Source organism: Anser cygnoides, chromosome 12, assembly GCF_040182565.1.
Source record: "Anser cygnoides isolate HZ-2024a breed goose chromosome 12, Taihu_goose_T2T_genome, whole genome shotgun sequence".
Lineage (NCBI taxonomy): Eukaryota > Metazoa > Chordata > Aves > Anseriformes > Anatidae > Anser > Anser cygnoides.
In genome coordinates this window covers 9,664,661-10,180,824 of record NC_089884.1, presented here as the reverse complement: position 1 = coordinate 10,180,824, position 516,164 = coordinate 9,664,661, and the positions used below count along the sequence as shown (strand labels likewise).

General features: G+C 39.7%; 17 protein-coding genes and 7 long non-coding RNA genes across 52 annotated transcripts; 13 read left to right on the top strand and 11 right to left on the bottom strand.

The window, feature by feature from the left end:
* The first annotated feature begins 9,810 nt into the window (after nt 1-9,810).
* GPI (glucose-6-phosphate isomerase) lies at nt 9,811-31,048 on the top strand. Its single transcript, XM_048068900.2, has 18 exons — nt 9,811-10,031; nt 14,341-14,431; nt 15,328-15,396; nt 17,256-17,375; nt 18,340-18,423; nt 18,507-18,653; nt 20,366-20,437; nt 21,465-21,509; nt 22,326-22,379; nt 23,354-23,414; nt 25,007-25,050; nt 25,267-25,419; nt 25,790-25,919; nt 26,268-26,344; nt 27,000-27,128; nt 27,672-27,747; nt 27,833-27,899; nt 29,428-31,048. Exons 1-18 carry the CDS (start codon nt 9,913-9,915, stop codon nt 29,549-29,551), a joined length of 1,662 nt encoding a protein of 553 aa, XP_047924857.1. The 5' UTR covers nt 9,811-9,912; the 3' UTR covers nt 29,552-31,048.
* Nucleotides 31,049-53,085: 22,037 nt separating this feature from the next.
* LOC106033235 (uncharacterized) lies at nt 53,086-101,790 on the top strand. The gene is made up of 9 exons (XR_010834348.1): nt 53,086-53,877; nt 79,596-79,797; nt 80,891-81,089; nt 82,866-83,058; nt 84,237-84,395; nt 86,849-86,923; nt 88,966-89,138; nt 91,765-92,004; nt 99,816-101,790. It is a non-coding gene; the product is annotated as an uncharacterized lncRNA (long non-coding RNA).
* On the bottom strand, nt 84,905-164,161 carry WTIP (WT1 interacting protein). Of its 5 annotated transcripts, XM_013176618.3 has the most exons (8): nt 162,007-164,147; nt 136,979-137,080; nt 110,230-110,297; nt 97,443-97,505; nt 94,879-95,009; nt 93,850-93,901; nt 91,914-91,982; nt 84,905-89,114 (listed from the first exon to the last, which is right to left on the bottom strand). In XM_013176618.3, exons 1-8 carry the CDS (start codon nt 163,502-163,504, stop codon nt 88,962-88,964), a joined length of 2,136 nt encoding a protein of 711 aa, XP_013032072.3. In that variant the 5' UTR covers nt 163,505-164,147; the 3' UTR covers nt 84,905-88,961. The 5 variants fall into 5 exon arrangements, 4 of the variants coding, with proteins under 4 accessions (XP_013032072.3, XP_013032073.3, XP_013032075.1 ...); XM_013176619.3 differs by lacking the exons at nt 136,979-137,080; nt 162,007-164,147 and adding an exon at nt 114,601-115,782; XM_013176621.3 differs by lacking the exons at nt 136,979-137,080; nt 162,007-164,147 and adding an exon at nt 114,609-114,627.
* LOC136791766 (uncharacterized) lies at nt 103,101-104,598 on the top strand. Its single transcript, XR_010834351.1, has 2 exons — nt 103,101-103,430; nt 104,328-104,598. It is a non-coding gene; the product is annotated as an uncharacterized lncRNA (long non-coding RNA).
* A 1,602-nt stretch (nt 164,162-165,763) lies between the features above and the next one.
* On the top strand, nt 165,764-177,438 carry LOC136791767 (uncharacterized). The gene is made up of 3 exons (XR_010834352.1): nt 165,764-166,007; nt 176,070-176,126; nt 177,211-177,438. It is a non-coding gene; the product is annotated as an uncharacterized lncRNA (long non-coding RNA).
* Nucleotides 171,803-188,706, bottom strand: UBA2 (ubiquitin like modifier activating enzyme 2). 3 transcript variants are annotated; one of them, XM_067004183.1, is made up of 17 exons: nt 188,444-188,706; nt 184,992-185,075; nt 184,661-184,731; nt 183,435-183,499; nt 182,854-182,954; nt 182,572-182,693; nt 181,915-181,982; nt 179,358-179,479; nt 178,412-178,511; nt 177,705-177,865; nt 176,666-176,759; nt 176,454-176,566; nt 175,829-175,984; nt 175,133-175,229; nt 174,919-175,024; nt 174,075-174,211; nt 171,803-172,881 (listed from the first exon to the last, which is right to left on the bottom strand). In XM_067004183.1, exons 1-17 carry the CDS (start codon nt 188,585-188,587, stop codon nt 172,703-172,705), a joined length of 1,920 nt encoding a protein of 639 aa, XP_066860284.1. In that variant the 5' UTR covers nt 188,588-188,706; the 3' UTR covers nt 171,803-172,702. The 3 variants fall into 3 exon arrangements, with proteins under 3 accessions (XP_066860284.1, XP_013032079.3, XP_013032078.3); XM_013176625.3 differs by lacking the exon at nt 188,444-188,706 and adding an exon at nt 187,970-188,291; XM_013176624.3 differs by lacking the exon at nt 188,444-188,706 and adding an exon at nt 187,243-187,926.
* Nucleotides 188,707-189,921: 1,215 nt separating this feature from the next.
* Nucleotides 189,922-195,076, bottom strand: PDCD2L (programmed cell death 2 like). The gene is made up of 7 exons (XM_048068805.2): nt 194,917-195,076; nt 194,622-194,785; nt 194,442-194,511; nt 193,012-193,406; nt 192,182-192,295; nt 190,625-190,773; nt 189,922-190,068 (listed from the first exon to the last, which is right to left on the bottom strand). Exons 1-7 carry the CDS (start codon nt 195,067-195,069, stop codon nt 189,938-189,940), a joined length of 1,176 nt encoding a protein of 391 aa, XP_047924762.2. The 5' UTR covers nt 195,070-195,076; the 3' UTR covers nt 189,922-189,937.
* Nucleotides 195,077-196,913: 1,837 nt separating this feature from the next.
* Nucleotides 196,914-206,492, bottom strand: LOC106033238 (fatty acyl-CoA hydrolase precursor, medium chain). Of its 2 annotated transcripts, XM_013176626.3 has the most exons (14): nt 206,294-206,492; nt 205,317-205,521; nt 204,329-204,473; nt 203,667-203,800; nt 203,201-203,354; nt 202,198-202,299; nt 201,112-201,216; nt 200,928-200,978; nt 200,266-200,406; nt 200,094-200,180; nt 198,909-199,056; nt 198,572-198,703; nt 198,127-198,199; nt 196,914-197,710 (listed from the first exon to the last, which is right to left on the bottom strand). In XM_013176626.3, the coding sequence occupies exons 1-14, from the start codon at nt 206,361-206,363 to the stop codon at nt 197,533-197,535; spliced, it is 1,725 nt and encodes a 574-aa protein (XP_013032080.2). In that variant the 5' UTR covers nt 206,364-206,492; the 3' UTR covers nt 196,914-197,532. The 2 variants fall into 2 exon arrangements, with proteins under 2 accessions (XP_013032080.2, XP_013032081.2); XM_013176627.3 differs by lacking the exon at nt 200,928-200,978 and having other exon boundaries at nt 206,294-206,491.
* A 4,136-nt stretch (nt 206,493-210,628) lies between these two features.
* LOC106033299 (fatty acyl-CoA hydrolase precursor, medium chain-like) lies at nt 210,629-222,380 on the bottom strand. 3 transcript variants are annotated; one of them, XM_013176725.3, is made up of 14 exons: nt 222,251-222,380; nt 221,056-221,135; nt 219,848-220,052; nt 219,304-219,442; nt 218,908-219,041; nt 218,229-218,382; nt 217,866-217,967; nt 216,918-217,016; nt 216,318-216,458; nt 215,449-215,529; nt 213,957-214,104; nt 213,130-213,279; nt 211,314-211,386; nt 210,629-211,149 (listed from the first exon to the last, which is right to left on the bottom strand). In XM_013176725.3, the coding sequence occupies exons 1-14, from the start codon at nt 222,277-222,279 to the stop codon at nt 210,960-210,962; spliced, it is 1,725 nt and encodes a 574-aa protein (XP_013032179.1). In that variant the 5' UTR covers nt 222,280-222,380; the 3' UTR covers nt 210,629-210,959. The 3 variants fall into 3 exon arrangements, with proteins under 3 accessions (XP_013032179.1, XP_013032177.1, XP_013032180.2); XM_013176723.3 differs by lacking the exon at nt 222,251-222,380 and adding an exon at nt 221,661-222,090; XM_013176726.3 differs by lacking the exons at nt 221,056-221,135; nt 222,251-222,380 and adding an exon at nt 220,613-220,742.
* CIAO2B (cytosolic iron-sulfur assembly component 2B) lies at nt 222,183-224,447 on the top strand. Its single transcript, XM_067004188.1, has 5 exons — nt 222,183-222,623; nt 222,757-222,834; nt 223,087-223,212; nt 223,645-223,690; nt 224,220-224,447. The coding sequence occupies exons 1-5, from the start codon at nt 222,198-222,200 to the stop codon at nt 224,315-224,317; spliced, it is 774 nt and encodes a 257-aa protein (XP_066860289.1). The 5' UTR covers nt 222,183-222,197; the 3' UTR covers nt 224,318-224,447.
* A 786-nt stretch (nt 224,448-225,233) lies between these two features.
* LOC125183356 (uncharacterized) lies at nt 225,234-228,190 on the bottom strand. The gene is made up of 3 exons (XR_007165211.2): nt 227,967-228,190; nt 226,532-226,667; nt 225,234-225,777 (listed from the first exon to the last, which is right to left on the bottom strand). It is a non-coding gene; the product is annotated as an uncharacterized lncRNA (long non-coding RNA).
* A 10,532-nt stretch (nt 228,191-238,722) lies between these two features.
* On the bottom strand, nt 238,723-296,263 carry LOC125183355 (uncharacterized). 2 transcript variants are annotated; one of them, XR_007165206.2, is made up of 5 exons: nt 296,125-296,259; nt 287,835-288,105; nt 277,838-277,988; nt 241,452-241,619; nt 238,723-238,912 (listed from the first exon to the last, which is right to left on the bottom strand). It is a non-coding gene; the product is annotated as an uncharacterized lncRNA (long non-coding RNA). The 2 variants fall into 2 exon arrangements; XR_007165207.2 differs by lacking the exon at nt 287,835-288,105 and having other exon boundaries at nt 296,125-296,263.
* Nucleotides 240,855-246,457, top strand: RRAD (RRAD, Ras related glycolysis inhibitor and calcium channel regulator). Its single transcript, XM_048068807.2, has 4 exons — nt 240,855-241,321; nt 241,441-241,514; nt 242,039-242,243; nt 243,609-246,457. The coding sequence occupies exons 1-4, from the start codon at nt 240,967-240,969 to the stop codon at nt 243,884-243,886; spliced, it is 912 nt and encodes a 303-aa protein (XP_047924764.1). The 5' UTR covers nt 240,855-240,966; the 3' UTR covers nt 243,887-246,457.
* Nucleotides 265,140-281,934, top strand: LOC106033245 (uncharacterized). 3 transcript variants are annotated; one of them, XR_007165209.2, is made up of 5 exons: nt 265,140-265,659; nt 266,413-266,608; nt 269,771-269,892; nt 281,447-281,511; nt 281,627-281,934. It is a non-coding gene; the product is annotated as an uncharacterized lncRNA (long non-coding RNA). The 3 variants fall into 3 exon arrangements; XR_007165210.2 differs by having other exon boundaries at nt 265,140-265,824; nt 281,450-281,511; XR_007165208.2 differs by having other exon boundaries at nt 265,140-265,824.
* A 38,213-nt stretch (nt 296,264-334,476) lies between the features above and the next one.
* PDP2 (pyruvate dehydrogenase phosphatase catalytic subunit 2) lies at nt 334,477-338,933 on the bottom strand. Of its 5 annotated transcripts, XM_048068800.2 has the most exons (3): nt 338,459-338,680; nt 337,178-337,492; nt 334,477-336,602 (listed from the first exon to the last, which is right to left on the bottom strand). In XM_048068800.2, exon 3 carries the CDS (start codon nt 336,545-336,547, stop codon nt 334,943-334,945), a length of 1,605 nt encoding a protein of 534 aa, XP_047924757.1. In that variant the 5' UTR covers nt 336,548-336,602; nt 337,178-337,492; nt 338,459-338,680; the 3' UTR covers nt 334,477-334,942. The 5 variants fall into 5 exon arrangements, with proteins under 5 accessions (XP_047924757.1, XP_047924756.1, XP_013032096.1 ...); XM_048068799.2 differs by lacking the exons at nt 337,178-337,492; nt 338,459-338,680 and adding an exon at nt 338,759-338,933; XM_013176642.3 differs by lacking the exon at nt 337,178-337,492 and having other exon boundaries at nt 338,376-338,680.
* An 8,079-nt stretch (nt 338,934-347,012) lies between these two features.
* On the bottom strand, nt 347,013-357,202 carry CA7 (carbonic anhydrase 7). Its single transcript, XM_013176648.3, has 7 exons — nt 356,764-357,202; nt 354,681-354,878; nt 352,126-352,244; nt 351,117-351,212; nt 350,803-350,865; nt 349,079-349,234; nt 347,013-348,793 (listed from the first exon to the last, which is right to left on the bottom strand). Exons 1-7 carry the CDS (start codon nt 356,801-356,803, stop codon nt 348,671-348,673), a joined length of 795 nt encoding a protein of 264 aa, XP_013032102.1. The 5' UTR covers nt 356,804-357,202; the 3' UTR covers nt 347,013-348,670.
* A 3,250-nt stretch (nt 357,203-360,452) lies between these two features.
* On the top strand, nt 360,453-374,414 carry NAE1 (NEDD8 activating enzyme E1 subunit 1). The gene is made up of 20 exons (XM_048068798.2): nt 360,453-360,610; nt 361,659-361,762; nt 361,857-361,917; nt 362,825-362,855; nt 363,450-363,521; nt 363,814-363,893; nt 365,061-365,170; nt 365,510-365,619; nt 366,187-366,249; nt 366,500-366,563; nt 367,575-367,666; nt 368,924-368,983; nt 369,070-369,203; nt 370,186-370,261; nt 370,603-370,642; nt 371,695-371,781; nt 372,819-372,911; nt 373,295-373,409; nt 373,481-373,530; nt 374,180-374,414. The coding sequence occupies exons 1-20, from the start codon at nt 360,555-360,557 to the stop codon at nt 374,287-374,289; spliced, it is 1,608 nt and encodes a 535-aa protein (XP_047924755.1). The 5' UTR covers nt 360,453-360,554; the 3' UTR covers nt 374,290-374,414.
* Nucleotides 374,415-374,591: 177 nt separating this feature from the next.
* TERB1 (telomere repeat binding bouquet formation protein 1) lies at nt 374,592-395,595 on the top strand. 9 transcript variants are annotated; one of them, XM_048068788.2, is made up of 22 exons: nt 374,592-375,172; nt 375,293-375,360; nt 377,456-377,514; nt 378,400-378,510; nt 378,707-378,835; nt 379,090-379,221; nt 379,728-379,788; nt 379,864-379,979; nt 380,130-380,252; nt 380,731-380,883; nt 381,803-381,934; nt 383,181-383,306; nt 384,243-384,406; nt 385,154-385,515; nt 387,035-387,096; nt 388,083-388,175; nt 389,429-389,599; nt 390,061-390,141; nt 391,587-391,700; nt 392,102-392,214; nt 392,764-392,970; nt 393,328-395,595. In XM_048068788.2, the coding sequence occupies exons 3-22, from the start codon at nt 377,481-377,483 to the stop codon at nt 393,355-393,357; spliced, it is 2,514 nt and encodes an 837-aa protein (XP_047924745.2). In that variant the 5' UTR covers nt 374,592-375,172; nt 375,293-375,360; nt 377,456-377,480; the 3' UTR covers nt 393,358-395,595. The 9 variants fall into 9 exon arrangements, with proteins under 9 accessions (XP_047924745.2, XP_047924746.2, XP_047924747.2 ...); XM_048068789.2 differs by lacking the exon at nt 375,293-375,360; XM_048068790.2 differs by lacking the exon at nt 377,456-377,514.
* A 416-nt stretch (nt 395,596-396,011) lies between these two features.
* On the top strand, nt 396,012-423,542 carry DYNC1LI2 (dynein cytoplasmic 1 light intermediate chain 2). The gene is made up of 13 exons (XM_048068901.2): nt 396,012-396,278; nt 396,987-397,060; nt 397,472-397,588; nt 403,757-403,987; nt 409,653-409,816; nt 410,122-410,215; nt 410,763-410,898; nt 411,616-411,727; nt 412,792-412,851; nt 413,639-413,680; nt 414,104-414,221; nt 415,264-415,380; nt 420,538-423,542. Exons 1-13 carry the CDS (start codon nt 396,184-396,186, stop codon nt 420,642-420,644), a joined length of 1,467 nt encoding a protein of 488 aa, XP_047924858.1. The 5' UTR covers nt 396,012-396,183; the 3' UTR covers nt 420,645-423,542.
* Nucleotides 423,543-434,050: 10,508 nt separating this feature from the next.
* CMTM4 (CKLF like MARVEL transmembrane domain containing 4) lies at nt 434,051-473,517 on the top strand. 4 transcript variants are annotated; one of them, XR_007165291.2, is made up of 6 exons: nt 434,051-434,662; nt 453,425-453,601; nt 463,272-463,370; nt 464,293-465,237; nt 465,410-465,434; nt 465,992-473,517. XR_007165291.2 is itself a non-coding variant. In XM_048069000.2 (4 exons), the coding sequence occupies exons 1-4, from the start codon at nt 434,477-434,479 to the stop codon at nt 464,464-464,466; spliced, it is 636 nt and encodes a 211-aa protein (XP_047924957.1). In that variant the 5' UTR covers nt 434,051-434,476; the 3' UTR covers nt 464,467-473,517. The 4 variants fall into 4 exon arrangements, 1 of the variants encoding a protein (XP_047924957.1); XR_010834345.1 differs by having other exon boundaries at nt 465,410-473,517; XR_007165290.2 differs by having other exon boundaries at nt 464,293-465,434.
* A 1,703-nt stretch (nt 473,518-475,220) lies between these two features.
* CMTM3 (CKLF like MARVEL transmembrane domain containing 3) lies at nt 475,221-490,239 on the bottom strand. The gene is made up of 5 exons (XM_048069001.2): nt 490,043-490,239; nt 481,602-481,757; nt 479,752-479,847; nt 478,389-478,506; nt 475,221-477,128 (listed from the first exon to the last, which is right to left on the bottom strand). Exons 1-5 carry the CDS (start codon nt 490,154-490,156, stop codon nt 477,100-477,102), a joined length of 513 nt encoding a protein of 170 aa, XP_047924958.1. The 5' UTR covers nt 490,157-490,239; the 3' UTR covers nt 475,221-477,099.
* Nucleotides 481,755-490,047, top strand: LOC106033313 (uncharacterized). Its single transcript, XR_010834349.1, has 4 exons — nt 481,755-482,691; nt 483,514-483,573; nt 485,590-485,674; nt 488,357-490,047. It is a non-coding gene; the product is annotated as an uncharacterized lncRNA (long non-coding RNA).
* A 770-nt stretch (nt 490,240-491,009) lies between the features above and the next one.
* On the bottom strand, nt 491,010-494,265 carry LOC125183373 (chemokine-like factor). The gene is made up of 4 exons (XM_048069002.2): nt 494,061-494,265; nt 493,772-493,930; nt 493,015-493,110; nt 491,010-491,400 (listed from the first exon to the last, which is right to left on the bottom strand). The coding sequence occupies exons 1-4, from the start codon at nt 494,121-494,123 to the stop codon at nt 491,296-491,298; spliced, it is 423 nt and encodes a 140-aa protein (XP_047924959.2). The 5' UTR covers nt 494,124-494,265; the 3' UTR covers nt 491,010-491,295.
* Nucleotides 494,266-494,284: 19 nt separating this feature from the next.
* Nucleotides 494,285-510,198, top strand: TK2 (thymidine kinase 2). 2 transcript variants are annotated; one of them, XM_048068998.2, is made up of 10 exons: nt 494,285-494,459; nt 495,203-495,240; nt 496,166-496,240; nt 497,648-497,701; nt 499,233-499,322; nt 500,628-500,701; nt 505,971-506,059; nt 506,453-506,532; nt 507,891-507,971; nt 509,675-510,198. In XM_048068998.2, exons 1-10 carry the CDS (start codon nt 494,285-494,287, stop codon nt 509,771-509,773), a joined length of 855 nt encoding a protein of 284 aa, XP_047924955.2. In that variant the 3' UTR covers nt 509,774-510,198. The 2 variants fall into 2 exon arrangements, with proteins under 2 accessions (XP_047924955.2, XP_047924956.1); XM_048068999.2 differs by lacking the exons at nt 494,285-494,459; nt 495,203-495,240; nt 496,166-496,240; nt 497,648-497,701 and adding an exon at nt 498,579-498,746.
* The last annotated feature ends 5,966 nt before the right edge of the window (nt 510,199-516,164 follow it).

Here is a 516,164-nt window from a genome sequence, read left to right as displayed (position 1 = left end):
ATTTCAAATGGAATCAGTAGAAAGAACAACATCAGCCTGTAGATTGGTTTTGAAAAAGTCAGTCTACAGAACCAAGATTTTAAAGAGAGATGCTGGCAAAACAGTTGAGCTCTTCTGATATGCACAGGAAAAAATGTCACTTGATGGGTAGGCATTTTGTAAAACAAAATCTACATTACCAGAGAACTTCCTTGAACTGAAACAAGCTGCAAGATGGGCTAATTTATTAAAATATTAATATTAGTCATTTTAAACAAAATTTTCATGAGATGCTCGTTATGATTTCACTGATGTGATAATTCATTAAATTGCAATGATAATAAATCTTGAGAGATTAAGCTTATAAGTGAATATCAAAGAATAGTTTCTTTTTTCTTTTTTTTTTTTTAAAGATCCTGAGATTTGTTTGGCATGCAGCTGAACAATCATTTATCTTTGCTGACAGTCTGGTTTACATTACTGGAACGTTTGCTGCTGTATACCAAATGGCATTGTCCAATTGGGTTTTATTTTTAGGCCGCTTTGTAGCAGACGCAGGCTGGCACATCACTGGTTACTCCAGTGATGTCTGTTACATTCCCGACAGGAGTCCCACTGAGAGGGGAGGAAGGAAACTAGTAGCAGAAATGATAGTGCAAAGCACAAGTCTCAAAACTCTGCTTTAGTGGGTCAGCTGCCAAGAATTACTACATGTGAATGGTACTTTAAAGTTGTCTGCGCTTCCCATTAGGGACTCTCTTGGCAATCTAAAAATCATACACAGGGAATTCGCTAGAACTTTGAATTAATATGCACATAACCGAGATAGTGTAACTGAGAGCTACCTCCTGTTTAGTGCAAAAGCCTTAATCCTCAGATGTGTATGCTATTCAGTGCAGCAACAGTGAACAGTTAAGAGTAGTAAGCCTATTTGAAAGAAATATTCCAAGAGAGTGGTTCTGTTGCTTTTAAGATGAGCGATCTTTGTGTTAAACTTAATGGGACTGAGATCAGACCTCGTGACTGTAGAAAATGTATTTTGCTAGAAGCCTAAGTAACTTAAATGACTGTATTAAACCATTTCCGTTGTGAAAAGTACTTTTTACCTGGCAGTAAGTAGCATTTTCTCCACATACTTCGTCTTAAGACATTTCCTCTCTATAGTATATGTGCAAAATAAGTACACTATGTAAAATGTATATAATTACACATAATTATAATAATATGTAATTAATGCAAATATATCATAAATATAACAATTACCTGAAAAAGTTATGGGAGCCAACGTAATTTCACTACCATCAGAATGAATTTCCCGTTGTTTTCAGTGGAACGATATTTTACTTAACTGATTGGCTCACATTATAAAAACAGGAGACAAAGATGGCGATCACGGCCCCTCAAGCCAGGCTTTCGCAATGATTTCCTGTCTGAACTAGGCAAGTGCTTTTACCATGAATATAGACAAAAATATAGACAAAATATACATAATTTATCACGCAGTTATTTTATGTATTTAATTTAATTCACCATCCTTCCACATGAGAAAAAAATCTCCTTAGTTTTTTTCTACTACCTAGTCTCATTAGCGTGACACCACTAATGCAGTTATGAAAGAGTAAGCTTCCTGGTCATTGCATCATTAGCAGAATTATTAATTGTGCTTCCTGAATTTCTTTTCATTTTCATATTCAAGTCAGCCATAATAACCTTTTATAGTAAGTGGGCAAGGCTGACAACTAGTAAATAAATAGATCTTTACAGAAATTTTAAACTGAATGTAATACAAAAATCAGAGCGGCACCATTGCTGTTCTTCCAGTCACTTTCAGGGTAAAAATCTTATTTCAGCTTCTTTACTGGTAAAGGGAAAGAAACAATGAATTGCAAGAGACTGGGTGAAATTTGTATTTAATGTCTAAAAGTACTTCAGAAGGAATTTACCCGTCAGTATTGATTACATAAAAAAGCAGGAAAAGCCTTCTGCATAAAGTTAGCTTCCCGGAATAAACCATAAGAATACAGGCTCTCAGAGCTACTTCTGTGTAGTCACTGGAACCTGTTTTAATGGAGGCCATCGTTATGCAGTCTTTCTGATCCAGCAGAAATTTTTGTCTGCTTCTGAAAGGAGCAGTCCCACCACACCCACTGCCTCAGACCTTGCTGTTGCCTGCGTTGTACATGCAGTGATGTTCTTGATGCTGTGTGCTGGCCCAAGATGAAAAGGCCTGAATAACAAACTTCTGTTGTTGAAATGTGTGTTATCTTTTTGGCAGAAGATTGTGTTACCTTTTGGAAAAGAGGAGGATTTCTGTATGGACACTAAACTGGTGTCCCAGTAAGCAGTCTGATGCTCCATAGTGTCATCTGCAGCTTGAAAACGCCACTGGATGGGGCCTGATTTTATTGCCATTGGCATCTTGGCATTTTCAGTTGTGTTCCTATATTAATGTTTATGGCACGAATGCGAACTGACTATGAAATTTTAGCCTCAGGTCACACATGCACATCTGAAGTGATGCTGTATTGTCCAAATAAGTGTTCTTGACCACCATAAAAAGCTCTGATTTCTATAGCAGTGGACATTACTAAATAGTATTCATCCTTCGCTCATTATTCAAAATAATACCCTTGCTTTCTGTAGTATTTGATGTAACATGATGGAAGATTATAAATTATTTTCCTGCCTTGTTAAAATCCAAATGCCTATAGAAGAATTATGTCAAAGATTAATGTATTCCTCTGCTACCAAAAAAGGTGTAAATTTGGTAACCAGTAATTGCTTTATATAACTAAAAATAATAGTCTTAGCGATTCTAGAGACACTATGACTTGGTAGCTTGAGCAAGACTGTAGTTAACTGAAGAGAAGAAATTTTTCTGTGCAAATAGAAGTAATACCGGGATCACAGTTTGTAAATTCAGGAAACATACCTTCTAAAAATAACTCTTAAAACAACTGTACACCTCTCTCAAATGTAGGATTCTACTATAGGGTCTGGTATCCCTGGTCGTGTAAATAGTAGTGCCTGTGCTCCTCTCAAAAGAAATATGTAGTTGAACTGTCCATGCATCGTAGTAGAGACAAAAGATCCAAATGTGACAAGAATGAAAATTACTCTCATCTTAACAGAGTTTGATTAAAGCTTTAGGCATAGGGCTTTTTAAATGACAAATGCTCGATGAAATAATATTATGTCTTTATACTCCAGAGCACTATTAATCTGGGGTTTCAGGACTTTAAGAAATGTTAATTAACTAGTTACCATTCATGTACAGTGTTAGCATTACAGTCATTTTGTGAGTTGATAACTGAAGCATGGAAAGGTTAAGCTCTTCAGAAAGGATGAGACTGGGATTCTTTCCCATATGTGTTCCCTATTAGGTGTTTACAGAGATGTTTACTACTTACGTGGTGTTCATCTCCTTGGATCTTCCACCAGGTTAGCCCAGAAAGGTCAGAAACAGTAGCAGGAGAGTATATGAACAACTTCAGTCGCACCCAAAGCAGGATGTCAGCCACAGCTAAACGTGGCCTCAGTCTGTTTTCTAAGCTGATACAATATTTTAGAAAGCTGTGAATCACATAAATAACTTACCTTCTTCCCTCCCATAGCATAATACTTTGTAGTTATCAACGATGAGTTTTGCTTGCCATCAGACTACCCATGTGATGGTGTCTAATTAGGCCTTTTGAAGTTCTCTGTAAATAATAAAATAATTTAACCAAAAATAAACAAAAATAATTTTAAAATAAATATTCTATAATAATTATTATAAATAGCAATAAATAAATAAATAATAAATAGAATAAGCAAATTGCTAGACAAAAGGAAAACCCTACTAGTTTCTAATTTTCCTTCTTACCATACTCTTTATATGACATTCACTGTTCTCCAAATCTTTAGTGCAGTGTCAACTTTTAATAAGAGAGAGCATGTTTAATACTATTTGTGTGTATGCATGCATGTATATATATATATGGATGTATGTGTACACACTAACGTGTATGTTCTTACTATACAGCTGCTTAATCTCTTTCAAAATGGAACCTCTTCTGCCTTAATATTATTTTACCAAATTACTACCTGTAATATAGTCCATTAACATATAGGGGTGATGAAACAGTGGACCTAACCAAAGAAGCTGTGGTTATTATCAGCAATCCATTTTAACACACAGTAGGCCCTGCTTCTTTGTGAACAAAACTCATTTTTCTTCAAAATATTACCATTCCTAGTATAAAAGAAGCTCTCATTTTAACAATTTTTGTATTTCTGAGAAAACAAGCCCACTTCCTACCTGTGTTTTCACCTCTATTGCTGTCACCTCATTTAAAATGCCAATAAATTAAAATGTGGTGGCTTAATGCTCATTTATATTCTGGCTCCCTTTCTGGTAGATGAAAGGCTATTTGTAACAATAAGAAACTTTTAGAAAAGACTTCTGTTACAGACCATGCCTCTAACACCACTGGAAGATTTTTCCCAGCATAATACAATTTATGTTCTTAGGACGCCTATGTTACTGGGGTTTTGGCCCACATGAGATGTATTAAAATACCAAACTGTATTCAGATGCCGAATAACCAGTGCAGTACTGCCATCTGTTGGTAGCTGGTTAGGAAAGCTGCGGAACTTCTGCAGAACCTTGAACGATGACTGCCACGCAGAGCTGCTGTACGTTATTACTGTTTTCTTCTTCCGACTGGCTGTGTTTCCCTCGCAGGGCATTTGCCCTGTCCTGCTGCATTGCCGGGGAACTGCCTGGGGTGACAGGGGGCTGCAGCCGGCCCAGCTTTTCAGTCCCTCTTCCATGTCTGAAGTTACTCGCTGGGGCATAGCTGGTGAAGACCAGGCAGGACTGTAGCTGGAATAGCAAAGAATTCTGCACACATGCCCCAGCCCCTCTGAGGGGGACGAGAAGGGAGAGCAACTTGCAAAATTTCTCAGCGTGAGTTTTAAAGCCTGTAAAACCTAAGACAGACTTAAAGAATATTAAAAATACAGTTTCACTTTCTAGTCAAGAAGTACTTGCATATCATGAATCTAATCAATGGCATCGCTTTTTAATACAGAAGATATGGTGCAGGACGTGGAATTAGGAATGTGAGTTAGTCCCAGTGACTCATTAGGAAATCCTCAGAAAACCACAAAGGTTCACTCTTTTAGCAATGTCAAGCTGGGTTTCAGAAGTGCCAAGCACCTGCACAGTGGATTCAAGATGTGACAGCTCTGCACAAGAGCCATCAATATGTTTCTTAAACATGCACATTCCAAAACTGTGTGTGTTATCTAATGAACCGAAATTCCTTATAAAGGTTATATGAAGGGTACATTTACTACAACCACTTACTGCACGCTAGAGTTAATTTGCATAGCCAAGCAATAAAGCAGAAAGAGTTAGCAGCAGGAGTTTTAAACAAAGTAATCACCACCTGTGATCATAGTCCTGAGCATCAAGAAGGGCTTAAAAAGTATTCTGAAAAGACAAGATAAATAAAAGTGACAGAGCAGAAAAAAAATATATATATATATACATATGGTTATAATGGAGACATTGATTTTACAATACATGGAAACTTTCCACACGTGTACTGCTTCATGGCCCAAAGGAAATGTGTAACTGCACTTCTCTGTTCTAAGACCTGTATTATTTCTCACTTTGCCAGTTTCCTCCATTGTCACAGATGCTGGTACCCTTTTATCTCTCAAAATGTTTGACTGGTTAACCTAGCAATGTTAAACTTAGAGCAATACTTCCTGTCTGTCCTTAGCATGAAGTTAGCTCTTTCTGTGCCAAACATGAAAAAGAGTTGCATCTGATTACCACAGTCTGAGCTAAAAAGATTACCTCTCCCTGCAAAGCTTCCCATACTTAAAAATTCAGGGCACTTAAAGTTAGTACAAGTACTTAAAAATGTAGATATAGATGATCAGCTCAAATATTTCAGAGTTAGCACATTGGCACAGTCAGTCCTGACCTCAGATTGGTATGTCCTTTTTTTTCCCTGAAACCTGCTCCAATCTCAGCATGAACTTCTTTGCTGATGTCTTGATTTGAAAATTTTATGTCTTATTATCAGTCAGTCCTCAGAAGAATCTACTACTTTCTCTGCCACTGTGGAAATATTTTGTTTCCTTAGTAGAAAACAAAAGCTGGATTCAAGATTGTAGTTTTGTTTGCTTTCATTTAATAAAGTGAGTTAGTACGATGGATTTAGCTGGAAGTGGATTTATATCTGAAAAATTTCTATCATGCCGGAAAATTTCAATTAGGGGAAATTAGCCACTTGGTTCTTTCTGATAAATTAATCATAGAGATTATCTATTAAATGTGCCACTTAACCTTTCTGGCATAAGTGCCTGAGGCAGTAGTATTTAGGCTCTACACATTCATTTGGAAATATTAATTTCTATGCAGCTGTCTTGCAAAATGGAATTTTCACTTGTCTTTTTTATAAGTAGGTCATTGTGCAGCTGTTCTTAATGGAGGCTGGCATTTGTAAAATGGTAAATCCACCATTGTACCCTATAGGTCAGAAAATTGATCTCCATCAATTACAAAATATCCTTTACTAAAATGCCCTTTCTCAACCCCGAAGGGTGTCATCCCTCGCTATGATAGCCTTTGGCCTTTCTGGAATGGGAATGTGTTTCAGCTGGATACTTTGCAAAAGACGAAGCATCACCGTGTTCACACTATCTGTCTTCCATTAGTCTAAGGTTTTGTCTTTGTTCTGCATCATGGCTTCCATCTACATTAGAGCTGCCTTAAAATTAATCGTAGGGGAAATTGGTATGACAGCTAGCAGCTGTCAAAGAAACAGCTGTCTCAGCTGCTGAACCTCCCAGGTCCAAATCCTCCTACTCCCTACAATGAAATCAATTGATCTTTTCAATGTAGACAAGGCCTCACTGTCCCTGTAGTGGTCAGCTGTTGCACAGCTTAGGGAGAGAAGCAACTCCTGGAACAGCTACAAACCTTATCCTGTAGACTTGAGAGATTAAAATTAGGACCTTGACCTGGATATCTCTTTTATATGTCATAAAATTTGCATAGTCTGCTGCAGGAGTAGTTTGAACTCTAGAACTTTCTAAGGGTTGTATACCCTGTAGCCTAGCAAAAGATGATAGGAAGTAAGAAGGTACTGGCAGCAGAGAAGGATGTGCAAGAAAGTATAAATGGCAGATAATTTAAAAAGTTTAAGGTTAATGAAATGAGAGAAAACATTTCAAAATCTTAGAATAAAGTATTACAAAAGAATGCAAATGGAATTTACAGTATGTGAACAGCATACACAGTACTTACAAGTAACAAAATAAGCATTTTAGAGAGTGGAATTGGCAGCAAGACAGTGATGTTGTGGTCCATACTATGAAACAGAATTAGTATGTCCTTATTGATTACCTGAGCCTATACATTCTTGCACAGATAAAATTAAGCATGAGGAGAATGCTTGCAGATTTGGGATGTGAAGCAAACAAAATCCTTCTGACTTTGGGTTTGGGTCAGGTGAACTTGCAGATCTTGAAGATTTAAGATCTCAAGGATTTGGAGACAATTCAAATTATGCAAGAAGCATAATAAAAAAGACAGGGAAGGGGAAACAAAATTGAATAGAGCTGTGTTGAATCATGGACGGAGGTACAGTTGGGCAGTTGTGCTGTGTAAGGACATAGGACTCAAATTTCATATGAAAAGGAAAAGAACAATAACATGATTCAAGATTGTTACCTGATCAGAGCAGTAGGAAGCTACAGAGCTGTGCTGTGGTTGGGTAGGTTGCAAAGGAGGTGGAACAGTGAGGTGAGAAAAAAAGAGAAGCACAGTAATGAGTGAAAAATTAGTAAAGGAATCAGAGGGAGACATTTTAGCAGGTCAAATATCAAGATGCAATTAAATTCTGAATTTCAAGAAGAGGATTGCAACTTATGTGTATATATATGTCATATATATATATATAACTGTTATATGTAACAGTTTTACAGTGAAAGGTAGGATAGGGGAATTGCCAAAGGGTAAATAATAAAAGAAGAAAAGTAGAAGCAAAATTGAGATGTCACCTGTGTTTAAGAAAACAACAGGATAGATGGGAAGACCTGCAAGAGAAATGAATGTAAATTTGTACAAATGGCAGACCTTCACTTTGAGACTAATCAGTAAAAAAAGGCATGAAGATTGCTCTGAGTACAATTATAGTGGGGTAACCACTGTTGACAGCAGAATAGAAACTGAGGAAAATGTATGTGTGTCAGGGATCACTGGATTTGGTGGGGATGCAGTGAGACTACTATAATGAAATCCCATTAGCCCTGATTTAAGAAAAATCGTACAGGTGAGTCAGGAATATTTCATGACTGACTATGAAACTCAATCAGTAAAGCTAACACTTTTAAAAGGGTATTTATTCTCTCTCCATGACAAATAGGAGATATTTGTTAGGCCAAAGAACTTTACATCCTGGGTTATAGCCTATGAATGGGAGTCTAGTATTATTGAAGATTATTTAGGATTATTATCCTAAAGACCTTGAAAAGGGAGGAAAATTTATAAAGTTAACGTGGTAGTGTGCATGATGACTGAAGTGGCGTCTGAAGGATTATTGGGCACTTGTGTGCTCCTTTGTGGAATCACCTTCATAGTCCAGATGTTACCTGTCTTTTCTTTTTCCATCCTTACATGAAAGCATGCAGGGAACCAGTCACTGATAGATGGTTAGGCAGCATGAAAGAACCTGTGTTGCCTTGGAGATGTTGCCCAAACCTGTGACAGGCAGGGATGAGAGTGGCCACCAAAAATGCAAAAGAAGTAAAAACTTATAAAGTGTTTAAGATTTATTATGCTGAAGAAAAAAAAATCCTTTGGCTTGTTAAACAGTTAAGTTTGAAAACAAACAAACAAACCTTAGAAACAAGCAAGTGTGCTGTGAGGTAAGGAAGGACCTTTGTTATACAGTTTATTGTCACTGAGGTATACATTTGGTAACATAATTAGGTTCAATTAAGAACGTTTGGGGATTTTCAGTAAGGAAAAAGATGTAGATTCTATTGCTTAGGGCTTGGGCTGTGATTTTAGTGATCTGAGTCAAATTCACGTTCTGTGACTGATTTAGGCCCAGATCCATGGAGGGGCTTAGGTGCTTAAAATATGACTTCACTGGGATTTATTCACCTAAGCCTCAAGCGCATAATCCCCAGAAGCCGACATACGCCCCTGTTTCAGCAACGTTTGCTCTGTGCCCAGAACAGCCCGTTTTTTTTCCTTGAAGAACCGAGCAGCTGCTCGCCCGCCTGCCCCGGCCTGCCTTGAGGAGGCTGCGGCCGCGCCCCAGAGCCAGGCGGGCACCCAGGCCCCAGCCGCCGAGCTCCTTATGTAAGGGCCTGGGGGAACCCAAGGCTGCCGGAGCCAAAGCCCCAGCACCCAGCATTGGAGATGCTGCGCTCAGCTCCTCGGAAATTTCCATGCCCAAGGCCGGTTTCGGGGCTGGCGCCGAGCCCCCGGTGTGAGCAGCGCCGCCGTGGCCCCCAGTAGGGCTGGGGGGACCGGGCTAGAAACGGCCCTCGGCAGCGGCAACAGGGAAGCCGGATCTTTTCTAACCCGGTCCCTTCCCAACACACCGACACCGATCCCACCGGCCCCCGCTGCCTCACGCAGGTGCTCCGGGGCGGGGGAACCGCGTTGCGCAGCATCTTGGGGGGGCTCATAACAGGGGTACCCGCGGCCCCCACACGCTGCCACCCCTCTGTAAGCGCCTCTCCCGGCCGTGAGGAAGCTCATCCCGCCGAAGGGAAGGAGGCTGGTGCCGGGGCGGAGCCGCGGGCAGGAGGCCGAGCTTCGCTGCTATAAAACCGGGGGCGGCCGCCCCATCCCCGCTCGCCCTGCCCGCTTCCGTGACCCAGCGTGAGCCGCTTCAGCTCTGCCTGGCCGCTAACATGGCGCTGTCTGCCGACCCCCATTTCAAGAAGCTGCTCGAGTGGCACAAGGCGAACGCCTCCAAGCTCGTCCTGCGGCAGCTCTTCGAGGGCGACAAGGAGCGTTTCCAGAAGTTCAGGTGAGACTGGGGAGCCTCGGGGCTGGCAGAGGGCCCGCCGGCAGGAGGCACCCCCATACACCCTCACACGGCTGCCGCCGCTCTCCTCGCCTCGGGCGCCCCGGGGAAGGCAGTCGAGGCCGAGCCCCAGCGACCGGGGCCTCCCGGCGGTGCAGGGCGGGCAGGAGGGCGAGCAGCGGCCCCCCCCCGGGCAGGCGGGAACCCCCCCGGCAGCCCTGGGCACGGCTGCCCCGCGTGTGCTCGTCCTTGACTCCTCCTTGCGGCTGGGACGTGCCGGGCGGCACAGCGCCGGGCTGCGGCGGCGCAGCGGCATTCTGGGGCCTGCCGCCTGCTTAGTCATGAGAAGATGCCTGTCCCCGCGATAAGATGCCTGTCCCCGCGATAAGAGCAGCGCCGAGCATCGCCCCCGGCCGCCCCTGTGCCCCTACCTGTCGGCCCCTGCCCCGGAGTGGTGTGGGCGTTTAATCCTCCCCTGCTACACCTACTACAGCAGACACGTTGCAAAGGCTTTTTCCTAGAGAAGGAAGTAAGACGTGGAAGCAACGTGATAATGTGCAATGTTCTCGTCCCATAAAACGGGGCTGCTGTCTCCTGTGTTCAGGAGATTGCCGAGAAGTCACATGTGGTTATACTGCTGGCCTCCACCAGCGATCTGGGAAGTCCATTAGTGCGTAGGTACATCACTGATTTGATTTTTAAAGTGACCCTGGGCAATATACACACAGCCAACTTCTTCAAGAAAGAGCCATCTTACTTGTTGCATGTGTCAAAAATTTTCACTGGTAAAGTGACTTTTCTCCTCTTGAGCTCATTTGATACTACCTGAATTGTAATGCAACATCACATATGAAGTTCTGCATACCAGCATACAACAGTTAGTGTCATTTTGCATTGATGTGAAAGGTATGCTAGGTTTTTGGAGCATTAACTTCATCTGGCTCTCCTAACAGAACCTTTAACTGCTAAAACTGTATTAATATCTGTAAGCTCAATCTCGTCTCTTTAGCAGAAAAAAAGGTCCTGGTCGCATGCTTCCTTATCTCCAGTACATTTCAAAAGACTGAATTTGTTAACATCCTTGTAACAAAGGAAAGCTGAAGCAGACTGAGTAAATCCAAAGGTATAACTGAGCTGCTTCGTACAAGACTGAATGGCTTGAGCAAGTGCTACTGTTGGGAATAGCACTGAATATTAGTCTTAGTGGCTGTCACTTTATTATGCAAGCTACTTTAACTGTAAAATGTGAGCTCAATTTCAAATAGTCTGTATTTAATTTCTTGTGAATATGTAATAGACTAAGGGAGTTACACTGACTGTTGCTGTGCACCATTAATTGAGGATAAGGTATTTGGCAACTCATGTTTCAAGCATATATACTCATGTGTGGCATGTTTTCTCCGTGCTGGAAGTTATAAGTATGTCTCTCAGAATGTGTCTATCTGATTTGTATTTTTCTTGTGAAATGCTCTGTACTGAGGGTATTCACTTCAAGTAGCTGCTTAATGTTTTTTTGTGCAAACTGTAAGGACAGGAAACAGTTGAGATGTTTGATTCATTAATCTGTATTAATGACATCTCTTCATGATTTTGGTCCTGTTTCCTGATAAACCAGCATTATTGACTACCCAACAAATTCTGTCATACCCAAATATACAAAACTGACAGCCAGGTTTAGTTTGATAAGTCAGCTTGTGTACTTCTCAGTGATTACCACTTTACCACCATCCTGCGGCTCTGGCTTGTAGTTAACATCTGTTGAAAGCCAGTCCCAGAGGTTTGACCACAAGGTTCTCTGCTTAATTTGCACCTCTTCCCTCATGTGAAAATCATCTTTATGAAGATGCTTCAGATCTGTTGGGTATAATCATAAAATCATTGATTATCTTCTAAGGGGAAAAAAAATATACTTCAGTAATAGTGCTTCATGACACTTGTGCCATAGAAATTTTAGAATCAGTTTTTAATCTGAATACTTGATCTCAGAGACTAAGTATCTTTTAAATCTTACTATAAGAACCTTATGCTCACTGGCTGTGTCTTACTGAGTATGGATAGAAGACTTTCCTCCGGTCTTGCCTCCATTGATGAAAACTTGCATAGCCCCTTCTTCTGGTTTGGAGCAGGGTCAACTATGTACAGTATGTTTTTGATTTTTCTCTGCTGCCTGAATATATGGTCTGGTAGGAACAGTGGGCCTTTCACTTCACAGTGGAAGGCTACATCACTTAAGTGTGGATGTGGCTTACGTGACAAGTCCTCCGTTCCACCTGGGTAGCGCTACTGCTAGATGCCGCATTGCAGAATGGGTAGTGTAGCAGAATGCAATTGAGCTGCACGTTTCTGTGCATCTGTTTAAAGAAGGGGTGGAACTCCTCGTATAAGGGTTCAGGATGAGATGAGGCTCTGTGCTTGTGTTGTACCTCCAGTGTGGGAACTGGGAAATCAGATGTCTTGTATTCACTGTTAGCCATTGCTCTTTTTTTCTCATGGTGTCTTTGCGATACCATCTTCCTGCAGTTTCTTCAACTCAGTGGTGATTTGAATCCAGCCAGAAATTCAAAGGGTATTTCTAAGTCTAACGAGGTTGGTTATTTATATAAGTTAAAAAAAAAAAAAAAGAAAGAAATTGGAGAAATAAAGCATATGACAGGTAAACAAAAGATTTTAAGTATTTTATCTTCATGAAGAACACTAAGACTGTCTTCCTACGATTAAACTGTAGCACTGAAGAATCATTAGTACACTAATGGTCTTGTAGTGCCCTTAGTGAAATGTGCTCAAACCTGAGATCAGTCTGTAAACATACCACATCTAACTTTAAATAGAAAGACGTGAAGGATTTGTTCCTTTTTTGTACTGTATCAATAAAGAGCAAATTTGGCAGGTGAGAGGTAAGTCTTTAGCTTAGCTAGTTATGTTCCAGGTGTTCTTACACTAGATGGTTGGGGTTTCAGGATTACTTCTTGCACCCTCCTGAAGAAAAGGTTGATAAATAGTATTAATACTGTTTTTCCTTGCTTGCCTTATTTTTTGATAAATGTTCTCTTAAGCCTGTGCTTGAAGATACCTGTCTTTCCTTATTTAGTTGCTTCTGTGTTTTAAGACCAGTTTTCTGGTCTTGAATTCTTTTTTTTAAAAAAAAAAATGAAACCACCTAAATGTCTAGACCTTGCTGGTCATTACTGTTATTGCAAGTTCAGTCCCATTCTTCCAATCTTGCATGCTCTGTCATGCTATATCTGTTTAGGATAGCAACAATACTATGTTTTGTCCCTGCCAAGTCCATAGTATATCTTTGCAGTAAAAAAGAAGTGTTATTTGTTGCCAAATATTGAGAAACTAGAGGCAGGGCAGATAATGAGCAACACGGAAACACTGAATTTAGATGCATGCAATTTCCTGTGGCTTGAGCATGTGGAGCAAACATGACAGTAACTCATTTAAAAAAAAAAGGCACTGTACAGCAGACTTCAAGTCTACTGAATGACTTACAGGACTGACTCTTGAATTTAAAGTAAATGTGTACATTAGGTTGTTAATTAGTGCAAAGGAGAAATGGATGGAAAACTTCTGTATAAGACAAAAAAGCAACTGTAGAAATTATCGTTTTGATACAAGGCTAGTAAATACAACAGGACTTACTTGATTTCTAATAGACTATTTTCATGGTTTACCTCAGTTCTAAACGTAAAGTCTGTCTTTTAAATGTTAGGCTATAGTTCTCTGGGAAGGATTAGCAAAATCATTTGCAGAGCTCTGAGTCGGTAAGCAAAGTGAGACTATGCAGTGCACAAATAGGAATTAATTCTGCATCTTACTTGACAGTATTTCTGTACATGCAGTTGTATAGACTTGTAAATCAGTTTTGTTTAGGCTGCCGTATAAAAAACATATCTAAGTTTGTTAAAATGAACTGTAGGAAGACAGTATAGTTTTCTTAGCTGCAAAAGATGGTGATAAGCTTTGTACCTATGATGTATTAGGAAAAAACTAGTTGCTAGAGACTGCTACTGGCTCAGTTGAAAGTGCAACGTGATTGTGGGGCTGTGCATTAAATATACTTAATTGTATTTAGACTTTCACAAGCAGAAAATGAACACTACAATTGAGCTTGTTGAAAACCGTAGTCTAGAGTTAAAATGGTATACTACCTAATAAATCGTTTTATAAAATTTGTGGGGGCCAATTAGTCCCTCAGGTCATCTATATTAACTTAGCCTAACTAGGTTTCTAATCACTACTTGTAGAGTTGTCATTGTCTTGCTTAAAACTCTTTAAGAAGGTGTAATTAAGTGACTTGTTTTGACAGCTTGACTCTGAATACTGATCATGGGGATATCTTGCTGGATTATTCGAAGAACCTTGTTACAGAAGAAGTAATGAAAATGCTGGTGGAACTGGTAACTAAAGAAAACTTTGTTTTATTAATTCAGTGTTCTAGAAGTTAACTTTCAACTGTAACTCATTCTATCATTGTTTATACACATTTAGCTCTGAATTCAAGAGATGATCGAAGTTCAAGGTCACATGGTTTTAAGCCTAGTAAGGCATTGTTGAAAGTATTGCATTTTCCTTTAGCCACAAGGAGCAGAACCATTTTCAATTCCCAGATCTTTCTTGAGCTCTCTGATTTGTCTGTCAAGACTTGTCTGTAACAATCCAGCTGCCATATGGGACTGTTACTGGGGTTTGCAGTAAAATAAGAGATGAATATCAAGTTGTAAGAGAAGCTGATATTTTCTAGACCTCAAATGGAAATACATTGTTTCGTGTCATGTAGTCTTAGTTTTGAGATTCATTTGCAGTTGAATGCATTTTAAGAAGCTTGTGTCATTAACTTCAATTTAGCATGGTGTCCATAATTACAACCCTTCCTTAACTATTGGTTCAGCCAAAGGCTAAGACTGGATAGATTTTTTTAAAAATCTTCCAAAAATAGCTGAAGTGAAACTACTTCTGCTGCTATTCTGTTTAAAAAAAAAAAAAAAACTAAGCTGTTACAAAGAAATTAATCCCTTAGCAGTCTGTCAAGATGAAACTGAGTAATTAAGACTACTCACTACATCTTGATCTTTTAGTACATGTTACCATGTAGCATTATTTAAGGGAATAAAAATACTTCCTATAAAATAAGCATTAACTTTTGTACGCTTTAAAACTAGTATATGGTGTGTTTTTCATCTAACTTCTGTTTTGCTCTCTTGTGCTAAATGCTTACTCTCCTTAGTGTAGCTGGACCTTTGTAGTACATGTTGACTTACTATTTTTAAGAGAAATCTATTTTTACATTTCTCAGGCAAAGTCAAGGGGTGTGGAAAGTGCCAGAGAGCGAATGTTCAGTGGAGAGAAGATCAACTTCACTGAGGTAAGGCTATTTCTGTCTATAGTTCTTACCTTTCAGTTGTGCTTATATTATGGATGTTGGTGCATCTCTGTAAGGGAAGTCTTGAACTCACTCAAATTGCTACTCTGAAATGCTGAAAGTGGTTTTAACTTTTGTTTTGTTACTTACATGAGAAACTCTAAGAGCTTAATGTGAACAAAGCTTTTCAGTCTTCCCTCCAACAAAAATTGTTTTTAGATAAGTTGGAGGTGTATTTTTTCCTTGCTCTTCACTTTCGTAGAGAGGAAGATGAGTTAGGTCTTGCAAAGGGCATAGAGAAGAGTATTTCATTCCAGGTATGCCTTAGAAGCTTTTTCTTAATGAGTGTTCATAAAGCTTAGTAATCTGCATGTAATGTGTTAGCAAGGGTTGTGTAAGACTTCCTGCTTTGGATTGTTGATGCTACTTATCTTTGGGTACTTCTAGTAGTAGAGACTATAAGCCATCTTGAAAAACTAGCCATGTATTTTGGTAAGACTGAGTATATTCATCTCTGTAGATCTGAGGGTTGTAATGATAGTTAAATCTTCACAGATTTAATACAGAGGGAACCAGTTGCACCTTATTTTTTAAATTAAAAGTAGGTTGAAAACTGGAAAATCAGTGTAACATGATTTACTGATCTACCTTAAATATTTAAGTCCATTTGAGGTAAATTTGCAGAAATCAATATTTGCTCTGACTTGGTTAACTGATTTAATTCTTGCACAAGCAGTTTACTTAAAAATCACTCAGTGGCTGAATGTTGTATTGCTTGTAAATACTGCATGTTTGTAGAAATTCACAGACTAAACCAGAAAGCTTCACTGGAGAATCATTTCTCTTCGTTTTATATTAATGCCTTCAATACACAGTTAGAGTTTTAGACAGTGGAAGAAAAAAGGGAGCGGGGGAAACGTGGGTAAGTTTAACATCTGCCTGGTTCTGGTTCTCAGATATTGCTTTCCAATAGCCCCATGTAACAGATTATTACAAGGTTAGCCTATCTCTGACCGTATATTATGGAGTTACTCTTCATTTTTTACCTGAGATCAAATATAATGGCTCAAGTTGTCTTAGAAGAATGTATTTTTCCCTGATAGCAGTTGAACACAATATTAAACTGTCTGGTGTGTTTGGCATCTGCTGCTAGCTCCCAACTTCAATACTGTCTCAATATGGCGACTTTGTTTAGCGGTTACCTGCATGATGACTAATATTTTCATTATCAGGCTGTTTGTCATTTACAGTAAGAAGACCTGGAATTAGATTTGGATTAATTCATTTTCTGTTAATGTGAGATAGCAAATGAAGTTGAATGGGCTCTGGAGCATGTGGACAGTATGAAATGGCCATGAGATGTTAAACAGAATGCTGTCAAACAGTGTTATAGAATAAATGTAGAACAGTAAGACAAAAGGAAGCTGCTTAATAGCAAGAACTGACTTGTCTACTATTCTTGTTCTACATCAGATCATTTTTTAGCCATGTCTTAAATATTTAAGACTTGTCTGTGTTTGGTGCTGCAGGCATTGACTGCTCAGTTTATTCTTAGGTGGAAATTATTTATAGTTCACCCAAGCATGATATTGCCAGGTGTTTGTCTTGATGAGTTAGAACTTGTAGGCTAATATCGTGCAAACAGTGTACAAGGTCGCATATATCTGACCATTCATTATGGGGGCAGTCTTTACTGTCTACCACAACTTAGAAAATATTTTTGTTTAACAGCAGACAGCAGTTGAAAGCAGTTCCAGTTAATCTGAAGGATTATTAACAACTTTTAAGACTGTACTACTTTCTGGGTGAAGTATGAGTAAGAAATAATTCATTTTTTGCCTTCTTTCTTCCTCTTGTTTTAGAACCGAGCTGTGCTTCATATCGCTCTGAGAAATCGTTCCAATGTGCCAATACTTGTGGATGGGAAAGATGTTGTTCCAGAAGTAAACAAAGTGTTGGACAAAATGAAACACTTCTGCCAGGTATAATATATCACCATAACCTTTTATGTTTGTATTATAGTCAACCAGGTTCTCTTACAGGCATGTTGTTAAGTACTGATTATAGACTGGTTCACACAAGCTATTCTCCACTTGTTGGATTAGGTTTATAACAGTACTGGCTCAAGCATGGAATTAGAGCTGTTTTAAGCATGACTTTCTTGCATGTCAGTTTGCAGGTGGGCTTTTCTTTAATGGGCTCTCTAGATCTTACTCCTTTAGTAGTATTTATTTCAGAAGTTTGAAGTCTTGTAAAACATGAAGTATCCCATTCAAATATTGCTTTATTTCTTCTTAACATCTTTCTTACTACTTGACTCTTAAGTAGAAACTGCCTCTTAAAATTCTTTTAAAATCAGAAGGAGAGAGGGAAGAAGCTCCCAGCTCACTTCTAATTTGGTTGTGGTCTGCTTAAGTAGTTTTTTAAAGATCCTCTGTCTTTAGGTCAGATTCATTTATGATTCTACTGTTTCAGCAACACAAAGCTTTTTGTTCCTAGTTAAATACGGTAATCTTCAAATATCACTAATGTTTATTGGTTCTGTACATCTTTAATGTAGGCATCGTGTAAATGTCTTGTGCAAATAATTCAATGCCTAAGGCTCTTTCATGTCTAGCTTGACTTGTATTGTCTCTATGTTCAATGCTGTAAATGCTAGGTAATGCAGGTAAATGCTGTAGTAGTCCACATGTAAGAAGGCTAGATTGATTTTTGCAGTTTGTTTTAAATACATGCGTTAAACTTCTAACACTTACAGAAGTAAGCGTTAATGAAATGTCTACCCAGCAAGGTAGTTTTGAGTATTGGCTTTAAAGTCTAGAAGTTTTTGAGTTTTCTTTGAAGATCCTCTGCAGTAGTGTTTGCAAATGCATCATACTTCCATGGTTAGAATTGTGAACTTGAGCATATACATAGTATAAAACACTTGGTTTCTTTCTCTGCCAGAGAGTCCGTGGTGGTGAATGGAAGGGCTACACTGGAAAGACGATTACTGATGTGGTCAATATCGGGATTGGTGGCTCTGACTTGGTAAGCACCTACCTTCTGTACATTTTACATCTTTGTGTGTACATGCCTGCAATGAAGATAAAACCGAACTTGGTTTTCTCCAGGGGCCTCTGATGGTAACTGAAGCCTTGAAACCATATTCCAAGGGAGGCCCACGTGTTTGGTTTGTGTCTAACATTGATGGTACTCATATAGCCAAAACCCTGGCTGAGCTTAAACCGGACACTACGCTCTTCATCATTGCATCAAAGGTACGTCTAATAAGGTCACTGGTGTGACATACTTCAAATGGTTAAGGATTCAGTTAAGACATTGTCCACAGGAAGTGCTAGATTAAGGACTTGTAGCATGCACTATTTCTAAAAAAAAAAAAACTGTTTTGATTAATCCTAAACTTGCAATAAAAGCGTATATTGCTACTGAAATGTTTAAGGATCCAGAAGTCAAGCACTGAAAATGACTCATTCTTGACAAGTAATACACAAGACCAATTTGATGTTTTGGGTGTTTCTTAGCCAACACAAATTTAAACTATTCCCAAATTTTGTTACTATACTTTGTGGGTGGAATGTATGATCCCATTTCTTCTATTTCTTAGAAATTCAAGATTTCATCTCATTCCTTATTTTTAATTGTGGTCTTTTTATATTGCTTATGAAGTACAGTGTTGTCAATAGAGTTTTTTGCATTAATGTTTCACATCAGTGTAGTTTGGGAATCTTCATTCTGTTTCAGGGTAGTAGCAAAAGCTCTTTCTCTAACTCAAATGCTGAGTTCCCATAGCACTGTAAATACTAAGCTTCTTTACTTACAAATAGGTGAAGACGGGCTGCTGGTAGTTTAAGACAGCACTCCATTTCTGAATATGGACTTAATAGCTACCTTCGTAAATCTTACCTTGTTAGCAAGCTTACTTAATAACTTCATAAACTTAATTGCTAGTTGCCAGATTCCTCTGAGGTATGCTGACTAGAACCTACTGGCTTCTGCCTTATCAGAGGAAACTGAAGACAGAATTCATCATTATATAATGTGGATTGCCTTCATTTGTAAAGCACAGTAGGACCTTTTTACTGTTGAAGACAGAATCTGCAATAAATGAACATGTGTGTAATGCTGACCATGCTCTACTGTGGTGCTCATTATTTTATTTTGGCAATACTGTAGCTGAGCAACTTATGGAATAAGTAAGCTTCACAAAGTAACACTAATGGTCATTTTTGAATAATTGAGTTCAAGCATCATGGTTCAAAGGCTCAGAAGACTGCCAGATTGAAAGAGTAACACTTCAGCTTCTATTTGCCAAGCTGTAGTTAGATAATTGGATTTATTTGGAAGAAGATGAATGGCATTTTTTTGTTTTCCCTAACAGGCTGGTTTCATAACGAAATGCTTCTGGAGATGGATGAGAGTAGGTTGAATGTAGTGTTCCCCCTTAAAGCAAAATTTTGATGGCTGAGTAAATCAGAATGGTGGTAGATCTTTGCAGAACTGCATGACTGAACTTCTTTGTACACTTCATGAAGCAGGAAAATATTTCTCTAATCAGCAAAATAGTTATGGCAGTGTCTTAGCAAAAATTAGTGTTTTTGCATGGAAACGAAGGAATAAAAGAACAAGAGGACAATCCAGCTGGGTTGTCCTGTTGTGAAGCTCAATTAGCTACTTTCTAATTGAGTGGTATAACTTCATATTTAATGAAGGTACAGGAGAAAACTTCAGTGTCGAGGTTTTGTGTAACAGTTTGGAGGAGGGAAAGAAATAAGGAATAACTATTCCAATTCCAGCAAATTGCTGATTTGGATTGATAAGCTTGCTTTTTTGCTGAAATTTGGTAGCAGCTGTCTTATGAACCTCCAGAATTACTGTGATCTGGTTATCTGGAAAAAATGTTTTAACAGCCTGAACGTGTTTCAGTTTTACGTACAATGTCTTACATACTTGTCCATTTTCTGATGCACAGACTTTTACCACCCAAGAAACGATCACCAATGCAGAAACGGCCAAAGAGTGGTTCCTACATGCTGCTAATGATGTAAGTCTAATGTACTTACATTACATAACAGAATGCAACAGATTGTCATGGTGCAGTTTCTCCCCAGTCATTTTAAGCATGCTTTGGATTGGGGCCAATAGCTGCCCAAGCATAAGCTGCGTAGCATAGCAAATGCTGTGCACAACATTTAAGTGCATCATGGTTAGTGACAGGCTGGTATGTCTGAACAAAGTAACAAAACAAGTTTTCCATTACAGATGGTGGTTGTGGATGGTTTTCCCTCAAATCCTGCCTCTAAAGTAATAGATAGTTGCATTTACCTTAGAGCTGGCTAATGGTTTGGTGGAACCACTGACACTGAAATCCAAGAATATGGTGTCTACATGTGATTACCTTTCAATTCTTGGAAAATCTTTCAAAACTAGAAATGAAGTTATGGTTGAAACAGTAAAATAATTCTGTAGCAGATGGTTGTTCTATGAGTGGAAGCCTCGTTTTTGGCTTATTCCCTTAAATTTCTAACTTATAAGAAAGAGGCAATACTGCCTGCTCAGGTAGTTAATGTAGTCTTTAACAAGTTCCAGTCAGGGTAGCTGTACTTAGTTTGAGAGCAGGGCTTTGAAGTCTCCCATTATATTAGTTAAAGACAACTCATCCTTGCGCAAACACTTAACGAAAGACCCAAGTCTAAATCTGTAGCTTTAGATTTATCAGTGGTTGCAGTTGTCCTGATCTTCCAACCCTAGCAGGAAGGGCAGCACTTGTACAACACACTCCATCTGCCCAAAAGTGTTATTAGTGATGAACCAAACTGGTAATGTACTCTTAAATAAACTGAGTGCTGCTCCAAGTATTGACTACCTCCAGAGGGAGGCCTTCACAAAAATATTGTCAGAGCGTTATCTTATGCTATATGTGATTAAGATGATTTCAAGTTGATAAATGTGAAAATAACTAATGATAGTCAACAATATTTTGTTCAAAAGTAAATGATAGCAAATCAGTTTTATAACAAGAAATAAAAACAACTAGCATTATAGATCTAACACTCTTCATTTTTATTAAGCCTTCAGCTGTGGCCAAGCACTTTGTTGCCTTGTCTACCAATGGTGTAAGTATAAGAATTTTATTTAGATTTTCTTCTATGTACTTTTAAGATGGTCTTATTGTATAGTCCTGTAAGGAAGCCTTTAAGATGCCATTATTTGTATACTAATACTTAGCTTTCCTACTGAAAGGATGCATATATGTTCTACAGAAAATAAATGGAATGCTTCCAAAGCATTATAGATGTGTGTTTTCTGCTGGAGCCTTATAAATCTGAAATCAGGATGTTGTGCTCGTAATAGCTATCCTGTTATTAATGAAGGGTACCCATTACTGTTTAAGTGTGTGTGAATGCAATTATTCTATAAATAAATATTACTCAAAATCCTAAGATAAGTGCTGAAGTGATACAAGTAGTTTATGTGAATAATCTTTTGCATATGATGAGCGTAAAGTACCCTGATGTGGTATTTCACCCAAAAAAGAAGGGGTGGAGGGGGTGGGGGGGAGCTGCAGCAATTCAAAAGGGCCCAGCAATAAAAGACCCAGCAACAATTGAGGCTGCTGGGTAATCTGGTGTGAAGCTCCCTTGTAGTATTCTGGGCATGTTGAATGTGAACAGTATCAGTCCAACTCCTAACTATTCTGCCACTGATAGAACGAGTGTTATGTAATTGAATTCAAGACTGCTGAATGGCAACAGTGATATTTGGAAATAAAAGTACACTGTATTTTCTGATGGATGCTATGTATTTTTAAAATAGAAGGTGTAATTGGGCAATCGCCTATTCAATAGGCGTAAAACTAGTGCTTTTTATTTGTTAGACATCAAGGTTTTTAAGAATGTTTGTCTTCTCTTCCATGCTTTTTTTTATTCTAGCCTAAAGTTAAAGACTTTGGAATTGACCCTGAGAACATGTTTGAATTTTGGGATGTAAGTAAATGTCTAATGTTGTGCAGTAGATGCTAACCATTAGAATTTATTTCGAAAGTGTTAATTAAATGTCAGCAAACTGATTGAAAACTAACCAAAACAAAACTAAAAAAAACAGTAGCTGTATTCTCAGTACTGAAACATTTGAAAACTATGCCTAAAAGTAAACTGAGCATGCCAAGCAAGTAAAGCAATCATGTATCTTGGCCATTCAATTCAAATCCTGCTGTAGATGAAGGTCTGGAGAAGAGCCTTCTGTATTCTTGGCTGACTAATCATCTGTTGGGTAATAGGAGATAGAAGTCTTAGCTTATTCCTCTATGTAAGTAGTTATTATAAGCTGTGACATTTGACTGTTGGGGTCTACTGTATATAATCTACGTCTGTAAAGGTCAAACATCAGAAACAGCAGTCTAACTTGATGTTTTATAGCAGATGCATATTTTAAGTATAGTGCATTTAGCCTTGGCCTTTCTGCTTATCTACTTAAAATCAGAAATAGGCTGGTTTCTGTGTCATTGACTTTGCCTGACAAACTACACTTTAAAGCTGCTATTTAGAACTTAACTAGAGCATTACCTTTTCCTATATAATGTCATAATCTCGCTGTCTCAAGCCTCTCCTACAGATCAGGACTAGGAAAGCAGTTAACACAAGATGTGAATCTAGTATTTGAGAATGAACTGCAGTCATTATCAAGAGAGCTATTTCAACAGATGTTATATAAATCATAGGCTCTAGACCAGTTGGGAAACTTTAAATCCTTAAAGAAATGCATACTTAAGGATTTGTTGGGTCTACTGTAAGGTACAGGTCCCCTTGGCCATGCCATATGATTTGTAGTGAATTATTGCCAAAAAGAATCTTTTTTGCTGAAAGTAGTCTAAACACATGCTGCTATTTCCTAATGGTTTGGATAAGCTTCAATTTAAAACCTTTATGCTTCTACTGTCTAAATTGATCTCTTTTTTCAGTGGGTTGGTGGTCGCTATTCTCTGTGGTCAGCCATTGGTCTCTCCATTGCCCTGCATATTGGTATGTATTCCTGTGATATATTAAGAACCTGTTTTGGGAGTCTATCTTTGGAATATTTTAACAATACTGGATTGTGGATCAGATTTGGGACAAATATTGTTTTACCCAACCTCTTCTCTGAGCTTCTGCTAAATTCAAATGTGATAGAAATGTCAAAGCTTCAGTACTATAAACGTAGTTTACAAAGTTACTCATCTAGGTACAAGTAGTCAAATTACAGCTATTTGCTTGCATAGCCAAAAGTGCATGGCTTATGTAAAGTCACATCAGTCTTGAAAACTAGATTTTTGCAACTGACCTGCTTAAACTTCTTAAGAGTAGAGTATCTAGTTCATGTAACTACATAAACTTCAGTGTGTCAAATCTTGTCTCCAATTCTGCATGAGTTTTTTAGCATAAAAGCAATCCCTTCTCCCATCACATCATAAGCACCAGTACTTATTCTCTTAGATTATGAAGCCTGATATATGAATGCTCTTTCTATTTGTAGTTGATTGTGGAACAAAGATAAAGACTCTCTAAATAGATCCTCACTTATCTGTACTGCTACAGGGGCACCATAGGCATCTCTGATGCAGGTCTCAAATGCATGTGGAGAGCACACAGTGGATGTGAAAGAGCTCTGAGAACTGTTTCTTGGTGAATATGCTGTTCAGCAGCCTTGCATTTGTTCCCTCACCAGTCCTTTCCAATAGTTAGTCTCAAAACATAAAGTTACATATTTTCCAAATAAAAGCTAGAATTCCCTTATACTGACATAAGAAGAAAAGCATTGGTTGTGTTCTTGGAATGATATGAATAGGAGTTGTTGTGTGGAAAAAACAATTTGAACAGCAAAATAAATTTCAGTCAGGCACTTACTGTTTTGTCTGCAGTAAACTGTTCATCTCTGCTGTTAGATTTTGTTGGCTATCTGTACTGCTTGTCCTTAGGTCCTTCATCTACCAGAGCTGGCTTCTGACCATAGGTAGAGCTTCTGCTTTGATTGCCAGACACTTCACTGTAATCTTCTGTTTTTCTGTACAACAATCAGGATTTATGGTTTTGTGAGAAAAGATGGCATCAGTTAAAATAATCAGTGAAAATAAATGATGGTTAAATCCCCTACTTAAAGAGCAAACAAAATCAGGTGAATTTTCCAGGAGAACAGGGAAGGGAGAAGAACCTTTCAAAACAACCTTATTACAGTTTATCCTCAGACCAATGCAGAAATTCCTGCTTTAGTAGCCTTGCCCTGATTTTTGGGGAAGCTTTTCCCACTGTGGCTAATAAGTAAGAAAATTGCTTAGCCTTTAATAACACAGATTCTGGTTTTAATGTCTTTGTTTTCCTTCCAGTTGCTCATTTTGCCTGAATGGGGAGTTTAGGCGAAGGTTTTGAAGTATGTTCCGTGAAATTGGGCTTGCTCTGAAGTCCAAGCTTTAATCATAACTAATATCTGTCCTATGGGATTTAAACTTTGGGAGATGTCAAAGTACAACTTTAAACTCATTAGTGGTTGGGAGCCTTTCTGCATAAAGGAAAATTCAACTACCAGAAAAAGCAAGTTTAAGCTATAATAGTAAATGTAAATTGACTTTTTTTATTGTTAGGTTTTGACAACTTTGAGAGTCTGCTTGCTGGAGCCCACTGGATGGTGAGTGTGGGATGCCTATTTCAGATTTGCATAAGTTAATAAGATAAATGAAAGCAGACTGGTTTCTAAAGTTCATCTCCCGATGCCCTCTCAGTGCTTCTAAAATGACTGTCTTGGGGAGCTCTCTAGGTTAAAATAAGTTTTTTTTAAAAACTTAGGATTTGGGAGGGATGACAGTTATTTTGAGAAGTGTTATTTTTTTCATTTGTTAAAAAGGATAAGCACTTCCATACGGCTCCACTGGAGAAGAACGTGCCTGTTTTGTTGGCAATGCTGGGGGTCTGGTATATAAACTGCTTCGGATGTGAAACCCATGCACTTCTGCCCTATGACCAATACATGCACCGCTTTGCTGCCTACTTCCAGCAGGTAAGGTTCAACCAGAGTAGAAGGTTTCAAGAAGCAAGGATGTAAGTGTGCCTTTGTCCTGGATCTAGAACCTGAATATGTTTTCAGGTTAAAATTGTAATCATGTAAATTCATGTAATCAAGGACAGAAAGAATGGTGCCAAGATTGCTATTGTATTATTTGATTAATTTAGAGATTTGTTTCGTATTCCCTGTGTTTCTTATTCCTTCAGATCTCAGTTAAGTTTGTGTCCATAAATTAAGCAGCTGTAACCCTCGTATTTATGTAATTTCTGTAAAAAAGCAGCACTTACTATAGTTGAAGTATATATGGAACTTTGTACTGATAGTACATGGTTCTGCAAGAAAACTAACTACTATTCCCTTTTAGGGTGACATGGAGTCTAATGGCAAGTACATTACCAAGAAAGGTTCTCGTGTGGACTACAGTACGGGTCCTATTGTGTGGGGAGAGCCTGGCACCAATGGGCAGCATGCTTTTTACCAGCTCATTCATCAAGGTAAACTAGGACTTTATCTTTCTTTTGTTTTGGAATTAAATTCTGACCATAAAGCTGCAGGAGTGCAGAGTTGACACTGATTTAGAGGCTGGGCTCTTGTCTAGGCTAGTGTGACATGACTGTAGTGTCCTTAATTAGTGGCTTTAGAAAGCTACAGATGCAGGTCTCACCTCTACAATACGGAGCATCAACTAGAATTGAAACTGAACTGTATAGTCACTTCCCATAGTTTATATAAAACTTTTAAAATTGTTAAAGTGGCTAAGTCTTCCAATAACTCAAAGTGGGACAAGAGTTAGTTTTTTAAACTTTAATGTTGTAAGGCTATTAACTTGACTCTTCTTGCAGGGACTCGCATGATTCCCTGTGACTTTCTGATCCCAGTCCAGACTCAGCATCCAGTCAGAAACGGTTTGCATCACAAGGTAATGAGTTCTTTATCAGGACACCCATATTTTCTTGTCACTGAAGGTATTGAATTGTGTACCAGCAATTTTCTTCTGTCAGACAAGTATGGTCTTTAAAAAATGATAGTGCAAGAGACCATTTTATGGTTTGTAGATAGTATAAATGTTTATCTTCAGTATAACTGGTAGGATAAAACCACCCATCAACTTGCATGTTAATATTAGGCAAGGAATAGGAAACTAAACTTCTGCTGTATTGGTAGGGATTGCTATGTGGTGTATTGTGAGAACTTTGACAGAGTACATATTGTCCAACTTTGACTATTCTTGGTGGAAAAACAGCTGGCATTCTACATTAATGATATAGTGTGGAATAGATGCTGGGTGAAAGGGACATGAAACCCCAGCTCCTTTGATCTTACTAGGTTTGCTGTCAGTTCTAATGGGCAGGATTTCTCAGAGCATTCCTGGATGTTTTTGGATGCATGCACTATTAAGTAGTAATCAAGTGTCTCAGCACTCCAAGGTAAAAAGCAATAGCAGGCATTATACACAAGTATAGCATAACTTATTGCCATATTCAGTGCTAAAAATAAGACTTCTGTCTGCTTTCAGGCACTGAGTGTTTCATTTTGAGCTAATGAAATAGTTGTTTGTGTTTGCTACCTGCTAGATCCTTTTGGCCAACTTCCTTGCTCAGACTGAGGCCTTGATGAAAGGAAAGACTGCTGATGAAGCTCGTAAGGAACTGCAAGCAGCAGGACTGAGTGGGGATGCTCTGGAGAAGCTTCTTCCCCACAAGGTAACCAGGCTCTGTAACTAGCCGGTTTTCATGTGATTAGTGGTATTGCTGTTGTGAGGGTGCTGCCTTGGTATGCTGCTTGATGGCACTTGTTAATGGCAGCAGTGCCCTCCGGTGGCTATTAAGTGCTACTGTCTTGACAACAGTGAAAGTGATATTTATTAAAGGCTCTACCTTGCCAAGTATAGTGGAGCAGTCTGTAAACGGCACTACCATTAAGTATAATGACTGGAAGGTTTTTGCGGCATTTCAGGAAGAGTTGTCTGTTCACTGCCCTGGCTTTGTTTAACAACTTTCCATAGCCATGGTGGGAGTAGCAGTGCTTGGAGATAGTTTTGCCGTTGTTTGTAATAGGCTACGGAAATAATACAGAATATGAAAATAACAATTATATGGCTGAAACTGTTAGCCTTTAAAGCTTTAAGGATTACATTTTTGCTGCTAATACAAATAATCCAATGTGGGCTGTCAGAAAAATGTGCAACTTGCATCAGAAACTTGTTATAATATGCTATATTACAATGTACCTCTTGTTTTTCAAAGGTCTTTGAAGGCAATCGCCCAACCAACTCCATCATGTTTACTAAACTCAACCCATTCACTTTGGGAGCAATCATCGGTAGGTAAAAGATCTTTCAACTGTGAATGCTTACTAAAGCTTTATGATAAAGCTTATTGATAAAGATTTTATTTTCCTGTTTTAGCCATGTATGAACACAAGATATTTGTTCAGGGAGTTGTCTGGGATATTAACAGCTATGACCAGTGGGGGTAAGTCTCCTTGATCTGTTTCTGGTGTACTTAGCAACTGCGGTTTTCCTTAATGTGTCATGACTTAGAGAAGACAATGAAAAATAGTGGAATAATTAAATGATTATGGGATAGTTTTAATTAGAAACCAGCTTTTCTGAGAGTAAACAACTATGTATCCTTGTTCAGTCATGCATGATGTCCCTACATACAACTCCACTTAGGGGACCTTTGCTTTTTAGGTATAATAAACAACTAACTGAATGCAGAAAAGATAGTTGAGCAGGCTCAACACTGTAATAATGAGAACATAGTCAAGCAGGCTGAATGCATGCTTTGACAAGTAGAAGGGGAAAATTCTCCTTGTAATAGGGGGGAAAAAAGGCATTATCTGTAGAAACGTGTGGTAGGCAGCTTGAGTGGTACCTGCTGGTTAAGACTGACCACCTTTTAAGTTTTCTTGTGCTGGAGCTACATGAAGGCATCTGCCAATAATCCTGCATAGGAGTCCCTAGTCTAATGCAGGCTGCACCTCTGCCTATGCTTGTGGTAGAGCTCAATGTGGAAAGCAGCTGCTTAATAAGGAGTCTGTTACTTTGGCTTCTTTAAAAATAGAAGACTTCATCAGGAGATAATTAAATGTTATCTTTAATCTGTAGTAATATTAACTGTAGAACATATCCTTTTCCCAAATCTTTGTGTAAGTGTACCACAAAATAACATTTTTTTCCAGGTGAAACCTGCCTGTGCCACAGCAGGGGTTATTTCAAAGAGCATGTTTGCTGTGAAGGCCTAGAATAGTAATTTACACTAAGCTCCCTTCATAAAAACTGAATGATAGATCTTCTGAATGTATTCTTAGAGCTATGTTACCACAGCAGTTTTTTTACCCTAAAACAGTGAAGTAGAAACTGAAAATGGAAGACTGTCTAATAAAAGCTGTAACTATCTGCTATAAAATCTGAAATAAGGGTGGGATACAAATATGGCTCTTTCTGTAGCACATGAAAATCTAGAATGGAATCAAAAACTAAATATGGAATGTGGGGAGGGCAAGCAGAATATGCTATAGAACCAGTTTAGTTTCTTGCAGCTGTTGGAATATCTTTTGGTGGTTCTTGTCTGGATAGCCCTCTGTAGTGCTGAAGAAAGCTTTCAGTCCCACAGCTCAGCTGTTTTTATTCATCATCTTGGTGCTGCAAGTCAGTGTTTTGATTTATACTGTATTTAATGGTGAACAGGAGCAAGCTGAATGCCTTCTGCTGTGCAGCGGACTGCATAACATAAATGAGTACTGAAAGGGAGTTGCAGTGCAGAAAGACTATACAAAACAAAGCTTTTTCTCTTTAGATATCTTGTGTAATTTGACCTGTCTGTTCAGCTAGGCAGTTGTACTTGTGAGAATCCCAGTTGTTTGTGAATGACAGTACAATAAATAATTTGGTCAGCCATAATGTTCACCGTCATGTTACTTTTTACTGGCACCTGTTCTTAACATACCTTAAGTTAGTACTAATACTATTTTTTTGTTCTACTTTTTTAAATGCAGAGTCGAGCTTGGAAAACAACTTGCCAAGAAAATTGAGCCTGAATTGGAGTCAGATGCTCCAGTGACATCTCATGATAGCTCAACAAATGGGCTCATCAATTTCATCAAAAAACACAGAGCCTGAAGTGAAAGATTCTGAGGACATCGACAATCTAATGACCGAATACTCAAGTCTGTTGTAGTTGTGCTTTTTTAGCCACTCTTAAGAAAAATAGCACTTTACCGATGTAGCTTCTTCACTTGTTGCAGTTAATCTTGTTGCGTCAAGTGTTACCAATGAAAACTAGTTGTGAAACCCAGAGATTGTATAGTTGCTTTCTATTTTTGTGGTTGTTGATCTGTAAAGTGCAGCTGGTATGTTCCTCACTTCTTATCCGTCAACTTCCTTAAAGATGATCACATGATATTAGGAAATAAAAGATATGATGGATGAGTAAAACTTTTTCATTTTTCTGTATCTTTAAAGCACAGACCCAGTAACATTTTACTTACTGTGTGTAAGGTTCTCTAAAGTCAAGTGCATCAACTTGTTGGGCATGTCATTGCCTTGGACTGGGTCTGCTGTAAGCTAGAAGTATGTTCAAAGAATCGAGTAATCTATGGCTATAAATTGTTCAGGTTTTATGTTAATGTGTTTGAGCAAGATGCAGATGTTTCAATGCTATTATGGAAAGTTTACTACTGTTGGTAGGTCTGTATTGATTTCCTCCAGAAGCTATGAAAGCTCTGCACAGACAGCTGTTCAAAAAGGAAGGATGTTCCTACAGTGACAGTGATGTATTGAACTCCTGAAAGTTTGGGAAGCTACGTAAAGCTGAAGATTGGCATTATTTGCAGCAGTGTATTTTTGGTACCTTCCAGTGATGGTTTATTTCAGTGTTAGATCTATTTCAGTCTTAAATCTGCATCAATGTTCTAACAGAAATCTGACTAGAGAACAATGTGACTACTTGTGAGTTAAATATCCTTTAATTCTCTACAACTCTTACCCCCTAGATTAGCATGCTGTGGCTGTTGTTCCAACCACCTTTAATAAAGGTAAGACACAAGCCTTGAAAGGAAAAATAAGAATAACTTATTCTCATACAATGACAAGTTGTACTGTGACAAGAAAGTCTGAGCATGCAACTCTTACTGTGCATGTTTGCTGCCAATCACTGAATTGGCACCATCAGCAGCCTTGTTATTGCTGATGTGACACACCAACAATTCCTTCATTGGGTTAACAGTGTCTGCTTGGATTTGAACTTAAATTCAGGCTGTGTATAAGTGCAGTGATGCTATGTTCCTGATCACTTTAATAAAGCATTTTCTCCTCAAAACACTGTCACAAATAGCCCACCAGAGGCAGTTGAAATATTTTCACAAGAGCTTTTAAAACTGTTCTTTAGCTGTGTAAGAGTTCCTGCATCTAAGCTTCTAAAACTTTGTTTAGAGGTAAGTGTAAAGTGGCATTCTGCATGTTCCCAGGGCTGTCCTGGGGGGGCTCATGGTTTTGTCTGTATTACTCCTTTAGACTTACAACCCCAGAAATTTTACCTCATAACACAAAGCAGAACAGCAGACAGACTGTGGTACTGTTTGTGTGTAATAAAATAATACTCCAGCAGTGGTCACTTCAGACTTGTGGAAGAGCTATTTATTGTGGGAGTATGTGAAGATGGCTGCAGAAAGAACACCACCAAAGGCTCTGGGGTAGTAGACATGACTGAGCTCAAATGGAAGTCGTAATTCCCCTACATTTGCAGAAAAGGTGGGGGGGGCGCGTGCAAGGCGGGCCCGTGGTGCCACCTGGCGGCGGGCGCTCCTGTGAGGAAATGGCGAGCTCGGAGGGCCCGGCTGGGCGGGCTCTACCCCTTTCGCGGCGCTGTTATTCGCTGGCTGGCGGTGAAATTACTGACCGAGTAAAATGCCGCTCTAGAGGAGTTCTCAGCTGTGACTTGCCGGTGAATCAAGCTGGATACCAGAATTATTACCTGATAATCAGAGTTGGTGGAGTGTGAAAATGACTGCTGCCTGACAAAATCCCTGATATCCACAGCCAACTGCAGGACAAAGGCGGTGACGCAGCTTTGATGGCGATTCTCCCCGCGGCAGGGTGAGAGGGCACGGTCACAGGTACAAATAAACGCAAGAGAACAGACTGGCTGCGTTTCGGAGATTAGATGGCCATGAAGGTGACTGGCTGCCTGGCAAACCCCATGTGTATACAAGTCCGTTAGGCAGTCTGCTCACTGAATGTTTTCCTTTTAAATACCCAAATGCTTAGCTTGAAGCCCCTCTTCCACAAGAAATGGCAGGTGCTAAAACCAACACTGCCGAGGTAACTGGTAAGCATTGCTGTGCTGCATCCCTGGCTGAAGGGACCAGGAGCTGAGGGAGGCAGGCGCCAGCCTGAATGTGAGCCATGAGGGGAATGGCTTGAGGGCTGCGTGGGAGCAGGGTCAGACAAAAATAACAAGAGAAGGGGGCACAATCCCCAGAAGTTGGGAGACTTCATATGTGGCAGGCAGGAGGCGGATTCACAGAAAAAAGCTTTTTTTTTTTTTTTTTTGACTGTATAGTAGACTTGCGGAGTTTCCTGACAGTATCTGGAGGATGCTGAAGTTTAAAAAAAGCAGGAGGAGTGACTGGGCAGATCACTGTTTGAAAAGGTAATTTGAGGATTATTAAATGCATATAAACCACACATGGTTCAGGACTTCACATTTAGTGACAAGAGCTGAAGAGTAAGAGCCAAGAAAGGGACCATAGGCTTGCCCCCTCCTCATTTTTCCCCATGTGTGTCGTTACCACCACTGCTGGAGGTGGGATGGTGGCCGTGCTGGGCACCTGCACTGACCCAACACTGCTGGTCCTTTCCAGCCATGATATGCCTCCTGTTGAAGGAAAAAACACATGAGAAGTTTTGGACGCTGTTTCTGCTACTAGAGCTCTAGTGAATCAGTTTAAATTTTGTGCAATACCAAGCTAGGTAGGTGAACAAAACCCCAAGAGTTCTTCATGAATAGTGCTCTCATAATGAAAAGGCCTAATCTCGTCAGTTCTGACTGGGAAACTAAGGGACGTGGCTGAGTGTCCTGATGAGACAGTATTATCATTATTTATGCTGCAGGAGAAAATAAAAGCTACTAGATGGGCCAAGAAACACAGAAATAGTTTTTCTTCTGGAGAACATCGAATTCCAGTGAGACAGAAAATGTGAGGAAAAGAGAACATTTTGTTGTATATATTTTTTGACAGTTATCTAGAAAGGAAGTTATATGCCTAAACTAAGCAGACACTCATCAGTCCTTTGAGCTGGAACAAGATCTTCTGATCCTCAGCCCAGTGTGTTAGCCACAAGACACATTTCTCTTGAAGGCCTCAGGAAAACACAGTATGGGAGTGCGTCAGTGTAGGCAGGTAAGTCAATGATATATGTATGTAAAATAGCACTGTAAGTGTTAAACATGGTACATTGATTACATAATAATAACATTCACAGGAAAAATTGATCTGTGAATGTATTTAAAGAGTTCTTGAGAAGAAAATTACTTAAGATAATTTAATATTTTTAAAGAAAATGATGTGAATTTCACCTTGTATTCCTACTGGATGTGCACTTGTTATAGGCTGTGTGATAACCTGATAACCAGAGTAAACGAAGAATGTTTGCATTATAATTTGGTCTAAAGAGACAGCCTGTAAGCTATGATTACAGCAAAGATACCTGCACTTTTGTTTAAAGAAAATTTTATTATAATTGATAAGTGATCCCCTTTGGCCCAATTTGCAATTATCTGATCTGTTGGGTTGTTCTAATTTCCAAACTATCCAGCACTAAATTCAGAGTTCCTGCAGGCTTAATGATCATAACGGTTTGAGCTTGAACTGCTTGAAGAAAGGTAAGATTGAGCAAAATTTCCCAGGCTGCACTGAAAACCCAAACTGAATCCATTGCTGTTCTGCAAGAACAAAAAGCACTTGCAGATCTGGAGTGTCATGCTTCAGCAGGTGAGCCATGATTCTATATAGATTAGTCAAATAAAAAGAATTTTTTTTTCCTCATTTGTTCATATTGCCTGGAAGAACATGACAATGAAAGTGCTTAAATTTGCATATTCCTAGAAGTATTCTGCTGTAGCAATTCCTGCTGCTATTTTTTCTTGAAAGGAAATGGATTTTGGAGAGAACATTGCTAAGTAGATACGTTCAACATACAACAGAGTTATGAAGTCTAGAGCATTAAAGTTTCACAATCTGGTTTTCAGTAGCAGTAGGAGCTTAAATCAATAGGATAACTTTTCATAAAGACATTTATGATTAGTCTGACTTATTTTTAAATTGTATTCAGTGACGTTAACTTAGGTGGCTTGCACTTTAGGACTGTCTCTCCAGTCTTCTCAAGAAATGCATTTGTAGCCATAACACCGTTTTAATTTTACAGACAAATTTCTACGCAGCTTTGCTTTTTTCTCTGATAAATTATCTGATAGGTCTTTTTAACATTTGCTTTATTTCCCAAATCCATTATATATATTAAAATAAAAAAAATATAAAAAATATATTAAATAAATATATATTAATATATTATATATAATATATATAATATATAATATATATAATATAATATATATATATATAAAATAAATAAATAGATATTTAAAAAAAACTAAATAAAAAAAATAAAACTAAATAAAACTAAAGGGCTTTTGGCATGGCTCCGTGGCTGGATGATCTGTGGTCTAGCAGCAGTGGTTCCTGAACTACTTAAGAAAGCAGTATTAGAAGAGACAGTACAAGGCATCATATGGAGGTTCACTGGAGTTCTCCACAACTCTCCATCAATAACTATATGAGTTCTGATCTTCACTAGCCTTCTAACACATACCATTTGGAGTTGGAAGAGTTATGATGATCTATGGCCTAAGCCATGTTCAGTTCACAGGTTATATAGCTGCTACCCCTAATAGTAGTAGATTTCAGAATGACAAGCAGAAAAAGGAAAAGGTATGGAGTCTTCATCCATTCCAATGTTAAAGTGTGGAGCGTGGTATAATGGTGGAGGACTGCTGGCCAATATGCATGTATACCAGCTTAATAATACTCTTTAATTCTATTTGCATGGGATTGAGATTTTACTGAGAAGGCCTCTTATCTCACCGTTCAAAACTAGGCGGTCAGATACAAGTGAAAATGTCACATTGACGTAAACAGACATTGATCTGGTTGTTGGATTATTAACTGCAGTCAGGAAGCAATTCTCGAGACATGTATTTTGCAACAATTTTGGACTGTTTCAGCCTGGCTACAGATATGCTTCTCTGTAGAGTGAGAGTTAAAAGCAAGCCTCCATGCTGAGGCAGACACATGTGAGGAACCTAAAACGCAGTCTGTACGATCTAACTTGGTTTCATAGATCTCTTCAGAGGTAAGCAGTATTTAATGATAAAAAGCACCAATTTTATTTGGAATGTGTACCTTTGGGACAAAATTAAAGTTACAGGAGAGGAATGATACTAGCTGTTCGACTGTGGTAGAGAAGCAATGTTTGCTGGAACAAAATAAATATGGTGATGTCCTCAAACTTGGGGATACCTTTACTAAAAAAAGTATACATCAGTGTGTGTGTGTGTATATATATATATATATATATACACTTACTGGTGGGAGTTGTGTATACACACACACACACACACGTATATATTTAAGTACATCAAACTTTCTTTCCTCTTTAAACCCTCAGAGATCTTCCTCCTGGGAGATACCGACATTCCCTTCATATTGGGTGGATTTACCGCAAGGAAAGCTAGAGGAAACTTAAAAGTGTCCGATTTTATTTAAAACCTTGGTGGTCTTTAACGGCTGCCCCACAGTTCCAGCCTGGTACAAACTTAAACAGAGCTCTTTGTTGCTCTTGAATGTGACATAATCCTTTCATCTGGCATGCTGAATGAAGTATGCACATGGCTTTTTTGCTACCCCTGCTGGGCTGCCTTGTTACACCTTCAGAGCAAACCACCCCCCAGTAAAAAAAAAAAAAAAAAAAAAAGGGGGCAAAAAAAAAAAAAGCTTGGACTCTGTCATCCACCCTAACGCCAATAAACAACAGATAACTATGGCATCTTTTGGCTTTAAAATGTTGCCCCTAGTTAAACTTGTGTGTTGAGGAAGGAAACAGCTCCCCACATCATTGTTTCAAGCAGATACAGATACAGAGTACATTTTTTTGTTGTTTGCATGTTTGCTAATTTGAAGCTCTTTGAAGAATCCTACAGGGAGATCAAAGACAAAAGATTAGAACGTTTTTAATAAAGTGAAGAAGGATCAGGTTAGATCAAAGGGACAAGCTGACAGGAAATAAGTAGGTGCCGTTGTTGGCTGACACTTGCATGCTGTAGGGTGATTTCTGTGTTAATGTGAGGTCAGAAGGAGGATTGCTTTACATCTTATTGTCTCCAGACTTTGCTGACTGGGTGTGTCTTTGTACTTTGCTTTAATCTCAAAAATTAAAACCCATAAAGTCACAGTTTGGCTCAGCCACATGATTTTTCTAGTTATTTAGCTTTGATTTTTAAATAAAAATAAAATTTGGAATGCATCAGCAGGGTATGGAGGTAATTAATTGGTCTGCAAAGGGTTTTGGCTACAGGAGTACTCATTATCAGAGGTACTGGGCCTCAGTTATCCCCAGTGTCTTTTCACTGACTTTAAGGGAATTAAATCTTACCGCACTGTCCCTCTGAGGATATGTTTTCTTTATGTATGCTAAGGCCTTGTGTGCTCACAGGTTGTACCACCATAATTAAAGCAGGACAATGAAATTAATAGATCTCCTTTAGTTTGGATGCAGTTTTTATTGATACAGAGCTGGTAATTGGATAGAGTTTAGATCCCTGAGAGAATAAAGTGACGCTTCTAACCAGAATGGACACTCTGCTCACTGGCCTCCTTGTGATCTTCAGCATTTAGGTTGTGGTGGATGCATGGTAATCTTTGGCATCCTGGCATATGCGTATCAGAAGTAAGCAGCTACACAAAATATGATTATTTTCTAATAAGAAATCACCCTTCTGCATGATGTAGCTAGGAGCTAATTTGAGTGCTTGAAGACAGTTCCAAGAAAACAAGCCTTTTTTTTTTTTTTCCCCCTATATGGTGGGTGATTTTACAGTTGCACAGAGCTTGATCTCCCCATGTGTCTTCACAGGTGAAGGGAACAAATTTTTGAGAGGTTTGTGTGACTTTTTCTCCATTAGCAGGAAACCTCCTCTGCCCGAAAGGACGTTTGAAGGTAAACATGCAGGATTGGGCCCAAACAAAAAATGCTTGTTTTGTTCTGCAAACACGAGGGCTAATAGCATTAGCTTTCTGTTCTACACAAGGACATGCACAGTTCCTCTTTTTGCACCAGGGTTTTTTGCTGTCCTAATGCAGAGTATGGCACTCCAGTGATTAGATAATTATTGCTTACACCACATCAAATAAAGTGTCTTTTTTTATCCAGTCATGTTAAATTGAAATTGCGGGTTTTGTTATGGCCCTAGCAGAAAAAGCTGTGCTCAGCGCCTTGCTTGTTACTACAGTACAGGTAATTATCACATTTTATGAAAAGATTTAGAGAAATGTATTTTTATTGCATTTTGTTATTTTTGTCTTGCAGTCAGTTAATGTAACTGAGTGATCACTCTACAAAACCAAACGAAAGTATTCAGTAAAATGAAGGTGCCTAAAATTAATGAGGCAAAGAAAAACGAAGGAAGAGGTTAGCTCACGTTTAGGAAAGTGAGGATAGTTTGTGAGCCTCAAAGGCATGTTAGTACTGGGTGAAACTAATATGCACAAGTGAGGAAAAATGTTCCTTTTCACTGTGCTGCTGCTGAACAGAGCTTCTCTTTCCTGGTGCACATGGCTCGAAGCCAAAACTTCACATACTGTACTGTTGTTTGCTGCTTGTACACATGCATTATCTAGGGTTCCTGATTAAAAGCAGCATGGCAGATTGTATGAAGGGCTGCTGTTTTGGAGCCAATTTTATGATGCAGTCAGGATTCATTTTCAGTAGAGCTGACCTTGGGCATGCAGTGCTATTAAGCCAACAGCTGAGAATGGCATATGGGAAGAAGACAACCTGATTTGATTTGGAACATAGTCCCATTTTCTTTATTTGATCACATTCTGTGGAGCCTCCTGGGTTGCCAGTCTGCTATTTTTCATGTCCAGTGGGCTCTAATTAAAATGACTTCTAAATCAGATATATGCAGTGTTCAGAAGGGGGAAAACAGAAGTGAATGCTCCTCGAATGCTCAAAGTGCTTCTGTGTGGTCATTGTAATGGCACATCTCCTAGAGGCATCTACCTCTGTAACAACTTAGCCTCTGTTGAGTCCCATGCTAGACGTGGCTTTAGATGGAAAATATGCACTAACATGCTTCTCTAAGCATTCAGATTTAGAAGTGGTAGGTCATTCTGAGATTTATCCGCCCAGTCAAAACACTGAGTTTGTGCCTAAACTTGAGATGTTTCATGGAGCCACTGTTCTACAATAAAACATACCATCACTGGAGAAAGGTAGATGCTGGCTGGAAAAATGTGTACTGATTGGGTAGCAGAAAAATGGGGTGGTTAGCTATCTGAGTAGTGGGCAGACACGTCTAAATTCTGCTGAAGTTGTGAAGATACTAATGGGACCAGCTGGACAGATGTTCCTGAATTACAGAAGTGCAAGAAAAAATAGGCCATGTCCTAAATAGGCAAATCTGGAGTTATAAATTGATTTAGTTAAATTTGTGTAATCTTTTATTACATATAAGGCCATTAACCTACAGGTATTGCAAGAGTCTGATAGGACTGGAATGTAGCAGAAATTCAAGGTACGTGAGGCAGTCAAACAGTACGAAGGGAAAAGGAGTAAAAGAGAGTCCTTTAATGGACTTTGCAGAATGAAGATTAACCATTCAGACAGAGGTGCAAAGCGGGGGAATGAGGATGTTGACCAAGTGTTATGGTAACAGAAAATTCAGTGATGAAACACAGAATTCCCTGAGGGAATCGTAAATCAGCTTTAGTCTACAAGGTATGTTGGTTCCTAAATCAGCAGGAGTCTGGTACCTAAATAACTTTGCAGTCTAGTCTCAGATGCTTTACTTTGGACTCTTTGCTTCTCTTTAGTTTTCATGTGGTTTTAAATTTAACAGAGCGTACTTTTTTTTTTTTTGGAACCAAAGCATGTTAATGGTATCCTTAATATGTTTATAATATGAAGATCAGGATTTTTCAGAGCTGTGAAATGCTAAGTTTTTTAATACAAAGTAGAAAGCATTAAAATGGTTGGAAAATGACAGAGAATGTCAAGCTGAGACTGAATAATTTTGGGAGGTTTAATTTATCCAGACTCGTGCTTGAAGCATTAATGGGTGTTTTTGTGGTTCACTGGGTGTGGGCCTTCAGTGGTAGCATATTAAGAACAAATAATTATGATCAAGATCCAGATCCAGCAGTTTACAAGTTGATCAGTACATCAACAAAGGGAAACGTTAGAATGTCGCGTGTGGAGGGAGTTTAGAGGGCTGGAGTAGAAATGCAGGAGGAGCAGTCTGTCCACTAGGTGGTAATGCTGAATCTTAAATCCTGTTCCAGCAGTGGGAGGCTCCCTCCTGCTCGCTGGAGCCTTCCTCATTCCCTTCTGCTGGAGGGAAATTTTGAACACTAGTTAGTGAGAAACATCAGATCTGAGAATCTATAGGGTTTTCAAGGAAAGCACGACTTAGTAAAGTTTAAGTTTTACCATGTAGTTTGCAGCAGTGCCCTAAAGCTTTGTGTAGATGTGCCTCACCTAGTGGTATGTCTGTAATGTCTCTAGGTAAGTTTTTTGGTGGCTTCTGAAATTGTAAAGCATTCACTCTACAATCACCAACTTCAGCACCTGCTAGCATCTTGCTTTTAAAAATCTTCATCATTGTAAGTAATAATCTTTGTCCCAAATGACATAACAAACTGAAGGAATGACTGGGGTATGAGAAAGTGTTGTTATCAGCTTTGATTTGCAGGTGAATTTGCCACCCACAGTGGTTTGTGGGAAAAAAAGCTGAGAGGCATTTAATATTAACTGAAGTACAGCAACCTGTATGATGAAGCGTTTGTTTAACAGCATACCATGTTGTCTAGGACTGAAACAGTGCTGGGCTAGAAACTAATCCAAACTGAAAAGGGAATCTGGGAGGAAAGAATATGATTATCTGAGCTAGAGTTTGGAGAAAGCAGCTTAAGAAAAACTACATTGAATCCTGACTCTAGAAATCAGCTATGTTTCTATATCTTTTCAGCAGGACTACCTTTTCTAAAGGCAAAATGTTTCATAGCACCAAGGTCAAACTTTGGGTCTTTCAGCATTCAAAGATTAATTTAGTAATATTATTCCTTCCTGAAAAAAGTTGGGGTGCCCACTACCTGCTCAAATATAGATCTGTTTCATCTTATTTTTCTTTGGAGAATCGATGAAGCAAGCTAGTAGGCAGTATGATAACAGGTGCAGAAGGGCAAAACTATGACAGTCTGCCCCTGAAGAAGTTGCAACCCCAACTTGTTTTGGGGTAAAAAGTAAAAATTCTGGAACTGATTTTACAGAATTTCATAACATTCTGATAAATGTGGTTGGGAAAATCTACATGAAAGAACTCTGATTTTGGAGTTGAGTATGAATATATGAAAATGTAAATAAAATTTAGCTTTCAACTCAGAAGTATTAAATTTCAGTGTTGTATTCTGTGCCATCTGTTCCATGTTTTGCTCATGGATTCAGGATTGCATTCCATATTAATCTTTCAGCAGTTTAATCTGTAGTGTTCAAGATAGAAGAGAACAGAAGCATCTTAGTTCCAAACACTGGCAACTTTTACTGGGGTAGTAAGGAGTCAGCTTTTTTTTTTTTTTTTTTTTTTTTTGTCCAATGTTAGCAATGTCAGGAAAGTGTGGGATGGCCATGAGAGGCACTGGACAGCTCTGCTTTCCAGTAGGAGCCCAGGTGTTAATTTGAGCTTTGGATGTAGGCAGGATAGCTGGAGAAGGGATTGCAGCTGCGCCTGCTCTTCTCTGCAGGTGCCACCTGGGCCACCACAGAAGAGGCAGCAGGGAGGCAGTGCTCTTGCACTTCTGCCATGCTGATAATTCAGCCGTAAAGCAGCCAAAGAGCCCTGTGTCATACCAAATTTAAGGTTATAAGTACATAGAGGCTGTTAGAATGTGAGGTAATGAGCAAAATTTCAAGCCATAGGTGGGGAAGACCCACTACATGAATACCTTTCAGGAGGATTGGCTGTATTTTATTTTTTCCCCACAGTTTGAATTCATTCTGGAGGCATGCTGTGCACTCGCTGCTTTCATCCTCTTGTCTTTTCTCTCTCAATCAGGTGTTTATCTCCCTTCAAGTGTCAATATATTTCAAAGTACCTTTAAGCCCCAGTATTAACTCTACACTACAAACAGTGCTGTAATGCCACTGGCGTATAAATGCGGGCTTTACAAGGGCAATAGATGTTACCATTTTAGTGTTGGCAACAGAGATGACTCATATTCCTTGTTTTGAAGCAGCTTTTTTATTTTTGTAGAAGCAAACTGTTAAATGCATGGAATTCATGCCCTTCCCAATTGTATTTATTAAGTTATGGTATGTAACTTAATTTTTACTAAGCCTGTCATTACAAAAAGAACACTGACATTAGCAACACTAAAGCTTTGTTTTCTTGTTGTTGATCCTGCAATCTCACCCACAAAGATGGAACTTTTGGTTGGTGTGGAGCCCACTAGATTAAATGTATTTCTTTGTGTCCGTAATGGTTTGATTGGGCAAATCAGTGGCATGGTCAAGGACTGTATTTGCTGGGATTCGCTCAGAGTTGGAAGTACATTGGTCACGATTTGTCAGATCTGTAAAATACTTTGCCTTGTCCACCAGCCAACTGACTATGTTTTAACTCTAGGAATAATACAGCTAATCTCTCCACTGGCAATCTATTTCCTTTTATCTTTTTTTTAAATCACTATTATATACACTTTTTTCCTTATCTGCATTTATTTACCTCTCTTATTAGCTGTATTTGATGTAATTATCTGCAAATTGAAACTGATCTTTAATACCTCATGTTTCTGTGACTGGAAAAATCCCAATAGTTAGCAAATCAGTTACATATTTTGGCATTCTTACACTTCTCCCTCAAAAGTAAAACATTAACGTTAGGTGAAATGAGGCACACCAACTAATATGTTAATTATGAAGATAGATAATGATTAACTTTATTAAAGCTTTGAAGGATGATTCAGGTTTATAGAAAAATATCTTACATTTTGGCAGATATTTCTGTATTTTAAAAATACATAAGTGCACTGTGGGATTTGAAATTTAAATGCAAGTCTCAATTTTGTAAAATATAGAGCTTTGACAAAACATAGGATTTCAGTCTCTAGGTTAAGCTTGCTGAAACATTTTAACAGTTTTCTCCAGAAAATTGTAAATAAAACTCTACTATTTGAAAATGGAAAAAAGACTTATGAAACATTTGAGTTTTTTATAGTTAAAAAGTAACTGTGACAACTCCTACCTATATCTTTTAAGACTTTAGATCTCTCATATCTGTTATTTGCACCAGAAAAGACACAGAATACAAGAATATCCCAAACACAGTAGAAACAAAGTTATAGTAGAGAATACTTGCTTAGGGAGACTGGAAATATTGGAGTAAATGGTGCATATCCTACAAATGAATAGGACATTTCATTGTATGAACACCACGCCTGGTATTAGCATTAGATGCATTCTGATCAAAAAGTCTACCACAAACCCCTCTGAGGAGATGTGAGGGGGACAAGGCTAAGCAGCTCTGAATTTGGCCTCTGCTGTTTGGGCAAGCCTCACTGCCTTGATTGTGCCAGCACGTAAAAACTGTGCAGGGTTTGCTGAGGACATGGGACATGACAGGACTTGGAGTCCTACGACCACTGTTTTAGCAGGAATTTCTTCAATGCACCATCCATTCTACTTTTCCTGTGTTTGTTCTCACCTATTGGAGAAGCTGTAGCCTAACAGGAGCTCCAAAACCACCAGAAACCTGTTGTAGGTCCAGCCTAGAGAACTGGGGGCAACTCCAAAGGATGACACTTACACCAGCAGTTGCTTACAAGCTCCTCTGTGTTTTGGGGATGAGAAGGAACTTACAGCCTAGCTAGAGGCTGAACTTTCTCTTCTGAATACTTATGAAAAATATTCTGTTTAGAGCTTTCCCTTGACTACACAAAAGGAAGCAATTTTGGGAAGGCACCAAAGGGTTTTGCATTGTCCTGTTTGAGGTACCCAAGTCGAAAGCTCTCCAGCTTCTGTCAGCACACTGCTATGTGTGTATGCCTTTGCCCATACCCTGTTATTTCAGAAAAGATCTGATTTTTGCAGGCATAGCTGCTAATCTTCACAGGCCTGACAGAATCTTACAGAAGATGCTCATAGGCTTTCCTCTAATGCTGCACCGCCACCTTCTGCTTTGCTTTCAGGAATTGAGGCATGTGTGATGAACATACGGTATTCGATTTCAAGAGTACTTTGCAAATCATGCCTTTCAAAGTGGGAAACTCAAAGTTAGACCCGCAAATCCATATTTAGGTTACTGCTTATGTTGGCTGGTTTTCAAGAGTACAGAGATACCTTTGACTTAAGTGGTGGCTGCTGAATGTAAAGCACTACAAGAAGTCAGGTGTCTCCTTTCAGAAATGTGGGTACTTGTTTTGGACAATTGTGGCAGAATGAACATGACAATGATGTTTGTGCATGGACTTAAAGCAGAATCAATCTTTTCTTAAACTCCAAATGGGAAAAAATCAGAAAATGATATGCAACAATAAGTTAGGCTTCACTTCCAAATGTTATTTTCTATGCTGCAGGTTTTGCATAACTGGAATTTGGAGTACATACTGAAATATAGGAAACATTATAGAATTTGTCCATTCAACGTGCTTTTCTTTTTGTATGGAATTTAGCATGTTTTCCTGTGACTGAAGATTGCGGGTATTATTATCTCTGGCCTTCAAGGGAAAACTTGTTCTTCTGGCTGGAGAGTCCTGTATACCACTTGTGCATTTTGAAAGGATAAAATAATGCTCACCAACATTTACATTCTTTACAAGGAAGATATAGCTGCTTCTGTGTGTACTGGGGACTGAAGGATTTATTGCTTTTTTTTCCCCTAATAAGCTGATAGATAAATCACATTCTGTTGTACCCTTCGTTTCCTGTCTTTTTGTACAATGTTGTTTTTGTAGTTATAGGCAACATTTAGTGTGTTAAAGGGCAGAAGAGAGAGAAGAAAATTGACAGCAAAATATTCAGTATTTTAGACATTTACTCTGTACAGCTGCATTACTACAAAAGGAGAGATTATATTGATGTGCTGGTTTGATTTTTAAAAGTACTAGTTGTTTCTTAAAAGGCAGTGGCCTTATGATGTTAAATTGGAACTGGACTAAAGCAAACACAGGCTTTCTCCTTTGACAAGCCTACAGTCTCATTAGGGTAAATTACCCAGTATTGAGCTCCCTGTTTCTATGATTAGATGGTTATTGGGATCCAACCTAATTAGTTTAAAGCTGGCTTGGTATCTCTATACAACACCGTCGTTATTTCTGTGCTGCTGTGGAGGCATAGTCTGAAGTCTTCATTTGAAATCCATTAAAGTCGAAGGAACTCTTTCTGCTGGCTGAATGAGCTTTGCATCAGGCTGCAAACATGTCAAGTGTACAGTACAGAAAACAGAGAGACCCTGGCCATGCGGCCCAGGCCTGGCATTTCTATTGGGATGCCGTGCAGTGGGGAGGGGGGCCGGGGATGCAGGCTGGGGGCCAGACTGGGGAACGGATGGGGGGGCACGTGTGTAATGCAAAAGCGCAGCAAAGAGAGGGGGAGAAGTCAGAGCATCAGGGAGATGAGGGAAGATTTCTGAGGCGATGACAGTGATGGGAGAGACTTGGATTTCGAATAGAGCAGGGCAGAAGGGCAGTCTGGCACAGATGAAGCAGCACCCGGTGGAAACGTGCTCTGAGCCAGAATTTCTGGGAGAGGCAGGCGAGTGAAGGCAGGGCTGACGACGTGTGATAAACGACACTAACAGAAAACAGTCGGGGGGAGGCCTGGCTGGGGGAATGGGCAGCACAGCCGATCTGGTGGTGAATAAAAAGTCTTCCCTTTCCTAGTGCCTGAAAGGATTTGCTACAACCAACACAAATTATTTGTCAACTGCTTAAAGAAATCCAACCCAACAGGAATGGGGGAGCAGCAGGTGAGCCCCAGGGTGCTGGAACTGACAGTTGCTCTTCAGACTGGTGGAGACTTGAACATGCTAAGGGGTGATACATTCCCACTCCCCACTAAAAAAAAAAATCAGAAAAAGCATAGCAAGCATATTTTAGGGCTGGATGGAATGTTTACTCAATTAACTAGTCAAAACAGGATTTCTTTGTGTTTCTCACAAAGGAAACTCCCTTTATGAGATTCAAATTCTTTGCCTGTATCTTCATTACCCAACATGTACCATCCTAGGAGCTTTACTAGTGTTGGCTGATCCGGCTCTGTTGTGAAGTAAGAGAGCTCCATTTCCTCCTGACCTGACTGGATGCAGAAACATAGGGCAGAAATTAGGCAGCTTGCTCAAAACCTCTGGAGGACATGCTATCACAGTGAACATCACAATTCTGTTCTGCTCATGCAGGTAGAACTGTAAGATTAGAAGGAATCAATCATTAAGTCTTGCTTACTGCTATCATGTTGTAGTTATATCTGGAAAGTCCAGAATGATCTTCACAACACCACTCTGTATGCTTCTACAAACTGCAGCTTGCAAAACACACCCTATAACGAACTTAAAACTACTAATCTTATGTAAAAGATCAAAAGCTGCAAACTGCCATGTCCCCCTGGAAGAGATCTGAAGTGACTAAGAGCTTCATCATGCTCTTAGATACTAGCATTAATATGGAACTTGTTAAGTGACATTCCCAGATTATCTGGAAAGTCAACTCTGCACTACACTATGCAAGAAGATAAAACAATTACAGTCATATTCCTTAACAATCTGATTTGAATGAAAAGTTTTCCTGATTGTGCCTAACCCTGTGCATTAAAGATATTTAATACCATAAACAGCATGAATGCCTTGGCTATACCTGAGGTTTGCTACTTCAGGAAAAAGGCATCCATTTTTCCTTTTCCTAAAAGGTCAAATTATATATCAGAGAGAAAAATATAAGCTAACCTCCAGTCAAGTTAGTGGCAGTTGCTGTCACTGCTGCAGCTGCATAGTTGCTGAAAGCCAGTTCCTCTGTTTGCATTTCACCCTACTGAAAATCTTCCAGTTCATTACCAGCTGCACAACCAAAACTGTTGCTTCGTGCAGGAAGGGCTTAGGCTCTATTTATCATCCAAACAGTAGAAGGGGAGGAAGACTTACTCTCTGTAAGGCTGACCTGTTTCCAGGCCTCACAAATGGGGTAAGGCCAAGAAAACCAGTCTAGCACAAGCGCTGTGCCTGCCTTGGCCTGGTAAGATGCAACCTCTTCTGTTAGGTGCTTAGGATTGCTCAAATCCACTGTTTCACATCTGATCTCCCAGCACTTGTAATGAGCTGTTGTGTACCTTTGGCATAGGTGGTATTTGAGGTCCTTAACAGACAGGCAAAGTGTTTTTCCCCAGCCAGGTCACTCAGCCTGTCTTTTCTGTGTATAATTACCATGTCGATGAGAATACAAATCTTCTCGATGCTCAGGGAAGAGCTGAGGACTGATGAATGCGGAGTAAGCAATACTGTGCTGTACTTCTGCTCACTGATTGCCTTCAATGCACAAGAGACCTCAAGAGAATAAATGCCATGTCACACTGTGAGGCTGAGTGGTGGCTGCTGATTGCCAAGGTGATAGCGTTGTGGCTTTAGTGACTGCACACTTGAAACAGAAGCATTTTTGGTGTCACTTTTGTCTGCAGAAAGCCAGGTGGTATAGCATCGTTTGATGACTGGTCTGGGATGGGCAGAACCCCTTGCCGGTCTTGTTTTCTGGTATTATTTGTCAACAGAGTGGCTTTTGACTATATTAATGAAAATGCGGGTGCTTTTGCCACTAGCAAGATAATAAAATGTAGCTTGGAATATGGTAACAAAGAGCCTTGAGCAGGCTGGAAGGTTGTTGTATTTCTGAAGTGCTGCTTGGGAATAGTGATGAGTGCAATTAGCCTACAGGCACTTTGTGGATTCCATTTATCTGCGGCTAGTTTAACCCTCCATCCTTGTATCCTTATGACTATAGCAGCTACAGCTCTTTGATATACAAGCAACCATAGGCCTCGTTAATGCTGGTAGGTAGGGTAAATGCTTTCTTTTCATAGCAGCAGAAAATAAATGAAAAGCCTTTCCTACAGCCACAGCAGAAAGCCACGGAGATGTGAAGGCAACAAGTTGAGCCGAAGTCTTGCTACAGGTTGTTGGAGAATTTATCTGGGAACAGGTGTGGGGGACTGACAAGGTGCAGCTGTGTGCGTGAGTGCACCACAGGGGAAGACAAGGTAGGAAGTACAGGAAAAGCAGAAGCAGAGAGGCAGGATTTCTTGAGCCACAAGCCTTACCAGAAAGGTAGACTTGAGATTTGTCAGGTAAGCAGGTGTTTGTTTTTATTAATACCTGGTATGTTCAGAGGAGCGAGGTTTGGTTATGTTTCCTTTAAATAACAAGAGATTGTTATCCAAATAAATGGCTGATCTCCATTGTCAGCTTCTTATTCTGGAATGATGCAGCTCAGGGCTGAGTGGCTGAAGAGAGGCAAAAAAAGCACAACACAACAAATATAGATAAAATTAAGTTTTGTAAATTGAAACCTCTTCAGGCAACATAGGTATTTTAGAAAGTAGGCGATCAAGATATCAACTGTTTTTGTTTGTTTGTTTTTAAGAGAAAAAGTCCTCTAGAACTGGCAATTATTTTGAGTTCTGATCTCGTGGGTAAATATGATTGATCTTCTGTCTTCTCTACTCCACCCAAACACACCTCAAGCACATGGCTTAGTCTTCATTCATTCAAAAGTGATAGGATTTCCCAAAGTCCACTAGCTGTAATGTGGCATGTATATAAGCCTAATACTTGTGGTTTTGTTTTGTTTTTTTGATTTATAAAAGCACTATTCTGATAATGCTGTCTGAAGGCACACATACTTATTTATAGTCTTTGTTCTTGCTTCAGTTGAGTATTGCAATTATTAGAAAAAAGTTCAGTAAAAGTAACAGTGGCTTCCAGTTGTGGCCTTTTGACAATTGCTGTGTGTGTTGCCCAAGAAATATTGTTTCTTTGATTTGGTATAAAACTTTTGGAACCACTTGAGATTGAAGATTTATTTTTTACTTAATATTTTTTTTTGCTTCTTGTTCCTTCTGAAACTGCCCTAGCTACCTTTACAAACATCTGAACAGTTACTCTGTTTTCAAATACAAAGAACAATAGCACCTCAAGTGCAGTGAAAACACCAAATATTGATTTGTGCCTTGAATACCAGAAAAGCTCAGCAGGAGGTATATGGAATATTTCTGAAAAAAATGATAGCTTATCACCTGCAGACCTGGAGACTGCTGTCCATTATTACAAAGACTTGCTGGGGGGCTTAAGTGACCTCCAGCCTTCAGCTATTTGTGTCTCTTCCAAGGCAAAAGAAAAAAAAATCTCAACTCTCTCTGCAATGTTTGCATTCACCTCATTTCCCGTGTCTTTCTCTCACCTGAATTTACAGAGGTGCGTTGAAATACATCACCCACAGTGATGCAGCAGCCTCACAATTTCACTGCATTGGTGGAAACTGATGCATGAACTGCTTTTGGAGTAAAGATTTAGCTGGCTTGTTTACACCCTTGCAAACATGCATGGCTCTATAACTTGATTCGGGGGGGGGCAGGGGCGGGGGGGGGCGTGTGGTTTGGAGGAGTGACTCTTGCTATGTAATGTCTTTAGATTCCTGATTAAAACCATGGTGCACCTGAATGCATATTTTCACTGTGCACTCTGCTGTGCTAATTATTTCCCTGTTGAAAATACTCTTGCATTACTCTGGGGATACCAGAACGGGGTAAGAACTGTTGCCAGACCTTGGCCAGCCTAGAAAGCTGTTGGTTGAAGAAAGTGTTTCCTTTCTCTTCTGGGAATAGATATGAATTAGTAGCTTTTAATTTAGCAACTGTAAAATGGAAGTGTGTCTGTCCCTTGTCCCACTTATAGGAAAGGTGGTGATACTCCTGGTCTTCTTTTTTTCTGGCAAGAAAATGGGTGAAAGACAGTGTTTTGGATGGGGTACATGTGACTGTGGTGCATGAGCCTGCATAACAAGCAGAAGGAGAAGAGCTGAGCACCATTGAACTGGGTTTCCTTACATGACTGGAAAACTTAAACATACTGCCACATAAAGTAAGCTTGAATGAGCAAAATGGTCAATCTCCATGTACTGCATAAATCCACATAAAATGATTTTTTTCTTCTAGACTTAAAAATGTTATATACACCAGTGTATATAACACAGTAAACCATTTCCAATCGAGTAGATTTTTTATGCTCTACTGCTAGATAAGTTCTAGCTACTTACGCGTTCCAGGTGATACCTATGTTCTGTTGCCTTTAGTATGGAACTGAGTGTCTTGTCATTATTTTAAAATGTCACGTCAGTTACTACCACCATTCAGGTTTTGTCATGCTGTTCTGGTTTGGTGTATGCTTTTGTCTGCTTCAATATCCTCATTACTCATATTTGTAGTGTTCACAGGACTTTGTTAACATTTCACTCAAAATGTGCATCTGAATTAGCCATCCTGGTCAAACACTGGCTCATATTCATTCCTACTGTGACCCCACAGAAATTAATGGAATACCAGAAGTGAGCTTATCCCAGTATGATCAGTCTGCCACTGAGAAAAGGTGATGGAAAGTATTGGTTTTTTTGTTTGTTTGCTTGCTTGCTTTTGTTTTTTTAACTATGGAAAGAGGGTAGTTTGAATAGCTGCTGAAGTGTTTTTTTCGGACTTCTCTGCTAAGATTTCCAAGCTTAAAATTAAAAACCAAACAACCCCCCCCCCCCAAAGCTTAGCTTCACATCTCTCTCTCTCTCTCTCTTTCTCAACACAAAAATTACATATTCACTTGTGGTTAATAACTCCTGAGATGATTTAATTTAATTCTTGCTTTTACATTATTTTTTTATCTTGCCTTTCTGTATATATAAGTATATATAAGCAATCATCCCTTGGGTTAATTGCTCTCAGAATTAAAATTTATTTTTCTTCTATTTCACAATAGAGGGAGCTCTAAAGAAACTTATCTTTCCGTAGAAAGCATAAACAGACTGCATCTTCAAAAGGGCTTGAGCAAACAGTAACAACAATACGCTTACTCCTTGTGATAGGTATAAAGTGCACATTCATGTTTAAGTCGAGCCTGTCTTGTTGTCTACCACAAATGAGCTTTCATGGATTGCTGAGTAGAAGCCCAGCAGAAGCTTTGGCTTGCTTGATGAGAGTCACTCTGCAAACCTCACTTTACAGTATTTCTCCTCTGAGGATGCCTGGGGGCTCTGCTCCTGTTAGTGCTGTACCAGGAGAGCAAGGTGGTCTTTACTAAAGGAAATTTACAGCAGAGCATATATATCAAGATGGGTGCTCTTATATAAGCGAGTGATGGACCTGCAACTTTAATGGAATGGTTAATTCATGCTGAGTGGTTAGATATCATGCCCTGCAAGGTTAGCAGTGACAAATAAGGTAGCTGTAATAAACTGTGGTCATGATGATGCTGAGGTGTTCCTATGTGGGAAAGTGGGCCAGTAGTGACAGCTGGAACATTGGGTCGCTTCCCCTGTGGCTTTGAACATCTTATTTACCTGTTCTTTTCCTTGTGTACAAAAAGAGCATCAAACATCTTTTATACTTTGAGGATAAAAAAACTGTTAGGCGCTGGGCTGGTCCTGAGTGTGTACGTGGAGTGTGTAGAGACTGGGTCTGGCTTCATCAAAACCATCTGTTGACATATACTTAATATCTGGCAGGGACCTATGGATTTTTTTTTTAAACTGTATTTGTATATGCAGCACCTGGAAGCACTAGGCCAAGTTATTCCAAAAATTATTTTGATTTACTCTTTTGGAAGGAAGAAAAAAAGCATTATGTTGGGTAACAGCTCTTTTTTTTTTTTTTTTCCTAATTACAATGTAAATATGTGTTTGGCTATGTTATTAATGTATGTTTTCTTTTTTTTTTCCAATTAGTTTCTTTTCGCCACACACACAAAGACATAGATTTGAGAAAAATGACAAAGGACATCCAGCCTTGCTACAGAAGTAACTTTTAGAAGAAGCAGATTGTTATTTATGAACTCGATATACCTTTATTTTCATAAGACCATCTTTACTATATTCCTTGGACCAAAGCTTTTTATTAGAATTCACATATTCCTTATTTTTCAGAAAATGTTTTACAGAAGTGAAATGCTTCTATTTAAACAAACAAAAATGCTCCTTCCCCAGATGATAAATGCTCTTTCAAGTACAATATGCAGTAATAAGTACATCATGCCACCTTGCTCACATTAGAAATCGTTCTGAAGAGTGAAATGGCAAAGATTAGATAGTAAATTTTTGTTCTTGTAAGTCTTCACCTTAGGGCTAGTGTGAAGCTTATATTGTTCTGTTTTTTCAGTCTGCCAACTCTTGACACAGCAGCTGTTGATGGTAAATGCTCATCAGTTGAAAGGTGACTATATACCAACAAAGAATTTCAGGTGTGACTAATTTAGCTTTCTATTTTTGGCCTGTACAATTCTGTAGCATTTTAAAATCCGGTCTGCTTTGCATATTGAATTGTATGATTAAAGAATGCACATTTCTATAATATGCAACAATTTGTGTTCTCCCTCCCTCAATGGTGATTGTTGAAGGCTTTTGTTGTTCTCTCGAGGAAGTCTCTGTGCAAGCAAAAGCCAGACTGCAGACACAGCTTTAGTAATAAAAACACTTGCTGATACAGATTGTTTTGCTTGTAAACCAATACAGGATAGATTGATTTTAAAACAAACAAGTAGTATGTCTTTTCATCAAGGTAAGCTGCATGTATTCTAAGACATTTTGTTCATCATTGCCTCTATACAGGAAAACTGCTAGAAATGTGTCTTGTTTTGGGGGGAGGTATTTCATGATTGCTTGCTTTGACATTTTGGGATTGCTGTGCTTAAACAATGGCAGTTCCAAACCTCCATAGAGCCTGATACCTCACAGGGCAGAAACAGCAGTAAGACTTTCTGTCTGATCCTTATTTGGCTAGCTGCAATTATCAAAGTTTAGTTTGAGAGAAAACTTACATCACCAGTGCTTGAAGTGCATTGAAATTGTCTTAGGGAATTCACTACATTTTGTCCCTAAAATCTTGGTAGGCTCTCTAATTCACATGCATAATCAAAAGAGCCAAAACTTACTAAAATCGAGACTTTGGTTAAACGATATAAAATGTCACTCATTACCAGCAGGGCAATGACTGAGGCCAATGTGAATTATTTGGAAAAGAGCAACCCCTGGCCAAGATGTATTCATTCAAACAGGAGGAAGAAATGTGACTTTGAGAGGTGGGTTCAGGCAGAGAAGGACCAGCACGGCCTCTTGTGCCATTCTCCCCATCCTCTTCATTGCTTGCAAAAAAGTTCTGTGAGGCATGGTGATAGGGGAGTTTAAGGATCCCCGTTTTATCCTGAGGAAGGGCTTAGTGAGGAGAGTTTTTTAACTGTCAGCTGTTGTGACTGTGACACATCTACTATAGACATTAAATTCACTACTTCAGTGTGCCCAACTGACTTCCAGTTTGATGATACAGAGCTGTTAGAGGTGGGAGCAGTGGTACAAAAACTTAAAGGCGAACATAATTTGAAATGGGTCTACAGATATGTCTGAATATTCAGCACTGATCTCTGTCATGGAGCAGTATGCTTTGTATACAGTTACTTGCATTATTTATATTAATTATTCAGTTCTCATAGCCACGAGTCTATCACAAGACTATCTGTTTATTCACACAATAAATATTTTAAAAAAAAACAACACATAATAAATCCCAGTTGATGAGGAATTTCTTCTTTTAACCTTTTAAACTATTTCTTTTCAAGACTACAACAATATACAGCTTTGCAGAAATGTCAGGTTTGAACAAAGTCCATGTTCTTTGAACAAAAAACCTCCTTCAATCCTAGAAAATAAGAGTAAGCAGAAATCTCTTCCAAGTAGCATGTTTCAAATTTCAGTTTGCTGCCAAGGGCAAATGGAGGCACCAGGCCTGCCTCTGTGCCCTTGTTTTTGCTGTTTTGCATCACCTGAGTATTGCCTTGCTCATTTGCAGCTGTGCACGTGTCTGCTTGGGGGAGGAGACACCTTTCTTTGCTGAGTTAGCCTGACCCAACAATAAAATTCTGGCTTGTTCTCCTTGCTGTTTTTCTGCTGATAGATGTTTGAGATTATGGTTGTGATGCTGGTTTTTGGTTTGTTTTGATTTGTTTGTTTGTTTTCCAGAAATCAAGTGTGTAACTGGAAGTTTTCTCAAATACTGCAATGTGTTTGTGGAGCATAGGCCCTTGTGAATGGCTAGTACACAGCAAAATGCATTTGAATTGTAAACATGGGTGTTAGATTTGGGGGGGGGGGGTTTGTTTGTTTATTGTTTTAATCCCACTGATCTTAAGGTTATGCCTTCCATCTTTATACTTTAATGCTGTCTTTATTTTTATAAATGTGACTAGCTAATCCCATTTGTATTTCCCCACAATATGCATGAATGGCCTAATTCTTGCTTTGACAAATGTGCCATCACATAAACATATACCTAACTTAAAGCATAGGGTTAAGAATCCTTCAGTGTAATTGGTAAACTCACATTTATATTTGTTGCACCAGTCAGTCTGCTTTCAAAAAATGAGCCAATAGGTATGTGGGGAAAAAACAAAACAAAACAAACTAGCTGTCCTGCATAATACATTTTCATATTGAAAGTCTATGCAATACAGAAAAAAGTTGTTTGAGAAGCCCAGCTATAGAGGTGACAGGAAGGCTGCATGGCTGTGAGCTTGCTGCTCTGCTCCCGGAGGTGGGTGTCAGGTGCTGAGCAAGGCAACAGGGGCTGTAACCTCTTGTCCGTCCCCTGGCTGTGATCAGTTCCAGCTCTGATGGAGTGCAGCTGTGTAACCTCACATCAGGATGCTGTGGAAAAACCTGTGAGAAGCATTGCTGAGGGCTTTCTCCCTTTGTTCAGGAGCTGTATTTAAGCTCAGATCCTAGTCTGAGCTATACCACGCATGTGCCAGTTCTTGGCTGTGTGTTCTGATGACCCTGACCTTGCCTTCCAGACTTTACCTTGGACCTGCCCCGTCATTGAGAACTTGTCTGGTGAGTGTGGGGGCTGTGGCTGACCCCAGTTAATGCCGCTGGACCTGCTCTGCTTGCTCAGGGGCTGTGGGACTGTGTTGCTTGCTGCTGAGGTCCCTGCTTGCCTTGCTTTGCCCTTAACTCCAGGTTTCTCCCTGGGCACAGCTCTTGCTGCCCCAGCAGGGCAACAGTAATCTGGGCACCTTTTGACAACAGCCAATGGATCCTGGGTGCTTTTTGGCTTTGTTGAGAATACCTTGCTATCAGCCAAAGTGTCCGTGAGAATAGACAAGTTTTCCTGGGAGGATGGACTTGTGGAAATATATGAAGATGCATTATCCTGATGGGTTATTACTTCTTTTTTTTTTTAATGATCAATAGAAATTGTATTGTTCTGTGTTCATGGATGGTGCTTCATCTCAAAATAGTAACCATTGTGCATTTTGGTGATGTTAGAAAATAAAAATGAGTTATGTAAGCGATGATTATACTATGAATTCTTCAGACAAGAGGCTGGATCTACCTTCTCTTAGATAGGAAGAGTACATGATATGTTCTTTTTGTTGATTGGAAGTGGCTTGAAAGTTCAGAACTGGAAAAAAAAAAAAAAAACCAACAACAAATAGGCTCTGGTAGGTATTACTACTGCAGGTTTCCTAACTAAGAAATACATTGCTTTCCATCACGCCTGGAGCACATCATCCTCAGACAGCTGTGCACGTCAATGAGCTAACACTACCAGTGCCTGTGGGAAGAGAGCAGGGCGGCACAGAGCTCTCTCTGATAGTGGCCTGTACTGGTCTGCCTGTGGTTTACATCTTGTGGCATCAACCAGGCTTGTGTGTGCTAAGCATCTGATTTGAATCAGCACGATTAAAATGTTAAGATAGTAAGATGAATTTGGTATAAGTCCAAAAATAATCAGTTACATCTTGAGGAATGGCATAGTGCTTACCATCCCCTAAATACAACTCGTGAATTGATGGCAGGTAACTGGTTCTAAGAAGCAAGTCTGAAATAAAAGGGTACAGTGACAGTAAATAAACTCACACTTTGGGTCAAAGATCTTCCTCTGCTGTGATTCTGGGTTGTTGCTCACATTAGTTTATTTTGCTGAGTAGGAAAGAGGAATTAAAAATTCTACATTGTATGCCAGACTGAGGCCTGGCAGAACAGCCCCCCACTTCTGCTTGGTGCTCGTGCTGAGCTCCCCATCCTCCTCGTGCCGGATGACTGCCCGCTGTCTGGAGCAGTGGCAGCTGTGGGGGACCTGTGTTGCTCTGCTCACCTACAGGGCATGGCATTTGAGTCAGTGGCTGAAGGAGGATATTTGCACCCAACAGCTACAGTCACATGTAGAGGCTCCCAACTTCTTTTAATACTTGAGCCTTACCTGAAATAAACACTGCTCTTGCTCTGTTTGGCATCGCCCCCTCCCGGCTGGCTTGCAGCCACTGTTGCCCATCCGACCTTCCCTGCTGGAGACCCTTTCCCAAAGGTTGCCCCTGTTCTCTCTGTTGTCTCCTCTGCTCTTCCCCTGCCAGCTCTGGGGGTTTGGGGCTGGGACTAAGCTTGGAGGACTTTCAGAGACTCGGGTGCTGCTGTACTGCACTCCTGCCTGTGGTCATGGGGCCTGGGTGAGGTTCCCTCCAGCGCCAGGCTGTGACTTGGCTGTGGAAATCTGGAGGGACTCAGGTGCTGGGAGTCACTGCTGAGGGGCTACTGGCCTGCAGGGTCTGCGAGTAGCTCTGGCTGCAACTTGCTCCGGAGGAAGCCCTGGAATTGTTGCAGTCCTGGCAAGCTCGGAGAGCCCTGGAGCAAAGTCCCCCTGGTTTTGTGGATGTAAAGCAGCTAATGTGATGGAGACACTCGCAGGACCTCAGGAAATTACTGTAGTATGCATAATAATTAATAATAGTGGATTCACCTTATCGCTCTTAATTTTCGGCTTTGACGGGTCGTTATTAAAGGACTAGACATATTTTGGGCTGAGTGTAAACATTACTTCATCCCTTTGCTATGAGTACTCAGTGGAGCTATGCTCCCCCTTTTTATTTTTTCTTCTTCCTTAAGAAAAGAGGAATGTTTTCTCTTTGTGAATAGGTGTAAAGTACTAGCTTGTGCCAAGATGCCTGGTATTTGGCCTCCTCACATGCTTGCAGGACATGGATTGCATGTAAAACAGGAGAAGTGTAGAGAGTTGGGACAATGGATATTGGGGAGTAATTGAAAGCTTAAAAAGAAATCTCAGACATTGCAGGAAGACAAAGATTATAATGAAAATAAAGGCAAGGGAAGGTATAAGGGCAAAACTTTGTAGGGCAAAAGAAGCAATCCTTTTTTTTTTTTTTCAAGGGGCAAACATAGCCATGCAGCTTTTCTTTGGTTTGTGGCAAGTACAGACTTTTAGTATAACAAGAGCATTGCGGTGGAGTTGTTTGGTGAGAACTTACATAAAAAATCTGCAGTGGTACTGTACCCTGACTCGTCCTTTCCTCTTCATCCCTCTGTTCCCCTTGCTTAATTCTCCATAGACAGAGCAGCAGAGGGGAAAAGAGCTAATCGCACCTAAATGGTCTTCATCCCTCTGTCTGAATCTCCTCTAGAATTACTAGTTGAAATCCAGTGGACTGTTTGTTTTTAAATAGCTCAGTCTTGAGGCCAATTTGACACTTCACATAAAGCAAGTGAACAAAATCTCCTCTGTTCTATGGCTTACTTCGATAAATAGATGTTCCAGTTTGCCTGTTGCCCTGTGATGTGCTGTGTTCCTTGATCAGGCTCAACAACTACTGCCTGGCAAGCTTTCAAGTGAGCTGGAGCTCATACATTATACCCTCCTGGGACAGAAATAGGAGGCAGGGGTAGGTTGGTGCCCTCGCTGTGGATCGGAGTATTTTGATCCTTGCTCTGGAGTAACTTGAATTCACCCCCAGTGGGTTGTCTGGTTGTCTGAGGGCTCAGAGGCAACTGGAGTTGACATTAGCCCCACTGGTTCTTCGTTTACTGCAGAAGGTGTTGGGCTTTTAATTGCATTATCACACACAGCTGCATAAGCTAAGGCTAGATCTGTCTCTGAAGTAGAATGATGTGATGTGTTCTGTGTTCAATGGCTGTTAGGAAAGATGAAAGTAGTGCATGGCTCTAATACGGTCTCTGAATGATGCAGTGAGGAAGGTCAACTCAGTTGCTTTAAAAGCTTTCAAAAATAATCAGAATTTGAAGGTTGGGAACTCAGCTATGCCCACATTGAGCATTCTCACTGATCTTCAGAAACATTTGTCCATCTCTGACACTACAAATTTACTTTGCATATGGGATTTATCTGACTTATCTAACTAGAAAAAAATAAAGCACTTTGAAATCTGTAATCACTTTTTAAATTTTCATCTATTAATAAGCTTATATATTAGCAAAATTGTCTAGGAAATTAAATAAGCTTTTCCTTCCATAGAATATAACTTTAGAAACCCTAATTATTGTTCAAAACACCTCAATCTGTTATTGACCTTTCTTTTACACTGCTTTTTAAGAAAAATGCTTAGTGTTGTCATATCAGATTCTGCCCTAATGCACCAGACTTCATAATTATTTTAAATCAAAACTAGTACAAAAGCAAACAAATCAAAGTTATTACCAAGTCTACAAGAGTTAACATTTACATTTTTCATAGAAATTATCCAAGTTCCCAAACTACAGGAGTATTTCACAAAATAACAATGTCTAACCTCAGTACTTAAAAAAATAAAATAAAATAATTAAAAAAAAATTGTAAATGCTGTAAAGTAATATGAGTTATGCTGTACTAACGACATTTAGCACTATAACAAAATCCTAATGCAACACTGAAATCTCCAAGTTTCACCCAGAACTTACCATTTATAGGAACGTTAGGTCTTTATTTTGTTTCATACTGAAAACAGACATCAAGATTTTCTTTTAAAAAAAATAAAAACTTAGATTTCATGCAGCTTCAACAATAAGCATAATAAAGATGCTTTTAAAAGAAGCACCTGCCTTGTAAGAATTCTTTTTTGGAAACCGGGATTAGTTTTTCCAAAGATCTATGGCTCTTATTTTGGATTTCTCTTGTATATGAGTATTTGCTTGACTAAGGAATTGGGCTTTAGAGGTAGAAAATGAGAACTGGCTGGTGTCCAGATGTCACTTAGATATGTTAGTTTTATTTATTTTTTTAAATAAGCAGTCACTAATGGGATACAGACCAGGACACACATTCAAGCTCATAGAGATTTATTAGCTTGCTGCTGTTCCCCTCTCATTTCATTAACCCTGCTCGGCGCCAGGCACTTGCTCCAAGTAACTTGAGGCAGGGGCCGAGTCCTTCCTCCCTCTCAGTATACAGGCAATATTCACCCCTGCTCAAGAGCAGGAAGGTTCGTGAGGAGGGAAATGGAGTAGCTTTGGGAAATATTTTGCCGAGGCTGTTGAGTTCAGAGAAGCTCCCTGCAGCCTCACACGTGCTGGTGCAACAACCCTTCTCCAACTGGGAAAGCACCCATATGCACCGGCACTCTGAGATTGACATCCGTTAGAGGGAAAGTCCTATAAATCATTTTTTTTCAGAGATCAAATGGAAGACTACTCAGAAAAGCTCAGCTTGATTACAGCGGGCTGACACAGAGTCAGGAAATGGAGGTCACGCCTTGCTGCCTTGATGGAATTCTTTGAAGATATTGCTGCTCAAGGAGATATGGGGGACGAGCTGCAGTGACAGCACCCAAAGCTTCATAGAGAGGGTCTCAAAATGATCATGTGCTTAATCTGCATTTCAAGACTCTGCCGTTCTAATGCCTTCTTATAAAGCTGTATGTGCTATTCTGCATTTACAAAGCGTGACCAAAGCCTGTGTTGTAAGCATCATTGACGAGGTCTTATGGCACACTATTTAAGTCATTTTTACAAGTGAGTTTTGCCAGATTGTTAGTGACAAATATTGACAGAAAACTAAGGCTGATCAATGAAGTACGAAGAAGTGAAAGGACAAACATATGAAAGCTTCATGCAGTGGAACTCATTTCAATTCTTCTCTGTGTTTGTATTGAAAATAAGGAAATTCAGGGACAAGAAATGGAAGTTAAAATGTTACTTGGCAGAATGAATGGTCCAAATTTGAGGAACCTATCACTGGGGAAATGGATCGGCTTCAGATTCTCTTCTGAAAGGCCTGGAATTGGAGAAGTTGTAACCCTGTAATATCATCCTCTCTTGTGGAGCCCTTCAGCAGCTGCTCTGTGGGGCTTCCCGCTGCAAATGGAAAGGGGGTCAGATCACAAGGGCAACATCTGTGTACCAAGCTGACCTTCAGCCATGCGTGCTGTCCTTGTTAGGGTCATGCAGACATGAGTAATGTCACCTGGTAGGTTGAGGTGAATCTTTTTCATATCACGTTCCATCATTAATGTTGCTGAAGGATGACTTATTGAGTCCAGGAGCAGGATATAGTACCTCTTCTCTGCTTCCCAGGAGACTTATTTCTAATTCCTTGCCTCTCAGAATCTAGAGAATCCAGACTGAGTTTCAATGTCCAAGGAATGTCCTTAGTCTTTTCCAAAGGAATGAAGAGACTTGACCATCAGTAGCAACATGTGCTAGTTCTGGTATCTTTGTGAATATGGTATTTACCATTAAGATTGTGCGTTTTAGGTGACAAATTTAGGGAATATCAGCCTGTTGAACAACCCAAGGCCTTAAGATTTTATTGAATATGTGATGGGAAGAGGTACTTGAAACCACCTGAAAGCTTAGGACCTTCAAGGCTCTAGAGATAGCATTAGGTGACTGCTTGTCAGCCAACTGACCAAAATGTTTTCTCCAGAGAAGTGTGGAAAGCTCTTGGCTATGATAAAGGGGGGGGGGGAGAAATCCTCTAAAAAAGTGCCTCATTAGCACGTCTTAGAAGAGAGAAGGAAGTAATAGAGAAAATAAGGACAGGAATCTATATTTCAGGTTTCCCCCCTACCAGCAGGAACATGTTTGAAAGCAGACTTCACATGAAATACAGAGAAATACCAAAGTTTTGGTGTTCTGTGTGGCACTCACTTCAGTTGCTGGTAAGCCGACTGAGGGTGAGGAAATGTGTAGTTAAACCTTTGCATTTAGAAAGCAATATAAAGGCTGTGTCAAAGCTGAGAACCAAAACTGTAAATAGGAAGTACAGAGTTAAGTTTGGGCCAGCTCCTTCTGTTAAGGCATTCTTTTTAGCATATAACCTGCCAAATCAATATATACAAACTAGACATGTCTTTTACAACTGTGGGTTCAATAAGGTATAGCAGGTTTTGTTTTAGACTTGTTGTCTTCAGTCTTTTTCTGAAGAGATCATGCTAGAAACAGGGTCTATGCCATTGCTTTACAAGTCCCCTTATAGCCTCTGAATTTTTGGGCCAACTTCTAACCAAATTTGAGAGAGAAAGAGATATCAAAGGTCCTATTGTCTTAAAGTGATCCGAAAATACCTGCAGAAAAAGTGGAAAGGGACTTAGACTTTTTCTGAGGGAAAAGCTGTGTTCGTTACAGAATGCTCTAAGGACTTCAATCGTGAGATATAAACTGTGAGAAATAACGCTTTATTTTGCTGCTCAGAGAATTATTTGTTTTAACATCTTAAAAAGATCTCTAAAACATTATATTTAAATAGAATTGTCTCTATAATTTTGAGGCTATTAGTCCCTAGTGCTACAAATGTTTATGTGCGAGACTAGTCTTGGATGTTTGTTAGGCTCATTAATTCAATCACAGCTATTCCCCGTTAAGCCAGTGTATAAATACTTGCAAGATCAGGCTGTTGCTGAAGCTACATAAGTGCTGGAAAGTGCTCTTCACTGTGCCTGGAATAAAATGTCTTCAGTGATGGTGTACCATGTCTTCCATTATTATTATTATTTAATTATTAATGAAAAAGGGGGAAAAAATGTAACATTCCACTTGTTCATGATACACAAAACTTGGTGGATCTCCTTCCTAAGTAGACTGACAGACTTTCTGTGCTGGGATGGTGTATCTAGGCAAAAACAAACTATGGACAAATTAGATAAAGACATTTTGTTTTATGAAGTATGGTGGTAAGAAAATGCATGCAAAGTGGAATTCTGTGGAATTACATAGCTTAAAAATCATAAATGTTCTGAGGCCATTTACACAGGGGAATGGGAGTTGAGTCAAACATCTGAAAAAAAGGCAACACAGTTGCTCTTTATTATTTAAAAAATATGAAAAAATAGCCCACTGATGTCAAACTGGCACTATTTTTTAAGATTTAAAATTAGCATTGAACAGTCTGTTCTGGGAGCCCCTGGTTTTAGTACAACATTTTTTTCCGCCACAGACAGTACTGGATTCGCTAGCTTTGCTTTCCTTGCTTCAAGTACTGTAGCTGTTCAGTCAGGAATGTAAAACTAAAACGAACAACAGTGAGGAGGAATTATTAGGATTGTTTACAAATTTAGATTTGCATGAGGGAGTGGAGATGTTGACAGTTATACTTTAAGAATCAAGCTACTGCAGCTGGATAAACATTTATTGGATATCTCAAGGCTCTTCTCTCTCCCTACCCCCTCGACAGAGAATGAAGCAAATGCAAGTCTAAGCTAATCTGAAAAATAATAGAACGGCTTTCAACAAAACCTATTTATCTATGAGGTCAAAAAGCCTCAGCCTAGTTACACTCCTAGATAGACTCTTCTTGACAATATCGTCATACTATCTAGGAGGCCAGGAGTTGTAGTGTTACAGACCACCCAGAATTATTGCTCCCACAAGGCGATGATAATGGTGGTATGATTTCACTGCCTGTAGACTTGAACTAACCTTTTAATAACTTGAGTAGCCATGGGAAACATACTGCATTGTTGTGTTTTACAGATCACTTTTCCTGGATGCCTTTTAGCCACCAATAAAACCATGTTGGTAGGTGGAAAAACTAAAGAAAAAATATTCTGTATGAAAAGAAATGAAGAACTAAAGAAACAATTGGTATCAGTGTACAGAGCTTAAGCAAAGCTAGCTGTGATTAATAGATTTTAGGGTTTTGGGCTTCAGTATGTTTGACACACCAGAGTTCTGTCAAACTCCTTATAAAAATTATAATATCTGATGTTTCTTATGATAAAAAGATCTGGAATAAAATGTGAATGCATCCCAAATGCAAAGGACTCTGTTTTCTCAATCTGTAGGCAAAGCTTCTAGGGCCTTTGGGTGCACCAGAAATGTAAGTCTGAGTACAATCTAGAGGGAATAACCACTTGTGAAAGCTTTTCTGAACATGTGTTGAGGAAAGATCATGGAAGTGGCATCCCATAAATCTATTCCAATTGCTGAAGGATCTTCAAGCTGATGGACAGTCTCATACGTAGGTCTGACTTAAAATAAAGCAAACAACCTTGAGAATGTTTATTGCAGAGGTCAGATCTCTATTCCTGCTTCGTCTCAAGTCAGAAGAAATTGTACTATAGATTTGAATAGAAGTAGGTTTGGCTTAAGAAATAAGCAACTTTCATGGGGAAATGGCTGTGCACATGGAGATCTGTTTGTGTGAGTGCTGATTTACATACTCAACAGTTTGCATAAGGAAACGTATCTGGGCCCAGCTGTTTATAAATATTGCAAGGTGTGTGTAAGTCTCATTTTCTTCATTACTGTTTGAAATAGTCTGCTACCATCTGACTAAAGCTGAAAAATAACAATCTCTTTTGTCTTTATCTTCTCGCCCACCATGCCCTCTCAACAAATCTAACAAGATAGCTATGAATCATGGAAACTATCATATTGCTTTGCTGATAAATCTTTGATGTCTACAAATAGCTTACAGATACGGTTATCTTTCTTTTTTTCATCAAGTTGGGTGGATCACTGATAGCAAATACTTTAATCAACTTTCTCTCTCTTTCTCTCATTTTTTTTTAATGGTTATGGTTTATGTTTGGAGTATTTTTCAATGCATTAGGATGTACTGACTAATACCTGTATGCTTTTGGTAGGTATCGAGTGAGTGTTTGTTTCATTTGACACATTTTCAATTCTGAATGCTGAAGTCACATCTAGTGCCAAATGGGAATGATGCCATTATTGTTTTCCTGAGAAGCTCCCAAACTTCTGACTGCAATTCTACTCTTTGAGCTGTAGTTTAGCATGAGCACAACTACTTGGAAAAATACCAGCTTTAACTGGATTTCTGTTAGGCTCAAAGAAGCCCTCTGTGACTGTACGACCATACCTGGTGTCATGAACCCCAGTGTATGAACAGTTGCCTTAAAATCTGCTTTCTGGTGGTTGTTAGGCTTGATACCTGGAAAAGCACATCTGGAGGACAAGGAGGCTATGAGTGCTCTGATGTTTCACTCCCAGCTCCTTCAAGTGACCTTCATAGTGAAAGCTGTCAGAATTCAACCCCCTGCATCACCTTCAGTTATTATAAAGGTGAATATCAGACATCATACACTTCTCTGTTTGAACTAGCATCCTGGAGATATAGACAGAGATGAACATTAACTGCAGATTATCAATAATGCATCAATATGGCTAGAAACAGGTTTTATTTATATCAGAATACTGTAAACTAAAGCTGTCTTTCCGCTGTCAGTGTGATCCACTTTGAACACAACAGCTCTTTCTGTTTACCATTTTGCTATATATAAGCCTTGTCATGGAAACAGAGATGTTTGTGTGATTTCTTTCTTTCACTGTATCATATTAGTCATAGATTTCTCTGTGTTGTTTTTTTTTTCCCCTGTTTGTTTTGTAAACCACTGAGAAATGTCCCACTCCTTTTGTTGTTGTTGTTAATTCCATGTGCAGCCTGCCAGCAGAATGAGGTGTCACTGAAACACTCTTCCCATCTGAGTAGATGTGTTTCACAGCCAGAAGAGCACGGGGTGTGGTGTGCCGTTCTCAGCAGCCTGAGTCATGTAGCCCAGGAACAGGGCGCCTCCTCCTCCACTGATTTGGCAGCATGTAGCCCTTGTAACATCTCATAGAAAAAGACCTATAAAAATAGGAATAAGCTTGTGGTGCTTCTCCAGAGATGGATGGTTTGGGCTGCACTTCTCCTAGAACTGATCTCTAGAGAGAACTGTAAGACTTTTTGTACTTAATTTTCTGGATGAAGAGGGTCTTTAGTTGAAGAAAGCTCCAGTTACTTGGTCTTTAAAAACTGGCCCAAGTGCTGTCCTTTAAGAAAAGGCAGGCTGTGACACAGTGCCATCTACGCTCACAGTGATGATTCCCCAGTATCACACAGAGCATCATTGTCTCCAGTTTTTCTTCTTTACTTTCCTCATCTCATCCAAGTTCTGGGCAAAGCATCCCACTTTGCTCACCACATAACATCCACTGGCTGGAGGCACCTTGAAGCATCATGCGTTTCCTCTAGAGTTTTAGCCCTAACTTCACGGCCCTTCACAATTCAGCTGAATCTCCCTGTGCAGTTTGGTAATATCCAGTACAGCTGCATCTGGCAGAAAACCTGTGAATTATTCCTCTGTGTGAAGTATTATCTATTGTTGATGTGTTGCTTGAAGTCTTAAGAAGTATCCATGTTTTCCAACTACTAGTGATACTGTTCCCTAGGTATTTTCTTCCAAGGGAAGAGCTTGAACAGCCCGTTCTGCAAAACAGGAAGAAATGTCACTGTCTGAAGTGCCCTGGTAACTTGAATGCAGCTCTTGCTTAGAGAGTGCAGACTTTGCATGTCCTGTGATCTGAACCAAAAACCTTTAAAACCTGTACTAGAAAAGCTGGTAAAAATACACTAAGATGTGAAGGGAATGAATTACTGGGAAATTTTTCTCCGTCTTTGCTTTCTCTGGACCAGCTTTGTTTCTGTCACCTTTTCTTTCTAATTTCAGAATAGGGCATAACTATTAGAAAATACAGTAGATCCAGGGAAATTTCAGTTTTGAACTTGAGATCATTATCTGTGATCCTAGGGAAGTTTCTGATAAACTCGTTCAACTTTTTTTTTGGAAGATGAATGTATTCGTTTTGCACTGAGCAGGGAATATATTTCAAGGATTCTGTAATGCTTTGCTGAAAGCTCTGAGCATATTTGTTACTTAGGAGTTACTCAGATGGGTTTTGTGGTTAAAGTCACCCCCAGGACAGGTGGAGATCCCGTGTAGTGTCCTGGATGTCAATGAGGAAGTAGCTGCTGCTTTCGCACTTGCACGTGAGGGCTCCTACCCCTGGAAGACCAGCTTATTTCTCTCATGCCTTGAGGTAATACAAACACAGTGTGCTTAAGTGGTTGTTGTTGTTGTAGTTGTTTCTAATGGGAGTTAGATAGAGCCCTTCATTAGAGTTACCTGCTCTGCTGTTGATTTCCAACCCAACAAAGCAGTCTGTGGCCACTCACTTCCTCTCAGAGACAGGATTCATCTCCAAGATGAGATGTGTTTTGTGGTGGGAGTCAATGAACTTCTAAGGGACACAGTGGCTTTCTCTGTGGAATCGTCCCAAATAACGTAATGCTGGGCAAGAAATGCACTGATGTATGAAAGTATGTTGCAGTGTAAACGTGCTGTGTCCTCTTCTTTTTGCGAAGCATCAGTAATCAGTATGTCCCCAGGGAAGAGAATATGGTGCACTGCATGCATTCAAGGACAGTAAAGTCCTACCTGTGGGTTTGTAGAAATTAACTTAGGTAGTGGGTATTGCAAGTCTTCCCACAGGATACTTAAACACGGAGAGTGGGCTTTTTAATGTTCTAGAAGCTATTATTTTTATTTATTTATTTAAAGGAGATTTTTGATATTTAATTAAACCACTGTGCAAGTGTAACTATAGGAAGGATTTATTTCTTTGGGGAAAAAAAATCCACTCTTGTGAATTAATTTAGCACTTTTTCCCTCTGAAACTCTGGTTTTGTTCTGGAAAGGAGAGCTATTTTTATGTTCAGAAATCTGCTGTTTCTCTTTTAACCATAAGAGGTGTAAGCAGTGATCTCAGTTGACTTGAAAGTCAGATGAAAGTGTCCAAAACATGTGCAATGAAATGTTCTGCTAGGAAACAGCTTTCAAAATTTCATCTAATGATGGAAAACAATCTGTCTTGCCAAACCTTTCCCTACATGTTTAACGGGATTTTAGCTTTAAAAGTCTATTTCTTACTGAAAAGCAAAACAGCTGTACTTTGAATGCAAGGTGTTTTCATGTTTTGCTGTTTGGGAGACTTATATCCAAACTCTTCTGCAGTAAATGTAACCACTTGTTATGTTTCTCTGTTTACCAAATGTACTATTATTCTTTTTCTACTACATGAATTTTGGTGATCTCAGTGTTTCAGCTCAGGCATATCAATACCTGAAAAAGGTCACGTAAACATGAAAGCTGGATAAAAGACTTAAAGTTTCACCTGGTTTTTATGCAAGGTAATAATTTGCTCATAAGAAAGTACATTTTAGGAAAATATGGAGAGATTTTTTTTTTTAACCCAATGTACTTATTTGCATGGATAAAAAAGCATCAACAGTGTTGAAGGCACAGTGAGTCTGTGTCTGCTAGTGTCCCTTTGTGCAGGGAATATACCTGGTGCACTGGTTCAGAGGTTACCATTAGTTCATGATGAGTTCCATGGTAAAAGGCTCTTCCCAGCATTAAAACTAAGATTTTTGCACAAGCTTTGCTTGTGCATTTTGTGGATTTGCTTTGTGCATTGTGGATTTTATCTAGTGATTCCCCATGTTCAGCAGCTCATGAATTTGCTAGTCTCTTAAGTGTCATAAATATTCTGCTCTGTGCTTTTGTTTTCAAGACAATAACTTTTCACACAGGACAACCACAGGGAATAAGGAGAGAAGATAAATGCTAAGATTAGAGATTGTCAGGCATTTCTTGGCTGAACAAAATCTAATTGAAGTGTATCACTGTGCCAGAACATGCCTGGGACAAATGAGATAGGGGAAGAAGCGCTGGCAGAAAAAAGATTGCTTGCACTTGGGATATGAGAAACCAAGTACCTACTATGTCTGAGTCAAAGCAGAGGTTTTTGCTCCAGGTCGCTGAAGTTTGGCAAGATGAGATTTGAACATGTGGATCTTACCTCTCAGTGAAGTCCCCAGCATCTACTCTTTGTGCATTTTGGTGGCCATTCCTGTTTGCGGAGAGCATTTGTGCCAGAATATCTGTACTCTGTAGGACTTCCGTTCCATGTGCTGTGTGGCATCAGAGAAAAAGAAAAAATACAAGATAAAGACCTTTGTAGTTGACACAGAAGAGGCTTTCTGTCCTTGATTTATTCTGGTTAGGGTTGAGTCGAACTGATCGTTAGATCCGGAGATGGCTTTGAGAGTTTTGAGAGTGATCTCAGTAGGAGTAAATGCTGCTCACCTGCTCTTTGGGAACCTCTGGCTGGATCAGTCTTGGTCGTTCTTCTCCCTGTGTGCAAGTGTACTTCTTTCCTGCAAGCCGTGTAATTCTTCCAGTAACCGCCACTGGAAACTTCAAGGAAGAAATGTTTTTCCTCTTTGCTGGGAAATGAGTGAGATAGGGATTATTGTGCTGACCGTTTTCCAATAGACTGAACCTGAAGCTATGGAAGGGACAAGAACTAATGCAAGACAGACAATAAGGAAAATAGATGTTAAATAATAGCAACAAATTTTGTACAGAAGAAAAAATTGTGGTTTGTCTCAACTATGCCGTGAAAGACTTTGTCAGCTGTCCTTAATTGAAGAAAACAGTGGTGTGGAAGGATAACAAAAATGTACCAACGACTAATTGTAGCTAAAAACTGTCCCAGATAAGCAGCCCAGAAGTGTTTGCCCCAGGCCCTCCCTTACTATTTCCTTATTTCTTGGTTCACTGAGATAAATCACTTCTAGTAGTCTTAAGTTGTACCTTACTTGTAAGTTAGAGTAAATGCACTTATTACCCAGCCAGTTTTGAAGTCTTGATTAAGGATGTAAGTGGGGTGGCACATTACTTTTTGCTGGTAGTGAAGGGACAGGTTGCAGGTAATGGTATTGTCATTTGACTTTAGCGAGACACTGCTCTTTGAATCCCGATATTTAGGAATGGAGCAGCAGGAGTATGGTGGTGCCTAAAGCCACCACTCCTGTTGAAATACGGATCAAGGCTTTGCTGTGTACAGAAACTTCCTGTGAGTCTCACTTCTACCATTTCCTAATAACATTCACATTTTGTTGACATACCAGAAATCCCTCCTCCTTAACTATCACCTGTGTGATTCCCACACACACTATTTGAGGGTCTCTGCTAATGGGAAAGGAGATCTTGACTCTGGTTAATCTTCACAGAAACTTTGAAGCTTGCTAAAGTACAGTCCTTATGTCACCTCGACTGACTTTCTTCTTTTAAGAGGTGTGTTTTCAGGAAGAGATGTCCAGGACAAAATGTCCTCTTGGTTGTCTCACAAGCGTTGCTTTGATACTGTTGTGGAAAGTATAGACCTTGTGTTTGAATTCTGTAAGGAAAAATCACACAGACTTTGTGTTGTAGTTCAATCTGTTCAGAAACCATCTCTTATTTATGTTTACTAACTAGAAGGTCTCTGCTATACAGAGTTGGATTTATAAAAGTACTAAATATTATATGTTTACACATTCACAGGTGTGGTTTTTTTTTTTTTTTACCTCTCCACAGACATCTGTTTCTAAATGTTTCTCTAGTGTCCATCACCACAGTCAGAACAGCACACAGATGTCAACAAATTATTGCTTGTGATACTACTGGCAGATAAATACTGCTATTTCAGCTCTGTGGATAGGTTACTTAGGACTAAGCAAGTTGCTCAAAGAAAGACAGTGAGAGAAGGCAGGAGCAGAAGCGTTAAGTGCTGTACTTGCACCCTCACTTCAGGCAGAGTTGCACAAATGAGCTATCTGTTCAGCTGTCGGGAACCCGCTCTGCTGTATGGCACTGTCTCCCTTCAAAACTTTAAAGTATGTTAGAAGGCTAGACATCCATGGTATCCACAGAAAGACTTGGAAACAAATGTCTCTGTGTGCTTTGAGCCGTACTCATTTTAGAAATCTCAGCTTTGGAAACTTGTTTTGCGCAATTAGAGAGAGGCTCAGGTTTCAGAATGCAGCTCTCAGTCCTTTTGTCAATCTGTTGACTCTCTCCAGCTCTGAGGTTTGGTGTCTGGTTGTATGTAGCCATTATCGAATTGTGCAGAAGTCTTTTCGGTATGTGTGCAAGCCTTGGCAAAATGTCCTGCAACAGTATGAGAGGTCCCCTAAGAGAAAGAGCTTTTATTTCTCTTCATATAATGCTTAGCTTCATTCCTATGAGTTGCTATTACTTATCTGATTTCTATATGTTTCCTTGTGGAGCTGCAGTGCTTTTTGGGTTGTGTGTAAATATGGTCCATATGTTGTCTTTCCCAGTGTAACTGTGTGATCATGTTCGTAAACCATTTGCCTATTCAGCTCCTTACGATGAATGCTAGTTTAATTACAAATGATGCTGTACCTGAGAGATTCAGTTCTCTGCTGATGATAGCACCGTTACTTTCCTGAATTATCTGGATAGTCTTTAAACAAGTCTGTGGCCTAGGGCCAGTGGCCGTACCACAACTTAGTAGGTTAAGATTCATTCTTCCATCCATTCTGATGCATATTGTTGCCTATCCCACCTCACATGAGCTGGTCAGTCTGGAGGTACCTTGGAAGTTCATGTGCAGAAACTATTAATTGCTCTGAAGCTACAGGTGAAGACAGTAGTTTAAAGGACCTTTATAGGCTTTACACTGAGCTCCATGCACATTAGCAAGGACTTCAGAAGATCTGCACGCAGTTACTGCGAAGGTCAGAAAGCACAGCTTTAATTGAGGTGCCTTGGTTGGAGGGATACGTATCCACTCGCATCCCTAACGAGAGCAGATCACGCTGCCTAAGTTGCATCTGTTTTGCTTTGTTCATGAGGGGAATGCCTTTCATGTTACCTGGTTAGTCTGCAGACACAATAGCATTAATGCTGCCTGGATTCCAGTAAATCTTTGGGTTTTACAGTGGGAAATGTAAAGGTGTAGCTTCTCCAAGAAGCTATTCATGTAGTTGAAATTAACTGCTATGCTTCTGCTCTAAAAAGATTTTTCCACTTACAAATACAGGTGAATACAGTGTATTTGTAATACAGTGTAAATGTTATCTTATCACTGCCCTACAAAGAAAGAAAGCAAGTGGCAAATTCACAGTTCAGGTCAGCAAAGGTTTGTGTATGGATAGAGATGCTCTCCAGGATGGAAATGAAGTTTGTTACTAGTGGTCGTGCAGGGGAGGCTAGCGGCTGCCTACAGGGAGGCAACATGCAAATGGCTGAAGGGAAGAGAAGGATTATGGCGGGGGGATCCCTGTAAATGAGCAGATAATGACAGTTGTTGGCAGGGAACTTCGGGAATAGTCAGGTGTGCAAGCAGCAGTGGCTCCCACCTGGCCCCTGTGTGCCATGTCACTGTCACGGGCACAGTTGCAGGGCTTAGGTCCTCCTGAGGGTGGTCAGATGTATTAGGAGAGGTGCAAGCAAGCTTCCTTCATGTTGGGTGTCTGCCGCAGGTCATGCTGGCCCGTCTCTTTTTGCAGAGTTGTATTTCTGGCCAGCATGAGGCTGCTTGCTTTGGCTTGAGTGTGTGTGGCAAAATGCATGACAAAATATTTAGGAAAAAAAGTAGGCGTGCACCTGAGCACAAATTCTTGAAGCTCTTAAAACCTCATCTGTCTAGAGTCCAGCTCTGCAAATGAAATCTTTTTGTATGCTACCGGCTTCTTGAGCATGCAGCCAGTATTCTTGTGGGTTACATTTTCATATACTTATGCTGTAGCTATATAGACCTTTATGTATACACTTGAATTCCTTTTCCCTCCATTGTATCATTCCAGAGCTTGAGGGTATAGCAAAAAATGAACACGGAGAGGAGAGTGTTTCTTGGGCTTTGGGTTTTAATTTATTTATTTTTTACTCCTCAGGAGCCATATGAATCACTCATAACCATGAAAAGACTTTGTAAATAATTTGGAAAAACAGGCCTTCTGACCTATTTTAGTCCTCCAAGATGGCAAAAAAAATTCCCTCAAAACTGCTAAAGTAATCTGGAGGTAGAAGGTTTACTGTTTCCCCCTTGCATGCCACCACTGCTGCTCTGGAGACTTTTAAAACCCCTGAGCAGCATGAAAGGTAGATGTGACATTGTGCAGGGAGCTGCAGATGGTAGGCGCTGGCAGGCCCACGAGAGTAAACTTTCTGGGGGCAGCTGTTCTGTGTCACTGCTGTCACGTTGTTCTTTAACAGGAGGCAGCAGTAACGGGAGGGAGACAGTGCTGCACAGAGCTGCTGTTTGTACAGGGAGCTTCACCCTCGTTCGGTGAATTAGGAGAGTCTGACAAACATAAAGGGAATTTCGAAGTGTTAATGCATTAATTCATGCCTCTGCTTGTTTCTCATAGTAGTACTCCGTTGTGGGACTGGCTTTTTGATATAACAGCTTATAAATAGCAGACGCTAAGGCAGAGGGATGTCTGGTTTGCCACCATTGCTTGGTGGGCCAGTACGAGCCTGAAAATCTCCTGGTCATCTGCTTCTTCTGAATACCATCGCTTTTCCAACTTCTGCTGCTCATAGGATGAGTGTCAGGCTTTGGTGCTCAGAAATGGTATTTGTTCTGGTTGTTCATGACATCTATTTTGTTGTCTTTGAGCAATAAGGTGACATTTAAGATACCTCTGATAACACTTTTCTTTGTCTCGTGGGTATTATACACATGCAAATGTATAATACAAGCAGAAATGTAGGTATTCTTTTTTGTAAATTTGGCTGAAGCTTGACAGGTATGTTGGAAAAGCTTATCTCCCTTTAGAGTACAAAATTTGGGTGGCTGCTATGCAACAGTCATGCCAAAGGGCTTTGCTGGCATTGCACGTATAAACAGAGGTTTGGGACGAAACTTACTTTTTGGGTTAGCATTGCTGTTTCTTATTTTTCAGTACTTTGTGTAGACTAAATCATGAAACAGAATAAGTAATGGACTGTCTGACTCTATTACCAGTGAAGAGCAGAGTTGTAGGAACTTCCTTGGTTTTGGCCAAAAGGAACATTTGTCTTTAATGTTCAGCATTAAAAATGACACATGTGAATCCTTTCATTTTTGCTGGTTTGAGAAACAAGACAAACTGGAAAAAAAGGCATCCCAAGAAAGTTATCTGGCAAAGAGTAAGTTAACCATGAATTAAATTAATATTTCTGTATTGCTAGTATGAAGCTGATGCTTTACACAGTCATCAGAGAATAAATCTGTACTGATTGAAAGAAATCAATGTTTGGGCTTGTTCTTTGACCAAAAATTTAGTTTTATTCACTGAAAGGAATATTCCTCCCCCCTGACACTGTGATGCAGGAGTCGTTCAAGAAATGTGTGTGTTCTCGTGCTATGTTATCGGCTATGTTATACCAATTCCTTTGTTACGGTTTTATTTAAGCTTTTGGTTCAGAACCAAGCTGTAAAATTTAGGGAGGAATCTGAGGATATGAGGCAATTGATGAGGTAGTTATTTCTTCCTTCTATACTGTAGGGGGGAAAAAAAAAATCTGTTGGATTTTGTCTGAACTGAAACTAGAGGGGGGATAAGCAACTCTTCTTGTATCCCTTTCCTGCTAAGAGCTGGTCGCTCAGAGGGAGGTACTCACCCTTCCAGCAGTTGGTTAGGTTCCTCGCCCAGACAAGTTTATTCACCTCCTGGTGGATTATGCTTTAAATGTATATGAACACCAGGAAAGCATGACCTGAAATGTGGTTTGTAGTAAAATTTTCCATGAACGTAGTTCAGGAGAGCTTACCTTCCAAAAGACATTTATAAACTCTCTCTTCTATTCAAGGCAGAGCTGGCTTGTTGGTGGCTATGCTTTATTATGTAACTTTATTTGGGAAATGGAAAATTGTGCTTTTCCTCCCTGAAATAACCTCTAAAATGCATCAGGAAAATGCTGCAGTTCCTTTGGGAGAACACTTGCGGGTGCCTCTATCTGTTAACCAGCTGGAGCGAGAGCACTGACACCAACACTGTCACTTAAGCACCGTAGTGCTTAATATTTCTCTGAAATGCGTCTGATCCTTTATCATGAGGACCGAATGAAGTGAAACCATTACTGTAAACACAGAAAACATTCCACAACGTTCCAAAGTGCACATTTTTGGCAGCAGTAACCTTTCTCCAGATAGTTGCCTGGGAATTTACAAATTGGTCACATCTGAGTCTGTTTTGTGAACCTTCCTGAAATCTGCACCTGCCTCGCAGAGACATACAGAAGGAGAGAGGCTATAGATACTTTTGTTGATGTTTCATTAGAGGCAAATTTAAACAGCCATGTTTTAAGGTCTGGTTATAACATCTTGGGTGGCAAAACATCTTGTTATTTGTTGGAAGTGAACACTTGGTGAGTCAGTTGTGCTTCTTGTTTTTTCTTACCCCCCCCCCCCCCCCCCCCCCCCCCCCCCCCGAATTACTGGGACTTTTTTTTTCTCTGAACGAAGCATATAACTTTCTCCAGGTTATTTTTGTTGTGAAGAGAGGACAAATACTTAAATAACAATCTGAATTGCTGAGTGGTAAGAGGTCTCCTGGTGCTGTTTTTATCAGGCACTGGAACTGATATTGGAGTAAAGAGGGCAGCAGTGAGTCGCAATCGTACAGGAAGGGTTGAAATAGAATGTGCAGGTAACACAGCAGGAACCTCTTTTGAAAGACTGTTGAATTGTGGTAATAATTCCAACTGCTCCAACATCCACAAAGTGTATGTTTCATGGTGAAAGACAGGCCACAACAAATTTCCCTGCAAAATTATCAAAATATTTGTCCATCAAATGTAAAGAGTGATTTTATTATTATTATTTTTTTCAGTAGTAGTATTTGACTAGTTGTTCTGTTAGATTCAGGTACGGAAGCTGAATTTAAAGCTTGCTTACAGATTTTCAAAGAGATTAATTATTATTCTAGTTCAGCAGCTCTGGAAATGCACTAACATTCTTTTAAGACCTATATAGGCTTTTTGGTCAATGCATGGTCCTGTCTTACTACAGGACAATTTCATCCTGGACCGTGGCACTCTGAACTTGCTGTATTATTTGACTGTTATGAAAACATTTCAAGCTGTTTGGTCTTGATCCTTGTTTAGTCCCAAGTACAATTTGTTTGATGTGAGTAGCCAGTTGCTGGTGGAAATGAATGCTTTGTAACAACAACATAGGGTTGAAAGATTTTTTTTGTTTCTTGGTGAAGGCTTTTGGTCAGCCAGAAAAACACAGAGTGGTTAAGTCTGGGTTTAAATCTTTGGATGCAGAAGCTTTTATAGTCCCTCTGGCTTCAGTCAGAGCAAGCTCACGGGTATAAACCCGTGAGGAATCAAGAATTCATATTCTTATTCCCAGTGTTATGGAAGGTATTTCCCAATCAGTTGTGTCCTTGTAGGCTTTATTAAAAAAATACAAGTGCTTATGTATTTACATACATGCACACACCCTAAAAAATCCAAATGCTTTCTCTCCCATTCTTTGTGAAGACATCCTTTCAAAGCTGGCAGTGATGTGAAGGTGGAGCATCTACTCTTTTTCACTATTTCGCATATCTGTTTTTTATTATCTGTTTCTAGTGGGAATAGAATATCTTAAAGACTTTCTCTGCTTTCTCTGTGTTGTGAACACTTCCAAATGTAATTTGGGATGTAGTCTCAGAGAAGGAAATATTTCTCTATAAATACAGAAGGCATCTGTACACCTGCATGACATTTCTTTAATAACAAGTTAGTTGTTTATTTGCAAGTCAACAGTTGGATTGTATCAGCTGCTCTCCCTTTTTAGTGGCATGAACACTTGGCTGAAAAAAGGTTGCAGACTGATGTTTTGTAACAGGTAATGGAGTCTCTGTACAGCATGGTCCATCTGCATGGCAACTTACAGCAATACCTTTATCCCTTCCTTTGCTCGTTCCTGTTCAAGTCTTCTGACAAAGGCCCAGCTTTATCTCAGAAGGTACGAATAGTATCTCCTTCACACCTCAGCTAAATAGTTATTCCCATGGCAGCTTTAAAAGCCTCTGGGTTTATCAGTGGAAAAAATGCTTGGAAAGGAGAGATTTAGTACTTAAATTAGTTCTATCAGCACTTTTTTTTTTTTGGCTGGGACTTGTTCTCACAGAACTTCAAGCTGGATTATTTGTATTAAACTTCCTGACTGAATTCCAAACAAGTCATCTTTCCCCACAACGCTGACCTTTAGTTCGAGGCCAGAATAATTTTAATTTGTTTCAAGTTTCCCTTATAAGCAAGAGAACAAGCAATAAAATCCAAGACCTGGTTAGCTAGCTGCATGGCAAAATATTTTTTAATTCTAAGGAGGAAAAAAAAAAAACAATAAATAAGGATATTCCATACTGACATCCAAACTGGGCACTGCCTGAAAGTGGTTAACTGCAACCTTCTGGGCAGCCAGTCTGAAAGCTGCAGAAAAATAATGGTTTTAAAGAAAAGTGTTAAGTAACTAACTTGTTTTTAACTAGGGTTATGCCCCAACGGAAGTGTTACGGGGCATATTTTAGACTCCCATTTGCTGTTTCTGGCCGGGGTGAGGCAGAGGTGATGTCTTGGGCTGTCATTTGCTGAATGCATCAGGCCACCAGCTTGCACCAGTGCTATCCCCGCTCTCCTGCTGGCACAGGCATCTGAGCCCCTATGTGGTGAGCAGGATCAGGTAATTGATCTGGCTTAATGTAACCTTTTTTTTTCTTTTTTTTTTTTTTTTTGCTAGTTTAGTGCTAACCCAAATAAATTCCCTGATCTGCTCCATTGCATGGCTGCATAATGCGCCAGCACATGGGAGAAGGCCAAGGCCATGTGAGCATAGGAGCAACTGATGTGGAGGAAGCACATCCCAGGTATTTTATAGCCATGATTAGATATGAGGACAGGCACTTGGTCGTGTTATGGCAAGGAGTAGGAAGGATTTGACTGAAGCAAATCTTGGAGGCTCCCTGTTAGGAAGAGAAGAGAGCAATGTGGCTGGAGAGCAGGAGGTCTGAGGACCTGCAGTGGGGTGGGCAGCTCAGGTACCCTTAAAATACACAGATTTACTTGCTACTCAGCATAGGCCAGCAGCATAGAGGAGAGGTGCCACAAATAATGACCATTGGTGAATCCATGATCACTAGCCACATCTTTCGTAGGATGTCCTTCTTAATCTCAATTCATTAAGATAAAAATGCATTTCCTGTGTGCGCAGTTCATCGGCTGTTTTGTTCTCAGACTTGCTGCTGCCCATAAGTGGAAGTATGCAGTCTTGACTTTTGCAGAGACTTGGCTTTTGTTCCGGATGCTTAGTCCCAAATATTTATGGGACTGCAGAGAACAGTCACAGAAGTGGGGACATGGTATTTTTTTCAGCACTAGGTGGCTGTATGGAGTTCTGCAGCATCCTGTACACAAATATTTAGTAAGCTGGGGAATGGACAAAAGGATAAACCCCTGCTTTTTCACACACCTTCAATAAGGTTGTGTGGGTGTCTTTTCTTTGGTGTTAGAAAATCAAAGAATGAGGACATTTTGTTTTTATGAACTGATCGATCGCTGGCTGCAGAAACCTTCATCTCTGTGGAGTCAAGGTAAGTATGGAGCCTATCGCAGAAGCTGCTCCAGTCCAGGGGCTGGGCTGGGATTGCTGTGGTTGGCTGGTGTTGCTGCTGCTTTTTGTTTAGAGGTTTGGATTTGACCATGGAAGGAGTGAGTAAGTGTGTGTAAGTAAAATATAAGTAAAATGTCTGGTCCTGAGCTTTCCAAATGCTCATGCTGCTTGGAGACCCTTTGGAGCTCCCCGTGGCCTCTGCACCTATGATTTCAGTAGGTCCCTGACTTCTGGTGATCCTCAAGTTTGTTGCAGAGCTGCTCTAGGCCTTGTTGAAGGACTTGCTGGTGGACCAAGCTTGGAGAAGATGTTGTTGTTGTAAGGCCTAGCTGCGCCTGGTCTCCATTGTGCTAGGTGCTGTACATGGGTAGCAAAGTGTTGGTTTAGACTCCCAGATGTTTTTTCTAACTCTGCATAACTCTGCATAAATGTTTAAGTGGTACTGCTTTGCAGCCTTGTTTCATGCTTACTTTTGTTGTTTCAGAAGTTTTTAGCAACACTTCCAGGTAGTGGCCAGCAATTTGCTAACCCATGTTATCTCTGCTGGGCAGGGAATGCAAACAACTAGTTGGGTAAGTTATTGTGAACTGCTTGTAAATTTCTATAATTTATACTTAACAGTGTAAATCTCCTGCAGGTACACTACTGCGGCTAGGGGTGGCTTTGATAGATGTTTACATTTCAGTGTCAGACATTAGTAGAGAAGTACTTCCTGTAGCAAAAGTGCCATTACGTGAGGTCAAGGAGATTTTGGCAGTAGTGAAGAATTTGGTGGTGTTTACTTGTAAACTTGTAGGGTTGCAAATGTGTAATCATTTTTTTTTTTTAAACAAACAAAAAAGCTTTTTGCCCTCAGAAGTTGACTGTTGTGATTTTAGGTGGAATAATGGGTACAGGTGGTAGCCACCAAGCACTACCAAGCCTGATCGGCAGAGCTCATGCAGACATCACAGCAGGTGAGGGTGTTAGGTAGGGTCTTAAAGGAGAATAATGAAGTAGGTGACTTTGCAGTTTCTTCAAAATGCCAATTCTTTATAATCGAGGGGCCTTGTTGGACAAAGCATGTGAAAACAAGCAGGCAATAGCAGAGGGCATCCTGGTAGCTGACAGTGGGGTTTGAGCTCTATCACAGCGGCTTCAGAGTGACTGCAATGTGGTGTGAACCTCTAGCGTTGGCCAGGAATACATCAAAATTGTACTGACAGCAGGAGGGGAGTGGGGAGTGAACGTAAATGCTGGCTGATACAATCCAAGCCACTCATACACATCTAAATTACTGCCTTGGAATATGTTTAATGGAAAAGTAGTTGGGCAAGAGTTTGGTTTTTGGGAAGAAAAAAAGTCAGTTCATTTTAGTGTCTAATTTTATACTGAAAGCAAACTTTCTTGTTTGCCCTCTGAAGTCAGCAGCAGCATGATGGGTCTCTGGGGGGGCAGCAGAGCTGGCCGGAAGCGGCCTGCCAGGGCTGCTCTGGGATTTGTTTTCTTTTGATTATGGGAAAAATAGCCCAAGATATTTCTGTGCATGCAGAGCATTCTTAATGACTGAAAAGTCTGTTGTCAAGTAGGGACAAGGGGGAAGTGCCATCTTGAAAGACAACAAAAATGTGTTTGGATTAGGTCTGAAAACCCAAACAATTTTATTTTTAGCGACTTCCAGAAGCTTCTATTAAAAAAAATAATAATAAAAAAAAAGAGTTGCACAGCTAAACCTGGACTCGCTGCACTGGAGTTTAGTGGAGTTCACGGAGACGCACAGCAGCAGGCATGGGAAGAGGGTGTCTTCCACTGCCTCTGAGATATTAATTACTGATTTCCTTCAGAATTTGTTAGGCTAGAAACGTGGCAGAGGTGCTGTTATACAATGTGGTGGATTTGATAAGGCTTTGTGCCAGCCTGTGGCTCCAGACAGCCATGTTAGAAAAGGAGAAGGAGAGACAGGATATGCAGCTCTCCCATTTCCAGTGGTGGCTGGGTAGCTGGCTCTGCTGCCTGCAGAGGGAGGCTCTGGGAAGGACAGAGTATGCTCCACAGGGGTATCTGTTTTGAAATAACTTTGATATTTCCACTGGAAAAACATCCTCTGGTGCCATTCCCATGTCCTTCAAAGTCAGTGCACTTGGCACCATGTGGGAGGCCAAGCAGTGGCCATCTGCTCCTCAAACTGTGCCACTGGCTGGGACACCTCTGGCTCTCCCAACTTCTGTCTTTGATTTTTAGCTCAACTGACTGCAACTTTATTTTCACCTGTGACCCAAACCCCAGGACACACAGAAGGGTGTCTCTTGCTGTGCTCTTGAGGCTGTGTTTTGTTGCAGCAGGCTGCACAGTGGTATCTCTGAAAGCAGTCTCCAGAAGCAGCGCAGGAGTTTGGTCCTTGCTGTCTGCTGTAGCCTGGCAGAGCCCGTGTGTCATTCCTGCCTCCTCCGCTGCCTGTTCTTGAGCGCATATCTGCAACTTGGATGGGGAGAATTTCCCCACTGGTAACATGGGATATTTAGTAAACTTCAGCTGGAGAGGGAGTAAGAAAAATGTATGCTGCCAGATAACAAAGCGTGAGGAAATGTACTTATGTACGTGCAAGAGTTGTTATCACCTGCCTCCAAACAATGATGTTGGGATACTTTTAAAATATTCTGTAACTCTTTGCCACTGAATCTCATGGTGGCCTATTTCAGTCTAAAATAAGGTATTTCCACATTACAGACCTTCATCCTAGTTACACCTCTGTATGTGGATTCATGTTTTGTATGTATGTTGCATATAGCATGTAGTATAAGCAGTAAGCTCATGAATATGGGTTTGGGGATATTGGTGGTGGGAGGTGCTACTAGAACAAATGAAACCTTTGATACTTCAATGGGCAGCTACCAAGGACTGTGTGCAGTGATAGCACCACAGAGATGTTGGATGAAGCATTAAGAGGCTGCTCTTGCTGGTGCAGCAAGAGCTTAATGGCTTGCTTTGCTTTTCCTCTGCAAATAGGGACAGCAGCTGGTATGTTACTTACAGTCCTGCTCACCTCTTCTTCGCTTGTGTTTAATATGGAAGCATTGCAGAGACCCTGCAGCACCCTCTCTACACATCTGCTTTTCTTTCAGGCTACGTGTTCATATGCAAGGCTGCAGCTGAAGCGCTAACTCAAATGAAGCAGCAGTCTTGGGTACTCCTGCTTCATGTTCCCTGATGGAGCTGCTCAGCCTGCAAGTGAATTCCAGCTGTGGGAGATCCTTAGACCTGGGATACAAACAGAGCCACAAGACATTTGGGAAAGATCATATGGAAATTGCTCATTGCAGTGCGGTATGTGCATCTTCATATTATCTTCTAGCTTATCAGTGAAATGATTTCAGCTCTGAGGATGTTATGATTAACAAAAAATAAAAAAATTCAAACCGAAGGTTACATCATGAAATCTAGCATGCTTTATCAAAGCATTGTCTGGCAGTTGCCAGACAGATTTAGCACATTTTAGCACAGATTTAGCACATTTTTTGCTGTCTTACGGGATAACATGAGAAACATTTAAAAGAAACTTTTGTTTTCCTCCAGCTTCCTTCTTTTTGATTCAGTTAGGAAGATGCAGTTGTACATTGTTTAAGGACTTTCACTTTGTTTCAGAGGTATTCATGAGCTCTTCCATTTAGACATTCTTGTTAATTTTTTCCCATTCTGACAGTGCTTCTGGAAAATAATTGGCCAATTGCATATTACCTGGCAGTAAGCATATTCATTGTTAAAACAGATTTTCTAGCTTTTTTATATTTTTTAGAGTATGTTTTTGATCCAGAGCTTGGAAAATGTGCTGTGGATAAGAGAGAGGCTACCAGCTGATTGCAGGAAAAGTATGTGTTTGTTGTTTGTTTGTTTGTTTTTAAAAAGGTTACAGATATATATATATATATATATACACATATATATATATTATTCTCTATTAAAAAATATATATATATACATATAATATTTATAACCAACTGAAGGCGGCTCTTACTACAGCTGAGAGTCTGTCACTTTGACCATTAAGTGTGGTATCTGGTGTGACAGAACAAGAAGGAGCCAAAGATATAGCAGGTATAGCTTTTATATACTGGGAATCTAGACAGCAAGGGATCTATTTGAAATGATATGACATTGCTAGAAACAATAGGATGTATCTAAAGTTAGCATACTATTTCTTGAACTGAGACTTGCTGTTTTGATAAAAAGGATCCACATGTGACAGTGACTGTTGGCAAATGCCAGAGCCCTGTCTCCAGCAGGGCGCCACCTTCCTCTTTTCCCTTTTTGGTAAATGCACTGTTGAGAAATGGAGAAGTGAATGATGCACAAAGCTTTGATGTCTCTTTTTTTTCCTCTTTTTTTTTTTTTCTTTTTTCCTGTTCTTTTTCTGGTGTAGGGAGAAGTGAGAAAAAGGAAATACTCCCAGTTGAGCAACCTTGCATAGCCAGGCATGGAGGAGTGCTGCCACTGTCATTGTTTTGGAAGACCATCAGCATTTCTTGCTGCAGAACACCAGTGCCCTTTTCTACCTCATGCTATTATAGAAGCTTAGTGGATTTTTTTTTTTTCCCCAGGATCTGTGTCCACTTGTAGAGGTAAGTGCAGTTAAACGCATGCCTTGCAGGTATCACAGGTAATTCTTGTTGCTCTCTCCCCATTGTTGAAACCAGCCATACACACTGGGTTTTTTTCTTCCCTATTCCTTTGCTGCATCCATCCTTATACATAGTGTGTGAACGTTGCAGACTTCAGGTAAAGGTGCTAAGGTGAGACCAGAGCCATGCAACAGCTGACCTTCGCAGAGCAAAAGTGATTTCTGCTTTATTACTTCCTTTATTTCTGCATTTAACGCCTGAAGCTTTCAGCTGCAGGTTTTAGGTGGAAAAGGACACAGGAAATATTTTTTTTGTATTAATCTACCCTAATGCCCTGTCTTCTGGGGGACATGAGACACTCATTTGGCATGAACCAGCAGAGCTCCTTGCTTTTATCAGAGCCACACCCACTTGTACCAGCTGGGAGCTGTGTGTGTCACTGTTCCCTTGCTGTACCTGGAAGCACTGAGGAGTTCATTTTCACCAGAGCAGCCAGTAATTAACTGATTAATTAGCTTTAATGTTCCTGCAATAGTTTAATGTGCTAATTTTTTGAAGATTTTTTTTGATAGTCCAGTTAACCACTTGAATCATCACTAACCACTGCAGTACTTTTTCTCTGAGGTGATGACTTCCCCAGATGTGTTCCTACAAACGTGGGTTTTTGCAAATTCTTTTCATCCATGGCACAAACCTTTGAGTTTGGTCTTAAATGTATTTCTAGATAGACACTTATTTTATCATTTCTGGCTGAACGGCTTTCCATGTGGTTTCTTAGCTCTTATACGGTTTTCAGCTTGTACTTCTCCTATGCTGTGTGTGTGAATGCAGCGATGTATGCTAGCTGAGGTTGAGTATTTTCTTCTGATGGGACAGAAACTGACAGCACAAGAGAAAAGCAGGTACAGCAGAATGTGCCAGTTCTTATTATGTGCTCTTAAAAAAATAATATGGCAACTTAAAAAAATTATTTTTGCTGTCTCAGTGTTAAGTAAAGAGAGGGTAAGCACTCAGGTAGAATCTTAATTTTAAACAAGAGGAGAATATTTCTGGTCTTCTGGAGTTTTACCAAAAAAATTGTGGTTAACTCCATAGCTTTAAAAATATGCAGTTCAGCTCTCTGGTGCTGATGCGTCCAGGGATGGTCATTGAGGAATAGCCTGCAATTTCTTCCAGAAACAAATGCTGTCTGCTTAATGGGTGACATTTCCATGTCTAGTTTGGACACCCAGAAAAGACTGATGTATCCTGCTCAACATCCAGCAGTTCTTGCTGACTTTTTCCAGATATTTTTGAATAGATAAGAAACTTTGAAGGAGGAAGTATAGGTGGTTCCCAAGCATGAGGCTGTCTGACAGTGAAATTCAGCACGTTTCAGTAAGGCTGCAAGTTGAGCAGCAAGAAGCCTGCAGATTGCTGCCACCCTAAACTGTGTTCAGAGTAACAAGGTCCAAACTTCTGGATGGGAAATTAGCTGTAATTGCAGAATACTGTCATTTGCTTTTAAATGCATTTCGTAAGTGAAGGTATCATCTGTTGCCATGTTCAAATGTTTAATGTAAACAAATTGGTGATTGAAATGAGAATGTTATAGCAAAAAAAACCAAACACGCACCCCCACAGACGTTGCCTTTGCAAGAAGACATGCCAGCCAAAAATGTGTGCAAACTGCAGTGCTTATATTAGATCCAAATTTGTTCGCATCACTTTTAGCACAGCCCTGGTTCCTCATCTTTCTTGGTTTGCTAACCTCTGCCATCTTTTTGCTCTTCTTAGCTGGTGTGAAGGTAAAGGTATGGGCAGCCGTGATCCAGCCAGCTGGTGTCTTGAAAAGAAACCTGCAACACTAAATGTGAGCAGCTGACTTCACTGGTACCTGTCAGACTGGGCCACTTAGGAAATGCTGTAGCAGTGGGAATGAGCCTGCAATTCCAGCTTCCTCAATGCCACACCCAAGGGAACATTTAAGGTATTACACATATATAAGCCTTTTTTTTTTTTTAAGCTCTGCTTTTGGGCCTTGTGGAAGGAATGCGGTGTTGCACTTGGAGTCTTGTCCCAACCTCACTCATTCCTCGGCCTATGCATTAGGGGGACTAAAAGAGTAACAGGGAGCTGTGCTGAGCACTCACCAGTCTAGCTCGTGTATTCCTCATGGTCCCCAGCAGTAGCCAGCATCTTTGGTTCAGAGTTTTGGGAGACTTGGCAAAACCTTCTTTGCCTTTTTAGCTGCAAATTGAAAGCTGCAGACCGTCCCCTGCAGGGATGGCTGTTAAGGTGAAATGCAGGGCTAGCAAAGCCCTCCTGAATAATCTGCACACCAGCAGATGAGCTGCCACGCATCATGCAAGTTTTCAGTTACACATTGCCCTGTGGCTCAGATGCCACGCCAGGGAGACATGCCACTGCAGAGTTCTGTGGTGCTTCCCTCTGGGAGCTGGGTCCTGACTCATACTCTTCCTGGAGTGAATGTATATTCATTTTCCAGCATGTATTTCCTGCAAGGAGGCCCGCAAGGGGCAGTTAGTATTTTTAACTATGCTTTTCTTTTCAGCCAGGCTGGTTATGGGCTGGCATAAATACTTGCTGCATTAAGAATATGTCCTAGATTTTATTGACTACATTTGTGTCACCCACGTGATGATGTACTGTTAAAACACTTTATGAGCTGGACAGTCTCTGTGCTTTTTTTTTTCTTCACGGAGGGCATGAATTGCTCATTTTGAATGAATTTCCTAAAGTTGTGAGAAAATAGCTTGTATTTGAAGGCCTTATAGAGGTGTAGTACATCTGTTTCAAAGCACAGACTGTGTTCCTTAAAACAATTGCGGTGTTTGTAACTTCTCAATCTGACTATGCAAAAGAAAAAAATTGCCAAAATAGTCGTCGTGTGAAACCCACCAGTAAGCTTCACTTCCAAACATGAAGTCACTTGTACTTCACAAAAGCCAGCGTGGCTGAGCTGTAGGCAGGCCTCCTTTGAGGAGGGGGTGGCATTGCACTTGAAGTAGCTGCTTGCAAATATTTGGCTTGAGTCACTGGGGGAAAGAGCATCCACAGGGGTGGAAGACTGAGCAGCTTAACTGAAAAGATACCCACTAAATAGAAGTATGCAGAAAACAGGAAAAAACTTAAACTCTTTCCCAGGCATCCACTTCTGGCCATAGTTGGAGACAAGATACCAGTGCTGCCTATCCTTTTGCCTGACAGATGTAGCTGCTCTCACAGGACCACTGTGTACATGGTAAATGTGACCATCTGTGCTGTGAAGCTGGAGGCAAGAAACAGGCAGAGAGCTCCAAAAAGGTAAAATATATTTATTAAAAAAAAAAAAAAAAATCTTTTTGATCCTATCAGAAAGTTGGCCGTGGATTCATTGTCACTGTGACTTAGCAAGAAACTTGAGAGAACTCGCTGAAACCAGGGTCCTAGTGCTTAATGCTGTGCAGGTTCATAGCCCAGGATAATACTACTCTTTTGGAATGCTCCAAGAAATAATAGGAATCTTGAAAAGGGAAGTGTTCCTCCATGCTGACTGGCCTACATGTGAACTAGCCAGACTGGTTAAAGCTTAATTAAAAATTGCCAGAGTGGCTAAATTCTTTTCTAAGTGCAGCTGCAAAACATTAGCTGTGGGCATATTTTAGACCTTAATTAGTAACACTTGCACTGGAGGACCAAAATCCTTCATGACTGCAGCTGCAATCAATTAATATCAGTTAGGCATTTTTGTAGGCAATACAAGGGTCTCCTGAAAATGGTGTTAGAGCCCACCTAGATTAAAAAAAAATATTTAAATGTAATAAACTACAAAATCAAAGATAACTACAAAATGTCTTTATTGAAAAAAGCAGATTATAGCATCTAAGGTTAAATGAAACTTCTGACTTTAATATTAAATAACTTAGGATGATAGCAAGTAGCTTCTTCTTTAGATAAATAAATCTACATTTCCCAATTTTTTTCTTCAACAATCAAGGGAATCAAACACTGAAACACAAAACCACAAGTAATTCTAAAGACTAAAAGACAGAAGCACATTGGAAGGTTTTACAAGGATATATACAAAAATAGTTAAACTAATGTATATTTTCAGCATGTAAACTAGTTACATGATATACAAACAGGGAATTTATATATTTCCTAACAAAATAAAAATCAACGTTGGTCCAAGTTCTTGGAAGAAAACTATATTCTTTTAAAGAAAATGAAAATATTTCTCAAATGAAACTTAATTTAAGTCAAATTATACACTCTAGTTACGGCATTAGTTACAGGATGAATCATAAACTTTTAAACTTTTCTTGAAACACAAGAAAGCAGCTTTTGTCTCCTTTAGAGCTTTGGTTTACTTAACTACTCTGGAATTTCTGGTCTTAAAGAGCTCCTCTAACTGTGTTTTCCTTCTGAAGCTCCACCTTACAAAATATATATACACACACACACACAAGTGAAAAGAAACCCAAACAACCCCTTTTTGAAAGCTCAATTATCTGAGTGCATTCTTTTGTTTTGTTTTCCAATTATTATTTTGGTCCTTTCTTTGGATCATGTCCTCCAGTGCATGAGGAACTCTGAATTGCCTAGGACAGTGTTGTGTTGTAGGGACTTTGCAAGACTGCCTTACCAAATGGAAAGGTGTACTCCTGATGCAAATGAGATCAAGTTGTTACTGTTTTAACTTTATGGAAATATTCTGACAGTACAGAATGCAGAAAAGGCTTCTGATGAACAATCACATCATAAAATGAACTCCAGAAAGTTTACATCTGTGTTGAACTGATTTAATATAAGCATACTCCTTAAGAAAATAATTAAAATAAGCTTTCTCATTTACATAATTCCCCAGACAGGATGTAAAATGTGAAGAAACTGTCACTAGCACTACAGATTGCAGCACACTATTGGTTTAGATTTGCTTTTATTTTTTTCTGTTCTTTGATTGAAAAACTGGCAAATTTAATTCAACCTCCAGCTTTTATACTTAATGCTGGAAAAGCAAAGCTGTACTTCATTAGCCAAAAACAAAATGCACCTGTCTGTAGAAACTGCTAGAACAACAACTGCTGCTTTCTGGTTTTTAAACATATTACTTATTCTATATTGAAACAGTAACTTTCAGTATTTACTGTGATGATACTTAACACATTGGAACTGAGTAGAACTACAAGACTGACAAATTAATGTGAAATTAAGTATTATTCTGTTCTAAAGTATGATCGTTTTCAAAAAAGAAGAAAAGGTATTGTATGTACATGTTAGATAGTGTGCTGACCCTTGAAAAGTAATGTTGAACTGGAAACCTAACCTTGCCCCTGACTGGAGGCAAAGTGCTAAGGAAGGTCCTGGCAGAAGACTGGGCTTAAATGCCAGTGTCACCTCCTCCTCTGGCCACTGTGATTTTTAAGGTTTTGCTTTTATGATGATAGAGCAAAGCATGGTTCAGTACAGTAAGTACTGTTACGGGATGGCTTGCTCACAGGAACAGACCCAAACCTTCTCTGTGTATTTTAATGATTGTTTTCTTAACTTGGATTCTTTAATATATATCACAAAGACAAGTAAATACAAGTACCTCAGAGCTAGATGTGGGCTAAAACAGCATCTTTAAATGGAAAAGTATTACATTACAGCTCAGGCTAAAAGTTTATCGTGAAGGTCTGATAGGTTCCATTTCATATTGTTTGTAGTAACCTTAATGGAACTGACCTAGTCATACAATCTAATTTAAGACAATTTTTTTTTTTTTCCTTTTCTAGAATTTGCCGTTTGGGCAAGAGGCAAATGTACTTCTGTTTCCATCTGAGGCCGGTTTGGTGACTATGGACAAACAGGTAATGCTTGCAAATGCAGAGAAAGTGTGCATGCAGCCAGTGCCCACTCTTTGGAGGGCAGGCCTCTTAGGTCAAACTGTAGAAATAGGGTACTAGTTGCATTGTAATTCCATTCAAAACACAGTTCTCACATTAAATATGTTAATTTTAAACTTATATATTAATAAGAAAATTACTTTTTAAAGGAGCATCTGACTTGCCAAGGAGCATTCAATAAAACAGGTTCATCTAGGCCAATGGAAGTTTGGCAGAAGTTCAGAAAACATACCTTTTGTTCCTTACTAACAGAAAAAAATAGTTCACAGGAATTTTTCCTGCCTCCTTGCTCTCCCCCACCCCCCCAAGGAAATTCCAGACTATCAAAAAGTTCTGTTAAAGGAGTTAATTATTCCACTTAGGAATTAGTGTCCATTGGATGCCCTTTGTACTTCTCAAGAGCACCACAAATGGCTTTCAAAAAATCAATGGAGCATAAGAAACTAAACTGCAATGGTGTTACCAAATAAGTCATTTCATCAGTCTGCATGCTGAATTTAACGTGACCATTTCTGAACAGATTGGTCAGATTCTCGATGTGTTGAAAACTGGCATGGAAATGTCCCAATTTACACATGCGGAGAATCTGGTCTGGTATTTCCACTTCCTCTGGAGCAGAAAAAAATTATTTTATTGTAATTTTGGATACAAAGACAGCAATGATGGATTTATTTAAAATATAAATTCAGGAAGGCTGGATCAATTCTCATGAGAATGCAAGGAATTTTTTAAACATACAGATGTGTGATTTGCATGTAAATCATCAACACATGGTAGAAAACAAACCATAAAAAAGATTCATCTAACTTCCTATATGGAAGACATATATTTCCCCAGAGCTCTGAGGTTACTGTAAAAGCTTATGCAAAACATGAAAGTGTGTACATTCTATGTACACCTAATACTTGTTATAAAATACCAATGTTTCAATTGTCTGTGTCTAAATTATTATTTCTGCTAAACTGTACTTTGTTTTCCCATGAACATAATCACCATAATCAGTTCAAAAGTATATCTAGAAAAGAACACAAAGCTGAAAAGATAATACAAAAACCACTGTCCCTCCCCCACCTTTTTACTAACATCTCAACACACAATCATAAAGCAGTTGGTAACAAATTCTTGTATAAAACAAGTAGCATGAAGGCAAGTGCACCTTTGCATAGAAAGGGGCTGCTAACCCTATTAAACAAAAACAGGTTTAAAAGATTGTTTAGTAAGTGCCAAATCGTCAAGTTGGTATGAATGCATTTTGAAACTTGGCTACACTTGTACACAACAAGCAATTACAGAGGTCTATAACTTCCTTCAATTGTTATGAACCTGCATGTACCAATCTTTTAGATATGTTTGCCTGTAATGTGTTTTTCATGAGATGCTTGACATATTTCTTTAACAAGCAAAATAGTCTTTGGATGACTGTGAAACCATGTAGAATGGAGAGTTGGCCTGGTGCTTCTTCACAGAATGCCATTACTTAACCCCTGCTGAAAATTGCCATTGCTAAAAATGTTTGTTTGCTTCCTATGCACTACTTCTGGGAATTTAAGTTTTTAAAACTGTGAGACTGTATTCTCTAAGACCAGAATTCGATGAAACTAGCTAAAATGCTAGCATTGTTCTTATCATGCCTGCTGCAATATGATAAGGTGCTAACTTCTGGAAATTAATTCTGCACTCCTTACTCTGGCGAAACCTCCACTGAAGAAAAGTGAGTAGGGAGTGCAGAACAGCCCTTTATACCACGGTTTTTAGAAATGCTGCCACTTACAGTTACAACTTAGTGGTGCATTATTTGTTCAAGTAGACGGTGTCTCAGTGAAAATGTCTAGATAAAAGAACACATATGTACAAGATCAGAAAGAACCCCTCACCTCTGATTTAAAAAATAAATAGTTGGTTTAGATGGTTATTACAGGGATATCATTTTTAAAGGAACAGGAAAGTCATTTAAGATTTCTGTCTTCTCTTTCAAACGGCTTACTAGTAATGGAAATGTCTTTCAGAGTTCTGTGACGTGCATTGGATAGCTTGGAGGTGGATGTGATGGCAATTTAATATTAAGGCGCCTGATATGACAGCCATGACAGAGCAAGTGGCCTTCTAATGGGTAACAACGATGGCCTTCCTCATCATTGAGCTGCAAGCCACAATCCTAGAAGAAAAATTTAAATCCCAGGTTAGTGAGTGATTCAGGTAGGTCATCTCGTATCAGTGTTGATCGGACTTGCATAACTGTGAGAGCTCCCTCCCATGCCTCCAGAAGCAGCAATCTCAAGAGTTTGTGATAGACAGACCCTGACTATCTTGTATTAAACAAAATGCCATCACTGAAATCTACTAGAACAATCTCTAGAAGTACCAAGCCCAGTTGTCGCATTTTTTTTCCTGTTTCCCACTGATCTTCATCTATTAAATGTTGAAGCAAATCAGATAAAACCAGGCCAAGGACTAACCCTGATACACGCACAACGTGGAACAGGTTAGAAAAGAAAAGGAGCTGATTCTACAACAAGGCAGTGAGCAGGAAATAGGGGAGTATAAGTAGAGAATGAGAAAGAGGAGTAGGGCCAGGAGGGGAGATGAGGCATATTTTACTTACAAATCAGGACTGAACTTTCTTTTTTTTTTTTTTAATCTAATTTGAATTAGAGAGAGATTTCAAGGCCAATGGTCTGTATTTTTGGTGGAGACATGTTAGTATCTCTGGGACTGGCACATAACTACAGGGATGACATAAGTGACCAACAGTGGAGGAACAGAAATAAAAAAAACAGAGTAAACAATGATCCTGCCTGCTGACAATTGTGTACACTGCAATAGAGATAATCCTGGTGCTCAGTTATCATTGCAATCTTGAGAACATTTGAAAGTTATAGTAGTTTTGTGCTTGGATTTGATGTTTCAAGAGTTGTATGTACTTAAAAATTGTTACTGTGACCAATTCTGACAAATCAGAGATTTTGAATATGTAACTGAACACCTAACAGAAGAAAAAATGTGATCAAACTGGGCATATAGGTCATTTTAGTACTGGAAACCAATGCAAAGTTTTTAATTGGACTCAAAGTATGATTTTTCAGCTTTCATAGCTAATGTTAAAATCTTCAGTTTTTATAATGCTGAAATAAGAATTAAAGCTTACTTTAAAACTTTTCAAACTGAAATGTTAGTTTAGGGAGGCTTTAATCAAAGCTTCTGCCAATTTCTATTTTCCATGTGTGAATGTATGCTACATACTAACTTTATAGTCTGTTATATTAAGATTTAAAATTCAGTTCCTCTTTATAATTTAAAAATTTCAGATACATTAAAAGCATTTGGAATATCTGTAGGGTACCTTTTCCCTGTCCAAAACTGGATTCCTTTTTCTGCAACAAGAAAGTCCACTTTCTCAGTGGTTTTCAGTTCTAGAATGAGCATCTATTGATCTGCAAGCTGGCTTGAACTTCACAGCAGATTTTAAGCTGTTGCATAAGGAGGAGATGACATGGAAAAGCAGAAAAGTTTCTGAACTGACTAGTGACTTCGTGTGACCAACAGGTGGTGATGACAACTTAAATAGCATTTCATAGAAATTCGACCTTTGCAAAGCATCCATATGAATCCCTCAAAATACTGGTACAAACTGAACTAACAATATTTGGAGACAGCAGTAACCCAGTGTGTATAGTTTGAGCCTAATTTGAGGATGTTAGGCAGTAACCTGCCCCTGTTAACACATGGCTAACCCCCTGATTTCTGTACATAAATGCACTCTGCCATTCTGGGCAGATGTGGAGGCAGCTTGATTTCCCTCAAACTGGAAAGAGAATGGGGAAATGAATAATGAAACAGAACTGAAAATAAACCCCTATTGGGACTTTCTAATATAACATCAATAGGCTGGGAGAGAAGTGGAGGGAGCTGTCATCTTAGGTGAAGCCTGCACAAAGCAATAGAGGAGGAGAGGAGGAGGAGGGAAATACATCTTTCCAAAATGCTGAAATTTCCTGTGCCAGTTTCTCTGGAGTGTCAGCTACCTCTGCTGGAAGGAGATAACTAAGAGGATGGGCTTCTCCTCAGGTTTAGGTTCATGTACATTTCGAGAAGCACTGAATTTTGTTATTTTCTCCCTCAATTGGAAATCTCTCTATAAAACCTTTCTGTGCAGGAGTACACAGAAGACAGCATGGCTACATTTTTTGCTTCTGCTGCTTATGACAGGCCATGCTGGATGCTATCACAATTACCACCTGCATGAATAATAGAATGTATTTATCAGATAGCCATACCTACTGCAAAAGGGAAGTTTTGGGCTGATCCCAAATTAAAGGGTTTGTCTCCTTCCTTATGCTCTTGGATGCAGAGCTAGGACTGAACTCAGCTTTCCTCCCCGTGAAGTAAGGTCACTAGTCCCAGAACCTGATCTACCCCCCCAAATGTTTAAATGTGCTGCACAAAAAGAAATAGAAAGTCACTGGTACCCCTGTCTCTTTTATAGTAAAAAAATCACTGTTCATCCAGCATGGAAAAACTCAGAACCCCTTCCCAGCATGGGGTAATGGTCTTTCCCTGCAAAGGCAATGTGGATTCAAGTCCCCTCAGACCACAGCCATGCACACTGTATCCAAAAAGATCAGGCAAAAAAGAGAACCAACTCTTTGTTCTTTCCTCATCTACAAGTACAGAGAAAATTCCACTAAAATTAAACCCAGCCTTTGAAATTAATATACTGAGGGAAAAAAAGGAACTAATCTGGTGCTACTGGAGATGGCAGCAGGACTGGCAGCCCATCTCACACTCTTTCCTCTGACTCCTTTCAGCAGCTATGGGGCAGAGCCCTGCCTGCCCAGGCGCGCAGGAACCAGCAAATGCACCCTGGGGTGCGAGTCACGCACCTATCAGGAGGATGCTCGCTATTAGCAAAGCCTTGCCGTGGGGGAGCCGGGCAGAGGCACGCATTGACGCTTACCTCGCAGTGATAGCACTCCACATGGTAGTCTTTGTCCATTGACACGACTCGAATCGTCTCCTCGGAGCCCTGTTGGGGAAGCACAGAGAAGGTACGAATGGGTTTTAAGTGGTGTTTTCTCTATCTTCTTTCAGTGCCCAACCTATGGCTTTGGAAAGCTGCTTCCCAGAAGGATCTCCTCTCCTTATGCAGAGCAGAGCATGCTGAGGGTTTTGCCCCACTAGGCACAGCACTGCACCACTGTTTTGCAGTTTAGCAGCAGCATGGATGTCTGACAGAGCTAAGCTGTAGAGATCCTTTAGGAAGTGTAGGCAAAACTTCACGCTCAAGGGACAAATTTCTCTTGCGATCAAATCATTTTCCAAGGGCACCCAGGATTTGACCAGCCAAACACCATGACTTACTGATTGGGTCACTCTTCCCTATGGACATCCTGGCCTGATTTTTCCAGGACTTGTATTCCCCTCAAACCAGATGGTACACAGATATTTTGCACACACATGTGTCACTGTGTACCCCATGGAGATTTACATACTAGTCCAGCAGGTAATTACGTGCAGAGGCCAAAACCTCAGCATGAGGGTGGATGTAGTGGAGTTGTGTAATACCTGGCTGAGCCCCAGGCCCTGCTGAGCAGCCCATACCCTTCTGCTAACCTCACAGACTTTCCCTGAGCCACTCCAATGCCTCTGAAGACAGAACTCATTCAATTTGCTGCCCTGCATTGTTTCCAGCTGCAGGTGTGGTCAGAGCATCAGATATGACGTAGACTACGTCTGAGAGAAGCTGTGGGCAAGTTAGCACCTGCACTGCTAGTCTTGAACTAACCTATGAAACCTCCATGGGAAAGAACATGGAGTCTATCCCACTAACCATCAGATGAGTCAGCAGTAGGACTGCTTTTTCTTTTCATTTATTTTTGTATCTATATATAAATATAACATATATAAAATATAAATAATTTTGTATGACACAAAACCAAGTGAAATTTCCATAGGGCTTTTCTCCTTACACCCCACCAGTGAGGCAGGTGGTTCTGTCTCAGCCTTTATAAGGTTTTAAATTATGCGAGACCCGGCCATTTAACAGAAATAATTACAAATGGAAAATAACATGCAGAGTGGTAGAGGTGGGCATGCCGAGAGGCTCTAGCCATAGGCTTTACTAGAGCACAGCAGCTTACAGGAGGCAAGCTCTGGCTCTATAAACATGCCAAGAAGATGAGTGAGATGCTGAGGCTCTTGCTTGTGAATGAGCTCGTCAGTGACCTGAGCAATGGGAACTCAGAGGGTCCTAGACAAACATCACTGCAGCAGGCAGGAAAGGACTGTCTTAACATACAAGTCTTACTGTATTAACAACACTGCCACAATGGACTGAGGTTGCAAGCAGCAGTCATTCATCTGGCTTTCCTTTTAGCCATCCTTTCTACCTGCTTTTCCACCCATTCAAGCAGTCTTATTGCAGTGCCACCCGAGGATGACAGGCTGTGTGGCCTTTTCACTGGGTCAGGGTAACCCCTCAGAAGTCTTTTCAAGCTCGGGCATCTTCACACATTCCATCAAGAATACAAACGTAGCAGACAAGGAAAATTGCTATTTGAGCTAATGGGAGATTCTAAAAATAAACAGGGCTTTACTTCGTGGGTTGTTCTTGGAGCCCTGGTCAGGGCTTTCAATTAAACAAGATTTATAACAGCATAATCAAGACCTGGAAAGCACCCTAAAGATACAAAGTACTACGCTGCATAAGTACTATGACTATTACAACCTCTGGGAATGTTTGGGAGTGACATTACTGCTGAACTGTATTTAATTTAGTATCTGACATACTACAGGCTCTGGAAGAGGGAGGAAAAGCATCTAATGTGTTTTTGCAAAGTGTTCATATGCCAACAGCTGTTTTCTCTAAAGAGTCTGTGCATGTTAACACATACCTGTGCTGGTAGAATCGGCTGGTTACAGGATGCGCATTTTGGTGCGAAAACCCTAGGGTGCAAGAAGAAATTGTTCAAATCACATGCAAAGCTTCTCCAAAAAGTAGAATCAAGAGAGCTATTCTAACCAAGCCTTCTCAGTAGCAAAATGTAAATCCAGGTTTGGAAGCATCTCTAATTTTTTTTGGTAATATTTAGCGAAAAGGAGGTTTACAAAGGCAGATCTACCCCAGCTTTATTCCTTAGGTCTTCCTGACCTCTAGGCATAGTCAGCCCAGCCGTACTCCCCTACACACTCTTTCTCTCAGCTCTCTTTACTCTTAAAGTCATTCAAATTGTGCAGAGCACCTCATGACCTGAGGAATGTCACCAACTGATGTGCTAAATGGGAAAGGGGCTGATCTTGGCTAGGACCTACTTAAACCAAATACATCAACTGGTTTTATCCACAGCTGCGTTTTAGGACAGTTACTGGGCCAACATCTGCTCCATCCTCACAACGCAATCAGTTAAACCAGTAGGGCTGAGTTTAAAGTGCAGAGCAGAAGGGAGTCCAAAAGCAATCAGTTAACCACAAAACTTTTTGTCAGGTGAAGCTAAAATCACTCTAACACTAGCTGCTAATTACACGTCTACTGTCCAGTCTAGGTTAATGTAACTTACACTCTCCAGTGACGCACTACCAGAATCTAGTCTTATTAAAGCCAGCAAAACCTAACATCATTGCACAATTAGCCTTGTCTAATTAGCATTGGAAATCCTGAAAGAAGTAGAGAAGCAGCCACTAGAGAAATACATCCTCTGACATAACTTGATTTTCAACTTCATCTAGCCCCTGAATGTCACACTGGGCCCACAAAGTGACATTTAAAACTTTAAAACATTTTACAAATGCAAGATGTGAGAAGAGCACCGAGGGACATCACAGCAGACAGAAATAACCCTTTTTATCTACTGCAATGCTTCTAACTATACCAATAATTTAACTAGTATAACTTTTCCAAGCATACAATGGATTTGTTTACTTACGTATGGTAGTCTTTGACACAGTAAATATTGTTTTCCACATCTACAGTGAAGGGGACTCCATCCAAACACTCGTTACATACCACACAGCGGAAGCAGCCAGGATGGTATGACTTTCCAAGGGCCTGCAAGATCTTAAGAGGCAAAACAGCAAAATAAGTGGATGCATGATTACATGAGATCCCCCCATACACTGCTATGTCCGACTCTTAAAAATGACAGTAAGAAACACACTTCAGAATGAAATTACCACTCTGGAGATCTGTCAGCAAGGGGCCGTTTAAAACAATGAGCTTGCTTATTTCTGTGGGTTTCTATTAGGCTCCCAATAATGACAGAGAACTGTGAAAATCAGGCTAAGTCCCATCACTTTTAGCTCTGCAGAGCCAATATTGTCCAACAGAAATTAAAAATGGTTTCAGTGACTACTTCTTGGAAAAATCTGTTGCAGATACAAGTCAGTGAGATACAGAGTTAATTCACAAAAATGTAACAGGCTGTGTGACAGAAAGAGTCCAAACCAGTCATTATTCAAATCTACAAACTAAAACAATAAAGCAAATAAATAGATAGGCTCTTTATTAATGCTCCTGATCCACCACAGTTACCGACTGGCTATTTGTCATTGGGGCCCATCAGTTTCAGTTAAAATTCCATCTGTATCGATGGGTAATCAAAACTGCCCTGGCTTCTGCCATGCTGTCCTTCCCTGCTGCATTTTAAAGGCTTTAAGGACAGGTTTATGCAGAGTCTCCTCTACACTGCTACAGAAAAATCCCTTCCTCACGGTGTCCTTGTACATAATGTGACACCAAGGCGGGCGCACCAAGCCCATGAACAGGGCTCTGGAAAGGGTTAGACACAATATCATCTTCAGGCATCTCTCACCACCTTATAGCACCAATTGCATACATTTCAGGTATTAGAATCACCTTTGAAAGGTAATCTCGGAAAGTTTCTGCTAGCAAGAACACACAGCTTGGAGCTATTAATAAGCTGGAGATGGAAAATCTCCACTGACCAAGCTCTCACGGCCATGTAGGTGTTCGTACAGATAAAGTTCAAATCAACATGAAATAAGGTGAGGAGCATAGGAAAAATGTGTGAAGTCAATTTAATTTCACCTTTTCCCCCTTCTAACAAATCTCTATAGCTCGCTGTTCAATGACTGGCATCAGACTCTGATTTGCAAGCCTGTTCTTACCCAGACACAACTTGTCTCTGTGCGTGTGTTGCTATCCAAGCAGCTACAAAACACGCACTGTTAGCCTGCCATGGTTGCGCAGCCACCCTTTGCACAGAACAATCCCTAATTCGACTGCACTTTCAGCCTTGAACAGCTTCAGGCTTGCACCCAAGCCTGTGGGGCTGCAGCACGGTTCCTCAGCTGCACACCAGTAATACGACTGTGCAGGCATGTTTGTGTCTGTGCACTCCTGGGGAGGAACACAGAGCAATTAGCCAAATAAGACTGCTTAATTCCTGGAGCTCCCAGAGCTGTTTCCTTTTGTTGGAGCATACTTGCTGATGGGAGAAAAGCAGATGAGCACCTGCCAAACTTTCAGCTACTGAGCTCCACCAACTAGATATTATGGACTCTTGCCTGGTGTTCTGCAATTAAGGGCCAGCTCAAAGCATGCACGTTGGGATCCCCCTCCCCCTCCCCACACGACACAACTCTAGAAATTTGCTCTTGGGCTAAAACGAACAATATCCTTGTCCAACCAGTGGTGCCAGGATATGAGCCAGAATCCTCATTAGTGAAGTCTCCATTCCAGCTCCTACTGCACCTCCGTGTTGCAATGTAATAGCTACTTCTATTAGGCACGCTAATGTTCACATACATTTTAAAGCAAGAGGAGAACACTGACATAGACACGATCTGCACTTCTTCAATGTGCAAGCAATTTCATTTGTTTGGGAATTTTTGCTTAGGAAGAACAGACAAAATTCATCCTACTTTCTCCCAGTGAAATGAAGCCAACAGTATCTGGCCCAACCCATGGCTCTTTGATTTTTAATTATAAAAGTAACTCTGACTGCTGGCTCCCTGCACATCACAGTAGCAATAATGGATTTTAACAGACATGGAGCAAGTGGCAGAAGGTAAATAAAGCAAGTCACAGAGCTGGCAACAAACCTCAGGACTACTGATAACGTTCCTCTCTTCCCTAGACCAGACTCCATCCTCTTACTGTTCTACTGTCTTACAGAGCACAACACCTGTTTTCCTTTACCATGTTCTCATACAAAAGCTGTGGTCTATTTTCTCCCTTTAGTATTATTATTTTTTTTTTTAGATGGCATGTGGCAGAACACCAGGATCCCATGATCTCAGTTATAAGAAAAGCCCAACTTTCTGTACTTTAGAGTAATACAGCATGAATATATTTATGATACTGCCTCAATTTGAAAAATTACCTTTACAATAATGGAGACAACGATAGTCTGACAAGGGAAAAAGCACGTCTCACAGAGCACTTGACAAGGGAAAAAGCACGTCTCACAGAGCACTATCCAAAATACATCAAAAAGATATCCCACAGTTAGAAGCTTAGGTCTCTTACCATCTCCATTATGAGGTGTCCACAAACAAAGCACTTGTCTGCTGTTTGCTGAAAACCTGAATACTGTTAAAATGACAGAAAAAACAGGATTATTAGTAACCACTCTTCTAGCTGCAGAAATACCTTTTAAATGAACACCACACTGTTTGCCAGCTTGTGCTGTGTTTGACAGCAAACTACACGATAGGTTTGGAAGACTGATTCAGAAGACTTTGTTCTGCTCTTGCAGTGTGCTCAAGTACCAGCTTGGCCTTCTGATCTGCTGTAAATATTGAGGTTTGCAACATAACAAGATCATTTAAAAATATGATTTTTAGTTTTGAAGCCTGTTCAGGGAGTTTGCATCCATTTGGCATGCTGGAAATAGCTTCTAGTCACTCTTTTTGTTGTTGCTAGTGGGGTAAAGTAAATAATTGGAGAAGTAAAAAACGCAGGACTGACCTCCTGACTCCCGCTCAAACTAGTGACCGGATGCTTACTGACCTCAGTTTTGGGACCTACATTTCACTCAGTACTACATGCAGCCTGGAAAGATGGAGACAGGCCCAAGGACTATTTAGCTACCTTGTGGATACCAAGTTTTTTATCAATGAGACAATTTTAAAAGTCCAGATATAGGAGCTTGTGTTCCCTGCGCAACGCAGGCTACGGTAGGGTACCTCAGACAGACGATAAGAAGCCCAGCTGCAAGCAGTGGGAAAAGGACAGGCTGGGCAGCCTGGCAGCAGAGCCCTCTTGGGTGCAGTGCCTGGGGCATGGCCGCAGGGAAGTACTTTGTCCACTTGGGACCACAGCTCTACATTCCCTCCCTGCACATTTTTGATCTCAACTTTGTACTTGAGCCCCTACAGCAGGTCCTGTTTCAGATGCCAAAGTTTCTTTAACCCTACGTTTAGACACGTACAAATAATATCAAGGTTATCAGGCCAGGTGACTGACCTACCCAACAACTACCCTACAGGCAAGAGACATTTGCTTGATGAACTCCAGCCATGTAATTTTGAAACTGGTATTTACAGCGGCTGAACTTTACCCTCATCCATAGAAGTGAAGTGCAGCATGTGTACTCCTTCCTGCCAGAGTAAAGGGGTGCCCAGGCACTTGTATGGTGTTGCTCTGCTATGTTTATTTCAGCAATTAGCTTTGTAAGCTCGCCTGAAACACAATGTAGTCACATAAGATAAAAGATGGGGACTGGGAGGATGAGGGCAAACTGGACTCTTCTGACAGAGCTCAGGTTAATTGACTCAGAGCACCTAATGCATCCTCAGAGGCTCAGCCTAACAGAGCCTATGGCTTGCTACATTCCCCCTTGATTTCGTGGGGATTAACTGTCCCCTCACTTCAAAAGCCAGTGGTTCACAGCCTAGCGCTGCCATATGTTTTCCTTTTTATTGGTGTGAGGGGATTACATGTTATTTCACATCAAGAGTTTGGAAGCAAAATTATTGTTGCTATGCAACACAGCAATTATGAAGAAAAAGGTCTTGCAGACACTTTGATGGGCCCTGAAAGTCAGTAAATGATGCTACAGTAGCTGTCACAGCTCTGTATTTACTATGCGCTAAGGAACACAGCTCATACAATCTTAAGAAACTTTGAAACTTCAGCAAAGAGACCAGAGTGTTGAGGAACACATCCAGGGGTGGCAGTCGTAGCTGGCTACTTCTGGAAGATACCATTCTGAATTGAGTAATGAAACTGGTGTGCAATTCTGGACATGGAGAAATGGCTGAGTTCACCTCCCTGATTTCAGGTAGTAGTTTCTGTATCCAAATACTTGCTTTTTTCTTTTTACTGCGGTAGAAAAAAGGCCTCACTACTTGGGATGCTTCTTGGCTGCACTGTATCTGAGTAACCATCTGGCTAGACTATTTCCTAAGGTTGTGAACTCGAGGGTTACTGGAAACAGGTGGGTAGGTCCTGGCAGCGCAGACAGCAGAGGATTAACAATAATACAAACCCAGCTAATTCTAAAATCCTGCTGGAATGAATTTACCAGTACCATCTGGCTGTCATTTGATAAGGAATGCAAAGGAGCATTTACCCAGCTATTGATTAAGAGGGAACGTTATTCCCCAGGAACAGAATGGCTTAGTGGTCAGATTAATGTCATTTATTGCTAACTAGATTGTCATAAATTACACTGTTTGTCAGAAAGAAAGGTTTTGCTGACACAAAATCACTCTTTATATGACTAACCCTATTATATTAAAACCATGATTTGTTTTTAACAAGAGAATTGTTATTTGTCAAACACATCCAGAACTGGATTACCCAATTAAGACTTTGCAAAATGGCAATAAGTCTACTAGCAGTGATAAAATCTTTCACTGTCCTTCACCACTACACTGTTCTCTTTTCTGATCACAGTATTGATCCCAGACAAACCGGAAACCTCCTGATTCACTGAAAGCTGGGGTTTGGATTAGGCTCTGCTTGTGCTTTAAATTTTCTTGGACTGGAAATGAAAAATAGTCTAGGATCCCAGCAGCATCATTTTTCTATATGGCAGTTGTACTGTGGACAGTGCTGTTCAAAGGTAAAGAATAAAACATTTTCTTTACATTTTTGTATCTCACCTGAAAACTTCTTTAGAAACTTTGAGAATTCACACATAGCTGTTGTGCTAAGTTTTCAATTTTAGAAGCAAGCTTGCAAAGTCTTAAAATACTAATTAAAATTGTTAACCTCTGTCTTTGAAACTCTCGATTACTATTAAGCTTCACAAGCCTTGTGTGTGCAACAAGACAGAAGTTGTGACTTGCTCCAGACAGTAGACAAGGCAGAATGGCTTCATTGTCATCCCAGCACACCCAAGAGCCTCCCTGATGGTGGGTTCCCAGTGTGGCTCTGTGGAAGAAGCACTGGTCCCCCAGAACTTGTGAACTACTTAACTGCATGAGAAGAGGAGTTAGGCTGTACAGACTTGTAGTTTCTTTCATTACTGACATAGCTGGAGGGGGAAAAAGAAATTTTGGGCATACCAGCCCTTCTTCACAATCTGGAGACATGAAAAGCAGATTGAGGTGAAACAGTGAAATAATATGAGCTGATACGCAAGATCCTAACGGGGAGGCCATATCACAGATATGGTTCCTGTACACGTGGTATTTTATACATACAATTTCATTCCAGATGGAAGGAGAACTAGGCTTACTTTATAACGTTTTCAAATGTGCCATTTAAAAAAAAAAAAAAAAAAGGAATTTTTGGCAGACCAGTAAGATGACATAAATACAGACCAAGCTCAAAACTAGACTGGCATGTTCAAAAGGCTACAGACAGTACGTACCCAGGACAAATAAGCGTATTTTTGAACTTTCCCAAACATTCATTATAGATGTTCATTAGGCATACACAAAAACATTGAAAGAAGTTGCTATAAAACAGCTCTGAAATTCAAAGCTCAAAATGAAGCATTAGCCTTTACTGTCTTTTCTGTGAATTAGAAATAAGATGCTAGTTATCAAAATGCAAAGAAAACATTACCATGGAAGAGCTGGTATATTATTTTTCCTGATTCCTCAGTTTGGTCCCAACTGTTTCTTCCCATATTTACCTTGTCCTTGAATTCTCTTTCAGGATAATAAAATCTCAGTCTGTGTGCAAGAATCAAGACTTCAAACTAAAGCACCCCAATGATATTCATATAAAATAAGACTCAGAAAACTAAATAAACCTTGAAATTATGTCAATTACGTCAAAACAGAAGAGTGAAAAATAAAGTAGAAGAATTGGCTGGATGAACTTCTATTTTGTTTGCCATCTACTATACTTTGATTACCAAACAGGCTAAAAACGCCTAATGATTCTGTCCAAGAGTCTTTGTTCCAGTGTAAGAGGAAAACAAGTCCCCTTCTGTCCCAAATACTTGGACTGTTAGTGTCCTTCTGTGATAATCTTGGGGTCTATGAACTCTTCTGTCTAATGTGCAATATGTCCAAAAGAATTTAACAATGAATTTTGAGTATATAATGAACAATTATGCATGGAGGATAATCCCACCGAGTACTGTAAGAAAACATTTTTCCTGTCTGCCGTGAATCCTTCAACTGAATCTTGGTTGTGTACCAAGGGTCTTTCACAGCGTGATGTTCTCATCACAATTTTCAAAAGCAAAAACATTAAAAAAAATAGCATGCCTGAAAAAGGCTTCAGGACCTAAAGTTTCTACCTTAGGCAATGTCAGATCTTTGAAAAGACATGTCGCTGCTCCTCCTTCACATGCCTAACCATGCCCAAGGAAAGGCTGATGCACTTCCCTGCTGTTAGGCACTCAGCAAAACAAAACCTTCCTCCTGGAAACAGACCCTGGAATCTCATTCAGGCCCAGTTTCTTCTTTGATGGGGATGTTCAAAACCTGCTAAAGGTTTGTGCAAACAGATCAAGTGGGTTACATTTCAGTAGGTGTGGCAATTGCTGCCAATGGTATGAAGCTGTAAAAACTGTTACAGCGCTGCAAAGTTGCTGAATGTGACTGCTCAGCCTAGAATTGAGATTCTTACCCTTTCATGCTTTAAGGGCTTTTGAGAGGGATGATCAGGAGTTTTTGCCAAAATGCTGCAGGCATTTAATTCTGAAAACTAATTTCTGAATTGGGTGCTATGCTAATAATGTATTCCAACCCCAGGCTGCCTGTAATCCCTCACAGACTCTCTTCTCCTTGGTTTCCCATTAGCAGAGCATCTGTCTTCTCGCTGCTTTATTGTTTGCTCTCTGCATGGGACCCTTAGTACATGGGACAAAACAATGCAAGAAATTCATAGGGTCACATTAAAAGAGGGAGAGAATATCAAATTTGGTTTCATGCAGATGGGTTTTTGTTGTTGTTTTACCCACACATCTAAATGCAACCATTAAACTAAACTGAACAAAATGGGGCCTTCAAAGGCTCAGAGATACAGGAGCTTCAGAGCAGGTGGCAGAGATTAAACTAAAGCAGAATGGTCCAGAACTTTACCCTTCATCTCGCCTGAAACCCTTTCGTATATCTTCCTGTTGCTTTGTTCTGTCTTGGTGCCAGTAAGGAAACACTAACACAGCAGCATATCTTCATGCTTCTGTGTTTCCACTTAGTTAAGTTTGAAGGACACGGACAGAGCAGAGAGGGACTTTGTGTTCTCTCAGAGTTTGTTGGGCCATGCACAAAACACTGCCAAAACTCAGGAATTTAGCTGGTAACTAACTTTGCCTTAGCAGTCAGGCATTTCATTGCCTCTGAGAAGGGAACAGCCATCTACTTCATGGGGAGCCTACAGAGATCCCTAGGTGAGCACTTGCCAAGGATACTTTTGATTAATTATGAGTAAAATAATGATTTTCTTAGCTAGATCTTCCTTAGACAATATCCTGTGGAAGCTTTGCAGTGACAATGAACAAGAGAGAAACCTGAAGCAACAAATTTAACTCAGCACTGTATCATACAGCGCAAAATCTATGAACTCAATTCACATTGTACAGTGCCTTCAATTGCGTAGCACTTATACTCTTGCTATGGCTTATTTATTGTCAATGCTACCATCTATTATGCACACTGTGAAAGAAACTGTCTAGAACACATCCTCCTGAAAAAAGTCTGCATTTTATTCTAAACAGTTGTTGAAAGATTTCAATTCAAAACATACAGCAACTAATACCAGCATTTACTACAGAAGTGGAAACACACCACTTTCTCACATGTTTTTTTTTTCTAATGCTCCCATAGAAAAAAATTAATGCTGTCTGCTTACAAGTGTTTGGCAGGAGTTCCACATAATTAAAAAGAGCTCTAGTTCCTTTTTAAGTGTGCTTCAGTTACTGTAATTTATTTTTCAATGGAATATTAAGAAAAAAAGGGATAATCTGACTTTTTGGATCAGCATCTCAAGAGGAAGTAGTGGAGTGACTCTCTGACATGAAATCGACTGGACTTCGTAACACACTTTTCACAACATGCCACTAGCAAATGTGAAGTACGGGATAGCTGCAAGACCTAGTCCGTAGTGGTAAGTCTCAGAAAATAAATAAATAAATAATCTTTGTCTTCCTTGTCTATTTTGTCATGGCTCAGAGAGTGATTCCCGTGACCCACTCAACAATCCATAACCCAATTCAGGAAACACTGAGCATCCTCTTAGCAAATACAGATCCTACACATTGACATTCATTACATTATGTTTATCTATATTACCATGTGGGTCTAGGTCCTGCCTGTGTATTGCTCTTTTACAAACCTGAGATTTTTCCAGACTCCAGTTGGTCTCCTGTTTCAAAACACCAATTTTCCTATATTAGCAGCCTACAGTCTGCCATGCCATGCAATGTTTGCAGAATTCAGCCTTATGTTTCTCAGCCTTGGTGCCAACATTTTAACGTGGCTTTAGCTTTAAAAACTTGTCCTCTGGGATGAATTCCTGGGGGAAAATCCAGCTCCTCCCGAAGTCTACGGGAGTTCTGCCACCAGCTTCAGTGGCCTCGTAACCTCTTGATGTGGGATATACAGCAGTACGGTATGGTACAATGAGAGGTGAATCCAGACTGCCAGCTCTACACGCTCCTCTGGGTGATTGAGATAATTAAGTCTAAACTGCACAAGCCAATAAGTATCTGGCTATCCCCTAAATATTGTGAAATTTGTACTTAAAGCCCATCTGTAGGTTTGATGCAACACTTCAATTCAGAATACACCAATTAATCATCACTGCTGCCAAATCTGTTTATAAAACAAAACCTGGACCACTGGTATACTATGAACTGTCAAGAAAAAATAAGGAAAAGCAGTATTCATTATTTTTTTTGGCAGGGAGGGGATGAAGCAAGACACACACAAGTAACAACTTGAACCTCACTCCCTCTTGCACGGATTACAGAACATGCTATAATCTGTTTGCCTTTGTTTTCAGGGATAGTGTTTGGGAGCACAGCAAAGCCCAGCATTCATGATGCCTTTCACTGCATGTGCTGTGGATCTGTCCATGTCTGATTAATGCTATCAGCGTTCTGGAACTTGAAGGCACCTCCTGTCCTAACCCAGAGGGTCAGTGCCTTGAAACTGCTCACAGACTTCCACACGCTTCTGTCTACCAGGACTATTGCAGCAAATCCTTGTCCAAGCTTTCATTCCATTATTCTGTTAAACACATCAATAAACAAATGTGTCTGTCTGTTCTTTGACTGGAGAATGCATTTTAATAGCGAGTCTCTGAAATGCAACATCCTCACAATTATCTAGAACTATGTTTGCTTTATGATTCCCCTTAGATATGAAATGGACATAAGCTGCAACTTTAATCATTTACCTTTTCAACTGGAGTCAATTTTTTCTGAGAGAGTCTCACTTAGCAGTGATGGGCTCTCTGGCTAATGTACTAGTCCCAGTGCTCACCTCCCAAGGGGATCTCCAAACATTTATACTCGCTGAGATGGAAAATCAAACCCCTGACTCCAGCTGACACCAGCTTCCATCACTCTAAATAAAAACTATCTTCCTAGGGCCCCAGCGAGTGGGGCGGCCATTTCCCACACTGCCAAGCTTGGAAAACAGCATGTGCACAAACTGAGAAGAATAGTCTCGTTATTAATATTTACATTGTAGCCCTGTATGCCAGCGGCCCAAATTAGGGTCAGGGTCTCATTGTATTTGGTGCTTCAGGAGATGAAGGTGCAAATCCTGCTCCCAAACACCCACTGCCCAGCTAGTCCTCCATTAGCATCCCGCTCCATTTCCCCCACTGCCCGCGGGCTGCTTGCCCTGCCCTCCTTTCTGCCACAGCCTCAGCCCTTGCCTCTTCTGGAAGGAAGCCAGGGCAGGAGGCACACAACAACCATAGTGAGGGCTGGCCGCACTAGCGGGTAGGAAGGGCAGAAAGCTGACACCCCAAGGCCTCCTGGAGGCTTGCAACATCCTAAGTCTCTCTTTATGGTTGGCATGTGCGAAATTACATTTTTAGAGCCTTTCGCTTTGAGGATTTATGGGCAAAGTGACAAATCTTCCCCTAGTCTTACTGAAATGGATGAACAGGTTTAGATGAAACTTTCGACAATAAATGACAGCAGAGCTGGCCAGAGGCACAATCCTGGCATGGAGATATTCAGCCTAAAAGATTAAATTTGGCAAAGTTGTTAGAGAAAGAGGTAATCTTGAAAGGAGAAGTTTTAGATGACCTTAATGCTATGCACTGCAGCTTGTGGTGTCTGTAATAGGCTATTTCCATAGCATCGGAGTGTCTTCCAGTAGTGCATTAAGCAACGTAACTAACATCTGTCACAAGGTTCATTTTCCTCTCATCTCCTCCCTGGAGAGAAATTCTCTAATTTCTTAACCTCTGCTGGACCCCCACTCAATAATGTTCATTACCTCAAGAGAAAAAGGAAAAGCCTATCAAAAAGTTAAAAAAAAAAAAAGAAAAAAGAAAAAGAAAGGCAATAATAGATCTAAGATTCAGGCTGCTTTAGTGACATTTTTAAAGTCTTTTTTGCCAAGAAAAACAGTAATTTCTTTTAAATTTCTTTACGTGATATTTGAGCATTGAACAGGAAAGACAAATTAAAATTATTGAGCTATTTTTCCTTCACCCTTGATTAGGTAGCAATTTATCAACGAAATGGAACAAGAACATCTGACTGGGATTATTTATTATACAGTAAGGCATTTATTTTTTGTTCACTTCACCAGGAACAGTGTCCTTGTTATGGCTAGTTAGCCATCTGTGTCCTAAAAGCTTTCAGGGAAGGATTAAACTGTCATTTGTTTTATTTCCTGTCATGAAATCACTGTCCTAACAGGGCTGAGAAAAGAGCTGGGTATTGCTGGATTTGCTACCTTAAGGTGGCATGAAGAAGAGTGACTGCATCTTCCCTGGAGCTAAAGCAAACCAGGGAAAAGTTTTTTATTTTGTTTTCTTCTTTTTACTGCTCTTTTTACTGTCCAATAACACAGTATCACTACCCAAGTGCTTCTACTGGAAATTGCACAGGTTAGGCAATATCTACACCACGCTTAGGCGGAAGTGGAATATCTGTGATTTATTTATTTTTTATTATTATTTTTTTTTTTTAAGTCTGATTCGTTGATCACATTTAGCCAATATGGTTTGGATTTAAGCAGTGACAGAATTTGCAGCTAATCGGGGGGAACCAGGAGGCTGACAACAAGTGAAGGCGGCAGAGTGATGCCACGCCCTCCGCTCTAGTGGGGGTTTTCCATCCCTAGCGCATCGATTCGGAGCCCTGCACACAGGAAGGCTGGCACCGTTCTCAGAAGGACGACCACAGCAATTCCATGTGGCATCTCTTCTCCATCTGCAACTCCACGAGTGCGCCTAAAAACCTCTAGCATTTCTTCCCTGGAAAGAATGAGCAAAATAAACTGCCTGATTCAGAGAAAGATAATCTGTGCCCTCAGTAAGAGCAAACATGTGGGAAAACTATTTGTTAGAAGAATGTACCTTGCGGCTATTGCCAGAGGTTTTGATGGGTGTATCTGTGCTTTGGATTGCTTTATGGCTCCACAGTGGAAATTGCTCATAATGAATGATAACATCTACATTTCTATAACACCTTTTCCAGAAATTAAAAGCACTTTTCAAAGAAAGGGTCAGATTTGGAATGCTTAACACTAGCAGCTCCTCATGTCGCACTTTCACAGATGATTTTTTTTGAAACAACTTGGTAGACAAAGCTCTCTGGCGCTCACTGTGCTTTAAGTGACAACTGAGCTCTCCTAAAAAATGCGAGCCATTTCACCACTGAAATGCAACTGCTTCTAGGGTGGAAGGGACACACCTTGAGTGGGTGGCACCAGCACTGTGCTAAACCTTGAAACAGACAGTTTAGCCAAGGAGGGTGACCTCTGCTCTTACAACAGGTGCCGAACATTTAACAAGGATCGGATAACAGCATTTCTGGAGGTCTTGCCTTCAAGGACCATGAATAATACTGCAATGAATTCAATGTGTCACCTTTGATAGAAAGAGCTGATCTGAGAGTTAAAGTACCAGGTATCTTCTGTGAGCTACAAGGTGCAGTTCTGGAGACTCCTTCTACAGGAGTTGTTCTGACACAGAGAACAGTAGCACTCTAGAAGTAAAATACTGATACATATGGCAAAAACTTAAACTTTTCTAAAAGTTCCATTAAGTAGAAACCCATAAATAATATCCATTCTTCCCTAAAAAGTATCTCCATTGACTGTTTCACAGCAAGAACCAGTTCAGCTTTCTTGCCTTATCACTGTTCCTGCCCAACTTACTGCAGGGCCAAAGCGGGGTGCTGCTTCTTCCCTGTGCCCGGCCTGGCCTGCGGGACATCCCCAGTGCTGCCGGGGGGGTGGTGAGGAAGCACCTGGAGCAAACCGATGAGACACAGCAGTAGCAGGGGGACGGACAGCACTGCCCCATGCTGCCTGCTCCGGGCACACAGGAGCATGTATATAGGCTCTATATACATGCAGCTGCTATAGGACAGGACGGAGGCTTGCAGGAAAGACGAGACAGGTCTTTGTGAGGGACCTGTGGAGCCAGGGCTCCAGAGACTGTTGTAATGCATGGCAGCGCCCATAGTTCTGCTTGCTTCTGTGTGCTCTTTTTGGCCTGCAAAGCGCGCGTGGCAGCGGTCAGAGGCCACAGTGCAAGATTAGCCTAATACATCCAAAAGGAAAAAAATTTTACACAAACTCCTACCCCCATCTTTGACTTCCCTAACATCCTACTAGTGTACTAACAAAAAAAAAAAAAACAAAAACTGCACAGTATATAAAGCTGCAGTAAGATTTGGAGTTACAATGAAGATTTAAATTCTCAGTTACACAAGAAGAAGCATTTGGCTACCTGCTTTGGATGGAAAACACCTCTTTTTTAGACAGAACTGGGATCTTGTAGTGGCTAGGAACAAAACCTGGGGGCAAGAAGCAGTTAATATTATTTCCTTTTAAATGCTACTCTGCGGACTTTTCCTCTGACTGCTACACTTTGAGCTTTTTCAGTCCTCAGGACTCTAAAGTAGGCAAAGTTGTTTGATATTATTAGAGAAACGATGCAATTCTTGGTATTCTTGCTATGAGGTCTGCTCAAAGGAAGCTAAAAGAGAATGAAATCACTTTTTGAGAAGCAGCGAGTTTAACACTGGCCGGGATAACATGAGAATTTAATTTCTTTTACTGCCTTTTGCTGCACTCCCTTGGTCTGCTTCTCTCTCATCTCCCTGTGCCAGCAGGAACCTGCTAAGATGCACCCATAGGAGGCTTGGGCTTAAAAATCGATGCCTGGAATGTCTCAACTGATCCTTTACTTGCAGAAAATATATTCTTACCAGATCCTTAACCTCAGTTTTCTTGAGAAAATCACTGCGTCTCCCTTCAGAAGCCTACTGCAGCATGTCTAAGAATTAAACAGTTCCACCCATCCCCTTTGTGTTCCCCCCCCCCCCAGCTGAATGTTCTCCAAAAAGATGTAGATTTTTAGATTTTTGTCATGTTTAGGCTGAAATAACAATAACAACAATCACGTCATTCAACCTGGATGAAAGGTTTTGGGCATGGTCAAAGTACATTCCAACACAGTAAAAAACAAAAATCTCAAAGCTTTGAGCCCCTCTATCATACACTCCACTTTTTCTCCCTCTCCCTACACTTCTGCAGAAATGGGGGAAAGAAAGCTGAAAATAGCATGGAAGAAAAAATAATTTTCTCTCCTAAAAGCAAACAAAACAGCAACACGTTTCAATTATAACACAAAACGTTTCTGCACAAAATACAATTTGCTCTTCTCAGCAGCCTCCAGCCATGGTAGGCTGAGAGTAAAGGTATAACATATGAAGGCAAATACGGCTTATATTTTAGGAATTTCCATTATTTTTATGGATTGCATTGATGAGAAATGCATTTGCGTACTCTGAACTGCCAGTAACATTTTTGTTGTGGGATATACTTTGAGTAATTCCTTTGCAAAAAGGATGGCCATATTTTCATTAGAAATGGAAAGTTGTTCTGGAAGACCAATGCTTCTAAATGAATGGTATTTCAATAAATAAAGGTGCTGTAAATTCAACATACTGCTTCTCCAATTCATCATCCTATAAGCTAAAATATATCAGTTCAATTCCCAGCCATGCTGTCCCCTTATTCTTAATTATAAATGGTCTGCCACTTATCAAATCATTCTCTGTGTACTGCACAATCCTCACCCGTAATTGCACAAATATTTTATTTTTGGAACAACACAGCTCAGCAACAAGCTCCATTTTTCTTTTCATGACTCAGTCTCTATTAAAGTACACCATTTATAAAAGCTCTGGGCGCATGGAGAGAAAATTAGTTGCTCCTCCGTGGCTAACAGTTTTTAGCTAATCACAATGCAGCTCCACATCACTCCTAGCAGAGCAGTGATTAAAACTGCGCCTGCAACAAAGCAACATTGTACACAGCGATGACGTGCTCCAGTCAAAAACGTCTCCCCTCTTGTTGTGACTGGTATTCCCCAGATGTTTGACTTTGAGCTTGGCAGGAGAACCTTTGTGGCTGCAATTCAAGTCCCAAGCTTGAGCAGCTCCGCTGTGTATTCTCATAATTTACACTTTGTGATGGCTTACGGACAGTTATGTACTTATGTACTTGGTTTCATAGCCACCACTTCAAACTATGGGTCTGATTCTGTCTTCATGGAGTTAGTGGTAAATGCTACCCTAATTCCAGCACTGGCAGAAGGATGCCCCAGAAGAGTAAACCATGTCTCAAAGCAAACAACCCAATATAAAAGAACAATTTGGTCTAAAAAAAAAAATGAAAAAAATGCCAAAAGTCTTACTTACTAGGAAGTCTTCTTCACAGTACACCTTGCCATTGACATTGTAGAACGCTTTTCCTCGTAGTCTTCTCCCTGTTAAAACAGTGTGCCGTCAGTTTTCTGTACTCTGCTCTGAAACCCAGTTGTTCAGGATGCCAAATAAAAAGTACACCCTGCTGCACGTGTTAGCATGGCCAGTTCCTTGGCTTCTCTCCTCCCTGCAACGTCCATCCAAATAAATGGATGAGGATTAGGCTCCAGTCTCCATCCTGCATTCGCAAATTCCTAATCAACTAAACATTACTTGTAAGCAAAAATGATGGAACCCAGATCATTTCAATTCCTGGAAATTTTGAAATCTAAAACCAATGAAGATTATTCTGGATGAAAGGCTCATTTGTAAATTGCAACAATCTTCTTAGCAAGTGAAATCACACCTAGCATAGATCCATTGGAATCAACATCAGTGACGTACTTGTCTCTAAAGGACCACAAACATGGAATACAGCATATGGATGTGCCTGTCACCTTTAAAAATATTAATACATTAATCACTGTCACAACAGCCACACCCAGAGCTTCCTGTGATATTAAAGCAATACCAGGCATATATGATCGAGAGGACAGAAAATCACACTGAAAACAAGAGTTTTCATTTTTGAGTTTGAACATTTGCTATTGCGTTAAAGCTGGCTGAACTCTACTGACAATGCTTGTGATCATCACAAACTGATGGCTCCCTTTAGAGTTAAGAAATACACAACAGACTCCAGAGAGTCCCAACAAAAAAGGATTTAAAAAAGGAACCCAGAAATCACTGAACCCAACCAGATTTCAGATATGACAGATCAGATCCCTGCCTTACGCCAGAGCTGCTACATTGAAGGCAATGAGATTTTATCAATGTAAAACCAGTGAGCGAGGATGGAAACCACTGACTCACCTTATTTCTACTCTGTGTCAGGGTGCCAGTGACCAAAGCTCCCAAATATTTGGGTGCTCTTGTGAGCCATTTGCAGCCTTGGCAAGCAGATGGCATGGTGCATACTGTGGGCTGCATACCAGCTGCTGATGGCAGTGCACACCAACAACACTGCCAGGGATACAGAGCAATGAAAAGGGCAAAAGACTGTACTTATAGGTCAACAGACAACCTGTCCCAGGTCATTGCTGAAGCTTTTATTTCACAGAACAAGCTTGGACTTCTCCAAAACAGAGTAGCTGCACCGTAAACACCGCCTATTTGTGGAGGGTTCAACTCTCAGGGCCAGCAAGCTGAGCCAATTGGCCAAGCACAGAGGGGCAGAAGTGCTCTCCACGGTTTCTATAAACAATGTTGAGGAAAATATGATTAATTTTCAGTGTTTAAAAGTGCCTTTTACACGTTGCCACTGCGATCCGATCCTGGGAAACAGTGTGTGGCACAAAAAAGTTGGGATCTGGGCTGATGCTTTTGGGAAATCACATGCTGCATGTGGTCGTCTGGCGGTTTTACTGTCGTGGCAGAGGGAAATGCTTCTTTTGTGTGCACATTCTTGGGCTGTCGATCTCACAGGCTGCTGTCTCCATACTGCTGGTAGGTGGAGTCAACTCTTGTTTGTCTTTCCAGCTGCCTGGTAGCTCTGGTGGGGACCAGGAGCCCAGTGGCGTAGGCAATGCACTCAGACTGTCAATCTGCTCTGAGGCGCTGAGGTAAAACTGGTCCATGCCATATGTCACAGAAACACCACACTGGGCCAGGACAGCCCTCAGGGGACCGTGGGGCCTCCCTAGACTGGCACAGGAGCAACCACCTCTAGATCTCCCCTGCTGCTTATCCAGCTGTTCTTAAACCTGTCCCTTGAAAGCTTTGTCACTGCCCTTCCTAGCTTGCTCTTGGTCTTTCTCACTGAAAGCACAGGCTTCTTTTCTTAATATCTAACTGCAGTTGTCAAGGACATAGTATCTTTACACCCTCCCTATGCAGATGCTGGAGAAGCCATTTCCCACTTGACTGCCACATCTCCCAGCTCACGGCGCTGAGAAGGGCCCTGTACAAAACTATAAATATGCTTCAGGTGACCTTCAAGCGCTAGTCAGTCCCTGTGAGGACCTGCTCGAAGTTAAACCCAGGTGCACCACCAGCACCACCACCAGCCTTTACTTCAGGTGCCAGCGCCAGCAGGGCAGTACAAATGCCCAAGGCCCACCAAGAGTCTCTCAGGTCTCCTCAATGCCACCGGTTTGTGTGGTGGTGTCGTTGTCTCTCACCATGCCTCTGAGCAGTGCTCGTGCCAGCTGCTGGGCAGTCACATCCCTGTGGGGGTGTGGAGGCCCAGCAGGCCCAGGACCAGGCAAGGGCACACCTGGCCAGGGAAGGAATCTGCTGCCAGAAAAGAAAACAAGAACTGCTGCCCTGATGCCTTTACCCAAATAGAAATGAAGGCGCTAACAATAAACTAACATAAAAGTAAGGGAAGGAAGAAAAGGCAAGAGGTCAGAACGGCTTTTTAAAGGCCATCTTGGCTCTGCCAGTCCTGGCCCGGACACAGGGCCTGCCGTCAGATGGTGGAAGTGAAGCGGCCGCTCCCAGGCCGCAGCCTGGGCTTTGATGTGCTGAGGCAGCACCTTGCCGTGCCCACACACACTGCCTGCACAGGTGCAGCGCCAGGGCATTTGCTTCAGGTGGTGAAGCTCTGGCCATCACCCTCACCACACACCCATTATGGTTAGAGGCAGCAGAGATAATTAGGGACAAATTGTGAACTCTGTTGCTGGAAGGATCTCTGCAGGAAAGGAATGCCCTCAGCAAGGGCAGGCATCAGCATCTCCTGAGGCACGGCAGAAAGTTAACGAGAACCCGTGTGTCCTGCTTTAGGTCTCAGTGTGCAGACCCTGGCAGCATTCAGGTTGCAGAAGGACCAGGTCCTTCTGTTTTGTTAGCACAGCACTCTGGCAGAAGTCAATGGTCCGAGGCTTCCCTGACCAGGAAGGAGTAGGAAGCCTAGGACCCAATGCAAACACACCAAAAAGGATGTTTTGGACTGGCTCTCAGCAATGCCTGTGCTATCAAACGTGTTTGGCAGCTGATTGCTGGGTGACATGAAACAACCTCACCTCACCCAAGCACAGCAAAGCTGCGAGTCCCTTTGTCAGCCACTGCACAACTTGTGGGCCACTGCTCACTGATTACACACGGCGCAGCAAATCCTCCAACCTGCCAAACACAGACACCCAACCTCCCTTTCCATACAGCTGATGTGGTAAAAAAGTCTGTTTTATACGCTCACAGAGCAGCACCTTTCTGAAGTGAGAAAAAATACCATTTTCCAGATGAAAAAAACAAGCTGCCTATTAGGGAACTGACTTGCCTAAACTCATAAAGAAAGCGAGTCGCTTACTCACATGATAATTACTATTATTAGCAATAATTAATATGATTGACAGGCCTGTTACCTTAGAGGAATTTCATTCAGGGATAGCGCAATAATTATCTCATAAACAAGAAGCAGCAAGTTATCACACAAACAGCATGGCCTTCACTATTTTGGCTTCTACATACTGTCTTACAAATAAAGGCAAAAACACACGTTCCTTTTGCCCTCCAGAAGCATCTGCTGAATGACAGCGTTGCACACAGTCAGACATGAAGCTGTGTACCAGTGGGTGCAGGGCCTGGTAGGCTGGGGCAGCTGCCTGAGCTCCATCAGCCAGGCAACACAGCTTCACTTCTTGAGGCACTGGAGTTACTCTGGGCCTGTGCAGCACTAGTCTGTTCCATGGAGCTGTAGCCTATTATTGTCAATCAAGCAAAGATTTCAAGTTTTTTCAAAAAACTCGCATTGCTTTAGCCAACTGAGTCAAGTGCCTGGCCAGCTAGACAAGGCAAAGACATCCTGCCCACTGGTACAGAGAACCTGCTGCTTGGTTTTCCTTGGAATGACTGAGCACAGCCAAGTCCGGGTTACTATTTGCTTTCATAATAGTGAAACAAAAGTCAGAGTTTCTAACAAAACTTGAAGCAACTTGCAGATAGCTCATTATAATAATAATGAGCACTTTTAATGAGCAGCCTAGCAGAGGGCTCACAAGTATGGGGTTTCACAAGCACTGTGCTTCTTTCCTCTTTTAGCTGGATACCCACCTTGGCACATCCGCCCTGTCAGACCAGTTTTTGGCAGCAGCAGGGAAGAGGCTCAGTTTCAGACCCGACCGGAGCAGCAGCAGTTCGGCCAGGACCGTGCAGGGGGACCACACAGGTCCAAAGACAGGGGCAGAACACCGCCCAGCCTGCAGCCCAGGCACAGACATCAAACATCAGCTGTTACAGGGAAGCCCTTTTTTCCCTGAGTGCTCTTTAGCCTCGCTTACTGTAGAAAACAAACCTTATGCACTCAAACTGACAACACCTGCCCACCTACTAACTTGTTGATGAGGTAGAGTGCTCCAGGATAACAAGGGTCCATCATATCAGGCAGAGACCTTCCCAGCGAAGGAGGAGACATTTCAGGTAGACACTCTAGTACTCAGTAAAAAGTAAGCCGGAAATTACTCTGTTCCAAGGAATGATCACAATCAGTGTTTGCAACCAGGACAACAAACATGCAAAAGAAAGCACTCTTTTTGGAATTTTCTTTTAAAATATAAAATCAGAAAAAGCTCTAGATCTTTAACATATATTTTCACATTTAACCAGTTTGTAAGTTTCTGGCATTTAAGTGTGCCTAATAATTACTTCCTGCACAATTTTTATGTCCTGTGTGCTGCATCTAAAAGGAAGGAACAGGAGAACTGTTGCTTTAGCAAGGGACTCAACTGAAAGATTGGGCTTGCAAAAGGAAAAACGACCCACAGTTGACACATGCTGTCCACAACTATTCTCTCCAGTCTCCACAACACTTTGCTGGGTGGTGAAAACACACCAGCCAGGAAGCCAAGATGGGGTAAAACTTTTTCCAACAGTTTCAAAAGCTGCTCCAGGCCCTCACGGAACAAAATGTGAATCAGACCGGGTTTTACAGTCTCAAGGAGAAGCTCCAAGTGCTGAAAATGTCCTGCTCCTTCCCCAGCAGCGCTGAAAGCATCTTCAAAGCCCTTCTGGCCGCTGCTAGCAGTGGGGGATTTGCCTACGGGGAGGTGAATTTATCAAGTCTCAGCCTTCAGTGGTAGATCTCCAGCCCCACACGGGATGATGCAACCGAATCAGGGGCCGACCCCCCCTCTCCTTTGTAGAACAGGAGATAGCCACGTCTCACTGTCACAGCATGGTTATTAGACCTAATTACTGTTTGCAGCATGCTTTGAAGTTGAAAAGTGCCAAGCATTATTATAATATTTTAAGTACTTTGATGATTAAAAACATGCAACTGTTGGGTAATAATCATGATTTACTAGTATTGTAGTGTAAGCAAGTTCATGTGAGAAGTCTGCATTGTCTCAGTGGCTGACGCTACTTAAAAACAAACAGCTCCCCTCTGACATAATGGGAATGCTGCAGCAGTCTCAGCCTCGCCTTCCAGATAACGCCCGGCGCGTCCCTGAGACTACCAGCGTGCTGAAAAAACACACCGGCATGCTTCCTTGCCATCGGGAGCTCCGCTGGGGTATTTTAGATACATGTGCCTCTTGTAACTTCATGCTGGAAGGTTTCAGCATTAGGCGGGGGGAACAAAGCGCAAGATGACTAATAATATCCTTTTTATTTCTCATGTTACAGCTGTATGGAACAAGAGGCCTGTATTTTACTCAGAAAATGTAATTAAAACCTCCCGGTACAGAGCGCAATCGAAGAGGTCGGCTGTATTGCTGCTAGAGATAAGAAAACTTCCTTCGTTAAAGCAGAGCTAATTAAAAGCCTGAACAGCCAAAGCTATCGCCACAGAATATTATTTGAGTACCTGCTATTCCTGTTTGCTGCAGACATGCCTGGGTAGGTCTGACCACACACGAGCACAGACCTCGCCTCTGCCGCTGCTTCTCCCATGGGGGCACGGCCCCCCCCCGGCCCCGCGCAGGCAGCAAGGTGCAAGACCAGGCGGGCGCTGCACTGCTGCGGCACCTCTCCACCAGCTGCAGGCACAGCAGCGGCACTGAGGACGTGCTCAAGACCCTGGCACAGCCCAGCGCTGCTCCCAGGAACCTTGGTGAGGATTTCCACACTCTCAAAGTTCTGGTCCACAACTCATGCGGCTTTCTGAGCACGTCAGCCCCTGGCTCTTCATGCCTGACCGACCAACGGATTGTGCGTATCTGTTTTATTTAGCGATGTTAAACATGGACCTAATTGCTTGTTAACAGCTTCAGATGCCATCTCTGCAGCAACTGATGGGACATCACCATCATTATTGTCTTATGTTAGCATCCTAAGCAAGCCTCTCAAAGCATTCAGACGAAGTGAAATGTAAATATAGAGGAAGGATTAATACACAACATTTGCTCAAATATTTCACAGCTCCTTAAGGACAAGGGAAGTTCCCACATATTACGCCAGGGCCCCATTTGAGTGAAACCAGACTAGTCACAGGTAGCTGAGGCTGAGCAGCAGTTGTGTTTGCTTGCCTGCTGTCCTGCAGCCAGAGCTGCCACTACAAGAGATTCGTCACCTGTGGGTCCTATCACGAACCCTGCGCCAGGGCAATCGGTGCCAAGAGATCTGTGCTAGGTGCTGCAGACACCATCACGATAGCACAGGGTGCCACAATGGGGACCCCCGTCCCTAGCATTACACTGAACTTTCGGGTGCAGATGCTGCAGCTTTTCTTGCCATGCAAGGTGCCAGCCGCTCTCTGAAGAGCATGTGTGCACTCTCTGAAAATACACAGCCACTGAGTTTGCCTTCTGATAGCTTCAGACAGATTCGGATTTCAAAAATGCCAGGTTAAAAATTTAGGTATGCATTTTAGCGACTGAGAAGCAAGGACCAAGAGAACCCAAACGGTGAAAGGCGAATGCAATATCCAGCATCTGATCTGTTCTCTGTAAACCCTGAGGCCAGAACACTTGTATGTCTGAAAAGCAGAAGCTAAAAATAAAATCAGAAGCTGACACTTCAAGAGAAATACCAAGTTTTACAAACATGGAATAAAACCTTGAAAATATTAAAAACCAACAACCCATTTCTGTTACATCCTCTACCAGTTATCACAGGATAAAACCGATGCTGGATTTCATCCAGGAGAAGTATTTTCTTTCACTAAGTAGAGGAGACTCATCTGTCCAGGAATTAAAGATGTGCCAGAAGAAAACAAAAGCTTCCAATACTTTTTATTTATTTGTTACTGTTTCTCCTTGACTCACATTTGAGTTTGGGCCTGCAGTTCTCCACCCCTCCTTCTGGTTTATGAGGGAGATCTGCACAGGGATTTTCTTTCCTTGGGGTTTCTGCTACTCCACCCACTAGAAAATGGGGAGCACCAAGGCTGCTTTAGCTCCTGAATAACTGTTAATTACATTTTTCTTCTCCATCTCCTACAGGGGACTCGCACAAAGCCACCGAGCAACGTGAACACAACCTCTCCACAAGTAAGAAGAGCCGGGTCTGCAGAGCCCCGAGCTGGACCCGCGGCCCCAGTTGCGGGGTGCAGCCGCGGGGCAGAACCTCTTTGTACTGGAGAAGGAGCCACGGCGCAGAGCTGCGCTCCAACTCCACGCCCTGCAACTGGGGTGGGTGAAATTTCCATTCCCCCCCGCCCGGTCCCCTCCTCACAATGCTCAGTTGCTCGGGCTTTGTGAAAGGAGGGGTGAATTTCTAGGGCTTTCAGGGTTTTTAAGACAGAAAAAAAAAATCAATGCCAAATTCCTTTGAATAGAAGATACTGCGTGTTGGCAGAAGCCACTTTTCACAGACTGCAGCCGTTTGAAATCTGAAACACTAAAAAGTGGCTACTGTGGATGTGCTGTATTCTTCTTTTCAAAGCAATCTGGCACACAATTTTGGTCCCCCGTTTCAGGACCCAATCCTGCATTCCTTTCACGCTCAGACTCCCATTGACTTTAAGGAATGCAGGATTGGATCCTAAATGTGTGCTTTACTCACACAATAGCTCCTCATGGTTACGATCTATTGAGAAAGGCACACTTTAAAAACCATTTGGAATTGCAGGCTCATCCACCAGGCCAGAATGCTTGTAAAGATCTTCCATTATTTCAGGAAAAATGCTTGGTGTGTGAATTATACACACACATACATTCACGCATTTTTCTGGTTTCAAGCTGCAGGCACAGCTTAGCTTGAGATGCATCAAAATATTTTGAGCTGGCCTGATAGCTAATAAAGAAACCACGTGTAAATTCAGTTTTCGAAAAAAAAAACACCAAAACTCCAGGGAAAAAGAAAACACTAAAGCAAACATATAAGCAGCTGAATCTTTAGGACGGTTTTTCAGAGAACATTTGTAAAGCCTTTAAAGACCTGCACTGGCTAAGACAAAACAGAGTCTTGCACTGTTATTTTTGAGGATGCTGTAGATTGAGTTACGAGGCTATTACGATGCAAATCTCAAATGTACAAGCTTTTTACTTGGCCATAAACACAAAACAGTATACATTGTCCTTTCAGAAGAAAAGGTTTGCTGCTAAAATAGCAGAAGCCCTACGTAAATAACCAACATTCTTTCTGACTGAGGTCACTGACTTGGCCTATTCAATTCCGGGCTAGTCTGGGATTTGACAATCTAAGCAGGGGAGAGGCCCTTTCCTTTTTTTCAAAAGAATGCTGGGATTTTATTTGAAATTTAAACTCTTGCAAACAAAAGGTGGCATCGTATGCTAGAGGCCTATGAAGGTGGAGTACAGGATGTGTATTGTTTTCTCCCTTTACATAGATTCTTTCAGGAAAGAGTATTCAGAGTCTGTGAACAAATTCTAATCAAATATTATCATCAGGTAGGCAGAAATAGTAATATATGAATTAACAGTTTTAAGAGATTAGGAGACTTACTTTTTAAAAGTATGGGTCCAGGGCAAGTATAAAAATTTGTGTGATAATTTAAAATAATGTATTTAAAACATCTTTAAAAATCTTAACTGAAAATCCCTCCATAGCCTAAATTCCTATACCAACTCTTATTTGTATGCTAAAAAATTACCTCTTGGTGCAAATTAGCTGTGACTGCAAAGTAGCATCCTTTTCCATCTGTCTCAGGTTGGTCTGTCCTGAAAAGGCAGATGGCAGTTAGCAGTTTTTCCTCCTGGCTCCTCTTGCCCAGCTCTTGTCTGGGCACTCACAGAAGTACCCCCTTGAACAAAACAAGGACCAATTCTTCTTTGTGCTGCTAACCAGGCTCTGCGCTGCCTGCCGCAGACAGCTATGCTAAGCTGTCTTTGCAGGTGGTGTAAACCGTCACAGCATCACTGAGTTCATCACAATTTATACAAGCTGCAGACCTGTCCCAAGGTACTATCTTCACCAGAAAGAACTCCTGTCTTTGCTATGTGCTAGCTCACATGTGGTAAAACCCAGATGAAAACAAGGCACTTCATCATTTTGACATGTTTGTAGCTCAAGGTAAACTCTAGACTCTCTTCTGCAGTTTACCTTAACATGCCATGATGTCAAAATGAAAAACTTCATTACCTTCTCTCAGATTTTGCCTCATGTCAGCTAGCATGCTGAAGAGAACATCCTTCTATCCAGAAAGCACCCTGTTGCTGCCAAGAAGCCTTGCATTTGTGCTCATAGGTTGGTAATGTGTCTTGCTCTGACCACTGTGCAGCATTCATCAACACCAAAGTCAGCAGGCCCAGGACTGGGTGGAGAGGATGTGGAGGTATGTTTCTGCCCAACCTAGCTGTGTGACACCAACTGTCAGTCTCCAGCAGGACTATGTAGATAGATAGCTAACATCTTTTGTTACCTTGCTGGAAAACTCCACCTTTCTTGGCAGGGTATCCACAATCTCTGTGCCATGTTTACTCTACTGTGGAATTCTCTCTTCCTTTCTCTGTCCTCCTCCTCTCCTGTCAGGTTATTTAACCAAAAGGTTACTTAATGCTGCAGGGACTAGAGGATCTCTGACCTCTGGTATTTGGGCAAAGCGTTCCTGTGCAGACCATATTATAAACTTCATAGATACTTTCAAGCTTCCATATAATTTGCAGAAGTTAAAATTTGGCAGATGTTTCCTTTCTTTCCCCACTTATGTATTTATTCTATCCCATACCACCCATCAATTCCAGGGTTAAGGCATAAATTATTTCCATGGAGCTCTGACAGATGAACTTACGTTTAAAAAGGAGCTGGTAAAAATGTAAGCCAAGCATGTATTTAAAAACAGAAGTGCAACAGCCTGCAGTGATCTAATAGCTATTTTTGGCCTATATGTATTAACTGATACATTAAAATATATTTCTTTATAAGCTAGCAAGCAGACACAGTAACAGAGAAATGTAAAATAAAGCTCCAAATGTACACGAATTAGGATTGTTTTTTAGGGCTGGGTTCACAAATGCAAGTAACATCATAAACAATTGAAAAATGACACAGATCACTGGGTAAAAGCCACTGGAGGCCTTCCCACCACCCAACAAGCTGGAAGGGAAAGGGGCATAGCTCTGCCCCCAAGGTAGCTTCCACTGTGGGAAGCTTTCGTGGCTCCATCACAGACCCAGCTTGTTATCAACAATGAATTCAACTTTTCCAGCTGCTGCCTGTGAGCCGGGACTTAAAAGAGTACTTGTCTTATCACGCTATCCCAGGGGTCCCAGTGTCAGCCCATTCTAAGGCAAAATACATCCATCACCAAACCCCAGTCTGTTCCAGGCCAAGTCTTCCCAGCTCTGCAGGATGCAACCTTCCCAAGCAGCCCAGCTAGCCGTTACCCACGGAACGTGGTGGGTGGTTTTATTTAAGCTCCACTAAGAACCACCACAATGGCAGCAGCAAGGATCTCTCCAGCACAGCATCCTGTCTCCAACTCTGGCCAAGAGTGGAAGCTAAATGGGAAAGAGCCTTAGAAGGAGGGCTCGCACCGGCTGATGCGTTCCCAAGAATAACCTCTCAGCTTCCAGCTACCAGCACTTAAGGCCTTCCTGCACCGCGGGTTGCATCAGAACTATTATGTTTAATAGCCTCTCTGGACCAATCCTTCTTTAATTTGTCTAATTCCTCTATGAGCTCATTTATACTCCTGGCCTCCACTGTCCCTATGGCAGTGAGTTCCACAATTTCATTATGCATTGTATGAAGTGTTCCCTTTTGTTTGTTTTAAACCTCTGCTGATCTCAGCTTCTGGTGCTTCCTGCAGAATGGGGCAGCCTCTACAGCCACCAGACCAGAGAGCAGCATTGTAAATCAAACCCTGAAACTTCAGTCTTGACCTGCACCCAGCAATGGACAAGGTGCAGGCCCACAGACACAGCTGGTATTTTTATCTAGTAGCCTTTTGAAACTCCACACTAAGGCCCTCATTGTACAACACAGAAGTGGACACATACGTGGAACTGATGGTCCCTGACTCAGAAACTTCTCGCTGCGCACGAGCTCCCTGCGGGAGGTGTGACTAAGCCACCACGTTCTGCATGGCCTCAAGTTCAGGAACTGTCTTCATGAAGAGTGAACTGCTGTACTCCACACCAGAATTAATTTCTACGGGAATACAGCCAAAAGAAGAAGCCACTGTATTCCAGTAAAACTAAACGGAGGGAAAGGAGAAAAAAAAAAAAGGCATTTAATCCCTTCTGCTATCTGGACATTCAGAGCAGGAATCTACCAGAGACCTGACAACTACCAAAAGTTAGGTGAATGAGGGCACTGCAGACCCCTCACCATTGCCACCAATTCCTTCTTGCAAGTCCTTATTCTCTTTTTCTTTCCAGTTCAGCCTCAACTAAAAATCATAGCTTAGCCTGGCTCTGAAGATGATGTTTGGAAACGTGATCAAGAGCTGGTACAATGAAACGAGTCAGATGGACAAATATCACCCCTGCACCGAGCGAGATGCAGCATCACCTTCTCTCCTACCAGTTTATGCATAAAAGTATGCTGAACACAAGGAATGGACACAGCCCAATCCTGTTGCAACGTGCAACAGTGCCTCAAGGGAGATGAGCAATTTCCCTAAACTATCTTCTGAGTTGTCTCAGAGAAACAAGAATGGATTTGCACAGGAACAGTTTACTTTCTTCCTCCCAGTAGCATCGTATGCGTCAGCACCACGCTGTGAGTAGCATCAAAGGGTGCTGCTGCTGGACCTAAACACGCTGGTAGTGCTTGAGTCACATCCAACACCAATGGCACCCATGCGTTTGTGAAATGAAGCTCAGAACGCTCACATTCTCATTCCAAGATAAATCTCTGCAATAACATGAGATTGTTGAGATTGGCAGTACCTAGAGATGGAATCTTGAGCAACAGCTTAAATTCTTTTCTTCATGTGATAATGAAAGTTCATCATCTGTAAAAGGGGAACTACATACATTCTGTGTGAGCACCAAAACTGCTAAGAAGTCTTAGACAGGTTAGTACTGGACAGTGGGGAAAAATCTAAATACTCTCAGGATGACAAAGCATTAAAATGTTCTGCCAGCCCTGAAGCACAGTCTTTGGGTTTAGATTACTTAGCAGGAAGTTTGAAAGAACTGGACAGAGAGACAACTCTTCCCTTGTTCACACTAGCGAATGATTACACTGATGTTAATAATGTCACTCCAGATTTATTCTGCATAACTTCAGGCAAACCTTGCAGCATCTTAGATGTGTTTTGGTGACACTCTAGTATACTTTGCTGTTGATAACATACAATTGAAAACTATAATTGTACTGAATTACTGACATGAAGAGGGGCTTGCCCAGCCAATTCAAAATATAATCAGAAAACTGCCCTCCCAAACGGCCTGTCCTTGATATTTTGTGGCAGCCTGACCCCAGTTTCCTGCACAAGGTCACATTAAAACTAAAAGCACAAGCAGATTTCAAGACAGAGCGCTGAATAGGCAGGACTCCTGATAACACACTTGCTTCTTCTGGAACTCAGGTACAATAAAGATATTGTTCCTTTAATGCTTAGATTTCCTTTTAAGAAGTATGTGAGGTTTCAGCCAATTCTCCCCAACGATTAGTTCAGGATGAATGTACTTAACTCAGGATTCAGCTGGAAAGAGCCCAAGTAGATGCAATCAATTTTCCACTAAATCCACTTCCTTCCCCGCTTCCCTACCCAGCATGAGACATCAGCTTGCCACTACAGCCAGTGGTGACTAAGACGATGAAAACCTCTGCCTTCATCCATGTTTATATCAAACTTAGTTATTCCCTCTTTTGATTTTCCCTGGTTTTGTTTTCTCATGTCCCATTCACTAGCCCAAACCTTGGTCTGGAAGACTTTGGGTGGAAAGGCAGCTATGGAGCAAACCACAAATGCGCTGGTTGCTATAAGCCCCAAGTTATTCCTTATTCCCGTACAGAACCAGCTGTTGAATTTCACTGATAAATGGCAACTTTCCCCTCTGCACATCATTTACCCCAAGGTGTTCATGTGCCAGTTCTGTATGCCTGCATCTAAGCTGTACTCTCACCCTGTCCAACACTGAATTATCTTCACCATCATTGTGTAAACGCCACAGTACTTCTGAGATATTAGCCACTGGCCACTTTATTTGAGCCAGCCCCATACACCACTGCCTGAAAAACAACAGGGATGATTTGCTACTAGAATTTTAAAAAGGTAAAAGACATCTTTTCTTTTTTCAAAATCAAGGCTTAGAAAACACAATGTCTGGCTCTCATCTACGTGCCTTCTTAAAGGTTTAAGTAGACAGCTTCCAACCTCATTTCTCCAAGTGTATAAACTCTCCTTTGTTGAATAACTTGCAGAAACGGCAAAAGAAGTCCTACTGGCTGTGTATTCATCTAGAGCAGCAGTCTCCAAACTTCTTAGATCGTGCTGCCCTATCATTAAGAATTTTTTGAGCATGCACCCCTAACGTACATATACTTGTTCATAAATTATATAAAAAGGCTATGAAATTCTAAGGTTTTCTTCTTGCAACCCAGTAGATCATTTAGCACATCCCCCGGGATGTATGCACCCTACTGCTCTGGAAAACACTGGGTTGTTAATACTGATCCAGCAAATTGTTTCCATAGGCCTGAATTTACACTGCTGTGGTTCCTAACGTCAGGAATCCACTGACTCACTCTAAGCTATTTGCACTATTTCCAGGAAGAGTTTTGCAGGGACCGCAGTTGGAAAAACGACAGGGCAGTGTATCCAGGCAGCCAGCAAGGTAACTGAGGTCCTATGGCTGCATCCCACCCAATGTTAGGAACATGCCATACTTGCGATTTCAAATGCACCGATAGACAACCATTTACACACAGCAGACAGTAATCAAAACCGATTGCTAAATCCATCCATGGTTTTAAATCGGTATTAATCAAATGCCTTTGCTCAGGTACAATTAAAGAGCTGGCAGACCTCCTGTCAGCAGCTGTATTCTGCACGCAGGCAAGCACTGAGTCACCTACACCAAGCCAGCCAGCTGCGCTGGCAGACACCAGCGGTAACTGGTGATTTTATTTCTTCTTACAGGAAAAACTCTAAAAGTATCTTTCCTCAGTTTCTTTGCCTATTTCTTGCCTAGCTCATCATTCGCTTCTATCGTTATTATTCCAAACAGTGCAAATTCACAGGACTGCGGCAAACAGAGTCGAGGCTTGATAGTTTTAGGCAAGAAAAATCAGCCTGGGGGCTTGTGTGGGGGGAAAGGGAGAGAGAAGCAAGCCTCAGGAGGGAACCAGAGCAGGGAGCACTGCAGGAGGCAGGCAGGGTGCCGGGGCAGCCGGGAGCCTCTTCCCGAACACGGCCGGGCTGCAGGCGAGGGATGGAGGAAGAAGCAGAGGAGGGCAGGGCTAGGTACCAGCCAGCTGAGTCATGGGGGAAGCAGCAATCAGAAGAGATAGGGAGGTAAGGATGTGGTTGGTTGGGGCCCGGAACAGAAGGGGAAGGAATAAGTATTTTTTTTGGTGCATCAATAAAGGGAGCTCGTGCAGATGTAGCAGGGTGGTGCACAAGGCAGCAGGGCGAGCCCTTGCAGAGTGCCCAGCTCAGATGCCTCCACGCCACCATCACTCCATGCAATGAACAGGAAGAGGGAAGAGAACATTTGTGAGACATGAAACCTGTTCTCATGAGCCTGCTGCTAATGCCACGAGGCAGTGAGCGCTCTCGGGGGACTCTGGAAATGATTTCACAAGGCCCCAGTAACCTCACAACCAACCAAGCTTACCATACGGTTTGAATGCATCTCAGAGGCCATGACTCCATCAGCAGCCTCTCCTACGCCCTCCTCCCAGATTGCATGAGGCAACAGGAGTACTTGCAAAACGGCTCAGCAGAAATTCCTTTGCAAGCATAAACAATGCTTACTACTTCTGGTAGGCTTCCACATCTCTTTAGTTCCATCACACAAATTAAAAGTTAAATGCAAACGTGCTGAGCTACACCTTCACCTGTTACTCTGCTCTGTGGGACGTGGCAGCAGACTTTGCCGTTTCAGCTCGGAGGGCTGTCGTTCTGTCACCCAAAAACAGCAATGTCACGGGCGAAATGCTGAAGCACCTGAGCCTCCACGGCCCCAAACGACAGTAGCAATTACTCTGGCCCAGGGCCACAGACCTGTTCCCTGAGCACTAAACAGCCGCGGGAAGAAGAGGAGAGCCAAGTACCAGGTACTTGCACAGAGCATTCATTAGGGGGTGCTGGCCCCAGCCAGACTGCTTCACCCTCAGCAGCCCAGCACCAGCTCGCAGAGGCGCGCTGATAGCGCAGCGTATCACATTGTCTGCTGGCTGCCAAAGCACACTGACTGTGCTCAATCAGATACTGGTCCTGCGAACTGCCAAATACAGTCAATAATCCTATAAATGGAGGAGCACTGAGTGCAGACTGGACATTGGCCATGAGGGAGGGCCGTGGTGGGGTTCTGCTTCAGGTTTGTTTTTGGAAAGGAGTTGTTGCACCTAATTCAGCACTGGGCGATTGAGTTTGCAAGCATGGAGATTTCTTATTTTTGTGCGAGTTCAACACAAGGCACCCACGGAGAAGCTTCACTCTAGTAAAACAGGAGTTTCTCATTAAAACCATAAATTAATTCCTTGCTATTTCTGGCATTGCATTCATAATTAAAATTACTTGCTTTTTACACAGGAACAGGCTCACCTAGGGAGCACTGTCAGTGTGAGTGGAGAAGACTCCTGATGCTCTGCTAAGAGCTAATGCTACTCCCCACAAAGGCAAAGGTACTTCGGCAGTAACCAGAACTGGATATGGCCACAAATGATGATAAATCTAAAAAGTCCCAGTAGAAGTTCTGCTCAAAGGCAGGATTTTCAGGAAATGAGATATTTATTGGAATGGGAAAAAATGCTTTCTGGGTAAGATCAAACATACCACGTTTTTCTCCTGCTCTGTGTTTGGAGTGAGAGAAGCAGAGAGGAAACCCTACCTGGGTTATAACCGAGCTAAAGTTTCCTGAGAAGTCTAAGGATGGGAGATGGCATCCACCACTGATAAATAACTCTGGAAAGTGACCTATAGAAGTCAATTTACCAGAACCAAGCTGGTTGTTTTATAACCGTAAGTTTATAAGCAAGCAAAACATTTGGCTCATGTCAAATACCAGGGGTCACCGAAGCACTTTCCTTGGTGCCCAAGGACAGCCCACTGGAGCTATAATCAGCCAATCCTCCCGAGTCCCGTCAGTTAAATGAGAAAAAATTTATGGTTGTTTATGTAGGCTTTGCGCCAAGCCCGTTTCTCTGATAAGCTTCTCTGGTGCATTTGTGTCTCACATCCGATTCAGAGAGTCTTCCGAATACTGGAAACAGCATTCCTTGGATACTTAAATTAAAAACACAATGTCGGGCTTGGACAGGGGAATGGGAACCCATGCACTAAGGGCTCTGGGGAACAGTGCTCGGAAAATAGTCTTTTTTAAATCTTGCATTAGTCCATGTATTTAATGACATATAATCCTCAAAATATTCTTTCACAAACTTTAAATACGCATTATTTGAGAAAGTAATTATTTTCAGTAGCACACTGCAACAGCTGTATGGCTTGGATGCCAGATACTATAAGTGGTTCCTCCCACAAATGCATCTATTTGTGATATAATTATTTCAGAATTTACATAACTTGTCACTGAACTGATACTTCTAACTCAGGATCTCAAATTCTCTTCAAAATATTAAGGAAATCAGCCCAGTATCACTCCTGTGAGATAGGCAGAAAGAATTAGCCACATAGGAAAAGCGAGACAGGTTAAGTGATCTGCCCAAGATGACAACAAGGCTGTGGTAGAGTGGAGCAAAATCCCATCCTCCAACTCACAGGGTGGATTTACTCCTTTGTGACCAACATGTTAATGCTTTCAGCTAAAATGCCTCTGTCTTTTGCTCACATCCTCTGCCAGAGAAGGAAGCTTGAAAGACAGAATGCTGAAGTCTTCCCTGTCCTCGCATGTCCAGGGACAGAAACACCAGGTCTGCTGCTGTTTATTTCATAAATGTGAAGACAAACTATACCAACAAAACCTTTTATTTTGTTTTGTACGTATGGAGATTCTGGGAAGCATAGTTCCTGGACTCATAAGTAGTAAAAGCATTTTTAAAGGTGGAAAGCAGCAGTGAAAACCTTCGATCTGTAAAATTATTTCGTAAGATAAAGCCCCAGCTGCTTTCTGCTGTTAAACGCCAATGACTTTTCAGGCCACATAGGTGTGTCTCCCTTGAATGAAGTGGTAAACAAGAACTCCTAAGGATTAGTTGGTAACCTAGCCTGGATAGGAGACACGGATGAGGTACACACACACACTTTGTTAGAGAGCACATGGGGACAAGGACAACAGCAGTAGCAAAAACATGCTTCTACTTCATGATGCCTCCATCAGCAAGAGCTTCATGAAACATTTTACTGACAGATCCTGTCCTACTTTGGCAGGACTCGCAAGGCAAAGGTGAGAGGCGTGCATGTGGCCCGACATCCTGCCACCACAGTGTGGAGTATCACCAGAAAAAGGGACAGCAAGAAGTCCAAGACTAGAGACAGAAAACAGGCAACATGACTAAGAATAGAATATGATTTAGTTGAAAAAGTACAGGGGCAGCTTGGAAGAGCAGCTCTGTTGGTGAGAGAGGACGTAGTGAAGCTTCCATGGCTGCAAAGTGATCATAATCTTGCTTCCTTGGTAAGGGATATGATGGGCTGCCAGCAGTCTGGAGTCTTTAGACCCTGGGAACACAGGAATCCAGGAAAAGCGTAAAATACACATAACACTAGGCAAAGTGGAAAGTCATCGGGGTACAGTGAAATTTCAAACAGTGCAAAGAACAAGGGGGAAAGCTGACAAATTTCTGGATAAAGATGTACTGACAAGCAGTTAAATTAAGGTCTTTACTAAAGAAATTTATTATGCTCATTTGAAATGAAGAACAAAAGATGCCCGGAAATAATAGTCTGAATTCTTCAGTTGTAGGGTAGGTGCATGCTAGAGCAAACATAGGCAGAGCGAAGGAAGAACTAACCAAGGGAGACAGAAAGGTGGCTTCCCCCTCACAGAAAGTGCACGCGAGAAAAACTTAAGTCTAATTCTTCCAAGACACCAGGAAAAGGATCAGTTAATGCTGACCCAAAAAGCACACCTCAAGTCAGCCCAGAGCAGGAATAGTGAGCTCCAAGCATCCAAAGGACAGGGACAGAGGAACGAGAGATTGAGCCAAATAAGAAGAGAATATGCAAGGGACACACATTTAGAGGGGAGGTCAACCACATGAACGTGGACGTGTTTGTGTACACAGACAGGTTTGCACATGAGGCACACATTTACTGGGATAGGCACTGGAAAAAACTATCAGTTGTGGGAGGAAGAACTGATTTACTGAGTGCTGAGGTGATGAAGGACAAAACTGATTAACTGGTACATGTGGACGTAGAGTTCGTTTATTGTTTAAGGAGTGATGATGACATTAAATTAGAAGTTCTTTCAGCAGGCTATAGCCTTCTAGGGTCTGGCTTTCAGATAAGTGACTGCTCTGAATACTAAAGTATTCACTAGCCTTTTGCAAAACACGTAAGAACAACATCTAGCAAAAACCTAGATCAAAGTTAAATGAAGCAAACTCCTCATCTCCTTTCATTTGTTTTCTTTTTTCCACTTTTTTTCCTCTCTGTTTTTCCCTTTGTTTTTAAGTAATACTCAGAAGTTTCAGAACCTGGAAATAGGAAGCAGAAACATCTGTTGATAATGTCAGTGATTTCCCTGTGCTCTGTTCTGGATTATCTGGATTTCTTCTCCTTTGAGAGATGAACCCAGCAGCACAAGGGAATCTGTTCTCTTGGAGAAATTGAGATGTTTTCCAAGAAAACATTTTAAATGGGCAGAGGGAAAGGCAAGAAAGAGAAGAGCAGAATGGAAAGATGGCAAAAACAGCAGAGATGTGGGCTTCTAAGACAATCAAGAGCTGCAGATAATAGATGTTGATAAGGAAACGGTAATTTTTGCAAATCTTGTTATGTGAAACAATAGGTGGCATTCCAAACAAAATTACATAAGTGATTAGGTTCCCTCTAGTATTTACCATAGCTCTTACAAATAAAAAACAGAGGCAGAAGCCTTCTTAGTGTATAGTTTTTGTGTTTTACATATTTTCCAAACCCCGAAAGGATCACAGGCACTGTCTGTGATTGGTTCCACATTATTAATACAAAAATATTTCAGGAGGAATACATCTATGGTCAGTCAAGCAATGCAGAGAAAAGTTTCCATCGTCAGTTGCCAGGCAACCCCCACCAATTAAAATAACCATCAAATGCCATGGATTTAATGCTAGAATAATTAATAGCAGAATGCAATTAATACCTTTCAAGGAAACAAGGAGACAGACAAACCAGTGGCCAACTATTCATCGCAATGCCCTCTTGTAATCAGAAATGGAGGACTGAAATGTTTTCCATTTCTCTGTTGGCTAGCTACTCAGGCAAGCGATACTCTGGGTTAAGATAACTGTAAGCGCATGTGTTTATCTTTGAGCATCTGAGGTGTCCCCCTGAAAGCAAGGGCACAGGACTAGGCTGGTCAGATGAGCTGCCCTTAAAAAACAGGTCCCACCTTGCATTTGAACTAACTTGATGTAAAGTTGTCACAAAAAGGAAAACCCTTCATGACAGAGCATCTATCATCTGTAGAAGGGACGCAGTCAAGGGACCGGTCCATTTATCTGAAAGGCAAGCACTTACATCAGTGCTGTGTCAGACCAAGGCTTCGCTGAGGCAGAAAGCAATAGGGAACAGTGCAAACTACAAAAACAAACAAAAAAACTGTACCCACAGCTAACTACATTCTACACAGAGGAGAGTTTCCTCCACCAGTTCCATCTCACACATTTCTGATAACCCATTCCCCATCCTTTCTCACGTCTCTAAAGCTTGGAGTACTACCAGATTAACAAGGGTTAAGATAAAGGAAATATTTTCCTACCAGTCGGTACCCAAAGGTACTTGGGCTCCTACAGGGGCTGGTATCCAAGCCTGACTGTTAACTACCAGGAGACAAGATTACATTCCTTTGCTAAGACTCATTCATGGTTCAGAGTCTTGCGCAAAGTAAACCCAAATGTCTGAAGCCGGCTGTCATCTCTATGACCTGACTGCCCTTTTTTTTTTTTTTTTTTTTTAAAAAAAGTGAGCACCTCCCTTTTGGTGAGTTTTGCATTAATGGGAACGTCTGGGACCGCAGCTACAGACATACCTGAAATAACTTTTCACTATCCATCTTGATAGGTGTTAGAACTGAAAGCACGGGGCTAAGTGCAGGCTGTAACTTATCCCAAAGACGCAGAATGACTCAGGCAGAATTCTGCACTCCTGGAACAACGCTGCGAGTTGTCTCAGTTACACAGCTACACAAACTGCAGTCGTAGCTGCATATACAGCCCCTGAAAGACTAGTGCTTCACAAACCCTTCGGTCCTTTTTCTTAACTGAACTCACACCTCTCCCAAGTGTTTAGCTTTCTCAGTGAATCATTCCTCAAAATAACCGCCTCACACACAGAGCATCAGGAGCTCCTGCCAGCTCCAGTTATGGCTTGGAAATCACCAAACATTCAGGTGGCCGTAAATTCAATCTGAACACGGGGTCTGAGTCGGGGATGAGTAACAATTGCAGTTATGCAAGTTCAGGGCATCCAGCTCTCACGCTCCAGGCCACGGGGGTCGGGGAGGAATGTTCCCACATGCACAGCACTGAATCACCCGCCAGCTTGTCTTCCCCTAAGCACCAGGTATTAGCCAATGGCTCTGGCAGGATTACAGACCAAAAATCCCAAAATTCCAGTCTGCTCTGGTCTGACAGTATGTGGTTAGAAAACTGCAGAGAGAAGTGTGCGAGGACATTAGCTACCCAGTAGACTTTCACTGCACAGCAATGTACCCCTTGAAGCAATACTCATTAGCTCCTCCGCCTTACACGTCCTCAGTGTTTTCTCACTGCCCAGAAGAGCTGCATGAAACAGCGGTAGGCAGATGAACAGATACTGACGCTACGACTCAGTCACCTAAGATTTGGCCACGAGGCACTGAAGAGTTAAAAGCCAACAACACACACATTTGTACCACTGTGACTACCAACCCATCAGTAGATGAACAATACAGGTAACAGATTTGACGCTGAATTTTGTTTTATTCTACATGAACATTGCAGTCACAGATAATTTAATTTAAAATTCTGAATCAAGTATTGGCAATAGTGCAATCTGCATGCAGTGACTCACACTAGACTTATAAATAGGCTGTGAGGGACAGAACAAATATGGATTGAAAACCAAGACAAACCTTCCACTGGGAAGTTTGCTGTTTTATTTTTGTTTGGTTTGTTTGTTTTTTTTTTTTAAACTCAGCTACCTTAAGATGTTTTGTGCCTTACCACTGCCAAAAGCAAACAAAGGGTCAACCAGGGGCAGCAAATACGCAAAAGAACATTTCCAGTGTCACAAGGAACTTCTCAGTACAAGCAGGGACATAATCAACCTTCTATTAATACACATTTACATACAGAAGCAATCAGTGGCTTCAGCAAGAAGGCAGCTGTCGTCTCCAAGAAGTAATACAAGTGTAAAGAAAGGTTGCATCTACAGCCACGAACTGACTCCTCTTTCACACCAGCTGGAGAGCATGGGCTAGTTCACAACTGTGCTTCGTACCTTCAGGGCAACAATACCTACTGCTACAGTCGTCCCACTTGGACCTTTTAAAATGAGTGTGCTGTCATCCTTCGCCGTAACCCTTCTCTTAGAGCTTGTAGCAATGAGGTTGGGGAAGTCTGGACAAAGGCTAATGCTGATGCAGCAGCAGCACTGTCGGTAATCAGCTGAACTGTGATACCTCCACGAGCTGTCCCTTAAAATGAAACTGCTGCAAAAAACCCCCATGAGTTTTCCAGTCTAATCAATACCTACTAGGTAAGAAATAAGCCGCATACCTTCGGGATTATACAGTTTGCTTTAGGCTTCTGATTGATCTTGCAGTGATTTCCTGTGCCTTAAAACCGGTGGCAAAAGTGCAAATTAAAGACGAATGGCATGCTCAAACATTTGACTTCAAGAACAGAATGTGTCCCTGTTTTTCACGGTAAAATACATCTCAGCTTTTTGAGCCTGAGACTTCCAACCCTTAGCTCTGCAAGTACCACATGAAAGTAATAAATATCAAACTGGTACCTCCTCAGCACAGAAATTTATCTTTACTGCAGTATCTACAATCATTGCCACTGGATTAAAATATTCAGCCTGAAAAGATGTGCTGTGGGTGGCACTACGATTTGAGCATTGCTGTGCCCCCTGAAACCTAGAGGTGCCCGGTAAGTTATTTTCTGTAACAAGCAGCGAACAGATCCTATTAATTCCTCCAACCAACCACCCTCACTGAGGGCATGCACGTGACCTGGCATTATTTTAATTATCCTTCAAGAAATCCTGTCATGCTCTGAAATACTACCAAGAGGAATTAGATGATGAGCTTTTCAGACATTTTTCAGCTCTTGTCTACCATAAGTAGAATTTGCAACTGAACTCCTGCCAAAACTAAAGTTTTACACTTAACGGAAGGGACAACGTATAGTGTTGCCTAAATTCATCTTATTTAAGATTCAGCAAAGCATGCTTACATATGAGTAATGTAACTTATTCAAGCACATTTAAGCATTTTGCTGAATCAAGGCCTAAAAAGAGGTTTCACTGGTGTTAGAGCTAAAAGAAGATTTGAATCTACATTTAAAAAGCATCCTAACAAACTTCAGTTGTTTTCTGTAGGAAAACTATCTGAGGATAGTGATCTACATTTAACTACTTGGTCCCAGCAAATGATCCCATTTTCTCCAGGAATTGTGTGACACATTGACAGGCATCAAAAAGGGCAGCACTGGGGAAAGCCCTGTGCTCCCCTTGGAAGGCACAGGATGGCCTATTCTGCCACACGCTGCCCTTTTCAACCACAGTACCTTGGTAGATCATCTTTAGCACTGAAACCAAAGTTAAACTTAAAGAGATACCTAATAAAGGAATCTGACTCTGCCAGAGTTTTGTTCTCATGGTCTCTTCCCATTTATCTGCCTAACAGCACTTGTCTTGCTGAGCTGAAAATACGCACTGCTGAGCACTGAACTGAGGCCTTTGGAGGCTCTCCTACTCATCATCACATTTCAGTCTGAGTGGTCTCCAAACCACAGCTTTTCCCAGGAGTGCAAAATATACTTCATTGTTGTTGGTTAAATATTGGGCTTTTATCTAAATCAAATGTCTTCAGGTACAGAATTTTTCTTCTTCGGTTACTGACTTACTTTCTAGGTCTGCTATATTCCAAGGTACCTGCTATAGGGTAGTTTGGATCACTCTTCTTATTTAGAAAGAAATGGAAAAAAGGCAAGTGTGTAATCTTTATCTCAGATTTCCAAGTATAAATAAGAATCTGCACAGAAACTGTCTTAGGCAACCACTAATGTACTCCTCTACTCTCCCGTCAAAGGCATAGACCGTAATGGCCAGGAGGAACATTAGCCTGTGGGATGTGACTTCCTGCCTAACAAAGGTCATTAATTATCAATTATCACTCAGTTACCTGTGTATTGAATCCAAAAGCTTGGCTCAACTTAAGACACTTTCCAAAGGACATTTGGTCTTAATTTGAAAGCACCGAAGAACACACAATCCGTCACTTATCTTGCTGTTTTGTTCCAGCAATTAATCATCCTCCTTATACAAAATGTCTCTTTGATTCCCTATTTGAATTGTGTAGTTTCAGCTTCCAGAAGAAGTCTGTCTTGCATTTGCCTCTAGTATGCATGAAACCACTTTCTAATGCTGTTTCCTGGTAAAAGCTGATTACCAGTTCGAGCCAAGTTCCTCCCCCTTTATTATTTCTAATACTCAAAATACACTGGGCTCTCATGATTATCTTTTCTCCAGGCTTTTATCACCTGCGTAACTCCTCCTATCAGATCCTCTCCAGTTCTTCCTCATCTTTTTGAAAGCCAGCATCAAAACTCGAGCACAGAACCCTCAGCTGGGTCTCACATTCAAGGTAAAATGAACCCCTCCGTTCATAAACTCCAGTACTGTGAGAAGCTCATGTTCAGTTGCTCATACGAGATGTCCAGTAAAGCCTTCTCAGCAGCACATTCCAGGATGCAGCTCCCACAAATGTGACCTGCATGCCTCATTCCCAAGGTCTGGATCTACCAGCTGCACCGTCCCAGAAGTTAATGCAACATCCCCGCTCTGGCTGTGCTCACTTTGATACTATTCAGGAGCGGAGCTGAAAGGAAAAACTCTGCTTTTGACTCACAGTCGACCATAAGTTTTGATCAAGTATTTCACCTGCTGCTGCTATATTAACAGCTTAGATACCTTCCAGTGCTTAACATAAGAAAGGCCCCACACGCTCCCCTTTCATCAGGTTTGTATTGGAGGTTGCAGACAGAAGGAAATCCAAGCACTTCTTGCTTGCAAAACCTCCTGGCAGATAATAGCTGTGCTCTCCAGCCCATGAACAGCACAGCGAGAAGCCCAGAGACAACCTGGAGCACTGTTTCCTCATGCATGTGTGTGACTGACTCACAGAAAGTGGTGTGAATCACAGAATTCCACCAGCACGGTGGGGTGAGGCAGAGTTACGCTCTGAAAGGGCACGTCTCAAGTCGCCCTCTGTTAGATGTATACTGGCCACACACAGCTCGCCCGGATGGTCACAAAAGCTCGATGTACTTTCAGATAGTTAAGTTGGGATTGTGTTTTGCTGTTAAAATACATTCCCCAGCCCTTATATATTCTTCTGGGGAAGAATGTGACACTTGTGTACAGGCCCCTGTGGCAACAAACACACATCCTGGCTACTTTTAAAAAGAGTCTGCCCCACAGAGGAAGCTGGAACTCACCCATGCAATTAGGCTAGGTTAATGTTGGCGATGAGCGGATAGATATTATCCGATATCGTATTTTGTAATCCTTTGCTAAGCAGGATGCTGAAGCACTTCGTTTACTCTGGGAGCCAACAAAATAGCTACTCATTCAGTGTCAGGCTTGAACAAAGTCATGAGTGATCCCTGAAGCTCTGAGACAAGTTTATTCTAGAACCTGGTAATGGTCCAGAGCGATTTATAAAGGTCACTGAACTCTACGTTCAGGTTGTAGGTTTCTTTAAACAAATATTTACTTATCTGTACAAATCTCAGGAGAAAAGACAAGACTTCTCCTTTCAGAAGTGAACTTCACAATGCTTCTTTTCATTATAAACTTACTTAGTTCTATGCCAATAATCTTTTACTCTTTTTCTAATCCTTAATTAATCCTTTTTATAAACAATTCACACTCAGCACATTCTGCTCATGGTAAATCTTTTGCTACGTATATTTATCACAACAAGATCTTCAATATCCAGGCAGATATTAACAACCTAAGCAAATGTGTGGCTATATCAAGGAAAGTTACCTGACTCCTGAAAATGTGTTCTCATACTTCCCTTGAACTTGGTGGGGAGTCTGAGAGTGCTCGGCACTTTCAAAGACACTGAGAAAATTTCCAAGTTCACTTTAATGCCCAACTAAAAGGAAGCACTTCTGAAAGTGCTGTCCTGTATTTTCCAAGCCCTGTTTTCCCTGGCAAAGCCATGACTTCCTCAAATCACAGAGTGCATCACTCTTACATTCAAATGAAAAAAAAGGAACCTGAAAAGGTTCTGAGAGTAGCATGGAGACAGTGATTTACCCACACAGCTTTCCTCTGAAAAATCAAAACATTGTAATAGCTCAAGGGGTTTCAACTCACAATTACTATTTGTTTTTATCACATTCAAACATAAGAAAACAATTTTTGAGCTACATACACACATACACACAGAAGTTACAAATATGTGTTTGACTGGAGCTGAATTTCCAAATAGAAAGTGAGGGAAAATGGGTTTGGCTGCACAAATTTTACTGTTTTTCTGTAAAAGTAATAAATATGCATTACAGTTTCATAAACAAGTGATTTAAAGTATGTAGTGCTTATAAAAGCCAGGTTGAAGCCGTTTTGTAAATGCAGCCCTTAAAACAACCAAATACTACTTTTTTGGCCTGTCACTTAAGAAAAAAAACATTGAACACTTACAGATGGTAAATAAAAAATAACTCTTGAAGCTGGACTCTTGCATGGGAATTTTGCCTCAGGAAACAAGCAAGATGAGGTCTCACCTTGCACACTGGTTGCTACAGGAATATGTATTACAAAAGGAAGCCACTTAATAAGGCTACAGTAAGTCTGACTTACCACAAGAGCAGCACGTGAAGCAGTTGGTATGATAGAGGTTACCCATCGCTTGGCAAGCCTGGCTCGCTCCATACACACCTTTTCCACATTTTATACAGATACCTACAAAGAAGAAACAGAATGAATGTTAGAATTCTCTGCAGCTCCTAAAACCAGCTCTGGGCCATTGATTCATGGCACTCACAATACCCTCAAATCAATGAGCTCCTCTACATCAATAGATTCAAGTACTCACTCAAGTCAGCAGCAGGCAGCTTGTGTGAAATAGATGCATTGAAATTAACCCAAAATAAAAGGGGGAAGTAGAGGGGGGGGCAGAGCCTCTGCTAGTGATTCAACACATAGAGACTGAGGCTGGCTAAACACAGAAATCCCAGAAAGACAGGTGAAATCACAAACAGAACAGAAGATCTGCATGGCCTCTGTAAATAACTAAATTTGCTGAAGAACTAATCTAGTGAGACCTTCATAACTAAGTGCTCCACCATATTACGTTCAGTAATCACTAATGAAACAAAAATTAGGCCCAAAATGAAAACATTTCTTCTCTTTGACCCTCTCCAGAAACACGATACATCAGCAGTGCTGGCCCACGGTGGAAGCCATGCAGCGCAGGGAGATGGGTCTTTGTCCATTGGATTTAATAATTAATTTTCCATGAGTAGTAATAAGCAACCTCATAAACATAACCTGGGAGCTTACAAAACAGAAGAGCAAGGCATCTGCCTTCCTAAGGGCAAGAAGTCCATGTGGCAGTTTTGCAGTGGGGTCAGAATTCACCTTCACTGCTTGAGCTTGCTCTTGGTGAAGCTGGGGATGCCTCTCAGTCTGCAGGAGATTAAAGTACAAAGAGCCAACACAGTGCTGGCAAATTCAGCTCTTAGTCCCACACAGGGCATTCACTACAAAGAGGAAATGAAATGCTGGAGAATCTGCATCCTTCCACATACTCAGGAGCACTAAGTTTATCAGAGATGCCCATTGGTCTCTACTGTTGCTGTACAGTACATCTCAAAACAAAGGTGTGATTTTGGAAATACAGTAGAAAAAAAGTGTTTTCTGCCTCTCACAACTTTTGAATGAAACTGTTGTGCTCATGTGCTGTTTGAGGCCCTCTTTCTACAGACGCATGCACTAATACACTTGAAAGTCTAGCAAATCAAGAACTAAAAAAAAAAATCAGGCTTTAATCACCCAGAATTTTCCCCTGCTGTGCTGTGAACATTTTACATGCACATGCATTCACATACACGCACAGAAGATATAAATATTTATATAACATTAATATATTATGAGCTGGTAGAAACTTAAACAGCAAAAAAAAAAAGCCCGAAGTTAATTAAAGTTAATATTGTCAGATACCAATGTCCCAAGCTAAGCCTGTAACCCTGAACCAGCTGTCAGCTATATCCATCAGTTCACTGCAAACAAAGTGTTGGGAAAATATTCTGGTCCTTAGACAAGCTCAGCTCTGACACAGGACATGGAAATTTCAGCATATTTGTTGCCTTATCCAAGGCTGTTATGTCTACTTATTTGTAGCCAAAGGTTATGAAAAAGGTCTGCTATTTGCAATGAGTTAATGGTTAACTGCTGATGAAAGATGGCTATTGATTACTGGGGACACCGATCAGAAAACGCATCCCAGCACCAGCACTACAACCAAACCAAACAGCCAGAGCAACCCACAAACCTACTGTGTCTCCTCACGTGCTACAAGCCCTGACACAACTGTGGTCCCTCCTGGCCTCAGACAGAGGAGAGAGAGAGCAGAGAAGACGGCCTTCACTTCTGAAATGAGCAATTTCAGCATAAGGTCATGATACAATATTTGTCTACTCTTGGTAATGGAGCCAGAAGGGAGCTCTTTCAGAGCTCCCCAGCTGTCTGCACCTTTCTTGCCCATCTCTTCACACCAAATGTTTGCCTAAGACAGATGGCTATTGCTAGCCTGGCTGGGAGGTTACACAGAAACCTACCTTTTCCTATTTACACTTAATTTTACTCCGAGGATAGCAGAAATCCAGTCTGTAATTCTTACATCTCTATGAGTTCTCGCGCACTAATCTACTGCAGCCATAAGCCTCTGATAAATGAAGTTATTGCCTAATTTCTTTGCCATTGCTCCACTGAACCATCAGAAGCAAAAGGATTTATTGTGAATGTTAAACTTACATTGGCCTTTGCAGCAAGTGGTTCGTTAAGAGCAGCTGTCAGTTTGTTAACTCATTTTCTCTAAAAGACCAGTCATTAGCTCCAGGAATAAATGACCACAGAGACCATTAGCATACTAAGAAGGCACATGTATAATTCCAAAAGTGTATTTTGGAAAATATATACGCAGCTGTGCTGTGAGCATACAGTGAGCTCATAACTGCCTAGGAAAAGCACTGATTGCACGGCTGTTCAGGTCTGGTTTTCCACCAGTCACAGCCCAGACCGCACATTGCAAGCTTGTGAAAGCCTTGACATAACAGCTACATCACTTTTTTTTCCAGATTTATTTCCAAAGCTTGTTAAACTGCCTGTGAAGAATGTTCTGTTACAGAGCAAGCACGTCTTATTTCTGACACCTCACTTTACGTGACTTCACATCAAGTGTTTCAGCCTTCGTGCAACTCCTTACCCCTCGCACCGCCTCGACTCTAAGCAGCCAACGGCACCTCCAGATCCTTAGCACACCAACTGCTGCATTTTCACCCAGGTCTACTCTCCTACAGAGCTGGTCTCTCTCTTCAGCCGGGAAAAGACGTTACAAGATCTTTCATATACATGAATTCTGCACAAAGGTTTGCTCAGCTGGAACAAAACATTGCAGCCTTCTTTAGCTGACGTTTCTATCCTTACACAGTATTTAACTAAAATTGGAGAGAAAAAAAATACTAAACATACAAGCACTGTGGACCTCAGCAAAAGTTCATCAATAAAAAAAAAAAGCAATGCTAGAAAGAGAAGGAGCTCCCTGAGAGTCCCTACTAGAGTTAGCTGCAGCATGTTGCCTGCACTCCCCACACCTGTAACCAGCCCACTCCATTGACCTTTACTGTACCGTACAGCAACAGAGCCACCAGAACAGCAATGCTCTCTGGCTAGCACACACATTAGCAAATCCTGATAAAAGCACCACAAGAAAGTAAGACAAAAATTTTAACTAGCCTAGACATGTATTTTCTGTTGCAGTCAATGATTTTGCTCCAAGACCTGAGAGACCATAACATGACCCAGTATAATGGGCAAAGGGTCCAGCAGCAACCTAGAGAAAACATTAGAGCTATGCAGTAAGCCTGCTGTAACATAGGTGTAAGAGTTCCTTGCAGTAGCCTACATGTTCTAAGCTCAGTTTGAGACCTAGACATCAAGTTCAGGGATGATCTTTCTCCTGACAAGCCTTTGCAGTGTCCTTTTGAGCATTCAGTACAGGTTGCAGACTGGTACCTCATACAGATTTCACCTAGTTTTAGGAAAAAGGCAGTAGCCAAGAGGTGAGATGTCCTACATGTAATGGGAGATGTATAGTAACCTTTTGGCCAGGCTTTGTCCTCATGCACATGTGGAACTCAACCCGCACCTAATTCCATCCTCACTTAACCTGAGTCGATGGTTTAGCACAACTACAAGAAAAATGGTACCATATGGCCCCTCTCGACTTCAGCAAGCAGCAGTTGCATGAGCCAGAGGGAGAATCTGGCTATCGCATTCCCTGACAGCACGCCACAGCTCAGGGATGAGCTGCAGCTTTACTGCCTTACAGCCATACCGTATCTCCAGGATAAGTGCTACATGCTGCCTACAGTAGGAAACAACCATGCCCTGTCGTCAAGAGTTATGGTAAAGCTAAAATTAACAACTAACACATGGCACAGATGAATCCCTCCCTGCCTCTGCAGTTCTGTTCATGCTGCAGGGCTGGGAAGATGGTGGGTGAAATTTACCCTCGGGCTGCTGCAAAGTCCCATTTTCTCTATTCTCACAGGGAAAGACTATCTCTACAAACATCCACAACAAATTTTCTATAATTTTGGCTTACTCAAGATGTGGGGAATGAAAACCTACAGCCATCAATCAGGAAGAACAAAGAAACTGAACTGCAGCCAACTGTGAAAGCAGGACTGCGGAGGGGCTGTGCTAGCCATCCGTGAGCCACAGACCACTGGAGGCGTTCCTGCAGCCTCTCACACCTGGGCAGGTTTTACACAGGATGTTGTTACTACCTTTAATAAATATTCTGCTAAGAAGCTGGGTAAATATGGAAGCATCAAAGGTGCCTTAAGCTGGCCAGCCATGCTGTGCTGCAGCGCTACCTGCCTGAGCTGACGGTGGCTACTGTGCAGACATCCTGGGCTGCAGCAGCTCCGGATGCCGTGAGGTGACTTCAGCAGAGAAAAATGCTCCCTTCCTTCCAACAAACACAGGAGGAGGGATGTTCCAATGCACACGTCATCCCCCAGTCAGAGTCTGATAGAAAAAACAAGGCACCTATACAGGACATGGGCAGAGGCTCTTCGCAGCAGGCAGGGAGGAGCTGGGAACCCTCTGCACCCCAGCCCTTGCCACCACCAGGAGCTCTCACTGAAGGGCTTGAATTTGTCACCTAGCCCGGCAAATTTTTCAAGGTTTGATTACCCAACATGAAATCTGACACATGCAAGTTAAAAAATATACTCTGGACACACTCAGCAGCAACATAATTGCATGAAGAATTGGGCTTAGCCTTTTTGGGATAGGTATGAGGGAGGCACCATCTGGGTAAGCTACCTTACCCGGGGAAGCTTTCCCCCCAGGGAAGATCAAAAGAGATCACAACTTGATTTAAAGTTGAAAGTGACAGACTGAGACAAGTGGGAAACGCTCAGGTAAACTTTTTGAACTCCCTCCCCAGGCACAGTCTGTCCACAGCTGGAGCCCCAACACCTCGTGACCGGGAGGGACCTGGCCCTGGCCAGCAGCACAGCCTTGGTTTGCAGATACCCACACACAGGGGCTGGAGCAAGTTAAACTAGGGGGGGGGGGGAAAACGGGCCACAACACCACCTAATACAAGTCCCAGCTTAATCAAAACAAGAGCAGAAAGCTCCTTGCTGTCATTATTAAACTTTTTTTTGACATCGCCCCCAACCTAGTTTTCCTCCTCACAGAAAGATCATAAAAATGTCATCAGTAAACTACTCAGGCTCAAGATACCTACACACCAACTTTACAAGATCTCTATCACTTCTGTGCCCTCATACTGCAGGCGGCCTTACTCAATTTACAGGTTTGGTGCAGAGAACTTACTCAGAAAATGGAAATTAGACATGAATTTCTGTCCAGTTAAAATGCGACGAAGCTCACATTCACTGAAAAGTTTTGTAGAAGCAAACTATGTTCAAGTTTCAGCTCCTGGAAAAAATACCTTCACTCTGCCTGTTACTTAACAAGGCTGTGGCTTGCACAGAACAAAGCTGGTGGGAGAGGTCAAAGTCAGGAAAGGAGTTGCTGGGACCAGTTCCAGGCACAGCACTGCTGATCAGGACACTGGAGCCAAGCTTTACCTGCCTGAAGGAATCTGTGCTGCCAGCAGGTCAGCAGGGCTTGGCATCTGCCTATACCAGCCTGCTTAAATACATCGGCTGTTCTGTTTGGCTGGAAACTTTCCAAGGTTTCAGACGTAGGGTGAGGTGACGGGTGCGAGTTTGAAAAGACAGAAGGCTGTAGAAATGACTCTGGCACCACCCTCCCCCGACTCTGTATTTTAGCAGCTATAAACTCAGCAAATCTCTGTGCTGGTGAATTAAACCCCGGCAGCTCCAGGTCAGCATCGCAGAGCGGGTAATGTCATGGGAGCCAGTATCAGCTCTGATTAGCAGCTGCTGGAAACTGGAAGGCTTTTGTTACTGTTAAAGTAGATCCACCCAATCACGCAGTGAAAGCCTGAAGCTAGTACAGCAAATGCTTATTGCTTCATACAGTATGTGAAATTACTGCTCTGAACCATGAAATTACTGACACTATCTGCACAGAGTTCATCCTGCCTTGGCCACAGCCGGCGTGCCTCTGCATAACTTTCTTTTGTGCGAATATCTAACTCTGCCATGGAGCCTCGTGACGGCACAAGGCATATCACAGGGCTATTGTTCTCCACAGTGTTTTACTTACACTGACACTTGGTTTACAAATATTCATTCATTTCTCTGCTTCTTGATTTAGTGCATGGCAGTTCCAGGATAATTTATACTTCTCACTTGGCATTTATAGAAGGATCTTTTGCTACTGAGGCAACGAACTGGAAGACCAAATAGTGCTTGTGGGCTGCATTATGATCTGTGCCGCTTTGGGTTGCGATGTCTGATTCAGAACTCAGCTGACTGCTCAAGCTTCATGCCCAAGTTGACAACCACAGCTAGAAGCACAAGGGGACTTGCAAATAATTTCAACTGCATTACTGGGAGAAAAAAAAAACAAAACTGCTTCTAAAAGCACCTTGTTATTACTGGGATTATCAAAGCAAGGAGACATACAGCTGCGAGCAAAGCAGAGCACCACTGGGAATGACCAACTCTTTCAGGCAAAGTATGTCCATAAAACCCCTTCCACATCCTACTCACCCTCCACTGCCTAACACCTCACTGGACACGCATCCTATCACAGCTACATTTACAGGGTTTATGTGGGTGCCGTGCCACACCTACCTCCAGCTGTTCACCAACACCCCGTGACAAGGCATTACCGTCCCTTCAGATCCACCAGCAGAGCTGGCTGGGTCTGCTCCCAGCCATCCAATTTCACCCCAAAGGGCCCAGGTCAACAAGGCCTTTCAGCTTAAAATGCTTACCTTGGCTTTTTTCACCTGACACATAGTGAAGCGTGAACATACAATTCAGACCGCTTGAGGAGTGGCAATTTCCAGCACAGTGGTAGCAGCGATCAGATGAAAACAGGCTGAGGCCAGCAAAAACCTGAGCTTGTATGACTGCTGGCAGGGAAGGACACACCACCGCATCCAGGGGCTGCCAGGTAAACCTGACAGAGAGGCATAGAAGTCACCCATACAGCAGAAATGACTTTTGCTCCTGAAGACCTTGGTTTCAACCCAGAAAGATCTAATCCAAAAGATCCAAAGCAACACCCAAAGCTCCCTGGTGCTCCTGAGCACATTTCTTGTTGGGAAGGTGATTCATGAGAGTGCTGAGGGTGTTCAGCAAGTCATTTAGCTTCCCAGTCTTGGCTCCTTTATACAGGAAAGGGGAGCCACTGACACCTATGCAGTTTTCAAAGAAAAGACAGTTAAGCCTTCTGAGACAACGCTGGAGAGATAATCAATTAAATACTTGAGCTCCAAAGAATCCATACAGCCAAGTAACAGTGACACGGAAAGCACCAGCAGTGCAGCCCAAAACCGCTGAATTACCCAGCATGTCAGACCTAGAAACATCAGCTGCACGCAGGTCAAGCTGGAGAGACATTTCATTGCATTCTCCTGACATCGCCTGTATGAGTCATCACTGATATATGGCAGAAAAAGGTCATATATTACAGCTGCCTTCCTTGACACATTTAAAATGGGTTCATGATTAAATAGGGAGACTAGTCAAAAAGTTTCCAGGTGCACTTTTCTATTTTCTTAGATAATGGTCTATTTCCAGAATGAGCATGACATTCTGGAAAAGGCATAACATTATATAACCACATTGGGTTATAAATTCAACAGCTCCTTCCATGAGCACTACCCCAGCATTATGCACTGACATCAGCCCCGTACCTGTACCACCTACCCCGCTAAGGTGCCACAGTCATTGGTGTCCCCTTCCAACATGGAGGTTATCATTTCTATAAACACTATAAACAGGTTTTCTTAAATAAAAAGCATGCACATAGGTAAATATTATACAACAGTGTTTAAAAAGACAGAACTATTCACTCATGGTAAGCTGGAAATCACCTAAAAACCTCAGTGACCTTAAACACAAACTGGTTGGAGGTTTAAGTCATTGCAAGTGAAGTGACTCAAGGATGCTTTCGAAACATGGTGGGGAGGGTGGAACATACCTTCCTGTAAGGGCATCCAAGGATAGCAATTTCAGAAAGTCATTTGCTGTAGGCTTCTCACACCTCCAGCTCATGAAATGTTTTAATTCTAAAATAACTATTCTGGCAAGCCCCATTTTCCCTGCCCTGGCTACAGTGAAAGCCTAGTCCTTCACCGGGCAGTAAGGCCCAGGGAGGAGCTCAACGCTAGTGCAAACAGCGGAGCTCCTCTTCCAGCAGGACAGGAAGACTCGCAGACCATAAGAAAAAAGCCTGCCCTGATCTAGCAAGACAAAAACCCTGAAGACAGCTGGTCAAATACAGCACTGGCAACATGTAAACAGGATATTCTAATTTTGCTTTCTTCACCTCCCTATCCCCTGGGAAACAGTAACACTAAATGCTATATATACAGGCTCATTTCCTTCCTATGGATCCAACTGGAAAAGAAAAAAATATCAGAAAATGAACATACCGCCAACATCCACTGCAAGATGAGTGAGTCTTCTGCAAACCTGGCCAGTCCCACACATTCGGCTGCTCTCCAGCACAGACCAAAGGCATACAAATAGCATTGTTTAACTTTTTGTGTCCGTCTCCTGGTTTCAATGATTCTTACCAGAGGACAATTCTGAGCTTTGCATAACCATGCTAGACCTGAGCTCATTTCCATCTTCTGTGACTTGCTCTCCAAAGCCAGACAGCACTGTTTAGACCCTTAGGAGTGAGAAAATCTCACTTCACTCAATAGCAGCCTTTCCCCTGAAACAGGCAGTGTCGGTGCAGTAGATGAGGCCATTCTCCAGTGATGGAATAAAATCAGCTTTACAGCTCAGTACCACATAAAAAAGAAGCTACACAATGTAAAGTACTGATGGTTAACTTTGTATTGGCATGATTTCTGCTAGGTCAGGTATCAACTGTCTGGACTGCTTTGACTTTTTGCTGGATCAGGTATTGCCTGTTCTGGATCAGGTAACAGTCTGCTCTCCAGCAGCTGGCATGAACTCCAGGGTACGTGGTCTGTCTGGCTAATTCAACAGAAATGTGAACACACACAATCTATGTCCAGTTTAGTGCTGCTAAATGATCCAGGAATGCACAAATATCACACTCAGTAACATCGCTCTTCGCCTGCTTCACTGTCTCACTCATCTTGATGCAAAATAGGAGCAAAGTGGATATAAAAGGACAGAAAATGGGGGAAGACGAACAGAGACAGTTTTCCCAGATGAAAAGAGCAGGGAAATGGACATGGTTATAGCATTCAAGTAAATTCTGTGCACACTTTGGTCTGTGTTCACCATCTGTTCTGTACCATCTCCCAACAAGTGACAAACCATCATCCAGACTTAGAAGACTGCAGGCCTAGAGCCTCGCTTGGTTTTGCCACCACCCAACTTTTATGTTCGCATGGACAGACTGGTGGCAGAAATGCCTGGGCTCCTCTGCAAAAACTGGGCACAGAGGAAAAGAAGTAAAAACCGCTGACCGTGTTGTCTTAGAAAGGACGTGAAACTCTAACTACAATGTGGTTTTGGCATAACCTGCTCTTTTCACCACCTGCCCACTGCACCTGCAGCCACAGCCCGGCCCACCATGTCTACAGAGAAACCTGCAACTACTTACCGAAGTGCTAAGCTGCTTCTGTTAAAGAACACGTGTCCTGCAACAGCAGCTTGGCACAGAGATGGCTGATGTCGAAGTCTATTTGCTTGAGGGATGAGAGGAATTACCTTTAGAAAGGATCCCTGTGCAGAGCACTGGTAAGCTGGTGCCTAGTGAGCACTGTCTTCACAAAGCAGGTGTGGGCAGCTGCCAGCCAGCCCTCAGTGCTGGGGACCCGACCGCACATCACAGCAGGCCTGCTCCAAAACTAGCACCAGGTGCTCCCTCCACACTTACCCTACAACCTCTTTCTTAAGCCAAATTTTAGAATGAGGACTCCGTTTCTCATGAAGCAGGATGTCAGGCAGAATCAAGTCAAAGTAGCGAGCAAGGTGTGAGCCTTCTCTCCCAGTCCCGACACTCAGCACAGCACCCCACTGCCCAGACAGCTCCCATTTAGTGAGCAGTACATCAGCTCCACCCATGGCCACCAGATAGGAAAGGAGCTGTGGCTTCATTTGTAGCAACACTTACAGAAACACTACTAAAACAGAGTGGAGTAAACACCTCTCAGATAATTATTCATTAAAACTATTTAGAGGAAGCAAAAAATGCAAAACCAGGGAAAGAATGAGCAGACAGAAAAGACTGAAGGGCTAGAAAGGCAATTTTCCACTTTGTTAGTTTCAGTAAAAAATCTCCAAATAAATGTGAACTTACATAATTTATCAGTCAAACCTCCCCTCTGTTTTGAAAGGTTATACAAAGTGGTGAAATGTTAGTTAATTATGTCTTAGAGGATGAGCTAAAAAGTAACAAATGTGTAATCCTCTCATAATTAAAATAATAAAAGTCACCGCTTAACTGATATGAGAAGGCTCTATTCATAGCAGCTAAAAGGAACATTCATTCCTCTTTACATCATCCCTTCAGTGTTATGTCTTGATAAAATTTTCAACAGCAGGTGAAATCACTAAAAATTGGAACCTGTGAAAAAGTTTCCTATCTGGTTTTAATTAACATACTCAGCAAAGCACAGAGAAGCAATAGAGAGTGGTAACCACAGCTGAGCTGTCTGTTCATCGTTACAGAGCAGGTGGAAACCCCACCAGTGCCAAGCACTTCCCTGCTATTAGAGCAGTGGTTCACATTCGAATCGTGACAAGAAGAATAAAAGATAATTCACAGCTGATTATGATCAACATAGTAATTGCTGGCAGTCTTTTAAGTTTCAGAAGGGTCCGCCTAAGAAGTGGGCACTATAACCACTGCTGCCGAGACTGGCTGAGACCAAGCCAGTCATTCAGGACCAGCGTGCAAATCTCTCAGTTGCGATGCTCGTTGTCACTTGCTAAACACTGCAGCACAAACTAATGCAACCATTCCCTTAACTTCAGCTAAGTCCTTTCGGAACCTTTCCTTTCACTGTATCCACTAAGAAATAAATTTGTAAATGTCCCCTTAAAAAAAAATGCACAAAACTTCGTTTGAATACTAGCTAAAAGAATTAGCTGTATTTGGTTTTGTTTTCTTATTGATTACTAGAGCCTTTGTTTCCAGATGAATCCAGCCTCTTCTGTGATTATATCCCTGGTAAGGGTAGCTTTTTCTAAATCAATGAAGAGTCTCTCTACTGGGCTGTCTTTGTAAGGTTAAGAGCAAAGTACAGTCATTACTAAGCTGGTGCCTACATGTTCCCTGCTTCTCCTACTGGTGCTTTTGAGAGAAAGATTTTATTATTTTGGGAGATGAGTTTTTGTCCAATGTATAGAAGAAATCATTGTTCAACCTCCATTAAACAGATTCTGTTTCAGTCTAGTATCATACACAAAATATCTCCTGTAGTTATTGTCCACAATAGCCAAGACGAGAGATGTCTCCTCAAACCAAGCAAGAAAAACTAAGCAATCAGTACAACTGGCTGTTGTTCCCAATTGATTTTCATCTGATAGCTTCGATCCCTATGTTTCCTTACACCAACTGACACATTACAAAGATATACAGTGTGACATAGGAGTTAGCTGAGCAACTTACACCTTACTCCCCCCCAAAAGTTTAAAAAAAAAAAAAACTATGTTCCTCTACAGCGCTAGTTTTAAAACTCAATCCTTTACTTGCTGAAACATAATTAATACCCAAGCATCTACTAACAGAAAGACCTGAAATACTGGGTGTCTCCCAACCAATGATTTCTCTAGCAACTTCTTTCCCAGTACAATATTGCCCAGAGCACTATTTGCTATTATTTCTAAGTGACCTGATCCAGGAACCCTTCAAGAAGAAAAAAAACTTGAAACATCATTCCTGTTTAGAATTAAGCATGTGGACTGTTCTCTGTTCAGATCTACACTCCAGCCATCACAGAAAAGCCTCGTCTCCCTCCCCCCACAGGCATAGAATTCAGTGCCTGGTGCTGAGCTGCAGGATAGAAACCAAACATGGGACTATTCGGTATGAAACAGTCATGCTTGTGACAGTTTGTAATAACTATTGGCTAAGAACACCAATTTAAAAGTTCCCCAAATGCACATGCCTGTGAGCTGCTCAGTCACACTGGGTACTCCCAGAGTGACTCCCCCTCTGAAAAGCTTTCCCCCAGCCCCAATTCTGCACGCTTTTTCCTCTGGTTTCCAAATACCACAGCAAAATTCACAGCAACCTTGAAGGACCAGAGCAGCTACCTCCTTGCAGAAGCCACAGCCTTTGGCCCATACAAGCCTTTTTGCAGGTTCAGAAAGGACAGAAGTCAAAGTAGGGTCAGCTTCCACAGAAAGGATCAGAAGATAGTAGGGAAGTACCATGACCATCAGGATCAGCTGGTGCACGTTCTCACCCAGCTGCACAGGCTGGAAGCCCCCGGGGTGACACACAGCACTGCAGGGGAGCAGGGCAGCCGGGCCCATGACTTCCCTGCTCTGCCCTGACCCACGGCAATGGCCTTCAGCAGCTTCTCAGCTCATCTCCCCACCTGCAGAGCAGGGCTCAAAATTCCCTGCACGGGCACTGTGCGGACTGACCTAGTTGGAAATGAAAAGCCTCTAAGCCAAAACACTCATTATTCATGGCGTACTTTGTCCAAAAACTGAAAGAAACCCTGCTTCCCCCCAGACCTCGTGATGCACCCTTTCTCTGACCCCACAATAATGTACCTCTAGGCTTCCCAATTCTGCCAGTCCTTTACCAAGCCAAACACCCAGCAATTTCAAAGGAAGCTCTGCTCGTGAAGGACTCCAAGACTTGGCCTAAGCTCAGGAGCTAGGTTTTTTTTTCCCCCCTTCTCTTTCACAAGCTATGGAAATAAATCGGACCCAAGCGAGGCAGAGTGGCCAGGCAGGGTGAGGCCACCACAGCAGCCAGATGGGCCCAAGGTGCTCCTTCCCCACCGGTGTCAGCCCCAGCAGGCAGGCGGGCAGAGCCCCTGCGAGGCGAGAGCAGCAGCAGCAGGGAAAGGCAGAGCCTCACGCGCTTGGCACCCCAGGAAGCAGCCTTGCAAGTCTGCACTTGGAGTATCTTCAAAGTATTTTCTTTGTGAGCAAATGCAAATTAGCCTCTGGGGATCACCTCTTTCTGGGCTGGTTCTTCACCAGCCTGAATCCCTCCCAGGTGTGGAGCACAGGCTGAGGAAATGTTTTCCCAAAAAAGTAATGTCTGTTCGCTCTTATACCCCGTGTAAGGCTGTTCCAGCCAAACCCAAACTACCTCTTCTCTTTTCTCCTATACCTAAGAGGTCAGGGAGGTAGTGCGTGTTTTATGTATGGTTTTGGTTGTTGCTTTTTGTTTCAAAACACTACCACCACAGCACCATCTGGCACTCCTGAGTCCTTCCAGCCCCCAGCACAGTGGCTCTCTGAAGCTGCAGGGCTATGTAGGACTTGGTCAGTGAATTATCGTGTCACCACCCTGCCAGAAACCGCAGCAAGGGGCAAACCTTGCTTTGTACCTGCCCTGTGCAGCAGTCACACGCAACTCCAAGCCCCAACGAGCACCAAACTTGCCATGGATTTGATTTTTCTCCTCTCAACAGAGCAGTGACCCGTGTTGAAGACATCGCTTGTGCTGGTGCCAGGAAGCCTTGTGCCACTCTTGCAGGCCTAGCACAGGAATGCTCTCCCCCTAAGCTCACGTACAAAAATAACACTTGGAGAGTCTCCTTCCAGGCCACACAAAGCAAGAAGCTTCTCTCAAATTGTTTGTGAAACAGTATTTGAATCCACACCTGATAGCCTCCAAAACATCAGGAAAAACTAAGCATCAGTGAGCAGGACCACTATTTTGCTGCAAAAAATGCAACCAAAGGAAAAAAGGGCACTAGTACCTGGAGCCCTAGCAGTTCATTTGCAGCTCAAGCAGCATCAGGTGCCTCTACATGACCATCTGCAAACCAGAGACCAGTGCGTCTCACATGTCCATACACCATCAGCCATGCCCATGGCTGCTCTGTGCAACCTCTCCAGTGAAATGAGAAATCTATTTTTCCATTTAATGTTTAATTTTTCACCTTTTCATAGCGTTCCGGTGTTATTTCAGACTTCACATTTAGCACTGCTTACAAGAAATTCCTATCTAACACTAACCTGTCCACAGCCAAACTACAACTCCCCTCAAGTACAACTGCAAAACCTCCAAATGTTTCGTAGATCGACTGCCAAAAAAAAGATGCTGGTAAAGGATTAAAAAAAAAAAGGGGATGGCTGGGCATAATAAAAACACCCAAAAACACTAGGTGTGACATTCTGCTAGCACTATGATGTTGTCCTTGCCCCATTAGGACAAAGTTACCCAGCTCCAAGTATTTGCTCAACAGTACTCTAAATAAGCACCTCTGAGAAACCGTGCGACAAAAGGCCACACAAAACCACCGCAGCAGCTGACAGAGGGCAAACAGGGACAGCAAAGCAAGAGGATGCTCAGAGCCCCCACTCTTACCAGCTAGCAGGACTCGCTCTCCACATCCTAGCCCCCACGTGCAGCTCAGCAGCACCATCTTACCCTGTCCGTGGGGGTTTGCCCTTGTTGTGCAACAGCACTAGGGAAAAATCACGTCTCACGTTTTTTTCAAAGTTAAGTCACTAAGGTCTGCACTGACCCAGTGTTTTTTCACTGGAGCAAATGCATCACGATGTGAACCAGTGCCGACTTACAGAGCTGCACCACAGAGGCTCGGCCCTGCTCTGGCCAGGAACAGGTAAACCAAGCCAACACACTTTCTAAGAATACCAGCTACTGACCTACACTTCAGAAAATTACATGCTTATTTCTCAAACCAGCTCAAAATCTGGACTCCAATACACTTGATTGTTGCACAGCTCTGTTTTCTATTGAGTGTTTAGATCTGGGAAACATGGCTTTGATTAAAAATGGGCAATCCACCAATTACAGAGAATTTTCACATAACTGCTTGGCAAAAGAAGAGCTGCAGCAGCATTAGCCATTCATTAAAACTTCTCCTTTGCCTCTGAGGACTTAGGTGTTTCCCCCCAACTGTCCCTGAATATTGGGATGCTGAAGGTTAATAACATAGCAACTGCCACAGCGCGGAGAGAAACGCTGAGACCCAGGATTTTACCACTTCCAGCTCTTTCTGCTTCCCAGTATAATCAGCAGTTTTCTAAGTCTCAGCTGATGTTGGGCTCCAATACTTTTTGCTGCCTTTTTCATTATTTTTTAAACATAACAAATAACATTCTCTTTGAATTAATTTAACCCTGGAGAGGTGGGAAGAGTGACAGGTGAGACAGTCCATGGGGACTGTGGATCTAACGCTGCTGCGTTTCATGTCCATGACAGAACGGGCAGGGCAGCAGCACGCGGCTGGCTTAGCATGCCTCCTTTGAGCTGAGGAAACCACGGGTGAGTGACAAAGTCTATTCACTATCCCCCTGCTCAGAACCATTCCCCCCGTGATTATTTTCCAATCATTCAACATCTGGCCCAAACAAATGAATTTGAGCAGGAATTTCACACCAGGAACAAAGACACCAGAAAACAAAGATCCTGCTCTAACAATACTGAAGGTAACGGCACATGCACGATGCCAGGGAAACGGGATCAGGCCACAGGAGCAGAGACCTGTCCGCTGCCTCAATTCAGTCAGGTCAGCACTAGATTACAGTTAAAAACATTAAAAAAAAAAATCACACTTCTCCCCAACAAAACCCCTTTTTAATAAAGGTTTCCCACCAATCACACCCTGTACATGTACTAAGTTTTGCAAAGGCCACGCACAGATTCTGCACTCAAAAATTAACCTCAAATTAGAGTTTAATTTGGGACATCCACAAACAGTCGCCTGGCCCCATGTTTCAAGTCCAACACCAGGCCATGCTGACCCCACCAGGGACCTGCACTCAGAACTGGCCTTACCCGAGGGCTCTTTGAAGCCCTACAGACTGGGACCTCCGGCACAGAGGTAACATTTGAGGGGACACTGCAGCAGAACCAGTGATCTGCTAGTCCTGGAGCTTTACTCGTGGGAACCCAGCTCTGTGCAAAGCATGTGCTTTGGGACAAGGCCGCCGCACAGGAGAAAGGTTTATGCAATGACCGCCAGAATGCAATGGTATTTCCCACGCCTGGGAGAGGCCACAGGGTCTCCGTGGACCACAAGAAATATGATCCAAGCAAGCCGGAGCAATGCTAAAGCATCTAAATCTGCACAACTGTCAAACCGAATTTAGGAATGGCTTCTCTTTTCTCTTCATTTTAACTTTGAATTTTTTTAATTTTTTCAAGTGGCCACATTAAAAGGGAGAAAACATCTTGTTTTCACTTTCCAGAAGTTCTGCGGTGTTGTAAGTGAAACTGTTCACCAATTAAACAAATGTTTGGATGGCCAGGAAACCATCTGAGAATCCCCAGCAGTTCTTCCACAATAGCTGTCTGCTTTTCACTAAAACTATAAATACGTTCTGAACCGAAACACATCTTGTTTGGCCAAATTCTTAGAAAAGCAATGGCGTAAACCCGGGCCTGACCTTCAGTCACCTGTTAAATGCCTTGTCATTGCTCACTGCATCCATTCCCTAGCTATTTTGTGACAATACGTGGTATTAATATTCTTCACAGTTGAACACTACCTTCCCTGCACTTCTCCCAGTATCTGCAAATATGCGTACTAACCCTCACAACAAACAGATGCTTCTGAGTGTTGCTGTCTGCAGTTAAAGGCATTAGAACTAATCATCTCCCCCAGACACAACCATGGGTATTTGTGTTGTTATCCCTACCAGGTCATATCCCTCTTCAAAATCATTTGACTCCCCATCCCTGGAGTTTGCTTATCTTCAGTACCAATTTCTCAAGTCAGTGCTGGAAGCCACGTTCACCCCAAATTTACTTTTCTTATGAAGTTAGAGCTCTGGGTGACCTCTCCAGGTCTGGGACTGGGGAATTACCTCTGCTTTTGCTGTGCGCGAAGCAACAACTTTCTCCTCAGAGGAGCCCGAGGAGCTCTGTCACTGCTGGGTACAGCGTGCACATCGTGTGCACAGGAATGCCCTAAGCCGTGCACGTAAATAACCAAGCAGAACGGTCACACAGTGCCTCGCCCCCCTCCTTCCCCAGGACTTGGAGCTGATGTGGTTGTTGTAGAAGAGGCTCGGGCTCCTGTGCAACCAGACCCCTTCTTCCAAGCCACGCAATAGCTGCCACTGTTTGCCCCCTTCTCAGGGTAGAGAGGGCCAGGGCTCACAACCACACCGAGCAAGACAACAGCTAACCTGCACTTGTCAGAGCACGTGCACCACTGCAACCCAACCTACACACCGCTTTAAACACAACTATCTAAAGCTTTTGTGCAAAACCTGCTCAGGGGAACTCTTCCAGGGTCTCAAATTTGGAAATAGGTGTCACTAGCAACAAATCCTTGCCCCATTTGAGCCTCGCATTGAAAGCCCCTACATGTTTTATATGCACAGTAGTTCTCAGCTGAGCATTAAATGAGTGTTTGGGCTCTGCTGTGCTGTTGTGCTTTTTTTTTTCCCCCTTAATGAGTCATAGGCCTTTTCTTAAAAGTTTGCTGGAATACATAAACATGACATTAGAGATTTAGTAAAACCGCTCCAAGAAGCGAGGAATGAAGTTTCAGATGATGTGAAACTCTCCAGCTGGAAGAGATACACGACACGCTTGGCCGTTCTGCTGTGCTCCTCTGTCTCACTGCGCAGCAACAAGGCCACACTGATAGGAAGTTAAAACAAACACGGTGAGGTTAATAGAAAGAGATAACACACACCAGACCAGAAATATCCACTCTGATGTAGCAAGTGGGACAAAATCCACATCGAGAGATGAGATCCACACAGGCAAAGTGAAAAATCACATAAAAATCCAACCCAAACCAGATGTTTATTGAATGATTAGCAGCACTGCTGCTAATTTTAAGAACTAAAGGCTGGTCCTGCTCCCAAATAAGCCAACAGGAATCCTACTGCCAGCCTTGGGAGCCATCACACCCTGGAAGAATCTCTGAGCTGTGCCACATCCCAGCCCCACGTACCACTGTCGTGTCAAGACTCAAACCTTGCAGGCTGTTGAACACAGCCCTCCAATACGAGCCTCTTTAAGCTCATAATAAAGCTTGCTGACACCATGCGCATTCCTGTATGTCCTTCTTTTTTGCTGCTTCAGTTTTGCTTTACATCATACATTCCCACCCCTGCCAGAGAAGAGGCACTTTGTCCGGGGTGGGCATAAATCAAGCACCACATTGTGCTCTGAGCGACGCCCAGTTTCTCCAGCCACAAATTAAGAAGCGATTTTGGACACAGCTGATGCTGACAGCAGAAGTGCTCCACCTTGGCACGCTGCAAGACAAAACGCGTACTTTGAGGCACTGCAGGAGCGGCTGCACCCCCTCTCCAACCAGCAGCACGGGGGATGTGTGGAACAGGGTCCCACAGGATGCCAGCACCTTCACCCCGGTAAGACCAACTGCCCCAGTGCCTGGCTGGCAGCCAGCCCTTCCCTGACAGCACCGAAGGACACCGCGGATCACCCTCTGCGAGTGCATCAGCTTGGTCCAAAACAAAGGAGATGCCCCCAGTGCTGCAGGGCTCTGCGCCCTGCCAAGGAAAACCCCAGACCACAACTCTGCCAGGACACCACAAAGCACTGCCCCGTGGCAGCTGTGACAGGCAGGAGGCAAAGTCCCCTTCCATTTTTACAGATATTTTTTTGGTTTTAGTAAAACAAAACTTTCTGGATTAGTGCTGCTGATTTATTTTCTTTCCATTGCTGAACCACCCTTTTAAACATCTGAAAATGACTTTGCCAGGCTTTTTGGTCTTAATCATTTGAGTATTTGGAAAATTCACTTGCTTTGAAGGCCTTCTAAACATCCAACATGGCTACAACAGAGACATTTATGTCCTAGTTCATTAACCGTGGATATTAACGATGCAGAAAGGATGCCAAAGATAACAGACTGGTATCTCTGCTGCTGCCACCAAGCCAGCAACAGGAGGACGCAAACACAACACACATCCTCAACACCCACTTCAGAATTACCTCTCCAGTGGAAGATTTCTCTCTGGTTGTATCACTTTTACATTTAAAAGCATCAGCTTCACCTTACTACAGCTACTTTGACAGCTACCCATTACTCCAAATTAGGGTCATTTTCCTATTCTCCAAAATACAACTTAATGGATTCTGTGGCCACTCCTAATTCACCCATCATGGTGTACAAATCTCCAGTGCATGATTTGACACCAAACCAGGATGCCCACACATACAATTCTTTGTAGAGGGTCAGGTACAGAGGCTAAGTAAACAACTGCCTATACCAGACAGGATTATTTTGACTTGGAATCCTGCTTAGGATGTTTCCTTAACCCCTCTAAGAAGGCACACCTGACCATTTTGGGGGGCAGAACACAACACAGGATGACAAGGGTGTTAAAAGCCTGTTGTTACTTCTGGAAATTTGAGTGCCTCTTAACTGAGGAATGCAACAGGAACATCAGAGCTTGTGACAGAGCCCTGAAACCAGGCAGATCTAACAACTTGCTCGCTGCTTTGCACAGCAGCCCCAAGGCTCTACAGTCACCAGCAAGGCAGCAGGCTCCAAACCAAAGCAAACTGCAACATGGGCTCCACTCAGCTCTTACCTTTCTATATCCTATCTCCCTTCTGCAAGGCTATCGACTCTTTGCAACATGTGAGAAGTTTCTTTGCATACATTTCAAATCTAAACAATCTCCTTTACTTCAGATCCAGAAAACTGTGTGTATCGCCCTGTGGCTCAAAACCAACCAGCTGCGATGTCCAGAGAGGTACACCAACACGCACATTTCCTAAAGCATACAGTGACAGGGAAGAGTGACCATTAAACCAGGACCTACCACACCATGGCAGCGTACACACCTGCACCAATTCTGCATGGTACATCCAAACCTCTCTAACAGAAAACTTACCTGTGGCAGCCCTAACGGAAGACATGGCAATTCTTGCAAGTCACCATCATCCCCTGCACCCAGTGCATCGCTAACACCGACTAAACCAAAGATTAAAAGCACAACCAACAAAAACAAGCAAAAAACAGTCAAACAACCCCCCCATTCAGAGTCAAGTTTTCTGCTACTGAAGGTAAAGAAGCATCGTCCCAGCTCATTATGCATGCTTCTGTGCAAGTTATAGACACTCAACCTGCCACACAGGGTTATTGCTACCCATGATACAGACATTCAGTACATAAAACTGTACTGCCTGATGTCTTGGTGCAGGACTAGTGACAGGAAGGGGACTCCTGGCAGCTTTGAGTCTCCAGGATGCTACTAATTTATAGGTACCTCAGCATCTCTCACTGCAGCTCTTCTTTCACCTTCCCCAGTGAAACATCTCTCCCCTCCAGCAGGGCATGAACTTGCTGCATTCTGCCTATCAGATAGGAAATACAAGGGGTGAGGTGGCAGCGAGGGGGTGGGAAGCACCTGATGTGTAGCAGAGATTGGGAAGGGCACCTTCACAAAGGGCACTGCACAGAGGTGCCAACACCGCTCTTCTCTCTAGACTGCACAGACAGAAGACAACTCACTCTCCCCACACCTACGTAGTTTCACTGTACTTTTTCATCTTGTTTTTAGTCCAAGATGGTGAGACAATTGCTAAATCAATTCTTGCATGGGATCCCACCACCCTGACCAAGATAAGCAGACAGCCCTCATTAGGCGATGGCTGCAGCACAGCAGGGGCTGCCAGGAACACATGTCTGCTGCCTGTGCCCCTCTGTTGGCCCTCCTTCCATTTCTGACAACACCAGCAGAGCCACAGGACAGAGATCTTGTCTGAAAACAACATCCCAATCAGCGTGACAGGGTGACATTTCCCTGCCCAGCAGATGACAAGTCACAGGTTTACAGTCAGTCCCAAAAGGATTGCTATGACTTGGATGGGTACGCCAAAATTCAGTTTTTGCCTTAAACTTTCTTTTTCAACACCTAGCCATCAGCCTGAAGGTTTCTGCAAAGTAAATAGAATTTAAGCCAGCGCCTGAGCTGCTGACGTCCCAACACCCACGAACGTCCTGTTGACACCTCAGAATGCACATTCAATTTTAAACATCCCCAAAACACAGCTTTGGCAGTTTACCTCATTGCATACAAAGCCCATCTGAGAACAGTTATGGAATTGAGTGAAATTACTTTTTTATTGCTTCTGTTCTCAGCATCTGCCAGTAAACTGAGCACGCTTACTGAACCGTCAGTACCTTGAGAGGGGACGGACAGGGGTCTCCGAGGGTTTAGGATGAAGCAGTTTGGGGAGAGGCAGCTGTACCTGCTTCCCCTGCAACACGAGCACAAAAGCTCACAGTTCTACCAAGGGCAGACTGCTGCCAAAGGAACAGCCTCAGCCTCCCTGTGCCCTTTGTCTGCACCCTTGGGTCAGCCCCAGCCATCTCATTCACCCCTTCACGCAGTGAATCCGGAGCAGCTCACGGATCCAGCCCAAAACAACCCTTCCTACCTCCTTCCTTTTTTGCAGGCGTTCTTTTCTCCGAGCTCAGTGAGCACATGTGGCTGCAACATGCTGGTGGGAGCAGTTCGAAGTGGCAGGGTGCTACTTCTCAGCTGTGCAGCTGGGAGCAGGGCAGGCGCAAGGCACTTTTTGCAGCATTGCTGCTTTTGGTCAGACTAAACCAATTGTGTAATGAAGCTTTCCTTCTCTCTACAAATGCACTGAAGCCTGCTGGAAGAAAGAGTAGGATGGAGAAGGTGAGGCAGCAAAGCTCCCAGCACAGCACTGCTCAGAGCCAGCTGCAAGCCCCGAGATCTGCCAGGACACACCATCCAGTTCCCCCAGAGCCTCTCCAATGCTCAGATGCTGTACATGCCCTGATCACAGGACACTTCAGCAGGTCCCCAAGGGCAAAGCCAGCCCAACAGGGGTGCTGTGTCTGGGCAGTGTTACTAAAGGACGCTGGTTCTTGACCCTTCTCTCTGCGTCCTTCTACTAAAGCTTCTGTGTTCTGACTTGGGGCAGACACCTGATCCAGAAGTGCCACCCTGCCCATCTCATTCCGGAAGAGGAAAGGGCAAAAGCAATGACAGCAACAGCAGCTTCATCTTGTATTTATCTTCCCCAGACTACGGGCTCCTTCTGAAATGGAGCAGTGATGTTTGGGAGAGCAGCCAGGACTGCCAGCACAAGCATGGTTAGGGGAACACCCAGGCTGACCCACAAACAGAACGAATGCAGGGTACAGTTATTCCTCCTCCAAGCAGGACTGGTTAGTCACTTGACCTCAGATACAAAATAACTCACTGTCCAAATTTTGGAAGTTGTATTTGGATGGAAGACAGAACACAGTGGTCTGCAGACAGCACCGCGTGGAATAGCCCTCACTTTGAATGGACAAAGTAAGAACCGCTGTATTCTTTCCTTGGGGGCAGGGGGATGCAGAGAACACAGTAAAATTACATCAGCGTCACCACTTGAACATTTATTCACCAGGCAATTGAGCTCATCTAATTAAGGAGTATTAAACCATCTGCTCTGTTGACTATGGGCTTAACATTTCTGTTCTCCATGGGCATCACGGGGCACTGCAATTGCTTTCAGAGTGTGTCAGACACGAGTATGTGTGATGCTAGAAATGAATGCATTTCTGCTCACTTCTTTTTACTAACATTACGAACTTCCCAGAAAAGTCAACCTAAATAACCTGCTCCTGTACCTGTCAATAAGCAGACTTCTCCTCATGCTGGGCTTTCTCCTTGTCTCTGTCCCATCTGCCTGCAGTTGTACCAGACCAAACCCCTACATGCTCACTCAGCCAAAGCTCAGCATTCACTTCTATGGGTGATCTGAACCAGAAATGCAGGATCGAGCCCACCAGGATTTACTAAAACCTTGACGACTTAGACAAGTCAGCCCTCTTCTCTTACAGCACCCCAGTTTTCTGGATTTCATCTACTTCTAAGGTGCAAGTTGTGGCAGTGACTCTGCTGCTATAACAAACACCTACGGGGCAGCTGGTACGTATGTTACCAGACATAAAGGCACAAGCTTACTACCAATCCGACACAGGACACATCTGCCGAGGCTTAGGGCATGCTGCAACATGTTGCTAGAGAATATACATGCAAGTAGTGACACTCACAACAGGTAAGTCCTTATAAATAAGAAAAACCCACCCACAGCACAGATTCCTGAGGCTGCTCCTGGAGCCCCTGATCACACCCAGCTTCCCTAGCCACTGGAAAAGCCTCTCAGAGGGTCAGGACAGCTGTAAGATATGTTTCTTACTCAAAATGCCTTTTAGTTCTGTCTCCCACTGCACACCACTGATATTTTGAAGGTAACATTTCTTGGTGTTAGCACGTTAATTAATCCCCCTCTGCCCCTATGCGGCTTCTGCACATACTCATGAGTGACCCGTTATTGACCCCAGCCGGTGATGGGCCCGCCAGCACCTGAAGCCCCACACCAGGTGCAGTGGCCCGCCATCAGCTTTCTTCTTCAGCCCTGCACAGGATGGATGGAAGCACAGCGAGGCTGCCGCAGTAAGCTGGCACTGTATTCAGCCTCCTTTGTCCAGGCACAAGAGCTTGTAAAAACAATACCGCTGCACTTCACAGAAAGGCTTTCCTAGTAGGACAGGGACTCGCTCAGCTACCTCAAGCGATCCGTCCAGGTCTGTCTCACTACAAGCACACAAAGCCATATAACTCCTCCCTCGCGCACAGAGCACACCCATGCTACACCAAAAGCAGCCTCAAACTTTAGCGTTTAAATCACAGGCTGAGGTAACATGCGTCTCCATCTCGAACAACACTTGTGTCAGTCGGGGATCACACTACCAGTGCCCAGCCAGCACACAAAGGCTGAGGTACCCGTCCCCTCAGAGGCCGTGGACTCAGCAGTTCCCACACAGGGCCACTGCTGGGTGCTGACTGAGCTCCTCGTGACCCCAAGCCCCCCATCTCCCCAGGCCTTGTTCTCCCTTCTCTGACAGGAGTCCCCCCCCCCCCAGAGCCCACAGCCCCAGTTCAAGCTGCTCCCAAGGGCTGCCCAGGTCCAGCTGCCCTACCCAGCCATCGCCTGGCTCATCCCGTCCCCAGAGGAACGGGGCAGTATTTGTACGCTCCAGGATTATCTTTCAAAGGCATTTTGGCCTTTATCACCCAGTACAAAATAAAAGACACAGGAACTTTGACACGACTACAAAGCATGTTCACGTGTTTCAAGAAGTTGCTTTTTTTCTATAAAGAAGCACTGAAGATACCCGGATGACTACCAAAAAGCTGACACCACCTCACCAAGGACAGACAAGTCTGCTCTCCCCTGACCTCCCCTCACGTGCCAGAGATGACACCAACCCCTACCAGACTCGTGCGCAGCACGGACCTGCAAGGCCTCACGGGGTGGAAACAATGCTGGGATGCCACAAGCACTCTGAACTAGGACAACGTAACTGAATGAGGCACTAAAACTGCTTCACCAGCCAGGCTCATTGTCTTTAACAACTTAAACGTTGTAGATGGCCTGAAAGTATGATCACAAATACCACAGCCTCAGCAGGCTGAACTTTATCGATGAAGGCAAATGAGCAAATCAGTGTGAACCCCAACAGCTTCTGTAACACTTGAGACAAGTCTCCTATCTGCACCTGGAAGGGGAAGAGTCACAAAGCCTAGCAAACTGTACAAGAAATAGAAGATAAAACACCAGGTACGAGGCAAAGTGCAAACGCTTCTGACACCAGTTAGAAAGACAGTATCTGTGGTGAGCCAGCTTTCTCTTACAATGACCAGAGGCTTCAGTAGGTAACTGGCCCAGAGCAGTTCTGGGCATCACACCCTCACCTTCCCCAGAGCTAAAATCACCCAGCTCCAGGCAGGCCCCGCACACCATCACCTTCTAGCCGCTCGCCCCCTCCAGGCCCCACACCCTGCCTCCCCGAGCAGGTCACTCACCGAAGTACTCCTTCTTCATGTGCATCTCCAGCTCCTTCTCCAGCTCCAGCGTCAGCGCCTCCAGCCTCCTCTCCGCCTGGCTGGGGCCGCTCTCCCGGCTCGGCGTCACCTGGTAGGGGAGCTTGAATTTGGGAGCCGAGGCCGAGCCTTTGGTGGGGCTGTAGGCGTAGGGGGACGCGGCGTCGGGGCCGCCACCGCCAGCCGGGTGCTGCTGGTCGTGGCGCGGCGGGGACTGGGCATGGATCTTGTGGTAGCCATCGGGCAGCTCGGGCACCACGCAGTCCTCCTGCAGGCCGGGCCCCAGCAGCGAGGAGCGGGGCGAGGGCAGCTGCAGCTCGGGGTAGGCGCTCATGGAGCCGCGGGAGCTCCGCGAGCTCTGGCTGGAGATGCTGGAGCGGGGGCTGACCACGGCAGCGCCCTGCACGCCGCGGCCCTCGGGGGGCCCGCAGAGGCTGGAGCGGGGGCTGGCCACGGCCAGGCCGGCGGCAGCGGCCCCGTCCAGCTCGGCGCCGCCCGGCGGGCCGTACCTGGAGTCCGAGTAGCTGGAGCGGGGGCTGGTGGGGCACGAGTACTGGCTGGCGGTGCTGGAGCGGGGGCTGGCGTGGCGCTGGTCGTAGCCCATGCTGATGCCGCTGGTGCGGTTGCTGCTGGGCTTGCTGCCGCCGCCACCGCCGCCGTCGTAGCTGGTGAGGCTGGCGCGGGGGCTGGAGTGCTTGCTGGTGTCGCTGGCCGTGCTGGCGTAGCTGGAGCGGGGGCTCAGCGCCGCGCCGTCGTACTGCACCAGGCTGCCGCGGGGGCTGCCGTACTTGTCCTGCCCGGGCACCACCAGGCTGGAGCGGGGGCTCGAGAACTTCTCGTAGGGCAGCGAGCACCCCGCGCCGCCCAGGCTGGAGCGGGGGCTGGAGAACTTGCCGTGCTCGGCGCCGGGGCCCGGCGAGGCGGCGGCTGCGGCGGGAGCCAGGCTGGCCCGGGGGCTGGCGGCTCCGTACTTGCCGTCGGGGCCCCCGGCCGCCCTCCCGCCGCCCTTGGCCACGTAGCCGCCGTCGTAGGCGCTGCCGGCGGCGTAGCGGTAGCCCTCGGCCGAGTAGCGCTTGCCCTTGTCGGGGAAGCCGCTGTAGCAGGGCAGCGCCACCTCGGAGCGGGTGCACAGCCCCTCCTCGCAGCACGGCGGCCCGGCGGCCGGCGGCGGCGGCTCGGCGCGGCCGTTGGCGGCGCGGAGCGGGGCGGCGGGCGGGTAGGCTTTGCCGCAGGGGGCGGCGGGGAAGGGGAAGGCTTCGGCGGGCGGCGGCGGCGCGGCGGTGCCGTTCATCTTGCGGCCCCGCTGCTCCGCCGGCATGTGGGCGGCCAGCACCCGCTTGGTCTCCTCCAGGTCCGGGGGGAGCGGCGGGTCCCGGCGGCCGCCCCGGCCGTACGGTGCCTCCGGGCAAGGCTCGTAGAGGGACAGATCTTCCAGGAGCTTGGTGGCCTTCAGTGCCATGTCCTCCTCGTACTTCTCCATGCTCGGCCGGAGCCCGGCGAAAGTCTCCGCGAAGGCGCAGTCCAGAGGAGGAAAAGATTAAAAAATAAATAAAGTAAAAAAAATAAAAACCCGCCCCCAAAAGAAAGCCCCTCGACAGGACACAGCCGGCGGGACGCAGCTCCTTCCCCGGCGGGCGGCCCGGGCTGCGAGCAGGCTGGGCGGCGATCACCTCGGCGGCATCCCGGCTCTGCACGGCTCGGCGCGGCCGGGCTGCCCAGCGGCGGGCGGCGAGCGGAGGCGAGGAGCCCCTGTGTCACTTTCCAGCCTTAAATAAGTTGCTGGGTCCAGTCAATGGCGCGCTGCGCGGAGGAATTTGCGCTCGGCGGCTCCCTGCCCCCGCCGCCCCCGGCCGGCCGCCCCGCGGCGGGGCCGCGGCTCCTGCCCGCACCCCCGGGCGGGGGCGAAGGCGGCGGCCGGTCCGTGAGGGGCTTCGCGGGGCGGCCGGCGGGGCGCGGGGCGCGGCGAGGCAGGGACTCCTTTGTGTGGGGCAGGAATGCGAGGAAGGAGACTGGGCGCTGCGTCCCGCTGGAATGTAGTTAATGCCGGAGCCAAACAATGATTTGCACCGAGTCAGGCGGGGAGAGGGCGGCCGCGGCGGCGGGGCCGGCGGCTTCCCCTCAGCGCGGCCCACTCCCGAGCGCCGCTGCCCGGGGCTGTCACCGCCACGGGGCTCGGCCGGGGGCTGAGGGGAGTCCCCGGCCCTGAGGGGGGGTCCCGGTGCCGGGCGGGGGCGGCCGCGGCCCCGTTTCCCGCTCTCGGCCCTGACTGGAACTTTCGGCCGGGGCGCGCCCCCCGCGGGCAGGGGCTGAGGCGCGGCCGCTGCGAGCGGCTCCCACCTGTGCCGGAGCCCCGGCACCTGAGGGCTGCTTGTACTTATTGGCTTCGTTTTTAAATAAATAAATAAATAAAAGCAATACCGGGACGCGATGAACGCGCCGTGGCCCAAAGCAATCTGCGAATTGACATAAGCTTGAAAAAAGCTTGCTGCTGTTTGTGTAATTTTGCGAAAGCTTTATCTGTTGATCCCGTAACAAACACGGTGCTGCTTGGTATTTACGTTTGTATACACACAGCAGTCTGTCAGAAAACACCAGTCTACTGAGCTGAGACCTCCGATGTGAAACTGTAGCCTACAGTTAATTTTTTTATAAGTACAACTCCCTGATGAGCATCAGTGTTGATCTCAGAAACACTGAGGAAGCCCGAGCAATAGGTACCTGAGCAGTGTCAATGCAATGAGAGAAATATGTTGCAAGTTTGTGCTGCAGGTGCTCTGTCCCTGCCAAGAACATTTTATCCTGTTATCATACCTAATTAAACATTAAAAGCAACTGTGTACTTGAAAATGTCCCCAGCTGTGGAGGGCAATTGATTGGCAATCTGTTTGTGTGTGCAAAAAACATTAAAAAAAAAAAAAAAAAAAAAAAGAAATCTAGCAAACCATCTAAATGTGCAAAACCAGCCCTGAAAAGCAAACCTGTTAGACATGGAAGAGGCTGTTCACTGTTGATGTGAACGTATGTGTACATCAGCAACCCATCTTGGGAGTCAACCACTTTTCTGCTACGTTTTCACATCTCCAGCGGTCTCATTACACTTTCTGCTGGTATCACCACATGCTTCCAGAGGTTACTTCCCAGAAGTAGTATCTCACCTCTGGTCTGCAGGTGCGCGACCGCTGAAAGCACCTCTTGCTGTAGCACATCCTGGCACGTACCGCCGCGGTTCCAAACAACACGCAGCGCAGGCCCTGGGCGATGGCAGCAGAAGCCTCCCTGCGAAGGTGCCATGGCGCTGACCTGGATCACAGCAGCATTTCAATTCCCTGCTCCACTCAAGCCTTGTGCTTTCTGGTGAAGCTGAGGCTCCTTCTGCAGCACGCACAGAAATCCCAGTTAACTTGAGTGCTGAGCCAGGGACTCCTGCACAAAGTGCACTACGGGCAGTGGGCATCTCACAGGCTGCTGCCTTCAAGCATGCGGGTGCTGAGCTCCTCCGTTTCTGGTTCCTGGGGCCTTTGCTAGGATGATCTGTCCTCTGACTGGCTGTGGATTACTCACTGACAGTTTTTATTAGGTTGTCTTCTTGTGAATCTAGGAGAGGCTCATGGACAACCTGGGAACCTAGGCCATCAGAGCACCTACAGAAAAGCTAATTTATTGTATTTCTTTTTTTTTTTTTTTAACTTCTTAACGGTAGGTAACTCTATTATTAATCAAACAGGGTGTGGAGAGCATATCCTGAGGGGCTCTGCCTGTGTGCTTGCACAAGGAAGGATTCTGAGCAGCTGTTTTTAGGAGCCAAACAGTGGGAACTGCAGAGCTGATGCTGTGTGAAGTCAGAAGCATAAGCTCAAGCGGAGGAGCTTGTTGTCCTCCCATAGCTCTGTCTTCTGAGCCACAAATCAGCCCTCATTCTGCCTTCAGCACAGTCTGATGCTGCTGCTGCCAGCAGGTTGCAAGTTCTTACAGTAAGCCTCTCGGTATGTAAGTAGTTAAAGCACGTGCTTTCTTTAGTATGAACTCATGGGAAAAACATACTGGGGACTGAGAGAGTCTGGGGAATCTACGGAAATAGCCCTTTTTAGTAAGCAATTTGGATCAAACGATGAAAATCACTTATGTTTACTGTTGAAAGCTTATGCTCAAAAAGTAAATCCTCAAAGCAAGGCCCAGTCAAGTCTGTTGCAGCCCTGGGCCAGAGTATTCCTGCACAGTGTTCCTGTCTCAGCCCTACAGCAGGGGCTATACTACAGACCCGCTCTTCTCCAGTAAATCGTACTCCTGTCATACACATAATGAACATAACATTTATCCACACTATAGCCACAGATGTAGCCCACATGGGTGAAATAAATATGTTTGCAGTGGTACATAACACACTATAGCACTGCTGCATTTCTCATAGAGGACCATATGTGCTGAGTTGTGCAAACAAGAAGTGTAGAGTTTAAACTGCTGTCGCTATAATAAGTACCCCCATCATTCTCCTTACTATTATATAAAAGAAAAACCAAAGTACTAGGCAATTACAGCTTGACAGTCCTGACATGTTTTTCTCCCCAATTTGTTTAAAATAAATTTGCTTACTATTTACAACCAGATGTAAGTATGTATATTGCAAAAAGACTTGTGCAACTAACAACATGAGCTATCACAGAGTATTATAAAAGACGAACTCCATTTCTTAATTTGTTGTGGTAATCCTTGTGTCTGATTTTAAGTTATATCAGCAAAACAGGTATTAAGGAAAGCCAGCTGCTTCTGTTAAATAAACTCCTTTGTTTAAGACTTAAAGGGAGCAAAAAAGCCAGGTGGAGTTATTGATCTGTGAATATCATCCGGCTGGGCCTCACAGGCAGTACACTTCTGTTTCTTCTAATTGCCAGTGCCTTCAAGAAATGCTGGCCAAACCAACAGGCAGGGAAAATTAATGGTCTGCTGGGGATTATGTCTCCCTGAGTTGCAAACAGTTTATTACCAACAAAGCAGAGAATCTGTAGATACAAGAATTCACTGGTAAAACCTTGGGCCTATTGAAGACAATAGAAAAAAATCCCACTGTTGCAGCATATCTTATAACATGTCTTTACTGTGACAATGTAGGAAGGAGTTTGTTGTCTGACTCATCAATTTAACAATTTGAAGCTACTATGCAGATTTGCATGTTGATTTGGGTGCTACCTGACTTTTTGCAAATTCCCTCCTTCTCTCCCATAGCGAGAAAACAATGAAATCATACTCTGAAATCCACAATGTGAGGAAGACTTACAGAGGTTACTGTTCTGTCTCAAGTTTTGAAATTGTATTGGTTTCTTGGTGAAGTACGTAATGATTATTCTTTTCCTTTTTTCTGTTCTGAGCCTGATTAAAAAGAAATACTTGTGAAGCTCATACAAAAATTACATTGACTAATGTATTTATTTTGAGAGAAGGGACTGAAGATTTTGTTTTCTTTGAAGTTGTCGTTGTGTTTTATATTTCTTTGTTTTGCTTGGGTCTTATATGTTAATTTGTATTGTGATATCTTTAAGTATAAGCAAGCTTGTTGGAATATGAAGTTTGGATGTTAATGTACATTAATATTTGGGTGAATTGATTGCAAATAATGTTAATTAAGGTTATTCAGGCTCTCCAAAATAATTTAAAGCTAGACTAGCCACCTGACTGGAAGCAGTAGCCCAGGCAACTATTTATACGCTATGTCAGGATATGAATGAGAACATCAAAAAGACTCCATTGTTTTATTTTTAGGACTGTCACTGTACCTTAACTTTTTCTTTTTTTTTAAATACTCATTCGCAGATCACAGTTTTTGAAAACTGGAATTACTGAATGTGTTTTAGGGCACCATCTTCTGGTAGGCAGAACACAGTGTATTTGAATGGCTACCTTTGACTGCTAGACACAACTATTTAAAATATTTTTCACTAACACTACTCTGCAGGCTTACGGGTCATTTCTCATTCTAAATCTGCAATAAAACACTATTTAACATTTTTTACATTCTTCGTATTCATTGCAAATGCAGCTATTCACCATGCTGCACAAATATGACTTGGGACAGACCCTGTAAAATTCCAGTCACAACAGCCACTTTGTGAACGTGCTATGTTAGACAGACAACATATGTCTAAGCACTTAAGACTAATACACCATTTATGTATCTTATTTCTTTTATAGCTTCATCTTCCACTTCTCTTACTTATTTCTGCTTTTGGCATTCCTGGCCACAGCAGCTTATTCGCTCATAGCTGGGAGACTGCACACAGCCTTAGTCATACTTCCCTTGCAATCAGAAGACACAATCACTGTATATTCAAACACAATCTATTAGCTTAATAGCAGCTATTACATATGCATAAATACATAATTTAGTTGGCCAGTACAGTTAACAGTGCACGCACTTAATATGTTTAAGGAGTTCTTAGTTATGTAGATTCTTGTTTCAGACTTGAAAATATGAAAAACAGAGACTTCACAGACCTAAAATTTATTTTGTGCTAAAAACAAAGTCCTGACGACAATATTGCAAACCATTATCCAGGGGAAAAAAAAAAAAAACCACAAAACAAAACCAGACTGCATTAACGCATTTAGTAAAGAAACAGAAACACTGCACGAAGGGCAGACTGCTATGCGTGTCCCTCTGTTCTGTGCTGGCGAAAAGTACCAGACTAACTGTATGTGCCTTTTTATACCACGCCAAGAAACACAGAAGGCTATGAGCATTGACCTCCTGACCTGACAATACAAGGCACTCCAGCTATGGTGAGAAGAAAGGGGATGTATGTTTGTTGAGAATACCAATTACATTTACTGTGCATGGTATTTTCTGTATAAGACAGTACAGAATGATAGCTGTAACACTTGTTAACTGAAAATAATAAACATATTTGCAAGAAGTAAGGAGCTGTTCCATAACCAATGGAACTAACGATGGCTGGTCTCATACAGGTCTGTATTCTGCATTCTTTGCATTCTCCAGCTAGTAACCTTTTCTCCAAATCCCCAATAATATTGCAGTACTGTCACCCCCCTTTGGCCTGTAGAGCTCAACCTCTGCAACAGTCTCCAGAACTTACCCGAGCCCTAAGCCATTACACGCACTACCTTCAGGTTCTTCCCATCATATTTGCCTACATTCCTCAACAGACTTGTAAGTGTTCTTCTATCTCTGGCACTCCTCTACAACACCTTTAATTCTCTTCCAGGTCCACCTACATACAGCCTTCTCCCTGTCCCCTTGATAATACTCCTGGCAGCTTCCCAGGCTTCTAGTTAGGTATCTCAGCTGCCCTCTGTCTTCCCAGCACACTCCTGCTAACTCCAATCACTACTTAGATGGACAAAATACAGCAGGTGTAAGTGCTGCACCTAAAGGCTAAGTGTTACCACAGAAGCACTTTTGTGGGTCTCTATGTCAAGAGCCACTTACTTGTACAATTGCGGTAGCTTTGAGATCACTGATGTAGTTGCTTACCGTTTGCAAGTAGCTTCCTATTTTGTTGGAGAGGACTGGTGGGGGAATTCCTTAAGTTTCTTTTCTTTAGGAAATCATACTGAAAATTTCTCATCTTTCTCATGTGAATGAAGCTGTATGCTGATGAGAGAGATAATGACAGGTATCTAAAACAGTAATTTCCTACTGCTAATATAAACAATTATCAGGCTATATCTAGGAGAACATTTATTTACTTGATCCCATACCTCCCTTATAGAAGAATCAGGGCCTCCAGATCACATCGTTAAGTTGCCTCCTCCCAATCTCTTTACCTGTAGGTATGTACTCTCTGTAATCTTTTTAAGATGCTAACTCAGAAATAATCTCAGGCAAGCAGCAAATAGATGACTGACTTGTGTAAGATTTGTTGTATTACTTTCATCCTAATTTCTGCTTTCTTCTAAGTTCAATATTTTAGATGCACACAATGGAGGACTTGTCCTTACAGCTGCAAAGAGAATAAATAAAACATCTCTATTTAAAGGGAAAGAAACAGAACAGGGTGGGGGATTTATTTTCCGTAATTCAGTGTGTGTTTAGTTTTCTAATTCAAACTTAGAGCTTTGGGACAGTGGAGATAAAGCTTGAAGCATACAATATTAGTCGTATATACTAACTCAATGCAGGCCTATCTTATCTTCTGGGATCTAATAAATGGCTAGCAAGAGGTCTTTGTTGTAAAGGTCACAACCTGAAATGGCACATCAATCTGCTTGCCAGCTACCAGGGTCTATAGGCCAGGAAAGCATGAACATCTCTATTTTTTTTCCACATAACTACTTACTACCCAGACAAAAGCAGTACAATCACATATCTTAAACATATCAACATGTAATTGCTTATATAGCTAAATTCTATACTACCTTTCATGCTGCAAGCCAAATGATGATGCCTATTTTAAAATTCCCTGTGGTTCTCCAAAATTTAACCTAACCACTGTCCTGCAATGGTACCCCCCATCCAATATACAAGCATCCCAAATACTTTAATTATCTGAATATTGTCAAATTATGCTGTAACACTAGTAACTTAAGGAATACAAGCCAGTGAGACTGAATAAAACTCCTCACACCTTTCTCTTTTTCAACCCCACATCTGTTGGTCTCATACGTTATTGTAGAAATCTGCTTCATTTCAGATCATATAACACTCAACTTCTAAGTCGAGTCAAACTCGAGTCAAACTAATGTGATAGTTACCAGTATTACAGCTTTTGCTGTTAAATTAATCAAAAAGAGTTTGAAAGCTAAAGTACTGTATACAGATCTGTGGAAGCAAGGAAATTTCTCGGGTAGTGAGATAAGATCACATTCTTAGACATATTATACGTGCCAGTAGCTTAGATAGAGCTTTGCCGTGTCATAATGAGAATCTCATCCTACTACACACATAACAAGTCATCTGACAACTTATTTAATAAACCATTTTTTTTTATTTTTAGTAGAGCTTAAAGTGAAAATGTCAGCCTTAATTATTGTAAAATGTCATCAGACATTAAATTCTAATGCTTTGTTTACAGTGAGAACTATAAAATCTTCCCATTACAATGTTGAAAATTGTTTCTCTAACTCCTCTTATTTACATCTTTACCTCTCAGTCTTCACTGATGCTGGCCAAGAAGCAACTAACTCAAAAAGATTTAGTTTCATAGTAGAGTATTGTGTCTCCAAACAAGCCATTGCATACGACTATTACTACCTAAAAAAAGAGATAAAACATTAATTGTATTATAGAGTCATAGTTTTGTATCACATCGACAATCTAACACTGATGAAAACCTGGCCTTTTACTAGATGGAATCAGATGCAGGAACCAAAACTTAGAAAAGGTGCTGGTTTTGTTTTTTACATTCTCTTTCTATATGATTAACATTGTTTAAAATTTGTCCAGTTTGCAAACTGCAACAGAATAAATCTTGTCTGCTCAATTTCTCCACTCTGTGAGGCTATCACTGACTACTTATTTATGAATGGAAGCAGTTCTTGTTCATTAACACAAAGCTGAAACGTAATTTCAGTGCAGTGACAGAAATGACAGATTAATGCATTCTAAGAATCAACACTGATAGTATTGAGAGCTACCAAAGTAATTAAATAAATGCAGTAGGCTTTGAGATACTGTTCCTAAACATTACACTTTTGCCCTAAGCACAAAATGTAACATTCAAAAGACCAGTGCTTTTCTCTTTTTGAAGGCATGAGGTGCTGAAAGCATGTGTGTGGTGGTGCAAATGTTCCAACTGAAGAGGCCAATAATTGATTGTCCAAGAAAAAAAACATTCACAAAAGTTTTATTAAAAAAATTCCCCTTTCACCTCAAACAAGTGAAGCTTAAGTTCTGTACTACTAGGTTATGTTTAGAAAAATGAAAATAGTACAGTAATTTTGAAGGCTATACATTGTAAAATCCCATAAATCAGCATAAACTCGGACTGTGCAAGCAAATATAGCAAGTATTTCAGATGTCATTTATTTGGTCCATCAGATGTACAGTATAGTAGTAGTATCTGAGTTTACAAAACATCAAATATAAATAACCTGAAACTGTAACAATACACAAAAAATTTGCTTCTTACATTGACATACCAGGCAGTACGAGCTGAAAAATTGGAGTAAATTAACAGTTTTACAGTAATGTACATAGTGCCAGTTGAAGTTTAAGAACACTGTTAAAACATGGCACTAATTTGTTTTAGTGAATTTTCTCCTTGTTCAGGATGTGAAAGATGTTTAGGACTGGACTAAAAATACCTTTCTTCAAGCAAAAATAAAAAATTTAGTTACTTAAATCTGGGCATCGAATGATGACCCTCTACTAAAACGGAGTACAATTTTTGTCCTATTGAATTATACCTAAAAGGTATTTACACAAAAATAACATGCTTTTTTCATGACTGTTTAAGCAAATACTTATCTGCAAGTATTTATAAACTATGTTTCTACTACATTTAATATATGGAATTCAATATGGAAAAACTTCTAAAAGAGTCTATCGAGATGACAGCTTTATCATCAAGAGAAACAGATGACAAATTATTCAAGCCAGTGGTTTGGTATTCCCTTGGAACGAAAGCCTTAGAATTAGTCTAGTTCTGGACATTTTTCACATCCCAAAATAATATGCTGTTACTGCATTACATTATCTCAATCATTTTGTCAAGGGGCATTTGCATGTTCAGTCTAACGCTATAATTTCATCTTGCTCCTCTGTCTGCTCCATACGCACTCTCTTTGTACTGATGCACTCTTTGTCTTCTAGTTTTCTCTTGCGGCTTTTATCTTCCATATCATCAACATTGCTTGAATGGCCTTCATCTTCAGAATCGATAATCAACAAATCATCTTGATCTGGAGCTGCAAAATACATGTTTTTAATTCCAATGGGTACTGTAAGGATCATCTACCCTCAAACCAAACTGCATACAAGATACCTCTAAGACAACAAATATATCTTCAAGCATTCTTTATCCATACTTTCTTATTTAATTGCAATAATATTTTCAATTTCTCTGAAAACAGTCTAAAACACGCTTTTCACATGGTCATTTCCTTTTCATTAGAGGTATGGAAAACATTGCAGTAACTCAGAAGTATTCCCATATTTTTGGGGAATTCTTACATCAGCTAACGCTAATGCATTAGCACATCTTTTTTTTTTGCATGTACAGAATAGAAGAGTTGCATGCTACCTGCAGGAGTCCTTGAGAAAAGAACCCTTAAAAACACAGTAAGCACATTTAATCTCTCCTGAAACAAGTAAGAGGCAAGTGGAAATGACTACATACTTCTATATGTATCTTAAATAGGACCATATGACAAGCAAATGAACATCATCCAAAAACTCAAGACAGAATTACAGATATTTAACTTTATCTGTCACAACAATAAAACAGTACCATGTTTCCAGTACATTAGCTTTCACTGCTTAAATATCCTGTATTTGAGTTAAGCTATTTTGGGTATATTCAAAAGAACAGCCTATATTAAGAAAATGATGGTACTTCCTCCTGGGTAGCAAATAGCCTACTGTTTTTGTATGTTTATTTGTCTTTTTGCCATCTCTTGCTCAAGAGGCAAAAAACATTTGTTTTGTAAGCAGATTAATAAAGGTGTCTTCTTAAAATAACAAAATAAAACATGATCAAAGACATCCACAAAGTAACTTTTACTCTGTACGGAGAAAGCAACGAATTTGGTTGATTCTTTTCTGTCAAGCAATAGGGTGACCATCACATAGAATGGGTCTAACTTTTTAAAGTGACTATTTAAATCACTATGCAAATAGTGTAATTAAGCTGACCACCCCCCAGGTACCTGCAAGTTAAATAGTATCATTTCAAGGTGTATGTACCAAAAATCTTTGTAACAATCTCTGCAATCTTTTTTTTTTTTTTTTTTTTACCATTTACTATTATACGTATACACAGAGGCAACTTATGTCTTTCTTTTCATGTTAGTCAAGTTAGTCATAAAAGTGAAGTATTTTAATTAAACCGTTCTACTGAAATATTATTTTGTTTTATTTAAGATTGTTTATTGTGACTTACCTGTTGATGTTGAGGGTTGCGCTCCATCATCACTACCATTGGTAATGTTCTTAGATGTTGGTTCTGATGGTTTAGGGCCAACATTTTCAGGGGTGTCACCAACAACTTCAAATTCTACGTCTTTTTCTAGGTCTTCGCTGCAGAAAAATCCATATGCTTTATAAACAACCAGGTGAAAATAAAAACATGTCTTTTTTCACAAACAAAATATGTCATTCAAATTACTAGAGCACCCTGCAATTAGGAAAAAGAAAAATGCGTTTTTTAAAAAAGGAAAAGGTGTTCAGCCCTTTATAATTTGTGCTTTGTCTATTCACAAACACTATTCCACCCAGTGTCATGCCTTCAAATGCTTAGGAAAAAAAAATATTACCTAAGCTTACTTTTCTTCCCCAATTTCACATTTCTATGCTCACTGAAATTGCAAGGTGTTAATTTCCTGTATATAACATTGATATTACTTATAAAGTTAAATAAATACACCAATTATTGACTTCTCTTTGCATTGCCATACCTGAACACAGGTAGTCTGGCAGATGATCTACTACTCCAGCAGGTTGTTTGTTTTTCAACAGCAGTATCTCACTTGTTAGCTACCCCACAAGTAAATCTAGCTTTGCACTGTATTTTGATGTTGCCTAATGACCGCATTATTCGGATAAACTCTTAGCAATTACTATTGTAATAAAATAACTATCGATTCATTAAAAAATCCCTCTTTAACCACTACATTTTAGCAATCTGATCTTTTAACTGTATTTGCTAATTTAAAATTCTTAATTGGAAATTCCCTATGGAACCTTTCTACATATATACACAAAAATATTTTTTTCAGACTCCTTACCTGTGAAGCACGTTGATTAACAGTGTATAATCCTGGAGGAAATCGTCTGCTTGTAGTCGAGTGCCATTTCGAATTCCAAAGTCTGATAATTTTCTGTGGTTATTTGCTAGAAAAACAGTGAAATACTGTGGTGTATAGAGCTATTTATATAAAGATTTTCTTTCACGTTAAGAAATGAGCACTACTCATATCTAAAAAGCGTCAATACGCATACCTTCTGTTTCTCCTTCTTCCGAAGAGATAAGGATAGTTCCTTTTCCATCATCTATTTGTACATCTGGTGCTACCATAGCAAATTTTTCTTTCACTATCTGAAAGGATGAATACAATTATTTAATCTATATCTGACTTTATAATACTTATTAAATAAATAACCTTGAATTATGCTGATTTTCCTATCTTGACCCATGTTCAGGCATCTGCTAAAGCTGATACTTTATTTTTTCATTCCCATTAAAAAAAATTATCATATTTTTGCTGTCTGAAACCTTAAGATCTAGTCACAAAAAGAATGTCTATGACATCTGCGGTCTCACCTTTGCAGGGTCAGATGATAGGCTGAAACTTTTTTTTAAATACTTATCTCATAAAATGACAATTACAAATCAGTTGTTACTGTAACGTAGCTACTGAACTATTCACCTTAAATACATTTTTTTCGCTGTTAGTTATGAGTAGGCTTTAAAAGACCAAAAAAATACAAAATACAAACATTCTTTCACATATAAGAACACATATAAACAAGAAGCATACTGGCTAATCTAGCTTTTCTTGTAGCTGAGAGAAATGCAGAGCAGAGCAAATGTTAACAGGTAACATTCAGTCAACATATATGGAACAAAAACCTAATTTCAATACTGTACAACATAAGTATCAAAACAAAAGCTGTAGCTAAGATTTAAAGTTTTACCTTGTCCTGGAGTGTTAACACAGTAACTTTGTGTACATTAAGTTTCACAGTCACTTCTGGCTTACTTGCACATACATAACAGTTAGGATTTGGTGGATCCAAAGCACAAGGAACCAATAGCTTCTTTTTGGGATTTGGCTGCTTGTTCAGGAAAATCTTGAAGACAGACAAGAATGAAACAAGTTATTCTGTAAGTAACAGCACTCATAAAACCTGTTTTCTTACGGATTTGTTCTCTTAGTCTCATAGGTTGTCCTGTTCTCTAATCCTCTTTGACACGCCCGGTGAACAGGAGAAAGTGAGTATTACAGCTAGTCCACAATTACACTCGTGCTGACTGACCACCTACTGCCAAACAGATCTGTAACATCAGAGAGACATGTTTCAAGTGATGTCAGTCTGGTTGTCTCTCCTATCAAGCAGCCAATTTTCATGAAATCAGAAGGAACTTAAAGATCCTTGAGACTTCTACTTTTCTTTCTATCATAGCTGAAGGTTCCTAGCACATTCAGAATGTACTGAAGTAGCAACGAGTGACAGTCAAACTACACACTAGTAAAAGCAGGTTAAACATAACTTGAATAAATGAGTAATAAGAAAGTAAAAGTATCATATTCCCACTTACCGTTCTACACTGATCTATTTTTCCTGATAAAATCTTCAAACCCTCCAGCACTATCAGACCAGCTATTACTGCATTAGTAGTAGCTATAGCTGGGATAATATTTCCTGCCATTGCTGCAAAATAAGCAAGAGTATGCAGATTTTTAACAGCAAATGAAAACTACAAATTGAGATTATTATTTAAAGAAAAACAATGTTATATTTTATTCTTACACTTAATATCAAATCTGCTCTTCATATTCATACTGAAAACATGCATCCTGAGGTTGGCAGCAGAAGTGACAAAATCCATTGCAGAAGGGTCATCCTGACAAGAAGTTAACATAAAAAGTATTTAAAAATCAAATTACACACTGGGAAAAGTTTGCAACACATGGTACAAAAAATTACTACCTTAAAAACAGATATTTTTTTTAAAAGGTCCATACAATATTCCAGTTCAAAGTTTATGTACTTCCTCTTTCAAATGGTATGTTTAGACAGAGCAGTAATACTTTAAACACGCATTTAAAAATTGTATTTAGTATTTTAGTTTAGTATATTATTATTAATTTAGTACATTATTATTGATAAAATGCCTTGTATGTTCAAAATAATGTCTAGATACAAAACCTTACAAGGCTTTATGCTTAGTTTCAAAAACTTTTTTAAGAAAGTGTTTTTTTGTTTTGTTTTGTTTTTTTTTAATAACTGTTGTAATATCATTTTACTATTTTGTCAACACCCTGTATTTACACACTGCTTTTTCCTTATGCCAGTGACAACTGAGTACAGGAAGATCACGGTCTCTAGTACTAAGGGAGACTTGATTTGCTTCGTTTTTCTCCAGCAAAACTTGTAATACACTGCACACTTACTCAGCACTAATGACTTCCAACTCAGCAGAACTCTAGCAACAAACGACTATGTCAGAGCAAGTTTTAGAGGTAGCTAGAGCAAAGGAAAAATGAACTGGCATTATTAAAATATTGTCAAAATGAAAATATTGCAACTACTACTGAGTTTGTGTGCTTTTTAAAGTTGGTGAATTGTTATTTTACATCACAATACTTAATCCTGACACTCAATGGAATACAAAACATATAAAGTATGTATATGCTTACTTATGGAGTTTACTTATGGAAAGTACTTTCAGTGATGTGTCAGCCATTTTTGTTCTTAGTAGTACTATTCTTGAGTGAAACTTAGGAAGTCCAACATTTGTTGTATGTATGTAGAATATAACTGTTTCTTACAAATTTGGTAAACTAACCTTATCCCATATAAGCTCTGCTCCATCGCCTTTCTCAGCCAGGTGAAGTCTCAGGGTTTCAACACTCTTTGAAAATAAGTGTGCATAACTCTTGACATCGAGAACCTGCTGATCTTTCAAAACCGAGGAGGACTCATTTTGTTGGTCAGATATGTTTTTCTCTTCAAGAAAAGGAAAAAAAAATAGTAAGATGAGGAATATTTAGAAATTCCACTGAAGTTCTCCCAAAGAGCTAATGATTTGCTAATTCAGAAAAAATAATTATTTTCTAAGTGAAGAACAGTGTTCTTAAACTACAGTTGCGCCAAGATTTTTAAAAAAAAATCCACATTTTCTACTGTAACTAATAGCTATATTATACCATATCAATAGATGTGCACAAGTTATAGCAAATGTAAATTTTCACCAGAAATCAACTTTTAGAGATAAATTCATCAGTGCATGAGAGATAAGGTCTCTGGTATTTAATTTTGTGAAATGCAAATTTTCTATGACTGATACCGAGTATCTGAAATAATTCCAAAACAGTTTTTAGAAAAAAAATATTTTCTATATTGTGAAAAACTAAAAATCTCCAGGAGTCATACAGAAGTAATATGTTAAGTATCAGTACTCAACTGTGACAGGGAGAAAATGTATGTCACCGTGATGCATTAAGAAACAGGAGGTGTGACTTACAAATACACACCATGAGGAGGAACAATTACCTTGATTTTGTACTTCAGCCCAGTCCAGAGGCACTGGAGGCTTTCTTTTCCTCCACAGCTTATCCATGGTCAGCAAATATCTAATGTCATCTTTGAAAAGCTAGAAAACGTTAAAAAAATAAAATGTAAGAGGTAAAAAAAGGTATTTTATTTTTATACCTCCTTTGACACTGGAAAATCAGCATTAGATTTCAGTTTTTGCTTTTCTCCTTGAAAATATTTAACCGAATATATAAAATCATATATTTTATATTTTCAACCCCACAGGAAAAAGAAACAACACAGATTTGAAAAACTTATTATTCCCTGTCTCCTAACATTTACTGCAGAAAGCAGACAGTTCTCATTAATTCAGGGAGGGGGGGCGTAAAATAAAGAAACAGCAGTCCAAACAGTGGCTCCATGTGCCTACTGAAGCCATCTCTACAGCAATTCACATACTCTCCCCGAGATACTCTTACCTACATGCCAACTTATTTTCCAAGGAAAATTATTACTACCTATCAACATGACATTCTATACTAGTTTCCGCTAATTATCACTTTTAGAAACTATTTAGAAAGAAAACTCCTAGAACAGTTTGTATTTTGTTATACCAGCATCTGATTATATACATAGCATGAATGATTGCTTTCTGGTCCTCAAACTGGTTCTGTTTATGCCTACTAAAACGCCTACAGAATTCAACAGTTTACCTTCTCACATTAAAAGTAATTTGAATGATTTTTTCCCCCATACAATATGGACAAGCTGTTGAAGTTGTCCATACAGACACAGATGGAATACCACAAAACAACAAGACCAACACAACAGCAAAACTGGTGGAAGTCATAGCATAGTTGTATGACCGATGGCTAGTATTATGTGTTCAAACTGGGTTTTGACTTGACTTTAAAGCACCTCATACACTTCAAATAAAGACATTTATTGGGGGTAAAAAAAATACCTTAGTAAAAAGCTTAACTGGATCGTATCCAGTTGATTTAGCCCACTCCTTAGTTGAAACACGTTTAATCTCACCATCTTCATTGGATGCTCGTGCTCTGGCTTCTGCTTCTGCTGGCTCCCCTATTAATGAAGTATTATCAAAATAAATTATTTAAAAAAAAAAAAAAGAAGAAAGAAAAAAGAAAACCACATCCAAACATTTCCCTTAGTCAATAACCAAAATTATTCAGGGTCTATAAAATGGCTTTACTGTTCCCAATAAGAGCTAGATTAGACATAGTGCAACTGCTCCTGTTTGTTTCTACAACTACAGTCCACTAGCCTCACTTATTGCCACTTAATTCTTCATTGGTGGAAAAAATGAATATTGTTTCCTCTTAATTTTCTCCACATTATTTTGTGATTTCATAAATCTCTAACCATCCTCTTTTAGCAGTCTCTGTTACTGGCTGAGAAGTCTTAATCTGGTTAGAGCTTGAAGACAGCATCAGTTCCTACCTCTGGCCAGCCCTATACAGAAAAATTCCATCCATGCAGATGCTATTCAGTCTGTTTCTTTCCCAGTCACATCCAGCAATTGCTATTTTGATTACTATTAAGCAGCAGGCTGATGTTTTCAGACAACTATTAAAATCTTGACTGAATGAGGAAATCAACTCAGAGACCATAATTTTATATGTAAATTTGTGAATGTTCTGCCCTTCGCCAGTACATCATTTCATATTAATCTGCACCAAAAACTACTTAGTATTTCATTGCCTAGTCGTTCTGTATTGTGAAGCTGTCTGCTACTTTTAATGTTTAGCCATCATCTTTATTATTCTGAGTGAGTTTACTTTATCGTGTACGCTGAACAGCACTGGTTCTATCCCCAGTCTGAGAGATTCCTCTAATCAAGACTTATCTGTACCATTTACGTAGTTTATCCACTTCAGGATCTCATCCTTTTTTGCCCATAACATCTACGCTCCTTTAGGTTCCTCATAAAAGAGTGCCCCCTGCAGATTCAAAATAGAGTAAACCAGATACACTTGTCCACAGGTTTGCCAATGCATCCCAAGCTTTGCCAGTTTGACCAGGGAGTGATGGTATCCTCCTGGCAGAAGGCCCCAGCCTCTCTCAGCTTTGTACCCACCACAACTGATGCAGCTTTCCAGGCTAGGTTAACGGTTGTACTTGATGATCTTAGAGGTCTCTTCCAACCTAAATGATTCTATGTTTGTAATCAGCATTATAGCAACTGACAATTTGCTCGCTACAGATACGAAGCCTCTCGCTAATATGCTCACTACAGCTTAACCCTTCCTCTAATTGCCCTGATATCCTTCTTCAAGTAAGCAGCATTACGTCTGCTACCTTCAAGTATTCCAGCAGTTGTTGATTAAAGTGAGTTTATATGTCACTATCTTAAGAGTTAGCTATTCATTCAGGACTTCATGTAGGAACAACCTGTTAGGTGAATGCTATCCGATAAACAGAAAATCTGAAGAATCCCAGGCAGATCTGAGCTCCCTCTCCCAAGTCCACCACTCGAAAGGATCCAAAAGGAGAAGCTGCAAAGATGTTTATTCAACTTTACAGTAACTACAGTTACTGTCCATACAAAAATAAAGAATAGCTACAAAAACATCACTCACAATGGGCATAATTCCTATGCAGATAAATGAGGAAGTGTTTCAAGCTAGAAGAGTTCAAACATGATCTCTCTGTTTCCCAATTTGGCAATCCCTCAGCTAGGAGTGGAGAATGCAGAGTGACTACAAATATCACTCAGTTTTCAGTCCTTGGTTCAGAAGGCAAGCCTCCCAGATGCAGGGACGGAATTACTCCATCAAATCCAAATATACCGAAAAAAATGCTGCTCTGTGAAGATCAGTAATACCTAATTTTCACATCAAATTCACTTTTCACTTCTGTGTGCACATGGAGAAGACAGCTTGCTCCAGCGGGAACAGGAATCTCTGAATATATATAAGCGTATTCATCTAAATCATTTATCACACACCTGGATGTATTAACTGGCATTTCATGATTACCAAGCGTAATGACTGTGCTCCTCACAGCTGCTCTACCCACACTGTCTCTGAAGAGAGCTAGTGCACGACAGTGACCTATCTTAGATTGTATTAAAAGGTTTTGACGACAGCTGAAGTAATCACTTCATTAATGTTTTAGGCTGCCCACAAGGGCTACAGTTCTGACTGCTGACTACTAAAACACTGGCATTCAGAGAAGGCTTTTTTTTGCACACTGGCCACACAAAGACCTCTGGTATACACAGTGCATTGAGTTAACTAAAAAAAAAAAAACACCTTGAGCCTGCTTCAAACTTTTAATAAATGGTAGTATGAGGAAACTAAAGTATGCATGGTGTACACAAATATCTGTGCCGTAAACACAACCAAAATTCATATTGTCCATGGGCACTGTAAGTGGAATCCTCCTAGAAGAATGTGGGGTTGAAATGTAACTTTACGAAATGGACAGAAGCAAGTCGATCTGTGACATAAAACATTTTAGTAACAGGGTAAGTTACCAGTTTATATCACACTTACAGGCAGCTTCAGGATCAGCTCTGTCAGGAGAGACTTCTTGATCAGCATCCTCTTCTCCAAACAACTGGCTATATTATAATATAAAACAACAATAAGACACTAGATTTTCATCATGTCTGTTTAACGACTCAAATATTTGCTATCTGACATATATCCACTTTAGAATTCTTGCTATCAGAATGCCACTTCATACATTGCTTTTTCAATTGTTGGAATTTGTCACATGCAGACTGAACACTGACAATACAAGAAGTCCAATATAAAAATTAATACAGTAAAACATCTATTTGACTCATTCAACAGTTCATCTATTTCCATGATCCCTGCAACCTTTATCTCTGTTAATACAACTGTTATGCTGAAAAATGTAACTTCCATACAAAAGCCAAGGATAAAGCATCCTCAGGCTACACTGCTCTGACAAACTTTTCTGCCAGATTTTATGTGAGATCAGAACAGCTCAGTACTAACTGATGTGCTATCTTTGTATATATATAAAAAAAAAAAAGCCAAAGAACTGGAGATTTTCACTATAATCCACGTTAATTTTTAAATGAAGTGTGTCTTTTTTATTTCTTAATCTGTAGGTTTAGAAACCTACGGAAAGAGAGTGAGTCACAGCATCTATTTAAAAAAAATAATAAAAAGACAACTTACTTAAACAAATACTTGGCCCACACAATGCAATGGATAGGTTCCGATGGCGTATTTCGGATTGTGCAGCCTGGAAAAGTCTTCTGAGTTGGTTTAGGATGACATTCATAACATTCTGTCACTCCCTGGTGAAAAGTGAAATATTTACTTGTCACGCTGCAAAGGCTACTGATAGTATATGCTATTATCAGATGAACTGTAACTTTATCTCAGAACGCCCAACACCCTGTTGTCTAAAATAGCCAATGATTTAAACTTAGTGACAAGAGTAACACAGAACCTAACCTTCTTAATAACTGTTACTTGTCCAAGGTAGCCTGCAGTGCCACTCTCTATCAGAGGAACATCAGCAGCCAGACACATCCTGTTCACATGGTTGCGGGCAGCTGCAAAGCAAGAGGTTGTAAAGAAAAATTTGAATAATTAGAAAAAAGTTTGACTTCACCAAACACAGACTAGCCTCCTATGCACACACTGACCCTGAATCTGCCTTATTTTTGCTATAAAGAGCACTACGCCTTTTTCACAAAGCCAATTTTCCAATTAAAACAAAATATATTGACACTATTAAACACAGCAAACAACTGAACAAAGTTATATATGTATACACAACGCACATCAGTTCCCATAAAGCAGTGACACAGCAGCCAATGTTTACTTACAAAGCACCTGTAAAAGCACTTACTACACTTTCAAGTTTCTAGTGAAGAACAAAAATATTAGTCAAACTACAGCTGGCTTAGGAGGATGCTTGTTATTTAACTAACATTGCTTAAGTACTTATAGTATAACATGTTAAAGTTCTGTTCCTGGGAACAAGCAACAGTATTCTTATCTCCAATATAAAATCATAGTGAAAACTTCACCTCTGTTATCCAGAGCATTCATAACCAACGTAAACTGGCGGAAGAACTCTACGTTATAGTCAGGGCTACAGAAAAGAAAAACAATACGGCATATCAAAGTTGTTGGTTATTACACCACAACAGAAACTACATATATGGAAAAAGCACTATAAATTATACGTACTATAAATTTACTGCTAGCCTTTAACTACCCCCTTTGTCTTCTGCCCATTTTAAAGCTGCGTAAATGCATGAATTTCATGCCACTGGAAGGAAACTTTTCCAGTTATTATTACTATGACCAATGGAATAGGAAGACAATGGAAAAAGTGTTTATGCTGCTCTGACCTAATGAGTAAATTGGCTGAGCTCTGATCACTGACCTTAAACACCATCAGCTGAGGGTAAAATGAACATACTGTAATTTCCCCAGCTCATCAGACTGTTAATAATTCATTATAGTTATATTTTATATATAATTGAATTATATCATAATTCAATTGGTTTTGATTGTGCCTCCATACCCTTAGGAGCCAAGATGAGAGAGTTTAAAATCTTGACACTTTAGTACCCTGACACTGCATTTTTCTGACTTAAAGAAGGCAGTGGCAAAGATGACAGAGTAGCAAGGAAATAGGATTAATTGTTTTACAGTTTCAGGAGAAGGATGCAATGAGCCAACGCTTCAGTGGCTAACAGCAGTATCAGAGCTGAAACCTTAATATTACAGAACATGACTTTTTTTTTTCCTTAAAAAAGGACAAATATGCATTTAAATGTGGGAAATATGGCTAATGAAAACCTACATGATCTTGTACTTTACTAATCTGTTATGGAACACAAAGACTAGATTCTAACAGTTCAGGGCATAATAATATCATATGAGCGATATAAATATTACTTGGTTATCTATATACATACAAAGAACCTTGTTTTTTTAAATCATGGACTCAACATTCACATTTGTTTTCATCTAATTATTGCTCATTAGGGCATCCTTACAGTGTAGAAATTTATGTAGTAAATGTTGCTAATAATGTGCAAATTACATATAAGCAAACAACTACAAATATCAGAGCTTAAGAAAACTCATGCAAAATTCACACTCCTCCTACTCAGGTGCATGGTAGCCTCTTATTTACAGCTATTTCTTCTTATTGCAGAAGCTTTGTAAAGTATCTTAAAGCATTTAAATAACAGTACTTGAAAATCAAGACATGTAATTAGAGCTTAAAAAACAAACATACTTCATGATGCTATCATGGTAAGCTATAATATTAGCTTCTGGAGAAAACTGTAACACGCTTTCCTTGGCAACCTAGAAATAAAAACAAAACAAAACAAAAACAACACTTATTATTTCTTACATCTTTCTAAAGAGACTCTATACCTGTTGAGTATCGAGTAAATTGACTACCTAACAGATTTTAATACTTTTAAATGCAATGTTATAGACAGCCACGAGCAACCAACTAACACTTACTCTTAACAGCATAAACAAAATTGTGACATGTTTCTAACAATGTCAATAAAAATAATACTGAATAAGTAAGACTTGAGCCTTGACTTTTTCCTCACCTGTGATTTCGATCTTCCAACATGTTTCTTTTGAAACAAAAACTGCCTGTTGAGATTGCTGACATCAATAGTATCCAAATCAATCTATAAACACAGAAAAGGCAACCATTTCACTTTTACAGAAATAAAAGGAACAAAATTAATAATAGATTTTGAAGCAAATGTGATAGGATCTGTAAAGTTTATGCAGTGGGTCTTTTTCAGACCTGCATACAGTTATTACATCTGCACTACAGCAACTGTAAAGGCACAATGGTCCCTTATTCATTTTCAGGAATCCATTCATTTTAAATAATTATTAACAATGGAATCATCTCAAAAATTAAGAGCTTAATGACAACAAACTTTCTTCAGAAAGAGTCCTCAGTATACTGCACATAAAATTTTGAGATACGTAGGCAGAATATTTAATAGAAAGTCAATAACTGACTCTCCTATTTACTGTTGGATGAAGACTGCAGTGAGAATTCATCAGGAGCACAGTGTACACACTCAGGAAATACTGAGGGATTCGGTCAGGCCCCACACGGGACTAGTCACCCTGAACAGAGCTCTGCGCCGTGCTTCCCCAAGGTCCAGGAAAGGCTACCCAGCACACTAATTAGCACTTCTCCTTTATGTTTGAACATGGCTTTGAGCAACTGAAAGAGTAAACTGAGAGCTGCACTGTCATCTAATTCATACACTGCGGGGCAAGCTTTTACGATTGGACACCAGAACCCACTGCTTAAGTGCATATTAAAAAATTATGAAGTTCACTTAAAAAAAAAAATCCAGTCATGCAATCAAGATGTTTAAAAAACATACACAATTCATGAAGTACAACCTGAAAGTATGCCATGACCTTAATTCCCCTAAGAGCCACGTTTCTATTCATTAATATACTCACGTGAACATCCTAATTGCAAATGTCTTTGCTCCCCACCACAAGAATTAAGATTTATTCATTTCTTTGTTGCCACTATTTTTCCTTTATACTCACGCTAGTCTTCTCATGCCCCTAACATTTTTAAATAGCAGGGGGGAGGGAGACAACTCCTGAGCCTCAGCAGCGTTTCCCCCAGCTCCCTTGGCAATGCCGACACCCTCAGCACCACGGCACCTTCAGCTCTGTGGCGTACAGAGAGCCAGAGCATGCAGCGGGAGGTGTAAGCACGACCTGCTGAGGGGCTTCTCATCGGCTTTTCATTTTAGGAACCAAACTCGAGTAATGAGAAAAGGTATGCACACACTTCTCATTGCATGCAAGATCCAGGTACCAAGATTAAACTTACTGTCGTCTGAAGGAAGTATTTTTAATTTAAGAATTAAAAATTAATGTACTAAGCTGCAATAGCCAAATAGTTTTATTTTAAAAAATACACAAAAGAACCTGCGGGTAATGAGCAAACTCATTAATATAAACTCATCAAAAATACAAACTCTTTCAAAAATGCATTATGAGGTACAGGGTGTTTATTACCTATAGTATCCTCATAACCAACTGCTATGGTCTTGCATCTCCTAACTAAAACAATATTTGCCTGAAAACACACTTCTACCACCTTTCTTGTAAGGCACAGTCAGAATGCTTGCACAGTCCAAAGCCATGAAGTTTGAGAACTTGAAGTGAAACTGATTAAGTGCATAATTCTGCCAAAACATCTACTCCCCAGAAAGCCTTTATTTAGCCCTTTAACTGGAGATGATAACAAATGACTTAAGCTACAGCTGAAAACTGACCTTGGCAGTACTGCCAAGACCAAAAAAGCAAAGGAAGTTCTCCTCCAAGACAATACTTGAGACCACCAGACAACAACCAAAACTATGATTTAGCTAAGAATGATCAGAATTTGACAGTTCTTGCATTAAAACAACTTTACACTTTTGTAATTCCCATTTCTGTAAGTTAGAAGGAATATACCTCAGAAGTTCAGAGGAATACATAATCGTGTTCTTAATTTAGACTTGGATTTTGACTAATTTAATTTTGTTCTTGATTCACAAGAAGAAGGATATTGCGTTTCAACAAAGCGTACTTAATAAAGTTACATGTTTCTGGTGTTCAAAATTCTATTTGTTTTAGTATTAATGTTTTGTTAAAAAAAACTTTCAGTTTACCTACAAAAAATAAAACATTTTCAGTTTTAGAGTTTATTGGTCTGTAATAACCAAGCAAAACTCCCAGCAATATCACGAATGCTGACAAAAACAATTTCTTCTACTGATATCAATATTCCTCTTTGCACAACGATTCTATTTTTGCTCTCACCTTGTCTTTTGCCCATCCACTCCATGTTATCAAAACGTTACTCTCTTGCATAAAACACTGCCAGTAATATTTTTAAATTAAGATGGCCCTGATCCAACATATACTTAAGTTAATGGAATCCAACCAAGTCAGACTTGAAAGACAATCCAAAAAAATCAAACTAAAATAAGGGAAACAATAAGCATGCCCCAATGAGATTTATGCTTAATGACTAACTGGAAAATCAGGAGATACTAAACTCTATTTCAATGGACTGCAGGAGCACACAAATGACACAGTAAGGTGGGTAAGTAAGGAGGAAAAAAACAACTGCAGAAATTGCAGGCTTCTGCTTTCCTTCGTAAGTTTAGTTCACTCATATAACGTTAAAATTTGATAGGCTCTCGCTGGCAGATTCAAATCAAAGGGACAGTGAGGAATTACACTTTAGCACATCATACAAATCTTTAAAAAAATATTTTGGTGGCGAGACCTGAGTTATATGAATAGCAGTGCAAACCTGTAACCGGACTCCTCTGCCTGCTGATACAGTTTTAGAGAAAAGCTGTTTCTAATGAGCTCTGCTCAACAAGTCTTAACGCAGAAACAAACTTCTTACAACCTGCCACTGAAGCGGCTCATGGCAAAGCACTGAAAAGTAAAAACGTATTCGACCAAACAGGCTTGTGCTCAGTTTGTCCTCCCTTGACTTCTTAACACGAAGTATGAAAACGCTTTTCAGGGTTACCGTAAGAACGCAGTAAGGGGCTGGAAAGCAGGTCATTTCATTGCCATCCCCTCGGTTCTGCCCTTCCTGCCCCCACAGATTACCATCGGGAAGCAAAAGCGAAAGCAGCAGCAGCCCGCGGGCGGCTCTCCCGGCGGGTTCGCGGGGCTGACAGCTTTACGGCCGGCTCCCCAAAACGCAGCCCCCCCCCGCGCCGCTCGCCGCCGCCAGGCCGTTACCCCCGGCACCAGCAGGGGCCGCGCTGAGGAGAGCCGAGCGGAGAGCCGAGCCCCAGCCCGGGGGCTGCCCGCGGGGGACAAGGGGGCGCCCGCAGGCCGCGGCCCTTTGTGCCGGGCCCGGCCCCCGGCGGCGCTGGCGGGCCGCGGCAGTTCGAACGCACGCCGAGAATGCGGCGGGGCCCGGCCCCCCCTCACGCCCCTCGCGCCACACGGCGGCCCCGCGCCCCCCGCCCCTCACCACCCCCCCGGCCCGCACCACGTCGATGTTGCCGAAGCCGGTGAGCACCAGGTCCTTGAGCAGCTCGCAGCCGATGCCCCCGGCTCCCACCACCAAGAGCCGCGCCTGGGCCACGGCCTCGGCCAGCTCGCGGCCCAGCGGGCCGGACACCGGCGCGGACATGGCGGCGGGGGAACGGCGGCGGCGGGCGGGCTCGGCGGGGCTCTGCGCGGCGGGGCTCGGCGCGGCTCTCCTCAGCCGGGCCGCACTCCGCACAGCGAGCCCGGCGCGCACCAGAGCGCCGCCCGCCCGGCCCCGCAGCGCCCCCCGGCGGCGGGAGGGCCCCGGCCCGCCCCCACGGGCGGCAGCGGGCGCCGCAGCTCGGGCGGGGCCGGGCGGGGAGCCGCGGGTTCGAGACCCGCTCCCGCCGCTCGGGGCAGCCCCGGGAGGGGGGCAAAGCTCGTGTCGGGGCAGCTCCCCCAGCGCTCTCGGCCACCTGCCACGGAGGGACAAGGGCATGCCTGGCACCCCCGCGGAGCTCAGGCACTCTCTAGAACTATAGTGTAGCAGTTTTTAACCTAAGCTAACCGACTCGCCTCTGAACACTGACATGGTAAGCTACAAGTCATCTCTAGAAATGCAGTTTTGCAAAAACATTTCATTATTGTAACTCCCTCCCCCTCTTACTTTCTTAAAACTTCAGTAGATTAATTTATGCCGTGGCATTCAGCCTGCACAAAAAGCTTTAAGGACACTTACTTAAATTACTCCTCCATTAAGTCAATTAAAATACTGCAATTTAGCTTAAACCAACAGGGAGTTCACAGAAGAATTTAGACTGTTAACTAAAGCAGTGTGATCAGCTTGCAAGCACTATGCTGCAGTAACACAGCAGGTGCTGTACCATTCTGTACCCACAAGAACAGAAGTGCTAACAAAAGCTTTCACTTTCTCCATCCCAAGTAACTGTCAGAGCTCATCTAGCTCTGCAAATGTAACATCCTTCAATAGAAAAACACACAGGAAAGCTTCCTCACACGACAACTGTAGCTACAGGAAGGCCCTCTCAGCCACTGCCCACTCACTAAGTTTCTAATCTGTCATCAATACAAATAAAGCAGATTTGTTTTTTTAAATACTTAGATTAAGCTTCTCATTGCTGGTAGTTTCTAAGAACTGGATCCCATTAGACTGATCAATGCAAAGTATAACAACAGAGTGCAGTTAGGCGACCTTTCTCCTTTACATTCTTCCTGTGTTTAAAAGTTTCCATGTTTAAAAGTGTAACTAGAATCCTGAAACAACTTCTACATTCCTGTTTGCACATGTAAACAAAGTAAGCAAGTTTTCTGTGGCTGCATTTTAGAGGCACCTTAACTTGTAGATTATTCCACGAAATAAGCACCATGACATCAAATCAATTTCATTTTTCACCACATTTGAGGAAAACTCTGTTGTATAATTACGTACTTTCAACTGCAGAAAAAAAAAAAAAAGAATAAAACAGACTTCCCATCTCTGCAAATAAACAATTTATTTAAATAGTTTCTGATCAGGGTCTTCTTGTACAAAAAGAAATTCTTCAAGAGGGGTTTGATGATTGGCTGGCCAACAGCTTTCCTCACATGTATAAACTATAACAGTCCCAAATTCCACTGACAGATCTAAAAACAAAACAATAAAGGGATGTCATGTATTAGAAAAATTAGACAGCGGCTATTGCTTATTACTGCAGTTCAATCTTCCAATTCAAAAAGTATTTTTTCATATTCAGTCTCCTACAGACGTCATTTTTTAATTTAAAAGATTTTAAAGCAAGCTGACTGAGAATTTTCAAAGAGCTTCTTACATGTCTGCAATTTGACAATATTTATTATTTTCCAAGGCCTCATTTAAAAGGTAATAATTACTCCCAAAGTCATGGAATTATCTATATTGTTGTTATGACAATTCACTAGGGAGCAAATGAAGCTGAAATCCGTGAATCCCTATAAACCAGTTACATCATTTGCTTAACGGAACCTATAATGGAAACATTACCTGTATAATCCATATGCATATACCTACCCGTATGTAACCTTTATAATTCTATGACCACTGTAGTTAGGCTTGTCAGTGCCTATAGCTAGCAAGAAACAATCCAAATTACAGTTCACTGAACTTTACCAACAAGGTGACTGTTTCCGAGATATTCATTTAGCTAAGTCAAAAGCCAATAACCTGAATCGCTCTGCAGCATGCTGACCAGTGCTGGCATAAGTTGAAATTCAAATATTCTTTTGCTTCCGCAATTACTGCAGGCTGGAATATCTTCATTAAAGTTGGCTGGAGGACAAGTTATGAATAAAGGCTGACCACCCCAGGAGTATCTTAAGAGAAGAAAGGAAAAAACATTTATTTTTTTAATCTAGATTTCATAGGAAAACACACAAACATTGTTAGGAGCCAGAATCATTGCTTAAGTTTCAGATGAGTCATTCAACAAAAATTAAAGATGGCAAAGTTGGACTTTCGAACGTCAACACCTGGAAAGTCTTAACAAAAGAGCTGGATTTAAAGGAGACAAATGCTTTAAATTGACACCTCCAAAATATACCGTACCTGACTCAATTAAACAAACTAGAGCTCAACAGGGATCCGGCAGCCCAGGAAAAATGGGGTTTGAACATTTGTGTCAGGCACCTATTGCGTATATTCACAATGCTCTTGAAGGGACAAGGGAGGGCTGCATAAAGACTGTAACTAGCGATACTCACAGGGGTCACTGGATGCAATGTTTTGGAAAAATGGAAAATTCAAAGAGCATAATACTGCAAAATGATAGATCCAGTGGAAAAAAGTTGTCTGAAAACGTTCCTTGCACTCTCTATCAGTAATTTTTCTGTATAGTCTTTGACAGTTAATTAATGGAAGTTTCTACTATTTCTCATGTGCATAACCAGCCCTTCAGACTTTACCTCCTCATCAAAAAGGTACCAGTTAGTTCCACCTGGTTCTGGAAACCTGATAAACAAAGGTCGTGTCACTAAACTGAGACAGCTCGACCAGATGGGTTGCAGCAGACTCTCTAGAATAAAGTTGTTAAAGACTAATACTTTGTATGATCCATGAAAGTTATTGGTATTATCTCGTACTACAAATAAGTTTATTTGAACTCTGATATACTCTCATTCACAATTAATTCCTCTTTTTGGAAAGAAGTTTTTCTGAGGCTTAATCTGCTTTTTTCTATGAAAGTAACATATTTACAGGAAGTGAAGTCTACGCAGTCACGAGGGGTAATCATAAGCTGCAAATGAACTCAGGCTTTAAAATGAATAATTTCTTACTTCAGTAACATCTCAAAGACTGAGACATAAGCAGTAACAGTAAGATTAGAAAACTTTAGAAGAGGAGAGCGCCTTGGAAGTGTATCACAGCACACCACTGCGCATTACACTTCCACCTCAAAACTATCTCTTGAAAACCTCTACACCTGGATTTCAGTAAGTCTTTAAAGACAGCGTGGGTCTGCTCTCATCAGGTCTTACGTTGAAGAAGGTCTCCTATAGACGGATCTGGGGCTCTGATTCTGCTTTGCCTCTCATCCACTTAATACTTTGTCCTGAAAGTCCAACCAGGGACTGAAGTCTTATCACTCAGGCACGGTAACAGCACTCTCAGCAAATTTTTCAATTAAGAAAAATAAATATTTCCAGTCAAATAATTTATGTTGATTTACTAACAGTCCATATCTATGCTCTGTATCTTCCTGTTACAACCAGGTGATCAACGTACCTTAAAATCTGTTCATGACAGACAGCTATTTTTTTCATAAATTTATGGAATGTGTGGTCCCCACTTTTGACTTCACTCTTCTCATATTTTTCTTTATCACCTTCAGCTGCAAAACTATGAGAACAAGAAATGAAACAAAAATTTCAATGCAGTACAATATGCATGCTTCAAATAAGCAGTGGTTACTATACATTCACATTAAAATAAATACACTAAAAAATATACATATTAAATTAAGAGGTGGTTACTGTTTCAGCTTGCAGCTGAACATCCTACTTCTAGTTCTTTGGCATCTCTTACTAAATGTTTCAGACCACTACATCTAATTCAATTCTACTAGATACCCATTTAAACCTAAAAAAATAATTCCTTTAGTAACTGCTCAGCAGTTGTCTTGTTTTCTTAATTATAAATTTAAAAGAAGTGTAATTTAAGCATAATCCAAGTTCTATGATTCCATCAACATTAAAAAAAAAAATCAACAGAACACGACAACTAAAAACCATTCTATGCATATTCTGCAATTGACAGTAGCTGTAGTTATCAAAAAATTCAGCATGGTTCACAATTCAGGGAAAGTCACTGTAGACATTAATACAATTGAAAAAGAAATGGTCTGGATATTAAGTTAAAATTGAAAATATTTTCAGCAGCTACATCCAAAAATTGTTTTTCAAACAACTTCTTTATCAAAAACTCCAGGAGTCCATCTGATACCATCATCCCAGTCTCTAGTGAAAATTCTCGAGTAGCTAAGCTCTTAAAAATGCAACTGGAATAAGAAAAGCTTTAGCTTTTGCTTTCAGCATGAAATTCAAACCTGCGCGCACCTTTCTGACATCAAATGTTCCAAATCAACACCCTCTCTCTGCTGATACTCCTTCCATAGCTCATCTGCATGATCTGTATCAAGGAAACCAGCATAGTCTTCCTCATCCACAACACTAATGTAATAGGGACGGAACACAGGAGCTGAAGTGGCTGTTACCATATCCTCCCTGACCGGAAGATCCGTATCCAGGGAACCTGACACATCTGTAGCTTCAGACAGGCAAAGCTGTTGGAACTGGGATGCACACTCTGCTTCTCTGGACAAGGAGCTGCTTGCCACTTCATTTAAGCCAAGCAGCTGAAGGGCACACACAGGAGATTCTGCTCCATCACAGACTCCCCAGTCATCTGCCTCGTCACACCAGTCCTTCGCAGAAAAGTTAGGTTCTTGTTTCTGGGTAGGGGGAAGAAAAAAAAGAAGAAAAACACTTTCAAGAGCTACCTAATACACTTTAAATACAGTTTTACTACTGTAATGGATAAGAGAAGTAAAACCTTAACCTAATGCTTAGTATTTTTTTGCCCGTTACCCTCAGAATACCAGGTACCACCATATGTGCTTCTCACAGCAGCACACTTATGGCAAAAAAAATAATCTCAAACTGGAGAAATGGGGCAAGAATTAGTTCGTGTTTCACATGGGCTTGCATTGCCATATCTAGGCTGTTGGCACGACTGACAGTAGCTGGTTTGGAGATATTTAACTGAACCAGTTACTGCACCACAGCAAGCTCAAAGAGCAGATACAGATGAATATAATAACAATAAATATCTGCACTATTTTTATCAGAATATAAACTCATTTACCACATACCAAAATATTATATTGCAAACACACCAGCTGAATAAGCATGCTTCCTATCAGCATTAGTTTGAAAGCCAGCCTCCCCTTTCAATCTCCCTAAGCCAATATGCAAAGTTTAGATTCACAGGAAAAACATCCTGGAAATACTTTAACAATACTTGAGTCAGATAAACTAAAGTTGTTATTTAAAAAAAAAATATATCAATTTAAATTAGAAAATAAAGACAGCATCTTAAAGAGCTAAACCTAAAGCAGCACAGTCCTTTAAAGTACAGTTGAAAAACTGTGTGTAGGTAGATTCAGTCATTATGATATTAAATATCAATTTTAACCATATAATTGGATTGCAACCTCCACTTTAAAGCTACTCTAACATAAATCACAAGTAAGAAATCGATCTTGTAGTACGCAGCATGTAGCGCTCGCTGTACCTGTGACTGTGATGACTTCTCCATGTGACTCAAAACCAGCACGTGGCACAATTTCTACAGGGCAGCTATGGCTGCTTAAACTGGTACACATAGATGTGAAGCTCACCCGGCTTAACCACTTTTTTATTTGAAATCCTCCTTAACGCTGTACTTCACGCGGGCAGACACCAAGAAAGCGGCTTGCTGGCTGTACCTGCTTTAGACTGCAACCTCGTGCCTCCTTTTCCCGAGTCTGCAAGCACTGGGAGCGCAGCACCTTCCAGCTTCAGCGTGCCACATGGAAAGAAAACAAGACAAGGGCGTTGAAGCAGCAGAGCTGCTGACCGGGGGGGTATCCGAGCCGCCAGCACAGCGCATCCCGCTCCCTCCTCACCTGCGGGGCTGCCCCCAGCAGCCCGTGCCGGGGCAGGCGAAGACGTTGGCGAGGCGGTGGCAGGGCAGGCCCCGCAGCGGGCAGTACACCTGCACCAGGTGCGCCAGGGCCGCGCCGCACGCCCCGCAGCGGGGCTCGGCCGGGCGCAGGGCGGGCAGCGCGTCCTGCAAGCCAACACCACGCGCACCGCTGGAGGACGCCCGCGGGGGCTCCACCGAGCCGCGGCCGTGCCGCCCCACAGCCCCGGCTCGGGGCAGAGCCCTCCCTCCCCGCTCCCCTCCCTCCCCGGCCGTACCGCGGAGCCGCCCAGCTTGTTGGTGGCCCAGGCCGGGGCCTCCCGACACGGCCCGGCCATGGGGGCGTCGCGGAGCCCCAGCAGCACCGGACGCCTCCCCTCCGCCATGGCACCGCAACGCAGCCCCGCGCCGAGGGGAGCTCCCACACGCATGCGCGGGCCCGGCGGGACGGGACGGGAGGGGGCGCGCGCTGCCTGCGGCCGCCATCTCACGACGCGGCCCCGCCGCTGAGGTGGGGTCTTGGCAGGGGGTCCTGTCGGCGGGCGCCCAGCTCCGCTCAGAGCGCGGTGAGCCCTCGGCAGGAGGGGTGAAGGGCAGAAAGTCACACCGCCCCTGCAGCCCCCAGGATCGGGTCCGGCAACGAAAGCTGGAAAATCCAGGCTGGGGGACTTTAAGTAAAAAACAGGGCTCGTTTGTGGCTTTTTGAGTGGCACATAACCACAGCATATACACAGTAGTGTTGAAGAACAGCCAGTCGTGTACTATCTGTCTAGATTACATGCACTTCTTTACACCCACATCCAAACAGGCCATTTGTTTCAGTATAAAGGAAATCCTTCTTCAGGTAAAGACATTACATGAGCTAAAATTACCTGAGGTAATATCAAGCAATTACAACATTTTGAAGTTACACAGACACTTTTACTCAATCATAAACAAATCTGCAATATAATTTTTTTTTTTTACTCAATCACAAGCAGACATTAGCAACATAATTTACTTCAGGTTTTTAAAGTTTTTAAATACCTTGACTACTTTAAATCAGAATTTTTTAAAACACACCTATTATGTATTCCCTACCTGTTTCTGGGTTCTGGTACTGCTTCCATATCCCAAGCACTGATTTATTTATAATGTGGAGTTAAATCTGTGGGGAAAGAAACAGGAAGATTTATGTTAATCTTAGTCCAGATAAGGACATAGGCATGTGTGCAAGACTGCTGTGAAGCTTACTGCCCTGGTAACCAAGATGCTGTAATGATCGTGGCAAAAGAAAACAATTTTTTAAAATCAGATAAGGCCTTGTTTCAGCTGAATAAAAAAGTAATTCAAAGAAAAGGTACTGGTACTGGTACTCAAGTGCCAGGTTTAGGCTGGTGTAACTAATCCTTTATATATTTTATGTATCAGCAAAGGCCACAACTGTCACAACTAGGTAATCTCTACAGAAATGGTTTGTGTTATTACAAGTTAATCCTAAGAAACCTTGTAACCACCCCTAACCAACCCTTTCCTGAAATCACTGCTGTGCAGCGCAACCTTTTGGGTGAGTGATCTTCATCCACTTCAGTGCCAGACCAGTTAGCTCTGCTCTGCTACTTCACATGCTCACTTTTAAAGGGCTTCACCTGCCCTTTATTCTTCCCTTGCTTTGGGGCAGTAGGATCCAGGTAACCAGCCTGTTCTCACACAGAAGCTGCGTAGCTATGGGCAGCACTGCTGCCAACAGACCTCATGCAAATGGATAGGAAAACCCTTATAATTATGCAAGCTGCTGCTTTACCATATGACATGTACATTTGTACCCTGAACTCAGCGGTTGGTGTATGTGTGCAGACCATCCACGCTCTGCAGCTTTGCCTCCTAAGCAAAGTACCAAATTCAGATTTGGGCAGCCTGAAACCAAAGGCCACCTTGCTGCACGGAGTAGCTTAGGCTGCCATCTCACTCCCTGGACAGCTGAGAAATGACAAAATTGCAAAAATTAGAGAAGTCTCTGTCGTGTTCCCAGCCTGTCCCTCTATTGCATACAGCACTTTGTGCACAAGACATCCAGCCATGCAGCTAGGCAGGCCTCAGGCAGTGCAGACTGGAGAGGGAGGTATCCCAAGGCCAAACCCATCAGTCCCACCCTGTCCTGACTGCACCTGGGAAGAAAGAGCCCTCACAGTTCCCAGTTTGCACTTTCAGAAAAATTCTTTGTTTAGACTTCCTAGTGGCTTTCACAATACCATTTTTGAACTAGCCTATATAAGTTAGGTGAAAGAAATCGAAGTTCCAAAAAATCAAAAATAACATTTATTAATAACAATTTACAAAACAGGAAAGCAGGTAGAGATTTTGTCTTCCTTTGTGAGATGCCAAGCCCATACACTCAGCTGTTTTTTTTACATACAGCTGTTTTCTGATGGATGCTCTGCTCCTTACAAGCTATTTCCACATAAAGAAAGTGGAAAGAGGCTGTATGAATGACAGCTAAAGACTCTTCTGAAAGAAAAGTGGAATGAACATACAACATATTCTGACCCTTAAGACATATTCTGTATACATAATTTATTATGGATTTCGATATATTTGCCAATTTTCCCCCTACATTCCCCCTTCTCACAGGAGTATTATTCAGTTTTGATATCCACCGAGTAGATAGCATTGGCTCAGTCTGCAAGATTGCAGGTTTTTTTTCCCTGCTTGCTTCATTAAATAGTGATTTATTAAATAGTGATTTTTAGTCCCACAACCATTCTACATTTCCCTTGAATCTCTCGTTTCACTGTGATCATGACAACAGATTACATACTAGTGAGTTAGAAAGTGATTATTAAACTCTGCATTCTGACAAACTAATGTTTGACTTTACTTCAGGTTTTAAAAGGAAGCTGTATCCTCTGCAACTCTTATAAATCTGTGTGTTTTCTTCTTCTGTCACTCATTATTTGTTCTGTAAGCTGCATCCAAAACTTGATTTTACTTTCTTTCAATTTCTTCGCTGCCTTTTGTGTTAGGTCTATTTCCAGGTATCTTTCATCCAGATCATATTGAGGCCAATGTACCAAGCCTTCTCCATTGGGATTTCTGGAAACAACATAATGAGAAGTTAGCTTTCCAGTTGCCTATCATTTGTGCTCTGACTTCTCAGGCTGAGATCATTTCAGTAAACTAACAGGAGCTCAGATTATGTAATTCTAGTACCAGAATAGTTGGATGTTTTTATCAAAATGCTCATCATTGGAATAGCCAACATTAATAATTCCCATTACTTTGGGACCTAAACCTCCACTGCTCTTGGATTTTTATTTAATTTTATTTTGTTTGGTTTGCAGGCTAATTTAGAAGTTTTTTTTTCTTGCAGTTGTTAAGAACAGAAATTATTTGCTTCAATACTTATCTTAAATTCTGCCAAATGTATAGGAACTACCATACAAGTATTGCCATTATGTTTCAGGCAGCACAGACAAAACTTGAGCTGTAATTAGCATTATGATTCTCACCCATTTCTAGCAAAGTTAGTCCAATATTTCATAACAGTTCTGCTAAGTTTTTCTTCTTCTTCTGTAGCATTCCCTGCAAGTGAGAGATGAAATAGCAACATTAAAAAAAAATAAAAAAAATCAGTTAAATCTATTCCAATAGAGTGTAATCAGTTCTGTAGCAGGGGGTGAGGAGGTTGGACTAGATGATCTTTAAGGGTCCCTTCCAACTCAAACCATTCTATGATTTTACTCGTTACTCTGGGCTGTGGGAGTTTTATATGAGCAGAGATCTAGGACAGAACAGCAGATGAATGATTTCATGATAAGTAACTACTACTGAAGACAGAAAATGCTTATTTTGATTCCAATATTTCTAAAAGATATTCTATTCTGAAAGCCCTCAGGTAAGTACAATTAATAACAATGATGTTTTAAAAAGATTTAGCAAGCATGGATACATCACCAGCTAAGAATGGCTTTCCAAAGACAAAGGCAATCTCAGCTGCATGATCTGCTTTTACAAACTCCGGTACAACACCTGCAGCTGAGCTTGGTCGATGCTGGAATTCATAAAAGTAGACTGGGTTGCCAGCATCTAGTAGAAAATAAAATTAAAGAGAAGAGAGCTAGTGTTGAAAATGCCTGTCATCAAAGATGATAAATTTTCATCACAAGCTATTTTGATAAAATGAAAACACTATCAGTTCTTTTGATAATGAAGTGTGATACACACTGTCCACATACACACCCAAGGACATAATTCTATATTTCTTCTAATCGATGCTGAATTAGAGACTCACCTCTGTGGTGTCTAGCCACTTCAATGGCTGAAAAAACGAACAAAGGATCTGCTATTGAATCAAGAAGGCCATCTCGCACCTGAGCACGGTTCTCTGCAGCCTCTATGTATTCATTGTATACTAGATCAACAACGTCAGAAGTAGCATCCTGAAATAAATAATAAAGATACTTTTTATAATGACAATGAATATTAAAAGGAGTAACAGCATTAACTGAGCACGCTACCTGCATGTCTATGGCTAAACCCCAAACATTACCTTCTTTCAGAGAAAATTCCCAACTGTGCCAGAGCGCACCTCCAAGTTCAGAGTTGGGAGTTACACCATTACCAGGTATAGATGTTCTTAGGGGAAAGAGGCTTGCAAGATCACAAAGGATGCCCTCAAACATCTTTGGATAAATATTAGTCAGTGATGCTGATAGATAATGGTAGTCTGTTCTCCCTTCTGTGGAAATAACTCTCTTAAGAGAAAAGAAATCCAGCAGGATTTCATAAAATTCATTTATTGCTGCAGATGGCCATCATTTACTCCCTTTCAGAACAAGCCTGTGCTCTGCCTTTCCAAGTTCATGATACATATCCGTGGCTCTGAATGACCTATTACAAGTACTGGCTATGTTTATCAAGTTCTTAATTCTTACATACTAATCTGCAATTTTCTATGTTTAGTAGCTTCAGGAGAGCTCAAACAAAGCAGAAAACTGAGTACTTTGCAAATTACAGGGAAGGAAAACCTCAAGTGCCTAAACGTAGGTCTCAATGCCATTTTAAACATCTCAGGGTCTCCTTTCTAGTCTCCATCTGCTGCTTCAGAAAGGCCCGTATGTTCTACAGGTCTTGAGTCATACCTGCCAGTACTATACGTAGCTTAGATAACCCAGGGTATCCAGAATGTCACAAGAGACCTATGCTTAGCTAACTGCATTACTCTTGGATTTCCACAGAACTCCTTTTAAAAAAGACGGGGCATTTAGAATGGAAATTTAGAACATTTTCTGTGTTTATCAATCACTAGCAGCAACAGGAATACACCATCTGTGCTGTCTGTTTGGGAATTATTGTCCCAAGTTAGGAAGCTGTCAAAAAGAACAGTCTACTTTTAAATATATCCCTCCAGCAGTATGAATATAGAACCAGCCCAGTGAAGAAGGAGCACTGAGTTATTCTGGAAATGGTCTCTTACCTTAAATGATAATGCTAATGTGCTCTGTAACACTTGACGTGCAACATCTTTCTCCAGACCTTCTGTAAATTCAGGAAATTTCATCATCTGCATGACAAAGAAGCTATGTATTTATTAGGAAATCTTATATTAGCAAAATTATATATGAATAAAACCATTATGTGTCTCTTACTGTAGGAAGTACCCATCCAAATTCACAGTTATTTACTCCTATTATATATGGGACTGCACTGATCACTTTTTCAGATAGTAATTGCCTGGGATTCTTAGGAAAAAATACGCCGTCCAGAGATGCACTGATGAACACGGGAGGCTGGAGAAAAACAAACAAACAAACAAACAAAAGAAAGCTTCAAGAGTACATTATTTTTTTTTTCTTCTAGAAAACATCTTCATATTTTTACTATAGATGCAAAGCAAAAGAAATTAAGTGCCAAGTGAAAATATACGAAGTAATAGTATTCAAGCTCTCTCTTAATTTTCCTCATCAGATTTTCTGCACCAGACAGAAAAATTGTGAAGATTAGCATTATATTTTGAATATCCATGAAGTATAGGTGATATCCAATTTACACTTCTTCTTAGGTAGTTCAATCCCAGTATGAACGTGTGGGGCAGTGAGGGAAGAACTAACTTCTATGTTGAAACTGCAAATGAACAGGGAAGCCAGTATAGTGACAAGAAATGTTGAGTAGGACATAATATATGATATCAATTAATGTTCAAATTCTCCAGGAAAATTTTACGTTTCAATACGCTCTTTTCCTTCCCTTGGTAGAGTGTGACAGCAAACACATGTAGCTCAAAGCCCATGTAGAATTAAAGGGAAGTAACCTGTTCACATTTTTCTGATGAGGTATAGCATAGCTGCAATGTTGTCATATCCTGAAAAGGTGAAGAAAGAGTCAGATGTTACATTAAACTGAAGTTCTCCTAATATTACAATACACAAACAGCATACTCTGTTATGACAAAATTTGAAATGTCATTTGAATGCAAGTAGTATAATTTCACCTACCATTTTTAGAGTTATCTGTTCTAACTCTGCCTCAGTTTTTTCTCTTAAGCACTCAACCAATGCAGCTGAACTGGATTTTTCACAGCCAGCTGCAGCAGCAATTCCCTGCAATTAATAAAAAGAACAATCATGTTTTAATTTACTAATTATCCGTATGCTTCCCACAGAAGGCTCTTCTGTGTTACTGAATCTGAGAGTCCAGTGTGTGGCAGTCTACATTTCTCAGAAAGGACAAGCAAAGCCAGGTGCGTTTCAGCTGCAGATGCAGAGAATAGGGAGCTCTCATAACCCTTCATGTTGTGGGCTGAGCAGAAAGACAAAACATACTCTTCAAAACATTTTCATACAGTACCAGACCAAGGTAATTGTTCTGGTAAATATCATGCTGGGCTGAGAAGGCATGAGCATAAAGGAGCTCAAGTGATCCATATTCAGAATACAGACATGTAGATGATAACAAAGAGCATGCTACACCTTTCTTAATGATGTATAGTTTTTTGGGGTAACATTATTTCTCAGCTGTCATTAGAGAGACAGAGTTCATCACAATATTGCCTCTAATACAACCCAGATTATCAAAAAGAGGTTTCCGGAGATCTTTTTCTTGCAGGTGAAAAAAATGGGTTGAAGTGAGCTCTTCTTTTTAATTATATCCAAATTGAATAAAGTCTTGTTTCTTTGAGCACAACAGGCATCAAACAGGATGGAAAGACAACAGTAGTCAGAATCTGGTGCCATTTTCCAGCCAAAAATTACAGCTCAACTTTTTCTAAAGACATAACATGTTACAGTATTTCTTTACATTTTGTACTTGTTCCCTGCCTTCTCTCTCTGCTTCCTCAGTCTTCTGCTTTCACTCAGACATCTGTGGATATTTGCATATTTTGAAAGCAGAGATTCATTAAGTATGTATTATCTGCACACAGAAATACTATCTCTAGAGACTGTGATTGCAGTTTCACAAGAAAAAGGTCTAGTGCCGCTTTTTAGAATAAACCATTTAAGGTATGCAAAAATATCAGAAAAAAAAAAAAAAACACAAAAACACATGCACACACATGCAAAAAAAAAACACAAGATACCCACCTGTGCTTGCTCCTCAGGCTGGTCAGTGAACAAAATCCTGACTGCAGTACCACTCTCTGAAATGGCCTTATGGAACAAGCCCTTTGCCAGAGGAGATAAGACCTGAAAAAAAGCAAGAACAAGCATTACAAGAATTACAAGAATTACATTCTGACCACTGACTTAGAATTTCATTATCAGGAAATGCCTTTTAAAATATTTTGAAAACAAATGTCATAGGATTGTTATTCTGTAGACTCTGACCATAATTCAGCTATGCAAAAGTCTTTGGCAGTAATATCAGGGATAAGGAGTTCATGCCTGCCTCTTCAACTTCCATGGCACCTTGCTTCCAAGACTTCATGGAACTACACTGCAAGCCAGATATGGAACAGATAACTATGTCAAGGATAGTCTGGCTGTGCTGCAGAAAGGGAATAAACAACTATTAGACAGAACGTAGGAGGTTAGCAAACGAATTACTGCTGAAGTGCATTTATCACTGAACCCCAGGCTCTCTGTGTGATCTGTAGCAAATTGTGAGAGACTGGAACAGAAGAATCTCTTAATCAATATGCTCAGTGTTGATGTAAAAATTTTGCATCATCACTGAGTCATAAAATGCCAGTCTAGTACACATATCATGACTATTCACCTGGGTTACTTTGCACAAGTGCCTGTTGTAGCATACAGGAAATGGGCAACAGGGCTTCCTCTCAGGGAACTTTTCTCAAAAGGGTAAATTTTGCAAAAGCCAAAAACCCCAGAATTCAAATTAGGAGATGATGAATAACATCTTGGGTCTAAACTACAAGATTAGTGTATGAAAAGAACCTTTTCAACAATCTGGTCTGTTTCTAAGCTGCACTGATATCACATTGTATTATAGACCAAGGTGATGCGTGGTTTACTATAAAGCCCTACCTTTTTCTCTCACTGATTTTTCATTAAGGTACTAAGAAAGAATGTGGACAGTTTTTTTTTCTCCTTAATTAATTAAAATTCATGACTGTTGTGAACTTACAAGAGCAGAAACACTGACTCCTCCTGCAGATTCTCCAACAATGGTGACAGATCCTGGATCTCCTCTAAAATGTATGATATTTTCCTGAATCCACTGGAGAGCTGCTACTTGATCCAAATACCCCCAGTTACCACGAGCATGCTTATCACCAGTGCTAGAAAGAAAGAATATGTTTAAATGCTCGATGTAAGAAAAAAGGTAGAGATAAATACAATCTGAAGTATAAGAAAACAGCTGCAAAATAGCCTCTCTACATAACTAAAAAAGAAATGGCTGAGATTAGAGTATCAGGCAAGACCAGATTTTGAAGCAGATTTGGGACTTGTAAATTGTTCCCAACTTGCATGTGTAATTAAGATACATATAATTTATTTGCATAAGCAAGTATTCTACATGTCTTGTCACAAAGGATTTGCACATATAATTTTGGAAATCACTTAGCAAAAACTGGGATAGAATATCTTACCTAAAATATCCAGCAATACCTAATCTGTACTGAATTGTTACAACTACCACATTGTCAAAGGCTGCTAATGCTGAACCATCGTATGATGAAGCTGCTCCAAAAACTAATCCACCTCCATGGATCCATACAAAGACCTGGAAAGGAAAAAGCAGAAACAATTCAGCACAGGTAAGAGCTCCAGTGATATAAACTAAATATAGTATTTTGTGCTTTCACTCCCGAGTCTTTCAGATTAAATTTCACAGACAGTAGAAGTCTTTCGAAATGGAGGGTAGCAGCCTTATAACAGACATTGATTTCATTAAATACTTAAATTAAACCAGTGCCCCGTGACTTTTCACAGTTTGTTTTTTTTTTTTTTTTTTGAGGAAATCAAACATTACTGATGTAAAGTGTCAGTAAGATTTTACTTGTAAAATAGGATTATTTTTTTTTTGTATCTACTAAAGCTCAATTAAATATTTAGTGGTGGAAAGTGTGTAACTGGATCATCATTAGAGAACTGCACCTGTAAGTCTCCATATAGTACAGGTTGTAGATCTGCTGTAAAATTATTATAATCCTTAGGAAGCTTTTAGAAGTTTCAAGTTCAGGCTCAGTTTGTTCCATCAAGTCACAGAAGCAATAAAGTTTGCTAGAGGTTTTACAATGATTTTGCTTACAGGCAACTTCTCATGTTCTTCTGTAGAAACAGGTGTGTATACATTCAGATATAAGCAATCTTCAGACATTTGGAGACGAACTTTTTCTTTTCTATTAGTAATAGCATCTGAAAAATACTGTCCTCTTACTTTGTCCTGTAGACACCTGAATAAAATAAAAAAAACCAACAGAAATAACTAAAACCTCAGTGGTACAAAGCGTAGCTTTTATGTACTTCAAGTACGAATCAGAAACCTATCTCTAGTACATTTCTAGATTGCTGGAAACAGAAAACATAAAATGTTTTTTCACCGTTAATATATTTTCTTCCATTGACTTGGTGTTAGTAAGCTCTGTAAAAAGGAGTCACGGTCTACAGCAGTACATAGTGACAGGCAGATATAATTTTGCATGTTTCGAAATATTACAGAAATATACCTGCAAATGGATATGGCTATAAATTACTTAAATGAAAATGCAAAGTAATTATTTTACATCTGCAATAGTTTTTTTGTATTGCAATTATAGATATCAGGCTTGAGTCACTCCAAGAAGGGCGCTAGTACAAGTGGAATAAGATATTTATAATATAGTCTAGAACTGGTCTGTTTCTTAGATGTTCTATTAAGCATGTGATTCATTGGACATTCTTTTCTTCCAGTATTTTATTCCAGCATTTCTTCAGCTTCTTTCTGGTTCTGCTCCAAAGTTACACAGTTTATAAACATTGTTATGTAATGGCCAAATGCTCCCAAAATAAAACATAATTGATCAAGTGATGATCCATATTAGTTCATCGCTGATGCCCATTAGACAGCACTTTTTAATAAAAAGAGCAGCTTATAAAGATATCTTTAGAAATGCATTCATTGTAACAATTGCAGGTGGTAGTGAGATGACACCAAGAAATTTATCTTTGTGGATTTTGACCATCTTGCTTATCAGTGTCCTTGAACTGCGTGTAATATAAAATCATGACAAAGACAAATGTTTTTCTCATCGTCTTACATCGGTGGGTAGGAAGCAGCATCTCTGACACCCTTCCATGGCTCAGGTGGCTGGGGTTCAGAAAACCTTAATGGTCCAACAGGAGGCTTAGCAAAAGGAAGTCCCAGAAAGACATTTACACTCCTCTCAGCTGCATTTACTTTGACTTGGTACCCTCGGACACTCCCATAGTTGGTCACCACTTCTGGTTGTTCTGCTTTTCGTCCTGGGGGATGTGTACACAAAATTCAGATAATTGAGTGGCCTATTGGTTAGTAATTGAAAAATTTCTAAGAAATTTACCTACCTAAATATATATATTTTTTTTTTTTTTGCCTAAACAACTTATTTTCAAACATAAGGCTTCAACAAACTCTATCAGTATGGATGACATCATTTCAGCCTTCATTCTGACTGTGTTTGTATGTATAATCTCCCTCAGGTATATCATATATATTTTCTTACTATGCACACACATTAGTAATTGTGTGTAGATCATAATCCATTTGATCCAAGTTGTTAAAAGTTCAATAGACTACACTCATTAAGAAAAGGCATTTCCTTTTTAATATATGGATCTGTGAATGCACAATATATATTTGGGACTCTCGATAGTAGATACAGACAAAAGAAAAAAACTTCTAATATACCTAAAAACAGTCTGGCATATACAAATGGTGTAAATATTTAGGTAAGATTTATTTTAATATCACTGTGAAAATTCTCAGTATCTAATTAAAAACATGGCACATTTTGGTCTTTTCTGACTCAGCAGACAAAATTTTGCAAGAGGAATTTAATTTTACTAGTTGTAAAAACAACAACAACAAAGACAAATGCCTGAAAATAGATTACAAAGAAGAAATGAAGAACTATTTGCTATTCAGACCTAATTTCTGTGCAGCAAGTTTGAGCGCCCAGGTCCTCAGATAAGGCTGAGATTCCCATAGGTAGTCTCCTCCCAGAAGGGAACAGTGAAAAACATTTCTGAAGCTTACCAGTAGCTACAAGTGCTGTAATCCCAGCAGTGAGAATTAAGGACAGCAGCATGTTCTTTTCAGTTGCCATTTTGCATGCTAGTCACACATTCACCTCCTCAGTGTATTGCCTTTAATACTCTGTGAAGTATAACTGTTACGCAAGACAAACACTGATTAGTTAAAGCATTTCTCAAGCTGTGAAACCAAACCAACTGTGGCCAGCCTGAGCAACTGCCCTGACTGTAAGCCACTCCCTTCAAGGGGAGTGCACAGCAGCTTGTCTGTATATGGGAACAGCGAGACCTATATCAAGAATGTCTCCACAAGTTTCATACTAGCTGCCCACGGCTTCTTATAAATCTTATTCATGGAATATCAGGCCTCAACTATTTGCTTTAAAAAACATTGTAAATAGTCCTCATAACATCAGGAGATTCTTCCTGCTACAATAACACTACCATCTTTGAAAAATTAGGACTTAATCTCCCACTACACACTGAAGAACCAGGAAAACTACCCTATAATCTTATTACATTTACTTGCTTTACTTTACTTGTATGTAATTGCTTCATTTCGATACATGTAACACACAGCATATCCACAAAGACCAAAATCCAAAACAATAATCCTGAAAAAAGTGCCTTTGCTGAAGTAAAAATTGGAAGATTTTTCATCTCACAAAGGGATATTTTTTGACAAAACCAATACTGGAAAAATCTCAGCTTTTCCTGCAAGGTGGATACTCCACCTACCACTCAGTCCTGTGCATTCAGGAATGTTTGTCTTTTATCTCAAAATAAAAGAGTTTTGCAATACTAAAGAGAGGCTTTCTCAACTATTGTACTATGGGAGCAATATTAAAGGATTTGGGTAGTAACCACACATTTAATCCCTATGAAGAAATCAGGAGCGTTTAGAGACTTCCATGTGAACTCATGCCTGTCACCCAGGTGTGATATGAAAAAAAGGCAAGACATAGATGAATAGAAATAAAAGAAATTATCAGTAAAAGAGATTATCTACTATGTAACTAGGTGGTTGTGTTTGTTCTATGTTTCCTTGCTTTGCTTTTTTTTTTTTTTTTTTTTTTTGGCAAGAGTCAGTAGCTCTTGTTCCAGAAAGCCTATTTTGTAATTCTATGGCATCATAATTCTCAGTTGTCTGAGACAGCATTTCTAAACATTATCTTAGTGCCCGTACCTTTGTTTCAGCTACGTGTGTCCTAAGACCCACAGTCATTACATTAGTTGAGCACGTATGTTAAGCGTGTAGTGGTCCTGTGTGCTCAGGCTGTGTTCAGGCACTCTGAAGAGATGCTTTACTCTAGTATCTAAGTTGGTCTGGACAGGTGTGATTCACAGCTCATGTAGGTAAATCCAGGCAACTTTAAACTGGACTGCTCAGGGTGCAAACTATTGGCAGCTTGTTTCAGATGTGTATATTCAATGCATACTAATTATCCTAAGCATTTACTCCGTTATCAGAAGACTTTTGCCCTCTGTACTACAGCAGCTCTGTGATGCAGCCGCTACACTGTTAATGCCAATGCTAGATGGCTTATCAGCTGTTTCGGAATGTAGGGTTAGTGCAAGTATACACTGGCAAATGGGATAACACATTTGAGCTTCTAAGTAAATAATGTGGACTGTAACTTCATTGTAGAATTTTTACAGTTTTATAAATGTCCTTTGAGAGTCTTTTTTTCCTGTATTGTTTCTCAAGAGTAAAGTTCATGCCATGAAAACTGGGCTGGCATTAGTCTGTACTGTTATGAACGTAAAGTCCGTACTGTATTGATCCACATATGCACCGTTAAAGGCAATGAATGGAAACAGACACCTGGACTGCAAGTAATGGACTTTAGCATAAACTACCTCCTACCTTATTTGTGTGATAAAGGTTTCCTGGAAGCAAAGGGCAGGAGTACTCTGTAGTAGTAAACTCTGCTCTCCTGTTTGCCTGGTTGAATACTGTTGCATGTTCTCTCAGAATGTCCTTGGACTGCTTTGGTTCCTAGCATGGGTAAACTGTTTCAGTGCAAGGTGAAGCTACAAGAATCCCTGCTTGCAACACTTGGCTTCCATCCTGAAGAGCATGCATGCCTCAACTACTTGTAACCCACAAACTACAGGAGGAGTCCATTGCTACAAAGCCAAACACAGTGCAATCTGCTCATTGCTCTTTCCTTTTGCTGAAACAAATCTTACGAATTTCCATAAATAATTTATTTTCTATCTTCTGCTCTTTCTGGTTTTCTAAAAGCCTGCCCTTTACAATTTGCTTTCCCTTTATATTCACCCTTCATTTACGATTCTATTTTCCAAGATTTACTCTTCAATCTTTCATTGTTCTACTCTTCCTTGCTCAAGTACCCATCCTGCAAACTGTCTCAGCTCATATCCCATCCATGGTCCCAGAGATATACAACTTGAAGGCCAAAGGTAGCAGCCATCCGGAAATTACTACCAGTGCAAAATGCTATCTGTGAACTGTGATGACCTGATTTACATGACAAAATAAACAAATGGGATTTTAGATCTTTACCACCTTGGCTACAGACCTTTGTATGGATCTACAAACAGGACATATCTCTGCAAATGCGGAAATCCTTACTCTAGTGATATAGACTACTAAATTTGGGAATCTGGAGACAGTGCTATGTACCTGGCAAGTGGAATTTTTGAAGTCTGCTTTGCATTTAATTTTAAGAAAGAATATTTTGCAGCTTACCCTCAATCAGTGAGCAATGCACAAGTCAGGGACCAAGCCAGAAAAATCCTGCCATATGATGACATTTGCCTCTTTATACATTAATGCATTGCTACCTGTCTTGATTTCAATAACAGAAAAATAGAGACAAATACCACATTTATAGGCCCACAATTAAAAAAAAAAAAAGAGCTCAGAAACACATTTTGCTTCAAGTATGTAGGGTAGAAATGTTTAAACATGCATTTAAAACAGGGTCAGTTTATTTTTATTTTTTTAAAACTCATCCCCGATGAAGACTAAATGAAGCTGGAACATGTAAAACTTAGAGCTATAGTCTATGAAGCTAGAGCTTTCACAGCTGTACCACTTTCTCTTTAGCACATGGTAATCTCTCACCAGAATATTTCTGGGATGGGACAGATTTTCAGAGCACTCACCCCTAAGCAGATTGGAATAAAATCTCTTCACATTTTCCAGTGTAAGTTATTTTAGTGCTGTGCCTGTATGTAAAAAGTCAGTTCCACTGCACATGTCTGCATGCAGCGTACAACACAAGCATATATTCTGTACATATACATACAATGCTGCCTGTTTGTCTCCTTTTAAAGGGAAGGGTACAGCCCCTCAGGGGAACTATGTGTACAATTAAAATCTTTCAAGACTACTTTGAGATTATATTCCCTTCACAAAACACTTTAGCTAAAACAAAGGACAATGGACAGATTCTTACCAGGAATTCTCACTTACCAAAACAGCAGTTATGCTAACAGTCTAACCTGATCTCCTGAATTCTGACTGGCAACAGAACGTGGGCAGAACGACATAGGAAACCCCACCCTATTTATTCCAATAAAGTCATTCAGAAAGAAGGGATGTCCAGGTAGTTACTGTAAGACATGACTAGACTAGCTGGGAATGATCTTAAATTATTCCAGAGATACAGATTAAAGAAAGGGTGGGGTGGGGTGGGCAAATGTGTGGACATCCCTGTAGGATCTACTGTGCTGCATAATGCTGCTGGGAGGTAGCAGTATGGTCAGGAATATGGCTGGGATATCTGGAGCAGCCTAGGGGTCAGACATAGGAAGCAACATGACATGGCATAGAAGATCTTTGCACTGAAATGATGTGTTAAGACTTGTTCTTGGCAGTCCATGAGCATATCAACTGGTAAGAGCACTGGAATAATTATGGTAAATGAATCTCTCTCCAGTGCTAGTAATGAAGGCCTGTGACCTGTGCAGAGAACCTGGAACTGACTGGAGGCACAGAGAACAGCCTGGTGCACAATGTAAAGAACCAAGGAAAAGACAGAAAGCTTACACTTTATGTTACCACAGCTGATCCTTCTAAAGTAGTTATTGCTAAATTTAGAAGGAAAATAATGGAGGTAGTAGAGATTATTTTTCTCTTTTCTAACATTTGAGAGGAGTCTTAATTCCAGCACTGCACTACTGTAACAGACTATGTATCACAACAGTCAGAAACAAACTATCTCAGTTGTAAAACCGATTTATAGAGGAGTACTTATTTAGTTTCATTTTTTCTTCACAGAGGATGTTTGTGTATGTGAATCAGACCAAAACTTTTGTAACACCACTGATACACTTGATGTAACAAAGACAGTTTTACTTCCAAATCTGGTCTTTACTGATTTAACTTTATTAAAACAAGTTGCTGCTACATTCCCTCTTCAATCATGGCAAAGCGATAGGAAAACCTAAGCAGCAGGGAAATCTGGTAACTACATTTAATAAGTGAGGCTTCTGTTGTGGACATGAACCCAGGAAAAATTAAAGTATCACAAAGTGGAAATAGGCCCATTGGAATTATTACAGTGAATAATCATAAATATGACAACTGTGAAGATAACGTGAAAGGAATGGACACATTATCTTATCCTCAAAAATATTTGAAGTAATTTCTTTTGCTATCCTAATAGTATGCCTATTATGTATGTTTAAACTATAAATTATAACTCTGAATTAACCTTCCTGTTTTCCATTCTTTTGTTATTTGTCTGTTCAAACATCATCTTTTTCCAGAAGTCTACCTTCTTTTCCTTCAACTTTCTGGCTTTCTTTTGTTTTAGGTTTATCTGCAAGTATTCTTCATTTAGGTTATAAGATGGCCATTCAACCAAACCTTCCCCATTAGGATCTCTGTAAATGATAAGAAAGAAAGAGTGAATACCCTCTCCAGTCCACTGGGGAATTCAATCACAGCAATTAAGAATGAAAGAACAACACAACTGATTCACTAGGGAGTCAGTACAAAGTAGCTAAATTACTTTTGTAATATTATCTGTCATGAATCTCATTCTCACCCATTTCGAGCAAAGTTAGCCCAGTACTTCATTAGCGTTTTGCTAAGGTTTTTTTCTTCCTCTGTAGCTTCATCTGAGAAACAAAATGTAAAACAATTATTATAGGAGGCAAAAATCAAAACCGTGTTGCTACACAAGCAGCATTTCAGTCTGTGAATATGTTGGTCTTGACAAAATTTCCTGGTTACATCAAAAGCACCACACCTGAAATGTATTAGTAATCCAGCAATCATTAGGAGATTTCAGCACTTTTTATGAATGAGGTCAGCATTATTACCCTTATTCTACAAATAGGGGAGTTTAGATACAAGGAAACAGAGCAATTTGTCTGTACCCTTCCAGGAAACCAGAAGCATAACTGGAAAAAAAGAATAAATCCATCTCTTCCAAGTCCCATTACAACTCAAGAAATGGGCCACGTGGTTTAGTTTCATAGATCTCATCCTAGTGTAGTGGGACTGAAATTTCATCTGTTATTTAGACTGTGACTAGGCAAGGTTTCTTCATTCTGATCCAAAAGGATGTCATTCCACATCTCGATATTTTAAGAATATTAATCTAAAAGTACTTACTCATATGTCCTCTCCTATCAATTCTGTGAAAGCAAGTTTAGTTACTGTGTTTAATGTTAAATACAACTCAACATATCATGAAAAATATTTGATATTTTAATGCTTTCAGTAAAGTTGGGCAAATAGAAAAAGAAGTGTATAGTTTTCTCTAGTATAGGAACTCATAAGTAATAAACAGACACAAAATACAAGCAAAATCAAAAAGCTCTAGTAACAGATTAATGAATACTTTTTACAACATAGCTGGGTTGCTCCAAAGTTCAGTGGAGTAAAAGGAAATGCTTTCATTTATGTGGACTTTGAAAAAGACTATGAACTACCGTGAAAATGGAAAAAAATAAAAGCAGAAAAATAAATGGTGAATTCACTTAAAATATTTTTGTGTTTCTTTTTCAGAATAAGAAAATCTGTATCATGAGAAAGAAAAGACTCCATTCTGAATATTATTGCTTTAGACATATGAAATTAAAGGAAAGTGCTGGATTTGTAACATTCCTGAGGACATGGCATTTTTTATTCAACTGTTTAGTGATTAGCACATTCATTTGGCCTGTGGCAACATGGGATTCTTCCTGAAGGAACCAGAGTCCACATTTCCTATAAGAATGCCCAAATTGCTCAAGCACATGTAATTTTGGGAGTACACCCTTAATCCTTCCTCAACAGACCAGTTCCATGTTGGATAAAATGATTAAATGTTAATGAGTCATGGTAGAAAATAGTCTTTAACCTAACTATTATATTTTCATGTGGAAGTGAAACACTGGAGTCTCGGCCTCGCTCTGATCAACACAAGCTGGAACACTCTGCAAATAGATCATACCCCATTCTCTGGGCCCTGACAGGCAGTCGGATTTCATGGGAAATTTCGTGAGTACCTTGCTAATTCCCTGCCAGCTTAACTGATCTTACCCTTGATTTGTTTTTCAACCAAAACTATTTGGCAAATTCACAAACAGTGCCAGTATAATGACAGAAAATTTGCTAGAAAACATCATTATTTGCTAAATTGTTTACAGCATACATAACTTCTTGTGGTCCAGAAACAACAGTCTGTATGTGATAAAGAATGGTGAAGACAGTAAACTAACATTAAGCAAAATCAAACAAAGGAAAAAGGGTTATACTTTGGTCTCACTACTAATATGTGCACTTTAGTCTGATTGAAATGGAAGTAGCAATGCCAAATAATGTCAGTATTATGTGGGTAATTTAGAAATGAACAATGATGTTCCATTCCTTACCGCGTAGGCCTATATCACCTGCCAGATATGGTCCTCCAAAGACAAAGCCAACTTCATCTCCATGATCAGCTTTCACATACTCTGGTTTAATATCCCAGTATGCTGTGGGCCGATGCTGATATTCAAAGAAGTATGTAGGAGCTCCAGACTCTAGAATATGTAACACTTAGAGTATTAGAGGAGAGGTGCATAAATTATATCTCACATCGGCTGCTTAAAATATTCCTTTCAGTACGCCCAAAGCTTTATAGGTGACCCGGCACATTTCTAAATGTAACATTACACTCAAACATGTATTTTTACTTTTAATTCAAAATGAAGAATGTACAGCATTAAGAAAATGAAAAATCATCCCAGGAATACCTATAGAAAACAAAGTAAAATCCAATTATTTTCCAGTTCTGGATATTTTGGAATGGCTTGCCTACACTTAAATACCCTAAAATCTCGACTACAGAGCTGCTGATTTCCCATGTAGCATTGGGCCAAAAGACAGTCCTGGTTCCTTTATTTTTTATTATTTTAAATTATTTTTTAAGCTTGTGTACTTCACTTAGAAACCATGTACCTGTGTTATCATGCTCTGCTCTCAATATATTGTGAGTATGAACACAAGTCCAAGACACTAGTACAAAGGTAAAGGTGTCACTTGCTTGCCATGGTCCTGCACACCTAAATCACTCTTCACTCTCAAAGTTCCCTGTGGGAATTTCAAGAAGGGCTGCCTACACGACAGGATTTTCTTGATATTGCTTCATCTAGCATGCAGAAAGAGGTTTGAATGTACTATTTTGAGACTGCCCACTAGCTAGAATTCACTAGCTCACCCTTGTGATAATTCAGTGCTTTAATGGATGGCACGACAAATCCTACATCCCCCAGCAAGTCGAGAAATTGGTCCCGTAGCTCAGCAGGATCATCTATGTTTCCCAGATACTCATCCATTATCATAGGCAATAACTCTGCTGGTAAATCCTAAGAGAAAAAGGTGGAACAAGAAGCAACCAGAAAAAATATCAATCTAAAAATGTCATCTTTTAAACTTCAGAGATTCTGCAAAGGCACAAAAATGCAGGGTAGTACCCACATTGATGGGAAAGTATGATGGCAAATAAAACCTGTTTAGACTTCCTGTGAAACAAAACAAAACAACACAACAAACCTCAGGTCAAGTTTACAACAGATTTATATGGGTTAAAACTCTGTAGGAAACCATGAAGCTCCAGAAGCTTGGAATTTCCTCCATATTGATAATGCCTTTGGCATCTCTTTTCTTCAGAAGATAAGAGAGGAATTACAAAAGCAAGTTGTGTCCTTGAAAGCTGTGTTGACTATTCTGGTCCAACCTTTAACCTAGCACTGCCAAGTCCACTGTTAAACCATGTCACTAAGCACTGCATCTACACAATTTTGAAGACCTCTAGGGATGGTGACTCAACTAGTTCCCTGGGCGGCCTGTTCCAATACTTCACAACCCTTTCAGTTAAGAAGTTTTTTCAAATATCCAAACTAAAACTCCCCTGGCACAACTTAAGGTCCTTATCATTTAGTGCTTGGGAGAAGAGAATGATCCCCACCTCACCATAGCTTCCTTTACCTTTACTCCACAGGTAATTATGGAGTGCGATAAGGTCTCCCCTGAGCTTCCTTTTCTCTAAGCTAATCAAACCCAGCTCCCACAGCTACTCCTCATAATACTTGTTCTCTAGACCCTTAACCAGCTTTGTTGCCCTTCTCTGGACATGCTCCAGCACCTTGACGTGTGACCTTCTTGTAGAGAGGGGCCCAAAACTGAATAAATGATCCTATGATTCTATTAGACTGCAGAGCAAGACCAACAGGATCTCTAAACATAGCTTAAGTTGTTAGTGTTACAATTTAACTGCTTGAATGATACATTTCAAAGCAAGGAGTGCAAAGTATTTTTGAAAACTATTTTAAAAGCTACATTTAATTTATTGAAAAATCCTGACCTGAAACCCATCTGCTAGGCAATTAGACATCAACTACTGTAGGATTAGGGGTACTATTACCATAATCCTACAAACAAATACATAACGTAAAAACGTTGGTTCTGAGGTCTAGAAGAAAAAGCGTATTTCCCAAAAACTAGGTCTGACTCAATCCTATTTCTGATTAGCTCCATACACTGCAGTCCTGTCAGCTTTGCTGGGACTCTCCTCAAAGCATAATGTTACCTCGAGCCCTAGTAAAATACGGCTCAACCAGGAAATTAGAGAATACTAAATTTCACAAATCTGGTACATGCATTAAAAAGAGGTTTTACATCTTAATTTGGATTAGTACAACAATTCTTACCATCATTGGTAGTAGAAGCTCTAATGTTGAAGTGATTGATTTTTTATCTTTCACTTCCTTCAAACCTGGTATTGGTGACGTCTGCACAGAAAAAAATAATGTTATGGCAGCCATTCAACTTCTCCAAAGTTTTCAATATTGAAACAACTTTACTCCACTTTATTCTAACTGCTGGTGTTGATTTTTGAAGCATCATATTATAAAGAAAATTCACAAATCCACCCCCTGCGATTTGCTGCACTGTATAGCAACTGCTCTCTTGGAGTCACCCATGGAATTTGTGTGCAAAAGAATTTATGCACTGAGAGTAGGATGGACACCCACGTTAACCCCATCCTCTGTTCCCATCTGAGATTTTCAGCCAAATGGTCTTTCTACCTGATAACAAGGAACACAGGGGCAATGAAATAACCAGCAGTCATCAGAGTTCAGGACATAAGGGGTAAGCTGCTTACAGTGATCACTGTAGCATTTTAAATGTCCTGTGTATCAATCTTTTATATTGTGTGTTTGTTGTGGGGGAAATAATTCTTTTTATTTTTCTATGAAGAATAAACTCTTGACTGCTGCATTATTTTTCCTTCCTCTGCCTGGATGATTTTAGGAAGAGAAAATAGTGTATAATATTGAAGATCCAAGGATGTTCATATAGTTCAGCTAGCAGGATGGAGCCCATCTCACTGTTTTGTGACCAGCTGGTTCTGGGTCACCACAGAATCATAACTCAAGCAAAATTGACCTTGTATATATTTTCAACAATGCATACATAAAAGGTATCCTACCAGCGAACACCTCACCTACTCTTCTCAGAGTTGCCTGCATCTGTTAATACAAACATTCCAAAAAATGAAGAATAGACATTAAATTACAGATCTAATGTTCCAGCCAAATTCATTGTTGGTGACTCCTATCATCAGTGGGACCGTATGAAACTCCTTTCCAGTCAATATCTCTTCAGGCGACTTATGAAGGAATACTCCATCCAAAACTAAGGGTAGAAGCTTGATTTCCTGAATGAGCAGAAAAAAAAATATCAAATTACTTGTCAATAGTATTTTCCTGTTTCCTTCAAAACACATAATAAAACATCCACATTTAATGTTCCAAATGCAAAAAAGAACTTTCAGAAATCTAGGTATATACAGCCACTGTAACATACATTTAGAGTTTTGCAGAGGAGTATGAAATGCTAGCCTGGTTTTGGCATGTTAAGGAGCAATTTAACCATTTCCTGATCCTGTTCTGTTTCCGACTAGCATTGAAATGTGTGCTCAAGTCTTGCTCACAACTTTACAGGTGCTTCATTAAAAATTCTGAAAAAATACTCTGTGAAATTATTTGAATATATAGGGTGTACTTTAACAAAAATTCAGAAAAACAAACTTTGGAACAGGCCAATTATTAACTCCATTCAGAAGATGAACCACAAGTGTGCCATTAAAAAAATCTGTAAGTAAAATTTTACCTACCGTACTGTTAGAGATAATATCCATTGCTTCTTGATTCCTCAAGCAGTTTATGAGTGAAAGTGAACTACTAGTCTCACACTTAAATATACTTGCAATTTTCTGAAAGTTATTAACAAAGACAAGAACTGTTAGCTATGAGGTAGTCTTTGAGGAATTTATATGCAGAAAATTATTATACTCAGTACTATTAGCAGCTTTAAATAAAGCCTAGTTTAGGTGAGATTGATAGATCTTGAAGCACTTTATTTTCCTAGAAATACTACAATTAGATCATGAAGTCAAACCATTCCTGTGTACTCTTTCTTGCTATATTTCCATTCATTGTTCTATAACAAACCTTGCTGTTGAGATAATACTAAGTTGTGACATAAATCAAATAAGAAAATTCAGAGAATCAGCTTGTGATTTTGACATTATTACTGACTACTGGTTCAGGAAGAGAAATACAAAGATACTTTTACAGAGGAATTTAATTTCAAGGCTTTTTTATTGTTGTTTTGATGGTCTTTATTTGAAGTAAAAGCCCTCCATAAAAGACCATAGCTGAATAAAAATCGAGTACCTCTTCTAGATTCTAACTAAACTTCCCATAATAAATTCCACAGTCACTGTATAAGTGACAGTATGCATGAAAATGGGTATATGCCTAGCTGGGCATGTGTGTAATTGAAAATACTTAAATCTACCCACAGACATTATAATCACATAACCATACAATCTATTTCTAACACCAAATGACCATGGTAAGATTGAAAATAAATGGACTGTTTGAATTAAAAACTTACTTAGTGCTAAACTATGTATCTATAGATATGCCTTGAAAATAAATTTAGATCAACTTTTTTGCACAATATGCAATCAGATTTTCCTCTTTTTCTTTTAAGGAAAGAATCGGATATAAGAAATATTTTATGTTACAACGACTTTAAAATGCAAAAATGAGCTTACCTTAAGATCTGCTGAAAGAAGTATATTTTTATTAGGGGGGATTAGAATTCCACTCTCTGATATTGCTTTATGAAAGAGACCCTTAGACAAAGGAGACATAATCTGCCAAAAAGGGAAGAACAGAAAGTATTTATACTACATAATGGTCCTTATCCCATGACTTCTTGCCCAACTAGATTGCTGCGTTCAGTGGGGAAATAAACACTTTTATATGCTTACAGAAAAAGTGTCAAGACTTACAGCAATGTGCTACTAATTTTATTTTCAAAAACTGGAATAAGCATTAAATGTTACACCAGTTGAGTTTACTACTGAAGATTTTTTTTAAGACTTTACTTTTTAGTATATCTATTGCATGCTTACATGTGCATAAACAGAGCAAGATCCTGCAGATACACCAAAGAGTGTGACAGATCCTGGATCTCCACCAAATTGTTCAATATTTTCTTGGATCCAATGAAGAGCTGCTACTTGATCCAAAAGAGCCCAGTTCCCACGAGCATGTTCATCACCAGTACTGAAAGAAAAGCAGTATAAGCTAACTTCTCAGGAAAAGTAATAGTTCTTCTAATACCAGACAATATTAACCCTAACAATTTACAGTTTGTGCGAAGTGCCCTATTTGGCCAAGGAGAGATCTGTATTTACTGATCTAAAGCCCTTCATAGTCAGATGTAAGACCACTTATTTACTGACCTCTATTGTTCATCCATGCACAGATGGATACCTGGCCTTTACATTATATGATTTTTTGTTTTATGCACCGATGGACAGAGTTAATGGCAAAATGGAAAACCCTATGGAGAAACAAATAAGCCCAACTATGATTTGGTAGTAGGCTGTATTCAAATGGCAATGCAAATGGAATTTAAGGACTACGTTCTTAATGACCTCATGTCCGGATTTCAGTTAACTGCATACACTTAAACCACTGTACCAGTGGGAAGCTGGTGTACAAGTTCAGTCAATTTAGAAAACAAAATTATCCATGCTTTACACAAGATAGAAAGTGTTTAGTAAAAAGTGGATCAGGTCATCTTACCAGAAGAATCCAAGCAGTCCAAGTCTGTACTGAATTATTACTACCACGACATTCTCATAGGCTGATAGTGCAGAACCATCATACCTAGAAGCACCACCAAATACAAAATTGCCTCCATGGATCCATACCATTACCTTCGAGAGAAAAGGGTAAGACATACTTTTATAAATTGCTTGGCAGATTTCATTTGAAAGGGGGAGACAACATCAAAGAATTAGGAACTTCTAACCTCTGAAGGTCAATGGGAACCGAATTTTAAGTTGGTGGACTGTGAATTTTGTATAATATTATTCTTACTAACGGAGAATAATATTTTCAAAAGCAATTAAGCAATTTAGGAGCCATGATTAGATGCAAACTTTGTACAACACAAGTTTGCACAATAGGTTTACGTACAGGTAATTTGTCCTTCTTGTCTGAACCAGCAGGGCTGTAAACATTTAGATACAAACAGTCCTCAGAAGTTTGGAATGGAATGTGTTTTTCTTGATAATTTTTTTCAGCTTTTTTCAACATGGCCAGATCTTGAGGACATCTTTACAAAAGAAAGAAAGTGTGACTATTAGTAATAAAACTGCAATACCAACGATGTAACAATGATAAACAAAACACATTTTCTTTATCAGACTGAATTTCCACATGGTGCTTCAACTTTGTGTTATTTATATACAGTTAGAGGTGTCAACTGTAAAAAACATAGCTCTCTACTTTTACTTTAAAAGATTAATTAATTCAGAATAGTATAATAAGAAAACTGGATTTCCAAATAAAGGAATTTACCAGGTATTCTTTATACTTCCTAGTCCCACAGGTCTTACAAAGTATTTCACTACCAGTCAATCCAAGTGCCTTACTTAAAATCAGATATTTGTACGCTAATAAACACAACGCTGACAAACATGAGCAAGTCTTATATATAAACAAACTGAATGGCTCTCACAGTGGTGGGTAGGAAGTTGCATCTCTCAGACCATTCCAGGGTTCAGGTGGTTCAGGTGGGGAAAACCTCAAGGATCCAACTGGTGCTTTTGCAAAAGGAATCCCAAGGAAAACGTTTACAAGTCTATCTGTCCCCTTCACGTTTGCTTGTTTTCCTCTGAGCCGTCCATGCGCAATAGTCACTTCTGGTTCAGCACCATTCTGTCCTAGATTACACATAAGAAAAATAATTAAGTTGCACCTTCATAACTATCAGATTTTTCAGTGAAGCGTTTTTTTACCAGCTCCTTTATTTAGAATATTTCAGCTTATTCAATTTTGTTCAAGTTTTGTGCAATGACAGACACCCCTTGCCAAACATTTCCGTAACTGGCTCCGCTTATGACAACTGGAGCTAGGTAGGACAGTTTATTCACTGTACAACATTATAAATCTTAAAAACAATTTCAGAGGAAGCAGTAACTGTCAAAATCATTAACGTCTTCTATTTACCATCCAACAAAAGATTTTCAAAATAGTTCAGGTAATTCAGAAATGTTCTGATTTCTACCATTTAAGAAACAAGGCCTTTTATTGTTTTCATAAAACTATCTCAGAAATGGTTTCCTCCTGCAAAAACAGTCACTTTTGCATTGAGATTATTAGGATACTTTTGCAGATTGCTAACACAAGTATGAGAGATGTACTGCCTTTGAAAACTACTACCCTGTAACTTGTTAATGCAGTTGCTTCCCCAACAGCAGTTACAAAAGATTTTGTATCTCACCTTCTATTCCACAAGTGATAAATATTATACTACAAACCAAGGTATAAAACAAAGAAATCTGGCTTTGAGGAGACATTTTTTCCTCTACTTGCATTCCAGATATTTTTCCTGTTTTTACACGGAAGATATTAGTACAAAGGTCCCCAAGGACTGCCCTCTTGGTAGGGAGTGCAGCTAAATTCCCTTCCAAACATACACTGCATTAAGCACTTTCAGAGCTGTAATTGATACGAAATGTAAATACAATCCCTTAGTGTAACTTACCTAATTGTTACCCGATCCTGATCATAAATGATCCGAAAATTACAGTGCAAGAGAATTCAGAGCTACGTGCCATTTCTTATATAGTTCCTAAGTCTCTGTGTTGTGCTAGTGGTGGAGATGTGTGAAAATTTCTCACAGATTTCACTCGGAACTGTGCAAACATGCATCATAGAACATACCTTGCCTCTTATTTTTAATACTTCCCTCAAGTCTTTCTGGAAAATTCTTTCTGTTGCAGTTATTTTTGTTCCAGATCAATCTGAAAATGAAAAGATATAAGTAGGAGGTGAGGTCTATATTAAAGAAGGGAAAATGAGACTCCTTCCAGGTGAACAGCTTTCTGACACATAAAATCCCATTTTCCCAAGCTTCTGCTAACACAACATATCTTTTAATTTAAAACCCAGATTTCCATCCCTTGTCTTCATCTCAATGACTAAATATTGAAATAAATCTCAGAAAATGAATTCACAGTGTAAATCAGAGTTAGCACTATTATCTGATATAAATGAGTTATCCTCTTATCACCTTTTGGTTCAAATTCAGTCACTCAATTTTTATATGGAATACAAAGTTAACACTTAGCTGGTCTAATGCAGATGCCCAAAATGAGAAGTCCACATACTGTATTGGATCACGAAAACCTCCAAAGAATGGGCTAGAAAACTTCCTTGTATGACCTTTCACTGTAAAAATGACCGACTCAAAAGACAAAAGCAGGCAGTGGGATTCAATCAGCTTAAATGAACTCTGAGTGCGTCCCAAATTAACAACTCTTACTCACCTCAGCCATCTGGACCAGCATTTTCTTACCATTTTCCTCTCCTTTTTCAGTCAACAAATGTAGTATCAGATGTATTAGCAATTAAATACATTGCTATTTAATTTATAGTGATTTACATTGATTAAATCTGCTAAAGAACAAATGAGCACAAAGGAAAAGAGAAAAAAAAAGTCAATATTCACTTTTATTATAGTATTCTGAATTGAAAGAACTGTCTACAACAGCAACAATACCGACACAGAGAGAAAAGTGCGTGCTTTCTAAACCTGACACTCTAGCTAATCAGCTAGTTGAGCTGTCAGAATAAAATGTGCTGTACAGCCACTGGTGGTAACTGAAAAGTTCCTGGTATTCAGCCTCACAGCCTGTTAGTGACAGGTGTCAAATGGCTGCCAAAGAAGTTACGACACCTATGCCAGCATCTATTGCACAAATATTTTTATCAGTAACACGGGATCCAAGCTTTTATTTCTGCTAGTCATCGGGGAAGCCACCTCCAGCAGCCTGAGGTGTTTTACTACCGATAACTACGACTTGATGCAGGCAGCAAGGTGTCACCTGAGCAACAACAACAAAAACTTACACTTCACCTTTTTTTTTGTGAGGAGAAATCAGACATACAGCAGAAAGTCTGAAGCAGACGATGTACTACCGCGCGATCACAGCGCGGTAACCCCGTTACGAGGGCTGTGCGCGGCAGCACGCCGCTTGCCCACACGAGGGCGCTGCCGCACAGGCAGCGGGGCCGCCCCGCTCCCTCAGCGCGGCTCCGCCCGCCCGGTGCGGCGGCGAAGGGCGGCCGGGCTCCTTCCGCCACCTCCAGCCATGGTGGGCCCGGCCGGCGGGGCGCCGCTGGAGAACGCCAACCCCCTCATCTACCGCCGCTCCGGGGAGCGGCCCGTGACGGCGAGGGAGGAGGACGACGAGCTGCCCGACTCTATCGACGACCGGGAGATCTTCGATATCCTGACGGGAGGGCCGGGCCAGGCCAGGCCGGGCCGGGGCAGGGCAGGGTACAGGACAGGGGGACAGGGCAGGGCAGGATCAGGATCAGGGACAGGACACAGGACAGTGCCCTTTCCTTAACCTGACACATCTCATCCGCTCCATCAATGATCCTGAGCACCCCCTCACCCTGGAGGAGCTGAATGTTGTTGAGCAAGTTCGAGTTAAAGTGAGGTTTCTTGTTCTCTTTTGCTTTGTTTCTGGTTGTTTGTTTGTGTGAGGATGTTTGGTTGTTTGGTTTTGTGCCATGAGAAGAGGTTTATTATTAGCTAACTACTGCATTAGCAGTCTTTAAAGCAGTGAAGAACCCCCAAGCAGCAAAGCACAGCTTCAAGCTGTGTTGCACACAACGTGCCTCCAGCTAGCTGGGGTGAAGGCAGTGAGCTTTGCACACAGGAATTATTTGCTTGCTTTCCAACAGGTGAACGATGCCGAGAGCACCGTGGCAGTGGAGTTCACGCCCACGATTCCCCACTGCAGCATGGCGACGTTAATCGGCCTGTCCATCAAAGTAAAATTGATCAGATCTCTGCCTGAGAGATTTAAGGTGAGTAATGAAATCACTCTGAAAGCACAAGGGAGGAATGGTGTTTAAAAACCAGCTAGCTAACTTACAGCATAAAATAACCGGAGCTTTTTTCTTTTGTATTATGGTGGGGGAGGGAAACACTCTAGGAATTGGGGAAGGAACTAAACTGAAAAATGGGTGCAGAGTTCCAGTTCTGTGATGGCCATGTCACAGGTGAGTGGGGTTATGATGGGAAGGTACCTGCTGGCCTCTACAGCATGGCACGGGAGATCTTGAGGCTTCTTGATTTTAGGCCTGGTTTTATGCTGCAGTGTAGAGTATCTGGCATTGGCAAGAATGTCTTTTTTGTTTTGTCTTGTTATTGCTGTATTTTCTTCATTAAATAGTTTTACTTTGAACTTCCAATGTTTTGTTAACTGGACACCTTTTTCTTTCTTCATGCTTTTTAAGATGGATGTTCATATAACACCAGGAACACATGCCTCTGAGCATGCTGGTAAGCTTTTTAGTGTTCTCTTGTGTGGTTTTTTTTTTTTACTAATCTTGAAAATTAGAGAGAAAATACATTTTTCCACCTGCAGAGCAATTGTTCGGTATCTGGGACTTTACATGCACCAAGCCCCTTCTGGGGGATGTTACAGAACAGGCATGTGTAATAATGAAATTTAGAAATGTTTTTTACTTTACTTTAAACATCTCATTGGACAACTTGTGCTCACACGTTATTATTGATTTGCTTGGAGGGCTCAGAAAGGGGCAAGGCAGGGGTAAATTTCTTCTCCTGTTGAACCTATACATGTACAGCTCTCTGCTGATGAATCATAAATAACTTGCTAGTTTAACTTGTGGTAATATGGTAGCTTTGACTTGAGACCACAACTCTGTGGTGCACTTAGCATCTACAGAATTAGTAGTCTGAGTTACCATAGCAACGGTGCGATTATGTTGCAATGTAAAATGCTTCTAAAAAGACATTCTATACCAATGTTTTGACCAGTTTTTTGGGGGTATTTTTTTCTGCACAGTTAATAAACAGCTTGCTGATAAAGAACGTGTAGCAGCTGCTTTGGAAAACTCTCATTTACTGGAAGTGGTGAATCAGTGTCTGTCTGCCCGATCATAATTGCCTGATCAGGAAATCACCGGTATATTCTGCTGTGTTAAACGGATTTTGTATATAAGTGGTGATGCTAGTATTTCACCATACATGTATCTATGAGCAAAATAAAATCACTTGGATTTTCTCAAATAAATGTTTCATTATTTCTACCAAAAATAGTATGGGGGAAATTAGCTTGTAGGCAGCTACAAAAACATAATGAAAATTGGGTTTTCAAGTTTATTAGTTATTGCACTGGTAGGATTTTTTTTTCTGGACTTACTTTAAAAAGGTTTAAACCTGTTTTTAACAGGTTTCTCACTATCCGAAGATAATTAAACTTCATTTTAGGAACAGATTTTGCATACTGGATTTCACAAGTCCACCAAGCTAAATAGCAGTTAAAAATTTTTATACTCATATGGTTGTTTTGGACTGATAATATAATTTTTGCTTCATACGTCAGGATTTTAACAAGTTCATTTATGCAAAGTTGTAAAACATCTGTAGCAATAAATGTAAAGGATTCTAAATCATCTGCTTGTGTTTTTATTATCTCATCCTGGACTAGCCAACCAGGAAGGGCTCTAGATCTGTTTAAAATGTAATTTACTTTTTCTTATTCATTACTTATGGCAAATACCGTTATCTATGAGTACCAAGTATCTTTGAATTTTTGTTTTGGGTTTGGTTTGATTTGGTTTTCTTCACCTGTCACTCCCTTACACCTGACAGGAGGGAGTCATTCATATTTTTCAGTACAGACAGTCCAGCTATTCAATGCTGAAAGTCTTTCCTGGTAACGTTCCAGCTAAATCAGAAGCTTTGCTTTAAACATATTCAGGTTTAGCATTAATACCTAGCCTATGCTTCCCTTTCTGTTCTAGGAGACATGGTGCTTACTAAACTGTTGTCTTTTGGTAGAAACTGACAATATAGAAATTCATTAAGATAGAATTCCATTATTAATTAAAACTTTTGCAAGAGTTGTTTCCAACCTGGTCCATGGGGAAATATAACAGCCTTTAACAATCCTGTATTTTGGTGCAAACATGCAATACTACATATCAATTATTCAGTATCTTCATCATCATCAATTATCTAAAGAGCAACTAGTATACTTCTTTTTTAAAAAGTAGATGTGTGGTGGTAATGCTTTACATTTCAGTATTTTCTCTTGGAGGATCTCGGATGCTATTTTAAAAAGGGTAAACCTTATGAACATTATGTAAACCAAAGCCTGGTAGACCAGGCTAGTCTGTGTTGAGCAGCTGACAAAACTGAAGCCGTGGTGATTCAAGTACAAGGGAGAAAGTCAGACAGCAAAATATAATAGAAATAAATCCATATCTTCCAGTTTTAGAAGTGACTCACCCAGTTTGCACAGGGCTTCTACAGAAGGCCAGCTCTGCAGCAGCTTTAATCTGATCATTTGGCTTAGCATCCTTTGAATGATCAGCACTTCCTTGGACATTTGAATGAAACTGTAAATAAAGACAATATTTATGTGGTATTAATAATGGGAAAGTAGCAGAATGACCCAGCTGTTAATATTCTTTCCTGTCCACCTCTCTTGCCAAATCACTGAAATGATTAGTCCTGATGCTGCCAGCCTTTGCACCACAAATGAAAACTTCAACCATGGCAATGCATGCAGGCAACACACAGGCAATATGCTTGTTTGATCTGTTTGTGTTTTTTGATTGTTTGTGGTTTTGTTTATTTTTGTTTGTTTTGTTTGTTTTTAACAGAAAATGAATGTTGCCCTCCCAGATTTTGGGGAGGACAGAAATGGAACATTATGGGGGGAGAGGGGAATAGAAGGACGAGTAAGCTGCATACAGATTGCTTCAACCTGCACATCAAACAGAAGGAATCAGTAAATTATGTTTTATTGAATCTCTGTTGCTTAGCCTTCACCACTACATAATAATAATATTAAATAATTTACTGGGATGTTAGCACTTGCCTCACAAGTCACGTTATACACAGTAACTAACCCTAGGGGTGTACTTTTCACCGCTTACCTTTTCAGAGAAGCAATGGTATGTGGTTGTTTATAGTGCATAGTTGGGGGGTGACTTTTCAATAAAGGGACTCTACCGTGTAGTATCAAAGAAGAAGTCTGATATCTGCTACTTAAGAATGGAGAGGTCGATAACTTTGGATCTGGCATGTTTCTTTAAATGATGTGGATGTTACATTTATGAGATGATAGCAACAACAGAAAGGACAAACCAGTTCCTTTGCTTGAGATCACAGCTCTTCCTGTAGGGGGCTCCCTCAGCTTGAATTCTTGCTGAATGATAATGCACTGCCAGTTTCAGCAAAAATCTTCCATTCCCTGGTTTTAATGATCATTAGCTGGCTCCTGCTGTATGGAGAGTAAGTGGGAGACAAAGCATTAATCTGTTACAAGTATTTATTTTCAGACTTCTTTTCCTCCCACCCCCCAAAAAAAACCCTATCCCTAAATTTAGTCTCTGGAATGCTTTGTAATGAGACACATTCCATCAGAAAATATGACCCTTTAGAGCAGCTGTGTTGAATACAAACAGCCTCATTCAAGTCCAGGAAGAATGCCAGAAGCAGACATGTTTCACATTCCTAGGCTGTAGGCAGAGTCCTCCAGGAGTGGCTGAATGGCACATGTTACTCTCAATCTGCAAACACTGTGACAAGAGCTCCCTAGGGCCGCTGGCTCTGTTGTGCACTAGAGTAACCTGCCATGTGTTTGAGCCAGCAGACCGACACAGTTCGTGCATCTTGGGCTCTGCCAGTCTGCACGTACTCGGGCCTGCATGCACAATCCTGCTCCCTGAGAGGAAACAAGACTTTCTAGCTGCTCTCATACTGTCACTGCTGTCTGGTACCAGTGATCTGAAACATCTGAAGACTCTTCATCCCCCAGTTTCATTATGAGCAGCTAGAAAGCATTTCAGCAGCTTTGTATCCAGAGATGCAACTGAACTGTCCATAGAAGTGACAGGAAGAACTTTGCACTTAAGTGGACAATATTTCCCCTGTTCCTTGCATGGAGCAATGTGTACTACACACTGGGAACAGTTAGTTAAAAAAATAAAATGTTATTTTGGTCTTCCAGTCATGCTCAAGATTGATGTGTTTACATCAATAAAGTGCTTTGATAAGAATCTCCCCTGGAGCACTGAATTTTAAACTACATGTTTTACAATTTTTTCTTTTTAATAGCTGTTAAAAACATTTCCCTGTAGCCTGTCAAGCAGATAACTATACCACTTTTCTCTCCCTTATGAAATGCAGTTTGGCATAAATACAGACTGAACTAGTGGCAGACTCAACTTTTTTCCTTAAACAAAAGTAATGTTTATAGCAAAATCTTTCAAATGTTACTATGGAAAGTATCAACAAAGAGAAAAAAACAGGAAATTGAGGCTATTACCTGTGTATCTAAGTCTGCTGGTGTGCCTCACAACCATTTGCCAGCAACATTTAACAGAAAGCATATAAAACCTTTTTTCCTTGCATGAGATACTGAAAATACGAAACATTTTTACCAAACATACAAGTAGCAAAGAGCCCTCATTTTGTTCAGCGCACTTCAGTAGTTGCAGAATATATATGCTGCCAAGTTCTATAACTTTCTTGTGTACTTTTTATTATCTGTTCATGTACTTCTTACTTCATGTCTTACCTATAAAGAACTTTTGCATCCTGTGGCAGGTTATCTCCATTGTTTAACTTTACTTTGTGGTTGAAAGGAACAGCCCTGTCTGCAGTGGTAAAAACATCCTGGTTGTTTGGATGGTTGGAAGCCCTGCTGTCCCAGCTTCATTCCACACACTCATCAGGATCACTGAGTAATTTGCCAGTTGTCTCATCCGTTTTGGTGCTTTTCAGCATCTTACTGCGGCACACACAAGATTCAGATGCCAAAGATGTGCTCTTTACAAGTTAATAGTCCCTGGCTCCTGCCTTAAGCTCAGCTCCATGCACAGGGTTGGAGGGAGAGAACAGGGCAGAAGATAATTTCCATCATGTCTGTGGAATAAATGTAACATGGGAATCGGGAGCAGCTGCTGCCCTGTAGCTTTGGGAGGAAAAGAGAAAGATAAGAAAATGGCAGGGCCGTACAACACCTCACTGTGCTACCCATATCTGGGAATGTCCCCAGCCTCAGGCTGTGGCAACATGGAGATAGATCCACGAGTTTCTAGAGCTGCTTGCTAGGGGCTGTGACCTCCCACTTGGAGGGGAACTGAGTTAGCTTCCATGACTTCATGCTAGGCATCTCCCACCCTTCTGTGCCCTGTGTGGTGGTAATGTCAGGAAGGGTGATACAGCAATGTGAAACAAGCTATGAGCTTCACCCTGGATTTCTGTTCCCTCTATCCTCTCTTGCAGGGCTGTTACACAGCCCATCCCAAGTGCCCTCATACTGCAGCAGGTAACAGGAAAGCCTTTGCTGTCCCACTGTAGATAAATCCAAGCCCCTTCCTCACAAACAGCAGCCAGAGAAAAGAGGAGCAAGAGGACAAGTATCTTTGTAAAACTAATGCTTTACTTTGACAAAGGGAGATGCACACTTTGCCAAAACCATAACTACTGCGGCCAAAGAGAGCGTGGACGGCAGCTGTGCCCACACTGGGCCAAGCAGGAAGACCCAAGCAACAAGTCTTCCAAGACTGCCAAACTCTCTCATCTGGATATGGTTCTCTCCATTATTTTCATGTAGCTTTGGGATGATGGTTTATCATAGCAATTTTTTTCCTGATCTACCCAAATTAGTTTCATCTGGGTTCCCATCTGATGTGTCACACATGTCTCTGACCAAAATAACCTCAGTACATTGTCAGCAATTTGCTTAACCCCAGGATGCCTGGCAGCTTTATTTCTCTACACTTTTGCTAATGGAAGAGTTGGCACATGCCCTGTCTAAGGATTGTGAAGGTACCTAAGTAGCAATATTTGTTTTTGTCACTCTGACAAATAAATCATCCACATCATCTGAAACGCTTGCAGGGAAAACCAGTAAATGCCAACATATTCAATTTTCCCCTGTTTTAATAGAACAAAACTAGTTTTACTACCAAAAATCTGAAAATAAATAGTTTTACTAACATTGCAGCCAACTTTTTTAAGTACACAATTATTTTTGAGGTGGACAGAAGGTAATGATTAGGAATGAGTCACACAAATTGTTTCTGTACAAATTTGTACTGACTTGTTTTCATAGCAATACATTTTGGACATTTTTGTTTTTTTGGAAGACATAAGTCAATAATGAAAAAAGCCTGTCAAATTCTAGTTTATTAATGATTATTACTATTGACAAAAATTGACTAGGAGCTTAAAATAGGATCTGTTATTTAAAAAACGTCTTCCCTTTCCCTTCAAACTCACCATTCTGGGTCTGATCCTGCAAACTGACAGCTTTAATTGAGGTTATACTCTGGATTATATTTTTAGCGTATAACTGATGAAGTCTTGTCATATATTTATTTTTGTTGGCAAGAAGAATATTGGACCATCCCTAGCAAAAAAATGGAGAGTTCATTTTATTTTGCAAACAAGAAGTAAACGTTTTATTAGCTTTAACCTCAGTCTCAAAAGCTTTATTTCAAATGCATATGCCATTGCCATTTGCATGTACACATTTCAGTTCATCTACAGTCTAAACATTTAGCTCCACAGATGTACTCAAGCAGTTAACAGGTCATACAATTAATAATTTTCCTTTTTTTTTTTTTTTCTCAATAAATAAACACTACGGTTTAGATGCAGATTGTATACACACCTGCTAATATATCACACTAGTTTAATACTTGCAACATACTTTACTAATCTTTAAAACTGCAGAAACTTTGTTATGAACATTATGAAGATGGCATGCCTTCTCCTGACATCCAGTCTTTATCCTCTTAAAAGTTGTTTGAGTCTTTCACTGGCTGCAAGTAAGTTGTGTCTTTTTTGGCTTGCATGCCTAACTGGGCAATCCCTGTTACACCACAAAGAATGACAAGATGAAAGAGACAACATAGTATGAATTGTGGCTCAGTCCAGCTGGGGAGAATGGAAATGATCCCACAGAACAGGCTCTGGAATATACAAATAAAATAACATGCCAAAGAGAGGAAATGCATACATGAAAGCTGCCAAGACTGTGATGTAATGTCTCTCTGATCAGCTACATTGAGGCCTGTACCAGAAAAAATATGTGCCACAAAAACTGCAATGTACAGATCATGTTCTTTCACAAACATGGACAATTTGAGAGGGACCTCCCTGCTCCATGGAGAATGTTTTCCTGGCACTTGTTGGGTCTCGTGACACTGCTTTGTATGACCTGTCCCAGCCATGCAGGCTGCACTGCTGCACTCAGACTGTAAAACAAGATTTGACAGCTCTGCAAGTAAATAAAATTACAGTACAGACAAATTGTCAAATTAGTGTGATGTAGAAATTGGAAACGGGATAGCTGAAAGTGATGTCCACTTGCCACATCAGATGTGATCGTGGATTGCGATGATGCTCAGGTTAGCCTTACCCCAGTAGATGGTGCTACGATTTCACATGGGTCAGTGGCTGTCCTGAGACCCTACCAGCACAAACCCCACTGAGAAACAGGGGCAAATGTCTTTATCCAGAACCTGAGTTCCTCCTGCCACAACACAGCAGAAACTGTCTTGGCACCTCCTAAGTCCTCTGTGAGCCAGACTGTACCTGTCAGATGGGAGCTACTCAGCCTGCTTCTCTGCCTGGGGTACAAAGGCATCCGGTGCCTGTGCTGTACCCGTTAGCCCAGATCAATTTTTTGGTTTTGACTCAGCTGAATCTGTTCAGATTCATAAAATCAGTGTGCACCACTCACAAGCACTCCATCACTACATACAGTGATGGACTGTACATATAACAGAATGCCTTTTCCACTTACAAAATCTCTTCAACGCTGACACAATTTGCGCTGAACTGAGATACAATTTATTTCAGCTGACTTGGTAATTATTGAAGCATTCCGTTTTAATTAGGATGATGGTTAATGAAATCTGCCATAAAATCATTTGTGGCTTTCAGCTTTTGTAAATCAAATTACAAATATGTAATAAATACAGAGAAATAAATAAGTACATTATATGATGCCTTGTTATTTTCTTTCAGCGCTCATCAAGGGAAGCCTATATATCGATATGACTTGACGATGACAGGATAACAGACTCATTTCTCCAATGAACAGTTTTCTTCTTATAAGGCAAAAAGCACTGCATCTGTATGAGATCATCTAGAAAAGCCCTCCTTCCTGAAAAAATACTATATTCTTTTTTTGTTGCCTAGCTACGTGCTGCTGTTACCTTAGAAGGCTGTAGATTCATCTGAATGATTCTGGTGGTGCTGATGTGCTCGAGCAGAGGAGTAATGCAAATATATAGCCCTTTCTTTGGTAGAGATTATGAAAGGATTATGCAGAGGGCAGAGTGAGTGTGAAAAGAAAGAGCCTTTGAAGAAATGCAATTTACTGTATTCATCATATTCTTTTTGACATTAACTGCTGAATAAAGAGCATTTCTCCCTCACAGCCCTGGGTGCATGAGCAGGCAGTGAAATCACAGACCCAATGCTTTTGACGTAAGACTCTGATGACAAGGAAGTGTTTGCCTGGTTAATGTTAATTATTGCTGTGAGTAAGTGTAGAGAAAGGGAAAGACTGTCAAGGCCTGATTCTGATCTCATTTCCAAAACTGTAAACCAGGAAAAATGCCATGAAAGGCAAAGAATTTGCTGAATTTCATTACCACCAGAGAATGTGTTGATTACTGAGTCCTTCTTCGAATATAGGTAGCTTTGATGATTTGGAAAATTAAGAAAGACAATTTTAAATGCCTAAGGCCCCAAGATTTACATTGTAATATGCCTGTCAAAGAAATCTCTGACAGGGAGCTCTGCCCCCAAGCATGAGACATGCAGAGATTGAGAGCATGAGCAATAACTCCCTGGCACTTCCCCCATGTGATCAGCAGCTCAGCATACCGCTGCCTCTCCAAAGATTTGATGACATGGTATTCACTAGATGTGGTACCGAAGTATTGATTCTGTGAGTAATAAGATGAATGGGAAAAAAAAATCTTATCTGCTTCACTTCAACTGGTTTGGGTGTAGAATATTCTTGATGAAAGACAAGATTCTGCAGTTTTAGCTTTAGGACAGAGTTCTATCACTGAAGTTTTGATTCATTTTACTCTGGTTTGTGCTAGCTTTAAAATTAAGGTCTACATTTGGGATGTGTCATTTCCTTTATAAAATAATGTTTTTCATGTCTGTAGTGTCCTATAATCCTCTTTATATAGAGTACACATTTTGTATCATTCTGTTATCTCAGTCTACATTTGTGCTTGTTTGTAGTTTATCATGAGCCTGGATCTTGATCATCTTATACTTTTTGGAGAGAAACTGGTAGATAATGAATCATATCATTATTATTACATTCTTTTTCAAGAACGAAATCAGAAAGAATTTTGATAAGTTAAAGTGAAAATAATGAAATCTATACAATTCCATTATATCTCTACAATAAGAATTTTGGAGGTCTTCATCATAATATCATAAATAGCAGCAGAGGCAAAGCAGGACATGAGACATTTTCAAGAAGCAGAGATGCCTATTACTGTTGTTACGCAAATGTGGAATTTGCCAAACTCAGCACATTCCAACCAGACAAATTCTGGGTTTCTCCTGGAACAGTTGCTAACATCTCTCACGCCCAAATGCCTACATATCTTACATGAATGATTCCATGACATCACTCACCACAGAAGAAGACAACCATAAATTCTGCACTGGGTTATAAAGAAGTGTACAGCCTTTCTAATTCGAATCTGTAAGTCTCCCCCGTGAGTGTCAGTTTTTGTCTTGGCTTCAAGCTTTTTTATTTCTTGAAATGAAAGGGGAATAGAGTTTTCCCTACATGGGAAACAAGATCAGACTTCATCACCTAAAGCAAAAGGACAGCAATGTTTCAATTCCGTCACCATCAGTCACTACCAGGAGCCTTATAAAAGATGCAGCTATTCTAAGCATTGTAAATGCACATTTGGACACAAAACTAAAGTTCTCTGTGTAAGAAAAGATAGATTTAAAAATCCCCGTCCTTTTCCCGTATCTAAAACACAGAAGAGGGCGGCACAGTTAAAGTTTTATACTTTATACTGTCACTAACATTATAAATTGTGCTTCTGCCTTACCCCTGCCTTTCCTCAGTGACAGATCTATGTGCCTCTTAGCACTGCAAGCATGTTGTTTATTTCCTCAGAGAACCACAGGCCTTCTCCTAGTTTTGGGTTTCCATTGCAAGGAGACTTTTCCTTGTTCACCTGCCATATTCATGGAAGCATCTGTAACACAACTATTTAACTGTGATTATTTATTACTTAGATATAATCCAGATTTTCAGTCCCCTTCTTTCCAAATCTTCTTTCCTTTGATATCTCTGTAATGTGTTGAAACATAACCACTGCCTCATCACTGCTGCAATCTGCTGTGCTCCTGGCACCCTCACTGTAATCTCTTGCTGCAGAGAAGTTTTCCCTTACAGCTATGTTTTTCCTTCTGCAACTTTTTGCAACGTTTCTGCATTACTAAGTGGAAGATGCCTGCTAACAGGCAACTCCGGAAGACCATGCTCTGCAGACATATGGAAGAAATGGGCTCTGCAGGTTGCCAAGAGTAGCTTTAGTCTGTTTTCTATCCAGTTTCCTGACTATTAAATATTAGTTCCTCAATAAAAGAGAATTGCAGTAGGCCCGTGAAAATGTTACTCACTGCTCAGTTGACAAAGAGTAAGTGGTTGACAGAGTTCTCGGGACTAAAAAACAAAGCAGAAAGCATCTCTCAACACTTCAAAAGTCCTCGTTCACCTGCAATTTGAATAACCCATGTTTCTTGTCCCATAACTTCTAAAAAATGTATTAGAAATAGAAAATATACAGAGAAGAGCAAGTAGGGATTGTTTTCATGCAATGAGTGACTGAATACACAAGGTTCTTCCGCTGAGATAAAATTTCTGAAGGAAGCTATAAAATCACCACATGTATGAAGATGAGGGAAAACATTTTTTCTGCCTCACTATACAGTAACTGAGGGTATTACAGGGTATCAAAAACCTACATGAATTAAAAGGCAATTAGAAAAGTATGTAGAAAAAATACATCAAGGGCCTCTGAACAAAAGGAATAGTTTTAGCCTGGCAGGAGTACAGGGGGAGTTTTAGCTGTGTTTATCATGTTCTTATTGTCTGTTCTTCTTTAGATATCCGCTACTGACAGCTGCTGGAAACTGAATGTAAATTGAGTCTGACCCAGTACAACTCCCTTAATTTGTTATTGTAAATAGATTCATTCCTCTTGCCAAGAGCTACTGCTGGTAAACAATAAATCTTACATTGCAATTTGCTTCCTTACCACTATGTACTTCTCAGCAGGACAGCCAGCCAGCCATTTACTTTGCCCACTCTTTAAACCAACTGTCTATTGCAATGTGTAAATTCAGAAGCTTTTTCATGGTATCAGACTTCTAGACATGTCTTGTAAGGGGCCTCTGAAATCCACACGAAGGAGTACACATCCCACAGGAATTGTAACAGGATATTTAGCATTCCACTCATGGATGGACGATGTGTGTCACACACACACATTGGCCATGACAAATTTAATACTGAAAAAGAGGAATTGGGGGTGATAAAATAAAATAATTATGGAAATATCTTAGGTCATGTTCTGATTTTACTCCAAACTTGAAATTCAATAGGAGCAAACAGCTGATCAGATATACTACGTGCTATTGAGTGCGTTCACTAGTGACTGGGGAAACTAAGGTGGTATCCAAATTCTGACTCTTATAGCTGTAGCATGGTATAGCACAAGTGGTTATGGTATTGGTAAGAAATAAAACCGAATACAAGAAACTAAAAATCAGTGCAAATTTGAAGTTAAGATTCAGACAGAATGATCCTCCCCAGTACATAGTAACACGATAGTTAACTAATAGTGTGGTGCACTCTGTCAAAAAGAAGCTATGGAACCGCACAGGCAAAAATGAAACTAGATATGCCACTTGTGCAACTTCTTTTTTTTCAGAGGAGTGATTCACTTGGCCCAGCTGGCCATGAGGTTTATCAAGTACTGGAAGCTTTTGAGATTACTCAAAGCAGTGAGAAATTCAGAGTAGCAGGAAGATGAAGCACATTTCCAATTATTCTTATCCCAAGTTATTTTTTGCACTCTTTTACAAGAGTTTCAGAAAGAGGCATTTGCTTTATGTTGCAAGCAACAGATTTAAAATTTACCTATTCTATGCTATACCTGAAAAATGCAAATGGTACCATATTATTTTGCAGTGCCTATCAGTGAGCTTCAGAATTTCTGGTCTAGAGCTGAGAGGAAACAGTTACTGTGAAAGGAACCAACTTATGATTAATTTTGTAGATATAACTGTTTAACTAGGTTTCAGTTTGCAATTCCCCCTTGACAAAGTAAGCGAGCTTTCTACACTATGTCAATTTCTATTGACTCCAAAGCTCATATTTCTCACATCTCATTATTGCAGCCCCAATTCATGGCTATCGCTACTCTGTCAAAAATATCAGCTGTGTTAAATGCAAGAGTAATTATGAGAACAAGCATGGCTCCTTGGCCAAAGAGGTGTGCTGCCCTGCCTTGGGAACGTCCAAATGCGTGTTCAGCATGGATGTGACATTCATTGGAATTTCAGACAGAGGAACTAATGCTTCACCACTGCTAGTCATTTGTACAGTTCAAACTGTGGACTACTTTTATACCACTATATAATAGTTGTAAGATAATGTGATACACCATATGCTACACATGAAAAGGTCTAATGCATATGTGCATACAGTCCTAAAGCTGAACTGGTTAGTCTGTACATGTTCAGCGCACACTAGTATATGTAAAATCACCGGACTGTGGAGAGGAGGGCTTGAGACCATATTTTCACTATACTAAAAAATGTAGGGTAAGGAAAAAGTGTTTTGTTCATTTTTCCTGCAACTGTTTCTATCTTGCTTGAATTAAAAACAAACAAACAGACAAACAAACAAACCAAAACACATTTCCTACTGCTGCTTCTGTCTCTTCTCCCACTGGCCTTAGTCTGTCAGTTCTGTAATTAAAATAATAATAAATAACACTGCTATTTCTTTTTTAGTCCAGGTATTTGGGAGGTAGCCAGACTCAGGCTTCTGCAGGAGTAATGCTTCATGTAACTTGGCAAGAACAGACCTTTGTGGATTCTGCACAGTTTTTGTAGAAATAACTTCACCCACATAATGGCTGATTAATTAGACTTGAGGCAGTGCAGATGAGCTGAAAAGTAAGAAGAGGAGAAATGCATGACTTCCAATGTAGAGCCAAGCTGAGAACAATGTTTTCTTCCAAACCTCACACCGCTAATCCAGTCTTTGGGCTGTTCGTAACATTTCTATTATTCCTAACCAAAAGTGAAAAAATTCCAATGTAAGACAGTAACTACAACAAAAACTGGAATTCAGTGGTAACATTCATTTGATGTAAAAAGTATAAATGCTATTTAAAATATGACATCCGACCTTGAACAAACACTGATGAGACAGAATCACATACAGTTAATTCTAACCCCAAATTCTGCTTTTCCATCTGAACACTCAAAGGCGAGGGGAGCTGGGTGTTAGGTTATACGTGCTTAGTCATTTAGACCGTGAAATGCACTCTGCATCTAATATAGCAAAAAGAAACTCCAAGCACAAGCTTTATTACCCCAGTAATAAATAACTGGAACAACGGGATCAGACTGCATGTTTTACATTTTCCATACGATGAAAAGTACTGAGGCCAATAGAGTGCATTAAAAGTGAACATTGCCACTTCTCAAAAGCTAGAGAAAAACTGAATGGGATAAAAAGGAGAAAAAGAAGAAGAAGGAGATAACAAAAGAAAAAAAGAAACAGGACATGCTACAACAGTAAAATACAAAAAAAAGGTACTTTAAGTGAAAGGCAATTGAAATAAGGAAAATGAAAATCATACGAGGATGAAATGAAACCAAAAGAAACAAAATGATATCCATTTTTAGAGAGCTTTGTGCTCAGTTCCCCATAATATAGGACATCAATGTTCCTTTCCTTGTGAGTGCCAGATTAAATTCTTCCATGAGAACTGCAGGACACACACCACAGATGCTGGGTAGCCAAGCAAAAGTGAAGCTTTAGGATTGATTCATAAATGGGAGGTTCCAGTGGTTCCTCCAGGATCCCAGAACGCCCTGACTATTAGGATGTAGTTGACCTGGGTACCTGGGACCAAGTGTTTCTGGCCTCAGCAGGATTTGCTTGTTACTTTCATTAAGCCTTATTCCCTCCCCTCATGAGGATCTGGATAGACAGAGGCCCATGACTGCAGCTCTGCTGCTGGTTATATGACATAGCTGCTGCAGGGAACAGTCGCCTGAACTGCTCAGGAGCCACCTGGAACTCAAGAACCACAGGTGGTACTACTGCTACACTGATAACCCCGATTCAGTGCATTTCCAATCTACCATGCTGGCTGAAGTGGACTTTTACCTTCAGCATTGATAGACTCCAGGTCTGGCTGTACGTAAAATGGAAAGAAATTATAAAATTTCCTGTTTCCATTTCAATACATAAGGAACAGTAAATTAGGCTTACTAAAAATACCAAGTACTATATGTGACAGAAGTACTCATTTAATTAAAACAAATCTTAGACCAGTAGCAGCTAGAATGATGCAAAATAACAGCAGAAAAACAAGACATTAAAATTTCTTTTACATAGAAATAAATTACAGTTAATATATATTAGAAGCACAATCAAGTAGAAGTGGAAATAGAGGGCAGCTGAGATAGAACAGGGTCTGAAAACCCTTCAGAGAAACTAAGAGCAGCATTTCAGGCCTGTGTGGTCTCATGCATCCCACTGAAACCATTATGTGCCACAGTAATGTATACATGAATATATGGTAATAATAACAAACAGAATTACGTGGTATATGAAGAAGCACATTATATGCTTAAGTGATTAACCTGAACTATCTGTTAATTCTTCCCAACTTCACAAAATAGCTGGATCTATGAAGATCAAGGGCGATAAACCAGCTACATGACCCCTGTGATCTCCCCCCTCTCTGGTTCCAGGCACAGATCCTGCGGCAGATGAGAACAGACCTCACTGCCTTGGCACAGCACTTCTCCGAACAACTCGTGGCCCTCCCTCTAGGAACAAGTGAAGCCCCAGGGACCTAATCCAAGGCCATCTCACTTTCTGCTAAAGGACAACTCACAGAGAACCCAGTGCCAGATCCTGAGTAGTATCCTGTAACCCTGCTGGTATTCTGTAAGCAATGATTCATAAGTTGTACCTGGGTGCTGGCACAAAACAAGTGTTTGCCACACAGTCCTGTATGATTTCTATTTTTTTTATTATTATTATTATTTTCAGCCTCTTTTCCTACTGAAAAGCTGTTCTCTTGAAGTCTGTGTTTAGCATTTTTATATATGCCTTTCTTGTTATTTTTTGGCTCATGAAGGCTCTATCTTGCATTAACATCATTAAAATATTCACAATGTTCATCAGCAAAAGACCTGGAATAAAAAAAATGGCATTTTTAAAGTCCTGTCACTGAAAATCCCATTTTTAGTTTGGTTTCAATCAGTAATGCTACATGTGGCATAAAAGCAGCACAGTATCTTCAGTTCTGATGCCTCCCAGATTTCCCTTCTTCCACACAGTAAAGAATGAAAAATACCCCCACTTTATATTTCATCTTCTAAAATTTGACTGTGACACACAGTAAAGTCACCAGGAAAGACAGGTCCAAATAAATCATAAAATCAAACAGAGTATTTTTGGGTGAGGATTTTAGGCAGAAACATTCAAATTTATAAAGTTAACTGAAGAAAAAAAAAATCTGAAAGTATGTTTACCCACTTGACTGTACATAAATATAGACTAATCGAGATGGTTTGGTAGATTCCAGTTTATCCAAATTAAGTAACCACGGTGTGTTTCAAATTCATAACTTGTTCAAATATGATTTAAAATGTTAACCAAAGCTCTATAATTCTATTCATTTAACTGCAGCACTCAGTTCTCTTAACCACCAAGCTCTGGCTATCTAAACTGACACAGCTATTTTGGTTCCTGCTTTGTGAGACAGGCAGAGAGAACTCGCTGCGAGCACTTGGTGATCTTTAACTGCCACACGGACACTTCAAACTGCAGTTATCAGGGCAGAGGGGCCAAACCCACCCCAGAACATGGACTGCAGCATTAGCTTCTGAAAATTAAATATTCACTTGAATTCATAGGAAAAAAAAAATCCATTCCCTGTGGTCAGCCTCTTTACAGTATTTTCCATATTTATCTTTGTCGCAGTTAATTAGCCTCAGAAATTTAACATGTTATAAGAAAAAGATGCTTCTGAGCCATTGCGCTGTATTTTGTTGGCTGCGCAACTGCACAGCCCAACCCCACAGGTTCCTTTCTTTCCTTTACCTTATTCCCTGTGTCTACATCTTAATCTCCACCAACTCCTTATTTCTTGCCTTCTTTAGCCTTATTGCAGCAGCTGATTTACAAACCCTTAAACTCACCAATTTGATGACAGTAGTCCCTGCACAAGGTCACGGGGATTTCCCCACAGTGACCAGGCTGTAATCTTTTGGGAGCAGGAGCCAGGGTTATTTTGGCTGTGAAATGTCTAACATGTTTGGGTTGCTAGGTAAATAATAACCGGTATGCGTGATGCTGGGGTGAGCCATTCGGGACACAAGTATAGTTATCTGGTTAGTCGTTTCTTCACTTGATCACACGGTAATGACTGTGCCACTTAAGAGATAAAACTTTCACTGTCTCACTTCGCTGCTCAGGTGAAATGAAGGGAAGAATTTGACCTTTGTGTTTTGTGTTGCCCTCTGCAACCGTTAGCAGCGTGCAGCAAGGTTTGTACTGCACCTAGAAGGGGCGCTCTTCCCATCCCCGCTCCTGAGCGTTAAGTAACGCCAGCAGGATGCCGTGCAAACACTGCCAATTTGCAGATATGTTTCCCAAGGCTGCTGTAGGCAGCAGAACCGCTCCCGGGCGATGCCACGGAGCGTGAGGAGCTGAGGAAAGCCGCCTGGCAGGGCTCACGGCCAGCCCCGTTTGCAATTTCATAGGCTCGCAGCCTGATTACGGTTGGAAAAGACCTCCAAGATCATCTGCCCCCCCCAACATCACCCACTGAACCCATCCCACGCGGTGCAGCCTCAGAAATGGGGAGTCGAGGGGGGCGGGGGGGACACGACACCCGGGGCACACCTGCCCCCCCCTCACAGCGCGGCCCTCCAGGGCCGGCATCTCCCACCCCCAGCCGCCTCCGCACCGCTCCAGCTCCGCTGGGGCTCCGTGCCGAGCCGTGCCGAGCCGTGCCGAGCGGCGCGGAGCCGCCGTGGGCGGGTGAGGCAGCCCCCGGGCGTGCTGTGAGGGAGCCGCGCGTCACGGCGGGGCCGGGCCGGGCCGGGCCATAAATAGCGGCGAGGCGGCGGCAGCGCCGGCAGCGGGCTGTGGCGGCGGGGAAGCCCGGCTCTCCTCTCTCTCCCTCAGGAGCACGTCGAGGGACGAGCGGGGCGGCTCCTCTCAGCAACCCGGCGCCCCCATGACCCTGAACCGCGGCGCCAAGCTCCGCTCGCTGGAGAAGCGGCGCGGCAGCATGCCCTTCGCGGCGCACCAGCACCTGCACCGGCGCAGCATGCCGGTGGACGAGCGGGACCTGCGGGCCGCCCTGCCGCACGACGAGCTCTCCGGCCTGGTGCGCTGCACCTCGTACAGCCCCGGCGAGGCGCACCGGGAGAGCTGGGCGTCCGACTCCTCCGACTCCGTCATCTCCTCGGGCAGCGACTCGGACGGGCGGCTCTATAAGGTGATCCTGCTGGGCGAGCACGGCGTCGGCAAGACCAGCCTGGCCCGCATCTTCGGCGGCGTCGAGGACTGCGCGGAGGCGGAGGAGGCCGGTGAGGGCGCGGGGTCCCCCCCGGGGCCGGGGCTGGGGGCGCGGGGTGCCCGGGGAGCGGCCGCTCGCCGCCCGTTTCCCCGACGCTGTTTTTCCCTAACGCTGTTTTTCCCTCCCCAGGCAACACGTACGACAGATCGATTGTGGTCGACGGGGAAGAAGCGTCTCTGGTCGTGTTCGATATCTGGGAGCAGGTACGGAGCGACTGAACGTGCCTTTTCCTTGCGGGCTGCGCGGGGCTTCGCTCCAAAACGGCCGTGTCCAGGTGTCTGGCTGTTTGTGGTCACACCGTAACGTTCCTACAAAGCGGCGTTACAAAATCAGAGAGCATGCTGCTTTATCCTCTCTTGCAATCAATTTGTTGTAGCTAGACAGGCAATTAAAAAACCTGCACAGGCTCAGACAGCGAATCCCTTAATGCTTGCAGTAAGCAGCAGCTTACATTAGCAGCCCAGGAAATTCGTGCAAAACGAGAGATTAACAATCTGAGCAGTGCAGACCCGATACAATTTCTGGAAACACGATGATTTTGTTCTGTAATATATTTTAAATGAGAAAATCTTAAGAAACCTTCTGGGAGGTTGCTTACTTTTGCTGCCTCTTTATTACAAAGCTAAGAAGAATATCTTTAAGATGTTTACAGTACTTAAATAATTAGTTAGACAGTGTTGAATAGCTTTTTCAATGGAATAAATCTGTTTCTTATCCTTTGTTTTAGGATGACAGCCAATGGCTTCAGAACCACTGTATGAAAATGGGAGATGCCTATATTATCGTATACTCAGTGACTGACAAAGTTAGTTTTGAAAAGGCCTCTGAACTAAGGATCCAGCTAAGAAGAGCAAGGCAAACGGAAGACATTCCTATTATTCTCGTGGGCAATAAGAGTGACCTGGTCAGGTCCCGGGAAGTCTCAGTTGATGGTAAGAGTTACTGTTCATTTATACAGTACTGTCTAAATTAGTAGCAGAGGATCATGATCAATAGAATTGGTTCAGGTTTGATGGAGAAAAATGTGATTGGAGGCACCCCAGAGAAATCTAGCCAGCTGGTTCACACTGAGGGGGGGCTCTGTACCACGAACAGCAGTGGAGATGGCAGTGGGGGAAGATCTGTGGCTGTGCATAGAGCTATGTGCTGAACTGCACTGCAAGAGACAATGCTTCAGCTTTAGCACATTGCTGTGTGTAGGGTTTAGCTGGATGTTAAGCATGCAGCACCACTTGCTAGTCTCGAGGTTTGATACCCTGAGCTATGGTTTTTTAAGGGACAGGAGTGTCACATCAGAACCCAGGCAGTCTATGAAAATGGTGATCCCGCAGCAACTGTACAATCTTTTTTTTCTTCCTTTTTTTTTTTTTTTTCCTGGAAGAGATTCCATCACATTTGTGGTGAGCTAGAAGGATGGAAGGACCAGGCTCACACAAAGTCTTTTTGTATGTGTTCCACAGCTGAGGCCAGTGAGAACTTTCTCAGTTAGTTCCAGGGTGCATTTCCATAACTAGAGTACAGATGATGATGAATGTATTATTGCTGCCTGGTTATGGCATGATTCCTGTGTTAGATGCTTGTACAGGGAACTGACTGGAGTCGATCAGGAGATTATAATTCTTTTCAGGCTTGTGGCAGTGCATGGTTCACCCATCCTAGAGGTGTCATTATTTTGCTCAGGTTTAAACCTTTGCCATTATTCACCACAAGGTGTACATGGAAACTTGCACTGCAGCAATGTTCCAGAGCTGCATGCTTACCTCTGGAACACTGGAAACAGAGCATCACCTATTCTGAAGGCAGTCCTAATCAAATCCAGTGGTCTACAGCTTCATGACCTCCAATGTAATCTGTTTAATGACCTTTTGGACTGCCAGCTTCAACTGTAGCTGGTATGGAAAACTCACTTCCTATAGCAAGGCTGAGGTGCACAATTGCTCAACAACTTCCAGAAGAAATAGGAACTAGTTTCTGTACCTCACTATCTTTCCTATTAGACAGCAAGCATGCATCCAAGTACCTCTCTTATATCAGCTTTAGACCTTAAATGATACTGGGCTGGTCTGCCTATAGGATTACTATTGTCTTATATTCAGTACCACTGGTCATGTGAGACTTTTGACCACACTACAGCAAAACAATGAGTGCAAATATACACTCTTCCTACTATGTAACAAAGTTCTTTTGTGATGTTGAAGGCACTTTAATTAAGTCAAACTTTTTCTTTTTTCTTGCCACTATGTATTAAAGAGAAAATGTCAGTCTCCACTCATCTCTCTTTTTCTCTTTCCATCCAGAGGGACGGGCCTGTGCTGTTGTGTTTGACTGCAAGTTCATTGAGACCTCAGCTGCTCTTCATCATAACGTCAAGGATCTGTTTGAAGGTATTGTTCGGCAAATTAGACTTCGCAAAGACAGTAAAGAAGACAATGCTAGAAGAATGGCCAACACAAAAAGAAGAGAAAGCATAGGCAAAAAGGCCAAGCGATTCCTTGGGAGAATTGTGGCAAAGAACAATAAGAAGATGGCTTTCAAAGCAAAATCAAAGTCTTGCCATGACTTATCTGTGCTTTAGAAGCTATCAGCGAGGACGGATGTTGCACACGGGAGGTGAACAAGCATTTGACTGTTGAAGTGTATGGATGATCCTCATGGTGATAACAAGAATGAGTTATCATTGAGACTCTCGTTAATGCCTTAAGGTGCACAAGCAAGTCCAGAACTTACGTTACAATGTCTACTTCATTGATAAATGGCTAAAGTTTCAATGCGTAAAAGTAAATGAACTAACTTTAAATAAGTGGCTTGACATGCCCACACTTTCATTATGTACATATATTATATATCCTCTTGTCCTGTGGATAACAGAGATGCAAATATAAGAAAAGATGATGATAAGTATCACCATAGACTTGTCTTGTTTGCAGAGCAAAACTTAAATTTGTACGCAGGCTCGTACACTCTTTTTAGTATAAAGCAAGCAAAGATAAATCTTTTTAAACTTAAATATGGGGTGGGGGGAGTAGAACCACATTAGAATGGGAGTAAAATTTATATATATAGTTAAATACAGAACAGATGTCATTTTATGAAGTTAATTTGCACTTCCATTAAATGTTATTCAATTAATTTGTTACTTGTTTACATGCAGATTTTATAATAAAGTATTATTTACTGTTATAATAAACTGTGCTTTTCTGATAGTTTGGATAAAGACTGAGAGCAATATTTTTATATTGACCTTCTTTCAACTGTACAGAACATTATGTACGGACTTCAACTGAGTTACACACGACAGTTCTGGAATGAGATGAATTGGGCATACTTTGTGTCCAGTTCTTCAGTAGACTGTTTCTTTAAGTAAATCCTGCTTTCATTAATACCTTACCACAGCAGCTCATATCAGGAAGGAGTACCTTAATGTTACTGTTCATCTTCAACCTGCTTCTCTTGTCAGCTCCAGCAGAAACAGACCTCTAAATAATGCCTATAGTTAGATAGATGTGTTTCCACACTGATTAATTGAAACCCGTAGTGTTCAACTTCTTACATTTTCTCTGTGTGACAGCCACTGAACAAATGTGTTTTTTCTGTTGGTGGTGGTGGTAGTGACTGTTTGTAGGTTTTGTTTTGTTTTTCCTTTCTGGGAGAAGTATAATTTTCTTGTCTACTCACAAGCCTGTAAATAACTTTCAATGGCTTGAAGACGTTCAAACCAGCATGGCAAGGCTGTTTGAAAGAGTTACAGGCTCCAGCTATGGTGTGTTGTGGCCTTCAGTGTTATTACTGTTTTTGTGTTCATTTTATCATGTTATAATTAATGTGTTTCCATGATTTTTTTTACCTTTTTGCTACTCATTAATTTAAAAAGCAGTCATGCCTCAGTAAATAATTTGGGCTGGCTGCATATGCTTTAGTAGTTCCTCTACATAGGATACGTTATTTTTAAATTCTTCCATAAATTATCTGAACTATACATTCTGGCTTTTTCTGCCCAGGGCTGAGTCCAGTTATTTAGAGAGATTGTTCTCACTGCTTTGGAGATCTGTATGTGATTTTATAGCTGACCTTTCCCATACAGCAGAAAAAGTGCATCAGTGGTTACACCTTACAGTGCTTCCCTGAGCTTGAACAAACAACTCTCCATGAGGTTAGCCCGGTCTTTGGGCACTCATCAGGGAACAGTTCGTACCGTGGGAAACAATATCTGGTTTGTATATCTCTGCTTTGGATCTGCAGAATTACTGTCTCCTACTCTGTTGCTGGTGCAGCTGTTAAGTTTAGCATATGTTGCTGCTAACAGGTCACATAGGTTTTCTTATGAAGAAAGGTGTTTATTTTTTGTCCTGAGTGAGGTCTAAAGTGAGTAACTCTGTCCTGCTGCCAAAACTTACACTTACCTGATAATACATTTCCATTGGATTTGCCTTTTGTCACCAGCTTTGCTTCCTGGCAAACTATTATGGCAAACCATTCCTGGAATGTCTAACCATGTCAAGAGCATGACAGTAGATGTCTATTTACATCGAAGTCTTTAAGTGTCAACAGCTAAGAAATTACCATAGTCCTGAAAACCATAAAGCAAAAGTGTCTAAATTCATGTGCATAAATCTGGCACATACCTATTTATGCTTATATTAAAGTTACCAACAAAACTAGACGTGGCTCCCTGTGTGCTTGCAAAGCTTTTGCTTTTGGTTGTCCTGTGCTTTCAGAATGACTGGGAGAGGACTGACATTTGATTGACCAGCAAGATTTAATTCTGCCCATGATAAATACAAGGAATGTGATGCAAACCCTGAGTTTAAGATAAGGCTTTTCACAAAGTGCGAAGTGTTACAAGGATGTGTTTCTCTCAATGCCGCAACATGGCTGCATGACCTCTTCAAGGTCATGGTTAACAGCTGTACTTTTTCGCATACTCTGACCTACAAATCAGACATTCTACTGTGTTTGTGAATTCAGAAGATTAGGTTAGGACAACTCTAAAGAATAAAAAAATATTCCTGAGGTGTTCTACTTCATTGATAGTCGTTAACATAAACTGTGGAAAATAATTTGTTTTACAAGTATGTCATATGGGTCACTGTGAGACGATAAACTGTGAATCCCTCAAAAGAAGCTTAGACTCATCTATACTGTGTTCTGCTGGTTAATATTGTATAATAAAACACGTATTCAAGTATTCATACTTATTTTTTCATTCGTTTTCACAATAATTAACATAATTCAGCCATCATTTATCAATAGGGACAGGGTTCATTGTTACTGAAGCTTTGATAGTAACCTTCTCTAGACCAGTATCATATTCTATGCCACAGAAGTATTACCATGAATGCTATTTTGCAGAGATTTTGTAGCTCCTGGAAGACTTTCTATCCAGAAAAATATTAATTTCTTGGATGTTATTTAGTAGAATTTCCAAGCATATATTTTGAAAGTACATATGCAACAGTAACAGACATCTATCTGTCAAGTGCCTCCAAAAATCAACATTCTTCAAAAGGTTATTTGTACCTTCAAGCATTTGAAGGTCACCTATAGGTTTTTGTAATTTGACAAGTTTTATTGGAAAGGATACTCAGATTCTTGCCACTGATGGTGGTGAATCTATGTCATATGAAATATACCAGTAGCCCCAGGCAACATTATTTTCTCTCATTATTACCGGAGCAGAGTGCTATGGGTTACAGTGGTGTCAGTTTTCTTATTTTTTTTGCCAATATACATCAGTTTTAATTCATAAGGACAGTTCACACCGTCATTTAATCTTTATTGCCTTCACTGCTACTGCCAGCTGAAGTTCCTGTTACTGCTAATTGTGGTGGTGGATTTTGTGTTGGCATGAGTCCATTTGGAACAGCTCTAATTATCATCCTCTACAGTGGAAGGACATCGCCATTTATGCGCAACACATATGTTAGGTAAACAAATCAAAGACTCCTCTGCTTGCTATTGCTAAACTAGATCCTGTAAATTCTTCACGGTATGAAAAATGTGAAGAAAATCATTCCTCCATCTGCCAAAAATGCAAAGCGTAAAGTCAAGTCCTATAAATATAGATGAAATGTTAACTGCCGGGGGAAGAGTTAGCATCACCAAAAATGTAGTTTTACTCAGATGTATTTTCTCAAAATAGGGCTTCAAAAACAGGCCAGGATCTACATAGTAACATTGCATAACATGACTGTTCTTTACTGAAGAGGAAAGCATAATGAGCTGACAGTGATTAAGAATTCAGTGTTTGACAAAAGATTGCTAAGAGGTAGTTTAAAACAAGTGGGATAGTACTTATGCTGAATTTTGCTTTAGTTCTCTTAATTTTGTTTGGGGACAATGTACAGATTAATTGCATGTACATCACAGAGACCTCTCAAAATCTGCATATGCAGTGCAAGGTGATGTTTGTGCACTCCAGGACTGCCATTTAATTTATACATATGAACTCTAGCATTCCAATGGACAATTTGACTCCCTCTTTAAATGAAGGAACACCTGCTTAAGTTATTCCTGCTTAAGTTATTCATGTCTAATGAATACTTAATTAGAGCAATACTGCTTAAGTTATTCATGTCTAAAATTTGAATTTGTAAATTATGTCAACTGCCTTTGTGCTCTATGACATGGATATTGAATAGAGAAGCAAAAGATTTAAACAAATAAATGAAGTACCCATCATTTACCTTCACATAAGACTTCTCTAATGCACTGTTCAAAATCCAATGGGGAACAGCATTGTTTAACTTAAAGTTGTACTCAGGATTCCAGTACTAGAAGGTAGGAAGCAGGCCGAAGAATTTACTTCAACACTAAGTCCTTCATCAGCAATTATCTTGATATTAATAATAATTATGTATCATGAAAATGTTCTGGCAAAGGGGTAAAATGGGCAGTGTATGTTCTAAAGACCCCCCTTTCTCTTGTTCTCTCTTTTTTTTTTCCTTTTCTTTTCTATTTAAAAAGGTGCTATCTGAATGAATCACTGGAAACCAATTAGGAGCCTACCGAGTTTTGTTTTTTTTTTTAATTACCTACCACATTTGTCACAGGAGCTGAATATGATATTAATCTGAACAAAAATTTAGCAAGTTCAGAGACTGAGATCAATAGAATACATCTGATAACACCAGTTTTCTCATCCTCCTAAAATAAGCTTTTCCAAGGCCCAAAACAAGGTCTAGAGAAAGGACAGGATTTGGAGAGCCAGCATAGAATTAAAAGTTGCTCCTACTCAGACCAGAATAGAGAACCTGTAAAAAGCTTTCTGGCAGTGAGTTCCACTTTCATCAGCCTCTTTGCGGTAGCATAAATAATTACACTTGTTAGGCTTGCAGTGCCACTGAAGGTTGTGACCCTTGCTTTGGGAATGACAGTTCTCAGTTCGCTAGATGCCTTGGCAGAAGAATCATAATCTTTTCACCCCTAAAATGGATTGTTGTAATGCATTATGCTTAACAAAGAGCTTTCAGGAGCTCCACGTAGTAGGAAATATAGCCATGTTAATGATGTTGGCTAGGTCACAACGAGCACATAACTTCTGGGCTCTGGCCTGGGTTCCTGTACTTTTCTAGGTGAACTGATGGTCTAGAAAACCTGTAAATAGTGTTGGACATAACTAATGCTGACACTGCTTCACTTTCTGCACGTTTCTTGGCTGGCTACAAAGCTTGCTGAACTCACTATAAAGTCAACAACATTTCCTGATTTTGGGCTGCTCGACAAAAACAATCTTTGTATTTCTAATTGCAGCTATCTTGTTATGTCAACTATTTGGGCAGCAACAATTTAATGCATTTGACACTGTGAAAGTACCTGCAGGGGATCGTGCCCTATTCTCTTGCAGATCAAGGACTCAAAAAGCCTAATACCACAGAAATAGACCTTAACTGAACTACAATATACAGTACATTTTAAAGCCATGCCAACTTGCATCTGCCCCCATTCATTCCAGGCCTTCCCTTGGAATTTCTGGAGGAGTGTTCACCCACCAACCTTCTTCAACTAAAAGACCATAACTCCTTTTGGACATGGGCCAGGTGCTGAAAAACTTTCTCACAGATTTTTCAGTTACAGGTACCTTGTTTGTAGAGCTCCTTTGTCACACACATTTCATGTCAACTTGAATTTTATCTTTCTGACCTCCACTGTTACACATTGTCACCCTTGCAGCAGTGGCTCAGCAGTACACTGGGAACTTCTGCTGCTGCATGACTTACTGAAAAACATCAGCTGTCAACAGTCGTAACATGAACCTGGTCCCCCAGCTCACTGCTTTACATAATACAGTCTAGATAAAAATGTCAGATTTTGCTGCACATAAGTCCCTGATTAAGACAGCATAGCAAATTAAATTACTCTCTCCTTGAATGTCAGGGGTACTGTTGCATTTGCAAAGCAAAAGGGAATGGAAGATTTTTAGCTAATCTATTCATGGGGAAAAAAAAAAAAAAAAAAGAAAAACTTACTCAGTATGACAGCCGCCTCTCATTTTTACCCTATAGTCATTTTTTTTTATGGAAATCTCTGAGGCTATAGAGCATAGTCATGTATGGTCTTCTGCCCTTTGACTATCCCTAGAGCTCTTGGATTTGTATTCTTCCTACATGGTCCCATATGGAAAATATTTTTAAAAGTCTGACACATGAGATTTCAAAGAAAGCAAGGTAGGTGAAAATTATGAGCAATGGAAAAGTTCCCAAGGACTTAAAAAACACCATGAAAAACACAATGAAAAACATTTTATTCAACAAATTAACATTTCTATGCAGGGTTTACAACACACAGTCCACAGCATTGTGGGTAGGTCAAGTTAAAAAAATGAAAAATTGGTTATAAACACAAAGAACTCATTAGTCTTTTTCAATAGTATTTTCTGTGTTTATCTTGATACTCTGCAGCAGATCTTAAGTCACAGTCTGTAACACACTGCAAACAAGTAGATAAAACAGAAACTACAAGATCAGGCTGTTTTCATTCTATTCTTTTTTTTTTTTTTTTTTTTAATTGTTACCAGTATAAGCTTTTACTTGTAACACAAGTACAGACACTGAGTTCATATGATGAATATACAACTAGTGCACCTATATGCAACCATTACCTACAGAACTAGTTTTATTTCATTCTCTTACACAGTAATTCAAAAGATAGTACTAAAAATTTCAGTTACAGCATAGAAGTGAAATAAGCATGAAAATAAAGCAATAGACAGCACTGCACAAGTGAATAATGCCTCCTGCACATCTCTCTCTTATTCACCTTCTATTTTGACAAGATACCAGAGAGCTAACATATCCGTGCATGTCTGCACAACTTTTATTCAAAAGCAGAGCTAGTCAAATATCAGAGCAAAACGTTGAACAGCCAAGTCCTCAAAAACAGAGATGCAGGGTGCAAATGTGCAACGTACTTTCTATCAGCCCATAGATTTCATTAGCTGGATGTGCAAATCTTTTTAGATAGGTTTCAAGAGTTCTAGAAAACAGCACATCTTATATTCTAAAATCATCCTCAGAAATAAAAAGTGTTAAGAGCTTTGTAATGAATTTTACACTCAGCCTTCATTAGATGAGTTGTAAATTAAATTCTTAGTTAACTACTAGAGGTCCTGACTTAGTAATTGGTTCACTTTTAATTATAAGGTAATTAGCCAGCATGACTTTATTATTTCATCCCCAAAGTAATGTTCTGCTCTTCAAGAGCAAGATGGAGGTAAGGAGCAATTTAGTTTTAATCACAGAAATTGGGAGTTGCTTGAATTTCTCCTTCTCTCCTGCTGGCTTGGACTGTGACCCCCTTAAGCTCATGCTGCTCTCTCTCACCTGTCCCTCCCATTACTATGGGCAAGGAGGTCTCCAGCCTTTGAAGTGAGCCCTGTAGCGATAAGAATTTCACACGGTCCTCGGCTTTTTAATTTCTTGTTGAAAGACTGTGCTTAAACATGTGCTAACACAGTTTTGATTTTGGGAATATGATGCAGAGCAGATGTCAAGTCTAAAAGAACAAACCACAGACAAATTTTGACTGCAGTTTGTATGCTTGGAATATTGTAAAGGCAAATTAGTATTCTGGGTGTTGACCTCAGGTCTTTCTTGACTGGACAAAGATTTTTAATATTTTCCTCAATACTAAATGTCAGTATTTTGTAGGCTCATTTTTAAGAGTTTTTGAAGCACTCAGGCATACTACGCTTATTTTAAGCTGGAAAGGGTATATTTAGTGGCAAGTATCAAAGATATAATTATATCTGTAAAACCAATCTTGTTTTAATCTTTTTTTATTATTTTTTTAAAAGATTTTTTACTTTGTATATTATACAGAGACTGATTCTACATTGGCATTTACATAAATCACACAAAGGACTAAGCAAAAGGGGAAGGGTTCAAATGACATCTATATGCAACTTGTTTTTTCTGTTCCGGGGGGTGGGCTGCAGTGTTTACAGAGCAAATCGCCTCTGACCTCCCTTCAGTCCCTGCTGAAACTGCAGCTGGGGGATGGATGGGATAAACATGCCAGAAAAGAACTGCAGGTCCAGATGCAGCATGGACTTCCGGATCACCTGCGCTTCACAAACCCTATAAGCCACAACAACATACGTAAATGCAGAGGCTTGAGGGATGAAGCAAAGAAAGGGCAGGGAAACAGAAGTAAAACAAGGCTTGTCTCTGAGCAGCTTCAAGAAGAAATTGCAGCATGGGGATTGCTGACTTCAGCAAGGAATTGTGCTTGAAGACCGCCAAGTAAAAGGTCTCTAAGCTGCCCAAGCACAAGTTTGCTCTTCCATGCAATGCTCAGTGGGAAACTTCCTACATCGCAAGACATCACCTCCTCCCTTCCTCTCCTCCCCCTCCAAGAAAAGGCTATTTTTAATTCACTGATTGTAAAGCTTTCTTTCCCAACAGCAGGACAGAGGTTTAATTAAAACTCCAACTGGCACTAACATAATCCAGAGAAATCCCACCCGTTTCAGGGAATAAACCCCTGCTGAAGTTGGTTAACCAAAAGTGATGCAGTTTAGGCAGTTATCTGTACAAATCCTTGAATTCAACTATATCTGTGTGAGAAAAGCTGCCAAAACCATTCAAATCTGTAAAACATTTTATCTGACATTGAAAATGGCTTATTAAGGTCACTTGGTAAATAATGGATGAAAAACAGTAAATGTATTTTAATATTTGTGTTTCTCTTACCCTTAGAAATTTACACAAGGATAAACAGAAAAAAACAGCTGGAACTCCTAATACTACTTACTCACATCCCTATCAGTATGGCAGAGAAGGCAGAGCACCTCCATTGCTAAACATACACACCCCTACAATGCTGGATTCAACTGAGTACTACTTGTGCAAATAATGTTATTGAGATCACAGGATAAATCCTGCTCTTTTCTGGAGAGTCAGCGGATTTAGGCCCTGTTTTTGGAAACACTAACGCATGCTTTATGTCAGCAGAGCACACTGGATAAATAAGATAGAATAAATATTTAAAAGACTATTTGTTTGGAATTGTATTCTAGCTATACTACTGGGAAAACAAAAATAGAATTTGGCATTGTATGAGTGTCTGTCATCTCATGGAAATGTATATTATGTTTGCAGAATCAGACATTCTGAAAATGAAATAATTGAAGGGCAATTTCCATGCAACACAGTCACATCATGGCAAAAAAGACAAACAAGCATAGGATAGTTCTCTGGACAGATCAAAAGCAAAGCCAAACAATTCTTCCAGCATGATTTATTTTACTTAAAGATCAAAAGAAAAAAAAAATAAGATAGATCAGGTGTACACTACTGGAACAAGAAAGAGGGATTACATTAATCACTAATAAATTAAACCCTGTTGTTTTGGAATGTTCCTAGCACTCACAGTTCATCAGTTAAAGATGACAAGAAATCACTAAAATAATAAACTAAATTGTCACATGGACAGAGAAGTCTTTACAGAACAGCCTGGAACTAAAAATCAGCTTTCCAAAGAAGAGAATACAATTCTACCACACTACTCTAATTCTCAATCATGCAATTTTATCAAAGGACTTTTGCTTAACGTTCTCCCTTTGGAATGGGAATGGTTATGTTGGAACCTCACTTCCACTAAAAAAGAACAAGTCAAGCTTTGGAGGTAGAGGAAGAAGCTAAAAATGTAAAGTATATAAAATCTAAAAGCTCAAATAAAATATATTTCTTAAAAATCATATAACCTTGAATCTTGGCTCATGAAATTGTGATAAAGTTTAAGACTGCAGTAGCTGTGTAAAGTATCCCTATTAGATCCATATGAGACTCTATAAATTTGCAGCACAGCACTATGTACTTTCCCTACATCAAGCTTGGGCTACAGTGATAAGCTGTCCCCCTTTTTCTAAAAACAAAAAAACAAAAAAAAAGCTTTTTCTTGGTGTCTTAGATGTTATTAAAAAAGCTGAACAGATAGATTTGATACAACGTAACTCCACCTTATCAGAGGTCTTCTCAGTGCTCATATATGCTTTTTCTTATTTCTTTTTTCCCTGAAACATCAGGTACCATTCCTACATGCTTGCAATACAGGAGAAGAGACCAAATTTTGTCTCAGGAATTTTTAGGCCCCAGAAGCAAAACATTTTTAAATGCCCACTACTTGGATGGGTGGAACACAGATGAAACATGGATGTTTTATGTTTTCCATTTGTCCTTCTTAATTCAGAGACATTTCAATTTAGATAAACAAGTATATCTTCCAACATGGATAGCTTCCATAATCACTTTATGAGATTCCTTTTTAATCCCTCTGCATCTCCCCATGTTTCCTAGTGGAAACAGCGTTTTGGGGGTTTGTCCTAAGGCTGGGAATAAGAAAAAAGAATACCTCCAATAATGATGTGGTGAAAAATGGTTTCTTGTCCAGCCCTGGTAGCAAATACAATGGGTTAAATGGTAACCCTGGTGAATCCATTAGGAGTTTTCCTGTAGATCTGACCATAGCCAAGATTTGTATCTCCTTTGTCATTAAAGATATTATAACTTGAAGAAGCACATAGAAGGAAATATTTCAAAACTTTTAAAGTGGATTTTTGTAAATAAAAAGCAATTTATGCACAGAAAGAAATGAAAAAACTTGTTACATTTTACACAAGAATGTTTTGACAGATGGATGCATTCAGACAGAAATTAAGTGAACCCAGTAAAGATTTCCTGATTATTTTTGTTTCCAACATCTTGAATATTTGAATGACTAAATACAAAACTATGCTTCTATGTCTGGAAGGCAATTAACAACAACAAAACTGAGGAAAATTCTTTCATTTTATTTGATTAAAAATAGAGCAGAGGCCAGTCCTGTAAACGATGCAAAATGCTCCTGCCACAGGAGCATTTATGCACTGAAGGGCCTAATTATGTGGTTTTGTTGTTGAAGAGCATTATGAAGTTCAAAGGAACAGCTCAAATTTAAGAAATAAACAAATGGCGGGGTTTTGGAGAGCTGACCTTCTCCAAGTCACTCTCCACCCCACCTCTGCCAGTGAGTGGACGCAGCTCACACAGCTCAAGCCACTGGGGGAGGTGCAGTTCAGACCAGACCACGATAACCCTCACGGGAGAGGGACCATCGGATCTGAGAACATTTCGAAGATCCGCGACAGAATTTCCCAACATTTCTATCTAGCACAATTCTAAATGTTTTATGATTAGAGCCTTTCTGTACAAGCTGATGTGTATAAAGAATAACTCCGAACTGAAACAGATGGATCACCTTAATAAAGGCAACTTTAATTGTGTTCCTATCCTGATAGACTGACATTGAGACGTGCTTGATGCTCCTGGGATAAAATTCACAGAAACATGCAAGTATGTATTAGCAGAGCCACTGCTCTGATGTCTCATTTTGGTGTTGGTGGTCCATTCCTGTATTACTCTTCTTTTTGGATAATCCAATATTTTTCCTCAGAATAGTATATTTTAAATACTTCAGGATAAGACTGATAGATTAAAATAGTGTCTAGTTCCTGCATACAGACAGGAGAAATCATGTTTATTCACCTGCTGTTGGATTTCATTGTCTTATGTCATGTGAACGGTCAATTAAGTTTAGTCAATTGTTTTAATTTAGTTCATAACAGGGATGCAATTAAGCCAATTCTCTGACACTGAGCTAGACAGCAGGCATAGCTGGCTTCAGAAATTATTTTTCCATATATCATTATTTTATCATTCACCTTTCAGTAAAAATAAGCATTTCCACCTCTAATCATCATCTTGATCTCTTCAAAAATAGTATTTGTAGCAATTATCAAAAATAAAGAAAAAGTATTACTTCCACTTTTCTAGTATAAATTAACTATTTCACCTGGAAATTTTTATCTTTCATGGGAATACTTAAATATCAGACTTCAGTTATCTTCCTTGTGCCTACAGAACTATGATCAGTTTATGGATGATAACTATCATCATTGTATGTCTGAAATGTTACAATAACTATTTGCAATAGCACCAAGAACATTAGCAAGCTCATTCTCCTATTTAAAGAATGTGTTAGCTGAAATTCCTTCTAAGTACCCCAGATACCAGTGTTTAAGACTACTGAAGGTTTGACTGCTTTAAAACGTTAACATGGGTTCTGTAATTAAAACTCCAAGTCTTAAAAAGCAACAAGGATTTTTTAAACTGTAAATAAAAGAATTTAGACACCACGGCAGGTTAGAGTTAAGCCTTTTCAAAAGAAGTCTCTCCTTTACCCCTTCTCTTGACTTAAGGGCTGGAAAATAAAATTGTGAGCATACTTACTACTGAAACATGTCAAGGCTGTGTGAAGCAATACTTTCCTGAACTAAATTAGCCTGGTACAGTAGGATGCCTATTACCAGCTGAGTAAAACAGTATATGATAGTATTATGTGAGGTGACAAGCAGTTTTATATACTCTAAGTGGTATTCAGTAATACAATCTATAGCTATACCTCTAACCTAAAAAACAGGTCATCCGTAAGGGTTGTCCCTTTCTAAACCATTTTATAATGTAGTTGTGGTTTTTTTTTTGTTTGATTGTTTGTTTTAAAAAGTGTTGTGTCCTCCCCTCCTCCCCCTCCAGGAGTATCAATGGTGACCATATTTCCTTTAAATTCTGCTGCAGAACTTCTCATAAGGCTGAAAGTCTTTTCTGGTACTAGGGGAATACAGATAGAGTCTTTCTTGCCTAGGTGTTGCATATCCCTCGGTCATTTATTATTTCACATAAGCAATTACACATTTAAATCACCTTTTATCATATTAATTGTATCTTACTCTGATAATTTTGAAGAAAGTTATTTCTAGGCAAATCAGAAGATTAAAATTGAGTAAGTTTCCTAAGCTATGTTATTTCTTCCATTGCATTTCAGAATGTCTAAAACACTTACTCCGGCTACTGATCATTTCCTTTGCCATGCCTGAAAATAGGTGAAGTGCTTCTAAAAACTTCTAATTGGTTCTAATAACTCGTGGCACCTATGTTAGGAATCCATAAACTGTATGCTGTAGGACCCCATGTACCAAGTAGAGTCAGACAATAAAAGCCCCTGACAAGAAAAATACTAGATATGGTCCCTGTTCATTGACAGGCTAAAAAACATTAAGTTTCAAAATATTTATAGAATTAGTATTAACATAAGGAAACAAATTTTTAGTTTTAAATAAAAATAAGCTTTTAGTTTTAAGCACAAGATTGTGATCCGAGCTACCTTCCATTCTAAATATGGAATGTCCCTTTCAATAAAAAATAGGCTATTCTGTTACTGGGCATTGAGATACTTAAGATAATTTTTTGGATATGATCTCAGTTCACAATGTTGAAACACCCAGTTAAGCTAAGTTTCTAAAGGCATGCTTGACTATGAGCCATCATCCTCCTAAGTAGTTTTCTTATTCACGTGCTTAAAACTGGATACCTACTTAAGAAAGTGGGTGACTCATGGCCTAAATTGAGAGTTACCATATTTAATCAAACTTACATTGCTGTGAGATCAGACTGAAATATACGGAGCCCAACTCTTTACTTCTCTCACCTTTTTAAATTTTTATGCAGACTGAGTATCAAACACTTCAATCAGACAACTCCACTGAGGTGTCTGGTGCACACAGATAAAGGCACAATGCAAAGGAGGCCTGTATTGTACATCACACTAATGAAACCTCTGGTGCTATTTGTGCAGGTTATGTAGGTCTCTTCGTACCCCGTTTCCATCCATACTAGGAAATGGCAATGCTACAGCTACAATTCCTAACAACCTGTTTGACTTCAGTAACTGTCTTCTGTTACAGGAACAAATACAGTCAGTTATTCTCCTTCTCAGTCATAAGCACCATCTGCCATTTAATAGGTGCTTCAGCAACTCATTAGTCTGTACTTAAATTGACTTTGAACAGAACACTGCCATTTTATTGCTGCCGTGCTTCGCATCACCAGCTAGACCCTTAGAGTCAATACTGATAATGTTAATATCTTTGAAAACAGTTCCCAGGCTTGTGCAACCAGCACTGGAACTTTAATTTCAATCTCAGAATCCTATTCCTCACCTGATGCTTTCTGAATTCTTGAGCATGTAACATGGTCCAAGTACAAGTGTACAACTTTTCAGAGTAATATTTCAAATATTTGCAAAGGAATTTAAAAACGTTTTTGGTGTGCTAAAAATCTGTTTAGAGTATACAGTTGCCCAAGAGCATGTGCAGAGTCAAGTTCTGTGCACTGAAATGGGCATGAAACACATGTGGAAAAGTTGCTTAAAAGAGTTCCAGTAATATTTTCTGAGTAACTTTTCAGAGTGTCCATTAAGCAACAAATTAAATGGCATTTTGATGCCAATTAATCTTTGTAAAAGAACTTCCAGATGCATTTATTTCTGCATATATTCTAGCTATCGAATATAGGTTAAATCATTAAGTCTATATTGCTTAAAAAACAGCTGTAAAGTTCTTACAACTAATGTTCACCTCGTCCAAGTCTTTCAAAATAGAAATCTACGCACCCCTTTTCTTCTCTGTTTGTAATGTGCTTGCTTGTCATCTCAGAGCTTAAGTACTCAGAGATCAGTGACTGGAAAGACTAAGCAGCCTTGATCTTACAGGGACTACTTGAGCAGGTGTTGACAAGTGAATGTCTGGGAAAAATAATTAGCATTATTTGCTACTTCGAGAAGCAAAGATAAATTAACTATTCACTGAAGGCTAAGCTTATATTATCAACTGGTATCATCCTACCAAAAATTGAAAATTAAAATATAAATTACTCTCATTTTGTGGGCAAGTAGGACATTTCTGTAAGTTTTAAGCCACATATGACCTATACCTTGTCTTCTGTCCTTCCATGCTCCCACATGCTGGCTAATCACAGCTACCAAATTTGAAAGGAAAACACAGGGGCTTGCCTGTGTCATCGTGAGGAATTCATAGGTACCTTTATTTCCTGAACCCCTTTACATAACATATAAGAATAGGAGGGTCAGAGGGAGTTAACCTCTACACCTCAGTTTATTTCTTTCTCCTGCATTTTAAATTGAAAATCTAAACATCATATACTCTTTATTAGTAACAATTAATAGAGATTTTCCTACAGCTCCAGTGACATCAAGTGTGCTATAAAACATTTTAAAAATAGGTAATTGCAAAAGTTAAAGGTGAGTATCCAGAATTAAAAGCCATAACCATAGCAGCAATGGAAGATGAAAATGACCACATGCCAGTGTTGGCTAAGATTGTCTTCTCTGAAATTCTTACCAAACAGAAGAAGCTATGATCAACCTCCCCAAAAATTCTATATTCCTTTGTCTCCTACAGTCAAAGGCTTTACAAATCACGTGTTAATCTTTGTAAACTTAACCAAACATTTCCTAAAAATAATCCAATTTATGCAAGTTAGAGTGTTTATACTAAACATTTCAGAAATTAGCTCCCCCAGAAGACAAGAACTGACTATCTAAAGAACAAGCATAAAATGCCTTCCCTCCACAAAGATAATCACAACCATACATGTGGAAAGGAGAAATAACATGCCTTACTCTTTGGGATTCAGGCATTCTTTTAATTTGCCATTTGGCATTATGAGCACAGTAAACAAAGAGAGAAAATATAGAAACCATGTGACTGCTTGTTCCATAGCCTTTTGCACGCTGCTGCTGTAGAGTAGCTTTCAGATGTCAGTACAAAGCTGCCTGCTCACTGATGCTCAGTAAGAAATGTCAGGAAAGAGATAAGCAGGCTAAAAGGAGACTATTTTAGAAACATGGACTGTTCTATCATTAGTTCTATAGATAAACTTCTGGACATATTTTTGAACAGCAAATGTTATTGCCTAACCAAAGTCAGAAGGAGACAGTATTTTAATACAAAAGTAGGGGTGATTTCAGGACCTTCCTTTAACCTTGTCAAACCATTGTTTTAAGCTGCTTGTATATTTTTAAGTCTATGGTAAAATTACTGTGCTGTCAGAAAAATTGGATGAATATTTGCTGAAGATTTAATCTTAAGGGTCAAGAATAGAAAGTGACTTATCTTCAGGTAAGCATTAAGATGTCATGGAACAGAAAATAAGGGCCAAACTCTTGACAATTCTCAGTTTTGCAACAGAAGGAATTGTTCTGAAATTTCTTAACTAGGACTTCTTAAGGTATCTGAAGAAACACTTTCTGATCACTGTTTCAGCATACAAGCTCTAATGCTTTAAATGGTATGCAAAGGGCATGCCACTTAGCTTTGGGGAACATTATGAATAAAGTTAAAAATATTTGCCCAGCTTCACAGCAAAAAGTCTACTAAATTAGTTCTACAGCTGCTCGTGAGTATTAACATCGAAGAGGTGCTAAATTAGGTGCAGCCCCCACCATATTTTACTCTTCAACTGGTTCTACAATGCAGGAGAATGTGTGTGGATCAGAAAGGAGAAGTGGCTTTAGACCACTTTATACAGCACAGTATGGACACAAAAGACCAGACTGGTGACAGACAATATAACATGCAATTTTCTTGAGGTGATCATGTAAAGGCACATTCAATCTACAGTTGACCATTACCTGCAAACATATTGAAATGTTCTTTCATAATATACTTTTATAACACTTTAACATATTTTTAGAAGTCGTCTTAGTCATATCTAAATGCACCCCAAAGTGATTTAATTTAGACCACAATTAATTTTCCTCTCCCCTACATGGGGAGTACAAACAGTATAAAAAGCTCCTAAATGAAACAGGAAATATTTTAATGCTAGCACAGATGTCAGCCAGTCATGATGCAAGGCAAAAATCAGCAAAGAATATGACCTATTGGGTACTCTTTTCTTCTCACATTGCTATAAATCATGAGTAACTCCATTGAACTCTGGCTTCTTATACTGAAGAAAATGAGATAAGCCAGAGAATAAGATCCTTGATTAATCTGGAGAAGTTTTGCTCCATCTGAAATACTTAATTACCTTCAACGTCATCATTTCCTCAATAGATTCATTTGGCTTGCACGGGCCATGCCGCTTTGCGTCACTCTCAGAAGGTGGCTTTTAACAGCAATACTCTTTGCATTGTAGGTGTTACAGAGGGTTTTCTGTGTATTTCCATGTTTGTAAGAGGCAAAAGTTACTTCACACCATAGCAGCAGCAGAATTCATAGTGTGAGAGCTAAATGAGTTTTAATGGGTACTTGTCATTTGCTCCAATTTATAACAAAAACTCTTGAGAGCAAAGGAAAATAAGTGGAGAAATGTAGTGCTACAGACCATAGTGCTAGATTACTGACATTTAACATAATGGTGCTTTCTCAGTGCTATTTTCTCAATACTATCACTGCTCCAAACATTAACGCTTGAATGCCCTGTTTCTACTTTTATATTAATGAAATTGCCTTGTATTGAGTTAGACAGACTCCTCAGAATGATCCCAGCAGACATTGCTGGACCTCTACTTTATCTTGCTCAGAAGAGGCAATGTTTTAGACCAGGTAATTAGCAGGTCCTTCAGGACTCCCCCTGCATGTCAAATCAGATGATCCTGATAACACTATTCAATTAGCATTTAGCAAATGCTACTGGATTACATATACTACCAAACAAATTATCCACTACATTTAGAAAATCCCCGAACTGGCATACAAACCAGAGCAGAGTTAGGCTGTTTGGACCATAAAGACATCTACCTGCAGTGTAGAATACAGAAGCTGTTTGTTAGCTGTTTAACGCACTTGCTAAAATAAAACCTGGAGGGACCACTTACTTCAAAGTATGTTTTATTTTGAAAGATTAAGCAAAACTATTAAAATATTGAAAAAGAATGAACATTGTTCACATCAGGGAAATTCACTGAGTTAAATCATCAAGGCCATTGTCCCTTTAAGCACTATATCCGTTCACTGTCTACCTCACACTTCTGTTTGAAAAACAAGAAAATAGGGTTTCATTCACACCAGCTGTTACAAGAAGAATATTTTAGAAATATTGCCAGCCCCTAAGAAAATATCTAGTGAAAGGCCTAGGCCTCAACTCATGTTTGATCTGTTGCTGCGCTTTGTGGGCCATAACTGGTCTCAATGCAAAGCTAAAGGAAACACTGTTAAACCAACAGGTAGTATCACACCCCATCTGTAGTGGTACAAATGAATTAAGATGAGATGCATCAACATCCAAGCCCTACATTTTCTTCATTTGTACAAGATGTATTTTTTTTCAGTTGTGTAATTTGGCAAGCCTGTCACCAGTAGGTTCAGCTAACATACTGAGCCATGTGCAGGAGGTACCAGAAGACTCACTCAGCACGTGTTCTTCCTGCTGACATCCACCCCCCCTGCACATTGCACATACAAGCATAGCGTACACCCTAGGAATATCTTCAGCCCCAGGTAGGTCTTTTTTCTGACACTTAAGAACAAAACCAGCAAGGAGCTGTCTGTGCCTTGCCTCTATGTTTCCAGATCAGAGACCTACAGCATGATGCTTGCAGTCTGGAAGAAACAACTGCAGCTGCTGAACTGAATGGTTTAAGCTGTAAAAAGTGGAAAACACTCTGACTAAAGCCTCAGGTCACTTGCAAGCTTTTCTGTGCAACCAAAATATGTTATTCCACTGCTAGCCTATTCAAAACTGCCAGCAAACGGGTTAGTAAGAAAAACAATAAATGTTATAAGAGCTGGCAACTTCAAGCCTATGAAACAGGGCTGATAAACTCAGCAAGACTTTTGATTGCCTCAGAGAAAAGGTACTATAAAACTGCAATTACTACTTTGTCTCATTTACAGTAGGTACCTAAGGCAGCCCTGAGACTTAAAAACTTACGGGCCATAACTTCAAGAAAAGAAGTTACTGGACAGGCAGTGAATATAGAACCAGACTGAACAAAGTAACGATGAGACAGTATACACTACCGTTTCTTCTTTACCTGAAAAAACTCTCATGAAGTGCCTGTAAATAGGACATTAAATGTTTTCAAGATAGACACGTGTTCACTAGGAAGATAAATCTGTCTATAAAAAGCATTTGTCATGTTGAACTCCACAGTCTTTTAGATAAATTTCAGTACCAAATACCGTTTCCTCTCTTTAAACCCAGATTATCCTTCTTCCTCCTACCCACTGGCTGGATGACCCTTCTGAACTAAATACCATGTTCCAGTATAAAATCCTCACATCATACAGAGTACAAGCCAACCTTCAGAGCATGTTCTAGATATATTCAGTGACAGTGTGCTTCTTTATCTGCAGAAGGTAAAATACTGCTGTGTAGTTCTGCCTTGTTTTCTGTTGGGTTTTATCTTGGAGTATTTGAATAATTAAGACCTTAAGGCTTAGGAAACACACCAGTTACCTATTTTGAGTGCACGTTCTCAAGCGGGCATGTGAACTAATTTTTTGAAATGCTGAAGGATGTACCATCTCTGTTAAAGCTATGGATTAGTTGCCTAGGTGCTGCTACCACAAGAAAGTCCTGAACACCCTACACCACTCCCGTGATAAAACTCCGAATAACCAAAATCTTGCATAATAGAGAAACAAGAGCTATATCAACACAGAACTCCTTGTTTTTATAAGACGAATGGCCCTCTAACAATATCTGATGGAAGGTTTTCCCATCAGGCTTTGAGTTCTGATTAAGTTACCCAAATTAATTTGCTGATTAAGTGTAATACCTTGCCATTACTCACTCTGAGTGGCATCTCAAAGATTTCAGCAATGCTGAGATTTTCTGCAACTTTAGGCAGAAAGCTTTCTACCAGATTGTATCCCAATGCACCTACCACCAGATGATATTGAGTCTTCACTCCTGATGACTTCTATCTTCACTTCTTTCAATAAAATTCAATATGCAAAGTTTCATTTTATAACACTTGTTTTCAGAATCTGCAGATTACAGAGCTGAGAACTTGCAAACTGTTATCCTCAAAAAACATTGCCTGATGCTTTGTGTACACCCACGTGACGCATCACCAATAACGACAGGATGGATTAAGTTTTTTGTAGTGTAGTGAAAGGTCTTCTTGAAGTTCATTTTGTGTGCCTGGAGTCACTGTGTACTGTATGACAGATTCTCGAAAGACCAAGTCTATGCTAACACAACACAGAAAACTTAGGAAACTGCCACTGAAAGAAATCAAAAATGGGCAGGGGATTAAATAAGTCATCTTAATTTTTTTTAAAACCCATAACTTGAATTATGGCACAAGCTGTGCTTATTATTTTGAATCAGCAGGAAAATGGGGGAAAGGAAAGGAAGCAAAAGACTCTGAAAAAAATACCTTCATTAAAAATACAAAAAAAAAAAAAGAAAGAAAGAAAGAATAACGTTGCAAAAGACAAACTACAAAGGCTAAATAGCTGCTCCCCCAAAACATAATCTAGCCTAAGTTTTTAATCACACACTGTATCAACTGAACAATGTCTTGACTAAATCTTCAATGGCCTGGCTCTGCAGTAGATTCTCTTGCATTAGATATTTTGCAAATAATATTCTATACAGAGAAGAGTTTCCTGGATATACAATGATAGAGCATGGCAACTCAAAAGCAATAAAGGAATGAAATGGGAAGGGTAAGAACTGTCCCATTTTAAGAAGCCAAAGCAGGCTACGCTGCTTTGCTTCAATGTATGCCATTGCATTATGTTACAAATGCACACCAAAGTGCATTCCTGATCACTTCTCCGTATTGTTTGTGCAGTAACAGATAACACTTAATTACAAAATGAAAACCTTAAGTCTGTAAACTGCTCCTCAATGTATTTTTTACTTTTATTCCAACATTTCCAAATGCCATGTAAAGCTGGCCACCATAATGGAAATTGTACTTAAAAGCACACCCCAGGCTGAGATAGTAGTAAGCGTTTTTCCCCTGGAAAAATAGTCAGTGGCCATTAGTTAAAGTCCTTGTCTATGTTTAAAAAAAGGCTGAGGTCAGAGCAACAGTAACAGTGCTCAATCTGCACAGCTCATTTCTTAGGTTATATGGAAACTATTTTAACTAAGCTATCACTAACTATGCATGTCAAATTAAGCAATAAACCCCCAAAATGAAGGTTCGGGTGCAATCAGATTTTTTTCAAGCCTTCTAGGCTAATATCGCTCCCTAAATATCTGAAGTACAGTTGTCATTCATCCGATTTCCTTTGTTCCATGAACAGATCAATGGTGAAGCATTACCCATATAACTGTTTTTGGTAAACAGATTGAAAAATATCAGGCTTTCCCACCTTCCCCCTCCTGGTTGCTATTATTTTTGTACTGACACGGCAACCTGATATAAATCTCAGCCTCGGATATAAAAGCAAAAACATCCTCTGCCTCCCTTTTCGTATCAAAAGAACACATCTTCCTTCATTCAAGAATTCAAAGCAATTTCTATGACTTTCAGGTATTAGTCACTGCAGGATGGGTACAGAAAGCTGCATCACCACCTCAATAGAACTGTAGGAGGGAAGAACACTCAAAGATAAATCTGCATCCTCCCAACCAGACTCCCTTAATGCAAGCTTAAGCTCTACAATCCTTCCCATTCCTGACACTGCTGCAATTCCAGTCAATGAGATTAGTTGTACGGAGGAAGCAGGGAAGTAACCCAGCTAAGCCTTGGAATTAGAGGATAGGTCTATATGCAGTGGTTTGGGAACAGCTGCCATCTGATCACAGAGAAGCCAGGTAGAGTGATGTGCAGGCTGAGGTCTGCTACATGGCTGAGTTAGGCCTGCAATTCAGTGACAAACTGCTGGAGTTCTTGGGGGTTTGAGACTGTCCTCACCAAGGAAACACTGTCATCGTGAGTCAGCTTGACATCATCTCTACGCAGCCTTAAAGTTAGCAACACAACACATTAGCATGCCAGTCAGCTAAGGATGCTTGGTGCTTGAGGATATAGGAGCTGATGTAGGTATGTTAGCTTTTCTGAATAGCACCCCATTGGAAATGCAAAGACTGGCTTTCCTAAATCCAACTTTTGAAAGCTCTTCCCCCCAACGACCTGCAATGGCACAAAAGAGCATCTCACTTCATATGCTGCACAGTCATATTGTCATGAGAAGAAACGTCACCTCAGGTGAGTGATCCTGAACACAGGTCACAGCATTATCAGGAACAAAACCAGTATAATATTTAAGTGGTTCTTATTTGCCTACTGTCATCTGTCCCCCAGCAAAGCAGCTCTCCTCTCTTGGCACTACTTATTCAGGGCTGCTTGAAGATCTTTTCCGGGCAATGGTTCCCTTCCAGCAGCAGCTGCTGCACTCACCTTAAAGTGAATATTTGTCAGCCAGGAGCTCAGGACTATCAGCAGCAAGCATTTAGTACAGTCATTACAAGACTCTAAAAGACAAGTATCATGGAAGTACGGTACAGGACTGTCCCAGCAGTACTTCAACTTCTTAGTACTCTTTCCTTCTAGCAGGATCAGCAGAGCTATTGTGTTAGCCACCTTGCTATCACTGGCAGTAATGAAACTGAATTGAACCATTAGTATAAATAGAAAATACACAAAATCAAGAACACAGATCTCCCTGTAGCAAGGTAGCTGCTCTAATTATTTAGCAGCAATTAACAAAGAGGGGAGCTTAATTTCACATCCCTAGACCAGCTGTCATGCTTTTGCAAAAGAATTATATCTTCAATAAGTTTCTCTTATTTGTAGGCAGCTCCGTGCCAGACACATCCCAGGTCAGCAATTATCATCTAATTGTGCAAGTCAAAGACCGGGGAATCTGTCTCTAGGATATTGTGCCTTAGCAACAGTGGAAATTGCAATGGTGGAAAACAGCCAGGTAGCTCCAGGTGCCATTTTCCTTCCAGAACTACTGAATGCAAGTTAGCCTCAAATTATTTCCAAGGTAAGTCAAGAAATCTTGATTTTGAAAATCATTCAACTCAGATCATTCAACTCAGCAGAGATGAGATTCTCCTGTAATCTTAAATCTACACTGGATAATTAATTTGGATTAGGAACACAGGCTTTGATCCTACAAACCTGTGATTAATAGGTATATGAATAATCCCATTAAATCTGGCCTCCTATTGTCCATTTGCAGAAATGCTGCAGTCTGCATAGGTTCATTATGAAGAAGCAGATTTGCTGCGTGCTGCATGTTGGAAAATAAAATGGAAATGCATATGGCCATAGGCCAGGCTTTGTTTTCTGTTTTAGACCAGGTAATGGATCATGGCACCCTCAGTAAGTTTGCAGATGACACCAAGCTAAGTGCGTGTGTCGATCTGCTCGAGGGCAGGAAGGCTCTGCAGGAGGATCTGGATAGGCTGGAGCGATGGGCTGAGGTCAACTGTATGAAGTTCAACAAGGCCAAGTGCCGGGTCCTGCACCTGGGGCGCAACAACCCCAAGCAGAGCTACAGGCTGGGAGATGGGTGGCTGGAAAGCTGCCTGGCTGAGAAGGACCTGGGAATATTGGTTGATAGTCGGCTGAATATGAGCCAGCAGTGTGCCCAGGTGGCCAAGAAGGCCAACGGCATCCTGGCCTGTATAAGAAGCAGTGTGGCCAGCAGGTCTAGGGAAGTGATTGTGCCCCTGTACTCAGCTCTGGTGAGGCCGCACCTTGAGTACTGTGTTCAGTTTTGGGCCCCTCGCTACAGGAAGGACATGGACGTGCTCGAGCGAGTCCAGAGAAGGGCGACCAAGTTGGTGAGGGGTCTGGAGAACAAGTCTTACGAGGAGCGGCTGAGGGAGCTGGGCTTGTTCAGCCTGGAGAAGAGGAGGCTCAGGGGCGACCTTATCGCTCTCTACAGTTACCTTAAAGGAGGCTGTAAAGAGGTGGGGGTTGGTCTGTTCTCCTACGTGCCTGGTGACAGGACGAAGGGGAATGGGCGAAAGTTGCGACAGGGGAGTTTTGGGTTGGATGTTAGGAAGTACTTCTTTACCGAAAGGGTTATTAAGCATTGGAACGGGCTGCCCAGGGAGGTGGTGGAGTCACCATCCCTGGAGGTCTTTAAAAGACGTTTAGATGTAGAGCTTAGCGATATGGTTTAGTGGAGTACTTAGTGTTAGGTTGAAGGTTGGACTCGATGATCTTGAGGTCTCTTCCAACCTAGAAATCTGTGATACTGTGATGGCTATATGACCTTCAAGTGACAACTGATGAAAATATTCCATTTCCATGAAGGTATTTGAGATCATTTACATGCTTGTATTTTGGACTAATGGTCTTGTTTTTTTCTCCCTGAAAGGAGAATCTCCACAGCATGCTTTTAAGTTTTTACCCCTACATTTTCTGGAGTACCTGAAATCAGTGCTGCAGTTTCCCAGCTTCTTACTCCAATTCTAATTGCTCAGCTTGTATTGTTTGAGGAGTAAGAGAAACACAGGGCGGCTTAATGCACAGTAAAGTCTGCTGTTGTCCTGTTTATTGGAACGCTAAAGGGAATCCCTCAGGCATCTGAAGATGGGGTAGGAAAAGGTTGCTTAAAATAACAATCTTATTTTAAACATGGATTACAGATTGCACAGTCCTTTCCTCATAGCAGAGAGAGTGAGGGAACCAAATCACATGACTATCCACATACTTTGTGAATACAGTCATATGGGTTAAGAGGCACAAAATCTAAACAAAGTCACCCAAGAAACACATTAATGCTAGAATAAACACACGGATGTTTAAATTAGAATGAGGTCTCCATAATGGCTTTGCCTTGTTATTTTGAGAAGTGATGAAGCACCGCACACATCCCATTTGTAACAGTCACCTTCCACTTTCTCCTTGTTAGGAACTGTTCTGCACCCACGGAGTCGAAAGGGTTTGTCTTGTAAAAACAACTGACAAGCTGTATATCATGAGGACTGTACAGTCTAAACACAAGTGTTTGTAGCTACATTTCCATGGTTACAGCAAAAATCAGTTATAATATTCTCAGAGCTTGCTGTCCATTCTTCCTTAGACTATCTGGCATAAGTGTTTATTGCTTTTTGACAGTACAGTATTGCAGAAATATTTTTAGCTCTGGCAATCCAATTTCTTATTTAAATCAAACTCAAAATGAGTTAACTTTCAGTCTGCCAAAGGATGTCAGGCAAAGCTTTCACTGATTTGATTTTGCTTTAGCTTGTGATAGAGAAGTTAAACAGTTCAACAAGAAAATGTCCTAAAATCCTAGAAATTCATTATTTCAATTCCATTTTTACCCTTTTGAATTTGATATAAAACGCTGCTGTTTATGGAATTGTGGAGGCTTGCAATACCTCATCAGTAGTCTGAATAATATAACTATATATTCAAAGGATCTCAAAACAGATGGAGAAAATTACTTATGCAAGGGCTGCAACATTGCAGGAGGCAAGCATAATTTACAATAAATGAGGCAGAGGTTGGTGATCGCTGCGTATTTACATGTTCTTCCATAAATTCAGTCAAACTTGATAGAAACTGCTTTTCTCTAGAGTCATCAATAGTCTGCCTACTGACACAGAATGAGACTGGCAGAACTGAAACTCCAACCCAGCATTTCTTGTAGAAGGTGTCTGGGAATCAACTAGCAGACCATATCTCAACTTTTTTGATAATATAAATTAAAAAGCCTCTTAAGGCAAAGCATGGTCTTCAACCACAGCTGCTTTAAAAGCAGACACATATTGCAACTAGATCCAAAAGCGACGTTGTCTTCTCCCATTGCATCCTGAGGCCTGTTGTCTTTCTAAAAATAATTGTTAAATAGGATTAAATTCTTTTGGTAAGAAAAAGTCTTGGCTCTGCCCACCAGCGGAAAAACTTCCATTCACGCTCCAGTAAGGAGATGTATGATAGCATAAAAACTTCATGCTCTCCACTCTAAGTGCTTGGATAGTTCTCCAAGTAGATGATTTCTACAGGGCAGTTCCATTTTTATGCCTACTCATTCTCAGTGTTAATCTTCTGCGGCTGCCAGCAGAAATTTAATAGTATTTCAGTGACCCTTTGTCCTTAAGACTGAACCATTTTATTACTTTTCATATTTTCTTTGAAACTGGGAATCTTTTTATTCACATTAATGTTTCACCCATGATTCCAGGTTGAGCGGCAAAGCAGAGGGATCCATTACTCTGTGAAGGGGAGCTCCCCCAAGGGCCTTTCTTCAGCTGATCCAACCAGAAACATTTATGCAGAAGTGAAGATAGAAAAAGTCAGGCAGAGGTAAGTGTAAATATAGCAAACAATCAGTCTGAACTTACAGCATGGCTTTTTCAGCTAGTGTATTTGAGCTAGTATTGTATTTCAGCTACTGTATTTTTCAGCTAGTGTATTTGAGTACACAGATTTTGTTAACATGTTAATAAAGTTTTACATTTGTGGAAAATAGGATTCTTAAAGATAATGCCAGAGAAACAGAATCTTTTGCCTGCTAATCACTTTGTTTCACAACACTAAGATTTATGCCCTTGCATGACGCCTTGCCACTCTTAATGGATAGTGTCTTCAGCATTTCCAGGCACTGGAAAAATACTATTGCCTCTTAAGTGGAAGACGTACACTAGATAAAGGGATGTGCTCAAATTCGTACAAGCAGCCTGTGACTAACATTAGGAATCATACTCTGTTCAGTGCCTCATCTGTTAAATCATCCCTTGAGGAATAAGCTCCTGATATCAGTAGCATAAACGCAGTCCTACACAAGTCAGAAAGACTGTACTGGATTAAGAAAATATGACCCTCAACAAAAAGTAAATTCTCTGTTAAGACTAAACCAGACTTCAATTCTCATACGACCTGAAGCATTTACTGTTTAGATTTTTATATCAGTACTACATTCCTCTATATACCTCTTCCTGAGTTGTTCCCATGGGACCAAATCTCATGATCTCATGATAGTAAAACTATGTGATTAGTCCTAAGTTCCCCCCAAATACCAAAGAATAGTAATTTACCTGAAAACAGTCTGAATGAAAACCCAAGCCTCTGGCCCAGAACAGAAAGATTATGGGTAGAAGATGCTGCCCAGGGCCCTCAGTAATAACAGTGAGTACAGAAGCAGTTTGGACACACCTACAGCAAGGAAGGCCTAGCAGCAGCACTGATACTAAGTAAAACTGTGCTTTAAATACCCTTTCACGCCCTCATGAAATTGAGCCCACAATCCACCCGCCCATAACAGGCATTATTAATAAAGAATACTAAGCAATACTAAGCTGGGTAGACTTACAGTACAGGTTTTTATTGTCTGCACTACTTGCCTTGGATTTTTTAAGATGTCCTTACTATGATGTGACTGTCCCAGTTTTTGAAGCAGATGGAACAGTTTGCTGATGTTTCAGTGATGTAGGAACATATGGTCTTAGATATTTATAGTAAGAGCCCTGGGACTTCCATATATCAGGAAAGCCTGCAAGCTGCCATCTGGGATTCTGAAGTCTACTTTGTCAGTGATACACATTTTACATTGAGGCTTTAGGTTTCTGTCTGGAATATATAAAGCTAAGAATAGTGCACACAGTAAAGTCTAGTTTGAAGATCTCTATAGAAATAAGATCCTATTTAAAATCAGTCCTTTGAAAGATGATCAATACTTGTCAGAGAAGTTTATAAAGTAATTTTAGCTGTCTTTGTAGTCCAGCTCATGGAAGAAATTCTCAGATTTTGGATAAAACTGAAGACTTAGTGCATTTTGGAGATGTTGCATTTCCAAACTAGACAGGCTGGCAGTTCAAAAGTTGCTGGCAGTTCAAAAGTTTGGAGAATCTATCAGCACAGTCCACATGCAGCATAGAGTAGTAGATGAGTTCATTTTTTTTATCAGTCACTCTAGCTGAGGGCAGTCAGAAGGAGAAAAGGAGGAAGTTTGACTCAGTAGCAGTCCACTGACAGATTTCCCCCTCCTTGTGTTTATTAGTTCTGATAAAATACTAAGCAGTGTATAATCAATAAAAAGGTATTGAAAACAATTAAGTAACAAGCTACAAACAGACTGTGCAGCCCACAGAACTTTGACAATCCTAGTCCTGTTGAGTCCTACACAACATTAATTTCTTTTTTTAGTCTTAAAAAGGAGTTGATTGCTACACCTGCACTGCAGATGATGGTAGTTTTTATATGAAGAATATTAACGCCAAATTTTAATGTGTGTATAAATGAACCCTTACCACATTATTTCTTTTCATTAATTTGAATTGTAGCAGCATGAGATTCATTTTTTTGCCAGGAACAGTGATGGACCACTGTACAGTGACCCACTTACATGCCTGATAACAGTGACAGATGAGAATTACAACTTGCCAGTATTCACCCAGGAGTTTTATCAGGTAGCACTCACGGAAAATACAGCTGAACATGAAAACTGTTCTTACGCAATAACCTGGGCTGTAAAATTATGAGTCAACCCTAGCTGTGAGCAAGTGCAATAATTTACTTAGAACTCAGCTGTGCAATCCTTACTTCAGTGAGAATTAAAATTTTTTGCATAGTACTTGCAGGCGCATTTGAAAGATTCATAGATTCTTATCTTGGAGAGGCATGATCATTCTTGAAGTAACAAAACCTTTAAGGAAAAGCTTTGGGTTCAGCTGTGAAAAAGACACTAAAAGGTATTAAATACTGGATTACTTGAATTGCTTCTAAAGCTATTTTTGGGATTCTGAAGCAGAAGCCTCAGGTATCAAATAGTTTTCATTTCATATTGGCAAAAAAACTGGACTGATAACATTGCAGGATTCTGGATTGTAGGCCAGTGCTGTGAAGCATTGCTTCACAATACAGATCATTTTAAAGACTGCTGTAGAACCTCACTTATCAGACAGATCACTTAAATGATTATCCTGACTTCCCTTGTCATCAGATTTTGAATGCTTAAAGGAGATTATCTCTTGTCAAATAAGATCACAGACCCCATGGCAGGCAGAACAGTGTCCTGTTAAAGAATTTCTACTTCTACATCAAATATTTACTTTGCCAAGAAGCCTTGGAAGCTCACTTGTGTTTTGTTGCCAGGTCTCAGCAGCTCTTGTTATGTTTTCATAAATGTTGTTGATATAAACAACTCTCTAACCTTCTCACAAAGGCGACCTTGACTCTATTGTTACTAAATTCCTGCCCCTGACAACAGCACTTTGCTTATGATAATAGATCAGTGGCTCTACAGCATTCTATAGTTGCAGAGACCGTCAGTAGTATTACACACTAAGTGGTTACCATTACAACCATACTCTTTTTCTTCCATCGTTTTACACGTGAAGAAAGCCTAGACCCACGTAGTTTAATACTCAAATCAGGAAAAACATGGCATCACAAATAAAGGTACTTATCAGTTATAAATAACAAGTCAATATTTTCATGAGTTGAGATAACACCTCTTTTGGCCAATGCATGGGTAGGTGTCTTACCTGTTAATGATTGTACATAGGCCTGATCTGTGCATGTGTGATTGAATGCAGATACTCATACGCATAGTTTTGTGCCTTCAGGCTTTTATTGGAATAAATATATATTGGCTAGCAACACATTTTTGCTGCTTTGATGTGTGAGAGCCATCTATGTAGGTATGCATGAACACTTACCTGCTCCTGCATGAAGCTACATTTGAACAACAGTCAGGAACCTATTTGTATAGTTTGTTCACTGTCACTCAGTCACAGAATGGCTAACCAACCCAAGATGGTAAAAAACAGAATGAAAGCTCACAGCTAATAACGTTATTCTAAATACCACATGCACACAGACACATTCACACACAAATTGTGCCAGAGAGAAAGCACTGCTTTCTTTTTAAAACACCTGTTTTAATCAAGTCACATTTCTACCCTACCTCCAGGATAAAATATAGTTATAAAGCAATGGGTGAAGTCATAATCAAAGTACCAGATATCAAAGGATTTGTAATAACACAAGCATTGGACATACTAACTTGGTGTGTCTACACACCTGTAGGAACTCTTCAAAATACCAAGTGGCTCCATAAGCTTTTATAGCATGTCAGAGCTATCTTCCCCATTTTCCATTTTTCCACATTTGACAAGGTCTTCTTTCCTTACCACAAAATTATTTTTGAGGATGTGACTTGCTTAGGATAGCAAAATGCTTTGATGAACTGAGCCCAGCTTCAATAAGATGGACACCTTTTTCTTGCAAGCTCGATATTTGTTTTTTAAAATACCATGTGAGGGCTTAAGAGTGAGATAAACAGCACAAAACAGAAGTGATTCCAAGAATCCTTGATAACTATCTGGCCCGTTAAGATGTTGTCATTATTATAGAAGGTGGAATGCTTGATCTCAGAGGGGACAGATTAACACACCAGACTTGGAAACTTTACTCTAATAGCTAGCTGTCAAAGGAGTGCTGACATCTTAGAGAATTGCACCCTGGAGTATCAAATAATGTTTAGTTACTCTGTAGCATAATCACTTCCATATGTAGACAGCTATGACAAAGGTTAAGGGTAGACATAACTTTGTTCCCACTACACTCAGTGATAAAATTTTCACTAACTTCACTAGGAGCAGAATCAGGCTAATTCTAGTCTGATACTTTGTCATAAAGATTAGCTCACTGTTTTGAAATCTAATCACACTTCCATAAATACTGTGGGGAGAGGTGGATGTATTGCACAGCGGATTTGTTAATTTCAGGTACAGAACATGAGTCCTATGCAAAAACACATGTGTTCTCTTCCTCCTCTCCCTACTCTGCTTTTTTTTCTTGAATTCACATGGTTAATTTATCCTAACTTGTTTTTCTAGGATTACTAAGACATGGATACTGTATATATTTATGAAGTTCACAGCAGTACAGGGCTTTGGCTACTTAAGCTTTCTAGATGTTACAATAATGCTCCTAAAATAATATTAAATTCACTAATTCTAAACTAAAAACTGGAGAAAAATGTATTAGGTACTGTATATAAACAATATAACAATTACAGTAGATTGTACCGATCTCTTCACTGCTACTATAGCTGAAAGTAACATTCCAAGATAGAAACCAGAAGCACAGTAAGAGCTACTGATTTTTCTAATCTTTTTCAAAGTGGAATAGACCACTTGTCCTGAATGTAAACAAGTAGGTACCTAACAACTACGACTACCACAGATAAGCTGTAATATTCAAGTTGATTCACTTTTCTGAAGATGAAATCTTCTGAAGTCTAAATGAACCACAAACCAGTACTGTAAGTATCTGTCTGCCAAGGTACTACATGATTTTAGCCAGGGAAGAAATCATTAGAAGCTTGTGAACCAATCAGTTAAAAATGTTTTTGATTGAGAGGCTATGACAAACTGAAGTCACGACTTTCATTTAGCCAGTAGCTATTTACAAATGAAGGTGGAATCCCCCCAGAAACAGTTGATACATAAAAACTTCTAAGTTATACTAGGGGTTGCAAAGCCATCCATTTTTAGTTAGTATCATTCACAGTGGGTCAAGAGTTTTAGAAGAAACTGATCACTTTAACTTTCAATTTTAAACCTTCAAATTTAAAATTCTAAATTTAACCTAAATTAAAACCACTGGGCTAGATAGTAATTTCCATAAGAAACTATAGAGTAACTATTAATTTTTGTAATGCAATTCTGTATTTCTCTAAAAACATTACTATTTCTGGTTTGACTTCAGACATGAGGCTAATTCTACTAATATATACTAGAACACAGGAAGCTCCAAATACATATTGTAGAAATAAAAATACTATTTCTAACAACAAATGTAAGGAAGATGAATAGGAACTTCAGCATTATTTTTAATTACATTTTTATTCATTCATCTCTGTTCAGAGTTTGCTCTTGCTATGGTTTCCTCTGTTGTGGTACCATATGACAATGTAAATGGCATTAGTATGAATTGCCTTAATATAATGGAATCTGGCAAACTCAAAATTATATTCCCAGATATTTACCAGTCTATGGACTAATCTTATTGAGCACTCTTATCTTTTTATAATGTAAGATCTAATACGAATTATTTAGAAGCAATCCAGTTCTGAGTCTGACCCATAAATCTGAGTCTTTTCTCCTGAATGTCTAATGTAACCAGGGTTTGTGAAAATGTCTTAATGACAGTTCTGAACCTTGCTTTCATTACTTTATTTTTCCTGACTGTAGGGCAACATACGCAAGCCAGTCTGAGACAAAAACAGTGATGAAAAGGTACTTTAGACTTAGTGAAAAGTCACCATTATGCCCTCACCTGGAAGGCACTGTATTAGGTATATCTCTGTTGAACTCACCTTTTTTTTTTTTTTTTACCTCTTATTTAGCTCAAAATTACTTTACAATAAAGACCCATTCATTTTCAGCTATGAAATTAAAGCCCAAGAATTTTTTCTACCTGTCCTGCATTTAGAAAACATATACTATATCTATCATCTCATGAAGAACATCCAAGAAGCAAATTCTAAAAAGTACTTTTTATATTCTTTTCCCTGTAGTTTTCTAAGATTAAGACCTATAAAAAACAATAAAGAGGGTGAATGGATAGCAGATTACCACAGACTAAAAGCAACTGAAAACTCTGCTCAAATTCTTCCTTATCAATTCTTCTGCAATTCATTTACTCGTGTATTTCCCTCCTCTATCACAGTGCCAGTACAGTAATAGTTATTTGCAACATAACACCTAGGATTCTATTCCTCAGACTGGACATTATATTAGTACTCTGCAAAGGTACAACAGGACAAGAGACCCCTGCTCCATACAACTTACCCTACTAAAGCAGAGTTACTGGAATGGTAAATCAGACACTAATAGAATAGATTATTACTATACTGATGCATAAGAAATTGATAAAGCTCCAGTGCAGGCTATTTATTAACAGCATTAACAATATTCCTATCTACTATTCCTTATCTACTGTTGTCTAGTGGCCAACCATTACCATTTCTTCCATGGAGCCAAAACAGTATTAAAATTAAAGAAAACTCATTTCACTGTAACCTAGTTTCCAGCTAACTTCATAAAAACAGGCATTTCCTTCTTTTTGTTTGGAAAAGCTTACCACTATGCAATATAAAGCTACAGAGGAGAAAGAGAGACAAACATTTTTTAAAAGTTGGAATTAATTTTTTTCCTTCCTGACATATAGCCTTATGCTCCTGGAAATGAGTGTTCAGTTTCTCTTGACTTTAATCAAGCAATTTGGCTGTAATTTAGGTGGCAAGTGACATTACAGGAAAAGTAAACAATTAAGTTATTGCCCTTGTAAAAATAACACTAATTATTTCTAGTTATCTCCCTTAGGAGAAGGATGGGGCTGTCAAGATCTGGTCTTGCACCCCCCTTTGGTTAACCTCTTCCCTGTCCTAGCAGTAAACCTGCTTAGTCAGGCTGTAAAATGAACTATAGAGGATCCATTTTTCTTCAGGTTTAAGAGACAACAATAGAAGTTGTTAAAGCATTGAATTTTGTCCTAGGACTATGAGTCACTAATAAATAAAGGCAATGAAGAAAAAAGATTATATTTTAGTAATTGCATAATGCAGTACATCCTTATTGGTTTACTTCTGTGTAAACCAGTCTTACCTTTCTCCTGACGTCAATAAAAGTGTAAAACCTGGGGTTTTCAGTGTTATCAATGGAAGTGCTAATACTCTTAAGCAGACACCCATGTAAGTGAAAATATCCTTTTCATGAGGTCAGCAAAACATTAGGCTCTTGCTCATTGCATGCCACTTACAAGGCCATTTTAGCTCTTGACAAAAATGGCATAAGGTAAAACACAATATTCCAAATTAGGTACTCCTGAGTTCTCAGTCAATATGCCAGTTCATACAGATTTAGATAAGGCTGGCCATTATCCAGAAATACCAATTTTAATACAAACTATCCAAAAACGGAAGACTTTAATCCAGAATCAGGCCTTGAAATTATTTGTTTTTAATGTGAAAAGTTCAAATAGATTTTTTATCCAATTTTTCAGATTACAAAAATAAGGAGTTTGATATAACCTTCTGAAAGACTTTGTCCTCAAATACAACTTATTACGTCGCAAAGATCCCTAGAGATACTCCATACTGAAACAAGAGGAACATAGTAAAATTATATTTGAGGGACACAAGTTGAACTCCAAAAACCTTGTAGAAAAAATAGTCCCAACTTTGATGGTTTTGCTTTCTCAGGAGTCTGTACTCTGAGAAGACTAATAATGGGGGAGTTACCTGTATTTCGTGAGGCTTTCCAGGCTTTAATCACTCCATTCATATGGAATACAGATGCCATTCCTGGCTGCCGTCTTCACTTAGGGGCTCTCTCCCTTTCACATGATGAACATATCTGGATAGCAGGAAGCAGCAGCGCTCAGCTCACTGGCTACAAAAGCACCAAGAGAACACAATGGTTGAGAGCACACTAGCAGACTGTATTTTCACACTTTGTAAGTTTACACACATTGAATCTGAAGGGGCTTAACACTGTCAGTGGGAGATGTGTTGCCAGGCTCTGAAAACTTGGAAACAAAAGGACAAGGCTAAGCTCAAACAGAAGTAATGCAACTGTAACTGTGACCTAGAAAATGCTGGCTTTGAATTCGGCAGATTCTTGAATACAGTTTGGCTAGTTAGATCCCAGACTCCAAAGAACAAACCCATATCCCTCTCCCAAAATAAACTAATTTGACCCTGCTCTCTGCTTTGGTCTCACACTGTGCTTAGCTACTCTGGTTTCAATGAGCTTGGCTCATATTTCTGAAGTGCAGAGTTTGAGAGGCAAATACTTAACTTACTAAAATAAAGAGACAGTTGACTTCATGATCAATCAGTCACACCTCTGCAAAAATTTTCAGTAGGGGAGATGCATTCAGCTCATCCTGCCTCCAGAAGTTCCAAAAAATCCTGTCTCTCTGGACCAAAGGCAACAAGTTGGTCCAGGCAAAGCAAGATGGCCCGAGTCCTCCCACTGCCTGTCAAAGGACCCCCAGCAGCACACTGCCTGTTCTTCTGGTGTCTCCATACCCATCACCATTATCTCACAAGACCAGAGAGATAAATCAGTTTACAAGTCAGATGCACACAGAAAACACAAGTGCTTAAATAACAGCTATTAGAGCTACAGCTAGACCAGATAGGAAAGGAAACAATTACTTGTTCTATACTCCTTCATAAATTTATTTTCCACAGAGACAAAGCCAGAAACGATGATAGGTAATCACAAATATAACCACTCTGGAGAGCCTGCAGATACTAAGCAGATACTAAATCAGCACAGGGTACTGATTTAGTACATGGATGTGTTTATTTGATCTGCATTTATAGATTAGCCCTTAAAGACTGATGATTACCTTATTGTAACCTCACTTTAAACCCAAGATAAATGCTGACTTTGTTTTAGTGTTTGATAAGCCAAAGTTACTAATAATTCTACTCTGGCTCTACAAATTTGCTGTGGCTTGTGTGTTGTCTTGACACAAACCAGGCATGTCTGAAAGTAAATTACTGCCTCCAATACAGTTGGACATTTAAGTGTCCACCAAAGTGATGTATTCAGAGACATTGTCCTTGCTATTTCTGGTCCAAATCCCCCACTTGTGGTCCAGGTTTTGCTTAAGGGTGAAAATACACATGCATTTGATTTCCTATTTTTCTCCTCTGAAGGATTACATATCTAGGGTGGATGCAGACACGATGGAGGGAGGGAAGGTGTTTAATTTGAAAATTTTAGTATTTAAATACAATTAATTATCAAAAAAATGAAAAAATAAATGAATTACTGGAAGCATAAACTACATCCAGGAACAAAGAACAAGTAGCCCAAGCAAAAAAAAAAAAAAGCAGACTGCAGTCTTAGTTCTTCTCTGCAACTGCACTCTGCTTCAGTTTTCCCCTCCTGAAAATTGAGGACACCTATTTACTAAACTCACCTAGTAACTCAGATTCTTTTTCTCTGGAAACAGTGAAACATACAAATCCCAATGTTTTGACTTCTTGGAGATATTCTGTGGTGAAAATGTATCTTCCTTTTAAAGATTTTGTCATATCTTCATTATATAGAGGACACGTACCAAAACCTTTCCAGCCTCAAATTACTATTTACAGAATAAATTACATTCTTAGCAGGAGAAAACTACGCTCACACTACGCAGAATGCACTGAGAACTGCGCCCTGGCCAAATAGGGGAAAAAGGAGATCTCTACCCATGGTGAAGTCTTGCACATATATCGCTGTGCTATGCTTGCTGGCCCACAGTGGACATCTTGAACAGCACTGCTAAAAATGTAACAGGAGAGCCTTACAAAACAGTCTAGTGTATCTGACAGCTAATGTACAAGAAACAATACTGATTCTTGTTACAAGTAACAGTACAGGACACAGAAAGACTTACTTATAAGAAAAAACAAACATCAGGAGGCAAAAGAAAAGGCACTAAGAAATAGGCTGGTATCCAGATGGATTTAAGGCAGGATTTGGCCAAGAAACCAGAAATCTCAATAGATCTTAGTTAGATCTATTTCTGAGAAATTTAATGATAAAACATCAAATTCAGTCAAAGGAAAATATTTAGTTCTGGGTATAGCCTAAGTCAAAAATTTATGTGGATCCTCAAATTCTTCTCTTAGAAAATCAAATGAGAAAGCTGACAACTGACATCACTTTTGACGCAAGTTTATTGGCAACCACATCTTAAAACTGAAGTGGGTGCTGACTGAAATTTGTTAGCTTTACATTAGTTGTTCATAAACATTCCGAGTCAAAACTATACATGTATTCCATAAACTCTATGAAAGTTAAAGCACTGTAACAATAGATTAAAAATACAATCTGATACAGCAGGTTCCAAGGCAAGAAATGGGAAAAGAAATGGGGCAGGGAGGGGGAGCAGCACAGAATTTCCCCTAGGCTAGCCACTGCTTCTGTGGGATCTATTCTGATGTGAAAAAATTCAAGGATCATCATTTATGTTATTTTGTTACTGTAACTAGAATAAGTGCACCCTGCTCAGCTACTGTTTAAGAAACCCTGAGCTGAAACAGATTTTTCTGGCCCTCATTCCATCTTCTCCTGTATTTGGTACAAATATACACCCTTTGGGCAACTTTTTGTAGCTGGTATCATTCATGCATTACTTACTCTTAATTATATCCACATTTACATGTTTCCCTGTCCAAATAAATATAATATAGCCAAGATCTATAAAAAGCGCTAATCAAGAGAATTTTGTTCAAAAGGAGATGTAGAGTGTTTCCTTAGTGATGCTGAAGAGGTTGTCGAATTAACACATGAGAAAGGCCTGTATATAGCAGTATCTTAACGCTACCACCTCAGGGGAGATTATGAGAAAAGATGCAGATGCTTTGACAGTGCTCAAGTCATCCGTGGTCAGCCTTAAAAACCTCCATTGTGACAGCATAGCAGATTGGCATTTCTTTTTACTCGGGGCCTAAAATGGACATTGCATTTAAGGAACATCCAGGGGAAGAGGGAAAATATTGCCCAGGCTGTAAATGCATGAGTCTGGAATTTTGTTTGAAATGGAGGCAATAAATAAATTATATATGCTTTGGCACCTTGCCAGCAAGCATGCATGCATTAATGAGCTAATGCATAATTTCTTTCAAAACAGTCTACAATTCCAATTATTTTCTATTTGCCTTGGTCATGTGTAACCAAACATTAACACAAGAGCATAGATTAAATGTAATCCTATTAAAAGGAAATAGCCACTGGTTAATAGGACGGAATACAGGGGAATACCATATAAAGGAGCCTCCAAGAAAACCTAGATTTTTATTTTCTGCCAGTGCTGATAGTACATCTTTTCCTGTATGTTTTAGCAGGTCTGCAACCTACTATGGTAACTTCTGGAAGATCCACAAGTGCCTCTCTGTCTCATAATAAGGTTTGTTAGCACTGACGCATCTTTTCCCATACTGGTTACTACAGCTCTTTACTTCAGCTTCTAATTTGACTTCCTACTGCCTAAGGCACTGATTTACTCTTTTCTACCATTTCAGATATCCTGGACACCTAAGTTTCAGATAAGAGGTGGCATTCCTCCCCCACAGCACAGCTATCTGCTACGATGACGCTGTTGTAACCCTTTAGTCATTCCCCAGAGGAACAAAAAACAAATCCAAAACCTGAAGTGTTACTGCAATTCAATCGTTGGCAGATAAAAGATTTAAAGCATGCATCCAGCTTTCAGCATCATAATACACACAGTGCAAATTAACTAATTCAAAAGCTAGGATATTTGAAAATATCAAACAAATAGTGGCCAAAAACATTATTCTGCCCCCACAGTACACAGAGTCCTCTTCCAATGCTCCCTAGCACCTGTTCCATTATGTTTGTGCTCCAAAGTACAGAGGTATCAGAGTACTTCAAAGACATCGCAGTTACCTTTTGCTTAAACAAACCAATCATTGTCTATGTTTGTACCTGAAAATGACCTGTAATGTACCTGAAAAAATTAAAACAAAAACAAGAAATTAGCTACACAGATAGAATATTTTCTTAAGACTAAGGCAAAATTGTAAGCAGCTGAAAAACACATCTTACAAATGGAAAACATCAGAAAGCCCTAACAGCCAGATCCCTTTCTATGGCTTTTTCACTACTTTCTTAGCACGTCAGCCTCAGCTGATTCATAGGCCTTCATTCCTGCCAATAAAACCATTGCATTTCACTGAGGAGAAAGCCAGCTTGAGTCATTTTTCAACTATACTCAATGTATGCTTTCACTCCACTATTAGTGCTGTCTTTAAAGCAGCCCAGTATGACTCACAGCCTTTTCTTCACCTGCTCATTTTCTTAAAGAGGAATTAAAGTTGGCTTTGCCCACTGTGCACTTGTAAATGACAGTAGAGATGAAAAGCTGAGTGCTATATCGTTTATTTTTCAATGAAAATATTAAATGCATTTCAGAAGCCAGCTGATGGCACGATTTGCCATTGACAAGCACTATGGACACCTGGAGTCTCGGAGAGCTGGGACAAGGCAGTCACTCTGTGCAAGTCACTGCTCAAGATAAGAACAGAATGTGGGTTTGTAATAGATCATAGCATCTTCCCATCCTCCCTTCTTAGAGCCAGCAGAGCAGACAGCACACCAAATTCCGAGGTAACACATGGATATAAATTGCACACTGGCAAATGAGTATGTGCAAGATTAAATGATGGACAGACAGGCAGAAAACATACTTGCTCTGTCTGTACTAGGTAATCTCTGGCTCCACGCTTGTCCTTGTAAGCTATTTAAAAGAGCACGTGTGTGAATCATACTGTCCTGGTAGCTTTGAAGACAACATGAAGATAGAGATTTCTAGCTTGAAATTCTTGTATTTAGACTGGTCAAAACTGGTAGTTCCCTCTTGCCTAACACAAAATATGCTTTCAATAGTTATTTCTTTGTAAGTCATTCACTATTGCAAGGCAGATCACCTGCACACTCAGACCTGTGGGAGTGACTGGTTGAGAGCTGCAAGGATTATTGGAAACCCATGATGTGATGGTTTACTCCAGCAAAATCCTATTGCTGATCACACCCCCAAGAACTGATCATAACCTGCACTTTACAGCAGGGTAATAGAATTAATCCTTTTCTTTGATACTGAAGTCTTCTGCAGTCTTTGTTTTAAAAACAAAGTTAGCAGTTCCGTAAGTAAATTAAAGAGAAAGCATTCCTAGATGTCAGAATAAATTAGAATATTAATGCACCTTAAAAGGTGATTAGCTGTTGCTAGTCTCATTGCCTTAATATCATCCCTCTTTCAAAATGCATACATGGCAGCCTTGCTGAAACAGCTAGACTCAAAAAACGTCACAATTTTGTATGTGTCAAGGTGGCTGGCAAACAGATAACCCAGTTTAGACTGACTGTCACAAGCATTAAACCTTCATTATGACTTTTCTTCCTCAAAAACTATTTTGAAATGAGCAGACATTAGGAAGCAATTTAATTGTAAAAGATAGCAGGCTATTGCTAATGACCAGAGCTGTTAATTCAAGCACTGCAGCACAGACACCAAGCACTTTTTGTGCCAGAAGCTGCTTCCCCCAGTGAGTCATACTTAGTGACGCCACCAACCAATTTACCTAAAAAACCCTCCAAGGAACTTGGACAGGAATGGTTCTTTTTCAGCCTGTGTGAATCACATGTAGCTGGGACAGTAGATGGGGAATTTACTCTTGTCATCATCGATGAAAGAACTATATGTGAAAGCAAGTGCTGCAACTTAAACATTCATTTGTGTCACACAAGGCTGTAGTGAGCTGGCTGCAGCAGATAAACTGGCACCCAAATTGCCTTCAGCCAGCAACACCACTAAATTATGGAACGTATTTAGGCAGGTAAGGTCAACTAGAGGACCGTAATCACTTTTCTTTATAGACAATTACAGTAATAAGCAAATAGGATGACTCATTCTTCAACATAAATAGTAGCAAGCATTCCCAAAGCCCAATTCTGAACAACTTCAAACTCAGGACTGGAAGTTGCCTAGCCTCTCAGAAAAGAAACTCAATAGCTTCTACAACTGGGCTCTAATATCTTAGCTCCAGGTTCACTGGTGCCAGAGGGAGGCATTCCCAGCCTGTCTGCAGCAGTGCTTGCAGTTTTGGGGCTGGAGACCAAGTTGTATGCAAGGGCCTAATACATACCAGCTTCTATTACTTTTATCATATAACTGTTTGCTTGAAAGATTACTTGAAAGATTTGAAGGTAACCAACACTATTCCCTCCATTTCTTCACATTGTCAATAAGATGAGTTTGTGGCTTTGGTTGCCCTATGTTTTTGTCCATTAGCTTTGGAAGGGATTTCATGACCATATAATTTTTATTTGTCATTTGAGAAATATTAACATGAGTTCATCCGGTTAAACTGATACATGCTGATTGTAGCCCTTTTATCATGCTTCCTTTGCCTTTATTTCTACTCTGATTTCATGAAGTTTTTTTTGTGGGAGGCCAATATTATGCATACTTCTTTAAATAAATGTGAATCAATGCAAAGCGCCATTATATTGCTTCTGCCTCAAAATCTATTTTCCAGACATCACATGATATCATCTAAGACATGAGTCATATAGATATTGTAAGGTTTTTAAAACAATGTTGTAGTAAGACAGCGGAGACTTCATTTTCAGCTGCTGCTTCTAAATCTATGCTTATAAAGTGAGACATTTGTGTATGCAAATAAGCATGCATTCTTGCAAACTGGATATTCTGTAAAAGACTACTACAGTATTTTCCTTGCAAGCACAATCCACAGTTTTAAATCATTAGAGAATAGTTGAAAATCTGTCTCTATAAAGTCTACACTGACCCCCTTACAAGGAAAAGGACTAATGTTTTTTCAATATGAAACTCCAAAATCATATAAAACTGTTTAACATAAGCTGGAACGGTTCACACATGGTCATCTCCCGGTCACATCTAGGCCTCTCCTCAAGGCACAGCTTACAAAGTTGGATCTTGTTTCTCAGGGCCTTCAGGAACGAAGATGCTACACAGTTCACATAAAAAAAATACGCAACACTGCTTCCTATCATTACTGCGGTCTTCTAAGACAGAATGACTTGACTTGTCTTCCAGCAGTGAAGGGTTTTCCAGCATCCAACTGTTTTTTGTTGGAAGACTTCACATAACACCCACTGGTTTCAGACCTGAAACTTTTTCTAGACATGTTCTATAGACCCAGTTTGTTTTCCTGCCCATTTTTCTGTACATCTGCCTATGACCATAAACTATGCCACTTGACCAAGATAGAGTTTCACAAACAAAGTTAGCATGAGATTTTTTTTATTTTTATTTTTTAAAGTTTGATTGATTTTAATGGGAGCTAACCTGGTTCCTGCCCTTGATAATGCCATGCTAGTGGGAGCTTTTGTCTTGGCTTCAAGATGGATCAGTTCTACATGAAGAAGCTTCCTGCTTCTTATAATTGGTTGCAGACCAAATGGGGTATAAGGATTTTTCCTTAGATAATTACAAGTAAAATAAGTGCATTTGGGAGTTACTGTCTTAGACTATACAGCACCTTACTGGAACTTAGAGCAGTACTTTTCATTCTGACATGTTCAGTTACACAGCAGATTAACGTGGTGTGGATGACCCACCTCTCAAAAGCACATTATTTTCTCCTAAAGCTGGAAGAGAGGATACGCTTTCAAGCTGTCAGACCATTGAAAATTCTTGCACAAACATATACTTCATCCTGTGGATACCGGTCTTTTCTGTATGTTCTCTTAGAAGTCTGCCTGCTGATCTAGCCATGGAAGCCCCCAGCTGGAACCCAGAGCATATACTTTTCCTGTTATCCTCAGATAGTGAAACCCCCTCTCAGATCCACTGCATACACATAGCAGGCAATAAGAAAGCAATCGCTTTTCGTTATCTCCATTACACAGATAATGCTTTTAATACACACTAATATGCTTATGCTTTAAGCTCATTTTTGTTTTTATCACTGTAGAACACCCCACATGCTTCATATTGTTTTTTTAAGGACACCTTCAAATACAAGCACTTATAAGCAAAGCTTGCTTTCCAGCATTTTTGGAAGCTCAGCAGGAACACATGGAGAGATTTTGCTTCTTGAAGGTCAAATCACTACAAGAATTTTAGGCAACTCTGTTTTCCTGCTACCTCAGGTAGATAGCATCTTGGGGAAAGAATTCTGTGAAGAAACAGGATTACAAGAGGAACACCCAAAGAGGTTGGTCCATGCATTCTCACTGATGCTATTTTTACTACCTTACTCCAAACCATTCCCCATGCCAAAATACATTTAAGAAAACCAGTTTTGTTAATCTGACAGCATATACATGAAAACTATCTTTTGCCTTGTGCCACAGGCAAAAAACACGTCCGTTTTGCTGCTGAACAGTCACCTTTGCATTTGTTAAATTACCTGCAGCTTCAGCAGGATATAGACAGTAAATTATTTTCTTGTCCTTGTTTGTCTTATCTGTAATGCAGGAAATAGCTGTAAAGAGAAAGGGTGTCCAGACAATATTTTTGTTCCTGTGCCTCTAATTTGAATAAAGTACACTCGATTTCCCAACAGTTCCAACCACTGTACATCATTTTAATTACCTTTTCAGGTACTATATTTTAACTAAATACCACATTTTAAACATTAAAGCTGTTTGTGTCATTTATGTGCTTAAGAGTCCTGTAAGCGGTTTCCTAAAACTTTTTTCTATACTATAGACTGAAACACGGTGATTACTGGGTAGGAAGATGTCCCACTGCACATTTGGAAGAAATTGCTAGCATAAAGACAAGGCTTAGTAACAATGGTATTCATTTTCAGAGAGGGGCTGTAGAAGAAAAGTAAAGAGGCAGAGAGGGAGAAATGAAGTGAGCCTGCTTTCAGTTGATGGCTGGATGCTAGAAAACCAAACAAGAGATGAGATCACAAAACTAGGAAGAAATATGAACTGTTAAGAAAGGAGTCTACATAAATACTAAATCTTGTTTGACAGACTTAGTGAAATTTATTTAAGGGCTAATGCAGAGAACACAGGAAGGAAAAGCAGGAAATAACATAATCCACATTGGTGAAGAGGCACCTGCTGTCTTGGAGCCTAGTAGACTTGTAAGTGAAGGAAGTAACAGTAACAATACTGAGCAAATAACACTAAAAAGCGAAAGAGGAGTTGTAAGAAGAGCATGGAGAGGCTCATCAGATCTGTATCACAACAGTCCTGAGCTTTCATATCATGACTCTGAAGAAAACAGCCATCAAATTTATACTGTATATTAATCTCTGTGGCCTTGAAGGGTTAAGTTGTCGTACCTGCTATTGAGGAAGACATGCATCTTAAATTAGGATCAAGAACAGATTGCCAGCATGTTTCTCTACTATTGTCAGTGCCCTAGAAGAGCCACTTAAATATTGCAGTCAAGTTTCTTCAGGCCTTTACTCATCAGCACAGAAAGGCCAAGGACTGTTACTGCTGCAGCACATCTGAAGAGAATTATTTCCACCCAGAGCTGAGAGGAAAGTGACCTGCTTTGCTGTTAGCCAGCTGGCATCTGAGCAGAGCTTCCTTTTTGATTGTCCTTGGTTAAGACCTTATATCTACTTCTACTGAAGTTAAGATCAAACTACAAAATTAGGAAGGGCTGATGGATAAGTTCAAATTAATTTGAGGCCAAAGAACAGGATACTATTTTGCTATAAGTACATGGTGCAGATTTTGAGTATTGCCCACCTAAAATGTTATTTCCACATTCTGCTTTCCCATCTCCAGAATATTGCTTTATCGTGTCTGGATTCTCCACATCTAAAGCTGTTCACAAAAAAGGGTCCAGCCATGGAGTCAGCTCTCCTTGATGATCCTCAACATCATGAGGGGCTCAAATCAAAAGGCTCCACTGTGACATCCATGAAGCCAATTCCATTTTCATACTCATGGGTGCAGAATTCCCATTGGAGAAGGGTGTAGCTTTCCTCTTCAAATAAGTGTTACTTCCACTTATTAGCTGCAAAACAACAAAACCAGTACCTTTTAGTTCACATTAAGCCCCTACCTTGTACTATGCAGAGTCTGGTGCCTTTACTCTGAGTACATAAAAAGCCAGAATGAAGCTTCCCTTGAAATCCTAGCCCTGTGCTTGCAACAAGCCAAACTGTGTGTATGATGAACAGCGCTTTCTGTAAAATATCAGATTTTAGTGCCTCCTTGAAAATTAGGCCAGTGTACTAAACAGCTGGTATAACAGGAAGTAAATAAGCATGGCCAAGCAATAATTAGTCTACCCAAGGCAGCACATGTAGGTTTTACTTGCACAATTTAAGCTTCCTTCTTCAGTTTGCAGCTCCTAAATACAAGTTACATCCCTGTGAGATGTGCCTTCAGGGGGTATGTCTCTGAATTAAGCGGGCCTGTACATCAGATGATGTCAACTGTTACTGACAAACCTGAACATGAAGTTAGTCAGGTACCGATCTCCCACAGCAGAGTTATGGCATGATCTGGCAGTATAGGTTGAAGAGATCAGCAGGAAAAAAAGACAGCAAATGCAAAACATTGCCAGAAAGCTCTGTACTTACTGAGGGCCTGACTTGCAATAAGGATCGACTAAATTTAGTGACAGTATTTCTCATGAATTTTCATTTCTTCTGATTTCATCTGCATTAAGGTCCTGATCCTGTTCCTAGATTCTGTGTGAACTGGAAACAGATAAAGTTGCGTGATAGCCTAATACATGATCTGCCAGTTGAATGATTTTTTTTTTTTCCAATAGCTAATGCACAGCAGTTTGTTTTGGCTGAATCCCTAAGATGTTTCAAAAGCCCAATTATATCTTCTAAGGTCAGTAAGCACTTATTTTTAAGAGCACATGATTCAGTGTATGCTTCAGTTCAATGTCCCTTGTAATGTTTGATGTTTGTTATAAAAATTGTTAATGATTCACTTGCATGTATTTCTCATTTGTTTGAAAGGGAATCATTTAAAGTGGCTATTTTAAGGGTCATTAAGTGGAACATCTTAAGTGTGAACACTTGAATGATAAATGGAAGCATTTAATAATTGTACTCTGCTATTTTACTGTGTCTCAGTTGCATAAAATCAGATCAATATCCTCCAACTTTTTTCTAAAAGACAGCACTGAAACTAAGTAATGAAATGCAGCAGTAATTGACTAGCTAACACAGGTGACGTTTTAAGGAGAATATACTTGAAAGCACAATTCTAGCATACTTACAGTGCTGGAAGTCCACTAAAACTATGTGGGAAGAAGAATACAAAAGGAAAGACTCTTCCACACTCAGGCCACAGTTTCACAACAGAAATCCAACTGCTGTCAAAATATAGCCTTGCAAGACTTCAGGCAAGACACTGATCTCATCCTCATGAGCAATAAAACTATGCATTATATCAATATGCACACCAGACCAACTCAGGAATTGCTACTGCTGTTCATGGGGCCCATGCATGGTGACTTAAGGACCTTATAACAGTAAGCCTGAGTAATAATCACAGCTTCATGTTAGAAGCCATTATCAGCTGTGTAGAGGCTTGAAGGCTTCAACTATACTTTAAATTTTTTTATTTTTATTTTTATTAAGTTTGTCTTATCAACTGGGTCTGAACAACTATTTTTAAGCGTGAGTTACTGGATAGATTAATCTTTTCTCTGTGGGTTCTGATGAGTTTAACAGACCTATTTTTCCCTCCTATGAAACATTTGCCAAACTATTTTGAATGACAGTAATTTTTTATAAGTGCTGACAGTTGCAGACAATGTAAGAACAAACAATTCACCATCTCATTGTTTCCAACTGTTTACCTACTTCTACCAGTATCTAGTAGTATCCCATATAAGGGTTAAACCTTCATTCTCAGACCTGAGACTTGGCTGCTAAGTATAGGCTTGAGCCTAATCCAAGCTCTTTCTTCAAAAATGTTAGTTTATACAGCTGACTGTGCTAAGTGGGGATGGAAAGTTGTTATTGCTGAAGAAGTTCCTTACTATTTTAAAGCAACCTTACCAGCTATTTCTTTGTCACATGGCTGGTCATAGCTAAAAATACAAGTTTTTTTTCTTATTTTTGCTTTATCTCCAAAGAGGTAGGGGAGAACAGCAAAATACTTAGGTGTTTTCACAGCTGACATTCTTTATATCCATCCACACATTTATCTAGGAACAAGGTTGAGTGAAGAAACATGGGCAAAAATAATCCATGAAGTTTAAGTTGAAGATAAAACCAACTCCTAGCTTGTTAGTAAAGGTCTGCTGTAACACCGAAGAGATCATGTCCCCCTAGAAAGGGGACACACACCCACATCACCTGGTGCAGCAGTCCTATGGCTGCTGCTTCCCTTCTCCTCCACTAGGATGCAACTTGATCTGGCCTCACCAGTCCTTTACAGCACGACTCATCTCCAGTCATAAATACTCAGCTCTTCAGTCACACCGGTTATACCTCTCATGGATTTAAGATGCAAAGGAAGCAAAGCTAAGTTTTGCTGCCAGATCAGGATTTCATACTCTGCAAATATTTGGAAACACTTCCACTCATTTTCTTCTGTTCTATTCCAAGAACTGACGAAGGTGATGTAAATAGCTACCTTGCTGCACATTAAGTGATGCCAACAAAAGAACAAGGAAGTTCTGGTCAATATTAATCAACACTATTATTACGACTTCCTCAAGTGGGACCGGCTTCTGTAAAGAGCTACAGCTCTGTGTAGCTGACTGTTGGCCTGGGTCTCATTGCAGAACTGAACTGAATCTCCAGTTTTTCAAACAAGGCGCTTCCAGATGAGGCAGTTTGATCTTGTGCTCTTCGATTTAGTGTTTTTGTCCATGAGAGGCTCCCCTACCTTTGAAGGATGTACTGCTTCAGTTTCTTCTTGGTGACAGTGACTATTTCCCTGTGCACTAAGGAAGGACAATGCATACACAAAGCTGGGAGAACTGAAAAAAAGTTCAGTGATTTCTGCATCATTTTTGGTAGCATTGGGACTACAGGTATGTAACTGTAACCCAAATGTGGGCTTATTTTTCTATTAGAAAACATTCGTCCTCTATTTTACCACTAACAACATTTCACTGCTGATAATCTGTTTCAAGTTCAGCTTCCTCTTTACTTCCATAATTTTAAAACAAAGATGGAAAGAGTAAGAACAGGTACAAGTTATTCTAGTTAAAATTTTTTAAGAGATCTTTTAATCTTAAAATCTTTCCCCCATCTTATCCCCCCAGAATATTTCCTTATGCTAATTACTTTTGTTCAATTGGCCTTCTTGGAAGCAAATAAATCTTGTGAAGATTAATGAATGATTGATACTGTTACAGTCCAGAGCAAAATGATGAGATAGCTTATTTTACCAAGTGCTTGTGAATGGATGGACCAGCAGAACTGTTATATTCACTTCAGTGCATAAAGGTGTTATTGGAACACACACATTTCCAAAGACAAACTCAAAGTTAGTTCTCTATAATTCAGGAATTTTAAGCCAAGAAAGTAATGATTACATGAGCCAAGAAAATAATGATTACAACTAATGAACACTTAGAGATGCTAAAGTTTTCAAATATTATTCATGAGAATGCAGAACACATCAGCAACTTATACCTGGCACAGGATTCAGAACATGCTAGATGTCAGGAAAGCGGTCTGACTAGCTTCATTGTGCCAGAAAATCTCAGTATTTTCCAGCAAAATTATCACTAATACACTTACCAGTTTTGATGCAGTTGAAGAAAATTTTCTCCAACAGATCTTTACTGATGCCCTTTCTCTAACAAGTATTCGTCTCGTTACACTGGTAATGCTTATGAATAAACCAAGTTTCTTATCTCCTTAGTTCAGCACATTTTAGATGGAGCCCTTTGGAGAATATAATTTGTTTATATAGAAACTAAGAATATGGAATGTTGGTTTCAGAAGTATCCTCAGGAGTTATCCAGGTCCACTGTTCCTTGCAGTCTTGCAAGGACTTCTGCAAGGATAGTGTATTTATTATTCCATTCACAGTAAAAATTCCATTGATTATGAAATTGTATAGCCTGTATTAAACAAGCAATGAACAACTTCTAACTGGTCATGGAAGATCCAAACTAAGACTGAATGATAGGTAAGAGAAGCTGTGTCTTTATCCTCTCTAAAACAAGATTGTTTCTACACAAGGTACAAAAGATTGTACCACAGGTCTTCAACGATGAATTAAAAGTTATCTAATGATAATTGTTTTCACAGCTCTAGATTTAAGTAAAGGACACTGATTAGTCCTATGAAACTTGCTTTGGGCAGTCAGGTGTTGTTTCTTCAAATGTAAGAGTTGCCTGAACTACTTTACCCACTATGTCTCCAGGATATCAGCATTCTTTTGAAGCCATTAAGACAAACTTGCTATTTTTAGCTGTTCAGAAAGTATATTCTGCCAGAATTACCTTAACATTCAAGCAGCAAGCAGTTAAAGGAGCTGAAACTGCATTTGTTAAAACATAAAACCTGACAGTTCAAATGTCAGTTGGTTATAGTGACAAGCTGATGATTTTGACAAGTCCTCTCAATCTCTCATACAATTTTTGCTTTCAGAGTGGAAATGTGTAATACATAGATCCAGAAATAACACCAGCTAAAAAGGGGCCAAATGAGACAAGTTTCCAGTCCAAAAGCAGCTTTGAAATGAGCAATGAATGATTAAATAAACGAACCAAAAATGAGAATAGAGTCACTAGTGTACAAGGAATGTAAACATGAATGTATTTTTAAACTTTTTTCCATCCCCAAAATGGTGCAACACCTTAAATAAGACAAATGTTTGCTCTGGAACAGAAAGACAGATGTTTGTAATCACCATCTTGGTTTGATTTTTTCCCTCTTCAATTGATATACAAATGTATGCACTTTGACAAAGTTTTATGTTAGTGTAATCTGCTCAGTAAACCACTAATTATCAATTAGTACCTGATTTTGGGAGTTACAATATACTGCTAGGTATACACATGGATACACACTTCCATTTCGTATGGAAAAAATACTCAAGCTCCCACCTCATGAAGACGTGACTAATTAACCTCAGAATTGCACCCAAGTATAACGCAGCAATTGAAAAATGCATTCTCAACTCCATTGACAGATATTTCACTACTGAGGCTAAAGGAAGAGCTAGGTCATTCAAATCTTTTAGATTGTCACATATTTAGATCAAAGACTCCTTTTTTGTGTGTGTGTGTGGTTGGGAACCCAACAAGTCTACAATTTCATTCGAGGCTTTTGGATATGAAACTAATATAAAAATATTGCTACTTAGCAAAAATATAGCTACTTAGCAACTTTGTAAAAAAGTTGCTGAAAAGATGTTTAGTCCTGGGCAACAGTCTTCCTGTTTGCATAGAGCAGAGATAATATTCACACCTTGGTATATAGTGCAAGTTAAAGGCAGCAATTTTAAGTGCTATAAATTTAAATATTCTGATTCTTGTTAGCCATTAGGGGAAACCAGAAAAATCTTTTGAAGTTAAGTTTCAAAAGGCAAAATGTTCCCCTGGAAAGCCTCTTCAAAACTTGTTCCACATTTTCAAAATACCGTTCCTTCCACCTCCGGAAGCATCACTGCAACTGCATATTCCAGTCACTAAAATGCATGATCACCCTGAAGAGATGTATATCCATATTGACTTTTAATTGAAGAAATATAGCAATTAGATCACATTGCTCTCCAATCCACTTACCTCCTCTACATATACAAATGCACTCTAATACTTAGTTAAATGTCATTATTTCCCTGTAAGCTACAGATTTCATACATCTCAAGTAAATGCATTTTGTGTCCAAATTTCATAGTGATTTTTATGGTTTTAACATCCCCTCTTGCTACCCTAACAACCCACCTACAAAAGCTGTAAGTGGGAAAAAAATAACAGCTGTATTGGGTCAGATCAAAGGTCCAGTGAGCCCAACAGCCTGGAAAGAGTGTAACAGGGCTGCATGTAAAGAGATCACTAAAGAATATTCTCCAACATCAACTTGCAATTTTTCCTGAGGCCTTTTAACTCTGTTAATAAAACATCCTGCCTTTTGACAGCTTACCATCTATTCCTATTTGCCTTACCAATCAAGCCAACTGTTTCCAGCATCTATATAGGGCATCCATACACCCTAATTGGGTTTTTCATGCTATTGTCTTAGAAATACTGCCAACTTAAACTGTTCCTATTCTCAGCTGTCTCCCTATTGATCCTTCTACTCTGCCAGCAAAGCTGATGTGCCAAACGCATGATGAAAGAGATCGGGGAACTGATCCATCTTGAAATAATGCTACAAATAAATGCTTGAGTGATGTTAGATAGCCATAGTTTGTTCCAAAGGACTCTTCACTGCTATCCACAGGTGGTGACAACTAGCAGGTGTTCAAAGGTGAAACACTTCTCGAGAGCAAGGATGAAGAGCAAGTCAGTAGCTCTGTCTGCACTGAGCCAATATAGCACATAGGATTAGAGCTCAGGAATTCTGAGATAAAAAGAATAGTAAAAATCCCATACTTAGTAACCAAAGTAGAGGTAAAAAGAGTAACAGAAATGTTCAGAAATAGCATCAAGAATACAGTTAATTATAACAGCAAAGTCAATAAAATACCTTGGACAAATGGAAATAGCATAGTAAGAAATACTGACCCCTCCCAATACATTTTCAAAAATAGCACATCCTCAGCAGAATAAAGGAAATCACCATGAGTTTTCTTAAACATTTTGAAACACATCTGCAGGCAAAGGATTAATTTCACATTTAGCAACTAAAAGCGTCCTTTCCTTTGTTCCAGCTGCTGAGCTTTATGGTTTGAAATCCATCTGAAGAAGCCCTGAGAAGCACACACTACTACGGTGAATGCTCAAAAAGCCTTGAAACAAGAGTAATTCCATAAGCACCGTATGTAAAACACCAAAGGAAGGGCAGAATTAGTATGGTCACTGAAACAGTCTTTCCCAGGAAAATCAGTAACATTAAGCCATTTGCAACCACCCCAGGACTTCAGGACTTCAACAAATTAAATGTTCTGCAATTGATTCTTATGCACCAAAGATTTGACTCGTTCAAAGTCTGTCATTTTCTTTTAAATTGTATCTCTTGTAGGTCAGCTTGAATAAAGATTAACACCAAGCTCAGTAAATCACATGCTTCTAGTAGTTGTGTCTGCAGCTAGTGACTTCTGTACCTCAAACACAGACAGAGGCTTCCTTCTCCTGTCTGCTAGCTAAGCAATTACACTGTGAAAGTAAAGTACTGACACATGCAGACACAAGAACTGCCCGTGGAAGCAGTCCATAAGATAAATCACTTATACTTGTGCATGTCACCTGCATTACAACTGAATGAAAAAAAAAAAGCCTCAACATTTTGTGCTGTCAAATATTTATATACAACTTTCAACACCACTAATACAAGAACTGAAAACTTTATTCACTAATGCATTCTGATTTTGAACAAGCTCTCAAAGACCAAGAGAGAGCCTATATGAGTTTAAAGTTATCAACTTGTGTCTATGTTTAAAACTAGCTGGTCAAACAGCATAAGTAGGCTTGCTCTTTATAATAAAGAGAGCAACCTCACAGAAATATGTGCTAGAAAACCCAAGGATGAAAAACTTCCCTTATTCCTTTTCTTCACCTTGTCCTTCAGCCAAGTACAAGTAGAGCATACATTTTTTAAAAAGCTAAATCAGGAAGTTTTTGAAAAGGTAACTGTGAGATACTCTCCCCTGCTGGCTAAGGCTCCCTGGCATCGACAAAAAGGGCAGAGAACTGCAGAAAAATGAAGGCAAGGTGACTACCACGGGTCAGATAAGTTCAAATCTTGCCCTTTCATTCTCTCCATTTGCAGAAACTGTTTCATGAAGGCAGCATTAGTGCACCACAAGATCACTACATGTAAATAGCCTCCTTGAAAAGGAAAAATTGCAAGAATAGCAGGAACCAGCCTTGAGCAAAATGGGATTTTCATATCTGGGTATCAAAGTTACACATCAAACTACTGCCTCGGCATACCTGATGCTCTGGAGGGGCGCGGTGCGATGGGTGCCTGGCCCGGCCGGGCTGACGGTGCGCCCGGCCTGAGGGGGCAGAGCAGCCCCACAGCTTCCCCACAGCTTCGGGCCGGGGGAGAAGTCTCCTCGCTAGATGGATCCACAGCTAGTAGAGAGACCCGAGGGCAAGGAAGAAAATCAGCCCGCAGGTGAGGGCTTAAAGGAACGGTACAGGGGGCAGTACACAGCTGAACTAGCGACCCCCGCTGCCACCTCACAGCTCAGGGGGGAGCTGGTGGTCCACAGCTAGCGCTTAAATGAATACCAATGGTAGAGGGCGGGTATAGCTCCCAGATGAGGCCACTCGGGGCCGTTAAGTCACTGACAGCCACCTCTCCAGCGGTGGCCACAGGCACCGGCTGCCCCAGGGCCGGCTGCCCCAGGGCCGGCTGTTGGGGACAAAATGGCCACCTGGTGTGACTGAGGGCGGCCGCAAGTTTTGGCGCCAAGAGCCCCAGAGCGGGATGTGCAGGGGAAAATGGCGGTTGCGCCTCACAGGAGGGCAGCGGGCAAGTATCGGTTGCTGCTGTGGCGATCTCTGCTTCACCACAAGCACGAAGAGGATTCAGCAATCCATTCCCCCCATCCCCAGGGGCTATGTGGATGTGGCCCAGTGTCCCGGTGAGTCCTTCAGCCCCTCGTTCTGGACACAGGTGATGAAACCTGTGGCCGTCCCCTCAGTGGTGCCAGGCCTGGGAGGACTTCCAGTAGCACTGCAGCTGAACTGTGATGCCACTTAATACTCAGGTATTAAAATTCTATAAGCTATTCTGTGAGATTTCTGATGAGCAGCTCCAATATAATAGTTCTGAACAGAAGGAAATACCAGCAATTAAATTTTAAGTGGTCAAAAGCAAACAGTCAAACATCAAATCACTAGGTAGTAGACCTACAGAGTAAAATAGGATGTATCCAGTTGCTTTTCTTATCAATTCAGCAGTTCTTCTGTTCACAGTAGTATTAACAGGAGAGAAACAATTACTGGTTAAAACATGAAGGTTCAGAACTGAGTAAACTTCAAAATGTAATCAGCAAAAGCCCCAACTCACCCACTGTATTTTATGAACAGCAGTTTAAGCTGAAATGGGAAGGAAATTTAAAAATCAATCTAAGTGGGCAGAAGAAAAAATTTTGAGTTAGTGTGTTGAAAATGTTTTATGAGCTGTAATTAAAACAGCCATCCCCTCAAAATACCCCTGTATATTTACTTTTTGATGCAGCTGTGTTGTAATAGCAACAAATAATTTAATCTACTCTAAAATTTCTCCAATTGAGGCAAAGAGGTTACTCGAATCTCTTAGTCATTAGGATGGAGAGATACTGTTTTGTTGACCCATTTACAAAAATAAAAAGATTAATTTTGCTTTAGATTTTAGGACAAAGATAGGGATGATAACAAGCAGGGGCTTTACTGATACAGAGTCTGATTCATACAGGATCGGATCCTCAGAGTGTGTGACAAGCCAGTTAAGTCGCCCACCGTTTGTGTCTCAGCTTTTCTAGCTGTTGGTACTGAATTCCCCACACATCGATGGGAGTTCCTCGTCTGAGTCACAGGGTAGCCTGGCAGCCGTCCTGATTTCATCCCACCCACATCTCCACTCAAAATGAGCACTGCCTGAGCAGGCTTCTTTACCAAACAAAGATAGTAAAGCTTTTCTGCCAACACACCATGCTTTCACAGGCCTGAGGGTTCTCACAGGAAATGCTCTAGCGTGGATCTGTATGCGGTTGTTCATCAAGTTTTCCTTGCAAGGTCCTTAAAGACCTAGAGATGGTAGGTGTGGTTAAAATTCCTGCAATAAAATATCCCAGGTTATTAACTTAAAAAGATGATTTTTAACATCCCCACACAAACTTCATGGCTCTGGCTGGGAATGCGTCTCAGTGGAAAGTAGCTTGAAGTCCTTTTGTACTTTGTGATTTCCTATGCAGCTCTTCGGGTGGCCTCATTTCAGACCACATCACTTCGTCCCCAGGAGCTGGTGGAATTAACAGAATGCCCTTGTCAGCTTAGCAGAGATGACAGGATCTAAGGAGCTGCAGGACTATGACAGAGGCAGCTGAGTACAGTGTACAGGCTGCGCTGTCTGTACTCAGCAGCGATACAGAAGCTCTCAATCTCTAGAGTTCTCCTTACAACACCTTTAACCAACAGCCATTAATGTCAATGTTTTCTGTGTAAAAAAAAAAAAAAAAAAAAAAAGAATTAAAAAATCAAATGTTTGCACGCTCCAGGTCTTTGGTCAAGATGTTTCTAACCGGTATTCCAGAAATAGAGCTAGCTTTTATTTACTCTGTAGCAGTCCACATTCATTTGCCAAGTGCCATTACATAACAGCAATTAATTACATTATTTCTTCATTACTAGCTGTGAGCATAGACTGTTTTCACAATGTGCTGAAATGTATTTCTGAAGCTCTTCTCAGTAGCTCCAAAGGGAAGATAAATGAGGACAAGCAGAGTGCCTAGATTAACAACAAATGATAAATCCAGGCCCCTTCCTGGATGCCAAATTAAATATCCTGTTGTAGGCCTTGACCTAATTCCAGCTACTTGTGATTTTTCTTGTACTTCTTCATTAAACAGATTTTTAAGAATTGCTGGGTGAGCCATGTGAATAGGCTGTACACATCCTTTAGACATATGTACTTTCAGAAATTATTCTTGCAAGGTGTGGATAACTTCAGATGGCCTCAAAAGTTCCCACTAATTTTGCTGGGACCAGAATTTCATTATCTATCTTCAGAAAAAGTCTCTTGTTAAGAATGGTGTTTCATTTATATTACTTTAAATACTACAAGCTGTAACTGCTTGCTTACTATCAGGACATGATTCTTAGTTTTCATCTTAAAAAAATCTTTCCTTTGCTTCCTTTTTTTTTTTTTTTTGGTTATTCCTACATTTTAACATATTAATGTGTCCAGAAGTGTGTACGGTAGTGGTCAATGTGTTGTGTACTATGCTAAGTGTTTATTTTGCTGAAATTGTACTGCCTTGTAAGTAGCAGCCAATACTTTATTGAATTACTTAAAATTATTTAATACATTTATTCTTGTCTAGTTTTGGAGACTAAAAATCTTTTTCAGTTTCTTTTTTAGAGCTCTCATATCTCTTTACATCTTCTTCCCTGTATAACTGATCTCATTGTCCCTCGGAGTCAGTCTCCGGTATTAAAGACTCCTGTCTCCTATCTTGTAGATTCTAAAGCAACCCTAAACTATGCTGACCTATTTTACCACTGTATCACACAATCAGAGAGATTTGCCAGATGTCTTAGATGATTCATTATTCCCTCAAGGAATTTGACCTATCCTAGAATAAAACTGAGATTGCAGAGCAAGTACCGAATTCTGATTTCAGAGACAATGACTTTACTGGACAGATCCAGTCAGAGTCTTGGAAATTGATTTGGAAATTGATTTGTATTCATTCTGATGCAACTGGGGTCAGAATCTGGCTAAAGATATACTCACGGATAGACCAAAGGTTTTGCCAGCTGATCACTAACCTGGGTGCTAAACTGAGTCCCTGTATGTTAAGCTCCTATGCTCTTAAACTGGTTTTGGTCTAGGTTAGGTTCCAGATGTGTGTCGGGGGAGGGGAGATGACACCTCTAGTGCATTTGCTGAAAAAACCTTTATTATTCAAATGCAGTGCCTGTTCTGCTCCTTTAGAAGCAAAATTCCAACCATAAGGGGACATTATCATGAAAGTAAACAGGTCCACACAGTGCTTGTTAAGTTACTTAACAATATAGTTCTAAAAAAAGGCCAGGTTACCCACATCAGCACTGCTTTTTGCATGCTCTTTACACTTAGGTTAGGGTCTTCCAGGATACTATCTTATCTTCCCTCTGCACTGATTACAGTTTACACACACATGGTGTTGCACCACATCAGAGTTTACTTCTTTCTCTATTGTAGGCCATATCTTTTTTCTTTGACTGGTCCTCAAGCTGTTTTTACTACATTCACAAGCAGTTCCTTTCTCTTCTTTGGCCCTCGCAAAGCTTCCTGTTTCAGTCATCCCTGACCATTGCAGGCCTGTGGCCCTTGAATGCCAGCAGTGCCAACAATCACTTTCTTCCTTCTGCTTTGCTGTGTTTCTAGGGACCTTTGGTTACTCACAAATCCTTTGTCAATTGCTCTGCTTACTGGACTAATTTTCCTGGACATCAGTATCCTAGGATGCTTCTACATGCATTAGAGCCACCAAAATTAACTGGTCCTCACTTATACAGTTTCATAGGATATGGGCTGACTCCACACATGCTGATCAGCTCAGCAATAAAACAATTCTACAGCCGGAGCGGGGATACACAGAGGTTTCAAACTGTCACAGCTTAGTTACTGCTCTGTTGCTTTTTAGTATCATTTGCTCTGTACAACTCAAAAAAAGGACGTTGCATGCAGAAAGAAGAGAGAGTGCATTTTTAATCTTCCTTACTGTAGCTAAAGTAAGATTTTAAAGGGTATCTAACTCTTTTTTTTTTTTTACTGATCTCAGTTAGTAAGAGAAGATATGCAGCTGAAATGTTCTAAGACCTATGCTCAGTGTGATAAACACTAGCATTGACTATCATGCTTCCTGCTGTGAAAATATTTTGTGTTAGACCTTTTAAAACAGGAATTAAACTGTCTGCATATTTTGGGTATGTGCAAGGGTACAGAAAGAACTGTGTCTGCATAGCTTTGAACAACCAGCTGGTGTCTCAAACTGCCATCCGGAGGTTACATTTTAAAACTTTCTATTGATTCATGATAGAGCTAATTGAAATATGTGCCTATTCTGATTAAATTCAAACCACATCAGAAAAAGCCCATTTGGTGACCTCTGTACTGCAGATCCTTTTTCCAGAAACAAAATTTGCCACAAAAAATGTTGTGGTTGACAAACAGGAACTTATCTTGAACTGTTTTGGTAGAACAGGCAGTGACAGGACAGGACTGGAGGCAGAATAACCTGATCTTTAGTTGAGATGGCATCCCTAGCAAAGCTTTTTTGCACAGGGACTGGCAACAAAGGGAAGCTTACCCTGATTCTTTTCCTGTCATATAAGCGAATAATCTATTAATCTAACACCAAATACAACTTCCTCATCTATTCTAAAGAAAAACAAAAAATCAGTTCACAGATATTAGTGTTGTTGTTGTTGTTTTGTTTGTTTGTTTTCTGGAAGACAAATATACAAGGTGCTAATTCCATTTCCAGGACTGGAAATAAATATAATCAGATCAGAGTTAGCAGGTCCAGAGCCCAATCAGAGCAAACAGAAACTGTAATCTCTAACAATTCCCTATGGAAAATTTTTGGATGTCTTCATTTGACAAGTCAGTATTGAAAGGAAAAATCCTCTGACTTATAACTGCAATGAAAACATAGTCCATAGTCATAAGGTCTGGAAAATCTGTCCACTGCTCGAGGGGAAGGGAGACAGTGAAATCGCATACACTGTGAAGATCCATACAAATTAGATAAGCAAATTCTTATTTTTAGCATTTGCCCAACAGCAAAGACAAGGGAACAGCACATAAACAACTCGGAAAGGAACAAGTAACCTAGGCTAAGCCAGGGTACATTGAAACAGTCAAGTTCCCGGCGCAGGGTGTTCTCATATAACTGAGGAACATGTAACTCCTGTAACTGAACAAAATTGTAGAAGGCAATAAAATGGGAAAGGCAAAACACGTATTTCTGTCCCTACCTTGCCAGTGAAGGAGAGAGCTTTGCTAGAGACTAAGGGCCAAAGCGAATCAGACTTTGCTCGCCTAAATCAGAATATCTTGGAACTTACTGAAGTCATATGGGTTGTAAGAAGATAAATCTCTGAGAATCTGGTCCTTTGGTACCTAAAATAAAACCTGGGCGTAATTCGAAAGCCAGCACCAAAACAGAGATTTTGAAGTGATTTTTTTAACCTGTAACTCTGGAGATGCCTGACATTTTCAGTTGTGATTTTCCCTGTTTCTCTGATAGTGGCATAAAGATAGAACAACTCTGTAGCACAGAGAATATGGAAATCAGTCTTAAGCTCTTTCATTCACGCATATTTTAAGCAAGAGAGATGAGTAACACACATTTTCATACCATAAAAGGGGGTGCCACCAATATATTTCCTCAAGACACCTCTGAAGATAAAAAAGGGAGCTCTGCTCTGTTTAGTGAGTGAATGGACAGAAGTGGTATTATTTGGAAGAGGAATCAGAAATTACTTGCAAAGCAGACTGTGAGATCCAGCTGGTCTCAGACACTTCCTTAAAAAACAGCACACAGCTTCCTGCTCAGTGTATGACTTTTTAGGCTCTTTAGACTCCTTATTCTCTTCCAAATTCTTCTATAGCACTAGATTGTGAAGTCTACTCCTGAGATCAAATGTCTAAACTTTAGGCATAGATCTCCTACTGAACCTGTCCTTGAAGGCTGGTCATAATTCCACACTGGTTCAAGCTTTTGTGGAATATCTGTTAAGATGATATCATTTGATAACTTGCTACCATATTTGCATGAGGCTTCATAAGGAGCTGGGTAAGACAGCAGACATAAGCAGTGCCGCAGGTTGTGGTAGAACCCCACCATTTCTTCTCCACTGGCTGGCAAATGTCAGGTAGAAGGGGGCTGCAATTTGCTCTGTATGACAGGGCATCTGGCTCAGCACTGGCTATGCTTTCGCCCCGGTCTCTACTCGCACTGCTCAACTTGGAGTCTCTAAAGGAAAATGAAAACCCCAGATCCTATCTCCTATCCAAGCTAGCCTGTGTTTCATGGATTTCTCATGTACTAAGCCCACAGTGCTACATATATATAAAAGTCAAGGGCTGAAGTTCCACGTCAGTCATCCCCTGTCCCAGCTAGAACATAATTGTAGTTTGTGGTATAGATAGGAGCTCATCTTGTTAAAATAGCGAAAATATGATCAGTATTTGTTCACACTATAAACTGAACTACACTGTAATCCTCTCCGCCGATGCAATTTTGTTTGTAAGTAAGGGCAGCAATTAAAGATGCTGTTAGCCTAGTGATGAGCATGTTTCCATCCTCCACGTGACTCTTGAGCATCTGTGTTCTTGTGAGTGATTCTGTGATTAAGTTCACAATATATCTAAAGATAATCTCCTAATTTCTGCTTTCTTAGTTTCTCAGAAAAATTATGTTTGTCTGTAACCTGATAACCATACAATTGAGTATATTTAGCTTTTGAAGTAAAGCCACTTTTAGAAATGTTATAAATTGTACCTATTTACAGATGTTCCCAATTCAAGACCAAGTTTTTTGTTAGGATGGACCAAAGAGATTTTCAAAATGTTATTGCTTCAGGCTCTGTAGGAAAAAGGGGAGAAAAGGAAACGCTTTGTATATCTGAATTGTAAGTAATCTGAACAATAGCAGCCAAACTGACTGAAAAAAAAACACAACATTTTCCAGAGCAGAATCTCCTGGAATAAGATCTGTTCTTTATATCAGGCCTGGTATGCAGCAGTACACCCACACACGGCTTGTAAAAGAAAATCTAAGGAAAATCTATGTCCTTTGCTTGGAAGAGATCAACAAATGGTAGTTCTGGAAAAGACAGAAGTGTTTACTAGCATTTTTCATGACCCTTCTTGAAAAGATCAGTTGCAATAGCATCTGCCTAGCATAATTAGTACCAGTGATGGAGGGATAAGATCTTAACCTAGAAGAGGAAATACAGAGATTATAGTTTTCACATCAGCCGGACCTGATGAGCTTTGTCATCCTAGGATATTACAGAAGCAGCTGAAGAAATCCCATTGTTCATAGTGGTTTGCAAATTGGCAAACACGAATACCAAGTGAAAAAAAGAAAAAGAAAAGAAACATAGCTCCTATATGAAGAAAAAGCGAAATAGCAGCTTGAAGAATTGTAAGTCACACCTCTTAAATTCCTGGAAAAATACTGAGGTACTTTCAAGTAAATGTTATATAAGCACATAGGAGAACCCAAAGATATCACAAGCATTGTAGATGAATTGAGAACAAATTCTGTCAAGACAATGCAATTTTCTTCTGTGAAAGGTGACAGGCCCACTGAGCGGGGAAGAAGCACTAAGAGTCACCTGTCTCAGTTCCAATAAAGCTCTGGCCGTTGTCTTAAACAACGTACATGGAAGGAAGTGTTCTTCTAGTGGAAACTGCTGTAGGGTGGGTGCAGGACTGTTTGGAAACAGTATTGAGGTTGTGATCTTCAGTGATTCTTAGTGGAAGAATGCCTGTCAAACTAGATTCTGCAGCAGTGTGTCCCAGACAAGTGCTGCTCACTGTTCTCAGCAGTGACTTAGGCTGTTCTTACTAAATCTGCAGCTGCTAGTAAGCTGGGGAGAGACTGCAAGTGCATAGGATAAATAGGAATAACAGTCTGAAAAAAAATGCAGTTCAGTAGGTCAAGTGCTATACTCTTCCAAGCAAAACTAGGGCTAGAAAAATACTAGATGTGGAATAAGATGTGGATGTGCGATAAGGCAGCACTAATGCTGAATCTGGCAGTCTTGGTGGCTCAGAAGCTGGACCTGAGTCAGCACCGTCACGTAGTCACAAAAAGTGGAAGATGGCATGCTGAGGTTTACATGAAAGTATAGTCTAGAAGGTAAATGGGAGGCAAGTTTCATTCTACTTTGCAATGGTACAACTTTGGCTGGAATACATTTTAGACCCCAGTTTTGGGGGATGCTCCTCAAGAAAACTGTAGCTGAGAGTAAGACAATCCAGAGGAGGACTGTGTAAGGGACCTTTTAATTTCTGTGCAGAATGAACAGAGCGGGATTGTATTGCTTAAAGCATTGAAAACTGGCAAAGCAGTGAAATCCTGCCCAGGATGGACAGGAAAAGAAGTAAAGGCCTGTATAGTAGCAAAGAAGGTTCAGGTTGGACATTAGAAAAGCTTCCCAGTGATAGGAATAACGAAGCTCCAGAATTGTTGACCTAAGAAAACTTTAGTCTCCAGCACTGGAAGTCTTTAAGGACACTTTTGAGAAAAAGCATAGTAGTTATTTAGCTGTGTGACTGAGGGATGAACCTGATAATCAGCTGAGGTTTTTTAGAACAGTTTTCTACGATTTTTTAGAATCATTTGTCTCAAGCTGCTAATAACTTTCAGTTTTGGAGTAACAATAATCCCATTTGTACCTGCATCATTTTTTTCATTGAGATACTCCTACATGTGTATATGTATCCCTGAGTGCTCACTCTTAGAGGTTCTGACTTCGCAGCTCCGAGACAGCTGCTGCAGGGCAGCGCTGAGTCTGGTGCAGTTCCCGAGCAGCAGCTGCCTGCAGTGCCCATTGCTGTGCGCCGCTGCGGGGCCAGGCTGGCAGCCAGCCCAGGGATAGCCAGCCTGCGCACACAGGCAGCCTGCTGGCCTTGTGAGGCTGTTGGGCACACTCGAATAAACAGCATCCCTGTGTGATTCAGCGGGTGCCTAACAGTCATGCTGGAGGCCGATTGGTGGTGTGAGCAGTGCGTTTGGGCTTGATGGCGGTGTTCAGCCACCCTGGAAAGTGTAGCATAGATCTACCGTGGTGAATGAGCATTGTCTCCAAGCTTTCACACAAAACATTGAAACCCATTTCCAACCTCCCGACAGTTTTTGCCTCTGTTTTGAGTGCTGTTACAAGCTAAGTTTCACCTACTCCTTAACACTTAGTGTTCTATCAAAGACAAATTATTTTCCTAATGGCTTCATTTAAAATGTATTATATTTCAGTAACGATCTTTATCTAATTTTTAGGATAATGGATAAGATTTATCCAATATATTGATTTTCCAAAACATAAATTACTTTTAATGCAAGAAAGTAAACATAAACTCAGTAGAGCAGTTATGGAAGATACATGGAATAAATATATTGTAGAGTTAAAACAGACACAAAGACCAAGCTGTATAAGTATATTACAAGTACATATTTTGCCAATATATAAATACATATATTGCTAGGTTAAGAATATACAACCTGAGTGAACTGCAGTCTGAACACAGCCAGAGCTGTGGAGGAGGACACAGACAATCTGCTGTCACCATTGCTAAAAACTCAATGTACAATAAATGTGGTGAAAACTTACAAAGCTGAGTATAAGAACATTAAAAAGAGAGACTTAGCTTCAGTAATCCTGATACCTTTTAGCACTAATGACTCTTTAGTGCCCATTGCTGCTTCATGCAGGAAATCTCTCTTACGGTCACAATTGACTGACCTTCTTTGAGAAATAATATCCTTGATAAAATGGAAAAGAATATGTTCTAGTTAGATACCAGCCTGTTGTCAGTCATATGTTATTTTGGGAATCATGCTTCCAATACTGTAAGTCAAGCCAAGGTATTGGCTTCTGCTGGGAATAGAGCCTTATATAGCTTTATAAAGACTTCAGGTTTTCCACCAAGAACTTAAAAATATCTAAAAATATTTAAAAACATTTACAATTTATAACATATCTTAAAATATTACAATTTGTTATTGTAAAACTACTCAAATCAAGATTATAGTAATTAAGGAGATTGCTTATTCTGTAGTGAAGAATATTCCATGTGCCTTTATATGATATTTGGATATATAATTCAGCAAGGTACTAAAACATTTGTTTATTGCTAGTATATACTTCAGGAAATGCCTACATACCTTGCTGAAGTAAAACCTAAATTACTAAGAATAAACTTCTGGGTCAGATTGCCAAAAGCAGCTTTTCATTTTATTCCTTAACCAAATTTGCTTATTGCTCAGGGTCAAAGCATAACACTTTGGAAGAATTCCAGCATCTTTGCATATCTCTAAGCTGCTGAAGACTGTTCTGCTGGAAGACAAGTTCTTCTGTGAGTGCTTGAAAAAATGAGAGGCCTGCCTTTGTCAATTTGTATTCTTTATCTCCACAAATGCTCACCTACACCATCAAATTAGCACAGTTTTTCTCTTCATGTGTTCTGAAACATCCTCAGACAGCCCTTGTGTATAGATTGGCAAGTTGGCCTCTGCTAAACAGTGTGTGGCAGTCTAATTGTACATCTGCTTCTCTCAGTGATGGCACTAATGCAGATTTTCTCCTCTGAACAGCCTTCAGTTTTATTGAAACTTAATTATGAATGAGACTTCCACATTTCTGTAAAATTTGGCTAAAATTGTCCGTGGGTATAAAACATCTTCAGGGAGATAGGACTCTGTTATTACTAACAATATGATACTGTAAGTTTCATTTTCTTAAGAAACTAAGCTATAAAGAAAATGACTGTCAGCCTTAAAGAAATGCATTTTCAAGAGAGAGAAAGTCCTTTCACAGAATAAGTCTGGGACTGCATTTTAGAAGCTAGCAATATTTCTGCCAGTAGCCTGTAAGCATAAGTTCCCTGTGCATGTAAGAAAGAAAGATTCTGCTTTAGCCTGGAGCTCTGAGTAAACTGAAAACAAGTAACAAAAAACAAGTAACAAGTAAGGTTTTGGTGAAGAAAAAAGGATGGGTGTGGGCAGAGAGCACAGGAAGCAGGCAAGGTGAGTACTACTCACCATTATATTTATTTATTTATTGTGTATTTGATTATGGAGAATATATTCTCAATGGACCAGACCTACTGCGATAATAATTCCTCTGAGTTCAGTAGAGTTCTTCTAGGAATACCACTGATTCCTCCTTCTCTCATAAATCAAATCAGGAACAGGATCGATAGACTCATTTCTTTCCTTGGCTGAGAATATCCAGATTGAAGCCACTGTCCTCAAAGAGAGCATTTTTACCATCTTGTCTAACAAATTCCAGAGACAGTGACCTCCAGAGTGTAAGATGTTTCTGCTGTCTGTAGGTTTTCCAGAGGCACTGACATAAGACAGATGGAAGGTAAAAATTAAGTGTGCACTGTGGAAAGGACTGCTGAATAGCTTCTGGATCCAGCTTAGGTTCTGTTTTTCACCTTCTTTCCTTTCCTGGACATTGGTGGGAAATAGATGAAAAAGTCCCTAAAAATGTGTGTTTAGATACAAAAACTGAATTTCTTTGAGGGAGTGCCTGACACTAGTGAATCTTGTTGAAGGTCTCAAAAAGCAAGTGCCTGTTGTTTACTATTTTTACTGAACTCCTCAAAAATGATTCTTACATTTAGCAAGTGTACTACCCAGTAACTTATTTTCATAAACTACAACAGATTTAATTGTTAGTGCTTAACAGCCTTATGGCATGTTTTTACTAATCCCTGGATGACCCAAACCACACATTAATGTCACATATCTTCCTCTTCAGCCTCACAGGAAATCATTTTTTCCTTATGTGCTTCAATGCATTATGCCAAGGGCTCTCACGAGCCTTCTCAATCATTTCAAGTTTATCTTGTGGGTAGAATGGAAGTCAAAGCAGCTGAGGTTTACTGTTAGATATATTCAGCAAACAACCAGTGAATTTCCTTCCTTAGTTCTTCAGCCTGCTGGTTTCGTACCATGAAGAATATTTTCCTACCTCACAAAAAGGCTGTGGGACTCCTCAAGGAGCATGAGCTCATCCAAGAAAATACACTGGAGAGGTCCAGCTGTGTGAAGTGCTGTGCCCCATAGATAAGGTTTCACAAAAGGCAAGGGAACTGAAAATGTTAGACCTTCAGCAGTTTGGATACTTTTTCGGTTCTAAGCTCAGCTGGATCCCCAAATTCTATTTTAATACACCTCACATTTTCTTCCTTGTTACTTTGGTTCAGATTCAAAGCATTTTACCAATGAGTAGTAACCAAAGTAATCCTTCTAGTCACCTACTAAAAGCAAAAATAAGAAAAGTTTCTGAGACTAAAGAGTAGCCATCTGATTTTATTTCATGCAAATGCCAGAAATTAACTAGAATTATTAAGAAAGGAATAATAAAAGGTTCCAATAACATATTTTGTAGGACGGTATGTTCTATGGTAACTTCATGTCTACACAAATTGAGATAACACAACATAAGTAGGATTTTCTGATTTGAATAGACTGGGTGTGAAGAAGAAGGCTGCCAGTTCAGTCTGAAGGTCTCAGTACATTTGGTCAGAGCTAATAATGGCTCTAAAAATGTTTCCTGGGGCTTCCAAACCTTCACGTTAGTGAAGTATTTCTGTGATTTATTTATAAACATTGTAAATTATAATCACTTAGGACACAAATTTTTACATCTCCTTTAGCTGAATGATTCTTTCCTAGTTGCTTAGAACTGTGATTTACGTACAAGCTCTCCTTTCCAGAGGCCAGATTTTTACAGGACTCATTGGTAATTGGCAGCTGATCCTCTTTGCATGTGATCAAAACAACAGCGAGCTGTTAAAAAAATAACAAATTTCCTCCCAATTGCAGCCATGTGTCTGGAAACTGTTTCCAAATAAACCAAGTATATTTTTGGAGTTTACACATATCTTGTGACCTTGTTCCAGAATGTCATTGTAGTCTAGCTCACACCTGTACAGTTTTGCAGAGGTTTATATTCCCGTTTGAGTTGGACTTGTGCCCAGATGCACCCAAGGGTAGGGTGCAGTAGGATGAGGTCTGCTTTCAGTAATACCAACTGCCAGTAAACTCAAGAGGCCGATTCAAAATAGAAACAGTTAAGCAGTGCAGCCGCTCAAAATTTTCCTGGCAGAAAAGAAAAGGGGTACACAGGACTGCTACATAAATTTCAAACTAAAAAAGATTCCCTCTGCTGTGGTAATCACACCATAACTTCTTAAGCCATCAAGGGGGGCTGCTCTGCAGTAATGTTTTAGTTGCAAAGTAACACTGTACCTCATTGAGCAAAGATGACAGAAACTCCAAAAGACCTACTTTTTCCTCAGTTTCAAAACTGAGTCATTTCAGTGACACCTTCAGAAAGCCAGGATATGCTAATGAGTTTGTGTTTGTCCATCTTACTGTAGTCCTCCAATCTTATTTATGCTATAGCAATGTTTAAGATTAGGTCTTTTGATACATTGGACGTTTGGGGATGCTAGATAAGAAAGATTGATTTATTTATTTTCATTTCAGCTTATTGGGAATGAAGATGTTGCAATTATTTGATGACCTGGCTAAGGAGCATTCACAGAAGAGGCTGAGAAGAAGGAGCCAGCTTTCACAGACAGCGTGAGTAAAAAGACATAAAACAAACTTGTATTTCAGAGTTTTCCCTAGTGACAATAAAAGCAGGTTTTTCATAGGGAATCTAGAAGATTCAGAAGAACAGACCTATGGAAGATGTAAAGACGTGAAGATGAGATCACAGATCTGAGAAAGTAAAAAAGAGCCACCTTTCTCCTCCAAGATGCCCTTCAGACAATAGCATGTAAAAATAAAAAGCTTGTATAAACAGGCAACCAGTCAGACAGAAATCTAGACCCAGATACAGGTTTTGTATTGCTGTTGCTTCCTCTCCCTACTCTTGCGAGCACATCTGGCAAGACTGGTATGAGGAGACGAGAGAGGAAAAGAGCTCTCTTTGGTGGGAGTTGCACTCGCTTCTGTTGGGAACTGGTGGCTAAGAGGTATATAGTGTTCTCCATGCGGCTCCATCCTGTGGCAGACCTCTTCTGTCAAATCAATGACTGAATGGCACACAGAAATAGGACGAAGGTACAGTTGCTCATTGATTAAGTCCTCGTTACCTGATGGCAAAGGTTCAGCTCTTTTCAGTGCTAGAGCTGCTGATACCAGTAGGAATTCAACAGCAACCATAACTCAGAACACTGTCTCACAGGTCTTCTTGAACAATCAGTCTGATCTCACTATGGGAGAGTACCTCAAACTGAAAATATAAACAACCCAGTAAAAGGACTGAAACCAGTTACTCAGCAGAAGGGAAACCCCATTCCTCCTTCACTTCCTTTAGTGTGAAAAGTCACCTTGCACATTACAAGAGCTTTTTCTGCCTAACTGACTTCTTGGCAACCCTGACAAGAACAATTTGACTTTGGGTGGATGTTGGATCTGTGGCAAGCATATAGTTACAAAATAAGTCACGCTTTCCTTCCATCTAGTGCATGTTCTATTTATGGCACATTCCAGATTATGCAAGGATTCCCAGAACACTGCAGACTCTAGTTCAAAATTACATCTGCATAGCATGGAGCATATCAAACAATATTAAAAAATCCCATTGGTAGCAGAAAAAGCATCATGCACTTATATCTACAGAACAGATTAAATTAATACAAAGATATGCCGTAAGGTAATGAAGAGTAGTTACAGTTCATTTTAATTTATTTGCTAAATCATTTTAATAAATTGCATATATATAAAAATACTAATTGTATAAAAAAGACAAGATAAATAGTTTACTATATTAAAAGTAGGATTTTTCTGTTGTTTGAGAGAGTATGTATTCTAGAAGGTACATTATAGAATGTGAATGACTTAGGACAAGTATATTGCAATCCTAGCATTTTCATTCATGTCAATTTCCTTTCAAAATACAGTTGTGACAAAGTACAGTATCTTGCTATCCATTCAGCCATGGGATAGGAACTTTCAGTGAAAGTTTACTTGTTTTGTGATACAAACATAAGGAGTTTTTTAAATGTTTGTGTTGAGAATACTAAATAATAGAGCTCTTTCAGCTGGGACTTAAACAATTGCAGTGACACATAAGAATTTCCAAACCCTTAAGAAAAGCAATACAACAGGAGAATTGTGCAAATACAAAAACAAAAACAAGCATATCACTGAACATACCTCTTGTTTTTCTGGGCAAATACACTGCAAACACCTACATCTAGAAACTGTTTCCTGCCATTTCTTTTCCCCAACTCTTTTGTCATGTAAACTTGTACTTGTTTACGTGTATTCAAGTAGGCCAAATGACAAAGCTTATTCTGAATTTTCAAATGATGTACCTCTCCTAAAATGTGAGGCAGAAATTCCTGAGAATCAGACTCAGTAACAGACATTATGAAAATTTGGCTGAGTTTTGTCGAAAACAAAGAAGATTCCTACTTGTATTACAAAGTCTATTATGTGAGTCATAACAGGTTTTCACTGAAAAATCAGTACAGACACAGCTTTCAGTCAAGACTATTCAAAGATAAACTACAACAACCATTTTCTTGCCATTGCAATCTGTCAGCCTTCACAATCTTGACTAATTTTTAAAAATGGATGTATTGTTTGGATGTCCTAGTCTACCTCAGAGGGCAGATTCATTCTGAACTCTGCTAGCCAGATTAGATTTGTCGGCTATCTAATCAAGCCAAGAACAAATTTTACTCTTTCAATATTTTTTTAGTTTACCACACAATTGCCAGGCCTTGTTATGAAGTAAACCCTGTAGTCTAACAGTAAAAAACACCTAAAGAGATAGTCTACAAAGTTATCTTCAGTAGTACGTTAACTTACCAAAATACCTGGGCTTAACTCTAAGCTTTTATGAGGTGTCTTAGATTTGCTACAAAGTAGAGTTTATACAACTAGAATTACAGATTTTACCCTCAGAGCCACCTTTTGTGCTTGAATTAGAAACTGGGGGATTAACATGTTTCTTAACAAAATAACACTTGCCATTGTTAACAAAGCACTGACACCTCCCCACCTGTCTATAAGATTATGCGGTGTTTCAGGCTATTAAAAATATAAAATAAGCAGAGAGAGTGGAGGGAAGAAAGGGAGGTATTTCCAGGCTCCATTGTAATGTGACTTTTTTGTAAAGGGCAATTTTTTTGTAAAGGGCATTTTAATGGAATTTTTGTGTAGTAGTATCACCTATACTTTTCTTGTCACTCAAATTTTAATCTCTGGAGCACTATTTCTCCATCAACGAACCATGGAAAGAAGGTGACGTGAGCTTCTCTGTTACCTATCCAATTATTCATCATTAATGGGCTGAGTTGCAATGTAAACCTGCATGCGTAACTTTAGAGTCAGAAAGGAGCCAGATTAGACAGTTTTAATTACCCAAGAGTCATCATTTGAGCTCTCTCTTCTCATACCCTTTCATTTTAGAATCAAACCTCCAGTCTCACATGTTGGTTTTCTCACATCATCCATGAGATACTGGAATAATTTACGCAAGGTGTGAAGTAGTCTGTTTTTAGCTATCTGTTACAAAGTTAGCAATGTTACTATTCTTACTGGGTACAGTGTGTAAGATATATTCCCACACTAGGAGAGTATTTAGTAAGGTCACAAGGATGCCCAGTCCTTATCAAACACATTCCCTGGAAACTTGGCAGGGATTTCATTTTACAAGAATTCAGGGGCAAATCATTGGTATTGTCTCTAGATTTATTTCAGTTTTTCAGTGTTTGTGCAGAAAGAAATTCATAGTATCAACCTGGAAAAGATGATTTGTTGTCAGCTGCATTAAAACTCTGGTTTTGCTTTAAATAATCTGATTTTGAATGTATTTAATTCACTAACTTCAGTGGAGTTGCTTCACGTTTACACTACTACAAATGAAAAAGAAGCAGGCTGTATTCATACCACTGAGATTTATTTTAGTCTGATTAATCATTCCTTTAAGAAGAAAATTGAAGTTTTTGTGTAATTTTAAAGATGATAACTTCAAGGCTAGAGACAAACACAGAGTAATATACGCAAGGATTAGATGCAAATATTTTCCATTTTGGAAAAGAATTTTCTGTAACCAAAAGAAGCATAAGCCATAGAATTGCAACTCTAAATGGAAATAGAATCCTACAGAAAGAAAGGAGGACTTAGTCAGAGTGCTGTGCCTACCTCTAATAATCTGTGGGAAAGAGGGAAGCCCCTCCCTACTTTGTTTCTTTTAATTTTTCTGACTATTTTTTCAAAGTCTCTGTCCTGTAGAAAGTGTTTGTGCACAGTGAGAATGTTGCCAGAAACAGTGAGATAGAACTCTTGCAACCATTGGCTGTTGTTGCAGATCTCCCAGACAGTCTATATGGTAGCAGACTCCAAATTCTGCTGCCAAGGTGGACTGAACTATATATCCTGAACAGATGTATTAAATAAGACATGCCGCAGTGGAAAAAGACGTGGTCTGCTGTACTCTTGAGGATCAGAAAAGAAGGGTGAGCAAGGAAAGTCTTATTTTAGGGAAGAATCTTTTTTTAAATAACTTACTAAGAGGAAAAAAAACAGAAAAGCAGGAACAGAGTTAGTTATTACCATCTGCAAAAGCTGAATATAGCCTCAGGGTATGATCTTAAATGAATGAGGGAACTCCAGTCCCTCTGAGAATATGAGAATGTACATAAAACTAAGTTATGAAACTTAGCAAGTATATTGAATTACATATCCTGAAAGCAAAATTTATACAGGTAATACACAATACAGAATACTTGCCATAATATCATCAGTCCTTTCTTTGCCTATTTCCTGCACATGGAGACCTACCCAACTCAGCCTCAGCAAAAAGTTGGAATTTGAAGCTGGATAATTCATTAGTTTGAATTAATAGGAAAAAGGAGTAATGCTTAGCTTCCACCTTGTACTACACCTGTCCAAATTAGTGACTAAGAGTCACCAGCAGTCTTTTTCTGCCCAGACATGTACCGTTAGGCAGCATGCACTTTACAGCGTGCAGCAGTGCTCAGGAAGAACAGCCGGCTAAGCTGCCAGCTTGTACTCTGCTCTCAGTGTTTTGTCTTCTCCCCCAACACTCCGGTATGGCATCTTGCCATTTGCAGCGAGTCCTGGCCAGAAGATGGCATTTGGATACAGCCCCACTCCAGAAGTCCAGCAAAATAAATTGACTCAGCCTATTTGTCAGAATAAACATCTTCTACCAAAGGATACCCTTTGTCAGAAGATGACAGTACTGCAGAGGCCAGCTGCACTCAGGAAACCTGCATTCTGTTCCATCAGAGATTTTTTCTGTGACCTTGAACAAGTAATTAGCTTGTTTATGCCTTGCTTTGCTGCCTGAAAATACTTGCAGGGGTTCTTAAAGGTAAGATTGCAAACCCCTCAGATATAGTGGTACTATATTTGAGGACTAGAGCACTAGAAAAGTGGACAGATACTAACTTTATTTTGAAGCACGGATTTCTACTTCAATTATCAAAACTCCCCAACTGTACCAGAGTTCGAGTATGGGGGTCAGAAAAGGCTGTGATAGCAGAGAGTCTTCAGACTCTGCTTTTGGATAATGAACATGTCTTCTGACACTTAAACAACCACTGCTGGCTGATAAGCAACACAACGTCTTGCCCTTCTGGCCTACAGAAAGGATCACCACAGGAGTTGCCTTTGAGTTGTTCTGGGAAATGCAGAGCTTGGAAGACTTCAGCAAGAACGATACAGTTCTGTGTTATATAATTATCATTTCTCCTCCAAGACACAAATCTCCCAGATGGTAACGTACCCTGGCTTTCCTCACGTGAGAGTCACAGTGCTCTTTGTGCAACATTGCTCCTGGAGCTCACGGTTCAGTAACTTTCTGTCTGCCTTGATTGTAAGTGGCATTGTCAACGCTCATGCCAAAAATAAACCCTCCTGACTAATGACATGGATATTCCACAGGCTTAGAGTTATCTTTTTATAGCAACTCTTTGATTTCAGATACAAACGTCTGCTATTTTTGGCACAGGGGCTCAGAGAAACTTTCATGATCTTTAGCCTACATGACCAGTTTTGCACACAGCTCAGGTTCTGTCAGCGTGCTCATGGCTTTTGTTAAAGATAGGGAAATATGTTTATTCTACTGGATATTTGTACTCACTAGAGAAACGGCTGCCCTAGAAAATGGAGACTGCTATCGCATGAGGTTTTCCACATTGTTGCTGGGATATTAAGGATTTGTCACTTCAAGCGGTTCTAAAAGTCTGATGGTTTGATGTTTAATGTAACTGAAGAGAATAATTTTGAATTGAATTAACTAGAAGTGAAAGATAACCATGGGATGACTTGGATGTATTTCTTCATTTAATGACCTGGAGATGTGTTATTTATTTATTTATTTTAATAAGAGAATGTGGTAATAATGGCAGATGCCAAATTCACCCACTGTCTGATAGAAAATCACTGTTTATTCAGTAGTGCAGATGGAAGATGTCCATATCCAACCCCCCTTTTTTTAAAGCATATTTTCCTTCTAATACAACTCTACCAGCTATGAACAACAGTAAAAGCTACTGCATAGGCAGAGCTCTTGTTTTTTTGCCCCATGTCAGTTCAATACAGCTGGATAACACACCAGTAAAATTGTGGCAGCAGCACCTGATTCAGTCATTGTTATCAATGTTGTAGTGAATTATGTTTCTGATGTTTACTCTTGTAGTCAGAGCCAAATCTCAAGGAAATATGTATTACTACTTAATGTTCTGTAGCTTAAAAAATGTTTACCAGATTGGAGCTAGTTTACCACAGTCAGTACAGAATCTGGGAGGTAATTTAATGTTCTAATCCTTGTATAGCTTAATATCATTGGTAAGATTTTTTTCAACAAGGTTGGCCATTTTCATGATGATAGTGTCATCTGTAGCCAGCTAAATAGTATCCCTGACTATCAAATCCTCTTTTACCTAAGAAAACATACTACCAGGAGGTGGAACAAGTAGGCATTCAGGAAGCACAGCTTTAGAAGAGAGAACAGGCCATGTGGGAGACCACATCTGGAACAGTGTGTCCAGTTTGGGGTTCTCCCAGCTCTCTCCAGTCTAAAGAATCCAGTGGAGAACTACAGAGATGGTAGGGAGCGTGAACATACAATATGTGAGAAGAGGCTGAGGGTTTAGGGTTTGCTTTGCCTGCAGAAAGGAAGGCCAACACAGAATGTATGTGTTGTCTTCTGCAACCTTTAGGTGCTAATAGAAAGGACAGCAATGGACTGTTCTCAAAGGGACGCCACAAAAGCACAAAGAGTCATAGTCACGAGTTGCAACAAGAGAGAGGCATAGGAAAATATTCTTCATAATAAGTGGTTAAGCACAGTGACAGATTACCCAGAGAGGCTTGAAAATCTCCAAGGTCAGAGGCCATAAACCCAGCTGGCAAAGACCCACATCAGCAAATAGAGTTACAGTAGCTCCTTTCTGAGCTAAAGCTGATGATTGCCTAACTTGATGATTTCAACAAATACTTATTGAAATTGTGGCAGAAATAGTTGGTTTTATATGGTCTAATTTCAATGCTACTTCAGTTCTATGGGATTGCAATTTTTTTTTCAGCTTGCCTTCAAACTTGGTATCTGTAATGCTAGTTACTGGTATGGTTTATTTTTCATTAATGCCTGCATTTCAGAAAGTCTGTAGTTCTTGAACTTGCCACTATACAGACATAGAACAAAGACACCAGTCCTTACACATTCATCATGACAGGCAAATGGTGGGAAAGTAAGAAAGTACAGGAAAAAGAAATCCATGACTGATCATTAGAAAAACTGGAACAGATCCTCAGCTCTCAGTTTAGTATTTTTTTTTCATAGAAGTTTCTTGCTCATGTTCCCTTCTGATCAACATGAATTAACAATCAATCAATGTAATAAAACTACAAGGGGGAAAAATAGTATTATGGACACTTCTACCAATATATGAAATAATTTTAAAAGGGAATTTCACATGTAGTCTGTGACAGGACCCTATTTATTCTGTAAATAAATATGGCCCTAAATACCAGTGCATTAAGGCTACTTAAGGCTGGAAGTAGGAAGATTCCGTGTTGTCCTGTTTTAGTAGGGTATACTTAAGGTATATGTTTTAAGATTATTGAATGCAATTAATTTCACAATTACTTTGAAAGTAATTGAAAGTAATTTGAAAGAAATTGAATACCTGACCATATTAGATTCAAAGCCTGGGCAACAATCACTACAGCTGAACACAGAGTTTCGTATACTTATTTATTTTAGCTGTTCATTAATGTTAATATCCACTGGTTAAAGTTAAAATTCAGTCCTTTAGACTTTCCCCTTAAGGCATAATGTCTTATGAATTTATTCATGCATGTTAATCCAACTAGTAATTTGTTCCTCTCCCTCTGTGTATAATCTTCCTCTCCTTTTAGCATTTTACCATTTCAAACACTCAAAGAAAGACAATAAGCTCCTACAGAAAGCTGTTCCTCTCAACAGTAAAAACAAAACAAAACAAAAAAAAAACAACAGTAAAATAAAAGAAAACAAAAGTATCAAAAACTTACTACCACTATGGGGTAACTTAGGTGAAAAAATGTTTTATTTCTAAAGCTGATATACGATATATATGTGTGTGTGTGTGTATAGCCTTAGGCTTTAGGAGATTTCTTCTTTACCTTTTTCAGGCTTCTACAATCATGTCTGATGACCGGAAACAACCCATGGAAAAGTATGTATCATCTTTCACTGTGTCTGTTGGGAGGTGCTTTATTTGGGTAAAAAACAGAAAACAGACTCAACTAAAATAAATAAAGAGTCATAACATACATTGTCAACCTGAATATGGGCAACAGAAAAATATGTAGTAAAACAATGAGCTCTTTTGTAGCAAAAGAGAGTTTGGGAGAAAGTTCCCTTCTTTTACCTTAGAAACTCAGCAGTGATGTTCAGTGGTGATGCTAGTCAGCAAAAATATTGAAATACTGCTAAGTATTAAAGCTTAAGAGAAATACCATCATGATCAGAGGGGAGATGCATTGTCATATGCCAGATTCCTCTAATTTTTATTAATTCTATAAAATATGAAAGTTAGAAAATTACAATGGAAGAAACTTCATTTGCTATACTCTTGCGGACAGAACAAATCTTTTCTGAGGAGTGACTAACAGGTTTGTCTCCCTGGGTAAGGAAATGTATATTATCTGTTTTCCACTACCTCCTGTGTGCAAACACTTCAAAAATATTAGTCTACGTGCACAAAGACACTCCAAGATGAGGATGTGCCTTCCCCTTAAAGAGAGAGATGGTGCAGATCTCCTTTAGGGAGCTGTGATCAGAATCAAAATGAAGCAGTCAGTCACAGCACAACACTATAAAAAAGGACCCACCACCAGTTTTTCAGCTAAGGAACAGCATTGCACCCCAGTAACTGTCTGCTGTCTTTGGTTCACCCTGATTCTGTGCCATGCTGTAGCTGGCTGTATGTATTGTTTAGCAAATGACATTGTGTTCCATAGTGCACCATTTCTCATTAAAGATCTGTTCTAAGAGAACACAGAGCTACTGCAAAATAGCTAGCAGACTTAAATTCATACCATTAATGTGCAGTAATTACTTTGTAAACAAACTCTGGTTCAGACTGCTGCTCATCTTACTATTGACCTATCAGTTTACATACTCACTTTAAAGAATGATAGTTATAACCTACTGTGGAGAACTTTCTGATACATTATAAATACCCAAGCTAAGTTTCTGACTACATTACGCTAGTGTGAATTCAGTGACCCCAATGAAATAAGAATTCCTCCAGATTAATCCTCAACAAGAGGTCAAAACCTTGATTCTTTTCTTTTTCTACTGGCTTGGTTGTCTGTTTTTAACTGGGAACGCTATTTATACAGAACGCTATTTAAATACAGAAGGTTTATGATTATGCTATGCAGACTGAGACAAAGAAAATGAGAATGCTTGAAACAATGTACAGCAGGTTGCTGGGTAGAGGTGGGTGATTCGGAATTCTCTTCATTTGGAATAGACCCCAGGAAACTCCAAAAAATGTGAATACATTTATACAAGCTACAGACAACTCATAATTAATGTCTGAAATCCCCTTATAGTTTAGACTTTAAAGGGAAAGAATGAAAATAACTATCAATTGTAGAGTCCACAGGGCAATGTTAGACTGTTTTTTACAGATTTACCAGTTAGCTGTTGTCGGTTTATTTCCAAGGTTTTTTAAAATACTTGGTGTCAAAGGTGAGCATCATTGTTTGAGTACATCCCATGCAAACTGTCAAGCACATTATCTTTAGGGAGGCTTTTCCTATCCCCAGTTTGATGTGCTAGGTGGAAATGAGAACTCTGCTGACAGCAGGCCAGATGACTGATAAAGTACACATCTAACATTGAGTCAAATGCTCCACAGTCCCAACGTATACACTTGACAGAGAGACAGACATTTGTGTAATTAACATTTGGCAACCAAGAGGCAGATAAGTATTCAGTAGGAGGTTTACTGAGAACTGAATAGTTCTAGTCATCTCTGTAATACGTGCACCAGCTGCCAGTCAGAGCTGGGGGATTTCTCCAGACTGACAGAGTCACGTGTATTCACCTTTTCTTAGCTCACAGAGGAAGAACTCTCCAGAAACCGACATAAACAGACTTCTCAGCAGATGTGAACACAATACAGATTAGCAAATTTCTAAATGCACAGGCTAAAGGTTAGAATCACAGTAAGCTTACCTGGTTTAAAGTATTTCCACAATCAGAACTATAAAAGTCTTAAGAATCTGTACTGAAAAAATAGATGCACCAGAAACAGTTTTGGTAGAAGTCCTCATTAAGGCTCCTTGCTTGTTTTCACTTGTTAAAAATCAAGAGAGGTCCTGCAGGTGAAGCCCTAACTACTCATGACAAAGGATGCAAAAACAGAACATTTCTACCTTTTCTTAAAAACAAGCATCTCTGAATACAGTACCTCTGCTCCTCTCACCTCCAGCTTTCAACAGTAAATTCATTGCCTCTTTTTGGGAAGAGCTGTGATATTTTTACCATAAAGCAGACAATGCTCAGCATCATATTTCAAACAGGTTCTCTTGCCCAAATGGTCTGAGTTGTGAGGCATCAGCAACACAACCTGTTAGTTTCCTAAAACAGAAGTCTGGAAAGATGCCTATATTCCTAGGCAGTGAAACTGTTTTCACTATTGTCTTTTCAGTCTTTGATTAACCAAAGAGCCTAGAAATTCTATGCACAATTGAAATGGCTCCTTTTTATATTTATTCTAACTATTCTATTTCCCACCTATATTTGGAGAAAAAAATTAATCCAAACATGTCAGGTAATTGCTGATGATCTGTCTCATACACCGAGAGACCCACATCTCAGAGGCCACAGGTACCACAGTCCTTGGCTTTGAGAAAAGGCAGGGTACAGCAAGAAGAATAAAGAAGAATAAAGCTTACTGGGATTAAAACTTTAAACACTGGGAAAATAGATTCCTTGCCATTCACAGTCAACAATGACAAAATGAAGGAGTCTGTAAACACCTGGCTTTAACTTGTAGAGAGGCAGAAAACCATATTCGAATGATAGAAAATTTTCCTATAGTTTTGCTGGTAGAAATGCATGAAAATCATTTAATATATCAAAATACGTAGCCCTTCATTCTTGAATCATACTCTATTTCATTTAAACTGTTCTTGGATAAGCCATTTAACTTTAAAAAGAGCTGATGGAAGTTCAGAATTGCCTTACATAGAAAATTACATAGAAAATTAAGGTTTTTCATCCCATCCCAGAGAAAGAAAATGAATTGCAGGGTTTATTTCCATGTAGTATTTTGATGATTACCTCCAAATGTTCCAAATTTTACCCTAGAAAACTGAAATGTGACTGTAAGACTATGAAATGTGTGACTATGAAACATTTCAGTTTAGCCAAACCAACATAGAATTCTTTCATTTTTCATTTTTATGAAAATTAGAGTTTTATACTCTACTGAAAAGGTCGTAAATGCTTTGAAACTTTAAAAAAAAAAAAAAGAACAACCTTTTCATAAATTAAAAATGACCACTTTAAGTTACTTTCGGATAGAGATTGTTCTATGCTGTAGCTTGGCAGGTTATAGGTTTTACAGACAAGCTATAAATCCTCCAAATAGGCATCAATAATAGAAATAATTACCTAGTCTTTATAAAGCAGTATGAACAATTATACTGCAATATAAAAATCTATTTCCACTATAACCAGCAATGAATCAGATGCCCATTAATGAATAAAGGTTGTGAATCATCGTCTTTGAAAGATTTAAGACTATGAAATGCCACAGCTTCTTAAAATCCGCTCCCTAGCTTGTATATATTAACAATGTCATGACCAGAGATGGTTAATAAAGAAGTGGAGTTTGGATTCACTGACCTAGCTTGGGTATGTCTGCTGTGCACCAAAATTGTTTTGGTATGGATTTGAAATCCAGTACAGCACGGTATCAGCTAACTCCTACGGACACAGTCCTTTTTATGGTACATTGGGAAACTACTGTGCTCTGACTTTGAATATACAAAGTCATACATTTTAAAAAGATATTTTCACAAAGCAAAGGAGCCTATTTAACACAATGACACTTGTAAGCATTTTCTTATTTTATCCGAAACAATTCACTCATCCATCAGTATCCAATTAAATGTGGTATGAGTCAGATTGTAATATTGGCTGCTGCTGACTAATATGGCAGGTCAACATCTATACATAGAACTATTCAATGATGATACAGTCATTGGCAACTTCAATTAGAGACAGAGACCGTGAGCAAAGTATATGTGTTTTAAGGATATGTGTTATTATATTTAGTCTGGTAACATAAGAAGCCAATATATACTATTAGAACTTTTCTATTGAATAAGACTGATTTAGTATTGCTTGCTAATATTTTGTAGGTTTTGATTGTTTTGTTCCTACTGTATCAAATACGTTCTTACCCTCACATACAGAGGAGTCTCAGCAAAATGACTATTTGGTGTGTATGCCTAAAAATAAAGTAGATAATAAATTATTTTTAACTTCATGCTTTCATAAACATTTTATAAGATGTAAATTACCTCATCCTTTGCAAGAAGGAATATAAGGTTTACAAATCAGCGGAGACCAAAGGAAAAAGACTAGCCTGCGAGAAATAATTCAGTAATTTTTAAATCAGTATGGCAAATTTATTTTTCAGGTCAGCACGTGGTTTTCTGTTGCTTTCTTTTCCTTAGTCCTAGCTTACACTACTCCTAGTGTAGTTAAGATCAATAATTTAATCTAAAATAGAAATGGATTTCAAAAATTCAGTTTGTGTTTTCAGTTTGAATACTGTATAGACAGCAAGTAAGCTGATTGTAAGCATGAGTGCATGCAGGTTTTTGCAACAATCTGAGTCCTCTGAGCTTCACAAACAATTAAAAAATGCTTACTTGAATGATTGTTAAAATATGTGTCAAAAAATCCAGAGAAAAGATGGACATCACTTAGAAGTTACACGTATTACCAATTGAAATGACAAACACAAGAAAAAAAGACAGGATTAACGCGGTCATTCTTTTCATTTGGATTAAGTTAAACAGAGTAAGAACATGACTTCCCAGGTGTTTTTTTCTTTTTTCTTTATATTACCTGTTCTTGCATGCTGGAAAATAAAAAGGCTTCTTACAATGATACATCAGTTATGTGGAATGACTCGCAGAGACTTTAAACAACATGAGTTAAGTGTTAGCCTTGCCTTCGTGTCTAAGAACTGGCTTCCATCCAGACCACTACTTCATCTTATAGTCCTATCCATGACAGCAATACTACCCTATAGGTAGTTGCTCCAAAGAAATAACACCTATCTACAACTTGGCAGAGAATGGGATGTACTTACTTACAGATTCTAGACATGGTCCAGCTGGAGTTGACTAGTCAAGCAGATGTTCCTCTCTCAGTAGGGCTAATTAGTACTGCAAAGTGCTGACTTACTACTGTCTAGCTCTGGACTTAGCTCAGGTATCTCTACATTGTACTGCATGCTCTAAGCTGAGATTGGTCATGTATTTAAATTGCTGATGAGAGAGAGCCCCATATGCCATTAAATCCTATCAGACATGCAGGCTGTGAGTACCAAGACTGACAATACTGCACAATTCTCTAAAAATAAAATTTGCACTGCATAAGAAAAGGCAGTTTTTCTGTCACAAACACAAAACCTAACTGTAATTTTGGATACTTCTTATGTCCTTCTTATATTTCTGCAAAGGAGGCTATAAAAACATTTACAGTTCTTTCTGTAAGTCCAGTGATCACCTGAATGACATGAAAAACCTGTTTCTGAAAATTTACCACCATCTCTTGCCATTATCATTGCTTCTTTTTTAAATGCAGTACTATAAACATAGCAAAGTCTCATTAATCTTTCAAATACAAATGTTAGGTGTCACTTTATTGCAAGAGTAGATTTGTAGTTAATAGAACGTTTCTAAGTTAAAAATATCTCTTTAAATGGTCTTCTCAAAAGATCACATTCTTGGTATAACTAGATTAATTTTGCATTTCTGGTTATGAACAAGAAAATAACTTATATCGAAGGCATTTCATTATTCCACACTCAGAGGAAAGAGGACTTTAATAAGGCCTGTCTGTTCCATGCAACAGAGTTTAAGTTAATAGCTGTGAACTAGCAGCAGTTGATGGCACACGTAACCCAGTGGCTTGCACGCTCTCAGGATTCCTAGGTTTTATCTGCTCTGAAGATTACCTGATCTCAGCAAATTTTCTCACTTCCTCACCAGTTTCCCTTTCTACCCCTTATTCCTTTTTAGGTATTGACAGTATATATACTTTTTTTTCTGCATTGTGTGTACAGGAGAACAGCCATGACAAGGGACTCCAAGCTGCACACTTCTATGACAGACACAAATGTTTCCTAGTAGCTGGTTTTCTCTGACTTTATTTACCAAAGCTATACGAAAGTTCCACTGCCACTCAAAGCCCCCATCCCATACCTGCATGTCTTACTTCTTTCATATTCACAGGCCCCTTATTTAAGCACAATCATTTAAAATGTATGTTGTAAAGAAAATAATGAAATGAGTTTCACATGTAAATCCTTAATTCCAGAGTCAATGGATGGACTCATCTGGTTTCAGTATGCAGTAAAACAGCTGAAGTGAATATGTCCTAAGTGAACAGTAGAAAACAGTCAGATAATGTCATTGAGATAATGTCAAATAGCAAATATACATATCCTAGAAAAATAGTCAGAAGTTCCTCTTCAGTTACTTACAGTGTCTCAAGATTATAGGGTCTTCCCCCTGAACAGTATACTTTGTTCATCAGTAAGGAAGGAGGAAGTAAAGACATTAGTTAGTTTTATTATCATGAAATAATATCCTAACTGACTTAGTTTGGTATCCAGCCATGTTTGAAGCCATCCAGTACTGGGAAGAGTTAGGACAAAGTCTTCATGCATGCCCCAGCACCAGAGTTTCACCTTCTGGAAGGCATTGTGTGCCAGACATATTCAAACCAGAACTTGTGCATAGTTTTTCACATAGTTTTCCACATTATTCCCAGAAGAAATATTTCTGGTCTGATGCAGTAAGCCTTTAGACTTCCATGAGACTAGATAGTTCAGAGGATTCATGTGTTTTCCATTACTGATCATACTTGAGATACTGAAATAGAATCACATCTTCATGAATTTGCTTCACTATTTCAGCACCAAGTGTTGATAGAGGAGACATCTTTGCCTCTTTTATATGGGGAAGATAGGGCAGACCTATTTTGTAACAGGATTTTGATTTTATGCAAGCCTCACCTGAAGAAGATAGCTCAGAATACCAGAAGGTACCAGAAATCATTAGTTTATCCCACGATATACATATTTTTTCTATAATGTTAACCTAGTTTTTCCTCCCTTCTCTTCTTCTAACATATGCTGCCTTGAATTTTTTTGCCAGATAGTTTCTATTATCTTTAACAATAATGTAAAAATAGTGCATTCATAATATAACAGTTTAGAACCAATTTTGTCATTCGCTTTCATTTCATCAGCTCGAAACTTCTGTGCATCAGATGAGATTGTTCCAGCTGAGATACAAATGAGCTAGAATTTCTCATTTTGGTGGCCCCTAAATTCTATTTATAGAATCCTTTCCAACAATGAATTCATCTGTTCAGAAAACAAGGTCTGACTGTGCTCAAAAATAAGTTATAATGAACAATGTCAGCAAATATTAGATAAAGGTGGTGCTGAAAGAGGGAAATGAATACTTCAAGTTCATTTATGATTTATGAGTTCAGAATTGAAATGGAAGTGGTGCATAATAATGAACAATAGAAATAGCTTGTTTGGAGAGTGAGGATGAATAGAAACTTTCGGCTTGAATAGGCTATTAATAGATTATTGATCTAAACCATTACTGCTAAGAAAAAGTTCAAAAACTGCCTAGTGATAAACAAAAATATACCCTATCGGCTAATAGCTAAAATACTCCTACATGGCCATAAGAATATAAATCTATAATCCCCAGAGTCATGGGTATTGCACATCTAAAACTGCATCTCCTTTGCAAATAGGATGTATGCATTCAGGAGTTCACATTCTTGCCCCTTCCAGGTTTTTCAAGGAGAGGTCAATTGGCTCTGGGCTATATCCCAGAATGTTATGGCAGTGAATTTCCATGTGATCAAGGAAGAGCACAACATTGCATTTTTTACTCCACACCAGGGAATCAAATATATATATATATGTATATATATATATTTAAGAGGTGGCCATTAGCTCATTTTCTACTCTACCAGTTTAATCCACTGGCACAGGTTAGAGGATAAAGATCCTGTCGACCAGTGCCTCCAAGATACCCAACTTCAGAGGCAATTCCCACACCACTGCCATGTTTTAATTCAACGCCATCTTCAAAATCAGAATCAGACTTTGACATGTGTATAAGAAAAATGTGTTAAAAACAGGCAGTGATGCCTCTGAGTTCATGGGAAAGCTCTTGAAGGAGTTAAGATTTTATCTAGTCACGAAGCAGAGAAAACCTCTTAGGATAAACATAGAAGTTTAAATTAACACACATTCATACCTCACTTCTTTCTCTTCACGGAATATAAAAATCACAATTTCATATTACAAAAATATATTTAAAGAAGCAAGATCCTTGTACTCATTGTCTGTGGTACTGGGTCACAGGCAGTTTTTGCTTTTGATATGTAGACCAAATGATGGTCCACATATATAATAAATGAAACTGCATAAATCAGTTGGTCTAGCAAATAATACAACCTCTTTCTAGTGTATTTAGTCATTCTGTTACATTTTCATCTAGATAGGTAAATTCCTGCAACAGTTTACAGTTTTTCCTAGACTTAGTTACAACATACAACTTCAGGGAAGTGTTTAGTTGCAGCTAAGTCATTTGCTAGTTTTTAATAAAGAGGTAGCAGCAATTAAGCTGAGATCATGCTGTCAATAGTTTGCATAAAATAGCGATTTCCACTCAACTAGGAAAAAAGAAGTATCATTTAGCTGGATGTCATTCAATGATATCTCTCCCAGTTCATACATAAGCACACTCTTACCCCCCCCCCCCCCCCCCCCCCCCCCCCCCCCCCCCGGAAAGAATAGAGTTAGGGTTGTGGATGTTTCCTTTTTCCCCACCAACACACATTGCCAATTAGTTTATTTTCAGCTCACAGTTTTCAAGATCCCAAATCAAAAAACCCTACAAGCAACCATTCTCCCAGGTGTGTGGTACCACTGCCAGATTGTAAGTGTACCAGTGTTTGAGGACTAAGGACTTCAGGTACAGCTGTGTCAATCCACACCACTGAGGTTTTAACAAAATGTAAGGGCAGCCATGTGACTTTCAGTACAACATTTGGCATCTTGAAATAAAGCAAATAAAAAGCAGGTTCACTTGCTGATACATGTAGGGGGTTGCTTTCTGTTGCTTTAATTAAACATCAGAACTTTACAATTCTTAACTTCTTTAAAAATATGTAACAAAATAATAGAAAATTCTTCCACTAAGCTGAAAAGGATCTACTACATCTGTAATGTGGAAGTTCTGGAACTCTTCAGCAACAGAAGTTTCACGGAAGATTGTTTTCATCAGCAGGATGAATAAAAGATGAGTTGGCAGGTGAATAATGTAGAAATATTTATTACTAGCATTCACTGAAAACAATGCTAGAATGGCTCTAAAAGCCTGAATGAAAAAAAAAAAAAGGCAACCACCACCATTTAAAAAATTAACTAGCAGTCTAGCACTCCAGTAAAGGAAATGCAGATAATTGAAGACACCTACTTTTGTGTCAGGTGATTGGAAAAAGCACACAGGAGTTGAAGTTAAAATGTAATCGAACCCCCTTTTTCTTTTTGTAACACAGTTGGAAAAGGACAGTGATGTGGCATTGTTTGTGCAGTTTTTACAGAGGGTCTTCCACTCTCTTTAGTGTAATGTCACCAAAGAAACTTCCAGAGTTGACTAGTACAATCTATTCTACTGTAGGCAAAGATTACAAAGACACAGGGCTTACTTTAAACAGTCACAATAAAAATAAATAACTTTTTCAGCAGTACTTTTTTTTAAAAAACAGATCAGGGTCTTTAGGGAATTTACTCTCTACTAGTATCACAGTTATACAAAAATAGCAATTGTCACTTATTCATAAAAACAACTGTGCAAATGAAAGGTCCTATATACGTGCCTTAGGAACTCACGTGTGATATAACACCAAAAAAAACCCCACTGTTGAACAGCACGTTTTCTTAATGCATGGCAACGTCAGAATTAGGAATGGATGCATAGCTTTTATGAGCTTAACATATGCTTGCCAAACAGCAGAGTTAACTCCATTTTATTTTTTTTAAATTAAGAAGGTGCAACATGAGCCCCGACCCTGGCAGGTTTTAATCATGACCTAGTTTCTCTGGATATCTAGTCAAATGACTAATTTCACTTTTAATAGAGCATATCAAAGGTCTGATTAGCAAATACATCAAATGGCTTAGAGATCAGAACCTGACCCAAGTCCAGGTGTAGAGCCAGTCCGTGGAGTATCAACTCTAACCCAAATATAACAGCCTTATTCTGCCCCAATTCCGCCCATCAGTTTAATCTTCCAGTTGAGTTGCCAGTATTGTCTGAATTATTCTGCTTCCATGGTAAGCAGTTAGAGGCTCAAACGTATCTCAGGATGACCTTTGGGATTAAACAGAAGGCAAAGCTGGCCTACAAGGACAGTATCTCCTTTCATCTTTGATGACACAGAGGACAAAGCAATTATCTGTATCACATAGCATTTCAGATCTTTGATATTTGCTGGACTATTCTGCGTTACTGTAACAGCAGCCAAAAGCCATTTTTTGTAACTGCTTGCAGGATCACTTCAGCATGCACCAGGCTGAAAGCATGTCTTAGAATTCCCTCACCTGCTATCTGTTGAACAAAGCCACATCACCCGTATTATATTGGTCTAAGACAAAGCGGTGTTGCCCCTTTTTTCTTGAAGTATTTGCTCAGAACAAGAAACAGAAAACAAGCCACCATGGAGTAATGGGAAGAGAAGAAAACAAGGGTTGGGGAATGGGAAGAGCAACAGCAAGACTACATAAGAGATGCAAGCTTTGATAGTTACAGCAGCATCCAGCGCAGAAAGAATTCTTTCCAGAGGAAAGACTTGCAGATAATACTGAACAAAACAAACATATTTATTTCTCAAGCCCTCATTTTATTCCAGAATACCAGCTGACACTGAGTTTGAACCAAGAGCTCAAAACATCTCTGTGAACACCAAGAGTGAACAGTAGATCTCCATCTCGTCACAGCAGCAAGTTCCTAATTTCACTATAATTTCCAGACTAGACATCCGTCTGAAACCTAACAACTTCACCTAAAGCATAGTGTAGCCATGGGGCAGCTGTGGCCATCTGCAGCTTCTGAGCTGCATGACAGTGGGAGCCAGACAGATGGATAACTGTTGAGCAAAGATTTCCTCATCTTAGGAAGCATCTTTTCTTTCTTGTGCAATTGAAGACTTTAGGAAAGAGACTTTGTTTTCATGTTCTTCTATTTACCAATGTCAGGACAAGGGAATTGTCTTCTACCAAGCTTAATCACCTAGGTTAGGCAGGCCATTAAAACGTAGTTTTGGCAAAGAATTGAAGTTAATCAAACTCTTGCTTAGATTCTCCAGTTTGGGGGGTGTTTTTTTTTTTCTTTTTGTTTTTCAACAGCACCTGAAATTCATGCATAACGAATACATATCTAATATTGAACAGAGATTAAAGTGGTTATAACAACATAGCTCTCCTTCTACAAAACTCAGCTGACATCTTCTGGCCAACCTCGGTTCTACAGGTATGAAATCGAAGATTTATTCAGTAAAGCACTGAAATTGAAATCCTTTTAGTGAAGAAAAAACACCTCAGAACTGCAGAGCATGAAGTCTTGATGTGAGAACCACCCCACAGCAATAAAGGCCATTTCAGAGTGTGTAAAGCAAAGCACACTGAAAAAAAATAAACCCTATCAAAGGCTCCGTTGTTGGAGCTTCCACCTCCTCCTCAGCTGACAGTAAGCCACTGGTTCCTAATGTGCATTCAATAGCCTACAACCAGAAAGAACTATTTCAACAGCTAGCATCTTTTGGCTGGTGCGAGAGAAGTATGAAGTCAGAGTCTGAACTAAACAACTCACTCTAGAGCAAGCCCCTATACAATTGGCTCCACTTTCAGCAGGGGGGGCATGGAAAATCCTACCTGATCACTGTTCATCTTGTCATATAAAGACTTCTAACTCCAAGACTGTGTAATCTTTTTCAGAAGCACTGAATTAACCCAGGCAAGTTGTAAAAGTCTCACACCGAAGCTACATAAACATAAATGGGATTATCAGAGCATGCTTTATGACCCACTTATCTGCTGCCTGTGGTTCCAGTACCTTTTTAAGCATTGCTCATTTACGTTTCTCTCCCTGTATTGTTTCTAATTAAGAAAAGCTCACCAGAAGACGAAAAATGCTGTGTTTTTTTTTTTACTCCTAAGAAATTAGAAGTGCCCAGTTAAGTTTATTTCTTTAATCTGAATAGAAGGCATAATTCTGCATCCTTTCTACAATTGCTTTGGTCCCATACATCTTTTCCCTTCAAGTCCTTGAAGAGCCTCAGCCAAAGCATTCTGAGTCTGCACCATCAACAGACCTGAGCAGATGCCCAGACGCTTGTTAGCATGAAACTGTAGCATGGGCCAACGGGCCATAACATCACTGAAGAGCAATTAACTAATGCAGTAAGAAATAAAACTCTCTCACCTGACATACCTAGAGAGATCTGACAGTAGCAGTTTGAATTGGTTCTCCAGGATAGAGACAACGATTTAGTAAAATTTCAAGTGTTTTATGTGACAATTATACTTCTTTGGAGGTTGACTTCTCAGCAGCAGATAGAGGAAAAACCTATTTCCTATTCATGTCAAACCATGATTTGTAACCTTTAGAGAAACACATGCCTTGGAGTCTTACTTTTCTGCTTTCTCTGCTGCAGCATTAGACCATAGTAATGAAGGGAACATAGAAAATGGTTTATGACAGCAGTGTGACCAACTGATAGCTGAGAAAACCACAAGATGTGCCCAGTTCTATTTTCAGTTCTTCTTAGTACAATTAAAGCTCTAAACAGAGACTCTGTTTGACTAAAATACTCAAAAAATATTCTGCAAAGTTTACACATCTTTTTTTTTGGAGGTGGGGAGGGGATAGAAGGGCGAGGGAGGAAAAAATTGTCCCTTAATTTCTCTTCACCCTCAAGAAAGGAAAACCAATTGGAATTAATGGAAACAAAGTTAAACCTCGAAGACTGAATACTTGAACACTTGCCGTGCTACTGGTCCATTGTAATTCAAGGATTTTATCAGTGTTTGTAGTCCTTTTTGCATATGTTTAAGACAATTTACATCATACACTGCAGGCAAATGTTCAAATGATTTTTAAACTGCAGGCAAATACTGTGCATGTGAGCTCACCAAATTTAACATTTTTATGTGTATTTCCAATTTTACTAAAGCACAAATTGGATATTTTGGCCAGTGAACACCTGCTCCCTCTGCTGACCGCAGTTTAGTGCACCTCAGTAGTATCAAGGTGTCCTTATTTTTATGTATTAATAATTTTTTCCACTGGGGGAAAACTGCTGAGGTACAAGCTTCTAAGCAAACTAGCAAAGCCCACTCAAACTATTTTTATCTGAGCTTGAATATTTACTCTATCTGAACTGGAATCTAGCGTATTTTCTGATATGCTAGATTCTGATAAAGTAACTGAAACATTAAGTCTTCCATCCTTTTAATAAAAATCACTTTCTAAACTTGAAACATGATAGAAATATTTTTATTTAAAAAAGAAAACAGTGATTTGGGTGAGTGTGTTTTTGACTATTGTTTCTTCAGACTGTTAAGAGAAAAAAAACTCCAAACAGAACTGATATGACCTAACGCAAATAAATTGCCTACGGAAATGTTTATCAGAACATACATCTTGGTATTGTAGGACTTGCATCTAGATGTGGTATCGAGCCTTCCCATCAGTGTGCTTGCATAAGCAGATTAACACATTAAGTTCACTCATTTAAACATTGTTGGTTAGGTGCGTGATCTAACTCAAACTGACAGAATCATTATTTTCTTCACCATAAGTGGTGACAGGTTTTTGTCTTTGGCCTGCAACAAATTCCAGGGACCATTTTAAACTAACTAGTTTAATGTTATCCTTTTCCACTGCAGGATAATTATAGTGTTGCATGTTAAAGTGAGCAAAACTAGCATGAAATTAGAAGTAGTACCCTTCTTACTGTCAAATGGGTTCCCTAAAACAATCATTATCAATTTGCAGTTGCAATTACAACAACCTACATGTAAGCACATATCTAGGAGTAAGACTTAGATAACAGTGGTACAATGACTCTTTCCAAAGACAACAAAGATTTTACCACTGGGCTCTACTTGAATTAGAAAACTATTTTTTTAATGACTATATACTAGATGGTTTGCTGTACTTCTGCATTCACAGGTTTGCTCTACAACACAAGCTTTCTAAGTCATCTTAATTAAAATTGCATCATTTGATATCAGCTCTAGCGTGGTCTAGCCCCCTTGTTCCTCTAGTCACACTGTGAAATAACTTCTCTATTAAGAGGTAGTTTAAAAATGCATTCTTTTACTGCCTTATTCTAAAATTGAAACAGTGAAGCATGTAAGGTATTGTAAGAGCAAATGGAAATAACCCAATTAAAGACAAAGGGGTTCAGGAATGCTACATAACAGCACTTTTCTCTTCAACCAGTTGCCTTCATTGTTTGCCTTTTTCTGGCATATGAAATTTTCTTTTTTTTCTTTTATTCTGGCATGTGAAATTTTTCTCCACAGTACCTGCCTCAGGGAGGTGGGTATACTTAAAATTGCTGGACCAAGTGACGAGAATTTCAGCATCCTCTTTAACACCTCTCACATACCTAAAGCCTTTCTGCACCGAGATCTAAGTCTCAGATTTCTCAAACCAACCCTGGTTTGCTGATATCAAACGATACTCATTTCATCCAAAAAACAGAACTACCTGCCTCCAAGGTGAATTGCTGCATATATTCCAATATGTACTCAAAGAAAAAAAAACTAAGTTGTTATTCTGGAGTAAAGGTTTTATATAAGAACCGCATTTAGTGACTGATGTTGTAATACTGAATTGCAGATAAATCCTGTATAGTGAAAAGCACAAATATTTAATAGGAAACAAAAAACTACTTAAAGAGTCTTTAAAACAAATTAATTAGATGCCTGGAAAAGCATAGAGAATTTTTATGTGGAGGAAAAGTATATAAAAGTCCCAAATCCACAACTGCTGCCAGTTTATGGCCAAGACCTCATTTGCTTAAAAGTTTAAGATGAAAATTGAAGTCCTTTTTCATCTGCTGAAGTGCAGTAGGATAATACTTTTATTTTAAGTGAAACAGAGGAAAAAAAGGGATTTTATTTATATCTGCTGTAACACACCCACACAGGTTCTTTCTTAGTAGCAACAGCAGTAAACACTCCTGTATTCCCAGAAAGCATTTTTGCTGGCAACAATTACAGCTGAGCATAAACAAGGAAAAGAGCCACCAGAGAACACCATATGTGAAATTTAAGAAAATACAGCTAATTTGCAAGCTTTAGATAATCACCCTTGAAAACAGTATAAAAGAAAATAGTTATAAAATACACAAAAGAATACATTCAGAGCTTAGAACATACATTCATTAGAGAAAATAACTGCAGCTATAACAACAAGCTCCTGTCCAAAGACAAGAAGATTAAATGTATTTTAGCAAAACACCAGTACTTTTATTTCTAAGTCAAATCTGAAGAGAAAGGTGCTGCGTGTTTTGCTGTATTTACCTTTAGATGTACTTCTGAACTTGTGGATCTGTCAAACTTCATTTGAATTACAGTTGGTGGATTTGATATACAACACTTCATACATCAATACTTAAGAAAATGATTTATTCTTTAAATAAGTAGATGCATAAATGCTCATATCTAGCACTATTAATTCCCAGGCAGGGGACCATGAAGTCCCTGATGTGCTCAAGTTTGAAGTTGTCATACAAATCCACACACAATTAACAGGATATGCATTCACACTTAAATAATTGCCGAAGAAAAGGTGGCTTTGTTTCTTATCTTAAAAATCTATACAGAAAACAATGTCCAATAGTTCCAGGGCTGTCTGAACCATTTTCTTTAGTGCAGTCTTTAAAATTAAGCTTAATGTACACAAGGCAAATATCGGACACTGCTACATCAAATAAAGATTTGTTTATTTAATTCAATTACAGTGCTTCAATAGGATGCTACTCATTTTCCACAACAGCAGAGCTTTCCTACACTCCATGCAGCTACAGGTATTATCCATCTCCCTATGAAGTTTAAACCAGTCTCATTGAAATGTGTCTCATTTGTTCATTGGGAAAGTTTTACCAGTGGTTCCCATGGAATCAGAACTTAGTCAGCAATCTTTAGTTCAGTTGCATTGCAATGAACTTTCATCAAAACGTTTTTCTTCAGTGTGTACACACTGGGAAAGCCAGGGAACTTTCACCAAATTCACTTCTAGAGAGGTTATTTTCAAGACTAGTCAGTAACAAAAAAGGATTAGGAACTTCCAGACCATAACACTGGTAACAGCTTGGCTATCAAAGAAAGACAGTGATGGTCTCAGTATCAAAGTCATCTAGCAGTATAGAACAGCAGCAGTGCAAGTATCTATTCATTGTTTCTGTAATAATTTTCAATTGTTTCTGAATTAAAATACACCACAGTAACTGTGATATCATCTCTGTACATTCTTGCAAGGTCTTCAGGCAGTGTCAACATTGCAGCAAGTTTCTCTTGGTCCACCTCGCCATATTCATTATCTCCAATTGCATGCCTTATTAAATGAGTAGCTATGTTCTTGTCAAGCGAGGCAATGCCTCGGTTTTTCCTCTGAAGTAACAAGTTGTGCATATAACCCAAATTAACTGGTTTCTCAAAAGCCAGTTGTGGTTTCTGCTCATTAAGCTCTGTAAGGTGTCCAGCAACTAGTTTTACAACTTGTTCATTACTGAGCATCTCCCATAATCCATCTGAAGCAATAATGAGAAACTTATCCTTGCCTCTTAATTTGTGGTATGTGACTTCAGGCTCCGCAGTTAGGTAAGGGGGTGTATGGTAGTTTGGAGGAACATACTGATAAATATTTAAAGCCTCAGCATCACAGCTATTCTCAAGAACACTGTGTTGCAGTTCTTTACTCCATTTTAATTGCACATCTCCAAAAGCTCTGGAGGGCATGAGAATCCCCAGTAGTCTGTCATTCACAAATAGAGTTTTCTCCTCAGATCTTGGATGTTCTCTCTTTAGTCTTCTAATTTCAAATTCATCAAAGGCATTGTGGTCTCGTGTTAGAGGAAGAGTAGACCATGTTCCATCTTCTTCACAAACCCCTAAAATTGCTCTGCAATCACCGGCATTCGCAACATGTAAATGAACACCATCAACGTGAGCTACACATGCTGTTGCACCAGAAAAAGCTACTTGAAGGGCAATATTTCTCATCAACTCATTTTCCTGGGGAGCCTGAACTTCCAGTGATATGTCCGAGTCTAACCTTTTGAATGCACTTATCATGGCTTCTTCTAAACTAAATCCTGGCTCAATGTCTAGGTCCAGTAAGTGTTGCCAGTAAACCCGGAGATTCTCAAAGTACTGTGAAGTTATCTCTCGGTACTCCACATCATTTGGATGCTTGTGCAACTGCAGAATAGGCATAACTGGTTTCATGCACTCCACAGCAAGCTCGATCTCTTCCAGTGCTTGCCGAGACATGAGAGAAACTGCTATATAATGAAGGAGTCTCTCACTTACTGCCTGAGCGCACGCAGAACCTGCATGACCATCAAAGACACCAAACATCATGCCTCTGGTCTGCAAGCAAGTGGCTGCACTTCTGCGGTCTTCAATAGGGGTATTGGATGCCAGCTGGTTACTTTCAAATCTCAACACAGAATTCGTGTTTTTACAATTCAAATCCAATATTTTATGGGATAACTCACCTGCTCTGAGAATATCATTGATTTGTGATGGAGACAACTGGAAAGAGAATTGTTCTTCTTCAGTGGAGGTGTGTCTGAATGCTTTTTTTACGGAGAAGATATTGTCTAAGCTGCAGCTTGCAGCAGGGTAGAGAAGTGTTTTGGAGAAAATAAGCTTCCATTTTATTTTCTGTCTATTTGGGATGCATATGGAGTACAAACGTCCTTTTCGTTGTAAAACAATGCTGTTTCTTGCCGAGCTTAAGATCCAGGATGATACAGTTCTTGACATCATATGTCACTCCACAAATTGAACAACTTCCTTCAGTCAAGCAGAATGTCCTTATAGTCTGGAATATAAAAATTGGAAAGGTGTAAGACAAGTTTCACAAGAACCTTTCCATACGGCAATACAAAGAAAGTCTAGAGGTCACAGAAACATTCAGAACTTTTTTGCAGAAAAGACTGCTACGGACAGAGGCATCTTAGAAATGATACAATTTCCATTACTTAATGACAACCTTGGTGAATTTAACTTAGGATATGACTCCTCTTACCAACTAACCCATCAGAAAAGCTAATTTTTATTTACGAAGCATGCTTTTTTGTTATTATGGCATGGTTAAGACGTAATTGCAACGTTACAAGAAACTTACACTGTTCAGTGGAAAGCCTTGTCTAACAAGACACAGAAGGCAAGTATCTCAGACTTGTTGGATCTACATGGCAATTAATGGACAACTTTTAAGATGTCTGCTAGAGTACAGCTTTACTCCAAATTCATTCTAAATAGCAAAATGTGTCTTCTAAATATCAGAGCCAAGAGTGTAAGTACTCAAATCCCACAGAACTGAAAGATGTAGCAGACAGATTAACATTTTATATAAATTGCCACGAGCTTCACATCTAGAGCAAGCTAGCTTACCTTTCCAATTCTGTTCCAGCTTATAAGCTTGATTCTTTTTTTGTACCTGCCAGGTCTTAACACCGGTAGGATTTCTACACAGCTGAAGTCCGACTGGACTACTGGTCAATTAATGGATTTATCACGGCACTGTGCACTTGGACAAAGGGAAAGTTATACCACAGCTGCATTGATGACTTTTACAGGTTTACAGTTAGGCATGTTCATTTGGAGTGCAGTTAAAATAAGCAGCTGTGAAGAGCACTGAAACCTTGGGCACTTGAACAGATGAGGTTCTTCAGCTGCCATGGGGAAGGTCCATCATATTGCTTCCTCCTTTAAATAAGGTATTCAAGCTGTGAGAGGCAGTCTACTAAGTACAACTAGGTGCTTAATTCACAACAGAGCTTTGCCCCAAGGACTTAAAAGCTAACTGTATTGTAGCACCACAAGTACAATTACTCCCAGAAGATTACACTGGCAGCCTGTTTGAACAATATAGTTTTCTCAGAGCTCTGAACCACTTGCACATTGCCTTCAACACAAGGTACTCCAGGTCCCAGTCCAACGATGCTATCTATGTACTACTGCAATACTGTTTTTTGTTTGTTTTAAGCAGTGCACTTTGTGAAACAGCAAGAAGGCCATCCAGCCAGTTGCATAAATAAAAATGTTCCAAGAAATCAGCAGAAGCTAAAAACAAACTTGAGCTACTGTAATCAGAAGGCCTACTGCTCCAACCCAAGGACTCGACTAAAATTCTATCTGGGAAACAAAAGCAAAGCATACCACCCCTGCCCCACAAGAGAAGAGAGCAGACAGGCCGTTCCACCAAGGAACCCACCACTTTGACACCGGGAAACCTGCGAGGACAGGCAAGGACACCGCCTAATTTCACTGCTGCTATCAGGAGAGCAGATGGCAAAGCCAGTGCCAGTTCATGGCTTGGCGCTTGCCTGTGGTCTCCTGGGACGAGGACCTCTCCCATCACCACCTATTGTTGTGCTGCACAGAGAACACCACCAGAAAAAAGCCATGAGGAACCAAAGAACAGCAGCAGCACCAGACAAACCTTATTTGTCAGCCTTGTCCAGGCCATTCCCCACTCTGCTGCTTCTCTCCCGTCCCACCCTTCTGAGCCAGGTACAATCCGAAACCTGACAACTTTCCTGTTCTTGATCGAAAAACCTTACAGGAATAGCATGTTAAACTGACTGACCCTGCTCACAGCGGCTGGCTGCACACTGCTGGATTTTTCCGTCCCTTCCCCAGCAGCAGATCCCCCCAGTGCCATACAGATACCTCTCTGCCTGGGGCCGGGTAACACCGACGGGGTCCTGAGCACACTGCTGGATCCCTGGACCAGCACCCACAGCCCCAGCGCCCGCCCCAGCCACCGCCCGCGTTAGAAAGCGGTGGCGGTGCTAATTAGGATGCCGGGCGGTGCTAATTAAGGCGCCGGGCTGCAGCCCATGAAGTAGGAGCCGCTCCCACCCGCCTCGAGCGGCGCAGTGCCAGAAGCAGCACTTCCTCCAGGCCCACCGGAGCCCCCGCGGCTCACCCGGAGGCGGCCGAAGCGGTGCCTCCGACCCCATCCCTTACCGGTGCGGTCCTGTCCGGCCCGGTCCCGGCCACAGCCGCCGCCACGCGCCCCGCAGGTTCCGGGCTCTCCGGCGCCGCTCAAGTGCCGGGCGCTGAGCGACGGCCCCGCCGCCCAACCCGCGCCGCCCCCGCCGGAGCCGCCCCGAGGAACGGCCGCAGCGGGGCGGGGCCGCGGGTTCCTGTCAGGACATGGCGGGGCGGGCCGGGCGGTGGCTGTGTGGGGCTCCCGCCCCCCCGCCATGTTCCATCAGCGCCGCCTCCGCCGAGCGGTGCCAGCTCTGGTGTTGCTGGCGGGGAGGAGAAAGCCCCCCCCGTGCCCGGCGCAGCCTGGCCTGGCCTGACCCGTGGGGGCCGTGCCGTGTCCCCTCACCTCCCGTCACCTCCCGTCTCCGTGTCCCGTCCCCTGAGCCGCCCGCGCGGTCGGCAGCAGTCCCCGCCTTCTTCCTGCTTTAGATTAGTAAAATAAATTCTCCATTTAAAAAGAATCCATTATCCATTTATAAAGAATCCAGTAGTAAACTTCAACAAAGGTTACTCTTTGCAGGAACTCTCCTTTGTTCTTTTTAAACATAAATAAAATTATACATCTTTTGGTGCTGGGGCTGCCACATGATAAGGCTTCAAATGACAAAGCCCCTTTGAAAATGGTAGGCCCTGTAAGCTAAGAGCAACAACTATTAGAGGTTCAGACAGCTGGATCCTCCTTTTCGCCACCTGCTTTCTAGTTTCCAGTGTCTGTCTTAGTTAAAATTTCTGTTGAGTCATTTAGTAATGAGACAAGGAATGGGCCCAAAGTGCATGGTGGTTAATAAGTAGTTATTGGTTATTACATACTGGATAGCGAGCAGACCTTGCCTCAACCTGGAGTAGTGATTCTGCAGAAACAGAGGCTCACATGAGGCTTTGATAGGATGATAGTTCACTTTTGATTTTACTGGCTTCTTGTACTGAGGCATTTTTCGTTTACATAATGTGTTGCAGGTATCCTACATGAGATAAGTGTGTTCCCAGATTATCTGTAGTGGACAGATGTGTGATCATCTTTGTGAGTCTGAATGTTTATTTGTTTCCGTTTGTTGTTGTTGTTGTTGTTGTTCTAAATGTAAAAAGTGAAACATAGTTTCATGTCAACTGGAAGACCAAGCCAAGAAAAAAAAAAGGAAGGTCACCTTAGAGAAAAAAAAAAAGGAGCATTATTCTAGCATATGTGGAAACAGTTATCCTAAATGGGTGCACCAGCAGAAGCTCCTTGGCAGTCTTCTGATCTACCAGTTTTTTCAGTTTTTGTACCATTTACAACAGTGATAAAACCTCATCTGTCAGCCTGAAAACCAACTTGACTGCTCTTTCTTCTGCTCAAGGCATGTTTAAATGCTTCTCTTCAGCTGAAAGCTATTACTGCTCACATATTCATGCAGTCATTTCATAAACTCATATGCATAAGCTGAAGTGGTTTAGGAAACATGTAAATTAAGGTGAGACTATTAACAATCCTGCAGGTATTGCTTTTGTTCCACATAAGCCAAGTACAAGAAGGAATACTGTATGAAAGCATATAAGAAACTTAAAAGTTTTCAGTGTCATTACTTGACAGGACTAGATATTAAGTTCAACTGAGATTCAGATTCTGCTTTGGTGTGTTTAGTTATGCTGATGAACCAGAGCGATACATAATTAAAGTTAAAAAGTAGAAATGCTACTCTCTGATATGATTTGGGGAAAGAAATGGTATTGCTCAGGCTTGCAGTATTTTTGCCCTCAGGAATATCTAATTACTATGGTGAATTCCTGTGGCAATAGTGGATGGTTGCCATGGTGCTCTACCTTGCTAATTCACATTGAAAAAAATTATAACTCAAGTTTCTTTAGATAAAATTAAGCTTTCATTTTGACTTCATTGTTTATAGGTGAGCAAAAGTTCAGTATCAAATGTCCTGTGCCAGGACAGAGTTCTTATAAGCGAATGAATGCAATTCCAGAAGCATTGTATTAAGGTGCAATGGTAGGTTAAATTGTAACAAATGCTATATTTAGTTTTTTTCAAGGTATAATTTTATCTTTTTACTTGTGTGGACAGCAACTCTGTTTTCTCTTTGCAAATACATTTTTGTGCTCATTTCCATGCTGCGTGTTTAGGCCTTGATCCAACTCCCATTAAAGTCAATCCCAGTTTCAGCAGGTTTCAGATAATGTGAAATGGTTATTTGAGCCTAAAAGGTCAGTCTCAGAAATCCCATTGCATGAAACAGGTTGCAGTCAGGCTACTGAGGCACGTGACATTTTTACTCCTGACCTAAAGTTACACACAGGAATTTCTAAGCAGATAAATTGTGCCAGGTATTTGAGACAGGAGTACATTGCCTAAGTTAGTTCAGCCAACGTGTATGTTTGTATGAACGAAGTGCAAGACTATGAGAGACACTGAATTTGATGTAATTACTGGATGCTGCTTAGAGCTCTACTCCCAGTCTCTCCCAGAACCCACCTGTTGGGTCAGCTTTAGCTACCATGTGAGATTACGGGAAGTGAGGCTGTCATCAGATCTGACAACATCATAATTTGTTGGGAGGGATGTTGTGATACAGGTTCCTCTGTGGTAATAGGATCATTAAATCAAACATTGGAAAAGGGGAAAAATGCGGGCTGAAGAGGGGTACTGCTGCTTCTGGCATTGGCCCTCACTTAATTTGGATGAGTGACTCCTGAAAGTGTATTCTTAGGCTGTATGTTTCTGGATATGGGGTACAAAAGATGGGAAAGCCACAACTTCCCTCTTCTCTCATGGTGCATCTTAGCAATTTTTTGGAGTTATGTTATCACTTTCTGGATGCGTACTGGAGAATTAGTGTTCTAAGACTGATGGAAGGGGTGATGTATTTTGGTAAGCTCTTCAGGAGATATCAAAATATTAATAAATTATCTTATTTCTACTTATATTGCATGCCTTCTATTGTATCTAAGGACTTCAAATAGGGTTTGGTTTACTGTTTTGTGATCTTTTATTCCTTAAGATCACCATATACTTAAAATGAAATTAATGTTAAGGCAAAAATTACTATTACTATTCATAATCCTAGCTATATCAAGTTTCTAAGCCAAGCATAATATAATTATAATATACTGAATGAAGATGCTGACACCATCACAGAAGCAGTTATATTTGTTCTACTTCATCGTTTCCCAAAATCTTTTAAAGTGACAAAAGTAATTGGTTTGGTGCCGCCTTTGCAAAGCAGACATATTTCAGCAGTCTTAACTTGTAAATATTTGCACCAAAAAATTGATGAAGTATAATGAAAGATGCACAGTCTTATATACCTGGAGTAACTCAAGTAAAGCTACCTGAATTATTCAGTGGTAACAGAGACTATTTGCACAATGAGGATTTTCACACACAGAACTAGAGGCAGATGTCTTCAAAACTGATGTGAAAAACTGACATCTTGGGAGGGGGTGGACGGTAGTTTTCAACCAATCTTAAACCTTGCTCAGGGGTTTTGGCACTCATTGTTCTGCTTTGAAAAGAGCAGCAACCATCTCAACTCTCAGAACATCTAAGTTGCTGAGAGAACTCGAGTTGGCTAGAGTTCAGGTAATGTTTCCACAACATACTGTATCACCCTTTCTCTCTGAAAATCCAACACTGTGTAGAAGAACCAGAAATCTTAGGAGGAAAAAGAGGCTGTTCATATGCATCACTCAGAAATGACATATGAAAGTATACTTGGTATAGCTCTGATAGTTTCGCATAAGGTTTTTAGCTGAAGTCAAGAAACAAGCCCAGAATGTATTTAGGAGGTGGAAGCACATTTGTTCCTAATTTTTCATGCCCTTTTGTCAAAGGAGTCTAATTCTGTAACTGGCTAGTGAAACTTAAAGCTTTCTATCCGACTTGCCTCACACTGATACTGTACTACTTGGGTTTTCCTTTATTCCCATGGAAAATTCCTTTTCCTTATTCTGCGTGTTTGTTTGGGCAACTAACTGGCTCTGGCTAGTTTGGTACAATATATATATTTTCCAATTCCGGGAGCTACAAACAGATGACCATTAATTACCACTCCCTTCACAGCAGGTGCTAATATGTATGAATTTCCACTAACCAATTGAAATTCATGAAAAGTGTGGGACTCCTGGTGTTTTGTAAAGATAGCTTGTTATGGGGACACATGAAGAATGGAATCATATCAATCAATCAATCGTATCAATCAAGTAAGTGTGATTTTCCTAGGAAAACAAGTTAAACATCAGATTAATATTTCTAACAAATAACTAATACTTTTCTGGAAAGCAGACTAGTAACAAACACAATTTGAATCCAAAGAGGAAGAAGTCTACTTGAGGTTTTCTTGAAATGAGGGGAAAGGCTTAGTCTAGTGCTTGAATTAGAAAATAGCCGTAGATAGAAGCCCTTTGGGAACCTGGGAATGCCCATCATGCAAAGGAAGATAGGTCCTGTGAATGGCTTGACTCTCTGGTCCGGCTGGGAGAATACAGATAGTCAGAACTTGCCTTTTCATAAAAAGCACACCAGTATACCTAACTGGCTTTTTGAAAGGAAACGAGTACCAAACAGTTGGATTTGTTACTGCTCACAGCCTTTAAAGATGCCAGCTACTTGCTACGTGTGTTTTGCCCTGTGAATAGTGACAAACATTTCATTTGCTGTATATGCTACTTTGAACTTTCACAAGAGGTAAATTAGCACCTTAGATGGAGAGGTCTCTTACAAGCAAAAAATCATGAATGAGACTGGGAAAAATAAGTTTCCTCAAGGTCTTTTAAAGCAATTGCATTTTCCTCCTAGTTTGGTTACAAATAAAATCCGGTCTTTGATCTTCTTATGTAATCTAAAACAAATACTTAAATGCTAGGAAAGCAAACAAGCTGCAAGAAATGTCAATGAACAGAGGTAAACACAATGAAGAACTGTAGGAAAAATGTCATTTCAACTCTCCAACTTCACTTAACCCCTGCTGTTACAACAGAGACTAAGCAGTGCGCCTATACACGAACTTGCAGAGTTTAAACTGATGATCCAATTTAAGTTAAAGTGATTCAATCAGTACAAAGGCATATGTATTTACTGTGACTGGATCTTAACTCCACATACATCATTTTACACGATGTTACTTACAAACTGGTTGAAGTTAAACTGAAAATCACTCTTATACTGAAATAAACGTTCAGTTAAGTTTCTATACCACTCTAAATGTGAGTTTACATTTCCTGAGGATAAGTTACAAGTGCAGGAAAGTCTCCAGGCTTAGTTTGAAGTGCCAACATTTAGAAAACTCACTATATTAATGTGAAGTGAAATGATGGTTTCCATTACTATGACACTGTTCACAACCTGCAGTAAGATTTTTTTGCTAAAATTCGAAGGTAATGCAAGTAGTATTATAGAGAGAACATCAGAGACATAAATATTCTCTGCCTTACAGCCATGCAAATTAGGAATAGTTCTGGTAAAATCAGTCAGGTTTCATCAATATACCATACTTTCCTTGGGGTAGCAAGAAAAAAATTGAGACTCTCAGCATTACAGACAGCATAGACCAATGTGCTGCTGATATTTAGTGTCTGTACTAAATGATCATCTTTGCTTGCAGAAGGAATTTAGAGAAGAAAACAGCTGATCTGAGATACAAGGTAACATCTTTTTTTTTTTTTTTGGCATATCTGTTTGTTGATTTTTCCTGAAATGGTCACTTTTCTATTTTTCTGGCCTCTGAACACCATCAAAAACACTGTCTTATGACAATGTACCTTGCAATGCTTTTCCACTGATGCTTATATTTAGGTTCATTTACACTCATCATGAAACATCATAATAAATCACTGCTAGATCACATCAACTATATCACTGAAGCTGCCTAAATATCCTCCTGTTTGCAAAGGGTAGTAAAAAGCTAAGCTGAACCTTAACTGGAACTATTAAAGTCAAAGAGTTAAATGTAATGGAGTGTGTAGTTTACCAAGCAGACAATATCTCTAGTCTACAAGTGAAACAAAAATTGTGACTGACGTAACTGATCTACTATGATTCTTTTGTAAGATTGATTTTTTTAATCTGATAACGAGGTTTCAAGGACTGCATATCCTTCAAGCCAGCACAGGGATTTCAGTTATAATCACCTATACCTTTAAAAAATAATTATTTGTTATCAAAGTTACATTTTCTCTCATGTGTTGTATTTCGACCAAGTAGCCTTAAAAATTGTTTTAAGCATTTTAAGTGTAAGAAATGGTAAGGAATGGGAACAGGCAGCCACTAGATGGCATTTTTAGTCTAACTTTTACAGCTGTTCAATTTCTGTCACTGTCCTAAAAGAAAGGCCTTGTATTCTTTCAGTCATGACAACTATGATCATATTACAAGTTAAGCCAATCAAGTCTTTCTGGAGTAGTTAAATTCAGGTGGTAGTTTTCTTTCAATGAAGCTGGCAATAGACAAAGGTAGCACACGTTCTAGAATTTGAATGTCTGTGATGGAGGAACTTTGCTGAGTAAAGTTTAGAAGAAGGTGTGTCAGAAAGTAAAACGAAAGCAGAGAAAATGATGTTCCTGATAATCCTCAAAAAGTACTGGTGCATAGCAAAGTGATTCAGCCCTATGAATAGCCTTTAAGGGGTACATGCGTGCTAGAGACACTAACTAGAATACAGTTAGGAGTTCAGTCAGACAAGCAAACTGGTAGTAGTGGCTTGATTCCTATGGTCATACAAAATGCACCGCATCTGTAAATTAATGGTCCCATCTGGAGATACAGGCACCAAAACTTAGCTCAGAACAAAACTGGAATTATCAAATAATAGCAGTTTGTACTGTCATAGTTACTATCCTCTGAGGGTCCCATAGCACATTATAAATATTAGTACACAGTCTCTGGATTTCATTTTCCTCATCTCATAGATAGAAACATAACATCAGTAAAAGGAATAAAAGAATTCTTGCTGTAAAGTTCTCATTAACTATATTTCAATCAATATATTAACAAGTTAAGAATTTGTATATAAAATACCAATTAAAATGGTCCCTTGTACTGCAGAACATAGTTACTAGGAAAACTTTGCTAAATTAAAATGAATTATCAGTCAAACATTTGGTCGTACCTCTTAAAAACATCCTGGACTAGTAATTTTTAGTCTTTGGTGGGGAATAATTTTATTATTTTTGCTTCCTTTATGCTGTAAGGAAGAAGTTATTACAAAAGCTTTTGTATTATCAATGTGTTTTGTCTCACTGTAGTAAAAAAAAGTATATGGTTTACAATCTAACGACTGAGAAAAGCTATAAATAAAATTTCTAAAGCAGGGTGTAATAAGCATCTCCCAGAAACTGAACACCTTGTGGGATTCACCATTTAAAGCTCTTTACAATAGCTAAGCTTTCACAATAACCTTGTGAGCTAAATATTACCCTTCTGCTGTTCCCAAGTAAACCACCCTTAAAGAAGCTTAAGTATACTGTGTTCAAGGTCACAGCACGGACACATTCTGTAGATAAGTAAGCTTCTTTTATTGGACCCAAGTGGTTGTAATTGGGAGAAGATGAATAAAGTTTTGGTATATAAGCCCCGTTAACACTTTTTGAGAAGTCTTATATGCTTAAAACTAAAAAAAAAAGCTGAAAATATTTATCTGCAACCTACTCTGTCAAAGCATGTACAAATGCAGCAGTACTTAGATAGTTTAATCTTTATGTGATAAGTGATACTGGTTAAATTTCAATTAGGCTTTTAATTTAGCCCCCATAAAACAATGGGGCTATCAAATTTGTAAGGCTCTACTGGAAGACCTTTTATATTTTGAAAGGTGTTTCATATTATTTATAACTGTAAGAGGGAAATAAGATTCATAGTAACAAAAATGCAACTCTGACAGTCATTAAAGATGCAGTAAACATCAACAATTCTTAGCCAATAGAATAAACAGCAATAGAAACCATTAGCTCCAGAGGAAGGGAAGAATTGTGGCACAGACCAAAAATAGTTTTTCAAAATAGATAGACTTCTTAGAACTTGCAAAAAAAAAAACACCCTGAAACTCAAGGGATGACTTATGTGTGTTCACATTATTCTACTACTGCATGGTCAGGATTCCTATGAAACCTGAAGGTGAGCAATCAGATCATTCCTCAATCTGAAACAGATACATCAGTTGAAGGTATCAATGTTTCTCTGTTAAACAAGGTCTGAGAAAAAACACTGCAATATGTAGGAAAACAGACCTGTTCAAAATAGAGGAAGAGATGCGTATTTAAGTGTCATTTATTTAATTTAACAAATGAATTAGGATACATAAATAGATTTATTTTTTTTTGCAATACCAGTTTGCATTACTAGCAAAGCTACATTTATAAAGTTAAAAACATTGCATTTTTATGTTTCTTTTTTATTTTATTATTTCCTCTAGTATAGTCTGTGTAAGAGTCTCAAATTCAAAACAGTGCTGAGTTAGCCCTCACAACATCCCTGTGAGGTAGGCCAGTCATACAGTGTAACTCTCATTTTACATATGACGAAACAAAGGAACAGAACATTTTAGGTTGGCGTACCAGAAAAGCTGTAGAAGAATTACATCTAGAATTCTGGCCTTCCATTCCTTGTACTGTGCTTCACACACAGTATCTTTCTCCCTTTTCAGAAAAGGAGAAAATAGCCCATGGTAGGTGGTGTTCTCCTCACCTTTCCTCCCCTTGCTTTCCTTTAAGGTATACAGCTTTGAGCAAATTCTTCATTTAAGATGAAAACTGATAATCAACAACTTGTGTCTGAAGTATACAGATTAAATAAAACATCTGAAGCCCATAATTAAATAACTGAAAATAGCGTGAGGATAGTTATAGGTAACCTCACTGTATTTACCACTAGACACAGAGGTCTGAAGGATTTTGTCACTATGCTGCAGTAGCAGCAATATTAAAGCACGACTTGTCCAAAGTCACTATTTTGAGGAGGTAAAAGTATCCGTGACTGATGAATCCTCACATTTGCAGGGAATATCCCTGAAGAGGGCCATAACTAGGGGATGATTTGTGCAGCAATGTACATTCAGTGCAGTCAAGGTCTACCCACATTAGTTCTTGAGTAAAATAAACCATCTACATTCTGTAGGGCAGACACCGAAGGAGGTCATATTGCAAAGCAAATCACCTGAGGTAGAATTTGAACAATTGAGATAGCCAGAAGATACATACCTGAATTTCTATGGATGTTTTCAACAGAACTAATGAGGCCACTATAATTACGTGTTCTGTATGGGCTAAAAGAATTAATGTCTAACAATACGGTGCAATAACGTAGCCTGTTTTTAAACAGAGCATTTGCATGACGTATTGTGTTTTAAATAAGATAGCATCTTAGAACAGTAACTTGAAAATGTATATATTTTCAAATAGTAGTGTTCCCATCAGTGCCTACTTGAGGTGAATGAAGACCAACTTCTGTACTACTTGTGCACTTTGTGTCAGGCAGCTAAAATATAGTGACAATCTTTTAAAGGGAGCTCAAATACTAACAAGAAAGGTCTAAAAAAAATTTAAGTCCAGTTTATACAAATTTCTTGACTGTTGTTTCATCTTGTATCAAATCAAACAATCAGAAGATGTGTGCATCAGCACTAATAGTGCAACACAATTTCTTATATTGATTTTTAGTTTCAAGTCCTGGACAGCATTCCCAATTACTTCACTATCCCTTATACCAAAAACAGTTCTAGTTAAAAAGATGAAAGACTAAGTTAAAAAGAGTGAGATTTAAATAAATTATAAAATCAGAAAATTGTTGTCCCCCTCCAAGTACAGCATGTTCAGGGAAATGGCTATCTTGCACGCTTCATGAGTGGTCAAAAACCAGATTGTCTCTCATGTGGAAGCTCTTGGATATTTCAGGGCCATTGTCAGTTTTCTTCAGGCATTGAAGGAAGCTCGAACTACTCTCCCCTTAAGTGGCTGAGGGGGGCGAAAGTTATTCACCATTTGAATCCTCTGGTCTTCCTCACTGGTGAAGAGGAGCATGCGGAATTTCTCCAGCTGTAAATTCATGTGAGATAATTTACAGCGTAAAAAGGCAATTGATATTAATGTTCTTGAAAAAGGACCAAAGGAAAGAATTCATTGAGGTCTATTGATAGAATAGGTTCAAGCAAAGATCCTAGGTAGTATTAATAGAAAAACTAGGAACCCTGATTATTGAACAGGATTATTATTCACAGGCTAATGCTATTTTAAATTGGCCCCACTGCAAAGCAAAACAGCCATTGCCTGGTTATCCAGTGTTGAATTATTAAAAGATTTGGGAGAGTATTAGAAGTTTACCTGTTTCTCAGAAATACTGATGGGTTCTTTCAGCACTATCCACGTTACACTTTCATTAAGGGGTGGTGTTGTCAAAGATCCAAGGTACGTCCAATAATCTAGACTCAAAGGCAGGAGACATTTGGGGTTGAAGCTTCTAAATTGAGCTTTTGTCCCCTGAAAGACAATTGATATTTGATATATATATATTTTTTTTTTTTTAACTTTTAACTGCAAATTAAAGACATCTGTTTGAAGCAAACAAAACAGTAGAGCAACACTAAAGAATGGAGAACAGGAAAAGAAGAGTCTGTAATGGTTTGGCTGCCTCATAACTACTGTTATCTAAAAGTAGCATGAAGAAAGAACCAGGAAAAATATTACATACTGTTGCATATCAAGTGTGACCTCTGGTGTTGGCTGATTGGACTTGGCATTTTTGCCCCATGGCCTTTACCAAAGTTCAGCTCTTTGTGACAAACGTCTAAAAATAGTGCAGGAAGTATATTCTTGCCGCATGGCCTCTACCAAAGTTCAGATCTTCTGATAAAATATCCAAAAATATACACAAAATATACTTCCTATGTTAATGTTCAGTGAGCTACAGAAAATATCATGAAGAATTTCCCTGTCTTTTTACTGGCTATTTTCTATGCTATCCATCTGTTTCAGTAAAAAATATCAACCTGGGGAAAACTCCTAAAACAATCATTGCCTGCTGCGACAAGTAACAGCTTTAAGAAACAAGCGTCCAAATCTAAAAGTAGAGCAAGCTGGATCAACTGAAAGATCAGTAGAAAGAGGTGCTGTGCCTAAGGTAGCAATTGCCTTGACTGCCACAGTCCAGGGAAAGATTTTTTCAGCCTGCAGTTGTATTCAGAAGTATCTGAGAGGTATGGAGTCACCCACAAAGCACTGTCCAACAGTCTGTAAAGCTGCTCATAAGGAACAGACTGAGCAGCTTATCCCTGGTGACAAACCCACAGACCTATCGCTGCAACTGAGGAATAACACCTTCCTGTAAGTTGAGGGAATCACTTATTGAATATCTAAATATCACTTAATGTATCTACAACCTACATATTGCTGTGTAACTGCCTTTGTTTCCTATCTTTCACAAGCATATACAAAGGAAAAAGAAAAATGCCAACTCAAGTATTAGATAGTGTTTTTTTTTTTTGCATATTAGAACTTACGCATCTTACAGAGTGCATTAAGCCCATATAAATCTAAAAAAAATATATATATTTGTGATGGTGTAATTAGTCTTCCTTCAGCAAACTTCTAAGATCTTGGACACATCTGCTAAAAAGACCACCTTCACGTAACACTGACTATAGACTAGCTTAGGACCCCATGAAAGTTGTCCCCTCAGAGCTTTGCAGCAGAAATAATTTGGACAAACAGCTTCAACTTGTTCAGGCTAGGATTCATGATTTATTTTGATGAGCCTGAAGGGTCACAGAGCTTTTGATTTCAAGTACCTCAGGAAAAGCAAAACCTCTGAATGACCACTGAGGTCAGCATAGCCTAGGGAGGCACCTGCTAACAATAGGCAAATATACCAAAGTTTGGAGGGTAAGAGAACAGAGGGGTTGGACAGGAAGAATAAAACTGCAATGATATTCTGATGAGAGGATTTGTGGTGGTTGATTTTGCATTTTTCTTTTTCTCAAAGATGTATATAACTTTTTTTCCCTGGGGGATGTCCCAGAAATAAGAGAATTTAAATATCTTCAACTTACTTTAAATTTTACCATGTACAAAGCATCAGTGAGTCTGTTCATATTGGCATGTTCTTTTCCAATCTAAAATAGTAATGGAATAGACAGGTTAAATAAGAATGACTATAATTATGCTTTGAATAGGTAGCATAGCTTTCTTATCTCAATCTCAACATTCCTACTAAGGAAGGTTTAACAGCAATGTGCTATGAGTTACTGCTTCCAGTAAGTCATCTGTTTTCCCTGAGCACCTCTTAAATACATAGCATGATTCTCAAACATTTGACAGCATAATGCTTTTCATCATGTAAACATGCTATTTTTGTGATTCTTACCTCCAAGAAAACACCAACTACTGCCAAGCCATCTGGAGCTGCTGCTGCTTCTCCAAATGTTGCATATTTTCTGGCATTCCAGTGAACTAAGTGGAGCTTTAAAGGCAACAACAAATAAGAATTAAACAAATCAGTTATAGAAGCTGTCAACATAGGTTGAACATAGGTTGAGTCATACTTAATGGACAGTAATGCTTGTTCATAATGGAGTATAGACTCCAAAGGCATCTTTGGGAATATGAGCAAGTCCAATCTTCTGGATCTGGACATAAGCATAGACAGACACTAAATTAAATCTTTATTATCCTCAATTTGAAGCAACTCAGGCATTAACAGATGATTCTGTGGCTTAACTTCCCTGATATGGGCCTTTAGCCCATGAAAAGGCTGTGCCCCACTGCTCACTGGGAGACTCCAGGATGTTACCCTGCTGCAAGATTTGCAAGAGATTGTTGTGAGAAAGGCCTGAGCCTTGTCCCAGCTTTGCAGAAAATTCTCAGGAGCCTCCAAATTAATTCATTTCTAAACTTCATAGGTGGCAACAGCATGGTCATTTCACAGGTTGTGATCCTCAGCTGTAGTCTAGGTTCTCCCTGCAGGTAGTAGAGCTATATGTTCCTTCTCAACATCATGTTGGCCAGTACATCCTTCCCATCTGCACAAGTGAAAGGATGGGATCGATTGCGTGCAGCACGCTAAACCACACAGAGGGCTTTTAGAGGCGCAAGTAGTGCTGTGTGAGCAAAACAGCTGAGCTGTGGAGCCAACCGTGTGCTGTTGACCCTGGGCAGAGAATCTTGGAGAAAGGGCTGCAGCGGGGGGAGGTGTGCTCTCCAAATACAGGGCAATCAACAGATGAACAATAGATCAGATAAACTCATGTAAAAAATAAAATTCTCATTAAAGCCCACCCGATTTAGTCACATAGAACCATTAGAATCCTAAGGAACATCCAGACACCACTACAAAGTCATTTGCATGAATTCATCTCATCCATAAAAACATTTACCTCACAGGGAAAAGGTTTGCCATCAATCGTATGCTCTGATCCCTGGCTGTGCTTTGCCCCCCAGTGGAAGTGGAACTGCTTTAGCCGAAAGGGATTTTCAAAGGGACCACCGCTGATCACTAGGTAGAAAGAAATAAAAGTAAAGCATTCTTGCTTTTTAGCTCCCTGATAGTAAAACTTAACAACTGTTGGCTGTTATTTTCTAATCCTGTGCATCTCAGTTTCCAGTATAAAAAAGACACCGCATCCAGATAGTTATAAGGGTTAGATTTGTTAATGGAAAACACCCAAACTCATGTAAAAGTAAATTTGAAAAATATCAAGCAGCTACTTATGCAGAATTCTCTAACTTAACTTTTGAAAGAAAATATTTAACACATAAAGGTTTAATAGGTTTGTTATGGTTAGGCCTTTCCTGTTGAACACAAAACCGAAGTTGAATACCTAAAATATTTTTGACAACACTACTTGGGATTCTGTGCAAAAGGTAAATACCTTGAGCATCAGGTAGACAATTCAGCTAAGTATTTCCTCTATAAGAATTCTTTCCAGTGGAAGATCTCTATGTTCTGCTTCCTTTAAATACCTGATCCCATAAAAGAGGTAATATAATAGCTTGTACTTTACACAACACCATTCAGAATCTCAAATCACCTCATAAAGATGGGAAAGTGATACAGAGAAACTTCATACATCATTTAGAAATAACACTTAAGAACAGATGAATGTTTAAGACCAACTATAGAAAATACTCTAACAACAGTATCTGTAGCTCTCTTGTATGTTTATATGGCACTAAACCAATTAAGTTGTGCTCAGCAGACATAAAAGCCCGATCAAAGTCTTAGAATAAGTGCAATTGAAGTGCATCTAGAATCCGTAAGGCACTTGTTCTCAGTGTAATCTGTAACATTTTTATTCAAAAATTTAAAGTTGTAGCATCGTGCATGCCCTCACATGTACATAGCTCTAGCTGACCTTTATGCAGGACACTGCCCTTGCCAAAGTGTTCTTAGTATTAGTTAATATTAAGTATTTTCTAGTATGCTTTGCTGAACTTAAGAGAATGCATCACCTGTCCCAATATTTTAAGAAATCTAGCTATGATGGATTAGTCAGAATTCTGTTGTACCCTTTATGCAAAGCTGTGAGTCACTAGATCTATTTCAACACAGCTCAAACCCTCAAAACCGTGTTTATGCTCCTAGCAATCTTCTTCCTTGTAAGTGTTATTGAAACATCACACATGCATAGCATAGAAAGTGCAGGTGCCTTCATTCGTGCATTAGCTCTGAGTTTCTCTGTCTGCAGAGTGATGCATAATGGTCCTAAACTTCTAGAGCTGGATGAAGTTCACTGTTGCACTGATATAGTTGAGCTTAGAATTGCATGAAACTAGTTAGCGAGCTAAGATAATATTTCCAGATATAAGTTAGTTTCAGGATTACATGCTTAATGGATTTCTATGCAATAAGTTTCAGAAAATGAACTTCAAAATTTAGAAGTTTTACCTGAAAACCTGACCAATAATTTGGGCAGCTCTTTAGTTTCTTTCAAGATGAGGAAATTAATAATCAAGTGGCAGGAATTTTAACCCCCAGGCCCTATTTCAAAGGGTTACCAGGTCAGACAAACCACTTCAGAGAAAGTAACTGGTTTTGAGTACCTAGGATATCCTCTTTAACTGGGATCAATGAATACAACCAAATGGAAGATGAAATAAATTGTCATGCTTAAAATCGTTTGGAGTATTTTTAAATGCACTCCTCTCCACTTATCAGCTACTTCATCTCCATTTTGATGCTGTATTTACCACCATCCGTCCCTCCTCACCTCTCCCCCCCCCATGTAAAAGCAAGGTCTACCATAGAAGTAGAATTAATAGAAGTAATCATATAGAGCATTTAAGTTTTCCGCCAAGTAATTGCAGATGGTAGCGATTTGTGGATGTTGCACTAATTCAGAATGAGCTAAAGACTTGATCATTTCTGAAGAAGCTGTACTGCCATGAGGACAGAATAAAATGCAAGATAAGAGTGACTGGTCAATATAAAAATAGGTCTTGTGTGCTACAATTATGATGACTATTCTGTAAGACCTGATCTCTGATAATCCTCTTCCCTTCCCTGCCCCTGTGGATGTAAAACTGGGGGGTGAGTCAGCCAAAGCTAGTATTTCTGATTTGGATGATCAGAGAAGCAGGGCATTGAGAAGTGTTTGTGCCTACTCTGCATGCTAGCTCTCCAGAAAACTGACAATCCCCATTTAAAAGGAACCACTACAAGCAGGCTTCTGAGTTTCCTGATACGAGTGCTTTTCCTAATGCAGAAACTATTCAGCTCTGTGATATGAAACATTGCTTGAGACACTCAAGTGAAGACAAGAAATGTAAGGCTCACGTTCATTCATACACAAAATTCAAAGGGCTTTGGTTGCATACCTTGTTCTGAACTGAAGTTACACGTTGTATAAAATATGCTATTCAGGATACACTTAATTGTTTCCCTAAGACACAAAATGTTATTCCAAGGTAGTTGGCCATGTTGTAGCCTCACCTGTCTTGTTATCAGAATCTTCAAACTCAACCATAACTGAGTGGCCATTGTTGGAGATGTTGAGAGACGTGCAGGATTCATAGGAGATAGTAAGCGGCATCAGATTAGGGTCATAGACTGCTTTTGCAGAAACTATATCAATAGGTGACTGACGGTTCCCTCGGGCAATAGGATAAGATCTGTGCCACTCGGAAGGCCCTTCAAAATCAAAGAAAGGAAAGCACCATTATTTTCTTTCTGCAATGCACAAAATTGTTACAGGATTTCAGGAGGCTTGATGTAAGACTCACTTAGCAGGAGTGACTTGAAAGTTTGGCATCTGACAAGTTCATTTTATATTCCAAGCTTTGTGTTTTTATTAGCACAGTGCAACTAGATGGGGGACTGAAGTATCATGTACAAAACATATTGGGGAAGCCACAGCACATCAACAGACTGCTGTATCTCCATTTACTTGTGCCCCTAGTTTTCTCGGGAACTGGTAGTTACATCTTAAGGGTACCTGAAATCCTTCCAAGGTATGTGCAGGTGTAAGCACACTTGCATGCACACACACTCCCTCAAAGAAACAGCATTTAATTCTTCCTAGGAAATATAATGTAAAAGCTACGCTGATTCAAATGAGATGCAGATGACTCAATCTCTTAGCTACTGACTGTGCAGTTATTTTTAAAACCATTTTAGGACTGCAGTAAACCTTTGAAGCAGCTTCATTCCTCACTCATGCCCATTATGTTATCTTTCTGTCCTGAAAGAAAAGTACAGTGTGATAATTAACATTTCTAGACTTCCTGAAGCCAATAGAGTAGGGTTAAAGATCTATTTAATAACATTGCTCTCTACTGCCAGATCTGGAACACTCATGCCATTTGAGATAACAAAGCCTTATATGTATCAGAATTTCTTATTCTTACCATTTCTTTTTCTACTTTGGTAGTGCAAGAAGCAATTCAATTCTTCTACTGCTCATGGTCAGACATCTAAACAGTAACAATTTCACTTTGAGATTGCCAAATAGCACATTTTTAATGGTAGCATTCTCACACAGTTTCACATGTTATTACTATTATTTTTAAAGCACATTATCCTCTTATCTGTGGCATTTTCTGAAGATTTAATCTTACAAAATAGTGTATTTTCTCGGTCTGGCTGTAAAGCAGATTTGGGGTTTAAATGCTGTTACACAAGATTAGGCAGTATCATTTGTTTCTTACAAGCTTTGTGTTAACGTACATAGTTTTATTAATATTACCTAGATGTGCAAACAATACCATCTAGGAGCAGTAACCAGCTTCACTTAGCATTCAAGTGAAGCTGCTTTTGTGTTGACAGCACCTGTGAAATAACTGTTGTCAAAAGAGACAGGCTCCTGAAGGTTATGCAAAAGGCTGTCTTATTGGACAACATCAGTCATTCATCCATCATTCTCTGCAAAGGGTACAGGTGGTATAAAACATTGTTGTAGGGATCTTTCAGTAGTTTCACACATCCTCTCACTGACACAGTCTTGGAGGTGGGAAGTGAAGGAAGATGGCTAAATTAAAGACTGTCAAATCAGAAAGCACGATTTGTTCAGTAAAAGGTCTCTGATACTGATCTGTACAATTTACTGATGTTCCAGAAATATATGATATATATACCTCCTTTTATTCATTTATTTGGAAGTCTAGATATCACATTTCAGCAGCTGCACAGTATCAGAAGAACTCCTACTGCTCTAATAAATCTGCTTTACTTAAAAGAATTGCTTTTGGAGAGACAAATAGTTCATTTTTATAGCAGCTTTTTGGAAAGGGACCCATCTGTAATATATGCAGCCTGAGCGAACAAGCACTCAACACTGCTTCTCTCAATTTAGGAGCAATGATTACAACAACAAAAGGCAGCAGGTATAAGTTGATGCATCTTTTGGCACCACTTTCTGTGTGCTCTTTATCAATAAAGTAATTATTTAGCTGCTGTATCTACTTGATTCTTACAGGCATAGAAATGCAGGCAGCTCTGCAGGTCTCAGGCAACAGTTCTAGAAAGAAAATGAATGGGGGAAGACAGAGAGATGCAGCATGGAAACGCTATAACCTACCGTCATCCTGCCCATATCCCCAACTGTGGTGGCCAGTCATTATAGGGCAGCTGTACCCTGCTTTGCTCTCAGCTCTTTGATCGGAGTATTGCTGCTTACCTGCCTTTATAATGGCTCACCGTGGGATAGGGTCAGCCCCTTAAAGATACAGAGCAACCAAAGCAGCTCCTGCAGGACGGGGAAAGCATCTGAGTTCCTGCTGCTCTGAAGTTTGCTGCTGCTGCTGCTGGGCTCTGCCCTGCCCTGCTCACTCTATTTGCTAACACAGCATAGGAAAAGGAAAGCTTAAAATTTAAGTAACTGGAGTCTCAGGACCTAGAGAGGAAACAAGATCGTCCAGGTGACAACTAGCTAAATTTTTGCACATGAAAATCAAATTTAGGGAAAAGTAGTAGTGCTTTCTCATTCTGCACAGGGAAGCAATAGCCACAACCTGCTCTGAGCACAAGGGCACAGTAATGTGCAGACTGTAATGGGAACTGCCCGTCTCTGTTGCGTGTTCTGCAGGGAGAAACACCTGGTTACTGCCTCTCTTTTCTCACTCTCTCTAGCTGCAAGAAAGACTGATATTACCAGCTGATTTGTAACTGAAACTTCAGATGCAGTGCTTAGATGAGATGGAGACCATTCTCATCTCAGAAAAAGTGACTTGTGCTACCTTTAAACAAGGTAGGATCACACCAATTAATATGATCAATAATCAATATGATTTTTTTTTTCTTGTTAACTCTAAAGAAACTTTTTAAAAGGCGAAAATAAAAGCAGATTTACATTAGGGAACAGAACATGGCAGACTCTAGATATAGGAGCCTATCTGAGAAGCCTCAGTGATGTCCTATACACCAGTTGTTGCCTGCGTCCAGCTAAACCCATGGAGAAGCTAAAATGAGATATCAAATCTGCATTTTAAAAGCTCTTAGGACATCTTTGTGGCAAGAAACATGTCTCCTTGGTAGTAATTTTATTAGATCTAAGGGAACACCATCTGTAAATGCTACATTTTGTAAAACATATTGATTTTCTTAAAGGCAGTAGCATACGGAGATAAAGATCCTTCTATTATGCAATCAAGAAAATGGAAGAAAAAAATCAATGAAAGCATTTTAAGTAACTTTTCTATTGTTGTACAGCCTTGTAAGAATTCATTTCCTTTTTCAGGACCTTTCCACGAGAGTCAGTTTTAAAACCTTTAAGATTTATTGATGCAAGCTAAATCACTCAACAAGGGATGTAACCTGCTGTAAAGGTGTCCACAGAGCAGTTTTACAATGGCTTACTCAGATCCATTTCTCAATATACTTCTGTCTAGTGTGATCTGCTGAGGTTGCTGAGCAGACCTGACACTCACACCAGGCCCTGACCCTGCCTGTGTGTCCGTGTGCCTAAATCCACACATGCAGGTCCTGCTGCAGTGGCACTGGGTTAAAACACTGCTGCTCTGTAGAACAGGTCGGCTGTGAGGAGGTGTGGTGCTTCCCCTTCTTACTCTGGTGTGGCTCTGTGGTGTGTCTGTAGGCAAACACAGTGACCAGATGTGGGCAGGGTCAGTCAGATGCAAATAGTCCGGAAAGCTGTCCTAGATGATGGGAAAAAATGAAGAAACAAACAAAAAATCAACTTTCCAATGAAAGGAAAGGGAAGATGAATATCTCATCTTAACAAAGCATAGAAGAAGTTTGGGGAAAACTGCATTCAAGACAGAAAATGCCCAGTGACTGTTTTCAAGAGAAGCTTAAAAACTGCGGCTCAGACCTTGCTCTCAGGGCACAGTGCCAATGAAGTGGCCAAATGGCTACGTGTGTTTGATACCGTTCAACACTTCCCCTTCATCTCTTTACATTCAAAACCACATAGATGGCTAAATATGTGTATTTCAAAGGAGGAATGACAAGAATAGAGGAAACATGCTGGCAGCATGACAGGAAGTGGACTCCACATAATGGAGGTTTTAATAGTTAGATTTAAGAACGGTGAAAAAGAGGAATGACAGTGCCTGAAAGATAAAATCAGCCCGAATAAAAATTTACCTGTGAATTATAGCTATATCAAATATATAGTTAAGTATATACACAGTATTTGATGTCCTCCCCCATTGTTTTTTTTTTCTTTTTGAGGCAAAAATTAAGTTTTCCTTAAAGCTAGAGCAACACTGTTGCATATACGTATACCAGATCATTCTGTAATCCTGATGACTGTTGATATTGGCTACCTCCAATGACAGCAACACACATTTGGACAACTTGCTGTGTGCCTTCTTTATTTAATACATACGAATGCGTCAGATGTGCCGTTGCCTATTAACAAAATAAGACAGAAATACAATCAATTTGGATACAAGCTGCTCACTCTAGAGCCTTTGGAGTACAGAAGACAGGAGCAGATGAAGTGTTAAAACATTCATCACCCCCAGGCTTGTCTACACCTCAGGTTCTTGAGGGTATCTAGTTTATCCAGACAGCTCATCTCTCTTCTTACATTGCCATTACTAATGCTGCCAGTTTCCAAATCGGAGTTATAATAAGGTGATATCTGTTCTTTATGTAAGAATTAAAGTCATTTATAATGAATCCAAAAACTGCACAAAAATACTTTAAATGTAAATATAAACACGAGCGGGTACTGCAACATCAAACATCAAAAAACAGACTCATTCCAGATTTTTTTCACTTTCAGTACTTTATTTAAAAAAAAAAAGTGACTGCCTACAGTTTTTGATTGACAATATAAATTTCAGATTTTATATTCTCAAATGTTTACTTGCAAACACAAGACCTTGACTAAAACATGGAAAAGAACAGTTAAAAGAGGGCCAAGAGCAAAGAAGGTTTTCCTTTGGAATGACAGGCAAAGTGGCGCAGAAAAAGAGGAACTGGGTACCTGGTCCCTAGGAGTTTCCCAGCCTTCACCTGTCATTTTTTGCTGGGACTCGTCCCTAACTTTTAAAGCTGCTTTATCGCAGAACTCCAGAACAAGGGACTACATTTTTGAACTGAGTCTGAAAGAGTAATTCTTGTAATTTATGGCTTGAACTTTTGAAACCATATGATTGTAGCAGTTAGCAAGAACAGAACGAGCCCTACTAAATATTCCAAGTCACTGAGACTTCAACAGAAAGAAGGATTTACTGTGACAGAACAAACACAAAGCCTGAGAAAAAGTGTACTTTAGAGGACATGCTGTACATGGGAAAAAAAAAAATAAAAGAGGAAGCACTGGAGTGCATCACAATGTCATCGGCAAAGTATATAACCCTAGGTTGTAATTGCACTGTTGTATATTTTGTTCCCGTGGACAAATAGTACTAAAGGTACTAAAGAGCAGCAGGGTAAGTGTAATGTAACAGCTTCTGTGAAGTAACCGATACTGGAAAAGTGCACACATTCGGGGGCCTCTCTTGTTGGAATTTACTGACAAGTGTTGGTTTGAAACGCTTAAAGATGACAAATTTTGTCTTTTTGGTATGATCTGTACTGATCCTATATGGAAAGACTTCCGTGACAGAAGTACACGGACACAGCTGACTCCGGCTTTTCCTGTCAGAATACATTTTCTTTTCAGTTGAGGAGCGGAGGGCGCCTCTCCTCAGCTTCCGGCCGGACGAGGCATACCCCCCGTGCCCACCGGAGCGCTTTCGCCTGCGGGCTTCGGCGCCAGCACGCCGAGACGTGCAGGGACGACTCCAGCCCACAGCCGGGCCCGCCGAGGCCTCCCCTCACCCCCGCCCCGCCACCGCCTCCACGGGCCGCCTCCCGCCGCCCGGCCGCGCCTGCGCATCGCGGTAGCGGGCCGCCATGGCGCAGCCGGGCCGGGCCAGCCTGAAGGAGCAGCGATACGACCGGCAGCTCAGGTAGCGCCGCGCCCGCACGGCCTCCGCGGAGCTCGGCCTCGGCCCTGCCTCGCCCCGCTTCTCGCAGCGGCCTGCAGCCGCTCCGGCGGCCCCATTAGAGCGGCCGCGGCCCCTCGGCAGGCGAGGGGCGGCCGTCGGGGATGTGCCCGCGGAGGGCAGGGGGCTGAGGCGGGGCTCGGGGTTCGAGACGGGTGGCCGTCCCGCCGCCGTGCTGCCGAGGGAGCCTTCGTCCCTGCCCCGGGGAGCAGGCAGAGAGGAAGCGAGTGGGCTGGGGAAAGGGCGGCTGGGGCTGGAACCAGCCCCGTCCTGGGGCGTGGCGAGCCTGGGTGGGTGTAATTCCCTTTGCCTTGCACGCGTCTGGAAATCTCATAGAGGTTTTAATGCCTTCATCTCTGTCTTCAGGAAGTCTTCTGCATGTGAAGAGAGTAAAATCCCAGCCCCTGTGAGGTCGGGGGGGTTGCGAGTCAGGACAGCGGAGCCTCGGTTTCAGCCTGAGGATTATTGATGTTTTAAGTGCATTGCCTAACCAAGCAACTCCTCCAGGCTGTTCGCCAAGCTGCCTGTACATTTCTGTGCCTTGCACCTTCTCAGATCATAGCATTACCTCATTTATAGTGAAACTTACAAAAAAAGCATTCATTAAGTACATCATTTATAGTGAAACTTAGGAAAAAGCATTCAGTTTTAGTTTTTTTCTCCCAAGGACAAACTTTGCTTAAGGAGTGTTTTGACCCATCCTGTTTTTTAAAAAGCTAAGTATGTTGCAATAGGAAAAGGTGTGCACATTTGTCTGGTGCAGAGTGTAAGGACAGAGAAAATGAATCAGCAATAAATTACATTTGTTCTTTAGACACTTTCAGGTCTGTCACAGTAAGTTTTCTGAAAGAAAGTTTATTTTACTTAATGCTAGTTGGCCCTTCTCAACGGCAAATGGAAAATAGTATGCTAGCCTCTGCTTGTGATCGTTCAATTCTTTTTTCTTTTTTATATAAACACTTTACTCTGGAAAATTAAACACAGAGGGCTTCTGTTTTTTATCCCAATATAGATTGTGGGGTGATCATGGACAAGAAGCTTTAGAGTCTGCCCATGTTTGTGTGATAAATGCAACGGCCACAGGAACTGAAATACTCAAAAACTTGGTGCTACCAGGTAAGTAAATGTCAGTTCTATATTTGTGTTGTAGTATAGCTGATAATAAGTTCATAATGCCTAGTTATTCACGGTATTTTTTTTTTCCTCCAAGGTATTGGTTCATTTACGATTGTGGATGGAAATCGGGTCTCTGGAGAAGATGTTGGAAATAAGTAGGTTTGTTACTGGCTTCTTAAACAAATTGAGAACTAGCAGAATTCCATAAGTAGTTTCATCTCCATGCTTTTAAAGTTACATAAAATTCTTCATAATGCTAAACCTCTATATTTTGCTCCAAGTCTTCTTTTTCTTTGATGTTTGTGATGTATACAGCATATGTGATCAGCAGTTTGATGTTAGCTGAGTTTTACTTTTTTTCTTTAGCTGCTGTTATTGTACCTTACAGATCTATTTGCTTCATATGTCCAGTTTATAAAGGCAATGGTCTGCTCAGTATAACTTGTTTGCTGTCCTTGAGACATGAGTAAGATTTGCTTGCATTTCAGCATGGTTAAAGTTATTTTCCTTAGTGGCATAACAGTTGTGGTGACAAAATGTTATTTTTTATTAGTTTACCATTGTGAAACTATGACTGATATTTCCTTAGCTTCCACAGCTTTGAACGGTGTGCAGCTTGGGATAGGATAAGAAACTTATTACAGATTAACAAATTACTTTTGATCTGTAATAATCTTAGATAACTTTCTCTTACAGTTTGGGTACATACCCCAAAATATCTGTCTACCTGCCGGGTTAAATGTGGGGTAAGGATATTCTGTTACACGAAGAAATGAGTACTAATGGCTCTTTAATGAGCCCAGTGAAAATGAATCTGTAGTATGATCCTGGCTTCTAGAGGAGTTTGGCTTGTCTTATTTTTCAGATTGGTGGCTCAGGCAGTGACATTTTTCCTTAATAAACCGATCATGAGGAGAATATAACAAAGCAGGGAGGAGGAAAGCAGATTTAAAGGGGAAGTTTGTTTTTTTTTTAATATGAGAGTCAACAACATAGTCTGCACTACGGAAGGTAGCTTCATGTTGTTTTTTTTCAAAATAAAATGTTTTTTTTTCTTTTCAGTTTTTTTCTACAAAAAAGCCATATTGGTCAGGTAAGGATATAATAAATGTCATTTTAGGTATATTGAAAGAATGAATGTATTGAGTAAGTACTCAAATGTAGTGTTGTAATTAATGCCCAAAACATATGTATAGGTTAAAATCCCTATATTCTTTAATTAAGAGATTAATGTTCCATTCATTGTAAGTGAGAAGAAAAGCTCAGTTCTGTAAAGACTGAATGAAAAAAATGACAGGATCTGGTTAAGAATATCGTCGGAAGTGTAAAGTGGAAGAGAATAGCAGTTGTTGGAGTAAGGCTCAGAACAGAGGGGTGAAGGAGCAGGGGGCAAGGAGGAATCACAGGGACAGAAGAATACAAAAAGCACGAGTAACTCCTAAAAGTTCTCGAATTAACCTGGAAATTAATAAATAGCCATCACATAACTTTTGTTTTGAAAGCATTACTAAAAATACGTCTTAAACAATTGTCTGCTGTTATGGGATTTATTTTTTCTTTTGCAAACAGGGCATGGAATATCTTAGCTTATGAAGAAGTCTGTTTACCATTTAGCATATGTAGTACTGATATACAATATAAACTGAGTTTCAAGAAGTTAAATAACATCTTTATTGTTCCAAAACAGAGTCGCGCCCAGAGTGCCACTGAGCTTTTGCAGGAATTGAATAATGATGTTTCTGGAAACTTTGTGGAAGAGGTCTGTCTAAAAGTATTTTATAGATTTTTTTTTTTCCTTTACTTTACATTGTGAAGACTGTGAAATGATAACCATGTGTTGTGTTTGTAGCAATGCAGTGTAAATAGCTTCATGATAAAATGACTTTTGAAGAAGATCTTAATTTATTTGATAAAAGTCAATTTTAAGCATTATTTTGTAATTTCATTATAATACTGTAGCTTTCACTGAACATTTTACATTCAGTGTTGAAAAGACTTTGTTATCAGAAATTTTTGTCATGTTTCCTGAAATACTTTTCTCTACTGTTCAGAGTCCAGAAAAACTTCTAGACAATGACCCTTCCTTTTTCAATCGGTTTAACTTAGTGGTTGCAACACAACTACCAGAAAGGTAAAGAGTCACTTCAAATTGTTTCTTTTGTCTTCATTCAGTGGTAAAAGCAGGTGTCAATTGCAGGTATGTTCTTGCAGGAAAAAACAGGCAAAACAAAACTCTTCCATTGTGAAGGAGAGTTGTAATAAATGACTGTATTTTTCAATTGACCTTTCTATATGTTGATATGTAGTTGCAAATCTCGTTCAGATCCATGACTGACTTTTAGGTGCTTTCTCCTGTTTGTGTCAAGTACTCTTACGTAGTGGAAATTGTTTCTGCTCCAAAGTTGCTGTAACAGTTATTCCTATTATGTAAAACCTAACAGATAGCAGGGTCTGTGATACCTTTGGATTTTTGCAAATGTATTTTATCATTTACATTTTGTTGTTTATCATATCATTCGCTCTGTTTTACCTACGTAATAATAATGCATAGGTAAACTTCAATAAGACCTGATGTTCTTGAATTAAAAAAAACATCTGTGTTAAAAAAACCTGTGGTCTCTCATGCTGCCTTCCAATAAAAAGTACAACTGAAAAATGACAGTTCTCATAGCATCAAAATGCTTGGGGGAGAAGAGCATGCTTCTGTTACTGTAGACAAGCTTCCTCCACAGGGGAAAGAGGTTGCTGGATAGATGAATTGTTTTATCTTGCTTTTGCAAGGAAGTAGCTGTTCATACTTAACTCATTCCCTTCCCACCCCCTGCCTGCTTACATAAAAGCAATAGGAATTAAGAACCAACTTGTTTCTTAGTAAAGCGATCTTTGCATGCACGCATTTGGGAATTAAGAGCATTTCTTAAGTGCTATTTAAAAACCTCTGATTTGAATTGCCTCTACCAGAAGTTACGTTCGTCTCTGTGCAATAAACATATCTAACTTTTTTCTTCTTTCACATCTCACTGAAAAATTTTCTACTTAATTAACATTCAGAGTATTGGGACAATAGAGTTAAATACAAGAAAGACAATGGATAAACATATGACCAGTCTATGTTAAATTAATGTGTAAAATTACTCTCCGTCAGAAGTTTGATCATATGTGCTTAAAATCATAATAATGATAGTGGAATACTTTCGTAGAAAACTTCTTATACAAATAACTTGTACAAGAGTTAACTTTGCGGCTATTGTTCTCTTATATATCTGAAAAAAAAAAAAAAACACGTTTTTCCTTACAGTACGTTGCTACGTTTAGCTGAACTTCTCTGGAATTCTAATGTTCCTCTGCTGGTCTGTAGGACTTATGGACTGGTTGGTTACATGAGAGTCATCATCAAAGAACATCCAGGTTAGATTTATGGTTTTTTTTGAGATCAAGATTTTTCTAAAAAGTGTAAAGCTTCTAAATGTAATGTCACTTATTTCAACTTTATTTTGTGAGGTATTTAGTATCTTGTAAGTCTTCTACGGTTTGCAGTTCCTCACCAGCATTCTTTGAAAAATGCATAGAAACTATGGACTGCAACAGATAGTATTGGAGGTTTTCTTCTGACATTAAACTTAGCCTACATGAAACACTTTGAGAATCTAACAGTGAAACAAGCAGGTGATGCACTATGTTTTGTATATAGCTGTGTTTTGAGGGCTGGGCATAAAACTGAAATGCATCGTGTAACTTCTTTTGCAGTTGTTGAATCTCATCCTGACAATGCATTGGAAGATCTGAGACTGGACAAGCCATTTCCAGAACTGAGCGAACACATTCAGTCTTATGACTTGGATCATATGGACAAAAAGGTTGGTATGTGGTTTACACTATGGTCTCTAAGACAGGTGCAGACACAAAACGGATTCTATGAAAACGCCTCTTAGCAGATGACTTTTTTGGCGACTCATCTCATCTGAGCAGAGGCAACAGGAGAATCAGTCACGAGGTACTGCTTTTGGCCCAGATATTACAGTCTGTATTTCAATCTTAAGCAAGGGGAAGGTCTTAAGAATACTGAAGGACAATTTGTCATTAGATTGATTTCTCCTCTGCCCCCCTCCTCCCCTTCTTATGATCAATTACTGCTTTACTGCTGCAGAGCTTTGCGTTGTGGATATTTGTACAAGATGTTAAGTTCTGCTTCAGAAAAATATGGGAGAACTTGGCTCATCTACACTTGTCTTAAAGTAGAGGAATAACAACTTGTTTTTTAGAATTTAGAGGATGTTATTTCAGAATCAAAATCCAGAACATGTCCAGTGTTGCAAAGTAGTAGAAAGGATGTTACAAGTTTATAATGAAAGTAAGTTCTTAATTCGTTTCCTGTTTTTATCTCTTCTAAACTTGACAACAATTTCTCTCCTTTTCAATTACAGGACCATAGCCACACTCCATGGATTGTGATTGTAGCCAAGTATCTAACAAAATGGTTCAACGAGGTATGTTGCAAAACAGGATAAGTAATCAGTTTGTTGTTATTACTACTACTACAGAGTTGTCTTTTCTAAACCAGATTATTATTTTGGCAATATGTACAAAACAAAACAAGATGGAAGCATAAAAATATTACTAAGTGAAATACAAATGAATGTATGTGAACCTTAACAGACTCCTAAAGTTTAGCAGTATGAACACCATGAGTTTAGTAGATATTTTTAAGACAAGCTCTTTTTGTGTTTTTAAATTTAGAAAAGTGATCAGTTGCCTAAGAGTTACAAAGAAAAAGAAGCCTTCAGACAACTGATTCGGCAAGGTAATACCTCCTATGAGTCTTTTTTTTTTTTTTATACTGGCAGAAATATATAAGGCAATATTTGAAAAATAATCAGAATTTCTCTCAGGGTTAAGTTAAAAAAAATCTGCTGACATATACAGTGTGATTCTTCTGCTACATGATAACTTCATACAGATGGATCTTAAGAACCCTAATTTGCTTATAAATGCATCTTGACGGTGTTCTATACTATTCACTGTTTAAGATACAGTATGTTTTCATTTGAATGGGAGGAGAGGCATTGAGAAAATTCTGTTGAAAATGCTAATTATCAACATTGAAAATGTGATAAAGAGGGAAGTGAGTGGCTTTTGATGTTGACTTACTAACTGGAAGTATTTAGTTGGTCAGTTGGCCCACCAAATTGTTGGTAGTTGTTGCAGTCCTAAATGACTAGTCAAGAGAGAGATCATGTAGGCTACTGAATATAGTGTAGTCTGTGAACAGACTTCATTTATTCAGATTTTTAAATTTAATACCTCTTGCGGCTGCTAAAATTGAGACTTTTTTGAGATCTAGAAATATATTGTCTTAAATGGTTGTATAATTAAAACATTATAGTTTTGGAATATTATCATTTAAAGATGACCTGTGTGCAAGCTGCTTCCAAGAGTGGTTCTGTCATTTTCATCCCTAGTTTATGTTAGGGAACTGATCTGCTTGAAAAGTAGTGATTAGCTTTGGTGAAGTTTTTAGTGGAGTCCTTTTCCTGATTGGAATTGTTGTATGAGTTCAAAAGCATAATGGGGCACCTTAGCATAAGTGGCTCACACGCACACACACACATAGAAAGATTGGGTGTGGGAAGGAGAGTTAAATTGCTTTTTAGTTTTATCAGTATATTTTGGTGATAATCCGTTTTTTGTTGATGTGTCATTATGCCACAGATAGATCCAAAACCAATCTGTTCTGTTGGTAAGACCTAAATGATGAGGCGTAATTCAGGGAATTGTGGTGTGTGTGTTTTTGGTTTTTTTTTCCTTCAATAAGGTATCTTAAAGAATGAAAATGGGATCCCAGAAGATGAGGAAAACTTTGAAGAAGCTATAAAAAATGTGAACTCAGCATTAAGTACTACAAAGGTAAAGTAAACATTTATATGATATGCTTAAAGAAATTTCAAACACCTTATTTTGTCAGAATTTTTTAGGATGAATTCTGTTGCAACATCAATATTTAGGTAAAATGGCATTAGTACAACCTGAAAATTGAAATTAAGTGCAATAAAATAGACCTAGACTAGGTGGCACTGTAGCTTATGAAAACTCCTAATTTTGCTTGTTCATGCAAGGAAGCTCCGCTTCCTTCATGATGACTTTAATTTAAGGATAGAATGAGTCAGCAACTAGAGTTCATTAGCAGTGTATTGCTGTCTTAAACTTTTACACTTTAATTTGTGGAGGAAAATCCAGTAGGTGGCCTGGTATAATTACACAAAATTAGTAGTCATGAGCGTGGATGATGTCCGATTTAAATACATTGCTAGGAGGAAGAGAGTGCTTGAAGTTATGCTATATTGAAGCTGCTCACTACAGCATTTATTGTGTATAGAAATTGGGCTGCAAAAGACTTCTGACTCAGGAAATCCAGTACTTTCCTCTTGGAGAAGTTATATGATATTCCTTTTGTAAACTTATCAAGCCTAAAAATATTAGAAGTGAGGTTTTCATTGTTGACTGTATCTAATCCTGCAGTAGTAACTCATGGTTTAAAATTTACCTTGATCTGTCATCCATGATAAGCTGCAAAAGCTACATGGAGTCAAATCACATTCTATCAATCTTCATAGGTTACATTCCATTTTTATTTCAACTCTGCTGATACTTGTTTGGACATTCAAGCCTACCAAGAAGGCAGCAGGTAAAATTTTGTGCTGGCATCTGAGCTACTGTAGTCCACTTTCCAGGATAATACTGATTTATTTCGATTTGTGCCAGACTCTGAACTGCAGCAGTTAGGGAGTCACTCTCACTTTTGCAGCCTCCTCTTCACTTTCTAATTCTTTTTGGCTGCTCTGCCTCTCCTAGGTAGGATGGGCAGCTGCAACTGTTAATACCTTGTGCTGACAGTGCGACCACTCTTTGTTTTTAAAGTCTTCCACGTAGAAGATATAAATATAGAAAAATTGTTTGTAATGATCTTGATCAGAAGAAGTAGGTGTCTTGTTCTCATGCAGTGATTTTTTTGAATGCGTCTGAGGAGCACTGACTGCCAGAGGTTCAAGCAATATGTTAGTACAAAACTCTGAGATCACTTGGGTTGGATCTACAGTGTATTGATGTAATTCAAGAAGTTAAGTCAAGTAAATGGGGTATAAACCAAATTTATTTTTTTCATAGATTCCAAGATGTATTGAAGCAATTTTTAATGATGATTGCTGCACAAATCTCACAGAGCAGGTAATGAGTAATTAAAGGTAAGAGTTAATTTGTAGAAAAAGCATTACAAATACCATGGTATACATAACTTTATTGTTCATTTGCAGTCACCCTCCTTCTGGGTTTTGGTTCGAGCTCTGAAGGAATTTGTGGCAAATGAGGGGCAAGGAAGCTTACCTGTCCGGGGTACTATTCCTGATATGATAGCAGACTCCAATAAATTTATCAGGTTGCAAAATGTGTAAGTATCCATTTTTTCTATAAAAGCAACTAATGATACTAAAGGTTGATGATTTCAGACCTGTGTTCAAAAAAAAAAGGGGGGGATGAAGAGCTGCAGGGGAAGCCCTGCAGACTGGGCCTACCTGCTCCTGTCTGTAGCAAATGTTATCTGCTGTATGGAACCAGGGCCTGACTCTTTCATATGTGCCAGTTTCCTGATGCTAGGTAGTAACAGATCACTTTTCTTCATTTCAAATCTAATAAAGATGTTCCTACAGACAGTGGATCCCATAGTCTAGCTACTGCAGTTCGGAACATTTGCTTAAAGTAGATCACTGATTAAACACAGCCTCTTTTTTTCCTCAATATGATTGTCAGCCTGGTTACAGAAATTCTAATTTCCTAGATAACTGTTTCCTAGATAATTAATTCTAAATACGTAATTCTGATAAATCTCACTTGAAGGCATCACTCAGTAGATAAGCAAGGGCAATGACTTGGTGATTGAATATTAACGATAAATACTAAGCAGCATCAGCATGGATCAAGATTTTAGGAAGGCCATCTTTGAAGGCATGTATCCTCACCATAAACTTACTATTCCTGTGCATCATGGATATTACGTAAATTATTGGGCCAAGAAGACTTTATTACATTGTACTGTATCTTCAGAAACTCTTAAAATACTTCATGCCCAATAAAGGATGCATAGCTGCTGTTCTCATACTTAATTTTCTTCCAACTGTTTGTAATAGTGTTTTTTTTATACGAACTGGTTTCTAGAATATTTATGCATGGAGCTTGTAAGCCATTTATTTAGTGAACAGCTCAGTCCTGCTGAGTAGTCATACAGGAATATAAGTGCGTTCATGATCTTCAGATAGCTTGCTTTCATTTATGGTGCATGTATCTTATAATATAAAACAGGAGGAAATGGTCTTCACAGAGAAGTCTAAGATGATAATTCTATGCTGTAATTAAGAATATTTTATTATTGACAGGTACCGTGAAAAAGCAAAGAAGGATATTGCTGCTGTGGGTAACCATGCTGCTAAATTGTTACAGTCCCTAGGCAAGGTAATTACAAATGTAGGCTGCTTCTGACAGGGCAGAAATACTTTTTCCTGACATTCTGTAAAGAAGTAAGTCAAGAGATGGATATGAAAAGAGAGCTTAATTATCTCATTCCCTTAAGTTCTAATGAGATTTAATATTTGTGGTCTGTTTTATTTATCACTTTTGATTTGGTCATATAAAATAAAAGCAAAATATATGAAGAGCTATATTATTTACAATTTTAAGATAGCCCTTTTTACAAGAACGAGTAGTTAATATCACAGTGAATGTATTAGTACACCTGAAAACATGAATTGTCTGCCCATTGTATTGTACTGGAACCAGTGTATTTTCTGTTCTAGGCACCTGAGTCAATTTCAGAGAGAGAAATGAAATTACTTTGTGAGTATGCTTGGATTCTATTGCAGTGTTTTGCAGATGATGAAATATTAAACAAACAAAAAACTTATGAATGATAATGTAGCTATTAATTGTTAGCTCAGTAGTTGAACTTTTCAGCCATGTGCTTAGCCGTTGCATTCATCATCCTAAGCGTAGAGAACACGCTCAGCATTTTTCAAAAGTGAGTCTGTAAAGGTTGGCTTTAGAAAAAGATGGAATATTTTTTTTCAGGTCCAAACAACAGGTAGTAGATAGCCTCTACTCTCTGTAATTATTGCCTAGCCTCTACTTTCTGTAATTATTACCTAATCACTGTTGTACATTCTCTGATGCAGACTTCAGAGTGTAGGCTCTGTACACTTCTTGTAGTCTGAAAAGGTAAAACAATGATTCAGGGAATAGTACTGCTTATGGCAGTTAGGTTATGTGTTATGGATATATTCATGTGTCTATGGAGCAGCCTGAGTAAGTCTCACAACTGGAAAGCTTTCCTGTAAGCACGTAGCCAAGAACATGCTATATTTACATATCACTTGCTGGAATTTTTAAGCATCTCTTACAAGTTACTAATTTGTTTTGAGTGCCAGGTTGTAGGTGCACATTGGGTTGGTTCATTGCCGTGATAGTGGAGGAGAACCTTTATTTGCTCATGGCTGTAGTTAAAATATTAAATGAGAATACGTGAGATAGCGGTAGATATGGTGGAAGATAGAGAATCTGTGTTCATTTACAGCAGAAGCTGATGGCTGTAACTGATGAATTGCTGTAAAAGAGATGCACGCGCTGTGAGCTGTTACACGTAGCTGTTAGATAACACAACAGTTATGCTTAGAATGTGGAAGCAAATAAGCACAAAGTATTTCTGCAAATATATAGACCTAAATGTAGTCTAATAGATGTTATCACTGAGCTACAAGAAGAAACGGATTCAAGACAAACTCATCATTGTATTGTTTAACAATGTTTTACAGATCAGAGATAAGATTTATAGATTTAGTAGTTGATGATGCGTTCAAGTCAGTAATGCTCGTCTTTCTGCATTTTCTGCTTAGGCAGCAACGCAGCTTTTCTTCGAGTAGTGAGGTGTAGATCTCTGTCTGAAGAGTATGGTTTAAACACTTTTAACAAGGATGAAATAAGTAAGTACTCCTTTATGGCGTGTACTTTAACTGTGTTTTCAACTTGAATGGTTTTGTGATCAGAAAGAATTGCATGTTAAATATACACACGTGCAGTTTTATAATTTGGCATCAGTTAGAATTATGTTTTTGTTAACTGTAGGATGTTGATTTCATTTTGATTTTTGAAAGTTCAAAAATGAAGTTACAGAGTAATGCATATTTAATTTTTTCCATTTTTTTTGGTAGCACATACATAAAACATTGTCTTTCTTTAAACTTCTCTTTTTTGTACCCCTGTTATTTCTGACAGAACTGGAAAGGTGCTTTCACCTGACCAAAGATTTGATAATTATTATCTTGGCCTCTCTCAGTTCAGGTTTTCTGTATGTGAATAAAGGGAAAACTAGTTACTTAACGCTTTTTTTTTTGAACCTGCATAAATTAAAAAAAAAAAAAAAAAAAAGCTGGAAATACTTTTTATCATCACAACTTGTTTAAATGAAGCTCATACAAGTTCTCTAAATGTTTTGGACAAAATGTATGCACATTTATAAATGAAATATATATAGTTTGTATATGTATACATTTGGGAATATTGATAAGTTTGGTAAAAGCTCCTTGAATTAGCTGATAGTACCTTTTGAGACTTAGGTAGTTAATTTTTAGGAAGACTACTAAACTGTCTTAAGGGATTTAAGACCTGTTTTATAATTAGTCATAATTAAATGTATTAAGCATGCATTTCAAAGCCCAAAATTACAGCTAACGAATATCCCATTTAACATAGCAGCTGTCAGAGTTGAAACGTGAGTATCTTCACTGAACAGAAATTTTATCAAACATATAAAACAGTTTTGTCATGCACTCTGGAGTCAAAATCAACTATCTGGTAGGTCAGTCATTTACATTCTCGGTGGCAAACTTTCTTAACAACAGAAAAAAATCTAAGGATTTTACAGTTTAAGTACACGGGGAAATACTTGATTTCAAGTAATACAAACACTTTATTTTTCCCTTTAATCTGTACCTGCTAACCACTTCTTCTCTATTTTCAGTTTCGAATATGGATAACCCAGACAGTGAAGTAGTGCTGTACTTGATGCTACGGGCTGTTGATAGATTTTATAAGCAGCATGGTAGATATCCAGGTATGTTAATATCAGTTGTCATCATAAGAGGTATGAAAATTCAATAGTTATTACAATACTAGTTACAAACTGTATATATAACATTTGTTGTGTTTTTGTTTACTTATTAATGCGACTTCAACAATGCAAAAATGAAAAAGATTATTTGGGGGGAGATTTAGATAGATTGATATCACTGAAATGCGTTGCATGGATTATGAGTTAATTCAACTATGCTGCAATTTGTCATTATCATGAGTAGGATCAACAGAATTATTAAATATTATCTATTGCTATTAGTCTAATATATTAATCTGCTTAGAAATTTTTTTTTCAGAAGAAAAATAATAATTTTGAATGTGGTATTAAAGCTACATGATGAAACAGTTTGATTTATTTTCCAGGTGTCTACAATTATCAGGTAGAAGATGATATTGGAAAACTGAAATCATGCCTTACAAGTTTCTTACAAGAACATGGATTGTCTGTAGTGGTGAAAGATGACTATGTTCATGAATTGTAAGTAAAATATCATAAGAGTCACTTTGTAAAACTGACCTGGAAATACTAACTGTTACTTTGCTGTCTAGTTGTCGCTATGGAGCTGCTGAGCCACATGCTATTGCTGCCTTCATGGGAGGTAAGAATGCTATTGTATTTCCATAACTAACAAAGCAACTTGCAGTTGTACCTGCTTGAGTCAGAATCTTGCTGTTTTAATGACTTGGTATTGTCAGAGCAAAGACTGTAATTGTAGACTGTTGTCTAAGATGTAACAAAATTCTCCAGTTGTGGCTCCTAGCAAGGGTTTAAAGTCAGTAAAAGAAACCAAGTCAACTTAAATAATCCCAGTAGATTGTGTTTAAAAAAAAAAAAGTTTGAAAGAGGCTTATATAGAAGAACACCTATAGTAATTTTAAAAGGTAATATTTACAATAATATTGAATGTATTACATTATTTTAAAAGAAAATGTGTACCATGTTAATTTTAGGTTAACTAATGGTTAAATGTAATTCATCTTGACCTTTTACATTTTAATTGTGTGTAGATATGTGCACAGAGAAATTATATATAGTAAAGTGTATCTAAAGCTAGATTTGAGGCTTTTGAAGTAACAGCTTTCAGAGCCTCTTTTATATTTGGAAGTATTGAAAGACTTTGTTTTTTTTTACTAGGAGTTGCAGCGAGCACTTCCCTAGCAATCCCAGTGTGTACAGTTCTAGATAAAGAACATGCTTTTTACTGGATTTAAGGTATCACTTGCTAACTATATTACCTTATTTTATAGGAGCTGCTGCTCAGGAGGTCATTAAAGTCATTACAGGACAATTCGTAATTTTTAATAACACCTACATTTACAGTGGAATGTCACAGACTTCAGCAACTTTCCAGCTGTAGAATAACCATCTCGCATTTGTTGCCACCAGGCTGTGCTGCTGTGTTCTGTAAATACTGTGGTGGTTTGCCACTGACTGGACTGTTCTGTATTACCTGCAAAATTAAAGTTCTTTTGTTTGTAATGATTTTATCTGTTTTTTTTGTATGTTGGTTTGTTTCCCCCACTAAGGATGAATAAAATAATTCCCAATTCACCTTTTTTTAAAATCTAGAACTTTTTGCTTCCTTCGTAAGAAAAAAAGCTCTTTGCATATTAAGTGGTATTTACAAATTGGCTTACCTGGTTTGCACCAGAGATAATTTTTTTTCATTAAAGCTGCTAATAAGGTTGAGGGGGATGAGTTGCAAAAGGTTGAAGGTGGATGTAACTGATGGGAGACCTAGGCAAAGCTGTAGTGCACTTCACTGAGCCAGTCTGAGGATGTCACGGGAAAAGATTATGCTCAGGAAAGACTTGGTTTGTTTCAGCTTTATTTATCTAGCATAAGATGGTTTCTCCCTGCCACTTTGTGTCTGGCAAATGTCAGGTAACAATTAACCGCATGCATTTCATGGTGTAGTTGTAATTTCCCAAATGCTGAGTATGGAAAGGGAGCCGCAGTGCAAACTGCTCTTCCCCTCTCCTTAGCCTAGAACCACGCTAAGGTTCGGGTGGTGCTCGGAGAGGGTTAAGAGGGGCTGTCCGGCTCGCGGCGGCTGTGAACGCCATCTGCCGGTGCTGCCCCGGGGCCTGTGGCGAGCTGCACGCGCCCTTGGGCGGGAAGGGCCCGCGCTGAGGCTGAGGGCGGCCGCTCCTCGCTCTCCTCAGGCCGCGGCGTGGCGGCCGGGCCGGGCGGCGGGGCCGCCTTCGTGGCTGACAGGGCTTGGTGCCGCCGGTCAGCAGGTAGCGAAAGAACCCCTGCCCTTCTTCCCCACCTCCTGACAGCCCTCCCGCCCTCCAGCCGGCAGAAGAATGCTTCTGCGGTTTCGTCTCGTTTGTTTTAATCCCGTATCCTTTTTGTAGTCTCCACTTTTTATGTTCGGGATCATCTGGAGCCCTTGTTATGACTGCTGCTTCAGAGTCGAACTCTGGTAATGAACCTAATGAATCATACATGACTTATTTGAGAGGGAAGAGGAATGGGGTGAATTCCCAAACAGCTCTGGAAGACAGAGGCCTGTTATGGCACGCTGGACAGCGTGTTTCTCAGAAGTTTGTGGGTGCGTCCTTTGCTGGCTTGAGTTCTGATTGTCACAGGACACCAATGACCCAGACAGGATTTGACCATGGGGTTTTTAAAAGGCAGAGCAGGCCTGAGGCTGGCTGGTGTCACCCCGGTGTGCCTGCAGGGCCCACATCCAGCAGCCAAGGCCCAGCACTCCGCTAAACTCCTCTCATGGTCCTGCCATGCATCAGGTGCTCTTATGCTGCTGAGCAAGCAGATGAGTACATCAGGGCTTTTTTTAGATTTTTTTTTTTTTTTTTTTAGGTTTGAAAGGATCGTTACTAGGTTATTCTGTTTTCCTTTATTTGCGATGTTTACCAAAAATCTGCTGCAGCAAACTGTTATTTATCTTTGCAGTTTTGCTCCATGATGCAACAGCAGAATCGAACTATTTGCATGTTAATGTAGGCTGGTTTATAAATGCTGTTTTCTCTATCTTCAGTATGTCTCAAAGATCCAATTAAGGTTAAAAATGCCTTTCTATAGGGTTTTAAAATCTATGCTACTTATGTGAAAGACTAATTGTATAAATGTGTATTTAATCCAACTTTACTGAAATGAAATTTGCTCCAAAGCAAGCTCATGTTTGTAGCTTTTCTTTTGTTAAAGAATTTGCAGGGAGTGCATATGGCTGCTCTGGGCTAGCAGGGTGGTGTCAGTAGGGGAAAAAAGAGGTGAGGAAGACTTGTGAACTTTCTGCTGTTGTGGCAAGACTAGATTTGCAAGACAGAGAAATGCATATGTATTATCATTTCTGAAAATGGTAAGGGAAACTGAAGCCTTTTTACCCTATCCCTCTCAAAACCCGCTACTGTAAGGATATATATGGAGCATTTTAAACTGATGGAAGTGGGGCAGGAGTGGGGACGATTGGTAACTGTAATTGGAAAGCGGGGCTGGCTGTTTTCACTAAGATGACACTGATATTTCTTAGAGCCTTTGCTCTACTTTGGGAAGGATAACTAATCCATTATTAAGCTGATTTTATTACTGATTTAAAGTATCTACCTGGAGCTAAGTCATTCTTGAGATATTTAAATAGGTTACTGTGACACTTGCATTGACCTTTCATCACATTTGGGACTTGGAGCATGGATAAGGGAAGTGAAATGGGAAATGGTGTATTTGAGCACTTGGGCAGACAGTGGATTTGAGGGTAGATTTCAGTTCATCCTAATACACCATAGGGTTGTGGCCTGGCATAAACAGCCAAGGACTGCCAACACGCCTTAACCATCTTTTTGCTTCCAAGCCTGAATTTCACTCTGCTGTTCACATAAATTGGAAATGCTGGTATGCTAGGTTTATGTAGAATCAATGCTGTGGCTTTTTCTGATTTACATGTTCTATTTAAAATTTCTTTAGTTAATTAAAATAAAGTCTTGGTTTGATAAATAATCAGTGTCTTGGTTCCTGTGCATTCTTGTCTTTGGTTTTGATCATTACTGATAAAGCAATATAATTATGGCTTAGTGGTTGGCTCACAAAGCAGTGGTAGGAAGTGGATTGTTTTATACTGGATGTCAGAAACTTGCTTATTTATCATTATCTGGTTATTGTGCTGCCCCTTGTTGGCTGATGATGAAGTTGGTAGCTTCTTGTAAGGGAAATTTGAGGACATTTATTGTGATCCATGACAGAGCTAGATATATTTTAATGCCAGGTACTTTTTGTGGTGACCCGCAATGGCAGCATGGAATCACTTTATTTTTGTAAAATGTTAACTTTCAAAGTTGCTGACATAACGCAACTATAAGTAGCATCACTATAAAACAGGGTACTTCCAAAGGAAACCTTCACCATGCAAGGCTATATTAAATTGTTTGTGTGTCAGGTAACAATGTAAAACTTGAAAGCTGTTAAAGGGTGTAATTTCAGAAAAAATATTTAACTTGTATTCCATATATTATGGAAACTGCTGATCTAAACAAAAAGCAAATGCTTTTTCCTTGCCATTGTAGAACAAGAACAGGGGTACAACCTAAAATGGAAAATCAAAACTTGCAGAAAACACTGTGTGGTAAGATACCTGAAAATATTTGTCATTTATTTGAATCTATTTTACAAAGTTTTAGTAGATTGCGATAAGTCAGTTGTAGGAGGGTGAACTATTGGGGAAATGTTCTTTTTCCTTTTTGACAAATTTTTGGATTCTTGCCTTATTCAAACAGTAAACAATGCCACCACATATTCACCTTTTTCTGCTAATATTTACATTTTTTTCTATTTAATTTCTTTAAGAAACACAAAACCTAAAGTATTTGAAGAATACGATATCTATTCTTGCCAAGTTAGGAAATAATTATCTAGTAAGTCTTTTTATTACATCAAAAATACAAGAAACAGATTTCTATAGTCATTTATCTATTTAAGATTGTACGTAGGTGCACCCCCAAATGCTTTGTATTAACTTCCTGACATAATGACCTGGTTCAAGATGCTAACGGTTGAGGTAAGTGATTCAGTCTTGTTTAAATAAATGCCATATTGCAAGCTTTGGCATTTAGCCTAATCCTCCACTGGATTCTGTTCCTAATTCACTCAGACGTTCATAGTTCTATATTATTTGTTAAATAGATATAATTTGCAATTGGAGAACTTAGTAAGTGTGATATAAATTGCTAAATATTATTGACATTTATAACATATACTAACAATAATTAAAAGCCAGAAATATTAACATGGGACTGTTACTTTAGTGAAGCAAATCATGCTCAAATAGTTAACTTTGGGTTAAGTACTTTTGTTATTTATAGATGGATAAAAGTGGTGTAGCTCTACTTGCTTTTTTTCTTTAAAATACATATCCATGGTACATTTTAGAGCTGGTTTAATGTAACGCTAAATGAATTTATATAAAGAAAAGATAACACTTCATGTGAAGCTTTTTTTTGTTTACTCTTAGATATGAAAACAGATCTGAACTTACTGCTTGAATGCCTTAAATACCAGATGGACTGCCCTTTATCTCAGAAAGAGGCTTTGATCACTATTTATTCAATTTGTCAACAAAACAGTAAGAATCATTTTCCCTTCAAAAAAACATAACCATTTATGTTCACAATGTGTGTTAAGAAGCTGTCAATGCGGGGAGAAAATGAGTTAGCTAAAAGACGTAAGATTTGACAGGGTATAAAATCTTAAGATTTTCATTTTACACAGAAACAAAAGCAAAATTTTAATTTTTATTCTTTGCTTTCTGTTTGTTGTAGGTGAAGCAAGTGAATATTTTCGAGAAATTGGTGGTTTGAGGTTTATAAATGATCTTGCAAAGTCAAGTGTCCATTGCATAGTAAAGGAAGCAGCTTTATTTACGTTAGGAATTATAATAGAGAGTAATGGTAATAAATACTATTATGTATATTTCTGAGTTACTCATGGTCATATTATACCTTTGCTTGTTCTTTTTCTCCATTTTTTTCTCCATTATTTTTCCCATCAAAAATCAGCCCAAAGTCCCTTTATTAGGCCCTCACAATTTCTTAGATAAAACTAAGCCTTTGTTTACTATGTTATGAAACTAATTTAAGATTTTTTTTTTTTTTTTAAAAAAGGCTTGCTTTAGGACTTAATGGTTTTTATTTTCTGGTTTCAGTTTACTGTCAACAATCTTTATGTACTTCTGCATTGTTTGAGGACCTCATTTTATTTTTAATTAATAAGGATTCTGGTGTGAACTTGAAAAGAATGTCTGTTTATGTCATCTTAGTCCTGGTTTCAAATAACAGTAAGTGCTTTCTTCTGTGTTATAACACCAATTTTTTACTTACAGTTTCCTTTTTTCTGTTTGCCAATCTACGTTACGGAAATTTGGAACATTCAATAAGTAATGCTTTTGTGAGGTTAACTTAAAAAGATGAATCATAGCATGTCAGTGAAACTGAAGTATAGAATCACTTAGGGTGGAAAAAGACCTCTAAGGTCTTCACTGTAAGTGAAGTAAATATAAATAAGTAATTGCTTACTGGGATTTTCTTAAGTAGCAGAAAGTATTTTCATTCTAACAACATAATATGCAAACCAGGAGTTTCTGACAAAAGTCTTCTGAAAAAGTTAGACATAGAGAAAAATAAAATACTTTTGCCAATGTTTTTCTGTGATTTTTTTTTTTGGGGGGGGGGCATATCTGCTTAGGAAATGGAAATACAATGGAAATATATAAATTAAACTTGGCATCAGGATTTTGTTTCAAGTTGCATGTGTCTTCTGAGTCTGGTATGTCTTCTCTTTTAGAATATGGGCAAACTTACGTCAGAGAAACAGGCTGCATTGGTCTTCTGCTACAGTTATTCAGGTAACAAACAATTGCTCTTCAAACAGAAAAATGATAGAATATTTAGGACCTGTTTCCTTTGTTTTTCCTGAACAGAACAACTCTTTCCGCATCTGAGATGAATCTGTCAGATGAAAATACTTATCAGTGCTATCAACTATGGTCTTCAGTCTGCAGTACTCTCTGTGCCTGTGTTAACAATCCTCAGAACGGTAAGTGTTGCTGTTAAAATTGTGAAAAATGTTTAAAGTGTTTCTCCAAAGCGATAAGTTCTGTTCATGTTTATTGTTCAACTGAAATTTCAGTGTGATACTTTGCCAAATTGTGTTTGGACTTGGGGTTATTTGTTTTTATTTTCTCAGAAGATAATCAAAGCATTTGCTGTGCAGTTTTTCCATATGCAAAAGAATGGCTAGAAAGCTGCACAGAGCCTGAGATAGTTCGTCCTATTTGTTCATTTGTTGGCCTCACAGTTGCAAATAACTGTAAGTACAGTTGAAGCTTTAAACAGTTTTCTTTTGTAAGTTTCATTTTATACTTAAATGTTTGATTTCTTCTTTTTGTCAATCACTACATTTACTGTTTTTGCAACTTTTACACTGAAAATTAGATTCAACTATCTCCATTCCCCTGGTTTGTGCTTATGAACACAAACAGCCTCATTGGCTGTAATTACTGAGGTTGGTAAAAACTATTTGGGAGCTTTTTTGATTAGAAGTAGTTTGAAAATATTTCATTACTACATTTCTGAAAACATTTATATGCATGTGTTAGATCCATATTTTTCCTGTAACTATCTTAAAAAAACAATTACAAGAATTACAATTTCTCAAGATTGGTATATATCCAAATTCAGTTTCTTTGTATGGATGGAAGTGAAGTGATTAATATGTGCATAGATAAATTGTGGTGAGTGTAAAAAATGCTAAAACAATTTTAAAACTTTTTTTTTCTCTTACTAAGCCACTGTGCAGAAATACTTTGTTTCTGTTGGAGGACTGGATACCTTAGCTAAAGTTCTCATCAAGTTGATGCATGATTCCTGTATGAGTCACTCCAGCACAAAACTTGCAGTAGTAGTAACAAAGACTCTGGATGCCTGCATTGCTAATGACTGTGAGTGAAAAGACCACTGCCACTTATTTCTGATAATTCTAAAATGCATTTTTTTAAAGTCTGGTTTTGGTGGAAAAGTGTTAGGAATGGATGCTAAAAGGCCATTAGTTTACATATGTGTATATATATATATATATGTATGTATGTACGTATACATATATATACACACACAGATCCAGTTTGTATTGCAAAATCTTTAAGATTCAAACTTGTATTTTGAATGATTCAGTTAATCTGAGGTGGATTACTTTGCTATTGTTACTAAAATAAACTTAGTGAAATTTAAACCATACTAAAATTTAAAAGTAAGTTACCGGTGCTATTTTTCTGTAAGTAAAGCTGAGAACTAGGCATGGCAGTAAGTCTGGATTCTGGAGTTGGAGTTGTGCTTCTGTAGGCTTGTCCTGCAGGCTCATAAGCTTTGTAAGTTTTAGGAGTATGCGTGCACTAGCAGTGCTGTTCCCAGTTTCAGGAAGAGTTTGCCCTCTTTACCAGGAACATTCCTAGCTCTTGTTATGGCAGATACCCTGATTCAAAGCTTACTCTACTCTTTTAATCTGTTCTGGAACTGATGAAAGATGTGAGAAAACTCAGCAGAGGTCTGCACAACTTGCACATTGCAAAGTCCTTTTTTGTCAGGTCTACCACAACTCCAGAGTACAATTTGGGGGAAAAGGCCATGTTGGATATGGGGAATGGCATGGGTAGAATTACTACACCAGTAGAGGTGTGGCCATTTGAAGTGTTGAAATGAAAAATGAGAAACGAGAGTTTGCGCAGTCCCAAGGCTTTTTTTAGAGTCCCCAGTTTCTATAGAGAGTTCTCTTAAAAAATAAATAAATAATAATTTCAGACTTGAATGGTGTCTGTATACTTATTGTCTAGTTCATTTTTCTTCAACTTGTTTTTAACATAATAGCTGCCATGGGTGGTGCTTTGGCGAAGTATCACACTGTGTCAGAGCTACTGAACCTGCTGTCTAATGACACTTTGGATACAGGAGAAAAAATTAGTATTATTCTAACAATTGGACATTGTACTGAGGTTTGTGGTAAGAATTTTTTTTTCTTTCTACCTTGTTTTTTTAGCTAAATTCTCATACATTACTTCAATATTGACATTTGATCAAGATTTTGAAACGCGAGGGAATGTTCTTTTAAGTAGTGTAACTTAATATGCAGGAAAAAGAAGTTTGCTATATACTCGATCTCTAAACTGTAAGACCTGTTAACACGTAGTATCTTTCAGATCTTTAGAAAAGTAGACCATTAGGCAAGAATTCAGAGCTTATTTTTAGGTATCACAGGGTAAAATTCATCCAGTCCTGAAAACTACTAAAATACATACATACCAAATAAATTTTTTTGAGCTCTGTTTTAATGGCCCTTGAATAGATACAGCTGCTGTACACTGTTTACATATCTATTAGTATTTTAAAAAGCTGTACAATGGTAATGTTTTTAGAGTAACTTAAGAGGTAAGTAACCCTGAAATGTTTTTGCCAGGCTCCTCAGGGCGTGCACAAGAGTATCTGTTGAAAGTATAGTACTTACTATGGTATTTTATGGTAGCACAGGAAAACAAAAGAAAGGCATACCTTTTAGTAGACACTTTATGGTAGACGGGCACGCTTTTCATGTGTTCAGCAACAAGTGAAAAAGGGATTATGTTCAAAAATTATGATGGGTTATCCATCAATAAAAAGTTCAGTAGTTAGCTCAGCAGGTCATAAATTTGATGTTTGAAAAGCCTCTTTTTCATAAATAATTGAAACAAACATAATGGAAAATATCTTTTGAAAAGAAACATGATTAAACCTACAGAAAAAAAAAGTTTATCTTAAAACATCAACACTGACAGAATAATTTCTTTTTTTGTGGGTTCCTTTGCTTTTGTTAAATTTAGATGACAAAACTATTTTTATCAAGTTGTCAATTTTATGAATATAGACTGCAAATGAGATCACAATAAAATTTTAGGCTGCTGTTTTAGTTGATGCTGAGCAGTGCTTACATTTTTGACTCGTGTAGTTTGGCTTGGTCCTTCCTCAGGTTTCTTGCAATAGATTTGAACTATGGTCAAATCATCCTGTGTGATCTAGAGCACTTCTGCTGCAGCCTGGTTAGTAGGGTCATTACAGCATACTTGAATCCATAATAATGGTGTTTTTTTGTGTTTTTTTTTTTTTTCCAGAATTTCCCTAGAAGTTACTGGTATTAAAGCTTCTAAAATTACTTCAGATTAAGTGTGTATGAGGTTACAAATAACTTATTTTCTTTTACAACTTTCTATTTTAGAAGAAAATCAATATGAACTGCTTAAGAACAATGGTCTTCCACTTATGATTCAGGTACTAACTGAGTCTCAAGATGAGGAACTAAACAAAGCTGCTACTTTTGTGCTGCAAAACTGCAAACAAATGAGTAAGCTTACTGTTCCTGCTTTTAAAATGAGAGATGAGTTCCATATTTAAGTTTTCTTGACTTTCTAACTGATTTTTAACTGTAGCAGCTTTGTAATTCTGTGTACTCAAAGATGATTATTTTCTGCAGTGAAGGCAGAAAAAAAGTAAAAACTTCAATGGTGTTGCAATAAAGCATTTGTGTAACCTATATATCTAGGTCCAGTTCATAAAACCCTTTCAGTCTATAAACAATATACAAAATATTATAATCCCATACCCTGTTAGTACTCTGTTCATGGGTATGTACCACTGTACATTTAGAGACTAAACCAATGGATAATCAGGCCTGTAATCACCATGGCTACTATTTTACCATATTAAAAATTGTGAACTTTAATTTTAAAGTAGGGTATATTTTGAAGCATCCTGTTTAATGTTTTTTAATTGCGTAGTACTACCCATGAAGCAGAAAGACACCTTGTCCTTCAGGTCCTATAGCACTGAAGGTATTATGCAATGCTTATCGGTAAAAAGCATGTATCTAGATTTTTGCACTAAAAGTGTATCTGAGAGTTTTGTTTAAGTGTACAACTGAGGGAATATGGTACTTTTCAGCCTCCACTGATACAGAGGTGTTTTATTTTTAAAAGCCATACTGGTGAAGGAGCTGTCCTGAATAAAGTGATTTCTTAGAACAAAACATAATTTTATAAACAGGTTGTAACAGCTGTAGTTGTAAGCTCAGTGATTACTTAATGGAAATGCTGAACTTGCTTCTTGTAATTGCAGTTTATCTTTGAAGTGTATGAACGTGTATGTATAAATTTAGATTAGCAGGATGTTATATTTTGCATTATTAATTACGGGGGGTCACTCCCTCAGAATACTAAAATATAATAAATATTAAAGTATTCAGTGATTAAAATTTGGAATATTAACTTTATGTTTTATAAAGCTGAACAATTGTCCCTGAAAATCAATGAGAGTTCATTAAATGAGAAGAATGCAGATGAGTTGGAAGCAGACATGCAAATCAGAGAAAGAAGTCTACAAGACTACTGGAAGAAAGCAAAAGAAATTTTACACAGAATAAAATTGATTGAAAAAGAACATGATGAGGTTGGCATGTTTACCAAAGTAGGGTAAAACTAAGCATATCTTCTCAGAGTCTAGGGAGCAATAGGGTGTAAACCCTTAAGATAATTTCAGTGTGAGCTAGAAAAGTAGGGAGGATATGGGATGTATGAGAAACTACAACCTGCATTTTTTGCCATTATTGTATATCAAACAAAGTTAGAAGTATTGAGTGCAGTCAGAAAAAGAGGGCATCTGAACTTAATGAAGCATTTTAGTTTATTAGAAGAATAGATTTTCTACAAAGTTGAGATCATTTAGGTTGGAAAAACAAGAGTTGGATTTTATTTTAATTGCCAATTGCTTAAATTTATAGTTTAATGTTCACAAGCACAGAATATCCATGACTGTACAGCTATGACAGGATAGCTAATGCACACATGTGAACGTAAACTGAAATACAGTTTTGTTATTACATTATTTTGCTTGTGCTATATAACTGGAGGGTATCTCTGGATGTGGAATAGCAAATGTTGTGTTATTTGTCTGGATCTTCAGTTAATTAAAATTTACCAAGTGTTCTGTATTAGTAGCATAGCCATTGCTTCAGTCTGAACTATCACTTAATAACTACCCCTTTGACACCTTTGATAGCCTTGCTGTTTTGTCAGTTTTCAATTCGTTCAGGGATTAGATTGATCTATCCTAGTTCATCTTCTTATTAGATTTACTTAGTTGTTTTTGTGTTTTTTAAGAGCTCATATAGTTAATAACTAATATTTTTCAATACAGGAAAGAATGCAAGGAGGAGTATTTGTTGATAGACTTTCAGAAAACAGTGTTGAAGCATCAAAATACCCCAAAGTGAATTCTAGTGATCCAGAAACATATGTAGAAAGAACACATAAAGAAATACGTTATCCACGATTAACGTCTAATTTGGATGGTCCGGTTCTTGCTCTAGCTGTGAATTCTCCCCTGAAAAATGAAACAGTGAATGCTATGATTCCAGTAAACACTTCTACTAGAAAAAGTGAACAGAATGATATTCCACGGCCAGTTTATGAAGTGCAGACAGACAGTGTACTTCAAAGTCATCGTAAGTCAAGTGAAAAGAAAGGTTGTGAAAAAAGGCAGTCTGTTCTTCAAGTACAGTAAGTATCTTGCATCTAAGCAGAGATAGTAAGTTGTTTTTCATTAGTAACTTCTGAATTGAATGTCAGCCTTTTCAGTTATTGGTTACTAGCTATGTATTTGTACCAAATGTTATAGACACTACAGTGTCACTGTTTATATATTTTTCTCTCTTAATGGTAGGCTTCTGGTGATTCGTATAGAGAGCCTGTGACAAGCCATGTTCTCGGTCTTGAACATAGTGATGAGAAAGCATCCATAGTCTTCTGCCTTCAAATTCACACTGATTTAGAAGATTAGGATTTGACCCATTGGCTTGGATGAAACTGAACCCTAAATATTTATGTAATGTGCACTTAAAAGAAAAACAGCAGTTATAGAACTGCTCTGCAAGAATTCAAATTGTAGTTCCTATGAAGAAGGAAAGAAAAAAGCTTTTGGCCGTGTTTCTCTTCTCTTATATTCAGTTCCTTCACTACATGGGAAGAAAAATACAGTCATTTACTCTTCTCTTGCTTTATGCACCTGTCTCACACAAATGCTTATTTTCCTCTTTTGCTTCCTATGGTTATCTTTCTTACTGATAAACAAAAAGTGAATTATAGGCAACCTGCAAGAATAAGTGTAGATTCCATTGTCTTGCATTTACATAGAAATATCCTCTGAGGCAGGCAGTGGGAATATGAACAAAACTATGATTTTTTTTTTTGTTCCACATTTTTGTTGTGCTTCCTTTATGTGGCTGGCTGGACCGTGGTCCTATACAGCTTGCTAGTATGTATTATATTGTGACTTTGCAGCTAGCACAGAAATTATCAAGGGCCTAGCATATTTTCCATGGTATTTTCAGTTAAATTCTACTTCTAAATTCTAGCTTTTTTTTGTTTGTTGTTCTGACATTTGAAGCACAAAATTATCGATAAATACATTTTGTGAAAAAAGCACTCTCCTTGCATGTGTGTATGTGTAAAAACAGGAGTTACCTGAGCACGACCATGGATTAGGCTCCTTGCTTCTGCAGCACTCAAAGGTAGTTAATGATGCTGAAAAATGCACGATCATGGTATCATAGGAATGTGTTGGTTGCATAAAAGATACTCAGTGTAAGAAGAGAAGATGACAAATTACCTTTTAGAGCAATTGCCACACCTGGTAACAGTTACAGTATTCTGAACACTTCTTTGGAAGTTTAATGTGTACTGAGTAGCTGTGATATAAACTGGAATTGGAAATGATTCTGGAAAGCAGCGAATGCCAGGAAAGTACTGTGTTCCAAATGCTGGAACAAACATGCTGCATAGCACTGCAAGGAATGCTAATCACACATATTTGGTAAACAAATTTCTAAGATGATAGTGTCATGCTGGATACTACTAGCTCAGGAACTTGGGATAAATACCATATTTTTTTTTAGAATTTTATCTTTTATATATTTAATGTGTTTTTTGTTCTGTATTTTGGAATGTGTGTATTAATTTACAGTTAAATGTATGTTTTGAAACTTGATATAAAATTTGTTCACATTGTTAATCTTTCCAGGAAAGGCTTATTTAAACAACCAGCAAAGACTGTTAGAAATATGAAACAGGCGTGCACATCAGGTACAAATAGCTAATCATATTCCTGTTTTAGATAATTTTGTTCTTAATTATTTTAATTAGTTTTATTCACTTTTATCACTACTTTTTTATCATGTTTAAGTTAGATGACAAAATACATTATTTGTAATATTCTTTAACTGAATAATTCTGGAATTTTATATTATATACAACCTTATCTAGAATGTTCTTTTTTAAGATTTTTTTTAGCTTTTTTTAAACTATTCAACTGAATGTCTTACAGATAAATGTTTTAAATTAAGTCTGAATGCAATCCATATTGAACAATTGAAGCCCTTAAATAGAACATGTGCAAGGCTGCTGGTTTTGTACTGTACTTTTAAGTGTGGGGATAGAACCTACCTGTGAGACTGACTTTTGCCTGAAGATGTTCCTACATTTTGAGTGTGTGTGGCTGGTGGTAGAATAAGAGTTCTTCAGGTTTGCCTTGATTTTCTTTATATGTGTATTTATTTCAGAATTGGAATATGGTCAATCAAATTTTTGCTCATAATTTAGTCTCCAATTAATTTACAAAATCACTCATTAGTTTAGTGTTTGCCAGTATGGTAGCTTTACAAGGGACAAAGCTGTTTTTCACAAATAATTATTTAAATGTAAAACAAGTAGTATTCCAGTACATTGCACTTTGAGTATCTGATTCTAAATAAAGATCATGTTCACAGAACTTATTTAAGCCATGTAAGTTTAAAGGGTTATTTTGCTGTGTTCAAGTTGAAGTGATACGCTTCATTAGGAAAGTAAATAAAAACTAAGCATTGAATTATACATAATTCTGGATTTACGTAAACAAATACTCTCCGTTTAACTTCAGGAAATTTCATTTGGATTTTCTGCTGTTACGTGAATTCAACTTTCCTAATCTATAAATTGAAAATAGAATTGAATATAGGTATGCTGATGCACGATTCCCCTAGCAAATGATAGCTTGCGTTTTCTTCCTAGCATTTTTTTTCTTCCTTATTTAGACCACCATTCATTCTCCTCAGAGATAACCAAGGAAGAAAAAAGTACCTTGACTACAACTGCATCCCTTAAAATGACAGATTTAAGGTGTTTAGGTAAATATCTTAGGTCTTTGCTTCCTAAATTCATAAAAGAAGCATTGAAGAGCCACCAAATCAGTAAGTGAACCTGACATTACAGAAATCTTAACACTTACGTTGGATTACCTGTTCTCTAATCCTTAACTGCTTCCCTTCCTTTCTCTGCTCCTAAAATAAAAGAAATTTTGACATAAACCTTACATATTCTGATCTTGATCTGTGGATCTTTACTAAAGGTGGTTTTACTAAGAAACAATGTACAACAGCTTAAAAGAATGCTCAGTAGTTACAGAAATACTTAAGAGCTGGTCTTTGCCTACTCAGAGGGAAAAAAAATGAAGCCCTGCTCAAATCCCTTATGTATTCACCTTGTTAAGCTTCCTAACTCTTATGAAGCCCTTCTGTTTTCTCTGCCTTACTGCTCTTAAATACAGAGAGGCTTTCACAGCAATCCATGACTGCATCCCACAGTTCCTCCATATTTTCCTTCCTGAACACAGTCCATCAGTAGGTTATGAAAATGCCTCTGCTACTCAGCATTTATAAGTGGAATCTGTATGCTCTTTTTAAAATGGATCCATAGTCCACCATCAAATATCATGTGGGCATATGAAATCAAGTTGTTCAAGTAGTTTCAACCTGAGTTTCAGCAGTGCTTTATCTTAGGCTAGAATATTGCAGAGATGTACCTGTGCCCTTCAAATTTTTCACAGAAGTTCAGTTTCAGCTGCCGTAACTAACAGTGAGAACACTTAAGAGTTACTAAACCATATATTAGCATAGGTTATGACCTCAGAAACAAATCAGAAGGCTTCCTGTGAGTGAATTCATACATAAGTTAGGCTTATCAGTTATTCAGGTTAATGCAGATAGCTGTCACAACACAAAGTTTCAAAGTAAAGCAAAGACATGTTTTATGTTTTAGCTCCTGCAGAAATCGTTCTTTCAGTGCAAAGGGAACAGGGGCCCTTTCTTCCCATCCCAGCAATATTTTTACTTCTGTAGAGGATCTGCGCCTAATTTAGTAATTCTAGAGTTGAAGTGCATTATAATTTGGTTCCATAGGTCACATTGAAAACAAATTTAGAGAGCAAGCACAAAACAAGAAATAAGTATTTTCATGAAGATACAGAAATAAATAACCTCTTTTAACATATGTATATGAAAAATGGAGGTTAAATTGTAGATCACAGCAACATGATGGGTTTTATGATGGCTGCTATAGCAGTTATGCTTACTGTTTCTATAATGCCCTGTTTTTTTTCCAGGTTGTACAACAGCAGGTCTGTCATTCAATAGTAAAACTTTTAGCAAGATGCTGCGAAGTTGTCCATACCTATGCTATCATCACAAAGTCATTCTGGAAGCTGAAGAAAGATATAAAAAGGAACTTAAGAAGTTGCCTGTTTCTAATAACAGTAGATATGCAGCTTATGAGAGTAATTTATTTTATTTTTATTTTTTTAGTAACTGTTTAGTAACTTGTTTTAACAAATTCTTATTCTGATATCCTACTCACTTTATATGATTTATCAATGATTTGTACTAAGTGAGATTGGAACCAGCCACTTTTTTGGAGGATCTGGTGTGCTTCTTGTCAGTGGTGTTGAATCTTTGACAAAAACTCTCCTGTTTGCCACGGTTAGTCAAATATTAATAGAAGGGAATATATAAAGTTGCAATAAGTGTGAATGGATGAGCTTTACAACAAGCTTGTTTCATTCCTATATTACATGCTCATGGATGAAAAGAGGCTTACAATTATTGATCAATAAGAAGAGCATTCATCTTATTTAAAAGCATCTTTTATTTTTCTGGTTTAACAGAGGCAATTTTTAAAAGTAATTAAACAGTTATTGTCTGCTGGCACTTTTAATGATCTCTATCTTATACTTTTTAGAAATACTGCTGACCCCGATAAAGAAAGGAAAATCGCATACAGAAACATCAACTTTTAAGAGCACAATGGATAATTTCCAAAGTAAGGCCTTAGTTTGGAAATTAATGCAAAAAGCGCTTATTGTCTGAGTAATCTTATTGTAGGGTTTCACCATGAGAGCCTGTGGATAAAGAATTATGAAATTGTATGTGGATTCTGTCAACAATCTGTCAGAGAACGCATAATTTATAGTCATAAAATTGTTACACATACTACTTTACAATTAAGTTATCCGGCACTTGCATTGAGGCCTGCTAGGGTTACTTCCATGCCATCTGCTATTTTTCAGTTTTGTGGCCTTAATTTTAAAAATGTAGAGGCGTAGTCAGGATCAGATCACAGTGCAGCTGCTTGTCCCTAGATTCAGCATCATTCAGCTGCACCTAGATTCAGCACTATAGCTGTGTTATCCTATTTGTTTCTGTTCATTCTTGGAGTTCTGCTAAGGACTTTTGGGTTTCTGAGCGCTAAATAGCTAAAAGTAAACTTGAAATACACAACGATACTAGAGCAAGTGTCTGGAAGTAACCTATCAGAAAATTAAATTACAGGTTCACCTGCCCTGTATACTGAGTTGTTGAGTAAGACATTACTGACAAATTGAGATGGGAAAGTGAATACTAGCTCTATCAGCCTCCGCAGTACAATTTCAGAACCCTGTGCTTACAAAAGCATCAGTTGCCCCTAAAAAAAATGGTAATGTCTATAATGCACAACTGTCCATTTGTAAATAGTGGAATATGCATCTTTTAAAATATTTTATTCTATGGTATATTGAAAAAGTTGGTTATAATTTGAACTCTTTTCTTCACTCCGCAAATATATCTATTTTTTGCATAATTCACAAGGAATTTTCTTCACAATGTGGTGATTTTGGGTACATCCTGCAGAGCTCCGACTGCAGTCAAAATAATACATTCATCAACTAGTGACCCATACCGTTACTTAGGACTGACAAAGAATTTTAAAGCAGGCTGAAGAAGCTCTCAAAATCAGTACTTAAATTCTTGAACATTAATACTACTTTTTAAAAAAAAAATTCTATTCTGAAAAATCAGCCCACCAGTCAGGAATTTATTTTTAGTGTGCTATTTCCAAAAACCTTGTTTACATCATTATATAATTAATTTCTGGTAACGGCTAGTAGATGCGTGTGTGTATGTGTGTATATATATATATATATATATATATATATCATATTCAGAAACTAATTTGGCTATGATAGCCATGGAAGTTTAAAAACGTTTATTAAAAAGAAAAGCTGATTATTTCATCTCAATAACTCATTACACTAATATATTACCTTTAGCAAGTAAATATTTTCTGAACTTAACTGGATTTTTCAGTCTTTCAGATGGTAGTATGGCTCAAAAGATGGTCTTGTCACAAATTTTAGTTCCTAAAATGTTACCTGTGTTTTGTGTGTTTTTTTTTTCTTTCAAGAAAAAGACAAAATCTTTTATTTTTTTATTTTTTATTTTTTTTAGGTATTCTTTTGACTCCGATTAGAAAAAACAAATCTGATACTTCCCATAGAGATGAACATGATAAAAATACTCAGTTACCTGAAGAATATAACTTGCTACCAACATATGAAAAGTGTGAGTGTTACCAGAAAATTAATACTGTAACAAGAGTAACTTAAAGATCAATTTTTACCCTTAGCTCAGGGCATTGAAAAAGGCATCCATGCTTGCTACTAGAGACAAATAGCTGAGAATTTAAATAGTCATTCTTGTACCTTCAGTCATAGTATTATTGAGGTTTATTTTGGGTTAAATCCTATTATTTGCGAGTTGCTTCCAGTACCTAAATAATCCTGACACGTTAATGACAACGACTGGAAAAAGATCTAATGAAAATTAGATATTACTAATACAGCAACATTTATGTATTCATGTTCATTACAATAAATGTTCTTTTACAACGCTACATTCAGTTTTACAGTAGAGCTCAGTTAGTTCAGAGTAACTAAGAGGTGGCCTTGTTCACAATTTTATAGCTTTCCAAAAAAAACAGGATGCTAACTTGAAGAGACAATATGTGAAAGAAAAGCACAGCCAGGAATGTCAACAGTTAAAAGAAAATTGTATATATTCACTTGACAAAGATGAGGTTAGTTATGCGAAGCCTACTCATACGCTCACATATTTATAAATGTAACATTAGTGTGAATTGCATATTTTCTTTTGAACCAGTAACAAAGTGAACCATAATAAAAACATATCCTCCTCTGCTGATTCTACTTCATAGTGATTTGTCCCTGAAAGAAGTTAAGCATTTTTCTACTGTTAGCCCTTTCAAGTTAGTGGATATGGAGGTATACTTTTTTCTTGTACTTATGAAAATTTCTACAGTATAGAAATAGTAGAAAACTAAAGGCATAGCTGTTTCGACTAGAAAACAGATACTGAGGGTGGAAGTTAGGTAGACACAACAGAAATAAATGTGTCAATGTCATAGAAAAATACTGTATTTCATTAAGTGGGTGACTGAAGAAATGGCTGAACATAATATATTGAAGAACCATCATTATCATGACAAAGTGATTGTTTCTTCAGAACTAGTTAAGGTTGCATCACTAGTAATAATGCATTGCTTCTGAATGTGAAATACTGTGTAAATTTACATATTTTTTAATTACGTCAAAATAAATACTTGCAGAACAATGAGAGAGGCTCCCTGGATATAAACATGAGAACTTTAAACAAGAAAAGAAGAATCCGAAAAGATTTCACAGATGAAGAAATTAGTTATCTTTTAACTGGAGTAAAAGAAATGGGTCATCACTGGAATTTGATTTTGTGGTCCTATCCATTTCAGAAAGGACGGACAAATGTTGATCTTTCCAGCAAATACTACAAGTTGCAGGTGCAAGTAACTAAAGTTTAGTTTTCTACTAATCATATATACTACCAGGTCATTTTTAATCTTTTCACCCTGATTTGACTCTCAAAAAAAACCCAAACGTATAGGATGTTAGAATTTGCAACCTGTGGGGTTGGTCTTTGCATCATTTCAATGTTTTGCCTGCTAAGGATTCTAATGGTCTGCAATGTAATTTAGAGATGCTGTTAATGGATGGATCAGATAGCATTTTTTGCTGTATTCTGGGTAAATGTGGGACTGCTTAGTGGCAACCATTTTTCTACTGAAATTTTTTCTAAAATTGTGTAGTGTTCTGTGTCAACATCAGTCATGACGTTTTTTGTATATACTATCTTATAGAGGCAGGAAAAAAGCAAAAGTCATCAATAACATCTTTCAAGAATATTTTCGATTTTGATGCGGAAAGTTGAAGAACAGCTTTATTAACAGAGAGGTATTACCACAATGATACAAGCCTTTTGAGAATTTAGATTGGTTTGAACTCATGTTTTTCACTGCTAACATTCATTTACAGAAATTGTTATGCTTTGCAAATTGCACTTAAATGTAATTATTAAAAAAAATATATGCTAAAACAGCTACTAAAATAGTCTTTACCAATAAGTTACTTTTTTTTAAAAAGAACTTAACATTCTTAAACTTTTGATTTTGTAACAATTAATTTGCTTTGAATCTTTTTACGATGTATTTTATCCCATTTGCAAGAAAAGGTTTATTGAATATTTTGAATTGATTTATTGAATATTTTCATGAATATTTTATGCCAGAAATTGCTAAGTGTTAATGTTCTGACTATTTTTTCCCTTTTTAATCGGTGAAATCAGCAACTAAGATACTTTGTTATGCACTTGGTGTGCAGTATGTGTAGAAAAATAGAATAGATTGTCAGACATCTAGAAGAGGTGTTTATTATTCTAAGTTATGCAGTCAGGTCAACAATTAGGAGAATCTTATAGTTAGCAGAAATGTTTAAGTGATTGCAAAGATCATAAAGATCTTTCTAATGATATCAAAACATTCACAATATAAATGCTAATAACTATTAATTTTGAACATACAAGTCATAGGAAACGTTCAAGAAAATCAACATACTAGAGGTATTTCTGAACAGAAGGTTGTATGCTTTCAGAGAGAGAGGACTGGTAGAACAAGCTTTATAATTTTGTTAAATTCTTACTTGCAAATAATTTTGAGTAAAGCAGGATATGTCTATGAGAGAAAGCACCAAATATATGTTTGAGCACTGCTGAATACGCTAGGCAAATCTTACATAGGTTCACATAAATTGAAATGTAGAGCTTGTCAGAACTTCTAGACAGAAGATAGTGTGTGGTTCAACTGCAGTATTTCTTGGATGACATTCATGGACCTATGTAAAATACTTAAGTGGTGAACTAAATAGAGTGTAGCTACTGATTAATTTGATTTCTATTCACGGTGGAACATTTTTTTGTATATTATATAAGTGCATGAGCAGAACCACTGTTTCTGCTAAATATACAATGGTTATAAAAAGCTTTAGTGAAAGCCTTAATAACTTGATTTTTCAGTGATAACCTTAGTATTTCTGTTCTAATTAGTTAATTTATTATGGAAAAAGTTTGGTTATCTTATTTCATCTTATTTGCAGTAGGCTTTTACTATGATGTAGCTTAAATGCTTAAAAGCATGCAAGATAACCTGAAACTGAAGGACTTGCACCGATGCTGATGCTGATATATATAAATAGTTTTTTAATGTTTTTCAGCTGTTGCACTTTTTTAAATATATATTATTAAAATATTAAAGAACCTATAAAAGATGCCTTAAGGCATATCTTTGTAAAGGCCCAATCCTATAAACGTTTATGAATGGAGCTATTCCAAGTGGTGTAATTAAATATTGGCCTACATATTTGCAGAACCTGAGCCAAAAGTAATACCAAGGAGTGGTGTGTACGTCAGGGAGATTTTGGTCTGTTACGCGCTCCACAAAGTATTTTTCCAAGGACTCAAAAGCTAGTCCAGGCAAGCTTCTATTTTGTGTAGTATCTGAATGTATATTAGTAATCCATATTATTCTGGCCTAAATATATTTGAAGTGGAGAAAATATGTAAGACATACATCTTTAGTAACAGATGTAATCAGAGTATCACAATATTGACAATATACCTAATTATAGGTAATAATTTAGACTGTGAATGACCTCTGGAGTCAGTAATCCAACTTCCTTAGAGCAGGCCTAATTTCAAAGTTAGTCTGGGTGCTCTGTGCCTTGTCAAGTGCTGAAAATCTCCAAGGCTGAAATCCCCACAATCTCCTCTGCCGCATTAATTCTCTCGTAATGAAAATTGCTGAAATAGGCATCATTAAATCGTTCTTGTAAAATCCAGAAAGGAAGAGTCATGACTGGAAGCGAGTAGAGACGCGTTGTGTGAATTTGTGCAAGTCGATTCATCTCTGTCTGACAGTGATTGACCGAACACTCTTGGTAACTGTATTTTCTTGTATAAACTGCTTTGAAATGCACGCGAAATGGTTATTAGTAATATAGTTGCATAAGAACCATTCATGTCACTTTTAGACTTCTTATGCTACCTCGTGCTTTGAAAAGTGCAAGTGCCTGATGGTCACTGCCCAATCGTGAGAGAAAGCATGTTTGCATAAAAAAAAAAAAGTGGGAATTGTTTTGTAACACGAGTAGAAGAACAAAATTTATCGGAGGGATGCACGAAGGTGGGTGGAAATCTTCGAGCTTTATTCCAGCCCTCTGACTACATCTATCGCTTGACTATTCACACTGCACACACTAACCCCGCACACCGGGAAGTCACCGAGAGCCCGGGCAGGGCTCTGGCCCCGTCCCCTTTCATCCCGGCCCCGTCCCCTTCCCTAATCCCGGCCCCGTCTCCCCCTCACCCTCCGGCACCAGAGGGCGCTGCCGAAGGCCGCCCCCCGCCGCGGGAGGCACCGCCCAGGGCGGAGGCGCTGCCGGGGCTGCCCGGGCGCCGCCTGATCGCGTCGCGGCCGCGGCACCGGGCGGTTGCGCGGCCGCGTGAGGCAGCGCCGGGCCGGGCAGGGCGCAGCCGGGAGCGGGGGGCGGCGGCGGCGGCACCGGGCGGTGGCGGCAGCAGCGGCGGGCGGGCCGGGGAGAGGGAGGAGCGGGGTCCTCGGCGCGCCCGGCTGAGGTCACTCTTTGTGGCTGCGGCTCGCAAGATGGCGCCCGTGCTGGTGGAGAAGAAGCTGCTGGGGCCGGACGGGCCCGGCGGCGCCGAGCTGCCCAGCGAGGAGGAGGAAGGGCAGAACCTGTGGTAAGCCCCCGGCCGAGGGAGGGGGGCACGCGCGCGTCCTTCGTGCCCCGCCAGCCGGGCGTCCCGTGCCTGTCACGGCGGGGTCCCCCTGCCCAGCGGCGCCGCCCCGGCCCTCCTGCGGCGGGCGGGAGCCCCGAGCCTCGGCTGTGGCGGAGCCCCGAGCCCCGGCCGTGGCGGAGCGAAGCCCGCAGCCCGCTGACAGGAGCTTCCCGGCCCGGTGGGGGAACAGGGCCGGCGGGGATGGGGGCAGAGCCGGGGGTTGGGTCGTGGCGCACGGCGGGTTGCGGGATGGGGCCTGGGGGATTCGATGTGTTGCTTTTCAGTCAGTTATCTGTTTAAAAAGAAAAAGAAATGCGTGTGAAATGCAGTAATGGATTGTGGGAAGAGTTAGTCATCAGCTGGGAAGTAATGCTGAGCAGTAACGTGAGCTCTTCTGCGGGAGAGCAGCTTCAGGAGGCTTCAGTGCCCGTGCTCTAGGAGCTATAAAAGCTTTCCTCAAAAAGGTGGCACTCTTCTGGGGAGGCTTTTTATTAAAATGAACTCAAATCTTTACCTGTAACAAGCCTAGTTTGTAAATAGAATGAATGTGACTGGATTGGTCCGCGTAGATCTGCTGAGCTCATCAGCGCTGTCAGACGAGCGGTGCGTGCTGGTGCCTGTGTGCAGTGTGTGCCTGTCAGCCTAACGAGGACGATGCTCTTTTTCTAGGTCTTCGATACTGAGTGAAGTTTCTACCCGGTCGAGATCTAAATTGCCCTCAGGCAAAAATATTCTTGTTTTTGGTAAGTAGCACATGCAAGCATGAGGATTTTCTTTTTTTGGTAGAAGCAAAGCACGTCGAAAACAATGATGCGAACAAATTGACGTATCATTTTGTTAAAATTAGCTTATGTAATGTGATCTATGCCATTCTTGTCTTCAGGCTGGTGGATTTATTTTCTTTCTGGTTTATCCTGTTAGTTTTATAAGATATATTTAAATAAATGAAATGTAATACTGAACAATGAAGTGCTTCTTTCTTATTGTTGTGGTATAAGCTGTTGGATTCCGCTAGAACGCTTAGAAGAGTATAGTAAGTGTGGTCCAAAAATGCACAAGAACGCTTCTGATTTCTTAAGTGTGTTTTGAAAGTCTTTTCTACAAAGTTAATTCTGAAACTTTTTTTTTCTTTTTCTGTACAAACTTACTGGCAGGTGATGATGGTTCTGGTAAAACCACGCTTATGGCTAAAATACAGGGAGCGGAGCACGGCAAAAAAGGAAGAGGACTGGAGTACTTATATCTAAATATTCACGATGAAGACAGGGATGGTAAGTTTATTTTGTATGTAATCTTTTTTACAATAATAGCTGACTTGCTTTTTTATAGTTCTGGTTTCATCAGTGTATTTTGGGTTACGCCCAAGTACCTAGTTCCAGCATTATTGACTATGTTTTATAAACTATATCACTTTCTTAAGTGAAATGCATTTTATGTTTGGACTAGTTTCTCCTTTTTGTCTGTTTCACACTTCCCCTATGCAAGAGGCGAAAGTACACTTGAGCTATTGATATAGCTCAGGATCCATCTACTTTTAGGGTAGATGCATTTCCTGATGTTGGCTTACTAGGAGATACATTGTCATTTCATACAACTGCTTTATAGTTAAAGGAAAAAAGTGATACATCGTCAGAATTTTGGTTGTTTTTTTGTTGTTGTTTTCTTGAAGGGACAATGAGTGGCATTTCGGTTAATTGTAACTGCATCATTTTGTTAGAATTGAATGAAGAATAGAATTAGGATTTTATTTTCTCAGAATGGAGCTTGTTTCTTTGTCCCTTGTATTTCTTTTTGTTACTGTTAATGATAGGTCTTTTCTAGTAGGTGGGAGGCAAGATACAAGCAGGTCTAACAATGAGAATACTGTTAGGATATTAGGTTAGAGACAGGAAGAAATGAAGAGTGGGCTAATTATCCTCACTCCTGAATCTTCCTCTGCCTATCTCATTTTGGGCAAAATGCTGGATCTCTTCATGATAGTTTCCTTCCCCCAAAACTGGGAATGATGGTCTTCCAACTTGTGACCTTCTGATTTTCCAGTGCTGAAGAGGAAAGCAATGATGGTGTTTCATCCATCTTTCCTGAAGAAAGATGAACTGGGTAGATCCTAGAATGGTATTTTGGAAATGGAAATGTACTGCATAAGTGATTAAGTACCATATGTGTCTGGTTGTTATGGAGATTGGTCCTGTGCTCCTGTGGTAATAAACTGTCTTCAGATACTAAGTTAGGCACCATTAGTACATGAGCACATTGCCTGTATCTTCAGTGGCCACCTGATCTTGCAGTTCCTAAAAATCTTTTGTGGTGTAATTTTCAGTGTTGAGGCTGTTCTTCACTTTTTGAGGTTCTTATTTTAAGTGCTTTCTCCCTGTGTATAATTTTCTTTAGTACTGCGTAAATAGTTCAGGGTGAAAAGCCTACCGTTAGGGGTGTTACGATAGCTTGTGGCATCAAGCTTCTTGCAGCTTCAAAGGAGATGGTATTGCAAGCAGGCGATTGCCAGGTGTGCTATTCTTACTGGTGCTGTTAAACCTCAAGTATGTCTCCACTCTGGAACTCTTTTGGGTCTGTTTGTGAGTATCTGTAAGTGATAAGTATTTGATGTGATTACGTGAAGCTTGTCATAAGAACTCTGGCACCAGTAGCAGGAAAAAATGAGACCTTTTAGTTTATCAGACTCAGCTGCAGAATTCAGGTCTTTGCGCATCCCTTTAATGGTTGTGTTAGGATCTAATAATATCTGCCTCTTTCCTTTTTGTCTCATTGGTGTCATCAGCAAGCAAAATAAATAGCAAAGTAGGTCAGGACCTCCTGGCAGGCAGAGTTAACGCTGACTTCTCTAGGACACACTTGGTTTTGTTCTTTAAACTTGTTACATGCTTTAGGTGTGTGTAGTCAGACACAGATGTGGGAACAACGCCTATATAACTGTTCCACAGTTCTTGGAAGTCATAAAAAATTGAAGATAGGTATTCAGGAGCTTACTATCATACACCCATTTTTGAGGGTATCTGCTTTTTATTATACCCCATTCTCTTTGAGACCAGCAAACCATGAGGATTTCCATGGGTGTCAAGCCAACCCTGGCAGATGAAACTAGTGGAATAGTGGAGTCAAGATCTTGTCAGCTTCTTTCCCAGATGCTGGAAGACTTCTTTGCTTTTTACCTTTTTTCTCTTCATTTCAGAAGAGTTTATTCTTTCCAGGGAAAATAGTTTGGACATAGTGCCAAGTTATCTACCTCCCTTTGGAAGTCTTAAGGGAAATCTTCTGTGTTGCTTCGTATTTTTACCTCTCCCCCTCCCTTTCCTGTCTCCCTCATTAAGGGATATTTGAATCTGGCTCCTCCTTCGTCCTACACTTAAAGTAGAGTCGCAGAGTTACTACTTCATGCTGGTTCACACAGGGTGCATAATTGAGTTACCTTTTTGTCTTTTCCACTAAGAAAAGTTAAACAAATCTAATGAAAGTTAAATTTATAAAAAATGCTTTTTTTTTAAGGACGTCTGTGCCTGATACAGGTGTCCACTGACTTCTTGTTTTCACCGTCACTGCCCGTTTCTTGGCAGTGCCTCACAGCTAGCTTGGATGCCAAGATGCATGTCACCACTACCTCGGTAATTAGTTGGTTCAGTTCTGTTTCTGCCAGATGTTAGTCGTTCAATGTAACGTGCACTACTTTGGTCCCTAGGTCTCAGGATAACTTAGAATAAGTCCACTACTGAATCTCTGCCTGAAAAATCTTCTCCTTAGGGTACTATCCCCAGTTGTGCCTAGGCTAAGGCATTTGTTCAAGACGAGGCTCGGGGACGCCTGACAAGCAATCCTGAGAGAGAGAGGATTCTCCTAGATCATTAGCCTCAGGTACAATATCTTTGGAGAGTATGGCTTCTACATACATGACACCTTAGTTCATCTGGATGAAAGCACTTAGAGCGCTAACTGTAGAATTAACTTAGAACATTTAATAACCTTGGAGCTCAGGCCCTAGATTCCTCTGTTAGTGGAGTTTCCCAGGGATGTGCTAAGTCTGAATTTTTTTGCCTTACTTTATGATGAGCAGATGTCTTGTGTCTGTGCTTGCTTTTGAGAGCTGAGAGTCTTAATTGGTAGGATATAAAGGGGGGCTCTGCATCATTTTCTTACAGGATATGTTTTTCTAGAGTAGCTTTCAGAGTGTCTTAGAAAAGTGAGGATGTGCAGCAGGAGAGTGCGGCAAACTATACGAACCGTTGAGGTGGCTTGTTTGGTAGCAGTGAGGTATCAGCTAGCAGGCGATTATAAACACCGTGGAGGTTTTTGAGTTGGACTGCCTCAGATTACAAATGTAATACAGTTGGCTCTGGCTGTACCAAACATGCAGGTGAGGTACAGCCATTCTGTTGTGGCGCTCCTCCTTGTAAGAAAATCAAGTAGTCTTGTTTCTTTGCCTCAGGTTTGGACTGGCCTCAGTCACACCATGCACACGTTCCAGTTGAACTGGTTGTTCCGGAGTGAGCCAAGTGCTGATGGTACACTGGTTTCTAATGGGAGACTTTTTTTTTTGTCATCATCTTTAAAGTCATTCTCTTGAAAATGATTTTTTCACCATTTTGCTTCTCTTTATGGCTTGGATAAGGGATATGATACTTAATTACCACCGTTACGTTTTGAATAAATACAGAAGATGTAGTTGCAGTTCACAGAATCAACCATCTACAGCAAAATTCATCAGAGATGAAAAACGCTTCTCAGGGCTCAAGGGATAAGGTATTGACAGGATTTAAAATGTAATCTTGGCAGCTATTTTAATAGTCTTTAGTTAGCAACACCTGTTATTCCAACAGGATCTGATAATTGTTTACTCTGTTTCGGTATCTCATGTCACAAGCGTTACGAAAGGTCCAGTTAACATTTGCATCAGATGACTAATTGGGAGCTTGACGCGGTGCTGACAAAGTTGAATTTGCCGTGAAGTCCTTGCCAAATTGTGAACAAGCAGTACTGTATTTTTAAGTGTTTAATATTCATAGCAAATGCAAATGCCAATCCATACCTGATGGTTGCCTTTCCTTGTAAGAAAGGAGGAAACCTTTCATTTTCCTATGAAGCTATCTTTAACAGACAATCAAAAAAGAACCATTGTGTACTGTGAGTGTTAGGCTTTAGGCTTGCAGTCACCCTGGCAGATGGATTTCATCTGGGCGGTAATTCTGCTGTGTGTTCTAGTTCCACTCTATTCCAGATGTTAAGTAGAAATTAAACCCTTAAATTGGACAGAGGTGTTTAGTAAACAAAACCTTTGTAACCTTTAGAATCTGGCTTAAAAAAGTGACTTAAAATCAGTGAATTAAGGGGTTTGTTAATTTTTGTTGCTTACTAAGATGTGAAAGTCTTCCCTGTGACTCACACAACAGGAGAAGCTATGACAGTGATATCGAGAGTTGTAAATTTTCATAGGTTGTAGATAGACTTAAGTTAGTTCTTTAAAACTTAGCATATTTGCTCCAAGAAGGCACTGTGCTATTAAATGTCTATTAATAACCTGTAGCTCATGGAAAGCCCAAGGACTTGTTGTCCACTGGTAGATTTTTGCTTCTGGGAATGCACAAAAAGGTGCAGGGATAAGAGTCCTGCAGAGATGGTTAATGTACTGTTGTGTTTGTGCTCACATTGTGTTCTAGCTTCCCTCCTTCTTTTCCAAACTTTTGCCAGACTTTCCTTCAGTCTTTAGAAGCCTTCCAACAGCTTCAGTTCGTGCATCCAGTGCTGTGAGAATCCTTGCTGGTATCATTGAGGTGGTCTGCTGCAGTGGGCGGGAGGAGGAGGAAGGAGAAAATAATTGCTGCATGGTGTATTTCTTAAGTACACAGTAATGATTTTAACTGTTTACTGCAAACAATAGCATTGAAGTGCACAATTGGAAGTTAGATATTTAAGTTAAAAACATATTTTTGGCCTATTTGGTGATGACTGATGTTTGAATAACTTAGGATACTCTAGCAGTACTTAAGTAGGAGCATAACAGAGATGCTAAAGGAAGATTGCCCACGTACAGCATCTTGATGTAATCTGGGCTGCTCAGTAATGTTGTTGAAGACCTTATTAGCAAGGGTTGTATGTGTATTTCTGTGCTCGTTTCTCCTTCTAATCTCTTTAGTCAAATTTTTGCCTTTTTCTAGAGACAGTGTTTTTGATCCTGATGGGTTCTTATGTTGTGACATGATTCTTAAGTTAGGACAGCCACAGAGACTGGATGTATTGTGTGAAATTGAGAGGTTTGGAGCACATGACAGGGAAATACAGGGTGCAACAAATTGGAGGAAAAAAACAACCCTGCAGGCCCTGCAGCAATTTTGAAAATCTGTAGTCTTCAGTGATGGGTTTGCTGATTTAGTGCATAATATTTCATAATTCACCTCTCATCTGTAATACTTGTGGAGACCTGTGGTTCTCTCTGGACAACTGTAAGAGAATGGAGAGTATTTTGGAAGAGATAATAGGATGAGCCTAGTGGATAGAAACAAAGGGAGTTGTTTTTTTTTTTTTTTGAGGAGAAGGCTTCTGAGGATAATATAATTAATGTTTTTTTTAATTTGAGTAGAATTGTTTATCCATAGTGCCTGAAACATCGTTCCTAGATGATGCTCCATTTTCATTTTTTTTCTTTTATTGCCAAAGTTCATGTTTGGGTCAAAAATTCTCATGCCAGCTGTCCGTTCCAGCTGATTATTTCCCCTTGCATTTCAACAAAAACTCTTCAGTCACTATCAAAATGCTGTGGGGAGAAACACAAAAACTAAAAAACAAATCTTTGGTCTAGTACTAATTCTACAAAGAGGCTGTAAGTAGAGGGCAATGTTAAGTCATTGTGAATTAGGAGCATATAGCACAGCTTTAAAGTTTGGTAGGCTTTATGTTTATCCCGTGTTTGGCTCCTCCTACGCCTGTGCTAGAAACCAAAGCTGCTTATTGCTTGTATCTTGTTTGCAGCTTATTTCTGTTGTAAGATGTCTTCAGTATGTTAAAACAGTGTCTGAGGGACCCTTAGGGCTTTCCAGCTGAGCTCAGCTATACTGTAACTCCCTTTGGAACTTGGAGTTACATTTGTGATATGTGTATCCTTGATTTACTTGTAATATCCCTGTTTAAATTGAGGAGTGCTGTGCAGTATCTAGAAACTGTTGTGTCATCTGTCAATAAGAAAAGCCAAAGAACAGAAGTTATAAAAGTTAAAAAGATTCTGAACCAAGAAAAGTCCTCTTAAATGGAAGCATCTGCCAACTAATTTGGGCATTTATATATGCACCTGTGTTAAAAGGTAAACCATCAGGATCTGCTGCTAGCTGGGCTCTGGTCTTTGATTTAACGCTGATGCACAGTCCTCTGTTTGCTTACAGACTAGCAAAGCAACAAGTTGGCATCAATTGAGCTTCAACTGTGCCTTTTCTTTTCAGATCATACCCGCTGTAACGTTTGGATTCTGGATGGAGACTTATACCATAAAGGGCTATTGAAGTTTGCTGTTTCTGCAGAATCCCTGCAAGACACCATAGTGGTCTTCGTCGCAGATATGTCTAGACCGTGGACTGTTATGGAGTCTTTACAGAAGTGGGCCAGTGTCTTACAAGAACATATTGATAAGCTGAAAATTCCTCCTGAGGAGATGAGAGACATGGAACAGAAGTGTAAGTGTTTGTGCATCCCTACATTCTTGCCCCTCTTTCATTTTTTTTTAAACTAGCTTCTGCCGCTTTCTTTTGTAATGATAAATTTCTTCAAATTATCGTTTCGAGAGTGAGCTGGGTAAGAATTGCAATGACAACTCAAATTTGAATAGACTGTTAGGCATTAAAAGAACTCTAATGATTTTGCTGTGCTAACAAAAATTCAGGTGGATTAATTTTCTATATTCCTTGCAAAAATGAGATTTTGATGATTTAATTTTTAAAAGGCCATTTCTTAAGCTAGCTATATAGAATCACAATCTTAAAAGTAGTGACAAAGTTCAATAGCAAAGTGAATGGTTTGCTTTACTGTGGTATCCCAGCCAGGTCTCATTCCCTACTGTACTTGTCTTCCGGTAGGTCTTGTTGCCCTTGCTTTTCATGGGCCTCAGACCATGATCCTGGTACATCTCACTCTTGCGTTTCCTACCCTGTGACACTAGGAATGTTGTATAAATTAGGCTTCTTTCCTGGCATATCTGTGGCAGGAAAGAATTTGGCACTAGCAAGCAGTTGCTGCTGCAGTATTATTTTTTGCAGCTTCTTTTCTTTTCTAAAATAGTGTTGAGAGTTTTTAGGGAGTTCTTTTTTCTGTATCCATATTGAATTACTCCAAAGTAAATTCCTTCAGTGGAAAGTCCTTAGCAACATGCTCCTTTTTCAACTCAATTATACATTCAGACTGGTTATGGGTGGTTGTTACTTTTTTTTTTTTTTCCTTCAGGGTTGGTTCCTGGCTGCACTGCAGTGTTTAAACCTTGCAAATACTGTCTAGTGGCTTCCTTAGATTCACTTTAGGGAGCGGTGTAATCTGTTTGGCATGTGGGCATTCAGATGTATTTGTATAGCTCATCTCCTTTCCGAATGTTAAATACTGCTTTCCCAAAAGGGTTCTGCCTGCAGCATACTAGTTAAAGTATATACTTAACAATTGAAACCATCTGGGGTTTGATCATCAGGCTATATTTAAAAACAAAACAAAATATTTTTTTTTTTTGAAGGGAAAAAGCATTATTTTGGGGGGAATGGGAGAAAGGCAATTCTGGTCTCAAATACAGCAGCTAACCTGATTTGCATTTTTAAGAATCACATGAAACTGTATGGAAATCAAAATAAGTCTGGAAGTCTGGAGTTCTTTGTGCATTTCAAATTGAATTTTGAAGAGAAAAAATGTTTTCAGCCTTTGCTACGAATGCCCCATGTGGAGGAGCCAGTTAGAGTTGTGGCAAAGCTTTGGTACCGTGTTTGGAGATCTCAGAAGGCATTCCAGTAGTGCTGTCTTGGAGATTTCTAACTGGAAGGACCTTAGAAATTACTAGTTTCTCATGCTCTTTAATAGAGTTGAGGGAAAAGGAAATTTTGGGATTGGTTTTACACACTTGTAGGGCTCTGCTGCCATCGTATGGCTGAGCGGTGAACTTCAGTCCAATATCGTGCAGGTAGAACAGGGGCCGCCTAAATGTCTTCTCTCCCAAAATTCCCTCATGCTTCTTTTCGTAGTCACTGTGCAGGACAGTTGTATTATCTCTAGTGCATGTCTTTTAACTTCTTGCAGAACTTAAAGGCCAGATGTGTGCTCAGAACTTTGGCCACCATAACTTGTAATTCTTTTAACAGCAAATTGTGCCCAAGAAATCCCTGTTTTAGTTGTGGCCATATTAGCATAGCTGCCTTGAGAATATAATGCACACGTGCCTGAAGAACGCTTTGTGACTATAGTCCTCAAAAAAGTCTATGTCAGCAAAGTTTTCCTTACTAAAATTCTCCTGCCTGTGCTTTCTGAGATATGCTGACACTTACAAAGTGGAGAATTCGCTGTGTAGCAATAGCCCAATATGGAAAAAAAAGGGATGATGAAGCACAGCTGTAAAGCAGGCAATCAAAACACTGGGACAGGGTGCAGAGTGAAGAGATGTGTTAAATTCGTGCCAGTGAAGCCCCAGTGCAGCATAACATTACATGAAGGCACGTATGTGTTTCTTGATTTCAGCTTATATGACCGTATGTTCTTATGCTCGATTCTAGACTTAAACTGGGCATGTAGCCCAAGCTGCATGTTTTCAGCACTCCCACTAGTTGCTGCACTCCTCAGCTGAAGTGATCAGTAGTTCTTGTTGACTGCAGGGAAACATTTTCAAGTATCCATGTGAAGTGTTGCTAGGTTCTTTCTCCATCACTAGGATGTTATTACCGGCTTCCAGAAAACCTTCTGTTAGCTCACCATTCCTGATGGAGTTGAACTTTGGACTGCTTGTCTTTACTTTCAAGGTTTTTGTGGCCTTTCTCCACCCAGCCTTTTGTCTTGTGTTTGCACGAGTCAGTATCTTGTGATAAGTGTTCAGTATCTCGTGATACTGACTCCTGGCTTTGCTGGGTGGATGACGCTGGCCTCCATCTGGTTCATGGGAAGCCCTTCCTTGTGTTAAAGAGCATCCAGAATGGGAGACACCACACCTATACGGAAGTAACAGGCTGCCTTGAAAGAAATTGTTTCTTTCTGAATTATTTTAAGTGTACAAAGAACTTGTCTGCATGCGCTCCTATCACTGAGCTGCTCTGCGGAAATGCCTTGCTAAAAGCTTTGCTAGTGTGGATTTAAACTATGTCAATTCCAATGTTCTAACTTAAGTCATATTCTAATTCTGATAAATCACTGCTTAAACAATACATTACATTATTTAAGGGGAGGTCTGTGTTTTGCTTCCGTACTTACGTCAGCCCAGCAGAAAAACAACTGACAAAAATTAGGAAGTGCAGAAATGAAATATGCTTGTAAAAAGGCTGTTACGTTATTCAAGATACTTGTATTCAAAGCCAAAGGCTTGAAACACAATAATGTTTATCTGAGAGTTAAATAGTGTCCCCTGCTCAGGCTGAATTAGTCTTTTGTGCCTTTTTTGTGTCTTAAATACAGCTGAAGGAGTTGTTAAGCTAAAGCTAACGTGGAGTATGTGAAGGAGAAAATATTTATAGCTTACTTTAAAGAAGGGAGGAACAAAGGGTTTATTTGATCTGTTTGGGTGCATGATGAACTTCAGGTCCGTTAAAAGTCTTGGAGTGGAGATCAAGTGAGGAAGTAACGGTAATGGGAGGTAAGGAGAAAAAGTATTAAATGTCTGTGAGGCAAATACGCTGTAGGAGAAATTATCTTGTATTTCTCCTAGAAATCGTTGCTGAGAGGTAGTCTGGTAGCACTTGTGATGCAGGTTTACTTGGCTTTAACCAGGCTAAATGTTGAATGGGACTTGGGATTGAATGAGAGTCTTGAAAAGTTGTTCAAGAGCCTGTCGCTAGCTGGCATGTGAACCACTTGAAGTAGTTGAGCACAGAAGCAAGATCCAGCAGTTCGAGCTTTGCAGTACTGCTTTTTCCTGCTCTCAGCTGTACTTCCTTGCTCAGCAGATGCCCTCGGTAAGTGGAGCTGGGCGTGTATTCCGTAGCCATTCCAGCTGCCGGTGAGGGATGAATGCCAGCCCGCTGCCTTGCTGCCAGCACAGCAGCAGTCGCCTCCACGGAGCGGTTTTGTTCCCTCGTGCGTGGTTCTGCAGGGAGAGAGAGGCACAGCCTTGCTGGTTGCAGCTCTGCGATGGTGATGGTGGTGTTGGGCTGCGAGGGAAGAGCCGAGAGCCTCAGCGTCAGGGGTGCTGCTGGTGTCCTGAGTGATTGCCTGTATCACGGGATCAGCCGTAGTTTTCAGGGGAGGCTTTTCCTTCCCAAACTTGAGGGGTTTTATATGACTAAATAGCTTTGTAAACATTTGTTTTTCTCCTTTGTTGTGACCAAAGTTAAGCAAGCTAATATTGTCTGATTATAAAGCAGTAGTAAATTGAGACCAGTATTGCCAAATATTCTCTCACATCTGATGAAGGCAATGAGGTTTGTCTGAATGATTGCAGGGAACATAAATGGTACTCTGTGAACTGCTGAAATAGACTTGTTTTCAGTAGTTTTTGTTTGTTTTCTTACCTTAGCTAGGAGCAATCTGCTTGGTTGAGTAATGAAATGAAAACTTTTTTATCCTTTTCTCCTGAAGTGCTTTGGAATTAACCAGCTTTCTGTGATGGTCAATGAGCACATTTAATGTGCAGCATATACATGGGAGTTTACATTTCCAGTTGCTGAGTGTGAGCCAATGCTAGAGGAAAACATCTCTTTAAAAGCATTGTGGTTTCTTCTCCACCAGAAGGCACTGCCTCCCCAGCTTTAAAAGTAATTGCATTCAGTGTTTGGTTTTGTTGTGTTTTTTTTTTTTTTAGTTGGTTCCTGGGAGGTACTGAATTGATGGTTGAAGTAGAGGTCCATATTCAAAGTTTTTTTTTAAGCTTTGCTCTGGACTTGAGTTCTTTTGCTTCCCACAATGATGACACAATTTGATGTTTCTGATGAAAACTGTAGGTTGTACAGCTTTGAACAGAATTGTTTTTTCTGCTTTGTGTTTCCTTCCACATCCCGTTCTGTTGCAGAAATGTTCCTTATTTTGAAAAGGTGCGATGACCTCATACTGCAGGCTCTGCATTACAAACTTCTGAGGCTGTACCGGTTCCCAAACCTCAGATGTATCGGATGGCCCTGTCACGTGGCTGCATGTACCGAACAACAGTCTCTTTGTGAATGTGCCGGAGATTCGGAGCTCTTACCAAGAGTTTTCCTCACTTTACATGCAGTCTGCTCTCACCATAGCTCTGGTGACGCTCTGTGCAATAAAGGTGCCTTCACAGGAGCAAGTCATGGAGCTTTGTGTGCCCCTGTGCTGCATGCTCCCCATGGCTGAGGCAGGAGGCAGCTTCAGGGGGGGCTGGGGTGCGAGGCAGCACCTTCAGGATGCACTGTGCCGGGGCAGGTTTGCTTGGGCTCTGGCTTTTATCCTCAAAACGGACATTTGGGGAGTAAGTTGTAGCCCAGCTTTGATAAAGGAATGTGCGGGTCCCAGTGTGCCTCCAAAATGGTGATAATACTATTTCTTAGTCACTTCAGTGTTTAATAGTATTTGCTATTACTGGAACATTCATCCACGAAATGGAAACAGAGAACACATCTGATTTTCTCTGGACTCCATGGTAGTTTTGCAGAATGTCTTTTCAGATAGCATTTACAAGTCACTGAGTATGTATTTATGCAGCGTATATTTTATATTTCTAGCATTTGACTCCTGTAACAGAAACGTAAACCGAGTAGTAGTTTCTAAGGTTAGTACAGTACAAGTGGCTGTTTCAGCTTGGTGTTTTCTGTGCCCGTTTACATTTTCATCATGCTTTCTTCTTGCAAGACCAGATGCAAATTGCAGTGAGTATAGGTTAGGTTGCTAAGCTAAATTTACATTTTCTTTGGGAACTCAACTATGATGAAATGCATCGAACTGAGGAATGTGCATTTGTGTATACCATAGCTCTTGCAGCTAGTTTTGCTGATTTGTAATGGCCCCAAATTGCGTTTGATTTACCTTGTTGTAAGTTCTGGGGGAAGAGAGCTGTGTTCGAAGGGGCAACCAGGCTTGAGCTTGCATTTTGTAGAGATTTCTAGTTAGGAATAGATAAAATTATTTTAGGTCATATTAATTCTGGTTTTTTTTTTTTTTTTAAAGAACTAGTTCCTTTGTTTTGTCTCACAAGTATCTCTATCTTTATAGTTATAAAGGAGTTTCAAGAGTATGTAGAACCTGAAGAAGGCTACCAAGGATCACCGCAGAGAAGAGGCCCTTCTGGCCAAGAGGATGAAAATGTTTCTTTACCGCTTGGAGAAAATGTGCTGACTCACAACCTCGGTATTCCTGTGCTGGTAGTTTGTACAAAAGTAAGTTTCTAGTTCTGTTTGCCACTGTGGAGAAGTTTAATTACTCGACCTTTAGAGCGTCTGCTTTATACAGACATGCTGAATTAATTCTAGATTTCTTTTAAAAGTAAGTTTCTGATGTCAGTGTCTATTTTTAATTTTGCAGAAGGGTAATAACCTTATTTAGTTGTATGATAATTACTTTATAATTTGTTTTATTGTTGGCATTTTAGAACAAAAGGATTAGTGTAAATGTTTATGAAATATTAAGGAAAATGTAGAGATGTGCTGGAATTAAATGGATTTTTTTTATCCCTTTCTTCCAGTGTGATGCAGTGAGTGTACTAGAGAAGGAACATGATTACAGAGAAGAACACTTTGACTTCATTCAGTCACACATTCGTCGATTCTGCTTACAGTGTATCCTTTACTGTAAAGAGATTTACTGAAATCTGGGAGCAAAAAAATAATGTTCTAGTGTTTAATTGCGCATAAAATCAATCTGAGAAATTGCACTTCAGAATAGCTTGGTATTTAGTTATTTATTAAGTAGCATTTGTTGTCTTAGAAATGCTTGAAGGTGTATAAAATTACAGTTTTGAAATCATGCATGGGATTTTGAGCTTTTCTTCTTTTATGAAAGATTTGTCTTACGTTTTGTAAGTTTTTTTTTCTTTTTTTGGGTGGGGTTGGGGTTTTCTTTTTTTGTGTGTGTGTGTTTTTTCCTTCTGTTGTTGCTTGTTGGTTTTCCTTCAGAACTTGTAGTTTTTAAGAGCCTGGGAGAGTAGGTAACTTCTGTGTATGTCCCCCCTTCGTTTCCCCAAATGCTAAATGGCTATAGCTTTTGCATTTAATTACTTCTCAAATATAGCTCTAGTAGATACGTGACCATTAGGCCTCTGTTTTAAAAGTACTAATGTCATTTGAAACCTGTATCTTACATGTTTTTCCTTAAATAAGTAATCAGATGGAGCTGCCTTGATTTATACATCGGTTAAGGAGGAAAAGAACCTTGATCTGTTGTATAAGTACATTGTACATAAAACATACGGTTTTCAGTTTACCACACCTGCCTTAGTGGTAGAAAAGGATGCAGTTTTTATGTAAGTCCATTGTAAAAAAACAATCTGAAAGCATATTGGTCATATTGAACTCTACACATAGATGAAGGATCTGCATCAATTACTTTGGTGTGTTATGTTTTTAGGCTGGAAATTGAATGTGAAATGCTATGCTAAATTTAACTTAGGTACTTTAAACGAGTATCTTTGTTTTCTTATTTTTCTGATGAGCAGCAGGTCCACCTTGCAAAACTAGCCTTTGAAAATAATATTCAAAGAAATAAATGAGTTTTTAGGGGTTGCTGGTTTTAGCCATTTTTCATGTATGTGATATACTTCTAAATACCTCTTTTCATTATTTATTCTTAGTCTTGTTTTAAACTGAAGTGACTGACTAAGTCTTTTGAGGGACTTCAGCACATACCTATTGTACTTCCAGCAAATCAGAAGTATCTTTTACATGCACCAGCTTTTGATTTTGTTACTTTGGATAAAAAATATGTGGAGTATACAGGCTGGTTCTGAAAAGAAAAATAAACAAACCTGAATGGTTTGTAATGTTCAAAATCATTTTATGTGAGTATTCTGAAGCCCTGGATTAAGTAAGTGTAGTGCATATTACTTGAGAATTCAGCTGAGAATTAGGGTTGACCTTGGCTAAGACTGCCTTGTTCAGGTAGCAGGCAGTAAACGATTGGTCTCTGTAGACATACTTTCTGTGGCTCAAAAGGCAAAGTTTTCCTTCAATTCTTTTTATAGACCTGCTGGTTGGGACAATGAAAAGAAAATTGCAATTCTACATGAAAACTTCACAACAGTGAAACCAGAAGATGCATATGAAGACTTCATTGTAAAACCTCCTGTAAGAAAGGTAGGAAAGGTTGAACTTTTCCCTCCACTGTCCCCTGACAAATAAGTTATTAACAGCCATTCAGGCAAACAGTACAATGTTGAAAAACTCTAAATCTAATTTTTTTCTTTATCCAAATGTGTAAAACATCAGGCTTTCATTTTCCACTAGCTTAAGATACTGCAAGCAAACACTGAAGTCATTCACTCTAGTGAATCAAAGACAGTCCAAAAATATCCATTTCACATGAACCTTTCTGGATGTGCCGTGCAAAAATGCTTTTTGAAAACAGAATACTGTTTTAAGGCTTCAGCAGTTTACACATACAGACATGTAATTGAGGCTATCATGTAGAGGCAAACCTTGTAAAAGAAGAAAGCATATCACTAGCATTACATTATTAATGACAATTCTTCATGTAGGGCAAGAGCAGAAAGTAATCCATGTAAATTCCCTGTATTGTTAATTTTGTTAGAATGGTCACATAGGAGCAGTTTGTGTAAAATGGATAATAAGGAAAATTGTAAATTAAATTGTATTCTGGTCTGCATTGTAAAGTTTATTTTACAGTGTTCCTACCTAAAGTTTCTAGCTCAAGTGGCAGTGTTTGGAAAAGGGAGAAGATAATTGAAGCTTTATATGAAAGCTGATTGTAACTCATGACACCTGTAGGAACTTGTGATTGCATCAATCATTAAAATTGATAAGGTCTGTGTAATGCTTTTGGGAGCTGAGGGATTGAATCTGGGGCCTTATGGATAAGATAATACCAAGTATTTGAAGAAATGCTAATGAGATTAAAAAATAAATTTGTAAAGATAAATATGGGTACTTACCAAGTGCTCACCTTCTGAGGAGAATTCCCACAGGCTGACTTCCATGCTAGTCTACTGCATTCACTTAAAATACTTTTTCAATTGCAGCCTCTTCAGTGCTACTACTCTTATGTGTGAAGGGAGTTACAAATATTTTAAGGAATAGTGTTAAACATTTGCTTATCTTTCTTTGCTATTGATCGTCAAGCCAGAAAATGTTACAGTAATTCCAGTTTCTGTTTCTAATAAGAGAAATATTTTTCTCAACAGTTAGTCCATGATAAAGAGCTGGCAGCAGAAGACGAACAAGTATTTCTTATGAAGCAACAGGTAAAAATGGAAGATTTAAAAAAAATAAAAAGGAAAAAAAATCCTTACTAATAAGATTTTACTTGAAGTTCTCCATTGATGCCTTCAGTTTTCCATTCCTTGTTTACGTTACGAGACAACAGCTTCTCAGTTTCTCACATTTGAATGTGATTGTGAAATAATCATTTTATGCATACAATTAGAAAATATAACCACTCGTCTTGGCAAACTTTAAGGATGATCAGAGCAGAAATCATTTATAATCCAAAGGAGAAGAGTAAGAAAATGATTTGAAATTTCACAACATATATAGGTTGATCTGTAAAATACAAATACTTGAAAAACATCTTAGCATTGCAGTTTTCTTAGAGTTGGGGGCTTGAAAGACTTTAAGGAGTCAAATTTGTCCATGCTGTATCTTGTTATTTTCTTATGTTTATAACAACTGCTCTATTTTTCAAAAACATACAAACAAAAAAAAAACAACAAGAAAACCACACCCTAACAACAGTTTTCTATATAGTTGATTATAAATATCATAGAGTTTGCAGACTTGAGTGTCTATGGTTCTGGCTTGTAGTTCTGAAATGGCTGTGTAAGAAAAAGGACTGAGGCATGTTTTTTCTCTATAACTAGTGGTATTTCCTCTAGTAGTAAAGTTTGGAAGTATATAAATATCAAAGAGGAAGTCTGTAAATATCAGAAAAGTGAATGATGAAATAAATCAAGGGTTAGTCAGCTTCACTGTATTTTATTCCTCTGTAGTTTCTGGAAAATAATTAAAATTCTTAATATGTTGTTTTTGCAGTCATTCCTTGCCAAACAGCCAGCAACGCCTACAAGAGCATCAGTAAGTAGATCCAAGAGAAGAGTAGGAGGTGTTTTGTTCCTTTCTAGGGAAAAGGGAATGATTCTAACATGCAGAAGCTCATTTTATAAATGTAACACGTAATTACAGATACATAATCTTTCCAAACAGTGGAAAAATCAAAAATATATGTCGATATTTTATGATGTTGCTTAAAAATTACTTCATTCTAACTCACTGTGGAAACGTAAAAATATCTGATGATTTTTGAACTGAAAATTTCCTACGCTGATTCTTTCTCTTAGTGGAGGCACATGACCAAAATAGCCTGTGTTGATATTTATACATTTTTTCTCCATTGGCACACTAAGTGCCAATACAAAGGTTAAAAAAGTAATTTGTACACAATGTTGCATTTACTTGATGTAACTAGTCTGTTTAATTAAGTGATTTGGAATTTTTAAGGAATCTCCTGCAAGAGGGCCTGCAGGATCCCCAAGAACTCAAGGCAGAGCTGGACCCGCCAATGTACCCAGTGCCTCACCAATAACGTCAGTTAAGAAGCCAGATCCAAATATTAAAAGTATGAATAAGCATTTTACTTTTTTTTCATGTGTTGTTTCCCTTAGAAGAAACACTCCTCTTTTGCAGAAGGACTTTGGAATTTATTTACTAATGGTATAGTGTCAATTTAATAACAAGAATGAATTTACAGCATAGATTCAGTTTTTTTTGGTTTTATTCTTTGTCGTTCATGTAACTTGAAGTAGAGTTTTGTTATTATCAAGCAGTGGGACAGAGTTGAAATACATTAATTGTTTACATTGCCTAAATACATTTATTGTATGAATCAGTTGGACTATTAGTGGAGACTGCTTTAAACTCCACAGAGGTTTATACGTCACATACTTTATTCTGGAATGCACAATGAGACCCGTTCTTCTACTAAATCCTCTCCAGAATGTTATTTTCTCTAGTACCTGAAATAACTTGGAAATTGAACCCCTTCCCCTCCTTCAGCACTAAGATGGGAATTCCCCATTGTTGACTGGTTCCTTTCCTCATAAGATAGAGTTCTGCATTATTGAATGTTTTTTTCTCTGCATTAAGGAAGTAGGTAGGACAAAAATTTGTTTTGAATTATGCACTTTAGTACCACAGTTCACTTACAATGGATAACTTACTCATCCATTTCCAGATCATGGCATTGCTCTGTAACTAAGTTCTGGTTTATGAAAATCAGTGCAGCATGAAAGACTGCTCTAAAATTTCTGTGCAGTTTATTTTTAAATGGACTTGCAAATCTTTAAGTTGCACCTAGATGTTTTATACTTTGTTTCTTGGCTTTCTACATTTAGAAGAAGCAAATGCATACAAATGCTTAACTTAACATTTTGTGTCCCTCCATCCCAGAAGAGCAGTAATGTGTTTTCAGTCATCTCTGACTTGGCCAAAGAAAGCAGAAGGACTAGTGTCCTAAAACTGAGCAAGGGAGAGACTTTCCTGTATCTGAGGTTTATTTCCTTGATTGGTTAAGGGTGTTACATGTATATGGAAAAGTAAGTTCTATCATTAACCAGCATTAACTATTCTGTCATGTTTATGTTTGGTTTTTTTTTGTTTAGATAATGCTGCAAGTGAAGGTGTTTTGGCAAGTTTCTTTAACAGTCTCTTGAGCAAAAAGACTGGCTCTCCTGGAAGTCCTGGTGCTGGAGGAGTGCAAAGTACAGCAAAGAAATCAGGTATCGGATCTCTTACTGCAGGCTGTTTCTGTATTTTTAGTACTTTATTTGGTCCTCATTGGTCTAAATGTGTCTATCTTTTAAGCTGTTCAGTTAAGTGGCAGAGCTTGACAGATGATACGATGCCAAAATGTGCAGTCTCTTAAAGGATTAGATTACTGCAACTCCATGACTCATGGCTTCTGTTAAACTTGCTATAATTCAGTACTCTGAGTGAAATTGTACTGCTGGGATAGAAATGACATCTGATTCTTGATTGTATTCAAAAGATGCTAATATTTTACATAAGAATTCCTTGCCTTCCTGACACTTAACTGCTACTTGAAAGAAATGTGTTATATTGGGTTCAGCTTGTAGTTTCCAGTCAAATTACTGAAATCTCTCCAGAGTTCAAGTTTAAACAAATTGTTTGTTGTGGCAGCTTGAGGTTATTCTGTTGTTAATTATCTAGTATTTTATTGTGATCCAACACAACTGATAACTGATTTAGTGGATTTGTTGTGCGTGTGATTGTACTCTATGACATATTTACTGAAGAGCAATTACACTATTTTAGGTGGAAATAAGAGAAACCATCAGAACACTATGTAGAAAATTAAGTGCTCTAAAGTGTATGGTTGTTCCACCCAATGTTAGAAATTCACTTCTTTGTTGATTACTTAGCTGTTTCTTTTCAGTATTGGCATTCCCATCACCACTTATATTCAGGAGCTTATTTCCAGAATTATTTCAGTACTAAGTTATTGGTAGATATTCTACTTCAGATCCCAGACTTGTGAAATTATGTGAAATTTAAAAAGAAAATTTATGCCAGACAGTGAGGATGTAACTATTAAGAGGTCCTGAAACTATCCATGGAGAAGAAAAGGATTTTTTTTTTAATTGGGAAGAGTTTTACATGACATTTCATACACTGAAAGCTCAAAAAATGGCTAGAATTTGACTTACGGTAAGTCTATTGTGTTTTTTTTTCCCTCCATTTATAATGAATTTTCTAAATCTCCTAAATAAATCTTATTAAATTTGTTTACTAAAAAAGTAATGATAAAATATTTTTGTGTTATATTCTCACTTTATTTACTTAATATAATTTTATCTACGTTACAAATACATTGATTACATTCTGCCTGAAGCTAGAGAGCCCTCTCATTTAAACACTGAAAGGTACCTCCCGCTTCATCCAGAGCAGCATCATGTTCTTAATTACTGCACTGTCAAATTAATCCTACTTCTATAAAAACAGTTAGACATAATGGTTAGGGGTTATTTCATCCATGTTCTTTTCTTAAAGCAGAATCAGTTACGAAGTTCCTGACTGGTGATTAAAAAGAAAAGAAACAAACTTAGAAATAATAGATGTAATGTCATCTATCCAGAAAGTCTATTCCAGTTCTTATTTTTTTTGTCTTATAGTCAGTATCTCTTTATCTCAGCACTGTTTGTCTAGTTCAAGGGAGACAGAGATCAGTGTATCCCATCTTTCTTTGCAGCAGTCTTCTGAATATTTAAAAACTGTTAATATTTGTCCTGTGACTCTGTCTGGACCACAAAAATAGACTTCTGTCAGCCTTTCCTCATAGGGCATATCTATGGCACTGATAAGTCTTACTGTTCTGTGGACTGCCTACTCAGAAGATCTGTTTCTTTCGGTGCTCAGAGATGAATACAGTGCTTCAGACAAGGCTTTGTCAGCCCTAAGTAGGGGTAACTTAATCTGTCTTAGATGTTGTGCTCCTGTTTAGACATCTCAGCGTGATGCTAGGATTTTTTGTCTGTATGATAATAATCAGGATTTGTTACAACAATACAGCAAGTTTAATATGATTTCTGCCTCCTAATCAGATGTTTGATAGTCTGTATCAAATGACCTTAGTATTTCCAAAGGCACTATTTTTTGCTTCATCATTATTTTGCATTCTGTTATTATACACAGCTTTGACAATTTATCTAAATAAGTTTTTACCTCCAGTCCTGTCATTCGGAGTTTTTTGTAGAGTCTTTGAGCACGCTTGCCAGCATATCTGATAAATTCAACAGTTGGACAGGGTAGATTGCTGTTTAAAAATAGTGAGTAGTAATATGGGTAATTAGTGGGTTATTTTATGGATTTGTAGTTCATTTTTTATGAAATATCAAGACTTCTTTTTTCTAGTTCATTTACATGAAGATTGTGTGAGATGGTATCAACTATTCTCCCTTTTCCACAGGAGCTGTTATCCTATGATAGAAAGAAATCTTGATTGGCTTGACACAGCTTGTTGGTAACAGATCCATGTTATTGTTGTGCTGCTAGGCTGTTTGTAAGCATCTAAAACGTCATTGCAGTTTCTGGAAAAACACTAGAGTAAAAACTAACTAGTCTGTAATGGGCTCTCATCTTGCAGTCTTCTAGAACACCCTGTGTGTTTCAAGAGTTTTCAAAGATGACTAATGGCTATGTGTAGTTTTCTCTTGCCAGCATTAACTTCTAATTTAAATAGATTATTCCTCTCCTGAGACATCTAGAGAGAGCAGTCATATCAGTTCTTAACTTTTTTGTTTTGTTAGACTAAATTAGACAACTTATCCTCTAGCCTTCTGTTAAAAGTTGATCTCTTTTCTCTGCTGGTTTCTTCTTCATTAATTGCCATCATTGGCTTATTTTTCTCCAACATGAGTGGTTAGAATTTTATGCAGCACTGCAGATAAATTTCATTGTAGTGCCTGCTGCAGCACCTCTCTTTCTTTGCTGAAAGTACATCTGAATGATCTCAAGATTGCGGTTGGCTTTTCTTGGCTGTATCAAGCTGGCAGCTTGCACTCGTCCCCTGACTTTCTGAACAGAACAATCGACTTTAACTCACAAGAGAATATGCCTGGTCCTTGTCAGCTGATGTTCTCACATCTTATATTCAACTATGATATAATTAAGCAGTACTGAGAAGGTAAGCACTCCTTTGTATCTGAAAAGCTCTCATTGAGTTTATAAGGCACCCGGTGCTGGTGATAAGATTACTTGCTCTTTTGTGGAGGAGTTGAGGAGGATATGAATTGTGGGATTAGGAAGTCTTATTTACGGCAGCCTCTTCTATGTGAATAAATGTACTGAAATGATCTTTGTGGAGATTTTAAGTGCCTAACCTAAACTCTTTAAAGAGCTCTAAAATTTCAGAAGGTTGCTGCTGAAAATATTTTGCTTGAAGGAAACCATTCGTTTCTCCCACAGCTATGAGTATCTTGTGGTTGGAATTTTGAGTTTACTGTAGGTTGAGGGAGACGTTATGGATTTCAACGTACTGGTCAGCCTAACTGATTGGTTTATGAAATCTCAACTCTTACATGAGAGAACTCTCAAATGCTGTGTCATGTCTGTTTCCATGCTGTGCAACTTCACGTGTCCAGTATGCTTTTATGTTGCTGGAGTGTCTGTTTCCATGTGTAAACCTTGATAACTCAAAAAGCTTCACATGATAGGTACTGTGCTGGATTTTTTTTTCCTCATGGACTTGTTGGTATAAAAAGTTACTTTATTTGTATATACAAGGAGGTACTTCCACATTCTAAAGTTGCATTTACCCTTCCTGTGCAAAAGATGAAGAACTAGGGTTCTTAGATCTCACTCCACTCTGGAAAGGAAAATGCATACGATTGTATAGCACAGATCTAATTGACTAAGGCCACTACCATCTTGGACAATACTCTTGTAGGGAAAGTGAGAGCAAATATCAATTTAATTTATAATGGAGAGTAAATTTTCATTTTCTTAATCACAACTGTATATTTCTTCTCCTTTGAAAAGTGACCAGTTCTGGTGGCGGTAAAGGGGAGTATGTGAACCTACATGTCACTGAGTAGCTTAGCTATGGTTTACATGTCTAATATGAGGTAGTTGCAGGACACAGCTGCTTGGTATTATTTTGGAAAATTAAGAATTCGGTTCATTTGGCATAAAAATGCCACAGTTTATGTTTAAACCTACTTTTGTCTGAGAGGGTTTTGTTTTTTTTCCTGATTCAAGGTGCTCTTAGTCTACAAAGAAAGTTTTTTGTATTATAAATTATAAATATGTTATAGTTAATTTACTAATTTATTAATTTTGTTTATTTAGTAATGCTTTGAATAGATGCCGTGAGAATACCGTGGCTTAGGATTAGTATTTAAATCTAAAACCTTTACAGTGATTAAAGGTAGCCTTTTAACTTAGTTATGTCTTTGTACTTTGGAAAAAACGCTTAAATCTCTTAACAGTCAAATCTTGCCTTCCTAATGTTTTCAGCATGTACCCTGGAAAAAATCCACCTAATATTTCACACACATTTGAACTAGAAAACAGATGCTTGTTAAATTCTTTGGCTATGTAAGGAAGCTGTACATAGTTATATAATCTACTTTTTGTCTAAAAATATAGATTTTTAATCTTAAATGCTTGTATGCTTTGAGCATTAGAATATAATGTTCCAATTTTAGTGATTAATTTGTCTGTGGGTTTATAATTTTCAGAATGAGGGAATTTAAACTGTAGTTCAGTTGGAGAATTGTTAAAAAGCTTTGAGTCTAATATAAAAATGTAAGAAACGTTGTTCCATGAAATACTTCAGTGTGTCTGGTTTCAATTGAAGAAGTCCTTTGAAATGATGGCTCTGAGATATTAAATGAATATGCAATTCATGTCCCCCTTTTTAAGGGAAACATTGTCTGCAGACATAAAAGAGTTGTTTAATACTGAAACACAGCAAGTATGACCAAACAAATGTGATTTTTGTAGCAGGTGTCCTACATACCTCAGAGAGCTTGTGGTTAAAATCTGGGTTGAAATAAACTCCTTGCAGTGTGTACTAATAATAGAATTGTATACAGTTGATTTTTATAGAAAAGTCTATATGTGGTTGTTTTTAAAATGTCAGTTGCTCTAAAGTATGTCACAGATATTTTGATGCTTCATGTTTTTGTATAATTCAGCATTTTGTCTCCTTAAAGTGAATCAAAACTTAGTATATCAGTTTTTATCTAGCTACTGCATGGCATTTAGTCAGGCTCTGTTCTTGGGTAGGTAGGGAAATAACAAGCAATTAAATAATATATTGACACTGAAAAATGAGTTTATCAATAGTTGTACTCATCAGTAAGAATATTTCATTGAAATGAGATTGCTTTAACCTTGCCTTTTTTTCTTTTTAGGACAAAAAACAGTTTTGACAAATGTTCAAGAGGAATTGGATAGGATGACTCGCAAGCCAGACTCTATGGTAACAACAAACTCTCCTCCAACAGAGAATGAAGCTTGATAGCGCTTAAAGATGCATATGTAAATGACCAAATAACTATGTATATTGATCTGATAAGACCAGGAATTTTCTGCTATGGCAGATGCTATCAGTTTTCTTGGGGCAGGGGAAATGAGCTTACTATGTCATTGCCTTGTCCCAGTAAAAAGTGCACATTCAGGAAGTTTGCATATAAAATCCCTCAGTATAAGATAACCATTTAGAGTTTATATAGGGCAATTCTTTTGGTTTTTGAGGTAAGCAGGTGCAGCTGCATTTCCTGTTGTGAAGAGCACAGAGAAGTAAAATGCAGAATTCTTACTAAAATAATACTACTGACTGCACACAAGGCAAGAAAGAGAAATGAAATCTTTCAGAGTTACTGGAATTGGCTACTCATATGTTTGCAAATGCATTAAATACTTGGAAAGGTGGTGGTGGTGGTGTAACAGAAAATTAATTAGGTGAAAGAAGCCTAGGCAGGGAATGGAGCCCTAAAAGGGGAAACAGATTTGGGTCAGTAAGAAACTAGAATGTTGGATTGACTGGAGAGGAGCAATGTTGTTAAATCCTGTGTTTCACATAGGGTAAATAATCACTGTTTTAAAAAGACTACTTTACATTGGAGAATTCCAGGCCAAACACTAAGCATCATGGGAATTTATTCTTGTTATAAGTCTTGTTTTAGTTTAAAAAAAAAAAAATCTAAGTGTGGATGCCCTTGCTGGTGTAGCTGACAAAGGGAGAAACTATAACTTGTTTAGATCCAAGTGCCTGGCACAGCGTGTCTTTAGAAGGTGCTTGAACTTATTGTGCACTGTAGTACAAACAGTCACTGTTTGGTTTTATTTTAAAATCGGTAGTTTGGCAATTTGTATTTAATTTTAAGTCCTGTTTTCTGATAGCTTCTGCCTTTTTTTATGCCAAGAGGCTAGCCTATGAAGAATGGTGGGTGACTTACCATTTTCCCAAAATGAAATGTGCTACAGAACACTCAGTATTTTTTTTTCTTACTTTTTGTAACTAAATATTAGCTACGAAGCTGAAATTGATTCCTGCCTTAGACCTATGGAAGTTGTTAAAAAAGCTTTCAAGGCCCTTGTTCCAACCACATCTGCTGCAGGTGCAGCCAACTCCAAATCTGAAGGTAACCTAAAAAGCGCGAATGTGTAGATGATGAACATAGTTGATAACTTGTTTTGTATTTTTTTTAATGTAGCATTTCATTTGGAAAGATGGGTTGTGGTTGTCCCCGTTGCTGTAACGGAGCTCTGTCCATGGTCACAAAAAACCATCATTCTATAAAAACAAACAAAACTGCTATGGTTACTGAAATGGCACTTTGATTTTGTATACGGTATGCTTGTTTTACATGTACACACTACCATAAATTAAAAATACCAAGCATATTCTGTGCTCTTAATGTTGAAGGGAAAAACCACAATTTGAATTATGCAGAGTTTACTTTTTATTGATATGAACTTGTTGTACTAAATCTGATGTCTGGATATAACTTCCCTAATATATACTGTTACTTAAATATACAGAATTAGTTTGACCACTAACACAGTACTGGATGTTAACTTCAAATCCTGTTATATCAAGAGGCTGTTCTTGTAACTCTGTCTAAGCATTATCTAGGAAGCTAAGAGTATTTACTTGCCTCTTTGACAACCATTAACATAAGCATGTTATTTGTGCCAGTTTTTTGTTGAAAATATTTTTTTACTTTTTTTTTTACTTTTTTTTTTTTTTAAAATAAAAGGTATGACCTGAAGTTATACAATTGTCTAGGTAACAGACTAAGAATGTGGATGGCTGGTGGGCTATGTGGATATACTTCCTGGTGTAATGGGTGCCAGTTGCAAGTTACCACACCAGAAGTAATTACACTGTCCTTCTGACACTGAGAACTGAGATTAGAAACTAAAACATCAAAGGCATGGCAGGAAAATTGGAAAAGTGTGTGATTGTAATGGGATAGAGTTTGAAAACCTCAGTCCGAAACTGTATTTTTGTCATCTAACCTGGTAAGCACTTTCTCTAGCAATATGGCTAAAACTTACAATTGAAGTACTTTCTGGTTTTATAAAAAATGTTAAATATATTTAAATTAATCAAAACTGATAATGTATGTTAACCTATCAGCCTTGCAGAAAGATGCTTCTGACAAAACAGAAACAGATTTCCAGTTTCTGATTGCAAGTGAATGCTCCTAGTTTACTGAAAGAGTTATGTAGCATCCTGTGGTTGCCAAAGTCTGTCAACTTTGGTGAGCTGCACAGTTGTTCTTCTGGTGTCTTCAAGCATTGGAACCAAAGGCCAAATTGCAAACAGCCTTTACATTTTCAAGTGGAACTTCATTTTATTTGCGGATACACTTGTATGGTAGACTGTTTAAACTATTATATGACTATATTTATATGCATTATAGTGACTGCATCTACTGTTCATGTTTAAACTAAGAAAACAAAAGATGAAATCATTCAACTTGAAGCAAATATAAAAGTTTAAAGATTGGCCCTCCATAAAAATGCTGTGGTTATGCTGCTTGATTTTAAGTTTGCACTTTTTTTTATTGGCTTTTAAAAAAAAAAACTGTTTAAACTGAACAGAATTTCGTATTTTATTTAATTTAACTACGTTGAAAGTGACTGCTCTGTACATCATGAACTTAACAATATACATGCTGTAAATGAAAGTTCACTGTCCTGTATACTAAGGGTTTTGTGGTTTTTTTTGTTGGATTTTTTTTTCCACCTTACAATTAGGACTGCAAATGTATGAAACAAACCTTAGTCCAGTTGTATGGCTTTAACCAGGTGCAGTATGCAGTCATGTGGAATCTTGCTTTCTAGTGCTGGCAAAATAAGGACGTCTTTAATTACTGGCTTCAATAAACACGAATCCAGACTGCTTTATGCTGTGATTTTTTTGTTTTTAAGATCACCTCTCTAGAGCTGTTTCTGTGAAGAGGAGAAATAAGTTGGCTTGTATGGTTGTGTTCAGGATGGAAAGTAACTGTAGTTACAGCTTCCTCCTTGGGAGGTCTTGTAGCAGCCTTTGCTAATGCGACTCCTTTCTAGAGTTTAGAGGTTTGCTCACCTTGTGCAAGTAAAGCCAAGTTAGTCTAGCTAGGTTTGTAGAGAGAGGCAGACTAGCTAATAGCTTACACATAAACGGTTACGTCTGCAGAACTGGTTTTGGTACAAGTAATCTATTTTGTGAGACTAGAGAAATAGTTGTATGTTTTCCCAGGTTAAGATGTATACTGTCTAATATATTTGTTGCAATACCATACCCAAGCAGAGCATCGGCCCTAAATTTGAAGGATTAAAATTCAGGCTATCAGAAACTTAACGAGTAAGTTGATTGAATAGTGCAAACGTCTTCACTGCTAATAGCAAAACTAAGTTTTCTCTCTTCGGTTGGTGTAATGAGTTTGTCCTACTAATTAAAGAAAGAGAAGATTGATTTAACTGGGATTCTTCTTGTTTACTTCTTTGTTACTTTAACTGGATGCCTGTATATTCCCTGGCATAGAGTGAATTTCTAGTTCATTAATGTTTCCTGAGTCATCTTGCTTCTGAAATAGAAATCAACTAAGTTTTTAAAATACATAGTTTCTGTACAAGTGAATCCTTCCTTATAGGGCCATGAAATGATTTTAACTGTAGAATTACCATAATGCTTCATGTTTAAATGAGTTCATCAATGTGTACAGTAAATAATTAAGTCCTTTTAAAATGTACAGCATTCAAGGTAAGATTTAGAAATTATTCTTTGAATGTATGATGAGAAATGTATTTGGTGGGGGAACTAAATGAATATTTTCTAGAAATGAAAGAACACCCTTGTAACTGTTATGTGTAATTTGCTGTTGTTCATCTGTACCTTTTTTTTTTTTTTTTTTTTTTTAAGAAAATCCCTCCAAATTTAAAACAGAAAAATGGGATAACATGGTTTTTATTTTGGTGTGAAAAACGTTTTGCTGGAGGGTATAAGCTGCTTTTACAAGATGAATCTTTCACTGACTCTACTCTTCCAGATGGTGGTGTTAACCCTTCTGGCTTTTCAGCCGTGGCAGGATTTTGTCAGGGTATATTGTTCTGAAGTAAGAACCTTTTGTTAGAATAAAATCAACATTTCTTTAGTCTTTGTAGTTCAAATACATACAAGGGAAGGACTATAGATGATGAGAATGTTACAACCTAAAAAATTCTAGTTGCCTGGATCAGTGCTGTAGAACTACATGAAACGTCTTAACTTACTATTTAGTACCAAAAGCAGAACTTGCTTGTTACTCAGTATTTTTAATTAAAACAAATAGTATATTCAGAAGATAGAGGCAGTTTAATTACAAAAACACACTTTGCGTGGAATTCGGTTTCCCCTTCAAAGAAGCATTGATGTAAAACTTCCAGCCAGTTCTGGTACAGCCTTGATAATAATGAATTATTTCTTCTCTGATCCACTCAGATTTTATGGAGAAGATAACGTAAACACAAATAATTAAGAAAGTCAACAGTCTGAACAAATGCTTTGGGACACCACATGGCTCTGATTTCAGAAATATCTGAGATTTCTGCAGTCAAATGTTATTGTGGTTTACAAACAGCCATTCCATGTAATGGGAGTTGCAGTAGTGTAGGTGAGGGCAGAATCTGGTCTAGTATGCTTTCTTTTCTCTGGAAAAGTGGGCTGAAGCAAGCACTGACTTGCATAGGTACATCAATGCCTTTATAACACTTGGAATTAAAATACTTAACCACTCCTCACCACCCAAAAAAGTTTAATTTTCTCAAATTAAATGCTTTTCAAGAGGTAATGTGGTGCTACAATGCTTCAGAATCATGTGGGTCCTTAAGTATAGGACATCTAATTCTGCTTTAATCTGTCTTAAAAGAAGCAGTAGGTAGTTGTATTAGCACATTAGGTGTTTCTTTTGCCAAATACAGCAGTGCACCGAAGAGCATAGTGCTGAGCATAGAACATTGTTTAGAAATGACTGATGTAAAAAATTTGAATTGTCAGTATAGGCTGATAAGTGGTACTGTTGCCCTCTGAAATGGTTATGTTGATGCTTTGGTTTGTGTTCTGGTATTCATAGTTACAGACTTGGGGTTAGTGGTGGGGTTATATTTAAACCACACTAACAATTATGTACCTGAAAGAGGTCTGAAGAGAATGTTCTAAATGAGGGAAGCAATTTTCTGCATTGCCTTTGTTTGCAGACTTTCTATGTGGCAGAATCAACATTGTTAGTTGTAACTTTTTATTTGAAGAAAAAGATCTTTGACTCCCCTCTCCTTAAGAATTGATTATAATTATACTTCACTAAGGTTTTCTGTAGATGAAATGTTCCAAATCCAAACGGTGGCAGACTTGAGATCAGTGCCTGTAGGTAATGCTGCTTCATGTGCCATTTTAAGATGCTCTGTCCTTTGCTTGCCCTGTTCCCTTAATTCTTCTGTGGCAAATTGTGTAGGCCAGGTATCTTTCAAAGAACAAATTGGTGAAATTTTCCCAAACAAAAGCAGTTTCATGCAGTTCTAAGAATTTTCTTATGGATTAAACTTTTTTCTTTCTATTTTTGAGTTGTCTTAATTAAGACACTCTGGTTCCTTTCTTTCAGAACAAAAGCTTTAATAGCAATGTCCAGCCCTAAAAGAAAACAGTGTGCATCTGGTCATGCACAAGAGAGCTGAATTAGGTTGCACAAGCTGACTGAATAAGCACAAGCTACCTTCAGAAAGAGTAATTTTTTTTTCACTGTGAATTTTCACTTAAACTGTTGGTACTTGTTTGTAGGTAGCACTCAGTGTAGCTTTATGATCATGTAAAAATGGTATCCTTGTCTCAGACTTGCCAAACTCTTAAAAAATAAATATAAATCCTTCAAACTATGCCAGAGAGGTGATTGCAACTAAAAGGTGCTGGGAATAGTCTTGCATGAACCTTTGCAAGAATGGTCAGTAAAGTGTTGTAGCTCTCAAGACAAGGAAACATGCAATTCTAAATCTCTGACATGGGTTGCCCCAGGGGACTGGCTGCAATTTTTGTCTTGCCTTATGCTGCCATTTTCTGCCCAGCCAAGTTTTTGGTCCGACACCAGCCGTTTGACTGTCCTGCAAGGGGGTGAAGTCACAACATTGTCCAACAGCAAATAGGAATGGTGGGCATGTGTTATGGGAGGGTAATGTATGCCTAGGCTGAGTCCCTGTAATTAAAGTCTGTATCTAAACACAGGACTGACCACAGATTTTGGTCGTAAAGCAGGCTGGGATGTTGCACTCAAGTTTAAAATAACCTATTGGTCATGTCTTCAGGGGTAGGATAGAGGTGGAGATAAATATTGCTTGCTGTGGCTGGTTAATGAAAGCTGTTTTACCTGGATAGTGACTTGATAGTACTCAGTGATTTAAAACCTCTCTTTTCCAGAGGAATCAAGTGATTACCCATGAAGGATTGCTTCATGACTGACTGTGCTTTGGAGAGTATTAGAAAGTGAAGGTGTTACAAATCTTCAGTTGCTCTGAAAGACTGAGCTACCACGCCTGTGTGCAGAGAGGGATAAGTAGGAAAAACTTCCATTTTATTAAGGAGCTGTCACTGCACAGAAAATCTCTAAAATCTAAAACAAAGGTAAGAAACCAGGGTGAGCCCTTGGTACTGCTGGCCAAACCCAGAACTGGATTTACCTAGCTTAGGGTGTGGAGGTCAGTGAGGAGTGATACAGGCGTTTCTTGTTGGTGCTGTAATCTCACTGTGTGACTCGAATACCAAATATTTGACAGCTGTCAGCTGACAATACCTTTTGATAATAATTTTAGGTCCTTTTGTAATGGGCTGATTTGGAAAGAAACAAGTGATAATTAGTCTTTGATACATGTAAGAGAATTAGTTACTGAATTAATACTGGAACTTGTGTATGTTATAAGCCTGAGTTGTTACACATGGGTGTATTTTCCTGGGAGAAGCACACATGACCCAGAAAAATACTGGATTGCCAGAAGGCAGCTATAATTAGCAACTGTTTAACTAGCTGTATTGGGATATTTTGATTTTTAAATTAAGCAATACCTTGCAATACTATTTTGTTGGGCTGGGAAGTTGCCAGTGAAAGTGGCAGGATCTGAAATATTTCAAATTTAGCCTGTCAAAATCTCCCCAAGTTGCCTTTTAGCTGAACAGAAGTAGAGCACAACTATTAGGGGAATGCTGTCATATTTAAAGTATTTTATTTTTACCACAGTTTCCTCTGCTTTTGCCTTCATGCTCTGGCCTTTTCTACCCCCTCCTTAAAAAGAACTTAAATCCAACTTCAGTAACACTCAAGAAAGAACTCAGAGAAAACTGAGATAATGCCAATTGTGTGAAAATTGTGTGGCTTGGTGGAGACGATAGATCCAAAGATTTCCTCTGCTTAGGATTGTAAGTTTGACTAGTTGATAGGCAGACAGGCCAAATGAAAATCTGTCGCTGCACACATGGAACCTGACACAGCACTTGTTTTTTTTTTTATTATTTAAGCAGTAGTTTGGGGACATAAATAGGAGCTAAGCCTACTGTGTGTGAAAGGGGACCCTCGGAGGGTGGTGGGTCATTGGGCTCAGTGGGAGGAGTGAGGTGGGGAAGGTAGGAAGAGAAGACTTAAGTCTGCAGGGAATCAGGATTTATTAGTTCCGCTTCATACAGCTTGGGAGATTTGGGGCCATATGCCTGTCTTGAGTTTATAGCCAGTGATGGAAGACTTAAAGTTATTTTTCCTGTTTTTTTTATTAAACTTTTCCCTTGTGTGTAGAAGACCCATATAACTAAAGAAAGAAAGAAGCTCTTTTCCCTGCAAGGAAAGAGTCAAAGTTGCTGAATATAAAATTTTGTTGTGAGTAGGAATTGAGTAGTGTTTAAAAAAAAACAAACACCTACAACAACAAATATATATACACACATACTTTGAACTGTTGTCATGTTAGCTGGTGTAAGCAGTAACTGCAGGTAAAACAATTTGGAAGGAAAACCAAAAATGAACTTTTTAAACATTTGCAATTCTCCACCAGAGGCGGAGGAGGCGGCGTGGTTGGGTTACGTAACAGCAAACAGTATTAAAACAGTTGAGGTCAGTTGTTTTCGCTGGCCCATTTCATCCATGGAAAGAAAGAATGTAGTGAGTGTACTTCATCTTTTTTTTTTTTAAATCTGCTAAGGGACCTTTAAAACTTTGCTTATAAAACATGGTTTATACAATTTTTCTTCCTCCCCTTCAGCTTCCCACCTCCTCAAAAAATAAAAATGAGCTCTTTCCATCCAAAGGCCTGCTGTATCCTACATGCTCCATCTCTTGCTGTAAAAATACTAGATATCACGGGGGCAGCACAACCATACCCACGCAGTCAGAAGGAACTACTGTTTTCTGACCTTCTGTTCTAGGTTTGTGTGTTTTTATAGTATTTTTGGAAGAAGACTACCCTTTTTTTTCTCAGTTCAGGGCTTTTTTTTTTTTTCCCTTCTCTGTTCCCTGAATAAATGTAGTGCCATGAATAAAATAAACATTACTGTTAGTCTCTCTGCATATTTTTCAGTGTGCTTCATTATACTGGATTTTTTCAAAAGAAATGTAACCCACAGCCTTGGCTGGTTCCCAGCACCATTAAAAGTCCACTGGCACTTTTCTTAAGAATATGAGGCTTTGCTTCTGTTTTTTTACATAAATTAATTTCACCTCTCATGTAGAATGTCTGCTGCCCTTCATCCCAGATGTGGCTGCAAGGTAACCCCTCTCTGGCACTTGCAGGTTGCTCAACTCCACAAAAGCTTTTGGAATTGAAAAGAGTCAGTGACAGCTTCATCAGTGATAAAGGCAGGGGAGAAAAACAGGACCAGTAGACAGACACTGTAGAAGGACATGTCAATCTCTAATCCTGGAGAAAAAGAGGGGTACTCTGTGAATGGCTCATTGTTCATGGCATATGAGATGATATTCATCAGTCTGCAAAGTAAGTCTCTAATTTTTATTGCCAGTAGTGCCTTAATTGTGTTATTCGTTTTTGAAGGAGAAATTCTGTTTACTGATGGTGGTGAAATTCCAGGAGCAACATTTTCACCTTTCCCCTTAAGAGAGGTGAAGCCAACCCCATGCAGCTCCCTGGGACAGGTCCTGTGGTGACTTAGAGCCACGAAACACAAACAAACATGCAGGGGCTGTAAGGCTAGCTAAGGAATTTGGTTCTCGTTATTGCTCCTGGGGTCACTTTCTGCTGAGTGGTCTTAGCCTGGGAGCTTGCGCAGTGCTGCTTGGATGTGCTATAGTAGGAATCCTCGTGCTGTTCAGCAGTAGTCATCCCCTACAGTTAGAGATGACTGACTCCATGACTCCCCACTGTTGCATCCAGTTGTCCTTCTTTTAAAAGGCCATCTCAGAACTTGCACCTTATTCTTGTTGTGTGTTGCATTAATTCCTAACTTTGACTCAGCAAAATTATTTGCCTGCTTCCCATGCTGCCAATGGCTACAGAATCAATGTGTTCACGCCACATTGTCCGTGAAAACAGAGAATGTGCCAAACTAAGGCACTTAAACCTAACAGACATTTTTCTAAAGAAAGTTCTTTATTAGATTTTTTTAAGCTTTTTTTTTTTTTTAACTGAACAGTTGAGAGAGCTTCAGAATTTTTACATTGAGAAATTCAAGGAAGAATGCTCTTCTCTTGATGCCAGAGTTAAACTCTTAATCACCGCTCAGCTCTCTTGGAATTTGGCAGTGTACCAGTGCTCCTTCCCCTTGGTAGGTCATGTGGAAATACTGGAGCATTTTCTTAAAGAACCTCTCCGCTCTTTTCAGGTACTTGCACAGATGTAACTTCCCTGTTAGGATTTGAATTCCTTTCACACTTTTAACTAAATTTTCCTCACAATACACACCATTCAAATCTACAAATTTTATGTATCAGCGTTAAAATACCTTGTTTGTTAAAACTACACAAATGCAACTGTTAAAAATCTGGTTTTAAGCTGATGTATTCAGTTGCAACAGAGTTGCACACTTTAATCTTGAAAATGGAATTTAAATGCATTTAATGAAAAGAACACACAAGAAGTTTATTAAAGGCTGTTTATTGAAGGCTGAAGTTTATTAAAAGTTGTTTGAATAGCTGAGATGGAAGTTGAGATAAGGCACTTTGTTCAGTCTGATCAGTGATAATATTTAAGATGATCTTTTGACAGTTTTTTACATGTAAATTACCAGTTGGATATAGTATATCACCACAGCCCTAGAGATTGTTTCTGATGAGGAATTTCTGATTCTGTTCAAGCTGGCTTAAGTATTCTGTAAAAACACAGATCTGTGTTAATTACAGCAGCTGTGAATAGCATAGTTAGGTTTACTCCTGTCTTGTTTCTTGATTGTTTCCACTATTTAGTCTGGTTTTAGCAGGATGTGAAGTCTTCTCTGATAAATACAATGATCTGATTATTAGCTTGGTATTATGGTAGTGTCTTGAGTGCTGATCACTGATGTGGTTCCCCGTTTTCCTACTCTTGGTATGCATCCATGCAGTGAAATAGCAAGGTTTTCTTGAAAAGCTCATGAACTTGGAAAAACTTTCAGAGAGTTATCTGAAAGCAGTGCGATTTGCCTTGGATGAATGCAATGACCTTTTTACTGGATCAATACTTTTATTTACATATCAAATGTAGACTTTTTTTTTTTTCTTTAAAGTGCTACAGAGCAGACTGAAAAGGTGCCGTATCAGGCAAGAATGTGTGTAAAGGATTCCTTTGTTAAATGTTGGCAGAAACCTCACAAGCCCTTGCCAAGTCTGTCCAGCCCACCCACCCGTCCAGGAGGATGCCAGAAAATCCCCCAGTATGGCTTGGTATTGGCTCCATGCCATTAGAGCAAGGGGGAAGCTCGCTGTATGGCTCGTGGTGCCGAAAGGGGCACCGTGGCTGTGGCTGGCAGTGCGTGCTTCCTGCTGCCCCAAGACGCAGCCTGGAATGCCTGTGAAACTGCGGTCGGTGACACTGTCAACATGGTTCTGAAAACATGCCTCACAATTGTTCAAATAGCACTTGAGATACTTGGAGCAGAGAGAACACTTAATGTGCTTTCGCTGTGTAAGCAATTAACTCCCCAAAGAAAAGAGTGTTTTCAGTGTTCCCATACTCTGCAGCATTCTCATGATCTTAAATATATTTAGGCGTTGTGTCTTCCATTTTATAGGAAACTCAGTCTGCTGAAGGCTGCACAGGATGCAGTGGCTAAGCTAAAACACGGAATTGAGATCTCTTATCACCTAGCTTTTTTCCCTAAATCACTCAAGCATCTCTCCCCTTGACCTTCAGTTGCCTTCTGCAATACCACCTCTTGATTCTCCTTCAACATACTGCTCTTCTGGTTGGAACCCAAAAAGATTAATCAAAATAATGTTTGCTGGATGTTTCAAAAATGTTTTAATTCCTTTGCTCACAAATGGCTTTTTAGAACCACCACGGGAGCTCCTCAAAACAAATGCTATGTGTCTCTGTAGGTAAATGTGGAAAGGCTGTGTTTGTGAAACAGCTGTGCTGTGGTAAGGTTAAAAAGAATCTATGAAAGCTCTTCTAACTGACAACCACCTTGTCATGATATTTCCTGCAAGAAAAGGAGCCTTGTGAGACCTTTTGTTTCCCCAGAATTATACAAGAACTGAGAAAAGAGACTGTAAAAACCTATTAGTCCATCGCTGACAGGATTTTCCCTTTATAACTTTGTATGGTTAGGCTAGTTTTGGGTGACCCAAGGAACGGAGGTTTTCATCCTTTTCCAGGCCTTGCTCATGTTTTCTTTTCCTGCTATTTGTCCTTCACTAAAGGGCAATGTTTTTCTTTTCTTAAGCGTGTTTGCTAACTCTTCATCTTGTTTGGGAATATCAGCCCCTTCCAGCCGCAGGGTGTACCAGAGAAGCTATGGAAATACCTGGCTGCATGCTGGCAATATGTCTCCAGTTAACCAAGCCATGCCTGATAAAGGTAGACCAAAAAACAATCAACTCTTTCTCCATCCAGGGTTTCTGGTGTGCTCTCTGGTTCTGTCTTTGGCCCTACTTCTTAGGGTCTGTTAATACATAGGCCAAAGAAGAGAAGAAAAACCTCTTGAAATTAAAAAAGTGTGGTACTAGACAGAACCCTCTACAAGAAGGATGATGAAGGAGGCTTCAAGAGAACTGAAAACAAAGCAGAACATGAAGATAACTGGAAGAAAAGAGGTGCAAGGGTGATAATCCACAGTGTTCTTGGAAAACAGAAATATGGTAATAGTTTTAAAAAAAAAAGGAAGATGCTAGAAAAGATGCTAGAACAATATATGTGAAAATCGTATAAAAGAAAATGAGAAAAGAGAGAAAGGAATGGGGATTGTCACTAAGAGTGAGAGCAACAATCTGGCTGATAAATGCGACAGATCACAGGATACAATACTGAGCTCCTTGAATTTCAGCTCCATTGCTGGTGCACCGCGGTCTGTATGTTGAAGGGGGGGGAAAAAAACCAACACAAAACCCTTCCACATTTGCATTTGCTGCACCTGTATTTGTCAGGTTCTGTTGCACATTTCTCCCTATTTATGCTTTCAAGAGAAGTGTCTATCGAAAAGTGATTTAGGGCTTCTCAAAACCAACTCTTGATGTGGAAAACTTAAAAACAACACGTTAAAATGTTTCTCACACTCATGGAAGAATACCATGAGGGTTTTCACTATTTGAACTGATGCAGGTATGGTATCATAACAGCCTGAAAGGGTAGTTCAGAGGAGCGCGAACAGCTTTATATATCTCAAAGGATGAACTCTTGTGTTAAAAATACAATGTAAGCTGCTACTATTATTGACATTTTTCATTGTTAGCGTCAACATCAGTGCATTTTCAAGAACCCCAAAGCCAAAACTCCTGCAATGCGAGCCTGCTACTGCCTGCTGAAGTGCCAAAAGCACCAGGCAGCAACAGTTGTAATCTCCACATGCCTTTCACTCGTGCACGTGCCAAGGACAAACAGTGTCATTCTTCTCTGCCAACACAAGAACTGCACTGAATAACACAAAAGCATAGATACACGGCTTTCAATGTTTTAGAATTCAGAGACTGAAACTTCTATTGGGGATTGAGGGAAAGACAAGATAGTTGAACAGTTGGAACACAGTACGACTCATTTTCACCCGTGTGTGAAGTTGTTTTTACGCTGACCCATCGGTCATTAGAAGCAAAACTTGCCCGGGGGCCGTGCGGGCGGGACGAGGGAAGGAGCAGACCGCCCTCGTTCCTCGGCCCGGCCCCGGCGGCCGAGGGGTGGCAAGCGGGGCCCCGGGGCAGGTGCCGGGGCCGGGGCCGGGGCCGGGCGGGCCGGCTAGGGGCGGGCAGCGCGGGGCGGGGCGGGCTCTCCCCGCCCTTTCCGCTGAGCGCAGGGGGCGGAGCGGCGGCGGCGGCAGCAGCGTCCCCGGCCGGAGCTGCCCTGCCGGGACCGGCACCGGGACCAGGGGAGCAGCGGAGCCGCGGGGCGGCCGCGCCGCCGAGCGGGCTGAGGGCGGCTCCGGGCCGGGTGGCGCGGCCCCGGGCACGGCGGCTTCTCCCTCCCCTCAGCGGGGTGAGGGCGCCCCCCGGCGGCGGGGCGCTCCCGCTCCTCCTCATCCTCCTCCTCCTCGGGGCTGAGGCCGGGCCGGGGCACGGCACCATGTGGCCCCCGCTCTCCCCGCGCCTTTCCGCCTGACGGAGCCCCCCGGCCGGCCCGGCCCTGCCCTGCTCTGCCATGCAGCCGGCGCTCCGCTAGGCGCCGGCTGGAGCTCGTAGCCCGCTCCCTCGGCACCGCGGCGGCACCGGTACCATGAGGAACGGCGAGGATTTGGAGGGCTTCGATGGCGAGGCGTCCAGCACTTCCATGATCTCGGGGGCCAGCAGTCCCTACCAGCCCACCACCGAGCCCGTCAGCCAGCGCCGAGGGCTGGGCGGCCTCCGCTGCGACCTGGACTACCTGCGGGGCACCTTCGGCAGGATCAAGCTGGCTGAGGTGGTAGGTACCGGGCCGCCCCGAGCTCCCTTCCCCGCCCGGCGGCGAGGTGCGTACCTGCGCCTGGCGGCCGCCCAACGGCCTCCATTTCAGGGCCGCCGCGGGCGGGAGCCGCGGCTCGGCGGGGGCAGGGGGGTCCCGTCCCCACGACCCCTCAACCCGGTGCCCCCTCAGCCGGCGGGGCGCTGGGTGAGAGAGAGCCTCGCCCCGGGCTGAGGGTGGTGGAGGAGCCTTTGAGGTACCGGCAGCCGCCGGGGTTTCCTCAGCGTGCGGAGCAGAGTCCGAGGCGCCTCAGGGGCTGAGCCCGAGCGGTCACCGCGGCTCCGTGCTCGGCGGCCTGAGGGACGGGGCGGCCTTAGGGTCCGTAGGTACCCCGAGACTGGGCTGGTTGAGTTAAAACCCCACCCAGCACGCCTGCTGGGTCCCGTCGCGTGTTCTCGGATCGCAGGGCTATCAAAGAAACACCTCTCGGGGCTGTGCGCTTGTCCAGAACAACACCAAACAACCCAACGCAACTCAACCCAACCCAACCCAGCCCGCTGTGCCCCACCTGCGAGCTGCTGAGCGGCAGCGGTGTGCCCGGGCTGGAGGGGGAGGACAAGGATTGGGGTTGCAGAGCGGGGCCAGGTGCGCAGTGGGGGCCCCGTGTTCCTCAGGTGGGGGCCTTGCGGTCAGCGGAGGGTGCCTGAAGCTCCCAGGAGGTGCGGAGCTGCAGCTGTGCCTTGGCCATGCCGGTTAGCTGGGGTGCCTGCGAGACTTCGCTTGCGCGTTCATTACATTTGCTTTTAGCAGGCTGAAATTCTGTTGGTTGCACAAAGTGGAAAGAAACCTTAAAACGCAAACAAACAACCCCCCAAATGCACACCTGAAGTTCTGTTAGTTGCACAAAGTGGGAAGAAACCTTAAAACACAACCCTTCCCCAAACATGCACACTCCCAAAAAATCCCTGAAAACATTTTTCATTTTCAAAGAAAACATATGCTGTATTTGTCCGGATAGTCTGAACAGCTACACTGCTCAGTTTGAAGTCCTTGTGAAGCTTAGAGCACCGTAATAATTTTATGTGTAATAACTCCTGAGGTTTTACTGTTGATGATGCTGGATGCATGTCTTCATCTGATCAGACTTGAAAGTTGCGTTGTTACTAACGTCTTTGAAATTAGCAAATGCACTTTTAAGGGTGTTTTAGAGCAGTTATGAAAATGGCAGTAAGTCTGAAATAGATTTTTAAGTAGTTTCTTACAGAGATGCTACAAATTGTTTTCCTTTAATATGAGTAAGTTCTTTGAGGACAATAACGTTAAAAAGGAAAACTACACTAAAAACCCACCAACTTTTAAATATTTCGTGTGTATTACTTCATTGTTTAAAACCACTACTAGGTATTGTAAGACAAAGCTTGCAAGTACAGATTTCATGTAAGATATAGTCCAAGTGTACTAGGTTCAGCAGTGAGCACAAGTTTATGGAGGGTTGTGGTGATGAGTCTATAGTCCTTTTTACAAATACCCAGTAAAACTCAGGATTTGGAAGTGCAATTTCTTTTCTTCTCATCTCCACAGTGTAGAACAAAATCTGTGGTCCGCAAGTGTTAGCAATGAGCATTACATGAGTAGGCTGAACGACAGGGAGCAGCTGCATTTGCATTGTGTATTTTCGGGACTGAAGCCAAAGAAGCTGTCATCACTGTGCAACATCTACCTGTCCTGGAACTATTAAAAACGATCCAGGTGGTAGAAGTTCTGGGGTGGTGCTTCCTAATATGCTAAAATAATCTGCCCTCAGGATTTTTATTTCTGTTCCTACTGCTGATCTTTGTAGTACAGTAATAACTTCGGCAAGTCACATGAAAAGCTTTTAATTAAAATGAGTGATTATTGATTGTAAGTAAATCTTTTATTATTAAACTCTGATACGTTTGGAACAAATACGAAAAGTTTATGGAGTACGCCTCTTAAATTTTTAGGGCTTGTAAATAAAATTAAAAAAAAAAAAGTAATGGTAAAAACCATACCATGCTTGACTTAGAGACACGGGAGTTTTCTTGTCTGTTGAACGAGTATGTTGCAACTTCCAGTATGTTGTAGGAAGGCATACGTGCAGATGAGTGTCTTTGGAGGAACTGAGTAATGTTTTGTGCCTTTTTTTAATGAGTGGCCTGAGATAGCACACATGGTGTATATGGAGTGTATGAATCCAGTGGGTCAGAAGTTGACAAAATAGCTAGGATAGGATGGGAGCCTATGTACCGTCGCAACAAATTTAGTTTCTGTGTGGTTGTACTCCAAAGGAGCTGCGTTTAATTTGTGGTAATGACTGGTAGAGTAAACTACTGGATTTTGCAAACTGATGGTAAAATGAGCAGTTTTGGAAAAGGAGGAGAAAGAACACGTTCCACGATGCTCTTAATTCACTTATTTGCCTAAGATAATTATTTTTGTTGTCGTAATGCTTAGTAATACCTTCAAAACTACTGTGGGAACTGATGTGTATCACAGGCTGTCGTACAGCACTCTGACTCATTTTTTAAAATGAGAAGGAACGTCCTTCATTGCACAGAATAAAACCTCAACAAAAATTGGTTAAGATAAAATGTCTCTAAATATATTCTAGTAAAAGAAAGTAATGCTGCAGGAAAGATTACAATGCACAATGACATGTTTAATGTCAGGATTTGTATTAAAATACATACATGATTGGCAGACAAAATTATCAGTTGAAGACAAACATTGCCACTTACTGTAATCTTTGGTTTGAAGGACTTTCCACAGCTTAGCTCGTAGTGCCATATGTGACGTGTAGCTGTAGGGCATTGTGGCTGAAATGGCTCTTTTCCAGGTGCCCGTTTTTGATTGTCAGAAGAAGGAATAGGGAATGGGGGAAAAAGCCAAATGCCCAAAAATAAAGGCATGGGGACTGCAGGGCTCTGTTACTGGCTGTAGGTTTGTCTGTATTGACTCAAAATACCAATACAGGAGTTGTTGCGAGCTGAAAAGCAGCATGATGTTTTAGGCATGTGGGGTAGTTTAAGCGCTGCTGGATGTGAGAAGAGTTCCAACTCATTTATTTGTATCTCAAGAGAATATGCCTTAAACTATCCTTTAAAGGGGCAATGTCACAAAGGGTTATGATAACGTTAATGATTCCTGTAGAGTATTGTGTGGCACTTTCCCAAGACTTAATTAGGCTTTCATTTCTGGAAGTCAAGGAAAAGGTTGAACAGTATTACAGGGTGTTTCTGTTAATTATAAGTCGGGTATTAAAACTAAGGAAACTCTTTTAATATTTGGAGTTTCTCATGAATATTCAAGGCTAAGCTTATTGATAAATAGTACATATGGCTGATTGCTAAAGGTTATTGGTGTTAAGAATAGCAAGGAAGTAACAAAAAGTCCAATGTAGAAGAGCATGGTATTGAACTGATTTTCGCTTTTTTTGGACACTTTGCTAAGCCTGTAAGGTACTCAGCAGATAGTGCTCTCACCTGTGTCTTCCCATTTTGATGAGCTAGCTCTCTGTGCTTGTTTGGCAGCGAGGGGAAACCTCCTATGCCACTGAGGCTGGGCAGAGCTGTGAGCTCTGTAAAGAAGCAGCTGGCAGGAAGGAGGGTGGTGGGTGTTGGACCCGATCAGGAAAGGAGTTTTCAGGGGGCTGGGGAGGCTGACAGACCTGATCGGATGTCGTCTGACGAGGAGGAGGAAAACAGCACGAAGGGAAACGAACAGGGAGGACTACTGAAAGTAATATGGGGTGTTGATGTTTTTGGGATAACGAGGATATGAACTGGAAGAGGAAGGCAAGAAGAACCTGGTACACTTGTGCACTACACACAGAAATGCTTTTCTGTTTGGGAAGGTGAAGTCTAGGTGGGAATTGTCTCAGCTGGCTCTCCAGCATTCAGATGGAGCAGTACCTTGCCGTGCAGCAGATGTGGGAGATTATGTAGTTGTCCTTGGAGAGCAGAGCAGAAAAGCTCTTTAGAGTTTATTTTCATTACTCTCTGGCATGGTTTTATGTTTCTCATGTTTTTAAGGGCTTTAATACTTCCCATGGAGATTATTGTACAATCAAGCAGATATCCCTGGAAAAGTTTTCTATGAACATCCTCAAATGATTTGTTACCTTTCAGTACTTCTGCCCTTTTTCCTTGAGTTTCCTAAAGAGAATCTCCTCTTCTGAGTGTGCTTGCTGAAGAAAGTTGTTTTCTGTATGAGGAATTGGGAAGGGCCCATTGCTGCCATCCAAAACAGATGGACCAGTTAGCAGGTAGCACCTCTGCACGGGAAGTTGTTTCACTTTAGACGAGTGCTGCTTTTTTTATTGCTTTGTTTTTACCTTCAGCTTTTCTAAATGCATTGTTATATTTCCTTCGTTGCTCTAATACCGTGTCTTTGAGAATCTTACTGTTACAAGAGTTGAGTGTAGAAATATACTTACCACCGACGTTCCCATGGGAAATGATGACTTCCCGTTGCCTGCTTCTCAGTTTCTTTGGGAGCCGTAGTTCCTGGAGGGCTTTTCCTTGGGTCACCAGGTGAGGTGTGGAAAGCAGGCAGGATCCTGATGGGAGCCTCATTGGTTCTCACCAGGGTCCTGCTAGGTATTCACAGGCACTTGATTTAAGGTAAAATAACTGGGGCTTGATTTGAAAATTTGAAAACATGGTGCTTAGCTAGCTCTTGCGATGTTGGCGGTGGTTAGGAATGGTTTAGCTGGAGCAGTAAGATAACAGAGCTACAGGAAACCTTTGTCACGTGCTGCCTTGGGAAAGGGTGGCATTTGTGGTAGGCAGTGGTGGCCTCCCTGCCCCGGACAGCACTAGACTTTATATTTGTAATGTGCCTGTTCCAAATGCTACAGAAATCCATCAAAGACTCATGTTAAAGGAGATAATGCTTCTGCTTGGGAGGTCTCCGAGCTACAAGTTGCTGATGAGCGTACTGGGAAGCATCACTGCGTGCTTGCTCGGGTCTCGCTCTCTGTAGTGTGTGCTATTGCTTGGTGGTGGAGGCAAGATTTTGGGCTAAATGCAATCTGGTGGGAATAGCAGTTCATATGTTCACAATTTTCTGAATAAAAAGTTCCATCTTCATTGGTGGAGAGTATCTGAATGTTGGAAAAAGTTGTTCTGTGGCTTACTATCATTACACGTTTCCAGATCCAGAAATTGGTTAAGGCCAGGACTACTCTGCCATTCCTTGCTGTTAGAGTCTATCGCAATGAAGAAATCAGAATTGAAAAGGCCAGTAGTATGTACCTACGTGTACGTCAATAAGACCCTTGAGAGTTCTCATTGTTAATTACTTTAAAAAATAGCTGTAATTTATGTTCCAAGTAGTAAGGTAACTGCTAACTGCTTGAATCAGGTTGAAGACTAGTCCCTGGTGCTCAGCAGTCAGTTTCATTATCGCAGTGTTCCCGTGCCTTCAGCTCAGCCTCTTGCTCTGATGACTGCTGGAGGGGAGGGTCACTTGGGTGCCCCAACCTCCCGCCTGCCCCAATCCAGAGCTCTGCACCTTGTGGCGTGTCTCACGCTTGTCCTTGTTCCTCGGTGTGGCTGCGGTGCTTCGCTGCAGCTGCACAGCACCGTGATTCCTACCCTGCCCTGTTTAAGGGCTGCTGGGGCAGGGAGCTGTGCACCTTACGGGCGGCTGTCTGTCTGTCTGTCTGTACTGGGCAGAGGTTGGCAGCTGGCCACTGGGTGCTGTTATGAACACATTGAGACTACTTTCACATTAGTTGTTGGGAAATATCGTTGTATATGAGTATGGTAGTACCAGCAGGAACAGGCAATTAGGCTGTACCCGATGGAGGTCAGTAGCTGACGTTGTCTGTCATGGACTGCGTGGCAGGGTCACTGCTCAGGTCACTGGTCCTGGTGGAAAGGTGTCGGTGGTCTTGGTGAGAACTGGAGCATTGCAGGAGACACCTGAGCCTCCTGAAGCAGTTTCAGTGTCACTGGCAACCTCATGCCTTAGTTTTTCCTATAAGCGATCAAGTTTCACCTTTAAAGTTAGCTTTTGCTCTTTTATTCTGCTCTTCTGAGGTATGCAAGCCTTTTCCGTTTCTGGTGTGTGAACTTTGCTCTAGCAAATTTATAGCTGTTTGTTCTTGTGTCAACATTGCCGATTTGCATAACCACGCTTTGCTCCACGTACTTTGAAACAGCTGTCCGTGCTCGGTCACCTCGCTTCACAAAGCCAGGCGGGGTTGTTGTGGACTCTGCTCGTCACTGGGGCTCTCTGCTCCCCTGCAGCCTGCCTGGGCACCGCCTGCCGCCTGGAGATCCATTTGGAGGAGCACAGCCCAGGAGAAAGCAGCCTGCAGGGGTGGCATACCAGGGCACGCGGTGACCTTGGTGCTTGTCACGCCTCTGCTGGGAATACCTCCCCTGCTGTGTGCTAGGGTTACGCTGGCAGTTCAGAGCTGTTCCACTGCATCTTCCGTGTTTTATTCTGTTCTAATTTCCAAACAATAAATTGGCATTTATATAAGAAGTGCTTGTGACTTTGCTATTGTACACTGAGCGTAGATGCTTGGTGGTATTTGTAGCTCATTCAGAAAATGGGAGTATGGCAGTAGATACTGGTGATCTTTGGGATCTCATCTTAGAAAAGCCTGTCGTGATAATAAAGGATAACATTTGTAATAGGCACACATGCTTAGAAATCCTATTTAGGTAGAGCATGTCTGTACAGTGTCTCTGAGACTCCTGATTCCTCTTTGGAAAGTTTTCTCTTGAAAGGTTATAGATCGGCGCTGCTGTGTGGTGATATTTTTATACTGACATTTACCACAGAAGGAAGAATGATGAGATAACACTGTTTAGCTTTGGTTTTTATTGTTTCTGTGTGCATGTGAAGAAAAGGCTGTGGCTGTCATCCAACAGCAAAGCAAATGGTTTTTGGTCTCTTCTGTGATGTCCCTTAGATGCAGTCAGGCCATGGGCCGTTGTCCTACTGTCATTAAACTCCAAATTCCAGTTTCAGATTTTTCTCTAAGATGGTGGATAGTTTCAAATTCTGCTTTCAGAAGAAAATTCTATCGTCTCTGTAATATGTATGCTTTATTTTCCCCCCTACCATTATGAACCACTTTAAAAGTAATGGGTACATTATATTAATTGTAGATGCTGCAATGAGAACGATAGTTCTAATGGTATTATGATTTGGAAGGCAACCTTCTTTTCTTGTAATCTTTCTGTTAATCTCTCTGGTTGTTGAGGCTCCCTAGAGATTTAATTATCATGTAACATAAGAAAAAGGACTAGAAATTTAAGAGGCTGCATTTTTCTTGTAACGTAAGCAGTAGAAGAGGAATCAGTTCCTTTCGATACTAGTTAATGCATTGTTTGTCAGTTCAACTTGATAGTCATCACCCCATGCACAAAGTTGTATTTCAGAAACACCTACCTTAGTGCAACAAGGTGCTGAAATTGTTCTATACATGCAGTGAGTAGCCATCTGAATAGAAGACTTAACAACGGGTCAAATGCTGTTAGTCTGTAACGGTAGCAGTCACTATTTCTAAATTTGATCTGAATTAAAAAAATACACCCTGACTTAAACAAAAAATGCAAACTCACCTAGTTCTCAGATGGTTTGTGTAGTCAGTTGCTTCTAAAATATGGAAGTGATGTTAAGGTTTCTCTGGAGCCTGTGTCATCAACTCTGCAGATTAATAGGAGAAGGAAAGCAAAAGCCTGCTACACAAACCTTATGTAGAGTAGATGTAAGAACAAACAATTATGAATAAAGATGGGTCCAAAATGTTACTGACTGAGGGCAAAGAGGTCTCAGAGCTGGCATAGCACTCTCCTGGACTGAGAAGTCTGCGCAGTGTGGAACAGCATGAATCAAGTGCTACATTCCCCGCGGGGATCAGGTCCGAAGCATCGTTTTATTTAGTGGGTGTCCAGGATGAAATCCATAGTCACACTGCAGCATGTTGCTAGAATAGCATAATAGCTGAAATGGAGTTTCAGGTTAGCAGAGTAACTTCGCAAGTTTTTATCTAATCGTGTGCAAATTAAACTGGGAACTATAATTTCCAGTGTCACAATTTTGACTCTCTGATCCAAAGGCTCTGATACTCGGTGTCCTGATTTGCGGAAGAACATAATGATGTATTTTTACTTAAGCAAGTGTCTTTAGATTTGTCTACAATTAAACTTTTTTTTATATGTAACTTGATATTCAGATGGTGTTTGACATTTTTTTGAAGTTTTCTTTAGCTTGCATGTATGTTCACAAAGTGACCAGCTTGCAAGCCAGTTGAAATGGTTCATGATGGTTTCTTCCCTTAGAGCATGGCTTAAAAGCACAGCAACTGTGTACCTGGTGCGTGGAAATATGTCCTGTACTTGGATCTGGTACCTACAGTGGCACTTTTGGTGTAACTTTCACTTAGACTAAATGTTCTCATTTTCAGATGCAAAAATCTGGCTATGATATAGCAGTGCTCATAACAGCTTCTTGGGGTGTTCTGCCAGTTTTTTTCTGAATTATTTTATGAATCAACTACAAGTGTTTCCATTTCAGTATTTTTCTATACTTTTAGGACATTTTAAACTGAAATGTGCATGCAAGAAAGCAACAAGCACATTGTGAATATTATGAAATGCTGAAGTGTTATGAGTCTTCAACCTTTGGTCACTTTTGTCCCGTGAAATTCTTTTCACACTAGTAATTGATATTGCCACTTGACTGTTGTGAATACATTTATTAGGGGGTTCATCATAGGGTTTTTTTCATCATTAGTTTCTTCTAATTGTTGCGTTTAATGCTCGGAAACTTTTTAACTGATGCAGATGAAACCTTTCAGGGAGTGTGGGATCTTTTGATTTTATATGATGGTATCACATCTTCCAAGTATTTAGAAAAAGGCACTTCTCAGAATTGTAGGAAAGTTTCCAAAGGCCTTGAGATGTTCAGTATGTTTAGTTCACAGTGGTGGGACGATAAGAATCGTGACCAAGAAGGTCAAGACGTTGTTGCTGGAGTTGTAAGGGTTTTGTGGTGTTAACGTCATTTTATAGTCCTCTGTTTGCAGTGCGCTGAGTTTGTTTGCAGTCTTTAGGCAGATCTGTTCTTGAGTTATAAAATCATGAGTAGGTGGATTTGCCATTATGCAATGCAAGTTTGTGGGTTCCTTTCTATTTTGGGTGAGATATTACTATATAACGGCTGTAAGACAGTCTAAACAGCAAGGCAGGCTTGAAGGTTTCATGCATTCCCCGGTACAGCTGGCAGTGCTCTTTAATGTTCTGGCCTACATCTATTTTTTTTAATGTTCTGTTTTACCAGTATGTCTAGACTCTTTTTGCCTTTTAAGGCATGGCATCTAAGGGGGCCTTCAGATTGCAATCTTGGGAACGTTGGGATTGCAAGGACATTTTGCACCATTTCCTTTAAACAAAAACAAGCTCAAAAAACTTTAATGGATTCTTTAGGACTACTTTAAGTTCTTGATTGTGTTCTCATTAAAATTCCTTTCTTGTTTTAGTATTTGTGGGATGTTTGATGTTTACTTACAATTAGGATTAAATGGGGTTTTAAAGGATACAGACTGATTCTGATAGTCTTAAAATAGAACTTTAACTTACTTTAAAATTGCCGAACAGGCTAGTTAAACACGGGGCCATACGGATCAAATACCTTGACAAATTTTACGAGTACACCTTTACTTTTTAAAACCAATTCATTTATCCTCCTGTTTCTTACAGAATTTACAGTACTGTGTTTTGATATTGTTTTGACTAGCCCGGTTTCCAACACTGGTTGGCGTTTGAATGCGAATGGGAACATGAAGCCAGTTCAGAAGAGTTGATTTTTCTCTGCTTTAAGAGCTGAGTGGAGAATTCTCAAAAGTGAAGGAATAGCCAAAATGTTTATACTTTATTTAAAAATCACACAAGCCTCATCTCAGTAACGTGTTGTGTTCCAGCAGAGAGAATGTTTGTACCTAACATACAGAACATGTGTGTGCAGCCTGGAGACAAAAATAAGGTAATGCTATGTAGCCAGGTTTTTCAGTAGCAAAGATATGATAAGTTATGGGTTCTTACAGCTTGGTGTAACAAAAAACATTTCATTGTTCTTGAAGTAATAAATGCTGAAACAAAACCAGTGACTTTTGGTGCAGCTAACAATTACATTAGTCAAAAAGGCAAACAAGAGTTACCATTTCTTTTAACGAAGGATGCATCTTCCCTTGTCTTGGTGACTGAAAGTGAGGGCAACTAAACTTTTCTTGAACTCATCTGTTAAGATAGAATTTTTCCCCTGTTCTGTTTCCTTTAGTCAGTTTTTACTCTGTGTTACTATTTTAATAAAGCCCACATGAGTAAGACTAGCAGTAAATGGGACTTCTGGAAAAGTATTTTATTCTTCCTCTTTCCCTTTTTCTGCCCCCATAAGTGCAGCTGCCAGTGGCTGAGGAGGATGCAAAGGATTCAACGTATTATATTTAGTGCAGCAAAGAAGAAATGTGTGATGTTTTCTAACCTGTTCTTACTTAGCATGTGTAAGAACATACTATGCAGATGCCAGTCAAACTGTGATAAAATTAGACTTTTAGAAACTTAGCTTTACACGTAAAGAATTTCCACTTTTCTGTTATGTACGTGATTAATTACGCTTTTTACCAGCACTCCAGCATGCTGTCCTGAAATCTGACATGGGCATACTGCAGCGGTGGGTCCATAAGAGCTTGCTCGTTGTGCTTTCTGCCTGGCATGGGCACAGGTGTGCCAAGGCTCACAGAGGTGTTCGGGGGGATTTACTGAGGAGCCTGCTGTCTTGCAGCAGGCAGTGCCGTTACGGAGACTAGCTTGTAAAGTTTGGGAATAGGAGAGAGATGGCTATAAAAAGCTGGGCTTGCGGATATCCATCAAAATGAGTGTGAGACAATAGGAAAACTAAGCCTCAAATATCAGGAAACTGTGAAAAGCAGAGGGAAAACCCACTTCCTATCATCGAGTATTATATGTGCTTTCACTGAAGTCATTGGCACCATTCAGTGTACTGTAGGTACAGAATAAACCCTTAAATTTGAGCTGTTCCTGGTTATATAGGAGTTGTGCGTAATAGATATTTCTACCTTTCCCATTCATATGCTGTAACTTGGTACATTAGGCTTTTGTTCATTACTGTCTTGCAGTATCTGCTGCTTATGAAAATACGTGGAATTAAAATGCACAGGAATTGTAGTTCGTGGGGACCAGGGGTTTAAGTTCCTATGGAAAGAAGTCAGTGGGAAATCATTTTGTATGTTTTGTTTGCCTTTATCATGTACGATCTTCAGATGAATGCCTTGTGGGATGGGGTTGTTACAGAACTGTTGATGGGCTTTTGGTTATAGGACAGGTGGTGTAGTGCATTTCTTTTGTGCCTAATCTGGAAGGTACGTTTCAATCTCATTTGGATTTCTGCGAGGAAATTTAATGTGCATAAAACAAACATCTCTTCATAATGTGCCTTGGCTTCAGGTTCTGCTCGGTGGTTCTTTCGGTCATCTGACTGGATAAAAAGGAAATACAGCTCAGTCAGAGTAATCTATTTATTCTTCTTTATTACGAAGATGTCTGTGTTTTAGTTGGCTGTAACTGAAGAAGACAAACTCGCTGTCTGTTCTGCAAAATCATTGAGCAGGGCTTTACAGGTGCCGCGAGGTGACTCCTGCTCCCCAGCCTGTCCTGGCTCGGGGCACTTCTGGTGCTGGTGTGCACTCAGCAGCCGCCCCTCTCTTGTCGGGGGGAAGGCGATGGAGGTGGCTGTGGCCATGGGGGTTTGGTGCCTCAGCCTGAGGCCACTCTGTGTGGAGCAGGATGGGGGTCTGGTAGTGCAGGTCGTCGAGACTGCCCGTGCCTGTTTGTTTCAGAGGTGCGGGGCTGTTGCTGATGCTTCAGGGAAGTCATTGCAGACGTGGATTAAGCCAGCTGCCTTTTTTCCCTTTTGAGATCTTGGTGAAGTTTCGTCTCCCTGAGCCGTTCGCAGGGAATGGGGAGTTTTGGTGGATTCGGGCGTTTTGCGTGTAGGTGGCCACGAGCCGTGGTGGCACTGGGGTGGAGGCAGCATGTGGGGGGACGTGTGGCTGACAGCGCCAGCTCTGCGGGGGTCGGCCAGCCAGGGGGTCGGGGCTCTTGTCACCACGCCTGTCTCCGTGTTGGTTTATTGCTTGTAATGCTAAAGTGGGTTCGCTTGGAGAATGGTATTAATGTAAGGTGGAAAAAAAGTGACTTGGCTTAGCAGTAACAGGAAGAACTTTTTTTTTAAAAAAAAAAAGCCACCAAAAAAACCAACATAGCATAAACTATTTCCTTACTACTAAACCTACTGTATTTTACAGCATTTGAACTGGAATTGGCTTTGCATGTATGTAGCACAATAAGAATGTTTGTTGAATAGGTGTGTCCAAGCAACAAATACAACACTGCACCAATCATATAGAGCAGGAAATATGCCACTACTTTGCCTGTGTGGGTTTCTTCCATTCAACACTCGATGGTTAATTTCACTTTCAAAACTTAAGTATTTCAGGTTTAGCCAGCTGATAATCTCTTCTGTTTAGTTTAGTTCAGTCCAGTTAATTTCTTTCTAGTGTTAGTTTTGATGTACTTAGTGTTTTGAAACAAACTTTCTGTTAACTTTGTTAAAAAGTTACCCTCCTTCTTAAATATGGCTCTTATAATACTCCAGCAGAATGTTTCTGGCCTCAGAAATATGTTCTATATTTAGAATTGGTCTTTCGCCTAAGCTGAGGAAGGGAAGTCAGCAGTAGATGAGTCTTTCAAAGGTTATAGAAAATTGATGGAGGTGGCAAGCTATCAGCTGATTTAATGAAGATCCCACAGTATTAAATGTGCTGAAGTCTTGCCATGTTACACCCAAAAAGGAACTAAGAAATAGTAAAAACTTGATTGCCGCTACATGCAAAACCCTAGAGGTGCAACAAACATCTGAAGTTTGAGTGTTTTGCTATTATTTCTATCATCACCACCAATACCAAATACAAGTTGAATTCAGAGATCTCACTGAGTTTCTCTGAATTTTTCCATGTTATATTTTGTGCCATTAGAGCACAGTTTAATTTATCCAGGGTGCTGAATTACTTGTGCTTGCTTAAGCTTCCTTCTCTGGTAAACATCGTTTTCCTAAATTTTCTTTTAAGAAAAGTTTAATACTCATTTGTGATTTAAAGCTCCTTGCAGTCCAATTACCAGTTAATAACACATTTCTTTTAGTCTTAAGGATACAGGCTAAGAACAGGCGGGAAATCAGTCATTCTTCTGCTTAGGGTAAAAGATGGTTTCCTGCTGGAGAAGCAGTACTGTGTTTAAGCCATATGATCCCAAATATTCATATCTGTGCCAGCTGTTTTAGATGTGGGAAATGCATGTGCTTTGCAAGGAATGAGACCCACTTGGTTTCATACATTAAGTTAGGACTGCTGGGCCAAGTAAATGAGAACAATAAATCTAGATTTTAATTCAAGAAAGTTTAACGTCTTCAGATACTTTAAGTGGTGTAAAAGCAATTTATTTCTTCTCAATCTTGTGCATATGTATTGTGCTGTACCATTAATTTAAACAGTCTGGATGTAAAAATGTCTTGGTAGTGTGACATTCTTACTGAAATTCTGTGGGTATTTTTCAGGCAGAAAAAATGCTGACCATTTTGTGGTTTTTTGGAAATCATGTGTAATTATGTCATTTAACCACACAATAAGGCTTTCTGTGGTAACGTTTTAGATAAACAGGAAAACTCTTTTTTAAAACTTTGTTTTCATTGCAGAACTGTCTTTATTTTTAGTGCAAAGTTGTTTGATGATCATTATTATTTATTCAAAATTAAAATATGATGTACTTTCATCTTTGACAGGAAAGATGCACCATTAGCAACCTCCTAAACAGTCTCTTTCAGTGTTATTGCTTGTCATAGCACATTTTCTCCATTTTGGGGAGATGCAGTGTTTTGTGCGACGTGCCTGTGTTGCCAAGAAAATGATGTAAATATAAGCCATTTACGTAGGCCTAAGGCAGATGATTTCTTCATTAAAGGCTCTTCTCCAGGGGAATTTACAGGAAAGTTGAGATGAATAAAATAATGGTATGAGGCTGATGCGCCTAAATCAAAGAACATTGAATCCCAGCATAGAGGCTCTCTTTCAAGAATTAAACGGCTCTTAATTTTAGTAGCTTCATCCCTTTCCAGCGAGGGGCTGCTTCTTCTGAATAGAGCCTTTATGCGGGGTTCAGTGCTCTGTAACAGAAATGCAGTAGCCTCAGATTGTACATGAATTGCCTTAGTGGTCCTCAACATCCCAACCAATAAAACTGGATAACAATTTAATGTTTGTTTTTTAATTTTATTAAAACCAAAAAGGCCCAGAAATCATTATTGGGAAATACATCTCATACCTAATGCCGTAGCTGGAGACTTCTCTGCCTTGTGTTAGGCAGCAGTGGGAGGTGAGGGATGAGGCGCTCTGGGAAGCTTCCTCCATCACAGAGCTGCAGCTGTACGGCACGCGCTGTGCTGTGAGCCTGGGCAGACCCACCGCTGTTCTCGGCTCACCCAGCAGCTCCTTTTTCTTTGTCCTGTTTTTGTTGACCTGGCTCTTGTATCTCCTGTGCTCAAGAGAAATGTGATGTTGCAGGAGGCCTAGGGTGCCTCAGTGTGGACCTGCGTGTCCAGCAGAATAAGCAGATGTTTCCACCGTGACAGGGTTTCATGCTGATGCAATACCTACTTTGCTTCTTTTGGGAAGGGTGGAAGTAGACGGAAAACTAGAAGCAACTATCAAAAAGGAAAGGAGAAAAAAAAATCAGGGTGGAATAGAAAACTCCCCAAAGTACTCACTGCAGAGAAAAACAGCTGAAAAGATTCATTTCATCCATCAGAGGAAACTTTCTCTTGACTCTATCCAAGAAAGCTGTAGCTGTGTCGTCTGTGGGAGGGAGGAGTAATTCATGTAAGAGGAGATCTATGCCACATTCAACTTCTCATTTTTCCTCAGTAAACCAACCTTGAAACTTCTGCTTGTAGAAAAACTTGTCAAAACTCATCGCTCTAAAAATATGAAAAGAGGTGTGCGACTCAAAAGTAAGGATTGCCTCCTGCACTGGGTAAATTGCAGTTTGCTTTTCATTGACTGGGGCCCATGCTGTGATACGGTGCTATTTGTTTTTTTAGCTAGTCCTGTCACTGCAGTCATGGGAGGTGGCCTCAGGCCTGGACAGATCCCATGCCCTGGTTTCCTGAGGGAACGCTGGCCACTTGTGTTATAAAGCAAGAGCAAAGTGTTGGCATCTGAGGAGTGGTTATTTTCCTCTGCTGCAGCTTTGTGGCTCAGTCGTGTGGGGCATTGCTGCCCTGGAGCACCTCCAGATGGAGCGTGGAGGCCTCCAGGGCTGGAGAAGCTGTCCTGCGGCCTTCGGCCTCCCTCTCTCCTCAGGAGGCCGTATGTGGGCAGCTCGTTGGGCAAGGCAGCCGTCGTACGTCTGGGATGGTGGGAACAGCGTAGGAAGATGCAAAGAAGTGACTCTTCATGTCTTTGAGCCTTGGTAAGCAGTCACCTTTATGTAGCGTAGCTAGTTCAGTAGGCAGTGATGGGTAGACAGACAGGCTATGGAGACAAACATAGGTGTTAGAAGAGATGTTTTCATTTCAGTTAAGGAGCTCGGTGACAGAACAGGAGAAAATGGCTAGCTCTAAACCTTGAATGAGTTCTGTCAGAAAATAAGCTGGGATAAAGACTTCTGGTCTGTTTCCAGTCTGCAGTGGAGAGCTCCTGGGTTCGTGCGTGTGATCATATCTGTCTGCTTTATGGCACGTCAGCCGAATGGTGTCCAGGGTGGCAAAATTGTATTAATTTGCTCCCTAACTTACACAGTGCATCTGACATGATTTATTTCATATGTTTAATAATGCAGTGAAAATGAATTATTTTCTTGCAATGTTAATATGCGTGCTTCGTTTGTTTGTTTGTTTGTTTTTTTTAAATGAATTTGATCACTAGATGAACCACGGCCTGTGACAAGCTGCTTGGGCTCATGCCACAGAATTTACACAACACTTTAGTAATGTAGCTAAGTCATGGGTTTGAGTCTATGATGTATTTCCTGTTTGTTTCATGTGTTCAGAGTAGTTTGCTTTTTCAATAGAAATAAAATTGGGTTTGTTTCAGAGTGAAATGGGCAGTGGAAGCAGCATTAGTGTGTTTTTAAAAAGATTTGCATCACTTGTAATTAATTGAAAGGATGTTTCTGGCAAATTTGTGAATGTGGACGGGGACAAGATTATCCCAGTTTTTCAGAGAAAATATTTCTTAATAAACACTAAAGTTTTTATGGTGTTTGCGAAAAGGGAAGAATCTGTGGGAGGATAGTTTGTTTGTGGTGATTAATTTTTATTTATTTATTTTTGTAATAGCATTAATTGTGAGACAAATAACAGATGGTTAACAGGAAGTATTATCTGTAGCTTTGGTAGGAAGGATGGTCTTTAGGTATGCTTAAAAATATTTTATTGAAAGAAAAATAGAAAGTGTTGCAAGAGAATTGTTTTCATGGGAGTATTCTTTCAGGTGTCCTGATCAACTCAGTGATGATAACTCGCATTAGTAGTGAACTATTCTACCCATGTTTTCAAAAGACAGATTCAGCTTTGCTGTCATAATCTCCATCATAAACTGAGGCAGTTGAGGTTTTCTCTGAAGTTTTCTGATAAAAGCTACCAATAGACTCATGCTGTCACAACCTAGGCCGCTGTACGCTAATTCTGGTTGCTGGTACAATTCAGAGCTGTTTATATTTTTAGAAAATTAACCTAATATTGTTTGGGCTTGTACTACTTTCTAGAGAATATTGCAAAATCATTTCTTTTAAAACAAAAATTTTAGAAGTGTTGTAATGTATCACAAGTAGTGGCAAGAGCACTGGAGGCTTCATTATATTGGAACATCTACAAGTAAAAATTTTGCCAGTTAACTGACTTTTAGCATTAATCCTTGATGTTGATCCCAATTGAGACATCTAAGATTTTCTTTTTTTGGATCTTCACGTTTTTTAAAATTGTATTCCATGTCATCTTCAGGAATGAGGCTTGTGTTCACAGAAAACGTGGACTTTATTGCATGCTAATACTGTAAAATGAAGCTGCTGTCTGGACAGAGCTGTTTATTTTTCATGCCATTGCTGAAATCATAATTGGAGTTTGATCCTGACTTTCTTTTTTTGAATGCTCAGTTTCACTGCATGCTGTTTTTTTTTTTTTTTTTCTTCCCATTCCATAGCTATTTAATGTTAAGGGTATAATCCAAAGTTAAGCATTTAGTTACTGGGTATCCATTCAGAATTTGTTTGGGAAGTAGCCTGCTCTATTAGCTGGCAAAAATTAGTATGGCATGTACCATCTTAAAGATGGCAGGCTAAATGAACTTTGAGAGACTTTATATCCTAGTGTGATTATTTTTTTAAATTTAAAATTGTTTTTGCTTTGTTTTAATCAAATTTTAAACTTAAATTAGCTACTGTGTTCTGAAGTCTATGACAAAGGAAGTGCACAGTGTTGTCCTTTACTTAGAATTACTGCTGATATTAGTGACAAAAATTAACTATTCTTTCAAAATCATTTTTCTTCATTTTGCCAGATGAGTTGATAGGAGGCAGAGACACAAACTAATGTATGAAGCATAGAAAGTGTTAGAAGAAAGTGTATCTGCAAAAAATATTATTGAAATTGGCAAAGAACAGTTTGGCAGAAATTGATTTGTATTGTGGCTTCTGTTAATCTTTCGTGCAAAATGTTCTAATTATGAAGTATTTACTCGGAGGAGACTATCTCTGTAAGTTCTTCGTCCTTAAATTGAAGTGGATTGACTAAGGTCTCAGCAGAATTTTGTGGTAGAGCAAAAAAGTGAATTCTTTGAGAAATTTGAGTGGGTTGGTGGGTGGGTGTTGTCTTGAAACACAAAGGAGAGCACTGTTAAGGCCTTCCTTGCTTTCATGGAAAGTGGGGAGAGGGGAAGAAAAGGCATCAATTCCATTGGTTTTCTTTTACCAGTTCAATTTATAGAGGAATTGGTTTGGAATGTTCTTTTAAATATCTAACTTTAATGCTCTCTGTAGATCTCAATGGTAGTTAATATTGGTGTGTGTCTTCTACATATTTTAGTTTTGTGCATTGAAGAGATAGTGATTTTCACTGTTATCCTAAAATGTGAAAACAGGCAGGCACTTTTGGAGGCTGGTAGAGGTCCTGAATTTATGCTATTTTTGATCTAGATTTCAAGCTCATTTTGAATTTTAAATAATAACTTTATTGAAATGTCTTTTACAATCATACTGTGTTAATACTATATAATTGAGCTTGAGGTTGGCCCAAAAGACAAATGCATTCCATCTTCAAGTTTTGGAATACTTTATCATGAGTACAAAATGAAATAAAATGTTTGAGGTACCGTTCTGCATGTTCAGCCAAAGGCCTGAAGGGATTTCATGAATTTCTGGGTGTCTCAGTCGCTTTCATGTTAGACTCCTTGTAATTTTGCTAAAATATACTTCGTTGAACAGGAGATATCCAGAAAGTCTTGCATTAATTTGCCTTTGTTTTTGCTCTCAGACAGTGCCCTGTTATAAACTAAAATCACACATTCCTTAGTGTAAACTGATCATGTTCCCAATGGAAATTTCAGGAATACTTGTGGCTATTTTCAAAATGTGGAAATCTATTTATATTTTTTCCACTTGTTTTTCTTCCTAGGTTTTGGCACTGATTGCATTCATCTGCATAGAGACCATCATGGAATGCTCCCCTTGCGAAGGCCTTTATTTCTTCGAGTTTGTGAGCTGTAGTGCATTGGTGGTTACTGGAGTTCTGTTGCTAATGTTCAGTCTAAATCTTCACACAAGAATACCACAGATCAACTGGAATCTTACTGTAAGTTCATACAAATCTTTACTCTGTTAAAAATGCCTGCAAAGCTGTTCTTAAGTTTGGTCTTTGCACTTTACTTTCTGCTGATGTTTAAGATTCTGTATGAGTACTCTTTATGCTGAGTTAAGTGTACATTTTACTTTGAATACAAACAGCAGAATGAGCTTTGCAACGTAGCAAGATTAAACTACATTAAATAGAACTAAAATTTTTTTCTGTTAGATTCTTTTCGGAAGGAAGGACTTCATGCTAATGCCAGTAATTACTGTTTGTGGATGAAGTGGATAAAAATGCGGTCTGTAGTTATTTAACTTTGACAGATGCTATGTTTACAGTAGCCTGTTGTTCTCTCCTAAGCTGTTTTCCATTTCAGGATTCTGGTGCTACATATATTTTCTTAAACAGATTAATGTAATCATTGGGTAATAGTGTGAAAAGTCATGTGCTTTTTGTGAAAATCAGGTGTTGAATTGCTTATGCACCTAACTATTAAACATTGACTGGCAGTGCTTAATGTGCTCTCAACTACGAGGAGCTTTAGGAAATGAACTGCTGGCGATGCACATTCCTTTTGTACAAGTCTCCATTTCCATGCTGTATTATGAGTTAAACTTTCAGATTGGTTTGCATAAACACAGGTCACAAAATCAACATGAGTCACTCTAGCAAAAGATCTGTCAGCCTAAGGACAATATTTATATCAACTTCTCTGGACAGTACAGATATTTTTGTGCCCATGTTCTATTTTATTTTATAACAGTAATATTCAAATGATGTTGGAGAACAGTCCCAGAGGTTTCTAGGCTTCCGTGTGATTGTTTTTTTTTCGTTCTGTTTTCAGTGTTGTTATTGCAATTTGTACATTTACCGTAGTTTTTTGTAAGCCTAAATGACTTCTCTAAAACAAGACTGGAATGTGGAAATAGATGATTCTTTGTACCCTGGGGATGCATGATTTATTGAGGGAACTCTTCCTAGGAGTGTTTGATAGATAGATTAGATAGAAGGATTGAAGACAGTGATGTGTAACTGTAGGTGGGGTAGAGCCAGGTGGCTTGCGAAACAAAACCAGTGGAGCCACAGGTATTTTATTGGATTGCCTTGCCTTCACTTCTTTTGTCTCCATTCTGCCAGTGTTATCACTGTTCGTGTTCACAGCAAGTTGAAAAGTAGCAACTGCAGAGAGAAGGTGGTCTCTTTCTGTTACCAGTCTGGTTGTTTAATGGGCATCACAACAGTCTGACAGGCGATACTAGCAACTGAAGACCATCTTTGTAAACCGCACAGTTCTGTGACATGCTAGTAAGGTGTGCAAGAGCATAAGTGCATCAGCGTCACAAGATAGGTGGTGGTTTTGCTGGTGTGATGAGAGTGGTCTAACAGTAAATGCTGAGTCAGCTTGTGGTGAAAGTAAGCTTGGCCAAGCCTATTTTTATCAAGAGACCGCTGAGTATTATGTGTGGTGTCCATGGCTGAGCTGAAGCTGGATCTCTGGAAGAGTCAGTTTAATAACTTTGCATGCCCTTCTGTGTGTCAGTAGCTTTTGTTCTGTTGAGCCCCATGGCATGCTTTTATAGTCAGTGTTCTTGTAGGCGGTATGCTGAATATACATAAATACAGAAGACTATCTTTTACTGCCTTTTCACCACAAAAAAAAAAAAAGGCAAAGCAGGATATCACCTGTAGTGTAACCTGATGCATCCTTTCAGCCACTCTGACTTCTTACAGGTCTGAGCGGCACCTTTCCAGTAGTGGAGTGACAAGAATTGCTGGTTTGAGTGCAGCATTACTCGTCTCTGCATAGCACTCGGTGTTAGAGATCTTTAGAGAAAATAGTACTTAAAAATGCAACTGATTTAAAATAAATAAAATGGTTTGAGCTCTTGGTTTAGGGGAATGGTCACACTCAATACCATACCTCAACATGGCGCAGCATGACATGGTCAGACTTTAACGTGAAGGACAAACGGAATAGTCTGCAAATGTTTTTCCTTCAGTTCGTATTGCTGATCAATAGAGATAAAAGTAAATACTTGTGATCTTGCAAGTCTCTTCTTCTGATTACGTATACCAAAGACCTCTAGCAGAAATGAGAACTTATGATGTCCATTAACTGATGAGAGCATCCTTCCTCCTGGGATTACTTATTTTAATAATCAGTAGTCTGATATGGCCTTTACTTTTAGAGGAGTGTGGGTGTATCTTCAATATTCAGGTAGAAGGAGTCTGCTGTTGCATGTACAGAGTGTGAGATTAACAGCTTCTAATAAAACCTGTGGGAGATTACTTTGCCAAAGTTAGTAGGAATTTAAGAATGCAGAAATGTGTGCTTTCTGCCTTAAAAAATGCTTATTTTGGCATTTTATTCCTTACAACTTAGCTGTATATTTATGCATTATTTGCCTATTCCAGTATTTCATACTTTCCTGTATTTTGACAGTTTTCATAATTTTGCAGCCCCTGTGAGACAATTATCACGGGAATTGCTTTCTGAACAATACATTTTCACACTCCTGAATGCTTTAAGAGAAAATCACTCGTTATGCAGAAATTCATGTAGTGCTTTTAAAAATATGTATGACTTTATAATGAGCATTTCCCTTGTGAAAAATCTCAGACTTTGCTTTCAGAAGTTGTTTGAGATGAAGAAGCTGTTGTGTGGGGGGGAAAAAAAATCAGTGTTAAATTAGGAAGAGGTCTTTCTTCAAACAGAGTGTGCACACAAACTCTCTAGGAAAACCATTTTGTTTTCCAAGTACTCCTTCATATTAGAAGACCAGACCATTAACTGCTATTATCCAACATGTGACTATTCCCTTTAGTACTTTATTAAAATTAGGGTTTTCTAATGTGTTATGGATATTATCTGCTGTCTGTGGTTAGAATGAACATGAGAATCTGCATCTAGCAGAATAATGCATATTTATTAAAATAGCCATTTTCTGTTTTTTATATTTTTAGCCATTTGGGAAATGAGCTTTGTTTTGATCCTAACTGGGGACGTGGGGACATGTTCACATTTTTCTGAGATAAACATGGAACAAACTTTGGAGATGGTGAGGTCAGAAAAGAACCGCGCTTGGGTGCATTGGAACAAGATGGATTTGTTACAGTGACATGAAAGAACAGTGACTTGCCCGTTTTGCACAGCACTATCAGTATTATGCAGAAATGCAAAAGTTGGGGAACCTGTCGGTGGCAATTTCTGTTTCCTTCATGCTTCACAGCTGAAAGGGAGCCTATTCTGCAAGGAGACTAGCAAGTGGCAGAGGGGAATTTAGTGCACGCTACAGCAGAGATTCCTGCTGAACCGATGAGCTGCTGCTTTGAAATGTTTGTATTCAGTGTTGACTAATAACTGAATCTTTCATTCGTTTTGTGTTTGGCTAAATTATTATTGTTTTTTAAAGTCATTATCTGAATCTCATATGATCCACAATGAGAGCCTGAGAACTAGCATCCAAGTGGTGTGGATGACATGACCCTCCAGCAGGGCTAGAGCAGGAAACTGAACAGAAGTGTTTGTGGTAACTTTGTCCTGGTGAATTTGCATCTGATTTGCCAGGCTTTCTGAGAATTCCTGTCTCTGCGGGGTGGAGCCACAGAAATGCTGCGGTACCTAAGATGACTAGGGGAGGGAGAGAAATGATGGCAAATAGCTGGAATTTGACAGCGTCTCTTAGATGACAGCTTGATGAGATAAATCCAGGTCATTAGACACATCGTTGTGTAGTCAACCAGCAAAATAGACTATTTATGTATACCAAAAATCTTTCAATAGATTTTGACAATTTATTTTTATTTTTTAATGTTCACTGCAACAGTGGAAGTGTGTTTTGTCTGTGTAGTTCTGAATACTGTTTGTCAATGTAGAGCAGCCTTAAAAATGAGGCACTGAGCGGAGCACAAAACAAACTAATTACAGTTCTGCCGGGCTTATTAGCTTGGGCTCAGTCCCTGGGCAGCACTGCTACAGGGAGGAAACAAGTCAGGTGTGTGTCTTTGAATACACAGATTGGTGGGTGTATTTTTGTGCTGCCTGAAAACTTATTTCATCATCTTTGCAGGTTTATTTTTTTCCCCCAGTTGTTAGGAAGGTAAAGCCTCGGGGGCAAGCAACTGACACTGAGGTAGTTGAAAGGAACCTTGAAGAGATGCCAGACTGATGAAGGTCTTTGCCAACCTTGGCTCTGAAGAGTGGAATTGCAAAGCTGAATTTTAAAGACCTTCATGGAGTAATCTTGATAAATTTTATTGTCCCATGACCTAACGTTTTGTTGCTGTTGTGAAAAAACATCTTGGTTTTCTTTGGCTGGCTTAGCTGTTGAAAGTGAAAGTGAGGGATAACTTATTTAATTTCTCAATTGTCAAAATAGCAATGCCTATTAAAGACGAAAAATTGGTATTTTATAAATTCAGAAAGATGCTCAGAATTTATTTCCTTCAGGCTTGTGCTCTTTGTGGGCAATTCTTATTTGGTGCAGTGTAAACAGTGTTGCATTATTCTGTAAGCAATACAAACACAAGCTTGAAATACCCAAAAGTATTACCTGGTTGGGTATTTATTGCTAGTAGGTCTGTTGCATTGTGAAGAAAACTGGTGGACTGTCTGTGTGCAAATTGTTTGTCAGAAAAATGTGTGGGAAGCAGCGAGGAGCAGCTAAGTAAGAATTGAGAGGGGAAGTAGGGGATCTCCGAGGAACCAAAATGAAGCAGGGATTATGGAAGCTTTCATTCCAGAATATATTTTGTCATTTACAGCAGAATTACTACATTTAACAGAGCTTGTTTTCCAACTCAAAAATAATTAGAAACAAGAAATAAACCATGTGAGTCTTGGTTTTGAAACCACTTCTTCCATTTCTTCAAAATCCTATCACGTTCTTGGCCTTCCTTTTGGTGAGCTGACTGAGGCTTTTGAAAGTCACTTCTTTTGTTTCATGTTTTTTTTATGTACTTTGCTTGAGATGCTGGCAACAGAACCTGTTTGCAGCAAGCACCAGACGCTTGGGACTGGAGGGAGACCCCTGAGACTGGCGGGCTGCTGGGGCCATGGTGCCCTGCGGAGCTGCGCTGGGGACAGGCGGCGTAGTCTTGGGCCGTGAGATGGGCACTGAGGCACCTCTGCACAGCTTGAATCCAGCCCTGCAGGTCGCTAGCATGTTTCTGGAACTGTGGGCCACAGACTATTTTGTCAGAGGGAAGTGATGTTTACCTGAACCTTGAATAGCAGAATGTGGTGTTTGAGTAAAGTCTCCCTTACCCAAGTCCAAACAGATAAGAAAAAAGAGATGGGAATTAATACCCATACAGGTAATTTGGTTCCTTCTACCTAGCACTTTTGCTTGAGGAAACCATTATTTCAATTAGTAATTCTTTTTTTTTTAAATGCTCATACAAAGTTTAATAATACAAATAGAGACTAACATTATGTGATTTTGACCAGGGATGCTTGGTTGAGAAGATTGACAGGTGTGTTTGTAAACTTCAGATTGATAGCTTCATGTAGGAACCAGGGGAAGAAGTTCCTGAACCATGCAAATAAAGTAGTGATGGGAGAAAAACTGGGGGCATTGTTTGTACTACTGCCCCCCCCCCCCCCCCCCCAAAAAAAAAAAAAGAAAAGCAACAGAAAAAAGAGAAAAACAGAGCTAAAAGGAGATGTTACTTTGAGCATTCTTTTGTTGAAACTAACTTGGGTAGCAACTAGTAACTTCTGTGACCTTCCATGACAAATTCAGGTTGTTGTTGAGATGTGCAGGTTTCTTTTCTAGATTAGTTATGTGGCAGCTTTAAACTCCATCTAAATGTAACCTAGATATTAGAAAGCAAATGACAAAAGCAACAGCTGGTTTAAAAATCATGTTTTTGTTATTAATTGTGATATGGCACATAGTACCTGGTCATTTGTGCAGTCTCTTACCACAAAATACAGGATAAAAAGGCAAAGCATGTATCACACTTAATATCTCTTGGAAGCTTGCATGCGTGAAGCCACGGAGAGCAGTTGGTAAAGGTATGTGGGTATTCCTGCCACCTCTGACCGTCAAGAGTCAGCTTCTGTAAACATACTGAACTGGAGGACTAGACAGAGACTTCAAAAGCTGATGTCCTTTGCAGCAGCTTTCAGGAGCTTTTAGGTCTGTTAGTAGCCCAGACTGATAGCACCAATTCTGACTTTTGATCTTTGTTAATCTAAAAACCATACCTGCTCAGGCCCTTAAAGCAAAATACCATAGGATGCTATCTCTCTTCTGATCTAGAGATTCCCACCTTTCAGAGCAGAATAAGCCGAACAAAACCTCACTCTACTTCAGTATAAAATGCTGTCTTGGCAGAAACGCACAAATTAAGATGTCTCCTTTGCCTTCTGCTCCTTCTGAGTGGGATAGCTAGCTGGTGATGGCAGTAGCAAATATGTGTCCTTGGATACTCTCCTTTGGATGAATGCCAGTGTTAGGACTGCTGGTGACTGAACAGAATGACTCGTGAGTAACTAGCAAGGGCGCGGAAGTCAATCTTTTCATTTTAAATTGTTTTGCAAAGGAGAAAGGGAACAGCAGCCGTCTAGAGTGGATTTGATTCAGCTCATAGATTTTATTCTCTGTTATGGATGGCAGCTTTGTACAGTGTTTTATGGCACAGCATACTGTCTCATGAGGTTGCTGTAATTTCAGCAGAAATTCTTTTATCCGTGTGATGTGGTTTTTACTTTGTCTATAAATATAATAGTAAGAACTTGAGCTACACCATGGCCAGATTTGAAAGAACTCATCTTTTTTCAATTAGCTTATTCTTTTTATTGTCACGATTATTCATTTTCTTTTACGTGGAAAAAAGCTACGTTATTTTAGGGAGTGTCCTTTGCTTCTTGAATTCCTGCTGTAGTTCATTCTCTTTTTGTTTCTGCTCTGATTCCTTCCAAAACCATTATAGATTTTTTTTCTTTTATCTTTCTTGTTTAAGTACCAAATTTTGGATTAAAAACATCCCCTGATGTGTGCGTTGGTGATTTTACCATTATGTACCTATACCACAATGTTATTGATGTCATTGCTCCTCAAGCTCCAAACAGTCTGGCTTGTGGATATGAAAGTTGTCTTTGTTTCAGCTTTTTAAGAGACCAGTCCTACTGTGCAAATGTGAACCAATTATTGATTGCATTCAAAGGTTTTAACCTAAACAGGGAAAATGAAATGGCAGAAATGAAAAAAATGGAATCACAAGATGGAATAAAGTATTTAGATTTGAATTGTTGAATTCTTTGCAAAGACAAATCTGATATTCTTTGTCGAGAGTGCAAAAAAAATACAAACACAGTCATGATGATGAACTTTCAAAGGCACCTGTATCTTTGATTTCCTGGAAAAATCATGACAAAGGCTTCTGCAGTTACTTTTCAGTAGTATTGCAAATTCTGCAGTATCTCAGACTTGTTATAAGAAGCCTTCAAGTCAATTTGTAGCATGAAGACATTTGATGTCTGTTATATTGTGGATAGGTCTAACAATCTTGCGTATTCTAACCTCCTTTGACAACTTGATCAAGCTGGTAGGTTCAAAAAGTCAGAGGTCAGCAGGATTAATTGATAAGTACGTCTGACCCTGTAAGTCATTCAGCATTGTGTCATCCATTTAGCCATTTTTAAGTGTGGTAATGAAGTACAAAGTGTGTCTGAAAAAGAAATCTGGATTGTAAGAAGTAAGAAAATGAATATTAAACGTGTCTTTGGCTGTTTGTTCTAATGGTACCTTAGAGTTAAAATTTACTTAATTTTGAATATGACTTTGGTCTTAACCTTTCAGCTATTGATTTTGTTATGCTTTTAGTTTTGATGTGCTTTTCTATGCTTTTTTTTTAATTCAGCCAGTATTTCTTGATTATGTGAACACCATAGTCTTCATGTACACAGCTCAATCCATTTAATATTCAAAGCAGTTTAGGTTCTTTGATTTATACTGTGAGAAATTTTATCCTCCTTTCAAGTGATGTCTGTGGCTCTATTCTGTACCCTGTCCAATTTTTCAAGATAATTTTAAAAATGTGGATAGCAGAAAAGAATGCAGCATTCCAGTGTCCCTTACAAGGGTAAGATAACCACCTTATACCTATTGTGTCCGTATATCCAAAGGAATGTGGAAGTGTGGCTGCCCTCTCCTCAGTATTTGTTTTTGTCATTCTTGGTGACATACCTATGTTTACTCTAGAGACTTGATGAAAATGTTGTATACTGTTGAGTCTGGTATCTATTGACATACATAGTGAGTAAGGGAAAAAGAAAAGGTGTGTGCAGATGAGAACCAAAGCTCTTTTTAGAGACCTCAGAAGCACAGGTAGAGCTGCTAAACTAAAAAGTTGGAGAGGGAGATACTTGGAGACATTGTGAAATGTCACTTCTTTTCTAATTTCTTTCTCTTAAATACATCTCTGCAAGCCAAGAAGTTATATCATTCAAGCTGCAGTAACTATTAAATAAAGTTCTGATTTTATGTGATGCCATTAGTAACAGATAACATCTATCTCAGCCTGAACTCTGTTCAAGTTCTAGTTATGTATTACCAGGTGAAAACATGGTAATAGTTTCCAAGAGACCTGCAGTTGTCTTGTGTTTCCTTACTGTTTGCTAAGACAGTCTCACTAGACTCATGAAATCTGAATACACGGGGAAAAAGCGGTGGGCAGTGGAAACCACTTGGATTTCTTGGGAAAGTCCCCACTCTTGATGAGGATCAGGCCACAGTGCTCAAGTATACAGTTTATCCCCAGGTATGCTTAATTTTGATTTGGCTGTCGCTGAGTCAGTACCTTCAGATGGATAGTTTCCCTGTGGATTGCACAGCACCAGAAATGTTCAATTTTTGAAATTACTTTTCTAAAGCATTCTCAAATAAATGATGGCTAGAATTTAGTTATGTCCCACTGATATGCTAATGACCTTGATTTTTGTAAGGTATGGCAGCCTAATGGTCTGAACAAGTGGCATATGCAGCATATGAATATAACTGAATTGCACGTTGCTTAATGTTTTTTCAGTGCTCGAAACAAAGAAAGAATTTTCCCTGAACCTAGGTGTCCTGGGGTGTCAGTGTGCTTACGTTTTGAAACGTCTGCTTGAAACATCAATCCTATGTGATAGATATGTATAAACTTCTTGTGTATTTTTACAATACAAGCAGCTGCTATTCATAAAATGACCATCAGACATGTACTAGTGTACAGATAAGGCCTCAAGTTTTACTGTAGTAAAATTCATGAGTGTTATGTGGGCAGTGCTTGGACAGTTGTTGTGATGTGAAAGAGACCAAGGGGTTTCAGGGGGTGTTAGAGTTGGAGACTCAGGTTACTTCAGCATCAGCTGAGGTGGAACAGCTTTACTCATTGCTTATCCTGACAGTCCGTTCTTAGTAATCCCAATGGAAATGGAGGTAAAACATCCAGAATCCACATTGGTGCCTTATGCATACATACTGTTTTAACTCTATTCAGCTACTGGGAATAGAATTGTTTCCTTTGTAATAGACTTTGTTGTCCTTTATATGTGATAACTGCATAGGAAGTGGGACTGTATTACTATAGTTTTTGTTCTAACCTTCTTCCATTTTGTCAATTCTAATAAAAGCAAGTAAACTATTATTTTTTAGTAATGCCTTTTTTTTATTTTTTTTTTTTTTAGGATCTGGTCAACACTGGACTCAGCACTTTCTTCTTTTTCATTGCCTCTGTAGTACTTGCTGCTTTAAACCATAAAACTGGAGCAGAAATTGCTGCTGTGGTAAGAATTTGAATTTCTTTATATGCAACTAATACCTTCTATTAAAACTAAGAATAACCTTTCCCTTGTGTTCTTGGAGTATTTCTGTTACCTTTGCCATCCCAATTTACTTCTAATTTTACAGTTGGCTATGCATTAATTTTGATTTTAAAAGAATTGATTATCTGTGAATTTTGTCTCAAGTCTTGAGGGAAGAAACAGGAAAAGAGATTGCTGAGAATGCTAACAATTTTGTCTTGCATCTTTCTCTATAGGTAGCTAAGGTGTTAAAGCAGTATATTGCAAGCTTACAGAAAAGGTATAGCCAAAGATTCTTATGAAATCGGAGCTGCTTACACATAATCTTGCTGAATTCTTCTTGCTCACTAATTTTTGTTTTGTAGAGGGAGTATAGTGGTACTTTATTTTTTAGATTTTTCAGTCTAGAGCAGTAAGGTCAAGCAAATAAATTTCGTGCTCCCATTTGCAAAATTTTACTTTTTTCCCAAACTTGGATGTTGAAAATCACGAGTTCTGCACAAACATACAGAAAGCCCTGCAAATCAACTCTTCCTTTAGGCTGATAGTCTGGACTGGTCATCTCTTCTCTTGTCAGTTGTTCACTGTTGTATTCATCCAAACAGTTCATTCCACAGGATGAAGAGCTTTATTCTTCTTTACAAGAGGTTCTTCATTGAAGTTGTATTGCAAGACTTAATTGTCGCATTGGTAGACAAAGAACTCAGTTTTCTGGGATCATTGATCTTAGTAGCTTTGACAGATTCTCTAGATCATTGAGGAAGGAACAACATCAATATTAGAGGCCATGATGATTTGTCAGTGCAGTAAGGTAGAAAACTTAACTTCTGAAGAATTTGTTATGAAACTACTGTTGTTCTTGTTTTCAAAAATTGTCTTTGACAATTCTTTCTACTTCTTGTAGATATTTGGTTTCTTGGCAATGGCAGTGTATGCTGTGAACACATATTTAGCTATTAAAAAGTGGCGAATGAACAGCAGACAACAAAACAGTCGTCAGACCAGTGATTACATACGTGCTCGGACAGAATCCAGAGAAGTAGATCATCGCCCTGAGATTCAGCGTCTGGATGCATGAAAGCGATATTCAAATGGGACTGCAAAGGGAAAAGAAGAGCTTAACTCCCTCATGGAATAAAGTGTTTTTTCTTTATTTAAGGAAGGAAAGGAAGATCAGATGGTGGCAAAGAATGTCGAGCCCTGCATATGTGTGTAGATGCATTGAGTCAGAAGCTGTTGTCATGAAGGCAGTAGATGTTGGTCATTCAAAAGCAAGAGCCATTTAAGACATCCACATATATATACATATATATATATTATATATTTTATATATATATATATATGTTCAGAAGTACATTAATGTGTTGGATTAACTGCACAAAACTTTTCTTCCCTCTCCTAAGTGCAAGCTCTGGATACACATGTTCTGTCACTGTATCTTCGTCTGTCATAAACACTAAGACCAGCACGATCTTGTTTGTTTAATATAAGAAAGAAATCTACCAGAAGAAAATTTCATACATGTGAAAAGGAAGTGAGGGGCAAATAGCAATAACTTCAGTCATGTATCGTGTCCAGCAACTCTGTGTCCTTCCTTGTGCAGCCTTGGTGGTGCAGTTCAATTCTCATCTGCAAGATCTCACACAGTTTCATTGGTGGTTCACTCATATAGCTGATATAAGCAGACGGCTCATGTCTTTGGGTTGATGGATTTAATGTTGAGGTAGTTGTCTTTGGATTACTCTGAAATCACCACATTCAGTTCATGCATGACCTTGGTTGGATCTGAACTTGAGCAAGATGAGCATGTTTACTGAATGCTCACCATACCATAATGCTTCCAGTGCAAGTACGTGGGGTTTCTGTTAACATTGGGATACATGCTATTTTTCTTTTCAAAACGGGGAAAAAGGCAGGGTGGAGAATGGGGAGGCAGAGGGGCAAAGTGATGAAGGAGAGGAAGAATGAATTGTCATTCAGTAAACTTGCATTCCAGTCATGGCTTTTTTTTCTCTTTTAAGGTTCAACCTTTCTGAGAAGCAAAGGGTAAGCAAGAACTAGCAAAAAAATTCTTGTACTTATAATGTAATCTTAGGGACACTTGATTACTATTCATCTAATACATATTTTCCTTGTTCAGAGGGTTATTTGCTTCTTCTAAAAACTGTTGGTAGTAAGCAAAACTTTTTTTTAATTGGATATGTCTGCAAAAAGTTTGTCTAGTATTTGTTGATTTATTTAAGAACGGTTTTACCTAACTGAAGTTTTCTTAATTGTACTTCCAGTGAAGACAAGGGTATTTTCTCTAATCAAAACTTGAATTCTGCAGTAATCAGTTTCATAATGTAAAACAAAGAAGTTCCTCAATATTTTTCTAGTTTTATGGCTGGTGTTTTTATCTGTGTAATCTATTATTTGGCGTATGGATGCCTGCATGTTACATGAAGAAATGTTGGGGGGGGGGGGGGGGGGGGGCGGGAAGATCTCTAGAACTGAATTCCTTCCGGGTGTAAGCTAGTGAAGTAGTTGAAATTAGTGGAACTATACATATGCTTGAATTTCTCACATGTGACTTTAATGCATTTTGTATTGTTTTCATTTAGCTGTACTCTTAAGTGGTTGAATGCAGTTAACTGGAACCTTACGAACAAAAGGCAACGCACTGCAGACAGGTGATTTCTAAATACTAAAACCAGGTTATTGCCAAACAGAAGATCAGTATAAGTGCCTGGGCTTTTTTAATATTTGAGGGAACTGAGGGGGTTCCAGATTTAAACCTTACATTGCAATGTTTGAATCAAACAGCAGGAAATTATTTTTAACGTGTAGAAAACTGGTTTAAAAAAAAAAAAAACTAAAACCACAACAACAAACTGATCTCATTTGTGATTTTTCTGATGTCTACAGCGCATTTCACCTGAGTTGTTAAGACTGAGATTAAAACTAAGAAAGAGTTACTAATGAGGTTAAAGAAAACTTGCCTTTCTAAACTAGTAATGGTTTGCCAGTTGCTGTATTAACATCTTACTGTCCTTCATTGAAAGTTAATACCAAAGGCAACACCAGCTTAAAAAAAGGATCAAACCACAGTAGCTAATCTCTTGTTGGGTTTACAGCATAGATGTTTAATTAAGGTGGTGTCTCACCAGGATTAACGGGTGTTTCATGAAAAGAAAATGACAGCTCAATATTCACTCTGGCATGAAATAATTAAGTTACTGAAGCCGGCATAGTTGCTTTAGCCCTGTTGTTTTTCAGCACTCTAAAAGTAGCATGAGTGTATCTAGACTGGAATTGTAAACCAGCATTAAACCACTTTGCATAAATATCATTTTAAAATAATAATATAAAAAATAAATAAAAGACTTAAATACAGAATATTGTCCTGCAGAAGATCCATGCTTTTGGAGTAGTACCCACATCTGAAGTCAAGAAACAGAAGTTAGGTCTTAGGTAAGGAGTTACGTCTGACGAAAAGTGTAGGCTTTCCATTGAGTATATCCTGATACTGGTTAATGAAAGGATTGAAATAGTGTGTATGAAAGAGAATGCCCTTTTTTCTCTTCCGTAGTCCCCGTGCTGATTCAGCTGATCTGACTTCTCAGAAATATGGGAGGTTTCATGCATCTACAAGCTTATGGCTTTGTTATCTTCTAAATCCTTACGCCTTTCCATACCTAGACTAAAGATAACTTCACAGAGCTTTTTCTGGAGTGAGATCATGAAAAGCTTTTGTTATCTTTTAGCTGGAATGACAAATGCTTACTTAGTATGAATGATAGTTATATTTCTAATATCATATAATACTTCATCCTGTAGTATAGTATAGCTGTATGACCTCGAGTACTTTTACACATGAAATAAGTGTTCTTGAGTTGAGAATGAAGAACGATATGCCATTATTTATTACTTACATCAATAATGACTTGAGCTTAGCACAGCTTTCAGGATAGAATTCAAAGAGAATATGAATTAAAAAAAATACTGTCTGATACAGTTGGAAAACAGGAAAACAAATGTAAATTTGTTATTTCCTTATTTTGGGGACCAAAGATGATTTTAGTATTGTATAGTATATACTTTTGAAAAGTCTAAGTTAAGCATTTATTACTCTACAGAGATGTTATTTACTATTTGCATTATAGAGTAGGGAGATAAAGTGGCTATGAGATGGACAACTAAAATTGAAGCATTACGATCATATGGTGCATAAGTGGTTGACATTTTTTTCTTTTTCCCCCAGACAGTTTTATATAATGTTTTGAAGAGGTAGTAATCTTTTAAGACTATTACCAGAACTGCAGTCGTCATAAAAGGGAAAAAAAAATCTTTTAAGGAATAAAATTGGGGTAGAAAGTTTTTTTTTTATTTTTTATTTTGATTTGTTTAGAAAAATTGCTTCTTCTAGCCAGCTAATCTTATTTGATAGCATATGGGGTTAATTTTTCTTGAGCATACAGGGTTAATTTTCCCTTTAGTGTTAGAGTGTTGTTTAGCACCACAAAGGGACCCAAAAACCTCCTTAAATAAAACTAAATGAAAGCTAAACAGTTGAAACTTCTAGGAATGAGATGCTTGAAACTGTAATGGCATTCTGATTAATCCTCTTTAAGTCAAAACTAAGCCCTCAGATGTGCAATCTCCATGTATTTCTGCATGTGGAAATGAGGGCAAGTTTTGCAAGCTATGCACAGACATTGAAATATCCATTAAACAATAGGAAATGATTGGAGCAACAGCATAGTAATTGTTGTATAGTGTTTTAAGAGTAGGTATCTTCCTTTTAATGCTGTGGTCAGTTTGGTCAGCATTAGTTCAAGTTTATTATGCGTACATGTAATGACGTGCAAACTGCCTACAATAGAAGTAGGTTTCTAAAACAATAATTAAGAACTGATTTGACAGTTTAATTGTTCCTTAGTAAAGTTGGTTCCTTTTTACTCTCTGCTTGTTCCTTTCATTTCATAAATTCATGCCTCATCTGTGTTACGTTTTAATGTTTAGTTTTGTTAACCCTTCTTCGTTATCTGTACAGTGCCTGCTTCACTATAAGAAAGACAAGAATAGCATGTCCAATGTCCTTTTGCTTAAGTATGTACTCTTCCCTTTTGTGATAGCTTATGTTATTTGGGCTGGATATGCTGGGAGAATTTGTTTTTTTTCCCATGGACTTTGGAAGCTAGCTGGTATAGTGTTTGTTTCTTCTAGGCTTTCTGTTAGGAGCCACATGCTCCTAGAGGACCAGAGATTCATCTACCTCTGCCTTTTTTTTTGAGAGACAAGGTGCTGACCTTTGAGATTTGATGCCTGTATTTCAGTCTGTGCTGTTCATCGTTGGCTTTATATTCAGAAGTGTGGCATCGGCAATGAGCCATGCTGTGGAAGCAGCTTGCTGTCTTCAGCTTATAAGATGTCTCTTAAGCGTGAGCTTAAAATTAAATCGGTAACATGGGGTGCTTCTTCATAGCCTTTGTCCTGTGTTTCACTGTGCATCTTATGATATGATCTAGAATTGCTTTATTGTATCTGTTCGTGTTTCATTGTTCAGTCTAGAAAGAAGAGGGGAAAACTGGGGAGAACTTCCAAGTTTTTAATCATCATGATTATTTTTCCACGAATTACTTTGTACCATATAATGATTGTCCCTTCCTAATGCAGCAGATTTACTGGTTCTTAAAGTGTTGCAGACCACGGCAGGAAAATTGATCCGCTATAAGCTGTGTGTGGACTATGAATTAACCACTAGTTTTCCATAAACGTTAAGGTCCCAATATAAATGTTATATTTGCCACCTTTGTGTTGTTTTGGGAGTTTGCAGGTACAGCAAATACTTATGTAATAAATGGCTTTATTAATGCAGCCTTTTTTTTTCCCCTTGGTCCTTGTTCTGTATCTGCTATTTTCTTGCCCCATGACACCTTTGTAAGCATTTCTACCTGTTCTTTTTTTTTTTTGTGGTGGTGGTGTTTTTAGGGTATAATTTCACCAAAAAAAGTTAATAGCAATTCAAATAGGGTAGAAAATAATATACTCACTCGTACTCAGATGAGATACTGAGCAGCTTTGTGCATGAAAATCAGAGCGTAAATGACAAATCTTATGCTGAAAACTCTGGAGCCAAGCATCTTCAGCAGATACTTAGGAGAGATAAATGTAGGCTCATTTAGATTATGAATATGAAACGTAGTAAAGGATGGGAAGGAGAAAAAAAACCAAACCTGATGCTTAGTAATTTGGTGTTTTCAAAATGTGTGAATGTGAAGGATCCTCAGCTGCAGAAGGAAAGTTATCGTCTACACTTCTTAGAGAAGGATACAGAGACACTTAGACCTGGTGATAAAAGTAGGTGTAGAAATGTTTCTCTGTTCCTAATCCTGGGGCCAGGCTGCCTGTATATTATGGTTGGAGAGATTCTACACCCATGTTGTTAATGGTGTATTAAAACCTGAGGTACATTGACAAATCAATGTGATTATCAAATGACTTCCACTCAGCTCAAGTGTTGTGGTTGGTTCACAAAGACCTGCAGGATCTAGAAGCTTGCATCAGGAGGGATGTATATATCTGGAAGAAAGGATTCTTTCAGACTGGGATTTCTGCTTAGTCCCACTGCGATGAGTAAAGCCATCAAGTAGAATTTCTGAAACTGGGTGCTTAGTTTGCTGTTTATGGGATAAAATAATAGATTGTTTGTAGGGTCTTTTAGCCAACAAAGATCAAAGACTGTGCAGATACAGATATCATGTATTGGAAATTTAATGGCAACAAAAGTAATCATTTTACAACGAAACTGAAACAGGCAAAAAAAAAAAACAAACAGCAGAATGTTGTACTTTTTTCCTAGAAATATTTTTTTGGAAAAAAAGTGTAGGGATTGTCATATTCTTCTCTTTATTTTAACAGAAGGAGTTGATTAAAAATGAATTCATACAAATATTCAGGAAATCTCTAAATTCTCTCTCCATAGAGTTTTTCCTGATATGTTGTTTTCCGTGTTAGCCACGTAGATCGATCTGTTTGACAGAACCAGAATGGTACTGTCCAGCCTGAAAGGGTTCCTTTGTTGTCTTGGTCTTATTTTTGCATTGTCTTTTAAAAGTCTGTCTATAATTTAACCATTTGTATTCTATAAATAATCTTAAAAAAAAAAATCTGCTTACACTGTGATTTATAGTAGCCTTTAATTTAGAGTATACAACACAATCTAATTTTCTTTTGGGATATGCAGCTTTCAAAAGTGTTCTTATATATGCCCGGAAATAAAAGTTGTCTATTTATCATGAAAATGTGATTAGGTAGTTACCTATCCAGAGTCCCAGTGCAACTCTTTCAAAAGTGTGCTGGATGGATGAGTTAATGAAATTGCCTTTTAATCTCTATGGGTTAATAAATATTTTTTTATAACTAGCCACAGATATTCCTTTTTAAATTATACTTGGCAAACAGAAGATATTTAATTTTATATACAATATACATAGTTACCTTGATTGACGTATTTATAACATAGAGCTTTGAGTTTACTATGAAGGTTTTATCGTATACCATGGACTTCATGGGTAGAAGTTTAAAAAAAAAAAAAAAAAGAAAGAAAAAAGGAAAAAAAGAAAAATACAGTTAGGATATATGGAAGGATATGGAAACTATCTACATAAATTCAGAAAGAGGACATCAGAGCATTTCCAAAAGCAATAGCCAGATCTTATTAACAGAGTATCTGTTTTTTTTCTTATTTTTGACTGGGGCTGGTCCCTACAGCTATTTTAGTAACATCTGGATGTGAGTAACTGAATGAAATATGACCATCTGCCTCTTCTGATTGTCAAGGACTATTGTCTAGAATATGGGAAATTTCAGGGTATTGTGTTTGTTTTGCTTTGGACAAATGTCTCAATAGACATATTTAGTTAAAACCTTCATGCATTTGAAAGAAAATACCCTCTATTACCTAGGCTGATTTATCACTTTTGGTAACCTTTTAATCCCAAAAGTATTATAGTCTAAATATTTTTAGTAATGTTACATTTATCCAGATGTCTACAGGTTAAAATGGTTCTGGCTAGCACCCTTTTATTACAACAATTGCTACCTTCATTTTCTACTGTTTATACTTTAATCATGAATGTTTAACAGTTTCTACTTGTTGGATATTGTGAAAGGAGAGTGTATCATATAGCATTACAGTTCATCCAGCTTTAACTCATATGTCACGGTTCTAGAATAAGGTGATATTTTGATTTATATATTGTGGCCAATTAATTGCATTTTTAAATGATTTCTGTACTTAAGACACAACATTTTTAATAACATTTTAATAACAAATCATTAGCTCATCATTTTATCTGTCTAGACTTACTCTCTTCTGTGTTAGTGTCATTTTGAATCTATTTGTATATGTTGAAGTTTGTAAGGGTTCAGGAACCCGCAATAAAATAGTAAAGTATGTATTTATTTCTCATTATAATGCTCAGTTTTGATTTAAAAGTTGACACTTTGTATGTCTGTTCACAGAATTGTAAACAAATACCGAAAAACTGCTTCACCTAGGGTGCCTTCCATGTGTGGTATAAACACTTGTCATTCACAAAAAATAGAGATGTAAATTTATTAAACCAGTAAACACTATTTTTGTAATGTGAGTCACTAATGCATCTCTGGCTTTATTGTGCTTTGTTTTCACTAAAAACAGTTTTATGGCTACTGTAGTCATTGTTTCCCTTTGTGTACTGCATAGTAAATATGGTCTCATGGTGAATCAAAAGATTGCATCACTTCTGCTCTTCTCTGCCTTCAGCTGCTACCTGAAAGATGGAGTTAAAGCACATTGCTGAAGTGAGCTAGACGGTATTCCAACCCTTTCCTTGAGACTTGTATAAAGAAATGCTCAGTGTGGGATGTCTGTATCCTTGGTGCTGATTCAGAGTCCTCTAGAAACACGTAGTAGGCATAATCTAAACATTTCTGATACTAGCTCATAATTCACAATTTACGGTGTCTGAGAAAGGAGCATCCCGGCCTGAAAGACTTATCCCTTGGGGATACAGTTCCTGTACTGACAGATCGGTAATTGTGAACAGCTCAGATGTATCAGTCAAAATAATGGGTTAGAATTCAATCTTTGGACTGAGTGAAGGGGATGCAATTTTCCTTTAACATATGAGCGCAATTCTGCTATGTAATACCCTTGGTATTTTGCTTTTGAAGTATGAAAAATTGTTATGTATCGCCAAGGAAAATCTTCTAAGTGTTCTGTATGTGCTGCTGCAAATGCAGAACCTGGCTCTGTTATCCTTACTCAGGCAAAATTCCCCATTGATTTCGGGGACTGCAGGATCAGGTATCCATTTATCACCATAAGCATGTTCTGATCAAGGATTTGAAGAATATCACAAGCTAGCAAATGTGCATATAAAGACAATGTACAGCCTTGAAGCAATCTCATGTTATTTTGGTAAGTATTTTTGGTCTCATTTAAACTGCTCACAAGGCCAGCTGATAAAATTGATGCTTTCTGTAGAGGTACCAGCCATCTGTGATCTGATGTTACTTCTCAGTAACAGCGGGAGCTTACATGTGTAAGCATAGCATCTTCCAGCTCTGTATGTGTAAATTGTGCTGTTAATTCTTGGAGAATTTCAAAGGCAAGGTAACTCTACAAGAAAACGTAACTTCTAACTTGTGTTTTACACCAGTAATGATTTTTCAGTACGTTGTGCACTTCTTTTCTGTCGGTTTTAATGATAAACAAAAACACAAGCTGAAGAATTTTCTTGGAATACAGAAAGCAGTCCTTTTTTTTTTTGTTTTATATCCATACCATTCTAGCATAATTTAAATGGTGTATTTATCGGTTTTAAATGTGATGTTTTTCCAGTCTTTTGTATATGGGCACATTACTTTTTGTAATTTTTTATTAAGTTGTCTTTCAGTCTTTTTTCTTTCTGATATCTGAAGATTTGAGCTCTATGGATTTTCATGGTATTCTTCTGATTATGTCTTCATAGTGTTAAAAGTCTGTATTTTTGTATGTAGGGAAAATGGTAGTTTTCTAACACTTAATTTGATCAATATACTATGAAATCATTTGTGAAGGACTTCCTGTTTAATAAATAGACGTATTAAAGCACTAAAACATTGTCTTCATCTGTAAAGGCAACGTATAAACTTAGCACAAAGTGTTGTGGTTGATTATTCAGCAAGTGTAGCTGCTAAATGCATTTCCTATGCAAGACAATGTCATAGGGGTTAAAACAACTGAACCAAAAAACTGCCTGAGGTTTTTGTGACTGCCTTTGACAAGACAAACTTCATAGATGCCAGAGTTAATGAAAAACCATGTATAAGCAGTCCATGATGAAAGATTATATGTAGCAGAAAGCACATGGAACCGCTTTGTTGCTGAGGTGGTTGTGGCGGGATTGCTCTGGTGAGGGTTTCTGTCTGTACTCTGGAATGGAACAAAACACTGTGTCTTGTGGTTTGCAGCAGCATGTTCTGGACTGAAAAGGATTTGGGGGCTGAAATGCCAGAGTGAGTAGGTAATGCTCTGTCACCTCGTAGGGTGAAGGTTGTGTATCTTACCTTGGTGACCTTGGTTTGATCTAGATTTGGGGCATTCAGCTGCTTTAGGTGCAAGGTGAAAGCATGGGAGTTAAGAGGGTAAGAAATGAGGAAATGCACAGATGGTTGAATGAATGCTGTGGGAAGATTTGGGAATATGGATGACATGCTTGACAGTCACATGAGCGTGTGTGGGGTAGACAATGGTGGGGACGTGATTGATGAGCTTTTACAGAGGGATTCACTGTGGAGGGTCATGTGCTTGTACAACTCTTCTACAAGATAGACCAGTTCTTTTTGCCTGTGAGGGGTTGTCAGCAGCAGTAGATTTTAATGAGTTGTGGTGTTGCATCTATTGGATCTGCTTAGAGATCAGACCAGAATGTAATTGATAGTGTTTAAGAAAACAAACAATTGGTGCTGGACATAACGGCATATTGCTGCTGATGTGGTGTTCCTTGGTCAAGAGAAGCTTGTCAGCGGTTGAATAGAAAAATGTTTATTCTGTCTAACTTCTAAACAGTGAAGGCTGACCTCATTCCCCTGGGAATACTGTAGTTGACTGCTTACCTAATAGATCAGGCTCACAAGATGTGACGGACAACATCCAAAATACATAAAATGAAAGCACAAGTATTACCTGGTCAAAATGAACATTGAAATCACTGTTTTCTTTTTTTTCTTTTTTTCAGGATAATCGAAGCTAAAATGAAAATTTTTGAGTACATCTAAATTTTGTTTTACCCTCTGACCATTCAGAGTAATAAATAATAATAATAAAGTTGTCTGAATCAGAGTAATAAATAATAATAATAGAGTTGTCTGAACAGGCTATTCAATACATGCCTGATAAAGTAGTCCCGAAGCAACTAACGGGAAAGTTTGCCTCTTCTGTTGATTTTGTATATTCTGATATGAAAATGTAACTTAAAATCTGTTGGTTTTCTAGTGATAAGGTATCTCTGAAGGGTAAACCTGAAGGGAATGTTATTTACCATGTTACTGGTTGCCAAGTAAGCTCAGTGTATCTCTGATGTCTACTAAATGTGCTAAAACTAATGCTTGGTTTATTTTTTTTTTTATAGTAGAGAAGTTGTTTCTCCTCGCAAGACGTGTAACCATGTGTAATTGGTCTCCGGGTGCTGGCTCTGTGCTATCAGCTTCTTCCCCAGCATGTGGAGTCCTTTGTGTTGGAGTTCCCCGAAACACCGTTATTCCTGCTGGTCAGAGGCAAGGCAGTAAAATGAGATGTTAAAATAAGTAAAGAAAGCCCAAATTTCTATTAAAAGAGGTTTAATCCAATATGGTTACTAAATATTAACCATGTACTAGTTTCCAGCTGTGACATGCAGTACATTTAAAAAAATATATATGTACAAAACAATTGAATATAAAAATGAGCCCAGGTCCCCTGACGTCACAGTGAGTGTCAGTAAAACACGACAATAGAGAGGAAAGAAATATGGGATTTCATACAGGAAAAGGTCCAAAGAACTCCTTCTCAGAAAAGCTAAGAGTATTTATCACATTTGGAAGCAAACATTTGTTTTGCTTTTATTCCTTCAGTGGTCTGGAAACAGGAGTTGTAGAAGCTGCCTGTCAGACATCTCTGAATCTGGCCAGCACCTTCCCAAGCACCAGCTCGCTGTTAGGTACCGTGCTTTTGCCTGTTAGCAGCCAGCTGCTAGCAGGGAATTGGAACCCAAGCGGTCATTTTGTTCCAAATGAAATCTGCCTTTATTGTTCTAGCTCTGTTTTTCATTTACTCTGTTAGTACCATCTGCTCTCATTTTAATTATTTTTGTTAAAGCCACCTGTTCTGGTGCTATATTAATCTTTTTAATGTATACAGGTTTCTTTGTAATAGACCTGATGCCATGTATGAGAAGCATGCCATGCTTTTTCCAAGTAATACATGTTTACATGTGGACGCACATTTCAAGGTAGGCTGTGCTACCCAAGAAAACATGAACTCATGGAAATTCAGAAGGTTTTTCCCTCAAAATATTAGATCAAGAGATAAATTGCCCTTTCAGAGGATGGTAGGGGAAGGGGAGAGGGAGGGCTAGGAAAACAAATTTCGTTGCAGATGTTCTTTAGTTTGGAGGTTGACTTCTTTGCCTCTTCACAGGGGGAAGGAAATGTTGCCCTCAGGGGCACAGGTATCCTGAGTTTTTCAGATAGTTTTGTGAGCCAGCAGACCAACTGCAGTGCTACTTCTCATTTGAGAACCAGTATTCGCAACACAGAGCATGAGATCAAACAGGGCTATCTTGCACACCGATATTTGCAGGCTTTGATGAGCAGATAGTGTTGTTGGATGGTATTTGGCAAGCCTTCTTTACCAGTATGTCCAAACGTGTACGAGGGCTTGCATGCAAATGGTGGGAAGGGGAGAGTACGTTGATGCCTCTTCTGTTCTACCTCGTATCTTTGGTGAAATTGCAGAAGACAGGAATGTGACCCCATCCAGGCAGCTTCAAAAGTGATAGTGAACGCTTGATGTGCCAGCTAACGTGAGGCACAATTACACTTTGAGTTTTGTTCTTGTTGCAGATTTCCAGTTGTCATTTCTTGTCAGAGATAGGCAGTAGATATTAATGTATTGAAACCAATACGTTGACTATAATCAATGCCTTGATATGGTTGAGATAGTGGAATGCTCAGACTTTAGATAAAGAAATATTACTAGTTAATCAAGAAAAATATAAATGAGAGGCATTCTGGGCCTCTCTTCTTTGGCACAGCAAGAAGTATTAAAGCTATAAGTGTTAAAGACTTGGAATTAAGAAAGCATATTAAAAGCTCTGCTATAAGTTTCAAATACTATGTTCTCATTTACTCAGTACATTGTAGTGCTGAGTAATGAGGGGAAATGGAGAACTGCGGCGTTTTGTTTGGATACAGACCTCTGTAACAGGTTGAAATCCTGTAGAATCTGTACTGTAAATCCTTATTTCTCAGAGTGTTTAATGGCATTGGGAATAGCATCCTTTTCCACATCACTGCTGTATGCTTTGGTGATTCCATGAACAGTGAAGTGGAAAGAGGATATCAAGGCTGAATTAAGGGAGACGTTTCAATTGGCAGTGCATTCAGCAGAGAGGAAGGTGCTTGATCATCTTCCCTTCACGCTTCGTTGGTGTTTGGCTTTTCAGTCTGAGTCAGAATCAGAGTCCTCATCTGAAATTAATAATAATAATAAAAAAAAAACCCACAACCAAACAAAAGATCAGCATAATGAAAACATAAACTGGAAGCTGCAGCAGCTTTAGCTCTTGCTGAGAGAGACCTACTGCTTCTCTGTGGGTGCCTGCTTTGAAGGTTGTGGCATATTTAGGAGGAAGCTTTTAAAATGACAGTGCTTGCTAACCTGGTAGAGCCTGAATTAGTATTTCACAGGACCTGTGAAATGCTGCTGAGAGGCACTTAGACAGTGGCAACAGAGATAACGGTTCCAATGAAAGAAGTCACAAAGATATTGTTAGCATGACCACCAAGAGGAAGTCTGCTTAAGATGTGCTTCCTGTACTAGAATATTGCTCATTGCTGTGGGTCACGGTTATGCACTGCCAGTTAAACGGATCTGAAAGCCAGAACCTTTAGGGCATTAAGAAATCCCTATAGGCCTATAGAGATACATTTGCCCAAGCTTGAGACTGGGCTTGCAAGAAGCAAGAGATTCCTGGTCTCTGCAGTTGAGTCACAGCATGAATGTGGGTTTTTGTGCTGGAGGAGCAGTGCTGCTGGGCAGAGCTCTTTCTTGCTCACATCACTAACACAAAGCTGCATGACTACCTGTTTGTAAGTTGATATGTTTCTCTCTCCATCTCTAGGCAAATGACCCAATATTTAGCCTAATTTTATACCCTAATCACCTGATTTTGTTCTGAGGTAATTTCAGTTTGTGGGAATGAAAGTTCTTGTCTTTCTAACAGTCTGTTTCCTGTGATCTGTTCACTTACATCTTTCCTTAGTCTCTTTGGCCTAAAGCTTAGAAGCACTTAACAGTCTACTAAAATATCTGGAAATGACTGTTAGCTTTACTGTGTACCTTCTGGGATAAGTTGTGATGATAAAGAGAAAAGAGCTTTTTGGACAATTAAACTAAGACATTTTGATGGGAGGGGAAAAATGTCTGCTGCACAGTAACTTCTACAGTTGGATTTAGGGAACTTTCAAAGGTAGATGGCACAAAACTGTGAGAAACTAAACTTCAAATTCTTGGCTTGCTAGTATCCTTATAAATAATTAAAATTCCAGTTCTTACGTTTTAAGACTGAGGAGCTTCATAATTCAGCCTGCTCAAGGCATAGAAAATTCAGGTAGCCAAGAATGGAAACTCTTTTTACTGTCTGAGTGCTCTTGCTCTCATATGAGGGTGAATAGAGAAGGAAGTCTCATGTTATGTGCTGTATGACCAACACGGGGAATTTTACCTACCTTCTGACTTGCGCTCTTCAGGGGACTCAGAACTGCCTTGCTTGAGGAAAGTAACCAGGTCATTAAACGTTATGTAGAAATCAATAGCATACACTATTGTGGCTATAAATCCAAATACCTAAAAATAGCAAAATAATATTATCCTTAACAACAGTTCATGTCTATCAATGACAAACCAGAATAAGCTTAAGTGACCAAAGAAAATTTCTTGAGGAAAACTTGGGCTTGATTTTGGCTTGCCCCACTCTAAAAAGATGGGGAAGGGAAAAGCCCTGTGACTGGCTGGCATCAACTAACTAGAGAGCTATTTTGGGAGCCTGAGCAGTGATCCCTGCAGTTGCTCTGTCAGGTGTGTCCTTAGCCCTTCCCTGGGCTACATCCCTCTCTGGCTCCGTGTGTGTTCTGAGTATCCTGTGCCAGGTACCACAGGAGAATGTAACCTACACTGCCACTGTCCCAGGGCATCTCTTTACTACTGCCAAATCACCTCAGTTTCCCTAGAAATAGTTTTTGTTTTGTTTTTTGTTTTTTTTTTTTTACTTATTTGCAAAGAGACACATGTCTATTGCAGCATGAATTGGGTTGAGATAAAATGATTCTGGAGTTACCTATTCAGTATCAAAGCAGCAGCTATGGTAAATACTGTGTTGCACTGTTCCATGTCTAAACAGTGAAAAAATTACAACAAGATCTTTGTTGTGAAATTGTGTATGACCTGGGATTGTTTGGTAAAGATGGGTGGCTAACAGTTCTGGGTATTGTTCTTCCCTGTCTTCTAATGTCTTCATGCAAATTTTATTTATGATGTATAAATTATTGATGCCAAGAGTCAAGTTGCAAATGTAGAGGCTGTATCTTATTTCTGAACAGAAAATGCTGACAACGAAGGCTCTTGCCTGGACAGTCCATATCCTGGAGGGTAAAATGACACTGCTCTTGTTTCAACTCATCCAAGTAAAATTAAGCAGTAGAGGCACAAGGTTGAAATTACTTAATTTGGATCATCCTTAGCAGTTACATGTATTATTATTATTATTTCCTCTTCATTCAAGTATTTTTTTCAGGAACAGATAAGTTTTATGTTCATATTACAGTTGGTAAAATTAAAAAGCAGAATAGGTGCCTTCCCAAAGTAGTACAATTAACTTTGAGCAGCAGTGTTTTGATGAAAACAGCTATTCGTTGATTCAAAACCTGTTTTTCTAAATAACTGGCCATTTCTTCCTTGCTTTAGGCAAATTCTTTACTTAGTTAATTGAAGAAGCTTCTACTACTTGCAGTGGGGTCAAAATTTAGTTGTGTCTGATGCATGTGCATATGCAATTCACCAAAATACTTAACTGAGAAGCTCACATCTACTTACTCCTGCTGCTTTAGATGCTCCATCGTTGTATTTTGAGACAGCAGCGATTGAAATGGCGAAGTAGATAACAGCAGCGGTGACACAGCGCAAGAAATCCTGTAAGATAAGCCATCTTGCATTGTCAGATCAGTCACGTAATTTCAAAATACAAACTCTTCTAAGAATCGCTTCAAAAATTATAAATGTTTGGTGTTGCCTGGTGCCAAAAGTTTGGACTTGCCTGGTGCTGAAGTGTGAATACAGCATGGTATTTGTAGCAGATGAGTTGTTCATCTGGGAAAGATTTTTAAATGAAAGATGACTGAAATCTTAGCATTAGCTTCTGCTCCTACACATGTTGGTATAATGCCTCCCTTTATTGCACTTAGACCTTTCTTCAAGGGCTATCTTTCTGTGACATTTCACACGAGGCATTGCAAGGGCTAATAGAAGAATCATTTGAAATGCCTTAAAAAGTTTCACTTGTAAGCAGAACTGCAGTACCAAGTGCTCTGCAGGTGTACCACTGCCTATGGGAAGAAGGCAAGATGAAAACTGCACAAGTGTGTGCTTGCTTCTGTACAGAATTAGCCCTGTCTGTAGGAACTCCTCATTCAGGACATAAACACTTGTAGTGTTAAAACTATCATTTATATTAATATGTATACCTGGGACTCCTGCAGCTAGCCTGAAGTGAACGTACTGATTTTTATCATAGAAATATGTGCTGCTGTAGCTCTGCAGGGCAAGGGCCATGCCCTCTAATACAAGCAGCGATGTGCTGGAGCAGCCGTATCTGTGAACTGTGTATTAAATGAAGAACTGTGATTCCTAGGGCATGTGTAAATCACGTGAGTGGAAGAATGGTATCTTGACCTCTGTTCACAATTAGATCTTCTGCCTTTTCAGAACAGATGGATGGATAAGATACCGTCTCAAAAGACAAATTCTACAAGAAACTTGATTCCTCTGGAGTCAGACTGAGGTCAGTTATCTACATTCTGTGGCTGGAGTATATTACCGTAATGGATTTAATAAACATAAATGCTTTTTTGTCGTAGTTCTGGATGGTGAAATTGAGATAACCATCTGAAAAGCATGCAAACTTTTGTAGTCAGTCACTGCTATTGTTTTATCTACCAAAGGCCTTGCTAATGCTCCTTTCATACATTGAGAGCTCCCATTCAAATCTCACCAGGGTGAACTTGTGCTAGACTGTATCAAAAGAGAACCCAAATCGATTGGATTAGTGTGGTTTTTTTTAAGTGTGTGTACTGCTAGATAGATGTTCCCTTAATAATGTATGTTTGAAGCAACAGAGACATCCAGCGGTCATTGAGCAGTAATTACTTGCAACTGCAAACCGGAAAACTCCCTAATGAGTAGGCAGTGACTGTGTGTGTGAGCCTCTGCCAAAAAGAGCTGCAGGGCATCCCCACTTAACAAACGTAGTTATCCGTTTGCATGTGAGTATGACTGCAACTGAACAGCATTTACCTGAGAATTTTCAAACATTTTAGTGAAGTAGATGCATTACAACAGAGCGTGCCTCAGTTTCTGCATTTTTAAGGGTGGCAACATTGGTCAGGCTGATATTGGCTGCTTTTGAAAATTAACTGCTAAACCATTTGCCCAGAATCAGGCATAAATTCTGTGCTCTAGTAAAACTGTGTTTTGTGTCAACACCTAGAAAGTATATAGTAGAGCAGAGTTTAAAGAATGCTTTGGGACCTTTTGAATGAGAGATAATATGGACATAGGTCGTGTAAGAAGGTAAAATTGTTAGCAGTCAGCCTAAACTCCAGTACAGTCCCTTTTCTGATGTTCTACTGTACAATTAAATTTGTGCTTATATTTCACATTTCACTTACCGTCAAAGGCCAGTAGAGTCCTTTAAACTTCTCATTAAGTTTAGAGGCATAGGCAAAAAAAAGAAACAACGCCAGCAGAAATTCTAGGAGTGGTGCCATCATGAAAGAGGCAGCTGAAGACGCAATATAGCAGATAAAGATGATAAATGACAGCACCTACAGTAAAAGGGAAACACTAGTTATTCGCATGGAAAAGCCTCAGGCAGCTGAACAGCTTTGAAGTGTTACTCTGCTGGTGATGGCATATCTTGCTTCCCACTTTTCTTGCACCAAATGAATATTCTTGTTTGTTGAGGAATAAATCTAATGTCATTTATTTCAGTGTATGTAAAATTAACTTTCCAGACAGCTTGATGCATTTGCACCTATCTGAGTCAATAATTTGCTCTGGATTTTAAGCAACTCTGATAATATAATTCTTAAAATAGAGTGGAACATTGCCAAGCAAACAGAGCTTTAAGCTTTCAACTATGACAGTTCTCATTTGAAACACAAATCTTAGTTCAGATAGCCCAAAGTAACTTAGCGTTTATAATCTTCTTAGAGTTGAAAGAAAGTAAGTCTTCTGTTGATGGATAGAGAAGAGCTGAGAATTAGTTACGTGATTTCTGTACATCTCTGGTTCTAGTTCCCCAGTGTAAACAACTGTCTAGCTAGCATATTAAATAAATGCACTTAGAGAAAGTGTTTTTATTATGTGCTAATTTACACCTGAGCTGCTGTACTCCACCTTTCCTCTTGGTGGCAAATTTCTGCCCTGGGTGCTCAGATATGGTTTTGGTCATCATAGCAGTAGACACTGTTTGAGTATTAGATTAGCAGAACTTTCTCAACTTTAATTCTAAATCGGGAATTTAGAATTCTCACTCATCTAATCCTAAAAATAGACATATTTCTCCCCTACATGGTACCTCTGAGGGCTTTGGGACCTTGGGACTTTTGGGTTCTCAAAAAGCACAAATGTTTGGACAGAGATGATCAGTGCATTTCCCTCATTAAATTTCATAACTATGGCTTTATTTGATTGTTGCTAGTGTGTGTTCCTGTGAACCACCTGTACTTCAATAAATACCTTCATTACATTTGAAAGGTAAGGCATTAATTGCTCCTATGAGAGATCAGTCAACCCTCATGTACATGCATCAAAAGAGCCCATTTACGTACAGTGGGCAAATAAGCAGTTCAATCCTATTGAAATGATTTGTTAATTTGATAAATTAACAAGCCTTTATTCTAAATTCTGTAAAAGCAGTCAGTTCTTGACCAGGACCATAGCAACTGGAGTATATTGTTTTGATCCATTAGGACTGGGTGGTGAATTTGAAAGGATATGACATTTCAGAAAGATACTGTATTTATCTTAAAAATGCCTCTCTGCAGTTCTTGTTTCATTAAGTTGTAGAAAGATGGTTCTATTTATTATATAGAGTTCATTTCCACATTGAGGGCTGTTGTCTGTTAATATTTATCCTATTTGTTGTTATTTATCTTACTATTATTTGCTATTGCTTGAATAACCTCTTTGCAGGCTTTTCCAGAGTTTTCATATAGTGGGAGGGAACTCATTTGATGTATCTTATCCTCTATGTTATTTTATTTCTGTGAATGAAAAGTAATACATATTGTTTGAACAGAAGATGGATGTAACAGAACTTGAGAACTGATAGGAGGAGAGAGGACTTCTTCCTCCTTCTTGTCATACTGCCCATCCCTTCCCACCAACCAAGGAATGAGAACAGAAATAACTTGACTTCAGTTTTGTGAATCTGGTTCACCCACGTTTGTGGAACATAATTTAGACTTGGTTTCAAGTTTTCTAGGTTCAAAAAAATCGCTATGTAGATAGGACATTTCTTTCATGTTTATCCTGGTGTTTAAAAAAAATATCTCCCTTTTTTTTTTCTGGCTAAAGGAAAGTGTGTGATGGCTGTGATCCAGAGACAGAGAAATACTCAGGGATGAACAGCAGCAGGTACGTTCAGGGTAGGTCCAACCAAGGAAAACCCTTCCAACATGAGAAAGTTAGACCTGACCTACACTTCGCAGATCCCTTATGAGAGAATTAAATGTATTAAATGTTAAATAATACATCATATGACAGCAGTGAGGGGAGGTAAAGAGGCAAATTTCAGATCTGTAAGTTGATGAAGCACAGCAGAGATGACTTTGATCTCGGTTCCATTTGATACAGTAACTCCTGTGCTGCCTTTAAACCGTGAAAAAAGTTTTCTGTCAGAAGTATTAATTATTAGGTAAAATGAAGGGCCTTTCTGTTCTCTTAAGATCAGCCGTATGGTAATCTGTGTAATTTGAGGTTCCCATGTTCTTCCCCTCACCCCGATGGCCCTGAGCAGGTCTGCAGCAGTTGGAAGCACTCTACAGCAGGGCCTTAGGTGCTGCAGCACAGCTCAGGACACAAACCACATTTCATGTCAAGAGCACGCCAAGTGGACTTTTCCTGTTCCTCTGTGCTGGTGTGATGACAGTATTCCTGTTTGGGTTAAAAATAAGCTGCTGAACAGATGAAAGGATCAGCCTGAGCGTTATGGTTTTCTAATTTGGTCCCATCCAGAGAAGATGGCATCTGGAGAAGTATTAGTTGTTTATTATAAAATCTAGTCAACTGGCTAGTTACTTGCTCACACAAATCCCTTAGTTCTTGATAGAGCAATCTCCTCCTGCCTGTTCCTTAACCCTGATGCATGGTAATCGTACTCCCAGCTCAACCACCAAAATGACTGCTGGTTGGGGTCCAGCCACTCAGAGCTTTCCATGCCTTACCCTACTCGTCAGCATCCTATCGTGCACAGGAAGGACATGTCAGGGCTGGATTGAAAACCCTTGAATTGCAAGAGTTCCCTTGATTTCAGCAGTTATTGATGATAATAGTAAAAGGGAAAGAATCCAACACAAAGAGTGATAATTGCTCCTCTACTCATTCCTTATTTTAGAGGTGTTCAGAGCCTGAAAAGGTCTGAGGAGCGTTTTATTTACTAGCATGTAAGCGAAATACCCACCCACAAAATAGTGGATCAGCTTTTGAAAATGAAGGTTTGATAGACAGTATTTTTAGATGTTAGAGCCTTCAAGGAGGTGAGGCTGGAAGGCACTCAGAGGGAAGCAGCAAGGCTTGGGAAGAAAATTTGAAACAAGAGGAAGGGGGTGCCTGATGGCTCTGTCAGGTGGTGGCTGCTGTGCTGCAACTTGTTCTTTGGCTTTCTTGCTTTGTTTGTCTGGTGGTTATGTCAGAGCCCTGACATGGATATTAATGCCAGATCTGCTCTGTAACTTGGGGACAGTTCTGCATAATACAAGAGCACACAAAGCTGTCAGCTTTTGACTGTGTTTCTCATTTCTCTTCTTGTAGAGCTCATTTCCCCTTCTGATGGGTGGAGTGAATGGACTCCCTGAGCAGTATCCTAACAATATTATTATCTAAGACTATTTTTTCTGTTTTCTGAAATATAAAAGTGACTAGGTAACTTGTTATCATCTGACCTTTTAATTGCAGTGCTAGTAAGTGAAGGAGTTGATACAATCTGAAAACTTGATAATTTTAAAATACACTTCTCTTCCCCCAGTAAAAACACTGATGGGCCAGTTTGTACCCAGAAATCACGAACACATATTTATTTACTTCTCCAGATTTCAAGTCTTTGAGACAAATATCTAGCAAACTGAAAGTTGCTCTAAAATGACTATATCAAAGTAACCTTCAGAATGTAGCCTGACCCCTCTAAAGACTGTCAAATGATCACACTTGCTTCACACTTTTCTTTTTTAAACTGAAGTTGCACTTTTAAACATTCATTTCAGAGAGGTCATTTTTCTAACAGCTCTATGTCTGCTAAAAAAAGAGAGGAAGTTTGTGAGGCTCAATGCAGTTGCAAGTTTATTTCTAGCACTTTCAGACTCTGAAAGCACTGCTGCTTTGGGGGGTGAGAAAGGAGGAGTATTTTATCAATTGCGTTAATTTGTATTTACACAGGGGTTTTTCTTTTGCTCCTGGAATTACATCCTTGTGATTGATAGCAGTTCAGGAGTCTGAGTTGTTCCTGCCCTCCTGCTGAAAGGTTAGTGTGATCCTTGCCACTTTTGCTGTGGAGGAATATTTAGAGGCAAAAAGCTCTTGTTCAGCAAAAGACAGAACAAGATCCTTTCATGCTCTGGCAGTGGTATGAATATAAAAAGTCTTGTCGAAAGAAGAGGCTCAGTTTTTCACTAAGCACCTTTTTTTGTGGGAATGTACCCAGTTAATTAAAAATATAATTAAATATTACTTTTTAAAAAAGGAACTCTGGGTATTGTATTTGACACCGTAAACTTCTCCCATGCAATATTTACTTAATAGTGTATTTCTGGGCTTCTTAAACCGGCCAGACAGTATGAAGGCTATACTTTATTGCATAACCAGCTTTCAACGTAAGGTATAAAATAAAATTACTTAGTGCGATTAAAGCAACGTGCTCCTTAAGGGAAGACTGCTGAAGTGCTGAGGTCAGAGGCAGGATGTGAAGGCGTTTGTCTCCCCTGTGCATGGAGAACAGACCCACTCCAGCCCATGGGGGATGACACGGATGCCAGGAAACAGCTTACATCATTGTACACAACTACACACGCCCTGCTGTACTTCACTTGCTGCTCTGCGTGGCCAGATGTGTGCTGCTCATTTCCCCCTCCACAGAAAAGAACAGGTTTGCTTAAATAGTTTAAAAAGTGACTAGTAGTGATGTCTTTTGGACAACTGTGTATTTTGTTATCTCTGTCTCTGCTAGTGAACAATATCTTAGGGGTCTCTACTGTTGGGTTACTTCATGTTCCTTGTGGAGTCACCTTGGTTCTTGGTCCACCCAGAGTTAGCGGCAGGGGTTGCCTGGCTACAGACCCAGAGAAAGTCACAGGGCTTGTCTTCAAGGGAGGCTTTACACAGAGCAGCTGGAAATTTCAGTTATGAAGTACAGTTCAGAGAAGACTGAAAAGATAAGAGAAGACAGACAGGAAAATGAGAAAAAAACAGATAAAACAATTTCTACATCCTTTGTGTTGTCACAAAGGTGACAAAGGACAACCTTATGTAGTCATATTTTTATTACACAATTTGTAATGCCATTGCATACCGGCTTCTGGGTTATGAGCATGGCTGTTCAATGGTTCCAACACGAGACAGAGGGAACTGGAAAATAGGCCTCTTGTGGAGGAGGTGAGCAGGTGAGCATGGATGATGTGTTGGCCCTCAAGATGGCAACTTGAATATTTAGGAAGAATGAACAGCTTAAAATGAGTTTTAAAGTATATAGAAGATATGGTATGGGGAGAAATTAGAAAGGAAAATAAAATTAACCTTGTCAGAGAGAGAGTGGTGATTAGAAAGCAGTGGAACCAGACAGCATAAGCAGGATCAGGAGAGAGACAGCAAAGCTTATATACGTATTTGATGTTGCTGCTCCTTTGTGGCTACGTAGCTATCCCAGATGGGATAAAAAATTCATAAGGTAGGAAGATCAAAAGGCAAAGGAGCAGGGGGAAAAACAACTTCCTTCTCTGAATAAAATTTGAGATGATAATTAAGCTTCTAGCTGTAATTAGTTTCATCACCAGCATAACTTGTTCTAGAGGAAGTGCCAGAATACCCAGATTTGGTAGCCCACAGAGCAGCTGACATGCTGACATCAAAGACTGGATGCTGACAGTGTTTGGGTGCTCTTTCACTTCATAGAAGAACGTGCGCAAATGTTATTTTAAGAACATTTTTAAAATGTTTTTTAAAAGCCGGCTCTGGCAGTTTCCTTCCCTCTGAGCTCCGCAGTCCTGCCCGGCAGGCTCCGTTTCGGAGCTCCGTGCAGCTCTCCTCCGGGACGTCCCAGAGCTCGTGGTACCAGTGCTGCGCATGTGGCAGGCTGTGAGGCTAATTCCGTTTCCTTGGCTGTGTTCTGTGAAGGCTGGGGGCTTGCTTTCTCCAAGAAAGGCCACATTGTCTTCTGTGTCTACCAAGACCTCAGACGATGCAAATTAAGGAGTGGTTGAATGTGGCAGTTGTCTGAATTCATGAAGTCTGTCAGTCTGCTCTAATTTATGACAGCTGAACTGATCGTATGTCAGCCAGGTCTATTGGACAAAACAAGACAATTTAAGGAGTTACTGCCACCAAGTGCGCTAGCAGCAAGGTCATTGGGCTGAAGGAATTTGCTGAAGCCCAATTCTGTTCCTTTGCAGCCATAGACTGAAAAGAAGTATAGCCATCTACCCCAGATATATTTGCAAGTTGCTTCTTTGCTTTGGTGGTATGATACTTTTCAGAATATGATGGTTTGTTTTTTTGATGTTGAAACAAAATTATTTGGCATTTTCAGTAGCTGAACAAAGAACCTCTGAACTACCTGCAGGGGTGCTAATATTTGCATGACCTTAATGACTGAGAAATAAAGTGCATTTCTTGTGACTTGCCAAGCTGCTGAATAATGACAGAGAGATTCAGTAGCAATAATGAGAAACCCATTTTTTTCTGAATAAAAGATGCTGTTCAAAATCTGCATCCCATGAATACAATGTACATGCATTTATGCAGGACCTCGCCCAACCCTAGTACTGTCAAAGAGGAGGAATCAGACATTTAATGCAACAAATGGAAAGCTAAAGCTGAAACGCAGATTTAAACTATGATAGATTTAACTTGGACTCATCTTCAAATATCTGGCGCTTTATTTCTTTAATTGTATACAGACTGGATTTTTTTCAGGGGTCTGCGTTGTTTTCAGGGATTTCTTCTGGCAAAGCTGATGGTACTGGAGAGAAACTACTGCTGCCTCCCCTCTGCCAAGAAATGTCATCCTAAACATGTGGGCTGGCCTGCAAGGAGCTTGCAGAAAGCTTACACTGCAGCTTCGACAGATGGATCTTAGAGCTGCTTTCAGCCCGCCAAACCCTCAGGAAGCCCTAAATGGCCTTACAAAGGATAAATCCCTATTGTTTCAGGACACAGCAGTTTTTATTACTTTGAAGAGGCATAATCAGTACTTCTCTCTGTCAACAGAAGGGTAAGTCTGATCCCATGACCAGAACAGTATTCCTCAAATATGTCACCAATCAGAAATGTTAAAAAGCCAGGCACCCTGGAAGTCGTCATTTGCTGGCTGTGAGGTTGTATGAGGAATTCCAGTACATGTCATAGTGCGTAACAAAAATAGGTGCCAAAGGAGCAAAGTTGGTTGGGCTTTGGTATCATCTAAATGTGTTTCTTGTCAGCTACAGATGCTGTATGAATAGGGAGCAGGGGTACGTGGAGTTTTAAGGCTTCCTAGCAGAGCTAACATGCCCCGTGACTTGTGGCTACCCAGCCCCAGGCGTGGATTCCCCACCGCAGAAATCGCCCTCACTTCCTGAACGAGCAGGGTCCTCTCAACGCCAGTCCTACAGAGCCAGGCTGCTTCCCCTCGCTGCCTGCCCCAGGACTGTGCCCACAGACCAAAGGTTCACAGGAGCCGATGGGGAAGGGCTGCCTGGCCCCTTGCCATCACCCATCACTGTCGGTACTGTGCAGTGTAGGGCAGCCAGGAGCCCGCCCGTGCTGCTGGCCCTTTCCTTTCTCTTGTTTGAATTGCCTTATTTTCTTCTCTGGGCTAGCGCAGTGGATAGCCACAGACATGTTACAGATCTTAAACATACTGATTGCTGGTTTGGGCGGTCTTGGTGTTTGGCTACCTGCTGTCAAAACTGCTAATCTCCTGCTAAAATTACAGAAAACTTCGTGTTTGGAAATTGAGAAGTATAAATGATGCTAAAAGTCATTTCAATCACTTAACTGTCAGTTTAACCTTTGGTTTCTAAATACCCACTACCCTTGTGGGTACATTCCCTCTTTGCCTGCTGGCTGAGAACTGTTCATCTGTCGGGCTTTCTGCTATTTTCCTTGCTGGTGTAACACTTGAAGACCTTTACAGGCAAAGGCCTGCAATTACTGCCAGCCCAGACCTCAGAGCTTGACCCTAAGGAAAACCATAGCATAGTTCTAGGGGAGCAGTTTTTCCACAGCAAGTTTGTTCTTTATTATTCGGTATGTTAATAGTAAATGACTCCCTTGGGGTGAGCCACTGTGTCCTCCTGGGTGATCAGGGACAAACAGGGCTTTGGGGGAGCTCAGCACCGAAGCCTAGAGCCTGTGATCCCCTGCAGAAGGGCACTCATTAATTACTGAGTTAGATCCGCACCAGGCGGCGCAGGCTGCCCTGTGCCCCGTGCTAGCACCAGCAGTTACCGCACGTACCCGGGCACTGTGGCGCCTGGGTGCACCGTGCAAATGGGTCAGAATGAGATAAAAACCGCAGAGGGTGCTGCTCCGGCCCCTCTCCCAGTTCCCCAGCGGGCTCTGCCTGCAGCGGGGCCGCAGCCCCCCGCAGGCTGCAGCCCCCCCCCCCGGCCCTTGCCGCCTCCCCCCCGGCCCTTACCGACTCGGCGAGCAGCAGCTGCCCCTTGCGGGAGCCGAGGAACTCCCGCGGCGGCAGGAGCGAGCGCAGCCCCGGCGGGGCGGCGGCCTCGGCCCCCGGCTCGGGCTCCTCCATGGCTGCGGCGGCCGCGGGCTGGCGAGGAGGAGCGCGGGCGGCTCGGTCTGGTGCCTCTTTTTTTTTTTTTTTTTTGAAGGAGGGAAGCGGAAATCGTGACAATGCGGAAACGTGAAAAAAAAAAAAAGTTTCAGCATCCCCAAATCTGAGGGGTGGGGGCCCCCGGGGCGGGGGGGCGGCGCGGCGGCTGCGGGAGGGAGCCCGAGGGGGCAGCGTCCCCCTCAGCACCTCGGCTGCCCCTCAGCACCTCATCCCTCAGCACCTTGTCCCCCCCGCCTTCACCTCCCCCCTGCACTCCTGATGTTTTTACTCCTGCGCTGGGTGACCCAGGCGGCCTCTTCCTCCAGCTTGGTACCTCAAGTGCTCAGCTGCAAGTTCCCTTTCCGCAGCACAAGGCCTTTTATTCGTTTGCTTTTGGATATTGTGTTGCATCTACCTTGAAACTCTCCCTCACACGGGTGCTTGCCCTTTAATGCTCAGATGGTGCCTAAATTTATGATGGGCTTCCTGAGCATAAAATCAGTTGTAGCAGCAACCCTCACATAGATTGTAATAGTCTGTGACGAAAGACACAAACTTCATTTTATCTGCTATCTTCATTGCATGTTAACACCGCAGCATCGCCGTGATTGCTACGGAAGAGTTACTTCCAACACTATTACAAACATAAAAATGAAAATTCGGGGATCAAAAGGTCTCAGCAATAAAACACTCACACAGCCTGATGCTCACCACCTAGGAGGCAGATCTGTGGAATGGGGAAAAGGGTGAAAAAAATCTGTTCCTAAGATGTTTGCTGATAACTTCTACTTTTAAGTACACTTGACAAATAACGTGAAATAACGCATTCAGGGCCATTTGTAAATCTTTTTATTACAGAAAGACAATTATGAAATTAATTTTCATCCAGATGAAGATGTAGTTAAGTTTAGAAAAACACAAGACAATTTTCTGTGAAGTATAAACTGGTGAAATTGCAACGCTGAAACTATATATAGATGTAATAATACTTATGAACAATACTTGCAAAAATGTAGAGAAATGCACAGGAAATTCAAAGGTGAACACATGAAAACACATTCTTTAAAAGAGAACAGTAAAACAATCATCAGTTAAGAAACTCTTCTAAAATAGTAATCTTATTTTGCAGGAACATTCCTTTCTCTTGGTCCACTAATGCTAATCTTCTGGAAAAGAAGAACTGCATCAACAACACAGAGAACAAGCAATATCAAACCAAGCACCTGCAAAAATAACAATGATAACATTAGTTTTCTCTTAGAACCTCTATCTTTTGCTGTAGTGACTCATCTGCTGTTCCTCAAAGAAGCAGTAATTGCATCTCCCCATGGTGCTTCTGGCCTTCTAAATCTGTGTGTGATTTGAGACAGCTGATAAATTAGGTATTTAAATCTCATCAACCTTTCATACAGCAGTCTACACCCTGTCTTTGTCTGATGTTTGTCTCAAGAGCTAGAAATGATGTGTTCTCCTTGAAAGAGAAACTAATGATGCTGCATTAAGCAAGACAATGCTTTTATCCAAAAAGAAAATCATTCTATGTCTTTAACAACTGTCTAACTTCTGGCCCAGAGTAAAGTCAGCACTTGTAGAAACAAGCCTAGAAGGAAAGTGATAGTGCTTCTCTTGTCAGAAACACTGAACTGGAAACATTTGAAATCGAAGAAAATGTACATCAATGTTTAAAAATACGACTTTGGGCAGGCAGCTGGAAAAGTGTGTTTGCAGAATGACTGCGCAGTTAACCTTCTCAGCCCTTGCCTTTCAGTCTGATTCCACACTTTGTTTTAATTCAAGTATGTTTTAAAATTGAATTGTCTGATCAGCAGGAGTAATGCTAAGGCAAGCTTTTTCTGGAAAGCATAGTTCAAGACAGGAATACAAGCCTAAGGGCAATTTTCTTTCTCCCAGTATTGAGGACGTCATGCGTTCTGCCCAAACTTGTTTTCCAACCTATCTGATTGGAACGTCTTCTGCTTTCAACTTACCTTTAATTCATATTCATCTTGTAACTGAGAATATAAATTATATTCTACCATAGTTTGTCAATTTATCATGAAATCTTTTTGCTTAGGTTGACAGTTATCAGCACCAATGTGGGCAACAGCTTTGCATCCCTCTGACTCTTAGGCTGATTTTGAAAAACTCAGGTGACAAGTTCTGTTCATTATTATTTTATTTTTGGTTGCTCATCACATTCTAACTTGACTTGTATTTCAGGAAACTGACTGAAGTATATTCAAAACTGATTTTTTCCCCCCTCACTGCTTGTTACTGCTCTTTTTTTTTTTTTTTTTAGCTTTCCATCAAATTAATAATACCAGTTGCTTAAGATAGTAAACTGGTTGGATCATAAGTACAAAAAAGTCTTCGTAGTATGAAAAGACCTTTTCAAGTGCCATAATTTCTCAGGTTGTCAGAAAAAATAATATACGCTTCACAAGGGAAGTACCAGCATATCTGATAAAAAGTTTCAACCCTTTTTAGTAAGACAGCAGGCATTTCTTCTTAAATCCTGTAACCAAACTGGATAGTCCAAGAACGACTATGGATTCTCCCACCTAGAATTTCTAACTGTTGAAGTAAATGCACGTTACTCTGATTAGTTAAGCTAACTGTTTTCAGCATTAGTACTACTTCTACACAGTAGTTCCTAAATCCAATAAAGTCTTTAAATTACTTGATTTGGGGATTAAGTGAGATAAATTAATGTGCATTCACGTCTGTTTGTGACTGGTTTTCTATAACAGAGTTGTTTTCATGGCCTTATCAAAATGTAAGGATACCAAATCATGTTGATTTTAAGAATCAAAATTCATTAATATTTTCCTACTTACTCCTCCAGCCAGTGTCACTTTGTTGGTCTTGATTATTACTGCAAACAGGCACACAATTAGGAGGAACACAGCTGCTATCACTGAGTTGAAAATATCCTGAAAAAAGCAGTGGAAGCAAAATATTGTGAAATACGCACCTTAAGAAGAATGTGAATAGCTCCCAGTATGGTACAAGTAGTAAAAAGTTGCCGTTTACTGTGACAATAGGATTAAACCCGTGTAAGATCAATAGTGACACCCAGTGGCTTGATGTTAGAAGAGCACTCGTGACAAAACATCCTCATTTCACCTGTCTTCACTTCTTGTTTTTTTGGCAATCGAATTTATGCAAATTCTCTGTTGCAAGTCTATCTACTTGACCTGACAGACTAAAACAGTAAGCAAATTTTTAAAAAAAGAAGTAAGAGGAGAACTCGTTAATATTTAAGGAAAGTATGTATTTAATTTGTCATGTGAAGGATGAAAGGTACAGTATTATAAAGTTAAGCAAATGATACTAACTACAGGAGGAACTGTTAAAAAAAACAACAAACCCCTACATTAACTGATATAAACCAGCTCTTTAGAAGTCTGTGCAAAAGAACACAACAGTTGCTGTTGGGCAAAAGTGACTCAACAATTAAATACTATTCTTGCTTTTAACTTCATGGAAGCGAGGACTGAATTAACCCTGCAAGTGAACTCTCCGAGCAGTCTTCCATTCAAGATTACAACACGCATAAAATAGGCTTCATCTCGAACGCGAGCCGATACTCACAGCCAAAGGCCAGAATAGCCAGGTCATCCTTTTGTCTAGTTTTAGCAAATACAGTAGAAAGAACAACAACGTGATGATAACTTCCATGATCGCAAGCGCTGTGTATGCTTCATGGGCTCTCGAGGCAACGAAGCAGACGAACGCTACAAAGGCCACCAGCTGCGAGAAGAGAAGGGATGAGAGGAGAGGCCGACCCCCGAGCAGCCCCGCAGCGAGCTCTCCCCGCAGGGCTCCTCAGGTACCGGGGCCGCCTGAGGGGACGGAGCCCGCCCGCCGCCCCTACCCCTACCATACGGCCGAGCTTCAGGGCGCCCCGCGGGGAGCGGGCGAAGCCGGCATCCACCGCCGCCATGGCGCAGGGGCCGCGCCGGGCGTTGCCGTGCCGCGATCCGGCGGGCGGGGACCCCAACGGCCCCGAACCGCCCCGCTCCGCCCCGAACCGCCCCGCTCCGCCCCGCCGGCCGGCCGGAAGCCGTGGTGGCGAGGGTCGCGGCGCGGCGGCGGGGATGGGCGATGTGGCGGCTGAGCGCGGCCTGGGCGCTGCGCGGGGCCCGGGGGTGGCGCGGCCTCAGAAGCGGCCCGGCGGGCGCGGCCTGTCCCGGCAGGGCGGCGGCAGCGATAGCGACGAGCTCCTCGGCGGGAGGCCTGGCGCTGCGCGGCCGGCCCGGCCCCCGCTGCAGTGGCGACTGTAAATCGGGGGGGGGCGGGCAGGCCCGGTGCGATAAACGGGGCGGGGGGCGAGAGGGGGAAGTGGGAAGCGTTTCTCGGTTTTATTTATTTTTTAGTTTTTAATTCCGTGTCACCGGTTATGTTGGTAAAAGCAGCTGCCAGGTCCCTTAACGGGCAGCAGCGAGATTCTTCTCAGCCCGTGTGTGTGCCCAGAGGGCCCGTTCCTTCCATTTAATGTGCCTTTGTGGCCCCTGACTGGCCTTCACCCAGCGCTTCGGCGTTCCCTGGTGCTGCCTGTTTTCTGTTGTCGTTGTTGGTTTGTGTGCATTGGTTAAGGGCTAGTAACGTCGGTGCTGCTTTCAAAGATTTTTATCGTGTTGGAAGCATCCTAAAATCTTAATTCTTATCAAGCCCGTGAAGATCTGGGGCCTCGCACTGTGACCCCACAGCAAATACGAACTATCTGAGGAGCCCAGTGTATGCAGAAGTGTGCTGAAGAGGTGCAGGTGCTCACTGTTGGACTCCAGTGTTAAAGTCAATGGAGAACTTAAGATGAAACTGTGTCAGTGTACCCTACAGCCTGTCTGTTACATGGTTACATGATTACCCAAAGCCGTACAGATTTGTAGTTTTGCAAGTGTTCACCTTAGCCAGCAGAGAACCCAAAACTTAGTGGAAGAGCTCACAGTAAGAGGCTGAGTATAAATATAAATTATGAAGACCTTGGTTGTAACTCTTGTCTTTTTTTTTTTCCCATTTTAGATAAACATCTCATAAAAGGAGATGATAAGAAGACTGTTGTAAGTATTTACATTTTTTTTGAAAAAGAACGTAAAATGTTTAACATCTTATTTTTTGTAAGTGTACATGCATTGACAACTATTAAATGTGTCTGTTCGTTGGCCAGTCTCCAGATGGTGGATCCATTACTCTGTCTGTTATCTTTATAGGTAAATGTGAAGACCTAATGCAGGTTTACATTTGTAAAGAAAACAGAAACAGTAAACCTAAAATGCAGGTTCACATTTATCTCTATCTGTTAGTTGCAGTACAGTTGTGAAGGATTTGTGCAAGTGTAGGGAATTGCTGAAGGGACGAGTTGCAGTTTGAAGTTGGGTGTTCGGTGCTTGGCGTAGCAGTTGCTCTGTACAAATCTGTGAGCTTTTTTCTTGTTTTAGTTTTGTAAATTTCAGTGCCCAAATTTTAATTGTGTAGGTTTCTAAAAGTGCTAATCAATTTTTAAGAAATCTGTTTAATGGATACTGAAATTATTACTTCACTTGGCATTTATTTTAAGTTGAAAGTGAAGTTTAAGCCTGAGGTTGAGGTGTGGCAGGTGGTGCAGTGGGAATGTGGAAGGAGCAGTAGCGGGTGACCCCCTGAAGCTCTTAGGGCCGTGGGGAGGAGATGGGAAGTGGCTGCATGCGCAGCACGGGGGAAAGTGGGAACACAGGCAGGCAGCTGGCTACGTGGGGCGGGGGTCAAAGAGTAAGCTGCCCCCTGCATTGTAAAGGAACTGCTTGCATATGTACTTTGGGGAGAGGAAAAAGTGGTGGTCTCTGGGGAGCCACAAAATCCAAACTGATCCCTAATGTAGTTCTATAAAATAATCTATTGATTTTATAAGGCAATAGTATACTTTGTATGGAAAAAGTAAGTTTTTACATATGGCATTTACTTTTTTGCAATAACACAATTTTTAAAGGCGGTACTATTTTTCATCAGATAAGTATCGAGGGGAACATTGCAAGTGGAAAAACAACATGTCTGGATTATTTTGCACAGACTACTAATATTGAGGTACTGGATTTGCATTTCTTTATCTTTATTTACATCACAAAGCATTTGCATGTCTTGACAAAATTGACAGTTAACTCAGAACTGTTGTTCCTTCTTAGGCTACTGAGAAAGAAGCAGCATGTTGTGAGCCAGTGTACTTACTACTGCAAATATTTAGGTATTTATAGTCAAGTTGTGGAAGAGACTTTTAGATCACGTGTAATATAGCACTTAATGCTAAAATATCAATAAAACATGTAGATTAGAGTTTGTACCTCTGTAAATTGACAGCAGCCCACATGGGTTGGGCATGTTTGGGCATGTTTGCTTATATGCTATTTCATGTAATTAAAAAAAATATCTTACATTTGTTTTGTAAAAAGCAAAGACATACAAGTAATGATGTACAAATATCTATGTCATGTAACAGAGATTCCAGTAAATAGATAAAATAATACATCTGTTATAATTGTTCCTGGGAATTGCTTAGACCAATGTTGAATTTGATTTCATATTGCTTAGAACAGGATTAAGGAAAGGCCGGGCTTACTGTCTTTTAAACAATATTTGAGATCAAACCTCAGTAAACAGTTGCTTTTGTGTATGTCAGATGTTCATACTTTTTCCAGAGGACCTGGGAATGCATTTGGTAAAAGGATTCCACATAGCAATGCTTGGTTTCCAGATGTTATTTGGTAATGATCCTATGGAATAAATAACTATTAATCAAAAAGATAGCAAACGTTAATTTGCTTGTAGTGCAACATTTTATAATAACCCAGTTAATTTCCCAGGTTATCAGATTTTCTGGTTCTACAGTACTCCAGCAGTTTTAGACCTTCTGTGAACTATATGAGTCTCTTGTGATTTTACCTGCTCTAGTTAGAAGCTTTTCCTGATTATTTTTAAACATTATAGAAGTTTTGAATGCATTTTGACTTTTAGGTCACAATAATAAACCTGAAACTAATACAATGGCGTTCTCATCTTCTTTTCCTTTGGTAAGAAGCGTTATTCTCTGGGAACTCAATTTATGAAGGAATGAACAGGTCGTTGAAATGTGGTTGGTACTCAGCTAGCCATTCTTTCCCCTACATCATATTGATAAATGACTTGAAAAGTGAAATTATATCTGGGCCTGTAATCAATCCAGTGTTAAATTTTGAAAATTTAAAAATAATAAGAAGATCACGATAAGAAATTATATTTGTCTTTTTTTTTTTTTTAAACAGTGTTCATGGTTATATTTTGTGTTTCAGGATTCAGTGCTCTTTATTAAAGAGGGATGAACTTTTCAGTACATGTCCCGAATACTCTGACTTACCAAGCGAGTATTCATTAAAAGTAGTTGTAGACTTGAGGGGTCAAGTAAGTATTTCAAATCTAAAGTATGTTTAACATGTTTTTTTTTTTTTTTTTTTTAAAAAGGTCTTGACAGAACCGGTGAATAAATGGAGGAATGTTCGTGGTCATAATATCCTGGTAAGTGATAGAAACAGATTGCACAATTACAATAACTATTCTTTTTAGAAAACACAAATGAGGACTTCTTACCAGTCAGTAAAACTGTTATGAAGGGTGTGGTTGTAATTTCACACAGCAAAAAATAAAGCTCTATGATGCAAAAATCACTTTTACTGTGATTAAGACATGCATATAGTAGACATGTTGAATATTAAGCATTGTTTCAGCAGGGATCGTAAATTTTTATCTTTGTGTAGCTGAGTGATGAGGGGCAGTGTACTCACGGAATGCCTGCTTTCAAAACACTGTAACTCTACCAAGGAAGTGTGACTTGGCTGCATAAAACGGGGTTGTAGGTAGAGGTCCAGACATAATATTGGATTATACACTTTTTTTTTACTGGGTACAAGCTGAAGAATGTCACAGAAAGCCCCTACTGTGACAGTTGTATTTAAACCGACTTAACATGTATTTCAAAGAAGTGAAGAATGTCTTCGCTATTAATCTGCCTCTGAAAATGAGAAGTGTATTTCATCAGTTAATATTGTTAGACTGATACAGATAGAAAATTTAGTCCTGGGAGTCGAGAGTTTCTGCTCTCTTTAGGGTGGTTACCATTTGTAACCATTCCCTGTGGGTAAGTCACTTGGTCACGTCTATGCCCTGAGACAGGGATCTAAGGGCTCTGACTATATCCACAGATACACTTTTGCTGGAATGGTTGAAGTGGTTTGTGATGTCAGCCTTCCTTGCTTGTAGATCACTTCTGTTGCAAAAATCTCATTCCTGACCGAGATCAGTGCTCAAGCTCATCTGGAATTTGCTGTCAACACAGCATTGTGGATACACCCTAAGCCACATGTGCTTAAACATGTATTTGTTACCGTTACTGCTAGCGTAGGTCCTGTGGAAAAGTTGATTCCCCTCTGAGGATTTGCTGATGCTGTGCTTTATTGTTACTAGTAAAAGCGTGAGGCATGCTTGGTTGTGTCACATCTCATCCCAGCAATCTGTGTACTTCAAATTAGTTTTTCGTTCTGATCGTGAACAGGGAGAAAAAGAGGTCAGATTTATGGACTGAAGCCATGCCACTTCAGCGAATACACTGAATGATGCTTTATTTCAAGTCAGATCTTTTAACTGCATTGCAGGAGGGACTGATGCTTGTAAATGTTGGGGAGAATTGAAGCAGTGAGAAGGAGAATTTGAGAAATCTCAGAAAGCAATCTGAGAAATGCTTTGAGGGTCCCTTGGGGGAAAAAAAAAGTTGTAAGGGTCTGTATTAAAAGACATCTTTTCTGAGGCCTGAGATGTGCTTCCTGGAACCATATATGTGTTTCTGGATGGACTGGGTATTGCGAGAGTCTATCACTGCACAAAAATACAGTAGCAGATGCGTTTTTAATTAGTAAATGTATTGCTGTAGTGCATAGTTTTGAAATACACAACTTCAATTTTTTGTTGTTCAACCTTAACAACAATAACAAACAAAAAAACACAAAACAAAACAAAAAAAACACCTCTGTCTTGCTTCCGTCTCTAACCCCAGGGCTTACTGTACCAAGATGCATCCAGATGGGGGATAACATTACAGTCTTACATACAGCTTACAATGTTGGAGCAGCATATTAGACCAATGGTAAGTAAGTATGTTTTTCTTTTAACTTAAAGAACTTAACTTATGAAAGAGTTGGTAAGATGCGGTTATGAGTAATAAATATTTGTTTTAATCTTGTATCTGAAAATTAGAATTCTCTGTGTATTCTTTCTTTGTTCCTGCACTGCGTATGCATTTTTGATGAAAAGATAATGTTGTTATGCTCTACACATGCTCCAGAAGGGTGGAACACCTGCTTCCTATCTGCTCAGATCCTTTGCTTCCCAAAAGTAATACTGCTTCTTTTGCATCACCCTTTAAGAGCTAGACTTGCAACAACAGCTTCATCACATGCTGATGACTTGTCTGTATTGATCTTTATATAAGCACAGCTATTGCAAACCTTTGGCATGTTTTAATTAATAATAAAGACGTTCCATTGCTGTCTAGCACAAATTTAGCTGTTGTTTCTCATGTTTTTCCAAAATATTTCCACACAAATTTTATCTGTTGCTTCACTTCAGATGGTTTATGCCCTTTTTTTCTTTTATCTTCTTTTTCTCTAAGTATTTCATACCAGTGCTTTTCCGGTTTTCCAGAATGATAAAAATCTCATTCTGTTGTAGAAAAAGCTCATTAAAAAATTCCTAAGGATTGCCCAGCATTTTAGTCTGTACTTTGCTGCCACCTGAACCTCGCTGAAACCACTGATGATTCCATGGTGATTAACATGCAGAGTACCTGATTGGAAAGAGCGCTTCCAGGATTGCATTGGTCTGCAGGAATCAGTATGTGTCAGAGAATCTGTCTTCTCCAAAATGGAGCACTGTTTGAACACAAGCAAGATGTGGCTAAGGCAACCGTTGTCAGTGATTTTTTTGGCATCTGGAGGGGTAGAACACTTGAAACAGCTTTAAAGTTCTGCTGTCTTGCTACAGTTTTTCTGATGTAAGGACTGTGCTATTGAGACAGTAACAAACTTCAAGATGGCAGCAATTCAGGTAGCAATAGTTTTTGTTGCTCTGTAAGTCCTAAGTGGATTGCTGCTTATTTTGTACTTCAGCTGCTGTGTTGAATACTTCTGTAGCTACCTTGAAACTTGCATATGAATAAAATTTAATTACAAAGGTGTTTTAACAATGTAGTGACCACAAATAAGATTATTTACACTTGGGTTTTGTGTTCCCTTTCCCCAGTGATTTTTCTTATTATAGGATTTGGAAGAGCTGAAAATGTTTTGTATTTCAGAATGTACAGGACATTATGTGCAATAAGAACTTGAAAAAACACAAATAGCTGATAAAATGTAAAAAATGTAGTTGGTGACTGTCAAGTTTTATTTTGTAGATTTCCCCGGTAAGAATGATGGAGAGGTCAATTCACAGTGCAAAATACATTTTTGTAGAAAATTTATATCGAAGGTACAGTATATTATTTTCTACTTTTATTTTCTGTGTTTAATTAAATAAAAGCGTCCAATGATTTCTTTGGTTATTTGCATCTAAGTAGTCTGTGCTTTTGTACCACTCTTTGTTGGAGTGGCTGTGTGCTTTGTACAGGGTCTGCTGTCCACTGGTAGAGTAAAATCTAGAGGATGTGGGACAGGTGTCAGCATTCTTCACAAGTGCTCTCGTCTTTAGAAAATCTTAGCATTTACAAAACCGTTAATTGAAGTTATCTGCTCTCCAGCTGAATATACAAGTCTTGCTTAAATGAAAGCAATCAAATACTGAATAGCTCAAAAAACATGGGGCTATAAAGAATAATACTATAGGAGGGAGAGAACTAGATAGTATTATCAGACATAGCATCCAGGACTGTCACATCTTGCAAGAAAGAACTCAAGCAATAAGCATTCTAGCCCTCACATGGTATAGCTCAGAATCAGGGTTCACAGGATCAACACAGACTCAAAACCCTTTGGTCAGTGAGTGAGTAAAGAAAGAACGAGAACTGTTTGTCTGTAAATGTCATTTTCTGAATTGCGGTCTTCCTCCAAGCCCCCCAAAATGTGCTTAGGGCAGTCATAGAGCAGCTGGGTCTAACCTTTTTTTTTTTGTTGTTGTTCTGGGGCATAATACTGTGGCCCAGGACAGAAAAAACATTTATTACCTGGCCTGTGTATAACTCATCCACTCTGTACTAACTAAATAGTGCAGCAATCAGCACAGGTATTTTTTATAATGCTGATTGTGTACTGAAAATACGTAATGTTGTTTTAATATTTTTTTCAGTAGTCTTATGGGACAAAATCATTTTCTTGCCCCTGTGTGCAGGGAGAATGGTGGCATGCCACAAGATGGCACCCATGCTACGTAAGTTTCTAGTCATTTACTGAACTAGTTTGACACTTTACTGAGAGACAGTAAGATGTGAGGCAAACAGAAACAGGAAGAGACATTATTTATCCCAGTCTGTATACAGTGGAAATGTAACTGGAATGCCATTCTTTTTTTTAATTAGCAACATTTTTTTCATGGTAGACAAACTGCTTTTGTCCCAAGAGAAACTTGGCTGCTATGAGGCAAAGTCTGCATATGTCAGCTTTGTGTTAATTTTGTAATAAAATTTTTAATGGTATCTAAGATGTTTTGTTGCTTCAGCACTTTTTAACGTTGGACAGAAGGCACTTGTGTTTTGTTACAGTGAACTAGAAGCCAGCTGATGGTACTAATAGCAAACCAAAATACAATATGTGTGTGTGTAAAAGGATTAGAAATAAAACAAGGAAAAATTGGTACTATGTGAAAATAGGCATCGATTCACATTCAAGAAGAAGAAAAAAAAAATAGTAAATTCATTCCCCCTCATACCCTGTCTCCAGTGGTGGCCGCAAATACTTGAAAAGAGTGTATTTGGTGACCTATGGAGAATTTATTTTTCCATGAACCTGTCCAGTCTCCTCTTAAGCATGCTTCGACCTTAAGTTTCCAGGATGTCCTATGACAAGCATTTCCATAGCTTTATTCCATATTACTTGTTTGCTGCCCTATCCTTACTAGCCATAGTTCTGTAAAGATCATCCAGACTTGTCTAAAAACCTAATACTTCTGTGTACAATAAGTAAAACTGCTTATAAGAGAAGATGCTAACGGGTGTATGGATATAGCAGTAACCATAACTGAAGCAGAAATGAAGTCTGTTTCAGAGTTCTGGTAGCATGTGAAATCTCTCGCTCAGTAGAAAGTTTTTTAACTTAGAGGCGGTATCCCTGTGATATAAAGCAATTGTAGAGCCTGTATTAGGGGCTAGTGAAGGTCTTCTTAGTAACTACAGGTTTGTGCTTGGTACTGAGTGCAGTTGCTGAACAAATTAGGAAAGAGAACAATTAAAGCGGTAGATAAAACTGTAAAGTCAGTGATCAAAGATGCATCATGTTAGTCTAATCTAGTAATTGTGAATTGTGACAATCAGTCTGAAGTTAAGTATTTGTCAGGGAGGTTTTTGGAGACTTTCCTGAGCAATTTTTCATGGAAGTGCAGGAGCTGATGATTGTAATGTGGCAGGAAATCCCATTTAAGAGAGACAGTGAGAGGGGAAGTGTCAGGGTGGAAGGAGGTTTTCATGTTGGATCAGTCTTTGGATTGCTGCTTTGGTTCAAAGGGAGACTATGCTAAATCATTTAGTTGAGCTGACAAAAATTTCAACTGTAAGATAGAAGGTACTTAGTTGAAAAGCAGATACATACAATATAAATATACCTTTTATCATATATAATATAACTTCTATAAAGTTATTTTTTATATATATATGTGTGTGTGTGTATATATATATAAGTTGATTGATTACAAAATAATGCTAGCATTGTGTAGTTCAGAGAAAAGTGTATGTAATTCTTGGAAGTATCTGGCAAAAAGTTTCCAGGAGAGAATGAAATATTAGTGCTCTTGTACAGAGCTTTTAGAAGGAAACATTACTTTTTACACTTCTTACTGCTCACTCATGACCTATGAACTAAAACTGAAAACAGGTGTGAAGCTGGGATACTGGAATGATCAAAAGAACTGAAAGCCTGTTTAAAGAGACAAAACCAGTGCCATATTCGTACAGAACAGTTGGGATAATCACTTGTCATCTATTGGCACACCAGCTGCAAACAATAAAAATGGGAAAGAGTGATATTTGAAGAATATAACAACAAAAGAATAATTAGATAAAAGCTGTGGATACATTAGATGCTGAAAAATTAGAAGATAGTGTCATCTCCATCAGAAGAACAAAGGGAAAATATAAACTTTAGGCTTGGTAAATTTATGTAGAAGGATAATAGTACCCTGTGGCAGGGAAAAGGCCTTTTTAACTTAAAAAGATTACATCCTGTGCTATGTTTCTTGTTCAATTGCTGCATGAGAATTTAAAAAATCATTTTGTAACTCAATAGATTTTGCAAAGGAAAATGTCTTTGTATCCTTCCAGATGCTTTTTCTCTCCCCATTAATGTTCCGAGAAGGAAACTGCTGTCTGTAGGATAGTGTTAATTACATAAGTTAGTAAACATGCAAAAGAAGCTTGCAGAGAACACAGGAGGTTGCCCATTGTAGAAATGGAATTATTCCTGTCAGATTAAAGGTCTGCAGAACAAAACTGACCTCACATCTTTAAATTTTACTGAAAATTTTATCCAGAAAAGCCTTCAGGCTCATGCTGCTCAACAGATATTTTCAGGTGTGTGGAAGGCATTTTCCCAAAAAATTCAAAATAAAGTCTCAGACTGTGTGGTGTAAGCATGCTACAAAGATCAGATTTTTTTTTTTCTGCTTTCTTTTCTGTAAGAGAATGTATTGCTTAGGGTTCTGGTCTTAAAAATGCAGAATTCGTTTTTTTCCTAGTCTATACAAGTCCTCCTTCAGGTGGATGTTTAGTTTAAGCAAAGGATGAAGAGCTGTGGAATATCAGGAGTAGGAGCTCTTTGATCCAGTGTCACTCAGTATTTGTGTTTTGGCTTTGCAGACTTTTTCCCAGAGAGAGAGAGAAATAGCATAACATTTACGACGATGATGGAAGGCTTAAATTTTGAGCCATTGCTGAGAGCTTCTCCGGCATGCACAGATTGCATGAGTGTCCAAGTTCTTGTTGTGATTGAACATCTGAGTTTAGCACTGAAAGACATGCTCGTGTTAGGTGTAAAACAGTAGAAGATTTTTAAATGTGTGCACGTGAGTATACATGATACGTTGCAGGGTAAGCACTCGCACTTTGTCCCATTTGGATTCATAGGTATTTATAATTTTGCGGTAAACACTTTATTTGCTAGGAGTCAAATGTCAGCAAACTTTTCAAAGATGCAGCAAAACCTGTATCTTTAGGGACCTTGAGCCCGATACAGAATCTTCATGTGATTACCCAGGGGACTCTGCAGACACATGGAAGGCAAAGGCATGTTGTCCGCAGGGGAGGTCAGTGCAGAACTGATGTGGATATATCCTTTAGGTTAAGAATGGTGTTCTTTTTTTTTTTTTTCCCCTTCTTATTTGTAATTTCTTTTGAGCTTCCTGTCTTCCAGAGTAAAGCAGCAGAATCAGTGTTTGGCTTACTTATATCAGAAATGTACGCTTACTGATACGTTAGAGGAATAGCAGTGAATTGGAAGATATTCAGCTGGATGGCAGATAAAAAAGGGAGGTGATAGGAATACTGGTTTTGCTTTCTTGCATACTTAAGTGGAAATATCTTTCTGGATTATCTTTATTCGGTTTTGCAAGCGATCCAACATGTTGCCAGGAGAATGGTTGAGAAATCTGTGGAAGATCTTTATTCAGCAGTATTTAAAATGTTGCAATTGTTTTTAATCATTCAGCTGGAAAGGACAGGAGTCTGTCAATACCTTCTTCTTCTTTACTTTATTTCTGTTACAGAGGCATTTAGGGAAGAGAGTGGAGTATGTGTTACTGTAATCAATTTAGAATACAAAATAATCTGAAACTGGTAATATTTGACTATTTAGGAATATGGTAATATGAGAAAGCTCTGATACCAGTAAAAGTGTAGTGTGGTCCTTAATATATCATCTGTAGACTACCTTTTACATGAGTTTGAGATTTTATATTCTTACTGAGATAACTTTTCGGGGTAGTTGTCTCCAATATTGTCTGTGTGTTCTGAATACAAAGTTCAAATTAAGCATGCTGAATATTTCAGAACACAAATATTTCTTACAGTAGGAGTTAATTTTATTTACATGGTGTCATTATTTTTTCACTGCTCTTTACTTTGGTTTCTATAGTGAAACGTCATTGCTTCTGAGTAAATCAGGACTTTCTGGTGTCATGCAGTTCAGATATATTTGATACTATCCTGATGTAAGAAACATGAGTAATAAATATAATAAATATAATTGACACTCATTTGCTATTATTGTATAAATGTCACTTTATACCTCAACATGGTAATGTTTTTTTTTCTTAGTCACCAAGTAACTGTTTCTTAGCTGTGGTAGGAAACATTATTAATGCTTTTAACTGCTAATAATAGAAACTTTATGCTAGTCAGTGTTTTTAGAAAGAGAAAAATTTGGACTATTTGTATAGACAGTACTTTATAAGGCCTTCAATGTTGGTTTTGTTTTCATTTCACATATGCTGGAATAAATTGGGAGTAGTTCTAGTCAGGTTAAAAAAACACCAGTCCATATGAGTTTAAAATTGATCTTTGTGTATTGTTCAATGAATGATGACTTTCATGTTTTTTCAGCGGGAAAATGCCAGAGGTGGATTACGTTGTCCTAAGTGAATGGTTTGACTGGATCCAGAACAACACTGATGTTACAGTTGATTTGATAGGTAAAATTTTGATGGGATCTGGAGGGGCACGTTCGTGGGTGGGTTTCTTTACTGTGAGGAAAAAAATATTTTTTTCTTCATAATCACATTATTCATTATGGTAGTGGCTATGATGTGTATCATAAGACAGTATGAATTCATGGATGTTTCAGGGGTTGATTAACAGCAGTGCCAAAGTGGAGGTTCAGTGGTGGTACCCAAATCAGGATCCTTTCCTTCTTTAATTTGTGAATATTTTTCTTTGCTTTTAAAGCTGATCCTTGAACGTAACTATTATTTACCTATATATATGTTATATATATATATTATTATATATGTTATATAGATGTTTTATTTACAGTTTTATATACATTATTACATTTATTGACAGTTTTATATATATTTTGTTGACAGTTTACCTGCAGACTTCTCCTGAAGTTTGTTATGAGAGATTAAAGAGAAGATGTAGAGAAGAGGAAAAAATCATTCCTCTGGTAAGGAGTTCCTTCAATATATGTGGTTACAATGAGCTTGAAAAACACATTAATGCCAATGTAAGTCCTTAAATCATATCCTGAGTGTATTTCCAAAATTAACTGCAGCTGTCTGGAGGAGTTGGACTTGATGATCCTTGGGGGCCCCTTCCAGCTTGGGATATTCTGTTCTGTTCTGTTTCCATTGTGAATTAAAACTTCAGTATTTTATTTTGGTTTACTTTATAAAAATGATCTATCGTGCATGCTGACTTTCCCAAGCGTTATGTTTTAGTAATCAGTGTACTATAGCTGAATGTTTTAGTGGAGTATTAATCAACTGTTAATCTTCTCCAAGATGTAAAAAGCTAATTGTTTTTTGTATCATTAAATAGCATAAAGACACCCTTTTGAAGCACAGATACTCGTGCATGCAGATGCTGAAAATTCTGTGGGTGCTTATCATCTGCTATTACCAGGAAGTTTATGTTTGAAGAGTGTCTCTGCTTGTGTCTCAAAACAAGCAACTTCTTGAAAATAGTATCTGGGAACCTGCTTAAAAATAAATCAATAGAATGGTCACTTTGTATGTCACAGGTTACACAATAGCTTTTCACTAAACAGGCTTTCTCCTAAACAAATCCTAAATGGAAAGAAATGTAGTTATAGGAGACATGCTGTACACTATAAGGGTATCTACTGCTGCGTAGTTCAGTAGAAGTAATTGTCAGTTGAATGTTTATGTGAAGATACATGCAAAAAGCTAGATTTTGGGCCAGGTACAATTTTGCCTTGGAGAATAAATCCTTGCTTGGGTGGATGTGAAGAGACATTATGTTATGTTGTAGCTCTACTGAGGGGCAGGAGTGGGAGAAGCCAGTTTGAATGAAAAATGTTAAGTGGTTTCCATGAAAAAAATCTAATAGTTGATGAGAGGCAGAAATGCTTTTAGAGGAAATTAAATCAGTTAGGAGAAACTGAACTGGCAATATTAGGAAAAACATTGATGCAGGAAGTGCCTTCAGTATGTTTTCTTTGCAGTCTTACCCTTTTTGTCCTTACCTCCCTTTGTTGTATTTCTCTCTCTAAAATCTTGGGCCAGGTTATACCAGTGGGACAGAAGCACGGTTTTTGATCTTACAAGGTGGTGCGAGCCCTGTGCCCTTGTAAGCTCTGTCTCTTTGAGGTTCTTTATGGAATAAAACCATATACCTGGAATTAATTTTTCTCACAATTTTTTTCTCAGATTTATGTTTTTGTTAGTGGAACTATCTGATGCTCATTTTCATATGCAGTTGTTAACTTCTTAACAACATACAAAAATTGCTATATGTGTTTCATCCCTGGGAATGTTTGTTATTTGAATGCCTCTTTTCTAGGAATATTTAGAAGCTATTCATCAGCTCTATGAGGAGTGGCTCATTAAACATACCTTATGTAAAGTTTCCTGCCCAGTGCTAGTGAGTATAATTTTAGTTATAACCAATTAAGCACATGGATTATTGTACTCTTGTTCAGGGGTGAATGTCCAAAACACTGGAGGTGCCCACTGCTCGAGAAACCTGCCCATATCCTCCCACACTCCCTGCCACTCGCAACTATCCCGCCTCAAGACAGATCTCCGGATGAGATTCCTAAGTAGTTGTTTAACCTTAAACAAAACCTGAAGCGCATTCAGGTGACGTAACAACAAGAACGTGCTGGTCTGAGTATCCCAAGGATATTCAACATCTTGGAGAACTACCGTAACTAGCTCGGGGGATAAGAGGGTGGTGAAGGAGAAAGGGAGAGTGAACAGGTAGGAAAAAATATCTTCCCCTGTCCCCTCCACAGATTGGCTCCCTGATGAAAAAAGGCAATAGGTGTAATTGCCAATAGTTTCCGAGATATGGGTTCCAAAGTATAGAGTCGACGACAGTGCTGAGTACAAATACCAGGTTAGAGTCATGACCAGAAATCTCATCATTTCATAAGCCATTGTTACACCGCACAGTACCGTAACAATCTTAAACCAGGGCCCAGAAAGGATAAACAGTGCGACAGGGAGCACATACGGAAAGTAATGTGCTGTAAAACTCGATTTGGAAAACAGGCACAGCAGACTTGAGATTAAGGCAATCAACATTGTGACTAGCAACTATTAAGCAGGTCCAATACTTATACCAATTTTAGTTTAACACACTCTGGTCAAATCTGTCGGTATCTCAACCCTTCGTGCCCCATGTTGGGCGCCAAAAGGGCTGTTGTGGTTTAGTCCGGCCAGCAGCTCAACACCACACAGCCGTTCGCTCACCCTCCCCCCTCCCTCTCTGGAATGGGGGAGAGAAACAGGAAAGTGAAGCCGGTGAGTTGAGATAAAGACAGTTTATTAAGACAGGGAAATAATAATAACAACAATAATAATAATGATAATAGTATTAATAATAATAATGTGTGCGAAACAAGTGATGCACAATGCAATTGCTCACCACCCGCTGACCGATGCCCAGCCTATCCCCGAGCAGCCGGCCCCCCACCCCGGCCAGCCACCCCTATATATTGTTTAGCATGACGTCAGATGGTATGGAATACCCCTTTGGCCAGTTTGGGTCAGCTGTCCTGGGTCTGTCCCCTCCCAGCTCCTGCTGCACCCCCAGCCTGCTCGCTGGCAGGACAGAGCGAGAAGCTGAAAAGTCCTTGGCTTGGTGTAAGCACTGCTCTGCAACAATTAAAACATCAGCATGTTATCAGCGCTCTTCTCATCCTAATCCAAAACATAGCACCCTACCAGCTACTAGGAGGAAAATTAACTCTGTCCTAACTGAAACCAGGACAACTCTTTAAATATTAAGAGTGGTAATTAGTGGTAAAAATAAATAAAGCTGCTTTTTTAATAACCTTTGGAGAAAGAAAGCCTTAGAAAAATGTTTACTACAGCTATCCACAGAGAATAGCATAAGTCTGGTTGTTATCACATAGGTGGAATGTGGGGGGCTGTTCAGTTCTGATTGTTTTTAGGATCAGACACATAGCTTTTCAATGAATGCCAGATTCTGAACAGAGAAATATTTAAACAGATTTCTAGGAGTATTTCAGTCTGGCTTCAGTGGTAGTCTCATTTTGCTCAAAAGCAAATATATATTACGATGGCATTATTTCTAATGTTCATGTTCTTGTTTTCAAGGTTATTGGAGGTGACCATGACATGCAGAAAATGATAGAAAAATACGAAGAACACCGGGACCAAATACTAAATCCATATAATATGCAACACCATTTATAGAAGTCTGTGGTACTTGTATTTTAAAACAAACAAACAATGTATTTATAAAGTCCTGTTTGGGGGCAATTTTGAGTATTTGCAGTACTTCTGAATATAATTTTTCTACTTTAGCATTATGCTTTGTAGAATGTTGTGGACTTCCCACTGTGAAATGTTCAGAAACTGGTCACAAACAGAATATACTCCAATTCCCTTCCATGTTTTTAGGTTCTCCATCTGCTTTTCTGTCGATGCTGTTCTGTTGAAATACGTCTCTCTCTCCCATTTCCCACTTACTGCTGTTTCCTATAAATAATCTAAGTTTCTTCTTTTTTTCACCGTGACAAAGCTGTTTTTGTAATTTGAAAAAAGTAGTTCCATACAAAAGGTCAGGTTTTGTTAGAAGAAGGAAATGAGGTACATCACATTAAAGTAGGTTTGTAAAACAGGTCTGGTCATGTCAAAATAGGGTGTGTGGGTTCCTTACTTTAATCCCACATACACTATTGAATTTCATTGAATTCAGTTTCTTCTGCTTTACATGAAATCACAATATAGCTCTGAGGTAGCTATGTATTAGCATAGTCGCACTGAATTCAGTGGCAAAAGAATAACAGTTTTTGTGACTGTGACTGAAGAATGACTCTGAGGCCTTCTTTTTTTAGGCCAGGTTTTTAAAAGGGCTTACTTCTCTATTTTTCATGAAATCACCTTATTATGGCTTACGTGAGGACTAGTGAAAATACAGTGTGCACAGAACTCTGTTGTTCCTTTCAAATGGTGATATAAATATTAGAATTAATTGATTTTTAACTGCCTTGGATTCTTAAATGATTTTTTTTTTTACTAAAGAAAAATGCACATAGTTCCTTCAGATTACACCTTGATGGGTTTAAAATGCACATAGTTCCTTCAGATTACACCTTGATGGGTTTAAAATGCACATAGTTCCTTCAGATTACACCTTGATGGGTTTATTGTGGCTTACAGGTACTTGGACAGTAGAGAAATGGGGGGGATTAATTCTTGTGGTTGTTACTGTAAGCATTAAGTTGCTCTGCATTTGCATGTTACCCCCTTCAGTGTTGTCTTCAAGATAATGCTTTTAATGAAGCAGTTATGGCTGTTTTTACATTGCTTTTTTCTGTTTAATTTGGGGGGGGGAATAATTTCTGAAGTATGGTATATCTTTCATAACAGCTTTGATTGGTTTAATTTGCACAAGCAAGGTTAACAGTACTTTAAAACACACTTGGATTAATGTTGTTGAGCATCTGTCATGGCTTTGTATTGAATGCTTCTAAAAATGGCTAATCTCCAAGACTTTAGTTAGTATTTCCATCACTAATTGCCTAAATGTCTGTAACTTGTTGACAGTCATTTTCAGTTACTTGATGTTTTCATGTTTCGCTTGATCGCGAACAATATTTTATTGTATTATTTTTTGAAATCACATCTTTCATTTTGTAGTTTTGTGGCAGCTGTACCTGAAATGACTGCACCTTTTTCCAAATCAGGAAATGCAGTTCATTTCTTCTTGTTATGTCCATTTGGTGGGATTTTTTTCCCCCAAATCAGTACAACTTAATAATGATCAGTGCACTGAGCATTTCTTAGCGAAGTACTAAATTAGTATGCTAAAGCTTCTGTATGCTGTTCTGTTGTTCTGTTTTAAAGCTTTAGAATTCTAGCTTAAAAACAAGATTTTACATGTTAAATAATTATCTTATTGACATTTATTTGTGTAGGGGTAGTGGTCATGCTTGAAACCTGTTAAACTTTCAAAGTTTTTTTTCCTCTGTAAGAGACCAAAAGAAATATTTCTCTAGAAATATTTCTGTAAGTTTCACTCATTTGCAATTTGATTATGGCTTGTAGAAGCCAATGATAAGTATTTTGTATGCTAGCTTGGCAGTCCAGAAAAGAGCACTTAATTGTTTTGTAAAGAGAGTCCTGTGGTACAGATAATCTTACTGTCATCTTTCTGCATTTCAAAGCAATTCGGTTTTGAACAGATTTTTATTTTTTATTTTTTTCTTCACTATCAGAAGAGGAGTTTGGACAGGAGTTATTGATATTCATAATTATAATAAGATATAGGAAACAACTATATAATTTATTAAAAATTACAGATTCAATTACTACAGAGTATGTTTATTTTATCTTTTGCTATCTGTTGATTTTCGTAAATAGATTTCCATATATTTGGGATATGTATTGAGAACTGGGAACAGAAACTAATAGCTTGTTAGTTACGTGCCATGAATGTAAAATGTTTGCAGTCAGCTATAGATGTGTAGATAACAAATACTGCAGTAATCATAAATAGGTGTTTTTAAACCTGGAATTTGCTTTCTCTGAAATTTCTCAGTTCATAAGGGGGAGAATAAAAAGGACAATCAGCATTATTCTGATATGATTTTACTCCTTTTTGACTGTCAAAGAAGGAATGATTGGGCAGCAAGTTGCAAAATATCATAGAAAGTATTCTGTTTCTGTAGGCATGCTGAACTTCAGTACCAGTGGAATAGTTCCTATAAACAAGCTGCCACTTCTCTTGACTTTTAAGATGTGGTCTGTAGCTTGGATGTGGCCTGTATTTGTAGACTGAACCGCGTGTAACTGTTTTTTGTACGTTTTCGCTATCCTGCAGTGTGTTGTGGGAGTGCATGAGATAATTTAAATTTTTCTATTTTATTTTTAATTTAAATCTAATAGAGTGCTAAGGTTTACATTAGAGCATCTTCAATGTGAACGGTGAGAATCATTCTCACTCTGAAAGTTTCAGATTACTTAAATCTACGTAATTTAGCATCTTGCAGAAATGACTGGTCAGTCAGTTAGCCTTTGTGGTGTTGTTTCCCAGTACCTAGACAGCTAGTAGTGGCTACTTCTTAGAACAGTGTGCAAATAATTTAAGAAAGTGTCTCTTTCCATTCTCTTTGCATTTCCTATTTTTTTGCCTTTTTTTTTTTTTTTCTGGTTTCCTGAGCCGTAGGTTTCTGGTTTCCTGAGCCGTATCTTCATGTTTAATGCCCATGATGGAATTTTCTTCTGGAAATGTATCAGTTTATGAGCATTTGTAAATTTTGACATAATATCCCATCCCAATGAGTTCCACATCTAAACTGCAAGCTTTGTGAAAAGTCATCTTCTCGTTATGTATTATTTTCTCTTTATTGCATACTTAGTCTGGCTGGATATCTTCTCCAGACTTTGGTATTTACCTTGTTCTGGTCAAGGTGTCTTAGCAATCAGTACCATTCAGGAGCAGCGCATCAATTGACTTGAAGACAGAGACTGGCAAAAAATCAAAACGTTAAACAGTTGCATTCTTGTCATCTGGCCTTTTGTGTACTCTCTTCTAGCATGGGAAGCATGTTTAGATCTTACTTGTTTGATTAAACACTTCAGAGTTGAATGTCCAAAACTGTAGATCCTAAGAAGCCTTGGAACTTATGTTCACCACTGTAATTAGCATACAGAACTACTGCCAATACCAGGAACTAATCCAGCATCTCTCTTCATTGAATGCCTTCCTGCAGAGACGGGGTATTCTGCCATCAGTTGCAATTAAAACGTTCAGACCTGAAGCTTTTTGTCTCTCTCCTGAATAATGGCTCTCCTAGGAAGTTACTGTCCTGACTTTGAGAATACAATCCTTCCTGTAGAGTATGGAGGTTTAAGTACACATTGTACATTTATACATTTCTAAAGCAGGATAAAGTCAGGTGAGGATTTTATTTTTTTTACAGCATTTGGTTAACTGCAGCATTTGAGGGGGCTAACAGTTGCAAGTTTCTGAAAATTAAGAGTTATTTTCAGAACAAAATCTAGTGGTTCGTAGATTAATTCCTATGTAAGAGAAATGTAGTCTTCTGTCTAGTTGAGATGCTATCTTCATTTATCATTTTTTTTAAAGAGAGACTGGCCTATGATAGTTATTTGTGCTGTATTAAGATCAGGGCACCATTTTGCTAAGTGTTGGGTAAACATCCACCTACCAGAGTGATCTGTCTCTGAACACATACAAAAGGTCAAACAGGAGAGTGGCAGAATAGAGAAACACCTTTTTGTCTTTTGTACATGCTACTTGGTTTTATTTTTATGTCGGGGGCTTCGAGGTGAATCTTCTGCTCCACCCTAGAGTCTGATAGCAGTGATATATTCCTCTCTTGCATCCCTCCATGGTAAATACTAAGTTATTAGGACTGAGAGTATGCTGCTCTGCAGATGTCACTGTATTCCATTCCTATTCCTAATTACAGGTTGCTTTTTTTTTTTCCTTTTACTATTTAATGCTGTGAAAATGAGCCATGTAGGTATTTGATCGTCTGTCTCACTTAGAGAACTGTGCCAATTAATTTTCAGTGGGTGGACCCTGTAGCAGTTGTGGTGGGTTACTGGTTACTCTCTGTGTTTAGATATACGGTTAAATAAGTGTGATATTTCAGAGATCGTTTTTTTTTCTTTTGCAACAACTCTAATAGTACATACATTTATCTTTGCAAGTGCTTCCCAGTCCCTCTCAGGTATGCTTTTGTTTGTGTCTTGGGGATATATTGTTTTTTGACCTTTGTTTATAATCTGAAGCAAATTGTAATTCTTTGTTCATTCAATGCCTGCATGCTGTGCATTTTTGTCTTCACAATGAAATTTTGTTCTTGGATTTATAAACAAAACAGTTGATTCTAAAGCCAAACTATGTTTGTTGAGCACCTTAGCTCCAGACAGGGCAAGAATGCATGTGTGATATGAATGTTAAGGGGAGGGAAAATGACTATTCTGAGAGACATGTTGGGGAGAGGTTGTGTGACTGAATCGTATCATTCAGCAACTGGTTCTGCTGCCTAAGCTCTGTGTCTGCACAGATCAAAAGAGAATTTCTCTAATCCAAGGCTTGGGAGAGCTGAGCCATTCAAAGTGGTTGTGTGTAGCATATAAATTTGGGAACAAAGTTGGCCTTGTGTCTCTATAATGGAAAGCCATAAAAAACAGTCAGTAAATCCCCATTCAATTCACTGACAATCAGGACCAGCTGTAGCACAATTAAAGTTGACAGCACACAAGGGGATAGGCACACATTTCACAAACACAAATCACCCTCCTTTAGAAAGAGTCTCAGGCAGCCCTCTTGTTGGCTAGCAGTGCTGCTTAAGTGGTTGCTCTCATTTAAGTCAATTAGCCAAGGAGAGGTGCAGTGGTCATTAGGAACAAGGACAGGAGGGCACTGGCACACAGGGTCAGAAATCACACAGTCCCTTTTGTCTGTTCCTCCTCTCAGGTCTGACTATACGTGCAAGTAGGATTTTAAACCCAGTTCTGCCTTGCCAATGTGAAAGCAGTTGCACAAAAGACTGTTGCCCTAAGGCCGAAAGTATCTCCAACTGTAAAGCTGTTGTCTCTAGAGACACCAGAACTTAGCAAAGACAGTGGTTTCTAGTACAAGACCTCAAAAAAACTACTGTTTGTACAGGAAGAGACGTTAAAGGTGTCCTTGTGGCAGAAAGAAGCTCAGATGAAAATATTCAGGTCCTTTGAGTGGACAGCAGCTCTCCCTACGAAGGCAGGCAGAAGAACACTTAACAGTCCTGGCCAGTCTGCCATGAAGAAGAGTGATCCAGGTATGAAAACATTAACAAAAAGTAGATTCTCAGAGCCACTTTATATTCCATAAATGTTGTGCAGTTTAACTGTTTCTTTGGTGGGCTTTGTTCAGAAAAAAAAAGATACATTAATATTATTCATAATGTCATAATCTCCACCAACACTGCTGTGATTTGGTGGAGCTATGGACTGTGGTGCTTTATTAGCAAGTTAGGGCAATGCTTCATCTCTTCAGAAAGACCCTACCTGTATTTTGTTTTCCCTGTGTCAGGTTGCCCATAAGCTCCTAGACATGGAAAACACTGGTCCAAAACTCTGCTCAAAATGGGGCAAAATAAAGATCTATGTTCCATGCCAGATATCGTGAAGACAGAAGCAATTGTGAGCAGGCCTATCAGGGGAAGTTGGACATTTAAAGAGTGGCAGCTTCTCGCAGTAGATGTTAACAGTTTAAGGAAGGCCAGCAGTAGGGCAGTAATGGAGTTAAGATGCTCAAGATGGTGTATTTTCAGGTGGTAGTCTTCAGTTTCCTCTTGCAGTGTTTTCACACATGTAAGCTGCTGTTAAATACCCTTATGGCTACAGTTAAGATTAAAATGGGATGTTAGGTGTATAGATCCTGTAGTACGGGTGGTCACATAAATACTTACGAGACATCTTCATTTGTAAGGGATTTTTGCAGTTTTAAATTAGTGTTCTGAATATTTGACGCACCATAAGATTTAAAACACAGCTTTAATAACCCCTACAGGAAGGAAAATACATCTTAGAAAAAACAAAATGATTAGGAAGAACACACAAATAC

Coding starts and splice junctions, on each gene's coding strand:
- GPI (XM_048068900.2), top strand. CDS start 9,913: ATGGCGCTGTCTGCCGACCCCCATTTCAAGAAGCTGCTCGAGTGGCAC. Junction 18,424..18,506: donor GGATTGGTGGCTCTGACTTG/GTAAGCACCTAC, acceptor GGTTTTCTCCAG/GGGCCTCTGATGGTAACTGA. Junction 27,900..29,427: donor AACAGCTATGACCAGTGGGG/GTAAGTCTCCTT, acceptor TTTTAAATGCAG/AGTCGAGCTTGGAAAACAAC.
- WTIP (XM_013176618.3), bottom strand. CDS start 163,504: ATGGAGAAGTACGAGGAGGACATGGCACTGAAGGCCACCAAGCTCCTG. Junction 97,506..110,229: donor ACTGTGAAGAAGACTTCCTA/GTAAGTAAGACT, acceptor TCATTTTAACAG/TATTCAGGTTTTCAGCAAAC. Junction 89,115..91,913: donor TGGAGTGCTATCACTGCGAG/GTAAGCGTCAAT, acceptor TTTTTCTTCTAG/GATTGTGGCTTGCAGCTCAA.
- UBA2 (XM_067004183.1), bottom strand. CDS start 188,587: ATGTCCGCGCCGGTGTCCGGCCCGCTGGGCCGCGAGCTGGCCGAGGCC. Junction 184,732..184,991: donor TTGGAAGATCGAAATCACAG/GTGAGGAAAAAG, acceptor TTTTATTTCTAG/GTTGCCAAGGAAAGCGTGTT. Junction 177,866..178,411: donor GGCTGAAGTACAAAATCAAG/GTAATTGTTCCT, acceptor CTTTTCTTGAAG/AGAAAAACATATCTGACCAA.
- PDCD2L (XM_048068805.2), bottom strand. CDS start 195,069: ATGCGTGTGGGAGCTCCCCTCGGCGCGGGGCTGCGTTGCGGTGCCATG. Junction 194,512..194,621: donor TGCTGGGGGCAGCCCCGCAG/GTGAGGAGGGAG, acceptor GGCACGCTGAAG/CTGGAAGGTGCTGCGCTCCC. Junction 190,069..190,624: donor CATGCTGCAGAGCGATTCAG/GTTATTGGCTTT, acceptor TTTTGTTTTTAG/ATCTGTCAGTGGAATTTGGG.
- LOC106033238 (XM_013176626.3), bottom strand. CDS start 206,363: ATGGCAACTGAAAAGAACATGCTGCTGTCCTTAATTCTCACTGCTGGG. Junction 200,407..200,927: donor CATCAGAAAAATGTGAACAG/GTTACTTCCCTT, acceptor GTTTTTCTCCAG/CCTCCCGTGTTCATCAGTGC. Junction 197,711..198,126: donor ACTAACTTTGCTAGAAATGG/GTGAGAATCATA, acceptor TGTTGTTTCCAG/AAATCCCAATGGAGAAGGCT.
- LOC106033299 (XM_013176723.3), bottom strand. CDS start 221,692: ATGGTAAGAAAATGCTGGTCCAGATGGCTGAG. Junction 220,053..221,055: donor TATTAAAAATAAGAGGCAAG/GTATGTTCTATG, acceptor TGTGTAATCTAG/GACAGAATGGTGCTGAACCA. Junction 218,383..218,907: donor GGACTGCTTGGATTCTTCTG/GTAAGATGACCT, acceptor CTTTTCTTTCAG/TACTGGTGATGAACATGCTC.
- CIAO2B (XM_067004188.1), top strand. CDS start 222,198: ATGCAGGCAGCAAGGTGTCACCTGAGCAACAACAACAAAAACTTACAC. Junction 222,835..223,086: donor TTGAGCAAGTTCGAGTTAAA/GTGAGGTTTCTT, acceptor GCTTTCCAACAG/GTGAACGATGCCGAGAGCAC. Junction 223,691..224,219: donor ACATGCCTCTGAGCATGCTG/GTAAGCTTTTTA, acceptor TTTTCTGCACAG/TTAATAAACAGCTTGCTGAT.
- RRAD (XM_048068807.2), top strand. CDS start 240,967: ATGACCCTGAACCGCGGCGCCAAGCTCCGCTCGCTGGAGAAGCGGCGC. Junction 241,322..241,440: donor CGCGGAGGCGGAGGAGGCCG/GTGAGGGCGCGG, acceptor TTCCCTCCCCAG/GCAACACGTACGACAGATCG. Junction 242,244..243,608: donor CCGGGAAGTCTCAGTTGATG/GTAAGAGTTACT, acceptor CTTTCCATCCAG/AGGGACGGGCCTGTGCTGTT.
- PDP2 (XM_048068799.2), bottom strand. CDS start 336,547: ATGATGTCAAGAACTGTATCATCCTGGATCTTAAGCTCGGCAAGAAAC.
- CA7 (XM_013176648.3), bottom strand. CDS start 356,803: ATGACTGGCCACCACAGTTGGGGATATGGGCAGGATGACG. Junction 354,879..356,763: donor GGGATATGGGCAGGATGACG/GTAGGTTATAGC, acceptor TTGATTTTGAAG/GGCCTTCCGAGTGGCACAGA. Junction 350,866..351,116: donor TAGTTGGTGTTTTCTTGGAG/GTAAGAATCACA, acceptor TTACTATTTTAG/ATTGGAAAAGAACATGCCAA.
- NAE1 (XM_048068798.2), top strand. CDS start 360,555: ATGGCGCAGCCGGGCCGGGCCAGCCTGAAGGAGCAGCGATACGACCGG. Junction 363,894..365,060: donor GCAACACAACTACCAGAAAG/GTAAAGAGTCAC, acceptor TTTTCCTTACAG/TACGTTGCTACGTTTAGCTG. Junction 367,667..368,923: donor CAGCATTAAGTACTACAAAG/GTAAAGTAAACA, acceptor TTTTTTTCATAG/ATTCCAAGATGTATTGAAGC.
- TERB1 (XM_048068789.2), top strand. CDS start 377,481: ATGGAAAATCAAAACTTGCAGAAAACACTGTGTG. Junction 385,516..387,034: donor CAGTCTGTTCTTCAAGTACA/GTAAGTATCTTG, acceptor TAATCTTTCCAG/GAAAGGCTTATTTAAACAAC. Junction 390,142..391,586: donor CACAATGGATAATTTCCAAA/GTAAGGCCTTAG, acceptor TATTTTTTTTAG/GTATTCTTTTGACTCCGATT.
- DYNC1LI2 (XM_048068901.2), top strand. CDS start 396,184: ATGGCGCCCGTGCTGGTGGAGAAGAAGCTGCTGGGGCCGGACGGGCCC. Junction 403,988..409,652: donor GAGAGACATGGAACAGAAGT/GTAAGTGTTTGT, acceptor CTATCTTTATAG/TTATAAAGGAGTTTCAAGAG. Junction 412,852..413,638: donor TATTTCTTATGAAGCAACAG/GTAAAAATGGAA, acceptor TTGTTTTTGCAG/TCATTCCTTGCCAAACAGCC.
- CMTM4 (XM_048069000.2), top strand. CDS start 434,477: ATGAGGAACGGCGAGGATTTGGAGGGCTTCGATGGCGAGGCGTCCAGC. Junction 453,602..463,271: donor AGATCAACTGGAATCTTACT/GTAAGTTCATAC, acceptor TTTTTTTTTTAG/GATCTGGTCAACACTGGACT. Junction 463,371..464,292: donor GAGCAGAAATTGCTGCTGTG/GTAAGAATTTGA, acceptor TACTTCTTGTAG/ATATTTGGTTTCTTGGCAAT.
- CMTM3 (XM_048069001.2), bottom strand. CDS start 490,156: ATGGAGGAGCCCGAGCCGGGGGCCGAGGCCGCCGCCCCGCCGGGGCTG. Junction 481,758..490,042: donor AGCTGCTGCTCGCCGAGTCG/GTAAGGGCCGGG, acceptor CTTTTACTGTAG/GTGCTGTCATTTATCATCTT. Junction 477,129..478,388: donor TGAAGAGCGCAAGTCAGAAG/GTAGGTAAAATT, acceptor TATTAATTTCAG/ATGAGGACTCTGATTCTGAC.
- LOC125183373 (XM_048069002.2), bottom strand. CDS start 494,123: ATGGCGGCGGTGGATGCCGGCTTCGCCCGCTCCCCGCGGGGCGCCCTG. Junction 493,931..494,060: donor CCCTGAAGCTCGGCCGTATG/GTAGGGGTAGGG, acceptor CTCTTCTCGCAG/CTGGTGGCCTTTGTAGCGTT. Junction 491,401..493,014: donor AAGTGACACTGGCTGGAGGA/GTAAGTAGGAAA, acceptor TTATTTTTGCAG/GTGCTTGGTTTGATATTGCT.
- TK2 (XM_048068998.2), top strand. CDS start 494,285: ATGTGGCGGCTGAGCGCGGCCTGGGCGCTGCGCGGGGCCCGGGGGTGG. Junction 494,460..495,202: donor CCCCCGCTGCAGTGGCGACT/GTAAATCGGGGG, acceptor TTCCCATTTTAG/ATAAACATCTCATAAAAGGA. Junction 499,323..500,627: donor AGCAGCATATTAGACCAATG/GTAAGTAAGTAT, acceptor TTTATTTTGTAG/ATTTCCCCGGTAAGAATGAT.